Source organism: Rana temporaria, chromosome 7 (genome assembly GCF_905171775.1).
Source record: "Rana temporaria chromosome 7, aRanTem1.1, whole genome shotgun sequence".
Lineage (NCBI taxonomy): Eukaryota > Metazoa > Chordata > Amphibia > Anura > Ranidae > Rana > Rana temporaria.
Genome location: NC_053495.1, coordinates 7,877,670 through 8,447,168, shown reverse-complemented (window position 1 = coordinate 8,447,168; position 569,499 = coordinate 7,877,670). Strand labels below are relative to the sequence as shown.

At 47.5% G+C, this 569,499-nt stretch overlaps 5 protein-coding genes and 1 non-coding gene across 17 annotated transcripts; all 6 read left to right on the top strand.

The window, feature by feature from the left end:
• Nucleotides 1–9,596: 9,596 nt before the first annotated feature.
• On the top strand, nucleotides 9,597–76,679 carry SH3BP1 (SH3 domain binding protein 1). The gene is made up of 19 exons (XM_040358834.1): nucleotides 9,597–9,729; nucleotides 21,541–21,780; nucleotides 28,279–28,321; nucleotides 29,823–29,927; nucleotides 30,023–30,099; nucleotides 43,142–43,253; nucleotides 48,199–48,275; nucleotides 49,644–49,767; nucleotides 53,421–53,489; nucleotides 56,927–57,017; nucleotides 57,408–57,541; nucleotides 59,469–59,580; nucleotides 59,698–59,779; nucleotides 59,863–59,943; nucleotides 62,677–62,790; nucleotides 64,811–64,908; nucleotides 67,044–67,188; nucleotides 70,111–70,232; nucleotides 76,124–76,679. The coding sequence occupies exons 2-19, from the start codon at nucleotides 21,719–21,721 to the stop codon at nucleotides 76,393–76,395; spliced, it is 1,920 nt and encodes a 639-aa protein (XP_040214768.1). The 5' UTR covers nucleotides 9,597–9,729; nucleotides 21,541–21,718; the 3' UTR covers nucleotides 76,396–76,679.
• Nucleotides 76,680–88,016: 11,337 nt separating this feature from the next.
• LOC120945009 (galectin-1-like) lies at nucleotides 88,017–96,739 on the top strand. The gene is made up of 4 exons (XM_040358833.1): nucleotides 88,017–88,123; nucleotides 92,606–92,685; nucleotides 94,039–94,210; nucleotides 96,151–96,739. The coding sequence occupies exons 1-4, from the start codon at nucleotides 88,112–88,114 to the stop codon at nucleotides 96,292–96,294; spliced, it is 408 nt and encodes a 135-aa protein (XP_040214767.1). The 5' UTR covers nucleotides 88,017–88,111; the 3' UTR covers nucleotides 96,295–96,739.
• A 6,685-nt stretch (nucleotides 96,740–103,424) lies between these two features.
• IARS1 (isoleucyl-tRNA synthetase 1) lies at nucleotides 103,425–168,134 on the top strand. Its single transcript, XM_040358832.1, has 34 exons — nucleotides 103,425–103,522; nucleotides 105,254–105,377; nucleotides 108,482–108,638; nucleotides 110,959–111,078; nucleotides 111,163–111,245; nucleotides 114,335–114,452; nucleotides 114,538–114,685; nucleotides 114,776–114,863; nucleotides 117,720–117,780; nucleotides 119,881–119,976; nucleotides 123,220–123,342; nucleotides 126,070–126,161; nucleotides 126,246–126,344; nucleotides 133,151–133,277; nucleotides 136,318–136,391; nucleotides 136,796–136,990; nucleotides 137,081–137,167; nucleotides 137,483–137,566; nucleotides 141,001–141,145; nucleotides 143,591–143,711; nucleotides 143,790–143,881; nucleotides 143,961–144,038; nucleotides 144,479–144,600; nucleotides 145,821–145,923; nucleotides 146,002–146,085; nucleotides 148,221–148,395; nucleotides 148,503–148,615; nucleotides 149,591–149,686; nucleotides 151,720–151,896; nucleotides 154,105–154,216; nucleotides 157,549–157,674; nucleotides 157,768–157,905; nucleotides 157,998–158,129; nucleotides 167,832–168,134. The coding sequence occupies exons 2-34, from the start codon at nucleotides 105,262–105,264 to the stop codon at nucleotides 167,912–167,914; spliced, it is 3,765 nt and encodes a 1,254-aa protein (XP_040214766.1). The 5' UTR covers nucleotides 103,425–103,522; nucleotides 105,254–105,261; the 3' UTR covers nucleotides 167,915–168,134.
• On the top strand, nucleotides 108,240–108,372 carry LOC120946451. The gene has a single exon (XR_005750772.1). It is a non-coding gene; the product is annotated as a small nucleolar RNA SNORA84 (small nucleolar RNA).
• A 97,948-nt stretch (nucleotides 168,135–266,082) lies between the features above and the next one.
• Nucleotides 266,083–492,744, top strand: ATP2B2 (ATPase plasma membrane Ca2+ transporting 2). Of its 11 annotated transcripts, none has more exons than XR_005750531.1 (26): nucleotides 266,083–266,282; nucleotides 311,684–311,844; nucleotides 366,029–366,486; nucleotides 399,883–400,080; nucleotides 415,207–415,464; nucleotides 415,572–415,697; nucleotides 418,620–418,745; nucleotides 419,021–419,053; nucleotides 425,198–425,296; nucleotides 426,947–426,988; nucleotides 429,390–429,554; nucleotides 432,658–432,872; nucleotides 432,963–433,205; nucleotides 440,074–440,315; nucleotides 441,851–442,085; nucleotides 445,000–445,179; nucleotides 445,267–445,354; nucleotides 447,561–447,667; nucleotides 450,029–450,220; nucleotides 451,183–451,396; nucleotides 452,413–452,624; nucleotides 456,376–456,483; nucleotides 457,777–457,959; nucleotides 464,088–464,259; nucleotides 473,745–473,802; nucleotides 487,776–487,861. XR_005750531.1 is itself a non-coding variant. In XM_040358825.1 (26 exons), the coding sequence occupies exons 3-25, from the start codon at nucleotides 366,288–366,290 to the stop codon at nucleotides 473,750–473,752; spliced, it is 3,645 nt and encodes a 1,214-aa protein (XP_040214759.1). In that variant the 5' UTR covers nucleotides 266,083–266,282; nucleotides 311,684–311,844; nucleotides 366,029–366,287; the 3' UTR covers nucleotides 473,753–473,799; nucleotides 487,776–492,744. The 11 variants fall into 11 exon arrangements, 9 of the variants coding, with proteins under 9 accessions (XP_040214759.1, XP_040214758.1, XP_040214765.1 ...); XM_040358825.1 differs by having other exon boundaries at nucleotides 473,745–473,799; nucleotides 487,776–492,744; XM_040358824.1 differs by lacking the exon at nucleotides 473,745–473,802 and having other exon boundaries at nucleotides 487,776–487,896.
• A 9,508-nt stretch (nucleotides 492,745–502,252) lies between these two features.
• On the top strand, nucleotides 502,253–567,664 carry FANCD2 (FA complementation group D2). 2 transcript variants are annotated; one of them, XM_040358819.1, is made up of 44 exons: nucleotides 502,253–502,357; nucleotides 504,213–504,294; nucleotides 506,442–506,576; nucleotides 508,256–508,323; nucleotides 510,154–510,257; nucleotides 516,686–516,752; nucleotides 516,833–516,885; nucleotides 516,973–517,051; nucleotides 519,177–519,301; nucleotides 519,622–519,709; nucleotides 519,785–519,889; nucleotides 522,197–522,294; nucleotides 523,278–523,386; nucleotides 524,327–524,362; nucleotides 524,454–524,597; nucleotides 527,038–527,172; nucleotides 530,464–530,595; nucleotides 531,044–531,145; nucleotides 533,183–533,295; nucleotides 535,028–535,091; nucleotides 535,172–535,291; nucleotides 536,377–536,450; nucleotides 538,807–538,941; nucleotides 539,039–539,139; nucleotides 541,255–541,370; nucleotides 542,868–542,976; nucleotides 543,623–543,724; nucleotides 545,131–545,231; nucleotides 548,943–549,083; nucleotides 551,743–551,856; nucleotides 553,756–553,884; nucleotides 555,512–555,630; nucleotides 555,757–555,873; nucleotides 557,063–557,190; nucleotides 557,284–557,383; nucleotides 560,408–560,527; nucleotides 562,132–562,225; nucleotides 562,310–562,381; nucleotides 563,963–564,001; nucleotides 564,087–564,161; nucleotides 565,103–565,177; nucleotides 565,307–565,453; nucleotides 565,539–565,631; nucleotides 567,108–567,664. In XM_040358819.1, exons 2-44 carry the CDS (start codon nucleotides 504,225–504,227, stop codon nucleotides 567,171–567,173), a joined length of 4,314 nt encoding a protein of 1,437 aa, XP_040214753.1. In that variant the 5' UTR covers nucleotides 502,253–502,357; nucleotides 504,213–504,224; the 3' UTR covers nucleotides 567,174–567,664. The 2 variants fall into 2 exon arrangements, with proteins under 2 accessions (XP_040214753.1, XP_040214755.1); XM_040358821.1 differs by lacking the exon at nucleotides 502,253–502,357 and adding an exon at nucleotides 502,388–502,467.
• The last annotated feature ends 1,835 nt before the right edge of the window (nucleotides 567,665–569,499 follow it).

Here is a 569,499-nt window from a genome sequence, read left to right as displayed (position 1 = left end):
TATAAGTGGAGTTGTCCTTTATATTCGGTTCCTGTTTGATATTTCATGTCGGGTCCAACTGCTCTAGCATCCTGTATGCGCCGCTCACCACTTCCTGATGTGCTGGGCCTGCATTTCACTACACGCTGCTGCTATACGCAGACCACATCCCCTTTTGTAATGAGTCACAAGCTGGCTACAGTGAAACTGCTCCCAGTGCTGGGGGTGGGGAGGGGGGGTCCTCTCCATCCTTCTAATGTCAGCTGTCCTACAGGTATGGTGTGCCTCAGGCCTCTCCAGTAATGTCTATGGTCCTGGAGATATAATGTGTCTGAGGCCTCTCCACCTTTATAATGTCTATGTCATAGAGGTATAATGTGACTCGGGCCTATCCAGTAATGTCTATGGTCCTGGAGGTATAATGTGCCTCAGGCCTATCCAGTAATGTCTATGGTCCTGGAGGTATAATGTGACTCAGGCCTATCCAGTAATGTCTATGGTCCTGGAGGTATAATGTGACTCGGGCCTATCCAGTAATGTCTATGGTCCTGGAGGTATAATGTGACTCGGGCCTATCCAGTAATGTCTATGGTCCTGGAGGTATAATGTGTCTCGGGTCTATCCACCTTTTGTAATGTCTATGGTCATGGAGGTTGAATGTGTCTTGGGCCCATCTACCCTTGTAATATATATGGTCCCTGGAGGTTTAATGTGACTCGGGTCTTCCACCCTTGTAATATCTATGGTCCTGGAGGTATAATGTGTCTCGGGCCTCTCTACCCTTGTAATATCTATGGTCCTGGAGGTATAATGTGTCTCGGGTCTATCCACCTTTTGTAATGTCTATGGTCATGGAGGTTGAATGTGTCTTGGGCCCATCTACCCTTGTAATATATATGGTCCCTGGAGGTTTAATGTGACTCGGGTCTTCCACCCTTGTAATATCTATGGTCCTGGAGGTATAATGTGTCTCGGGCCTCTCTACCCTTGTAATATCTATGGTCCTGGAGGTATAATGTGTCTCGGGTCTATCCACCTTTTGTAATGTCTATGGTCATGGAGGTTGAATGTGTCTTGGGCCCATCTACCCTTGTAATATATATGGTCCCTGGAGGTTTAATGTGACTCGGGTCTTCCACCCTTGTAATATCTATGGTCCTGGAGGTATAATGTGTCTCGGGCCTCTCTACCCTTGTAATATCTATGGTCCTGGAGGTATAATGTGTCTCGGGTCTATCCACCTTTTGTAATGTCTATGGTCATGGAGGTTGAATATGTCTTGGGCCCATCTACCCTTGTAATATATATGGTCCCTGGAGGTTTAATGTGACTCGGGTCTATCCACCCTTGTAATATCTATGGTCATGGAGGTATATAATGTCTCAGGCCTATCCACCCTTTTAATGTCTATGGTCATGGAGGTTTAAAGGGCCTCAGGCTTATCCACCCTTGTTAACCTCTATGGTTTATGGGGTATAATGTGTCTCAGGCCTCTCCGCCTTTATAACGTTATTTTGTTTCCAATGTTTTTATTAAATTTCCAAGTAGAAATACAATAATAGGACAGGTATAGTCTGTCCAAGCAGTATAATTCAAGTTACAGGTACGAGTCAATGAGAATACAACAGTATAACCAGCGCATGAGAGTTACCCAAATTTTTATACCACAAAACTGTCAACGGATATATAGGAAAAAAAAATAAATAATAAAAAAAAAATGGGGGGATTAACCAGAACTACTACCGGGCCTCCCGGCGGGGAGCCCAACTGATCTCAAAGACCCGTTACTCAGTAAAACAAGAGTCTCTCCGCCTTTATAATGTTTATGGTCATGGAGGTTTAATGTGCCTCTGGCCCATCCACCCTTCTAATGTCATTGGTCCTAGAGGTATGTTGTATATCATGCCTCCCCACCCTTCTCATGTCAGCTGTCCTTGGAGGTATCATATGCTTCAGGCTTCTCTACCCTTCTAATGTCATCTGTCCTGGAGGTACATTGTGTCTCGGGCCTCTCCACCCTAAGCTCAGGCTTAGAGAAGGGTGCTAGTCCTGGTTCACTGCTATGAGTACTGACTAGGAAGGGAGGCTGTGCTGGTTCTAGATTTCAGTGTGTGTGTGTGTGTGTGTGTGTGTGTAAGTATGAATATCTCTTAAGCAGCACATGGATGCAAGCCCACTCATGATGGAACGTGGCAACCTCAGCCTTGGCTCCAGACAGACCATGCCCCCCAATGGGGTTTTTACACCAGGGGCGGAGCGAAATGTGTTAGAGGCGTGGCCTGGCTGGAGCCCAGGCTATGGTTGCCACTTTCCATCACAAGTGGGCTTGCTTCCATGTGTGATATTCATACTTCCACACGCCAAGAGTCCTGGAGGTATATTGCATCTCGGCCTCTCCACCCTTCTAATGTCAGCTGTCCTGGAGGTATAGGGCCAGATTCACAAAAGAGATACGACGGTGTATCTCAGATACACCATCGTATCTCGGATTTTTTCTAGTCCTATCTATGCACCTGATTCATAGAATCAGATACGCATAGATAGGGCTGAGATCCGACAGTGTCACACTGTGTTACACTGTCGGATCTTTTTTTGGATTTAAAAATGGCGCCGCTGATTTACACTGAATAATATGTAAATCAGCGAGATACGCGAAATTCACGACCGTACGCGGACCCGACGCGGTGTTCTTACGTCGTTTCCGTAGCGCGGTACCCGTCGTATACTTACCCATGCTAAAAGCAGGGGTAAGTATTGTTAAGTATGGCCGTCGTTCCCGCGTCGATTTTGAAATTCCCTACGTCGTTTGCGTACGCCGATTCACGAACACGCGCGTCGCAAGTCCCGCTCACGTCGCAACCACTGACGTCCTATTGACGTCAGTGGGAGCAATGCACGCCGGGAAATTCCCCGGACGACGCATGCGTATTTAAATCGCCGCGGGAGCGCGCCTGATTTAAATATGACACTCCCCTAGCCGCGGAATTTGAATTCCGCTGGGGGAGTTAGGATCCGCCGTCGCAAGTTTGGAGGTAAGTGTTTTGTGAATTTGACACTTTCCTCACAAACTTGCGAGGGCGGATCTTAATTCACATAGGTTAAACGGATCTAAAGATCCGCTAACCTTTGTGAATCTGGCCCATAATGTGCTTCAGGCCTCTCCACCCTTGTGATGTCAATGGTCCTGGAGGTCTATTATATCTCAGGCCTATCTACCATTCTAATGTTTGCTGTCCTGGAAGTATAATGTACCTCAGGCCTCTCCACCCTTCTAACGTCCTCTGGCCTCTCCACCCTTCTAACGTCCTCTGGCCTCTCCACCCTTCTCACGTCCTCTGGCCTCTCCACCCTTCTCACGTCCTCTGGCCTCTCCACCCTTCTCACGTCCTCTGGCCTCTCCACCCTTCTCACGTCCTCTGGCCTCTCCACCCTTCTCACGTCCTCTGGCCTCTCCACCCTTCTCACGTCCTCTGGCCTCTCCACCCTTCTCACGTCCTCTGGCCTCTCCACCCTTCTCACGTCCTCTGGCCTCTCCACCCTTCTCACGTCCTCTGGCCTCTCCACCCTTCTCACGTCCTCTGGCCTCTCCACCCTTCTCACGTCCTCTGGCCTCTCCACCCTTCTCACGTCCTCTGGCCTCTCCACCCTTCTAACGTCCTCTGGCCTCTCCACCCTTCTAACGTCCTCTGGCCTCTCCACCCTTCTAACGTCCTCTGGCCTCTCCACCCTTCTAACGTCCTCTGGCCTCTCCACCCTTCTAACGTCCTCTTGCCTCTCCACCCTTCTAACGTCCTCTTGCCTCTCCACCCTTCTTACGTCCTCTTGCCTCTCCACCCTTCTTACGTCCTCTGGCCTCTCCACCCTTCTTACGTCCTCTGGCCTCTCCACCCTTCTTACGTCCTCTTGCCTCTCCACCCTTCTAACGTCCTCTTGCCTCTCCACCCTTCTAACGTCCTCTTGCCTCTCCACCCTTCTAACGTCCTCTTGCCTCTCCACCCTTCTAACGTCCTCTTGCCTCTCCACCCTTCTAACGTCCTCTGGCCTCTCCACCCTTCTAACGTCCTCTGGCCTCTCCACCCTTCTAACGTCCTCTGGCCTCTCCACCCTTCTAACGTCCTCTGGCCTCTCCACCCTTCTAACGTCTGCCGCCATGGAGGTAAAGTTGCATCAGTTTTGTATGCTTCAAGCCTTTCCCTTTTGTCATCTGTCCTGCAGGTAACCTAAACCTCTCGGGCCTCTCCATCTCCAATGTTCGTCTGTCCTGCAGGTGTTATGAGCCTCTCGGGCCTCTCCACTCTTCTAATGTCAGCCACAATGGAGGTTTAGTTACATAGTCAGTTTTGTGTGTCTCAGGCCTCTCTTCTTTTGTCATCTGTCCTGTATTATGTTCCTCAGGGGTCCCTGTTCTTCTAATGTCAGTTGCCCTGGAGGTAATATGAGCCTCTCAGGCCTTGCCACTCTTCTAATGTCAGTTGCCCTGGAGGTCTCATGCCTCCCTATCTTCTATTGTTGTCTGTCCTGCAGGTATAATGCGCCTCAGGCCTTCCAGTGTCCTGCAGGTATAATATGCCTCGCCGCTCTTCTAATGTCAGTTGCTCTGGGGCAGGGGGTCTCAAACTGGTGGCCCTCGAGCTGTTGCGAAACTACAAGTCCCATGAGGCATTGCAAGGCTGACAGTTACAAGCATGACGGGACTTGTAGTTTCGCAACACCTGAAGGGCCACCAGTTTGAGATCCATGCTCTGGGGTGTACATTGTGCCTCAGGCCTCTCTCATGTCCTCCTGTCCTGCAGATATAATGTATTGCTATAGCTGGAGTCGGGAATTATTGGAACCCGTGAAGAGGAAGCTGTGTTGAGCTCTCACTTCTCCTCCTCTACATGAGACTCTGTCTAGAAAGAAGGAAGTGTCCATGCTTCTGCTAAACCCTCAAGCTGAATGTTGTGATCTGTCATCAGTCCTCTTCTTTTACAAAACCCACTATTGGGTCACGTTGGAAATCTCGCACTCTCCTCCTTGCGGGTAATGCCGGGTCGGTCAGCTGGTTGCACTCGCAGCAGTGATTTCCAGCCGGTTGTCACATCCCGGACTTGCCGCCAGGTCTCTGCCGCATTTCTTTTTATTCTCCTTCAGGTCTCTTCCTGATCAGCTGCGTCTGAAAGGCGTTTTTCCCCGCGTTGAATGCACGCTCGCGCTTTCTCAGAAATAACATTTTCGGGGTGTGAACGGTGAAGGGGAACGGCACACTGAACTGTGTAATTTAAGATGAAAAAAAATAAATAAAAGCTTTATTTCAAAAGTCCTGAAAGTGGTGGTGATGATTTGGTGAGGGGTTAGTGATCGAAAGTCCTTTTTAGGCATGTGGCACCTCATCCCAGGTAGGTTAAGTAGAGGGTTTGGGGAGGATGGAGGATTATTGCGGTGCCAATTATAAAAACCAGACGTATTGTTATATCAAAAATGGAAAATATTTTATTCAATTCATACAAAGATTAAAATCAGCTTAACAACATTCAATGGTGGGAGCTATATGTAGAGACAATTTTTCTTGAACAAGTCTACCCTACTAGTTTCGCCCTTAGGCTTCCTCAGGGGTTTTAGGACTTGATCGTCTCAAAGAAAGGCTCTAGAATGAAACGGAACAGTTTTAACAATTCATCAAATAAACAGGTTTATAATTAACAATCAACATTAGATAATAACGAGTTTGGCTGGGATAAGTGGTCGGGCATCAGGAACCATGGTCCCAAAAAGGGACGCCAAAACATGACCCAAAATCCCCCCACCAACCCAACCCTGAGGGGCCACCTCACTAGGCTGAATGCAGTAATTTGGGTAGGTGTCTTCTACCCCTGTGGATGTCTGTATCCCCCCCCCCCCCTTCTCTCTTTAGGGTGGTCCAGTATTTAGGTTGGTGGGGGGATTTTGGGTCATGTTTTGGCGTCCCTTTTTGGGACCATGGTTCCTGATGCCCCGACCACTTATCCCAGCCAAACTCGTTATTATCTAATGTTGATTGTTAACAATTCATCAAATAAACAGATTTATAATTAAAACTGTTCTGTTTCATTCTAGAGCCTTTCTTTGAGACGATCAAGTCCTAAAACCCCTGAGGAAGCCTAAGGGCGAAACTAGTAGGGTAGACTTGTTCAAGAAAAATTGTCTCTGCATATAGCTCCCACCATTGAATGTTTTTAAGCTGATTTTAATCTTTGTATGAATTGAATAAAATATTTTCTATTTTTGATATAACAATACGTCTGGTTTTTATAATTGGCACCGCAATAATCCTCCCCAAACCTGGTGGTGATGATGTTTCTGCTTTTGTGCTCAGCAGTGAATGTCACAAAGGAGGCGCATGACTGTCTCAGACTCATTGGTACTCAGGATGAAGCACTAAAACCTCTTCAGAGTTGTGGTTCTGCTGCATTGTGAAAGCGGAACTTAAAGTGGGTGCAAACTCTTCCATATATACCTATTGAAGTGACTGGCCTCAGGTGATGCATAGAGATTAAATAAATCCCACTGTGCAAGTTGTACCTGTTCATCTGCAGCCCCCTCTCCTATACAGCCTTCTATAACGCACAGGTCAAAGGCTTTTCCTCAGCTCTAGAAGGCAGGGATCTGATGTCACACACTGTTACAGCAGGGAGCTGAGTGTACATTGAGACCTGAGTGGAGGAAATGGACAATACCCCCCTCTATACAATCTCATAGGGAAACATTTGCTGTCAACATGGGCGTCCGCTCCATAGGGCAAGGGAGGGCGCTTGCCCCCCCCCCCCTAGAAATCAGTGCCATGATCCTCGGTGAGAAAAACAGCGGGCAGGAAGCAAGGCAGCGACACAGCAAATCCAATTAGAGCCGCTCTCTCTCTCTCTTCTAGCTCCAGCTGACAGGGGGGGGGTGCTCCATTTTTTATGATATTGTTATTCAAAGTTGCTAGTTGCATCAGGTTTCTCAAACCTTTGCATGCCTGCGCTTTATGTGATAATGACTAAGCCCCTCCCCTTTGTGACAGTGTCAAAAAGGGACCGAGCATGGATGACCTTAAAATGATGCCCCCCCCTGAAAAAAGTTCAGCGGACGCCCATGGCTGTCAATCTGTGTGTTGGAGGGGGCGGGCCATCTTCTGAGATTCTATGGCGTCTGCTTAATGTGTAAGAAGTAGAGTTGTCCCGATACTAGTATCGGGACCGATACCAAGCATTTGCCCGAGTACTTGTACTCGGGCAAATGCTCCCGATGCTTCACCCGATACTTGTACTGTCGGCGGTGATCAGTGCGTGGGGAAGTTACAAGCACCGATCACCGCTGTATAGATTTAAAATTCATTTCTCCGCTTCTCTCTACACCCCTCCCTCCGCGCGGCTTTCAGCTGCTTTAAAATCAGCGGTGATCGGTGCTTGTAACCCTCCCCACGCACGATCACCGCTGACTGTCCCGTGTCCTCCTCCAGCCCCCCTCCGTTTTGCTGCAGTCTGTCTCCCTCCCTCCATGTATTCCGCCGTGTATCCTGCCGTGTTTCTCTCCCCTTCCGTGCTCCTCCTCCACCCCCTGGAAATGTCAGGATGGAGAGCGGAGGTAGGAGCCGGTAAATCCGGCTCCTTACTGCTCCGAATGGACAGAGTCAGTGATCACGGACATTCACATAACTGAAACATTGTAACCTGTGTTTACAAATGTTTCAGTTTATGAATGAAGAGAAGCGGCTGTCTTCTCTCCTTTTCATTTTCAGCGCAGCTGATGCTGCTGAGAAAGGGACAGGGGAACATGTGTCCCTAGTCCATTTCTCTGTCTCAGAGGGGAGATGTCAGAGGTCTGTTAAGACCCCTGATATCTCACCAAAGCCCCCCCAACAGGGCTGAAAAAATAAAGAATAATAAAAATTATTGTAGAAAATAAAGAAAAAACACACTTACAGCCCCCTTAAAAAAAAAAAGAAAGCATTATAAATAAAAAAAATGTAAAAAAAAAGGTAAATTAAAAACATTGTTAAAGATAAAAACAAAAAAAAAAATACTGACACATGTGCCACTGTCACATGAGATAAAAAAAAAAAAAATATCGGTATTTGGTATCGGCGAGTACTTGGAAAAAAAGTATCGGTACTTGTACTCGGTCTTAAAAAAGTGGTATCGGGACAACCCTAGTAAGAAGTGATTCGGGCAGATACCAAAAGAAATCAGGAAATGCACAAGGGCAGTAAACTTTAAAATGTGGCATTGGACACTCTGAATGCCAATCAAAGCACCTGTCCCCAAATAAAGATACCCCATGTCACGTTCTTGGTGCTTCAAAGCATCTCAAAAAGCCTCCATAGAAGTCTGGCAACACTCTCTTGCAGCACCGGAAGCTTTTGTTGGGGCTTTTATTCATTTTTAGCTTCACTTTGTTTTGGAGGTATGAGATATCCCAGGATGCACTGGGAAACCAACAAGCACACTCAAGATGTCATCAGCAGTCACTTCCAGCTCATGTGTCTATATTTTGGGAGTGTCTGATGCAAACATCACATCTGGTGTGCAGAGTGGAGCTGAGCAGCTAGCAGAGACGGCACATGTGGTGTGCAACATGGGAACGCTATAGCGGAAGGTAAATGAGACTGTAGAGAGAGGACTGAGCAGCAAAGGAGATTCTGGGAGGACCCCAGCAGGAGAAACTAGCAGATGTCACGCAGCATGGGAGCAATACAGTGGGAGGTGGGTACTGGAGAGAGTCGGCTCAGTAGAGCAGGGGGATCAGCAGAGCTGGGGGGGTTACTACTGAGCAGGGGGATCAGCAGTGCTGGGGATTACTCATGAGCAGGGGATCAGCAGAGCTGGGGGCTACTACTGGGCAGGGGAATCAGCAGAGCTGGGGGCTACTACTGGGCAGGGGAATCGGCAGAGCTGGGGGCTACTATTGGGCAGGGGATCAGCAGAGCTGTTGGGTTAATACTACTACTTGCGGCAGGCGTGCGCTGCCGAGCCATTCTGCTGCCATATATTGTCATTAGGTGGTTAAAGTTTCGCCTCTAAAAAAAATAAAAAAATTATATATATATATATAAAATATAGGGTTCTAAAGTTTGTCCCCATTTAACGGGTGCAGGCAAATTTAAGGTTTGACATGTTGGGTATCTATTTACTCGGTGTAACCTTGTGTGTTTTTTTTTATTTTATTATTATATAATATATATAGATATATATATATATATATATATATATATATATATATATATATATATATATATATATATATAATTTGACCAAAAACAAAAAATCGGGGAAATACATTAATACCTTCCCATCCAGCGGTGGTTTAGTAATCCTGACTGGGCTTCATATGACATCCTGTCAGGTTGTCGCCGATCGCAGGGCAGCAATCTGTTACAATGATCGATCCGAGTGCTGGCACCATGTGACTGCTGTGACCAATCACAGCAGATCACATGACTGTTGCAAACAACAGATGATTTCCTTTAGGCTGTGTTCACACAGATAGTAGATGATAGATGTAATCTTCAGGCCTAAAATAGTTTTTTTTTTTTTGTTTGTTTTATTCCATGTGTGTAAAACCAGCTCTGGCAGCAAAATCGTTAATAAAATTCCTTCTCTGCCTTCAACTTCTCCAAACGTCAGGCATGTTCCACCGTCAGGAAACTCGCTGTGAGACGAGACGCGCTGCCGTCACCGCACTTCATATATGGACAGGAAGTGGCTTCTTCAGGTTATCGGCACTCTGATGAAACAAACAATGCAACAAAAGGTAAAAATAAATCTATAAAAAAAACAAAAAAAAAACACGTCTGTCATTTACTGCTTTTCTATTGCTTCAGCACATTACACGTCATTAAGTTCTGGTTTTATATCCACCTTCTGGGGAGATCGATTTCCCGCTGGAGAAAGATTGATATATACTGGACAATATATCTAGATCTGCCTTTCCCAGCCACGGTTCCTCCAGGGATCTCTGCCTCTCAGATAAGTTCCTACTGACACCAATGTAAGGGACATTCTTCCCACTGATCACCAATGTAAGGGACATTCTTCCCACTGATCACCAATGTAAGGGACATTCTTCCCACTGATCACCAATGTAAGGGACATTCTTCTCACTGATCACCAATGTAAGGAACATTCTTCTCACTGATCACCAATGTAAGGGACATTCTTCCCACTGATCACCAATGTAAGGAACATTCTTCCCACTGATCACCAATGTAAGGAACATTCTTCCCACTGATCACCAATGTAAGGGACATTCTTCTCACTGATCACCAATGTAAGGAACATTCTTCTCACTGATCACCAATGTAAGGAACATTCTTCTCACTGATCACCAATGTAAGGAACATTCTTCCCACTGATCACCAATGTAAGGGACATTCTTCTCACTGATCACCAATGTAAGGGACATTCTTCTCACTGATCACCAATGTAAGGAACATTCTTCTCACTGATCACCAATGTAAGGGACATTCTTCTCACTGATCACCAATGTAAGGATCATTCTTCTCACTGATCACCAATGTAAGGAACATTCTTCTCACTGATCACCAATGTAAGGAGCATTCTTCCCACTGATCACCAATGTAAGGAACATTCTTCCCACTGATCACCAATGTAAGGGACATTCTTCCCACTGATCACCAATGTAAGGGACATTCTTCCCACTGATCACCAATGTAAGGAGCATTCTTCCCACTGCTCACCAATGTAAGAGACATTCTTCCCACTGATCACCAATGTAAGGGACATTCTTCCCACTGATCACCAATGTAAGGGACATTCTTCTCACTGATCACCAATGTAAGGGACATTCTTCCCACTGATCACCAATGTAAGGGACATTCTTCCCACTGATCACCAATGTAAGGAACATTCTTCTCACTGATCACCAATGTAAGGGACATTCTTCCCACTGATCACCAATGTAAGGGACATTCTTCTCACTGATCACCAATGTAAGGGACATTCTTCTCACTGATCACCAATGTAAGGGACATTCTTCTCACTGATCACCAATGTAAGGGACATTCTTCCCACTGATCACCAATGTAAGGGACATTCTTCTCACTGATCACCAATGTAAGGGACATTCTTCCCACTGATCACCAATGTAAGGAACATTCTTCCCACTGATCACCAATGTAAGGAACATTCTTCTCACTGATCACCAATGTAAGGGACATTCTTCTCACTGATCACCAATGTAAGGAACATTCTTCCCACTGATCACCAATGTAAGGAACATTCTTCCCACTGATCACCAATGTAAGGAACATTCTTCTCACTGATCACCAATGTAAGGGACATTCTTCCCACTGATCACCAATGTAAGGAACATTCTTCCCACTGATCACCAATGTAAGGAACATTCTTCTCACTGATCACCAATGTAAGGGACATTCTTCCCACTGATCACCAATGTAAGGGACATTCTTCCCACTGATCACCAATGTAAAGAACATTCTTCCCACTGATCACCAATGTAAGGGACATTCTTCTCACTGATCACCAATGTAAGGAACATTCTTCCCACTGATCACCAATGTAAGGGACATTCTTCTCACTGATCACCAATGTAAGGGACATTCTTCTCACTGATCACCAATGTAAGGGACATTCTTCTCACTGATCACCAATGTAAGGAACATTCTTCTCACTGATCACCAATGTAAGGAGCATTCTTCTCACTGATCACCAATGTAAGGAACATTCTTCTCACTGATCACCAATGTAAGGAACATTCTACTCACTGATCACCAATGTAAGGAACATTCTTCTCACTGATCACCAATGTAAGGAACATTCTTCTCACTCACTGAATATGTCCTACTCGCAGGTGGCAATTGGTTCCACTAGATTTTAGTTGGGGGTTTCAGAGTAAAGGGGGCTGAATACAAATGTACCCCCCACACTTTACACATATTTATTTGTAAAAAACATTAAAAAACTATTTATCGTTTTCCTTCCACTTCACAATTATGTGCCACTTTGTGTTGGTCTATCACATAAAATCCCAATGAAATATATATATTTTTTGGTTGTAACATGACAAAATGTGGAAAATTTCAAGGGGTATGAATACTTTTTCAAGGCGCTGTATTTAGTATGGTACTGGGTCCAGGGGGCGGAGCAGGAAGGTACACACTGGAGTTCCATTACACCTGTCTTACATACAGCAGTGTGGTTCAGATAGTACAGGACAGAGTCCTCTATGACTCGTTGTGTCCTGTACTGGTGTATATAGATCTGTATTTCCAATAAGCCCCGATCCCGCTCTGATTAGGTTTTCCTCCTCACCACTTCCTTGTTTTGTTTTTTTGTTCTGTAACTTTCCTTCCTCTTTTCTTGCTTTAGATTCCTATTTGCACATTTCCACCTTCTTACCATTGGTTACTCTTTACTGACTTACCACAAAGTGTTTCGCCTATCTTCCCGGAGGTCATATCTCGGCTTTCTTCCCCCCTGAGATGTCCACCTTCACAAACGTTCTGCAGTCCATCAGAGACACGTCCTGTACGGCTCCGCAGGCTGCTCAGTTCATTTATTTACATTTCTTTATATACATCCTTTTCAATGACTCTTCAAGTTTTCCTTTTACTCTTGACGAGTTATTCTCCAGATAAAATAAAGTGTCACTAAAGCCAAGCAGGTGGGTCCCTGAAGTATTTCTCTCTTTTTCGGAGCAGCACCTAAGCCGAAGGCCTTAGAGTTAGGGTTACGAGTGGCTGCCTAGATTTTCTGCCGGTGCCAGCCTTTAATATCGACTATCTCTCTCCAGCGTCAGACATCTACCACCAATATCGGCCATCGCCTTCCAGCGTTGGCCATCTTCCAACAATACCAGACATCCCCCTCCAGCGTTGGCCATCTTCCACCAATATCAGCCATCCCCTTCCAGCGTTGGCCATCTTCCAACAATACCAGACATCCCCCTCCAGTGTCGGACATCTTCCACCAATATCAGCCATTCCCATCCAGCGTCGGACTTCTCCCACCAATATCGGCCATTCCCTTACCAGTGTCGGTCATCTCCCTTCAATATCAGCCATCCCCTCCCAGCTTCGGACATCTCCCACCGATATTGTCCATCCCCTTCCAGAGCCATTCAACTACCACCAATATCGGCTATCCCCATCCAGCGTTGGCCATCTTCCACCAATATCGGCTATCCCCATCCAGCGTTGGCCATCTTCCACCAATATCAGACATCCCCCTCCAGCGTCGGACTTCTCCCACCAATATCGGCCATTCCCTTCCAGTGTCGGACGTCTCCCACCAATATCAGCCATCCCCTCTAGCATCGGACATCTCCCACCAATATCGGCCATCCCCATCCATCCAGTGTCGGTCATCTCCCATCAATATCGGCCATCCCCATCCAGCATTGGCCATCTTCCACCAATATCAGCCATCCCCCTTCAGCGTTGGACATCTCCCATCAATATCAGCCATCCCCATCGAGTGTCGGTCATCTCCCATCAACATCGGCCATCTCCCTCCAGTTCCGGTCATCTCCCATCAATATCAGCCCTCCCCCTCCAGCGTCGGACATCTCCCACCAATATCGGCCTTCCTTGCCAGCGTTGGTCATCTCCCATCAATATCGGCCCTACCCCTCCAGCGTCAGATATCTCCCATCAATATCGGCCCTACCCCTCCAGCATCGGATATCTCCAACCAATATCGGCCTTCCTTGACAGCGTCGGTCATCTCCCATCAATATCAGCCCTCCCCCTCCAGCGTCGGAAATCTCCCACCAATATCGGCCTTCCTTGACAGCGTCGGTCATCTCCCATCAATATCAGCCCTCCCCCTCCAGCGTCGGAAATCTCCCACCAATATCGGCCTTCCTTGCCAGCGTTGGACATCTCCCATCAATATCGGCCTTCCTTGCCAGCGTCGGTCATCTCCCATCAATATCAGCCCTCCCCCCTCCAGCGTTGGGTATCTCCCACCAATATTGGCCATCGCCTTCCTGCATCAGCATTGCTCATCTCCCACCAATATCAGCTATCCCCCCCCTCCAGTTTTTCTTTGGCCCATTTTCTGTTAGTCTCTTTAGTCTCAATTCTGTATTTTATTGTTTCTTTTCTCCTCTGCACAATCAGCACTGCTGATCTTTGCACAGTAAATGAAATCTGATGTCATGTATATAGAGAGCTTTCGCTGCCTCTTGCTAGGGTGTGACCTTATCATTCTGCAGCCTATTTGGACATGCCTAGGCGAGAGCGAAACACGAAGACACAGCACAATGCAGAACGAGTCTGACGATCCGCCCAGATGTTTCGTCCTTGTTTATCATTCAGAACATCGTAATCCTCGTTCGCAGCTTCCACATTTATCTGAAGGGCCTGAAAAGTCTCATTTATATTAACAGAGTAACAAGCCACCGACTGTGCATGGTGTGCCGATCAGTCAGGCAGTACAGACAATCCCAAGTATATGCCAAATACATCCGTGTACCTTCTTTGTGCACTCATGACTTAGAGCGGTGATCTCCAAACTGCGCTCCACGGGCCAAATACAGCCTAGTCTTTACACCGTACACTAGTCCTCTCACCGATACCAACAATGGGGCACTGTTTCTCCCAGCTACTGATGCCATTGATGAGACACTATTCCTCCTTCTGACCCCAATGATGGGGCATTATTCCTCCCGCTGATATCAACAATGGGGAACTATTCCCACTGACACCAATGATGGGGAACTGTAACTCCCACTGATATCAACAATGGGGAACTATTCCCACTGGCACCACTGATACGGCACGATTCCTCCCACTGATGCCAACAATGGGTCATTATTCCTCCCACTGACACCAACGATGGTTCATTATTCCTCCCACTGACACCAACGATGGGTCATTTTTTCTCCCACTGACACACGATTGGTCATTATTCCTCCCACTGATGCCAATGATGGGGCACAATTCCTTCCACTGATACCAATGATGGGGCACAATTCCCTCCCACCTGCCTTAACAGAGGAGCATAATCCTCCTACTGATGCTAGTGTTGGGGCGCCTCTATACCCCTCACTGACACCAATTATGGGGCACTATTCCTCCCACTGATATGGCACTATTTCTCCCACTGATGCCAACAATTGGTCATTATTCCTCCCACTGATGCCAATGATGGGGCACTGTTCCTCCTACTGATGCCAACGATGGGGAACAATTCCTCCCACTGACACCAATGATGGGGCACCATTCCCTCCCACATGCCTTAACAGAGGAGCATAATCCTCCTACTGATGCTAGTGTTGGGGCGCCTCTATACCCCTCACTGACACCAATTATGGGGCACTATTCCTCCCACTGATACGGCACTATTTCTACCACTGATGCCAACAATAGGTCATTATACCTCTCACTGACACCAATGATTGGCCATTATTCCTCCCACTGATGCCAATGATGGGGCACTGTTCCTCCCACTGATGCCAACGATGGTGCACAATTCCTCCCACTGACGCCAATGATGGGGCACCATTCCCTCCCACCTTCCCTAACAGAGGAGCATAATCCTCCTACTGATGCTAGTTATGGGGGCTCTATTCCCCTCATTGACACCAATGATGGGGCACTATTCCTCTCGCTGATACCAATGATGGGCCACTATTCCTCCCACTGATACCAACGATGGGGCACAATTGCTCCCACTGACATCGAAGATGGGGCACTATTCCTCCCACTGACACCAATGATGGACCACTATTGCTTCCACTGATACCAATGATAGGGCACTATTCCTTCTGCTGACACCAATGATGGGACACTATTCCTTCTGCTGACACCAATGATGGGGCACTATTCCTCCCACCGATGCCAATGATGGGGCATAATTCCTCCCACTGACACCAATAAACGGGCACTATTCCTCCCACTGACGCTAACAATAGGGTACTATTCCTCCCACTGAGACCAACAATGGGGCACTATTGCTCCTCTAATCAATCATAGGAGTTATGTTTTTTTTTTTTTTTTACTCCCACTAACTACTAAACCTGAGAACATTTTCTACTCTCACTGACCACAGTCTGGTCCCCAGTGCCGACCCTGACCCTCCCTGGGGCCCTAAAAAATGACATGTCACATAAATTTGAGAAGGGGGGGGGGGGGGGCGCTGCCGACAGTGACATGTCATATTAAAGTTGGGAAATGACATCTTACGTTAAAGCGAGAAGCGGGGGTTGCCGACTTCTTACCTCTTCTCCCATGCAGCCAGCGAGGTTGAGAAGCGGGGTTAGGGGCCCGAAAATGACTTCTCACCAGGCGAGGCCTCTAGTAATTTGGGGGGCCCTCCGCAGCTTTGCGGGGCCCTAAGCGGCTTACATAGTGAGCCTATAGGGCGGATCGACCCTGCTGGTCCCTCTAAAGTCTGAAGGACAGTGCGTTGGCCCTTTTGTTTTAGAAAGTTTTGAGACCCCCTGACCCAGGAAGTGGCTCCTGCTTTCCAAAAACAAGTCGGGTTTCATTCCTCGCAATGTTTTTGTCGCTGAAGTTCGCAGGAATGAAGAGGCTCGGAGGAAGGTGGCCCCTCGTCTCGAGGGCGTGTGTCCCCTTAGACCGCGATGAGGCCAATGATTGTTTTCTACGAAGTGATTAGATCTTCTATCTCAGATAATATAAAGCCGTTGTTTGTCCACTTCTCTGTTTTTTCACCTTATTTCCTCATTTGTGAAACTAGGAATTAAAAATGTACAATAAAGCGGATGTTCCGCCGGAAAAAAAAAAAAAAATCATTAAAAGTCAGCAGCTTCAAATACGGCAGCTGCTGACTTTTAATATAAGGACACTTACCTGTCCAGGGCGCCCGCTGTGTCGGCAGCCGAAGCCGATCCCTCCCTCGTCTCTCGGGTGCCGCCGCCATCTTCGGTAAGGGAATCAGGAAGTGAAGCCTTTCATTTAATGCATTTTAATGCACAAAAAAGCACAATGTATAACCCAATTTTTTTGTAAAATCTAAAAGATGGCATTACGCCGAGTAACTAGATAACTAACATGCCACGCCTTAAAATTGCACATTCTTGTGGAATGGCGCCAAACTGTCCATGCCTCACTGTGCCCATGCCTCGATGTGCCCATGCCTCACTGTGCCCATGCCTCGATGTGCCCATGCCTCGATGTGCCCATGCCTCACTGTGTCTATGCCTCACTGTGCCCATGCCTCACTGTGCCCATGCCTCACTGTGCCCATGCCTCACTGTGTTCATGCCTCACTGTGCCCATGCCTCACTGTGTCCATGCCTAGACTGACGTTTAACATGGGAGTCTATGGAAGGGGTACCCGGCTTTGAAAAATCGGTGCTCCCCAGCCGTAGGTCCCCCAGACAACAAACTTCGCACACTTGTAGAGGAGAAATGGGGCTACATGTGTGTCGAGGTTCTGGTCCAGGAGACCTACGACCGGTTCCCCAAAGTCACCGGAGAAATTACCGTTTAACATAGGAGTCTATGGAAGGGGTGCCCGGCTTTGAAAAATCGGTGCTCCCCGGCCGTAGGTCCCCCAGACAACAAACTTCGCACACGTGTAGAGGAGAAATGGAGCTTAATGTGTGCCAAGTTCCTGGTCCAGGGGACCTATGACCGGCCGGTACCGGGTCCCCAAAGTCACCGGAGAAATGACCGTTTAACATGGGAGTCTATGGAAGGGATGCCCGGCTTTGAAAAATCGGTGCTCCCCAGCCGTAGGTCCCCCGGACAACAAACTTTGCACACTTGTAGAGGAAGAGTCGGGTCCAGGAGACCTACGGCCGGCCGGTACCGGGTCCCCAAAGTCCGGGAGATCGGGCACAAAAAGGTGACTCGAGTATAAGCCGAGGGGGGCATTTTCAGCACAAAAAAGATGTGCTGAGAAACTCGGCTTATACTCGAGGATATACGGTAAGTAAGGTACGGCGGTGAATTGGGCTAAAAAATAAATCATGTGAGATAGTTGACGTCGCCAGTACCCAGTACCGGGTCTGCCTTCCCTATTCCACGAATTTCAAGTTATTTTTGCAGTTTCCATTGCATGACGTTCGTGTCGTGTTGCGGAGATTTCACTTCAGTTCCTTCCCCCCCACCCATGGCAATTTGTATCCACAAAACAAAGATACGACTGAATGTGGGCTCGATCCGACTGACATACGTCTTAGTACACTGTCGGATCTTAGGTGCATATTTACGCTGGCCGCTAGGTGGCGCTTCCATTGATTTCCGCGTAGAATATGCAAATTAGCTGGATACGCCGATTCTCAAACCTACGTCCGCCCGGCGCATTTTTTTACGTCGTTTACCTAAGGCTTTTTTTGGCGTAACGTTACCCCTGCCTCTATGAGGCGTAGCCAACGTTAAGTATGGACGTCGGGACAGCGTCAAATTTTCCGTCGTTTGCGTAAATCGTTCGCGAATAGGGCTTTGCGTAAGTTACGTTCACGTCGAAAGCATTGACTATTTGCGACGTGATTTCGCGCATTGCGCACTGGGATACGTCCAAAAAGCGTCAATTACGTGGGGTCATACCAGATTGCCAACGCGCCCACTCCAAGCCTGCTTTGAATTACGCGGGCTTACGCCGGCAGATTTAGCAATTTGGTACAATTGCTAGGATAGCCCTGACTACACAGATGAGCTCCGTTTCTGTATTATGTAACTTTGGAAAGTATTGGGTGTCAGTGATGATGAATGTCTGTCCTATGAGGGTGTGTCCTATTAATGAGGGTGTGTCCTATTAATGAGGGTGTGTCCCGACACACGCGGTTATTTTCTGTACGTTTATTGTAATCAGTTTAAATCAATTTGCAGCCACTGTGCCATCAATTGTCACCACTGTGCCATGCCATCAAATGCAGTCACTATTCCATCAATTCGCACCACTGTGCCATGCCATCAAACGCAGCCACTGTGCCATCAATTGTCACCACTGTGCCATGCCATCAAATGCAGTCACTGTGCCATCAATTGTCACCACTGTGCCATGCCATCAAACGCAGTCACTGTGCCATCAAACGCAGTCACTGTGCCAATTGTCACCACTGTGCCCTTTAATTGTCGCCACTGTGCCCTTTAATTGATGCCACTGTGCCCTTTGTCACCACTGTACCCATTGATGCCCTGCCACTGTGCTCTTTGTCGCCTCTGTGCCCTGTAAAATGCACTTGCCTTTCTGCTTCCACTTCCCTCAATGTCTTCTCCCGCCCTCAATGACGCTTCAGCCAATCAGGTTACCGATAACCAGAATCGGTGAACCTGATTGGCTGAGACGGCCGTCAGTCTTATCCAAGGAACGCACCCCCCGTACGTCCTGAGGATAAGACATCTGGGAGACGAGGGCTGTACTCGGAAAGCCTATCAGAGCTTATTGATACGCCGCGTAATTTCAAAGTTCCCGCGTCGTGTCTTTGTTTTGTATCTACAAAACAAGATACGACGGAATGAGGGATCCATCCGACAGGCGTACGTCTTAGTACGCCGTTGGATCTTAGGTGCATTTTTCCGCCGGCCGCTAGGTGGCGCTTCTGTCGAATTCCGCGTCGAGTATGCAAATTAGCTTGATACGGCGATCCACAAACATACGTCCGGCTGGCGCATTTTTTTCTCCGATTCAATCGGTTTGATTAAATTATACATCGATCACATGTATTTTATCCCATGGACATGATATATTGATCCTCGGACTGTATGGACTCGGGACATAGAAAACCGAAGCTCAGTCTCTCCAATCGGCTTCTGTCTTTCAGTTCTGCCTACAGAGCTTAGAAAATGAGAAATGAAAGCTGATTGGCTGCACTGCGGTTGGATCAAAGTTTGTCTGAGACACTTTTTATTGTCCCCTCCCCCCCCCTTCATGTTTAGATCTCTCACCCTGATAACCATTTTCTTATGCTTCATTATATTATATGTTATAACTTTTTCCTGGGGCAGTTTATATGATTCTGGGGACTGTATATAATGTTGTAGGACATAATATAATAATCCGGGGACATTATATATTAATTCAGGGACTGTAAATATTGATTTGGGGGACATTATATATTGCAGTAGGACATAATATAATAATGCCGGACATTATATATTGATTCGGGGACTGTATATAATGCTGTAGGACACAATATAATAATCCAGGGACTGTATATATTGATTTAGGGACTGTATATAATGCTGCAGGACATAATATAATAATGCAGGGACATTATATATTGATTTGGGGACTGTGTATAATGTTATAGGACATAATATAATAATCCGGGGACTGTATATATTGATTCAGGGACTGTATATATTGTTGTAGGACATAATATAATAATTCTGGGACATTATATATTGATTCAGGGACTGTATATAATGCTGTAGGACATAATATAATAATCCAGGGACATAATATATTGATTTGGGGACTGTATATAATGTTGTAGGACATAATATAATAATCTGGGGACTGTATATAATGTTGTAGGACATAATATAATAATTCGGGGACTGTATATATTGATTCGGGGACTGTATATAATGCTGTAGGACATAATATAATAATGTGGGGACTGTATATAATGTTGTAGGACATAATAATCCGGGGACTGTATATAATGCTGTAGGACATCATATAATAATCCAGGGACTGTATATAATGTTGTAGGACATAATATAATAACCCGGGGACTGTATATAATGTTGTAGGACATAATATAATAATGCGGGGACTGTAAATATTGATTTGGGGACTGTATATAATGCTGTAGGACATGATATAATAACCCGGGGACTGTATATATTGATCCAGGGACATTATATAATGCTGTTGGACATAATATAATAACCCGGGGACGTGATATATGGAATCAGGGACTGTATATAATGCTGTAGGACATAATATAATAATCCGGGGACTGTATATATTGATCTAGGGACTGTATATAATGCTGTAGGACATGATATAATAATCCGGGGACTGTATATAATGATTCAGGGACTGTATATAATGTTATAGGACATAATATAATAATGCGGGACATTATATATTGATTTAGGGACTGTATATAATGTTATAGGACATAATATAATAATGCGGGGACATTATATATTGATCCAGGGACTGTATATAATGCTGTAGGACATGATATAATAACCCGGGGACTGTATATATTGATCTAGGGACTGTATATAATGCTGTAGGACATGATATAATAACCCGGGGACTGTATATATTGTTCCAGGGACTGTATATAATGCTGTAGGACATAATATAATAATCCGGGGACTGTATATATGGAATCAGGGACTGTATATAATGCTGTAGGACATGATATAATAACCCGGGACGTGATATAATGCTGTAGGACATGATATAATAATTCAGGGACTGTATATAATGCTGTAGGACATGATATAATAACCCGGGGACTGTATATATTGATCCAGGGACATTATATAATGCTGTAGGACATAATATAATAATCCGGGGACTGTATATATTGATCTAGGGACTGTATATAATGCTGTAGGACATGATATAATCACCCGGGGACTGTATATAATGCTGTAGGACATGATATAATAACCCGGGACGTGATATAACGTTGCAGGTCCCGTATAAGGACTGGGAAGGTATGAAGCTCGGCGTTGGTGTCGGAGGAGGAAGAAGAGCCTGATATATACTGTATATAATAGAAGGAGGAGGAGGAGGGGACGGCCTCACCCAGAAGCACACAGAGAGAGAGAGCGCAGAGGAAATCAGACGGCAAGGTCAGAGACACCTGCACCATGTTACAGAGACAGATCAACAGAATGAGACAGCTGGCCAATCACGGGCCTGGCCCTGGCAGGTGGGTACCGGAGCCGTTCCGCACAGAACTTTTCTCTGTGTTTGCCAAGTGCTGCACAATGGCAGTTATCAGGACTGTTCTGTCCCCGGGACGCCCCTGTGACTGTCCTGTGTATAGGATATTCTGGTCACTCTGTGTGGGGGGAGGGGCACCCAATCTCTCCGTATAACTGTCACTTCTCTGTATACAGTGACCCCATTACAGGGCGCCCCCCCCCCCCTCTCACCCGTCTGATCAGAACTACGCGGGGCAAAGTACAAACTTCTACTTCCTTCTCTGTCCACATCTGCAAACCCTGAGATGTGTGTCTGTGATATGTGTATACTGTGCTGGGTATGATGTGTGCTGTGTACACTGTGCTGGGTATGGTATGTGCTGTGTACACTGTGCTGGGTATGGTATGTGCTGTACACTGTGCTGGGTATGGTATGTGCTGTACACTGTGCTGGGTATGGTATGTGCTGTACACTGTGCTGGGTATGGTATGTGCTGTACACTGTGCTGGGTATGGTATGTGCTGTACACTGTGCTGGGTATGATATGTGTTGTGTACACTGTGCTGGGTATGGTTTATTCTGTGTACACTGTGCTGGGTATGGTATGTGCTGTGTACACTGTGCCGGGTATGGTATGTGTTGTGTACACTGTGCTGGGTATGGTGTATACACTGTGCTGGGTGTGATATGTGGTGTGTACACTGTGCTGGGTATAGTATGTGCTGTGTACACTGTGCTGGGTAATATATGTGCTGTGTACACTGTGCTGGGTATGGTATGTGCTGTGTACACTGTGCTGGGTATGGTATGTGCTGTGTACACTGTGCTGGGTATGGTATGTGCTGTGTACACTGTGCTGGGTATGGTATGTGCTGTACACTGTGCTGGGTATGATATGTGCTGTACACTGTGCTGGGTATGATATGTGTTGTGTACACTGTGCTGGGTATGGTATGTGCTGTACACTGTGCTGGGTATGGTATGTGCTGTGTACACTGTGCTGGGTATGATATGTGCTGTACACTGTGCTGGGTATGGTATGTGCTGTGTACACTGTGCTGGGTATGATGTGTGCTGTGTACACTGTGCTGGGTATGGTATGTGCTGTGTACACTGTGCTGGGTATGGTATGTGCTGTGTACACTGTGCTGGGTATGGTATGTGCTGTACACTGTGCTGGGTATGATATGTGCTGTACACTGTGCTGGGTATGATATGTGTTGTGTACAGTGTGCTGGGTATGGTATGTGCTGTACACTGTGCTGGGTATGATATGTGCTGTACACTGTGCTGGATATGGTATGTGCTGTGTACACTGTGCTGGGTATGGTATGTGCTGTACACTGTGCTGGGTATAGTATGTGCTGTGTACACTGTGCTGGGTATGATATGTGCTGTACACTGTGCTGGGTATGGTATGTGCTGTGTACACTGTGCTGGGTATGATGTGTGCTGTGTACACTGTGCTGGGTATGGTATGTGCTGTACACTGTGCTGGGTATGGTATGTGCTGTACACTGTGCTGGGTATGGTATGTGCTGTAAACTGTGCTGGGGGTTATGTGCTGTGTACACTGTGCTGGGTATGGTATGTGCTGTACACTGTGCTGGGTATGATATGTGCTGTACACTGTGCTGGGTATGGTATGTGCTGTACACTGTGCTGGGTATAGTATGTGCTGTACACTGTGCTGTGTATGGTATGTGCTGTGTACACTGTGCTGTGTATGGTATGTGCTGTACACTGTGCTGGGTATGGTATGTGCTGTACACTGTGCTGGGTATAGTATGTGCTGTACACTGTGCTGTGTATGGTATGTGCTGTGTACACTGTGCTGGGTATGGTATGTGCTGTACACTGTGCTGGGGGTTATGTGCTGTACACTGTGCTGGGTATAGTATGTGCTGTACACTGTGCTGTGTATGGTATGTGCTGTACACTGTGCTGTGTATGGTATGTGCTGTACACTGTGCTGGGTGTTATGTGCTGTACACTGTTCTGGGTATAGTGTGTGCTGTACACTGTGCTGGGTATGGTATGTGCTGTACACTGTGCTGGGTATGATATGTTCTGTGTACACTGTGCTGGGTGTTATGTGCTGTACACTGTGCTGAGTATGGTATGTGCTGTACACTGTGCTGGGGGTTATGTGCTGTGTACACTGTGCTGGGTATAGTGTGTGCTGTACACTGTGCTGGGTATAGTATGTGCTGTACACTGTGCTGGGTATGGTATGTGTGCTGTACACTGTGCTGGGTATGGTATGTGCTGTACACTGTGCTGGGTATGGTATGTGCTGTACACTGTGCTGGGTATGATATGTGCTGTACACTGTGCTGGGTATGGTATGTGCTGTACACTGTACTGGGTATGGTATGTGCTGTACACTGTGCTGGGTATAGTATGTGCTGTACACTGTGCTGGGTATGGTATGTGCTGTACACTGTGCTGGGTATGGTATGTGCTGTACACTGTGCTGGGTATGGTATGTGCTGTACACTGTGCTGGGTATGATATGTGCTGTACACTGTGCTGGGTATAGTATGTGCTGTACACTGTGCTGGGTATGGTATGTGCTGTACACTGTGCTGGGTATGGTATGTGCTGTGTACACTGTGCTGGGTGTGGTATGTGCTGTACACTGTGCTGGGTATGATATGTGCTGTACACTGTGCTGGGTATAGTATGTGCTGTACACTGTGCTGGGTGTTATGTGCTGTACACTGTGCTGGGTATGGTATGTGTTGTGTACACTGTGCTGGGTATGGTATGTGCTGTACACTGTGCTGGGTATGGTATGTGTTGTGTACACTGTGCTGGGTATGGTATGTGCTGTACACTGTGCTGGGTGTTATGTGCTGTACACTGTGCTGAGTATGGTATGTGCTGTACACTGTGCTGGGTACGGTATGTACTCTCCCTCACTCTATCACACGTGTACCTTGACCAGCCGGCTTCCTTCCTTTCTGACGTCGGCGGCAGAAATCGGATCCACACCCCGAGGAACTTTTATTGCGCTTCTGTATCCCATTAATGTGTAATGAGCGAGGGGGGCGGAGCCTGATCCCGGGAACACGCCCTTCTCTCCCTCTTATCTGATACAATTTATCAGTAACTTGTCACTTCCAGAGACATTATATCAGTATTAGGAAAAGTGGGGGTGATTAGGGTGTGGGGTTGGCCCCCTAGTTCCTGGGAAGGGAACTCTTATATTGGTAGAACATCCTGTATAACAATGTTGTGTAGTGAGTGTACAGCTTGTAAATCTGCCGTCCCCTCAAAACAACTCAACACACAGCCATTGATGTCTGAACCGCTGCCAACAAAAGTGAGGACACCCCTAAGGGAAAATGTCCAACTTGGGCCCAAAGTGTCAATATTTTGTGTGGCCGCCATTATTTTCTTGCACTGCCTTCACCCTCCTGGGCATGGAGGTCACCAGAGCTTCACAGGTAACCACTGGAGTCCTCTTCCCCTCCCCCATGATGACATCACGGATCTGGTGGATGTTAGAGACCTTGCGCTCCTCCACCTTCCGTTTGAGCAAGCTGCCCATTCCATACACACTAATGCCCCCCCCCTCTCCATAGCATCAGAGATGGAGGCTTTTGAACTGAGTGCTGATAATATACCGGCCCCTCTCCTCTTTAGTCTGGCGACAGAACAGTTTTCCACTTTGCAACAGACCATTTTAAGTGAGCTTTTGCCCAGGGAACAGTGTTCCACTTTGCAACAGACCATTTTAAGTGAGCTTTTTGCCCAGGGAACAGTTTTCCACTTTGCAACAGATCATTTTAAAGCGGGAGTTCACCCAATTCGTTTTTTTTTCTATTTTCCCCCTAGCTTCCTGCTCGTTGTGTCTAGGGGAATCGGCTATTTGTTTTAAAATATGATCCGTACTTACCCGTTTTCGAGAGCGATCTTCTCCGTCGCTTCCGGGTATGGGTCTTCGGGAGCGGGCGTTCCTTATTGATTGACAGTCTTCCGAGAGGCTTCCGACGGTCGCATCCATCGCGTCACTCGTAGCCGAAAGAAGCCGAACGTCGGTGCGGCTCTATACTGCGCCTGCGCACCGACGTTCGGCTTCTTTCGGAAAATCGTGACGCGATGGATGCAACCGTCGGAAGTCTGTCGGAAGACTGTCAATCAAGAAGGAACGCCCATTCCCGCAGCCCATACCCGGAAGCGACGGAGAGGATGCATCTCGTAAACGGGTAAGTACTGCACATATTTTAAAATAAATAGCCGATTCCCCTAGAGAAAACGAGCAGGAATCTAAGGGGAAAAAGTGTTCGCTATGGGTGAACCCCCGCTTTAAGTGAGCTTTTGCTCAGGGAACAGTTTTCCACTTTGCAACAGACTATTTTAAGTGAGCTTTTGCCCAGGGAACAGTTTTCCACTTTGCAACAGATAATTTTAATTGAGCTTTTGCCCAGGGAACAGTTTTCAACTTTGCAACAGACCATTTTAAGTGAGCTTTTTCCCAGGGAACAGTTTTCCACTTTGCAACAGATCATTTTAAGGGCTCTTTCACACTAGCGGACCGTTCGTCCGCTCATTACAAGTCCGTTAACGGACTTGTAATGAATCCCTATGGGATTGCATCCGTTAGCGGATGGAGCATCCGCTAGCGTCCGCCGGGATCCGCTTTTCCGAACGGAAGAAACCCTATTTTTCTTCCGTTCGGCGGAACGGATCGGATGCAGACGGACAGACGGTCCGTCTGCACCCGATCCCCCATAGGGGAGAGCGGAGCAGAGACAGGGCGGTCCCTGCACTGTGTGCGGGGATCACCCTATCCGCCGACAGCTCAGCGGGGATGCCCGCTGAGCTTCGGCGGACACACGGAGCGGACCCAGAAACGGTCCGCTCCGTGTGAAAGAGCCCTAAGTGAGATTTTGCCCTGGGAACAGTTTTCCACTTTGCAACAGACCATTTTAAGTGAGCTTTTTGTCCAGGGAACAGTTTTCCACTTTGCAACAGACCATTTTAAGTGAGCTTTTTGCCCAGGGAACAGTGTTCCACTTTTCAACAGACCGTTTTAAGTGAGCTTTTTGCCCAGGGAACAGTGTTCCACTTTTCAACAGACCATTTTAAGTGAGCTTTTTGCCCAGGGAACAGTTTTCAACTTTGCAACACACCATTTTAAGTGAGCTTTTTCCCAGGGAACAGTTTTCCACTTTGCAACAGATCATTTTAAGTGAGATTTTGCCCTGGGAACAGTTTTCCACTTTGCAACAGACCATTTTAAGTGAGCTTTTTGCCCAGGGAACAGTTTTCCACTTTGCAACAGACCATTTTAATTGAGCTTTTTGTCCAGGGAACAGTTTTCCACTTTGCAACAGACCATTTTAAGTGAGCTTTTTGCCCAGGGAACAGTGTTCCACTTTTCAACAGACCATTTTAAGTGAGCTTTTTGCCCAGGGAACAGTTTTCCACTTTGCAACAGACCATTTTAATTGAGCTTTTGCCCAGGGAACAGTTTCCACTTTGCAACAGACCATTTTAAGTGAGTTTTTTTGCCCAGGGAACAGTTTTCCACTTTGCAACAGATCATTTTAAATGAGCATTGGCCCAGAGAAGGCGGTGGCGTTTCTGGATCATGTTCAGATATGGCTTCTTCTTTCCATGATGGGGCTTTATCTTGTATTGTTGGATGGCGCAGCTAGCTGTGTTCACAGGCAGGGGTTTTGGAAGTATTCCTGAGCCCATGCGGTGATGCCCATCCGACAATCATGCCTGGTTATAATGCAGAGCCGTTTGAGGACCCCGAAGATCATCGCCATCCAATATCGGGTTTTGGCCTTGCCCCCCTCACACTCAAATTTCTCCAGATTCTCTGAATCTTTTGAATCATATTATGTACTGTAGATAGATGATGATGCATTCAAAGTCTTTTTAATTTTTTCGTTGAGGAACATTCCTGTGGAGCCTCGGATTACGGGAATAATCCGTTCCAGGAGAACGCTCGTAATCCAAAGCACTCGCATATCAAAGCGAGTTTCCCCATAGGAGTCAATGGAAACCAAAATTATTTGCTCTGCATTGGCTTCTATGGTATGCAATACCGCATGTGGCCAGAGGTGGGGGGGGGGCACCAGAGAGCCTTTGGAAATGCTCTGGACAGCTCGGCTGAACTCAGAAACCCTCATTAAGGCTCGGGAACGGAGTATTTTCATTTTTTTTATTATCTCCGAACAGCTCGGCTCGGCTACGGCGCCCCCGCACTTCTGGCCAAATGCGGTACTGCACACCGCTGTGGCTTGAATCTTGCTGCTGTTGCGAGACAAACACTCGCAAACTCAGTCGACCATTAACCGCGTTGCTCTTCGTTCTGCTATCTGTAGATTGTCTCATATATCTGTAGATTGTCTCATATATCTGTAGATTGTCTCCACTCCTAGCCATTAGGAGACGTTGTGTCGGCTCATCGGTTTATTACAGATAAAGAAGTGCGTGGCCAGTGAGTGCCGCACCCTGATAATTGTCCTTCTCCTTCCAGGTCCAATGACGTCACCGACCTTCTCCCCGAAGAGCTACTTCTGGTAAGAGATCATTGGACATGTAAATGATGATTGTCTTATAATTAACCTGGAGCTGAGGGTGGGAGCTCCTCCTGCTGTACCTGCCCATCTCTGAGCACCACAATAGGGGGGTAATATGGCAGGAAGGCCGTGTTCCAGGGGCGTTGCCAGGTGGCAAAAAGACCAGGGGCTTCAGACCGAAGTCCAAGGCTGGCGGGGGGGAGGGGGTGGCTTACCAGTGCCCATCAATGCTGACCAGTAAACTTACCTGCCTGACACACTGACCATTACACTGACCTACCTGACCTACATACACTGACCTACCTACCTGACCCTACCTGACATACATACACTGACCTACCTACCTGACCCTACCAGATATACATACACTGACCTACCTACCTGACATACATACACTGACCTACCTACCTGACATACATACACTGACCTACCTACCTGATGTACATACACTGACCTACCTACCTGACATACATACACTAACCTACCTACCTGACCCTACCTGACATACATACACTGACCTACCTACCTGATGTACATACAGTGACCTACCTACCTGATGTACATACACTGACCTACCTACCTGACCCTACCTGACATACATACAGTAACCTACCTACCTGACCCTACCTGACATACATACACTGACCTACCTACCTGACATACATACACTGACCTACCTACCTGACATACATACACTGACCTACCTACCTGATGTACATACACTGACCTACCTACCTGACCCTACCTGACATACATACACTGACCTACCTACCTGACATACACACACTGACCTACCTACCTGACATACATACACTAACTTACCTACCTGACATACATACACTGAACTACCTACCTGACATACATACACTGACCTACCTACCTGACCCTACCTGACATACATATACTGAACTACCTACCTGACATACATACACTGACCTACCTGACATACATGCACTAACCTACCTACCTGACATACATACACTGACCTACCTGACATACATGCACTAACCTACCTGACATACATATACTGAACTATCTACCTGACATACATACACTGACCTACCTACCTGACATACATACACTGACCTACCTGACATACATACATACATACCTGAACTACCTACCTGACCCTACCTAATATACACACACTGAACTACCTACCTGACATACATACACTGACCTACCTGACATACATACACTGACCTACCTACCTGACCCTACCTGCAAGCGCCACCTAGCGGCCAGCGTAAATATGCAGCCTAAGATACGACGGCGTAAAACACTTACGCCGGTCGTATCTTGGGGATATCTATGCGTAACTGATTCTATGAATCAGGCGCAATGACACGACCGGCCGGACTCAGAGATACGACGGCGTATCTCCTCTCTTAATCTAGCCCATGGTCAGTACAGCTATTTGAGCATAGCGGCGGGATTTGCGCTGGACTGAATGCCGGTTTCGGGTGAAGTTGATCCTTTGTATTTCTCTTCTTCCTCTCAGGCAGACCAGCAGGTGGAGGTGGTGAAGAGAGCGGCTCATCTTGTAGGGAAGCGACTGGCGAGCTGCATGCAGGGTCCACTCAGCTCCGACATGGAGAAGAGACTGGTGAGTTTTGGTGACAACGTCGTTCTTTTTTGAACAGATGAAGGGAACACAAGGATGATGATGATGATGATGATGATGATGATTTATCTTTACAGAGGAAACTTGCCTTGATGTCGCTCTCTATGGCCATGGCAGATTGTTTGAAGGATATGGAGAGCGAGTCCAGTCTCCGGTGAGTTGGGTCAGGGTTGGGTGATTGTAATGACTATCTATATGCCATAGGGTTCTTTAAAGTGAAACTTTAATGTGGTTAGACTCATCGATTGGTGCCGTCATGCAGACATTAAGCTTTCGCCCCAACGAGAACAGGGCCAAAGCTCGGTACCACTACGCAGAGTGCCGTGGTGTTACGGCGACTTGCCCCCTTCTCTCAAAATGCACCCTTTAATGCTCCTCACTCTTAGCGACAACCACATTATTTGCCACTGCTTCTCCGCTTTCACCCGTTTTGGGCAACCCAGGTTTTTTCCCAGGTCTTCGGGATGGGGCGTTTCGCACTCTATGTCAACGCTGGACGTTATCAGGCCTCTTATTCTTGGGTGGTTGGCTCCTGGCCTACTCTGCAGGACCTGACAAACTCTGAAGGTCTTTTCCATTTGGACTTTTGGAGGGCCTTGCTCTTCCTCACAACCACATTATTTGCCACTGCTTCTCCGTTTTTACCCACTTGGGCAATCCAAGTTTTTCCCCAGGTCTTCGGGATCGGGCGTTTTGCACTCTAGTCAACTCTGGATGTTATCAGGCCTCTTATTTTCTGGCGGCGGGCTCCTGTCCTACTCTGTGGGACCCGACAAACTCTGAAGGCCCTTTCCATTTGGACTTTTGGAGGGCCTTGCTCTTAGTAACAACCACATTATCAACAAATGCTTCTCTGCTTTTACCCATTTTGAGCAACCCAGGTTTTTCCCCCCAGGTCTTCGGGATGGGGCGTTTCGCACTCTAATCAACTCTGGACGTTATCAGGCCTCTTACTTTCTGGTGGCGGGCTCCTGGCCTACTTTGCGGGACCTGACAAACTCTGAAGGCCTTTTCCATTTGGACTTTTGGAGGGCCTTGCTCTTCATTACAACCTCTCCCACTGCTTCCCCGCTTTTAGGCATTTTCAGCAACCCAAGTTTTTCCCCAGGTCTTCGGGATGGGGCGTTTGGCACTCTAATCAACTCTGGACGTTATCAGGCCTCTTACTTTCTGGTGGCGGGCTCCTGGCCTACTTTGCGGGACCCGACAAACTCTAAAGGCCTTTTCCATTTGGACTTTTCAAGGGCCTTGCTCTTCATCACAACCTCTCCCACTGCTTCCCCGCTTTTAGGCATTTTCAGCAATCCACGTTTTTCCCCAGGTCTTCGGGATGGGGCGTTTTGCACTCTAGTCAACTCTGGACGTTATCAGGCCTCTTATTCTTGGGTGGTTGGCTCCTAGCCTACTCTGCAGGACCTGACAAACTCTGAAGGCCTTTTCCATTTGGACTTTTGGAGGGCCTTGCTCTTCGTCACAGCCTCATAATCTCCCACTGCTTCTCTGCTTTTACCCGTTTTTGGGCAATCCACCTTTTCCCCAGGTCTTCGGGATGGGGCGTTTCGCACTCTGATCAACTCCAGAGGTTATCAGGTCTCTTATTTTATGGCGGTGGGCTACTGGCCTACTCTGCAGGACCTGACAAACTCTGAAGGCCTTTTCCATTTGGACTTTTGGAGGGCCTTGCTCTTCTACACAACCACATTATCTCCCACTGCTTCTCCGCTTTCATCCGTTTTGGGCAACCTACGTTTTACCCCAGGTCTTCGGGATGGGGCGTTTCGCACTCTAGTCAACTCTGGACGTTATCAGGCCTCTTATTCTTGGGTGGTTGGCTCCTAGCCTACTCTGCAGGACCTGACAAACTCTGAAGGCCTTTTCCATTTGGACTTTTGGAGGGCCTTGCTCTTCATCACAACCACATTATTTGCCACTGCCTCTCCGCTTTTACCCATTTGGGCAACCTACGTTTTTCCCCAGGTCTTCGGGATGGGGCATTTTGCACTCTAGTCAACTCTGGATGTTTTTAGGCCTCTTATTTTCTGGCGGCTGGCTCCTGGCCTACTCTGCAGGACCTGACAAACTCTGAAGGTCTTTTCCAATTGTACTTTTGGAGGGCCTTGCTCTTCATCACAACCACATTATCTCCAACTGCTTCTCTGCTTTTACCCAATTTGAGCTACCCAGGTTTTTCCCCCCAGGTCTTCGGGATGGGGCGTTTCGCACTCTAATCAACTCTGGACGTTATCAGGCCTCTTACTTTCTGGATGCGGGCTCCTGGCCTACTTTGCGGGACCCGACAAACTCTGATGACTTTTCCATTTGGACTTTTGGAGGGCCTTGCTCTTCATCACAACCTCTCCCACTGCTTCCCCGCTTTTAGGCATTTTGAGCAACCCACGTTTTTCCCCAGGTCTTCGGGATGGGGCGTTTCGCACTCTAATCAACTCTGGATGTTATCAGGCCTCTTATTTTCTGGCGGCTGGCTCCTGGCCTACTCTGCGGGACCTGACAAACTCTAAAGGCCTTTTCCATTTGGACTTTTGGAGGGCCTTGCTCTTCCTCACAACCACATTATTTGCCACTGCTTCTCCGCTTTTACCCATTTGGGCAATCCACGTTTTTCCCCAGGTCTTCGGGATGGGGCGTTTGGCACTCTAATCAACTCTGGATGTTATCAGGCCTCTTATTTTCTGGTGGTGGGCTCCTGGCCTACTCTGTGGGACCTGACAAACTCTGAAGGTCTTTTCCATTTGTACTTTTGGAGGGCCTTGCTCTTAGTAACAACCACATTATCTCCCACTGCTTCTCTGCTTTTCCCCATTTTGGGCAACCTACGTTTTTCCCCAGGTCTTCGGGATGGGGCGTTTCGTACTCGTAATCAACTCTGGACGTTATCAGGCCTCTTATTTTCTGGCGGTTGGCTCCTGGCCTACTCTGCAGGACCTGAAAAAATCTGAAAAGGCCCTTTCCATTGGACTTTTAGAGGGCCTTACAGTTACATCATTTTTTGGACTCTCTCCCACCTTTACATGACTTTCGCCGCTGACTATATTGCACTGATGCAGGAGTGTTACCTCATGCACTCTCGACAATGTATTCCCTGTTGGTAACATCCACGACAACTATCAATTGACCTTCCTCGAAAAATGGGAACTAGACATTGAGAGGACACTTACAGCGGACCAACGGAGTAACATCATTGGGTTTGCTTTGAAGTCCTCGATCTGTACGAGAGTCCAGGAAACGACAGTCATTTCAGAATTTTGACTCTGAGGTATCATACCTCCTTCTCGCCTTCATAAATTTTTCCTGAATGTTACGGATTGCTGCTAGAGGTGCCGAGGACGCTGCTACAGATCTTTTGGTCCTGCCTCAAGCTTGGCCATTGCTGGAAAGGTCTGGAGGATTTCCCAAAAATTTACTGACTACATTATACTGGATGCAGGGCCGCCATCAGGGGGGTACAGGCAGTACACCTGTAAGGGGCCCGGATGGCAACTCCCCTTTTTTTTTTTTTTTTTTTTATTAAAAAAAAAAATATATATTTTCTTTAATATATTTTATTTTTATTATTTATTAAAGGGACATTTTTTTTTTTTTAGAGGTCCGGAGGTCCCCAGGGCCACGATGGAAACCCCCCCTTTTTTTTATTTATTTTTTATTAAAAAAAATATATTTTTTCTAATATATTTTTATTTTATTTTTTATTAAAGGGCCAGTTTTTCTTTTTAGGGGTACGGGGCCCCGGAGATCCCCAGGACCCCAGATGACAACCCCCCTTTTTTTTTATAAAAAAATATATTTTTTTATATATTTTTTTATTTATTTTTTATATATATATATATATATATATATATATATATATATATATATATATATATATATATATATATATATACATATATATGTATATATATTTATTATTATTATTATTATTATTAAAGGGCTCAGAGGTCCCCAGGGCCCCATGTGGCAAACCCCCTTTTTTTTATTTGTTATAAATGTTTGTTTTTTTTTGTTTATATATATATATATATATATATATATTTTTTATGTTTTTATTAAAGGGCCCAGAGGTCCCCAGGGCCCTGGGTGGCAACCCCCATCTTTTTTTAATTTTTTATAAATGTTTATTTTTTTTATATATATATATATTTTTTATTAAAGGGCCCAGAGGTTTCTTTTTTTATTATTATTATTATTAAAGGGCCCAGAGGTCCCTGGTGGAAACCCCCCTTTTTTGTAATTTTTTTTTAATTATGTTAATAATTAGTGTATACATATATATATACCCCCCCCCCCCCCGGTTCTCTGCTCCAGGGGGCCCATGCCTGAAGCTGTGTAAGGGGCACCATAATTACTGATGGCTGCCCTGACTGGATGATCCGGCATTGTTTTCTCCTTCACGTTTCCGCTATACCAGTCAAAGCACACAAAAATTTGATATTGTACGATCTGAACCCTGTCCAATCATACTTGGAGAAAACTTGGAAAAAAACTCTCAGGCCTCGTACACACGACAGAGTTTCTCGGGAGAATTCGGCGAGAAACTCGGTCAGAGCCGGATTCTGCCGAGAAACTCTGTCGTCTGTACACTTTCGGCCCGATGGAGCCGCCGAGGAACTCGTCGAGAAAATAGAGAACATGTTCTCTATTTTCTCGTTGTTCTATGGGAGCTCTCGGCCCGCCGAGCTCCTCGGCGGCTTCAGGGCTGAACTCGTCGAGTTCCTCGGCCGTGTGTACGAGGCCTCAGCCACTGTCCATTGGGCTCTGGCTTAATAAAATTGAAGAGCTGAATCAGATGGAAGATCTGGTGCTTCCTGCACAACATTGAACAGAAGCATACTCTAAAATATGGACTTTGTGGAACATGTTTGTCTACTCGTGTCAGCGAGGTAAAGCCCTCTTTGACATGAGTTCCGCAGGCAGATAGGCGCGGCCGGTCCCTCCCCCTCCTGTCAGGTCAACTTTCTCCCCCCACCAATTTTTTTTTCTTCTTCTTCCCTTTTTTTTGTACACACTATGGCCCGGATTCACAGAGAGCGGGCGCACATTACGCCGCCGTAGCGCAAATAAAATACGCTATGCCGACGCAGCGCAGAGAGGCAAGCATGGAATTCACAAAGCCACTGCTCCCAAAACTGCGCTGGGTTTCGAAGGCGTAAGTCGGCGTAGGTGGAAGTGGGCGTGAGCCATGCAAATGAGGCGTGACCCCATGCAAATGATGGTCCGAGCCCCAGACAGATACGCATCACGAATTGCGCATGCGCCGGGACGTGGGCACATCCCTCTGCGCATGCTCAAAACCACGTCGGAACAACTGCCTAAGATACGCCAGATCACTGCGTAAGACATGAACGTAACCTACGCCCAGCCAGACACACGTCCAACGTAAACAATGTAAAATACGCCGGCTTGAGTTCCCTGGTGCAGACCTTTGCATGTCTGCTGCTGAGTTACACCTGCTTTTTGGGGCATAACTTTATGCCGGACGTACAACTTACGCGCACATCGCGTTGCCTGCGTCGGGCGCACTTAGGCTTGTGAATCGCCTAATTTCCCTCATTTGCATATTTGAATGGCTAAACAATGGGAGCGTCCAGCCTAAATGTACGCCTACGCTACGCCGGCAAGTTACGTCGGCGGGTTAAAGCCTGTTTTTAGGCGTATCTTAGTTTGTGGGTCCGGCGCACAGATACGACGGCGCATATTTGCACTTACGCGGCGTATCTGGAGATACGTCGGCGCAAGTGCTTTGTGAATCCGGGCCTATATTGCCAAAAGTATTGGGACGGCTACCTTTACACACACACAAGGGGCCATATTCTGAGAGAAGTTACGATGGAGTATCTCAGGATACTCCATCGTATCTCTCTTTTTTGGCCCGCGTATCTATGCGACTGAGGCCTTGTACACACGGCCGAGGAACTCGACGTGCCAAACACGTCGAGTTCCTCGGCGAGTTCAGCCCTGAAGCCGCCGAGGAGCTTGGCGGGCCGAGTTCTCCCATAGAACAACGAGAAAATAGAGAACATGTTCTCTATTTTCTCGACGAGTTCCTCGGCGGCTCCATCGGGCCGAAAGTGTACACACGACAGAGTTTCTCGGCAGAATCCGGCTCTGACCGAGTTTCTCGCTGAATTCTGCCGAGAAACTCTGTCGTGTGTACGAGGCCTGATTCTTAGAATCATTTTCGCATAGATACACTTAAGATCCGCCATGTGTAAGTCGCTAGATGGCATTTACGTGAAGGTCTCATTTGTTTATGCAAATGAGCCTGCTACGCCGATTCCCGAACGATTTCGCGTCGCGTACCCGTCGCTAACGTCGTTTGCGTAAGCGGAAACTTACTCCTGCTATATGAGGAGTAAGTTTCCGCATGTCCCACGTATGCCATGTTTTTCCGTCGGCTACGTAGTTTCCCTAAGTCGTTCTTGAATACGACTTTACGTCAATGACGCACACGTCTGCGTCATTGACGTTTTCCGGCGAGAACTGGAGCATGCGCACTGGGCATTTTTAAGCCCGGCGCATGCGCAGTTAGAATCGGGGGCGCGCTTAATTTGAATACAAGCCGCCCCCTTGAAGATACGCGTGGCTATGCCGGGCCATTTACACTCCGCCGCCCCAAACTACGGAGCAAGTGTTTGGGGAATACAGCACTTGCTCCTGTAGTTTGGGAGTAGTTTTGCTGTTAGAGCAAAAAAAACACCCCGTTGCATTGAAATCTATGTTTCGGCGCCACTGATTTGTAGATCAGTGAGACGGACGCATGGATAGGGGAGGTGGCGCCCGTGTGCCCTCTATGGACGGGCCTTCACTGCCCCATAGCATCCTTGATGAAGCTTTTAAACATACATAAAGCAACATAAGAGTAGGTTCGCATCTATGCGGGGAGTGTGCCTGCATTGCAGGTACAGCACCCTATTCATTGGAATGGGCTGCTGTACCTGCAAGGAATGCAAGGAAAGAAGTATCTGAACCCGGAAGAAGCATCTGAACCTGGAAGAAGTATCTGAACCCGGAAGAAGTATCTGAACCCGGAAGAAGTATCTGAACCCGGAAGAAGTATCTGAACCCGGAAATAGTATCTGAACCCGGAAGAAGTATCTGAACCCGGAAATAGTATCTGAACCCGGAAGAAGTATCTGAACCCGGAAGAAGTATCTGAACCCGGAAGAAGTATCTGAACCCGGAAGAAGTATCTGAACCCGGAAGAAGTATCTGAACCCGGAAATAGTATCTGAACCCGGAAGAAATATCTGAACCCGGAAATTCATGCAGTAGTACTGCGGCACCATGCAGTTTTGTGCAAGAAAAAACAATGCATGGGGGCGCCGCTAAGAATTAATGGCACCTCTGCATGCGCATCTGCAAAAGAGCAGCGTGTTTTGCTGGTGGGTCGGGAACACACGTGATTATGCGCACGTTTCTGGCTTGAACAGATGTGAACAAGGGTGGAGCTGCTGTACAGTGACCTGTGATCCCGTCTAGTGCCTTGCAATAAAATGCGGTATGTCTGCATTTTATTGCAGATCACTGCTGTGTAGCTCCGGGCTGTGCTTCAATGTACGTAGAACAATGTAGCGAATAATAAAACATTGCGAATTGTAGAGATGTGCAAGATGGAAAATTTGTTTCGTTTTGGATTTATTCATTAACCACTTCAATACCGGGCACTTCCACCCCCTTCCTGCCCAGGCCAATTTTCAGCTTTCAGCGCTGTGAATGACAATTGCGCGGTCATGCAACACTGTACCCAAACAATTTTTTTTTTTTTTATCAATTTGTTCCCACAAATGTAGCTTTCTTTTGGGGGTATTTGATCACTGTTGGGTTCTTTGGGCCAGATTCAGGTACAAATACGTTACGCTGCGGCAGCGTAACGTATCCCATTTACGTTACACCGCCGCAGGTTTACAGCGTAAGTGCCTGATTCACAAAGCTCTTACCTGTAAACTTGCGGCGGTGTAACGTAAATCCGCTCGGCGCAAGCGCGCCTAATTCAAATGGGGCGGGCACCTTTTAAATTAGGAGCGTTCCCGCGCCGAACGTACTGCGCATGCTCCGTCCGTCAAATTACCCGACGTGCATTGCGCTAAATGACGTCGCAAGGACGTCATTGGTTTCGACGTTAACGTAAATGACGTCCAGCGCCATTCACGGACGACTTACGCAAACGACGTGAATTTTAAAATTTCGACGCGGGAACGACGGCCATACTTAACATTGGCTAGGCCACCTAGAGGGCAGCCTTAGTTTTACGCGGCGTATCTCAACAGAAAATACGTAAATTTAGAGCGACGGGTAACGCGGACGTTCGTGAATCGCTGTAACTAGTCATTTGCATATTCTACACCAACCGCAATGGAATCGCCACCTAGCGGCCGGCCTAGAATTGCATCCTAAGATCTGACGGTGTAAGTCAATTACACCTGTCGGATCTTAGGGCTATCTCTGCGTAACTTATTCTATGAATCAGCCGCATTGTTACGACGGGCGGATCACAGAGATACGACGGCGTATCAGGAGATACGCCGTCGTATCTCTTTTGTGAATCTAGGCCTTTGTTTCTGTTATAAAGTTTTGAAAATAAGTACGTTTTCTCCTTCACTGATGGGCACTGATAAGGCGGGAAAAACATGAGGTGGCACTGATGATGGGCACGGATAGGCGGCACTGATAGGTCGCACTGGTATGCAGTATTGATAGGCGGCACTGATGGATGGCACTGATAGGTGGCATGGATGGGCACTGATGGGCATCACTGATAGGGTGACATCTGAAAGTCATTGGTAATGGGCACTGATTGGCAAATTTTGGGCACTGGACTGTCATCCCTGGTGGCCATGGGCAGCACAGTGGTGTAGTGAGTAGCACTCTTGCCTAGCAGTAAAAAGGGTTGCTGGTTCGAATCCTGACCACGACACCTGCCTGGAGTTTGCATGTTCTCCCTGTGCCCCTGCGTGGGTTTTCTCCGGGTACTCCGGTTTCCTCCCACACTCCAAAGACATGCTAGTAGGTTAATTGGCTTCTGTCTAAAATTGGCCCTAGTATATGAATGTGAGACAGGGACCTTAGATTGTAAGCTCCTTGAGGGTAGGGACTGATGTGAATGTACATTGTATATGTAAAGCTCTGCGTAAATTGACGGCGCTATATAAGTACCTAAATAATAATAATAATAATCCATCCGTTGTGTGCCATCCCTGGTGGTCCATTGTGGGCATCCGTGGGGGGGCTGCGCTGATAATCAATCAGCGCAGTCCCCCCCCGTCATGAGAGCCGCTGATGGGCTCTCCCCTACTTGCGTCTGTGAGTGAGGAAAAGCCGATACACTGCTTTTCCTGTTTACACTGTGATCAGCCGTGATTGAACACGGCTGATCACGTGGTAAAGAGCCTCCGTCAAAGGCTCTTTGCCAAGATCGGTGTAGCGGTGTGTCAGACGAACACACTGCTCCACCGATCGCCACGCTGCGCGCTCCCACGGGCGCGCGCCGACAGTTATCCTGAAAGACGTCATATGACGCCCAGTCAGGATAACTGAACCACCGCCCGGCTGGCCGGCATTCTGCTATAGGCCGAGTGGGAAGTGGTTAAGTAAATCGTTTTGTTTTATCATATTTGTTATGTTCGAGGGATTTGTGTTCAGAATTCGTGATTCGTTGTCCTGAATCAATTTTGTATTTTCGGACGTTAATTTCGGAAGATTAGCTACATTCATTTTAACGCGTTAATTTGTGATTTCGCTATGATTAGCTATGTGGTCTGAGTCACCCCTGCTAGTCCAACCCACAAAGAGAAATGGAATGATCTGATTGGACGACATTGACTGGAACAGATGCCTGTCCTGTCATTGCTGTGTGGCCGGCAAGTGTCACTGTACCACGTGCGTCAGTATGAGGCCGGGGGTGGGGAGGGGCGGCGCTGTAAGGGCAGGTTAAAGGAAGAGAGGGGCAGGTTAGGGGAAATGGGGGGGCGGTAGAGAAGTAGGAGGGGCAGGGCAGGGGAGGAGCAGAGCTGACAGGGGAGGAGCGGAGCTGCTGGGAGGAAGTGTCCTCTGTGTGGGTTTCAGTGACAACATGGCGGTGTAGACTCGAGGCGGAGCTCCTCCTGCAGCAGGGCTCGACAAATCCCAGGCGCCAGGTCGCCATGGCGACTAGAAATAGGGTCCTGGCGACTTGGCTTGGAAGGGGGGCAAAAAAAAAAAGCTGGTGCCATCTGGTGGTGAGCCGTTGGTATTACAAGTTATTACCACCAGATGTGTAAGCTGGTTGCCATCTGGTGGTGGCCGTTGGTATTACAAGTTAAGCATTACAAGTTAAACAGCAATTCTAATGTAATTTTTCACTATTTTTCACTGCCATCTTCTTCCCTCTAATTAGAACCCCCAAACATTATATATATTTTTTATCCTAACACCCTAGAGAATAAAATGGCGATCGTTGCAATACTTTCTGTCATGCCGTATTTGCGCAGCGGTCTTACAAGCGCACTTTTTTGGGGAAAAAATTACACTTTTTTTAAATTAAAAAATAAGACAACAGTAAAGTTATCCCCATTTTTTTTTATATTATGAAAGCTAATGTTACGCCGAGTAAATTGATACCCAACATGTCACGCTTCAAAATTGCGTCCGCTCGTGGAATGGCGACAAACTTTTACCCTTTAAAATCTTCATAGGCGACGTTTAAAAAAATCTACAGGTTGCATGTTTTGAGTTACAGAGGAGGTCTAGGGCTAGAATTATTGCTCTCGCTCTACCAATCGCGGCGATACCTCACATGTGTGGTTTGAACACCGTTTACATATGCGCCGGGCACTGCTCACGTATGTGTTCGCTTCTGCGCGCAAGCTCGTCGGGACGGGGCGCGTTTTCTGGCTCCTAACTTTTTTAGCTGGCTCCTAGATTCCAAGCAAATTTGTCAAACCCTGTCCTACAGGATCACTGGGTGTAGGTCCAGCCCAAGCTGTCCGGGGAGACTCTCAGCCTCACCTCGGAGCAGGAATCGGCGGCGCTGAAGGAGCCCCGACACCCCCTCATGGGGGAGCCCCCAGGCTCTCTGGTCACAGGGAGCAGTTGATCACTGTCCTGTCACAAGGCAGAACAGGGAAATGGCTTGCATCTCCCTGTTCTGCCTCTCCGTGACATGATCGCGGGACACCGGCGGACATTTGAGTCCATGGGTCCCCCTTGCACGGCGGCAAATTCAAAGCAACGTACAGGTACGTTGCTTTGCGCAGCCATGCCATTCTGCTGTCGTATATCGGGGTTAGCCGGTCGGCAAGTGGTTAATGAGACATCAGGAATCTTTTCAACCCCTGATGCCTCACCTGCCCTCCATTAAAGGTAATGCATAGGTGATATAAGGAAGCTGTTGGGACGAAGAAACAAAGTTTGGGTTAGAAGACTCGGCTCAGATGGGAGGATTTCCAGCAGAGGCCTCTCCTCCTGCCTTCCCAATCCTCTCTGAACACAAGAATGGTGGATCCATCACCCAATCCATCAGACAAATCATCAACGTATTCCTGTCAGCCATTCAGTTCCTGGACTCGGATACCTTCTGCCAATCCTGACTCTAAATTTGGGTTGCTGCCACCATCCTTGTCTTCTGTGTACCATTCTGGGAATAGTGCCAGTATCGGGGAGTTGGCAGAGGAACCCAACCTCATAAACACTAATAATAAGAGAGATGCCCGAAATATTTTCAGTGGAATCTCCCTTCACAAAACATCCGAGGCGGAATCCGGAGGACATTTCATATTGTGACCCCATAATGGTGACCCTTCCAAACTCTTCTCTTGTGGTTCCCAAGATCCAAACCAGCAGAACATCTAAAGAATCCCAGCACTGTGACACCTCCACCTTCTCTTCACTCAACTGGATGGAGGACTCTGCTCCTTCCTCCAGAACTCTCCTCTCCTGATATACTCTGCACTGCTGGAGGACTCTGCTCCTTCCTCTATAACTCTCCTCTCCTGAAATACTCTGCTGGAGGACTCTGCTCCTTCCTCTATAACTCTCCTCTCCTGATATACTCTGCACTGCTGGAGGACTCTGCTCCTTCCTCTATAACTCTCCTCTCCTGAAATACTCTGCTGGAGGACTCCGCTCCTCCCTCTATAACTCTCCTCTGCTGAAATACTCTGCTGGAGGACTCCGCTCCTTCCTCTATAACTCTCCTCTGCTGAAATACTCTGCTGGAGGACTCTGCTCCTTCCTCCAGAACTCTCCTCTCCTGAAATACTCTGCTGGAGGACTCTGCTCCTTCCTCTATAACTCTCCTCTCCTGATATACTCTGCTCTGCTGGAGGACTCCGCTCCTTCCTCTATAACTCTCCTCTCCTGAAATACTCTGCTCTGCTGGAGGACTCTGCTCCTTCCTCTATAACTCTCCTCTCCTGAAATACTCTGCACTGCTGGAGGACTCCGCTCCTTCCTCTATAACTCTCCTCTCCTGAAATACTCTGCTCTGCTGGAGGACTCTGCTCCTTCCTCTATAACTCTCCTCTCCTGAAATACTCTGCACTGATGGAGGTCTCTGCTCCTTCCTCTATAACTCTCCTCTCCTGATATACTCTGCACTGCTGGAGGACTCTGCTCCTTCCTCTATAACTCTCCTCTGCTGAAATACTCTGCTGGAGGACTCTGCTCCTTCCTCTATAACTCTCCTCTCCTGAAATACTCTCCTCTGCTGAAATACTCTGCTGGAGGACTCCGCTCCTTCCTCTATAACTCTCCTCTCCTGAAATACTCTGCTCTGCTGGAGGACTCTGCTCCTTCCTCTATAACTCTCCTCTCCTGAAATACTCTGCACTGATGGAGGTCTCTGCTCCTTCCTCTATAACTCTCCTCTCCTGATATACTCTGCACTGCTGGAGGACTCTGCTCCTTCCTCTATAACTCTCCTCTGCTGAAATACTCTGCTGGAGGACTCTGCTCCTTCCTCTATAACTCTCCTCTCCTGAAATACTCTCCTCTGCTGAAATACTCTGCTGGAGGACTCTGCTCCTTCCTCCAGAACTCTCCTCTCGTGAAATACTCTGCTCTGCTGGAGGACTCTGCTCCTTCCTCGATATAACCTTCAGAGCATACCAGAGAGGATCCTTAGATGCACAGGAGTATATAAAGGGGGGGTTTCTTATACCATTTCTTATTGCCATCATGCTCACAGTGTTGTCTGTCCCTGTTAGGAGGACCCTGGAGATGGGGTGTTGTGCGGAAGGATCGCTGGCTCAGTCTCTGGCAGAATTCGAAATAAACATGGAAAGAGACGTCCTACTGCCTCTGAACAAGCTAAGTGAGGTAATCTGACTGTCCTTGTGTCTATGTCCAGCTTTTCATCATGTCATATGACTGTTCTGAATCCCCGTCACCAATCACAGTCCTATACCCCCGTCACCAATCACAGTCCTATACCCTCCTCACCAATCACAGTCCAATACCCCGTCACCAATCACAGTCCTATACCCCTCTCACCAACCACAGTCCTATACCCCCCTCACCAATCACAGTCCTATACCCCGTCACCAATCACAGTCCTATACCCCGTCACCAATCACAGTCCTATACCCCGTCACCAATCACAGTCCTAAACTACCATCACCAATCACAGCCCTATACCCCCTCACCAACCACAGTCCTATACCCCCCTCACCAACCACAGCCCTTTACCCCCCTCACCAACCACAGCCCTTTACCCCCCTCACCAACCACAGTCCTATACCCCCCTCACCAATCACAGTCCTATACCCCGTCACCAATCACAGCCCTATACCCCCCTCACCAATCACAGTCCTATACCCCCCGTCACCAATCACAGTCCTATACCCCCATCACCAATCACAGTCCTAAACTACCATCACCAATCACAGCCCTATACCCCCCTCACCAACCACAGTCCTATACCCCCCTCACCAACCACAGTCCTATACCCCCCTCACCAATCACAGTCCTATACCCCCGTCACCAATCACAGTCCTATACCCCCGTCACCAATCACAGTCCTATACCCCCGTCACCAATCACAGTCCTAAACCCCCGTCACCAATCACAGTCCTATTCCCCCGTCACCAATCACAGTCCTATACCCCGTCACCAATCACAGTCCTATACCCCCGTCACCAATCACAGTCCTATACCCCGTCACCAATCACAGTCCTATACCCCCGTTACCAATCACAGTCCTATACCCACATCACCAACCACAGTCCTATACCCCCTCACCAACCACAGTCCTATACCCCCATCACCAATCACAGTCCTATACCCCCATCACCAATCACAGTCCTAAACTACCATCACCAATCACAGCCCTATACCCACCTCACCAACCACAGTCCTATACCCCCCTCACCAACCACAGTCCTATACCCCCCTCACCAACCACAGTCCTATACCCCCGTCACCAATCACAGTCCTATACCCCCCTCACCTACCACAGTTCTATACCCCCGTCACCAATCACAGTCCTATACCCCCGTCACCAATCACAGTCCTATACCCCCGTCACCAATCACAGCCCTATACCCCCCTCACCAACCACAGTCCTATACCCCCCTCACCAACCACAGTCCTATACCCCCGTCACCAATCACAGTCCACTTTTTTCCCCTCGAAATTCCAGCTCCCCAATGTACCAATATAGCTGTAATATACTTATTTTTCAAAAATAAAACAGCTTTCCATTCATTCTACCCAGGCTTACCTCACTCTCTTCATGGATATTTAAAAACCCTGCTCCATTACTTCTGCCTTACTTCCTGAACAGACTTTAGGTCATGACCCAGGAAGGAGTTGACCAGCTGATCTCATTAGCTTGACCTGTCTTAAAGTATGTTCAGGAAGTAAGGCAGAAGTAATGGAACAGGGTTTTTAAACATCCATGAATGGAATATAATATATCTCTTCATGTTCTCTCCATGTACTTGGTTCTTCATGTTCTCTCCATGTACTGGGCCCTTCGTGTTCTCTCCATGTACTTGGCTCTTCATGTTCTCTTCATGTACTTGGCTCTTCATGTTCTCTCCATGTACTGGGCTCTTCATGTTCTCTCAATGTACTGGGTTCTTCATATTCTCTCCATGTTCTGGGCTCTTCATGTTCTCTCTGTGTACTGGGCTCTTCATGTTCTCTCCATGTAATGGGCTCTTCATGTTCTCTCCATGTAATGGGCTCTTCATGTTCTCTTCATGTACTGGGCTCTTCATGTTCTCTTCATGTACTGGGCTCTTCATGTTCTCTCCATGTACTGGGCTCTTCATGTTCTCTCCATGTACTGGGCTCTTCATGTTCTCTCCATGTACTGGGCTCTTCGTGTTCTCTCCATGTACTGGGCTCTTCATGTTCTCTCCATGTACTGGGCTCTTCATGTTCTTTCCATGTACTAGGCTCTTCTTGTCCTCTCTATGTACTGGGCTCTTCATGTTCTCTCCATGTACTGGGCTCTTCATGTTCTCTCCATGTACTGGGCTCTTCATGTTCTCTCCATGTACTGGGCTCTTCATGTTCTCTTCATGTACTTTAGACTTCATGTTCTCTTCATGTACCGGGCTCTTCATGTTCTCTCCATGTACTTGGCTCTTCATGTTCTCTCCGTGTACTGGGCTCTTCATGTTCTCTCCATGTACTTTGCTCTTCATGTTCTCTCCATGTACTTGGCTCTTCATGTTCTCTCCGTGTACTGGGTTCTTCATGTTCTCTCCATTGTACTGGGCTCTTCATGTTCTCTCCATGTAATGGGCTCTTCATGTTCTCTTCATGTACTGGGCTCTTCATGTTCTCTTCATGTACTTGGCTCTTCATGTTCTCTTCATGTACTGGGCTCTTCATGTTCTCTCCATGTACTGGGCTCTTCATGTTCTCTCCATGTACTGGGCTCTTCATGTTCTCTCCATGTACTGGGCTCTTCATGTTCTCTTCATGTACTTGGCACTTCATGTTCTCTTCATGTATCGGGCTCTTCACGTTCTCTCCATGTACTTGGCTCTTCATGTTCTCTCCATGTACTTGGCTCTTCATGTTCTCTCCATGTACTTGGTTCTTCATGTTCTCTCCATTGTACTGGGCTCTTCATGTTCTCTCCATGTAATGGGCTCTTCGTGTTCTCTTCATGTACTGGGCTCTTCCTGTTCTCTCCATGTACTGGGCTCTTCATGTTCTCTCCATGTACTGGGCTCTTCATGTTCTCTCCATGTACTGGGCTCTTCCCGTTCTCTCCATGTACTGGGCTCTTCCTGTTCTCTCCATGTACTGGGCTCTTCCTGTTCTCTCCATGTACTGGGCTCTTCGTGTTCTCTCCATGTACTGGGCTCTTCCTGTTCTCTCCATGTACTGGGCTCTTCATGTTCTCTCCATGTACTGGGCTCTTCGTGTTCTCTCCATGTACTGGGCTCTTCATGTCCTCTCCATGTACTGGGCTCTTCATGTTCTCTCCATGTACTCGGCTCTTCGTGTTCTCTCCATGTACTGGGCTCTTCATGTCCTCTCCATGTACTGGGCTCTTCATGTTCTCTCCATGTACTGGGCTCTTCATGTCCTCTCCATGTACTGGGCTCTTCGTGTCCTCTCCATGTACTGGGCTCTTCGTGTTCTCTCCATGTACTGGGCTCTTCATGTTCTCTCCATGTACTGGGCTCTTCATGTTCTCTCCATGTACTGGGCTCTTCATGTTCTCTCCATGTACTGGGCTCTTCCTGTTCTCTCCATGTACTGGGCTCTTCCTGTTCTCTCCATGTACTGGGCTCTTCGTGTTCTCTCCATGTACTGGGCTCTTCCTGTTCTCTCCATGTACTGGGCTCTTCATGTTCTCTCCATGTACTGGGCTCTTCATGTTCTCTCCATGTACTGGGCTCTTTATGTTCTCTCCATGTACTGGGTTCTTCATGTTCTCTTCATGTACTGGGCTCTTCCTGTTCTCTCCATGTACTGGGCTCTTCATGTTCTCTCCATGTACTGGGCTCTTCATGTTCTCTCCATGTACTGGGCTCTTCCCGTTCTCTCCATGTACTGGGCTCTTCCTGTTCTCTCCATGTACTGGGCTCTTCCTGTTCTCTCCATGTACTGGGCTCTTCGTGTTCTCTCCATGTACTGGGCTCTTCCTGTTCTCTCCATGTACTGGGCTCTTCGTGTTCTCTCCATGTACTGGGCTCTTCATGTCCTCTCCATGTACTGGGCTCTTCCTGTTCTCTCCATGTACTGGGCTCTTCCTGTTTTCTCCATGTACTGGGCTCTTCCTGTTCTCTCCATGTAATGGGCTCTTCATGTTCTCTTCATGTACTGGGCTCTTCATGTTCTCTCCATGTACTGGGCTCTTCATGTTCTCTTCATGTACTGGGCTCTTCCTGTTCTCTCCATGTACTGGGCTCTTCATGTTCTCTTCATGTACTGGGCTCTTCCTGTTCTCTCCATGTACTGGGCTCTTCGTGTTCTCTCCATGTACTGGGCTCTTCATGTTCTCTCTATGTACTGGGCTCTTCATGTTCTCTCCATGTACTGGGTTCTTCGTGTTCTCTCCATGTAATGGGCTCTTCATGTTCTCTTCATGTACTGGGCTCTTCATGTTCTCTCCATGTACTGGGTTCTTCGTGTTCTCTCCATGTAATGGGCTCTTCATGTTCTCTTCATGTACTGGGCTCTTCATGTTCTCTCCATGTAATGGGCTCTTCGTGTTCTCTCCATGTTCTGGGCTCTTCATGTTCTCTCCATGTACTGGGCTCTTCGTGTTCTCTCCATGTACTGGGCTCTTCATGTTCTCTCCATGTACTGGGCTCTTCATGTTCTCTCCATGTACTGGGCTCTTCATGTTCTCTCTATGTACTGGGCTCTTCCCGTTCTCTCCATGTACTGGGCTCTTCATGTCCTCTCCATGTTCTGGGCTCTTCATGTTCTCTCCATGTACTGGGCTCTTCGTGTTCTCTCCATGTACTGGGCTCTTCATGTTCTCTCCATGTACTGGGCTCTTCATGTTCTCTCCATGTACTGGGCTTTTCATATTCTCTTTATGTACTGGGCTCTTCATGTTCTCTCTATGTACTGGGCTCTTCATGTTCTCTCCATGTACAGGGCTCTTCATGTTCTCTCCATGTACTGGGTTCTTCATGTCCTGCCCCAGGCACTTGTCTTCTGTAATTGACCTATGACCTTTTTATCACTGACTTCCTTATATACACCTACATTTCTATGCTAAGCTTCTTTAATCCTTCTTTGTCCTCCATTACTGCCACCTACAGCTGCATCTCTCCCTCCTCAGGAAGAACTACCTGCAATTCTAAAGCACCGGAAACAGCTACAGAAACTGCTGACGGACCTGAACAATGTAAAGACTCGGTGAGTATAGACAACCCATGTGTGTACACAGGAGGGACTGCTGCCCTACCTTCCAACTGTCCCTCAATTGGAACCAAATCCCTCTTTCCCTCTTCCCTCCTCAGTTGTCCCTCTTTTTGGTCTGCTATCCAAATATCTATAAAAATGTCCCATTTAACTACCAGAAGAGTTATTCTTCACGGAAACCTTCATCGACGCTTAATGATCTAGTTTGCTATTTAAGAAGGTGGTCAATCTTTGGAATTCTTATTGGTTAGCCACCCTGCCAGTGGCGGTGTGTCCACAGTGGGCGCAGGAGCGCCGCCCCTTCTCTCCTGCACCCGTCAATCAACAATAGATAAATTCATGTATTGCATGAATCTATCTATTGTGGCCACTGCCGCCCCCTATTCCGGTGTCTGGCCCCTTATCGGGCGCCGGGCATCTGAATTACAGCAGCGGGGGTGTTTTTAGAAGTGCCTGATTAGAGCCGGGCGCAATGCTGTGTGTTTGCTGTTTACACAGTGCTGTGTTAGGGAATCTAATAAATCGTTTCCCTAACACTGACCCGCCTCTCAGCCAATCAGGAGCACCGGGTCTGGTTACCTGTCACCTGATTGGCTGAAGCGACAGGCGCTGTGATTGGATGCTTATCAGGCGTCCAATCATAGCAGAAGAGGATGGGAGAAGACATCGAGGACTCGGAGGGAGCATGGAGGTCCCAAAACAGGTAAGTGCCGGACAGGGGGGGCACCACTGGCAGCATTTGGGGGCACACTGGTGGCAATTGATGGGGAAAACTGGTGGCAATGGATGGGGCAAACTGGTGGCAATTGATGGGACAAACTGGCAGCAATTGATGGGTACAGTGGCTGAGTTTGGCAAAGTGGCAGCAATTTATGGGTACAGTGGCAGCGTTTGATGGCACAGTGGCTGCATTTAATGGGCACAGTGGTGGCAATCGATGGCCACAGTGGCTGCTTTTGATGGGCACAGTGGCTGCATTTGATGGGCACAGTGGCTGCTTTTGTTGGGCACAATGGCTGCTTTTGATGGGCACAGTGGCTGCATTTGATGGGCACAGTGGCTGCGTTTGATGGGCACAGTGGCTGCGTTTGATGGGCACAGTGGCTACAATTGATGGGCACAGTGGCTGCGTTTGATGGGAACAGTGGCTACAATTGATGGGCACAGTGGCTGCGTTTGATGGGAACAGTGGCTACAATTGATGGGCACAGTGGCTACAATTGATGGGCACAGTGGCTGTGTTTGATGGGCACAGTGGCTGCAATTGAAAATTGAAAAAAAAAGAGTACCAGCCAACACTGCACCCTGCAAACTGAATGTTAAAATGTTACAAACACTTTGTCCTTCCATTCTGCCTGGCAGGTTATCTCAGGCCCAGAAGAACACGTCAGGGGCCCCAGGGGGAGGCATTATCGGAGCCCCGGCTAAACTGGAGAGCCTGAAGGAGGAAGAAGAGGAGCTGCGCAGAAGGGTGGAGCAGAGCAAGGTGCGCTATTATGAAAGAATCTGGAAAATAGTTTGGATCAGGCTAACAAGGAATCCTCTCAGAATCCGGGATCAGGCGACCTCCAGATTGCGCCCCGGTCCACTTTTTGCTGTTCAGTGGATTTGGTGTAGATCAGTGGTCTCCGAAGTGCGGCCCGGGGGCCAGACGCGGCCCTTTGCTTGCCTATATCTAGCCCTTGGGGCTTTAATCCCAGTGACATCAAGAAGGGGAGGAACAATTCCCTCCCACTGACACCAATGATGGGAAAGATAAATTAAACATTTAAAACTTTTCAAAGCAATCTGACAACATTGTTTGATTGATGTAGTTTATCTTTTGATACTTTTTTGATACTTTTTATATTTCTTTGCATCGGAAGTGTTTGGTAAACCTTTTGTTTATATTTTATTATAATAATGAAGATGATTATTATTATTAATAATAATAATAATATTTTTAATAGATTTATTATCATTATCATCCACTTCCGGACCGCCCAGTGTATATATACATCGGCACTTTGAAGATGGATATCTCTGTTATAGTAGCAGCTGCTGCCATATTTCCGGTATCCATCTCTTCAGTGGGCGGTGCGGTTTACGATAATGGTGGTCTCTGCAGCGGATTCGCCACAAGATCATCGGCTGCGGGAGAGGGCCCCCCTCCCGCCGCTTACTGGAGCCGTTTGGAAGTGGCGGAGGCGATGGGGTCTTTGCTGTGGCTGGGTATAGAGACGAGGGGAAGATGGCCCCCACCCGTCTCCATACCATAGCAGGGCGGAAGCAACGTCAAAACGTCCCTTCCGCCCATAACTCTTAGAGCCCTTTCACACTGGTGTGTTTTTGCAGCGTTTTTGCCGCGTTTTTGCGGTAAAAAAAAGCGCTATTAAAACGCTCATAAAACGCTCCAAAACCCCCCCTCCATTGAAATGAATTGAAAATGCTGTAAAAACGCGGTAACATCGCGGTAAAATCGTGGTAAAATAGCGATGTTTTACCACTATTTTAACGCTCCGCGATAGGCGTTTTCAGTGAGAAAGGGCTCTTAAAGGGAATTTTTTTTTTTTTTTTTTTCAAATGACAATTTTTTTTTTTTGCATTCTAGTCTAAATATAAGATGTGAAGTCTTTTTGACTCCCAGATCTCATATTTAAGAGGACCTGTCATGTTTTTTTCTATTACAAGGGATGTTTACATTCCTTGTAATAGGAATAAAAGTGACCCAAATAAAATAAAAAAACAGTGTCAAAATAAATAAAATAATGTAAAAAAATAATATATTTTTTTTAAAGCATCCCATCCCGATGAGCTCACGCACAGAAGCGAACGCATAAGTGAGTAGCGCCCGCATATGAAAATGGTGTTCAAACCACATGTGTGAGGTATCGCTGCGATCGTTAGAGCGAGAGCAATAATTCTAGCCCTAGACCTCCTCTGTTACACAAAACCTGCAACCTGTAGAATTTTTTAAACGTCGCCTATGGAGATTTTTAAGGGTAAAAGTTTGTCGCCATTCCACGAGCGGACGCAATTTTGAAGCGTGACATGTTGGTTCAGCGTAACATTTATCTTTCAAAATATAAAAAAAAAAATTGGGCTAACTTTACTGTTGTCTTGTTTTTTTAATTCAAAAAGGTGTATTTTTTCCCCAAAAAGTGCGCTTGTAAGACCGCTGCGCAAATACGGTGTCACAAAAAGTATTGCAATGACCGCCATTTTATTCTCTAGGGTGTTAGAAAAAAAATGTATAATGTTTGGGAGTTCTAAGTGGTTTTCTAGCAAAAAAAATTTGTTTTTAATTTGTAAACAACATACCTGAAAAGAGGCTCGGTCCTTAAAGCGGGGGTTCCAACACAATTAGCATTTTTTTAAATGTATGTCCTTTCATCCTGCGTTTTTATCATATAAATCCGGTCACTTACTATTTTACAATCCGCCGCCGCTCCGTATAGATATTCAAAAAAGATAGTTTATAAAACTATGTCCACACTGTTGTCATTTTGCTTGTGGGCATTGTGAAGCCCACAAGCACTTAGGGGGTTATCCACAAAAGGGATACGCCGTCGTATCCCTGGTCCTAACTATGGAACTGATCCACAGAATCAGTTTACCATAGATAGGCAGAAGATCCGACATGTGTAATTGAATTACACTGTCGGATCTTAAGGATGCAATTCTAGGCCGGCCGCTAGGTGGCGAGGCCATTGCGGCCGGCCTAGAATATGCAAATGAACACTTACGGCGATCCACGAACGTTCCGACGGGCCCGTCGCGCTAAATCTACGTAGTTTACGTCGAGTTACGCCGTGTAAAAATAGGGCTAAGTCCTATTTGACTAAGCCATATTAAGTATGGCCGTCGTTCCCGCGTCGAAATTTTAAACTCTACATCGTTTGCGTAAGATGTCCGTGAATGGCGCTGGACGCCATTTACGTTAACGTCTAAGCAAATGACGTTGGATCGACGTCTGTTAGCGCAATGCACGTCGGGTAAGTTACCCGACGGAGCATGCGCAGTACGTCCGGCGCGGGAGTGCGCCTAATTTAAATGGGACTCACCCCATTAGATTCGGCACGCCTTGCGCCGGACACATTTAAGTTACACCGCCGCAAATTTCAAGGTAAGTGCTTTGTGGATCGGGCACTTAGGTAGAAATTTTGCGGCGGTGTAACTTAAATCGGAAGATTTAAGTTACGCAGGATATTTGTGGATCTGGCCCTAATGCCGCGTACACACCATCACTTTATGTGATGAAAAAAAATGACGTTTTTAAAAACGTCACTTTAATTGACTGTGTGTGGGGGAAAACGTCGTTTTATGTCTTGTAAAAAACGACCAAAAAAAATTTAAGCATGCTTCAATTTTATGTGTCGTTTTTCAAAAGTGCACTTTTTACTTCACAGAAATTGACCGTGTGTAGCAAAAAACGTTGTTTTCTAAGACGTTTTTTCATCCACGCATGCCCAGAAGCTACTTATGAAGCAAGCTTCAATGGTAAAACGTGGTGGAACGTAACCTCACTTTGCAAGATCATTGTGAAAAAACGATGGTGTGTAGGCAACTTCGTCTTTGAAAATTGAAGTTTCAAAAACGTCATTTTTTACTTCACAGAAAGTGTCGTTTTTTTTCATCACATAAATTGATGGTGTGTACGCGGCATTACTTCCTGGAAGTCTTGGGTGGGGAGTGATAATTGGACAGCGCACTGCATCCTTGGAAATGATGACACACATTTCCCAGGAGCATTAGGGGGAGATGTCGGGATCCTAGGTGATTCCAAAGGCAGATTTCGTGGGACTGCATAGCAACAGGCATTTCCAGATGAGTAAAACATTTTTTATTTTTTTTTTATCTAATGAGCACAATAATGAAGAAAACATTTTGGGATGGAAACTCCACTTTTAGTGGTCATTTTGATGATTGTTATATTTGTATCTTTATTATTATTATCTGTATATGTATCATTATTATAATTATTATCATCATCGTGACCATTATTTTATTTTACTATATTTAATTATATTGATTATTTTTATGATGATGATGATGATAATTATGATGATGATTATTATTATATTTATCATCATCATTAGGTTGCCATTTATGAGCGGTTTGCTCTCACATTAAAAATAACAAGTTCCGTTTCTTATGCAGGATGACTATTTATGTGACCTGTATCACTTTGGGACAAAAGAAAATGAATACAAGAACTATTTCATACGGGTGAGTAGTAAAATATATTATGACTATTGCTGTAATGTAGGTGACTAGATGGGTCCATCCATCCATGTTTCCATGCTTTATTTTGTTGAGAAATCACTTTGAAAAACGCCCCCCCCCCCCCTAGTATTTCTAGCTGCTGTCATCTTGAGTAAGGACCAGGGCCTTGAAGGAAAAGCAAAATGGGGGCCCCCAAGCACCCCCCCCGCATGCAAAACCTACGTTAGCGCTACACTAAAAAAAAAATCCATTCTTACCTCCCCTTCTTCCCTGAAGGCTGCCGCTGTAGCGTGACCAAGCTCCTCTTCCCCCTGCCTCTTCTCCAGTCCCCTATCAAGTGCACTTCCCGTCAGTCCGGCCAGGAACAGGAAACTGAATCTCCTGTACCACAAGCGGTACCCCGCCGGACTGACAGGACTCCAGGTGGAATGAAGAGGAGCTTGGCTACATCCTGGGAAGGGGAAGGTGGGGGCCCCAGGCCAGCTAGGGGCCCCAAGCAATTGTTTGTTTTGCCTGTCCTGTAGCGACGGGCCTGGTAAGGACATATGATTTATGTAGCATTTACTTCCTGAAATCCTTCTGCCCTTAGCTCAGGCATGCAGGCAGGAGGGTGTGCCTAGTGGAGAAAGCCCCTCCACCCTTCCTCCAGATCAGGGGTCTCGAAACATTCTAAACAAAGGGCCGGTTTATTGTCCCTCAGACACTTGGAGGGCCGGACTTTCGCCAGCGGGAGTGGAAGTTTTCTTGGCAACGGTGGGAGTAAACATTTGGTATTAGGGGAGGAATAGTGCCCCATTGCTAGTATCATAGGGAGGAATAGTGCCCCATTGCTAGTATCATAGGGAGGAATAGTGCCCCATTAGTGGTGTCAGTGGTGTCCAAGGACCACGGCTCTGGAATGCTCTACCCACGACTATCCGCTTGTAAGAAAACCATCGGGTTTTTAGGAAAAAACTGAAGACCCACCTCTTCTGAAAGACCTGTACAACTCTGGAAGCCAGCGCCTTGAGGCGATTAAGTTCGCATTTGTTTGCGCTATATAAGTTTCTCACTCACTCACTCACTCAGTGGGAGAAATGGTGCTCTATTGTCGGTATAGGGTACTTGGGTCTAAGGTCCCCGAATCAAAGAGCCAAGAAGGGGAAAAGGGCCAGTTAGGACTATTGCGGTACCGATACAGAGTTACAAAATAGGATGAGAATATAAAAAATGTATACATTTTTATTCAAAGCACAAACAAGACAGTTACAGAATTAAAATTGTGACAACCATCCAACGGCACCAAAACAGAGGTCCCCAAAAGGGGAAGACATTGCGATGAGTTGAGGGTTGTAACAGTATCTCGACTAGTTTCGCAGGTTATACCGCTTCATCAGGAGAAGATCTAAAAAGGTCCGCCAAAGGGGTACAGCGGGCGGGACCAGACAAGGAACCCCCGCGGTGGCCAAAAGGGACACATGGGTGGAGGGTCCTGCTTGTCTTGGTGACAAGGGAGATAACAGTGAATAGGGGGGTCCCGGGAGCAGGAACCCAGTAGTGGCACATATTGGGGTACAACTGTGCCAAATTGGTGGGTGCGAATGTTGTTAAGAGGGACCAAACCTGGTCCCGGCGAAGCATCAGGATAGTAATGCCAACCTGCAGTGCACTGGGCTGGGTAGAGCCACAGCAGTCCCGGGGTCCGGCGATCGCTCTATTGTCGGTGTCAGATGGCAGAATAGTGTGTTGTATCAGTGGGAGGGATAGTGCCCCAATGGCCAGATAAAGGCAAGCAAAGGGCCGCATCCGGCCCTCGGGCCACAGTTTGGAGACCACTGCTCCAGATGATAGAAAAACAATTCCCATGAAGACTCCTGGCATGCACTGTATGACATCATTTTGTCCTAGGCCAGAGACCAGAAAGTAACTGAAGAAATGTAAAAAAGTTTAAAACAAGTAAATATACAGTGGAACCTCAGTTTACGAGTAACACGGTTAACAAGCATTTTGAAAAACAAGCAACTTTTTTGGTTTGCGAGCAGAACTCAAGCCAATGGGGCCTGCAGTACCCCATTTGCCCTGAGGTGGGGGGGGGGCGCAGAGCCGAGTGGAGCCGTTCGGAAATACTGCCTTTCCGAGGGTTTCCTAGCTGTCCTCGGGCCATTACCGACCATTTCCGAGGCTCTCCGGTGCCCCCCCCCCCCACCTCTGGCCACATGCAGTATTGCACGCTATTGAAGTCAATGCGGAACAAATTATTTTCGTTTCCATTGACTTCTATGGGGAAACTCGCTTTGATATGAGAGTGCTTTGGATTATTAGAATTCTCCTGGAACGGATTATGCTCGTAATCCGAGGTTCCACTGTAATATACTTTCCTATCTATTTACTAATGCTAGCAGCATAAGGATTACAAATAGTCCATGTTGAGAGAGCGAAGTTCCACTTTAACTGCTCCCCCCTCACATTGAGGGCTCGGAATGTCGAGAAGGAAAATTCCAAAACTTTCTTTAAATAAACCGATATAAAAATAACGTTCTGCAGACGCGGGAACGCTCGCGGCCTGGGAGCTCTGTTATTTAAAATTTATAATTTTAGAGACTTCTGAAAGGATAACTTCACTTTCAGGCTCAGTTCACATCGCAAATTACATCAGTTTTTGAGTGCGATTGAGGGTACGAATTTACAGTGCGACTTATGTGCGTCAAGTGCGATTCTAATGCAAATTTGATGCAAATTTATGAGGGAGGTTGGCAGGGCCGCCATCAGGGCGGTACAGGCATTACACCTGTAAGGGGCCCGATGGCCCCCCTCCAGTTTTTTTTATTTTTTATTTAAATAATAAAAAAAAAAATTTGCATTACACCTGTAAGGGGCCCAATGGTCCACATAACACCTTGCCGGCCTGGCTGGCCCCCCTCCCGTTTTGAATTAAAAAAAAAAAAAAATTTGCATTACACCTGTAAGGGGCCCGATGGTCCCCCAAACCCCTTACAGGCCCGGCTGGACCCCCTCCTGTTAAATAAATAAAAACATTTATTTTATTTTTTTTAAACGGGAGGGGGCCATTTTTTTTGCATTACACCTGTAAGGGGCCCAATGGTCCCCAGGGCCCCTTATAAGCCCGGCTGCCCCCCCTCCTGTTTTTTATTTTATTACTACAGGCCCGGCCAGCCCCCCTCCCATGTTTTTTTTGCCCCAGGGCCCCTTACAGGCCCGGCCGGCCCCCCCTGTTTTTTTTCGTCAGCAAATCCCCCCCCTCTGCTCCATGGGGGCCCTGCCTAAAGCTGTGTAAGGGACCCCAAAATTTGTGATGCCTGCCCAATCTATGGAGCTGAATTCGCACCGCACCGGATCAAACTCGCATATGACCCTTTTATTTTAGCCGCATCAGAATCGCACCACATTGAGGTGAATTTAAATCCTTTATTAAACCCATATAACTTAATGTTTCCTCACAGCTTCTGGAGCTTCAGGCAGAGTATCATCGGAAATCATTGGCGCAGTTGACAGATGCGTTGGGGGAGCTGAGAGACACCATGAAGGAGAGCGGTCAGTATTCATCTCCCATCCTGTCTGTATTTTGGTAAACCATCATGGGAGAGCGTCCACCAATAGAGTCAACCACACAGGTCCCTCACCCCTTACATATATCAGACTCGCTACTAGTTGATGTCTATGATGTAGAATGGACTGGAAATTGTTAAAGATCTAAAAACTGTTTCTAGTTATTATGCAGAAGTCCTGAGCCACACCGGATTTTTCACTCCATCACTCATCACCCCCCCCCCCCCATCAGAGGGTCCCGTGTAAAGTTTTTCTATTGGGCCATTGTACCACTGAACCTTCTGGGAACCTACTCAGAATTCCTCACCAGTTTAACTACTTGGCCTTCTTGGTACATCTCCACATCATTGCTCTCTTTCTTGTTTTCTTCACCAGCTCCAGTATATCAGTCTCCTGCCGAGGTATACGGAGTACCGCTGGCGACACACCTAGACAGATTTGGTTGTGAGATTGCTGCGCCCATATCGGCCTGTGTGCGAATGCTGCTGATCCACGGGATGCAAGAAGAGGTAGGTGCCATGGTCTCTGATGGCCACCTCTGATTATACTTTGCTGGATGAGACAATTATATATTTCATCTTTCCGGTAGAAATACGATAAATCCCAGAATTTCAATTTATAAGAAATGTTTTCAGGTTTTTTTTCGTGTCTATTTTTTCAATATTCGCATTTGTGATCATTCCCCCTCCTGTAAACCGCCATTAGTGGACCTGGTCAAAACATGCCCTGAGTCTGGTTTACACCTTGGAAAGAGGACATCACTGAGGATCCCTGGTGGTAATAATAAGGTCTAATGTTTGCACCTGGAACCATAACTACCCCGGACTTCACTATGAGAGGCCTCTGGACCTAGTGCTAGATTGCAATCATGGTCCCAACCACGTCTCTGCTACCTATCCTGCTACCGTCAGAATACATTGAATAGCACCGCCGGCTATAGCCAGCAGCGCTGATCATGCAGAAATTCTCCAAAAGGCTGGTTGTACAGAAGCTGATCGGTAGATCAGATCGTGAACAAAGCGAGGTCCATAAAGACAGAACACCTTTAGGATGAATTCGAGCGGAGACTGCAAGCCAGGCCCTCTTGTCCAACATCAGTGCCTGACCTCACAAATGCGCTTCTGGAAGAATGGTGAAACATTCCCATAGACACACTCCTAAACCTTGTGGACGACCTTCCCAGAAGAGTTGAAGCTGTTATAGCTGTAAAGGGCGGGGCCAACTCAATATTGAACCCTACGGACTAAGACTGGGATGCCGTTAAAGTTAGATTCACGTAGCTCAGCGTATTGTTCTGCCGGCGTAGCGCATCTCATATGCGCTACGGCGACGTAAAATAAGGCGCCCAGACCTTTATTCACAAAGATCTGGCGCTGTACGTTGCGCCGGCGTAGTGTAACTAGGCAGGCGTAAGCCCGCCTAATTCAAATGTGGAAGGTAGTGGGCGTGTTTTATTCAAAGTAGCCGTGACCCCATGTAAATTTTTTCACTAACGATCGGCGCATGCTCAGAGTCAAGTCGCATATACTCCCTAAGATACGTCGGCTCAATGCTTTCGACGTGAACGTAACCTACGCATAGCCCCATTCACGTACCACTTACGTAAACGACGTAAAATTCGACGGCTGTTCCGACGTCCATACTTTAACATTGGCTGCGCCTCATATAGCACGTAAGCCTTACGTAAACGGCGTAGTGGGCGCAAGTACGTTTGTGAATCGGCGTATCTAGGTCATTAACATATTCTACGAGTAAATCTACGGAAGCACCCCTAGCAGCCAGCGTAAATATGCACCCAAGACACGACGGCGTACTAACACTTACGTCGGTCGGAGGAAGCTGAAATTCAGGCGTATCTAGCTCCGTGAATAGCACGCATAGATACGACGGTGCATCTACTGACTTACGCGGCATATCAATAGATACGCCGACGTAAGAGCTACCTGAATCTAGCTCCATGTGCGTGTAATGGCAGGCGTCCCAATACTTATGACAATATAGTGTATATTGCACCATCACATCAGTCCCTGCCCTCAAAGAGCTTATAATCTAAGGTTTTACTGAGAGTTTAGAAAATAACATCATCTGCAGATTGAAATGGAAAGGTTGATTGCATATTGGATTGTATAGCAGTTATTTATGCTATATAATTTTTAGTGAAAGTGTATCTTTTTCATTCATGTAAGGCATAACTGGAAGGGTATCCAATACCTGAAAGTCAGCCGCCTTACGCTGGGGCCTATGTAGCCTTTCAAGAAATCCAGAAATAATTGTTCAAACTGAAAGACATATCCTTATGTTACTTACTAGGTGTAAACAAGCCCCACCCACCTCCCGCCCCACATATTTTCTGGTACAGAAATCAATGCTAGTGATTGGTATTGGCGATGTAGTATTTTTTTGTGGTCAGGTCGGTAATTGGTAATTCTATTTCAGGGTCTGTTCCGGTTGGCTGCCGGTGCATCAATTCTGAAAAAGCTGAAGGCCAGTCTGGGTGCCGGTGCCAGGGACCTGGCGGAGTTTATTAACGAGCCGCATGCTGTGGCCGGTACGTGACTTTTTCTGCTCCCCCACCTCTATCTTGATATTCTTCATATATGGGACCTTAGCTTATTACTGCCCCCTCCATACTCCATGCAGGATTACCATATTAAGTATCTTCTAGGTGCCCTCAAGTCCTATCTCCGGGAACTTCCGGAACCGCTCATGACCTCTGAACTCTTTGATGACTGGATGAGAGCTGCCAGGTAAAAGTCACCGCAGTGCTTGGTTGGGACACGTTTCTGCCAAGTTCACCGTGTCATGCCATTTCTGTTTTTTTATTTTTCAGCATTAAAGAGCCAGAAAAACGGCAGGAGAGTTTTAGAGAGGTGTGTGCCAGGCTGCCACCTGAGAACTACAACAACCTCAGGTATACATTGCCCACCATGACCAAATCTGTTCAACATTGAGATGAGGTTTGCAGAGGGGATTATGGGAAACAAATGGACATTTCTTTGTCATATAACTCCAGAATTGCATACAAAGCTGAGTTTTGCCACCAATGGGCCGGATTCAAGAAGCAAATTGCGCCTGTGTAACCATAGTTACACAGCGCAATTGCTTACTTGCCCCGGCGTAACAAATGCTCCTGATTCAGGAACCTCGTTACGCCGACTGCAGCCTAAGATATGCGCGGCATAAGGCTCTTATGCCCGCATATCTTAGGCTGCATTCTTGCGATGGCCGCTAGGTGGCGTTCCCGTTGTGCTCAGCGTATAGTATGCAAATTGCATACTAACGCCGATTCACAACGTTACGCGAGCCCTGCGTACGCAGTTTACGTCGTTTCCGTACGGCGGTTTTCGCGTAAGGCTGCCCCTGCTAAAGCAGGGGCAGCCAATGTTACGTATACCCGTCATTCCCGCGTCGCGAAATTTCAAATTTACGTAGTTTGCGTAAGGGATTCGTGAATGGCGCTGGACGCCATTCACGTTCACTTTGAAGCAAATGACGTCCTTGCGACGTCATTTGCCGCAATGCACGTCGGGAACGTTTCCCGACGGAGCATGCGCTCTACGATCGGCGCGGGAACCCGCCTAATTTAAATGATTCCCGCCCCCTACGGGATCATTTAAATTGCGCGCGCTTACGCCGGGCATTTTGCCGGCGCGCCCACGCAATTTACGGAGCTACTGCTCCGTGAATCAAGGGCAGCGCAGTAAATTTGCGGGGGCGCAGGGCAAAAACGTTGCCCTGCGCCTCCGTAAAAAAAGCGCAAATCTAGCTGAATCCGGGCCAATGTAAGGAAACGTCCCACACTCCGCTTGAGTGCTTTCGTCATATACCACTTCCTCCCAGTCTGAATATAGATATCAGACATTCCAACCGCTGACAAGCACAAAACAAGACGATACTCGTTTGATTGCTGCACATGGACTGTTTATTAGAACCAAAATACAAGTCTTATATACAATAGAAGAGGAGGTTCCCCCCTCCTGCTCATATTAATGTTACCTGTATGTGTTACATACACCTGTCCACTGTACTTATTTTTGCTTGCCGTCTAAGTTACTCTATTTGCCACACACCAATCTATGTTATCTGTATGTGTTGTAGACCTTTCTATGTTACTCCTTGTGTCTCACACCTTTCCACATTGCCAATATCTGTCGCACACACCTGTCCACATGACCTGTATGTGTACCACACCTGTTTACCTTACCCATATGTGTCACACGCCTGTCTGTTACTTCATGGGTCACACCACCTGTCCACGTTTACCAATATGTGCCACACACCTGTTCACATTACCCGTATATGTCACACACCTGTCTGTTACCCATATGTGTCAAAAACCCATCTGTGTTACCCATATGTGTCACAAACCTATCTGTGTTACCCATATGTGTCACACATCTGTCTGTGTTTTGTGTGTCACACACCTGTCCACATTACCTGGATGTGTCACACACCTGTCTATGTTACCCATATGTTTTACAAACCTGTCTATCTTACCCATATGTTTTACAAACCTGTCTGTGTTACCCATATGTGTCACACATCTGTCCACATTACCTGGATGCGTCACACACCTGTCTACCCATATGTTTTACAAACCTGTCTATCTTACCTATATGTGTCACACACCTGTCTTATGTTTCACGTGTCACACACCTGTTTTATGTTTTGTGTGTCACACACCTGTCTATGTTTTGTGTGTCACACACCTGTCTATGTTTTGTGTGTCACACACCTGTCTATGTTTTGTGTGTCACACACCTGTCTACATTACCTGGATGTGTCACACACCTGTCTATGTTACCCATATGTGTCACACACCTGTCCACATTACCTAGATGTGTCACACACATGTCTATTTTTCCCTATATTTGTCACACACCTCTTATGTTTTGTGTGTCACACACCTGTCGTATGTTTTGTGTGTCACACACCTGTCTATGTTTTGTGTGTCACACACCTGTCTATGTTTTGTGTGTCACACACCTGTTTTATGTTTTGTGTGTCACACATCTGTCTACATTACCTGGATGTGTCACACACCTGTCTATATTACACATATGTGTCACACATCTGTCTATGTTTTGTGTGTCACACACCTGTCTATGTTTTGTGTGTCACACACCTGTCTATGTTGTGTGTGTCACACACCTGTCTATGTTTTGTGTGTCACACATCTGTCTATGTTTTGTGTGTCATACACCTGTCTATGTTTTGTGTGTCACACACCTGTCTATGTTTTGTGTGTCACACACCTGTCTATGTTGTGTGTGTCACACACCTGTCTATGTTACCCATATGTGCCACACACCTGTCTATGTTTTGTGTGTCACACACCTGTCTATGTTACACATATGTGTTGCCCACCTGTCTGTTACCAATATGTGTTTCTCACCCGTATACTTTACCCCTTTGTGTTTTACACCAGTATGCATTATGACATCATCTGTCCAGATTACATATGGATGTCACAGATCTATCTTCTGCTACCTTTGCATGTCACACATCTGATGGTCACACCTGTATAGGTTACATGGCTGTGACTATCCCTGATTGGACATTATTGGTGTTTTCCAGAGGAGAACGCTGAGTTCAGTTCCAGCAATAAATCACAGTTGTGCTCACAATTCTGTCTCCATTGCAGATTCCTAATCAAGTTTTTGGCAAAGTTAGGAGAACACCAAGAAGTAAACAAAATGACACCCAGCAATATCGCGATCGTCCTCGGTCCCAACCTCCTGTGGGCCAAATCTGACGGGTGAGTAGAGTCATCATCCATTATTTCACATATATGAAGTCAGCAGATTGTGAATGTCCATCTTCTGGCGTCCTATTCAGCGCAGTCCGGTGGCCGGTCAGGATGGTTTGGTTGGCATTGTATAAAGAAGTCCAAAAATATAAAGAATATGAGATTACTGAGCTTGCCTACGTTGTGGATAAAGGAGACAATGTAGCATCAAAAAGGAATACTAGAATAGCTGAGCTGCACACTAACTATGCTCTTTCAAAACAGGCTGTAACACTTACAGCGTGCTGAAAAACGATCCACAGTGAATCACTTTTCAGAGGGCAGTATAGCATGCAGCTGGCAGGCATTCAGGAGACGCTACTGCCACCTCCTAACAAAAAGGGCAGGAATGAGACCTCATGTTGATTGTTTTGATCAAACAAAAAAAGAATCTAAGGAAGGGGTGCACGGCTTTGAAAAATCGCTGCTCCCCGACCGTAGGTTCCCCGGCCCAAAAACTTTGCACACTTGCAGAGGAAGAGTGGTGCTACATGTGTGCCAAGTTTGGGGTCCAGAGAACCTGCAGCCGGCCGGTACCGGGTCCCCAAATTCCAGGAGATCAGGCTTAAAAAGGTGACTCAAGTATAAGCCAAAAAATGCGGCTTATACTCGAGTATATACGGTATATCTTTCAAAGATATATTATGTGTTATATAAGTGATAATTCCGCATCAAATTGTATTGGAAATTACTCAGGCCAGGCATACCATGCCCATATAAATATAGCCTAGAGAATGTACATCTTTTTATATTGCATGAGTGACCTTAACCACTTCCCGACCGCCGCATGTAGATATACGTCGGCAGAATGGCACGTACAGGCACATGGGCGTACCTGTACGTCCCTGCCTAGACGCGGGTGGGGGGTCCGATCGGGATACCCCCCCCCCCCCCGCTACATGCGGCGGTCGGATTCCCGCAGGGAGCGATCCAGGACGACGGCGCGGCTATTCGTTTCTAGCCGCTCCTCTTGCGATCGCTCCCCGGAGCTGAAGAACGGGGAGAGCCGTATGTAAACACGGCTTCCCCGTGCTTCACTGTGGCGGCTGCATCGATCGAGTGATCCCTTTTATAGGGAGACTCGATCGATGACGTCAGTCCTACAGCCACACCCCCCTACAGTTGTAAACACACACTAGGTGAACCCTAACTCCTACAGCGCCCCCTGTGGTTAACTCCCAAACTGCAACTGTCATTTTCACAATAAACAATGCAATGTAAATGCATTTTTTGCTGTGAAAATGACAATGGTGCCAAAAATGTGTCAAAATTGTCCGAAGTGTCCGCCATAATGTCGCAGTCACGAAAAAAAAACGCTGATCGCCGCCATTAGTAGTAAAAAAAAAAAAAATAATAAAACTATCCCCTATTTTGTAAACGCTATAAATTTTGCGCAAACCAATCGATAAACGCTTATTGCAATTTTTTTTACCAAAAATAGGTAGAAGAATACGTATCGGCCTAAACTGAGGACATTTTTTTTTTTATATATATGTTTTTGGGGGATATTTATTATAGCAAAAAGTAAAAAATATTGCATTTTTTTTCAAAATTGTCGCTCTATTTTTGTTTATAGCGCAAAAAATAAAAACCACAGAGGTGATCAAATACCACCAAAAGAAAGCTCTATTTATGGGGAAAAAAGGACGCCAATTTTGTTTGGGAGCCACGTCGCACGACCGCGCAATTGTCTGTTAAAGCGACGCAGTGCCGAACTGTAAAAACCCCTTGGGTCATTTAGCAGCATATTGGTCCGGTCCTTAAGTGGTTAAAATGATGCCCCCCCCCGAAAAAAGTTCTGCGGACGCCCATGTACCCGTCGGCTGCCTGAGGTCGATGGGTAAATCACGATCGACAGTTTGCCAACCCTGCCTGGTCTAAAGAATGAAGTGGGTGTCAGGGATGTGAAGTCATTTTGTGGGGGACGTAGTTGACATTCTGACTCTTTAACACAATAACACGGTCCTTCTCCATCCTTGCCTTTTTCTAGAGACCCGTCTATGCTGGACATGGCTTCCGCCTCTCCCATCTTGGTGGTGTCAGTAGTTGAAGGTTTGATAAGCTGCTCTGCAGAAGTCTTCCCAGGAGGTAATGTGGACGGGTTCCTTCCTTGTCTTGTGTCATTATGGTGCCATTTCAGTTGACAAACCGACTTGGCTTGTGATAGAACGGGTCAAGCAGGCCACACGTCTAGGCAGGCCACACGTCTAGGCCACACGTCTAGGCCACACGTCTAGTCAGGACACACGTCTAGGCAGGCCACACGTCTAGGCCACACGTCTAGGCAGGCCACACGTCTAGGCAGGCCACACGTCTAGGCAGGACACACGTCTAGGCAGGACACACGTCTAGGCAGGCCACACGTCTAGGCAGGCCACACGTCTAGGCAGGCCACACGTCTAGGCAGGCCACACGTCTAGGGAGGCCACACGTCTAGGGAGGCCACACGTCTAGGCAGGCCACACGTCTAGGCAAGCCACACGTCTAGGCAAGCCACACGTCTAGGCAGGCCCCACGTCTAGCTCTGGTATCTCTTCTACTCGGGGAGGTTCCTTCTAAACATCTGCAAGCACATTGGGCCAGATTCACAGTGGAGATACAACTGCGTTTCTCCTGATACGCCGTCGTATCTCTGTTTCTATCTATGCGATTGATTCATAGAATCAGTTACGCATAGATATCCATAAGATCCGACAGGTGTAATTGTTTTACACTGTCGGATCTTAGGATGCAGTACCGCGGCCGCCGCTGGGGGGAGTTTGCGTCGTAAACCAGCGTCGGGTATGCAAATTGGGAGTTACGGCGATTCCCGAAGGTTTTTCGCGTTCGCTACGTCGCAGCTAGTCTAGTTTCCCGTCGCAAAGTTAGTCGTTTTTTTTGGTGCCCTAACTTTAGTCAGCAAGCGTATTGCTGTCTAAAGTATGGCCGTCGTTCCCGCGTCTAAAGTATGGCCGTCGTAAGCCGTCCGGGAATACGGAAGTACGCTACGCGCGTCGCCGTTCAAAAAAATGACGTCACGGCACGCAAAGCACGGCGGGAGTTAAGAAACGGAGCATGCGCAGTAGGTCCGGCGCGGAAGCGCGCCTAATTTAAATGGCACACACCCATTTGAATTGGCCCGCCTTCCGCCGGAGGCCGCCGGCGTAGTTTTCATCGCAAGTGCTTGGTGAATCAGGCACTTGCGATGAAAAATTGCGGCGGTGTAACGTATCTAGGATACGTTACGCCGCTGGAAAATGTCCTGGCTTTAGTGGGAGGAATAGTGCCCCATCATTGGTGTCATTGGGAGGAATAGTGCCTCATTGTTGGTTTCAGTGGGAGGAATAGTACCCCATGATTGGTGTTGGTGAGAGAAATAGTGCCCCATTGTTGGTGTCAGTGAAGGGGATTATTTCCCCATCATTGGTGTCAGTGGGGAGAATATTTCCCCATCGTTGGTGTCAGTGGGGAGAATATTTCCCCATCATTGGTGTCAGTGGGAGGAATAGTATCTCATATCATTAGAAGGAAGAGTGACCCAAGGGCTGGATAAAGGCACACAAGGGGCCGCATCTGCCCCCCCCCTCGGTAACAGTTTGAAGACCACTGTGTTAGAGGGTGCAGGATCAGATAGTGCCAGTAGGAGGAATAGTGCCCCATCATTGGGGTCAGTGGAAGAAATAGTACCCCATGGTTGGTATCAGTGGAAGGAATAGTGCCCCTATAATGGTGTTGGTGGGAGAAATAGTGCCACATCATTGGTGTCAATGGGAGGGATAGTGCCCCATCATTGGTGTCAATGGGAGGGATGGTGCCCCATCATTGGTGTCATTGGAAGAAATAGTGCCCCATGGTTGGTGTCAGTGGAGGAATTATTTGCCCGATGTTGGTGTCAGTGTGAGGAATAGTATCTCATATCTGTAGAAGGAATAGAGACCCAAGACCTGGATAAAGGCACACAAAGGGCCCCCCGGGTAACAGTTTGAAAACCACTGATTTAGAGGGTGCAGGATCAGATCTTCCAATGTATATGGCCAATTTTTGTGCTCGAATTGGTTGCATTTCCATCACATTTTGGCCAGACAATGCCCACACTGCCTGCCTCCCTAATGCCCTTCACTGATTGGAAGGTAGATGGGATATAGAAAAGAATTGCTCTGCTGCCCAAACTGTGTGATGCGTCTATTTCTGCAGTGCATTGTGCGCACAATAATGATTGACTCTTCTCTCTCTCTCTATCGAAGATGTCGATTTTGGGGTTACAGAAGAAAGTCCCGCCTCCCCACCAGAAGCATCCACACCACAAATCTCAAGTACTCTACCGAAAATGGACAGCGCTAATCTCCCCACTTCTCCAACATCGCTGTCATCGCCCATCAATACAGAAATGTGAGTGATAGAACACTACGAGACTCCTCCCACCAACCTCCAAATCATGCGCATGTGTATTTCTCTGGCTTCACCTTCCTATACCCCAAATCCTATGTATTACTCTCCTTTTCCATCCCTTATATCACTCTTCCCCTACCTCTCCCCCTGTATTTTAGCCTTAAAACTCCCATCTTCTTTCTATAAGCCCCGGGACTTTTAAGGTGTTCAAAAAATTAAGGTGAAACAACACAATTAGGAAAAATATGCAACGTTTAATAATTCAATACAGGATTAAAAACCATGAGAAAATATATATGTTATATGTTCCATTAGAGGGCATATGTAACGATACCACCGCTCAACGTGTTTCGCTCTTTTGAGCTTCTTCAGGAGAATCTGATCACACGTATACTATGCTAAAGGTAATAAAAGGGGCAGGAATGAGACCTCATGTTGATTGTTTTGATCAAACAAAAAAACAAACAAGCAAATCAATGCTATAGTATTGGCATAAAGCAGGCATGCAAATAGTTAATAAATACAGAGATGATCAAATGAACAAATATCAAAAATATATAGTTGTGTATCATCTTACCCAGGCTGCTTGAAACCTATATAAAAAAAACTTGATCTAGGATGAAGAATTTATGCGTCCCATGCATATTCACAGCGCCCCATCTAATGCCGCATACACACGGCTCCATCGGACATTTGCTGTCGGAAATTTCCAACAACAAATGTTTGAGAGCTGGTTCTCAATTTTTCCGACAACAAAAGTTCTTGTCGGAAATTCCCATCGTCTGTAGCCAATTCCGAAGCAACAGAAATCCTATGCATGCTCGGAATCATTGAACTTCATTTTTCTTGTCTCGTGTTGTACGTCACCGCGTTCTTGATGTTCAGAATTTCCGACAACATTTTTGTGACCGCGTGTACGCAAGACAAGTTTGAGCCAACAATCCGTTGAAAAAAAATCCACGGTTTTGTTGTCGGAATGTGTGATCGTCTGTACGCGGCATTAGGGTTCACAATACAAAGGTGATGCCTGGTTGGAGGGAAGCAAGTTCAATGCACAAGGAAAGGTTCCATACCTTTTACGTTTACAGTCCATTTTCAACTTCCTGTCTGATATTCATGGTTAGCAGTGTTCATAGACTGAGGAATTGGGTAGACATGAATTGGAGGAATGTATACCACCGTTTTGGAAACTCCATCATGTAGCTGCTGTATATTGTGAGTCTGGGCAGCGTATACGTTTTCCTAAAAGTGTTGACCACACGCTGGTACCCAACACCAACAAGTTTTGAGGATAAATTCGGATACACTTGAGGCCAATGGGTATAAAGACGAAGTGCAGCACTTAAGCTGGCTCTCTCTCGAAGAAGAAGTAAAGTGTCTTGTAGCTCAAAAATTTGACAGTAAAGGTTCTAAGAAGTTCTTGGATAGAGAAGAGCAAGTTTAAAGTATCGAGAAAAGTTCCACCACTTTGAGTTCGCTTAAAAATACAGTCCGTATTCCACAACTTTTGAATATCCACAGCTAGCAGAGTTTAGATTGTGGAATCGGGGGACGTGAATCTGAGAAATGTATACCTCAGTTTTCAACTTTGCAGCTTCTAAATGTTGTTCTATATCAGTGAAATGTCGATTTGGACCTCTTCAACAAGGGTGATTAATATGGATTGGCTATAGTATCTAAAACCTTAGGGGTTTGCGGCAATGCACCAAATGCCCAGGGTCGGGACAAGGGCGGGGCAGGAGAGACAGCTGCCCTGGATGCGGACAAGCAAGGGGACAAAGAACAGACATGGGTTGTGTAACGGTCACCACCATTTACGATATTCCATTCCATCGCCCCACGACAGCTTATCCAACACTCCAACCATGCAACAGACACGATCCATTCCCCCAGAATTAAGACGAGAAACAAGCTCTGTTGTTTCTGGTTTCAAACGAATGAACAAATGCTTTAATGGTTAGCTCTCTTATATACAGTACAGACATGTTACAGTTAATCACAGGAACAAAGAAACTCTCCACCCACACATCACACAATGGGGCTTTAATAAACCTTCTTTTAGATAATGACATTCAGTTGAGTTAATTATTAGTCATCCCCCAGACGTCCCGTCTCCGCAATTAGAGGGGTTAATTACTACAGCTTGACAAGTCACATTCCACATCTTAACATTGTCATTAGCAAACACAATGAACAGGTCTTAGGAGCAGACCTAATTAACACAATGGACACAAAACAGTATTAGCATCACACAATGGAATGTCTTTCAGGAGCCAGCCTCAATCAACACCTCAAAGCTAGACAATGGACAATGGAATATCTTAGGAGTCTATTGACCTGGTGTGGGTCAGCATGAAATCACCTGTAATATGTCCAGATCTCCTGCAATACATGAATTATCATTTCTCAGCCATCCTATGCCCAAAAGGGGCATAGGATGACCCTAGACCCAAGATCCATTAGTGACGCTGGCACGGGATTACCCCACATCCTTCAAAGGTCTCTGGGTGTCACGGGCCATTCCGTTACAGGTTGTTGCGCCCATTTTATGGCATGTATTAACAGTGAAGGAGGGGGGTGCAATTCTGGATGCTTGCCCTGGGCGTGGGATAACCCTGTCCCAGTACTGCTTACACTACACCCCATATATTACCCCTTATACTGTCCTCCTTTATCATCCTCCTATACCCCACCTACGCTCTATTCCATCACCTTTGTACCTTATATTGAACTCCTACACTGCACTTCTATGACTCTAAACCCCATATTCGTGCCTCTATTTCATTTCTACCTATCATCCTACTATTAACCCCCCCACCACCACCACACAGAATGTTTTTTATTTGGAGCAACAGACAGCATCAGTGTGCCCTGTTAATCACTGTATAGATATAACTACATTCTCCTTGGTTTTCTCTGTAGAGATGATGAAGCCACCAATGATACCCAAGAACCACTTGCCAGCAAGGCAGCTCCTGTGAAGATGCTGCCACCCAGTGATGAGAGCACACAGGGGGAGGCCAGCCCCAGTATGGCCAGGAAAGGTGAGAAGATGATTGGCTGGAATTTTTCATTGCTTCCTAGAGATTGGCCCATTGATCCATAGAAAAGTCTGAAAACCACAAAACCTGAAGCACCGCCACCCTAGCAATTAATCCAAAACAAGGGATGACTTCAATATGACTTCAATGTGACAATTATACTCTCAGCTCCCACAACGTACAATTTCTAGTAAAACGCTTTGGGCCAGATTCTCAGAAACTTACGTCGGCGTATCAGTAGATACGCCGTCGTAAGTCCGAATCTGCGCCGTCGTAAATTTAAGCGTATTCTGGAAACCAGATACGCTTAAATTAGGCTAAGATATGAGCGGCGTAAGTCTCCTACGCCGTCGTATCTTAGGGTGCATATTTACGCTGGCCACTAGGTGGCGCTTCCGTTGAGTTTGGCGTAGAATATGCAAATGACTAGATATGCCGATTCACGAACGTACGTGCGCCCGTCGCAATTAGTTACGCCGTTTACATTAGAGATACGCTGGCGTAAAGATAAAGCTGGTCTCTAGGTGGCGCATCCCAGGCAAAGTATGGACGTCGGAACAAGCGTATCTTTTTACGTTGTTTGCGTAAGTCGTACGCGAATAGGTCTGTGCGTAAATTACGTTCACGTCACAGGCATTGAGCCGACGTATGTTTGGGCGTAAATACGACGTGATACTGAGCATGCGCGCACATGCGCCGTTCGTTCGACCATGCATCTACATGGGGTCAAGCCTCATTTAAATACAACACGCCCCCTACAGCCTACTTTGAATTACGCGCGCTTACGCCGGCCCATTTACGCTACGCCGACGTAACTTAGGAGGCAAGTGCTTTGTTTACCAAAAGTATTGGGACACCTGCCTTTACACGCACATGGGGCCAGATTCTCAAAGAGATACGACGGTGTATCTCCTGATATGCCGTCGCATCTCTGAGTTAGGCCGGTCGTATCTATGCGCCTGATTCATAGAATCAGTTACGCATATAGATATGCCTAAGATCCGACAGGTGTAACTTGCAGAATATGTAAATCAGCGAGATACGCCAATTCACGAAACGTACGCGGGCCGACGCAGTGTTTTTACGATGTTTACGTAAGGGTTTTCCCGGCGCATAGTTACCCCTGCTTCTATGAGGCGCAGCCAATGTTAAGTATGGCCGTCGTTCCCGCGTCAAATTTTTTATTTTTTTTACGTCGTTTGCTTACGTCGATTCTCCAAAGCGCTGGACGCAAGTTACGCTCACGCCGAAACCAATGACGTCCTAGCGACGTCATTGGGAGCAATGCACGCCGGTAAAATTCGCGGACAGCCCATGAACTTTAACAGCATTTCAGTCTTTGTCGGTAGGGTTCAATATTGAGTTGGCCCCGCCCTTTGCAGTTATAACAGCTTCACCTCTTCTGGGAAGGCCGTCCACAAGGTTTAGGAGGGTGTCTATGGGAATGTTTGACCGTTCTTCCAGAAGAGCATTTGTGAGGTCAGGCACTGATGTTGGACGGGAAGACCTGGCTTGCAGTCTCCGCTCGAATTCATCCCAAAGGTGTTCTTTCAGAATGAGATCAGGTCAGTCAAGTTCCTCCACCCCAAACTCACTCATTCACGTATTTATGGAGCTTGCTTTGAGCACTGGTCCAAATCATTAGGTGGAGGGGGGATTATGGTGTGTGGGGTTGTTTTTTTCAGGGGTTGGACTTGGCCCCTTAGTTCCAGTGAAGGGAACTCTTAAGGCGTCGGCATACCAAGACATTTTGGACAATTTCATGCTCCCAACTTTGTGGGAACAGTTTGGGGACGGCCCCTTCCTGTCCCAACATGACTGCGCACCAGTGCACAAAGCAAGGTCCATAAAGACATGGACATGGGCGTCCGCTGAAATTTTTTCAGGGAGGGGCGCTTCGGCAGCAGCGATACACAGTCGCATTTAACCCTTTCTTCAAACGCTAGCGGGGGTTAAAAGCGCCCCGCTAGCGACCAAATTGCGCATCTAAAACGATGGTAAAACGCTGCTTTTTAGCACCGCTTTACCGATAATACAGCCAGCTGGCAGTGTGAAATAGCTCTTGAGATAATTCAGCTTCACTCAATGCCCATATTAATATAGCCTAGAGAATGTACAGACCCCCCTACAGCATAGATGTACCCCCCTTCAGCACAGACCCCTCCATTCAGCACAGATGGACCCCCATTCTACACAAACCCCTCCATTCAGCACAGATGGATCCCCTTCAGCACAGACCCCCCATTCTGCACAAACCCCTCCATTCAGCACAGATGGACCCCCCCTTCAGCACAGATCCCCCCATTCCGCACAGACCCCCCTTCAGCACAGATGGACCCCCCCCTTCAGCACAGACCCCCCCATTCCGCACAGACCCCCCTTCAGCACAGATGGACCCCCCCTTCAGCACAGACCCCCCTTTAGCACAGATGGACCCCCCATTCAGCACAAACCCCTCCTTAAGCACAGACGACCCCCATCCCATTCAGTACCTCAGATCAGCCATCAACGCTGCACAGGCACAGCAGGTTCCCTCCCCCTGTGTACACATAAACACTGGCGGGGAGGCGGCTTCACTCTGCTCGCTGTGCCTGTGTGACATCCGGCCCGGGACAGCTCAGACAGCCCGCTGCCGCAAAACTCTTCAACACCTTCTCCATTTTCCAGGGGGGGTCAATTGCCCCCCCTTGCCCTATGGAGCGGATGCCCATGGACATGGATAAGCGAGTTTGGGGTGGAGGAACCTGACTGGCCTGCACACAGTCCTGACCTCAACCTGATAGAACACATTTGAGATAAATTAGAGCGGAGACTGCGAGCCAGGCCTTCCCGTCCAACATCAGTGCCTGACTTTACAAATGCGCTTCTGGATGAATGATCAAACATTCCCATAGACAGGGAGGCGACTTGCATACCTCTATAAATCAGACATTTAGATAATTATCTTTTATTAAAGTTTGGCTAGCCTAAGACGTTATGCATGTATTTCCAGTACACCTAATGCACCTTGTCCTTGTCATGGAAAAGATTCATTGCTTTGCTTTACCACAGAATTTGTAAGAGCGAACAGTAACGACTGGATGAACTCTTTTTTTACGCAGGTTTCAACCTGCGGGTTTATTATAGTGTTTTTCTTCTTTTTGATTGTTTTGTGCTAATTGAGCTGGGGAATGCCCAAAGGCTCTGTATTGTACAAGTTTTTCAGAAATAGTGACGTCACTAGGGTTGGTGTCACCTGGTGCGGAAAAAAAAAATGGTGTCACCCCCCCCCCCCTCCACCAACTGTAGCCTCCCCCTCAGTACAGACCCCCTCCCGCAGTACAGACCCCCTCCCACCAAGTACAGCCCCCCTCCCTCAGTACAGACCCCCCCCCCTCAGTACAGACCCCTCTCACCAAGTACAGACCTCCCCCTCAGTACAGACCCCCTCCCTCAGTACAGACCCCCTCCATCAATATAGACCCCCTTCCTCAGTATAGACCTCCCCCCTCAGTATAGACCCCTCCATCAGTGCAGACCCCCCATCAATACAGACACCCCCACCCAAGTGCAGACCCCCCCCTCAGTACAGACCCCCTCCCGCAGTACAGACCCCCCCTCCACTAACTACAGACCTCCCTCCCGCAGTACAGACCCCCTCCCACCAAGTACAGCCCCCCTCCCTCAGTACAGACCCCCCCCTCAGTACAGACCCCTCTCACCAAGTACAGACCTCCCCCTCAGTACAGACCCCCCCACCAAGTACAGACCCCCTCCCTCAGTACAGACCCCCTCCATCAATATAGACCCCCTTCCTTAGTATAGACCTCCCCCCTCAGTATAGACCCCTTCATCAGTGCAGACCCCCCATCACTACAGACACCCCCACCCAAGTGCAGACCTCCTCACCAGTACAGACACCCCCACCCAAGTGCAGACACCCTCACCCAAGTGCAGACCCCCCTATCAGTACAGACTCCACCTCAGTGCAGACCCCCCAGCAGTACAGACACCCCCCTCAGTACAGACAGACACCCCCCTAGTGCAGACCCCCCTCAGCACAGACCCCCCTCAGTACAGACACCCCCCTGGTGCAGACCCCCCAGCAATACAGACCCCCCCTCAGTACCGACACCCCCCTAGTGCAGACCCCTCAGCATTACAGACCCCCCTCAGTACAGACGCCCCCTCTTACATACCTCAGAACAGCGCTGACAGATACACACACTGGGCCAGATTCAGAAAGAGATACGACGGCCAATGACGTCCTTGCGACGTCATTTAGAGCAATGCACACTGGGATATTTTACTGACGGCGCATGCGCCGTTCAATAAAAACGTAAAAAACGCGGGGTCAAGAAAAATTTAAATACTACACGCCCCCAACATCCCCATTTGAATTACGCGGCCTTACGCCGCAACACATACGTTACGCCGCCGTAAATCTGGATGCAAGTTCTTTCTGAATACAGAACTAAGCGCCCAAAGTTACAGCGGTGTAACGTATCTCCGATACGTTACGCCGGCCAGACAGATACACTCAGGTATCTGAATCCGGCCCAGTGTGTCCCTCAAGCGCAGGCTCCTCCTCCTCTGTGGATGTAAACAGAGAGGAGGAGGCGGCTTCGGTCCACAAAGCTGGGGTACAACTAATCAGGGCAGCGGGCAGGGTTAGAGGTGCTGCTACCCACGGGTGTCACTCCTCTGACAGGTGTCACCCGGGTGCGGCCCGCACCCCCCGCACCCGCCTAGCAACGCCTTTGTTCAAAAAACCAATAAAGTATTACAAAAAAAAAACATTTCCATAGACACACTTCTAAACCTTGTGGACGGCCTTCCCAGAAGAGTTGAAGCTGTTATAGCTGTAAAGGGCGGGGCCAACTCAATATTGAACCCTCCGGACTCAGACTGGGATGTCATTAAAGTTCATTTGTAGTCAAAGTCTTCACTTGAAAATGCGATATCCTAACCTTCTTATGTGTGTGTAAAGCCAGGCGTCCCAATACTTTTGATAATCTTGGCACAGATTCTCAAAGGGCTTACGACGGCGTAACGCCATGTACGCCGTCGTAAGTCCTAATCTGGGCCGTCGTATCTATGTGACTGATTCTTAGAATCAGTTACGCATAGATATCCATTAGATCAGACAGGCGTAAGGCTCTTACGCCGTCGGATCTTAACTGCAATTTTTTTTTTGGCCGCTAGGTGTCGCCTCCGTCGTTTTCCCCGTCGAGTATGCAAGTTAGCTAGATACGGGAATTCCCGAGCGGCCGACGCAGTAAAGTTACGACGTTTACGTTAGGCTTGTCCCGGCGTAAAGTTGCCCCTGCTATATGAGGCGCAATCAATGTTAAGTATGGCCGTCGTTCCCGCGTCGAAATTTAAAAATGTATGTCGTTTGCGTAAGTTGTCCGTGAATGGGGCTGACCGCCATTTACGTTCACGTCGAAACCAATGACGTCCATGCGACGTCATTTGGAGCAATGCACCCTGGGATATTTTACGGACGGCGCATTCGCAGTACGTTCGACGCGGGAACGCGCTTAATTTAAATGCTACACGCCCCCTACCCGCCTAATTTGAATTAGGTGGGCTTGCGCCGGGTGATTTACGCTACGCCGCCGCAACTATACAGGCAAGTTCTTTGTGAATAAAGCACTTGCCTGAAAAACTTGCGGCGGCGTAACGTAAATGAGATACGTTACGCCCGCCCTAAGTTACGCCATTCTACGAGAATCTGGCCCATAGTGTATATTCCAGAGGTATGTTTCTCCTAGGAGGTCCAATGTGTCCCATCAGCCTTCTGGACCTGGTAATGAGGGCATGTTTGGTGTCTAACTGATTGCCATCGTCTTATACATTCATGTGACCCAAATAGTGTAACCCACTCCAACATATTTTTATTTTTCTTGTAGTGAAGAGACCGGCTCCTCTGCGGCCCAGCATGCCTCCGCCTATACATCCTCGTGGGGCCATGACCGGCGAGCCACCCGATGAACTCCAGAACCCCCGTCCCGTCCCGAGGAGGAATATCGGTGGAAGCTTGAGAGTGCCCAACCAGCCTCCTCCTCACCCGCCTGCACCCAAAGTCGCCAATGTAAAGCCTGAGGCCGGGGATGGCGACCCGTCCAGAAAAACACCCCCCAGGCCACTGCCAAGAAATCGCATCCAATCTACAGACAACTAACCAGGAAAAGATTGTGCCATCTGCTGGCTGAGGAGCTGAACTAAGCAAATCACGTTATTTGAGAAGATAGGAAGTGCCCTGCCTGAGGGCATACTAGGGGGCACTCCCTCCATGAATACATACGGTATAGGAATATTACAGACAAGGGACACAATAATACGGTGAATATTCAATCAGAACTCATGCACTGACATTCCATTCCTTTTACGCGAAGAATTTATAACGTTGTTCTTTGTATAACGTGGGACTGGCGCCCATGTATTAAACACTTTATTCTTTCTAAACCCTTCAGTGTCTGTTGTCTTCTTCTCAGCTACGGCCATCCAGAAACATGGAAGAAAAAAAAAAGCAGAGCTCAAAGTAGGAAGGAATAGGAACAGTGGCCCGGATTCAGCTAGATTTGCGCATTTATTACGGAGGCGCAGGGCAACGATTTTGCCCTGCGCCCCCGCAATTTTCTTGCGCTGCCCTCGATTCACGGAGCGGAAGCTCCGTAAATTGCGCGGACGCGCCGGCAAAATGCCCGGCGCAAGCTCGCGCAATTTAAATGATCCCGTAGGGGGCGGGAATCATTTAAATTAGGCGCGTTCCCGCGCCGATCGTAGAGCGCATGCTCCGTCGGGAAACTTTCCCGACGTGCATTGCGGCAAATGACGTCGCAAGGACGTCATTTGCTTCAAAGTGAACGTGAATGGCGTCCAGCGCCATTCACGAATCACTTACGCAAAGTACGTAAAAACCGCCGTACGGAAACGACGTAAACTGCGTACGCAGGGCTCGCGCAACGTTGTGAATCGGTGTTAGTATGCAATTTGCATACTATACGCTGAGCACAACGGGAACGGCACCTAGCGGCCATCGCAAGAATGCAGTCTAAAATATGCGGGCATAAGAGCCTTATGCCGCGCAGATCTTAGGCTGCAGTCGGCGTAACGAGGTTCCTGAATCAGGAGCACTCGTTACGCCGGGGCAAGTAAGCAATTGCGCTGTGTAACCTATGGTTACACAGGCGCAATTGCTTCTTGAATCCACCCCAGACAAAGTAACATTGGCCCGGATTCAGCTACATTTGCGCATTTATTACGGAGGCGCAGGGCAACGATTTTGCCCTGCGCCCCCGCAATTTTTTTGTGCTGCCCGCGATTCACGAAGCATAAGCTCCGTAAATTGCGCGGGCGCGCCGGCAAAAATGCCCGGCGCAAGCTTGCGCAATTTAAATTGTTCCCGCGCCGATTGTAGAGCGCATGCTCCGTCGGGAAACTTTCCCGACGTGCATTGCCGCAAATGACGTCGCAAGGACGTCATTTGCTTCAAAGTGAACGTGAATGGCGTCCAGCGCCATTCACGAATCACTTACGTAAAGTATGTAAAATTCTAATTTCGCGACGCGGAAACGACGGGTATACGTAACATTGGCTGCCCCTGCTAATAGCAGGGGCAGCCTTACGCAAAAACCGCCGTACGGAAACGACGTAAACTGCGTACGCAGGGCTCGCGCAACATTGTAAATCAGTGTTAGTATGCAATTTGCATACTATACGCTGAGCACAATGGGAGCGCCCCCTAGCGGCCATCGCAAGAATGCAGCCTAAGATATGCGGGCATAAGAGCCTTATGCCGCGCAGATTTTAGGCTGCAGCCGGTGTTACGATGTTCCTGAATCAGGAGCACTCGTTACCCCGGGGCAAGTAAGCAATTGCGCTGTGTAACCTATGGTTACACAGGCGCAATTGCTTCTTGAATCCAGCCCAGTAACAGCAACAACTAGGCAAACTAGGCAGCCGCCTAGGGTGCACTGCTGCCTAGGGTGAAGGCATGGCCAGCTGTTGCTGGGTCCAAACTCCCCCCCAGAGCGTCCTGCCCAATTACACAGTCGGGTTATCTGTTGCCACAGCCGCACTGCTCAGCAACAGCGCAGGCTGTGCAGCAATCAGAGCTGTTCCTGAATATACGGCAGCTGACTTAGTGCTAGGGTTTGGTTGCTAAGACCGCCCCATTTCCTAGCAACCAATCGTGATTGCCCCTATCCCATGCCCCAGCATTCTGAGGAGGAGGAAGTTCCTCCGCCAAACCAATCCGATCCCAGTGCTTAACCTTCCAGCTTCCACCTGTCCTGTAGCCAGGGCCGCTGATAGGGTGGGACAACCAGCCCTCCTGTAGGGGGCCCGGACAGCAGAGGGAATCATTGTGGTCGAATGGAGGCGCAATTACAGAATTTAAAACTATGTAGGGAGGTGACTTAGGGGTTCCTAATAAAAGGGGGACTCTGATGTAAGGGGAAATATGGGGTCCCTGATTTGAGGGGGGACTCTGGGGACCCTGATTTAAAAAGGGGGGCTCTGGGTGACCCTGATGTAAGGTTGCTTTAGGGACCCTCGTGTAATGGGGGGCTCTGGGGACCCTAATGTAGGGAGGTGACTTTGGGGTTCCTAATGAAAGGGGGACTCTGATGTAAGGAGGAAATATGGGGTCCCTGATTTAAGGAGGGGGGACCCTGATTTAAGAAGGGGGGCACTGGGTGACCCTGATGTAAGGTCACTTTAGGGACCCTCATGTAAGGGGGACTCATGGGGAGCCTAATGTAGGGAGGTGACTTTGGGGTTTCTAATGAAAGGGGGTCTCTGATGTAAGGGGGAAATATGGGGTCCCTGATTTAAGGAGGGGGGACTCTGGGGACCCTGATTTAAGAAGGGGGGCTCTGGGTGACCCTGATTTAAGAAGGGGGGACTCTGATATGGGGTCCCTGATTTAAGGAGGGGGACCCTGATTTAAGAATGGGGGGCTCTGGGTGACCCTGATGTAAGGTCGCTTTAGGGACCCTCATGTAAGGGGAATTAATGGTGACTTTGGGGTTTCTAATGAAAGGGGGTCTCTGATGTAAGGGGGAAATATGGGGTCCCTGATTTAAGGAGGGGGGACTCTGGGGACCCTGATTTAAGAAGGGGGGCTCTGGGTGACCCTGATTTAAGAAGGGGGGACTCTGATATGGGGTCCCTGATTTAAGGAGGGGGACCCTGATTTAAGAATGGGGGGCTCTGGGTGACCCTGATGTAAGGTCGCTTTAGGGACCCTCATGTAAGGGGAATTAATGGTGACTTTGGGGTTTCTAATGAAAGGGGGACTATGATGTAAGGAGGAAATATAGGGTCCCTGATTTAAAGAGGGGGGACTCTGGAGACCCTGATGTATTGTGTAAGGGGGGCTCTGGGGACCCTAATGTAGGGGGGTGACTTTGGGGTTCCTAATGAAAGTGGGACTCTGATGTAAGAAGGATATTTGGTGTCCCTGATTTAAGGAGGGGGACCCTGATTTAAGAAGGGGGGCTCTGGGTGACCCTGATGTAAGGGGGGGCTGCTGTAAGGGGGGGCTATGTGGACCCTGATGTAAGGGGGGTTTGAGATCCTAAAGTAAGGGGAGACTTTGGGCAGCCTAATGAAAGTGGGATCTCTGATGTAAGGGTGAATTCTGGGGACCTTGATGTAAGGGGGGGGGGGGGGGGACTCAGGGGATCCTGATTTAAGGAGAGGGGACTCTTGTGACCTTGATGTAAGAGGGGGATGACTCTGGGGGTCCTGATGTAAGGAAGGGGGACTTTCTGGACCCTAATAAAAGTAAACTCTGATGTAAGGGGGTCAGACCTGAGGGGCCCCGGCCTAAAGCTGTATAAGGGGCCCCAAAATTTCTGATGGCTGCCCTGTTCACACACTCGCGCCAATGTTGGACATACTGTACCGCTGCAGCATTGGATGATATTGGCTGGAGATGAAGCCTTCTCTTACAAATGTCAGCCAATAAGTGAAAAAGAGGTATTCAGCCAATGAGGTGCTGCACAAGCCATGCTGCGCGCAACATCACTTGCACATATATTTTCATAGGTAGATTCACAGAAAGTTACGCCGGCGTATCAGTAGATACGCCGTCGTAACTCTGAATCTACGCCGTCGCAAATGAAAGCGTATTCTGGAAACCAGATACGCTTAAATTAGGCTAAGATACGAGCGGCGTAAGTCTCCTACGCCGTCGTATCTTAGGGTGCAATATTTACGCTGGCTGCTAGGTGGCGCTTCCGTTGAGTTCGGCGTAGAATATGCAAATGACTAGATACGCCGATTCAGAAACGTACGTGCCCGGCGCATTTTTTTTTACGTCTTTGACGTATGGCTTTTTCCGGTGTAAAGTTAGAAGTTAGTCGAACAAATAGCTGGCCTAGTCAATGTTAAGTATGGCCGTCGTTCCCGCGTCAAAATTTGAAAATTTTACGTCGTTTGCGTAAGTCGTCCGTGAATGGGGCTGGATGTAATTTACGTTCACGTCGAAACCAATACGTCCTTGCGGCGTACTTTGGAGCAATGCACACTGGGATATGTCCACGGACGGCGCATGCGCCGTTCGTAAAAAACGTCAATCACGTCAGGTCACCTCCCTTTTACATAAAACACGCCCCCCTCATCCTCATTTGAATTAGGCGCGCTTACGCCGGCCCCATTTACGCTACGCCGCCGTAACTTAGGAGGCAAGTGCTTTGTGAATACAGCACTTGCCTCTCTGACTTACGGCGGCGTAGCGTAAATACGCTACGCTACGCCGCCGTAAAAATGCACACATCTACCTGAATCCAGCTATCAGCTTCTACAAGGCAGTAGCCCACAGTGCCGTCTTCTATTGGGCGGAAAGACCTGTGGTGGTCATGTGATCCTTGGGAATGCTCGGGGCCACATGTAGTGCCATGGCATGGTTCTGCTCCGGGATTCGTGGAGGAGGCTGAAGCCAATTAGAGGAAGAAGTTTGTTAACAAGTGAGGAATGTTCAGATCTACAAAATGTCACAAATTCCCCCCGATCGAAACGGAGAGTTGGGGGATCGGACGTCGGGAATAGGTGATGGGGAGAATGTGAGCCAAAGGAGGGGATGAAGTAATAATGATACGAAGGGGGCAAGGGGAGGGCTGGCAACCTTAGGCCTGGGGGGCAGGTTCAGTCAATTGGCCTATTGAATGCCGAATCAGCTCACAATCCATGGCCCATCTGGTTTTTCAATGCTGCCTTACCAGTGCAGTCAACTCCAGTGCCCATCAATGCAGCCTGATAACTGGGGCAGGTTACATGGGGTGTATGGGGGGGTCAGCTATGGTGTCAGGGTCTCTCACCACAGTGATCTCAGCAGGTCCTTGCCAACTTCCTAGACCAGAAAAAAAAAGAAAATGGTAGTGGACAGCGGCTGCTGGGCGTAAGTCAGGGCGGCCTGGGAGGCAATTGCCACTCTTCCCCCCGGCCCAGCCCTCCCCTGAAGGGGGCTGTGATATGGGGCACTGGGGGATAATAAACAACAGCTTGAGAAACAAATACATGATAAAAGTAAACAAATAAAAAATTAACAAATAATAAAAAAATCTAAAAATGAAAAAACAATAAAAAACTGAGAATAAATAAATAAAAATAATAAATAAAAATAAATAAATGTCCACAACTGCTGACAACAGTTGAACCATTTCTATATTAAAGAGGAGAAAACGGGATTCTCCAAGACCCTGCGGGTCGTCCCAACCGTTCTAAGGATTAATGATAGGTGAGATCCCCTCCCCCTTCTCAGGAAACATCTGCCCACCTATTGTCAGACTTTATTTCCTCTCACCCATTATTCACCCCGAGATCTACCAGCCACCCATAGTCAGGTGCCCAGCCGTCACACATTGACCATAGCCAGGTGCCCAGCCGTCACACACTGACCATAGCCAGGTGCCCAGCCGTCACACACTGACCATAGCCAGGTGCCCAGCCGTCATACACTGACCATAGCCAGGTGCCCAGCCGTCACACACTGATCATAGCCGGGTGCCCAGCCGTCACACACTGATCATAGCCGGGTGCCCAGCCGTCACACACTGATCATAGCCGGGTGCCCAGCCGTCATACACTGACCATAGCCAGGTGCCCAGCCGTCACACACTGACCATAGCCGGGTGCCCAGCCGTCACACACTGACCATAGCCAGGTGCCCAGCCATCATACACTGATCATAGCCAGGTGCCCAGCCGTCACACACTGATCATAGCCGGGTGCCCAGCCGTCACACACTGACCATAGCCGGGTGCCCAGCCGTCACACACTGACCATAGCCGGGTGCCCAGCCGTCACACACTGACCATAGCCAGGTGCCCAGCCGTCATACACTGACCATAGCCAGGTGCCCAGCCGTCACACACTGACCATAGCCAGGTGCACAGCCGTCACACACTGACCATAGTCAGGTGCCCAGCCGTCATACACTGACCATAGCCAGGTGCCCAGCCGTCATACACTGACCATAGCCAGGTGCCCAGCCGTCATACACTGACCATAGCCAGGTGCCCAGCCGTCACACACTGACCATAGTCAGGTGCCCAGCCGTCATACACTGACCATAGCCAGGTGCCCAGCTGTCACACACTGACCATAGTCAGGTGCCCAGCCGTCATACACTGACCATAGCCAGGTGCCCAGCCGTCATACACTGACCATAGCCAGGTGCCCAGCCGTCATACACTGACCATAGCCGGGTGCACAGCTGTCACACACTGACCATAGCCAGGTGCCCAGCCGTCACACACTGACCATAGCCAGGTGCCCAGCCGTCACACACTGACCATAGCCGGGTGCACAGCTGTCACACACTGACCATAGCCAGGTGCCCAGCCGTCACACACTGACCATAGCCAGGTGCCCAGCCGTCATACACTGACCATAGCCGGGTGCACAGCTGTCACACACTGACCATAGCCAGGTGCCCAGCCGTCATACACTGACCATAGCCGGGTGCACAGCTGTCACACACTGACCATAGCCAGGTGCCCAGCCGTCACACACTGACCATAGCCAGGTGCATTGATGTTCCATGCTCCCATAGCCAGGTGCACAGACATTTCATGCCACCCATAGCCTGTTACACAGAAGTTACACACTACTCATAGCCAGGTGCACAGGTGTTACATGGCACCCATTATAGCCAGATGCACATACATTCCATGCCACCCATTGCCAGGAGCACAGACTTTCCATGTCACCCATAGACAGAAGTATAGATGTCCCACGACCACCCCAGGTACACTGTCATTCCATCTAGCCCATAGCCAGGTGCACAGATGTCCCACGCGCCCATTGCCAGGTGCGCAGACATTTCATGGCGCCCATAGCCAGGTGCACAGAAGTCACACATCACTCAAAGCTATGTGTACAGAAATTTCATGCCACCCATGCCCAGGTACACACACATCACACTCTACCTATACCCAGATACACATACATCACACTCTACCTATACCCAGATACACACACACATCACACTCTACCCATACCCATATACACACACATCACACTCTACCCATACCCATATACACACACATCACACTCTACCTATACCCAGATACACACACACATCACACTCTACCCATACCCATATACACACACATCACACTCTACCCATACCCATATACACACACATCACACTCTACCCATACCCAGATACACACACATCACACTCTACCCATACCCATATACACACACATCACACTCTACCCATACCCATATACACACACATCACACTCTACCCATACCCATATACACACACATCACACTCTACCCATACCCATATACACACACATCACACTCTACCCATACCCAGATACACACACATCACACTCTACCCATGCCCAGGTACACACACATCACACTCTACCCATACCCAGATACACAGATATCCCATGCCGCTCACAGCCATGTGCACAAATTTCATGTCACCCACAGCCAGGTGCACAAACATCATTCAACATCCACAGCCATGTGCAAAGATGTCCCAAGCCACCCAGGTGCACAGTAAGTACAGTGTGCATATAACACACACAGCACAGATCACTCCTCATGTACAGGGAGATCCACCATCTACTATGAGCCTTATGTACAGGAAAACCTGCTCTATAATGTGATCCTCCTCCCGCGGTGTCACCTCTCTGTGTCCCCATGACTGTCACATTTCAGTGAATGTCCCGGATTTGTGCCCCCTGGATATCTCCACATGACACACAGAGAGAGCCGCCAAACCACAAAAACTGTTCACTTCCGCCAACTCATATCAGCGGAGTCTGCAACGTGAAATCCTTCTGTACACCCTTTACTGTCCCCAACACAGTCACACACTATTATACATGTACATACCTCTGACATATACCGCAGCGCTGTACAGAGAGCACTGAGACAGTCACATCAGTCTCTGTACCAGAGGAGCTTACACTCTAATGTCCCCCCAGTCACACACTAGTATACATTTATATAGCTCTGACATATACCGCAGTGCTGTACAGAGAACACTGACCACATAACATCAGTCTCTGCAGCAGAGGAGCTTACACTCTAATGCATGGGTGCCCAATCTTTCGAGGAGCGAGGGCCACTTTAGCGACTTGGTAACTGGTCGCGGGCCACAATGATGGGGCGGGCAGATGACAGGTCTGTGTCCACTCTGCATATGCAAAGCAGACATGGACACAGCCCGTTCTACCATCCGATAGATATCCTATCTAGAAGGGGATAGAGATCCTTCTGTTTCTCTAAGCAGATCGGATTGGACATAGACGGGTGTAAACCGACACAAGTCCGTTTACATCTGCCGCTCTATAGAGGTGAATGGAGGGTCCGACTGGGTCCGTATGAAAAACAGACAGGCGGATCCGATCGGACCGATCATATGAAAGGGGCCTAAGGCTGCTTTCATGCTGATGCACTGCGGTACCTGCACCTCAACTATCCTCAATCTTCACTTTAGCAGCTGGCTGCTGCTGTCCCCTCGGTGGGTATGGCTGGCAGCTGCTGCTGTCCCCCAGGTGGGAATGGCTGGCGGCTGCTGCTGTCCCCCAGGTGGGTATGGCTGGCGGCTGCTGCTGTCCCCCAGGTGGGTATGGCTGGCGGCTGCTGCTGTCCCCCAGGTGGGAATGGCTGGCGGCTGCTGCTGTCCCCCAGGTGGGTATGGCTGGCGGCTGCTGCTGTCCCCCAGGTGGGTATGGCTGGCGGCTGCTGCTGGCTGCCCTCCAGGACAGGTACTGCTGGTGGGTACTGCTGGCTGGTACTGCCAGTGGGCACTGCTGACTGGTACTGGCAGAGGGGACTGCTGGTGGGTACTGCCAGTGGGTACCGCAGGTGGGTACTGCTGGCTGGTACTACCCCCCCCCCCCCTCACAGCATAATAAACAGACAGTAATGACAAGTCTCATGTGTTATGAACCTCATTTGATGTCATGTGCCCCACGTGATGCCATGCGTCTCATGTGATGCCATGTGTCTCACTTGATGCCTCAAGTCTGATTTGATGTCATGTCTCTCATTTGATGCCATGCGTCTCATGTGATGCCATGCCGATCCTAGGCAGGGTGCACGGGGTGCTCCGCACCCAGGCGCCACAGAGGTGGGGGCGCCGATGCTCCAAAGTGCTCCCCTCCCTCCTCCTTGTCTGTGTCCAGAGGCAGAGCGCATGTAGCGGGTTCTGCGGTTCCCCATGCCGCTTGCTCTGTCCGCTGGCAACTGACAAGTGCGCATACCTCCCGCTGTCCCCGGAATCCAGGCTGGGTACCACAGCGGAGCCTATTACCGAAACACGTTCCGGCACTAGGCTCCACTAATGTGCATGGATCAGTCTCCTGTCTGCCCCACCCCCTCTGCATGTGTCGGCTCTTCTCCTATAGGCGGTGTGATGAGAGGCTTCTGGGTTGGCCGGAGCTGCTGCCAATCATCTCGTTCACTCCCAGAAATGCTCTCCGAGTGTCACCCTCCTAGTAACCAAAGATGCCACGTATGCCCCGCCCCCCTGTAATGTGCTTCTGCTCCCAGCGCGCCCGAGCTACAGGGATCTATTGGACAAGTACTGATCTATAGGGACACCTGATGTGGGAGGCTCTGATGGGGACACCTGCTGTGGGGGGGGGCTCTGATGGGGACACCTGCTGTGGGGGGGCTCTGATGGAGGGCAACTGCTGTAGGGGGGCTCTAAAGGGGGGCAACTGCTGGGGGCTCTGATGGGGGACACCTGCTGTGGGGGGCTCTGATCGGGGACACCTGCTGTGGGGGGCTCTGATGGGGGACACCTGCTGGGGGGGACTCTGATGGGGGACACTAATGAAGAATTCTTAGGAGAGCATCTCTGTGTTTGAGTCGTAGCCATAGAAACATGTGTAAAGGGGAGAAGTTAGTAAGATGACCATGCCCATGTGGGGGCGCCAGAAATATTTCTGCACCCAGGCGTCTGTGACCCTAGGATCGGCCCTGATTTCAATGCATCTCATGTGATGCAGTGTGTTTCACCTGATGCCATGCGTCTCATGTGATGCCATGTGTCTCACGTGATGCCAATGCGTCTCACTTGATGCCATGTGTCTCACGTGATGCCATGCATCTCATGTGATGCAGTGTGTTTCACCTGATGCCATGCGTCTCATGTGATGCCATGTGTCTCACGTGATGCTGTGTGTTTCACCTGATGCCATGCGTCTCATGTGATGCCATGTGTCTCACGTGATGCCATGCGTCTCACTTGATGCCATGTGTCTCATGTGATGCCATGCGTCTCATGTGATGCTGTGTGTTTCACCTGATGCCATGCGTCTCATGTGATGCCGTGTGTTTCACTTGATGCCATGCGTCTCATGTGATGCCATGTGTCTCACGTGATGCCATGCGCCTCACTTGATGCCATGTGTCTCACGTGATGCCATGCATCTCATGTGATGCCATGTGTCTCATGTGATGCCATGAGTCTCATGTGATGCCATGTGTTTCACTTGATGCCATGCGTCTCATTTGATGCCATACGTCTCATGTTATGCCATGCGACTCACTTGATGTTATGTGTCTCTTTTATGCCATGCATCTCATGTGATGCCATGCAACTCACTTGATGTCATGTGTCTCACGTGATGCCATGCGTCTCATGTGATGCCATGAGTCTCATGTGATGTCATGTGTTTCACTTGATGCCATACGTCTCATTTGATGCCATACGTCTCATGTTATGCCATGCGACTCACTTGATGTTATGTGTCTCTTTTATGCCATGCATCTCATGTGATGCCATGCGACTCACTTGATGTCATGCGTCTCATGTAATGCCATGCATCTCATGTGATGTCATGTGTCTCACTTGATGCCATGCGTCTCATTTGATGCCATACGTCTCATGTGATGCCATGCGACTCACTTGATGTCATGTGTCTCATGTAATGCCATGCATCTCATGTGATGTCATGCATCTCATTTGATGTCATGTGTCTCGTGATGCCATGCATCTCATTTGATGCCATGGGTCTCATTTGATGTCACATCTCATTTGATGCCATGCGTCTCATTTGATGCCATGCGTCTTACTTGATGCCATGTTTCTCAGTTGATGTCATGTGTATCGTGTGATGTCACGCATCTCATTTTATATCATGTGTCTCATTTGATGCCACGCGTTGTCCCCTTTGTCCCCTTGCTGTGTGTGGTCAGTGATGACCTCATAGAGGAATGACGATGGACCGCCCGTGCTCAGTCACACTGTATTCTCATTTCCATTCATTCTCTGTAATGAAGGGTTCTGGAACAATTCTCAGTCCAGGGAGCGTTGGGAGGGGTGATCCCTCCTCCTGGCTGAGCAGACGTCCTATATATGAAGAAGTAGAAGTGCAGCTGTTCACAAGTTTCTCTGCTAGAAGAACACGATGGCAGCTGACGTGAGTATGAGCACCAGCGGAAGCTGCAAAAGCTGGGTGAATGGAGATTGTGGGTTTTAGGCAGCGGTGGGTAGGGCATTGATTTTTATAATGCAGGTAGGTGTGGGCAGTGGTGGGCAGAGGGTTACTGGGTGTGTACAGTGGTAGGTATAGTGTTGCTGGGTGTGGGCAGTGGTGGGTGTAGGGTTGATGGGTGTGGGCAGTGGTAGGTATAGGGTTGCTGGGTGTGGGGAGTGGTGAGTAGAGGGTTAATGGGTGTGGGCAGTGGTGGATGTTAGGTTGTTGGGTGTGGAAAGTGGTGGGTAAAGGGTTGCTCGGTGTGGGCACTGGTGGATGTAGGGTTGCTGGGTGTGGGCAGGGTGGGTATAGGGTTGCTGGGTGTGGGCATTGTTTTTTTAATGCAGGTGGGTGTAGGCATTGGTGGGTGTAGAATGTCTGGGTGTGGGCAGTGGTGGGTGTAGGGTTGCTGGATGTGTACAGTGGTAGGTAGAGGTATGCTGAGTGTGGACAGTGGTAGGTATAGGGTGGCTGGGTGTGGGCAGTGGTGGGTAAAGGGTTGATGGGTGTTGGCAGTGGAGGATGAAGGATTTCTGGGTTTGGGCAGTGGTGGGTGTGGGCAGTGGTGAGTGTGGGCAATGGTGGGTATAGAGTTGCTGTATGTGGGCAACCATGGGTGTAGAGTTCCTGGGTGTGAGCAGTGGTGGGTGTTGGTCTGCTGGGTGTGGGCAGTGGTTGTTATAGGGTTGCTGGGTGTAGGGTTGCTCAGTGTGGGCAGCGGTGGGTGTGGCGGGTGTAGGGTTGCTGTTGGGTGTGGGCAGTGGTGGGTGTAGGGTTGCTGGGTGTGGATAGTGGTGGGTGTAGGGTTGCTGTTGGGTGTGGACAGTGGTGGGTGTAGGGTTGCTGTTGGGTGTGGGCAGTGGTGGGTGTAGGGTTGCTGGGTGTGGACAGTGGTGGGTGTAGGGTTGCTGTTGGGTGTTGGCAGTGATGGGTGTAGGGTTGCTGGGTGTGGACAGTGGTGGGTGTAGGGTTGCTGTTGGGTGTGGACATTGGTGGGTGTAGGGTTGCTGGGTGTGGACAGTGGTGGCTGTAGGGTTGCTGTTGGGTGTGGTCAGTGGTGGGTGTAGGATTGCTGTTGGGTGTGGACAGTGGTGGGTGTAGGGTTGCTGGGTGTGGGCAGTGGTGGGTGAAGGGTTGCTGTTGGGTGTGGACAGTGGTGGGTGAAGGATTGCTGTTGGGTGTGGGCAGTGGTGGGTGTAGGGTTGCTGTTGGGTGTGGACAGTGGTGGGTGTAGGGTTGCTGTTGGGTGTGGGCAGTGGTGGGTGTAGGGTTGCTGTTGGGTGTGGGCAGTGGTGGGTGAAGGGTTGCTGTTGGGTGTGGACAGTGGTGGGTGCAGGGTTGCTGTTTGGTGTGGACAGTGGAGGGTGGAGGGTTGCTGTTGGGTGTGGACAGTGGAGGGTGAAGGGTTGCTGTTGGGTGTGGACAGTGGTGGGTGAAGGATTGCTGTTGGGTGTGGACAGTGGTGGGTGTAGGGTTGCTGTTGGGTGTGGGCAGTGGTGGGTGTAGGGTTGCTGTTGGGTGTGGGCAGTGGTGGGTGAAGGGTTGCTGTTGGGTGTGGACAGTGGTGGGTGCAGGGTTGCTGTTTGGTGTGGACAGTGGAGGGTGTAGGGTTGCTGTTGGGTGTGGACAGTGGTGGGTGAAGGGTTGCTGTTGGGTGTGGACAGTGGTGAGTGAAGGGTTGCTGGGTGTGGGCAGTGGTGGGTGTAGGGTTGCTGTTTGGTGTGGACAGTGGAGGGTGTAGGGTTGCTGTTGGGTGTGGGCAGTGGTGGGTGTAGGGTTGCTGTTGGGTGTGGGCAGTGGTGGGTGAAGGGTTGCTGTTGGGTGTGGGCAGTGGTGGGTGAAGGGTTGCTGTTGGGTGTGGATAGTGGTGGGTGAAGGATGTGGACAGTGGTGGGTGTAGGGTTGCTGTTTGGTGTGGACAGTGGAGGGTGTAGGGTTGCTGTTGGGTGTGGACAGTGGTGGGTGAAGGGTTGCTGTTGGGTGTGGACAGTGGTGGGTGAAGGGTTGCTGTTGGGTGTGGGCAGTGGTGGGTGTAGGGTTGCTGTTGGGTGTGGGCAGTGGTGGGTGTAGGGTTGCTAGGTGTGGGCATAGATTGGTGTAAGGTTGCTGGGTGTAGGTAATTATTTTAGTTCTTGACCTTCCAGTTATTCAGGTTATTTTGGGTATGATGTATGAATTGTGATGTCCTGGCACAGAGCGGGCACATCGTGCGGCAGTATTTGGTATATAGATGTATATATACGGGTATGGCGCAGACCCTCCTCTTCTCTGCACTTGGCCTCAGTCTCAGTGACTCATTATTTCCATGCCTCCCCCTCCCCCTCTGTGATTATATTAACCATGTGTTGCTCAGTCGGTACGGTTTTATAAATATAACGGTTCTATTCTGAGACGTGGCGCGTCCAGCCCCTCCGGGGTAATCCATTGTGCCGCATCAATAACTCTTTCCCCGCTGGATGGAAGCCAGGGGGGGAAGGGGGTGGGGGGGAGATATTCCAGACGGTTCACTTTAATAGATTTCTGATGTACTCGTGACCACAAACTAACATCATGACTAGAATTACATTCGTACTGTACAAAGCGATCGTTTCTAATCGCACACGCGGTGCGGGTTGTGCCGCCCAGGAATTGGCCCCGTCTGGCCGTCTGGTATGGATGGGACTATAAACTTATATAAAGGTTCTGGGCATACATGCCATGAACATCATAGGAGAGAGGATTCCTATATTGTCCAGTCATTGATCGGTCATTGATCGGTCATTGGAGGTGATGGAGATATCTGATCTCCTCCGCTCTCCACACAAAGGACCCAACCATGCCAAAATGTGATGTCATCACCGCCGCCGCCGCCAAGATTCCCAAATATAGCCGAAGTGCCGAGACTGCAACCGAGAGACGGCTCTTCTGTGTCTATATAATGTGTGATATTCACCCCCCCCCCATTATATAATGTGTGATATTCACCCCCCCCCCCATTATATAATGTGTGATATTCACCCCCCCCATTATATAATGTGTGATATTCACCCCCCTATTATATAATGTGTGATATTCACCCCCCCCATTATATAATGTGTGATATTCACCCCCCCCTCCATTATATAATGTGTGATATTCACCCCCCCCATTATATAATGTGTGATATTCACCCCCCCCATTATATAATGTGTGATATTCACCCCCCCTCCATTATATAATGTGTGATATTCACCCCCCCCCATTATATAATGTGTGATATTCACCCCCCCCCCCCTCCATTATATAATGTGTGATATTCACCCCCCCCCCATTATATAATGTGTGATATTCACCCCCCCCCAATTATATAATGTGTGATATTCACCCCCCCTATTATATAATGTGTGATATTCCCCCCCCCCCATTATATAATGTGTAATATTCACCCCCCCCATTATATAATGTGTAATATTCACCCCCCCCCCCCCATTATAGAATGTGTGATAATAACCCTCCTCATTATATACAATGGCCCAGATTTAGGTAGCCTTGCGCTTTTTTTACGTAGGCGCAGGGCACCGTTTTTGCCCTGCGCCCCCGCAAATTTTCTGCGCTACCCGCAATTCACGGAGCAGTAGCTCCGTAAATTGCGTGGGCGCTCCGGCAAAATGCCCGGCGTAAGCGCGCAATTAAAATGATCCCGTAGGGGGCGGGAATCATTTAAATTAGGCGCGTTCCCGCGCCGAGCGTAGGGCGCATTCTCCATCGGGAAACTTTCCCGACGTGCATTGTGGTAAATGACGTCGCAAGGAACGACGGGTATACTTTAGCATTGGCTGCCCCTGCTATTAGAAGGGGCAGCCTTACGATAAACACGCCGTACGCAAACGGCGTAAACTGCGTATGCAGGGCGCGCGTACCGTAGTGAATCGGCGTTAGTATGCAATTTGCATACTATACGCTGAGCACAACGGGAACGCCACCTAGCGGCCATCGCAAGAATGCAGCCTAAGATATGCGGGCATAAGAGCCTTATGCCACGCATATCTTAGGCTGCAGTCGGCGTCACGAGGTTCCTGAATCAGGAGAAGTCGTTACACGGGCGCAAGTAAGCAATTGCGCTGCGTAACTATGGTTACGCAGGCGCAATTGCTTCTTGAATCTGGGCCAATGTGTAATAATAACCCCCACACACTCTATTATAAAGAGTGTAATAATAACCCCCCTCTATTATACAATGTGTGATATCCACCCCCCCCTCAATTATAAAATGTGTAATAATAACCCCCCTCAATTATAAAATGTGTAATAATAACCCCCATTATACAGTGTTTAATAATACCCCCCCCCCTCTATTATACAATGTGTAATAATAACCCCCCCCCCTTAATTAATAAAAATGTGTAATAATAACCCCCCCCCCTCTATTATACAGGGTGTAATAATCCTCTCCTTTCTCCTATACAGGGCGTTGTCTTAAATCACCTCAACCTCCAGAGTGGTCACTGTGTGGAGGTGAAGGCCGTCATTCCGGAGGGCTGTAAGGGGTAGGTACTTATTATACAATATACGCCTTCTCTCTGTATAGTACAATAACTTGCCAAAAGTATAACTGACAACAGTAGAGAGGTGTGCTCTGTGTACAGTATAGTCCAGCCTACTGATCCCCCTGACGAATGACACCTGACGAATGACACCTGACGAAGAACACCTGACGAAGAACACCTGACGAATGACACCTGACGAATGACACCTGACGAAGAACACCTGACGAAGAACACCTGACGAAGAACACCTGAAAAATGACACCTGACGAATGACACCTGACAAATGGCACCTGACGAAGAACACCTGACGAAGAACACCTGACGAAGAACACCTGACGAAGAACACCTGACGAAGAACACCTGACAATCCTGTGATTCTGATCTACACTCTCCCTCTACCCGTCCTACATCCCTCCATCAGTCTGATCGGCAGAGACCTCCGGGAATTTCCTCCCTGACATGGTGCCTACCATAGGTGTGCGCAGATGTGCCTCTAGAAGACTCGGAAATACTCCATTCCTGAGCCTTTCCAAGGTTTTCTGAGGTCAGCTGAGCTGTCCTCGGGCCTTTCCGTGTGTTGCAGAGGCTCTCTGGCACCCCCCCCCAACCTCTGGCCGCATGCGGTATTGCATGCCATTGAAGTCAATGCGGAACAAATTATTTTCGTTTCCATTGACTTCTATGGGGGAACTCGCTTTGATATGCGAGTGCTTTGGATTACGAGCATTCTCCTGGAACGGATTATTCTCGTAATCCGAGGTTCCACTGTAGTGTAAATGTTTTTCAAGCAAACCCTTATCGTTTTAAATCTTTAAAAATATAGGGCCAGATTCAGGTAGACTTACGGCGGGCGTATCAGTAGATACGCCGTCGTAAGTCCGAATCCGCGCCGTTGCAACTTTAAGCGTATTCTCAAACTGAGATACGCTTAAATGTTGCTAAGATACAGTCTCCTACGCCGTCGTATCTTAACTGCATATTTACGCTGGCCGCTAGGGGCGTGTACGCTGATTTACGCCTAGAATAAATAAATCAGCTAGATACGCCTATTCACGAACGTACGCCCCGGCCGTCGCAGTAAAGATACGCCGTTTACGTAAGGGGTTTTCAGGCGTAAAGATATCTTTGAGAATACCATACTCGCCTCTCAAAGTTACGGCGGCGTAGCGTATAGGAGATACGCTACGCCCGCCTAAAGGTATGTGAATCTAGCCCATAATTGATATATAATGATCTATCATTAAATGCAGCAGACGTCCACCTGAAACCAAACGGGAGTCCCGCCGGTGAACGACTCGCGTACGAGAACGATATCTCAGCTGAGCAGAATAATTACCGTTTCTTTCTTTCTAGATTTGCCGTAAACTTGGGAAAGGATCATAAGAATTATCTTCTACACTTCAACGCTCGATTTGACCTTCATGGAGACACCAACAAGATAGTCTGCAACTCGAAGGAGGACAACGCCTGGGGAGAGGAGCAGAGGGAGAGCTTCTTCCCCTTCCAGGCGGGGTCAGAAACCTCGGTACGTCTACCCTGGGGGGGGGGGGGGCAGGATAAATGTTGTATGGGCCAGAGTGGTCAGGGGAGGGACCAATGTGTATCCTGGGGGAGGATACAGGGGAGCGACCAATGTGTGTCCTGGGGGTGGGATAAAGGGGAGGTACCAAAGTGTGTGCTGGGGAGGATACCGGGGAGGGACCAATGTGTGTGCTGGGGAAGGATACAGGGGAGTGACCAATGTGTGTCCTGGGGGAGGGACAAAAAAGGGGAGGTACCAAAGTGTGAGCTGGGGAGGATACAGGGGAGGGACCAATGTGTGTGCTGGGGGAGGATACAGGGAGGGACCAATATGTGTGCTGGGGGAGGATACAGGGGAGGGACCAATGTGTGTCCTGGGGGAGGATACAGGGGAGGGACCAACGTGTGTGCTGGGGGAGGATACAGGGGAGGGACCAATCTGTGTGCTGGGAGAGGATACAGGGGAGTGACCAATCTGTGTGCTGACGGCAGAATTCATGAGAGGGACCAATGGGTGAGCTGGGTGAGTTTCAGGGGAGGGACCAATGTGTGTTATGTTGGGAGGAATACAGAGGAGATACCAATGTGTGTGCTGGAGGGAATACAGTGGAAGGATTTCAGTGCTGGTGAGTGCTCTGTGCTCAGTGGGTGGCCACATTGGTGGCCAGTGTTAAGAATGCCCCACTTACAGTGGTGGTCCAAATGCCACCCATACAGACAGTGAAAAACACCATTGGTGTCAGGAAGCTGGCTTTGCCAAGTGACGTTGGACCCAAAAACAGGCAGGCATCATCAAATGGGAGGTCAATCAGCCAAAGCTCAAGGAACCCCCTAGCAAACTCTGAAGGAACTCTTGGTTCCATGGAACCTTGGGTCAGATTGGCTGGCATAGTTTGGGGCATTACATTGGTGGCCAGTGTTAAGAATGCCCCACTTACAGTGGTGGTCCAAATGCCACCCATACAGACAGTGAAAAACACCATTGGTGTCAGGAAGCTCGCTTTGTCAAGGGGCGTTGGACCCAAAAACAGGCAGGCATCATCAAATGGGAGGTCAATCGGGCCAAAGCTCAAGGAACCCCCCTAGAAACCTCCGAAGGAACTTTTGGTTCCATGGAACCCTGGGTCAGATTGGCTGGCATACAGGGACCCCAAACTGGCCAACTCCAATTGATCTCCTTAGGGCTCCAGTTATGGTTCTAGGTGACAGATACACTGTCCTCAAAGAGACCCTGTCACTAAAACATTGCAGCACAGAACCACATCCTTCCAGTGAGGTGAGGGCTGGCAGCCTTAGGCCTGGGGGGCAAGTCCAGTCAAGTGGCCCATTGAACCGCCGAATCAGCTCACCATCCATGGCCCACCTGGTTTTTCAATGCAGCCTTACCAGTGCCCATTAATGCAGCCTGATCACTGGGGAAGGTTACATGGGGTGTATGAAGATGGAGGGTCAGCTAGGGGTGTAAGGGTCTCTCACCTCAGTGATCTCAGCTCAACAGGTCCTTGCACGCCATGTCCCGACGCTCTGTTTTCCACCCACTTGGAGCTTGAGCGCGGACTACAACTCCCGGAATGCAACAGCTAGTGGTCGGTCGCCGTGGCCGTGCCCCCGGCCCAACTTCCTAGACCAGAAAAAAAAGAAAATGGTAGTGGGCAGCGGCTGCCGGCCATTTTGAACATAATTTGGGGTGGCCTGGGAGGAAATTGCCACCCTGCCCCCTGGCCCAGCCCTCCCCTGCTTCCAGTTTTTTTTTTCCATTGACAATTTCTGGTAACATATAAATAAAGAACACATAAAATACGTTACAAGCGCATATCACCCCATGGAAAGACTTTTGTTGAAATGATTGGTTTGGCGGCAGAGTCTCTTTGTCTCTACGGCCAACGCTCGTTGACGTCACGCCAAAGCCAAGCTGACACCGTGCCTCCTCTTTTTTTCTTCCAGATTTGCTTCAAGTACGACCAAGACAAGATCAACGTACAATTATCTTCCGGGGAGAATTTCTCGTTTCCAGCCCGCTTTCCCACAGATGGGATCTCATTCTTGTCCTTGGAAGGCATCCAGCTCAAGTGCCTCACACTAGAATGAGGAATTCCGCAGTAGAGGAGCCGCCTGGCCCACGTGTCCATATTCAGGATCTGTGAAATATGGCCATAGTGAATGAAGGAAAAAATAAATAGTTGTATCCTGTTTTGTAACCCCCTCCCCCCAATCTGTATCCTTGCTGACTTATAGCCCTGTGTTGTGCTTTGCTCAGTTCATGTATTAGAAAAGAATTTCATCCACAATTCATATAATATCTAAAGAACTCGTGCCTGATCCAACCGATCATTTTATCATTCAGCACTGAAACTTTGGATTCATCTTCGTAGTCGATATCTCTACCTGCTCCATAGCGCCGCCCTGCTGGAGGACTATGGCATTACTTTTAAAAAGGGCCACGGTAACCAACAGAGGGCGCTAATTTTACATTTTCTGCCTGCATAGTCTGATTTCTTGGATTTTCAATAAAACAATAAAAATCTTTCTGATCTTTTTATATTTTTAAAACTTTTCTGGCTCCAGACAGGAATATGTATACAGATAGTTATTCCATCCTTTAGCCACAAACTTCCAACAACAATAATTACATAAATACAACAAACAAAAGTCACTGCCCCTACCTTGCTGATTGGTCGGTAAGTTTGAGCCTGGATACAAGCACCCTGAATCCACCACCATAAAGAATGTGCGCTTACCGGCTAAAAATGTCTGTGGCTAACACCCAGCTGGGGCCTTTTCCTCACTGATGTTCCGACACCAATCTGGTCACTCCATCAACGGGGGTGGGGGGGGGGGGGCGTCTGATTAGGGACACAGCTGGATGAATCCTCCACTCTCAGCCCATACACGACTCGGTAAGGGCTCAGAAAGAAATACAAAAAGTGGCCATAGGTAAAACCTGCTGGGTTTTTTATTTAACCACTTGCCTACTGGGCACCTACACCCCCTTCCTGCCCAGACAACATTTTTGCTTCCGGCACTGCGTCGCTTTAACTGATGATTGCGCGGTCGTGCGACGTGGCCCCCAAACAAAATTGGCGTCCTTTTTTTCCCCACAAATAGAGCTTTCTTTTGGTGGTATTTGATCGCCTGTGCGGTTTTTATTTTTTGGGCTAAAAAAAAAAATAGCATCAATTTTGAAAAAAAAAACACAATTTTTTACTTTTTGCTATAATAAATATCCCATTTAAAAAAAAAAAAAATGTTCTCAGTTTAGGCCGATACGTATTATTCTACATATTTTTGGTAAAAAAAAAAAAAAAAAAATCGCAATAACCTGGTTTGCGCAAAAGTTATATTGCCTACAAAATAGGGGACATAATGAGGTTTTTTTTATTATTTTTTTACTAGGAATGGCGGCGATCTGCGTTTTTTTTCAGGATTGCGACACTATAGGGGACACATCGGACACTTTTGACACATTTTTGGGACCATTCACATTTATACAGTGAACAGTGCTATAAATATGCATTGATTAGATTACTGTATAAATGTGACTGGCAGGGAAGGGGTTAACCACTAGGGGGCGGGGAAGGGGTTAAATGTGTAGCCTTGGAGTGTTCTAACTGTAGGGGGAGGGGGGTGACTGGGGGAGGTGACCGATCTGTGTCCCTATGTACAAGGGACACAGCATCGGTTTCCTCTCCCTGACAGGACGTGGAGCTCTGTGTTTACACACACAGAGCTCCACGTCCCCGCTCAGTTACTGGGCAATCGCGGGTCTGATGGCCGCCGGGCACGCGCATTGTTTTCCCAGTGACGCGACGCACCCGTCATATGACGTCCTGTCAGAACAATAGGGTATTCCGCCCGCCGTCATTTGACGGCGTGCGGTACCGTAGTGGTTAAGTACCTGCTGGCCAATCACAGCACAGAGGTTTGTTTACGAAAACACAGAGCCCTGTACACAAAACACAAACATCTGGCTGTTTCTTCTCCCTGAAATCAATTCTGAGTTCAGGGAGAAAATGCAGCCAGATCTGTAAGTAAAAGCGACACACATCACACTTCTTAAGCACACAATTAACCCCTTGATTGCCCCTCCCAGCCAGCGTCATTAGCCACTCGCCTAATGGGGGGATTTCATGCCCTTTCTGCGCAGGCCAATTTTCAGCTTTCAGCGCTGTCGCACTTTGAATGAAAATTGCGCGGTCATGCTACACTGTAACCATGTGAATTTTTTTGTTAATAATTTTCTTCACACAAATAGAGCTTTCTTTTGGTGGAAATTTAATCACTGCTGTTTTTTTTATTTTCTAGTAAAGAAAAAAAGTTTCTGTCAGTAAATTTTGTAAATAAGTAATTTTTCTCCTTTACTGATGAGCGGCACTGATGAGCAGCAATGATGGGCATTGGTAGGCAGAACTAATAGATCGTAGTTCTGATAGTCAGCACTGACTGGCATCACTAATAGGCACTGATTGGTGGCACTTGTGGGCACTAATTGCTGGCCGTCGACCCAGAACGAGAGCTGCACCGTCCCCTCCGTCATTTGACCGTGCACAATTGTCAGTTAAAGTAACGCAGTGCCGTATAGCAAAAAATGGCCTGGTCAGGAAGGGGGTAAAACCAGTCTCTGTGCCGATCAAACGCAGCCACTGTGCCATCAAGCGCAGCCACTGTACCCATCAATTGCCACTACTGTGCCCATCAATTTCTGCCAGTGTGCCCATCAATTGCCACTACTGTGCCCATCAATTGCTGCCAGTGTGCCCATCAATTGCTGCTACTGTGCCCATCAATTGCTGCCAGTGTGCCCATCAATTGCTGCCAGTGTGCCCATCATTTGCTGCTACTGTGCCCATCAATTGCTGCCAGTGTGCATCGCCTGGCACTTACCTGTCTCGCATCGGGTCACGATGGTGCCCTCCACGCTCCTCGATGTCTTCTCCCGTCCTCTCTATCAGGTGTCCAATAACATCACCTGTCGTTTCAGCCAATCAGGTGAAGGGTGACAGACCCGAGCACCTGATTGGCTGAGAGGCGGTTCAGTGTTAGCAAAGCGAATTCCTTCGCTTTCCTAATACAACGCTGAGTAAACAGTGAGCACACAGCATGGCGCCCACTGTTCCCTTTTTGGATACCTATTAGAGCCTACGGCTCTAATCAGGTGCTTAAAAAACAAAACCCTGCCACTGTAATTCAGGTGCCCGGCGCTGGAAAGGGGCCGGACACTTGAATAGGGGGTGTCAGTGGCGACCATAGATAGATTCATGCAATGCATAAATCTAATCTATCTATGGTGATAGAGCAGTGCCAGGAGAGAGGGGGCGGCACCCCTTATGGACGCATCGCCACTGATATATCCCCTATTTTGTAGACGCTATAACTTTTGCGCAAACCAATCAATTTACACTTAGTGTGATTTTTTTAATACAAAAATATGTAGCAGAATACATATTGGCCTAAACTGATGAATTAATTTGCTTTTTTCATTTTTTTTATTGGATATGTTTTATAGCGGAAAGTAAAAAATATTGTTTTGTTTTTTTTCAAAATTGTCGGGTCTTTTTTTGTTTATAGCACATTAAATAAAAACCGCAGAGGTGATCAAATGCAACCAAAAGAAAGCTCCATTTGTGTGAAAAAACACACATACATTTTATTCAGGTTCAGAGTCGCATGACCGCGCAATTGTCAGTTAAAGTAACGCAGTGCCGTATCGTAAACAATGGCCTGGTCAGGAAGAGGGGTGAAACCTTCCGGGGCTGAAGTGGTTAAAGTAGAGCAGCCGCTGAATAGCAAAAAATGCCGTAGTCATGAAGGGGGTAAAACCTTCCAGAGGTCAAGAGGTTAAAAAGTATTTTTTAGCATGCAAACACAACATTCTCGAAAGTCAATTCAGGGGCACAGGAGTCTTGGACAGCTGAATTATACTGCCACCTACAGGAGGATTAGATAATAGTAAACAAAAAATAAAAAAATGAAGCAGGCCCCTATAGGGTATAACTCTTAATTGTTCTCCTGAGTTGTCACCAGGTCACCTGCACCTCCTAATTGAAACTATAAGTGGTCTTGCCAGCACACATTGCATAGAAAACCGGTTTAGAGGGATGATGTGCAGCCAATGCTGGAGAGGATGCATGTAGACAGGTAGGCCCGGATTCACAGAGCACTTGCGCCGACGTAACTCAAGATACGCCATCGTAAGTACAAATGTGCGCCGTCTTATCTATGCGCCGACCCACAAACTAAGATACGCCTAAAAATAGGCTTCATCTGACCGACATAACTTGCCTACGCCGGCAGAGAGTGGGCGCATATTTACGCTGGACGTATTTGGCGCTCCCATTCATTTTCTATTCACATATGCAAATGAGGGAGATACAGCGATTCACGAACGTACTTGTGCCCGGGACATAATATACGCAGTTTGCGTAAGTCGTACGTCCGGCGTAAAGTTATTCCCCATCTATGAGGCGCAACTCATGCAGAGGTATGGACCAGGGAACACAAGCCGTCGTATTTTACGTAGTTTACGTGGGACGTGAATATGGCTGGGCGTAGGATACGTTCACACCGTAGGCAGTGATCCGGCCAGGGGCGGACTGACAACTCATGGGGCCCCCGGGCAATAGAAGATTATGGGGCCCCTCTGGCTTACAGATGGCCACCACGCCAGGAGGTAGTGCAGAGGCGGGCAGCTAAAATCTCGGGATATTCACATTAAAAGCATGTCGGTTTCAGACATATCAGGGGCAGATCTAAAAAAAACACAGATTTTTACATACTGTCCCTGGTTTTACTGAGCCTGGCAACCCGGATGGGGCCCCCTAGTGGCATGGGGCCCTCGGGCAGTGCCCGAGTGACTCAATGGTCAGTCCGCCCCTGGATCCGGCGTATTTTAGGCAGTTGTTCCGACGTGATTGTGAGCATGCGCACTGGGATGCGTCCACGGGACGGCGCATGCGCCGTTCATTATATGTATCTTATATATATATATTCGCCAGCACACCAGGAATCATAACGTCCAAAGATTTAATGCATATCTATTATGTCAAAAAGAGCAACGTTTCGAGGCCACGCAGGACCTCTTCGTCAGGCTTCGTCGTCTTTTTGCCTGACGAAGAGGTCCTGCGTGGCCTCGAAACGTTGCTCTTTTTGACATAATAGATATGCATTAAATCTTTGGACGTTATGATTCCTGGTGTGCTGGCGAATATATATATATATATGATTTGCTTTCCGGTTCCCAGCCGGTGATCGTTTCAGCACCCTTTTACTACTTGGCCATTTTGCCGGAAGGTGTGCAATCGGAATATTTTTGACATTATATGTATCTGTCTGGCACTCGACCCATCATTTGCATGGGGTCATGCCTCATTTTCATGTCTCACTTAGAAACCCAGCGCAGATTTGAGAGCAAGTGCTTTGTGAATTCGGTGCTCGCCTCTCTGCGCTGCGTCAGTGTAGCGTAAAAAAGATACGCTACGGCGGCATAAATATGTGCCGATGTCTGTGAATCCGGGCCGAAGTGTCTGAAAATAGGTGATAATGGATTTTATTTACTACCTGGTGCTTTCTTGCACCCATGGAGCCTCACGTGCCATGTACAGCTGCCAATACAAGTGAATGGCTGTAAGTGGCCATGCTCAGCCCAGCCAAAGGTGGCAAAAGGTGGCCAATGGCTTCTGCATGGGTATTTACACATGTATGCATGTACGGCGCTACTCCCCAAATACAAAAGGGGCATAATCAGGGAGAAGCGCTGCACGCACATGGATGGGCACATGCCCCATGCAGAAACCATCAGATCTACCTAAACATGGCCGCTTACAGCCAGTCACTTGTGCAGCACCCTCTAGTTAGGTAGGTGCTAGAGTGAGGATTTTCTAGCAGAGTAGGACAATTTAGGCAGGCCTAGCTGGTGGCTAGGCCTGTTGGTTTTTCTTCTGGGCTGGGAGTGGCTCAGGGTAGCAGCTGGTGACTGACAGACAGCATCACTGAGACCTCTTCTTTCTAGAGCTTGTGAGAAAGATCTGGAAAGAGAGGAGGATTGGAGAGGTGGAGCTGCCTGGTGTGTTTTGGGGAGCCCTGACCAATCCCCAAGCTGGATTGGCAGGGGGAAGGCCTCCTTAAAGACCTCCCAGCTGGGAAGGGATTGTCGGGTGGAAGAGCTGGAGTGAGAGAGTGTGGAGGCTGTCGGGGGCCCAAGGGGAGCTCCCCAGTCTGGGGGGTGACCCTAGGCTGGGGCTTGGGTGCATCCAAGAGTGAAGAGATGAAGAGATCCTGGAAGGAGAGGCACATAAGAGAGAAAGGAGAATACAGCAGGAGAGAATAATTGTATGAAAGAGTCTCCAGGGAGGACAACTAGTCACAGCCAGGAGGGCTGGTAAGTGAGGACAGTCGGGAGGGCTGGGGGGGGGGGGCATGCCTGAGAGAACTGGAAGATTACAGTTTGAGATGGGTGCAGAACCAGAAGAGAGGGCAGTAGGAAGAAGTGTGCATGAGGCGTTTAAAGGCTTCACCTTTTTTCCCCCCTAAATTCTTGCCCCCCTCCTATGCACCAATATAGCATTACTGTACTTATTTTGCAAAAATAAAACACTTCTCCATTACTTCTGCCTTACTTCCTGGGCAGACTTTAGGTCATGACACAGGAAGGAGTTGACTAGCTGAGGTTAGATGATGCCGTTGTTTCGTCAGATTAGGCGACCCGTCAGAATGTGTAACAGAAGTGATGTTTTGTCACCGTCATCTTGCTACACCCCGCACTCCTTCATAGTAAGGATACACTGAGAAGAGGGAAAGCAGACATCTTGTTACACCCACCAGAGTTTTGCATTTCACACTTATTTTTAGCAGTAAAGTGACTTTATATAGTGAAATACAGGATTTAGAACTCTGTGTGACTGGTTAAATGTCCTGTATTTAACTATATAAAGTTACTTTACAGTTAAAAAGAAGTGTAAAATGAAAAACTCCAGTGGGTGTAACAAGATGTCCGCTCCCACCTTCTCAGTGTATCATTACTATGGACGAGTGCTGGGTGTAGCAAGATGGCGGCGACGGAACGTTACTTCCGTTACCTATTCTGACGGGTCGCCATATCTGATGAAACACGAAGATCGCTGAACGAGACCCGCTCCGATGTACACCCGCCGCCATCTTCCTACACCCAACCTGGCACACAGAGCCCCGCCCATCGCCTTCTAGGGGTCGGAGGAGGCGGGACATCCCGGGAGGTGTGAGTAGCGGGGCGGGGTTTTGCTCTCAGCTATTTCCTCTTCCGCTCACGCTTTCTTGTCATTGCATCAGAGAGCCGGGTGTACGGGTGAGAGCTGAGCCCGGAGAGGGTGACATGGGGGGGTAGGGGCGGGGCTTCACCTCCGGGACACACCCCGAGTGTCAGGCAATCCCATGCACCCCAATGTGATCCCCATACACCCCAATATGTCCCCTGTACACCCCACAGACCCCAATATGTCCCCTGTACACCCCCCAATATGTCCCCTGTACACCCCCAATGTGTCCCCCATACACCCCACAGACCCCCCAATATGTCCCCTGTATGCCCCATAGTCCCCCCCCCCCCAATATGTCCCCTGTACACCCCACAGACCCCCCAATATGTCCCCTGTACACCCCACAGACCCCCCAACATGTCCCCTGTACACCCCACAGACCCCCCAATATGTCCCCTGTACACCCCACAGACCCCCCAACATGTCCCCTGTACACCCCACAGACCCCCCAATATGTCCCCTGTATGCCCCACAGACCCTCCAATGTGTCCCCTGTACACCCCACAGACCCCAACGTGTTCCCTGTACACCCCACAGACCCCAACGTGTTCCCTGTACACCCCACAGACCCCTAACGTGTCCCCCATACTCCCCCAATGGGTCCCCCGTACACCCCACAGACCCCCAATGTGTCCCCCGTACACCCCACAAACCCCCAATGTGTCCCCCATACACCTCACAGACCCCAATGTCTCCCCCGTATACCCCACAGACCCCCAATATGTCCCCTGTACACTCCACAGACCCCCAATATGTCCCCTGTACACCCCACATACCCCCAATGTGTCCCCCATACACCCCACATACCCCCAATGTGTCCCCCGTACACCTCACAGACCCCAATGTCTCCCCTGTACACCCCACTGACCCCCAATATGTCCCCTGTACACCCCACAGACCCCCAATATGTCCACCGTACACCCCAATGAGCCCCCCGTACACCCCATAGACCCCCAATGTGTCCCCCATACACCCCACAGGCCCCAATGTGTCCCCCATACACCTCACAGACCCCAATGTCTCCCCCGTACACCCCACATACCCCCAATATGTCCCCCGTACACCCCACATACCCCAATGTGTCCCGCGTACACCCCACAGACCCCCAATGTGTCCCCCGTACACCTCACAGACCCCAATGTGTCCCCCGTACACCTCACAGACCCCAATGTGTCGCTTGTACACCCCACAGACCCCCAATGTGTCCACCGTACACCCCAATGAGATATTATATACTGTGTAAAATAATAATTGTGGGAGGGGTATCTCTAGTGGTGGCAATACCCTATATACATCCATTTAAACAAAACACGGCAAAAAGGATACTGCACCTCTGGGGGGGGGGCTACCAAAATAAATGTATTAAATTGGACTGAAAATTACAATAATACAGTGCATGTCCGATAGACCCCCCCCACTGGGCGGCCCTAGTGTCTTCCCCCTCCCCCTGAATGCTTCACTCCTCCCACTATCCCTAAAACCCCCTAAGATGTAATATAGGGGGCCCGATCCGCTCGCCTCCCCTCCCCCCATGGTATGAGAAGGACATCCACTCACTGTATTATCATTTTCAGTCCAGTTTTATTTTGGTCGCTCACATTTGAGAAATCATCTCAGGATTGTATTAACCAACGTTTTGGAGTAGCGGAGGGCTGGGGGCAGAAAAGTAGCGTAGTAATCGGTGGTCAGCGATTGGTGGCCTTGCTGTACCACAGGGAAGGTGATCCTTCTCAGGTGTGACTCCTGTGTTCCTCATGCAGGCTCCACAATGGATCAACTTCCAGAGACAATCAATTTCCCGGCTGAGGAGGAGAAGATCCTGGAACTGTGGAAATCTCTGGACTGTTTCCAGGAGTGTCTAAAACAATCCAAGAATAAACCCAGGTGAGACCATGGCTGCTCCGCCCACATAACAAACCCAGGTGAGACCATGGCTGCTCCGCCCACAAAATAAACCCAGGTGAGACCATGGCTGCTCCGCCCACATAATAATAAACCCAGGTGAGACCATGGCTGCTCCGCCCACATAATAATAAACCCAGGTGAGACCATGGCTGCTCCGCCCACATAATAATAAACCCAGGTGAGACCATGGCTGCTCCGCCCACATAATAAACCCAGGTGAGACCATGGCTGCTCCGCCCACATAATAATACACCCAGGTGAGACCATGGCTGCTCCGCCCACATAACAAACCCAGGTGAGACCATGGCTGCTCCGCCCACATAATAAACCCAGGTGAGACCATGGCTGCTCCGCCCACATAATAATACACCCAGGTGAGACCATGGCTGCTCCGCCCACATAATAATACACCCAGGTGAGACCATGGCTGCTCCGCCCACATAACAAACCCAGGTGAGACCATGGCTGCTCCGCCCACATAACAAACCCAGGTGACACCATGGCTGCTCTGCCCACATAACAAACCCAGGTGAGACCATGGCTGCTTCGCCCACATAATAATACACCCAGGTGAGACCATGGCTGCTCTGCCCACATAATAATAAACCCAGGTGAGACCATGGCTGCTCCGCCCACACAATAATAAACCCAGGTGGGACCATGGCTGCTCCGCCCACATAATAATAAACCCAGGTGAGACCATGGCTGCTCCACCCACATAATAAACCCAGGTGGGACCATGGCTGCTCTGCCCACATAATAATAAACGCAGGTGAGACCATGGCTGCTCCGCCCACTCAATAATAAACCCAGGTGAGACCATGGCTGCTCTGCCCACACAATAATACACCCAGGTGAGACCATGGCTGCTCCGCCCACATAATAAACCCAGGTGGGACCATGGCTGCTCCGCCCACATAATAATAAACCCAGGTGGGACCATGGCTACTCCGTCCACTCAATAATAAACCCAGGTGAGACCATGGCTGCTCCACCCACATAACAATAAACGCAGGTGAGACCATGGCTGCTTCGCCCACACAATAATAAACCCAGGTGAGACCATGGCTGCTCCGCCCACACAATAATACACCCAGGTGAGACCATGGCTGCTCCGCCCACACAATAATAAACCCAGGTGAGACCATGGCTGCTCCGCCCACACAATAATAAACCCAGGCGGGACTATGGCTGCTCCGCCCTCACAATAATAAACCCAGGTGAGACCATGGCTGCTCCGCCCACACAATAATACACCCAGGTGAGATCATGGCTGCTCCACCCACACAATAATAAACCCAGGTGAGACTATGGTTGCTCCGCCCACACAATAATAAACCCAGTAGAGACCATGGTTGCTCCGCCCACACAATAATGAACCCAGGTGAGACCATGGCTGCTCCGCCCACACAATAATAAACCCAGGTGAGACCATGGCTGCTCCGCCCACACAATTATAAACCCAGGTGAGACCATGGCTGCTCCTCCCACACAATAATAAACCTAGGTGAGACCATGGCTGCTCCACCCACACAACAATAAATGCAGGTAAGACCATGGCTGCTCCGCCCACATAATAAACCCAGGTGAGACCATGGCTGCTCCGCCCACATAATAAACCCAGGTGAGACCATGGCTGCTCCGCCCACATAATAAACCCAGGTGAGACCATGGCTGCTCCGCCCACACAATAATGAACCCAGGTGAGACCATGGCTGCTCCGCCCACACAATAATAAACCCAGGTGAGACCATAGCTGCTCCGCCCACACAGTAATAAACCCAGGTGGGACCATGGCTGCTCCGCCCACACAATAATACACCCAGGTGAGACCATGGCTGCTCCGCCCACATAATAAACCCAGGTGAGACCATTACTGCTCCGCCCACATAATAATAAACCCAGGTGAGACCATGGCTGCTCCGCCCACACAATAATACACCCAGGTGAGACCATGGCTGTTCCGCCCACACAATAATAAACCCAGGTGAGACCATGGCTGCTCCGCCCACACAATAATACACCCAGGTGAGACCATGGCTGCTCCGCCTACTCAATAATAAACCCAGGTGAGACCATGGTTGCTCCGCCCACACAATAATACACCCAGGTGGGACCATGGCTACTCCGCCCACTCAATAATAAACCCAGGTGAGACCATGGCTGCTCCGCCCACATAATAAACCCAGGTGAGACCATGGCTGCTCCGCCCTCACAATAATAAACCCAGGTGGGACCATGGCTGCTCCACCCACACAATAATAAACCCAGGTGAGACCATGGCTGCTCCGCCTACTCAATAATAAACCCAGGTGAGACCGAGGCTGCTCCACCCACACAATAATAAACCCAGTAGAGACCATGGTTGCTCCGCCCACACAATAATGAACCCAGGTGAGACCATGGCTGCTCCGCCCACACAATAATAAACCCAGGTGGGACCATGGCTGCTCCGCCCACATAATAATACACCCAGGTGGGACCATGGCTACTCCGCCCACTCAATAATAAACCCAGGTGAGACCGAGGCTGCTCCACCCACACAATAATAAACCCAGTAGAGACCATGGTTGCTCCGCCCACACAATAATGAACCCAGGTGAGACCATGGCTGCTCCGCCCACACAATAATAAACCCAGGTGAGACCATGGCTGCTCCGCCTACTCAATAATAAACCCAAGTGAGACCGAGGCTGCTCCACCCACACAATAATAAACCCAGGTGGGACCATGGCTGCTCCGCCCTCACAATAATAACCCAGGTGAGACCATGTTGTGATGGGCCTATGGGGTTTCCCATGTGATTTCTGGGTTCCCTGGCACTTGGCCGCCATGTATAATGCCCTGTGGTTGCTGGATCTGTATGATGTTACTGCACGCCAGCGTATGGTGAAGGGCGCACATTAATACTGTGATATTAGCATGGGGTGTGACGTTGCTGTGCTGTCCCCATAGCCCGGTCACAGTGACATGTACCCGGACAGGAGGGCATGTGGTGGTCCCTTATTGGCTAAGACCTTGTCTATGGATCTGTAGTACAGAGTTATGTGGGAAGATCTAAATCTTCATTCTCTCGCCCGCAGATACACCTTCTACGATGGCCCGCCGTTTGCCACCGGACTTCCACACTACGGCCATATTCTGGCCGGCACTATAAAGGACATTGTCACAAGGTTTGCTCACCAGAGTGGATTCTATGTGGAGAGACGCTTCGGCTGGGACTGTCACGGCCTGCCAGTGGTAAGTTGTCCTCCTAGAATCAACCTTCTACTTATGACTGAGGAGTCTGGGAGGGAACAATGGAGGCGAGGTGGGAGCCACAATGTACGGCTCGGATCAATGAAGCATCATTAACATTGTAGTGTCAGTCTCTACCAACTCCTCCTCATGTAACATTGTAGTGCCAGTCTCTACCACCTCCTCCTCGTGTAACATTGTAGTGCCAGTCTCTACCACCTCCTCCTCGTGTAACGTAGTGCCAGTCTCTACCAACTCCTCCTCGTGTAACATTGTAGTGCCAGTCTCTACCACCTCCTTCTCGTGTAACATTGTAGCACCAGCCTCTACCAACTCCTCCTCGTGTAACATTGTAGTGCCAGTCTCTACCACCTCCTCCTCGTGTAACATTGTAGTGCCAGTCTCTACCACCTCCTCCTTGTGTAACATTGTAGTGCCAGCCCCTACCACCTCCTTGTGTAACATTGTAGTGCCAGCCCCTACCACCTCCTTGTGTAACATTGTAGTGCCAGCCCCTACCACCTCCTCCTCGTGTAACATTGTAGCGCCAGTCTCTACCAACTCCTCCTCGTGTAACATTGTAGTGCCAGCCTCTGCCACCGCCTCCTCGTGTAACATTGTAGTGCCAGCCTCTACCACCTCCTCCTCGTGTAACATTGTAGTGCCAGTCTCTACCACCTCCTCCTCGTGTAATATTGTAGTGCCAGTCTCTACCAACTCCTCCTCGTGTAACATTGTAGTGCCAGCCTCTGCCACCGCCTCCTCGTGTAACATTGTAGTGCCAGCCTCTACCACCTCCTCCTCGTGTAACATTGTAGTGCCAGTCTCTACCACCTCCTCCTCGTGTAATATTGTAGTGCCAGTCTCTACCAACTCCTCCTCGTGTAACATTGTAGTGCCAGCCTCTGCCACCGCCTCCTCGTGTAACATTGTAGTGCCAGTCTCTATCACCTCCTCCTCGTGTAATATTGTAGTGCCAGTCTCTACCACCTCCTCCTCGTGTAACATTGTAGCTCCATCTTCTGCTGCTCCCTCCTCGTGTAACACTGTAGCTCCAGTTTCATCCTCCTCCTCCTTGTGTAACATTGTACCTCCAGCCTCTACCAACTCCTCCTTGTGTAACATTGTAGCTCCAGCCTCTACCAACTCCTCCTTGTGTAACATTGTAGCTCCAGCCTCTGCCGCCGCCTCCTCCTCTTTCTTGTGTAACATTGTAGCTCCAGTCTCTGCTGCCTCCACCTCCTCGTGTTACATTGTAGCTCATTTCCTCTGCCATCTCCTCCATTGTGTCTTCAGTTTCTTCCTCCCCCTCCTCGGGTAACATTGTAGCTCCAGCCTCTGCCGCCGCCTCCTCCTTATGTAACATTGTAGCTCCACTCTCTGCCGATTCCTCCTCCTCGTGTAACATTGTAGCTCCAGTTTCCTCCTCCTCCGTGTGTAACATTGTAGCTCCAGTTTCCTGCTCCTCCTCCTCGTGTAGCTCCAGTTTCCTCCTCCTCCGTGTGTAACATTGTAGCTCCAGTTTCCTGCTCCTCCTCCTCGTGTAGCTCCAGTTTCCTCCTCCTCCGTGTGTAACGTTGTAGCTCCAGTTTCCTCCTCATCCGTGTGTAACGTTGTAGCCCCAGTTTCCTCCTCCTCCGTGTGTAACGTTGTAGCTCCAGTTTCCTCCTCCTCCTCCTTGTGTAACATTGTAGCTCCAGCCTCTGCCGCCGCCTTCTCCTTGTGTAACATTGTAGCTCCAGTTTCCTCCTCCTCCTCCTCGTGTAGCTCCAGTTTCCTCCTCCTCCTCCTTGTGTAACATTGTAGCTCCAGTTTCCTCCTCCTCCTCGTGTAGCTCCAGTTTCCTCCTCCTCCTCCTTGTGTAACATTGTAGCTCCAGTTTCCTCCTCCTCCTCGTGTAACATTGTAGCTCCAGCCTCTGTTTCCTCCTCCTCCTCGTGTAACTTAATAGAACAAGCCTCCAGTATGCTTTCCATTTGATTTCCCTCATTATCATAATAGTTGTAGAAGGGGAAGGCTAGAACTTTATTTATTTTTACAACATGGACTTTATTGGGGTCTACACAACAATCCGGTCCAATCCCCTTTTCCCCGCCCTCTTAAAATTAAATTATTACCCAATTGCCCCTATAATTGCTATCTTGCCTCGCTTGGTCCGTATTTCCAGTATGTCCTGGATAGAAGAGATGAGGAGTGGATCTTGTTGGATGTTCTCTGCGCTCTCATGTCTCTGGAGGAAGTCACTATAGAAAAACCTCTAAAGTTTCTTTACCAGTCCCGATCCATTTCTGATTTGTAGCTGTGACTTCATCTCCTCCATCAGGAATATGAGATAGACAAGACCCTGGGCATCAAAGGGCCCGAAGATGTTGCTAAGATGGGGATCGCCGAGTACAACAAGCAGTGCCGGGGGATTGTGATGAGATACTCTCAGGACTGGGAGGTAAAGTGGAGGGTCACTGGGGGATACTAAGAAGTCAGAATGTTCTTTATTTATTGACCTCTTCCCCTCCCCCCCTTCACACAGATCAGCGTCACCCGGCTGGGCCGATGGATCGACTTTAGGAACGACTACAAGACCTTGTACCCCTGGTTCATGGAGACCGTATGGTAATGTCTGGGCTGACCCTCCTTTCTGTAACCTCTAGTGAACATCGATAGGCCTGTTTAGCAAGGCAGTGCTAAGTGACTGTCCAATCAGAAACCAGATTATAATTTTGTAATTGTTGTTGCTTCGGTGAGCTGGCATGTAGATTGTTATAGTTTATGGCGCATCAATGTCTAGGTGTGGTGCTGCTTCCATGATGGAGGACACAGTGACCCAGGAGTGTCATTGAGGACTGGAACCCGGACCGGCATTTACACCAAACCTGCGCTGTCTCCCGGCACAGAACCGTCCTCATCTCCTCAATTATTATTGTTTTGTCGTGGATAGGATAGGAGGCCATCACTGGTTTCTTTATACATCAGCAGTTAGTGAGGAAGGACCTGTGCTAATGACTGCTAATACAGGGGTCTCTTCTAATCTCTTCATCCTCATCAACACAAACAAAGAGTGACTCTCACCACTTAGTATGAGTGTCTCCAATACTTTCCCTCTCTTGCTCTCTTTACCTCTCTCACTCTCTTAACCTCTCTCGCTCGCGCTCTCTTCTCAGCTCTCGCTCGCGCTCTCTTCTCAGCTCTCGCTCGCGCTCTCTTCTCAGCTCTCGCTCGCGCTCTCTTCTCAGCTCTCGCTCGCGCTCTCTTCTCAGCTCTCGCTCGCGCTCTCTTCTCAGCTCTCGCTCGCGCTCTCTTCTCAGCTCTCGCTCGCGCTCTCTTCTCAGCTCTCGCTCGCGCTCTCTTCTCAGCTCTCGCTCGCGCTCTCTTCTCAGCTCTCGCTCGCGCTCTCTTTTCCTCTCGCTCTCTTTTCCTCTCGTTCTTCTTCTCTTCTCGCTCAGGCTTGCTCTTCTTCTCTTCTCGCTCAGGCTTGCTCTTCTTCTCTTCTCGCTCAGGCTTGCTCTTCTTCTCTTCTCGCTCAGGCTTGCTCTTCTTCTCGCTCAGGCTTGCTCTTCTTCTCTTCTCGCTCAGGCTTGCTCTTCTTCTTCTCCTCTCGCTCAGGCTCGCTCTTCTTCCCCTCTCGCTTTTCTCCTCCTTTCGCTCAGGCTCACTCTTCTCCTCTCGCTCTTCTCCTTCTCTCGCTCAGGCTCGCTCTTCTCCTTCTCTCGCTCAGGCTCGCTCTTCTTCTCCTCTCGCTCGCTCTTCTTCTCCTCTCGCTCAGGCTCGCTCTTCTTTTCCTCTCGCTCAGGCTCGCTCTTCTTCTCCTCTCGCTCAGGCTCGCTCTTCTTCTCCTCTCGCTCAGGCTCGCTCTTCTTCTCCTCTCGCTCAGGCTCGCTCTTCTTCTCCTCTCGCTCAGGCTCGCTCTTCTTCTCCTCTCGCTCAGGCTCGCTCTTCTTCTCCTCTCGCTCAGGCTCGCTCTTCTTGTCCTCTCGCTCAGGCTCACTCTTCTTCTTCTCCTCTCGCTCAGGCTCACTCTTCTTCTTCTCCTCTCGCTCAGGCTCACTCTTCTTCTTCTCCTCTCGCTCAGGCTCGCTCTTCTTCTCCTCTCGCTCAGGCTCGCTCTTCTTCTCCTCTCGCTCAGGCTCGCTCTTCTTCTCTTGCTCAGGCTCACTCTTCTTGTCCTCTCGCTCAGGCTCGCTCTTCTTGTCCTCTCGCTCAGGCTCGCTCTTCTTCTTCTCCTCTCGCTCAGGCTTGCTCTTCTTCTCCTCTCGCTCAGGCTCGCTCTTCTTCTCCTCTCGTTCTTCTTCTCTTCTCGCTCAGGCTTGCTCTTCTTCTCTTCTTGCTCAGGCTTGCTCTTCTTCTCTTCTCGCTCAGGCTTGCTCTTCTTCTCCTCTCGCTCAGGCTTGCTCTTCTCCTCTTGCTCAGGCTCACTCTTTTTCTCCCCGCACTCAGGCTCGCACTTTTTCTCCTCTCTCTCAGGCTCGCTCCTCTTCTCCTCTCGCTCTTCTTCTCCTCTTGCTCAGGCTCGCTCTTTTTCTCCTCTTGCTCAGGCTCGCTCTTTTTCTCTCCGCACTCAGGCGCGCTCTTTTTCTCCTCTCGCTCAGGCTCGCTCTTCTCCTCTCACTCAGGCTTGCTCTTCTTCTGCTCTTGCTCAGGCTCGCTCTTCTTCTCCTCTCGCTCCAGCTCGCTCAGGCTCGCTCTTCTTCTCTCACTCAGGCTCGCTCGCGCTAGCTCTCTTCTCCTCGCGCTAGCTCTCTTCTCCTCTCTCTAGCTCTCTTCTTCTCCTCTCTCTCTTGCACTTTCTCTCTTTTTTACCGGGGGAGAAAGGGTGAGAGAGAGAGTGTGCCTCTCTCTCTCCCTCCCCCCTGTCTGGGTGGGATTTACTATCAGGAGCAGGCAACTTGGAAATTGGTCCCAATTCCTGAAAATTGAGAAATTTGGGGAAATTGTGAAACAAGTTGGGCGGTTTGGATAATCTACACATCAGACATAATGATAGGGCTAGACAGTACTTGGCTGATGCCTAAGAGACCTTTGCTCTGTGGGTGTGGGGTGGAAATGAAAGGGATGCATGGGTTTTATTGTTTTTTTTTTTTTTATGAGAACTGTGTTTAAAGCGGATGTGCCACGGGAACAAAATATTAAAAGCCAGCAGCTACAAATACTGCAGCTGCTGACTTTTAATATTAGGACACTTACCTGTCCTGGAGTCCAGCGCCGATCGCAGCAGAGCACGAGCGATCGCTCGTCACTCTGCTGCTCCCCCCGCCATCCACGCTGAGGGAACCAGGAAGTGAAGCGCTGCGGCTTCACTGCCCGGTTCCCTACGGCGAGTCGCGCTGCGCCCGCCGATTGGCTCACACGCTGTGTGCTGGGAGCCGAGTGTTCCCAGCACACAACGGGCGAAAGACGGGATGTGACGGAATGCCCGTCTTTTGCCCGTAGTGTGTGGCCGGAAGTGGGTGCAAATACCTGTCTTTAGACAGGTATCTGCACCCCCCTCCCCCCTGAAAGGTGTCAAATGTGACACCGGAGGGGGGGAGGGTTCCGATCAGCGAGACTCCACTTTAGGGTGGAGAACCGCTTTTAAACTCTTTATAAAAAAAAAATTGTAATCAAATTTTTTTAATTTTGCACCAACTGCCCGGACCTCCTGTCATTTTGTGTAAGCCTTTGGTGTATTCCTCTGCTGAGCTCCACTATTCTCCTCTTCTTATCAGGTGGGTCTTCAAGCAGCTGTATGAAAAGGGATTTGTGTACCGCGGGGTTAAAGTAATGCCGTTCTCCACCGCCTGTAACACGCCACTATCTAACTTCGAATCGCACCAGAACTACAAGGTACGTCTCCTGATGATGGCGCTCTGTGCAAATGGGCTGCACATGTTCAGATAACTGAAGGGTCCTCTTTGTGTTTATATCTCAGGATGTCCAGGATCCCTCTGTCATTGTCACCTTCCCCTTACTGGATGAGCCCAAGGTGTCACTGGTAGCTTGGACAACCACGCCGTGGACTCTGCCCAGCAACTTGGCACTGTGCGTCAATCCAGAACTCATCTACATAAAGCTGAGAGGTGAGTGGGGTTCCGAAAAATTTCTGTCTGGGTTCTTGGAGGCCTCCTTCACCCCGGAGAAGAGATGAACTCTTCTATTACTGTTTGCAGATAAATCCAATGGAAATGTCTATATACTGATGGAAGCCAGAGTGTCTGCGCTGTACAAGGCTGAAGAGGAGTATGAAGTCCTGGAAAGGTATGGAAAATCCCACCAGTCCGCTCAATGTGAGCTTCAAAATTCATGTAGAAAAAATATGGAGCCAGGGACCAGGATTTACCTTTTACACTGCTATACAAGGCGGAGTCAGGGACTAGGCTTTACCTTTACACTGCTATACAAGGCGGAGTCAGGGACTAGGCTTTACCTTTACACTGCTATACAAGGCGGAGTCAGGGACTAGGCTTTACCTTTACACTGCTATAGAAGGCAGAGTCGGGGACTAGGATTTACCTTTACACTGCTATACAAGGCGGAGTCGGGGACTAGGATTTACCTTTACACTGCTATACAAGGCGGAGTCGGGGACTAGGATTTACCTTTACACTGCTATACAAGGCGGAGTCGGGGACTAGGATTTACCTTTACACTGCTATACAAGGCGGAGTCGGGGACTAGGATTTACCTTTACACTGCGATACAAGGCGGAGTCGGGGACTAGGCTTTACCTTTACACTGCTATACAAGGCGGAGTCACGGACTAGGCTTTACCTTTACACTGCTATACAAGGCGGAGTCGGGGGACTAGGATTTACCTTTACAATGCTATGCAAGGTGGAGTTGGGGGACTAGGATTTACCTTTACACTGCTATACAAGGCGGAGTCAGGGACCAGGATTTACCTTTACACTGCTATACAAGGCGGAGTCGGGGACCAGGATTTACCTTTACACTGCTATACAAGGCGGAGTCGGGGACCAGGATTTACCTTTACACTGCTATACAAGGCGGAGTCGGGGACCAGGATTTACCTTTACACTGCTATAATAGGTGGAGTCTGGGCCAGGATTTACCTTTACACTGCTATACAAGGTGGAGTCGGGGATTAGGATTTATCTGCACACTGCTATGCAAGGCGGAGTCAGGGACTAGGATTTACCTTTACACCACTATACCAGGTTTAGCAACAGACTAGTAGCTACCTGTACAAAACTGTACTAGACTGGGCATGGGACTAGGGTCTACCTGTACACTGCTACACATTGCTGTTCAAGGGACTAGGATTTAACTGTACACCACTACACATTGTTGCGTAAGGGACTAGTAGTTGCCTGTACATAAATATAAAATAAATAAAAAAAAACACCCTATTAAACAAAATAATATAAAATTATTCGAGCAGCAACTCTTCTGTGAGATATAATCACAGTCCCAAGAATTTAAAATGCTAGAGTTGCGCTAATTGTGATCAGATAAAAATCCACACATGATGAGATAATATATATTCCTGGTCAATATCACCGTCATCCACCACCTTGAAATGTACGATTTTTTACAGCACTGCCACCACCAAAGGCAAAAAAGGCTCGCTTTACCAGCTAACATGGGCCTCTTACTACGGGAGGTCAATGGCGCTTATGTCTCTATACCCAGCCAGGGCCTTTAATGTCATCTGAGGATCTTCCTGCGACTAATGTACTGATCATCCTGACAGAGTTGTCCTAGTAGCTCCTCAAAACAAAAAGGCTCCACGTAGTGTAAAATTGTAAAATCGTTACAACTTTATTCCACAACCTTTTTAAATTGCACTTACATCTTTCCCTGTTAAAAAAATAAAATTGCACTTACATCAAAGATGTGTTAAAAAAAAAAAAAAAAAAGCCTTCAAATCATAGAATAGTCGAAGGGTTGATAGAATAGTGCTAGGTTGAGCAAGGAACTAAGATCTACCTGTACACCGTTTTACTAGGTTGGGCACAGGTCTAGGACTTACCTGTACGCCACTATATACAAGGTTGAGCAAGGGACTAGGCTTTACCTGTACACCACTATACAAGGTTACGCACAGGACTAGGATCTACCTGTACACCTCTATACAAGGTTGAGCAAGGGACTGGGATTTACCAGTTCATCGCTATACAAGGTTGAGCAAGGGACTGGGATTTACCAGTTCATCGCTATACAAGGTTGAGCAAGGGACTGGGATTTACCAGTACATCGCTATACAAGGTTGAGCAAGGGACTAGAATATACCTGTACCCCGCTATACAAGGTTACGCACAGGACTAGGATCTACCTGTACACCACTAAACAAGGTTGAGCAAGGGACTAGAATATACCTGTACCCCGCTATACAAGGTTACGCACAGGACTAGGATCTACCTGTACACCACTAAACAAGGTTGAGCAAGGGACTAGAATATACCTGTACCCCGCTATACAAGGTTACGCACAGGACTAGGATCTACCTGTACACCACTAAACAAGGTTGAGCAAGGGACTAGAATATACCTGTACCCCGCTATACAAGGTTACGCACAGGACTAGGATCTACCTGTACACCACTATACAAGGTTGAGCAAGGGACTGGGATTTACCAGTACATCGCTATACAAGGTTGAGCAAGGGACTAGGCTTTACCAGTACATCGCTATACAAGGTTGAGCAAGGGACTAGGATGTACCAGTACATCGCTATACAAGGTTGAGCAAGGGACTAGGCTTTACCAGTACATCGCTATACAAGGTTGAGCAAGGGACTAGGATGTACCAGTACATCGCTATACAAGGTTAGGCAAGGGGCTATGATCTACCTGTACACCACTATACAAGGTTGAGCAAGGGACTAGAATATACCTGTACCCTTCTATACAAGGTTACACACAGGACTAGGATCTACCTGTACACCACTATATACAAGGTTGAGCAAGGGACTAGGATGTACCAGTACATTGCTATACAAGGTTAGGCAAGGGGCTGTTATCTACCTGTACATCGCTATACAAGGTTGAGCAAGGGACTAGGCTTTACCTGCAAGCCAAATATACACGATGTAGTCATGGACCAGGATTTATCTATAATGGGTATTGTGTGATAATGAATCTCTTCCTTTTAGGTTTCCCGGGAACAAGCTGAAAGGAAAGAAATATAAACCCCTGTTTGACTATTTCTCCAAGGTATGAATAGTTATTGGAAGAGAATGATTGGTGGGATGGTACTGACTGCATAGCCAGATCCTGCTGTATGTGAGAATATACTGTACATGTGTGACTGTAACGTGTGTGTGTGTGATATATATATATGTGTGTGTATAGATGGCTATAGATATGGATTAATGCTGGGACATGTGAGGTGTACAGTGCCTTGAAAAAGTATTCATACCCCTTGAAATTTTCTCACGTTACAACCAAAAACGTAAATGTATTTTATTGGGATTTTATGTGATAGACCAACACAAAGTGTCACATCATTGTGAAGTGAAATGAAAAAGATAAATGTTTTTTGATTTTTTTTTTTACAAATATGTGAAAAGTGTGGGGGGCATTGTATGGCGCCCCCCGGAGTCAATACTTTGTAGAACCTCCTTACTCTGCAATTACAGCTGCAAGTCTTTTTGGAGGTGTCTCTACCAGCTTTGCACATCTAGAGAGGGACATTTCTGCCCATTCTTCTTCTTTGTAAAATATCTCAAGTTCTGTCAGATTGGATGGAGAGCATCTGTGATCAGCAATTTTCAAGTCTTGCCACAGATTCTCAATGGGATTTAGGTCTGGACTGTGACTGGGCCATTCTAACACATGAATATGCTTTGATCTAAACCATTCCATTGTAGCTCTGGCTGTATGTTTAGGGTTGTTGTTTTGCTGGAAGGTGAACCTCCCCCCGGTCTCAAGTCTTTTGAAGACTCTTAACAGGTTTTCTTCTAAGATTGTCCTGTATTTGTCTCCATTCATCTTCCCATCAACTCTGACCAGCTTCCCTGTCCCTGGTGAAGAAAAGCATCCACACCACATGATGCTGCCACCACCATGTTTCACGGTGGGGATGGTGTGTTCAGGGTGATGTGCAGTGTTTTCCCCCCACACATAGCGTTTGGCTTTTATGCCAAAAAAGTTGAATTTTGGTGTCATGTGACCAGAGCACCTTCTTCCACATGTTTGCTGTGTCCCCTCCCCCACATGGCTTCTCACAAACTGCAAACAGGACTTCTTATGTCTTTCTTTCCCCAATGTCTTTCTTCTTGTCACTCTTCCATAAAGGGCAGATTTGTGGAGAGACCACTAATAGTTGTCCTGTGGACAGATTCTCCCCCCTGAGCTGTGGATCTCTGCAGCTCCTCCAGAGTTACCATGGGCCCCTTGGCTGCTTCTCTGATGAATGCTCTCCTTGCCTGGCCTGGTCAGTTTAGGTGGACGGTCATGTCTTGGTCGGTTAGCAGTTGTGCCATACTCTTTCCATTTTCAGATGATGGATTGAACAGAAGCTCCATGAGATCTTCAAAGCTTGGGATATTATTTTATAACCTAACCCTGCTTTATACTTCTCCACAACTTTATCCCTGACCTGTCTGGTGCGTTCCTTGGCCTTCATGATGCTGTTTGTTCACTAAGGCTCTCTAACAAACCTCTGTGTAGCTATGATTAAGCATTGACACTCAATGCGAAACGCGTCAGCTGTTTATCCCACTGTGTGCTGATACCTGTAGTGCATTTTTTCCTGTACCCAATAAAGGGCACGTCTTTTTCAAGTTACTGGAGTGCGGCTGTCCATATCCTTATTGTTTTTGCACATCCTGTGCATTGCCAGCACCCATCTGCTTCTGAGTGGACATCAATTACCCTAGTGAGCTCACCTGGAGCGGCAGCTCTCTTACCAACAAACCTCTGAGGGCTTCACATAGCAGCTGTATTTATACTGAGATTAAATTACACACAGGTGGACTCTTATTTACGAAATAGGTGACTTCTGAAGTTCAATTATGGGTATCAGAGTAAAGGGGGCTGAGTACAAATGTACCCCACACACTTTTCACTTATTTATTTGTAAAACATTTTGAAAACCATTTATAATTTTCCTTCCACTTTTACAATTATGTGACACTCTGTGTTGGTCTATCACATAAAATCCCAATAAAATACATTTATGTTTTTGGTGGTAACATGACAAAATGTGGAAAATTTCAAGGGGTATGAATACTTTTTCAAGGCACTGTATTCCTTTTTATATGCTATGCGATCTCTTGTAATGAATCTGATGATGTGATTTGGTGTTTTCAGGCCGCGGACAGTGGGGCATTCATTATTGTCTTTGACAATTATGTCAAATCAGAAGAAGGCACCGGAGTGGTTCATCAAGCTCCATACTTTGGCGCAGTGAGTAAGATCTGAAATGTCTTCCTTGTGTTACAAGAATTTAAATATTCAGCCTTCGAGTATTGGAACTGTATGTGGGCATACATATCTTATTTTTGTCCCCTATATGTTGTGACATTTTACTTTGCCTGAATGTCAGACCTGAGATATTTTGAAGCCCGACAGTCGCTGGCTGACTTCACGCTGCATGCTCTCTTCTGGCTCCTGAGTGTGCATTACAGTGAAAAAAAAAATCTATATGGTTCTTTGCATTTCATTTAGTGGGCTTGATTATTTGATACTGTTGTAAAGAAAGCATGGCTGCCTTTTTTAAATCTTTAGGTTCAGACAAAGTAAAACAATGCTAAATTAAAGGGTAAATAAAACCTTTTGTAAGTTAGGCTGCACAACAATTATTGGACTGGATATAAAGACTCTTGCATAAGCTCCATCATTACTGGCTGTTTAGAGCTTATGGCCTTCCGCCATGCATTAACATGGAAGTAATACTTGTAATAGGAAGTTTTAGTGTTGGGCCTGGTTGAGCAGTAAGAAGAGAAAGAAGGGGTCTGCAGAGAGCAGGCGGAAGGTGCTGGGGTCTGCAGAGAGCAGGCGGAAGGTGCTGGGGTCTGCAGAGAGCAGCGAAAGGTTCTAGGGTCTGCAGAGAGCAGGCGGAAGGTTCTAAGGTCTGCAGAGAGCAGGCGGAATGTGGTGAGGTCTGCGGATAGCAGGCAGAAGGTGTCAGGGGCGAGCAGGCGGATGTCACTGAAGGCTACAGAGAGCAGGCGGAAGGTTCTGGGGTCTGCAGAGAGCAGGCGGAAGGTTCTGGGGTCTGCAGAGAGCAGGCGGAAGGTTCTGGGGTCTGCAGAGAGCAGGCGGAAGGTTCTGGGGTCTGCAGAGAGCAGGCGGAAGGTTCTGGGGTCTGCAGAGAGCAGGCGGAAGGTTCTAGGGTCTGCAGAGAGCAGGCAGAAGGTGTCAGGGACGAAAAGGCGGATGTCACTGCAGACGGAATGTTCTGGGGTGTGCAGAGAGCAGGCGGGAGGTTCTGGGGTGTGCAGAGAGCAGGCGGAAGGTTCTGGGGTCTGCAGAGAGCAGGCGGAAGGTTCTGGGGTCTGCAGAGAGCAGGCGGAAGGTTCTGGGGTCTGCAGAGAGCAGGGGGATGGTACTGAAGGCTACAGAGAGCAGGATGAAGGTGCTAGGGTCTGCAGAGAGCAGGCAGACGGTTCTAGGGTCTGCGGCGAGCAGGGGGAGCCGCTGGGGTCTGCAGAGAGCAGGCAGATTGTACTGAAGGCCACAGAGAGCAGACGGAAGATTCTAGGGTCTGCAGAGAGCAGGCGGATAGAACTGAAGGCTTCAAAGAGCAGACGGAAGGTTCTCGGGTCTGCAGAGAGCAGACGGAAGGTGCTGGGGTCTACAGAGAGCAAGCGGAAGGTGCGGGGGTCTGCAGAGAGCAGACGGAAGGTTCCCGGATCTGCAGAGAGCATGCAGAAGGTTCTTGGGTCTGCAGAGAGCAGGTGGAAGGTTCTGGGGTCTGCAGAGAGCAGGCGGAAGGTGCGGGGGTCTGCAGAGAGCAGGCGGAAGGTTCTGGGGTCTGCAGAGAGCAGGCGGAAGGTTTTAGGGTCTGCAGAGAGCAGGCGGGAGGTTCTAGGGTCTGCAGAGAGCAGGCGGAAGGTTCTAGGTTCTACAGAAAGCAGGCGGAAGGTTTTAGGGTCTGCAGAGAGCAGGTGGAAGGTTCTAGGGTCTGCAGAGAGCAGGCGGAAGGTTCTAGGTTCTACAGAGAGCAGGCGGAAGGTTTTAGGGTCTGCAGAGAGCAGGTGGAAGGTTTGAGGGTCTGCAGAGAGCAGGCGGAAGATTCTAGGGTCTGCAGAGAGCAGGCGGAAGATTCTAGGGTCTGCAGAGAGCAGGCGGAAGATTCTAGGGTCTGCAGAGAGCAGGCGGAAGGTTCTAGGGTCTGCAGAGAGCAGGCGGAAGATTCTAGGGTCTGCAGAGAGCAGGCGGAAGATTCTAGGGTCTGCAGAGAGCAGGCGGAAGGTTTTGGGGTCTGCAGAGAGCAGGCGGAAGGTGCTAGGTTCTACAGAGAGCAGGCGGAAGGTTTTAGGGTCTGCAGAGAGCAGGCGGAAGGTTCTAGGGTCTGCAGAGAGCAGGCGGAAGGTTCTAGGGTCTGCAGAGAGCAGGCGGAAGGTTCTAGGGTCTGCAGAGAGCAGGCGGAAGGTTCTAGGGTCTGCAGAGAGCAGGCGGGAGGTTCTAGGGTCTGCAGAGAGCAGGCGGAAGATTCTAGGGTCTGCAGAGAGCAGGCGGAAGATTCTAGGGTCTGCAGAGAGCAGGCGGAAGGTTCTAGGGTCTGCAGAGAGCAGGCGGAAGATTCTAGGGTCTGCAGAGAGCAGGCGGAAGATTCTAGGGTCTGCAGAGAGCAGGCGGAAGGTTTTGGGGTCTGCAGAGAGCAGGCGGAAGGTGCTAGGTTCTACAGAGAGCAGGCGGAAGGTTTTAGGGTCTGCAGAGAGCAGGCGGAAGGTTCTAGGGTCTGCAGAGAGCAGGCGGAAGGTTCTAGGGTCTGCAGAGAGCAGGCGGAAGGTTCTAGGGTCTGCAGAGAGCAGGCGGAAGGTTCTAGGGTCTGCAGAGAGCAGGCGGAAGGTTCTAGGGTCTGCAGAGAGCAGGCGGAAGGTTCTAGGGTCTGCAGAGAGCAGGCGGGAGGTTCTAGGGTCTGCAGAGAGCAGGCGGAAGGTTCTAGGGTCTGCAGAGAGCATGCAGAGGTTGATAGGCCCCCACAGAAAACGGATAAGGGAGTCTTTCTCAAGAGCTGTTTTGGTGTAGTTCTGCTCTTGATCCTCTAGGTGGCATACATGAGCTGTGTGAAGTAAAATATCCGCACTGCTGCCAATACAAGGCTTTTCATAAACCTTGTTTAGCATTTTGCAGAATCATATTGATTATGAAAAAGGGGGGGGGGGGTGTATGTGATACAGACTTGAGGGGTGTGCACACTGTAGTATTGAGAGGGGAGTATATGATCTATAATGGGGGGGGGGGGGGGGAATGCTCCCATACTGGAGGGGTATCTACACTGTAGGGATAGCATAGGAAGGGGTAGATGACCCATACTGGTGGGGGGGCATTTCTCATTTCATGTTTTATATTTTATAGCAGATATTTTTCTGCAGCCCATAGCTGGCCATTTATGTGTAGAAAGGGTTCGCAGTGAGATGTTTGGATGTTTTTGTTGTGTGCCTTTCCCTACTAATATGTTTTATTGTGATCTCCCCGCAGGATGATTATCGGGTCTGCATGGACTTCAACATTATCCAGAAGGACTCGGTGCCGGTGTGTCCTGTTAATGCTTCTGGCTGCTTCACTCCGGAGGTCACTGACTTTGCTGGGCAATATGTCAAGGTTGTATCTCTTATTATTATTATTATTATTATTATTATTATTATTATTATTATTATTATTATGCTGGATTCAGAAGCCATGGGGTATTGGGGTGAGTAGAACAGAAGCAGGTGCCAACTTATATCTCCAAACCTTTACGGTTTAGGCCCCTTTCACATGTGCGGACCGTATTAGGTAGATTCAGGTACGGGCGTGCTAATTTTGCGGCGGCGTAGCCTAGCGTGTTTACACTACGCCGCCTTAAGTAAGAGAGGCAAGTACATGATTCTCAAAGCACTTGCCTCCTTACTTAGGGCGGCGTAGTGTAATCGCGGCGGGCGTAAGGGCGCCTAATTCAAATGGGTTGGGGGGGGGGGGCGTGTTTAATGGTAATGAGGCTTGACCTCACGTTTTTGACGTTTTTTTTGTCACTGCGCATGCGCCGGGCGACTACATTTCCCAGTGTGCATTGCGGTTACGTACGCCGCACGGGCCTATTGATTTAGATTTGGACGTAAACAACGTAAATCCCGATTCGCGGACGACTTACGCAAACGACGTTAAAATTTCGAATCTCGCGGCGGGAACGGCGGCCATACTTTAACATTGTTATTCCACCTAATAGGTGGAATAACTTTAGGCCTCCTAAGGCCTTACGGAAACGGCGTAAATCGACTGCGGCGGCCGTGCGTACGATTTGTGAATCGGCGTATCAACTCATTTACATAATCTACGCCGACCGCCATGGAAGCGCCGCCTAGCGGCCATCCGAAAAATTGCAATCTAAGATAGGACGGCGCAAGCCGTGGTATCTTAGATATGTTTAAGCGTATCTCTGTTTGAGCATACGCTTAAACATACGTCGGCGTAGATTCTGAGTTAGGCCGGCTTATCTACTGATAAGTCGGCCTAACTCTACCTGAATCTACCTATTAGTCCGCATTTTCATCCATCCGTTTGCAGATGAAAACAGGACATACATGGGTCCCTATGTGATTGCGGGTGTCAGCGGATAAAAATCCGCTGACACCCGTAATCACCCGCCTCCGCAAAGATCCGATTTTGCAGATGGAAGAATGTCCTATTTTTTTCTTCTGTCTGCGGATCGGATGAACACGGACACACGGTCCGTGTTCATCCGATCCTCCCATAGGGGAGAGCGGAGAAAAGACAGGGCGGTCCCTGCACAGTGTGCGAAGACCGCCCTGTCATGCCGACGGCTCGGCGGGGATATACAGAGCGATCCCCGCTGAGCTTACGGACACGCGGAGGCGGATCATTACTGATCCGCCCAGTGTGAAAGGGCCCTAAGGAGATATTCCCCATCGCAATGCGCTGCTGACTGCAGCGGCGCATGCGGTGCATACTAGCTCATTATGGCTTTTGCCTTTTCAGGTATGTAACAAAAAAAAAAAACAGCAGCGTGTTTACCATGGGCCAGATTCACAAAGAGATATAGGATTCATATATGAGTTACGACAGCGTATCTCCGGATACGCCGTCGTAACTCTTGAGTGCGCGGGGTCGTATCTATGCGCCTGATTCATAGAATCAGTTACGCATAGATTTCCCTAAGATCCGACCGGCGTAAGTCTCTTACACCGTCGTATCTTAGGCTGCATATTTACGCTGGCCACTAGGTGGCGCTTCCGTAGATTTACGCGAGGAATATGCAAATTAGGTAGATACGCCGATTCAGAAACTTACGTCCGCCCGGCACATTTTTTTTTACGTCGTTTGCGTAAGGCTTTTTCCGGCGTAAAGTTACCCCTCATAAAGCAGGGGTAAGTCATGTTAGGTATGGACGTCGGAAACGCACGAACAGCAACGTATTTTACGTCGTTTACGTAAGTCGTTCGCAAATAGGGCTGTACGTAAGTTACGTTCACGTTCGAAAGCATTGACAGTTTGCGGCGTAATTTGGAGCATGCGCACTTGGAAACGTTCACGGACGGCGCATGCGCCGTTCGTAAAAAAACGTCAAATACGTGGGGTCACAAGAAATTTAAATAAAACACGCCTACATCATCCACATTTGAATTAGGGGGGCTTACGCCGACACATTTACACTACGCCGCCGTAACTTAGGGCGCAAGTTATTTCTGAATACGGAACTTGCGCCCTAAGTTACGGCGGCGTAATGTATATCAGATACGTTACGCCCGCCGATAGATACGCAATTGTATCTGAATCCGGGCCATGATATATTGGGGGGGGGTGGAGGACAGGAACCCATGATCCTACATGCTGGGATTCAATGCTCTAAGGCTGCATTCACATCTTTGCGTAGGCGTTTTTCGACGTATTTGCGGCGACAAAAAATAGGCGTTTTGTCCCGCGATTTGCGGCAACAAAACGCGTCGTATTTAACCATGTTTTTTTTCACAGTCATTGACAGCTATGCCAAACGCTGAAGCCGCCCGATACGCGCGTCGAAAAAGGGTCCGGGACTTGTTCGAAAGTCGTCGTTCGGCGTTCTATCGACGTACGGCGTTCTGCGTTAGGAGATGTGAACAGTCTCCATAGAGAACAGTGCAATTTCGACCCTCCGGCGTATTGTAGCGTCGCGCTTCAGGCGTACAAACGCCTAGGTGTGAATGGAGCCTAATAGAAATACCTGAGACCAGCCCCCACACAGCTCACATTGTAGGCCCTGTGCTGCGATTAGCATTGCACGAGCAGAAGAACGATGGAAGGTGAGACCTGTACGGCTGTTTTGGTGACCGGCGATTTTTGTGTAAATTCCAGGACGCCGATAAGAACATTATTAAGCTTCTGAAGGAGCGCGGACGTTTGGTGCATAGCAGCACATACAAACACAACTACCCGTTCTGCTGGAGGTGAGGACCCCGTGTGTGTGTGTATCCAGCTCTCCCCAGTTGTGTCTGGTGACCCGTTATCTTAATCCTCCGTTCTCTCCCCAGGTCAGACACACCCCTCATCTATAAAGCCGTTCCTAGTTGGTTTGTACGAGTGGAGCACATGGTGGACAAACTCCTGCAAAATAACAGCCAATGTTACTGGTAAGAGTATCCAGTTTGCTTGTGATGTGTAAATGGGTAATGTCCCCTATTCTGGGGTGTGCAGATGGTATGGGGTTTATTTGTCTTCCAGTCGACCTCATTAATTGTGCTCTACATGTTACGTCCCCTGTGTATCCTCCCTCTTTCCCCCATTACTGCATTGGAGGCACTGTCCGACACAATTAGGCAATCCAGGATAGGCACTTGTTGCATGGATACAGTCAGAAGCAACCATACAAAAAAGCGCTATTTAGGCCAAGTCTTGTGCGGACAAAATGAACAGGCATAAATCAATAAGCAGAAATATTTATCGATTTAGGGCTAGATTCAGATACAGTTACGCCGGCGTATCAGTAGATACGCCGTCTTAACTCTGAATATACGCCGTCGTAAATTTAAGCGTATTCTAGAAACCAGATACGCTTAAATTAGGCTAAGATACGAGCGGCGTAAGTCTCCTACGCCGTCGTACCTTAGGGTGCAATATTTACGCTGGCCGCTAGGTGGCGCTTCCGTTGAGTTCGGCGTAGAATATGCAAATGACTAGATACGCCGTTTCAGAAACGTACGTGCGCCCGGCGCATTTTTTTACGTTGTTTACGTAAGGCTTTTTCCGGCGTAAAGTTAGTCCAACAAATAGCTGGCCTAGCCAATGTTAAGTATTGCCGTCGTTATTTTCAAAATTTTACGTCGTTTGCGTAAGTCGTTCGTGAATGGGGCTGGACGTAATTTACGTTCACGTCGAAACCAATACGTCCTTGCGGCGTACTTTTGAGCAATGCACACTGGTAAAAAACGTCAATCAGTATCGGTATCACCCAAACTGTAGGGGTGGCGTGGCTGGACATGTGACGTCACTGATCGTCGTTCCCTATGACAGGGAACAGACGATCAGTGATAAGCCACAGAGAAGAACGGGGAAGGTTTGTTTACACACACCTCTCCCCATTCTTCACGGAGCTCAGGCACTCGCGACCCTCGGCTGGGCTCTTAAAGGCGATGTGCCTGTGCCCTTCATACCCATGGGCGCACTGCCTGAGGGCCCCATGCCACTAGAGGGCCCCATCAGGGTTGCCAGGCTCAGTAAAACCAGGGACAGTATGTAAAAATCTGTGTTTTTTTTTTACACATCTGTCCATGATATGTTCAAAACCGACATGCTTTTGATGTGAAAATCCAGAGATTTTAGCTGCCCCACCTCTGTACTGCTACCTGGCGTGGTGGCCATCTGTAAGCCCGGGGGCCCCATAATCTTCTATTGCCCGGGGGCCCTATGAGTTGTCAGTCCGCCCCTGTACTTACCTCCACTGTGCAGTTCGTTTTGCACAGAGTGGCCCCGATCCTGCTGTTCTGGGGTCACAATGCGGCTCTCGCGGCTCCTCCCCGCATTAGATAACCCCCATCTGGGAAGCTCTCTCCCGAGGGGGTTACCTTGCAGGCACGCTCCCGTGTCATACACTCGGTGTCCATAGACACAACTAGTGTATGACTCGGGCCTCAGGTAAGTAAAATGGGGGGGCTGGGGGGGTCGGACACTGCAAGGTGTTTTTTCACCTTAATGCATAGGGTGCATTAAGGTGAAAAAACACAAGGGTTTACAACCCCTTTTAGTTGGCGTCTCTTCCCGTATCACTTGTCATGTCTTAAGGGAATTGTCCTTGTTGCTCATGACAACCAGCCTCTTTCTTTGAAATTTCAAGCCTGCATGAAAATAACGTTGCTTGTAGGCGGGTGGGATGAGTTGGGGGCCTCCATAAGAATGAATGACAGCGTGTTGCCCCGGGCCACCCCAGCAGTAAGTTTTTCGAAGCCTCTCATGCTCTGTTCTAGATTTCCTCCATCTATTTATAAGTCTCCTAATTCTCCAGATCTCAGGTTTTTTTTCTTTTTTTTAATCAGCATTATGACTTTGTTGGAAGTTGTCAGTTTCCCGTCTCATGTGTCTCCTGCATTGGGCACACTGTCCCGGAGCAAGTTTAGGGAATTGAATTAATGAATCTCATTAGCGCTGTGCGTCGGGCCTCCCCGGGGGTCGTTTTCTTCCGGCACCCAGAAAAGAGGCCAAAGCTTTTCATCTCCGCTTACCTGGAGGGAATGGGAAAGCATTGTATTAATAGAGGTGGAGGAGCCTCTGGCTGTACTAATAACCCACTTTTCTCTCTTTGTACACCCCCTGCACCCCCCCCGTCCCTCACTGCAGTCCTTTCCTAATTAATCCTGGAACTAGTTCAGCCGTGAATTTAGGAGGTAACTTATGAATCTGCTGATGTTGCTGACCTCTTTGTACTGCAGCAGCTCCGACGGCGGTGTGTGTGTGTGTCAGAGAAGGTCACATTGCGAGTCTGTAAAACAGCGGGTGACGTGGTGTATAGGTCACAGAAGGTTACACCTGTGTGATATGGTGTTGCGTGGTCTACTGTCCGTTTACGGGTGACTTGGTCACACGTCTTTTTAATCTTCGTTTTGATTGGCCCAGCTTCAGAGCCATAGGTTTCCTTCAAGGGTTTTTGCCCAATTCGCTGGTTTGATTTGTAGTAGGGAGTAACCAAAGTACCCCCCCCCCCCCCCCCCCCCCCCAGCGCTGCATTATATCCCTCGCCAACAACATATAGACATTTTGTCCCGGAATCAGAAAGGACTTGCGCCGACGTATCTTCTGTCCACGGATGCGCCGTCGTATCTATGCGCCGGATTCAGCAAACAAGATACGCCTGAATTTTGGCTTGATCCGACCGACGTAAGTCTCCTACGCCGTCGTATCGTGGGCGCATATTTACGCTGGCCGCAAGGGGCGCTTCCATTGATTTACGTGTCGAATATGTAAATGACCGAGATACGCCGATTCACGAACGTACTTGCACCCGTCGCTGTAATCTACGCTGTTTACGTAAGGCGTACGTCCAGCGTAAAGTTAAGCCTCATAAAGCAGGGGTAAGTCATGTTAGGGTATGGACGTCGGAACAGCCGTCGTCGTTTACGCAAGTCGTACGTGAATGGGGCTGGGCGTAGGTTACGTTCACATCGTAGGCGTCGAGCCGTCGTATCTTAGGGAGTATATGCAACGTGATTCTGAGCATGCGCCGTTCGTTTGGCCATTCATTTACATGGGGTCACGCTTCATTATAATAGATCACGTCCACTACCTTCCTACTTTGAATTAGGCGGGCTTACGCTGGCCAATTTATGTTACGCCGGCACAAGTTTGGGAGCGAGTGCTATGTGAATACTGCTCTTGCCTCTCAGAGTTACGTCGGCGTAGCGCATATGAGATGCGCTACGCCGGCACAAAGATGCGCCGCTGTGAATCCGGGCCTTTACGTGAATCCGGGCCTTTATTTCCTCCTAAAGACCATCAATGAACGTTTTCCGCCAAGCTAGACGCCAAAGATTTCCATTAAGGGTCCAAATCACAGCTTTTGTTCTGTGGTAGTTAGTGACGTAAATACCTCCCAGCATTGCAATATATCTCTAACCAACAACATATAGACATTTTATTTCCCCTAAAGACCATTAATGACCATTTTTTACCAAGGTAGAAATGAAAGATTTAGGCCCGGATTCACAGACAGGCGCACATTTATGCCGCCGTAGCGTATCTCCTGTACGCTACACTGACGCAGTGCAGAGAGGCAAGCACTGAATTTACAAAGCCAGTGCTCCCAAAACTGCGCTGGGTTTTCTAGCGTAAGCCGGCGTAGGTGGAAGTGGGCGTGAGCCATGCAAATGAGGCGTGATCCCATGCAAATGATGGGCTGAGCGCCAGACAGATACGTATAACGAACGGCGTGGGCGCATCCCAGTGCGCATGCTCAGAATCACGTCGGAACTACTCCCTAAGATACGTCGGATCACTGCCTACGGCGTGAACGTAACCTGCGTAAACTACGTAAAATACGCCGGCTTGTATTCCCAGGTGCAGACCTTTGCATGGATGCTGCTGTGTTACACCTCCTTTATGGGGCATAACTTTCCGACGTACGTATAACTTACGCGCACTTGCGTCGGGCGCACGTACGTTCGTGAATTGCCGTATCTCCCTCATTTGCATATTTGAATGGAAAATCAATGGGAGCGCCAAATGCGTCCAGCGTAAATATGCGCCCACTCTACGCCGGCGTAGGCAAGTTACGTCGGTGGGATGAAGCCTGTTTTTAGGCGTATCTTAGTATGTGGGTCCGGTGCACAGATACGACGGCGTATCTAGAGATATGTCGGCGCAAGTGCTTTGTGAATCCGGGCCTTACTTTAAGGGTCCAAATCACAGCTTTGTTGTGTGGTAGTTAATGACGTAAATACCTCCCAGCACTGCATTATATCTCACCAACATCATAGGGGCAGTTTTTTTCCCACCAATGATAGTTTTTTGCCAAGCTTAATTTTGATCGGTCCGACTTCAGAGCCAGAGGTTTCCTTCAAGGGTTCTTGTCCAGTCTGCTGCTTTGATCTTTGGTGGGGCATGACCTAAATACCCCCCAACACTGCATCCTACGTCTTGCCAACGTCATAGGGACATTTTTTCTTTTCCTCTAGAGATCATAAGTGACAGTTTTTCGCCAAGCTAGCAGACTCGCTTCATTTAGATTGGCCCAACTTCATAGCCATAGATTTCCTTCAATGGTTCTTGTCCAGTCTTCTGCTTTGATCTGTGGTAGGGAGTGACCTAAATATCCCCCAGCACTGCATTTTTATCCTACACCAACAACATGCGGACAGTTTATCTCCCTACAGGCCATCGGTGACCGTTTTCTGCCAAGCTAGTAGATTTGCTTCATTTTGATTGGCCCAACTTCAGAACCATAGATTTCCTTCAAAGGGTTCTTGTCCAATCCGCTGCTTTGATCTGTGGTAGGGTATGGCCTAAATACCCCCCAGCACCGCATCCTATGTCTTCCTAACATCATAGTAGACTTGCTCCATTTTGATTGGCCCAACTTGGGAGCCATAGATTTCCTTCAATGGTTCTTGTCCAATCCGCTGATTTGATCTGTGGTAGGGTATGGCCTAAATACCCCCCAGCACTGCATCCTATTAGCTGGATTCAGGTAGGCGGGCGCAACCTTGCTTACACTACGCCGCCATAAGTTAGCAAGGCAAGTACTGTATTCACAAAGTACTTGCCTGCTAAGTTATGGCGGTGTAGCGTAAATGCGGCGGGCGTAAGCGCGTGTAATTCAAATTAGGCTGAGGGGGCGTGTTTTATGTCAATATGGGTTGACCTGACGTGATTGACGTTTTTTAGGAACGGCGCATGCGCCGTCCGTGTACATATCCCAGTGTGCATTGCGGCAAAGTACGCCGCAAGGACCTATTGGTTTCAACGTGGACGTAAATTACATCCAGCCCTATTCACGGACGACTTACGCAAACAACGTAAAATTTTCAAATTCCGACGCGGGAACGACAGCCATACTTAACATTACTAGTCCAGCTATTTGATGGAATAACTATACGCCTGAAAATGCCTTACGAAAACGGCGTATCTGTACAGCGTCGGCCGGGCGTACGTTCGTGAATCGGCGTATCTAGTGATTTACATATTCTCCGCCGACCGCAATGGAAGCGCCACCTAGCGGCCAGCCTAAAAAATACACTTTAAGATACGACGGTGTAAGACACTTACGCCACTCGTATCTTAGCCTAATTTAAGCATATCTGGTTACCAGAATACGCTTAAATTTGCGTCGGCGCAGATTCTGACTTAGGCCGGCGTATCTACTGATACGCCGGCCTAAATCTTTCTGAATCTGCCTATATGTCTTCCTAACATCATAGTAGACTTGCTCCATTTTGATTGGCACAACTTCAGAGCCATAGATTTCCTTCAAGGGTTCTTGTCCAATCCGCTGCTTTGATCTGTGGTAGGGTATGGCCTAAATACCCCCCAGCACCGCATCCTATGTCTTCCTTGCATCATTAGAGCCTTTTTTGTCTTTCCTCTACAGACCACGAGTGACAGTTTTTTTTTCACCAAGCTAGTATATTCTCTTCCTCCCAGCCGATTTTCTGAGGCTCTTATTTTACAAATTATCCATGTAGAATTTTCCCAGTCAGGAGGGACCTTGCTCAGATTCGTGTGGAAGATCTGAAGGAGGCTTTACAATCAGATTGCACTGTTTGTTTCCAGCTTTACCATAAACCACAAGGATTTGGAGCCGTATTCCGGGAAGGAACTCCATAGCAATATATTGTTTATCCTTACGGGACTTTTGAACTAAAAATTCTCCATCTTTCCCTCAGGACTGCTTTTCCATGAGAGCTCCTGAGATTGTGTTGGGTAATTGTTGTCATTGGAGATTAGAAGGTTGTCGGTGATCCTCCTAGGTCAGCACTATCTCCCTTCCTTCCTTGGCTCGGTTCACACTTGTGCGATGCGGGAACCCTGGAAATCCACTGCGGGTTCCCACATCGCACCCAACTCGCACGGCAGTTCACACTGCCGTATGCAAACTGCTGGGAATGTCAATACAATGTCGCATATCGCACTGTGAACTGACCGTTCGGACTTGAATTGGTTTGCATGGGTGTCCACACCTATGCGATCCGATTCTGGCGCGGACCAAAAAAAGGGTCCTGTGCGAGTTTGGTCTGAATGCGATAACAACCATACCTGAAATCGCATTGCATGGACATCACATGTGGTGTGCGGTGCAAATCGCATGCGATCTCGCACCACGCACAAATGTGAACCCGGGACTTAATGTTTCTTCATTCCTGGAATTCTGGAGCACAGACGCCACATGAACACAGCAGAAAACTCACAACAGACGGTTGTAAATGTGAATGTCTATGTTGTTTTTGTCTGGCAGGGTCCCAGAGTTTGTACGGGAGAAGCGTTTTGGGAATTGGCTGAAGGATGCCCGGGACTGGGCCATATCCAGAAACCGCTACTGGGGTACCCCCCTACCATTGTGGGTCAGCGAGGACTTTGAAGAGGTGTGTATTGGTGCAGACCCTTGTATGTTGCCTCTCAAGGAAGTGAACCTGTGCTCTCACGCTGCTAAAACCAATATAACTGCACAGAGAAAAACGAACATTACTGTTAAATCCTTATAGTTATTATAACCCCCTGCCCCATATCTCTGTCTCTTTTTTCCTTTAAAGTCTTCCTCTATAACTAACGAAACGTCCCACACTTCGCTTGAGTGCTTTCGTCATATACCGCTTCCTCCCAGTCTGAATATAGATATCAGACATTCCAACCGCTGACATGCACAAAACAAGACGATACTCGTTTGATTGCTGAACATGGACTCTTTATTAGAACAAGAATACATGTCTTATATACAGTTAAAGAGGAGTTCCCCCCCCCCTGCTCATTACTCTAACAATACACCTGTAACCAGAAACATAACTTAACATGAGCTAATTAACTAATCCCTTAAAGCAGCCGATGTGACTCCCTAACTACAATACACATTATACATATCAACACAGAACTCCTTCATACAATTGCAGGGTCAATTAGCACAAACAGCAATGAGTGAAAGACTCTTAGATGCCATACTAGACTTATTTACATTATAGCAGATAACAGACAGACAGGTGGCTGGGGTTGACATCACCATCTTCTAACAGTATGTGTCCCAACATTATGAATCAGTCACTATTTCTAATATGGCATATACAGGGTCCCCAGAGTGTGTGTGTCTTGGGGGGACATGGACCTGAATCCAAAGTGACACCACCTCAAGGGTCCCCAGGCATACAGCGCACAAAGAGCGCTGTTCCCCCAAATGCCAGGGCCCATAATCGCAAGGCAAGAGGCTAGCATTCAGTCCTATCCAAAAGCCTCTATCCCAGGTGAGTTTGTGACAATAACCCTCCCCACCCGTCACCTCCTTTCTCCTTTGTTCTTAATAGTCTTCCTTCATAAAACCTCCTCACCTTATCTCTCCTTCCTCTCATAGTCTTCATCTATAATCCCCTCTGTCATCTTCTCTCATCTGCCTCTCATAGTCTTCCCTCTCTAACCCCTCTGTCATCTCTCGTCTTCCTATCATAGTCTTCTATAACCCCTCTTTCTTCTTCTCTCTTCTTCCTTTATAACCCTCTCTGTCACCTTCTCGTTTTCCTCTCAAACAAAGTCTTTTATAACCCTTCTTTTATCTTCTCTCTCTCTCTCCTTCCTCTTATAGTCTTCCTCTATAACCCCTCTGTCATCTTCTCTCTTCTTCTCAGTCTTCCTCTATAACCCCTCTGTCATCTTCTCTCTTCTTCTCAGTCTTCCTCTATAACCCCTCTGTCATCTTCTCTCTTCCTCCTCTACAACCCCTCTGTCATCTTCTCTCTTCCTCCTCTACAACCCCTCTGTCATCTTCTCTCTTCCTCCTCTACAACCCCTCTGTCATCTTCTCTCTTCCTCCTCTACAACCCCTCTGTCATCTTCTCTCTTCCTCCTCTACAACCCCTCTTTCATCTTCTCTCTTCCTCCTCTACAACCCCTCTGTCATCTTCTCTCTTCTCAGTCTTCCTCTATAACCCCTCTATCATCTTCTCTCATCTGCCTCTCATAGTCTTCCCTCTCTAACCCCTCTGTCATCTCTCGTCTCCCTCTCATAGACTTCTATAACCCCCCTTTCTTCTCTCTTCTTCCTTTATAACCCTCTCTGTCACCTTCTCTCGTCTTCCTCTCAAACAAAGTCTTCTATAACCCTTTTATCTTCTCTCTCCTTCCGCTTATAGTCTTCCTCTATAACCCCTCTGTCATCTTCTCTCTTCTTCTCAGTCTTCCTCTATAACCCCTCTGTCATCTTCTCTCTTCTTCTCAGTCTTCCTCTACAACCCCTCTGTCATCTTCTCTCTTCTCAGTCTTCCTCTATAAAACCCCTCTGTCATCTTCTCTCTTCTCAGTCTTCCTCTATAAAACCCCTCTGTCATCTTCTCTCTTCCTCCTCTATAACCCCTCTGTCATCTTCTCTCTTCCTCCTCTACAACCCCTATGTCATCTTCTCTCTTCTTCTCAGTCTTCCTCTATAAAACCCCTCTGTCATCATCTCTCTTCTTCTAAGTCTTCCTCTATAACCCCTCTGTCATCTTCTCTCTTCCTCCTCTACAACCCCTCTGTCATCTTCTCTCTTCCTCCTCTACAACCCCTATGTCATCTTCTCTCTTCCTCCTCTACAACCCCTATGTCATCTTCTCTCTTCCTCCTCTACAACCCCTCTGTCATCTTCTCTCTTCCTCCTCTACAACCCCTCTTTCATCTTCTCTCTTCTTCTCAGTCTTCCTCTACAACCCCTCTGTCATCTTCTCTCTTCTTCTCAGTCTTCCTCTACAACCCCTCTGTCATCTTCTCTCTTCCTCCTCTACAACCCCTATGTCATCTTCTCTCTTCCTCCTCTACAACCCCTCTGTCATCTTCTCTCTTCCTCCTCTACAACCCCTATGTCATCTTCTCTCTTCCTCCTCTACAACCCCTATGTCATCTTCTCTCTTCCTCCTCTACAACCCCTCTGTCATCTTCTCTCTTCTTCTCAGTCTTCCTCTACAACCCCTCTGTCATCTTCTCTCTTCTTCTCAGTCTTCCTCTACAACCCCTCTGTCATCTTCTCTCTTCTGCTCAGTCTTCCTCTGTAACCCCTCTGTCATCTTCTCTCTTCCTCCTCTATGACCCCTATGTCATCTTCTCTCTTCCTCCTCTACAACCCCTATGTCATCTTCTTTCTTCCTCCTCTACAACCCCTATGTCATCTTCTCTCTTCCTCCTCTATGACCCCTATGTCATCTTCTTTCTTCCTCCTCTACAACGCCTCTGTCATCTTCTCTCTTCTTCTCAGTCTTCCTCTATAACCCCTCTGTCATTGTCACTTTTCTACTTCTCCTATCCCCCCCTTATGTACTTATACATGACTGAATGTAAACAAGGATGTCTTGTTGCTGGGTTTTGGGATCTGCTATTCAGTGAATGCTCAGGAGATGGATGACGTCATATTTGTTGGAATCCTTTTCTTTATCATTGCCCTGTGTCTTGTAGGTTGTATGTGTGGGCTCAGTGGCAGAGCTGGAAGAGCTGACTGGTGTGAAAGTGACAGACTTACATCGGGAAAGGTGAGTTCTGTAAACTGCTGATGTCTGCATACTGTCTAAATTAAAAAGGAGAAACTGCCTTAGCAGCCATTAACGGGCACTTCAGCTCAGGGAGCCCCTTCCTGGGTGTGGGCGCTGTAGCTGAGGGAGCCCCTTCCCAGGTGAGTGAGTGAAAAACTTATATAGCGCTGCACATGCGAACTGAATCGCCTCTGGGCGCTTGTTTGACCTCTTCTCCTTTGAGCTCAAAAGAGATGGGTTTTGATCTTTCTCCTAAAGGTGTGGGTGCTGTAGCTAAGAGAGACGTTTTCCCAGGTGTGGGCGCTGTAGCTGAGAGAGCCCCTGTAGTATGATGTGAACGAGGCCTTAAACGATGCCCCTTAATATTTCTAGACTTTTGTATATGTTGTTTTTTTTTTTTTTAGTGTGGACCAGCTGACCATTCCGTCTCGTTGTGGGAAAGGCGTCCTGCGACGGGTGACTGAGGTGTTTGATTGCTGGTTTGAGAGCGGCAGTATGCCCTACGCTCAGGTGCATTACCCGTTTGAGAACAGAAGAGAGTTTGAAGATTCTTTCCCGGCTGACTTCATAGCAGAGGGCATTGACCAGACACGTGGGTGGTAAGTGTCCGGCCTTTGTATTCAACTTTTACTGAGGCTGGCTGCTATAGAACCAAGTCTTACTCATTGTCTCTCTTTCTCAATCCTCAGGTTCTACACACTTCTTGTACTCTCTACTGCACTGTTTGGTCAGCCACCATTCAAGAATGTAATAGTAAACGGCCTAGTTTTGGCCAGGTAGGTGCTCTGTGTGTGTCATGGGAAACTGTCTAGTCCTGGCCAGGTAGGTGTTCTGTGTGTTTCATAGTAAACTGCCTAGTCCTGGCCAGGTAGGTGTTCTGTGTGTGTCATAGTAAACTGTCTAGTCCTGGCCAGGTAGGTGTTCTGTGTGTGTCGTAGTAAATTGCCTAGTCCTGGCCAGGTAGGTGCTCTGTGTGTCATAGTATATGGCATAGCACTGGTCAGGTAGGTACTATGCTAGCATTGTCTTGTATTCTTCTCCTGGCAGAGCAGTAACCTATTCACATTCTCTTCTGTTTCTTCCTATGACAGCGATGGTCAGAAAATGAGCAAAAGAAAGAAGAATTACCCCGACCCCATGGATGTCATCAACCGCTACGGAGCGGACGCGCTTAGGTGAGTATAGCGCATCTTTTGTGACTCTCTAAAATGTGTGCAGTTCTTGTTCGTGTTAGGGTGTGAGATATAAAAAGAAGGATCAGCATGATCAGAGGGTACAGGGCATGTTCTGAGCTGTGCGGGATCAGCGAGTACGGTGTATATTCTGTACGGGATCAGAGAGTACTGTGTATATTCTGTACGGGATCGGAGAGTACGGTGTATATTCTGTACGGGATCAGGGAGTACGGTGTATATTCTGTACGGGATCAGGGAGTACGGTGTATATTCTGTGCGGGATCGGGGAGTACGGTGTATATTCTGTGCGGGATCGGGGAGTACGGTGTATATTCTGTGCGGGATCGGGGAGTACGGTGTATATTCTGTATGGGATCGGGGAGTACGGTGTATATTCTGTACGGGATCAGGGAGTACGGTGTATATTCTGTATGGGATCGGGGAGTACAGTGTATATTCTGTACGGGATCGGGGAGTACGGTGTATATTCTGTACGGGATCGGGGAGTACGGTGTATATTTTGAGCTGTACGGGATCGAAGTGTGCAGTGTGTATATTAAACTCCTTTGGTCTCTCGGCAGCCTCCTGTGTATTGCTGTTTGCAGTCTCACCCCTCTCGCCCTCTATGTTTGTCCTCTGTGGTTGGTGGATTGGGGGGGGGGGGGGGGAGGTGTTCTGTCTCAGCATTTCTTCTCTTCTCTGATTCTGCCAGATTTGTTTCCCGTCTCCTTGTAGACTCAGAATGTGTTTATACAGCAGTGTAAACTGTCAATGCTGCAGCCGGGTTTTCCTCTCCATTAAAGGTCACTCTGTATTTCTGTCTGGCTTGGTGCCTGGGGACAACCTGGGACACCATGATGTCATTACTAGGGGGTTACTCCGCCTGGCAGGACAGGAGGAAGACGCATTCCCAGAAGGATAACCAAGGCTGGGGGCTCCTAATAGATGCTATAGGGATGAATGGGGGAGGGGACATGAGTTGGTTGACATGAGATGAAATTAAAATTGCTATAGAAGCAATATGTTATGCTAATCCTCAGGCTTCGGTACATTGAGTCACACATCCAGAGAAGCAGATGACATGGGACCCAACGTCCGGGGGGGGGTTTCCTGGGGGAATTCCAGTACACAGAGTTGAGCACTATAACAGGGTAGTGCAGTCAGGAACACGGGATGTAGCAAGGATGAGCGAGTCCAGCGGTTATAATCCAGGAATGTCCCACAGGCCAAGGATAAGTCACAAGGGGAACCATTGAGGCACAACAAAGGATCACGGGCAGCAATATGACGCAGCAACACAAGGATTCAAAGACTTGCACGGTAGGCATTCTACCTTCCCAGGTAGCTGGTGAGAGTGGCTTGGCAGAGGTGGGTCCAGGTTGGATGATCAACAGAGCAGGGGGCATGCAGCGTTCTGGAGGGACAATGCAGGGTGTGATAGGACCCCCCCTGTCCAGCACCCAGCTTGGGTGCTTCCATCAAGAGATGGCTTCCTCCAGTCTGGACCCAAGAACTGGGTCTTATAGCTCAGCACCCAGGACTAGGCGACGCTAGCTTAGATGCAAACCGGACCTCAAACTATTTTTATTGAAATTTCACACAGAATATATAGCACACAATTTCCGGGAAAGGCCTGATCACATTACCCTAACAATACAAACTGTAAACAGGAATATAATTAACATAGCTAAAGAACAGCCAACATACACATAATGCTAATCCACATCTAGCAACTAATAGCTTGGCAGTGATATAATTAACTTGAACTAATTGATTACTGGATACCCAGACAGTCTGGCGCCTACAACTCTGAATACAAAGTATTACTAAATCCTAAGTATAAACGCATAAAATCCCACAATAGTTCGGTTACCAGGTAAAGTGGTCACAATATTAAAGGGGTTGTAAACCCTTGCCGTTTTTCACCTTAATGCATTCTATAAAAAAAAGATCCTGTGCTGCAGCAGCCCCCCGAGCCCCCGTTATACTTACCTGAGCCTCGTAATTCCCACAACGGGAACGAGCCCACCAGCTCTGGCCGGTATCTCATGTCCTGATTGGATAGATTGATAGCAGGGCAGCCATTAGCTCCCGCTGCTGTCAATCAAATTCAATAATGCAGGCGCCGGGGGGGGGGGGGGGGGCTTAGCAGAGTCCTGCTGTCTATGTCTACGAACGCATCAGCAGGACACAGGAGCACGCCTGCATGGGTGTCCACGAAGGAGATCGCCTCTCCGACTGGGCATTCGAGAAGAGGAGGAGCCAGGAGGGACCCCAGAAGAGGAGGATCAGGACCACTCCAACTGTACAGTGGAGGTAAGTATGACATGTTTTTTTTTTAAAAACCAAACCTTTACATCTACTTTAATCACCTCTTCAAGAGGTGATCAGACAGATAGGAACAATAGGTGACTCAGTTAACAATGGGAATGCACACCTAGGAGGCCTACAATGAGAGAGACATAATAAACACATAACAGCTTAATAAACAGACCACAGTAAAAGACCCCAGTATCAGTTTTCTTTGTCATATTAACATCTGCTCTGAGTCTCACAGTCTAAAGTAGTCATTGCTGGTTTGGTTATAGATGGCCCAAATATGTATCCCGGACCTAGATTCCCAGAATCTGTGTTTCGGGGGAGGCAACCCTGAACCTGAAGCAAGACCACTCCAAGGGTCCCCCAGGCACACATCCCCCAAGTAGCAGTGTTCCTTTTAAAAGCCAGGCCCATAGTCAGTAGGCAAAAGGCCACCCTACAAACCCCTCCAAAAGCCCATGTCCTGGTTGGGTCTGTCACTCAGGGTCCTCAGGGAAAGTGGAAATCTGGGGCCGCAGTGTTGAGTACTCTTGGCAACAGGCAAAGAGGACTGAGGTGAGCAGAGGGGGCACAATGAGGAGGCTGCAAGACCCTTTAGTCCTCGGGTCCCCAAAGCAAGTAACAAGCAGTTATCAGGTGTCTCACTGTCCCCCCTGCTTGGGTACATAGCCTGAGATTGACCCAAGACACTTGATGCTTGGCGTTGGATTGACCTGGCCATATGCTTAGCCCCATCCAACTTAGGCTCAGCCACAGTCCTGTAATGAGTATGTGCTGTGCCTGCCGGAGCTCAAGGAAGTTTACAGCCGGCGTGTGGTGAATCCACATACTGGTGGCTACGTGGGTTTGGACAGTCCATCACCTTACATACAGGTGGCAAGGCGTTGTTGGGAGCTACATGCAAGTCGCTTGGGGAAGGAATTGTTTTCTGGCACATGTGTGGTGTGGGGGGATAGGAAACTTGTGGAAAGCAGAGCAGGGCAGGGTGCCCATGACCATTCCAGGCCAAGATTTTTTACTTTTTGCATATTTTGTTCTTGGTCAAAAAGAGGTGAATGTTGGGGTTGGGGATGTTTTTGTGATCTATAATCTTGTCCTCTTTGTGACTTCTCCAGGTTATATCTGATAAATTCTCCCGTAGTCCGAGCAGAGAACCTGCGCTTCAAGGAGGAAGGCGTCCGTGATGTGTTGAAGGATGTCTTCTTGCCTTGGTATAACGCTTTCCGCTTCCTAAAGCAGAATATTTACCGCCTACAAAAGGTACCCAGGAACCCATAACCGTGAAACATCTGATGACTCTGCCGATGTTGGTTATAAATTGTGGTGATGTGTGCTGTGAATGGTGTATTTGTTGGAATGCTGGGTGATGTGATGGCTGTAGTTGGATTACCCGCGGCTCTCATGGCTGCAGTTGTCGAATTGCCGGCTGCTGTGATGGTCGTAGTTTTTGGATTTTCGGCTGCTGTGATGGTTGTAGTTTTTGGATTTTCGGCTGCTGTGATGGTTGTAGTTTTTGGATTTTCGGTTTCTGTGATGGTTGTAGTTTTTGGATTTTCGGCTGCTGTGATGGTTGTAGTTTTTGGATTTTCGGCTGCTGTGATGGTTGTAGTTTTTGGATTTTCGGCTGCTGTGATGGTTGTAGTTTTTGGATTTTCGGCTGCTGTGATGGTTGTAGTTTTTGGATTTTCGGCTGCTGTGATGGTTGTAGTTTTTGGATTTTTGGCTGCGATGATGGTTGTAGTTTTTGGATTTTCGGCTGCTCTGATGGTTGTAGTTTTTGGATTTTCGGCTGCTGTGATGGTTGTAGTTTTTGGATTTTCGGCTGCTGTGATGGTTGTAGTTTTTGGATTTTCGGCTGCTGTGATGGTTGTAGTTTTTGGATTTTCGGCTGCTGTGATGGTTGTAGTTTTTGGATTTTCGGCTGCTGTGATGGTTGTAGTTTTTGGATTTTCGGCTGCTGTGATGGTTGTAGTTTTTGGATTTTCGGTTTCTGTGATGGTTGTAGTTTTTGGCTTGCCGGCTCCTGCTGTGATGGTAGTACAGTGGAACCTCGGATTGCAAGTAACACGGTTAACAAGCATTTCGCAATACAAGCATTGTATTTTGAAAAATCCTAACTCGATTTGCGAGTGTTGTCTCGCAAAACTAGCAGGATTCAAACCAAAGCAGTGTGTAGTACCGCGTTTGGTCGGGGGGGGGGGGGGGGGGGCGCCGTTCAGAAAGACTTGGAGATACTACGTTCCGGAGCCTTTCCGAGGTAAGCCGAGCTGTCCTCGGGTCTTTCCGGATGTTTCTGGGGCTCTCCGGTGCCCCCCCACCTCTGGCCGCATGCGGTATTGCATGCCATTGAAGTCAACGCGGAACAACTTATTTTCGTTTCCATTGACTTCTATGGGGAAACTCGCTTTGATATGCGAGTGCTTTGGATTACGAACATTCTCCTGGAACAGATTATGCTCGTAATCCGAGGTTCCACTGTAGTTTTTGGATTTCCGGCTGCTGTAATGGCGGCTGTTGTCGGATTTCCGGTCGCTGTGATTTTTTGTAGTTTTCGGATTGCCGGTTGCTGTGATAGTTGTAGTTGTAGGATTTCCCCGGGTTCTGCTGATCATGATGGTTGTTGAATTTACGGCTGCTGTGATGGTTGTAGTTGTCGTATTGAGTGATGTGATGGTTGCAGATGTTGGTTACCGGATGCTGCCATGGCCGTGTGAAGTGATGGTTGTAGTCATTGGATTGCTGGGTGTGTGATTGTTGTGGTTGTCGGATTGCCGGGTGCTGTTATGGCCATAGCTGTTGGATTGCAGTGTGACGTGGATGGTTGTAGATGTTGATTACCGGGTGGTGCCATAGCTGTTGTTTTTGGATTGCTGGATGATGTATTGATTGTACTTGATGGATTTCAGGCTGATGTGATCGTTGTAGTTGCGGAATTGATGCGTTTTGGCATGGTCATAGTTGTTGGATTTACGGCTGCTCTCGTGTCCATAGCTGTGGGATTGCTGGCTGCTGTCATGGCCGTAGTTATCGGATTTCTAGCAGCTATCATGGTCAGATTGGTTTTTGGATTTCCGGCTGCTGTCATGGTCAGATTCTGAACTGCCAGTTGCGGTCATGGCCATAGTAGTTGGATTACCGGCTGCTGTCATGGCCATTGCGGCCTGGTGTTTGCCTGCTGGCTGCTGTTATGACTATACTTGTATTACCGGCTGGCCGTCATTGCCATAGTTGTATTACCGGCTGGCCGTCTTGCCATAGTTGTATTTCCAGCTGGCCGTCTTGTCCATAGTTGTTGTATTTCCAGCTGGCCATCTTGGCCATAGTTGTATTGCCGGCTGGCCAACTTGGCCATAGTTGTTAGTTTGCCGGATGGCCATAGTTGTTGGATTGCCGGCTGGCCGTCTTGGCCATAGTTGTATTGCCGGCTGGCCGTCATGGCCATAGTGCTATTGCCGGCTGGACGTCATGGCCATAGTTGTATTTCCGGCTGGCCGTCATGGCCATAGTTGTTGGCTTGCCGACTGGCCGTCATGACCATAGTTGTTGGATTCCTGGCTGACCGGCATGGCCACAGTTGTTGGATTTCCGGGTAATAGTCATGGCCATAGTTGTCGGATTTGCTGTTGCTGTCTGGTGTTTGCCTGTCTGGTGCTGTGATGGTCGTAGCATTCTGCTCACAGTGGTTTCCCCCTTTTTTATTCCCAGGAGGAGGGTGTCCACTTCTTATACAATGTGAACTCGGCCAGGACAAATACGAACATCATGGATAAATGGATTGTGTCGTTCACTCAGTCTCTTGTGCAGTTCTTTAAGACAGAGATGTCAGGTAGACAATCATTATGACAGATTAACATTCCCTATCCTGTGCTTTCCATTCTCTAAGTCTTCCAAATTTTTTCCACAGCCTATCGGCTCTACACTGTGGTGCCCCGACTGGTGAAGTTTGTTGACATGTTGACAAACTGGTATGTTCGCATGAACCGCAGACGCTTGAAGGTAAGCCCCATTGTAAGTAGCATAATTGGGATCAGTCTGTGATTTTTCTTTCCTTCTGACCTGTGTCTCTGGTCCCCAGGGTGAAAGCGGCACGGATGACTGTCTCATGGCCTTGGAGACTCTGTTCAGTGTTCTTCTATCCATGTGTAGACTGATGGTAAGTGTCAGGACCCGGATCTGAACCCAGAACCTCTGTTGACCCCGCCAGTGGCTCTTCTTACTCTGCCACCAGAGATGTTGGACAGCTCCCTGCCTGATCCCTCATTTTCTAAGTTGTTTCTGGTGAACCTTGCTCCTCCCATTTGAGCCATGTCTCTGCACTTCCTGTTTACCAGATTATTGTGCTCTTCTCCAGCCCATATTTTGCTCCTGCTGCCGTCCTTGCCTTCACCACCACTTGTTAATGACCTTTGGCTTGTTCTTTGACTACACTTCCGCTTGATCCCAACCTGAAATCAATTATCAACCTTTGGCTTGTTTTCAGAGCTTCTCCCTTCCCTCCTGCCCTATATGCTGCACTCCCTGCACTCTTCCAGGATAGATTTGCTTGTTACTGTCTTGCATGCTAAACATGGCTTCCTCTCTTCATCTTCCCAGGCCCCATTCACTCCATTCATCACTGAGCTGATATATCAGAAGCTGCGACTGCTTATTGATCCGACATCTGTCCAGGAGAAGGACACCCAGAGCATTCACTACCTCATGCTGCCACCTGTCAGGTAACTACATAGAGGGGAGGTGTTGGTGCTCCCATCCTCCAGGCTCTCTGACTTTCTCCTCTCATTGGCATCCTGTCTTGTTTTTTCCTTTTTTTGTATCCGGTACTTTGTCTTGTGCTTCCATCTTTTTGTATCCAGTACCTCCTGTCTTCTGTTTCCCCCTTTTTGTATCCAGTACTTCCTGTCTTGTGTTTCCCCCTTTTTGTATCCAGTACCTCCTGTCTTGTGTTGCCCCCTTATTGTACACAGTACTTCCTGTCTTGTGTTTCCCCCTTTTTGTATCCAGTACTTCCTGTCTTGTGTTTCCCCCTTTTTGTATCCAGTACTTCCTGTCTTTTGTTTCCCCTTTTTGTATCCAGTACTTCCTGTCTTGTGTTTCCCCCTTTTTGTATTCAGTACCTCCTGCCTTGTGCTTCCATCTATTTGTATCTAGTACTTCCTGTCTTGTGCTTCCCCCTTATTGTACCCAGTACTTCCTGTCTTGTGCTTCCCCCTTATTGTATCCAGTACTTCCTGTCTTGTGTTTCCCCCTTTTTGTATCCAGTACTTCCTGTCTTGTGTTTCCCCCTTTTTGTATCCAGTACTTCCTGTCTTCTGTTTCCCCCTTTTTGTATCCAGTACTTCCTGTCTTGTGTTTCCCCTTTTTGTATCCAGTACTTCCTGTCTTGTGTTTTCCCCTTTTTGTACCCAGTACCTACTGTCTTGTGCTTCCATCTTTTTGAATCCAGTACTTCCTGTATTGTGTTTCCCCCTTTTTGTATCCAGTACTTCCTGTCTTGTGCTTGTATCCAGTACTTCCTGTCTTGTGTTTCCCCCTTTTTGTATCCAGTACTTCCTGTCTTGTGCTTCCCCCTTTTTGTATCCAGTACTTCCTATCTTGTGCTTCCCCCTTTTTGTATCCAGTACTTCCTGTCTTGTGCCTCTCTCTTTTTTTACATCCAGTACTTCCTGTCTTGTTTTTCCCCCTTTTTGTATCCAGTACTTCCTGTCTTGTGCTTGTATCCAGTACTTCCTGTCTTGTGCCTCTCTCTTTTTTTACATCCAGTATTTCCTGTCTTGTGCTTCCCTCTTTTTTACATCCAGTACTTCCTGTCTTGTGCCTCCTCCTTTTCGTATCCAGTACTTCCTGCATATAAAGTTATATGGTATAATATGAACCCAGGCTGAACTTCCTCCCCCCTGTCCTCCAGTCATCATTTCCATTCTTGTATTTTATCCAGAGAGAATTTAATTGACAAGAGGATTGAGGCCGCTGTATCCCGGATGCAGTCCGTCATCGAGCTGGGTCGGGTCATACGGGACAGGAAGACGCTGCCTGTGAAGGTTGGTTTCCAACCAGGAGTGGCCATGTTTCCATTTTATTTTTTTTATGGCTGAATCTGCCATTTTTGTCTCCCGCAGTATCCGCTGAAGGAAGTGATTGTCATCCACCAGGACCAGGAGGCCCTCTCTGATATCCAATCCCTGGAGAAGTATATTGTGGAGGTGCGAACAGTGATACTGGCCTTTACATGGTTGTAAAAAATAAAAGAACCCCAAAAAACCCTGTGCATAGTGTATGTAAATAAGTGACTGCAGCACAAAACAATCTGAATACAAGATGTGCTTGAATATATAATATAAGCAAGGGGGTAGATTCAGGAAAGAATTACGCCGGCGTATCCATAGATACGCCGCGTAATTCCAAAGCTGCGCCGGCGTGTCTACTTTCTGTATTCAGAAAGCTAGATACGCCGACATTAGCCTAAGATACGACTGGCATAAGTCTCTTACGCCGTCGTATCTTAGGGTGCATTCTCACGCTGGCCGCTAGGTGGCGCTTCCGTAGTTGTCAGCGTAGAGTATGCAAATGACATACTTGCGCCGATTCACAAACGTACGCGCGCCCGGCGTTCGTTTTTTACGCCGTTTGCGTTAAGGCTTTTTCGGCGTAAGGCTGCTCCTGCTATTAGGAGGCGCAACCAATGTTAAGTATGGACGTCGTTCCCGCGTCGCAATTTGAAAATGTTTGCGTAAGTCGTCCGTGAATGGCGCTGGACGCCATTTACATTCACGTCGAAACCAATGACGTCCTTGCGACGTCATTTACCGCAATGCACGTCAGGAAATTTTAGGGACAGCGCATGCGCAGTACGTTCGGCGTGGGAACGTGCCTAATTTAAATGATCCACGCCCCCTACCGGATCATTTGAATTACGCGCGCTTACGCCGGCCCCTTTTACGCTACGCCGCCTCAACTTACGGAGCAAGTGCTTCGTGAATACAGCACTTTCTCCTGTATGTTACGGCGGCGTAGCGTAAATACGATACGCTGCGCCGCCGTTTAAATTGCGCGCCCCTACCTGAATCCACCCCGCCGCCCCTTTAACAATCAACAAATCATTTCATATTTTTAATTATATTAAAAGTGCATAATCTATATGGAATATCTAATGCACATAAATCATACAATGTTCACAAATAGGCCTCTTTCTCCTGACGATGCCTGTTTAGGAGAAACTTGTTGGGCAGGGCTGGATATGTGACGTCATCACGCACACCAATGTTACATGAGGCTGTGCATATATATATATATATATATATATATATATATATATATATATATATATACACTGACTTGTCTTTGTCAGCTAAAGGACCTGGCCAGTTTTTGCGATTCGGCACTGCGTCGCTTTAACTGACAATTGCGCGGTCGTGCGACGTGGCTCCCAAACAAAATTGGCGTCCTTTTTTTCCCACAAATAGAGCTTTCTTTTGGTGGTATTTGATCACCTCTGCGGTTTTTATTTTTTGCACTATAAACAAAAATAGAGCGAGAATTTTGAAAAAAATTCAATATTTTTTACTTTTTGCTATAATAAATATCCCCCAAAAATATATATATAAAAAAAATAAAAAATTCCCTCAGTTTAGGCCGATACGTATTCTTCTACCTATCTTTGGTAAAAAAAATCGCAATAAGCGTTTATCGATTGGTTTGCGCAAAATTTATAGCGGTTACAAAATAGGGGATAGTTTTATTGCATTTTTTTTTTTTTTAATACTAATGGCAGCGATCAGCGATTTTTTTTCGTGATTGCGACATTATGGCGGACACTTCGGACAATTTTGACACATTTTTGGGACCATTGTCATTAAAAATGCACTGATTACTGTGAAAATGACAATTGCAGTTTGGGAGTTAACCACAAGGGGGCGCTGAAGGGGTTAAGTGTGACCTCATTTGTGTTTCTGTAGGGGGGTGTGGCTGTAGGTGTGACGTCATTGATTGTGTTTCCCTATATCAGGGAACACACGATCGATGACGGCGCCACAGTGAAGAACGGGGAAGGTGTGTTTACATGCGGCTCTCCCCGTTCTTCAGCTCCGAGGACCGATCGCGGGACTCCAGCGGCGATTGGGTCCGCGGTCACGGAGCTTCGGACCGGGGCGCGCGCCCGCGACCCACGGCTGGGCACTTAAAGAGGACGTGCCTGTACGTGCTTGTGCCCAGCCGTGCCATTCTGCCGACGTATATGGGCAGGAGGCGGTCCTTAATCGGTTAACAAATAAAACAAAAATGTAAGTTTTAATGATGTGAGTTTAATGACACTTTAATATTTATTGTTTGTGTGGCACAGGAACTGAATGTCAGGAAAGTCACCATATCTACCGACAAGACCAAGTATGGAATTCGCCTCAGAGCGGAACCGGACCACATGGTACTTGGAAAACGACTAAAAGGAGCATTTAAGACGGTTATGGCGGCAATTAAAGAGTTGAAGAACGACCAGCTGGAACAGTTCCAGAAAACAGGTTGGTGAACGATCATTACTGCATGAAAAGCTCTCCTGATCCAGAGATCTGATCTGCAGATTACGGAGTATTGTCCACTCACTGTTCTTCTTCTTCTAATCCGCCAGGCTCTATAGTGGTGGAGGGCACCGAGTTACATGAAGAAGATGTGCGCCTTCTCTATACCTTCGATCAAAGTGCTGGTGGCGACGCTCAGTTTGAGGCTCATTCGGACGCTCAGGTAACGAGAGCTGCTTGGTACTCAACGTATATGCTGCCGCTCTAGGTGGGTCTGCTAAGCCATCCCCTCCACCTTGTTATCGTTCTATCGTAGAACAGCCACAATCCGGTTGGTTGTAGCTAGGGTTGTACCGATACTAGTATCGGGACCGATACTGAGCATTTGTGCGAGTACTTGTACTCGCGCAAATGCTCCCGATGCCTGACCCGATACTTTATTTATTTTTTCCGAGAGCTGGTGGAGAGGGAGCGGAGCAGAGCAGTCCTCGTATGGAGGAGAGGAGAGCTGCTGCCGCCTAGTCCCCTAAGACAAAGCCAAGTCCCCCCCCTCCCCGCCGCTGCCGAAATCTAGTTAATTTGCGCTTGGGGAACACAACAGCTTTCATTTGAATAGCTGTGTGTTCCCCACCGCGCCTTAATGTATAGACACTCCCCCTTGCCCAGAAACTTTGATAGACAGATCACCCGTCCCAGGATTGGACGGGTGATCTGCCTATCAAAGTGCCCGGGCATGGGGGAGTGTCTATACATGACGAGGCGCGGCGGGGAACACACAGCTATTCAAATGCTGATCAACTAGATGTCGGTGGCGGGGGGGACGGGGACTTGGCTTTCTCTTAGGGGACACAAGGCTGCATTAGGGACATGGCTGCATCAGGGACATGGCTGCATCTAGGGACATGGCTGCATTAGGGACATGGCTGCATCTAGGGACATGGCTGCATTTGGGGAGACAAGGCTGCATTTGGGGACACATGGCTGCATTTAAAAAAAAGTATCGGTAATCGATATCGGCGAGTACATGAAAAAAAGTATCGGTACTTGTACTCGGTCCTAAAAAAGTGGTATCGGGACAACCCTAGTTGTAGCACATAGCTCCTCCTCTTCTTCAGTCTCCTGCAATCTATGAGATGATTCCTATTGTTCCAGCGGCACATACTATAGAGCTCCTTCTCATTCTGTTTGATCTCCACAGGTCCTGGTTCTGTTAGACGTTACTCCCGACCAGTCGATGGTGGATGAAGGTGTGGCACGTGAAGTCATCAACCGCATCCAGAAGTTGCGGAAGAAGGTTGGTGACATTTCCCCGTTGCTGGTTTATCCCATTAAAATGAGAACTTTAAAATACAAACTTGGAACGAGTCCTTTGTAGCCGTTGAACCTTGCTCCATTCTCCGATAAAGGTCTTCTATTTATATCGCACATGTCCCATGTGGAGACGGTTTCCATCTCTAGACACAGATTCTGTATAACAAATGTAATTTCTGCTCTGGATAATTGCATCTATTGTAGTTGTACTATCAGATAATTACTGAAACAACTTCAGCACATGTTATAAAATAGAAGATGATCGGGGTCACTTGGAACAGTTGGAGATGCTCTGCGGGCTCTCGGCATCCTCATTCAGCCTCTCTTCACTCCAATAAATGACCATCCTAAACTTCCTGCTGTACATCTCCTCCCTGTTAATAGAGATTACAGGTAGTGTTTAATATCCTCCTCATCGGCTCTTACCGGCTCATCTGTGTGACGTTCTCATATGAGTTTAGCCATGGGGTCATCAACAGTAAGGTTTTTTCTATGGGTTTTGCCACAGGGACCCCACCAGCAGTGAGGTTCTTCCATGAGTTCTGCCCACACGGTCAACAAGTAGATTAGTTCTTCAAGGAGTTCTGCCTCAAGGTCACCAGCAGAGAGGTTATCCCTTGAGTTCTGCCACATAGTTCACTATCTATGAGGTTCTCCCACAAGTTCTGCCACAGGGTCTAACAGCAGAGAAATTCTCCCATGGTTTGTGTGCTTCAAAGGTCAACTAACAGTTGGGTTCCCCCATGTGTTTTACCACAAGGTCACCAGCATTGAGGTTATCTTTTGAGTTCTGCCACATGGTTACCAGCTGTGAGGTTCTCCCATGGATTCTGCCACAGGGTCCACCAGCAGTAAGGTTCTTCCCACAAGGTCACAAGCAGTGAGGTTCTCGTATGAGTTCTGCCCCAAGGTCAGCAGAATTGAAGTTCTCATGAGTTGTCCCCCAAGGGTCAACAAGCAGTTGGGTTCTACCACGTGTTCTGCCACAAGGTCACCAGTAATGAGGTTCTGTCATGGGGGCACCCACAGTGCAGTTCTGCGCAGGGTCACCAGCAGTGAGGTTCTCCCACAAGTTCTGCCACAAGTCACAAAGTATGGTTCTCAAATTGGTTCTGCAACAGGGTTCACCAGCCATGAGCAGGGCTGGACTGGGACAGAAATTTGGCCCTGGACTTCATCCAGACTGGCCCACTTTGACAGGTCTCTCCCATGGTGGTCGGACAACTCCCGCACGCCCCCTCCCCCCTGGCCACCCAAGCCCCCTCTCCCCCTTCACTAGCCGTTCTACTTTATTAGAGTAGAACGGCAGTACCAGTGGGGTAGCTAGAAATTATTTCACCCGGGGCAAAGAATCAGTTCGGTGCCCCCCTTATGGGACAAGATTAGGCAGAAGTCAGAAACTCCCAGGCCATAGCTGTTGAGTCAGCTGTCTGTCCCCTCCCCCGTGCTCTTCTGTCGCTCCTCTGGTCCTCCCCCTGCTTCTTTGTTCCCCCCCCCCCCCAGGTGAGCGCTGCGGGGAGGGAGAGACAGAGGAGCGGAGGGGGGTGGCAGTCCGCTGTCACTAAAGCCGGCCCACTGAGCCACCGGCCCACCGTAGTCCCAATGGCCAGTCCATCCCTGGCCATGAGGTTCTACTACAATTTCTGCCACAGAGTCCACCAGGTATGCCACAGGGCCCCCAACAATGAGGTTCTATCATGAGTTATGCCACGGGGTCACCGGCAGCAAGATTCTCCCACAAGTTCTGGTACCCCAGCAGTGAGGTTCCACCAAGAGTTCTGCCAGGGGGCCCATCAGCCAGTTTAACTGGACAAGGAGAGCAATTTTCACTTCTGCCTCTGGATATTCATAGATTAGTAAGCCTGGCAGAGAAAGTGGTTTTAGAGCTTAGGGATCCATTGACTTAATCTGTATCTTTTGGATGAAATTTGGTCTTGGTAATCGTACACAGCGCTTGTTTTCTGCTGCGATTCATAAAGAAAGCTGACTGTTATTAACGACTCTTGTATCTGTCAGGGAAACTTGGTTCCTACTGATGAGATCACCATCTACTACCAAGCCAGTCCACAAGGCCAGTATCTCCAGTCTGTCATCGAGCAACACACAGACTTCATCTTGGCCACTGTCAAGTCCGCGCTGTTACCGTACCCTGTACCACCTTCATCTAATGTTATTATAAAGGAGAAGACGCAGGTGAGTGTCGCCTTATTGATCTTCCTGGTCTGATGCCATTGGTTGCTCTAATTTCACATAGCGGCTCACCAGCGCACATCTGTTTTCTACCTGCGGAACCAACCCATGTGCTACCTTGGGGGGCATACATTTTGGGCTAGATTCAGGTATCTGCGCCTGATCTTACGGCGGCGCAGCGTATCGTATTTATGCTACGCCGCCGCAACTTACAGGAGCAAGTGCAGTATTCACAAAGCACTTGCTCCGTAAGTTGCGGCGGCGTAGCGTAAATGGGGCCGGCGTAAGCGCGCGAAATTCAAATGTGTAAGGGTGGGGCGTGTTTTATGTTAATGTGTGTTGACCTGACGTGATTGACGTTTTGTACGAACGGCGAATGCGCCGTCCGTGTCCATATCCCAGTGTGCATTGCTCCAAATGACGTCGCAAGGACGTCATTGGTTTCGACTTGAACGTAAATTACGTCCAGCCCTATTCGCGAACGACTTACGCAAACAACGTAAAAAAATCGAAGCAGGAACTACGTCCATACTTAACATTGAGTGCGCCTCATAGAAGCAGGCACAATGTTACGCTGAAAAAGCCTTACGCAAACGACGTAAAAAACGAACGTCGGGCGCACGTACGTTTGTGAATCGACGTAACTAGGTAATTTGCATATTCTACGCCGAAAACTTCGGAAGCGCCACCTAGCGGCCAGCGTGAGAATGCACCCTAAGATACGACGGCGTAATAGAATTACGCCAGTCGGATCTTAGGCTAATGTTGGCGTATCTTGCTTTCTAAATACAGAAAGTAGATACGCCGGCGCAGCTTTGAATTTACGCGGCGTATCTATGGATACACCGGCATAATTCTTTGCTGAATCTAGCCCTTTGTGTTTTGTCCACTTTAAAACAAAAACCTTGTTGCATCAATTTGTCTAAAAATGTTTTTGTGAAAGAATTGGAAAAAAAAAAGTATAGATTGTACTGTAATTGCACATCACAGGACACAGGGTTTCTTCATAATCATAACTGTTGGGTTATGCTGCCACCTTCTGGTGATACTGGCCAAAAAAATGCAGGCTTCCCGGCCCAGGCATAACCCCTCCCAGCACAGTACAGCCCCAGTTTTGTTCTAGCGTCCTTAGGGGGCAAAAAGGGCCGCCATCAGGAATTCTGGGGCCCCTTACACAGCTTTAGGCATGGGCCCCCTCAAATTGAGAAGCTGCCGCCTCAAATTGAGAAGCGGGGGGCTGCCGCGAATTAAGAAGCGGGGCAGGGGTGCTGCCGCCGCTAATTGAGAAGTGGGGGGGGGGCGATGAATTGAGAAGCAGGGGGGTGCCACGAATTGGGGCCCCTTAAAGAAATAAATATATATATTATAAAAAAAAGGGAGGAGGGGGTAGACCTCTGGGGACCTCTAGGCCCTTTAATAATAATAAAAAAAAGGGGGGGGGGGGTTGCCATCCGGGGCCCTGGGGACCACTGGGTCCTTTAATAAAAATATAAAAAAAAACTGTAAAAAAAATGTTTATTTTTTTTATTAAAAAAAGGGGGGGGGGGGGGGGTTTGCCATCCGGGGCCCTGGGGACATCTGGGCCCTTTAATAAAATAAAAAAATAACAAAAAATATATATAAAAAATATAATCGAAAAAAAAAAGGGGGTTGCCATCCGGGCCACTGGGGACCTCCGGGCCCCTTACAGGTGTACTGCCTGTACCCCCCTGATGGTGGCCCTGGGGGCAAATAATGACTGCAGAGTCTCTCTTTCTATCTATGGACTTCAACCTATTTATTTTCTTTATCGTACATCACGGGACACAGAGCAGCCATAGTAATTACTATGTGGGTTATAGGCCACCTTCAGGTGATGGACACTGGTGCAATCAAAGACAGGAAGTCCCCTCCCCTGTATATATAACCCCTCCCACCCATGGAGTACCTCAGTTTTGTTCTAGTGTCCTTAGGGGCAAATAATGCCCGCAGAGTCTCTCTGAAGATTTCTTTCTATAGACTTCAACCTATTATTTTTTTTCGTTTCTTTTTTGCTGTCTGTTCCATACGCCCTGGTGTGGAAGGGAGCGACTTTATCCACATCGGTTGACTGCAGCCCTGGGGCTCAGAGGGACACTACCCAGCAAGGGTGGGCATTAGGGGAGGCTGCCCTGGGCACTGTGGTCAACAAAGGTGAACCAAGAGACTAACCAGATTTATTCCCCTCCGCAGCTGAAAGGCTCAGATCTGGAGATAACGTTGGTCAGAGGATCGGCACAAGCTGCTGACGGCCCTTCCTGCGCTTATGTCAACCTCCACATAACCGTTAATGGTACAGAGCAAAGTAAGTCCAGACTTTATTACCTCTGCTTATCCCAGCATGCCTTGTCACTGAGCAGGCGCAGGTGGTGCTGGAAGGTCACAGTGACAATGCTATGACCTCAGATTTGTCTTGGAGTCTGCCGAACCTTTAGACTTTCCAGTCTCTATATTAAGCCATACAGTCTCTATATTAAACCGTACAGCCCCGGCAGGTGCTGCCTTGAACACTGGCTCTGCTCTTGGCTCAGCTCACATAACACAGGCTTGGCCACTAGGCTATAGAATACCAACATTTGATCTGAGATGACTACTGAAGGTAGCACTATGAGAAACGAAGGCCTACATTTGGACATGGATAGACCATGGAAGGGTTTGAATCCTCCCTTTGGTAGAATTTTTATCGTTGTCTGCAATCTCTTTGTTAACTACTTAAGCCCCGGACCAATATGCTGCTAAATGCCCAAAGGCGTTTTTAAAATTCAGCACTGCGTCGCTTTAACAGACAATTGCGCGGTCGTGCGACGTGGCTCCCAAACAAAATTGACGTCCTTTTTTTTCCCCACAAATAGAGCTTTCTTTTGGTGGTATTTGATCACCTCTGCGGTTTTTATTTTTTGCGCTATAAACAAAAATAGAGCGACAATTTTGGAAAAAATTCAATATTTTTTACTTTTTGTTATAATAAATATCCCCCAAAAACATATATAAAATTTTTTTTTCCTCAGTTTAGGCCGATACGTATTCTTCTACCTATTTTTGGTAAAAAAAAATCGCAATAAGCGTTTATCAATTGGTTTGCGCAAAATTTATAGTGTTTACAAAATAGGGGATAGTTTTATTTATTTTTTTTACTACTAATGGCGGCGATTAGAGATTTTTTTTCGTGACTGCGACATTATGGCGGACACTTCAGACAATTTTGACACATTTTTGGGACCAGTGTCATTTTCACAGCAAAAAATGCATTTAAATTGCATTGTTTATTGTGAAAATGACAGTTGCAGTTTGGGAGTTAACCACAGGGGGCGCTGTAGGAGTTAGGGTTCACCTAGTGTGTGTTTACAACTGTAGGGGGGTGTGGCTGTAGGTCTGACGTCATCGATCGAGTCTCCCTATAAAAGGGATCACTCGATCGATGCAGCCGCCACAGTGAAGCATGGGGCCCCATACTTCAGCTCCAGGGAGCGATCGCGACGGGGCGGCTATTAACGTATAGCCGTGCCGTCGTCCTGGATCGCTCCCCGCAGGAATCCGACCGCCGCATGTAGGGGGGGGGGGTCCCGATCGGATTCACGACCCGCGGAAAGGCGGGGACGTACCTGTACGCCCATATGCCTGTACGTGCCATTCTGTGGACGTACATATACATGCGGCGGTCGGCAAGTGGTTAAACTATCCCCTTGCTTTCTGTCTCGGTGGCCACGCCAGTAGTAAGAAGTTTCCAGAATCGGGACACCAATTAGCAGTCAGGGCAAAGTTTACCAGTAGATTATACTAAGTTATGTGTGCTTTGTGTTTTGAAGCTGAATTCCAGAACTTGGCCTCTTTGTAAAAAAAATAAAGGCACACTATGAGTTAAATCCAAGGAGCTGCATGACATGTCCTGTGCTTATCTCTATTATTTATATCTGACATTGCTCTGCCGAGAATTATACTTGAGAGACTCTGGGCTGTGAGAGAGGAGGAAGGAACACATTCATAAAATACAAAGGCTTCTGTGAATGGGCAGCAGAGGGGAGGGGTGGGCATAGGAGAAAGGCACACAGAGCAGATTTGCCCACCCCTCCCCTCTGCTGTCCATTCAAAGAAGCCTTTGTATTAGGTGAACACATTCACAAAATACAAAGGCTTCTCCTAATGGACAGCAGAGGGGAGGGGTGGGCATACCTGCTCTGTGTGCCTTTCTCTTCTCTCACAGCCCTGAGACTCTTGAGTGTTTTTCTCAGCAGAACAATGTCAGATATATATAATGGAGATAAGCCCAGGAGATGTCATGCAGCTCCTTGGATTTAACTCAGTGTGCCTTAATTTTTTTTTTTTTACAAAGGAGAAAGGAACACAAGGGTGGGCATAGGAGAAAGGAACACATTCACAAAATACAAAGGCTTCTCTGAATGGACAGCAGAGAGGAGGGGTGGGCATACCTGCTCTGTGTGCCTTTCTCCTCTCTCACAGCCCCGAGTCTCTCGAATGTATATCTTGGCAGAGCAATGTCAGATATATATAATAGAGCTAAGCCCAGGAGATGTCACGCAGCTCATTGGATTTAACTCCGTGTGCCTTCATTTTTTTTTTACAAAGGAGAAAGGAACACAAGGGTGGGCATAGGAGAAAGGAACACATTTACAAAACACAAAGGCTTCTCTGAATGGACAGCAGAGGGGAGGGGTGGGCATACCTGCTCTGTGTGCCTTTCTCCTATGCCCACCCCTCCCCTGCCCATTCAGAGAAGCCTTTGTATTTTGTGAATGTGTTCACCTAATACAAAGGCTTCTCTGAATGGACAGCAGAGGGGAGGGGTGGGCATACCTGCTCTGTGTGCCTTTCTCCTCTCTCACAGCCCTGAGTCTCTCGAATGTATATCTTGGCAGAGCAATGTCAGATATATATAATAGAGCTAAGCCCAGGAGATGTCACGCAGCTCATTGGATTTAACTCCGTGTGCCTTCATTTTTTTTTTACAAAGGAGAAAGGAACACAAGGGTGGGCATAGGAGAAAGGAACACATTTACAAAACACAAAGGCTTCTCTGAATGGACAGCAGAGGGGAGGGGTGGGCATACCTGCTCTGTGTGCCTTTCTCCTATGCCCACCCCTCCCCTGCCCATTCAGAGAAGCCTTTGTATTTTGTGAATGTGTTCACCTAATACAAAGGCTTCTCTGAATGGACAGCAGAGGGGAGGGGTGGGCATACCTGCTCTGTGTGCCTTTCTCCTCTCTCACAGCCCTGAGTCTCTCGAATGTATATCTTGGCAGAGCAATGTCAGATATATATAATAGAGCTAAGCCCAGGAGATGTCATGCAGCTCATTGGATTTAACTCTGTGTGCCTTTAGCTCTGTGTGCCTTTCTCCTATCCCCACCCCTCCCCTCTGCTGCCCATTCAGAGAAGCCTTTGTATTTTGTGAATGTGTTCACCTAATACAAAGGCTTCTGTGAATGGGCAGGATGAAAAGCAATGCATGCTGACGGGGAATTTAGAATAAGGGAGAAAGGCCCATTGTACAGTCTTGTAAAGCTCCACCTTGAAGCCTACTTACCTGTTGTAGCAGTGAACTGCAGATGGGCTGGATTCTCGTTCCTCATTTTGGAGGTCATGTGACTTGTTATCATGGGCTGTTGATATTTTTTCAGGTGGATTTCTACTACTAGAGAACCCCAAGGGGGAGGCCATCAGCAGCCTGTCGGAATTGAAGAGCGCGGTGTGCGGAATATTCCAGCTGAAGAGCGCCCGGCTCTCTGTATACAGCGGGGGCGCAGGTAACGTAACATGTGCTTGAAATGCTGTGAGCTGCACTGTGCAGCCTTTTATCGCCGTCGTCGCAGGTAATCCTAACAACTTCTTCTCTGTAGAACTTCAGAGCGGCTGTAATCTCCTCGGCCTGAGCGGGAAGACCCTCCATGTTACTTCAGGGGCCCCTCCAGCTGGCAATGGGAATCCCCATCAGTGTCGCTATGTCAATCTGCGGCTGCTGAGCGGCGATGCACAAGGTGAGTGACGGCAGTGAGGGGGTTGGGCATGGAAGAGCCGGATGGTGACGAGTGTGACACGCTTTTTTTTTTTTTTTCCTCCTTCCCTCCAGGCGCGCTGCTGCTGGAAAATCCGCTCGGTCAGAATGATTTGAAATATCAGAGCCTGTACCACGAGGTGGCCAAGGTGTTTGGGCTGAGGAGCCGACGCTTCCGGCTATTTCTTAATGCCGCCATGACTGAAGGTGAGAAAATATAAGATTTCTACGGTTGCTGCACTCAAAGCTGATATATATTTTTTTCTCTGGGGACTGGAGACTCCGGGACATCTGTGCACGGGGGGGGGGGGGGCTTGGTGTTCAGCTGCCTCCCAAAAATTCTAGACACCTTGGCCCGGATTCAGAAAGGAGTTACGTTGGCGTATCTCCAGATACGCCGTCGTAACTCTGAATGCGGGCCGTCGCGTCTCGGCGCCTGCTTCATAGAATCAGATACGCCTCAATGTTGCCTAGATACGAGCGGCGTAAGTCTCCTACGCCGTCGTATCTTAGGGTGCAATATTTACGCTGACCGCTAGGTGGCGCTTCCGTTGATTTCCGCGTAGAATATGCAAATGAGGTAGATACGCCGATTCAGAAACGTACGTCCGCCCGGCGTATCAAGATACGTCGTTTACGTAAGGCGTCGGACCGGCGTAAAGTTACCCCTCATAAAGCAGGGGTAAGTCATGTTAGGTATGGACGTCGGAAACGTACGAACAGCGTCGCATTTTACGTCGTTTGCCTAAGTCGTCCGTGAATGGGGCTGGGCGTAGGTTACGTTTCACGTCGTCTAAGTATTGAGCGGGCGTAATTTACTTTGAAAATTTCGACGTGATACTGAGCATGCGCCGTTCGAAAAGAGCGTCACGAAACATTTACATACAACACGCCCTTTACCAGCCTAGTTTGAATTAGGCGGGCTTACGCCGTGTCAGATACACTACACCGCCGTAATTTAGGGCCAGATTCACAAAAGAGATACTCCGTCGTATCTCTGTTTCTATCTATGCGGCTGATTCATAGAACCAGTTACGCATAGATAGGCAGAAGATCCGACAGGTGTAATTGTTTTACACTGTCGGATCTTCAGATGCAATACCGCAGCCACCGCTGGGGGGAGTTTGCATCGTAAACCAGCGTCGGGTATGCAAATTAGGAGTTACGGCGATACCCGACAGTTTTTCGTGTTTGCTACGTCGCCGCTAGTCTAGTTTCCCGTCGCAAAGTTAGTTTTTTTTTTTTGGTGCCCTAACTTTAGTCAGCAAGCGTATTGCTGTCTAAAGTATGGCCGTCGTTCCCGCGTCGAAATTAAAAAAATAACGTTGTTTGCGTAAGCCGTCCGGGAATACGGAATTGTGCTACGCGCGTCGCCGTTCGAAAAAATGACGTCACGACGCGCAAAGCATGGTGGGAGTTCGAAAACGGAGCATGCGCGGTAGGTCCGGCGCGGGAGCGCGCCTAATTTAAATGGCACACGCCCATTTAAATTGGCCCGCCTTACGCCGGCGTACTTTTCATCGCAAGTGCTTGGTGAATCAGGCACTTGCGATGAAAACTTGCGGCGGTGTAACGTATCTACGATACACTACGCCGCCGTAACTTAGAGCGGCAGGTCCCGTATTCAGAAACAACTTGCGCTCTAAGGGCCAGATTCACGAATAATTGCGGCGGCGTAACGTATCTACGATACGTTACGCCGCCGCAATTATTCGTGAATCTGGCCCTTAGAGCGCAAGTTGTTTCTGAATACGGGACCTGCCGCTCTAAGTTACGGCGGCGTAGTGTATATGAGATGCGCTACGCCCGCCTTAAGATAGGCAGATCTTTCTGAATCCGGGGCCCTTGTGTGATGCCGGAGCTATAACAAGGGACAAGTCACCCAGATGTCATTTTGATTCTATGCTAGAAATCCCAGTTTTCTCAGTTTTCCTCAGTTTAGGCCGATACGTATTCTTCTACCTATTTTTGGTAAAAAAAATCGCAATAGGCGTTTATCGATTGGTTTGCGCAAAATTTATAGCGTTTACAAAATAGGGGATAGTTTTATTGCATTTTTATTATTTTTTATTTTTTTTACTACTAATGGCGGCGATCAGCGATTTTTTTCGTGATTGCGACATTATGGCGGACTCTTCGGACAATTTTGACACATTTTTGGGACCATTGTCATTTTCACAGCAAAAAATGCATTTAAATTGCATTGTTTATTGTGGAAATGACAGTTGCAGTTTGGGAGTTAACCACAGGGGGCGCTGTAGGAGTTAGGGTTCACCTAGTGTGTGTTTACAACTGTAGGGGGGTGTGGCTGTAGGACTGACGTCATCGATCGAGTCTCCCCTATAAAAGAGATCACTCGATCGATGCAGCCGCCACAGTGAAGCACGGGGAAGCCGTGTTTACATACGGCTCTCCCCGTTCTTCGGCTCCGGGGAGCGATCGCGACGGAGCGGCTATAAACGAATAGCCGCGCCCTCGTCCCGGATCGCTCCCCGCGGGAATCCGACCGCCGCATGTAGCGGGGGGGGTCCCGATCTGACCCCCCACCCGCTAGAAGGCAAGGACGTACATGTACGCCCATTTGCCTGTACGTGCCATTCTGTGGACGTACATATACATGGTCGGGAAGTGGTTAAAAAAAAAAAAAATGTAAGCTTTAGTATCCCTTTAATTAAATATTCTTACTATAGCGGGTCTTTGCTAAGATTTAAAGAGAAAGTGAAGCACTTTTCCCGCGGAGAGGCTTTCTTGCTTACTTTTGTCGATCTATTTCTGGAGACGGAATTGAGACATTCTCCGGATGTCTGGCTGGCGCATGGCGAACTCCTGCGTTTTGTATGTAGGACAAGTCCCACCGGTGTGTGTGCGCGCACGCTCTGCGGGAGGAGCCCCCTGCACCTCTTCCCGTTTTCCCCTCTTACATATCCTGCTGCATCCTGGTACGCCAAAATCGGGGCCGATGCAGTTTAAAGTGGAACTCCAACGTTTGTAGATAAGAGAACGCGTTTAGAAAATTCCTCGTGCTGTCGGCTCTGTAGTCCGTTTCCCCTCCTGTGTTTTCCAGCCTCTCTCCACAATTGTCAAGTACAGTTGTGCTCATAAGTTTACATACCCTGGCAGAATTTTAAGATTTCTTGACCACTTGCCTACTGGGCACATACACCCCCTTCCTGCCCAGACGAGATTTTAGCTTCCGGCACTGCGTCGCTTTAACTGACAATTGCGCGGACGTGCGACGTGGCTCCCAAACAAAATTGACGTCCTTTTTTCCCCCACAAATAGAGCTTTCTTTTGGTGGTATTTGATCGCCTGTGCGGTTTTTATTTTTTGGGCTATAAACAAAAATAGAGCGACAATTTTTTAAAAAAAACACTATTTTTTACTTTTTGCTATAATAAATATCCAATTTTTTTAAAAAAATATATTTTTTTTTCTCAGTTTAGGCCGATACGTATTCTTCTACATATTTTTGGTAAAAAAAATAAAAAAATCGCAATAACCTGGTTTGCGCAAAAGTTATATTTCCTACAAAATAGGGGACATAATGATTATTTTTTTAGATTTTTTTTTTTACTAGGAATGGAGGCGATCTGCGTTTTTTTTCGGGACTGCGACATTATAGCGGAAACATCGGACACTTTTGACACATTTTTGGGACCATTCACATTTATACAGTGAACAGTGCTATAAATATGCATTGATTACTGTATAAATGTGACTGGCAGGGAAGGGGTTAACCACTAGGGGGTGAGGAAGGGGTTAAATGTGTACCCTATATAGTGTTCTAACTGTGGGGGGAAGGGGGTGACTGGGGGAGGTGACCGATCTGTGTCCCTATGTACAAGAGACACAGATCGGTCTCCTCTCTCCCTGACAGGAAGTGGAGCTCTGTGTTTACACACACAGAGCTCCACGTCCCTGCTCAGTTACTGGGCAATCGCGGGTGCCCAGCGGCCGTGTTCCCAGTGACACGACGGGTGTGCGCGCCCTAGAGGCTTTAAATGACGACGTCATATGACGTCCTGTCGGAACAATAGAGCATTCCGCCCGCCGTCATTTGACGGCGGGCGGATGTTAAGTGGTTAATGATAACACAAAAAACAAAACCGCTCTGAAATCGACACTTGCCCCTAAGCATCATGGGACATAAAGCTTGGGGAAACCACGTGGGCAGCAAACAGGAATTCCATCCTAGGCGCCCCGGATTTGCAGACAGCGCTGTAGAGAAGCTGTGACATCACAGGTAATGTAAAGGACTGCATACAGCGCTAAAAGCCTAATGGAGACGATGAAGAGTGCTGGCGGTTCTGAGATACAACATAAAGTGCGGAAGGGTGAAGATCCTGGCGCTGAGTTTAATAAGAAATATGTACATTTATTTGCCGCTGACGCTTTGCTCGATTTACTGGGATTAGGCCGATTTATTCTCTGTAGAAATTCACAAAGGGACCATTTTATTAGGTACACTGTTCTACGATTGGGTAGAGCCCTCCCTCTATCATCTCACATGGAATGGGTGGTGCCGGAGTTCTGTCAAATTCAAACGAATTGGTGGAAGGACAAAACACCAACAACCGAATAGACTCCGGTACAGGATATTCTTACTCCGCTCTGATACTAGCCAACAAAATGGCCGCCTCTGAGGCAGCAACAGCTTTGACCTCGTCGGCTGCTGTGCTGTCAAAACAGCTCAATTTTCCTGTACCGGACTCTGTTCGGTTGTCGGTGTTCATCAAAATCTCCAATTACTAAGGTTTTAAATAAACCAGAAGTGACGTGGTTGGAGTTTCTGATGGGTTGGTGAAATTGATAGAATACCGGCATTATTAAATGGCGGACCATGGTCCAGATCTGGACCGAGTTACTGTCCTATCTGGACCGCCGCTGTCCCGCCATTTAGGAGCCAGCTCTTCCCCCCCACCCCCTCCCAAGCCTTTGCTGCTGTTATTGTAGGCAGAGCAAGGAGCAGGTGGCTGTTCAGTTCTGGGGGTGCAGTGGATGTGGGGCAGAGGACACCCTGGGGGTGACATGAAGGGAGGCTGAGGACACCGCTGTGAGGAAAGAGGAGGGGTGACATGAAGGGGGGCTGAGGACACCGCTGTGGGGAAAGAGGAGGGGGTGACATGAAGGGAAGGGGGGCTGAGGACACCACTGTGGGGAAAGAGGGGGAGTGACATGAAGGGGGGCTGAGAACACTACTGTGGGGAAAGAGGAGGGGGTGACATGAAGGGGGGCTGAGGACACCGCTGTGGTGAAAGAGGAGGGGGTGACATGAAGGGGGGACTGAGGACACCGCTGTGGTGAAATAGGAGGGGTGACATGAAGGGGGGCTGAGGACAGTACTGTAGGGGAAGTGACATGAAGGGGGGCTGAAGACACCGCTGTGGGGAAAGAGGAGGTGTGACATGAAGGGGGGCTGAGAACACTACTGTGGGGAAAGAGGAGGGGGTGACATGAAGGGGGGCTGAGGACACCGCTGTGGGGAAATAGGGGTGACATGAAGGGGGGCTGAGGACACCGCTGTGGGGAAAGAGGAGGGAGTGACATGAAGGGGGGCTGAGGACACCGCTGTGGGGAAAGAGGAGGGGTGACATGAAGGGGGGCTGATGACAGTACTGTGGGGAAAGAGGAGGGGGTGACATGAAGGGGGGCTGAGGACACCGCTGTGGGGAAATAGGAGGGGTGACATGAAGGGGGGCTGAGGACAGTACTGTGGGGAAAGAGGAGGGGGTGACATGAAGGGGGGCTGAGGACACCGCTGTGGTGAAATAGGAGGGGTGACATGAAGGGGGGCTGAGGACAGTACTGTAGGGGAAGTGACATGAAGGGGGGCTGAAGACACCGCTGTGGGGAAATAGGGGTGACATGAAGGGGGGCTGAGGACACCGCTGTGGGGAAATAGGGGTGACATGAAGGGGGGCTGAGGACACCGCTGTGGGGAAATAGGAGGGGTGACATGAAGGGGGGCTGAGGACACCGCTGTGGGGAAATAGGGGTGACATGAAGGGGGGCTGAGGACACCGCTGTGGGGAAATAGGAGGGGTGACATGAAGGGGGGCTGAGGACAGTACTGTGGGGAAAGAGGAGGGGGTGACATGAAGGGGGGCTGAGGACACCGCTGTGGGGAAAGAGGAGGGGTGACATGAAGGGGGGCTGAGGACACCGCTGTGGTGAAAAAGGAGGTGTGACATGAAGGGGGGCTGAGAACATTACTGTGGGAAAAGAGAAGGGGGTGACATGAAGGGGGGCTGAGGACACTACTGTGGGGAAAGAGGAGGGGTGACATGAAGGGGGGCTGAGGACACCGCTGTGGTGAAATAGGAGGGGTGACATGAAGGGGGGCTGAGGACAGTACTGTAGGGGAAGTGACATGAAGGGGGGCTGAAGACACCGCTGTGGGGAAAGAGGGGAAGTGACATGAAGGGGGGCTGAGGACACCGCTGTGGGGAAAGAGGAGGAGGTGACATGAAGGGGGCTGAGAACATTACTGTGGGGAAAGAGGAGGGGGTGACATAAAGGGTGGCTGAGGACACTACTGTGGAGAAAGAGGGGAAGTGACATGAAGGGGGGGCTGAAGACAGTACTGTGAAAGGGGAAACTGTGATAATTAGGGGGACAGAGAATCTGATGTAAGAATGGGACTGTGATTTAAGAAGAGGGGACTGTGAAGTGAAGGATCGGAGTCCTCACACAAAAGTGATTCAGATCTTGGTTGGAAGAAAATTTTACTGATTGGACCTCCATGAATTGTAGTTCCTTACCCCTGGGGTAGTGGATTTGTACATATTCAGGTTAAGGTCACAAATAAAGAATGTTTGTTTTCTTGTTTTACTCGGGTAAATGTAGAATAATAATAAATATATTATGCAGTTTGCGCTTCCACCAGCCGATGGCGCTGAGCTCTGTCCACACGTGAATCATGGTATCACTCTCCACCCAGATATGTACAGAACTAGATGATTGATCACAGCAGTGACTTTACCCTTATCGGACTGCTCAGTAGGATGTTTGTTGGGCAGCCTGCTTTGCTTTGTTTAGATAACCCAACATGCTCTGGGAACCCTTTATCGTTTACTAAATGTTTGGGATAAAACAAAGCTCGCTGGGACTAAGTAATGGGTCTGCCATGTCTGTGCCCCACCCTGAAGCCTCAAGACATGAAAGATTCTATTGGGGGGGGGGGCTTAGGCCTGTGCACCTCATAAACAGGGAAGCTCAGATTTTAGGTCTTCCAGCCAGTCATGTGAAGGGGAACATCTTGTTTCATACTAGATATAAGCAGTGCACATTTCAGTAAACCAGGCGCTGCATATTCTTAACAGAAAGGGTTGTGGTTTTTCAGAAATTATACTGGCAGGGGCAGATAATTCTATAGGTTGTACACATACCCCTTATTCATAATTAATATTGTATTTATTAGGGGGGAGCCGGCAGGGGTGGGCCATTCTATAGGCCAGTGATGGCGAACCTTGGCACCCCAGATGTAGGATGTGCACAGACCCCTCAATCATAGTTAATATTGTATTTTTATTAGGGGGAGCCAGCAGGGGTGGGCCATTTTATAGGCTGTACACATCATCCCACACCCTTAGTGATTAGTGTAAGGGGAAATCAGCAGGGGCAGGCCAGGAATTTAGCAGGGGTGGGCCTTTTCAAAGGATATACACACTGCTCACCCATGGAGTGATTTATATATTTACAGTGGAAAGTCAGCAGGGGTGGGATGTTCCATAGGCTGTACACAGACCACTGAAAAACCCCTCCCTTGTACAGCCATTCACTGGGAAGACCAGTTTGCTGCTGTTTTCTCCTCCCTGAGCTCCTTGATGCAGCTGAGAACAGAGTTGATGTGTTTGGGCCATTTCATAGGCTTTACACAGACTGCTAACCCATGAAGTAATTAGTGTATTCATAAGGGCACCTCAGCAGGGGCGGGTCATTCTATAGGATGTGCACAGACCCCTCAATCATAGTTAATATTGTGTTTATAAGGGCGCAGCCAGCAGGGGTGGGCCACTCTATAGGCTGTACACATGACCCCACACCCATAGTGATTAGTGTATTTATAAGGGGAAGTCAGCAGGGGTGGTATGTTCCATAGACTGTACACGGACCACTGACACACCCCTCCCTGTACAGCCAATCACTGGGAGGACCAGTTTGCTGCGGTTTTCTCCTCCCTGAGCTCCTTAATGCAGCCAAGAAAAGAGTTGATGTGTTTGGGGCCATTTGAAAGGCTTTACAAAGACTGATAACCCATAAAGTAATTAGTGTATTCATAAGGGGACATCAGCAGGGGCAGGTCATTCTATAGGATGTGCACAGACCCCTCACCCATAGTTAATAGTGTAAGTTATGCAGGGGTGGGTCATTCTTGAAGTGATAAGCGTATTAATAAGGGGACATCAGCAGGGGAGGGTCATTCTATAGGATGTGCACAGACCCCTCACCCATAGTTAATAGTCTAAGTTATGCAGGGGCGGGTCATTCTATAGGATGTGCACTGACCACTCATCCATAGGTTAATAGTGTAAGTTAGCAGGGGTGGGTCATTCTATAGGATGTGCACAGACCACTCACCCATAGGTTAATAGTGTAAGTTATGCAGGGGTGGGACATTCTTGAAGTGATTAGCGTATTCATAAGGGGACATCAGCAGGGGTGGGTCATTCTATAGGATGTGCACAGACTACTCGCCCATAGGTTATTAGTTTAAGTTAGCAGGGGCGGGTCATTCTATAGGATGTGCACTGACCACTCATCCATAGGTTAATAGTGTAAGTTAGCAGGGGTGGGTCATTCTATAGGATGTGCACAGACCACTCACCCATAGGTTAATAGTGTAAGTTATGCAGGGGTGGGACATTCTTGAAGTGATTAGCATATTCATAAGGGGACATCAGCAGGGGAGGGTCATTCTATAGGATGTGCACAGACCCCTCACCCATAGTTAATAGTCTAAGTTATGCAGGGGCGGGTCATTCTATAGGATGTGCACTGACCACTCATCCATAGGTTAATAGTGTAAGTTAGCAGGGGTGGGTCATTCTATAGGATGTGCACAGACCACTCACCCATAGGTTAATAGTGTAAGTTATGCAGGGGTGGGACATTCTTGAAGTGATTAGCGTATTCATAAGGGGACATCAGCAGGGGCGGGTCATTCTATAGGATGTGAACAGACCACTCACCCATGGGTTAATAGTGTAAGTTATGCAGGGGTGGGTCATTCTTGAAGTGATTAGCGTATTCATAAGGGGACATCAGCAGGGGTGGGTCATTCTATAGGATGTGCACAGACCACTCACCCATAGGTTAATAGTGTAAGTTATGCAGGGGCGGGTCATTCTATAGGATGTGCACAGACCACTCACCCATTGGTTAATAGTGTAAGTTAGCAGGGGTGGGTCATTCTATAGGATGTGCACAGACCACTCACCCATAGGTTAGTGTAAGTTAGCAGGGGCGGGTCATTCTATATGATGTGCACAGACCACTCACCCATAGGTTAATAGTGTAAGTTATGCAGGGGTGGGACATTCTTGAAGTGATTAGCGTATTCATAAGGGGACATCAGCAGGGGCGGGTCATTCTATAGGATGTGCACAAACCACTCACCCATAGGTTAATAGTGTAAGCAAGCAGGAGCAGGTCATTCTATAGGATGTGCACTGACCCCTCACCCATAGTTAATAGTGTAAGTTATGCAGGGGTGGGACATTCTTGAAGTTATTAGCGTATTCATAAGGGGACATCAGCAGGGGCGGGTCATTCTATAGGATGTGCACTGACCCCTCACCCATAGTTAATAGTGTAAGTCAGCAGGGGTGGGTCGTTGCATAGGGGCTGTACACAGACCGCTCACCCATAGAGTAAAGTCACTAACCCCGTACTGTGTTCTCCATGCAGAGGTGGTCCCAGGCACAGCGATAGAAAACCTGAATATGAAGACTCTCTACGTCCATGTCCTTCCAACAACGGCTGAATGTTAGCGGATATCCTTGCCTGATGCAGAATCTGACCTGACCGGGACCAGTATGGGTAGAACTGGACCTCAAACATCGGACACCCACCGCACGTCCTTCGTGTCCCGCCATCCATCTGTGACCACTCTGTTTTCCAGTAGTCATATTTATTTACCAAAGTGGCTGCCAAAGTATTTTGGGTTGTATTTTGGTTGCTTATATTAAAGGGATTAATTTTGGAATTAAACATGTGTCCGACTTTTTTTTTTTCCATTTTTCTCCTACGCCCTACTGTCATTGGGTAGAGCCAGTCTATGTGTTCTGTATGTTGTCACACGGCTGTGCAGACCGCAGACTGACCTGGAAACAAAAGCCGAATTATCTGCAGTGACACAGTGGAGGGACTGGAATGTGCGTTGGTCACATGATGACCACCGAGCGATAAACTTCCCTGAAATCTTCTGGGTTCCGTAATGCGGAGAGCGGTGTCGTGTGGAGGCCTCCCGTGTATCCTTTCCCCTTCATCTGCATTTACAGAGACTCCCATTAGTCTTTTTTATTTATTTTTTTTCCTTGTGATTGTTACAAGAGGAAATTCATTATTGCATCGCTGCGGAAAGGCCTCCTGATGAATTCTTATTGATCAGGCTCCGGCTCTGCACTCTGCATGGAATTAGTTAAAAGCCATATTTCATTAGCAGAGTGGAACATAGACAGAGGGCAGAACGCTGCGCGCAAATCTAATAGACTTTTCATCATTCACGCTGACAACACCGTTCTGGCCATTTTTATTAGAAAGTGCTCTAATATTTCATCCATCAGCAGTCAAGATCCAGAGGAGCCCCCTCCACCCAGGGCCTCAGGAGCTATATACTGACAGTGGATCTGATGAGCGTTGTCCAGCAGTTGTTTATAGATCCCTCTATGGAAATGAGAGGTGCCATGACTACGCTTTCCTTTCTCTGGAGGCTTCCTAGAGATGCCTCTGCCCCCCCCCCCCCCCACCGGCGGTGCATGGTGGCGGGGAACCCAGTTCATAGACCCGTCTATAGTTTTATGGCATTTTTATAATTATTATTTGTTTTACTAGTAATGGTGGCGATGAGCGTTTTTTATTTTTTTTTATCGTGACTGCGACTTTATGGCGGACACATCGGACACTTTCGACACATTTTCGGGACCATTGTCATTTTTACAGCTATCAGTGCTATAAATATGCAATTACTGTAAAAATTACACTGGAAGTGAAGGGGTTAACCACTAGGTGGCGCTGAAGGCGTTTAAGTGTGTCCTAGGGAGTGATTCTAACGGTTAGGGGGCGTGGCTACGAGTGACACGTCACTGATCGCTGCTCCTGAATTACAGGGAGCAGACGATCAGTAACAGTGTCACTAGGCAAAACAGGGAGATGGTTGTTTACACTGGCCTCTCCCCGTTCTGCAGCTCTGTGACCCGATCGCGGGACACCGGTGGACATCGAGTCCACGGGCACGGTCACGGAGCTCGCAGCATGCCAACGTATATGTACAGGAGCCAGTCGAGAACCGGTTAAAAACCTTTTATTTACTCCTCCCTTAACTCAAGCGGAACTCCAACCTCTTTATCTTATGTCCACAACTGGGAGCGAGACTTATCACACATCGATCCGGCGCACTGGAGCAAAGCCTCGTCTATTACGAAATGCTCCCTTAACACGGCTACCCTAGAGGCAGCCTATAAGGTACTCCTCCGTTGGTACTGGGTTCCATCCCGTATTGCCAAATCGAATCCATCTTGCAGCGATGGATGCTTCAGGGGCTGTGGTCAGCGTAGAAGACGAACTTCATATCTGGTGGTCCTGCCCCCGCCTAGTGGGATTCTAGTTGAGGATATTCAGTCTTATGACCACTCTCTTCTATACACCCCACCGCAAGAATGCCAAATTGGCCTTACTCCACTGCGCGATCCCGGGCCTCTCTTCTTATCAGCAAAAGTTGGCAACCTACTTGTTTATCGCTGCAAAGCGTACAATAGCAAGGGCCTGGAAGAAAACGGCTGTCTCGTTTGCGGAGGTGAAGAGCACCCTAACGACTCTCATCATTAATGAGAAGATGTCTAGTATTCTCCATGATTCCAACGCCAAATTCCTTAAGGTGTGGGGCCCGTGGTGGTCCTACACACTTCCCACTTTGCACCAAACCAGCCTAGGCCTCGCTATCTGACCTCCTCTACCCTCCCAACCTGGGGGAACCTTGAACCTTTTTCCTACCCAACCTTCCTGCTCTGTACCTCATTTTCCTTCTCCGTCTCTCCTCATTTCTTGTGCCCCTCTTCACTAAATATTCTCTCTCTCTTTCTTATCTCTCTCTCTAGCCCCCCCCCCTCTCTCCCCCTCCCTCTCTATCTCCTTTTTTTGGTGTTTTTTCTAGCCTTGTTTTCCAGACTTTTTCCTGGACTACCCCACGCCTTAACCCCTGAGCAGCTAAGCTCACCTACCCTATGTTGACCCCCAGCCTTGGCCGGAGGGATGTTGATGTTTGATCATTTCTACAATCAAATATGCTTTTAATGTGTATAAGTAAGCTCTGCCATGATATATTTTATGTTTATATCCCCTGCGTGGGATCATTACTGTTGTTCTTGCCTCTCAAATATCTCAATAAAAAAGATTGTAAAGAAAGAAAACTTTTGTTCTTTGTAATGCACAATTGACTACATTACCCTCCTATAAAAGGATGGGGAAGACATATGGATGAACACTGTATATAAACAGATTATTGAGCTGCCACCAATCTTCCAACACGTTTCAACTGTTAAACAATCTTCTTCAGGGGATATTTGGTGAGAGTGCATAGATGTACCACCACATGAAACACAATAGTGCTACAGTCCGTCCCAGAAGAGGCCCATGGTGGTCCAACCCACAAGAGGTTGGAATGGATGGTCAAGAAAGGGACCAAGGTCACCCAAGCCCCCAAACAGATCAATGGCATTTTTGAAGAGGTATGTGGAAAGGCAGAGGCTGCCAAAATTTACCAATTGTCAGGCCTGCAGTTGAAACATATCCATCGTAGGTGCCTAACCAGGAAGGCTGGGGGGGGTCCTGGTTATGCGCCTATGATGGATACGTTTCAACCGCAGGCCTGACATTTGGCATATTTTTGCTCCTCTGCCTTTCCACACACCTCTCCAAAAATGGCTATTTATTGGGTGACTTTGGCCCCTTTCTTAACCATCCATTTCAACCCCTTGTAGAGGAAGGTGAGGGGTGATTGTAGAACACAGTTTATTGACCAGTCTATGAGAATAAGAGGTGCCATGAATACACTTTTCTTTCTCTGGAGGCTCCCTAGAGACCCCTCTATCCCCCTTAGCAGTGCATGGTTTATAGACTTGTCTATGGAAATGAGAGGTGCCATGACTACACTTTCCTTTCTCTGGAGGCTTCCTAAAGACTTCTCCATCCACCTTGGCATCGCATTGTGGGGGGAACCTGGTTTATAGACCCGTCTAGGGGAATGAGAGGTGCCATGACTACACTTTCCTTTCTCTGGAGGCTTCCTAGAGAAATCTCTGTTCCCCCTTAGCAGTGCATGGTTTGTGGGGAACCTGGTTTGGAGACCCATCTATGAAAATGAGAGGTGCCATGACTACACTTTCATTCCTTTGGAGGCTTCCTACAGATGCTGTACCTCCATCCCCCTTGGCAATGCACAGTGGGAATCCAGTTTTTAGATTTGTCTATGGGAATGAGAGGTGATATGACTACACTTTCTTTTCTCTGGAGGCTTCCTAGAGACACCTACATCCCCCTTGGCAGTGCATGGTTTATAATCTCGTCTATGGTAATGAGAGGTGCCATGACTACACTTTCCTTTCTCTGGAGACTTCCTAGAGAAGTTTCTGTTCCCCTTAGCAGTGCATGGTGGGGGGAACCCAGTTTATAGATCTATGGGAATGAGAGGTGCATGCTTTCCTAGCGAGTAGGTCATCCATTCAGATCCTCTATAGTCTGTCTAGACAGGCAGACGCATCGCTGAACCAAAAGAGATGTACGGAAAAAATGTGTAAATCACAAAAAATAATCCTTTGGCCGGTATAACTGTAATCCTATATAGATTTCAGCTGTGTATTTAACTTATCAAAGTTGAACTTCAGGAATTCGATAAACTCTACCCTCTCTCTACCCTTGTAGTGACTACTCTTCCTCCCCCCCTCTCCAAATTTTCACTGCAAGGGTTAAATGCTCCTTTAGACTACACGTTTCAAATCTCGAAGCCTCCTTTTGAACCGGTCAAGATTTGAACCATGTATGACCTGCTTTAGAGAGGTGGCAGTATGGACCAGCTGCACAGCTGGATGGACCTGGTTGGAGACAGGAATAAGGGAACACCTAGACTAAATGAGCATTTAACCCTTTGAGGGGGGGGGAGGTCGCACTGCAAGGTACATTTTGCCTAATTCCTGGAGTTCAGCTTTAATAATGCAAGGAACAGGGCAGCCATCAGAAATGTTGGGGCCCTTCACACAGCTTTAAGCCTGCCCCCCGGACTGACCACCAACATGGCCGTTACACCAAATCTGCCCACTGGCCATCCCACTGAGTCCTTAGGTGCACCCACTTTTATTTTAACAATCTTACAGCTTGATATATGAAAATTAACCCAATCCATCAACGAGATGGCCCCATATATTTAGCAAAGAGAGAGCCCAATCCAGCAAAGAGACATCCCCAGATATTCAGCAAAGAGACATCTCAATCCAGCAAACAGACATCCCAATTCAGCAAAGAGAGAGCCCCATATATTCAGCAGAGAGACATTCCTTTGAGTGCATCGTTCACTCAACAACTCAGGCCCGGATTCACGTAGAAGCGCGCATCTTTGTGCAGGCGTAACGTATCCTATTTACGTTACGCCTCCGCAACTTTGACAGGCTAGTGCCGTATTCTCAAACCAAAGTTGCAGCGGCGTAGCGTAAATAGGCTGGCGTAAGCCCGCCTAATTCAAATGTGGAAGATGTGGGCGTGTGTTATGTAAATTTAATGTGACCCCACGTAAATGACGCTTTTTACGAACGGCGCATGCGCCGTCCGTGAAAGTATCCCAGTGCGCATGCTCCAAATTAACCCGCTAGAAGCCAATTCTTTCTAACGTGAATGACGCCCAGCCCTATTCGCGAACGACTTACGCAAACGATGTAAAACGTGAAAAATTTGACGCTGTTCTGACGTCCATACCTAACATTGGTACGCCTCATCTACGCCTCATATAGCAGGGGTAACTTTACGCCGGGAAAAGCCTAACGTAAACGGCGTATCTGTAATGCGATGGCCGGGCGTACATTCGTGAATTGGCGTATCTAGCTGATTTACATATTTCTAGGCGTAAATCAGCGTACATGCCCCTAGCGGCCAGCGTAAAAATGCAGTTAAGATACGACGGCGTAGGAGACTTACGCTGGTCGTATCTTATCCAAATTCTGGCGTATCTGATTCTTTGAATCAGGCGCCAAGATACAACGGCTCAGACTCAGAGATACGACGGCGTATCTGGAGATACGCAGTCGTATCTCCTACGAGAATCTGGGCCTCAGTCTTTTTGATTGGGGCCTGGGTATCTGGGGCCCCTCAGGACACCAGGGCCCCCTACATGTGTATGGGCTGTACCCCCCTGATGGCGGCCCTGGCTGGGAATCACTGGGTGCTAGGTCTTGTCTCACCAAGCTCTATTCCCACCCACGGAGGGCCTCCTCCCAGCTGTAATTATCTCTATCCTCGGTGTGGGTATAACCGTGCGTTTCACCTTCATGGCGCTGCGCTATTACCCAGCACATTGTGCAGCTAAACACGTCTCATTTATGGAAGTGGCTCCTCACTCAGCTGGATCATCAGCCTGAATTCAGTCCCCCCCCCCCCCCTCCTCCTTAGTCCTGGCGGAATGCCAGTGGATTGCCAGATTAATTTCACCAAGAAATCAATCGGCTTTCCATCCTTCTCGCTGCAGCCAGCCAAGGTCACAGCGGAGGCCGGTGCTGCCGTGTCAGAAGCAACAAGGTCACAGAATGGGTAGAGAGGAGCTGCTCCTGACTGCTCACATTCCTGCAATGCTCTCTCATGTGATGAGAGAAAACTGCAGATTCCATAAACCTCCAGCACAATTGTGACGTTTATCGAGCTGCCGAGCCTCGGGATGATGAAGCTGTATTGGATTGTGTGTGTGATGTGTATGGGATATATAGAAGTTGATATCATGCAGGCTGTGGGTTGGATAAAAGGGCCCCGGCGTTTCCCGTGCCGGCTAACATTACGTCCCATCCACTAATGAAATTCTGCTATGTATGATTCTCTCCAGTACCCACCACTATCAATACTCCTCCTTGGGCCTAGCTGGATAATTCTCTAATTGTAAAGCCGTGCTTCAACCCGGATCTCTGATCTCAGCCTCACCCGTAGACAATCCAGACTGCAGAGAGATCCTTCATTGTCATTGGTGCCGCACAAAGCCATCTGCAGACATTTTTCATTGGATAAAACATCTAATTTCTTGTAGCACCCTCTACCATAGGTAGGTGCTAGTGTAGGATTTTTGTGAGGTAAGCTGCCAGCTCAGGTGAATTTAGGCAGGCCTATGCTTCAGGCTAGGCCTTCTTGTTTTGATCTGGGGGGCAGGGAGCGGTTAGTGTAGCAGTGGGTGTGACCACCTGTGCTTTAGTTCTGGGGCACCTCCCCTGCTTCCAGGGAGAATGTTCTGGATGAGGGACAGGGCACAGGACTGGAGTGACAGGGAGCTCATGTGAGGAGCCCTGACCAATCCCCAACTGGAATTGGCAGGGGGGAGGCCTCCCATATAAGCTCAGGTCCAGCCCACTGCAGTTGGAGTTGTCTGCTGGGAGATGTGGAGAATGGAGTGCTAGATAGCAGCAGGGGCCCCATCCCTATCTGGGGGGGGGGGGTATGCGGCCCAGTGGAGGAGCCCGGGAGAGCTGGGAGGGAGCCTTATCCTTACACGGTCAAGGAGGAGGTGTCCTAGAACAGAGGACCTGGAGAAGCTATTGGAACGCATGTCCAGTTAAAGTTCTCCATCATGGACTCTGGGCAAGAGAAGGTCGGTGAGCGTGACACAGTGGATTTCTGTAAGAGGCATGCCAGGGGAGCTGGGTGCGAGGCCAGAGGAGAGACTCTTGGATTCGTGTCAAATCGATGCGGTCTGCGGGCACAGGATTTGCAGGTCGGGCTAGCTGGGATCAGTAGTCCACCACCTAACGCAAGCTGCTAAATTACTAGGCCACCGGGGAGAGGTGCTGCAGACCTCTGGCCTAGTAACAACACAGCCAATTACAGCCAGCATCTGGGGTTATTCAGAGTGATCTCTTTTGTCAAGTGAAGATGATGGGACAGAAAGACTAATAGTTTACAGAGGAAGTTTTGTGCAGGAGGAGAGAAGTCCTGGGAGCAACAGTCTACAGGAGTTAAGCAGAGGAGGAGCAAGTAGTCTGCATGGGTTATGCAGGGGAAGTGACTGTAAATGTTAGAGTGCATCAATGTTCTTCAAGGCTCAACCTATTTTACCAAGTTCTTTAAATATGATGGCAAAGCAACATGTTCTTTGGGCATCCCATATTCCCTTCCCCCAACCAAGTTATATCCCCCAATCAACAAAATCAAAACAACGCAAATGACTGTTCGTTGTCTCTGAGGTGATAGATGGAGGTCTGGCAGCAGGGTGATATGGTGGATGTTAGTAACTAGTAGCAACCATCCGCTACATTCTCAATATCCATCGTCAAGATTGAATATGGAGAGACGGTTATGGAATCGTCAATGCAATATGATCTGTCACGGCTACGGGTACAATTTTGCCTGCAAAGAAAATGGAGGACAACCTCTCCTACAGAAGCTCCTTCAGATCATTTGCATGTCCGCCTGCGGGCTTGGGAAAGCTTGTATCCGCTTGGCCTGGGCGGCGAATGCGCAGTTCCGTAATGGCGCCACCCGGCGCCATTTTTGAATAGCTGATCGAGTCAGGAGGACTCAGGAGGGACACTGGGACACTTTGGCAGTGACGCTCGTGCAGTGCACTCGGACGGAGCCGTGACAGCCCAGCGGCCATCTTTTTTACGGGCAATTTTTTAAGCATGTTTCGGCATGTCGTCCAAACAGCTGTCTTCGGCCAATATGTATCGGCACCGATATATCGGAGCATCCCTAGTTTATACACCATGACCTACCTGAGTATTGACACCTATTGGCAAAAGCATGCAGGCAGAGGACACACCCCTTGCCACGCCCCCCTTAAAAGAGAAATGTACAAAAAAACAAGATTGGTTAAACCCACAAGTTTTTTTACTGCTACTATTCCTTTATATTGGCTTTTGGAATTTACAAATGCAGCAATTTAGAAATCAGATGAAAGGTTTAGCGTTGGGAAACATTTTTTGATAGAAAAAAAGTGCATTTTATATACATCTATAGAGATCAGACCAACATGAGGGACAAATGAGGAGGAATGAGGGACAGAGGGACAATGCTTCCAAATCAGGGACAGTCCCTTGAAATCAGGGACAGTTGGGAGCTATGTCATAAAGGGTGCAGGGGCGCCGCCCCCCATTCATGTGTCCGGCCCTCTAAACTACAGTGCAGGGGTTCCCGGACGCATTGGATTCCAATGTTTTTTTTTTTTTACACACACAGCTCCCGGTCCCCGCTCTGTAACGAGCGATCGCGTGTGTCCGGCGGCGATCGCGCCCGCCGGGCATGCGCACGGGAGTCGGGGCCTGCGCGAGAGCCGACATTATATTACGTGCTCTCGCGCAGGGGAGCCGACCTGCGGCGGCTGGTCGGAAAGAGGTTAAATACTCTGACAACAACTTCCTGTTCCTGTGTGGCCGGGAGGAGAATGTCCTTCTGTGTGCTCACTGAAGCGGCACCGACTCTTCCTTCCCCCTGTTAGCCAAATTAGGCTGTACGCAGAGCACACAGTCAAATCTTGTGTCTCTAATAAGCACACATTTCATCTAGTGATATAATGCATATTACCAATCATTCGATTTCCCATTTATCCAAGTAAAAAGACATCACCATCCTACGTTCTCAGCTCCGCCAGCATGACTGACTCACTCTAGCCAGCCTGGCCTTTTATTATCACAAAAGCTTTCCCAAACAGGAAGTGATGGCTCCAGCAGCCAATCGCCTCCTCCATGGGAAGTGAGGTCACAGGATGTGACCTCCACACAGGAAATGACCATACAAGGATATCCTTCTAACAGGATGTGTTAAATACAGCTAATACAATACAAATGCAATACATGAACAATACAACAAAAGAAGGTGGTGTCTTCACAGACAGCCAATCAGACATTTGTATTGTTTCAAAAGAACCAATCACAGACATGTATACATTCAAATAGACTAGCAGTGATGTGTGCAAACCAACTAACTGCTTCCAATGACGCGAACCATACTCAATTATGGCTCAGTGGGCCGTAATTGTCGTATGGTTGTGCTTTAGTTCCCATTAACGCAGATCATTAATGCAGTCGACAAGAAGTGAGGCATAAATGAACATCCCTAAAAAGAGCCAGCAAATCTGCTGTGTCCACTGGAAGGTTTTCGCGCCACCGGTCTTCCACCAACGTCTGTAAGTGTGAATATTCTCACATGAGCGCATTACAGCAAAACAGACACTGGGGGACATCTGACAGCATACATTTATAAAAATGTCTACAACACCCCTTCCTCCATAAGGTAAGGGAGCATTGTCATGGCACTTCCCCTCCTCGGAGGACCAATGGCCGATGGGGTGGCGGGTTACCACCGCCGTTTGTCTCCCACGGGGGGGTGGCGGGTTATTCCCACCATTTGTCTCTCCCAGAGAGGGTGATAGCCGCCGTCCGTCTCCCGCACTTGCGCGGGGGGTGATGTTAGTTTGCGTCGCCCCCCCTCCCTCCAAAATTTTGAACACCAGCCGCCACTGAGTGTCCCCATCTTCTGATGGCTTCTTCCAGCAGGATAATGCACCATGTCACAAAGCTCCAATCATCTCACCACTGGACAATGTACTCCAATGGCCTCCACACTCACCAGATCTCATGGATGTGCAGCCGGCAAATCTGCAGCAACTGCGTGACGCTATCATGTCATTATGGACCAAAATCTCTGAGGAACGTTTCCAACACCTTGTTGTATCTCTGCCACCAAGAATGAAGGCAAAAGGGGGTCCAACCCGGGACTAGCTAGGTGTACCTAATAAAGTGTCTGGTGAGTGTGTGGTTTTTTTTATACAACTTATTTCGTTTAATCAATTCTGCATTGATTGAGAAACGAACAGAATCTGCTCACTAGAAAATGTTGCTGTTGCATTAGCAGACACAATTGCATGGAATACACTACTATAGAGACTTTGGTCCAAATTTATGGCCATGACTTGCGGCGACCAATCAGAAACCTTCACTCACTGATCTTAGTGCTCTGGCTGATGAAAGGTAAAAATGTTGTGGTTGTTTTAGCGATTGCACTCGTTGGGTCTCTGCGGAGGCCGCTATGTGTGCACCGGAGCGTTTGGGAATCCATTACTGTAATGAACAAGCTCACACTCCACGACGTTGAAAAATTCATTACTTGAAGAGTAAATAATAAATGAAAGGACCAAACAACAAAGTAACACATAAAGCTATTACATTTATTGTTTTCACACTTACACTGTTATATGGTTGAGATAATTAAGCATTGCTTAACATTCACCAAGATAACCAATTTCTGTGTTAAAGCCAACCCTTGTTCCCAATGGCCAAGGCAATGTACTAATGGCTATGGAGAATGGCTGGTGGTGGTGAAAGCTTTGGCGACACGTACCTAGATAAAGCCTGCAACTGGATGCAGGGCCTGTGCAAGACACAAGTTCCAGATCTGAGAGGTATGTGGCCATGCCACGTAATATCTACCCATCCTCAATCTGCATCTGCCCCCCCCCCCATTTTAATTCCTGTGACCCCTATGCCCTTCCTTTACCTCCATTCCAAGGAGCAGGTTTTCCCCCCTGGTATCTCCAAGGGCTTCCACCTTGATCGGACCGGACACTTTGTCTGCAGTCTTGGCTGCCATACCATGTCATAGCTACCCATCCTCAATCTATTTCTGCCCCCCCCCCCAATATAATTCATGTGTCCCCTCTGCCCTTCCTTTACCTCCATTCCAATAAGCAGGTTTGCCCCCCTGGTATCTCCAAGGGCTTTCACCTTGATCGGACCAGACACTTTGTCTGCAGTCTTGGCTGCCATACCATGTCATAGCTACCCATCCTCAATCTATTTCTGCCCCCCCCCCCAATATAATTCCTGTGTCCCCTCTGCCCTTCCTTTACCTCCATTCCAAGAAGCAGGTTTGCCCCCTTGGTATCTCCAAGGGCTTCCACCTTGCTCTGATCAGGCACTTTGTCTGCAGTCCTGGCTGCCATGCCATGTCATATCTACCCATGCTCAATCTATATCTGCCCCCCGTCAATATAATTCTCGTGTCCCCTCGTATCTCCAAGGGCTTCCACCTTGATCTGACCAGACACTTTGCCTGCAGCCCCCCTGCCATGCCATGTCATATCTACCCATCCTCAATCTATATCTGCCCCCCCCATATGTCCCCTCTGTCCATCCTTTACCTCCATTCCAAGGAGCAGGTTTGCCCCCCTGGTATCTCAAGGGCTTCTGCCTTGCTCTGACGGGACACTTTGCCTGCAGCCCTCCTGCCATGCCATGTCATATCTACCCATCCTCAATCTGTATCTGCCCCCCAATATAATTCCTGTGTCCCCTCTGCCCTTCCTTTACCTCCATTCCAAGGAGCAGGTTTTCCCCCCTGGTATCTCAAGGGCTTCTGCCTTGCTCTGACGAGACACTTTGTCTGCAGTCCTAGCTGCCATGTCATATCTACCCATCCTCAATCTGTATCAACCCCCCCCCCCCAATATAATTCCTGTGTCCCCTCTGCCCTTCCTTTACCTCCATTCCAAGGAGTAGGTTTGCCCCCCCCCCCCCCTGGTATCTCCAAGGGCTTGCTCTGATGGAACACTTTGTCTGCAGTCCTAGCTGTCATGCCATGTCATATCTACCCATTTTCAATCTATATCTACCCCCCCCCCCAATATAATTCCTGTGTCCCCTCTGCCCTTCCTTTACCTCCATTCCAAGGAGTAGGTTTGCCCCCCCCCCCCTGGTATCTCAAGGGCTTGCTCTGATGGAACACTTTGTCTGCAGTCCTAGCTGTCATGCCATGTCATATCTACCCATTTTCAATCTATATCTACCCTCCCCCCCAATATAATTCCTGTGACCCCTCTGCCCTTCCTTTACCTCCATTCCAAGGAGCAGGTTTGCCCCCCTGGTATCTCCAAGGGCTTCCACCTTGCTCTGACCGGACACTTTGCAGTCCTGGCTGCCTTGCTAAGGTCATTAGATGGAGACAAATGTGTTTCCTTCCCCCCCGAACAACGAGTTCCGATGTTTAGAAAAGTTGATGAAGTTCTACCATGTAACTTTAACGCGCGGTCACCTGAGACAGTGCCGGTGACGGGGGATTGATTGTCAGGATAGACTTTGAGGCTCATTTCCATTATTGTAGAATAATTAAAAATTCAAAGGGTTAAAAGATAGCTTTTAAATATTTTAGTGTTGTCTGCCCCTGTCAACTTATTCTTTCTTTCCAAGAACGGCAAAGCTGCAAACTCTACGGCGAAGCTATATCCGTCCCCGACAAAATAATAATTACGGCGGCGGAGACTTTGCCCACCCCTCTACCCGGGGAAGCTTCCATCCAGCCACGTTCTACATAAAGCGTTTATTCCCAGTAAATCGGCCTTCCTCTTCTACACATTAATAAAGATCACAAACAGTTTAGCTGCTGATTATCAGCTTCCGTGGAAAGAAATAACTGGAGATTTGCAGTTCTTCTCTGCGTATCATCAACGTAACCTGTGCTAATCTCCAGGGCAGAAGCATCTGCTGCTATTGCTTAGTCCTATGCAGCCAAAACTCCGGCTGTAAGTGGATTCAAACATGCTTGGGATAAACAGCGATCTTTACTCGAGAAAGAAATATATATATATATACACACACACACTATAATACCAAAAGTATTGGGACGCCTTTACACGTACATGAACTTTAATGGCATCCCAGTCTTATAGCTAGATTCAGAAAGTCTTAGGCTGGCGTATCAGTAGATACGCCAGCCTAAGTCTGAATCTGCGCCGACGCAAATTTAAGTGTATTCTGGTAACCAGATACGCTTAAATTAGGCTCAGATACGAGCGGCGTAAGTGTCTTACACCGTCGTATCCTAAAGTGTAATTTTTAGGCTGACCGCTAGGTGGCGCTTCAATTGCGGTCGGCCTAGAATATGTAAATGAGTAGATACATCGATTCACTAACGTACGCTTGCCCGACGCAGTAAAGATACGCCGTTTACGTAACGCACTTTCAGGCCTAAAGTTATTCCATCAAATAGCTGGAATAGTAAAGTTAAGTATGGCCGTCGTTCCCGCGTCGAAATTTGAAAAATTTACGTCGTTTGCGTAAGTCGTCCGTGAATAGAGATTTACGTCATTTACGTCCATGTCGAAACCAATAGGACCGTGCGGCGTACTTTGCCGCAATGCACACTGGGATATGTACACGGACGGCGCATGCGCCATTCGTAAAATACGTCAATCACGTCAGGTCATCCCCCATTAACATAAAACACGCCCCCTCAGCCGAATTTGAATTAGGCGCCCTTACGCCCGCCCAAATTTAGGCTACGCCGCCGTAACTTAGGAGGCAAGTGATTTGTGAATACAGCACTTGCCTCTCTGACTTAAGGCGGCGTAGCGTAAATACGATACGCTACGCCGCCTGAAAGATGCGCCCATCTACCTGAATCCAACTATTGGTCCGTAGGGTTCAATATTGAGTTGGCCCCGCCCTTTTGCAGATATAACAGCTTCAACTCTTCTGGGAAGGCCGTCCACAAGGTTTAGGAGGGTGTCTACGGGAATGTTGGACCATTCTTCCTGAAGTTAGAGGTGTGTTTGATGACACAGTGGCAGCATTTGATTGCACAGTGGCTGCATTTGATGGGCACAGTGGCTGCGTATGATGGGCACAGTGGCTGCGTATGATGGGCACAGTGGCTGCGTATGATGGGCACAGTGGCAGCGTTTGATGGGCACAGTGGCCGCATTTGATGGGCACAGTGGCAGCATTTGTTGGGCACAGTGGCAGAATTTGATGGGGATACTGGCAGCATTTGATGGCACAGTGGCAGCATTTGATGGGCACAGTGGCAGAATTTGATGGGGATACTGGCAGCATTTGATGGCACAGTGGCAGCATTTAATCATTCATCCCTTTAAAACAGAACACATATGAATTACACAGGTTCTGAGGCTAATTTAATTTAGATAAGGCTCCACTTGAGTTCAATTACCACCTTAATCAGCCACAGAACCTGTGTAATTCATATGTGTCTTTTAAAGGGATGAGGTGGCAACACTAACACTGATGGGTACTCCCGGGTGTAAGGGGGGACACTGATGGGTACTCTTGGGTGTAAGGGGGACACTGATGGGTAATCCTGGGTGTTTCTCAGTGATCACATGACCTCATCACACTGCCCGATCTCCTTACATTGGCTCTTAGTGATCACATGACCTCATCACACTGCCCGATCTCCTTACATAGGCTCTTAGTGATCACATGACCTCATCACACTGCCCGATTTCCTTACATTGGCTCTTAGTGATCACATGACCAGGGTTTCCCTACATTGGCTTTTAGTGATCACATGATCAGGGGGGGACACTGAAAGGCACACCTGGGTGTAAGGGGGGACACCAATGGACACACCTAGGTGTAAGGGGGACACCGATGGGCACACCTAGGTGTAAGGGGGGACACCGATGGGTACTCCTGGGTGTAAGGAGGGACACTGATGGGCACATCTGGATGTAAGAAGGAACTCTTTATAAAACATATTTTTTTCCGGCCAGTAATATGTAAATGATATGATGTGGCCCTCATACTGCAAAGTTTGGAGACCCCTACTCTAAAGAGATGGAAGAAGTGATAATCAGGACAAGTTGTTGCCTGACTCTAATTGCCACCGATGATTTAATCTGCGCGGTGCGGCGTGTCAGGGCTGAAGCCTGCCGCAGCACAATAACGGGAAGGGATTAAATCCACTAACATGATTAAAGATGAGGAAGAAGCATTTAATGAGGTAAATGTTAATAGACGGCCGTCCTACAGCCAGCTGCTGATTATTCTGACAAGCTCCGACATCGCCGTCCCGCACCACCGATTCGTCTCTCTATCACGTTAACACGCCGCTAATCAGAGCTGCTAATCCCGATCGGCTTGATGGGCTTTTATAATAGAAGTGATATTATTTCTGTGGATAATTCAGTGTTTATCTGTTGCAGAAACTCCCGGAGATTTGACACATTCAGGGCCGGGAACGTCAGCAACCTGCAATGTCAAATCACAATGGAGCCTCTGCGTCTTTCACTACCAAACACTGAAGGAGAGGGATGGGGGTGGGGAGGGAGGGGGTTATCTCTCATTTTATGATATGGGGCTGAACCAAACCACCGATTGGAAATGTCGGTGTGCCCCAGGTACCCCTGCCCCATGGGAGGGGGGTGAACAGGACTTCCCATTCCAATGGCCCCAGATCATTGACGCTCCATAGCATAGAGCCAGGGCAGCCATCAGGAATTATGGGGCCCCTTACACAGCTTCAGAGCTTCAGGCATGGGCCCCCTGGAGCAGAGAACCGGGGGGGGGGGGGGGAATAAAGAAAAAAATATATAAAAAAGGGGGGTAGCCATCCGGGGCCCTGGGGACCTCTGGGTCCTTTAATAAAAAATAAATATATATATATATATACAATTTTTTTTTTTTTTTTATAAAAAGAAGTTACAAAAAAGGGGGGTTGCCATCTGGGACCTCTGGGCCCTTTAATAAAAAAAAAAAAAAAAGAAACCTCTGGGCCCTTTCAAAAAATAAAAAATAAAATAAACATTTATAAAAAAAAAAAGGGGGGGGGGGGGGTTGCCATCCAGGGCCCTGGGGACCTCTGGGCCCTTTAATAAAAAAATAAAAAATAAATATATATAAACAAAAATAAAAATATAAACATTTATAACAAATAAAAAAGGGGGTTTGCCACATGGGGCCCTGGGGACCTCTGAGCCCTTTAATAAAAAAAAAAAAAAAAAAATATATATATATATATATATATATATATATATATATATATATATATATAAGGAAAAAAAAAGAAATAAAATATATATAAAAAAATGTTTTAATAAAAAAAGGGGGGTTGCCATCCGGGGCCCTGGGGACCTCTGGGCCCTTTAATAATAATAATAATAATAATAATAAAAAATATATATACATATATGTGTATATATATATATATATATATATATATATATATATATATATATATATATAAATACAAAAATATATATTTTTTTATAAAAAAAGGGGGGTTGTCATCCGGGGCCCTGGGATCTCCGGGCCCCCTGTACCCCTAAAAAAAAAATTGGCCCTTTAATAAAAATTAAAATAAAAATATATAAAAAAAAAGGGGAGTTGCCATATGGGGCCCTGTGGGCCTCCGGGCCCCTTACAGGTGTACTGCCTGTACCCCCCTGATGGCGGCGCTGCATAGAGCAGAAATCTGACTTATATAACATATGAGCGGATTATTCGACTGCCACACCGAGGGAAACCTGCGAGGTCCATGTGGGTCACCCTTCGGCCGTGTATGGTTTGTGTAATCGGTCACCGCTCTCACACATTCACCCCCTCCCCCCTCTTCCCCATACTCCGTAGACCTTGTGTGACCAGACAAACCCCATTCAAAGCCTCATTTTATGGAAGCCAAGTCTCCGGACACAATGGCGGGTCTCCGCTCATTGTTTGTAAAGAGGTTTTCAGACAATCAAAGGCTTTTTTGGCTATAGGCTGTTCCGTCTCCAGCAGAATTCTGGAGAGTTGGGGGCCAGTTCCTTGTCAACCTGGATCAGAATCATCTCTTTGTTGTACCAGGCAAACAGCCATGGGCAGCAATTACTCTGTACGGGAAGAGGCTGGAGGAGCCGAGATGTCCTCTCTCTCTCCACAGACAGATAATTCTGAGAAACGTATGTTCTATCTACGCAGATCTGACCCAACACAATACATTCCTTCACACAGAAGAATCTGCCGGGGTCATCGGCCCCCAGCCGCAGGCACCTCCACCTCCTTCCAATCACTCCATTATTTTTACTTCTTCATGTATAAGAGCCCAGCCCCTGATCTGCTATCGCGGCCTGCAAGTTTCCTGATTAGGCCACAATCCATAAGTAAAATTACATAGTGAGTGCCCAAGACACGGCCCAAAAAGGTCATCTGTATAATTGGCCTACATCCACATCTGATCACATTACACACTGCATTACTATTACCTAATAACACACATAGCATGTAATCACTGAGAGCCAATGTAGAAATACCCTGGTCACGTGATCACTGAGAGCCAATGTAGAAATACCCTGGTCATGTGATCACTGAGAGACAATGTAGGGAAACCCTGGTCATGTGATCACTGAGAGCCAATGTAGGGAAACCCTGGTCATGTGATCACTGAGAGCCAATGTAGAAATACCCTGGTCATGTGATCACTGAGAGCCAATGCAGGAAACCCCTGGTCATGTGATCACTGAGAGCCAATGTAGGGAAACCCTGGTCATGTGATCACTGAGAGCCAATGTAGAAATACCCTGGTCATGTGATCACTGAGAGCCAATGCAGGAAAACCCTGGTCATGTGATCACTGAGAGCCAATGTAGGGAAACCCCGACATGCGTGATCACTGAGAGCCAATGTAGGGAAACCCCGACATGCGTGATCACTGAGAGCCAATGTAGAAATACCCTGGTCATGTGATCACTGAGAGCCAATGTAGGGAAACCCCGACATGCGTGATCACTGAGAGCCAATGTAGAAATACCCTGGTCCCGTTAATAACAAGAGAGGTAGAATAGGAAATGAAAAGGTGCTAAGATATAATATAAGCCCCATTATAGATCTAGGATTATAAGGATGGATCTAGCCTTGTACCCACACAAATATTTTTTTTTTTTTTTTTGTATGTATTATGTTGTATGTATATGTTAAAGTATATGTTTTTATGTATGAAGAATCTATGAACTATATATATGAGATGTTGATTTAAAAAAAAAAAAGTTTGTAAAGATTTTTTCTATGAGAAAAGAATAAAAACAATTTAAACATAGAAATACCCTGGTCATGTGATCACTGAGAGCCAATGCAGGAAAACCCTGGTCATGTGATCACTGAGAGCCAATGTAGGGAAACCCCGATATGTTTGATGACTGAGAGCCAATGTAGGGAAACCCTGGTCATGTGATCACTGAGAGCCAATGTAGAAATACCCTGGTCATGTGATCACTGAGAGCCAATGTAGAAATACCCTGGTCATGTGATCACTGAGAGCCAATGCAGGAAAACCCTGGTCATGTGACAACTGAGAGCCAATGTAGGGAAACCCCGACATGCGTGATCACTAAGAGCCAATGTAGGAAAACCCTGGTCATGTGATCACTGAGAGCCAATGTAGGGAAACCCTGGTCATGTGATCACTGAGAGCCAATGTAGAAATACCCTGGTCATGTGATCACTGAGAGCCTGGTCATGTGAGCACTGAGAGCCAATGTAGGCAAACCCTGGTCATGTGATCACTGAGAGCACATGTAGAAATACCCTGGTCATGTGATCACTGAGAGCCAATGTAGGGAAACCCTGGTCAAGTGATCACTGAGAGCCAATGTAGGGAAACCCTGGTCATGTGATCACTGAGAGCCAATGCAGGGAAATCCTGGTCATGTGAGCACTGAGAGCCAATGTAGGGAACCCTGGCAGTGTGATGAAGTCATGTGATCACTGAGATCCAATGTAAGGAAACCCTGCCAGTGTGATGAGGTCATGTGATCACTGAGAGCCAATGTAAGAAAACCAGGCAGTGTGATGAGGTCACGTGATCACTGAGAGACAATGCAGGGAAACCCCGGCAATGTGATGAGGTCACGTGATCACTGAAAGCCAATAAAGGAAAACCAGGCAGTGTGACAAAGTCATGTGATCACAGTGATCGCATACACACCATCACGTTTTTAAAAAAAGTCACTTTAAATGACCGTGTGTGGGGGAAAACGTAGTTTTATGTCTTCTGAAAAACGACAAAAAAAAATTGAAGCATGCTTCAATTTTATGTGTCGTTTTTCAAAACGTTGTTTTTTACTTCACAGAAATTGACCGTGTGTAGCAAAAAACTTTGTTTAAAACGCGCATGCTCAGAAGCTAGTTATGAAGCGAGCTTCAATGGAAAAACGTGGTGAACGTAACCTCGCTTTGCTAGAACATTGTGAGAAAAACGATGGTGTGTAGGCAACTTCGTCTTTGAAAATTGAAGTTTCAAAAACGTTGTTTTTTACTTCACAGAAAATGTCGTTTTTTTTTCATCACATAAAGTGATGGTGTGTATGCGGCATAAGGGCCCATATAGGGAAACCTGTGTGATGAAGTCATGTGATCACTAAGGGCCCATATAGGGAAACCTGTGTGATGAAGTCATGTGATCACTAAGGGCCCATATAGGGAAACCTGTGTGATGAAGTCATGTGATCACTAAGGGCCCATATAGGGAAACCTGTGTGATGAAGTCATGTGATCACTAAGGGCCCATATAGGGAAACCTGTGTGATGAAGTCATGTGATCACTAAGGGCCCATATAAGGAAACCTAGCAGTGTGATGAAGTCATGGGATCACTCAGAGCCAATGTAGCGAAGGCTGTCAGTGAGATGATGTCACGTGATCATGCTGAGCCAACATAAGGAAAGCTGGCAGTTGAATGATGCCATGTGATCTCTTTGTGCCAATGAGATCAAGTCTGGCAGTGTGATGAATTTGTGATTACTGTGAGCCGACATAGTGAAGCTAGCATGTCACATGATCAGGCAGGGCCAATATCCAGAAAGCTGGCAGCGTCAAGATGTCATGTGATCAGTCATAGCCAATGCAAAGAAACTGGCAGTGTGATGATGTCATACATTGGCTCTGAGCGATCACATGACCTCACCACACTGCCAGCCTGCCCTATTGGCTTTGGGGAGAGGACCTTTACAGCAAAGCCGGATTTCCAGTCTTCAAAGTATCAGCCGTTACAATGAGGTCACATGGTAAAACAATGACATCACGGAACACATTCTGTTATAACTGTAATGAATACATTTCTCTGACTCTGACCCCGGTGCTGCCAGGACCCCGGTGCTGCAAGAGACGCATCGGATTCCGCATTCCATTAGGAAACATTTTGGCCCTTTTCCTTTTTATTCCATACAGAAATCCGCGTCCAGAGCGACGAAGGACATCCGAGGGTTAAAGACAAACAAACGTCTTCTATATATAAAGCCGGAGCCTGGGAGGGTCAGGAGACGGACGGGCGTGGGAAGTTTATAGAGTTAGCGCTCTGCTATAATTCCTTCATGGACCAAATTACTGCCCCAAGAACATCCGCCATTAAAGGGTTAAAAGTACCTTTTCTGCATCCAGTGATTGGCCGGGTTCCAATCCAAATCCAAGGCTGACTGTGTATCCGAGGCTTCAGTGCAGGCGCCTTTCTTAATGCCCCAGAAGGGTAACATAGTGGGCAAATGTTTGGCCAATCCTGTGGCAGAATATTATTTGGCCCATGGGATGAAGTCATTGATGTGTCTCTACATCTCCCGATCACAGGAGGTTCTGCTGATCGGCAACCAGTGGCTACCAACACATAGGAGTGTATTTATAATGCACTTGCAGAGCTTTTTCGTCCTGCGCTTGTACATTCATTCATGTTACTTTGCTAATATTCTTTCCAGGTCAAATGTTATTCATTCATACGGAATAGATTGAATTAGGAAAATCCTGCATTATGGCCACTAGATGGAGCTGATGACCATGCATTGGAAATACATTCTTATTCTTTTTCAGCTCCATCTAATGACCGTAATGCAGTATTTTCCTGATCCACTGTATGAAGAATAACATTTGACCTGGAAAGTATATGGTCTAATAACATTTGGCTTTTTTTTTGTCAGCATTTGCACAGAGTGAATGCAAATAGCAGATTCACAGGAAGAATAGCTCTGAAAATGTTTAATATATACACCCCATAACGTTCTGACAGCAATGCAGCCTGTGGTTATGTCTCAGCACATTTTGTGTATGTACAGAATCTCACAAAAGTAAGTACACCCCTCACATTTCTGTAAACCTTTTCTTCTATATTTTCATGTGACAACACTGAAGAAATGACACTTTTAGGTAGATTCAGAAAGAGTTAGGCCGGCTTATCAGTAGATAAGCTGACCTAACTCAGAATCTACGCCGGCTTATGCGCCGTCCTATCTTAGGTTGCAATTTTTTGGATGGCCGCTAGGTGGCGCTTCCATTGCGGTCGGCGTAGAATATGTAAATGAGTTGATACGCCGATTCACGAACGTACGCCCGGCCACGGCAGTCGATTTACGCCGTTTCCGTAAGGCATTATCAGGCCTAAAGTTATTCCATCTATTAGGTGGAATAACAATGTTAAAGTATGGCCGCCGTTCCCGCCGCGAGATTCAAATTTTTTATGTCGTTTGCGTAAGTCGTCCGCGAATCGGGATTTACGTCGTTTACGTCCACGTCGAAATCAATAGGCCCGTGCGGCGTACTTAGCCGCAATGCACACTGGGAAATGTAGGCGCCCGGCGCATGCGCAGTAGGAAAAAACGTCAAAAAACGTGAGGTCAAGCCTCATTGCCATTAAACACGCCCCCCTCCAACACATTTGAATTAGGCGCCCTTACGCCCGCCGCATTTACGCTACGCCGCCCTAAGTAAGGAGGCAAGTACTTTGAGAATACAGTACTTGCCTCTCTTACTTAAGGCGGCGTAGTGTAAACACGCTAGGCTACGCTGCCTTAGATTTGCGCGCCCGTACCTGAATCTACCTATTTGTATCTACAATGTTGTGTAGTGAGTGTACAGCTTGTATAACGGTGTAAATTTGCCGTCCCCTCAAAATAACTCAACACACAGCCATTAGGCTCTATGGGCCAGATTCACAGCGGAGATACGCCGTCGTATCTCTCAGAGTATTTATGCGACTGATTCATAGAATCAGTTACGCATAGATAGCCAGAAGATCCGACAGGTGTAATTGTTTTACACTGTCGGATCTTAGGATGCAATACCGCGGCCGCCGCTGGGGGGAGTTTGCGTCGTAAACCAGCGTCGGGTATGCAAATTAGGACTTAGGGCGATCCACAAAGATTTTTCCCGTCGTTACGTCGTCGCAAGTGTTAGATTTCCGTCGCAAAGATAGGGCACCTTTAATATGGTGGAAAAGTACTCCACCATGTTAAAGTATGCCCGTCTTTCCCGCGTCGCTTTTGAATTATTTTTAAAAATTTTATTTTTCCCGGCGTAAGTCATTTGATCACGTCGCGATTCACAGAACGTCGGTCGCGTCGTAATTTCGCGCAAAGCACGTCGGGAAATTTGCGACGGGAGCATGCGCAGTACGTCCGGCGCGGGAGCTCGCCTAATTTAAATGGTACCCGCCCCATTTGAATTGGGCCGCCTTGCGCGGGACGTGTTTACGATACACCGCTGCAAATTTCCAGGTAAGTGCTTTGTGGATCGGGCACTAAATCGGAAAACTTGCGGCGGTGTAACGTAAACGGGTTACGTTACGCTGCGCCCAAGCTACGTGAATCTGCCCCTATAACTTTTGCGCAAACCAATCAATATACGCTTATTGCCATTTTTTTTTAACAAAAATATGTAGAAGAATACGTATCGGCCTAAACCGAGGGGAAAAAAAAAATTGGGATATTAATATAATAAAAAGTAAAAAATATTGTGTTTTTTTTCCCTAATTTTCTGTCATTTTTTATTTATAGCGCAAAAAATAAAGATCGCAGAGATGATCAAATACCACCAAAAGAAAGCTCTATTTGTGGGAAAAAAATGATAAAAAACATAATTTGGGTACAGCATTGTTTGACCGCGCAATTGTCATTCAAAATGCGTCAGCGCTGAAAGCTGAAAATTGGTCTGGGCACGAAGGGGGTTTAAGTGCCCAGTAATGAAGTGGTTAAAGACGGCCCTGTCCATCCCTACTTTCTAAACGTTTCAAGTGAGGCAATACCCAGGGCCGGCCCTATGATGGGACCGGGTGGTACCATGGGTACCAGGCAGCACTTATAGGGGGGCAGCATACTGATGCCCACCAGCCCGTTCCGCCACCCAAATAAAATTGATGTCCTTTTTTTCCCCACAAATAGAGCTTTCTTTTGGTGATATTTGATCACCTCTGCTGTTTTTATTTTTTGTGCTATAAATATATATATTTTTTAACTTTTTGCTATAATAAATATCCCCAAAATTTAGAATAAACTATTTTCTTCAGTTTAGGCCAATATGTATTCTTCTACATATTTTTAGTACCAAAAAAAAAAAAAACACAATTAGCGTACATTGATTAGTTTGCGCAAAAGACATTGTGGCCGCCGGCAATTCACAGATCCCTTTATACTCCTGGATACATGTATAGAGCCATGACAGGCCCTCTTTATACATCTATAGAGCCATGACAGGTCCTCTTTATACTCCTATATACATTTATAGAGCCATGGCAGGTCCTCTTTATATTGCTTTACATGTAAAGAGTCTCGACAGGTCCTTTATATATATGTATAGAGCCATGACAGGTCCTCTTTATACTTCTTTATACATGTATAGAGCCATGACAGGTCCTCTTTATACTCTTTTATACATGGATAGAGTCATGTCAAGTACTCTTCATAGTCCTATATACATTTATAGAGCCATGACAGGTCCTCTTGATATTCCTTTACATGTAAAGAGTAATGACAGGTCCTTTTTATTCATGTATAGAGCCATGATGGGTCCCCTTTAGTTATCATGATATAAAATAATGAATGTGGGGGCCTTTTGGTTGGCGTGATATTTTTTCTGGGGGGGGGCAGCATTTAATTCTTGGTCCCAGGCAGCACAATGTCTTGGGCCGGCACTGGCAATACCCTACAATCTGGATGAAAGCAATCACATGAAAATAAGATATAAAGGAACGCCAGGGTTTCAGCACCTGCGCGGCCTCCATGGACATCTGCTCATAAGACTGATGACTAGTCCAGTTCTTCATATCGTCATGAAGGGATGTAAGACACTCACAAGCCCAAACCATGTGCAGAAATATCCGAGGGACTTCCTGTAAAACACATTCACAATGCTGGCTATTTTTTTTCATCTCTGTGAAAGGCCAAATACATTTTTAATAGCAGTTTATGTAAAATTTAAAAGCATATTGAAACATTTATAAATGTCTATTTTTATGCTGCTTTATGGTCACCCCTTCGGTTGCTGAGAGCTGAGATTATGCTGCCCGTGGTGGTGCCTGCTGTTATGATTCCTACAATAACCAACCACAATGTAACGGAAGCTGAGGACGGGCAAGATGACCTCTATCACTGGTTGCTGTCTATCTGGTTGTAGTGCACCCTCACGGTCCTTGTAACTATTTAGGGACTCAAAAGCGACAGTCTTGGTTCTCCCCACCCAGAAAGCCTTGTCTTTTATCCAACAAAGTGAACCCACCCTTACCACCCAGACAGTCATGTCCCTTCCCACCCGGAAAGCCTTGTCTCCTGCCCAACAAGGAGAACCTGCCCTTGCCACTGAGCTTGTCATGTTCCTTCCTACCCGAGAGCCTTGTCTCTTACAAAACAAGGAGAACCTGCCCTTACCACTGAGATAGCCATGTCCCTTCCCACCCAGAAAGACTTGTCTTTCATCCAATAAGTAGAACCCACCCTTACCACCCAGATAGCCATGCCCATTCCCACCTAGAAAGCCTTGTCTCATACTCAACAAGGAGATCCTGCCCTTACCACTGAGATAGCCATGTCCCTTCCCACCCAGAAAGCCTTGTCTTTTATCCAACAAAGTGAACCCACCCTTACCACTCAGACAGTCGTGTCCCTTCCCACCCAGAAAGCCTTGTCTCCTGCCCAACAAGGAGAACCTGCCCTTGCCACTGAGCTTGTCATGCTCCTTCCTCCCCCGAGAGCCTTGTCTCATACTCAACAAGGAGACCTGCCCTTACCACTGAGCTAGCCATGTCCCTTCCCACCCAGAAAGCCTTATCTCTCACACAGCTAAGAAAAATGTCCCTTACCCCGGAGATGGCCTTGTTTCTTCCCACCCATAAAGCCTTGTCTTTCATCCAACAAGTAGAACCCACCCTTACCACCTAGATAGCCACGTCCCTTCTCACCCAGAAAGCCTTGTCTCTTACACAGCTAAGAAAAATGGCCCTTACCCCGAAGATGGCCATGTCCCTTCCCACCCAGAAAGCCTTGTCACTTACTCAATAAGGAGAAACTACCCTTACCACTGATCTATCCATTTCCCTTCCCACCCTGAAAGCCTTGTCTCTTATACAACAAGGAGAACCTTCCCTTTCCACTCAGAAAGCCTTGTCTCTTACACAACAAGGAAAGCACGCCCTTACCACTGAGCTTGTCATGTCCCTTCCTCCCCCGAGAGCCTTGTCTCATACTCAACAAGGAGAAGCTGCCCTTTCCACTGAGCTAGCCATGTCCCTTCCCACCCAGAAAGCCTTATCTCTTACACAGCTAAGAAAAATGGCCCTTACCCTGGAGATGGCCTTGTTTCTTCCCACCCAGAAAGCCTTATCTCTTACACAGCTAAAAATGGCCCTTACCCCGGAGATGGCCATGTTTTTTTTCCACCCAGAAAGCCTTGTCTTTCATCAAACAAGTAGAACCCACCCTTCCCACCCAGAAAGCCTTGTCTTCTGCCCAACCAGGAGAACCTGCCCTTGCCACTGAGCTTGCCATGTTCCTTCATACCACGAGAGCCTTGTCTCTAACAAAACAAGGAGAACCTACCATTACAGCTGAGCTGGCCATGTCCCTTCCCACCCAGAAAGCCTTGTCTCTTACTCACCAAGAAGAACCTGCCCTTTCCACTGAGCTAGCCATGTCCTTTCCCACCCAGAAAGCCTTGCCACTTACTCAATATGGAGAGCTTGCCCTTACCACTGAGCTATCCACGTCCCTTCCCACCCTGAAAACCTTGTCTCTTACACAGCAAGGAAAAATGGCCCTTACCCCGGATATGGCCATGTCCCTTCCCACCCAGAAAGCCTCGTCTTTCATCCAACAAGTAGAACCCACCCTTACCACCCAGACAGTCATGTCCCTTCCCACCCAGAAAGCCTTGTCTCCTGCCCAACAAGGAGAACCTGCCCTTACCACTGAGCTAGCCATGTCCCTTCCCACCCAGAAAGACTTGTCTTTCATCCAACAAGTAGAACCCACCCTTACCACCCAGATAGCCACGTCCCTTCTCACCCAGAAAGCCTTGTCTCTTACACAGCAAGGAAAAATGGCCCTTACCCCTGGAGATGGTCATGTCCCTTCCCACCCAGAAAGCCTTGTCACTTACTCAATAAGGAGAAACTACCCTTACCACTGATCTATCCATATCCCTTCCTACCCTGAAAGCCTTGTCTCTTATACAACAAGAAGAACCTTCCCTTCCCACCCAGAAAGCCTTGTCTCTTACACAGCAAGGAAAAATGGCCCTTACCCCTGGAGATGGCCATGTCCCTTCCCGTATATTCAATCTCAGCAATATCCAATTAACCCAAGACGAGCTACACATTTTAGATTTAGGCCTTAAATATGCCCCAGAAAAAACTCTAGATCAATTCGAGGTCTTCATCGACCTCCAGAAATTCCTTAGAAAACTTAACCTACAAAAATTCTTTCTGAATAACACAGAGGAGAGTGCTATGGAAGTTTCAGAGTATATTCAAACTAGCTTGAAGAATAACTCCACATTTAATCCCAACACACCGGGCAACCAGTGTATAGGAGCGTTTAAAAAGATGGTGGAGGGGGATTTAAGGAAACTACAGAAAACATTTAAAAATAAAAATAAAAATGTGTGGAAAACTATTAAGGAGATTGGCAACAAAAATGAGGTTATTATCAGACCAGCTGACAAGGGGGGTGGATTGGTAATCCTAAATAAAGCAGAGTATGAGGAAGAAATGGAGAACCTATTGAGGGTTGAAAACACCTATAAAAAACTCAAAGGCAACCCGAAAGCGAGATACATCAAAAAATTGACTAAATATGTCAAAAAGGGTGCCACCATGGGGATACTCAATAAGAAGGAGGCAGAGTATTTGGTGTCTAACTCCACTAAAACTCCAGTGATCTACTACACTCCGAAGATCCATAAGAGACTGCTTAAACCCCCAGGTCGCCCCATTATAAGCGGGATAAACTCCATCTTTTCCCGTCTGGGGGAATATCTGGACACTTACCTACAACCGATTGTCAAAGAGGGGAGATCACATCTTCGGGACAGCCTGCAACTTATTAACGAATTGCAACATATTGACGAAGTACAAGATCTATTACTAGCTACTATAGATGTCAACTCACTGTACACCAGTATATCACAGAAAGATGGCATTATGGGGGTGGAAAAAGCACTACATCAAAGCACAGGGCCAAAGCAACAACAGATTAATTTCATTGTAGAAGGACTTGAAATGGCCATGAAATGTAATTATTTCTGGTACAACAGAACTTACTACGTTCAAACCAGAGGCGTGGCGATGGGGGCACGTTATGCCCCCAGTGTTGCAAATTTATTAATGGACTGTTGGGAAGAGGAATACGTTTACAATAGAAATATTCCCCATATCAAACTATACCGTCGGTATATCGATGATGTCATCATCTTGTGGGATGGGACGATCGACAGCTTCCAGGAATTCCTAGAGGAGCTGAACTCCAACAGATATGGCCTCACCTTCACGGGAAAATGCGATAGAGAATGCATAGATTTCCTTGATCTTCAGATTTTCAAAGACGGCTCAACATTACAGACCAGAACACATTTCAAATCAACGGACCGCAATGGATACATTCCATCAGCCAGCTGCCACCACCCTAGGTGGAAGTCAAACATACCTAAAGGACAAATGATGCGGCTCCGGAGAAATTGTAGTTCGATTGCAGATTCCAAAATACAAGCCGACATAATCGTAGATAGATTCAAGGAAAAGGGGTACAAGGAGCAAAACCTGTTAAAATTGAAAGAAGAAGTTCTTAACATGGATAGGAACAACATGCTGGCACCTAAAATAAAGAACAAGCAGAATAAGCGAAATGTAGCATTCATCACAGGTTTTAACTCTCAATATAAGGATTTTGAGCACATAATCAAAAAATACTGGCCGATCCTACAAGAAGACCTTGCTCTTAATAAAATACTGGGGAAAAAACCCAATTTTATTTACAGGCGTGCCCCTTCTCTTCGTCATCTCCTTGTGCATAACGTCATAGACCCACCAAAATCAGTCAATATATGCCCTGAACTTAAAGGTTTTTATAAATGCCAGAAATGCCTGCCTTGCAGAGTGAGCAAAAACCAACCGAGACGAAAAATGAGTTTCAAATCAAGAACTGACTTTAAAGAATACAAGATCAAAGAACTCATCACCTGCAGCACTACCCATGTGACGTATATCATCGAATGTCCCTGCCACCTACAATATGTGGGAAGAACCACCAGACCTCTTAAAGTGAGAATTCGTGAACATATAAATAGGATCAAAACAGGATATGACAAACATTACCTCTCACGCCACTTTAAAGAGGTCCACCACAAAGACCCTAGTGGCTTGATTTTTTACGGTATAGACCTTGTAAAAGACAACTGGAGAGGTGGCAATAAAACCACCGCCATCTCCCAGAACGAAACCAGTTGGATCTACCGTCTGGGAACCTTGGCGCCTTATGGGTTAAATAAGGACATAGATTTAAACTGTTTCTTGGCAAACCCCTGAATTTGACCATTTAAAACGAGACATATGTACCATCTTTTACCAATCTGACCAACTCTGAGCACTATTCGTTGACTAGGCGAGATCTCCACCTCCAAATTAGCTCGTCGCCCCCCATTCTTTGACATACCGTATGGGATTTCACCAATTCTGCACACCCCCACCTTCTTTGGGGTGATACAGAATTTTATGGTTAGCTGGGTTATGTATTATACCACCCGCTGATATATATTTTTGTCCCTCTTATTTCAAACTCTATCTGACTGATGACCATTTAGCGGATATGGGGAGATTCACATTCATCTATGTGCACTTCTACTATAAATGTTGTCAATAGGTCATTTAGACCGTGTATTATAACTACACTTCTGCCCATCACCTAGAAGGTCTCTACTTCAATAAGAGAATAGTCCTCAATAAGATAATCTCTAGATATTTACCCTTTCGAGGTAATTACTATTATCTATATTACCTAGTAAGGATCACCATTAAGATCACTTTGGGAGCCTCTTCATATATTACTAGCTAACATTCTCCTTTGTTTGCTAACTAATTATCAATTATTATTCATCATTTACCTACCATTGGATTGCCATGAGATTATGGTGGCTTTAATATACATTTTTCATATACACCTTTCATCTTTAAATGTAGCCACCTAAGACCGAGGGGATATTTCGTTCTCCAACTACTAGCCTATGATAGTTGGGCCCTGGTTCATATATTTGACCTTATCCCCCTAGAACTATACACCTACTTGTACCTTATACTTTATATTTCCCTCATTCAACCTTTATACACAATTTCCTTTTATCCAGTCTGTATATCTATACTTGCCCATGATTGTCCATTTAGGGCTCACTACAGCAGAGCAGGTTGCTTATTGTTATACTGTGATATTAGTAGTGTTTATAGATCTGCGCTTATATTGCTGACGTTTCATTTATATTATTGGCCTCATTTGGGACGCCGAGGCATAAATATGCAAATAGAACGATCCAAGGGCTCACCCCCTTTATATATGATTCGATGGGAAACCAATGCAAATAAACACGATTGGCTACCGCCGCTGGTGGGAGGTGTTTTGCATAATGAAGTCGGCTATATGGGCAACCCTCTGCTGTATGCGTGCACCCGCTTCTGAAGACGTATCCGAACGAAACGTACGTAAAGCGGATACACGCATACACGCACGCACTTCCGGTTTCCAGCTGGTCGTTGGTGGAACGCACGCCGTTTCCAGGCTATTGCCGACACTTCCTGGTACACGCAGTGCGGCGCTAGGAGTTATGCTAGCTTTTGTTAGCCACTCCACCTGCTACTTCGGTTTTTAGTTTTTATCCTACATAGAGTATATTCCTTGCTCTATTGTTTTTTATTACCCAGTATTTTTATTTATTATTATTTTTACATTTTATACACTGCGCATGTCATTGCTAGTGTTAATAAATCAGCGTTTGATCAAACATACTACGCTATGCTAGTTCATTTGCTTTGTTGGAGGATTGCTGACCAATAAACGGTACCCCCATTCCTGAACCCGGAATTCCACCAATAAGGAGGAAAGGAAACACCAAGGACATCAGAGGAACCGTGGGAGATCCTAGAATCGTTGGAGGCATACTTCTTGCACTGTACCCCTGCAGGGGTTAGTGCCTCTGGTGAGTGGGGACCCAAAGGGGGAGCACCGTGATCACTGCGTGGAATTGTCACCAATGTTCAATTGAGCACCCACCTTTTTAGGTGCACCTTTACAAGCACGGATCCCTTCAATTCTTGGATGGACTTTATCCCTTGTTAATTCATTTAATTGGCACTTTGTATGAAGACTGTCCTTTATATTGCTTCACAGCTTTGGACTATTTTTATTTTCCATTTTTCATTTTTTCATTTTTTATCTTCTATACACTTAATACCTATGATGATTGATTGTCTCACTGTATTTTACTAATTGAGTTACCGTCTGCATTTATTATTATATTTCACTTCCCATATATTTATGGGTCTTATGAGTATATTGCACCCACTTAGTGGAAACACACACACAGGCTAGCGCATAGCCTAGTAGTGATAGCACAGCTTGGGTTACTCGTATAGTGTACCACCTTTGGTTGAGTTCAGTCTTTACATGCTAGCTTCTGGTCACTGATATTACACTTACTACTCAGCATTTGTTGGTTTCCACGGTTTACTAACATTTACGTATTCACTTATTCACGCACCTCTTAGGGTCACTGTCTACTATATTTTAATATTTACACAGTTTATAAGTAGGCAGCGCCACCACCCCATTCCATTTTCCATGTCCCTTCCCACCCAGAAAGCCTTGTCACTTACTTAATCTATCTATGTTCGCAGCTGACACCCCCATTCAGGTGTCAGGCCCCTTTTCGAGCGCCAGAGGCCTGAATTACAGTGGGGTGGTATTTGGAAGCACCTGATTAGAGGAATAGGCTCTAATAGGCGTCCAAAAATGTGAATAGCGGGTGCAACGCTGTGCGTTCGCTATTCAGTCAGCTGTGTGTTAGCAAAGGGAAGGAATTCTGCTTTGCTAACACTGACCTTCCTCTCAGCCAATCAGGTGCACCGGGTCTCTGTTACCTGTCACCTGATTGGCTGAAAGGACAGGCGCTGTGATTGGACGCCTAGGTGTCCAATCACAGGAGAGGACGAGCGGGCGGGAAGAGAAGAAGGAATGGAGAACACTCGCCGCCTGCTGCCGACCGCCGTCACCCACTGCCCACCCGAGACAAGGTAAGGGCCGGGCAGACGGCAGTCGGGGGGCACAGTGGCAGCACTCGTGGCACAGTGGCAACACTCGGGGCACAGTGGCAGCACTCGGGGGAAAATATCAGCGTTTGTCGGGCAAAGTGGCAACATTAAATGGGCGCAGTGGCTGCGTTTGGCACAGTGGCTGCGTTTGATGGGCACAGTGGCTGCATTCAATGGCACAGTGGCTGTGTTTGATGGCACAGTGGCAGCGTTTGATGGCAAAGTGGCTGCGTTTGAGGGCACAGTGGCAGCGTTTGATGGCAAAGTGGCTGCATTTGAGGGCACAGTGGCCGCGTTTGGCATAGTGGCTGCATTTGATGGGCACAGTGGCAGCATTTGGGGCACAGTGGCTGTGTTTGGTACAGTGGCTGCGTTTGATGGGCACAGTGGCTGCGTTTCGTACAGTGGCTGCGCTTGATGGGCACAGTGGCAGCGTTTGATGGCAAAGTGGCTGCGTTTGAGGGCACAGTGGCCGTGTTTGGCATAGTGGCTGCATTTGATGGGCACAGTGGCAGCAATTGGGGCACAGTGGCTGCGTTTGGTACAGTGGCTGCGTTTGACGGGCACAGTGGTTGCGTTTGGTACAGTGGCTGCGTTTGATGGGCACAGTGGCTGCGTTTGATGGGCACAGTGGCAGCGTTTGTTACAGTGACTGCGTTTGATGGGCACAGTGGCAGCGTTTGTTACAGTGACTGCGTTTGATGGGCACAGTGGCTGCGTTTGGTACAGGGGCTGCGTTTGATGGGCACAGTGAGGCTGCAATTGATGTTTTTTTTCTGAATTTTTCAGTTTGCGCCCCCCCAAAAAAATTGAGCACCAGCCGCCACTGCCTGTTATAGTGTAATATACAATTTATTACATCCGACCAGACTGCACACATGAGAAGGGAGTATGCATACCATGGTCTGTAGGTGTATATGGAGAATACCTCATCATTTCTCCTCTTGCAGAACACAGCAATGTAAGTGATAATTATTTTCTGTTTACTCATCCTCATAAATAAAATATAAATAAGTTCTGAGCAGCCAGCCAATTAAAATACATTTTCTGTCACCGTGCAGGAAAAGCGCGTCGGTTTGTCTTCGGCGAGAGTGACGTTGTCGAAATTTTGACCTGAGTGATGTGACTGGACAGGTTCCAGAACTGCAGGCGGATTCCCTGTGAAATAAATGTGATTTCTGTTATAATAAGGTGTCAGGATCGGCTGGCCCCCGATCCACCGCGCTAAACACGACTGCGCTGCCAAGGCTCCCTCGCTCTTTAAATGAGCAAAATAATTTGTTCTATTTTTACTTCTCCAGGGTTTTTGCTTGTCGAAAACGGCAAGAAGTCCCGTAATGACTTTACGTAATAGCGCCATGCGGAGCGGGCGCAACGTTTTACACGTGTCTAGCGAAATCGGGTTTTGTCTGTCGTCACAATTTACACCGGTCGGTGTAGAGCCATACCGATACCTCAGGTGCAGAGCAATACCGATAGCGCAGGTGCAGAGCCATACTGATACCTCAGGTGCAGAGCAATACCGATACCTCAGGTGAAGAGCCATACCGATACCTCAGGTGCAGAGCCATACCGATACCTCAGGTGCAGAGCCATACCGATACCTCAGGTGCAGAGCCATACCGATACCTCAGGTGCAGAGCCATACCGATAGCGCAGGTGCAGAGCCATACCAATACCTCAGGTGCAGAGCCATACCGATACCTCAGGTGCAGAGCCATACCGATACCTCAGGTGCAGAGCAATACCGATAGCGCAGGTGCAGAGCCATACTGATACCTCAGGTGCAGAGCAATACCGATAGCGCAGGTGCAGAGCCATACTGATACCTCAGGTGCAGAGCCATACCGATACCTCAGGTGCAGAGCCATACCGATACCTCAGGTGCAGAGCCATACCGATACCTCAAGTGCAGAGCCATACCGATACCTCAGGTGCCGAGCCATACCGATACCTCAGGTGCAGAGCCATACCGATACCTCAGGTGCAGAGCCATACCGATACCTCAGGTGCAGAGCCATACCGATAGCGCAGGTGCAGAGCCATACCGATAGCGCAGGTGCAGAGCCATACCGATAGCGCAGGGGCAGAGCCATACCAATACCGCAGGTGCAGAGCCATACCGAAACCTCAGGTGCAGAGCCATACCGATACCTCAGGTGCAGAGCCATACCGATACCTCAGGTGCAGAGCCATACCGATACCTCAGGTGTAGAGCCATACCGATACCTCAGGTGAAGAGCCATACCGATACCTCAGGTGCAGAGCCATACCGATACCTCAGGTGCAGAGCCATACCGATACCTCAGGTGCAGAGCCATACTGATACCTCAGGTGCAGAGCCATACCGATACCTCAGGTGCAGAGCCATACTGATAGCGCAGGTGCAGAGCCATACCGATAGCGCAGGTGCAGAGCCATACCGATAGCGCAGGGGCAGAGCCATACCAATACCGCAGGTGCAGAGCCATACCGAAACCTCAGGTGCAGAGCCATACCGATACCTCAGGTGCAGAGCCATACCGATACCTCAGGTGCAGAGCCATACCGATACCTCAGGTGTAGAGCCATACCGATACCTCAGGTGAAGAGCCATACCGATACCTCAGGTGCAGAGCCATACCGATACCTCAGGTGCAGAGCCATACCGATACCTCAGGTGCAGAGCCATACTGATACCTCAGGTGCAGAGCCATACCGATACCTCAGGTGCAGAGCCATACTGATAGCGCAGGTGCAGAGCTATATCTATACCGCAGGTGCAGAGCAATACCGATACCGTAGGTTCACAGCCTTACCATAACTGCAGGTGAGAGCCGTACCATTACTGCAGGTGCACAGCTGTGTGGTTATTGCAGATGCACAGACGTACCTTTACTGCAGGTGCAGAGCCATTCTTTTACATTGCTTCCAGTTGTATATGATACTATAAACAGTAACATGCTTAAACAGTATTGAATATCCATTGGCCTTGCACAGTCTCTTGATGTAACCCTTGTACGGTACAAACCCTGTGAGAAACAACATTTTGCTTGACATGGAGATCTGTCCATTCTATGGAATGTTTGTATAGACACATATGTCTGTAGTTCCTCATGACATGGGCACACCTGGCACACCCTGTGCGCACACCTATGGTATAGACACATGTGTCTGTAGTTCCTCATGACATGGGCACACCTGGCACACCCTGTGCACACACCTATGGTATAGACACAAGTGTCTGTAGTTCCTCATGACATGGGCATGGGTGCTTCCAGCATGCAGGCCGCCATCACTGCAGAGTGCCCCTTCCATCCGTCGGGATCTTCAGATTTATTTATTTTTTTACATATTTTAGGTTTTTAGAAAACAACACATAAGATGTCTTTGGTGAAGTGTGACTGAGCAGCTGTGGAGCTCTGATATTCGGGTCACATCAATGCTCCGCATACAGATGTAATGAAAACACAGAAATGTTCTCCTGCCGCATGGTATCTCTGGGGAATGGAAGTCGCGGCTGATGAAAGGGGCCCTGAAACACTGAACATTGCCTCTACTGGTGACAACCAATCAGATGAATGACCATTTGGGTGTGCTGAGAACCTGGCAGCACTTACCACAAACACAGATAACTTTGATCTGCCAGTGGGTGGGTGCAGCGTGGTGCGGCAGCAATAACACACACTTAGGTGGATTCAGAGAGAGTTAGGCCGGCGTATCAGTAGATACGCCGACGTAACTCGGAATCTGCACCGTCCAATGTTTAAGTGTATTCTCAAACAGAGATACACTTAAACCTATCTAAGATACGACGGATTGCACCCGTCGTATCTTAGGGTGCAATATTTAGGCTGGCCGCTAGGTGGCGCTTCCATTGAGTTCGGCGTAGAATATGTAAATCACTAGATACGCCTATTCACGAACGTACGTGCGCCCGTCGCAGTAAAGATACGTCGTTTCCGTAAGAGATACGCCGCCTAAAGATAAAGATGCCCCCTAGGTGGCGTAGCCAATGTTAAGTATGGCCGTCGTTCCCGCGTCGAAATTTCTAAATTTTACGTCATTTGCGCAAGTCGTCCGTGAATAGGGCTGGACGTAATTTACGTCCACGTCGAAACCAATGCGTCCTTGCGGCATACTTTGCCGCAATGCACACTGGGATATGTACACGGACGGCGCATGCGCCGTTCGTAAAAAACGTCAATCACGTCGGGTCACAGTTAATATGCATAAAACACGCCCCCCACATCCTCATTTGAATTAGGCGAGCTTATGCCGGCCTATTCACGCTACGCCGCCGTAACTTAGAAGGCAAGTACTTTGTGAATACAGTACTTGCCTCTCTGACTTACGGCGGCGTAGTGTAAATACGCTACGCCGCCACAAAGATGCGCGCCCCTACCTGAATCCAGCTAACTCAGTCCAGGTGTGAATAATGGAATTTGAAGTCAATGAAAGACAGTTTACAACAAGCCCAGCGGACGGAAGCCCAACCAAGAACAGTCATGGGGGACAGCAACGTGTAGCAGAGCATTCCTCCGAACTGGTAGCATCCCTCTGGAGGGGCAGAATGTGGCCTGGCCAGTCCGAGCCTAACTGGGAACCTCGTCTGGAAGCTTTCCCTACCGCTACTACTGTACTACCTCCATGCTGAATGTGTGCCAACCAAGAATCCAGGGTTTTAAATAGACTCTGCCTGACCCAAGATGGCTGTAAACATCCAACTGGATTGCTGCCCCAGTGACCTAGGAAACCATAAAGCAGGCATGTCCAAAGTCCAGCTCGCGGGCCAATCGGACATGTATATCTTTTGTGGGCCCCAACGAATCCCCAAGTGCCACAAAAGATATACATGCTGGAGGGCACAGGGAGGAGGCGGGACGAGTGGTGTACATACAAGTGAATTTCCTGTTTGCATGGCGGCCTCGGCAATAGAAAGTCCCGTCTCCTCCTCTGCCATTGGATGATTGTTCTGTCCATCATAGGACTCACTATTTAGTGAAACAAGGACAAGGGTGAAAGCTCTGGAGTCGGCACCTGCAAGAACTTAGCAGGTGGAAAAGCAGAGACATAGTCAAAATCCAGGCCGGGGGTCAAACACAGGAAGGCAGTCTGGAGCAGAGGCAGGAGGTGTGGTTGTGATCAAGCTGGGGTCAAACACAGGAAGTCAATCTGGAACAGGCAAGGAGCAGGTCCGTGAAACCAGCCGGATTTAGAGCCAGGAGAGAAACCAGAGCAGGTTAGGGTTAGCCGGGGCGGTAACAGGTGATCAAACAGGAGCAAGGAACACAGGATACAGAGTTGACGATAATCCAGTTGGAGTCCTTATATAGGCCAGCAAAACACTGGTAATTAGCATGTTTGCATACGAATGTTAGCCGTTGCTAACGTGCATTCGCCGTTACGCGCCGATTGCTAATGCGCATGCGCGGATTAGCGCGCCCATAATGGGTATTGGCATATCTGACAGTTCTTCTCCGGTTTCTTCCCTGACGCTTCCAATCTCAGTAAACTCCATGGGCTGGATTCAAGAAGCAATTGCGCCTGTGTAACCATAGTTACACAGGCGCAATTGCTTACTTGCCCCGGCGTAACGAGTGCTCCTGATTCAGGAACCTCGTTACGCCGACTGCAGCCTAAGATATGCGCGGCATAAGGCTCTTATGCCCGCATATCTTAGGCTGCATTCTTGCGATGGCCGCTAGGTGGCGTTCCCGTTGTGCTCAGCGTATAGTATGCAAATTGCATACTAACGCCGATTCACAACGTTACGCGAGCCCTGCGTACGCAGTTTACGTCGTTTCCGTACGGCGGTTTTCGCGTAAGGCTGCCCCTGCTATTAGCAGGGGCAGCCAATGTTACGTATACCCGTCGTTCCCGCGTCGCGAAATTTGAATTTTACGTACTTTGCGTAAGTGATTGGTGAATGGCGCTGGACGCCATTCACGTTCACTTTGAAGAAAATTACGTCCTTGCGACGTCATTTGCCGCAATGCACGTCGGGAAAGTTTCCCGACGGCGCATGCGCTCTACGATCGGCGCGGGAATGCGCCTAATTTAAATGATTCCCGCCCCCTACGGGATCATTTAAATTGCGCGCGCTTACGCCGGGCATTTTGCCGGCGCGCCCATGCAATTTACGGAGCTACTGCTCCGTGAATCAAGGGCAGCGCAGTAAATTTGCGGGGGCGCAGGGCAAAAACGTTGCCCTGCGCCTCTGCAAAAAAAAACGCAAATGTACCTGAATCCAGCCCCATGTGGTTAATCTCTTGAGATGCATCTCCTAACCTAACCCCCCCAACAATTTCACAGAAGAACCATTTCATCCCCAGGAGATTTTTTTTTTAAGTCTCTGAAATAAAAAAAATGGCACTTTTGGTAGGCATTCACGCATTGAAAAACGATCAATTTATTTTTCTGATTAATCTCTCTGGATAAAATGAATCTATCCATAGTTGACAACCCATCCAATCAATATATCACACAAGGAAAGGTGGATTTCGATTGATAGTTGAAAGATTTGATCGCAAGTTATCGATTGCATCTCTGTTGTCACCTTGCAATCTCATCACCTGATTCATCGAAATCAATCACATTCATAAACAAAGCATCTCAGTGCTACACAGTTGATAATTTTCCACCCTGGTTGATGAACTCAGTTTGATTGAATCCAGTCTAAATCCAGTCGGAATCAATCAGAAGGGAAGGTTTCCTAATCTTGCCAATTTGATCATTTTGAGACGCGCATCAATCGGATAATAAAACTGAAGTGTACTGTAAATGGTGAGCATTAGTCTCAGCTAATCACTGTTGTATGGTTCAGATTTTCGGCTCGTCTGCTTTTCTTAGGCTGCCATGTATAAATCACGGGCCTACAATTGTGCACAGGCTGGCCTGGGAGCAGCAGAGCGCCAATAACAGTAAACACAAATGCTTTCAGATTCCCAGAGGACAGACTGAAGAGTAAGTAAGTTACCGCCACATTACGGGTCTGACGGCTGAAGAAAAGAAACCTTCTCAGAGCTCCGACTCCACAACCAACCACGAGCTTCCTTAAAGTGCTGTAGGTCCGGGTGAAGCACAATACCACCATACCTTCCTCAGTCTTCTCTCTGAAATGTTAAGTCACCATAAGCATAAGAGAACCTATTCTACTTAGTGGAGGAGGCAGTGCAGTCTACAGACAACACTCTTTTGTACAACATACATCCCCCAACAACCAACATGCCCTCCTCAGTCTTCTGTCCGAACAGTTAAGTCACCAAAAGCAGAGGAGAACCTATTCTACTAAGTGGAGGATACAGTTTGTTCCACGGATAACACTCCTCCTTTGTACAACAACCAGACCCTCAAAAATCCCGTGACCAAGTCCTGTCGTGACGAAACGTAGGGAGGCGGCGTTCTGACGTCACCGCGCATTTTCTCTACCCGGATACGGGCTGTGTGTTCCTAAGCTGGCCGGCTTTTATATGCTCTGTATACTTGAACGAATTGTAAGTGCAATTTCACTTATTTATATCAAATAAATTAAGGTTTTACACTATGTGAGCCCCTTTTATTCTTACATACCCTCGGATGGCACATCAGGAGTCTCTTTATCCATATCAAGGATACAGGTTACCAGGTTTCCAGCATCTGGGTTTCATATTGGACACCATCGATCCATATCTCTTACCAGGCTGTTTTTGATCTCTTATAATTTTGAGATCATCTCCATTCGGTAAGAGGCTTTATTTGACTGTGGTGGAGGTTCTTTCCTTTCAAGTACTTTCTCGTGTGGATTTGCTGTATACACTTGGGAGACTGTTTACACAGAATTTGCCTTTTTTTAGCGGACTTATCAATTTAAGATTTTTATTATTCTGAACATTCATGTGTTTTTTTCACTGAATATTTTTACACTTTAGCGCAATCTTTTCTCTTTTTTTTCCTCAAAAACCACCATCAGTCCGAAAGTCAAATCACCAAAAGTAGAAGAGAACCCGTTTTACTAAGAGGAGGAGGCAGTGCAGTCCATAGACACAACCCCTTTGTACAACATACACCCACAAAAAAACAACACATTTTCAGTCTCCTGTCTAAAGAGTCACATCACCAAATTCAGAAGACAACCTTCTCCCCCTCAGGCTTTTGCCCAAAATGGCAAATCACCAAAGCAGAAGAGAAACTACTCTACGGAGTGGAGGTGGTAGTGCAGGCAACAGATAACACTCCATTGTACGATATACCCACGAGTCTTCTGTCCGAAGAGTCAACTCACCAAAAGCAGAAGAGGACCCATTCTACTAAGTTGAAGAGGCATTGCAGTCTACAGACAACACTCCTTTGTACAACATACACACCCCCCAAAAAAAACACCATCTCCCCTTGAGTCTTTTGCCCAAAATGGCAAGTCACCAAAAGCACAAAATAACCTATTTTACTAAGTGGAGAAGGCAATGAAGGCGACAGACAACACTCCATTGTACGACATACAGTACACCCCCCCCCCCCCCCAGCAATTACCATTTCCACAAGTCTTCTGTCCGAAGAGTTGAGTCCCCAAAAGCAGAAAAGGACCCATTCTACTAAGTGGAAGAGGCAGTGTAGTCGACAGACAACACTCCTTTGTAAAACCATACACCCCCCACAACAACCACCATACCCGCCTCAGTCTTCTGTCCGGACAGTCAAATCACCAAAAGCAGAAGAGAACCTATTCTAATAAGTGGAGGAGGCAGTTTGGTCAACAGATAAAACACTCCTTTGTACAACAACCAGCCCTTCAACAACCAGTATTCTGTCCATAGAGTGAAGTCATCAAAAGTAGAAGAGAACTCATTCTATTCAGCGGAGGATGTAATGCGGTCAATGAACAACACTCTTTTTTGCAACATACACCCACCAACAACCACCATCCCCCCTCAGTCTTCTGTCCAAAGACACCAAATAAAGGAAGGGTATCTGTGACCGACCTAGCCGGGACAGAGGCTTTTGGAGGGGACTGAATGCTAGCCTCTTGCATACCGATTATGGGCTCTGGCATTTGGGGGAACGGTGCTCTTTGTGAGCTGTATGCCTGGGGTCCCTTGAGGTGGTGTTACTTGGATTCAGGCCCATGTCCCCCCAAGACACACAGACTCTGGGAACCCTGTATATGCCATATTAGAAATAGTGACTGATTCATAATGTTGGGACACATATTGTTAGAAGATGCTGATGTCAACTCCAGCCACCTGTCTGTCTGTTGTCTGCTTTAATGTAAATGAGTCTAGTATGGCTTCTAAGAGTCTTCCACCCATTGTTGGTTGTGCTAATTAACCCTGCAATTATATGAAGGAGTTCTGTGTTGATATGTATGATAATGTGTATTGTAGTTAGGGAGTCACATCGGCTGCTTTAAAAGATTAGTTAATTAGCTCATGTTAATTTATGTTTCTGGTTACAGGTGTATTGTTAGAGTAATATGAGCAGGAGGGGGGAACCTATTCTTTAACTGTATATTTTTTTTTCTCCACTTCAGACTCAACCAAAAAAAGGACAACGAGACTTGCTCACGGTTCATTTGCCCATAACGTCTCTTCTATGGTTTCGCATCATAAGTGGTTTATCCTTTTTTTTTTTTTTTTCTTTTTTCCCTTTTTTTTCTTTTTCCCTTTCCTTATTATTTATTATTTCTTTTATTTTTATTTCTTCCTCATTTTTTTACTTCAAAACAGGGGTTATTAATACATCTGTGTCTCCATGGAGATTGATTCCTTTCCCCCATCCCCTCCTCCCCATCCCTTCCCCTCCCTCCCCTTCCGACCTCTCTCACTTGGCTCTTCCCCACTAACACCTGCTTTCCTGCTTCTCTATCCGCCACAATGTTACCTCATACCATTAAATTGTATTTCTTTAGGCTTTAGGCGCCCATCACTTCTGCGTATCCCATTGTGTGCTTAAACCCTTTCCAGTTCTCCCACTACTCTTTGAACTCTTTAACTGTATATACGACTTGTATTCTTGTTCTAATAAAGTGTCCATGTTCAGCAATCAAACGAGTATCGTCTTGTTTTGTGCTTGTTAGCGGTTGGAATATCTGATATATATATTCAGACTGGGAAGTGGTATATGACGAAAGCACGCAGAGTTTGGGACGTTTCGTTACATTTGGTGGCAAGCAGTGGGATGCTTCCTGCAGTCTGGGACATCCAAACCTGACCTAGGTCTGTCACAGTACCCATTCTACTAAGTGAAGGATGCAGTACGATCCATGGACAGTACTCCTACAATATACACACCCCCAACAGTCATCACCCCCCCCCCCCAGTCTTCTGTCCAAAGACACCAAATACAGGAGGGGTGCCCATTCTACTAAGTGAAGGATGCAGTACGATCCATGGACAGTACTCCTACAATATACACACCCCCAACAGCCATCACCCCCCCCCTCAGTCTTCTGTCCAAAGACACCAAATACAGGAAGGGTACCTATTCTACTAAGTGAAGGATCCCTTAACGCTCACAAGCCGCATACAAATACCTTACGTGGGGTCACAATAAATTTACATAACACACGCCCACATCTTCCACATTTGAATTAAGCGGGCTTACGCCGGCCTATTTACGCTACGCCTCCGCAACTTTGCTTTGTGAATACTGTACTTGCCTGTCAAAGTTGCGGAGGCGTAACGTAAATAGGATACGTTACGCCCGCACAAAGATGCGCTCTCCTATGTGACTCCGGGCCTTAGGGTCAATAAATGATCGGGATAGCCTGGGCTCAGAGGAAGTGGGTTAAATGATGCTGATGCTCAGGCTGAGGATATCTAGTAGCAGAAAAGAAGTTCTGCAGGGGAGAGCTCTTGACTAAAGATGGAAAAATGCAATTAAAGATACTTTTTAATTGTATATCCTAATGGGCTATTTATTCCTATCTTGCTGGCTGTAGTTCTAATTTAGGTAGTTTAGCAAAAGACAATGGGCAGAGCTGACACCACTCCTTCCACAGAAATGCTGCGTGTTGTCAGCCCACGCCAGGTAATAATGAGCTTGCTGGATTCTTGGCAGATCAGGTATATTTCTGTAAACTGCAGGGTCACTAATTAGCCTGGGCTCAGAGGAAGTGGGTTTATTGATACTGACACTCAGGCGGAGGACAGCTAGTGGTAGAAAATCCGTTCTGCAGAGGCGAGCTCTGGACCGAAGGTGAAAAATATGCTCTTAAAGAAGAATTTTTAATTGTACAGTATGTTCGAATGGGCGATTTATGTATTATCTTGCTACTTCTGGCTGTAGTTCTACTTTAGGTAGTTTAGCAAAATACAATGGGCAGGGCTGACACCACTCCTTCCAAAGAAATTCTGTGTGTTGTCAGCTTACAACAGGCGGAAGATCAGGTATATTTCAGTACTTTCAAGGTCATTAAATGGTCGGGATAGCCTGGGCTCAGAGGAAGTGGGTTAAATGATCCTGATGCTCAGGCTGAGGACATCTAGTGGCAGAAAAGAGGTTCTGCAGGGGACAGCTCTGGACTTGCTGGGTCATTAAATAGAAAAAAAAAATGGGGAAATACTGTATGAATGTATTGCAGAGATGTACTGTAGAGATTTTTTTGACATAGACTTTTATTCTCAGCCTTGATTGGATAATAATAAATGCCGCAACCGCCGTATTACTATTCCCGCATTGGTAGCGAGGTGTGTGTGGCCTGCGGGCTGAACCCCGTAATGGATCCTTATTTCTCCATAAAAGATGAATGGGGAATGACGGATAGACAGGCTCCTGAAAACAGGAGATGGAATCCGGCTCACTGGAAAACACGGCTCATCACTCCGCCAGCCTCAGTCCGGCCGCTAACGGGTTAAATCCGCAGTCAGGGAAATCTGTGAATATTTATATATGTGGAGCTGTCAGAGAGATCCCAGCTCTGAGATCTCACCGTTCCCCCGCCATTCATCTCAGCAGCAAGTCACGACAAAGACAAATGTGATTCAAATCATTGCGGATTTGTACTTTCCGACTACCCGCCAAATCCTGGAAATATCCTTCATATATCCATCTCTTCCATAGATATCTATCCCTTATACATCCATCTCTTCCATAGATATCCCTCATACATCCATCTCTTCCATAGATATCTATCCCTCATATATCCATCTCTTCCATAGATATACATCCCTTATATATCCATCTCTTCCATAGATATCTATCCCTTATATATCCATCTCTTCCATAGATATCTATCCCTCATATATCCATCTCTTCCATAGATATACATCCCTTATATATCCATCTCTTCCATAGATATCTATCCCTTATATATCCATCTCTTCCATAGATATCTATCCCTCATATATCCATCTCTTCCATAGATATACATCCCTTATATATCCATCTCTTCCATAGATATTCATCCCTTATATATTAATCTCTTCCATAGATATCCCTCATATATCCATCTCTTCCATAGATATCCCTCATATATCCATCTCTTCCATAGATATCCCTCATATATCCATCTCTTCCATAGATATCTATCCCTCATATATCCATCTATTCCATAGATATCCCTCATATATCCATCTCTTCCATAGATATACATCCCTCATATATCTATCTCTTCCATAGATATACATCCCTTATATATCCATGTGATGGAACCGCTTGGTTCTTCCCGTCGGCCAACCAGCGCCTCCTGCCCTCCAAACCCTTCTAAACAGAGAGCCAATACCAACCTTTTTTATCCCAAACATCAGGAGGTCATCTCCTAAGGAACGTCTCTTTCTTGAACAGAAATACAAGCTTTTTATACACTTGAAGAAAAGGTCAGTCACCACCAATAACCCCAAATATTTACCCAAAACATCACACATTGGTTTCGATAAGGAGGTAGAGCGGACTCATGGCTGATCCCATCATAGAGGATCCTCCAAGAGTTTATCTAAATATCCAACATATACCAGAAACATTAACAAAGAGCCACCTGGACACTCAGAGGTCTCATTCCAGGTCAGACTGCTCGGCCCCTACAATACTCAATACAAAGTACTGTACAGTACTCATCAATACAAGTAGAAACACATCTCACAATAGTTTTCTAGCAGACAATAGGTGAGTGAATTAGCAGCACAATTAATAATTGGTCAACAATCAAGTTCCTCCACCCCAAACTCACTTCAACTCTTCTATAGATACACCTCCCACACATATTCATATTTTCTATAGATACATCTTCCACACGTATCCAACTCTTCTATAGATACACCTCCCACACGTATCCAACTCTTCTATAAATACATCTCCCACACGTATCCAACTCTTCTATAGATACACCTCCCACACGTATCCAACTCTTCCATAGATACACCTCCCACACATATCCAACTCTTCTATAGATACACCTCCCACACGTATCCAACTCTTCTATAGATACACCTCCCACACGTATCCAACTCTTCCATAGATACACCTCCCACACATATCCAACTCTTCTATAGATACACCTTCCACACGTATCCAACTCTTCTATAGATACACCTCCCACACATATCCAACTCTTCCATAGATACACCTCCCACACATATCCAACTCTTCCATAGATACACCTCCCACACATATCCAACTCTTCTATAGATACATCTCCCACACAAATCAAACTCTTCCATAGATACACCTTCCACACATATCCAACTCTTCTATAGATACATCTTCCACACGTATCCAACTCTTCTATAGATACATCTTCCACACGTATCCAACTCTTCTATAGATACATCTCCCACACATATTCAACTCTTCCATAGATACAACTCCCACACATATCCAACTCTTCTATAGATACACCTCCCACACGTATCCAACTCTTCCATAGATACACCTCCCACACATATCCAACTCTTCTATAGATAAACCTTCCACACGTATCCAACTCTTCTATAGATACACCTCCCACACATATCCAACTCTTCCATAGATACACCTCCCACACATATCCAACTCTTCCATAGATACACCTCCCACACATATCCAACTCTTCTATAGATACATCTCCCACACAAATCAAACTCTTCCATAGATACACCTTCCACACATATCCAACTCTTCTATAGATACATCTTCCACACGTATCCAACTCTTCTATAGATACATCTTCCACACGTATCCAACTCTTCTATAGATACATCTCCCACACATATTCAACTCTTCCATAGATACAACTCCCACACATATCCAACTCTTCTATAGATACACCTCCCACACGTATCCAACTCTTCCATAGATACACCTCCCACACATATCCAACTCTTCTATAGATAAACCTTCCACACGTATCCAACTCTTCTATAGATACACCTCCCACACATATCCAACTCTTCCATAGATACACCTCCCACACATATCCAACTCTTCTATAGATACATCTCCCACACAAATCAAACTCTTCCATAGATACACCTCCCACACGTATCCAACTCTTCTATAGATACACCTCCCACACATATCCAACTCTTCTATAGATACACCTTCCACACGTATCCAACTCTTCTACAGATACACCTTCCACCCGTATCCAACTCTTCTATAGATACCTCTCCCACACGTATCCAACTCTTCTATAGATACACCTCCCACACGTATCCAACTCTTCCATAGATACATCTCCCACACGTATCCAACTCTTCTATGGATACACCTCCCACACGTATCCAACTCTTCCATAGATACATCTCCCACACTTATCCAACTCTTCTATGGATACATCTCCCACACGTATCCAACTCTTCTATAGATATATCTCCCACACGTATCCAACTCTTCCATAAATACACCTCCTACACGTATCCAACTCTTCTATAGATACATCTCCCAAACGTATCCAACTCTTCTATGGATACACCTCCCACACGTATCCAACTCTTCCATAGATACATCTCCCACACTTATCCAACTCTTCTATGGATACATCTCCCACACGTATCCAACTCTTCTATAGATACACCACCCACACATATCCAACCCTTCTATAGATACACCTCCCACACGTATCCAACTATTTTATAGATACACCTCCCACACATATCCAACTCTTCCATAGATACACCTCCTACACGTATCCAACACTTCCATAGATACATCTCCCACACGTATCCAACTCTTCTATAGATACACCTCCCACACATATCCAACTCTTCTATAGATACACCTCCTACACGTATCCAACTCTTCTATAGATACACCTCCCACACATATCAAACTCTTCCATAGATACACCTCCCACACGTATCCAACTCTTCCATAGATACACCTCCCACACGTATCCAACACTTCCATAGATACATCTTCCACACATATCCAACTCTTCTATGGATACACCTCCCACACGTATCCAACTCTTCCATAAATACACCTCCTACACGTATCCAACACTTCCATAGATACATCTTCCACACATATCCAACTCTTCTATGGATACACCTCCCACACGTATCCAACTCTTCTATGGATACACCTGCCACACATATCCAACTCTTCCATAGATACATCTCACACACATATCCAACTCTTCCATAGATATATCTCCCGCACATATCCAACTCTTCCATAGATATATCTCCCGCACATATCCAACACTTCTACAGATACACCTCCTACACGTATCCAACTCTTCTATAGAAACACCTCCCACACATTCCCAAATTATCTATAGATACATCTCCCACTGATATCCAACTCTTCATCAGACCAGGCAAAGTTTTTCCAATCTTCTATTGTCCAATTTTGGTCATCCTGTGTGAATTGTAGCCTCAGTTTCCTTTTCTTAGCTAACAGGAGTGGCACCCGGTGTGGTCTTCTGCTTCTGTAGCCCATCTGCATCAAGGTTAGATGTGTTGTGCATTCAGAGATGGTATTCGGCATACCTTGGATGTAACGAGTGGCTATTTGAGTTACTGTTGTCTTTCTATCATCCGGAACCAGTGTGTCCTCTGACCTCAACATTTTCCTTCACACAACTGCCGCTCACTGGATATTTTCTCTTTCCCCCAACATTCTCTGTAAAAACCCAAGAGATGGTTGAGTGTGAAAATTTCAGATATACTCAGACCAGCCGTCTGCCACCAACAACCATGCCACATTCAAAGTCACCTAAATCCCCTTTCTTCCCCCATTCTGATGTTCGGTTTGAAATTCAGCAAGTCATCTTCACCACGTCTAGATGCCTAAGTGCATTGAGTTGCTGCCGTGTGATTGGCTGATTAGCAATTTATGTTACTAAGTAATTGACCTAAGAAAGTTGCCAATTATTGTATATCTATCTTTTCTACAGGCGCCCCTCCCCCTATTACCCACCGTGGCCCTTTCCCAAACACTTCCCATAGACAATGCGATAGACGCAGCACACCTCCCCTATATGCGGCTCGTTATGTGAGGCCGCAGCCAGCGGAGAATGTTTTATTTATTAGAAACAAGCGCATTGAGCCGTAACTGGGATAGAAAAGCACTCAATACTACATTTCTGACACACATTAAATCTTATTATCTGCAGATTATAGAGAGAGAAGAACACAAACGCTGTCACCGAAGAAACGCATGAATTCTAAACGCATCTATACTACCTCTCAGCAAGATGGTCCCAAACAGCACAATGGCACATCCCGCATTCCAAGATCCCATGGATAGCTTTCGAGAAATCCTCAATATCCCCTTTCACCATCTCAGGGATTCTCTGGGGAAATAAAATCTCAATTCCATCCCTAAATTCCCTTAACCAAATTGTAGCACATTCTTATCACTTATGGAAGCTCCATAATGGAAAATATAACCTCGTTTCTAAATCCCCACCGTTTGCTACATTCATAGGAGACCCAAAATTCATACAAAACTCCCCAATAGACCTTTCATGGTGGAAGACTAAAAACCTCACTACACTTAACAAATTTATTATAGGTACAAACTTCATCCCCTTCTCCACCCTGAAAGCTAAATATCAGATTCCGGATTCGGAATTCGATAATTTCATCCTTATCAAACAATTTTTCGAAACTCACTTCAAAACCACAAACACCCAATCCCCCTCTCATTTTGAAAAACTCTGTCGCGATTCCCCCAGGATGAAAGGTTTCATCTCAGAACTTTATTTCATCATGTCTAACAACACAGAGCCCAATAAATTATCATATATGCTAAAATGGGAACAAGACCTTAACTTTACGTACTCCCCAGTAAACTGGGACAACTGTATAACCAATCTACACAAATGCACCAGATCTATTGCAATCAAGGAAACAGCCCTAAAAGTGTTTATCAGATGGTATTATACCCCGACAAAACTCCACGCCATTTTTCCCTCAATCCCCTCCTCATGCTTTAGAGGCTGCGATGTTTCGGGTTCTTTCCCCCACATTTTTTGGTCTTGCGATAAGGTCAAGAATGTTTGGTCACAGCTTGAAAGTTTTGCCTCTAAAATTTCAGACAAACCAATCACCCTCACAATACATAACTGTTTACTTTTCTCCCCCATCACGGACCTTTCCACATGCCATATGAGACTCATCCATACACTATGTGTAGCCATACACTGGCTGATTGCATCTCAATGGAAATCCCCAATAATACTCCTAAATCCACTCAAACACAGGATTAACGAGATAAATTTGATGGAAAAAATCTCCCATACGCTACAAAACACCATGCACATTTTCAACAATAAATGGTCCCCCTGGTCTGAATATTCACCTCTCTTTTTTAATACAAACTAATTTCTTTATTATACCACATTCCCTTTAACATGGCTTCCCTCAATATTCTTTCAAGATCCTCCATGGTTCTTTCCCATCTCTAAGTAAAGCCTGTTAACCCCAATTGCTTTGCTGTGTCATATTATATTTCTGTTTCTGATATGAACTTACCACATCATTTATAATTATGCTGTATCTTTATATTTTTCCAACTATGTACCGCTCTCTATCTTTTGCAATAAAAGTTTGTAAACAAAAAAAGAAAAAAAAAAAAAAAAAAAAAAAAAAAAAGAATTCTAAACGCATCGCCTAATGATTGCCGGTAACGACGATCACAAGTGTTCATTGTTACATTCATCTCAGATCTACCTGCACTATATATATATATATACAGTGGGGAATCGAAAGTTTGGGCACCCCAGGTAAAAATTTGTATTATTGTGCATAACGAAGCCAAGGAAAGATGGAAAAATCTCCAAAAGGCATCAAATTACAGATTAGACATTCTTATAATATGACAAAAAAAGTTAGATTTTGGGCCAGATTCACAAAGAGATACGACGGTGTATTATCTACAGATACACCATCGTATCTCTGACGTAAACTGGTCCTATCTATGCGCCTGATTCATAGAATCAGTTACGCATAGATAGGGCTAAGATCCAACAGTGTTACAATGTGTTGCACTGTCGGATCTTTTTTTCAATTTAAAAATGGCGCCGGGGGCGTTCCCGCTGATTTACGATAACTAATATGTAAATCAGCGAGATACGCAAATTCACGAACGTACGCGGACCCGTCGCAGTGTTCTTACGTCGTTTCCGTAGCGGTTTTCCGTCGTATACTTACCCCTTCTTTTATCAGGCGCAGCCAATGTTAAGTATAGCCGACGTTCCCGCGTCGAATTTAAATTTTTTAACGACGTTTGCGTAAGTCGTTCTCGAATACGGACGGACGTCGTTTACGTAAGCGTCGCAACCACTGACGTCCTAGCGACGTCAGTGGGAGCAATGCACGCCGGGAAATTTTGCGGACGGCGCCTGCGCATTTAAATCGGCGCGGGAACGCGCCTGATTTAAATAGTACACTCCCCTAGCCGCGGAATTTGAATTCCGCCGGGGGATTTAGGATCCGCCGTCGCAAGTTTGGAGGTAAGTTGTTTGTGAATTAGCCACTTGCCTCCTAAACTTGCGGGAGCGGATCTTAATTCACGTAGAACGAGCGGATCTATAGATCCGCTGCGCTACGTGAATCTGGCCCTTTATTTCCATCATTTACACTTTCAAAATGACAGAAAACAAAAAAATGGTGTCTGCAAAAGTTTGGGCACCCTGCAGAATTTCTAGCATGCACTGCCCCCTTTGCAAAGCTGAGAGCTGCCAGTGTCATGGATTGCTCTCAATCATCGTCTGGGAAGACCCGGTGATGTCAATCTCAAAGGTTTTAAATGCCCAGACTCATCTGACCCTCCCCCAACAATCAGCACCATGGGTTCTTCTAAGCAGTTGTCTAGAAAACTGAAAGTGAAAATAGTTGTCGCTCACAAAGCTGGAGAAGCTATAAGAAGATAGCAAAGCGTTTTCAGATGTCAATATCCTCTGTTCGGAATGTAATTAAGAAATGGCAGTCATCAGGAACAGTGGAAGTTAAAGCAAGATCTGGAAGACCAAGAAAAATATCAGACAGAACGGCTCGCAGGATTGTGAGAAAAGCAATTCAAAACCCATGTTTGACTGCACGATCCCTCCAGAAAGATCTGGCAGACACTGGAGTTGTGGTACACTATTCCACTATAAAGAGATACTTGTACAAATATGGTCTTCATGGAAGAGTCACCAGAAGAAAACCTCTTCTACGTCCTCACCACAAAAATCAGCGTCTGAACTTTGCAAATGAACATATAGACAAGCCTGATGCATTTTGGAAACAAGTTCTGTGGAGCGATGAGGTTAAAATATAAATTTTTGGCCGGAATGAGCAAAGGTACGTTTGGAGAAGAAAGGGCAAAGAATTTAATGAAAAGAACCTCTGTCCAACTGTGAAGCATGGGGGTGGATCAATCATGCTTTGGTGTTGTATTGCAGCCAGTGGCACAGGGAACACTTCACGAGTAGACGGAAAAATGGATTCAATAAAATTTCAGCAAATTTTGGATGGTAACTTGATGCCATCTGTGAAAAAGCTGAAGTTAAAGAGAGGATGGCTTCTACAAATGGATAATGATCCTAAACAAGCACACTTTTTTGGGGGAAAAAATCCACTTTTTTAAATTAAAAAAATAAGACAACAAGTAAAGCTAGCCCATTTTTTTTTTTTTTTTGTGAAAGATGATGTTACGCCGAGTAAATTGATACCCAACATGTCACGCTTCAAAGTTGCGCCCGCTCGTGGAATGGCGTCAAACTTTTATCCTTAAAAATCTCCATAGGCGACATTTTAAAAATTCTACAGGTTGCAGAGTTACAGAGGAAGGTCTAGAGCTAGAATTATTGCTCTCGCTCTACCGATCGTGGCGATACCTCACATGTGTGGTTTGAAGACCGTTTTCATATGCGGGCGCTACTCACGTATACGTTCGCTTCTGTGTGCGAGCTCGGCGGGACGGGACGCTTTTATACATTTTTTTTTCTTTACATTTATTTTACTTTATTTTATGGATTTTAAAACTGTTTATCTAAAAAAATTAAAATAAATGTATCACTTTTATTCCTATTACAAGGAATGTAAACATCCCTTGTAATAGAAAAAAGCATGACAGGTCCTCTTAAATATGAGATCTGGGGGTCAAAAAGACCTCACATCTCATATTTGGACTTAAATGCAATAAAAAAATAAAAATAAATTTGAAAAAATGGGAAAAAAAAATGTCCCTTTAAGAGCGATGGGCGAAAGTGACGTTTCGACGTCGCTTCCGCCCTGCTATGGTACTGAGACGGGTGGGGGCCGTCTTCCCCCTCACTCGTATCCATACCAAGCCACCAGAAGGACCCGATCGCCTCCGCTGCTACCAACGGCTCTGGTAAGCGGCGGAGGGTGCAGGAGAGTGGCAGTAGGGAGGGGGCCTCTCCCACCGCAGATAACGGTGATCTTGCGGAGAATCCGCCGCAGAGACCACCATTATCGTAAACCGCACCACCCGCTGAAAAGATGGATACCTTGGTTATGGCAGCGGATGCCGATGTATATATACAGTGGGCGGTCCGGTTAATGTGTTGCGTCAAAATTTTATAAAATGCACAATGCATATTTATTTGGGAGCTGGGCAATGAGAGGTCATTGGGGTGGGGTAACCACATCCCTATTGGAATTTTTTTTTTTTTTTAAAGAGACGATGGGACTTTAAAGGCAGCAAAATAATATTTGAACAATTATTAAAAAGTATAAATTTTATTAGTAGATATCGTTTCCTGCAACACTGTCAAAATCTCCTGAGGAAGCTCTCTGAGCGAAACATGTAGAGTAAGACGTGTCATATAGACAATGGCCCAGATTCAGGTACCACTTGCGCATTATTTGCGGAGGCACAGGGCAACGATTTTGCCCTACGCCCCCCGCAAATAATTTGCGCTGCCCTCGATTCACGGAGCAGTAGCTCCGTAAATTGCGAGGGCGCGCCGGCAAAATTGCCCAGCGTAAGCGTGCGCCATGTAAATGATCCCGCCGGGGGCGGGAATCATTTAAATTTGGCGCGCTCCGGCGCCGAGCGTACAGCGCATGCTCCGTCGGGAAACTTTCCCGACGTGCATTGCGGCAAATGACGTCGCAAGGACGTCATTTGCTTCAAAGTGAACGTGAATGGCGTCCAGCGCCATTTTACGATTCACTTACGCAAACGACGTAAAATTCGAACGTCGCGACGTGGGAACGCCGGGTATCCTTTAGCATTGGCTGCCCCTGCTTTTAGCATGGGCAGCCTTACGCTAAAGATGCCGTACGCAACCGACGTAACTTGCGTATGCAGGGGGCGCGCAACATTGTGAATCGGCGTAAGTATGCAATTTGCATACTATACGCTGACCACAATGGGAGCGCCCCCTAGCGGTCAACGCAAGAATGCAGCCTAAAATCTGCGTGGCATAAGAGCCTTATGCCACGCAGATTTTAGGCTGCAGTCGGCGTAACGAGTTCTCTGAATCAGGAGAACTCGTTACGCCGTCGCAAGTCAGCAATTGCGCTGCGTAACTATGGTTACGCAGGCGCAATTGCTACCTGAATCTGGGCCAATATGCTTTTTGTAAAACCTGTATTGTTGTTTTGGCCAAGTGCCATGTGATTGGCTGATAAGCAATTTGTGTTACTAAGTAATTGAACAGGTGTACCTAATAAAGTGGCGGGTGAGTGTTCCTCACACATGGCACACTCCACATACTATGAAATATTGGGGATGATTTACTAAAACTGGAGAGTGCAAAGTCTGGCGTTTGGTAACCAATCAGCTTGCTCAATGAAGCTTTGACAATAAAACCTGGAAGCTGATTGGCTACCATGCACAGCTGCACCAGATTTTGCTCTCTCTCCAGTCTTAGTAAATCTCCTTCACTGTCTTCTGTTCTAATAAGTAGAGAACAGTGTAAGGCCCCGTACACACGACAGAGGAACTCGACGTGCTTGGCACGTCGAGTTCCTCGTCTCGTTTTGGGATGAAGCCGCCGAGGAGCTCGGCGGGCCGCCTTCTCCTATTGAACAACGCGGCCAACGAGAAAATAGAGAACATGTTCTCTATTTTCTCGTCGAGCTCCTCGGCGGCTCCATCGAGCCAAAACTGTACAGACGACAGAGATTCTCGGCAGAATCCGGGTTTTGACCGAGTTTCTCGGCGAATTCTGCCGAGAATCTCTGTCGTGTGTACGAGGCCTGAGAGTTTCCAGGGACAATGACAAGGAATGTTCCATAGACTCCTCCCCTTCTCTCTCTCTTATATACACACATATTGTATCCAATGTTCTCTTATCTCTCTTATATCTGGGGGTCCTCGCTGGTATTCTGCAGATGTAGATCTATAGATCTGTGTGTGGGTGACGGCGGCCATTGTCAGCAATGTGTGTGTCGGTACAGAGTTCCGGCTAATCTATGGGGGGAATCCAATACAATTAATCACATCCAGACACTCAAGCAAAATAGGTCAGAAGAGGAGCCGGTGACACAGCTGTGCGCCATGTATTATTCAGAGGGCACCGAAATGTGTATGGGGGGGGGGGCACGTTACCAACCAAAAATTAAATAACGTGCCTCACCAACCCTGTCCCTGAAATACTTACCCCCCTGTGCCTCATACCTCCTCCCACCCTGCCCCTCATACCCCCACTTACCCTGCCCCATGTGCCTCATACCCCCTCTTACCCTGCCCCCTGTGCCTCATACCCTCTCACCCTGGCCCATGTGCCTCATACCCCTTCTTACCCTGCCCCCTGTTCCTCATACCCCCTCCCACCCTGCCCCTGTGCCTCATACCCCCTCCAACCCTGCCCCCTGTGCCTCATACAACCCCCAACCCTGCCCCCTGTGCCTAATAGCCCCTCCCACCCTGCCCCCTGTTCCTCATACCCCCTCCCACCCTGCCCCTGTGCCTAATACCCCCTCCAACCCTGCCACCTGTGCCTCATACAACCCCCAACCCTGCCCCCTGTGCCTCATATCACCTCCAACCCGGCCCCCTGTGCTTAATAGCCCCTCCCACCCTGCCCCCTGTGCCTCATACCCCCTCCCACCCTGTTTCTCATACCCCCTCTCACCCTGCCCCCTGTGCCTCATACCCCCTCTCACCCTGCCCCCTGTGCCTCATACCTCCTCTCACTCTGTCCCCTGTGCCTCATACACCCTCTCACCCTGCCCCCTGTGCCTCATACCTCCTCCCACCATTCCCCCTGTGTCTCATACCCCCTCTCACCCTGCCCCCTGTGCCTCATACCTCCTCCCACCCTGCTCCCTGTGCCTCATACCCTCTCACCCTGCCCCCTGTGCCTCATACCTCCTCCCACCCTGCCCCCTGTGCCACATACCTACTTCCACCCAGCCCCCTGTGCCTCATACCTCCTCCAACCCTACCCCCTGTGCCTCATACCCCCTCCAACTCTGCCCCCTGTGCCTCATACCCCCTCTCACCCTGCCCCCTGTGCCTCATACCCCCTCTCACCCTGCCTCCTGTGCCTCATACCTCCTCTCACCCTGCCCCCTGTGGCTTATAGCCCCTCTTTCCCTGCGTCCTGTGCCTCATACCCCCTCCAACCCTGTTCCCTGTTCCTCATACCTCCTCCCACCCTGCCCCCTGTGCCTCATACCCCCTCCAACCCTGCCCCCTGTGCCTCATACCTCTTCCCACTACGCCCCCTGTGCCTCATACCCCCTCCAACCCTGCCCCCTGTTCCTCATACCTCCTCCCACCATGCCCCCTGTGCCTCATACCCCCTCCAACCCTGTTCCCTGTTCCTCATACCTCCTCCCACCCTGCCCCCTGTGCCTCATACCCCCTCCAACCCTGCCCCCTGTGCCTCATACCTCTTCCCACTACGCCCCCTGTGCCTCATACCCCCTCCAACCCTGCCCCCTGTTCCTCATACCTCCTCCCACCATGCCCCCTGTGCCTCATACCCCCTCCAACCCTGCCCCCTGTGCCTCATACCTCCTCCCACTACGCCCCCTGTGCCTCATATCTCCTCCCACCCTGCCCCATGTGCCTCATACCACTTCCAAACCCTACTCCCACTGGCCACAGTCTGGCCCACCTAAAGTCTGAAGGACAGTAAACTTGCCCTGTGTTTAGAAAGTTTGGAGACCCCTGCCCTACAAGTATGCTGGCCAGAAGAACGGCCACAGGGGGTCTGATCAACACCGGCCACACCCATTCAGAATTATAGCCCCACCCCTCTGCTGCCTGCATATGAGCATTCAATAAGCACAATTGGCTTTTATATGTATAGTGTTTGGGAAAGGCCAACCCTGAACTTGTTAGATATATTGCAAAAACGACTACTAGTAGTGCTTTTCACCAACTAGTAGTGCTTTTCTATCACCAACATTGCCCATTACATATTTTTACGGACAGTTCGTAAAAACAGGCGCTTTTTCCCCCCGTTGGTAAATGTCCGTGGTTGCGGGAATGTGCCAGTAAAAATAGCCGAGATCGGTTCAGCTTGGAACTGCGCATGGAGATTGGAGGCAGGGGGCGATTGGAGGCAGGGGGTGATGGTGACTGCGGTGGCACCGCAGAGGGGGATGGAGGCAGGGGGAGATTGGAGGCAGGGGGTGTTGGTGGCACCGCAGAGGGAGATGGTGGCACCGCAGAGGGCGAGGGATGGAGACAGGGGTTGTTGGTGGCACCATAGAGGGGGATGGAGGCAGGGGGAGATTGGAGGCAGGGGAGATTGGAGGCAGGGGGAGATTGGAGGCAGGGGGTGATGATGGCTGCGGTGGCACCACAGAGGGGGGTGGAGGCAGGGGGAGATTGGAGGCAGGGGATTATTGGAGGCAGGGGGTGATGGTGGCACCACAGAGGGGGATGGTGGCATCGCAGAGGGCGAGGGATGGAGACAGGGGTTGTTGGTGGCACCGCAGAGGGGTATGGAAGCAGGGGATGATGGAGGCAGGGGGTCTGGTGGAGATTGGAGGCAGGGGAGATTGGAGGCAGGGGGAGATTGGAGGCAGGGGGAGATTGGAGGCAGGGGGTGATGATGGCTGCAGTGGCACCACAAAGGGAGGTGGAGGCAGGGGGAGATTGGAGGCAGGGGGAGATTGTGACACCACAGAGGGGGGTGAAGGCAGGGGGTGTTGATGGCAGAGGGGGGTGGAGGCAGGGGGAGATTGGAGGCAGGGGGTGTTGGTGGCACCGCAGAGGGAGATGGTGGCACCGCAGAGGGCGAGGGATGGAGACAGGGGTTGTTGGTGGCACCATAGAGGGGGATGGAGGCAGGGGGAGATTGGAGGCAGGGGAGATTGGAGGCAGGGGGAGATTGGAGGCAGGGGGTGATGATGGCTGCGGTGGCACCACAGAGGGGGGTGGAGGCAGGGGGAGATTGGAGGCAGGGGATTATTGGAGGCAGGGGGTGATGGTGGCACCACAGAGGGGGATGGTGGCATCGCAGAGGGCGAGGGATGGAGACAGGGGTTGTTGGTGGCACCGCAGAGGGGTATGGAAGCAGGGGATGATGGAGGCAGGGGGTCTGGTGGAGATTGGAGGCAGGGGAGATTGGAGGCAGGGGGAGATTGGAGGCAGGGGGAGATTGGAGGCAGGGGGTGATGATGGCTGCAGTGGCACCACAAAGGGAGGTGGAGGCAGGGGGAGATTGGAGGCAGGGGGTGATGGTGGCACCACAGAGGGGGATGGTGGCATTGCAGAGGGCGAGGGATGGAGACAGGGGTTGTTGGTGGCATCGCAGAGGGGGATGGAGGCAGGGGGAGATTGGAGGCAGGTGGAGATTGGAGGCAGGGGGAGATTGGAGGCAGGGGGTGACGGTGGCTGCCGTGGCACCACAGAGGGGGGTGGAGGCAGGGGGAGATTGGAGGCAGGGGGTTATTGGAGGCAGGGGGTGATGGTGGCACCACAGAGGGGGATGGTGGCATCACAGAGGGCGAGGGATGGAGACAGGGGTTGTTGGTAGCACCGCAGAGGGGGATGGAGGCAGGGGATGATCGAGGCAGGGGGTCTGGTGGAGATTGGAGGCAGGGGAGATTGGAGGCAGGGGAGATTGGAGGCAGGGGGAGATTGTGACACCACAGAGGGGGGTGAAGGCAGGGGGTGTTGATGGCAGAGGGGGGTGGAGGCAGGGGGAAATGTGACTAAATAATTTGCCCTTAGTATATTGAAAATAACAAAAATATGTTTTTTTTACCTTAATATCTACCTTAAATCACATTGCTATTTGCCTAGCGTACTTGTTTGTAGCCTAAATATTGAAATTTGCACCTAAAAATGTAATTTAGTAACTTTTGTGAAATGCCAGGAAAAACGTGGCTGTGCCAGTACATTTTGGGTGTCGTGCCAGTAAATTTCAATGTGGTAGGTTGGCAACACTGAACCTAAGGGAGGATGAGGGGGTGACTATGTAATGAGAAAACCCATAGCAACACAGGTTAGCTTGGCCTATGTTGGGTGGTGCGCTTTGTTAAATAAAGGTTGCTTCGGTTCCTACGCAATCGAAAATAACCGAGCAAACATCATTGTTTTAAGTCTCGTTGAATTAACGCAACCAGTTTAAGCCTAATCAGGCATTGCAGAGAAAGAGAGGATGGCTGGTGACCCAGATTCACACAATTGTGTATTTGTAAAGAAATCTTTCCACAAATATGCCTATTGCTCGGAGGCTTCAATGTACCTGACCAGTGTAGGTCCAGCATGATGCCTTTTCACGTTTAATAGCAGAAAAACCTCACAGGGACCACATAGAGAATAGATACATTACTGCAGCCCAGGGATTGGCTCCGTTTATGTTTATGAAGTTTTTTTAAATCAGTTAATTATATGTCATTGTTTCTATTTTTTATAGACTTGGATTGGTGCAAAAAACAGGGGGGCTTTGGCTTTACCTCTTCTGCGATACTAAGAAGGAGACTAAGGCAGGGTGACCAGACATCCCTGGTTTCCCTGGGATTGAGGACACTGTCCCCGGACCAAATCTGTCCCCGGTTTTGTCCCCGGATTGGATTCGAACAGGGGCTCGGTGTAACGGAACGGCCCGTGACACCCAGAGACTTTTGAAGGATGGGGGGTACTCCTGTGCCAGCTGCACAAATTACTCTTGGGTCTAGGGTCATCCTATGTCCCTTTTGGGCATAGGATGACTGAGAACTGATATCTCGGATTACATGAGATGGGACAATAATGATAATTCATGTATTGCAGGATCTTGGAATATTACAAGTTGTTTATTCTGACCCCCAACGGGTCAATAAGAATGTCTCATTCAATGTGTAACATAGACTGTTGAGATGCTAATTAAGTCTGCTACTGTGGTGATGTGAATTGGAGCTTGGTAGCCAGTCTGGCTGCCTATTGTGGGATGTTTAAGTGTCCTGCTGTGATTACTGTCTGTTGTCCATTGTGTTAATTAGGTCTGCTCCTAAGATATTTCATTGTGTATGCTAATGTAAATGGAGCCTCAGAGACATCTTCAAAGGTATCTTCAGAGTTATCGTCAGGGCCGCCATCAGGGGGGTGCAGGCAGTACACCTGTAAGGGGCCCCGTGGTCCCCGGATGGCATCCCCCTTTTTTAAATGTTTTTATTTTTCTTTAGCCCCCTAAGCCCCCCCCCACCTCTAAGGGGCCCATTGGTCCCCAGGGCCCCGGATGGCATTCCCCTTTTTTTCCGTCAGCACCCAAAGCCCCAGGGCCCTGGATGGCATCTCCCCTTTTTTTTATTTATTTTTTTGTTCGTCAGCACCCAAAGCCCCCCCAACCTCTAAGGGGACCGGTGGTCCCCAGGGCCCTGGATGGCATTCCCCCTTTTTTTTCTTTTTTCTTAATCTTTTTTTTTTCATCAGCACCCTAAGCCCCCTCCCCCACCTCTAAGGGGCCCAGTGTTCATCATCACCCAAAGCCCCCCCAACCTCTAAGGGGACCAGATGGCATCCCCCTTTTTTTGGCAGCACCAAAAGCCCCCCGACCTCTAAGGGACCTGGTGGTCCCCAGGGCCCCCGGGTGGCATCCCCCTTTATTTATCCCCCCCCCCGACCTTAGTTTGCAGCAGCAGCCCCCCAGCTTCTCCATTCTCCAGGGGGCCCATGCCTGAAGCTGTGTAGTAAGGGGCCCCAAAATCCCTGATGGCGGCCCTGGGTATCGTCAAAGGGATCTTCAGATAATCAAAGGGATCTTCAAAGGGATCTTCAAAGGGGCCTTCAGAGGGATCTTTAGAGGGATCTTCAGAAGGCCCAGGGCCCCCGGATGGCACCCCCACTTTTTTTTTTGTTCGTCAGCACCCAAAGCCCCCCCCCGACCTCTATGGGGCCCCGGATGGCATGCCCTTTATTTTAAATTTGTATTTTATTTTTTTCGTCCTCACCCAAAGCCCCCCTGACATTAATTTGCGGCGTCACCCCCCCAGCTTCTCAACTTACGTTACCCCCCCCCCCCCCGCTTCTCATTTTGCGGCGGCAGCACTCCCCCCTGATTCTCTGCTCCAGGGGGCCCATGCCTGAAGCTGTGTAGTAAGGGGTCCCAAAATTCCTGATGGCGGCCCTGGGTATCGTCAAAGGGATCTTCAAAGGGGCCTTCAGAGGGATCTTTAGATAATCAAAGGGATCTTCAAAGGGGCCTTCAGAGGGGCCTTCAGAGGGATCTTCAGATAATCAAAGGGATCTTCAACGGGGCCTTCAGAGGGATCTTTAGAGGGATCCTTAGAGACAGGGCCGATCCTAGGGTCACATGCTCCTGGGTGCAGAAATATTTCTGGCGCCCCCACATGGGCGTCATCATTTTACTAACTCCTCCCCTTTACAAATGTTTCTATGGCAATGACCACAGAGATGCTCCCCCACAAAGTCTTCGTTACCCTGGGATCCTTACATGATCTCTTAACAATAAACAAAATACAGGAAGAGAAGCAGAGTACTTTATTGGGACCTGGAGGGGGGGGGCTCTCTGATGGCCACAGAGAGGGCTTCTGTAAGAGAGTCTGTTAGATGTTCAGCGCCCCCACCTCTGCAGGCGCCTGGGTGCAATGCACCCTGCCTAGGATCGGCCCTGCTTAGAGAGATCTTCAGTGGGTCACTGACTATTGGGAGTGAGGGAAAGAGCCGAGCTTTCTGGAAGACAGAATTATGTCTTGATTATGATTATTGATTATGAGCATTAAAGGAATGACCACAAAACATCAAACATTTGGTGAATACGTACCGGTTCTTAATCTAACATTATTTTTCCTGATATCAGAAGTAATAAGAGGAACAATAATAACAGAGAAGAGCTTCCTCCTCACAATCATGAGACGGGATCTAAATATATCTCTATTACGCAGAGGGAATCTCCTCTTGGAATAACCAATAACAGATAATCAGATTACGTCTCCATTATGCTTTTATCTTGCTGTGTCAGTACCCTGTCCTGTACTCTTCATTATGTACACACTTACAGGAAGAACACTCAGGAGCATATTTATAAAAATAGAAAATGGCAGCAAAGGCACAATCGTTCCCTACTGTGATCAATAAAGTGTCATCTTTCATGTTCATATGGGTGTTGGATGGACAATTTCCAAGTACGCCATTGTGAAAACTCTCACTGGATGAGGCATGCCAGGAAAAAAAAAAAACTCCGTAGACATTGGGGTTTATTTACTAAAGCTGGTAGCCACTAGCCAATCAGCTTCTAACTTCAGCTTGTTCAATTAACCGGTTAAGCCACGGACCATTATGCAGGTAAATGACCTGGCCCCTTTCTGCGATTCGGCACTGCGTCGCTTTAACTGACGATTGCGCGGTCGTGCGACGTGGCTCCCAAACAAAATTGGCGTCCTTTTTCCCCCCAACAAATAGAGCTTTCTTTTGGTGGCATTTGATCACCTCTGCGGTTTTTATTTTTTTGCGCTATAAACAAAAATAGAGCGACAATTTTGAAAAAATACAATGGGCCAGATTCACAGTCAGCGGCGTAAATGTAGGCGGGCGTAGCGTATCGTAGTTACGCTACGCCGCCGCAACTTAGAGAGGCAAGTGCTGTATTCACAAAGCACTTGCGTCTAAAGTTACGGCGGCGTAGCGTAAATGTGCCGGCGTAAGCGCGCCTAAATCAAATGAGGAACAGGGGGGCGTGTTTTATGTAAACTAATCATGACCCCACGTAAATGACACTTTTTTCGAACGGCGCATGCTCAGTATCACGTAGAATTTTCAAATAAAATTACGCCCGATCAATGCCTAGTCGACGTGAACGTAACTTACGTCCAGCCCCATTCACGGACGACTTACGCAAACGACGTAAAACACGGCGCTGTTCCGACGTTTCCGACGTCCATACCTAACATGACTTACCCCTGCTTTATGAGGGGTAACTTTACGCCGGCGTATGTCTTACGTAAATGACGTATCTTGCTACGCCGGGCGCACGTACGTTCATGAATCGGCGTATCTAGCTCATTAGCCTATTCAACGCGGAAATCTACAGAAGCGCCACCTAGCTGCCAGCGTAAATATGCACCCCAAGATACGATGGTGTAAGAGACTTACGCCGCTCGTATCTTAGCCAAATTTATGCGTAACTGATTCTAAGAATCAGCCGCATAGATAGGACGGCTCTCATTCGGACTTACGACGGCGTACATGGCGCTACGCCGTCGTAAGTCCTTTGAGAATCTGGGCCAATATTTTTTACTTTTTGCTATAATAAATATCCCAATTTAAAAAATAAATAAATAAATTTTCCTCAGTTTAGGCCGATACGTATTCTTCTACATATTTTTGGTAAAAAAATAAATAAATCGCAATAAGCGTATAGTGATTGGTTTGCGCAAAAGTTATAGCGTCTACAAAATAGGGCATAGTTTTATGGCATTTTTATTATAAATTATTTTTTTTACTTGTAATGGCGGCGATCTGCGATTTTTATCGTGACTGTGACTTTATGGCGGACACATGGGGCAATTTTGACACATTTTTGGAACCATTGTCATTTTTACAGCGATCAGTGCTATAAAAATGCACTGATTAATGTGAAAATGACACTGGCAGTGAAGGGGTTAACCACTTGGTGGCGCTGAAGGTGTTAAGGGAGTGATTCTAACTGTTAGGGGGAGGAGCTACCAGTGACACATCACTGATTGCTGTTCCTGGTCATGGGGACAGTAGATCAGTGACATGTCACTAGACAGAACAGGCGAATGCCTTGTTTACAAAGGCATCCCCCTGTTCTGCCTTTGCCGACTGCATTTGCGGGCCGCCCGAGAACATCGAGTTCCCAGGACCCGCGAGCGCACTCACGAGGCACGCGGCGTGCGCGCTCGGCGGCCAATTTAAAGGGACGTACAGGCACTCACCATTGCCAGGAATGCACCCACCATTGCCAGGAATGCACCCGCCATTGACAGGAATGCACTCGGCATTGCCAGGAATGCACCCACCATTGCCAGGAATGCACCTACCATTGCCAGGAATGCACTCACCATTGCCAGGAATGCACTCACCATTGCTAGGAATGCACTCACCATTGCCAGGAATGCACCCACCATTGCCAGGAATGCAGCACCCACCATTACCAGGAATGCACCCACCATTGCCAGGAATGCACCCGCCATTGACAGGAATGCACCCACCATTGCTAGGAATGCACCCGCCATTGACAGGAATGCACCCGCCGTTGCCAGGAACGCACCCACCATTGCCAGGAATGCACCCGCCATTGACAGGAATGCACTCACCATTGCCAGGAATGCACTAACGAGCTCCAAAAGATTACCTTCAGGAGAATCTCCTATTTAGACGGCGGCCTCTTTAATAGAAAGTCCCGCCTCTTTTGATGGACAGAACAGCCGTCCAATGGCATCTCAGAGGCCGCCCGTAAACAGGAAATTCTCCTGTGTGTGTAAGGCACTCCTCCCGCCTCCTCCTTTTCCCCTCCAAGGCAGCCAGCATATACATCTTTTGTGGCCCCGGCGCTGGGAGATCGTCAGGGGCCACAAAAGATATATATGTCTAAATAACCAGGCGGGCCGTTCAAAACCAGAACACGAGACAGACTTTGGACATGCCTGGTCTGGACATGCCTGATCATTCCCGCATGTGCAGTTAGTGCCCGGCCGTGAAGCCAAAAGCTGTCACGGCCGGGTGCCCACAGTGTGAATGGAGGCGCCGGCAGAGAGGGGGGCAGACCGCTGGACCGTGGAGCAGGCAAGTGTCTGTTTATTAAAACTCAGCAGCTACACTTTTTGTAAAAAGGCTGGAACTCCCCTTTAAATAGGAAGTTCATGGGAGGAGCAAAGAGTTCAAGAGAAACAAGACACAAGGCAAGGTTGTCTAAGGAATCAGGAATGGAGCTGTCCAGCATTTCAGGTGGCTCAGCAAGAAGGTATAATGAAATAGATTTGGAGTTAGGCCCCGTACACACGACCGAGTTTCTCGGCAGAATTCAGCCAGAAACTCGATCGGAGCCGTATTCTGCCGAGAAACCCGGTCGTGTGTACACTTTTGGCCGAGGAAACCGACGAGGATCTCGTCGGGCCAAATAGAGAACATGTTCTCTATTTCCTCGTTAGTCAATGAGGAAACTTGGCTCGCCGAGATCCTCGGCGGCTTCACAAGGAACCCGACGAGCAAAACGATGTGTTTTGCTCGTCGAGTTTCTCAGACGTGTGTACACGGGGCCTTAGATTTGGTGATGTAACAACCGTGGTGCTCACTGTTATCCTTGCTGGAGGCTCTAACATGAGGAAGCAAAGCCCTGCCTCTACCAAACATGGTTTCCTCCACACCAAGTAGAAATGAGCTTACCTTTATGATTACAGAACATGAAAGCATGTGCTCTGGCTGGTTGCATCACAATCCAATTTTTATGGACTTGAAGTCCAGAAGGTAGATAAGTCAATACACTGGAAGGTATAATAGAGGATTTATGGCTGTGAATCTTCCTGTATCTCCCTGGAAGGGCGACGTGGAGCTGAGGTTGGCTGAAGGCTCCTCTGTATAGGTCTGGCTCCTGTTTGATCCTAACATGAAGGTTTTACTCCACATCTGAAGCTCCATCTTGTCGTCTGGTGATTGATGTACCGCAGAGAGCTTAGCTCTGCTTACACTTTCACAGTGTGGATGTAATGTATGTTTAATGTCCATTACAGAGCTGCCGCCGCTAAGATCCTTCTTGTTAAGCTGGTAAAGGTTATTAAAGTCAAAGAAAAACACAGCTCTGCCACATCTATATTGCAGGGACTTCCTTTTACAACTATTTCCAAATTTATCATGGAATATTATTCATTTTGCTAAACGTAAAACCAAATTTGGGGATCCTGGCAGGAAGAACAAGGCCACCAGTCTTGCAGAACCACGTGTCCCAGGGTCCTTTGGTGCTCTGATGTTACATCTTTATTTTAGGAGCACATTTATAAAGAATTTGTGTGTGGCGCTACCTCCATAGGAGCCTCTGTAACTTAAGTGGACCTATGCCAGAGTTAATTCTGGGGCAGCTGGCTGGAATGATTGGTCCAGGGATTATTCTTGTGAGATTCATTGCTGCATAAACTTAGATGGGGTGCAGGCAGTGCTGTAGGATACTCCAGCCACATTGTCCAATAATGAGGAAACTCCTTACTTCATCAGAGCTTTTAAAGCGGAGTTCCACCCAAAAATGGTTGGGTACCAGAGCCTTTAGAAACCGTTTAATTGCTCCCCCTCCTAAGGTGATTCTCTCTGTATTTTTCCTGGTGACCATTCTTCCCAGAACAGGAGGTAGGGGGATGCCTGGAATTGTACTAGTAGTGGGACTCCAAATGATAGGTGTCCCTATAACGGGAATTGGTGGGACGACTCGCATGGCACAGGTGTCCCTGTAACGTGGTGGGACGACTCGCATGGCACAGGAGTCCCCGTAATGTGGTGGGACGACTCGCATGGCACAGGTGTCCCTGTAACGTGGTGGGAGGACTCGCATGGCACAGGAGTCCCCGTAATGTGGTGGGACGACTCGCATGGCACAGGTGTCCCCGTAACGTGGTGGGACGACTCGTATTGCACAGGTGTCCCCGTAATGTAGTGGGATGACTCGCATGGCACAGGTGTCCCTGTAACGTGGTGGGACGACTCGCATGGCACAGGAGTCCCCGTAATGTGGTGGGACGACTCGCATGGCACAGGTGTCCCCGTAACGTGGTGGGACGACTCGTATTGCACAGGTGTCCCCGTAATGTAGTGGGATGACTCGCATGGCACAGGTGTCCCTGTAACGTGGTGGGACGACTCGCATGGCACAGGAGTCCCCGTAATGTGGTGGGACGACTCGCATGGCACAGGTGTCCCCGTAACGTGGTGGGACGACTCGTATTGCACAGGTGTCCCCGTAATGTAGTGGGATGACTCGCATGGCACAGGTGTCCCTGTAACGTGGTGGGACGACTCGCATGGCACAGGAGTCCCCGTAATGTGGTGGGACGACTCGCATGGCACAGGTGTCCCCGTAACGTGGTGGGACGACTCGTATTGCACAGGTGTCCCCGTAATGTAGTGGGATGACTCGCATGGCACAGGAGTCCCCGTAATGTGGTGGGATGACTCGCATGGCACAGGTGTCCCTGTAACGTGGTGGGGCGACTCGCATTGCACAGGTGTCCCCGTAATGTAGTGGGATGACTCGCATGGCACAGGTGTCCCTGTAACGTGGTGGGACGACTCGCATGGCACAGGAGTCCCCGTAATGTGGTGGGACGACTCGCATGGCACAGGTGTCCCCGTAACGTGGTGGGACGACTCGTATTGCACAGGTGTCCCCGTAATGTAGTGGGATGACTCGCATGGCACAGGTGTCCCTGTAACGTGGTGGGACGACTCGCATGGCACAGGTGTCCCTGTAACGTGGTGGGACGACTGGCATGGCACAGGTGTCCCCGTAATGTGGTGGGACGACTCGCATGGCACAGGTGTCCCCGTAATGTGGTGGGACGACTCGCATGGCACAGGTGTCCCCGTAATGTGGTGGGACGACTCGCATGGCACAGGAGTCCCCGTAACGTGGTGGGACGACTCGCATGGCACAGGTGTCCCCATAACGTGGTGGGACGACTCGCATGGCACAGGTGTCCCCATAACGTGGTGGGACGACTCGCATGGCACAGGAGTCCCCGTAACGTGGTGGGACGACTCGCATTGCACAGGAGTCCCCGTAATGTGGTGGGACGACTCGCATGGCACAGGTGTCCCCGTAATGTGGTGGGACGACTCGCATGGCACAGGTGTCCCCGTAATGTGGTGGGACGACTCGCATGGCACAGGAGTCCCCGTAATGTGGTGGGACGACTCGCATGGCACAGGTGTCCCCATAACGTGGTGGGACGACTCGCATGGCACAGGAGTCCCCGTAACGTGGTGGGACGACTGGCATGGCACAGGTGTCCCCATAACGTGGTGGGACGACTCGCATGGCACAGGAGTCCCCGTAACGTGGTGGGACGACTGGCATGGCACAGGTGTCCCCATAACGTGGTGGGACGACTCGCATGGCACAGGTGTCCCCATAACGTGGTGGGACGACTCGCATGGCACAGGTGTCCCCGTAATGTGGTGGGACGACTCGCATGGCACAGGTGTCCCCATAACGTGGTGGGACGACTCGCATGGCACAGGAGTCCCCGTAACGTGGTGGGACGACTGGCATGGCACAGGTGTCCCCATAACGTGGTGGGACGACTCGCATGGCACAGGAGTCCCCGTAATGTGGTGGGACGACTCGCATGGCACAGGAGTCCCCATAACGTGGTGGGACGACTGGCATGGCACAGGTGTCCCCATAACGTGGTGGGACGACTCGCATGGCACAGGAGTCCCCGTAATGTGGTGGGACGACTCGCATGGCACAGGAGTCCCCGTAATGTGGTGGGACGACTCGCATGGCATTGTGTCCTGAGCTGGTCTGATAGGGGGGGGGGGGGCATAGTGGTGGCATTTGGTGGGCACAGAGACTGCATTTCAGGGGCACAGTGATGGCATTTGACGGGCACAGTGGCAAAAAAAAAATCCGGAAAGGGGGGCTTTCCTTTAACTAAAGGGAAAACATTTCACACAAAATATCTTAGAATGAATGAAGCTCCAAGTGCTGAAACTAAAAACAACTTTCAGCACCACAGACAGCTCTCCGTCAGCCGCTCTCCTGTACTAACATTCACTCCACATTCACTACCTGTACGCTGATTGTGTGCACATTCACTGCAATATGAACACAGCAAACGTTCTGCTGAAAATTCATAGATATGACCACAGTAATATCTCTTATCACTGTCCTTTGTAAGCCCCGCTGCTCTTTGCTGCTCCCTTGACCTTTGGCATGTTCCTTGACTATCCTTCTGCTTGATCCCAACCTGCAACCACTTGTTACTGACCTTTGGCTGGTTCCTTCACTATCATTCTGTTTGATCCCAACCATTGGCATGCTCCTTGATTACACTTATGCTTGATCCCAATTCCTAACCTGCAACCACTTGTTACTGACCTCTGGCTGGTTCCTTGACTATCCTTCTACTTGATCCCAACCTGCAACCACTTGTTACTGACCATTGGCTTGCTACTCAATTACACTTATGCTCAATCCCAATTCCCAACCTGCAACCACTTGTTACTGACCTTTGGCTGGTTCCTTCACTATCCTTCTGCTTGATCCCAACCTGCAACCACTTGTTACTGACCATTGGCTTGCTCCTTGATTACACTTATGCTTGATCCCAATTCCTAACCTGCAACCACTTGTTACTGACCTGACCTTTGGCTGGTTCCTTGACTATGCTTCTGCTTGATCCCAATATTCAACTACTTGTTTCTGACCTTTGGCTTGTTCCTCGACTACGCTTTGGCTTGATCCCAACCTGCAACCACTTGTTACTGACCTTTGGCTTACTCCTGGCTACGCTTCTTCTTGATCTCAACCTGCAACCACTTGTTACTGACCTTTGGCTGGTTCCTCGATTATGCTTCTGTTTGATCCCAACCTGCTATATCTGCTAGTGAACCCAGGCTTGCTCACCTCCTGGTGGGGTGATCCTGAGGATCACGACCTGGTACTAACACGCAACAAAACCTATCTTCACCATCATAACCTCTAGTGAATACTGGTTAGTACTTAGGCCCCACACCTCGGTTGAGCCCACGTCATCCACCAGGGGGAACTGCTTGTATACTTATCCTGCTGGTCATTGGAAGCCTCTCTACTGTAGCTACTGGCCTCCGAGCCTGACCCCCTGACTGTTGCAGTGGGCTTTCCAGTAAAGAAACACTCAGGGTGGGTGTCATCAGTGTGGTGATAGTCATGAGCTGTTTAATAGGCTGGTAGTGAAGGATTGTCATGCTCTTTATACAATGGACCCAGGGCCGTTTGAAGGAATTTGGGGGCCCCAAGCAAAATGGACATGGAGGCCCCCCAATCCCCCCCCCCCCGCACATATGCATGCAAAGCCCCCACCCCATGTTCTTTTTTCTCCCACGGGCCCCCCTCCCTATGTTTTTTTTTACAACCGCCCCGGGCCCCCCCTCCATACCGGGTCTGTACTGCACGGCAGGAGATTCAGTTTCCTGTTCCCGGCCGGACTGACAGGAAGTAAGGACTGGACTGACAGGAGGAAGAAAGAGGAGCTTGGCCACACTACAGAGAAGGGGAAGTGACGACTCGAGGCAGCAGTGCTGCAGGCTCTCTATAGAGCGCTCAGGCGGCTGCAGCATATAGAAAGCGCGGCAAAGGGACCTGCTTGGGGCCCCAGGCTAGCTTGGGGCCCCAAGCAATTGCTTGGTTTGCCTGCCTTGTAGCGACGGGCCTGAATGGACCCATATAATAGAGCTGGTTGGGGGTATCCCAAGAGATGCATTACAGGTAGACGCATTCCTGCCTATGTGTCACATGTGTACTGCGCTATTCAGAAGGCTCGCAGAAATAGATGCGTCATGTGACATGTGAAGCAGCTAATCAGGCTTGAATACGGCTAAGTCTGGAGAATAGCGGATAATTGCAGAAAAAGGCGCAGGTCTCCATCCCACTTCCACTTCTTTCACTCGCAGAAATGAGTTTGTCTATTTTTCCACCTTCTTCATTCATCAAACAGAGGAGAAGGGAAGCAGAGGCAATAACAGGAACAAATTCAGATTTTGGATGATGAATGGGGGAACAAGGCCGGTGACAGCTGTGTATGATGCAGCGCTGATAACATTAGAATACCTTCATCGGAGGAGCCAATTCCAGAGCAGAACGCCAACACAACATCATCATCCTGCATTACTTACTTATCTTTATTGATATGCTACCAAATGTAGAATATGGGCAATGTGGTCACATTATTGCCTATGTATTATTATCACTATTACTATTAACCACTTACCCCCCGGACCATATTGCTGCCCAAAGACCAGAGTACTTTTTGCGATTCGGGACTGCGTCGCTTTAACAGACAACTGCGCGGTCGTGCGACGTGGCTCCCAAACAAAATTGGCGTCCTTTTTTTCCCACAAATAGAGCTTTCTTTTGGTGGTATTTGATCACCTCTGCGTTTTTTATTTTTTGCGCTATAAACAAAAATAGAACAACAATTTTGAAAAAAAATAATATTTTTTACTTTTTGCTGTAATAAATATCCCCCAAAAATATATAAAAAAACATTTTTTTTCCTCAGTTTAGGCCGATACGTATTCTTCTACTTATTTTTAGTAAAAAAAAATCGCAATAAGGCCGGGTACACACGGACAAACATGTATGGTGAAAGCGGTCCGTCGGACCGTTTTCACCATACATGTCTGCCAGAGGGCTTCTGTACGATGGTTGTACACACCATCGTACAGAAGTCCGCGCGTAAACAATACGCGGGGCGTGTCCGCGGTGTCGCCGCGTCGATGACGCGGTGTCGCCGCGACAATGACGCGGCGACGTGGGCGGCCCGCCTTTAAAATGCTTCCACGCATGCGTCGAAGTCATTCGACGCATGCGAGGGACGGCGGGCGCCTGGACATGTACGGTAGGTCTGTACTGACGACCGTACATGTCCGAGCGGGCTGAATTCCAGCGGGCTGTTTTAAAACAAGTCCAGGAATATTTGTCCGCTGGGAAAAGGCCCGGCGGGCAAATGTTTGCTGGAATTCGGCCCGCTCGCGCCCACACACGACCAAACATGTCTGCTGAAACTGGCCTGCGGGCCAGTTTCAGCAGACATGTTTGGTCGTGAGTATGGGGCCTTAGCGTTTATTGATTGGTTTGCGCAAAAGTTATAGCGTTTACAAAATAGGGGGTATTTTTATGGCATTTTTATTAATATTTTTTTTACTAGTAATGGCGGCGATCAGCGATTTTTTTTCGGTATTGCGACATTATGGCGGACACTTCGGACATTTTTGACACATTTTTGGGACCATTGGCATTTTTATAGCGATCAGTGCTATAAAAATGCATTAGATTACTATAAAAATGCCACTGGCAGTGAAGGGGTTAACACTAGGGGGCGGGGAAGGGGTTAAGTATGCCTGGGTGTGTTCTTACTGTGGGGGGGGGGGATGGCCTCACTAGGGGAAACACTGATCTTCAGTTCATACATTGTATGAACAGAAAATCAGCATTTCCCCTGCTGACAGGAACGAGAGCTGTGTGTTTACACACACAGCTCCTGTTCCCCGCTCTGTACCGAGCGATCGCGTGTGCCCGGCGGCGATCGCGCCCGCCGGGCACACGCACGGGAGTCGGGGGCGAGCGGGGGGCGCGCGCGTGCGCCCCTAGTGGCGGCTAATAGGCAGGACGTCATATTACGTGCTCTCGCCTAGGAAAGCCACCTTGTGGACATATTTCGACGGTGCGGCGACGGCAAGTGGTTAAGGGAGAAAAGAATACCGTGCTTACGAATGCAGGTTGTTGGTAGGTGATCAGGGGGAATGTGCAAGCTCACATAGTGTGTGTGGGGGGGGGGGGGGGGGGGTGACTGAGGAGTGAGAAGGGGTTTGCTGAATGGGGGGTGAGGAGGTAGAGGTTGGCTGTAAGTGTCTGTGGGGGAACGTACGCCCGGCCGCCGCAGTCGATTTACGCCGTTTCCGTAAGGCCTTAGTAGGCCTAAAGTTATTCCACCTATTAGGTGGAATAACAATGTTAAAGTATGGCTGCCATTCCCGCCGCGAGATTCAAATTTTTTACGTCGTTTGCGTAAGTCGTCCGCGAATCGGGATTTACGTCGTTTACGTCCACGTCGAAATCAATAGGCCCGTACGGCGTACTTAGCCGCAATGCACACTGGGAAATGTGGGCGCCCGGCGCCTGCGCAGTAACCAAGAAACTTCAAAAACGTAAGGTCAAGCCTTATTAGCATTAAACACGCCCCCCTTTTACACATTTAAATCCGCCGGCCTTACGCCCACCCGCTTTAGGCTACGCCGCCGTATATTAGCAGGCAAGTATATTGAGAATCATTACTAGCCTAGCTAATTTACGGCGGCGTAGCCTAAACAGGCTAAGCTACGCCGCCGTAACTTTAATCCATTGTACCTGAATCTACCTATAAGATAACAACATGTACCTTCCATTGTTGGAAGAGACCCAACACCCGTGCACTATCACCCCTCGAGGGCTCAGATACATTCTGAATGTAACCAGTTCACAATTTTTAATCCTTCGGAATGGAATGTCTCTTAGGGCATATTGTTTATTTGCAATATTTGTTTGCATTGTAATAGGCTCAGTGTACTTTAAACAAAGAATTAATAAAAGCTGGACCTGAACTCAAGATGTGAATGTTTGTCATGTTATTGGGGAAGGGTTCCTAGATTTTCAAAATTAAATATGGGGATCTCCTACTGATCACACTCCCATTTATAGCCACACCGACAAAATGATGCCCCTATTTTTATTAGGAGATAGGGTCATCCTTCCCCTACAGATGGAGCTGAGTGCGGGGAGGGCGTGCTCCACCATATACATAGGAGAATATGTTACCACTTATATCTGGGGTCTTCCTGCCTCTACAGAGGGAGCTAAATGGGGGAGAAGGGTGGTCTACCAAATATATAGGAGGATATGTTACCACTTATATCGGGGGTCTTCCTGCCTCTACAAAGGGAGCTAAATGGGGGAAAAGGGTGGTCTACCATATACATAGGAGGATATGGTACCACTTATATCTGGGGTCTTCCTGCCTCTACAGAGGGAGCTAAATGTGGGAGAAGGGTGGTCTACCATATACATAGGAGGACACGTTACCACTTATATCTGGGGTCTTCCTGCCTCTACAGAGGGAGCTAAATGGGGGAGAAGGGTGGTCTACCATATACATAGGAGGACATAATACTACCTCTATCTGGGGTCTTCCTTCTCTTACAAAGCAAGATGAGTGGGGAAGGGGGGTGCTCCACCATATACATAGGAGGACATGTTTCTACCTATATCTGGGGTCTTCTATTTTCAGGAGATAGGGTCATCCTTCCCCTACAGAGGGAGCTGAGTGGGGGGAGGGTGTGCTCCACCATATACATAGGAGAATATGTTACCACTTATATCTGGGGTCTTCCTGCCTCTACAGAGGGAGCTAAATGGGGGAGAAGGGTGGTCTACCATATCCATAGGAGGACATAATACTACCTCTATCTGGGGTCTTCCTTCTCTTACAAAGCAAGATGAGTGGGGAAGGGGGGTGCTCCGCCATATACATAGGAGGACCTGTTTCTACCTATATCTGGGGTCTTCTATTTTCAGGAGATAGGGTCATCTTTCCCCTACAGAGGGAGCTGAGTGGTGGGAGGGCGTGCTCCACCATATACCACTTATATCTGGGGTCTTCCTGCCTCTAAAGAGGGAGCTAAATGGGGGAGAAGGGTGGTCTACCATATACATAGGAGGATATGTCCCCACCTATATCTGGGGTCTTCCTTCCACTACAGAGGGAGCTAAGTGGGAGGGAGAGGGGTGCTTCGCCATATACAGTACATAGGAGGATATGTTACTACCTATATCTGGGGTCTTCCTTCCTCTACAAAGCGAGTTTAGTGGAAGAGCGGTGCTCCACCATATACATGGGACATGTTCCTACTTATATCTACAGACGGAGCTGAGTAGGGAATGGTTGTGCTCCACCATGTCACATAGGAGGATAAACAACGGCTTATAGAAAGTACAGGCCGGCTACTCAACAGCTTCGCCATAGAAAATATTTATTGAAGCATTACATCAGTAACATCATCCAAAAATTCTAACGTTTCGTCCCATATCTGGTGTCTTCCTTCCCCTTCAGGAAGAAATAAGTGGGGGAAGGGTGTCACATAGGAAAACATAATCCTATCTACTGTATATCTGGGGCCTACAAGAGGAAGTCGAGTGGGGGAGGGATGTGCTCCCCCATATGGCATGGGAGGACGTGCTTCCATCTATAGCAGGAGTATTCCCGAATGGGGACATATTTCTATCTATCTGGGATCCTTCTTCTCATGCTGAGGGAGGGAGGGAGGGGGCAGGGCCGTCTTAATGAGTGGGCACACCTGGGCACTGCTCAGGGGCCCCAGTTGCATGGAGGGCCCCTGCACGGGGGTGATGATCTGCCATCGTGTTTCTATCTATATCTGGGGTCTTCCTTTCCCTACAAGGGAATCCAGTTGGAGGAGAGGTGTACTCCACCATATCACATAGGAGAACACGTTCCTACCTAAAAACAATGTTCCTTTCCTGACAAAGCTTCTGCAGGTATGCCTATGCCATGGTGTGATGGAGTTATTTTCAGCTTCACCATACAAAGCACAGTTTGAAAATTGCAGATTGTTGAAACTCCCACCTTCATGAGTCATCTGAGCTAGAACACAATCAGGTAAATTATTCCCTTCTCTGCATGAAGATAGAGAGACGTAAGTAAGAATGCTGACTAAGGGCACAGCCGAGTACCAATCCACATTTTACCACTTCAGGTTTCTTCCATCCTCAGGAGGGAGCTGCAAGTGGTGGGAGAGGACGGGGGGTGTGTTCCACCATATTACATAGGAGGGCATGCTCTTACCTGTATCTGGGGGTCTTTGTTTCACCTACAGAGGGAGGTGTGCTCTGCAATGTCACATAGGAAGTTATGTACCTACCTCTATATGGGGTCTTCCATCCCCCTCAAAGGGAGCTGAGTGGTGGAGAGGGGTGTTCCCGCCATATCACATAGGAGGACATGTTTCCACCTGTATTTGGCTGGGAGAGCTGTGCGGGCTCCAGGAACAGCCCAACTGGGCGGCCACAGGCTCCAGGGACAGCCCTGCTGGGTGGCCACAAGCTCCAGGGACAGCCCTGCCGGGCGGCCGCAAGAAGGCTGGGAGAGCTGTGCGGACTCCAGGAACAGCCAAACTGGGCGGCCACAGGCTCCAGGGACAGCCCTGCTGGGCGGCTGCAAAAAGGCTGGGATAGCACTGCCCAACTGCGTGGCCACAGGCTCCAGGAACAGCCCTGCTGGGCGGCTGCAAAAAGGCTGGGAGAGCTGTGCGGGCTCCAGGAACAGCCAAACTGGGCGGCCACAGGCTCCAGGGACAGCCCTGCTGGGCGGCTGCAAAAAGGCTGGGAGAGCACTCCCCAACTGGGCGGCCACAGGCTCCAGGGACAGCCCTGCTGGGCGGCCGCAAAAAGTCTGGGAGAGCTGTGCGGGCTCCAGGAACAGCCCAACTGGGCAGCCACAGGCTCCAGGGACAGCCCTGCTGGGCGGCCGCAAAAAGGCTGGGAGAGCTGTGCGGGCTTCGGGAACTGCCCAACTGGGTTGCATCAGGCTCCAGTGACAGCCCTGCTGGGAGGCTGCAAAACGTCTGGGAGAGTGGTGCAGGTTTTCAAGAACAGCCCAGGACTCGGTGACCCCTGGCAAATCGTCATTTGACCCCCGAGGGGGTCCCGACCCCAGGTTGAGCACCACTGCCGTAGAGCTTTCTGATCTCTTTGTCTTCGGTTTCACTTTCTTTGAAGACACAAAAACTTTACCTGCTATGAACCACACAAAAAATCACCATTTGTGAACAAGATTTCAGGGACAGACCCCACCACCTCCACCCCTTCCACCACCTCCACCACCTCCACCCCTTCCACCACCTCCACCACCTCTTTCCTCCACCCCCTCCACCACCTCTTTCCTCCACCCCCTCCACCACCTCTTTCCACCACCTCCACCCCTTCCACCACCACCACCTCCACCACCTCTTTCCTCCACCCCCTCCACCACCTCCACCACCTCTTTCCTCCACCCCTCCACCACCTCCACCACCTCTTTCCTCCACCCCCTCCACCACCTCTTTCCACCACCTCCACCCCTTCCACCACCACCACCTCCACCACCTCTTTCCTCCACCACCTCCACCACCTCTTTCCTCCACCACCTCCACCACCTCCACCCCTTCCACCACCACCACCTCCACCACCTCTTTCCTCCACCCCCTCCACCACCTCCACCACCTCTTTCCTCCACCCCCTCCACCACCTCTTTCCTCCACCCCCTCCACCACCTCCACCACCACCTCTTTCCTCCACCACCTCCACCCCTTCCACCACCACCACCACCTCTTTCCTCCACCACCTCCACCTCTTCCACCACCTCCACCACCTCTTTCCTCCACCCCCTCCACCACCTCTTTCCTCCACCACCTCTTTCCTCCACCACCTCCACCACCTCCACCCCTTCCACCACCTCCACCACCTCCACCCCTTCCACCACCACCACCACCTCTTTCCTCCACCCCCTCCACCACCTCTTTCCTCCACCACCTCCACCCCTTCCACCACCACCACCTCCACCACCTCTTTCCTCCACCCCCTCCACCCCCTCCACCACCTCCACCACCTCTTTCCTCCACCACCTCCACCACCTCCACCCCCTCCACCACCTCTGTCCTCCACCACCTCCACCCCCTCCTTCCGCCCAAGTCTTGCCCCTTTCATTTCACATATGTGGAGGCTGATTAACGGATTAGACTCGTCAGCCAAACATATATTGCGGCCTTATTTCTCCAGTGCCGTGTCACCCTGTGCCTCGTTCTCCAGTCACTAACGAAATCCCTCCAATCCCTGGAACAAGTCTTTCTATTCATTAGCAGAAAAGCACAGGGGTAACGTGACTAGACTCATTCCCAAGGTCAAAAGTTTGGAAATACCCAGTGAGAGAGTCGCTGACTCCAGCAGGAGAAGTGCGCTTCGGTATTTTTAGTCTGTTGGGAAAATGTAGTTTAGGCCATGAGATTCCCGAGCCTTTTAGAAGATGTAAAAATAACTCCTTCTTGCCATCTCTCCTGGCACACAGGAGACCTCACTGATTATTCCAGGACAGAGGAGCGGATTTTATGCCACTTCTGCCAGTGGTTTAACATCCGACATACAGTGGGGTTCAGATGGGCAGCTGGTGCGCAAAATTTTTTGGGGGGACACAAACAAACTGAAAAAACAAAAAACATAAATTGCCGCCACTGTGCCATCAAACGCAGCGACTGTACCCATCAATTGCTGACACTGTGCCCATCAATTGCCGCCAGTGTACCCCATTAAATGCTGCCATTGTGCCCATCAATTGCCACTACTCTGCCCCATCAAATGCCGCTAGTGTGTCCCATCAGATGCTGCCAGTGTGCCCATCAACTCTTGCTACTGTGCCCCATCAGATGCTGCCAGTGTGCCAATCAACTGTTGCTACTGTGCCCCATCAGATGCTGCCAGTGTGCCCATCAATTGCCGCTACTGTGCCCCATCAGATGCTGCCAGTGTGCCATTCAACTGCCGCTACTGTGCCCCATCAGATGCTGCCAGTGTGCCGAGCAGTTGCCGCTACTGTGCCCCATCAGATGCTGCCAGTGTGCCCATCAATTGCGGCTACTGTGCCCCATCAGATGCTTCCAGTGTGCCGAGCAGTTGCCGCTACTGTGCCCCATCAGATGCTGCCAGTGTGCCCATCAACTGCCGTTACTATGCCCCATCAGATGCTGCCAGTGTGCCCATCAACTGCCGCTACTGTGCCCCATCAGATGCTGCCAGTGTGCCGAGCAGTTTCCGCTACTGTGCCCCATCAGATGCTGCCAGTGTGCCCATCAACTGCCGCTACTGTGCCCCATCAGATGCTGCCAGTGTGCCCATCAACTGCCGCTACTGTGCCCCATCAGATGCTGCCAGTGTGCCGAGCAGTTGCCGTTACTGTGCCCCATCAGATGCTTCCAGTGTACCCATCAATTGCCGCTACTGTGCCCCATCAGATGCTGCCAGTGTGCCCATCAACTGCCGCTACTGTGCCCCATCAGATGCTGCCAGTGTGCCGAGCAGTTGCCGCTACTGTGCCCCATCAGATGCTGCCAGTGTGCCCATCAACTGCTGCTACTGTGCCCCATCAGATGCTGCCAGTGTGCCCATCAACTGCCGCTACTGTGCCCCATCAGATGCTGCCAGTGTGCCCATCAATTGCCGCTACTGTGCCCCATCAGATGCTGCCAGTGTGCCCATCACCTGTCTCGGAGCGTGTCAGCGGCGGTCTCCTGCACATCCTCCATGTCTTCTTCCGTCCTCTCTCAAGCGTCCAATCACAGCGCCTGATGTTTCAAACAATCAGGTCACCAAGAACAGACCCGGGAACCTGATTGGCTGAGAGACGGATTCAGGTGCTTCCAAAACCCCCCCCCCCCCTTTCTGTAATTCAGGTGTCTGGTGCCCGAAAAGGGGCCGGACACCTGAATAGGGGGTGTCAGCAGCAACCATAGATAGATTCATGCAATGCATGGGGATCTAGCCCAAATCCCCTACAAATCCTAAAACTACCCCTCGTAGTACACATTCCCCCCTCCCCCCCCCAAAAAACACCCTTCCTAACACAAATCCTCTACAAATCCTAAAATTACCCCTCCTAGTACACATTCCCCCCTCCCCCCCCAAAAAACACCCTTCTAGCCCAAATCCTCTACAAATCCTAAAACTACCCCTCGTAGTACACACTCCCCCCCCCCCCCCCCCACCAAGAAAACACCCTTCTAGCACAAATCCTCTACACATCCTAAAATTTCCCCTCCTAGTACACATCTTACCCAGTGTCATCTTAAGAGCATTATAGGCCCCCGGGCAATACAGTGCACTGGGGCCCTGTCTACACAATCACGCACGAGAATTTACTGACAAAAATCATAAAATTTACTGGCAGAACCACATTTTTTACTGCCACTGCAAAAAAAGTACCTAAAATTACAGTTTTCAGTGCCGAACAATGCAAATGTCAGTATTTAAACTATAAACATATAGCTAGTGCTATTAGAAATGTGTTTAAGTTAAACAAAATTAAAACAAAAAAGATGTCTTCATTGACATGAAGGTCAGGTTACTATAACCCAGCCAGCACAGAGTTTCCTCTTACATCAGAGTCTGCAGGATTCCCCCTTACAGTGAAAGGGAACTCTTATGTAAAGGGGAACGCTGCAGATCATGATCTAAGGGGGGCTCTGGTGACCAGAGACCACCTTATATCAGAGTCCACTGCTTTCTCTTTCCCACTTACATCAGGGTCCGCAGACTGAGTTCCCCCTTGCATTGTACGGGTGAATCTTGCAGACTCTGATGTAAAGGGGAACTCTGATGTGGGGGGCACTCTAGTGACCAGAGACCACCTTCTGTTGAGTAAATACACTAAGCTAAGGGGGGTCACTAATATAGGAGGGGGAACCTTTATATCAGTGCCCCCTTACATTTTTGCATTCACTCCCCCCTTACATCAGCAACCCCCCGCACTCATGGAGGACCGTATCTTCTCTGTGATTTCCGCAAACTGGGCATGGGCAGTTCTAACCCGTCACTCTCCACAATTTTTTACTGGGGTTGCTGGGCAGCCGGTGGGGCCCCCCAGGCAAGCGGGGCCCCCGGGCAACTGCCCAGCGTGCCCAATGGAAAAGATGGCCCTGATCTTACCCCCCCACCAAGAAAACACCCTTCCTAACACAAATCCTCTACAAATCCTAAAATTACCCCTCCTAGTACACACTCCCCCCCCCCAAAAAAAACACTCCTCCTAGAACAAAACCTCTACAAATCCTAAAGTTACCCCTCCTAGTACACATCTTACCCCCCCCCCCCAAAAAAAACACCCTTCCTAAAACAAATCCTCTACAAATCCTAAAATTACCCTTCCTAGTACACATTCCCCCCCCTTAAAAAACACCCTTCCTAGAACAAATTCTCTACAAATCCTAAAATTACCCCTCCTAGTACACATCTCCCCCCACCCCCCCCCCCCAAAAAAAACACCCTTCTAGCACAAATCCTCTACAAATCCTAAAATTACCCCTCCTAGTACACATTCCCCCCCCCTTAAAAAACACCCTTCCTAGCACAAATCCTCTACACATCCTAAAATTACCCCTCCTAGTACACATCTCCCCCCCCCCCTAAAAAAAACACTCTTCCTAACCCAAACCCTTTACAAATCCTAAAATTACCCCTCCTCGTACACAACTTACCCCCCCCCCAAAAAAAAACACCCTTCCTAGCACAAATCCTCTACAAATCCTAAAGTTACCCCTCCCAGTATACCCCCCCCCAACCAAGAAAACACCCTTCCTAGCACAAATCCTCTACAAATCCTAAAATGACCCCTTGTGGTACACATCTCCCCCCCCCCCCAAAAAAAACACACCCTTCCTAGCACAAATTCTCTACAAATCCTAAATGTTTTCCTCCTTGTACACATCTTCCCCCGCCCCCCCCCCCCAAAAAAAAACACCCTTCCTAGCACAAATTCTCTACAAATCCTAAAATGACCCCTCCTGGTACACATCCCCCTCCCAAAAAAACACCCCTTCCTAGCACAAATCCTAAAATTACCCCTCCTGGTACATATCCCTCCCCCCCAAAAAAACACCCTTCCTAGCACAAATCCTCTAGAAATTCTAAAACTACCCCTCCTGGTACACCCCCCCCCCAAAAAAAAACACCCCTTTCTAGCACAAATCCTAAAACTTCCCCTCCTAGTACACATCCCCCCCCCTCTAAAAAAAAACCCTTCCTAGCACAAATTCTCTACGAATCCTAAAATTTCCCCTCCGAGTACACATCTTACCCCCCCACCAAGAAAACACCCTTCCTAACACAAATCCTCTACAAATCCTAAAATTACCCCTCCTAGTACACACTCCCCCCCCCCCCCCAAAAAAAAACACTCCTCCTAGAACAAAACCTCTACAAATCCTAAAGTTACCCCTCCTAGTACACATCTTACCCCCCCCCCCAAAAAAAACACCCTTCCTAACACAAATCCTCTACAAATCCTAAAATGACCCCTCCTGGTACACATCCCCCTCCCAAAAAAACACCCCTTCCTAGCACAAATCCTAAAATTACCCCTCCTGGTACATATCCCTCCCCCCCCAAAAAAACACCCTTCCTAGCACAAATCCTCTAGAAATTCTAAAACTACCCCTCCTGGTACACCCCCCCCCCAAAAAAAAACACCCCTTTCTAGCACAAATCCTAAAACTTCCCCTCCTAGTACACATCCCCCCCCTCTAAAAAAAAACCCTTCCTAGCACAAATTCTCTACGAATCCTAAAATTTCCCCTCCGAGTACACATCTTACCCCCCCACCAAGAAAACACCCTTCCTAACACAAATCCTCTACAAATCCTAAAATTACCCCTCCTAGTACACACTCCCCCCCCCCCAAAAAAAACACTCCTCCTAGAACAAAACCTCTACAAATCCTAAAGTTACCCCTCCTAGTACACATCTTACCCCCCCCCCCCAAAAAAACACCCTTCCTAACACAAATCCTCTACAAATCCTAAAATTACCCCTCCTAGTACACATTCCCCCCCCTTAAAAAACACCCTTCCTAGCACAAATCCTCTACACATCCTAAAATTACCCCTCCTAGTACACATCTCCCCCCCCCCCTAAAAAAAACACCCTTCCTAACCCAAACCCTTTACAAATCCTAAAATTACCCCTCCTCGTACACAACTTACCCCCCCCCCAAAAAAAAACACCCTTCCTAGCACAAATCCTCTACAAATCCTAAAGTTACCCCTCCCAGTATACCCCCCCCCAACCAAGAAAACACCCTTCCTAGCACAAATCCTCTACAAATCCTAAAATGACCCCTTGTGGTACACATCCCCCCCCCCCCAAAAAAAACACCCTTCCTAGCACAAATCCTCTAGAAATCCTAAAATTACCCCTCCTGGTACACATCCCCCTCCCAAAAAAACACCCCTTCCTAGCACAAATCCTAAAATTACCCCTCCTGGTACACACCCCCCCCCCCCCAAAAAAAACACCCTTCCTAGCACAAATCCTCTAGAAATCCTAAAATTACCCCTCCTGATACACCCCCCCCCCAAAAAAACACACCCTTCCTAGCACAAATCCTCCAGAAATCCTAAAATTACCCCTCCTGGTACACACCCCCCCCCTTCAAAAAAAAACACCCCTTCCTAGCACAAATCCTAAAATTACCCCTCCTGGTACACATCCCCCCCCCAAAAAAAACACCCTTCCTAGCACAAATCCTCTACAAATCCTAAAATTACCCCTCTTGATACACCCCCCCAAAAAAAAACACCCCTTCCTAGCACAAATCCAAAAATTACCCCTCCTAGTACACCCCCCCCCCCCAAAAAAAACACCCTTCCTAGCACAAATCCTCCAGAAATCCTAAAATTACCCCTCCTGGTACACATCCCCTCCCAAAAAAACACCCCTTCCTAGCACAAATCCTAAAATTACCCCTCCTGGTACACCCCCCCCCCAAAAAAAACACCCCTTCCTAGCACAAATCCTAAAATTACCCCTCCTGGTACACATCCCCCCTCCCAAAAAAACACCCCTTCCTAGCACAAATCCTAAAATTACCCCTCCTGGTACACACCCCCCCCCAAAAAAAAACACCCTTCCTAGCACAAATCCTCTAGAAATCCTAAAATTACCCCTCCTGATACACCCCCCCCCCCCAAAAAAAAACACCCCTTCCTAGCACAAATCCTAAAATTACCCCTCCTGGTACACACCCCCCCCCAAAAAAACACACCCTTCCTAGCACAAATCCTCCAGAAATCCTAAAATTACCCCTCCTGGTACACACCCCCCCCCCTTCAAAAAAAACACCCCTTCCTAGCACAAATCCTAAAATTACCCCTCCTGGTACACATCCCCCCCCCCAAAAAAAACACCCTTCCTAGCACAAATCCTCTACAAATCCTAAAATTACCCCTCTTGATACACCCCCCCAAAAAAAACACCCCTTCCTAGCACAAATCCAAAAATTACCCCTCCTAGTACACCCCCCCCCCCAAAAAAAACACCCTTCCTAGCACAAATCCTCCAGAAATCCTAAAATTACCCCTCCTGGTACACATCCCCCTCCCAAAAAAACACCCCTTCCTAGCACAAATCCTAAAATTACCCCTCCTGGTACACCCCCCCCCCAAAAAAAACACCCCTTCCTAGCACAAATCCTAAAATTACCCCTCCTGGTACACATCCCCCTCCCAAAAAAACACCCTTCCTAGCACAAATCCTAAAATGACCCCTTCTGGTACACATCCCCCCCCCCAAAAAAACACCCCTTCCTAGCACAAATTCTAAAATTACCCCTCCTGGTACACACCCCCCCCCAAAAAAAACACCCTTCCTAGCACAAATCCTCTAGAAATCCTAAAATTACCCCTCCTGATACACCCCCCCCCCCCAAAAAAAAAACACCCCTTCCTAGCACAAATCCTAAAATTCCCCCTCCTGGTACACATCTCCCCCCGTCAAATCTCCATCTTCCAGCACAAATCCCCCCACCTCACTACACAAATCCCCCCAAATCACCACTCTTAGCACCCCCCTCCCCTCCTATAACAATACTTACCCCCAAATCCCTCCCCCCCCCAGTCTCCTTGTGGCACCCCCTACACCCTCACATGATACCACCGTGCCCAGGGCAGCTTCCCCCTCCTGCCCACCCCTTGTCTCGGCCCTGCCTGCTGCTGGGGGGGGGGGAGGGGGGGATGTAGCGCTACACAGGGATTCCCCCAAATTTGGATTTCTGCGGGAAACTTTTTCTTTTCAATCCTGAGATGGGGCGTCTCTAGCAATTTCAGCTTTAACTTGAGTATTTTTTATGTTTTTCTCTGCTCAGACCTATAAAAATAAAAAAAAGTATCCTGGAACGTGACTTAATATAAATGCCCGCCCGTCCCCCGAAGTATTCCGAGGATTTATTCCCATCCCCGTCCCTTTTTTCCCTGGGTAGAAAGTTATTGGAGGCTGCAGAACATCAGAGCGGCTGGTGGCTCCATTCTGGTGCAGTGCAGGCGTATCTGCAAACGGTCGGATTAATATTCTGAGCAGCAAGCGAGGCCTGCATGGCAGAGTGCTGTGTCCTGACGAGAGGCGGACGGGGTGCGTCTGCTGCTCGCAGCTTTGTCTGCATTGGTATTCCTCATGGTGGGGGGGGGAGTTGTACTGGAGTCGTAGGACAGAACACATCTCTCCGAGCAGTGTCCACCTTCCCTCGGGCGTGATTGGCAGGGAACGGCCAAAAAACATCTTCCCTTCCCTGCCAAGAGATTGTCTTCTAAAAGGAAGGAAGCTTAGAAAAGATTTATAGATTGTATCGGCCCGCTCTACAAGATGCATTAAATGTTGGCCCGCAGAAGAAAACAGGGGGGTGGGGTGGGGAGCGGCTTAATCTAGGTGATTTATTCGCTCGACGTGACGATACGGTCAATAAGAGTCAATATTGATACAAATAACTTTTTCCGATGGAGCGAGACGCAGTGCCGGTATAGACTGCTGTTTGTTTGGTGAGTCACCGTTCTTCGTCCTACCCCATGGAAAAAAAGGAAAATTCCCTTGCTGTAGGCAGAAGCTGCGCTATAGAGAGGCCTTGGAGTCGAGGCAAAGACTAGACGGAGGGCCAACGTGACTGGGTCCGAAGGGGTTTGAGACGAGGTGGAGGAATTAGTAGGTGGGGCACGTAAGTGTGGGCACTTACCCGATTGGTGTAAGAGGGGAGCAGGAGTGGCTTCAAGAGTTGGTATGTGGTAAGGGTCTAGGAGGGGCTCAGTCGGGAAGAGAGATCAGACGGGACATCTTAGCACCCTCCCTCCCTAAGGGTTACTGGGTTACTGTACTTGTTTTGGTTTTGGAGCTAAGGCAACCTTGTCACAGCGGCTGGTGGATCAAGAAGTACTTGGATGGTTATAATTAGGGGCAAAAGGTACATTTGTAGGGACCCCTCTCAGGTACGGCTCCCATTATTCTGGCTGGTGGTACCTGCAATGTTGGGTTTGTCTCCGAGCCGGTGCTTTCTGAGGATGGAGGCCTAAAAACTGTGGTTTCGCAGGTACTTGAAGTCTATGCCAACAAGGACCTTGAGGGCCTTTGGAATACTGTCTGGCTTTGTCCTGCCAGAGAGGCGCAGACACAACTACCCCATGAAAAAGGATAATTCCCTTGCTGTAGGCAGAGGCTGCGCTATAGAGAGGCCTTGGAGTCGAGGCAAAGACTAGACGGAGGGCCAACGTGACTGGGTCCGAAGGGGTTTGAGACGAGGTGGAGGAATTAGTAGGTGGGGCACGTAAGTGTGGGCACTTACCCGATTGGTGTAAGAGGGGAGCAGGAGTGGCTTCAAGAGTTGGTATGTGGTAAGGGTCTAGGAGGGGCTCAGTCGGGAAGAGAGATCAGATGGGACCAGTGCCGGCCCAAGACATTGTGCTGCCTGGGACCAAGAATGAAATGCTGCCCCCCCCCAAAAAAAATCGCGTCATGGCTCTATACATGTATAAAGAGGACCTGTCATGGCTCTATCCATGTGATAAAGACAAAATTGCTTAAGGAAAGCAACCAATGGTCGGACTTTATAGGAAACACAGACAGGAATAGTAAAAAATATATAATTTTATTACAAAGTAGTTACATAAAACAACATTAAAAGGAAAAACCATACAAGATGTCAGGTATGTATGTTGCCTATAAATGTCCCCGGTGCATCTACGCGTTTCACCATGAGGCTTCTTCAGGACAGACAAGAGAGGAAAATAGTCAAAGTCATCCAAACCACATAGGCATAGATATATCCTGTACACAGGCTGTCTCTCGGGGGCAAACGCTGCTATCCAATCTGCCATAATGAGTAATAACATTGTACCGGGGACACGCACGGGGACGGGGCGGTATTAGGCTCATGAGAATTTGTGGGTAGAGTAGGAGGGAGCGGCAATGCAGAGGGCTGGAGAGGCGGAGTTCCGATCGGAGCCGAGAGCTAGGGGGAACAGATTCCAACGGGCAACCATTCTCGGCACAACAGGTTCCTCAGAGGGAGCGGCGCCTGCCTTTCTCACTCACAGACTGCTCCCCTCCGGCTGTGAGTGTCCTCACAGGCAGCGGAGTGGGCTGTCTTTCGGGCGGCAGAATGCTGCCCCCTAAAAGTGCTGCCTGGTACCCATGGTACCACCCGGTCCCATCATAGGGCCGTCCCTGGACGGGACATCTTCCCACCCTCCCTCCCTAAAGGTTACTGGGTTATTGTACTTGTTTTGGGTTTGGAGCTGAGGCAACCTTGTCACAGCGGCTGGTGGATCAAGAAGTACTTGGATGGTTATAACTAGGGGCAAAAGGTACATTTGTAGGGACCCGTCTCAGGTACGGCTCCCATTATTCTGGCTGGTGGTACCTGCAATGTTGGGTTTGTTTCCGAGCCGGTGCTTTCTACGGATGGAGGCCTAAAAACTGTGGTTTCGCAGGTACTTGAAGTCTATGCCCACAAGGACCTCGGGGGGCCTTTGGAATACTGTCTGGCTTTGTCCTGCCAGAGAGACGCAGACACAACTACCCCATGAAAAAGGAAAATCCCCTTGCTGTAGGCAGAAGTTGCGCTATAGAGAGGCCTTGGAGTCGAGGCAAAGACTAGACGGAGGGCCAACGTGACTGGGTCCGAAGGGGTTTGAGACGAGGTGGAGGAATTAATAGGTGGGGCACGTAAGTGTGGGCACTTACCCGATTGGTGTAAGAGGGGAGCAGGAGTGGCTTCAAGAGTTGGTATGTGGTAAGGGTCTAGGAGGGGCTCAGTCGGGAAGAGAGATCAGACGGGACATCTTCCCACCCTCCCTCCCTAAGGGTTACTGGGTTATTGTACTTGTTTTGGTTTTGGAGCTGAGGCAACCTTGTCATAGCAGCTGGCGGGGCAAGAAGTCCTTGGATGGTGATAATTAGGGGCAAAAGGTACATTTGTAGGGTCCCCTCTCAGGTACGGCTCCCATTATTCTTGCTGGTGGTACCTGCAATGTTGGGTTTGTCTCCGAGCCGGTGCTTTCTGAGGATGGAGGCCTAAAAACTGTGGTTTCGCAGGTACTTGAAGTCTATGCCAACAAGGACCTCGGGGGGCCTTTGGAATACTGTCTGGCTTCACCTTGTCAAAGAGGCGCAGACACAACTACCCCATGAAAAAGGAAAATTCCCTTGCTGTAGGCAGAAGCTGCACTATAGAGAGGCCTTGGAGTCGAGGCAAAGACTAGACGGAGGGCCAACATGACTGGGTCCGAAGGGGTTTGAGACGAGGTGGAGGAATTAATAGGTGGGGCACGTAAGTATGGGCACTTACCCGATTGGTGTTAAAGGGAAGCAGGAGTGGCTTAAAGAGTTGGTATGTGGTTAGGGTCTAGGAGGGGCTCAGTCGGGAAGAGAGATCAGACGGGACATCTTCCCACCCTCCCTCCCTAAGGGTTACTGGGTTATTGTACTTGTTTTGGTTTTGGAGCTGAGGCAACCTTGTCACAGCGGCTGGTGGATCAAGAAGTACTTGGATGGTTATAATTAGGGGCAAAGGGTACATTTGTAGGGACCCCTCTCAGGTACGGCTCCCATTATTCTGGCTGGTGGTACCTGCAATGTTGGGTTTGTCTCCGAGCCGGTGCTTTCTGAGGATGGAGGCCTAAAAACTGTGGTTTCGCAGGTACTTGAAGTCTATGCCAACAAGGACCTCGGGGGGCCTTTGGAATACTGTCTGGCTTTGTCCTGCCAGAGAGACGCAGACACAACTACCCCATGAAAAAAGGAAAATTCCCTTGCTGTAGGCAGAAGCTGCGCTATAGAGAGGCCTTGGAGTCGAGGCAAAGACTAGACGGAGGGCCAACATGACTGGGTCAGAAGGGGTTTGAGACGAGGTGGAGGAATTAATAGGTGGGGCACGTAAGTGGTGGCACTTACCCGATTGGTGTAAGAGGGGAGCAGGAGTGGCTTCAAGAGTTGGTATGCGGTAAGGGTCTAGGAGGGGCTCAGTCGGGAAGAGAGATCAAACGGGACATCTTCCCACCCTCCCTCCCTCCCTCCCTAAGGGTTACTGGGTTATTGTACTTGTTTTGGTTTTGGAGCTGAGGCAACCTTGTCACAGCGGCTGGTGGATCAAGAAATCCTTGGATGGTTATAATTAGGGGCAAAAGGTACATTTCTAGTGACCCCTCTCAGGTACGGCTCCCATTATTCTGGCTGGTGGTACCTGCAATGTTGGGTTTGTCTCCGAGCCGGTGCTTTCTGAGGATGGAGGCCTAAAAACTGTGGTTTCGCAGGTACTAGTCTATGCCAACAAGGACCTCGGGGGGCCTCTGGAATACTGTATGGCTTTGTCCTGCCAGAGAGGCGCAGACACAACTACCCCATGAAAAAGGAAAATTCCCTTGCTGTAGGCAGAAGCTGCACTATAGAGAGGCCTTGGAGTCGAGGCAAAGACTAGACGGAGGGCCAACGTGACTGGGTCCGAAGGGGTTTGAGACGAGGTGGAGGAATTAATAGGTGGGGCACGTAAGTGTGGGCACTTACCTGATTGGTGTAAGAGGGGAGCAGGAGTGGCTTCAAGAGTTGGTATGTGGTAAGGGTCTAGGAGGGGCTCAGTCGGAAGAGAGATCAGACGGGACATCTTCCCACCCTCCCTCCCTTATTGGGTTACTTGGTTATTGTATTTGTTTTGGTTTTCTGGCAGGCCTTGGAGTTGAGGCAACCTTGTCATAGCGGCTAGCGGGGCACAAGGTCCTTGGATGGAGATAATTAGGGGCAAACGGTACATTTGTAGGGACCCGTCTCAGGTACGGCCCCCATTATTCTGACTGGTGGTACCTGCAATGTTGGGTTTGTCTCCGAGCCGGTGCTTTCTGTGGCTGGAGGCCTAAAAATTGTGGTTTTGGAGGTACTTGAAGTGTATGCCCACAAGGACCTCGGGGGGGGGGGGGCTCTGGAATACTGTCTGATGTTTTATGTATTAATGTGTTAATATGTGAATATGTTATATTTGGTTAATAAAAACAAGTTTTAGTATTTTTACAGGGAAAAAACATGGGGAAATGGGCATTTGTGTTGCAGAGATGTATTACAGTGCCTTGAAAAAGTATTCACACCCCTTGAAAATTTTCCACATTTTGTCATGTTACAACCAAAAGTGTAAATGTATTTTTTGGGGGGATTTTATGTGATAGTCCAACACAAAGTGTCACATAATTGTGAAGTGGAAGAAAATTGATAAATGGTTTTCAATTTTTTTTAAACATAGATATCTAAAAAAATGTGGCGTGTATTTGTATTCAGCCCCCTTTACTAAAATCTAGAGTAACCAAATGCCTTCAGAAGTCACCTAATTAGTAAATAGAGTCCACCTGTGTGTAATTTATTCTCAGTATAAATACAGCTGTTCTATGAAGCCCTCAGAGGTGTGTTAGAGAACCTCAGTGAAGAAACAGCATCATGAAGGCCAAGGAACACACCAGACAGGTCAGGGATAACGTTGTGGAGAAGTATAAAGCAGGGTTAGGTTATGAAAAAATCTCCCAAGCTTTGAAGATCTCACGGAGCTTCTGTTCAATCCATCATCCGAAAATGGAAAGAGTATGGCACAACTGCAAACCTACCAAGACATGGCCGTCCACCTAAACTGACCGGGCCGGGCAAGGAGAGCGTTCATCAGAGAAGCAGCCAAGAGGTCCATGGTAACTCTGGAGGAGCTGCACAGGAGCTGCACAGCTCAGGGGGGAGAATCTGTCCACAGGACAACTATTAGTGGTCTCTCCACAAATCTGCCCTTTATGGAAGAGTGACAAGAAGAAAGACATTGGTGAAAGAAAGACATAAGAAGTCCTGTTTGCAGTTTGTGAGAAGCCATGTGGGGGAGGGGACACAGCAAACATGTGGAAGAAGGTGCTCTGGTCACATGACACCAACATTTTACCTTTTGGCCTAAAAGAAAAATGCTATGTGTGGGGGAAAACAAACACTGCACATCACCCTGAACACACCATCCCCACCGTGAAACATGGTGGTGGCAGCATCATGTGGTGGGGATGCTTTTCTTCAGCAGGGACAGGAAAGCTGGTCAGAGTTAATGGGAAGATGGATGGAGACAAATACAGGACAATCTTAGAAGAAAACCTATTAGTCTGCAAAAGACTTAATACTGGGGGGAGGTTCACCTTCCAGCAGGACAACGACCCTAAACATTCAGCCAGAGCTACAATGGAATGGTTTAGAATTGTAAATGAATCTAGGATGGCTTCTTAGGATCTTTCATTGTGTTGTGCTAATTGACCCTGTATTGTGTGAAGGTCTATTGATGATAAATGTGTATTGTGAGTTAGCAGACTGCCTAAAGGTCAGACGTCTGAATTATCAGCTGTAGCTAATTAGCTCATGTAAATGATGTCAGAGACGGAGTCACGATGTCTACCAAAAAGATGTGTATTGGGGCTCATTGTATGATGTTGTGGGTGGAGTTGGGTCATTGTTTATTTTGGTTACTGCAGGATCCTAACTGTATATAAGAGCCTGATTTTCTCAATAAAGGGTCTATTCGTGTGGAACCTCAAACAGAGCTGTGTGTCTCGTTATTGGGGTTCGTTTGCCTGACTGTGGAGTGTGGATAGCTGCCTTGTGTGCGGGAATGGAATATCTTAAACGTCTTTAACCCCTCTCCCATTTGGGGTCCCGTTACAGGATGATTGGGATGTATTTGTGCTAGGAGGGGAAACTTAGGAGGGGGAGTGGTTTGTGCTAGGAGGGTGGAGAATTTGTGCTGGGAGGGGTGATTTGCAGTGGGGGGGGGAGGATGGGTGGGGATTTGAGGGGTAGAGCATTTGTGCTAGGAGAAGTGATTTTTTTGAGGGGTCGATTTGTGCCGGGGGTGATTTGCGGAGAGAGAGGATTTGAGCTGAGAGGGGGGATGGGGGGGGTGTCAAAGATAAAGATTTGTGCTGGGACAGGGGAATTTTGCAGGGGGGTTTGTCCTGAGAGGAGGGGGGATGTATGCTTAGGGGTAAACATGCAGATTAGTCCCCACATTTTCTGGGTGGGGGCTGACATATAATGCTCATATATCTCGGGGGGGGGGGGGTCGCAGCTTGGCATGTTCGCCCTGGGCTCTAGATGTCCTCGTCCCGGCACTGGTTCAAACCCCGATCATTTCCCAATCACGAAAAAGAAAGTTGTAGGAAATCTCGCCAACGAGGGGGACGTCCTCTCTTAGACAGGTGTCACAGAAACATGATGTGTCTCCCATCAGAAGATTTCAAATGAAATATGTTGGATTTGCCATCACATCCTATCCAAGTGACACCAGAGCAAGGGGTGTGGGTCTTGTTTTTTCTAACACATGCGGTGTAATTAGCAGGCGGCTGGAGGGGGGAGAAGCTGCGGGGCTGCAGGGCACAACAATGGTGTCACCATGCTGGCTTTGGAATGTAGCAGGAATGTGAAAATTCATCAGCCTGGCAAAACAGAATGGCAAGTCAAACAGTTCCCGTGTATGTATTTCAGCTCTGCAGGTGTCTAGAATTGTGTGAGTTTTATTACTCCAACCTGAACACAGAGGGTATAGAGATGAGAGCCTGGACACTGATCAGAGGGGGGCACAGAGGGTATGGAGATGAGAGCCCGGACACTGATCAGAGGGGGGCACAGAGGGTATGGAGATGAGAGCCGGACACTGATCAGAGGGGGGCACAGAGGGTATGGAGATGAGAGCCCGGACACTGATCAGAGGGGGGCACAGAGGGTATGGGGATGGGAGAACGGACACTGATCAGAGGGGGGCACAGAGGGTATGGAGATGAGAGCCGGACACTGATCAGAGGGGGGCACAGAGGGTATGGAGATGAGAGCCCGGACACTGATCAGAGGGGGGCACAGAGGGTATGGAGATGAGAGCCCGGACACTGATCAGAGGGGGGCACAGGGGGTATGGAGATGAGAGCCCGGACACTGATCAGAGTGGGGCACAGAGGGTATGGGGATGGAAGCCCGGACACTGATCAGAGGGGGGCACAGAGGGTATGGAGATGAGAGCCCGGACACTGATCCGAGGGGGGCACAGAGGGTATGGAGATGAGAGCCCGGACACTGATCAGAGGGGGGCACAGAGGGTATGGAGATGAGAGCCCGGACACTGATCAGAGGGGGCACAGAGGGTATGGAGATGAGAGCCCGGACATTGATCAGAGGGGGCACAGAGGGTATGGAGATGAGAGCCCGGACACTGATCAGAGGGGGCACAGAGGGTATGGAGATGAGAGCCCGGACACTGATCAGAGGGGGCAGAGAAGGTATAGGTATGAGAGCCCGGACACTGATCAGAGGGGGGCACAGAGGGTATGGAGATGAGAGCCCAGACACTGATCAGAGGGGGCACAGAGGGTATGGAGATGAGAGCCCAGACACTGATCAGAGGGGGGCACAGAGGGTATGGAGATGAGAGCCCAGATACTGATCAGAGGGGGCAGAGAGGGTATGGGGATGAGAGCCCAAACACTTATCAGAGGGGGGCACAGAGGGTATGGAGATGAGAGCCCGGACACTGATCAGAGGGGGCACAGAGGGTATGGAGATGAGAGCTCGGACACTGATCAGAGGGGGACACAGAGGGTATGGAGATGAGAGCCCGGACACTGATCAGAGGGGGGCACAGAGGGTATGGGGATGAGAGCCCGGACACTGATCAGAGGGGGGCACAGAGGGTATGGAGATGAGAGCCCGGACACTGATCAGAGCGGGGCACAGAGGGTATGGAGATGAGAGCCTGGACACTGATCAGAGGGGGGCACAGAGGGTATGGAGATGAGAGCCCTGACACTGATCAGAGGGGGCACAGAGGGTATGGAGATGAGAGCCCGGACACTGATCAGAGGGGGGCACAGATGGTATGGAGATGAGAGCCCAGACACTGATCAGAGGGGGCACAGAGGGTATGGAGATGATGAGAGCCCAGACACTGATCAGAGGGGGGCACAGAGGGTATGGAGATGAGAGCCCGGACACTGATCAGAGGGGGGCACAGAGGGTATGGAGATGAGAGCCCGGACACTGATCAGAGGGGGGCACAGAGGGTATGGACATGGGAGTCTGGACACTGATCAGAGGGGGGCACAGAGGATATGGGTATGAGGGCCTGAACAATGGTCACAAGGGGGCACAGAGGGGGCACAGAGGGTATGGAGATGAGAGAGCCCAGACACTGATCAGAGGGGGCACATAGGGTATGGAGATGAGAGCCCGGACACTGATCAGAGGGGGCACAGAGGGTATGGAGATGAGAGCCCGGACATTGATCAGTGGGGGGCACAGAGGGTATGGAGATGAGAGCCCGGACACTGATCAGAGGGGGCACAGAGGGTATGGAGATGGGAGCCCGGACACTGATCAGTGGGGGGCACAGAGGGTATGGAGATGAGAGCCTGGACACTGATCAGAGGGGGGCACAGAGGATATGGGTATGAGGGCCTGAACAATGGTCACAGGGGGGCATAAAGGTAATGGGATGAGAGCCTGGCCATTGATCAGAGGGGGGCACAGAGGGTATAGAGATGAGAGCCCGGACACTAATCAGAGGGGGCACAGAGGGTATGGAGATGGGAGCCCGGATACTGAACAGAGGGGGGTGGTACAGACAGGGGAGGGCTGGCAGCCTTAGGCCTGGGGGGCAAGTCCAGTCAAGTGGCCCATAGAGCGTGGAAAAGTGATGGATCGAGGAAAACAGTCTAAGATTTTTCATGATCACAAGATCACATCAGAGTCCACACAGAGGCCCCCCCTTACATCAGAGTCCGCACAGAGACCCCCCCTTACATTAGAGTCTGCACAGAGACCCCCCTTACATCAGAGTCTGCACAGAGGCCCCCCTTACATCAGAGTCCGCACAGAGGCCCCCCCTTACATCAGAGTCTGCACAGACCCCATATACATCAGAGTCCGCTTAGACCCCTTATACATTATATCTCATGTAATGGGTGTTCTGGGAAACTTAATTTAAGGGTGCATGCTGTGGACTATTGTGTAAATAGTCACTGGTGTGCACTGAGGCTGAGCTATGTGTGAGACGACACATAGCTCAGCAGCCATCTTCCTCGGAGCTGACACAGCTGTGTTAACAGAGCTCCAGCAGGCATATTCCTGCTCTGCAAAAACAGCATTTGGTAGTGGCGGCCAGGGGCTGTGCATAGTGTCACCAGCCCGGGAGGAGATTTCCACCCTGCCCCCCCTGCCAGCCCTCCCCTGGGTATGGGAGCCCGGACACTGATCAGAGGGGGACACAGAGGGTATGGAGATGAGAGCCTGGACACTGATCAGAGGGGGGCACAGAGGGTATGGGTATGGGAGCCCAGACACTGATCAGAGGGGGACACAGAGGGTATGGAGATGAGAGCCCAGACACTGATCAGAGGGGGGCACAGAGGGTATGGAGATGAGAGCCCGGACACTGATCAGAGGGGGACACAGAGGGTATGGAGATGAGAGCCTGGACACTGATCAGAGGGGGGCACAGAGGGTATGGAGATGAGAGCCTGGACACTGATCAGAGGGGGGCACAGAGGGTATGGGGATGAGAGCCCGGACACTGATCAGAGGGGGGCACAGAGGGTATGGTGATGAGAGCCGGGACACTGATCAGAGGGGGGCACAGAGGGTATGGAGATGAGAGCCCGGACACTGATCAGAGGGGGGCACAGAGGGTATGGGGATGGGAGCCCGGACACTGATCAGAGGTGGCACAGAGGGTATGGAGATGAGAGCCCGGACACTGATCAGGGGGGCACAGAGGGTATGGAGATGAGAGCCCAGACACTGATCAGAGGGGGGTACAGAGGGTATGAGAGCCCGGACACTGATCAGAGGGGGGCACAGAGGGTATGGGGATTAGAGCCTGGACACTGATCAGAGGGGGCACAGAGGGTATGGAGATGAGAGCCTGGACACTGATCAGAGGAGGGCACAGAGGGTATGGAGATGAGAGCCCGGACACTGATCAGAGGGGGGCACAGAGGGTATGGAGATGAGAGCCCGGACACTGATCAGAGGGGGGCACAGAGGATATGGGTATGGGAGTCTGGACACTGATCAGAGGGGGGCACAGAGGGTATAGGAGCCCGGACACTGATCAGAGGGGGGCACAGAGGGTATGGGAGCCTGTCTGCAACATCATTTGTATACTCAGCTGAGTCACTGCTGAGTTATCACAGGAGACCAATCACAGGAATGCCAACTAAATGGGCAGCAGATCATTCATTGTATAGGGATGACGTTCGCTATATTGTGTCTGTATGGACCTGTTCAGATCTGTGCATGTAATGATTGGCACACCTCTCTCCTAAAACTGTCCTCCTCCTGTCCCCTAGGTCCAATGTATGTGCATTGCCTGCTGCCAGTCCTGATAGTGTGTACCTTACATGCTGCCAGTCCTGATAGTGTGTGCCTTACATGCCTCCAGTCCTGATAGTGTGTGCCTTACATGCTGCCAGTCCTGATAGTGTGTACCTTACATGCTGCCAGTCCTGATAGTGTGTGCCTTACATGCTGCCAGTCCTGATAGTGTGTGCCTTACATGCCTCCAGTCCTGATAGTGTGTGCCTTACATGCTGCCAGTCCTGATAGTGTGTGCCTTACATGCTGCCAGTCCTGATAGTGTGTGCCTTACATGCTGCCAGTCCTGATAGTGTGTGCCTTACATGCTGCCAGTCCTGATAGTGTGTGCCTTACATGCTGCCTTACATGCTGCCAGTCCTGTTAGTGTGTGCTTTACATGCTGCCAGTCCTGTTAGTGTGTGCTTTACATGCTGCCAGTCCTGATAGTGTGTGCCTTACATGCTGCCAGTCCTGTTAGTGTGTGCTTTACATGCTGCCAGTCCTGATAGTGTGTGTCTTACATGCCCCCAGTCCTGATAGTGTGTGCTTTACATGCTGCCAGTCCTCACATTGCATGCTGCCAGTCCTGGTTGTTGGTGCTTTGCATGCTGCCAGTCCTGGTTGTGTGTGCTTTGCATGCTGCCAGTCCTCACATTGCATGCTGCCAGTCCTGATTGTGTGTGCTTTGCATGCTGCCAGTCCTGGTTGTGTGTGCTTTGCATGCTGCCAGTCCTCACATTGCATGCTGCCAGTCCTGGTTGTGTGTGCTTTGCATGCTGCCAGTCCTGGTTGTGTGTGCTTTGCATGCTGCCAGTCCTGATTGTGTGTGCTTTGCATGCAGCCAGTCCTGGTTGTGTGTGCTTTGCATGCAGCCAGTCCTGGTTGTGTGTGCTTTGCATGCTACCAGTCCTGGTTGTGTGTGTGCTTTGCATGCTGCCAGTCCTGGTTGTGTGTGGGCTTTGCATGCTGCCAGTCCTGATTGTGTGTGCTTTGCATGCTGCCAGTCCTCACATTGCATGCTGCCAGTCCTCACATTGCATGCTGCCAGTCCTGGTTGTGTGTGCTTTGTATGCTGCCAGTCCTGACTGTGTGTGCTTTGCATGCTGCCAGTCCTGGTTGTGTGTGCTTTGCATGCTGCCAGTCCTCACATTGCATGCTGCCAGTCCTGATTGTGTGTGCTTTGCATGCTGCCAGTCCTGGTTGTGTGTGCTTTGCATGCTGCCAGTCCTGGTTGTGTGTGTGCTTTGCATGCTGCCAGTCCTGGTTGTGTGTGTGCTTTGCATGCTGCCAGTCCTCACATTGCATGCTGCCAGTCCTGATTGTGTGTGCTTTGCATGCTGCCAGTCCTGGCTGTGTGTGCTTTGCATGCTGCCAGTCCTGGTTGTGTGTGTGCTTTGCATGCTGCCAGTCCTGGTTGTGTGTGCTTTGCATGCTGCCAGTCCTGATTGTGTGTGCTTTGCATGCTACCAGTCCTGGTTGTGTGTGTGCTTTGCATGCTGCCAGTCCTGGTTGTGTGTGTGCTTTGCATGCTGCCAGTCCTGATTGTGTGTGCTTTGCATGCTGCCAGTCCTCACATTGCATGCTGCCAGTCCTCACATTGCATGCTGCCAGTCCTGGTTGTGTGTGCTTTGTATGCTGCCAGTCCTGACTGTGTGTGCTTTGCATGCTGCCAGTCCTGGTTGTGTGTGCTTTGTATGCTGCCAGTCCTGATGGTGTGTGCTTTGCATGCTGCCAGTCCTGGTTGTGTGTGCTTTGCATGCTGCCAGTCCTCACATTGCATGCTGCCAGTCCTGATGGTGTGAGCTTTGCATGCTGCCAGTCCTGGTTGTGTGTGCTTTGCATGCTGCCAGTCCTCACATTGCATGCTGCCAGTCCTGATTGTGTGTGCTTTGCATGCTGCCAGTCCTGATTGTGTGTGCTTTGCATGCTGCCAGTCCTGGTTGTGTGTGCTTTGTATGCTGCCAGTCCTGACTGTGTGTGCTTTGCATGCTGCCAGTCCTGGTTGTGTGTGCTTTGTATGCTGCCAGTCCTGATGGTGTGTGCTTTGCATGCTGCCAGTCCTGGTTGTGTGTGCTTTGCATGCTGCCAGTCCTCACATTGCATGCTGCCAGTCCTGATGGTGTGAGCTTTGCATGCTGCCAGTCCTGGTTGTGTGTGCTTTGCATGCTGCCAGTCCTCACATTGCATGCTGCCAGTCCTGATTGTGTGTGCTTTGCATGCTGCCAGTCCTGATTGTGTGTGCTTTGCATGCTGCCAGTCCTGGTTGTGTGTGCTTTGTATGCTGCCAGTCCTGATTGTGTGTGCTTTGCATGCTGCCAGTCCTCACATTGCATGCTGCCAGTCCTCACATTGCATGCTGCCAGTCCTGGTTGTGTGTACATTGCATGCTGCCAGTCCTGGTTGTGCCCCCAGGGCAGTGTTTTAGGCACCAATGACAGAACAATGCTTCTTCATTCCTTGCCAGAGTTGCCATCCTGCTCCCTCCTCTCTGTGCAGCCAGTAAACATCCTCCTGTGCATCCCCTGTGATCACTGCACCAGTGGGATGCTGTGCCTCTCCCCCCCCTACCTGCTTGGTGAGATGGTACAGTCTGCAGAGAGGCTCCTGTAATGTATCCAGCCTGATCAATGTGCTCCAGATGCTGGAGAGGGATGCCTCTGCTCCTGTGAAGAAGTCATTCTGTGGATTTGTGATGAGATCTGAGTAAGTATCTCCATTTGTAGCACAGAGGAGAGCACACCTCCCTTCTCCTTCTTCTTCTTCCCTTCTCTCTCCTTCTTCCATCCTCCCATCAGCCTATTGCACTGAGCTTGCTGTAGGTGACTCTCCCCCCCTATAGGCAGTCATAGGGCCCTGGGCCCCTCCAGGTGCCCCCCCCTCCCCCCTCTCACCTTGGATTGGATGCTGTATTGATGGAAAGGATGGAGTCAGTGAGTCCAGCTGGAGGACCTTTTGGCTGATGATGAGGACTGAAGGCTGTGATTGATGGTCAGCCTGCATTGTGCCGCATTCAGGACAGATCCCATGTAAGTCACACTGGATCCAGGAGAAGGTGAGCCTGGAATCTTCCTTCGTATCCAGGGAAGGTCATTAGCAGGACTTCCCATCCATGATTCCCGGCTAATCCCAGGATTATTACAATGTCAGGAGATAGGGGTGCCAGGGGGGGAGGGGGGGGGGGGGTCATTTGTAAATTGGGGCTCAGATGTGACATTGTATCATCATCAGAGAGCCGACATCTTCCCATCCTACAGGTCTTACAGGCCACTTCCAATAGGACATATATGATGGATACATTGTAGCTGGGCTGTATAGATGTATACATTGTATCTGGGCTGTATAGATATATACATTGTATCTGTCCTGTATACATTATATCTGGGCTGTATACATTATATCTGGGCTGTATACATTGTATCTGGGCTGTGTAGATGAATACATTGTATCTGGGCTGTATACATTATATCTGGGCTGTATACATTGTATCTGTCCTGTATACATTTTATCTGGGCTGTATAGATGAATACATTGTATCTGGGCTGTATACATTGTATCTGTCCTGTATATATTGTATCTGGGCTGTATAGATGTATACATTGTATCTGGGCTGTATACATTGTATCTGTCCTGTATATATTGTATCTGGGCTGTATACATTGTATTTGGGCTGTATAGATGGATACATTATATCTGTCCTGTATACATTGTATCTGTCCTGTATATATTGTATCTGGGCTGTATACATTGTATCTGTCCTGTATAGATGGATACATTATATCTGGGCTGTATACATTGTATTTGTCCTGTATAGATGTATACATTGCATCCATGTTCAGTACATTGTTGCCTAGTTCTAAAGATGTATAGGCTGTATTTGTGATATATAGATGTATACATTGTATTTGTGTTCTATAAGAATTTATATTGTATTTGTGTTGTATAGATACATACACCCTATCTATGATATATACAATCTGTTCTGTATAGATGTATACAATGTATCTATGATGTATACAATGTATCTGTTCTGTATAGATGTATACAATGTATCTATGATATATACATTGTATCTGTTCTGTATAGGTGTATACAATGTATCTATGATATATACATTGTATCTGTTCTGTATAGGTGTATACAATGTATCTATGATGTATACAATGTATCTGTTGTGTATAGATGTATACACCCTACCTATGATGCAATCACTGTCTCTATATATATATAGAATATAATGATATTTTCAGGCTCAGACAAGCAGGTGACACACAATGTCAGATTTCAGGGCTTTTCCTGCAGTGCTTCTCTGCGGCAAATTGCCATTTCCATAGTCGGGATTGGGAGCTGCAGCCCAAGGTGACATTGTGCAGAAATGGGGCATCGCCGATCCACATCGCGTGGGACTTGGTGGGAAGATTGTTTGTCCTGTATATAGCGCAGATTGACGCCTTTCTAGTTCTATTAGGGATTCAGTTCACAGCTGGAAAGTCTGATTCCAGCTGCTGCAACCTCGGACTTGTGTGTGTAGGTAGGTCCTCCTGCAGGGTGGTGCATGATATATGTTGTAGGTAGGTCCTCCTGCAGAGTTTTTTTATGTGGGTCCCATTGCAGAGCATTGCACCATATGTGTAGTGTAGTGTAGTGTGTGTAGACAGGTCCTCTTGCCTGGGATTGTACACTAGATTTTGTATGTAGGTCCCCTTGCAGAGGATTGCACCATATGTGTAGTGTAGACAGGTCCTCTTGCAAGGGGTTGTACGGTATATGTTGTAGGTAGGTCCTCCTGCAGGGTATTGTATATATGTTGTAGGTAGGTCCTCCTGTAGAGGATGGTACAATATATTTTGTAGGTAGGTCCTTCTGCAGGAGATTGTACAATATATGTTGTAGGTAGGTCCTCCTGTAGGGGATTGTATATATGTTGTAGGTAGGTCCTCCTGCAGGGGATTGTATATATGTTGTAGGTAGGTCCCCCTGCAGGGTGTTGTACAGTATATGTTGTAGGTAGGTCCCCCTGCAGGGTGTTGTACAGTATATGTTGTAGGTAGGTCCTCCTGCAGGGGATTGTATATATGTTGTAGGTAGGTCCTCCTGCAGGGGATTGTATATATGTTGTAGGTAGGTCCTCCTGCAGGGGATTGTATATATGTTATAGGTAGGTCCTCCTGCAGGATGTTGTATGATATATGTTCCAGGTAGGTCCTCCTGCAGGGGATTGTACAATATATGTTGTAGGTAGGTCCACCTGCAGAGGTTTGTATGTGGGTCCCCTTGCAGAGCATTGCACCATATGTGTAGTGTAGTGTGTGAAGACAGGTCCTCCTGCCAGGGATTGTATGTGGATCCCCTTGCAGAGGATTGCACCATAAGTGTTGTGTAGACAGGTCCTCTTGCAAGGGGTTGTACAATATATGTGGTAGGTAGGTCCTCTTGCAGAGGTTTGCATGATACATGTTGTAGGTAGATCCCCTTGCAGAGCATTGCACCAAATGTGTTGTTTAGTGTGTATAGACAGGTCCTCTTGCGAGGGATTGTATGATATATAATGTATGTAGGTCCCCCTACAGGGTATTATGCCATGGATATTGTATGTAGGACCTGTGGGGGATTGTGTGATATATGTTGTAGGTAGGTCTTCCTGCAGAGTATCCCACAATCTGTGTTGTGTGGTGTGTGTAGACAGGTCCTCCTGCAGAGTATCGCACAGTCGGTGTTGTGTGGTGTGTGTAGACAGGTCCTCCTGCAGAGTATCGCACAGTCGGTGTTGTGTGGTGTATGTAGACAGGTCCTCCTGCAGAGTATCGCACAGTCGGTGTTGTGTGGTGTGTGTGTAGACAGGTCCTCCTGCAGAGTATCGCACAGCCGGTGTTGTGTGGTGTGTGTAGACAGGTCCTCCTGCAGAGTATCGCACAATCTGCGTTGTGTAGTGTGTGTAGACAGGTCCTCCTGCAGAGTATCACACAGTCGGTGTTGTGTGGTGTATGTAGACAGGTCCTCCTGCAGAGTATCGCACAGTCGGTGTTGTGTGGTGTGTGTAGACAGGTCCTCCTGCAGAGTATCGCACAGTCAGTGTTGTGTGGTGTGTGTAGACAGGTCCTCCTGCAGAGTATTGCACAATCTGTGTTGTGTGGTGTGTGTAGACAGGTCCTCCTGCAGAGTATCGCACAGTCGGTGTTGTGTGGTGTGTGTGTAGACAGGTCCTCCTGCAGAGTATCGCACAGCCGGTGTTGTGTGGTGTGTGTAGACAGGTCCTCCTGCAGAGTATCGCACAATCTGTGTTGTGTGGTGTGTGTAGACAGGTCCTCCTGCAGAGTATCGCACAGTCGGTGTTGTGTGGTGTGTGTAGACAGGTCCTCCTGCAGAGTATCGCACAATCTGTGTTGTGTGGTGTGTGTAGACAGGTCCTCCTGCAGAGTATCGCACAGTCGGTGTTGTGTGGTGTGTGTAGACAGGTCCTCCTGCAGAGTATCGCACAATCTGTGTTGTGTGGTGTGTGTAGACAGGTCCTCCTGCAGAGTATCGCACAATCGGTGTTGTGTGGTGTGTGTAGACAGGTCCTCCTGCAGAGTATCGCACAGTCGGTGTTGTGTGGTGTGTGTAGACAGGTCCTCCTGCAGAGTATCGCACAATCTGTGTTGTGTAGTGTGTGTGTAGACAGGTCCTCCTGCAGAGTATCGCACAGTCGGCGTTGTGTGGTGTGTGTAGACAGGTCCTCCTGCAGAGTATCGCACAGTCGGCGTTGTGTGGTGTGTGTAGACAGGTCCTCCTGCAGAGTATCGCACAGTCGGTGTTGTGTGGTGTGTGTAGACAGGTCCTCCTGCAGAGGGTTGTATGATTTGTCCCACATTAGTAGAGAAGGTCGTTCTTATTGTAGGAAGCACAAGGTCAGCGCAGTCGGCTTCTCCTGAGATCAGCTCAGCTCTGCTTTATAGAAAATTATTATTATTATTATTCTCAGTACGGCTGGTATGGGGGGGACGGGGGGACAGGGGGGCGGTGAGACAGGGGGACGGCAAATTTTTCTTCATTTTTTTAGTAATTATGATAGATGAACACTTCCGCCATCCTTTCATTTACCATCTAATACCCATCTGCCCCATAATTCAGGGGACCCCCCCCCCCCCATCTGTCCCATAATTCAGGGGACCCCCCCCATCTGCCCCATAATTCAGGGGACCTCCTCCCATCTGCCCCATTATTCAGGGGACCCCCCCATCTGCCCCATAATTCAGGGGACCCCCCCATCTGCCCCATAATTCAGGGGACCCCCCCATATCTGCCCCATAATTCAGGGGACCCCCCCCCACCTGCCCCATAATTCAGGGGACCCCCCATATCTGCCCCATAATTCAGGGAACCCCCCCATCTGCCCCATAATTCAGGGGACCCCCCATCTGCCCCATAATTCAGGGGACCTCCTCCCATCTGCCCCATTATTCAGGGGACCCCCCCATCTGCCCCATAATTCAGGGGACCCCCCCATCTGCCCCATAATTCAGGGGACCCCCCCATATCTGCCCCATAATTCAGGGGACCCCCCCCCCACCTGCCCCATAATTCAGGGGACCCCCCATATCTGCCCCATAATTCAGGGAACCCCCCCATCTGCCCCATAATTCAGGGGACCCCCCATCTGCCCCATAATTCAGGGGACCTCCTCCCATCTGCCCCATAATTCAGGGGACCCCCCCATCTGCCACATAATTCAGGGGACCCCCCATCTGCCCCATAATTCAGGGGACCCCCCCATCTGCCCCATAATTCAGGGGACCCCCCATCTGCCCCATAATTCAGGGGACCCCCCATATCTGCCCCATAATTCAGGGGACCCCCCATCTGCCCCATAATTCAGGGGACCCCCCCATCTGCCCCATAATCCAGGGGACCCCCCCATCTGCCCCATAATTCAGGGGACCCCCCCCCACCATCTGCCCCATAATTTTAGGGGACCCCCCCATCTGCCCCATAATTCAGGGGACCCCCCCCGGTACCCCTTCTTCTTCGGTTGCTTCTCAGTACACTTATGTTGCATCACTTGTTTGCTGATGGATTGCAAGCTCCTGTGATCACTCTGGATGTCATAATGTACATTGCCATGGAGAGTCCTTGTGTAATATGTCGCGGAGTCTTATGGTATTCCCAGGCAGTTGGCAAATAACCCAGCAATGCCCCCTCCCCCCCCATGGGTTAAAAGGGCGTCCGCTGCTGGACATTCCCAGTATGGGGACCGCCGACCCCCCCCCCCCCTGTACCGGGGACCGCCAACCCCCCCCTCCTCTTCCAGAGTCTCTGCGGCAAAGTGGAGTGAGTAGTGATCTCAGCGTGATGTATGACACAGGTGACCCCGCCGCACACATCTGTAGGGTGACACGTCTGACGCCCGTATCCCATCGCCAAAGAAATGGGCGGCTGTGCCAATCCCTTCCCCAAAAAAAATAAATGGAAGGAGAGCGATGTCCATCCCGGCCCCCTTACATTATTGATCGCTGCGGAGTGAGCCGTGCCGCTTATCGGTGACATCTGCCTGAATTTCACACTTCAAGGCCATTCACTTCCTTCTTTTTATACACAAACATGAATATTTCACCATGTGACCGCATTAAAAATTCAACATATGTGCAACACAAAACCAAGCGAGCCCCCCCATTCTAGAAACTTCCCATCGCTGCTGTCAGATGCATAAAAATAATCAATTGCAATCTAGAAAATGATTTTCTGTACCAACTGTGCAAAAATAAGATACATTATATCTATGGGGATTTCTTTTGCATCTGCAAAAATAAGATACATTATATCTTTTTTTTTTGTAAGTGCAAAAATAAGATACATTATAGCTAAGTTTTTCCATGCGCAAAAATAAAATACAGTATATCTGTTTTTTTTGCATGTGCAAAAATAAGATATATTTTATTTATTTTTTCCATGTGCAAAAATAAGATACAGTCTATGTTTTTTTTTTCATGCCAAAAAATAAGATACATTATATATTTTTTTCCATGTACAAAGAAAAGATACAATTTTATCAATTTTTTTTTTATATTTTAATTTTTTTTTTTGCACGTAAAAAAGTAGGATACATTATTTATGTTTTTTTCATGTGCAAAAATAAGATACAGTATTTCTACATTTTTTTTTTATTTATTGCATGTGCAAAAATAAGATACATTTTTGTTTTCATGTGCAAAAATAAGATACATTTTATTTATTTTTTCCATGTGCAAAAATAAGATACAGTCTGTGTTTTTTTTTTTTTTTTGCATGTGCAAAAATAAGATACATTATATATTTTTTTTCCATGTACAAAGAAAAGATACAATTTTATCAATTTTTTTTTCTATTTTTTTTTTGTTGCACGTGCAAAAGTAGGATACATTATCTATGTTTTTTATGTGCAAAAATAAGATACAATCTATGGTTTTTTTTTTGCATGTGCAAAAATAAGATACATTATATATATTTTTTCCATGTTCAAAGAAAAGATACAATTTTATCAATTTTTTTTTTTATATATTTTTTTTTTTTTGCACGTGCAAAAGTAGGATACATTATCTATGTTTTTTTATGTGCAAAAATAAGATACAGTATTTATTTTTTTGCATGTGCAAAATTAAGATATATTATAGCTATGTTTTATTGGATGTGCAAAAATAAGATACAGTCTATGTTTTTTTTTTTGCATGTGCAAAAATAAGATACATTATATATATTTTTCCATGTACAAAGAAAAGATACAATTTTATAAAAAAGACAATTTTTATATATATATATATATATATATATATATATATATATATATATATATATATATTTTTGCACGTGCAAATGTAGGATACATTATCTATGTTTTTTTATGTGCAAAAAAAATATACATTATATCTATGTTTTTTTTTTTGCATGTGCAAAAGTAGGATACATTATCAATGTTTTTTTTATGTGCAAAAATAAGATACAGTATTTCTATGTTTTTTTTTGCATGTGCAAAAATAAGATACAGTATTTCTTTTTTTGCATGTGCAAAATTAAGATATATTATAGCTATGTTTTTTCCATGTGCAAAAATAAGATACAGTCTATGTATGTTTTTTTTTTGCATGTTCAAAAATATTATACGTTATATATTTTTTTTTTATGTGCAAAGAAAATATACATTATATCTATGTTTTTTTTTTTCCATGTGCAAAAATAAGATTTCTATGTGGGTTTTTTTTATATCTATGTTATTTCACATGTGCAAAAATAAGATACATTATATATTTTTTCCTCACGTGAAAAGAAAAGATACATTATATCTATGTTTTATTTTTTATTTTTATGTTTTTTGCACTTGCAAAAGTAGGATACGTTACCTATGTGTTTTTCCATGTGCAATAATAAGATACATTATATATATATTTTTCCCTATGTGCAAAAAAAAGATACATTATATCTATTTTTTTTTTTTCATGTGCAAAATTAAGATATCCTATGTTTTCCTTCCTCTGGATCAGCTGAGCATGTAGGGTTCTGTATATGGAGGTTTTCTATTTCTTATAGTCTTTTTTAAGCCTAACGATGAATTGTTCTACTAGTTGCGTAGATCAGGGAAGGAACGGAACGGTTTCATTAGTAAATGTTTGATAAGACGTGAAAGACTGGTGTCAGGGAAGATGGTATACGATGCCGGAACCATTATCTGGAAATGATCCTAATTGATTGCGAGCTCCCGCGCGTCGATGGCTGGACTCTCAGAGGCCTGATCTTGGGCCTCGGAAATTCCCAATATTCCTAAATATTCAGAGTGAGATGATTTGTCGTATCTGCACAGTTGTAAAGATAACAGTTGCAGCGTTTTAGGTCAGCTGGGAGGGGGGGGGGGGGTGAATTGGGTTAATGAGAAGAAAGTGGAATTTACGGGAGACCTGCCTCCTTCTTCTATTTATTTTCCTTCTTTCCTGTTTATTTTGTGATAGAAGATATTTATTATTAGAATAGTGATAATGTTTTTGTTGTTATGTTCTATTTGTTATTTGTATTTCCTTCTCTGTTACTAAGGATATTCCATGAAAAGTGAAGGGAGTGTTTCTCGTCTCAGGAGGGTTTGCGTCTCCATCACGTGTGTTGGGGGAGCGTATAGCGTGCGGTCTAGCGGGTGCCGTGCATAATTCTATTCCATATAGAATCTGGGACATATTGATGTATTTTTTATTTGTTGATTATTTATATTATTTTTCCTCAGTTTATTGCTGTATGATGTAAAGAGGAGGCCTTGTGACTTTTCCTAGTTGGCCTGGGCTGAGTGCAAGCTCTGTGGGCTTACAGGGCCTTCTCCTGGGGGGCTCCTGCAGCTGGATTCTCAGGGCCTCCAACCATTATTATGATTTCTTGTAGTCAGGGGTAGTAGGTGGTCTGCGATTTGTAGCTTTCCTGCTCTAAAGAAGAAATGATCATCCAGGGTGGTTAGAGATCACATGTGGGAAAGACTCCCCCAGGGACACGGGCAGCTTGTGGCAGCAGCCTCGCCCTGAGTACGGGTCACAGTGTCCTAATGGGAGGTCATTGCGATGTTCCTACTACTACTTTTCCTGACATTCCATACACTTGGTTCTATTCCGTATGTTCCATACACAAGGCCCCTTTTCCGTATGTTCCATACACATGGCCCCTTTTCCGTATGTTCCATACACATGGCCCCTTTTCCGTATGTTCCATACACAAGGCCCCTTCTCCATATGTTCCATACACAAGGCCCCTTTTCTGAATGTTCCATACACAAGGCCCCTTTTCCGTACGTTCCATACACAAGGCCCCTTTTCCGTATGTTCCATACACATGGCCCCTTTTCAGTATGTTCCATACTCATGGCCCTTTTTCTTTATGTTCCATATACATGGCCCCTTTTCCGTATGTTCCATACACAAGGCTCCTTTACTGATGTTCCATACACAAGGCCCCTTTTTACTGATGTTCCATTCACAAGGTCCCTTTTACTGATGTTCCATTCACAAGGCCCCTTTTTACTGATGTTCCATACACAAGGCCCCTTTTTACTGATATTCCATTCACAAGGCCCCCTTTCCTTATGTTCCATGCACAAGGCCCCTTTTTACTGATGTTCCATACACAAAGTCCCTTTTACTGATGTTCCATTCACAAGGTCCCTTTTCCTTATGTTCCATACACAAGGCCCCTTTGCTGTATGTTCCATTCACATGTCCCCTTGTCCTTATGTTCCATACACAAGGCCCCTTGTTCTTATGTTCCATACACATGGCCCCTTTTCTGTATGTTCCATACACATGGCCCCGTTTCCTTATGTTCCATGCCTAAGCCTTTTTTTCCTTATGTTCCATGCATGAGGCCCCTTTTCTAAAGTTTCATGCACATGGCCCTTTTTCCTGGTGTCCTTTGGTCAAGGTCCCTTTTTCTGATGTTCCAAGCGTATGTCACTTTACCTGACATTCCTCCCACATGACTCCTTCCCCGAGGTTCTATGCACACAGCCCTTTTCCTGTTGTCCCATGAACAAGGTCCCTTTTTACTGATTTTCCATACACAAGGTCCCTTTTCCTTATGTTCCATACACAAGGCCCCTTTGCTGTATGTTCCATGCACATGGCCCCTTTTCCTTATATTCCATACATATCGCCCCTTTGCTGTATGTTCCATACACATGGCCCCTTTTCCTTATGTTCCATACACAAGGCCCCTTTGCTGTATGTTCCATGCACATGTCCCCTTGTCCTTATGTTCCATACATATCGCCCCTTTGCTGTATGTTCCATACACAAGGCCCCTTTTCCGTATGTTCCATACACATGGACCCTTTTCCTTATGTTCCGTGCACAAGGCGTTTTTTCCTTATGTTCCATGCATGAGGCCCCTTTTCTAAAGTTTCATGCACATGGCCCTTTTTCCTGGTGTCCTTTGGTCAAGGTCCCTTTTTTTGATGTTCCATGCGTATGTCACTTTACCTGACATTCCTCCCACATGACTCCTTCCCAGAGGTTCTATGCACACAGCCCTTTTCCTGTTGTCCCATGAACAAGGTCCCTTTTTACTGATGTTCCATACACAAGGTCCCTTTTACTGATGTTCCATACGCAAGGTCCCTTTTACTGATGTTCCATACGCAAGGTCCCTTTTACTGATGTTCCATTAACAAGGTCCCTTTTACTGATGTTCCATACACAAGGCCCCTTTTACTGATGTTCCATACACAAGGTCCCTTTTACTGATGTTCCATACACAAGGTCCTTTTTACTGAAATTCTATACACAAGGTCCCTTTACTGATGTTCCATGCACAAAACCCCTTTCCCTGACATTCCATGTATAAGGCATTTTTTCTTGATGTTCCATGAGCAAGGCCCTTTTCTCGGTGTTCCATGCACATGGCCTCTTTTCCTGATGTCCGGTGCACATGACCCCTTTTTCTTATGATCCATGCAAAGGGTCTGATTACTTTATAGGGGGGTCCAATTCCTGGATGGGAGGGTCTGATTCCTGCATAGGAGGGTCCAATTCCTGGAAGGGAAGGGTTCGATTCCTGGATAGGAGGGTCCAATTCCTGGATGGGAGGGTCTGATTCCTGCATAGGAGGGTCCAATTCCTGGATGGGAGGGTCTGATTCCTGGATAGGAGGGTCCAATTCCTGGATGGGAGGGTCTGATTCCTGGATAGGAGGGTCTAATTACCGATTAGGATGGTCTGATTATTCGAGAAAAGGGTCCAATTCCTGGATGGAAGGGTCTGATTCCTGGATGAGAGGGTCCAATTCCTGAATAGGATGGTCCAATTTCTGAATAGGATGGTTGGATTCCTGATTGGGAGGGTCTGATTCCAGAATAGGAGGGTATGATTTGCAAAAAGGAGAGTCTGATTATTGGATAAAAGAGTCCAAATCTTGGATAGTAGGGGTTCAGTTCTTGGATGGGAGGGTCGGATTCTTGGATGAAAGGGTCGGATTCCTGCATAAAAGGGTCCGGATCCTGGATAAGAGGGTATGATTCCTGAATGAAAGTGATGGATTCCTGAATGGGAGGGTTGTATTCCTTAATAGAATGGTCAGATTCTTGAATTGGAGGGTTGGATTCCTGGATTGAAGGGCCTGATTCCTGGATTGGAGGGTCTGATTCCTGGATTGGAGGGTCTGATTCCTAAATGGGAGGGTCGGATTCCTGAGTGGGAGGGTCATATTCCTGAATAGAATAGTCAGTTTCCTGAATAAAAGGATCTGATTCCTAAATTTGAGGGCCTGATTCCAGAATAGGAGGGTTGGATTCCTGGAGAAGAGGGTCAAATTCAAGAATAGGAGGGTCTGATTCCTGGATGGGAGGGTCCTATTCCTGTATGGGAGGGTCCTATTCCTGTATGGGAGGGTCCTATTCCTGTATGGGAGGGTTCAGATTCCTGGATAGGAGGGTCTGAATCCTGGATGGAAGGGTCTGATTCCTGGATGAGAGGGTCAGATTCCTGGATGGGAGGGTCCTATTCATAATTTTGAATGTCTGTTTTCTGAATGGGAGGGTCTGATTCCTGCATGGGAGGGTCTGATTCCTGCATGGGAGGGTCTGATTCCTGCATGTGAGGTTCTGATTCCAGAATAGGAAGGTCAGTCTTCAGACTCTGATGCAGAAAGTTGCAGTGTCAGCATTGCTTAAAGCAGAACTAAAGGGAACTAGACTTACCTTTTCTTTAAGATGGGCACAGTGGCTGCATTTGATGGGCACAGTGGCTGCATTTAATGGGCACAGTGGCTGCGTTTAATAAATAAAGTGGCGGCAATTGATGGCACAGTGGTTGCGTTTGATGGCACAGTGGCTGCCTTTAATGGGCATAGTGGCTGCGTTTAATGGGCATGGTGACTGCGTTTGATAAACACAGTGGTGGCAATTGATGGCACAGTAGTTGTGTTTGATGGGCACAGTGGCTGCGTTTAATGGGCACAGTGGCTGCGTTTGATAAACACAGTGGCGGCAATTGATGGCACAGTGGTTGCGTTTGATGGCACAGTGGCTGCCTTTAATGGGCACAGTGGCTGCGTTTAATGGGCATGGTGACTGCGTTTGATAAACACAGTGGTGGCAATTGATGGCACAGTGGTTGCGTTTGATGGCACAGTGGCTGCGTTTGATGGGCACGGTAGCTGCGTTTGAGAAACACAGTGGTGGCAATTGATGGCACAGTGGTTGCGTTTGATGGCACAGTGGCTGCGTTTGATGGGCACGGTAGCTGCGTTTGATAAACAGTGGCGGCAATTGATGTTTTTTTTTTTAGTTAGTTTGCCCCCCCAAAAATTTTGAACACCAGCCCCCCACTGACTATTGTGAATGGTGAGGAATCCAAGAGATTGGAATTGGCCAGTTCTAGGTGGATGTGCCCTTAAAGGGGCACCATGGCTCAAGTCCAGCGTGGGGCTGCTGTTGTGCCTGTTGCTGGGATTTTACTCCAGCAATAATTCACGATCCCCGGGTCTTACGGAAAGGGGGATGATGGGGAGCGATTGGCACACAACTGTTGACACTTCTCTCCATGGTGCCCGCTCTCCTGAATGTGGAATGGTGTGATTGACAAGATGGAAGTCCCCAGCCTCTGCTCATTCCCTGAGCATCACGGCTGCTATTTATAGAATGCAGGAAGAATAATTCCTGTTCCAATCTCAGCCTCCGAGCCGCAGTTACCAGGCTGAGCAGGAAGATCTGCAGTACAGAGACCACGCTACTGCCTGTGTGACGTCTCGCCACCATCATCGATTCCCCTTACAACCTACCATACCCTCCCATCGTATACAATGTACTGTGTGTTCTACCCAATAGGAAAACCAAGGAGCAGCACAAGAGGATGCATGGATGGAATTTAAAGATAAACACAATCCCAAGAAACAAGCGACAGGCCTATAAAACAAAATGACGTGAAAAGTGAAGCAGAATTGTACAAAAGATCCACCAAGTGCTATGCCCAGAAAAAGGGAGGGAAATATCTCAATATATTCTATTCGTGAAAGTAATATATACACCTAAATCACAAGGGGGGGGGGGGGGGGGGACTCCACTGTGAAAGTAATATATACACCTAAATCACAAGGGGGGGGGGGGGGACTCCACTGTGAAAGTAATATATACACCTAAATCACAACAAAAAAAGGGGGGGTACTGCACTTTGAAAGTAATATATACACCTGAATAACAAAAAAAGGGGGGGTACTCCACAGTTAAAGTAATATATACACCTGAATAACAAAAAAAAGGGGGGGGCTCCACTGTAAAAGTAATATATACACCTAAATCACAACAAAAAAAGGGGGGGTACTGCACTTTGAAAGTAATATATACACCTGAATAACAAAAAAAAGGGGGTACTCCACAGTGAAAGTAATATATACACCTAAATCACAACAGAAAAAAGGGGGGTACTACATTGTGAAAGTAATATATACACAGAAATCACAACAAAAAAAGGGGGGGGGTACTCCACAGTTAAAGTAATATACTGTATACACCTGAATAACAAAAAAAAGGGGGGGCTCCACTGTAAAAGTAATATATACACCTAAATCACAACAAAAAAAGGGGGGGGTACTCCACTGTAAAAGTAATATATACACCTGAATAACAAAAAAAAGGGGGGGACTCCACTGTGAAAGTAATATATACACCTAAATCACAACAAAAAAAGGGGGGACTCCACTGTAAAAGTAATATATACACCTAAATAACAAAAAAAGGGGAGGGACTCCACTGTAAAAGTAATATATACACCTAAATCCCCCCCAAAAAAGGGGGGGGGGACTCCACTGTAAAGGTAATATATACACCTAAATCACAACATAAAAAGGGGGGGGTACTCCACTCTAAAAGTAATATATACACCTGAATAACAAAAAAAAGGGGGGTCTCCACTGTAAAAGTAATATATACACCTTAATCACAACCAAAAAAAGGGGGGTACTCCTCTGTGAAAGTAATATATATACCTTAATCACAACCAAAAAAAGGGGGGTACTCCTCTGTGAAAGTAATATATACACCTGAATAACAAAAAAAGTGGGGGGGGGGGGACTCCACTGTGAAAGCAATATATACACCTGAATAACAAAAAAAGTGGGGGGGGGGGGGACTCCACTGTGAAAGCAATATATACACCTGAATAACAAAAAAAAGGGGGGGGCTCCACTGTGAAAGTTATATATACACCCGAATAACAAAAAAAAGGGGGGGGGGACTCCACTGTAAAAGTAATATATACACCTAAATCCCCCCAAAAAGGGGGGGGGGACTCCACTGTGAAAGTAATATATACACCTAAATCACAACAAAAAAAGGGGGGGGTACTCCACTGTAAAAGTAATATATACACCTGAATAACAAAAAAAAGGGGGGACTCCACTGTGAAAGTAATATATACACCTAAATCACAACATAAAAAGGGGGGGGTACTCCACTCTAAAAGTAATATATACACCTGAATAACAAAAAAAAGGGGGGTCTCCACTGTAAAAGTAATATATACACCTTAATCACAACCAAAAAAAGGGGGGTACTCCTCTGTGAAAGTAATATATATACCTTAATCACAACCAAAAAAAGGGGGGTACTCCTCTGTGAAAGTAATATATACACCTGAATAACAAAAAAAGTGGGGGGGGGGGACTCCACTGTGAAAGCAATATATACACCTGAATAACAAAAAAAGTGGGGGGGGGGGGACTCCACTGTGAAAGCAATATATACACCTGAATAACAAAAAAAAGGGGGGGGCTCCACTGTGAAAGTTATATATACACCCGAATAACAAAAAAAAGGGGGGGGGGACTCCACTGTAAAAGTAATATATACACCTAAATCCCCCCAAAAAGGGGGGGGGGACTCCACTGTGAAAGTAATATATACACCTAAATCACAACAAAAAAGGGAGGTACTCCATTGTGAAAGTAATATATACACCTAAATCACAAAGAAAAGGGGGGGGGGGGGGACTCCACTGTAAAAGTGTTGCACCTACGAAAAAGGAAAAAAGAAGAAAGGAACGAGGAAATGAAAGGGCAAAGGAAATCCAACCTTGGTGGACCATAGATGAGAACTGTGTGCAGTGTCAAGCCTCGTACACACGATCGGATTATCCGACAAGATTTGTGTGATGACAGGCTGTTGTCGGAAAATCCGACCGTTTGTACGACAATTGTTGTCGAATTTTCTGCCAACAAATGTGGGATAGCATGCTTTAAAAATTGTCTGCCAACAATTGTGTGTTGTCGGATTATCCATCGGACAAAACTCCAAAGTACAAACACGCATGCTCAGAAACAATGCTCACCATAACACAACATTAGCAGAAGGTGCCCAAAGGGTGGCGCTAAAGAGCTGGAAAACCACAGAGTTTTTTGTTTGTTGGCCGACAATTGTGTGCCGTTTGTATGCAAGACAAGTTCCTGGTCAGCGCCCTTCGGACAAAAGTCCTACTCTTTGTCCGCGGAGAATCCGATCGTATGTACCAGGCTTAACGGTGACAGTGACAACACCTTTTCCAGATTGCTTCATAGCAGATATACTGCTACAGGGTGGCCCTCCTGTGCAGGTCCATGTACTGTATACACTATATTGCCAAAAGTATTGGGACGCCTGCCTTTACACACACATGAACTTTACTGGCATCCCAGTCTTATAGCTGGATTCAGGTAGGCGGGCGCATAGTTGCGGCGACATTGCGTATGGCATTTACACTACGCCGCCGTAAGTTTGCAAGGCAAGTACTGTATTCACAAAGTAGTTGCCTGCTAAGTTACGGCGGCGTAGCATAAATGCGGCGGGCGTAAGCGCGCCTAATTCAAAATAGCCTGAGGGGGCCTGTTTTATGTCAATATGGGTTGACCTGACGTGATTGACGTTTTTTAGGAACGGCGCATGCGCCGTCCGTGTACATATCCCAGTGTGCATTGCGGCAAAGTACGCCGCAAGGACGTATTGGTTTTAACGTGGACGTAAATTACGTCCAGCCCCTTTTCACGGACGACTTACGCAAACGACGTAAAATTTTCAAATTTCGACGCGGGAACGACGGCCATACTTAACATTACTAGTCCAGCTATTTCATGGAATAACTATACTATACTCCTGAAAATGCCTTACGTAAACGGCGTATCTGTACTGCGTCGGCCGGGCGTACGTTCGTGAACAGGCGTATCTAGTGATTTACATATTCTACGCCGAACTCAATGGAAGCGCCACCCAGCGGCCAGCCTAAATATTGCGCCCTAAGATACGTATCTTAGATAGGTTTAAGTGTATCTCTGTTTGAGAATACACCTAAACTTAGGACGGCGCAGTATAAGTGATATGTATGGGATGAAGCTGATGCTCTATAAGTGATATGTATGGGATGAAGCTGATGCTCTATAAGTGATATGTATGGGATGAAGCTGATGTTGTATAAGTGATATGTATGGGATGAAGCTGACGCTGTATAAGTGATATGTATGGGATGAAGCTGACGTTGTATAAGTGATATGTATGGGATGAAGCTGACGCTGTATAAGTGATATGTATGGGATGAAGCTGACGCTGTATAAGTGATATGTATGGGATGAAGCTGGCGCTGTATAAGTGATATGTATGGGATGAAGCTGACGCTGTATAAGTGATATGTATGGGATGAAGCTGAAGCTGTATAAGTGATATGTATGGGATGAAGCTGACGTTGTATAAGTGATATGTATGGGATGAAGCTGACGCTGTATAAGTGATATGTATGGGATGAAGCTGACGCTGTATAAGTGATATGTATGGGATGAAGCTGATGCTCTATAAGTGATATGTATGGGATGAAGCTGATGCTCTATAAGTGATATGTATGGGATGAAGCTGGCGTTGTATAAGTGATATGTATGGGATGAAGCTGACTTGGTATAAGTGATATGTATGGGATGAAGCTGACTTGGTATAAGTGATATGTATGGGATGAAGCTGGCGTTGTATAAGTGATATGTATGGGATGAAGCTGACGCTGTATAAGTGATATGTATGGGATGAAGCTGACGTTGTATAAGTGATATGTATGGGATGAAGCTGACGCTGTATAAGTGATATGTATGGGATGAAGCTGACGTTGTATAAGTGATATGTATGGGATGAAGCTGACGTTGTATAAGTGATATGTATGGGATGAAGCTGACTTGGTATAAGTGATATGTATGGGATGAAGCTGACGTTGTATAAGTGATATGTATGGGATGAAGCTGACGCTGTATAAGTGATATGTATGGGATGAAGCTGATGCTGTATAAGTGATATGTATGGGATGAAGCTGACGCTGTATAAGTGATATGTATGGGATGAAGCTGACGTTGTATAAGTGATATGTATGGGATGAAGCTGACGCTGTATAAGTGATATGTATGGGATGAAGCTGATGCTGTATAAGTGATATGTATGGGATGAAGCTGACGCTGTATAAGTGATATGTATGGGATGAAGCTGATGCTGTATAAGTGATATGTATGGGATGAAGCTGACGTTGTATAAGTGATATGATGGGATGAAGCTGACGCTGTATAAGTGATATGTATGGGATGAAGCTGACGCTGTATAAGTGATATGTATGGGATGAAGCTGGCGTTGTATAAGTGATATGATGGGATGAAGCTGACGTTGTATAAGTGATATGTATGGGATGAAGCTGACGCTGTATAAGTGATATGTATGGGATGAAGCTGGCGTTGTATAAGTGATATGATGGGATGAAGCTGACGTTGTATAAGTGATATGTATGGGACGAAGCTGACGTTGTATAAGTGATATGTATGGGATGAAGCTGGCGTTGTATAAGTGATATGTATGGGATGAAGCTGACGTTGTATAAGTGATATGTATGGGATGAAGCTGGCGTTGTATAAGTGATATGTATGGGATGAAGCTGACGTTGTATAAGTGATATGTATGGGATGAAGCTGACGTTGTATAAGTGATATGTATGGGATGAAGCTGACGCTGTATAAGTGATATGTATGGGATGAAGCTGGCGTTGTATAAGTGATATGATGGGATGAAGCTGACGCTGTATAAGTGATATGTATGGGATGAAGCTGACGCTGTATAAGTGATATGTATGGGATGAAGCTGACGCTGTATAAGTGATGGATGAAGCTGACGTTGCGCTGTATGAGGTTTAGTAACCCGTTGTGCTGTATTAGTAACCACAGACCGTATGATACGATTGGAGGAGCCTGACCACCATTTCCCCAGCTGAAATCCCTGAAACAAACATGTCAGGCATTCCCTGGCTGGGGCCTTCTCGTGACGCCGCCACCGCCCACTCGCTTTATTTCATTAAAACTATAATCGTTTCAAGTAATGAGATTTTTTTTTCTTTTTTTTTTATCTTTCTGTTCCCTCCAGCTTCAGTAAACCTGTGGTTCAGCTGTAAATCTTTCTTAATGAGTTTGGCGACTTAATTTTCAGCCGGACATGAGCAGCAGTAATGTGTTCAGCAAAACGCTGATTTAACCCCTATTGGTAGTCATCATGTTTGTGCCGCCATTTAGCTGCTGTGCGCTTAGTCCGCGTCCGTCTCAGTTCTCATCAAAACAGAACATACACTGGAAATGTACTCTATAAAAAAATTGTGGGCAGCCATGGTGATTTCCCGTCTCCCCCTCCTAACGACTTTCATCGGCCCTCTCTGTCTCCTCTCCGGCCCTCTCTTCTTCTCTCTGTTTCCCCTCCGGCCCTCTCTTCTTCTCTCTGTTTCCCCTCCGGCCCTCTTTTCTTCTCTCTGTTTCCCCTCCGGCCCTCTCTTCTTCTCTCTGTCTCCTCTCCGGCCCTCTCTTCTTCTCTCTGTTTCCTCTCTGGCCCTCTCTTCTTCTCTCTGTCTCCACTCCGGCCCTCTCTTCTTCTCTCTGTCTCCTCTCCAGCCCTCTCTTCTTCTCTCTGTTTCCCCTCCGGCCCTCTCTTCTTCTCTCTGTTTCCCCTCCGGCCCTCTCTTCTTCTCTCTGTTTCCCCTCCGGCCCTCTCTTCTTCTCTCTGTCTCCTCTCCGGCCCTCTCTTCTTCTCTCTGTTTCCCCTCCGGCCCTCTCTTCTTCTCTCTGTTTCCCCTCCGGCCCTCTTTTCTTCTCTCTGTTTCCCCTCCGGCCCTCTCTTCTTCTCTCTGTCTCCTCTCCGGCCCTCTCTTCTTCTCTCTGTTTCCTCTCTGGCCCTCTCTTCTTCTCTCTGTCTCCACTCCGGCCCTCTCTTCTTCTCTCTGTCTCCTCTCCGGCCCTCTCTTCTTCGCTCTGTCTCCTCTCCGGCCCTCTCTTCTTCTCTCTGTCTCCTCTCCGGCCCTCTCTTCTTCTCTCTGTCTCCACTCCGGCCCTCTCTTCTTCTCTCTGTCTCCTCTCCAGCCCTCTCTTCTTCTCTCTGTCTCCTCTCCGGCCCTCTCTTCTTCTCTCTGTCTCCTCTCCGGCCCTCTCTTCTTCTCTCTGTCTCCTCACCGGCCCTCTCTTCTTCTCTCTGTCTCCTCTCCGGCCCTCTCGTCTTCTCTCTGTCTCCTCTTCGGCCCTCTCTTCTTCTCTCTGTCTCCTCTCCGGTCCTCTCTTCTTCTCTCTGTTTCCTCTCCGGCCCTCTCTTCTTCTCTCTGTCTCCTCTCTGACCCTCTCTTCTTCTCTCTGTTTCCCCTCCGGCCCTCTTTTCTTCTCTCTGTTTCCCCTCCGGCCCTCTCTTCTTCTCTCTGTCTCCTCTCCGGCCCTCTCTTCTTCTCTCTGTTTCCTCTCTGGCCCTCTCTTCTTCTCTCTGTCTCCACTCCGGCCCTCTCTTCTTCTCTCTGTCTCCTCTCCGGCCCTCTCTTCTTCGCTCTGTCTCCTCTCCGGCCCTCTCTTCTTCTCTCTGTCTCCTCTCCGGCCCTCTCTTCTTCTCTCTGTCTCCACTCCGGCCCTCTCTTCTTCTCTCTGTCTCCTCTCCAGCCCTCTCTTCTTCTCTCTGTCTCCTCTCCGGCCCTCTCTTCTTCTCTCTGTCTCCTCTCCGGCCCTCTCTTCTTCTCTCTGTCTCCTCACCGGCCCTCTCTTCTTCTCTCTGTCTCCTCTCCGGCCCTCTCGTCTTCTCTCTGTCTCCTCTTCGGCCCTCTCTTCTTCTCTCTGTCTCCTCTCCGGTCCTCTCTTCTTCTCTCTGTTTCCTCTCCGGCCCTCTCTTCTTCTCTCTGTCTCCTCTCTGACCCTCTCTTCTTCTCTCTGTTTCCTCTCCGGCCCTCTCTTCTTCTCTCTGTTTCCTCTCCGGCCCTCTCTTCTTCTCTCTGTCTCCTCTCCGGCCCTCTCTTCTTCTCTCTGTCTCCTCTCCGACCCTCTCTTCTTCTCTCTGTCTCCTCTCCGGCCCTCTCTTCTTCTCTCTGTCTCCTCTCCGGCCCTCTCTTCTTCTCTCTGTCTCCTCTCCGGCCCTCTCTTCTTCTCTCTGTCTCCTCTCCGGCCCTCTCTTCTTCTCTCTGTCTCCTCTCCGACCCTCTCTTCTTCTCTCTGTCTCCTCTCCGGCCCTCTCTTCTTCTCTCTGTTTCCTCTCCGGCCCTCTCTTCTTCTCTCTGTCTCCTCTCCGGCCCTCTCTTCTTCGCTCTGTCTCCTCTCCGGCCCTCTCTTCTTCTCTCTGTCTCCTCTCCGGCCCTCTCTTCTTCTCTCTGTCTCCTCTCCGGCCCTCTCTTCTTCTCTCTGTCTCCACTCCGGCCCTCTCTTCTTCTCTCTGTCTCCTCTCCGGCCCTCTCTTCTTCTCTCTGTCTCCTCTCCGGCCCTCTCTTCTTCTCTCTGTCTCCTCTCCGGCCCTCTCTTCTTCTCTCTGTCTCCTCACCGGCCCTCTCTTCTTCTCTCTGTCTCCTCTCCGGCCCTCTCGTCTTCTCTCTGTCTCCTCTTCGGCCCTCTCTTCTTCTCTCTGTCTCCACTCCGGCCCTCTCTTCTTCTCTCTGTCTCCTCTCCGGTCCTCTCTTCTTCTCTCTGTTTCCTCTCCGGCCCTCTCTTCTTCTCTCTGTCTCCTCTCCGGTCCTCTCTTCTTCTCTCTGTCTCCTCTCCGGCCCTCTCTTCTTCTCTCTGTCTCCACTCCGGCCCTCTTTTCTTCTCTCTGTCTCCTCTCCAGCCTTCTCTTCTTCTCTCTGTCTCCTCTCCGGCCCTCTCTTCTTCTCTCTGTCTCCTCTCCGGTCCTCTCTTCTTCTCTCTGTTTCCTCTCCGGCCCTCTCTTCTTCTCTCTGTCTCCTCTCCGGTCCTCTCTCCTTCTCTCTGTCTCCTCTCCGGCCCTCTCTTCTTCTCTCTGTCTCCACTCCGGCCCTCTCTTCTTCTCTCTGTCTCCTCTCCGGCCCTCTCTTCTTCGCTCTGTCTCCTCTCCGGCCCTCTCGTCTTCTCTCTGTCTCCTCTTCGGCCCTCTCTTCTTCTCTCTGTCTCCACTCCGGCCCTCTCTTCTTCTCTCTGTCTCCTCTCCGGCCCTCTCTTCTTCGCTCTGTCTCCTCTCCGGCCCTCTCGTCTTCTCTCTGTCTCCTCTTCGGCCCTCTCTTCTTCTCTCTGTCTCCTCTCCGGCCCTCTCTTCTTCTCTCTGTCTCCACTCCGGCCCTCTTTTCTTCTCTCTGTCTCCTCTCCAGCCCTCTCTTCTTCTCTCTGTCTCCTCTCCGGCCCTCTCTTCTTCTCTCTGTCTCCTCTCCGGCCCTCTCTTCTTCTCTCTGTCTCCGGCCCTCTCTTCTTCTCTCTGTCTCCTCTCCGGCCCTCTCTTCTTCTCTCTGTCTCCTCTCCGGCCCTCTCTTCTCTATCATACAGGTACCCGGGAAGGGGGCACAATGGTGACCCCCTGTCAGCCTTACATCCAAAGCTGAGTTGAACGGGGATCCTAGAATATAATTTTACAATGCTGGTTCCTCCCTCCTCTGCAGGTTCAGGTCCACGCTGTGTAAATCTGCGTACTTCTGGTCCACGCTGTGTAAATCTGCGTACTTCTGGTCCACGCTGTGTAAAGCTGCGTACTTCTGGTCCACGCTGTGTAGGGCTCTTCTCTTCGATTTTCTGTGTATTTTGGAGGTAATGCTCACTGATACCCTCTCTACGCTGTATTGATTTTATGACGGACTGGCAGTGGGGTGTCGTTGGTGGTAGACGTCTTCCTGGCTGAGTATTCATTTGATTGCAGATTAATTTTACACCCCGGTGTGCCAGACTAATGTAAGAAGTATGTAGCTGGCTCCATGTATATGCCATCTTGGATTAGTTCCAGGCTCCTACTCTACAGAGAGGTGAATTGGCAGCATGCTAATCAGACCGCTGGCTGGATAAAACCGTTTTCATGTTTGTAGACATAAAGCCAACGAGATTCTGTAATTCCGAAAAATGGATTACGTAATCTGAGAATTCACATTTTATGTGCGCTTCACTGAAAACATTCTACATGTAAGGTCCGGGACGTTGTGGGACCTCTCTGAATGCTGCATTCCATCTTCATACCTGAGCTCCCCTCTACAAAGTACTAACAGTCCATGCTGACCCCTCTACAAAGTACTAACATTCCATGCTGACCCCTCTACAAAGTACTAACAGTCCATGCTGACCCCTCTACAAAGTACTAACAGTCCATGCTGACCCCTCTACAAAGTACTAACAGTCCATGCTGACCCCTCTACAAAGTACTAACAGTCCATGCTGACCCCTCTACAAAGTAGTACTAACAGTCCATGCTGACCCCTCTACAAAGTACTAACAGTCCATGCTGACCCCTCTACAAAGTACTAACAGTCCATGCTGACCCCTCTACAAAGTACTAACAGTCCATGCTGACCCCTCTACAAAGTACTAACAGTCCATGCTGACCCCTCTACAAAGTACTAACATTCCATGCTGACCCCTCTACAAAGTACTAAAAGTCCATGCTGACCCCTCTACAAAGTACTAACAGTCCATGCTGACCCCTCTACAAAGTACTAACAGTCCATGCTGACCCCTCTACAAAGTACTAACAGTCCATGCTGACCCCTCTACAAGGTACTAACAGTCCATGCTGACCCTCTACAAAGTACTAACAGTCCATGCTGACCCCTCTACAAAGTACTAACAGTCCATGCTGACCCCTCTACAAAGTACTAACATTCCATGCTGACCCCTCTACAAAGTACTAACAGTCCATGCTGACCCCTCTACAAAGTACTAACAGTCCATGCTGACCCCTCTACAAAGTAGTATTAACAGTCCATGCTGACCCCTCTACAAAGTACTAACAGTCCATTCCATGCTGACCCCTCTACAGAGTACTAAGGGCAGTGGTGGCTGGTGCTCAAAATTTTTTGGGGCGTAAACAAACTGAAAAAAAAAAAAAAAAACATCAATTACAGCCACTGTGCCCATCAAACGCCGCCACTGTGCCCATCAAACGCAGTCACAGTGCCGATCAAATGCAGCCACTGTGCCCATTGAACGCAGCCACTGTGCCATCAAACGCAGCTACTGTTTCCACATCAAACTCCGCCACTGTGCCATCAAATGCTGCCACTGTGCCCATCAAACACAGCCACTGTGCCCATCGAATGCAGCCACTGTGCCCATCAGTCATCACTGATGCCTCTGCAATGTGTAAACAGTCCCCAGTCCTCACTGACCCCTCTACAATGTGTAAACAGTCCCCAGTCCTTACTGACCCCTCTACAATGTGTAAACAGTCCCCAGTCCTCACTGACCCCTCTACAATGTGTAAACAGTCCCCAGTCCTCACTGACCCCTCTACAATGTGTAAACAGTCCCCAGTCCTCAGTGACCCCTCTACAATGTGTAAACAGTCCCCAGTCCTCACTGACCCCTCTACAATGTGTAAACAGTCCCCAGTCCTTACTGACCCCTCTACAATGTGTAAACAGTCCCCAGTCCTCACTGACCCCTCTACAATGTGTAAACAGTCCCCAGTCCTCACTGACCCCTCTACAATGTGTAAACAGTCCCCAGTCCTTAGTGACCCCTCTACAATGTGTAAACAGTCCCCGGTCCCCACTGACCCCTCTACAACGTGTAAACAGTGCCCAGTCCTCACTGACCCCTCTACAATGTGTAAACAGTCCCCAGTCCTCACTGACCCCTCTACAACGTGTAAACAGTCCCCAGTCCTTACTGACCCCTCTACAACGTGTAAACAGTGCCCAGTCCTCACTGACCCCTCTACAATGTGTAAACAGTCCCCGGTCCTCACTGACCCCTCTACAATGTGTAAACAGTCCCCAGTCCTTAGTGACCCCTCTACAATGTGTAAACAGTCCCCAGTCCTTACTGACCCCTCTACAATGTGTAAACAGTCCCCAGTCCTCACTGACCCCTCTACAACGTGTAAACAGTCCCCAGTCCTCAGTGACCCCTCTACAAGGTGTAAACAGTCCCCAGTCCTCACTGACCCCTCTACAATATGTAAACAGTCCCCAGTCCTTACTGACCCCTCTACAATGTGTAAACAGTCCCCAGTCCTTACTGACCCCTCTACAATGTGTAAACAGTCCCCGGTCCTCACTGACCCCTCTACAATGTGTAAACAGTCCCCAGTCCTCAGTGACTCGTCTAAAGGTGTAGACAGTCCTCACCGATCCCTCTACAAGGTATACACAGTCCACTGTCCTTACTGACCCATACCTCCCAACTTTTCAAAATGGGAATGAGGGACACCTACTAGCAAAAGTATGTAGGCATAGGACCCGCCCCCTGTAAAGGAGAAATAACCAAAAATAAAAGATTTGTTAAACCCACGAGGGCTTTTTTTTTACCTCTATTATTCCTTTTTCTGGCTTTTGAAATTTACAAATGCAGAAATTTAGAAACTGGATGAAAGGTTTAGCACTGGGAAACTTTTTATATAAAATTATATAGATCAGACCAAAATTAGGGACAAATAAGAAGGAAAAGACTGGCGGAGGGACATTGCTTCAAATCAGGGACAGTCCCTCGAAATCAGGGACAGTCGGGAGCTATGGTGACCCCCCTATAATGTGTAAACAGTCCCCTGTCCTCACTGACCCCTATAAAAGGTGTGCACAGTCCCCAGTGAGCTCAACATGAAGTATATACAGGATAGTCTGCTAATCGTCATCAGCTGGTATTGCTTTAGTCATTGTACTGGATATTCTCCAGTGTGTACACGTGGTGAAATATCTGTGGTTGTGTGAAGGCCATGGACGCCTGTGATACTTCTTCACCGTTGTCTACCTTCAGAGATGAGAAAACAGCTTTGTTTCCATTGTAAACATAGTGACATCACTTTTTTATCCTTACTACTGTATATCATTTATAAACAGCCAGAGATGGAGGCTGATTGTCATGTCTAAAAATGGAGTTGGTGCCATCACAATACACTCAGCACTGTCAGGATTTTTATGATATTTTCCTTCCCGAAGGCAAGAGAAAAGAGGGCAAGAGAAGAGCAGGCAAAAGAAGTAAGGAAAAGACGAGAGAGGGCAAAAGAATGGAAGGCAAGAGAAGAGAGGGCAAGAGAAAAGATGGCAAGAGAAGAGCGGGCAAAAGAAGTAAGGGAAAGATCAGAGTGGGCAAGAGATAAGAGGGCAAAAGAAGAGAAGGCAAGAGAAGAGAGGGCAAGAGAAAAGAGGGCAAAAGAAGAGAAGGCAAGAGAAAAGAGGGCAAGAGAAGAGCAGGCAAAAGAAGTAAGTAAAAGACCAGAGAGGGCAAGAGATAAGAGGGCAAAAGAAGAGAAGGCAAGAGAAGAGAAGGCAATAGAAGCGAAGGGAGGTCAAGAGAAAAGATGGAAAGAGAAGACGAGGAGAAGAGAAGAGAGGGCAAGAGAAATGAGGACAAGAAAAGAGAGGTGAAGAGAAGAGACGGCAAGAGAAGAGAAGAGAGGGCAAGCGAAGAGAGGTCAAGAGAAAAGATGGAAAGAGAAGACAAGAGGAGAAGAGAAGAGATGGCAAGAGAAATGAGGACAAGAGAAGAGAGGTCAAGAGAAGAGAGGGCAAGTGAAGAGAGGTCAAGAGAAAAGAGAACAAGAGAAGACAAGAGGTGAAGAGAAGAGACGGCAAGAGAAATGAGGACAAGAGAAGAGAGGTCAAGAGAAAAGAGGGCAAGAGAAGAGAAAAGAAGTGAAGAGAAGAGCGGGCAAAAGAAGTAAGGGAAAGATCAGAGTGGGCAAGAGATAAGAGGGCAAAAGAAGAGAAGGCAAAAGAAGAGAGGGCAAGAAAAAAAGAGGGCAAAAGAAGAGAAGGCAAGAGAAGAGAAGGCAAGTGAAGAGAAGAGAGGTCAAGAGAAAGGAGAAACAGAGAACACAAGAGGAGAACAAAAGAGGAGAGAAGACATGGCAAGAGAAATGAGGACAAGAGAAGAGGGGTCAAGAGAAAAGAGGGCAAGAGAAGAGAGGGCAAGCGAAGAGAAGACAAGTGGTGAAGAGAAGAGAGGGCAAGAGAAACGAGGACAAGAGAAGAGAGGTCAAGAGAAAAGAGGGCAAGAGAAGAGAAAAGAGGCGAAGAGAAGAGAAGAGAAGGCAAGAGAAAAGAGAGCAAGAGAAGAGCAGGCAAAGGAAGTAAGGGAAAGAGCAGAGAGGGCAAGAGATAAGAGGGCAAAAGAAGAGAAGGCAAGAGAAGAGAGGGCACGAGAATAGAAGGCAAGAGAAGAGAGGGCACGAGAATATAAGGCAAGAGAAGAGAGGGCACGAGAATATAAGGCAAGAGAAGAGAGGGCACGAGAATAGAAGGCAAGAGAAGAGAGGGCACGAGAATAGAAGGCAAGAGAAGAGAGGGCACGAGAATAGAATGCAAGAGAAGAGAGGGCACGAGAATAGAAGGCAAGAGAAGAGAGGGCACGAGAATAGAAGGCAAGAGAAGAGAGGGAACGAGAATAGAAGGCAAGACAAGAGAGGGCACGAGAAGAGAATGCAGGAGAAGAGAAGCACACTATCCGCCATGTTCTGGTGGTCATGTTGTGTGGAGTTTCTGTTGATTCTGCAAGACATTTAAACAATCCACATTTCTTTTCTTGTGACTCACACTATGATCTGCTTAGTTCTTTTTAAAAGGATTACACGGAGGGAGATTAAGTCCCAGTACTTAGTGGACTAAGAGGTTTGTTAGCGTAACCACGTATTAAAATTAGGGACAGAAGTCTTAAAGGAAAACTCTGGGATCATAATTGTGGTAGGGGAGACCTGAATCTGTATAATTAGGTGTGCTTCGATCCTCCCCAGCTAATTCCAGCTCTCCTTAGTGGTCAATTAACGTATGGACGTCAGAACGTTCATTAAAAGTAAAAAAACCTATATATACACCAATCCCTGGACAAAGAACCGGTGCAATCACATGACCAGGAATATAGAAGATAAGGAACTCCTGATGGGAGCGTTTCTGTTCTGTACGCACCCTGCAGGTCACAGAGTCATGGCGAGGGTAGATAGGACTGAAGGCAGGTGCAGTCTGCTGTCTCCAATGCAGGTGGTGCTCAACAGCAGCGGCAATGCAGAGGGAGAAAGTCATGAGAGACATGGTTACTCTATGGTTTCCTGAGGCAGTGAGGCAGTGATCCAATGGATACTGGCTGCCCGTGTGACTCTGCTGGCCATCTCAGGTGTGGAAGATTCTCTTTAAGACCCTGGCCCCTGGGTTTGGCACAGATTTGCGTGTGGGTGGTGTAGGGACAGGTCACCCGTCTGTCAGGGACAGTATTAGCGGCAGGGAAATGTTCCAGGCAGGAAAGGAAAGCTTAAAGCTCGCCAACCTCTTTGGACATCTTCCCGTTTGGGCGGGAGACGACCAGGCCGCCCCTCAAGACAGATTCTGTCAGTTTAGCTGATGCCTGCTCCGCTATATTCTGTTGGCATCCGTGATTGTTCCCGGTTGGGCCTTCTCCCAACGGGTTTGTTGTGGGCTGTTTTGCCTTTACTACAATACAAGTTCTACTAATAACATCTGGAATGTGTGTGTAATTGCCGCCACACCATACTGCACCTGCAGGCCTGTGTGTTGAGATCAATGGACACCCACATCCAAGAATAACTTTACGCCGGACGTACAACTTACGCGCATCTCGCGTAGCAATGCGCCGGGCACACGCACGTTCGTGAATCGGCGTATTTCCCTCATTTGCATGTTTGAATGGCTAATCAATGGGAGCAGCACCATGCGCCCACCCTACGCCGGAGTGTGCAAGCTACGTCGGCGGGGTGTAGCCTGTTTTTAGGTGCACATTGGCACTTACGTTGGCGTAACGTGTTATACGTCGGCGTAAGTGCTTTGTGAATCTGGGCCATCATGTCTTGTGTAATAAATCATGGCTTATTTGGTAGAGGTGGGGTAGCTGGTTGCCACCATACACATGTAGACATGTTACCCGTGTCTGAGTTTCCATTAATAAGTCTGTACATCAGCAGGTTGCAGGTTGATCGTCTCCTGCTGAAAATGTGCCGCCTCTCGTTACCATGTTTCGCATTCCATAAACGGCCACGTATAGAAGAGCTGACACCTTCCCATGCCCAGGCACACAATAGAGGCCTCTCTTCATAAAGGATTCTGCATTTTCTACATACCTCTGATATTACTTCAGGGAGAGCCTGTGTGTGACCTATATTACCATTGTTGAAGGAAGTGAGAGCCGCTGAATGATTGTAGGAGGAACAAGAGATGTATTACATAATACACAGCCAGATTCTATACTGTATATGAATAACAACCTCCATAAAGATATAGATTTCCCCCAGATGAATGTATTTCCTCGTAGTTGGTTCTTGATTTTGTCCCTGTTCTAGAAGTGAACAGAAATTGGATTTTTGGTCCCCAAACCAAAAGATAAGAGAGAGGGGTACAGGGCAGTTGGACTATTGCGGTTACGGGTAGAATCAAATATATAAATGCATGTATAGGAGAAATATACATTTTATTAATAATACAAAATCAATAAAACACAAACAAATATATACAATTTTAAAAACATAGGGCCAGATTCACGTAGCCCGGGCGCAACTTAACTTTTCAGATTTAAGTAACACCACCGCAATTTTTCCAAGTCGGTGCCCGATCCACAAAGCACTTACCTGGAAATTTGCGGCGGTGTATCCTAAATCTGTCCGGCGCAAGGCGGGCCCAATCGAATGGGGCGAGTCCCATTTAAATTAGGCGCGCTCCCGCGCCGGACGTACCGCGCATGCTCCGTCGGGTAAATTACCCGACGTGCATTGCGCTAACTGACGTCGCACCGACGTCATTTGCTTAGACGTTAACGTAAATGGCGTCCAGCGCCATTCACAGACGTCTTACGCAAACGACGTTGCTTTTTAAATTTCGACGCGGGAACGACGGCCATACTTAACATGGCTTAAGACAACTAGGGCTCAGCCCTAGTTTTACGCGGCGTAACTTGACGGAAACGACGTAGAGTTAGATCGACGGGCCGTTGGGGACGTTCGGGGATCGCCGTAAGTATTCATTTGCATATTCTACGCCGGCCGCAATGGCCTCGCCACCTAGCGGCCGGCCTAGAATTGCATCCTTAAGATCCGACAGTGTAATTCAATTACACCTGTCGGATCTTAGGGCTAGCTATGCGTAACTGATTCTATGAATCAGTCGCATAGTTAGAAACAGAGATACGACGGCGTATCAGTAGATACGCCGTCGTATCTCGTTTGTGAATCTGGCCCACAGTGACAGACCATACGTATGACCACAATAATGGTCCCCAGAGGGATAAGATCTCAATGGGGGGTGTCTCAACTAGTTTCGCGGCCAGTTGCTGCTTCGTCAGGAGAAAAATCTGCAATTCATTGACAATCAATCAATAGTTGGTAGAGAAATACAATCAAACCTGGCATAGTAATGGTATAATACAGTATATACAATGGGGGACAAGGGCTGAGCTGCTGACCTAAAACCCCAACAGTCCGCAAGACCAAGGATCACCAATCAAAGTCTCCCACGGCGACCTGTTCTAGAAGTGATTGAATCATAATGATCTAGTCCATGGTTTCTCAACCAGGGTTCTGTGGAACCCTAAGGTACCTCCAAAGGTTGCTAGGGGTTCCTTGAGCAATGGCCACTTTTTTCCTTGCAGACAGATACCCACTGACCCTCAATTATCTTTTTAGCTATCTGTAAGGGGGAAATTCTTTCCAATGACCACAAATGTAAGGAGCTTTCTTCCCACTGACCACCACACCAATGTATCATGAGATATAGGTATAGTAATTTTTAGAAGGGGTTCCCTAAGACCAGAAAGTTATTTCAAGGGTTCCTCTGTGTTGAAAAGGTTAAGAAAGTCTGATTTAATCCTTAAAGGGGTTGTAAAGGTTCATGTTTTTTCACCTTAACGCATCCTATACATTAAGGTGAAAAAACATCTGACGTTTTCCGGCCCCCTCGGTTTACTTACCTGAGCCCTTCGAAAAGTCCTGCATCAAGAACGCGCTTGATCTCGGCCCCTCTTCTCGACTGTTCATTGAATAGATTGATAGCAGTTCAGCCATTGGTTCGCGCTGCTGTCAATCAACTCCAATGACACGAGGGCTGGGGAACAGGGGCGAGTCCTGTAGTTGGCGGCTATGGATGCCGAATACAGGACTCGGGGACGCGCACCCGCAAAGGTAACCCCCTTGGTAGAGCGCTTCCCAAGGGGTTACCAGAAGCGGGGAGGAGCCGAGACAGCCGCAGAACGAACCCAAAAGACGTGGATTAGGGCCACTCTGTGCAAAACGAACTGCACAGTGGAGGTAAGTATGACCTGTTTGTTATTTAAAAAATATTTATTTAAAGCTTTACAACCATTTTAATGTCGGGGCCAGGCATTGAGAGGTCTGCAGAGACTGTCGGAAACCCAGCTCGGCATTAGATAACACAGGGTTTAGGTGACACTGGCCCTTGTAGAGGAGATATGATAAGACACAAGCATGGTTCATCTGGGATTTGGCATTCCTATTAAGAGCTCTGCCTTGTAAAATGTTTTCATTCGCGTTCTTTCTGAGGCTTCATATCTTCTTCTTTGTTGGCCACAGCTTTTAAATTTTTAATATGAGAACAAGTTGCGTTTAGCAGCCAGTGGGTTGTCTAATGGTAGTTCCAGGCACTGGTGTCCATTTGGTGATCCTTGATAAACCACAAAGTACAGGCAGTGCTCAACTGCTCCTCAGAGTCTCGTGTACTAGTAGCAATGAGAACACCATCTACATCTCATAGCGGCTGAGGAACTCTTCCTTCTGTTACTCACTTCTACTCCAGAATGTGTTGGTGGATCTTTTCCATGGATGGAGAAATATGCTTTAGGATATAAACTTGTATTACAAGCAGACTACAGCAAGACAGGCCATTGATAGAGTGCTGCCGCCGGCTGCCAGGCTGCCATGATGTGTTGAAAGATGTGTTAAGGGTTTTTGCCATTTGGAGAAATCCTGCTGTCTGGGTGGAAGACGCCATCTCTGATCTGGTGCCCAAACTATGAGATGCAAACTGTGGCAAGATGAGTGTGAGCTACTATAAAGATACCATGCCAATATACTCTTCTCTACACCCTGACCATATAACCTGAATATACATACCATGGCAAAACACTCTGGGGTAGATTCAAAGAGCAATTGCGCCTGCGTAACCATAGTTACGCAGCGCAATTGCTTACTTGCCCCGGCGTATCGAATGCTCCTGATTCAGGAACCTCGATACGCCGACTGCAGCCTAAGATATGCGCGGCATAAGGCTCTTATGCCCGCATATCTTAGGCTGCATTCTTGCGATGGCCGCTAGGTGGCGTTCCCGTTGTGCTCAGCGTATAGTATGCAAATTGCATACTAACGCCGATTCACAACGTTACACGAGCCCTGCGTACGCAGTTTACGTCGTTTCCGTACGGCGGTTTTCGCGTAAGGCTGCCCCTGCTATTAGCAGGGGCAGCCAATGTTACGTATACCCGTCGTTCCCGCGTCGCAAAATTAAAAATTTACGTAGTTTGCGTAAGTGATTCGTGAATGGCGCTGGACGCCATTCACGTTCACTTTGAAGCAAATGACGTCCTTGCGACGTCATTTGCCGCAATGCACGTCGGGAAAGTTTCCCGACGGAGCATGCGCTCTACGATCGGCGCGGGAACGCGCCTAATTTAAATGATTGCCGCCCCCTATGGGATCATTTAAATTGCGCGCGCTTACGCCGGGCATTTTGCCGGAGCGCCCACGCAATTTACGGAGCTACTGCTCCGTGAATCAAGGGCAACGCAGTAAATTTGCGGGGGCGCAGGGCAAAAACGTTGCCCTGCGCCTCCGTAAAAAAAGCGCAAATCTACCTGAATCCAGCCTTCTGTCTATACACCAAATTTCTCTACACCATATCCATACACAATACATGATGTCAATGCACCCTTTCCAAACACCCTGCCCATCCACAATATTCGATACGCTACGCCGGCAAAACTATGCGCCAAGCTACCTGAATCTAGCTCATTGTGTTTTTCGGGCACAGGAATTAAAGCGGCAGGGTGTTTTTTTCGAAGCACCTGATTAGAGCCATAGGCACACTGGCAGCATCTGATGGGGCACACTGGCGGCAATTGATGGGCACACTGGCAGCCTTTGATGGGCACAGTGTCAGCAATTGATGGGTACAGTGTCAGCAATTGATGGGTACAGTAGCTGCATTTGATGGCACAGTAGCTGCGTTTGGCATAGTAGCTGCGTTTGATGGGCACAGTGGCTGCAATTAATGTTTTTTTTTTCAGTCTGTTTGTGCCCCCCCAAAAGATTTTTGGGGAGAACCAGCCGCCACTGCCCTGAAGAGAATAGAAGTCAGGACAGCAAGTCTCAAACACGGCACAATGAGATGGTAACACTGTAGCTGTAGAAACTGCACCATAAGGTGGCACTTTACCCCTTGCCCCCGTTCGGCTTCTACACATACCACATGCTGTTCCTTCTACAAGAGGAAATATTTTTTACTAGCAGTCTTGGGGAAGTTAGCAGCGTTTCTTCTTTTGGACCTGACGTGAACAGTCTGAATCACTCTTCCCAGCTTGAGTCCACACATGCCTTGGAGTCTTCATTGGTTTCATACAGCAAGGCTCCATCCTCTGCGTTTCCCGGGAAGGAATATTCTGTGACTATGTGGGAATTTGTGCAAAAGATCACTACCATGATTGCTGACTCAGAACACAGGGGCCGCAAGCGTATTTCTTCTCCTCCAGAGTCTCTGTTATGCCCGCAGCTGCTTTTGCACTTACAGCTCAGGATGACAAGTAGTCTAATCTATCCCTTTTAGACGATCTGGTGCCTGAGGAAGAACAGTCTGCTGTCATACCTCCAAGGATTAGGGATACCACCTTGGTCCTTATTGACACAGAGCCTACATGTTTAGAACTCAAGCAGGGTTACCCTTAAAATTCCCCAGCTGGTTTTGTATGGTGACTATTCCCCTCCCGACAAATTATTTTCTCCTCCAACAATTCTCCTCGTCCAACAATACCCTATATATTGAGTAGGTGTTTGGCAAAAAATGGCCCCTCTCTGTAGTGAATCCAGCCATTTCGTACTTTAAAGCGGAGTTCCACCTAAAAATGGAACTTCCGCTTTTTGGAATCCCCCCCAGTGTCACATTTGGCACATTTCAGGGGGGAGGAGGGAGCAGATACCTGTCTAATACAGGTATATGCTCCCACTTCCGGGCATAGATCACCTCAGTGATCGAGGTGACCTATACCAGTAAAGTTCCTCGACTCCGAACCTCGCTCATCCATTTCTTTATGGACCTTGCTTTGTGCACTGACCCAAAAAGACTGAGTGCTGTAATGAAACCAAAAGGTGCTTCAACAGGGTATTAGTGTAAGGGTGTGCACACTTATGCAACCATATTACTTTTTTTATTTTTTACTTCCCCCCACAAAGATTTCAGTTTGTTGTTCAACTGAATTGTACAGTTTAAAGGTCACATTAAAGGTGGAAAAAGTTCTGAAAGTATTTATCTTTTTCTCATTTTTTTTTACATCACAGAAACTTGACATTTTTGCGCTCATTAGAGGATGCCGGCGTTCAGGGAGGGACAGTAGGTTGATAGCCTAGCATTCGGAGGATGAATAAAGATGTATCAGGCTACACACGTCACGTAGACTACGCAACATGCTTAGGATACACTATGGGCATGGTCAGATACTGTCTGTGACAGACTCACCCAGAACAGAGGCTTTTGGAGGGGACTGAATGCTAGTCTCTTGCTGACCGATTGAGGGCCCTGGCATTTTTAGGAACGGTGCACTTTGTGAGCTGTATGCCTGGAGACCCTTGAGGTGGTGTTACTTTGTATTCAGGTCCATGTTCAGCAATCAAACGAGTATTGTCTTGTTTGTTGTTGATCGCGGTTGGAATATCTGATATCTATATTCAGACTTGGAAGGAGCGGTATATGATGAAAGCACTCAAGTGGAGTGTGGGACATCTTGTTACATTGGTGGCAAGCAGTGGGACGCTTGCTGCAGTCTGGGACGTCCAAACTCCCACCTGGATCAAAGGTTCGGATAGCAGGAGAGGTGAGGAAGTCTATTGTTAGGCCCTGTACACACGAGGAGACATGTCCGATGAAAACGGTCCGATGTCCGATGAGACATGTCCGATGAAAACGGACCGTTTTCATCAGACATGTCTCCTGGGAGCTTTTGGTCTGATGTATGTACACACCATCAGACCAAAATCCCAGCGGACAGAGAACGCGGTGACGTAGAAGACACCGACATTCTCAAACACGGAAGTGCAATGCTTCCACGCATGCATCAAATCAATTCGACGCATGCGCGGGATTTCGGGACGCTGGTTACACGTCATAACCAACGGACATGTCCGATTAGGTGTACTAACCATCGGACATGTCCGACGGACATGTTTCCAGCGGACAAGTTTCTTAGCTTGCTAAGAAACTTTTGTCCGCTGGAAACCTGTCCGCTAGGCCAGGAAACCTGTCCGCTCGGCCGTACACACGGTCGGACATGTCCGCGGAAACTGGTCCGCGGACCAGTTTCAGCGGACATTTTTTGACCGTGTGTACGCCGCCTTAGAGTAATATGAGCAGGAGGGAGAACCTCCTCCTCAACTGTATATAAGACTTGTATTTTGGTCCTAATAAACAGTCCATGTTCAGCAATCAAACGAGTATCGTCTTGTTGTGTGCTTGTTAGCGGTTGGAATATCTGATATCTATATTCAGACTCGGTAATCGGTATATGACGAAAGCACTCAAGCGGAGTGTGGGACGTTTTGTTTTGGGACACTGTCCTTCTTCTTCTTCTTCTTCTTCTTCTTCTTCTTCTTCTTCTTCTTCTTCTTCTTATATTATGGTATTAAAAACAAATGGGCTGCTCAGTCAAAAATGCCCGGGCCTATTTCTTGTCCAAGTCAGGACCTGATTTAAACACATGACAATTGCTTATCATGCACAGCGCACAGAGCAAAGTAAATGTCATCTAGTTAGGGTTCACATCTACTTTAAGATAGGGAAGTCTCATCTAGCATTAATAAATCACATTCCAGGCACAGAGAGTAGACAATGGTGCGAGCAATAGTACGACCTAGTGAATTTCTCCCCTCCTCAGACTAGAATGTCTTTGTACAGATGCCATTGTGTTGCCGGTGGTGTGGAAGTGCCGCTGTACAATGGTAGATAAGTGGAAGTTACAAGGAAAATGATACCTCTACAAAAGGCCCATAACAAACACAGAAGGCATTGTCTAGGCTTGTGTATGCTGATTCTGTTAAAAGGCACTAATAGTAGGACTGGCTGGCACAGGGATGGAAAACAACCCATCCTAACCAGAGACAGAATGTTGGAGGCCTGGAAAGATGGCCATGTGGATATGGTCCACTGCATCACTTACCAGATATTGAGAGTATGAAGAATGATGATCATATGGTGATTTCATTCCTTCATGTCCTGCTTAATGTTCTACATTTGTGCTGTTTTTCCAGGATTCTTTGCTGTGCCCTAAGGCGTAATATTATTTTCCAGGCTCCATTGAGTTATGCAGAGTGCTGAGCCAGAAGTATGACTAGGGGTTAATGTTATATACTTAGCAACTGTTGGGGTACTGAGTAGCTATGCCCAGTGATTTTGGGCGGGCAAACAATTATCTGGGACAATCCAGATGGGCTCTTGGCTTGTTGGCCTGTATTGGAAGCCTGGATCCTGTCCTGTGTCTAGGAGACTGAACACTGATGGTTAAAGCGGAGGTCCGCCCAAATGTTTTTTTTTTTAAGTCAGCAGCTACATATACTGCAGCTGCTGAGTGCTGACTTTTAAAATAAGGACACTTACCTGTCCTGGGCGGCCACAATATCCGCACCTAAAGCCGATCTATCACTCAGCTCTCGTGTGCTGCCGCTGCCATCTTCGGTAAGGTAATCAGGAAGTGAAGCCTTGCGGCTTCACTTCCTGGTTCCCTACTGCGCGAGTGCGACTCGTGCTGCGCTCTCCCACTGGTCCCTGATGTCTTCTGGGACCTGTGTGTCTCCCAGAAGACAGCGGGGGGGGGGACGAAGGAAGTGGCGTAGATACCTGCGGGTGGCTCGGATATCTATGCCCGGAAGTGGGAGCAAATACCTGTAACACACAGGTATCTGCTCCCCCCTCCCCCTGAAAGGTGCCAAATGTAACACCGGAGGGGGGGGTTCCGAAAAGCGGAAGTTCCATTTTTGGGTGGAACTGAGCTTTAAAAAATTTGAAACTACTGAGGATTGTGCTGCTGCTGAGGTCAACCCCACGCTATCATTAGGAGATGGGCTGAGGGTTGGAGATGCTGAAGTGACACGAGAACCGCTATTGCTGGGGACAAGGTGTATGATTCTCAACTGGGGGCAAGGTGTATGATTCTCAACTGGGGACAAGGTGTATGATTCTCAACTGGGAACAAGGTGTGTGATTCTCAACTGGGGACAAGGTGTATGATTCTCTACTGAGGACAAGGTGTATGATTCTCAACTGGGAACAAGGTGTATGATTCTAAACCAGGGACAAGGTGTATGATTCTCAACTGGGGACAAGGTGTATGATTCTCAACTGGGAACAAGGTGTGTGATTCTCAACTGGGAACAAGGTGTGTGATTCTCAACTGGGGACAAGGTGTATGATTCTCAACTGGGGACAAGGTGTATGATTCTCAACTGAGGACAAGGTGTATGATTCTCAATTTAGGACAAGGTGTATGATTCTCAACTGAGGACAAGGTGTATGATTCTTAAATGAGGACAAGATGTATGATTCTCGATTGGGGACAAGGTGTGTGATTCTCAACTGGGGACACAATGTATGATTCTTAACTGGGGACAAGGTGTGTGATTCTTAACTGGGGACAAGGTGTGTGATTCTTAACTGGGAACAAGGTGTGTGATTCTTAACTGGGGACAGGGTGTGTGATTCTTAACTGGGGACAAGGTGTATGATTCTCAACTGGGGACAAGGTGTATGATTCTTAAATGAGGACAAGATGTATGATTCTCGATTGGGGACAAGGTGTGTGATTCTCAACTGGGGACACAATGTATGATTCTTAACTGGGGACAAGGTGTGTGATTCTTAACTGGGGACAAGGTGTGTGATTCTTAACTGGGAACAAGGTGTGTGATTCTTAACTGGGGACAGGGTGTGTGATTCTTAACTGGGGACAAGGTGTATGATTCTCAACTGGGGACAAGGTGTATGATTCTCAACTGGGGACAAGGTGTATGATTCTCAACTGAGGACAAGGTGTATGATTCTCAACTGGGGACATGGTGTGTGATTCTTGATTGGGGGCAAGGTGTATGATTCTCAACTGAGGACAAGGTGTATGATTCTCAACTGGGGACAAGGTGTATGATTCTCAATTGGGGACAAGGTGTATGATTCTCAACTGGGGGCAAGGTGTGTGATTCTCAACTGGGGACAAGGTGTATGATTCTCAACTGGGGACAATGTGTGTAATTCTTAACTGGGGGCAAGGTGTATGATTCTCAACTGAGGACAAGGTGTATGATTCTCAACTGGGGGCAAGGTGTGTGATTCTCAACTGGGGGCAAGGTGTGTGATTCTCAACTGAGGACAAGGTGTATGATTCTCAACTGGGGACAAGGTGTATGATTCTCAACTGAGGACAAGATGTGTGATTCTTAACTGGGGACAAGATGTGTGATTATCAACTGGGGACAAGGTGCGTGATTCTTAACTGAGGACAAGGTCTTTGATTCTCAACTGCGGACAAGGTGTGTGATTCTCAACTGAGGACAAGGTGTATGATTCTCAACTGAGGACATGGTGTGTGATTCTTGATTGGGGACAAGGTGTGTGATTCTCAACTGGGGACAAGGTGTATGATTCTAAACTGAGAACAAGATGTGTGATTCTCAACTGGGGACACGATGTATGATTCTTAACTGGGGACAAGGTGTGTGATTCTCAACTGGGGACAAGGTGTATGATTCTCAACTGAGAACAAGGTGTATGATTCTCAACTAGGGACAAGGTGTATGATTCTCAACTGTGAGTCCTACTTATATTCAAAAGCCCTAATTGTATATGGGCATTTCCATAGAATTACAAAGAGATAGTCACTTACTTCCAAATATGTGTAGGCTCGGCATTCAGTTGCCATAGGCGTAATTTATGTTAGTAGCTACTTGAAAGTATTTGACTAAGCTCCAGAGAGAGCTGCAATTATTGTTCCATGTTTTGTCTGTGAATTATCGCTCCCAGGGACCAGAATGCTCCTTCAGGACAGAGTTCTGTGCCAAAAGGCTGCTTGCCCCTTGCTCAGGAGAGGCAGATGGAGATGGGATCCAAACACTGATGTCCCAGGAACTCATTAAAGCCAGATGGAGGTGGAATCCCAGTATCAGTGTCCCAGGAACTCAGGAGAGGCAGATGGATTTGAAATCCAAGGACTAATGTCCTAGGCAGATGGAGGTGGGATGCCAGCACCAATGTCCCAGGACCTCGGGTGAGCAGATGAATATGGGATCTGAGCACTGATATCCTAGGGGCTTAGGAAATTCAGATGGAGATGAGATCCCAGCACAAATGTCCTAGGAGGTCAGGAGAGGCAGATGGAGGTGAGATCCCAGCACAAATGTCCTAGGAGCTCAGGAGAGGCAGATGGAGATGAGATCCCAGCACAAATGTCCTAGGAGCTCAGGAGAGGCAGATGGAGGTGAGATCCCAGCACTAATGTCCTAGGAGCTCAGGAGAGGCAGATGGAGGTGGGATGCCAGCACTAATGTCCTAGGAGCTCAGGAGAGCAGATGGATGTGGGATCTGAGCACTGATATCCTAGGAGCTCAGACAATTCAGATGGAGGTGAGATGCCAGCACCAATGTCATAGGAGGTCCGGAGAGGCAGATGGAGATTAAATCCCAGCACTAATGTCCTAGGAGCTCAGGAGAGCAGATGGATGTAAGATCCGAGCACTGATATCCTAGGGGCTCAGACAATTCAGATGGAGGTGAGATCCCAGCACCGATGTCATAGGAGGTCGGAGAGGCAGATGGAGATTAAATCCCAGCACTAATGTCCTAGGAGCTCAGGAGAGCAGATGGATGTAAGATCCGAGCACTGATATCCTAGGGGCTCAGGAAATTCAGATGGAGGTGGGAGCCCAGCACCAATGTCCTAGCAGCTCAGGAGAGGCAGATGGAGGTGATATCCAAGCACTAATGTCCTAGGAGCTCAGAAAAGGTAGATGGAGGTAGGAGTCCAGCACCAATGCCCTAGAAGATCAGGAGGGGCACATGGAGGTGAGATCCAAGCACTAATGTCCTAGGAGTTTAGGAGAGTAGATGGATGTGGGATCGGAGCACTGATATCCTAGGAGCTCAGAAAATTCAGATGGAGGTGAGATCCCAGCACCAATGTCCTAGGAGCTCAGGAGAGGTAGATGGAGGTGGAATCTAAGCACTAATGTCCTAGGAGCTCAGGAGAGGCAGATGGAGGTGGAATCTAAGCACTAATGTCCTAGGAGCTCAGGAGAGGCAGATGGAGGTGGAATCTAAGCACTGATATCCTAGGAGCTCAGGAGAGGCAGATGGAGGTGGAATCCAAGCACTAATGTCAGTGAAGCTCAGGACAGGCAAATGGAGGTGAGATCCAAGCACTAATGTCCTAGGAGCTCAGGAGAGGCAGATGGAGGTGGAATCCAAGCACTAATGTCCTAGGAGCTCAGAAAATTCAGATGGAGGTGGAATCCAAGCACTAATGTCAGCGAAGCTCAGGACAGGCAAATGGAGGTGGGATCCAAGCACTAATGTCAGCGAAGCTCAGGACAGGCAAATGGAGGTGGGATCCAAGCACTAATGTCCGTCATTCTCAGGAGAGGCAGATGGAGGTGAGATCCCTGCACCATTGTACCTGGAGCATAGGAAAGGCAGATAGAGGTAGGATTGCACACCAATGTCCTAGGAGCTCAGGACAGGCAGATGGATAAGGTATCCTATCCTAGTACTAATGTAATAGAACTACATCATAAGGGGGCCATATTTATATCAGTGCTGGTAATAATGTGCTGGTCACATACTGGTAATAATGTGCTGGTCATATACTGGTAATAATGTGCTGGTCACATACTAGTTATAATGTGCTGGTCACATACTAGTTATAATGTGCTGGTCACATACTGGTTATAATGTGCTGGTCACATACTGGTAATAATGTGCTGGTCACATACTGGTTATAATGTGCTGGTCACATACTGGTAATAATGTGCTGGTCACATACTGGTTATAATGTGCTGGTCACATACTAGTTATAATGTGCTGGTCACATACTGGTAATAATGTGCTGGTCACATACTGGTTATAATGTGCTGGTCACATACTGATTATAATGTGTTGGTCATATACTGGTAATATTGTGCTGGTCATATACTGGTAATATTGTGCTGGTCACATACAGGTTATAATGTGCTGGTCACATACTGGTAATAATTTGCTGGTCATATACTCGTTATAATGTGCTGGTCACATACTAGTTATAATGTGCTGGTCACATACTAGTTATAATGTGCTGGTGACATACTAGTTATAATGTGCTGGTTACATACTGATTATAATGTGCTGGTCACATACTGGTAATAATGTGCTGGTCACATACTAGTTATAATGTGCTGGTTACATACTGGTAATAATGTGCTGGTCATATACTGGTAATAATGTGCTGGTCACATACTGGTTATAATGTGCTGGTCACATACTAGTTATAATGTGCTGGTCACATACTGGTTATAATGTGCTGGTCACATACTAGTTATAATGTGCTGGTCATATACTGGTAATAATGTGCTGGTAATATTGTGCTGGTCACATACTAGTTATAATGTGCTGGTCACATACTAGTTATAATGTGCTGGTCATATACTGGTAATAATGTGCTGGTAATATTGTGCTGGTCACATACTAGTTATAATGTGCTGGTCACATACTAGTTATAATGTGCTGGTCATATACTGGTAATAATGTGCTGGTAATATTGTGCTGGTCACATACTAGTTATAATGTGCTGGTCACATACTAGTTATAATGTGCTGGTCATATACTGGTAATAATGTGCTGGTAATATTGTGCTGGTCACATACTAGTTATAATGTGCTGGTGACATACTAGTTATAATGTGCTGGTCATATACTGGTAATAATGTGCTGGTAATATTGTGCTGGTCACATACTAGTTATAATGTGCTGGTCACATACTGGTAATAATGTGCTGGTCACACACTGGTTTAAATATGTTGGGCAAAATATAATAAATTGGTAATAAGATATACTGTAGGTCATAATGTGTGAGACAACGTTTACCGGTCCCAATGTACTGGATGTAATATGCCAGTCATGATAATCTGGACCTAATAAACCAATAGTAAGATGCGGGATATTATATGTCAGTCATATTGTGCTGGAATATAGTTGACATTGTGCTGGATATAAATTGTGTGCAGGAGACTGGGCACCCTTTATATAGACCAGCACCATGGAGAGCTCCTTGTCAGTTATCTATGAGAGGAACGGCTGTGACGTCCCCCCCAGTGATGTCCCATATTGACATGTATCTAGTTCCTCACCATTTCATGTATAAGGATGTATAGCATGGACATACAAGTAGAATGCCCCCAGTGATGTCCCATATTGGTCTGTCTCAACGATCGTTCCTCGACATGAGGTGCAAAGTAGGAGTAGATCATCTGTCATATGTAGGGTACATGAAGTAGATCATATGTGAGGTGTAGACTATAGGGAGTAGATCATACATGAGATGTAGAATACAAGGAGTAGGTCATACATGAGGTGTACAGTACACTGAGCAGATCATACACAAGGTGTAGGTACAAGAAGTGGATCATACGTGAGGTGTAGAGTAGAAGAAGTAGATCATATGTCATGTGTAGGGTACACAGAGGTCATGCGTGATGTGCAGAATATGGGCAGTAGATCATACATGGGATGTAGGATACAAGGAGTAGATCATACATGAGGTGTAGGGTATATGAATTAAATCATACATGAGGTGTAGGGTACAAGGAGTAGATCATACGTGATATGTAGTGTACAAGGAGTAGATCATATGTGAGATAGGGGTACATAAGTGATGTGTAGGGTACTAGGAGCAGATCATACATGAGGGGTAGGGTACAAGGGGTAGATGATATGTGATATGTAGGGTACAAGGGGCAGAAACTAACGTGATGTGTAGTGTACAAGGAGTAGATCATACATGAGGTGTAGGGTACAAGGAGTCGATGATATGTGAGATTGGGGGGTACAATGAGCAGATCATACATGAGGTGTAGGGTACATGGAGTAGATCATACATGAGGGGTAGGGTACAAGGGGTAGATGATATGTGAGATTGGGGGTACAATTAGCAGATCATACATGAGGTGTAGGGTACATGGAGTAGATCATACGTGACATGTAGGGTACAAGGAGTAGATCATACGTGATATGTAGGGTACAAGGAGTAGATCATACATGAGGTGCAGGGTACGGGGAGTAGATGATATGTGAAATTGGGGGTACAAGGAGCAGATCATACGTGATCTGTAGGATATAAGGAGTAGATCATACGTGACATGTAGGGTACAAGGAGTAGATGATACATAAAGTGTAGTGTACAAGGAGTAGATCATACATGAGGTGTAGGGTAGAGGGAGTAGATCATACGGGATGTGTAGTGTAGAAGAAGTAGATCATACGGGATGTGTACTGTACAAGGAGTAGATCATACACAAGGTGTAGGGTACAAGGAGTAGATCATACACGAGGTGTAGTGTACAAGAAGTAGATCATACAGGATGTGTAGTGTAGAAGGAGTAGATCATACATGAGGTGTAGTGTACAAGGAGTAGATCATATGGGATGTGTAGTGTACAAGGAGTAGATCATATGGGATGTGTAGTGTACAAGGAGTAGATCATACACGATGTGTAGGGTACAAGGAGTAGATCATACACGAGGTGTAGTGTACAAGGAGTAGATCATACACGAGGTGTAGGGTACAAGGAGTAGATCATATGTGAGATGTGTAGTGTACAAGGAGTAGATCATATGTGAGATGTGTAGGGTACAAGGAGTAGATCATATGGGATGTGTAGTGTACAAGAAGTAGATCATACGGGATGTGTAGTGTAGAAGGAGTAGATCATACATGAGGTGTAGGGTACAAGAAGTAGATCATACATGAGGTGTAGTGTACAAGGAGTAGATCATACACGAGGTGTAGGGTACAAGAAGTAGATCATACAAGAGGTGTAGGGTACAAGAAGTAGATCATACACGAGGTGTAGGGTACAAGGAGTAGATCATACACGAGGTGTAGGGTACAAGGAGTAGATCATACATGAGGTGTAGTGTACAAGGAGTAGATCATACACGAGGTGTAGGGTACAAGAAGTAGATCATACAAGAGGTGTAGGGTACAAGAAGTAGATCATATACGAGGTGTAGGGTACAAGAAGTAGATCATACACGAGGTGTAGGGTACAAGGAGTAGATCATACACGAGGTGTAGGGTACAAGAAGTAGATCATACACGAGGTGTAGGGTACAAGGAGTAGATCATACACGAGGTGTAGGGTACAAGAAGTAGATCATACACGAGGTGTAGGGTACAAGGAGTAGATCATACACGAGGTGTAGGGTACAAGGAGTAGATCATACACGAGGTGTAGGGTACAAGGAGTAGATCATATGGGATGTGTAGTGTACAAGAAGTAGATCATACGGGATGTGTAGTGTAGAAGGAGTAGATCATACATGAGGTGTAGGGTACAAGAAGTAGATCATACACGAGGTGTAGGGTACAAGGAGTAGATCATACAAGAGGTGTAGGGTACAAGGAGTAGATCATACAAGAGGTGTAGGGTACAAGGAGTAGATCATACACGAGGTGTAGGGTACAAGGAGTAGATCATACACGAGGGGTAGTGTACAAGGAGTAGATCATACACGAGGTGTAGGGTACAAGGAGTAGATCATACACGAGGTGTAGGGTACAAGGAGTAGATCATACACGAGGTGTAGGGTACAAGGAGTAGATCATACACGAGGTGTAGGGTACAAGGAGTAGATCATACACGAGGTGTAGGGTACAAGGAGTAGATCATACACGAGGTGTAGGGTACAAGGAGTAGATCATACACGAGGTGTAGGGTACAAGGAGTAGATCATACAAGAGGTGTAGGGTACAAGAAGTAGATCATACAAGAGGTGTAGGGTACAAGAAGTAGATCATACACGAGGTGTAGGGTACAAGGAGTAGATCATACACGAGGTGTAGGGTACAAGGAGTAGATCATACACGAGGTGTAGGATACAAGGAGTAGATCATATGTGAGATGGGGGGTACAAGGAGTACTATGTGAGGTTTAGTAGAGAGGTGGGTACCCACCTGACCCCTACTTGTCGTGCCCCCTCTTGCTCATGGTTTGGGTTCCCATTGCCTTTTCATTGTGTAACACAAACCTTTACTACAGGTACGGCTTCTTTATATTGAACCTCTGTGAGTTTACTTTTGATTGTTTGTCAAGCTTCTCAATAAAAAATGATTGGCACGGAACAGTGGTGTCCATTGTGCCCGATACATGTATCTCTTTGTGATTAGTTACAGATTGGCAGGGGCACAGCATGGCATTGTCCGACCGTCTTGTGAAATATCCTCAGCACTCTAGAAATGGCTTTTGTGTAAACATTCAAGACCAACAAACCTACATTTCATTTCTTTCAGTCTGTGCCAAGGTGCCGGGTTTTGGAGCAGGTCCCATGTGCGTTTCCTCACAGACATCATCCCAAGTTAGAAGTAGTCGGTGCCGATCTCCCTGGCAGTCCTGCGCCCGGGTGTCTCCGTGTCTCGTCCGGGTCTGTCCCCGTCCCATCAGGTACAACGAGGTGAGTGTGACACAGAGAGCCCAGGTCCCAGTGCTGGGATCGGAATTGTTTTCTCTAGTTCATTGTGCATCAATTTTAAGGCTGGAGATGACATTTCAGATTATGATTAGGGTTAGGTGCACTTACAGCTGAAATCAGGCTTGCAGTGTGTTGGCTGCTTTGTAAGGTGGGGAAGGTTTGGGGCAGTGTGCAGGCAGGAGATGGGGCAGTGTGCAGGCAGGAGATGAGGCAGTGTGCAGGCAGGAGATGGGGCAGTGTGCAGGCAGGAGATGAGGCAGTGTGCAGGCAGGAGGTGGGGCAGTGTGCAGACAGGAGATGGGGAAGTGTTCAGGCAGGAGGTGAGGCAGTGTGCAGGCAGGAGATGAGGCAGTGTGCAGGCAGGAGATGGGGCAGTGTGCAGGCAGGAGATGGGCAGTGTGCAGGCAGGAGATGAGGCAGTGTGCAGGCAGGAGGTGGGGCAGTGTGCAGACAGGAGATGGGGAAGTGTTCAGGCAGGAGGTGAGGCAGTGTGCAGGCAGGAGGTGGGGCAGTGTGCAGACAGGAGATGGGGCAGTATTCAGGCAGGAGATGGGGCAGTGTGCAGGCAGGAGATGGGGCAGTGTGCAGGCAGGAGATGGGACAGTGTGCAGGCAGGAGATGAGGCAGTGTGCAGGCAGGAGGTGGGGCAGCGTGCAGGCAGGAGATGAGGCAGTTTGCAGGCAGGAGATGGGACAGTGTGCAGGCAGGAGATGAGGCAGTGTTCAGGCAGGAGATGGGGCAGTGTGCAGGCAGGAGATGGGGCAGTGTGCAGGCAGGAGGTGGGGCAGTGTGCAGGCAGGAGGTGGGGCAGTGTGCAGGCAGGAGATGGGGCAGTGTTCAGGCAGGAGGTGAGGCAGTGTGCAGGCAGGAGATGGGGCAGTGTGCAGGCAGGAGGTGGGGCAGTGTGCAGGCAGGAGATGGGGTAGTGTGCAGGCAGGAGATGGGGCAGTGTGCAGGCAGGAGATGGGGCAGTGTGCAGGCAGGAGATGGGGCAGTGTGCAGGCAGGAGGTGGGGCAGTGTTCAGGCAGGAGATGGGGCAGTGTGCAGGCAGGAGATAGGGCAGTGTGCAGGCAGGAGATGGGGCAGTGTGCAGGCAGGAGATGGGCAGTGTGCAGGCAGGAGGTGGGGCAGTGTGCAGGCAGGAGGGGGGCAGTGTGAAGGCAGGAGGGGGGCAGTGTGCAGGCAGGAGATGGGGCAGTGTGCAGGCAGGAGATGGGGCAGTGTTCAGGCAGGAGGTAGGGGAAGTGTGCAGGCAGGAGATGGGCCAGTGTGCAGGCAGGAGGTGGGTCAGTGTGCAGGCAGGAGATGGGGCAGTGTGCAGGCAGGAGATGGGTCAGTGTGCAGGCAGGAGGTGGGGCAGTGTGCAGGCAGGAGATGGGGCAGTGTTCAGGCAGGAGATGGGTCAGTGTGCAGGCAGGAGGTGGGGCAGTGTGCAGGCAGGAGATGGGGCAGTGTGCAGGCAGGAGATGGGGCAGTGTTCTGGCAGGAGGTGGTGCAGTGTGCAGGCAGGAGATGGGGCAGTGTTCAGGCAGGAGGTGGGGCAGTGTGCAGACAGGAGATGGGGAAGTGTTCAGGCAGGAGGTGAGGCAGTGTGCTGGTAGGAGATGAGGCAGTGTGCAGGCAGAAGATGGGTCAGTGTGCAGGCAGGAGATGGGGCAGTGTTCAGGCAGGAGGTGGTGCAGTGTGCAGGCAGGAGATGGGGCAGTGTTCAGGCAGGAGATGGGGCAGTGTGCAGGCAGGAGGTGGGGCAGTGTGCAGGCAGGAGATGGGGCAGTGTGCAGGCAGGAGATGGGGCAGTGTGCAGACAGGAGATGGGGCAGTGTGCAGGCAGGAGGTGGGGCAGTGTGCAGGCAGGAGATGGGGCAGTGTGCAGGCAGGAGGTGGGGCAGTGTGCAGGCAGGAGGTGGTGCAGTGTGCAGGCAGGAGATGGGGCAGTGTGCAGGCAGGAGGGGGGCAGTGTGTAGGCAGGAGGTGGGGCAGTGTGCAGGCAGGAGATGGGGCGGTGTTCAGGCAGGAGATGGGGCAGTGTGCAGGCAGGAGGTGGGGCAGTGTGCAGGCAGGAGATGGGGCAGTGTTCAGGCAGGAGATGGGGCAGTGTGCAGGCAGGAGGTGGGGCAGTGTGCAGGCAGGAGATGGGGCAGTGTGCAGGCAGGAGGTGAGGCAGTGTGCAGGCAGGAGATGGGACAGTGTGCAGGCAGGAGATGGGGCAGTGTGCAGGCAGGAGATGGGGCAGTGTGCAGGCAGGAGATGGGGCAGTGTTCAGGCAGGAGATGGGGCAGTGTTCAGGCAGGAGGTGGGGCAGTGTGCAGGCAGGAGGTGGGGCAGTGTGCAGGCAGGAGATGGGGCAGTGTGCAGGCAGGAGGTGGGCAGTGTGCAGGCAGGAGATGGGGCAGTGTTCAGGCAGGATATGGGGCAGTGTGCAGGCAGAAGATGGGGAAGTGTGCAGGCAGGAGATGGGGCAGTGTGCAGACAGGAGATGGGCAGTGTTCAGGCAGGAGATGGGGCAGTGTGCAGGCAGGAGATGGGGCAGTGTGCAGACAGGAGATGGGCAGTGTTCAGGCAGGAGATGGGGCAGTGTGCAGGCAGGAGATGGGGCAGTGTGCAGACAGGAGATGGGCAGTGTTCAGGCAGGAGATGGGGCAGTGTGCAGGCAGGAGATGGGGCAGTGTTCAGGCAGGAGATGGGGCAGTGTTCAGGCAGGAGATGGGCAGTGTTCAGGCAGGAGATGGGGCAGTGTGCAGGCAGGAGATGGGGCAGTGTGCAGGTAGGAGATGAGGCAGTGTGCAGGTAGGAGATGAGGCAGTGTGCAGGCAGGAGATGGGGCAGTGTTCAGGCAGGAGATGGGGCAGTGTTCAGGCAGGAGATGGGGCAGTGGGCAGACAGGAGATAGGGCGGTGTGCAGACAGGAGATGAGGCAGTGTGCAGGCAGGAGATGGGGCAGTGTGCAGACAGGGGATGGGGCAGTGTGCAGGCAGAAGGTGGGGCAGTGTGCAGGCAGTAGATGGGGCAGTGTGCAGGCAGGGGATGGGGCAGTGTGCAGGCAGGGGATGGGGCAGTGTGCAGACAGGAGATGGGGCAGTGTGCAGGCAGGAGATGGGGCAGTGTGCAGGCAGGAGGGAGGCAGTGTGCAGGCAGGAAGTGGGGCAGTGTGCAGGCAGGAGATGGGGCAGTGTGCAGGCAGGAGATGGGCAGTGTTCAGGCAGGAGATGGGGCAGTGGGCAGACAGGAGATGGGGCAGTGTGCAGGCAGGAGATGGGGCAGTGTGCAGGCAGGAGGTGGGGCAGTGTGTAGTCAGGAGGTGGGGCAGTGTGTTGGCAGGAGGTGGGGCAGTGTGTAGTCAGGAGGTGGGGCAGTGTGTAGTCAGGAGGTGGGGCAGTGTGCAGGCAGGAGATGGGGCAGTGTGCAGACAGGAGATGGGGCAGTGTGCAGGCAGGAGATGGGGCAGTGTGCAGGCAGGAGATGGGGCAGTGGGCAGACAGGAGATGGGGCGGTGTGCAGACAGGAGATGAGGCAGTGTGCAGGCAGGAGATGGGGCAGTGTGCAGACAGGGGATGGGGCAGTGTGCAGGCAGGAGGTGGGGCAGTGTGCAGGCAGTAGATGGGGCAGTGTGCAGGCAGGGGATGGGGCAGTGTGCAGACAGGAGATGGGGCAGTGTGCAGGCAGGAGATGGGGCAGTGTGCAGGCAGGAGGGAGGCAGTGTGCAGGCAGGAAGTGGGGCAGTGTGCAGGCAGGAGATGGGGCAGTGTGCAGGCAGGAGGTGGGGCAGTGTGTAGTCAGGAGGTGGGGCAGTGTGTTGGCAGGAGGTGGGGCAGTGTGTAGTCAGGAGGTGGGGCAGTGTGTAGTCAGGAGGTGGGGCAGTGTGCAGGCAGGGGATGGGGCAGTGTGCAGGCAGGAGGTGGGGCAGTGGGCAGGCAGGAGATGGGGCAGTGTGCAGACAGGAGATGAGGCAGTGTGCAGGCAGGAGATGGGGCAGTGTGCAGACAGGGGATGGGGCAGTGTGCAGGCAGGAGGTGGGGCAGTATGCAGGCAGGAGATGGGGCAGTGTGCAGGCAGGGGATGGGGCAGTGTGCAGGCAGGAGGTGGGGCAGTGAGTAGTCAGGAGATGAGGCAGTGTGCAGGCAGGAGATGGGGCAGTGTGCAGGCAGGAGATGAGGCAGTGTGCAGGCAGGAGATGGGGCAGTGTGCAGGCAGGAGATGGGGCAGTGTGCAGACAGGGGATGGGGCAGTGTGCAGGCAGGAGATGGGGCAGTGTGCAGGCAGGAGATGGGGCAGTGTGCAGGCAGGAGGTGGGGCAGTGTGCAGGCAGGAGGTGGGGCAGTGTGTAGTCAGGAGGGGGGACAGTGTGCAGGCAGGAGGTGGGGCAGTGTGCAGGCAGGAGATGGGGCAGTGTGCAGGCAGGAGATGGGGCAGTGTGTAGTCAGGAGGTGGGGCAGTGTGCAGGCAGGAGATGGGGCAGTGGCAAACAGTCTGTAGCCAGTCCAGCGCACTAGGGATGGCGGATCACAAGACTGTGTGTGTTGGTGTTCTATTCTTCTGGCAGGTAACACAATTCTTGTGTTTCATTTTGGAGATTAGATGTTAGGATACAATTACCGTTTAAACTCCATGACCATCTTGATGACATTGAGAACAGTGCTGTTATTTTTAGGCTTAGAGAACAATTCTCAGATCTAAGGCGGCCCCTTCTCACACCGACCCTACTAACACTGGATATCCCTAAAACCCCTTATACTAACCCAACACATAACCTTAACACCGAATCTCCCTATAACCCTCACAGTAACAATACCGTAACCCTAACACTGACTCTCCCTATAACTGTCACATTGACCCTACACATAACCCTAACACTGACTCTCCCTATAACTGTCACATTGACCCTACACATAACCCTAACACTGACTCTCCCTATAACTGTCACATTGACTCTACACATAACCCTAACACTGACTCTCCCTATAGCTGTCACAGTGACCCTACACATAACCCTAACACTGACTCTCCCTATAACTGTCACATTGACCCTACACATAACCCTAACACTGACTCTCCCTATAACTGTCACATTGACCCTACACATAACCCTAACACTGACTCTCCCTATAACTGTCACATTGACTCTACACATAACCCTAACACTGACTCTCCCTATAGCTGTCACAGTGACCCTACACATAACCCTAACACTGACTCTCCCTATAACTGTCACATTGACCCTACACATAACCCTAACACTGACTCTCCCTATAGCTGTCACAGTGACCCTACACATAACCCTAACACTGACTCTCCCTATAACTGTCACATTGACCCTACACATAACCCTAACACTGACTCTCCCTATAACTGTCACATTGACCCTACACATAACCCTAACACTGACTCTCCCTATAACTGTCACATTGACCCTACACATAACCCTAACACTGACTCTCCCTATAACTGTCACATTGACTCTACACATAACCCTAACACTGACTCTCCCTATAGCTGTCACAGTGACCCTACACATAACCCTAACACTGACTCTCCCTATAACTGTCACATTGACCCTACACATAACCCTAACACTGACTCTCCCTATAGCTGTCACAGTGACCCTACACATAACCCTAACACTGACTCTCCCTATAACTGTCACATTGACCCTACACATAACCCTAACACTGACTCTCCCTATAACTGTCACATTGACCCTACACATAACCCTAACACTGACTCTCCCTATAACTGTCACATTGACCCTACACATAACCCTAACACTGACTCTCCCTATAACTGTCACATTGACTCTACACATAACCCTAACACTGACTCTCCCTATAACTGTCACATTGACCCTACACATAACCCTAACACTGACTCTCCCTATAACTGTCACATTGACTCTACACATAACCCTAACACTGACTCTCCCTATAGCTGTCACAGTGACCCTACACATAACCCTAACACTGACTCTCCCTATAACTGTCACAGTGACCCTACACATAACCCTAACACTGACTCTCCCTATAACTGTCACATTGACTCTACACATAACCCTAACACTGACTCTCCCTATAGCTGTCACAGTGACCCTACACATAACCCTAACACTGACTCTCCCTATAACTGTCACATTGACCCTACACATAACCCTAACACTGTTTCTCCCTATAACTGTCACATTAACCCTACACATAACCCTAACACTGACTCTCCCTATAACTGTCACATTGACCCTACACATAACCCTAACACTGACTCTCCCTATAACTGTCACATTGACCCTACACATAACTCTAACACTGACTCTCCCTATAACTGTCACATTGACCCTACACATAACCCTAACACTGACTCTCCCTATAACTGTCACATTGACCCTACACATAACCCTAACACTGACTCTCCCTATAACTGTCACATTGACCCTACACATAACCCTAACACTGACTCTCCCTATAACTGTCACATTGACCCTACACATAACTCTAACACTGACTCTCCCTATAACTGTCACATTGACCCTACACATAACCCTAACACTGACTCTCCCTATAACTGTCACATTGACCCTACACATAACCCTAACACTGACTCTCCCTATAACTGTCACATTGACCCTACACATAACTCTAACACTGACTCTCCCTATAACTGTCACATTGACTCTACACATAACCCTAACACTGACTCTCCCTATAGCTGTCACAGTGACCCTACACATAACCCTAACACTGACTCTCCCTATAACTGTCACATTGACCCTACACATAACCCTAACACTGTTTCTCCCTATAACTGTCACATTAACCCTACACATAACCCTAACACTGACTCTCCATATAACTGTCACATTGACCCTACACATAACCCTAACACTGACTCTCCCTATAACTGTCACATTGACCCTACACATAACCCTAACACTGACTCTCCCTATAACTGTCACATTGACCCTACACATAACCCTAACACTGACTCTCCCTATAACTGTCACATTGACCCTACACATAACTCTAACACTGACTCTCCCTATAACTGTCACATTGACCCTACACATAACCCTAACACTGACTCTCCCTATAACTGTCACATTGACCCTACACATAACCCTAACACTGACTCTCCCTATAACTGTCACATTGACCCTACACATAACTCTAACACTGACTCTCCCTATAACTGTCACATTAACCCTACACATAACCCTAACACTGACTCTCCCTATAACTGTCACATTAACCCTACACATAACCCTAACACTGACTCTCCCTATAACTGTCACATTGACTCTACACATAACCCTAACACTGACTCTCCCTATAACTGTCACATTAACCCTAACACTGACTCTCCCTATAACTGTCACATTGACTCTACATATAACTGACTCTCCCTATAACTGTCACATAACCCTACACATAACCCTAACACTCACTCTCCCTATAACTGTCACATTGACCCTACACATAACCCTAACACTGACTCTAAGCCCACTACTGGGTCAAAGTATCCCATTATTAGAGGGTCCTGCACTAATCACAGAATGGAAGATCCTGCATCTCAACCATTGGGAGACAAACTCCTATTTATGAGAGAACTATAAGGACTCCTCCTATAACACAGGTGGACACTAATACGAGGTAATGGCGGGGAAGTGGGGGGGGGGGGGGGGGCGATGCTCCAACCCAAGAGATCTGGTCAGGACCCTCACAACATACAAACAGACTTGGGGGGCACATCCTTAAATGCATTTTGTTTCAGTTCATTCACTCTTTTAGTAAATCAGACCCAATTCATGCTAACTCATTGTAAAAGCCTAAAAGAAGGCGGAGCTGTTACTACAACTCCTCCCATTTTTCTTCATTTATCTTGCTGTTTTTATTATGCTGTGTAATTGTTTCATTGATTTTGTCTACTGTGAGGCTCATCTTGTCCGGGTGCGTGGCACATGGTTCACCCCAAGTCTTATTATGATTCAAGGCGGTCTTATGGTGGTGAGGGGGTTTGGGCTGCTTGGTGGACTTTGAAGGACTTGGGGAAGGTGAGGCTCCGTGTAACCCCAACAGGACAACGGCCTTCTCTTCATTGATGGGCAGTGCCCGTCCTGTGCTGCGTTTCTCCGAGACCATCGGGTCATGTTGGGATCTCTCTCTGTCGGTGACTCTAATAGATGATCTGTAGACATCGGGAACGTCACCGAAGGGTCATGTAGAGTCAGTCCTGGTACTGCACCCAGATGTCCCTCAGTTTCAAGGACTGTCCCATTTATGGAACCAAATATCCTCCCTGGTAGTCCCTGCTTTTGGTCTGGAGCGAGGACCTGCTAAAAAATAGATTTTCTCCCGATCACCTTCATAGTGAAAACAGTTTTCCCTCCGGATCTCCTCTAAAAACATCAAAAATAGGCCGGCCCTTTTATTTCCCACCAACCCTCTCCCTCCTTCCTCATTCTCCTTCTCTCTCTCCCCATCCATCTTTTCTTCACTCGCTTTCTCCTCTCCCCCTCTTCTCATTTTCCACAATCTCTTGCCCTTTCTCCCCCTTCTCCCCTCCTTTCCTCACTCCCATTCATTTGCTTCCTGTCCGTCTTTTCCTCGTTCCAAATACCTCGTTTCCTTTCTCCCTTTTCTTCTCCTTCGTCCCACTTTTCTCACCTACGTTCCTTCTCTCCCTTGTCCCTCTTATATCCCTTATTTCTCTTCTCTTCCCATCCTTCTTTTCCCCACTCTTCTCTATCGTTTTCCCTCTCTCCCCATCCCTGTTTTCTCCCATTCTCTTTCTCTCCCTTCTCCCTCTTTTTTTTGCACCTTTTTTCTTCTATCCCCATTCCCCCTTTTCCTCGTTTTTCTCTCTCTTTTCCTAACTCTCTTTCCTTCTGTCCCCATCTTTTATTTTCCCACACTCATTTTCCTTCTCCTCTCCTCTCTCTCATCTCCCCATCCCTTCTTTCTCACTCTCTCCACTTCTCCCCATCCCTCCTCTCCTCTCTCTCATCTCCCCATCCCTTCTTTCTCACTCTCTCCACTTCTCCCCATCCCTCCTCTCCTCTCTTTCTCGTCGCCCTATCCCTCCTCTCTATAGTATCCCCATCTCTCCTTTCCTCACTCTCTATCGTCTCCCCATCCCTCCTGTCCTCTCTCTCATCTCCCCACCCCTCCTCTCCGCTCTCTCTTGTTTCCCCATCCCTCCTCTCACGTCTCCCCATCCCTCCTCTCCTCTCTCATCTCTCTATCCCTCCTCTCCGCTCTCTCTATCGTCTCCCCATCCCTCCTCTCCTCTCTCGTCTCCCCATCCCTCCTCTCCTCTCACGTCTCCCCATCCCTCCTCTCCTCTCACGTCTCCCCATCTCTCCTCTCCTCTCTTGTCTCCCCATCCCTCCTCTCCTCTCTCATCTCTCTATCCCTCCTCTCCGCTCTCTCTATCGTCTCCCCATCCCTCCTCTCCTCTCTCATCTCCCCATCCCTCCTCTCCTCTCACGTCTCCCCATCCCTCCTCTCCTCTCTTGTCTCCCTATCCCTTCTCTCTATCGTCTCCCCATCTCTCCGCTCCTCTCTCGTCTCCCCATCCCTCCTCTCCTCTCTCTCATCTCCCCATCCCTCCTCTCCTCTCTCTCTCTATCGTCTACCCATCCCTCCTTTCCTTTCGCTCTCGTCTCCCCATCCCTCCTCTCCTCTCTCTCGTCTCCCCATCCATCCTGTCCTCTCCTCTCTCTCTCTGTCGTCTCCCCATCCCGCCTCTCTCTCTATCGTCTCCCCATCCCTCCTTTCCTCTCTTCTCTCTCTCGTCTCCCCATCCCTCCTCTACACAGTCTCTCTCTGGTCTCCCCATCCCTCCTCTCCTCTCTCTCGTCTCCCGATCTCTCCTCTCCTCTCTATTGTCACCCCATCCCTCCTCTCCTCTCTCTCTATTGTCACCCCATCCCTCCTCTCCTCTCTCTGTCTCTCATCTCTCCATCGCTCCTCTCCTCTCTCTCTCTTGTCTCCCCATCCCTCCTCTCCTCACTCTCGTCTCCCCATCGCTCCTCTCCTCTCTCTCTCTTGTCTCCCCATCCCTCCTCTCCTCACTCTCTCTTATCTCCCCATCCCTCCTCTCCTCTCTCTCATCTCCCCATCCCTCCTCTCTCCTCTCCCTATCCCTCCTTTCCTTACGCTCTCTCGGCTCCCCATCCCTCCTCTCCTCTTTCTCTTTCGTCTCCCCATCCCTCCCCTCCTCTCTCTCGTCTCCCCATCCCTCCCCTCCTCTCTCTTGTCTCCCTATCCCTCCTCTCCTCTCTCGTCTCCCCATCCCTGCTCTCTCTCTCGTCTCCCCATCCCTCATCTCCCCATCCCTCCTCTCCTCTTTCTCCTCTCTCTTCTCTCTCCATCCCTCCTCTCCTCTCTCCATCCCTCCTCTCTCTCTCGTCTCCCCATCCCTCCTCTCCCCATCCCTCCTCTCCTCTCCCCATCCCTCCTCTCCTCTCTCGTCTCCCCATCCCTCCTCTCCTCTCTCGTCTCCCCATCCCTCCTCTCCTCTCTCGTCTCCCCATCCCTCCTCTCCTCTCTCGTCTCCCCATCCCTCCTCTCCTCTCTCATCTCCCCATCCCTCCTCCCCCCATCCCTCCTCTCCTCTTTCTCCTCTCTCTTCTCTCTCCATCCCTCCTCTCCTCTCTCCATCCCTCCTCTCTCTCTCGTCTCCCCATCCCTCCTCTCCTCTCCCCATCCCTCCTCTCCTCTCTCATCTCCCCATCCCTCCTCTCCTCTCTCGTCTCCCCATCCCTCCTCTCCTCTCTCGTCTCCCCATCCCTCCTCTCCTCTCTCGTCTCCCCATCCCTCCTCTCCTCTCTCATCTCCCCATCCCTCCTCCCCCCATCCCTCCTCTCCTCACTCTCGCTCTCGTCTCCCCATCGCTCCTCTCCTCTCTCTCTCTTGTCTCCCCATCCCTCCTCTCCTCACTCTCTCTTATCTCCCCATCCCTCCTCTCCTCTCTCTCATCTCCCCATCCCTCCTCTCTCCTCTCCCTATCCCTCCTTTCCTTACGCTCTCTCGTCTCCCCATCCCTCCTCTCCTCTTTCTCTTTCGTCTCCCCATCCCTCCCCTCCTCTCTCTCGTCTCCCCATCCCTCCCCTCCTCTCTCTTGTCTCCCTATCCCTCCTCTCCTCTCTCGTCTCCCCATCCCTGCTCTCTCTCTCGTCTCCCCATCCCTCATCTCCCCATCCCTCCTCTCCTCTTTCTCCTCTCTCTTCTCTCTCCATCCCTCCTCTCCTCTCTCCATCCCTCCTCTCTCTCTCGTCTCCCCATCCCTCCTCTCCCCATCCCTCCTCTCCTCTCCCCATCCCTCCTCTCCTCTCTCGTCTCCCCATCCCTCCTCTCCTCTCTCGTCTCCCCATCCCTCCTCTCCTCTCTCGTCTCCCCATCCCTCCTCTCCTCTCTCGTCTCCCCATCCCTCCTCTCCTCTCTCATCTCCCCATCCCTCCTCCCCCCATCCCTCCTCTCCTCTTTCTCCTCTCTCTTCTCTCTCCATCCCTCCTCTCCTCTCTCCATCCCTCCTCTCTCTCTCGTCTCCCCATCCCTCCTCTCCTCTCCCCATCCCTCCTCTCCTCTCTCATCTCCCCATCCCTCCTCTCCTCTCTCGTCTCCCCATCCCTCCTCTCCTCTCTCGTCTCCCCATCCCTCCTCTCCTCTCTCGTCTCCCCATCCCTCCTCTCCTCTCTCATCTCCCCATCCCTCCTCCCCCCATCCCTCCTCTCCTCTTTCTCCTCTCTCTTCTCTCTCCATCCCTCCTCTCCTCTCTCCATCCCTCCTCTCTCTCTCGTCTCCCCATCCCTCCTCTCCCCATCCCTCCTCTCCTCTCTCATCTCCCCATCCCTCCTCCCCCCATCCCTCCTCTCCTCTTTCTCCTCTCTCTTCTCTCTCCATCCCTCCTCTCCTCTCCCCATCCCTCCTCTCCTCTCTCGTCTCCCCATCCCTCCTCTCTCGTCTCCCCATCCCTCCTCTCTCGTCTCCCCATCCCTCCTCTCCTCTCCCCATCCCTCCTCTCCTCTCTCGTCTCCCCATCCCTCCTCTCTCGTCTCCCCATCCCTCCTCTCTCGTCTCCCCATCCCTCCTCTCCTCTCTCTCGTCTCCCCAACCCTCCTCTCCTCTCCCCATCCCTCCTCTCCTCTCCTCTCCCCATCCCTCCTCTCCTCTCCTCTCCCCATCCCTCCTCTCCTCTCTCGTCTCCCCATCCCTCCTCTCCTCTCTCTCGTCTCCCCAACCCTCCTCTTCCCATCCCTCCTCTCCCCATCCCTCCTCTCCCCTCCTCTCCTCTCTCTCGTCTCCCCATCCCTCCTCTCCCCATCCCTCCTCTCCCCTCCTCTCTCTCGTCTCCCCATCCCTCCTCTCCTCTCTCTCCTCTCTGTAGACAGAGGGAAGGATAACGATTGCTCAGTTGGTGTTTATCCCGGGGGTTGTGATAGTTGCACATAAATGAGGGAAAGTGATGGAGTGCTAATAAGAGCGTCAGCGCTGCTGATGTGTGATGTGCCGGTTGTGTGACGCAGGAGGCGGAGTCTCCTCTACAGAGAATAACACGGGAGGCTCCGGGGGAATTGCAGGCAAGGCCTGACTTCTGCTGTCAGTAATGCCGCATTTCCCTTCCTCCTTCTCCTTCTTCCACATTTTCGGGAACACTCCCTGCTTTCCCAATCCCGTCCTTGGAATCGGATTCCTCGCCTGGTCCCTTCTAAGCCCTCGTCCCTTCTTGTACGCCTCGGATTTCTTTTCTGGGGTGTTTTTGGGGGATATTCATTAAAAAATCTGAAGGAAATGAACATTTTACATTCCAGAGAAAGTGATTGCGAAGAGGCGAGAGGCGAGTGAGTTGTCAGGTTGGTCCATGGAAGTGTGACAATAAAACCTGGAAGCTGATTGGTTACCTTCACAGCTGCACCAGATTCCATGTGCTCCCCCCCCCCCCCCCCCCACACTGTTTATTTTACATTGTCCCTTTTCCTTCTGTATGTCAGTGATGGCACTGAAATTATTTTATAAAAAAATAAAATAATCAAATTACCTTTTTCCTAATCGACATACCGTATATACTCGAGTATAAGCCGAGGCACCTAATTTTACCACCAAAAACTGGGGAAACGTATTGACTCGAGTATAAGCCTGGGGTGTCCATCTGCATGCCTCACTGTGTCTCACTTTGCAACACTGTGTCCATGCCTCGCTGTGTCTCACTTTGCAACACTGTGTCCATGCCTCGCTGTGTCCATGCCCCATTGCGCCCTTGCCTCACTTTGCCTCACTGTGTCCATGTGCATGCCTCGCTGTGTCCATGCCCCACTGTGCCCATGCCCCACTGCGCCCTTGCCTCACTGCGCCCTTGCCTCACTGTGTCCATGCCTCACTGTGCCTCACTGTGTCCATGTGCATGCCTCACTGTGTCATGCCTCACTGTGCCTCACTGTGTCCATGTGCATGCCTCGCTGTGTCCATGCCCCACTGCGCCCTTGCCTCACTGTGCCCATGCCACACTGTGTCCATGCCTCACTGTGCCCATGCCTCACTGTGTCCATGCCTCACTGCGCCCATGCCTCACTGTGTCCATGTGCATGCCTCACTGTGTCCATGCCTCACTGTGCCCTTGCCTCACTGTGCCCTTGCCTCACTGTGCCCATGCCTCACTGTGTCCATGTGCATGCCTCACTGTGTCATGCCTCACTGTGCCCATGCCTCACTTTGCCTCACTGTGTCCATGTGCATGCCTCACTGTGTCATGCCTCACTGTGCCCATGCCTCACTTTGCCTCACTGTGTCCATGTGCATGCCTCACTGTGTCATGCCTCACTGTGCCCATGCCTCACTGTGTCATGCCTCACTGTGCCCATGCCTCACTTTGCCTCACTGTGTCCATGTGCATGCCTCACTGTGTCATGCCTCACTGTGCCCATGCCTCACTGTGTCCATGCCTCACTGTGTCCATGCCTCACTGTGCCTCACTGTGTCCATGTGAATGCCTCACTGTGTCATGCCTCACTGTGCCCATGCCTCACTGTGTCCATGATTCACTGTGCCCATGCCTCACTGTGCCCATGCCTCACTGTGCCCACGTCTCACTGTGTCCATCACTAGACTTACGTTTAACATGGGAGTATATAGAAGGGGTGCCCGGGTTTGAAAAATCAGTGCTCCCCGGCCGTAGGTTCCCCAGACAGCAAACTTGTAGAGAAGAACTGGGGCTACATGTGTGCCAAGTTTCAGTTTCAGCTTTGGGTTCTTCACACTGGTATGACAAAGGCTCCAACATCGGGAGCTCATGTCGCATGACGTGTGAAAATCAATGTTTCCCTATGGGACCCGTCTTAACTGGTACGACACAAGTCCATGCCCCACTGCGCCCTTGCCTCACTGTGCCCATGCCTCACTGTGCCCATGCCTCACTGTGCCCATGCCTCACTGTGTCCAAGTTTCAGTTTCAGCTTTGGGTTCTTCACACTGGTATGACAAACGCTCCAACATCGGGAGCTCATGTCGCATGACGTGTGAAAATCAATGTTTCCCTATGGGAATCGTCTTAACTGGTACGACACAAGTCGGTCCGACTTTGAAAATGCTCCCTGCACTACTTTGGTCTGACTTTGATCCAACTTCAGCCCATTGAATATCACTCAAGTTGGACCAAAGTCGGATCGCCGTCTTGCATGATCCGACTTTGGCATGCGACTTGTGCTCTGATGATCGAGGGGGAACTCCACGCCAATTAAAAAAAAAAAAAACGGCATGGGTTTCCCCTCTAAGAGCATACCAGGCCCTTCGGTCTGGTATGGATTTTAAGGGGGAACCCCCTACGCCCCCCCACCCCAAAGCAACCTTGACCCCATGCTGATGAGAACAAGGGCCTCTTCCCGACAACCCTGGCCATTGGTGGTGGAGGGGGGGATTTGTACTTATAGGGATTGGGGGGGGGGGGGGTGATTTGTGCTAGTAGGGATTTGTATTAGGAGAAGAAACTTGAAGGGGGTGGGGGGTATTTGTGCTTGTAGGGTTTTGGAGGGGGGGGGGATTTGTACTAGGAATGGGGACTTGGGGGGAGCAGAGGTTGTATACTCAAAGAGGAAATTTGAGGGGTTTGATGGAGGAATTTCAGCAGAGGAAGCAGATTTGCACTGGGGAGGAGGGGAAATTTATGCTTAGAAGGAAAGCATGCAGATTAGTGCTATTTTTTTTGGGGGGGGGGGGGCGTTTGCTGACACATGATGCTCATACATCTCTTGGGGGGGGGGCAGTTTGGCATGTTCACCCTGGGCTCCAGATGACCTTTTCCTGGTGCTGCCATCATCCAGGGCATCTTTAAGGCAGGACAAAGGGGCCCTGTCATTGTTGTGGGGCCCAAAGCAGCTGCCTCATACTTGCCAACTACCCCAGTTTAAATTCCCTTGTCCCTTGAAGTGTTAGTCCCGTGCTGTGTCCTGATATCTCAGTGCAAAGTGCTGCTACTAATGCTGCCCAGCTCTGCCCTATTGTTGTGTACAGATGACTCACCAGCAGACCCTGTGTTTACATCGTAATAATCGCCATTCATATGTAAATAACGGGAGCATTCATATGTAAATAGCGGCGGACGGCGGCATTGATATGTAAATAAAGGCGGCATTCATATGTATATCACGCCCCTCTGCAGTGAAGAGATGATGTGCTGTAACCTCTAGCAACCGGCGAGCAGTATTACTGGGGTGGATTCAGTAAGCAATTGCGTCTGCGTATCCATAGTTACGCAGCGCAATTGCTTAGTTGCGCCGGCGTAACGACTTTTCTGTATTCAGAAAGCTTGTTACGCCGACTGCAGCCTAAGATATGACTAGCATAAGGCTCTTATGCCGTCGTATGGTAGGCTGCATTCTTACGATGGCCGCTAGGTGGCGTTCCCGTAGTGGTCAGCGTAGAGTATGCAAATTGCATACTCACGCCGATTCACAACCGTACGCGCGCCCTTACGTACGCAGTTTACGCCGTTTACGTTCGTCGGGTTCCGCGTAAGGCTGCTCCTGCTATTAGCAGGGGCAGCCAATGCTAAGTATACCCGTCGTTCCCGCGTCGCGATGTTTGAAAATTACGTCGTTTGCGTAAGTGAATCGTGAATGGCGCTGGACGCCATTTACGTTCACGTTGAAGCAAATGACGTCCTTGCGACGTCATTTGCCGCAATGCACGTCGGGAAAGTTTCCCGACGGAGCATGCGCACTACGTTCGGCGCGGGAACGTGCCTAATTTAAATGATCCACGCCCCCTACGGGATCATTTAAATTACGCGCCCTTACGCCGGGCATTTTTAAGGAGCGCCCCCGCAAATTACGGAGCTACTGCTTTCGTGAATGAAGCGTAGCGCAGGTAATTTACGGAGGCGCAGCGTTAAAACGGTACGCTGCGCCTCCGTAAGAGGGCGCAATTCGTACCTGAATCCACCCCAGTGTTTCTTATTTAGATCCTGATGCAGGGAAAGTATTTTTTAATGACAAGTCGGTTATACCTGTTTTTCTACTTGGCCAAATCCTACAACTCGTCTCCCCACCGCTAGTTATCTATTGTCTCTGGGGGGGGGGGGGGGAGTAGAGAAAGTGACGAGTGCCAACATATACAGGAAGGAGACAATCCTGCAAATACCGGCCTTTTCCAGGACGTACTTACCAGTATGCCAGCAGGAAATGTCTTATATAATAGAGAGAACAAACAGAACTCACCTTACAACCTATAGTAGTAGAATAGCGAAAAAAGTTTAGGAGAAAAAGGGGATTACTCAAAAAAGTAACTAATGGTAGACTTTATAGGCAAGACAAAAATAACTTGCAATATTGGTCATTTAGAGGCAGTGGTCATATACCAAGTGATGTGACAGGCCTCAGGTGATACACAGAGATAAAACAAATCCCCCTTACATAAGTTATACTTGTTTATCTGCTGTCTTCTCTTCTCTACATCCATTCTAAGGGCAGGATTTACACAGGATCTCTCAGCTCTGAAAAGCAGGGGGCAGAGAGCTGAAGTTACGTCAGCTGAGGAGAGCTCTGAGAGCTGATTGGAAGGGAACGGACACCCCCCCCCCCCACTTTATACATCAAGCAGGAACAGAGCTGAGGTTGTCAATCACAGGTTGCGACCTCCCCCTGTCACCAATTTTTCACTTGGTGTCAGGAAATCTCATTCAGAATTGGCTCATACACATAGAGGAGGAACAAGGCAGTGGACAGAAAAGATAGTGCTCTGGAGTGACACAAGCAAGCACTATAGAGCACAGGTGTCAAACACAAGGCCCGCTGGTGAGGCTGCATTTGATGGGTGCTGGTGAGGCTGCATTTGATGGGTGCTGGTGAGGCTGCATTTGATGGGCGCTGGTGGGGCTGCATTTGATGGGTGCTGGTGAGGCTGCATTTGATGGGTGCTGGTGAGGCTGCATTTGATGGGCACTGGTGAGGCTGCATTTGATGGGTGCTGGTGAGGCTGCATTTGATGGGTGCTGGTGAGGCTGCATTTGATGGACGCTGGTGAGGCTGCATTTGATGGGTGCTGGTGAGGCTGCATTTGATGAGCGCTGGTGAGGCTGCATTTGATGGGTGCTGGTGAGGCTGCATTTGATGGGTGCTGGTGAAGCTGCATTTGATGGGCGCTGGTGAGGCTGCATTTGATGGGCGCTGGTGTGGCTGCATTTGATGGGCGCTGGTGAGGCTGCATTTGATGGGTGCTGGTGAGGCTGCATTCATGGGCGCTGGTGTGGCTGCATTTGATGGGTGCTGGTGAGGCTGCATTTGATGGGCGCTGGTGGGGCTGCATTTGATGGGCGCTGGTGGGGCTGCATTTGATGGGCGCAGGTGAGGCTTCATTTGATGGGCGCAGGTGAGGCTTCATTTGATGGGCGCAGGTGGGGCTTCAGTTGATGGGCGCTGGTGGGGCTGCATTTGATGGGCGCTGGTGAGGCTGCATTTGATGGGCGCTGGTGAGGCTGCATTTGATGGGCGCTTCATTAGAAAGTTGGGGTATATATGGGCAGGGCAAAGGGGGTGGAGTCAGGCATTTCCTCACACACTGTTTCTATTGGAGGGAAGGAGAGGCGTTAACTGGCAAGGTTGTCAGGACTTCGTTCACACTGATAATCAGGGCAGCCTATCAGTGCCTCCTTATCAGTGCCCATCAGTGCCACCTATCAGTGCAGTCACATCAGTGCCACCTATCTTGTTGTGAACCGTTGCTATACACCTTCCATATAAGTTTTGTTGCACCTGTCCATTGGTAATATTGGGACAGATCCACGTAGATAGGCGTAAATTGAAATGGGCGTAGCGCACCGTAGTTACGCTACGCCGCCGCAACTTTGAGAGGCAAGTGCTGTATTCACAAAGCACTTGCGTCTAAAGTTACGGCGGCGTAGCGTAAATGTGCCGGCGTAAGCGGGCCTAAATCAAATGAGGAACAGGGGGGCGTGTTTTATGTAAACTAAGCATTAACCACACGTAAATGACGCTTTTTTCGAACGGCGCATGCGTGCGCATGCTCAGTATCACGTCGAATTTTCAAATAAAATTACGCCCGCTCAATGCCTAGACGACGTGAACGTAATTTACGCAAAGCTCTATTCGCGAACGTTTTACGCAAACGACGTAAAAAATTTGACGCTGGCCCGACGTCCATACTTAACATTGCGTACGCCTCATAGAGCAGGGGTAACAATACGCCGGAAAATGCCCTACGCAAACGAAAAAAAGTGCCGGGCGGACGGACGGACGGACGTTTGAGAATCGGCGTATCTAGTTCATTTGCGTACTCTACGCGGAAATCAACGGAAGCGCCACCTAGCGGCCAGCGTAAATATGCACCTAAGATCCGACGGCGTACTAAGACGTACGTCAGTCGGATCTAGCCCACATTCTGGCGTATCTTGTTTTGTGAATACAAAACAAAGATACGCCGGCGCATGGTAGAACTTACGCGGCGTATCAATAGATACGCCGCCGTAAGTTCTTCGTGGATCTGGGCCTTTGTCTCCGCACCACGCTGCACCCCACCCACAAACTGATGGGGCCCGGGCCAGGACGGCTGGCAATGGTGATCGGGTTGGCTTAATATTTCATTCTTTTAATTAATAATGTAATAATAGGAAGGTTCTCTGCGTGTCTGCTGGTTGTGTAGGAGGCGCGTTATGCTGATTTTGCAGTGAAGGGACTCTCTTCATGCTGCAGCATGTTTTGCGGGGACAGGAAGCGCCCCCCCTCCCCCCGGGTCCTCTCTCTTTCTTCTGGTGCAGCTTACACACAGTGGGGTGGATTCAAGAAGCAATTGCGCCTGTGTAACCATAGGTTACACAGCGCAATTGCTTACTTGCCCCGGCGTAACGAGTGCTCCTGATTCAGGAACCTCGTTGCGCCGACTGCAGCCTAAGATATGCGCGGCATAAGGCTCTTATGCCCGCATATCTTAGGCTGCATTCTTGCGGTGGACGCTAGGTGGCGTTCACGTTGTGCTCAGTGGGGTGGATTCAAGAAGCAATTGCGCCTGTGTAACCATAGGTTACAAAGCGCAATTGCTTACTTGCCCCGGCGTAACGAGTGCTCCTGATTCAGGAACCTCGTTACGCCGACTGCAGCCTAAGATCTGCGCGGCATAAGGCTCTTACGCCCGCATATCTTAGGCTGCATTCTTGCGGTGGCCGCTAGGTGGCGTTCACGTTGTGCTCAGTGTATAGTATGCAAATTGCATACTAACACCGATTCACAACGTTGCGCGAGCCCTGCGTACGCAATTTACGTCGTTTACGTACGGCGGTTTCCGCGCAAGGCTGCCCCTGCTATCAGCAGGGGCAGCCCATGTTACGTATACCCGTCGTTCCCGCGTCGCGAAATTCGAATTTTACGTACTTTGCGTAAGTGAATCGTGAATGGCGCTGGACGCCATTCACGTTCACTTTGAAGCAAATGACGTCCTTGCGACGTCATTTGCCGCAAAGCACTTCGGGAAAGTTTCCCGACGGAGCATGCGCTCTACGAGCGGCGCGGGAACGCGCCTAATTTAAATGATTCCCGACCCCTACGGGATCATTTAAATTGCGTGCTCTTGCGCTGGGCATTTTGCCGGCGCGCCCACGCAATTCACGGAGCTTCTGCTCCGTGAATCAAGGGCAGCGGAGCAAATTTGCGTGGGCGCAGGGCAAAAACGTTGCCCTGCGCCTCCGTAAATAATGGGCAATTCTACCTGAATCCGGCCCAGTCCTTACATTGCAACTCTGAGCATGTCAACGGATCGATCGTGGTTAGGCGTTAATTTATGAAACGGGGCAGGTGGGGTTGGTTGGTTGCCGTTTTCGATCTTGTTAAACGAGAGCGCTTAGTGTGTCTTATATTTATGTTTAGCCTTTTAGAGATAAGTATACTTCTTGGGTCGGCGAATCTACTGACAGCCTGACATGAAAGACACGGGCCTGTTCGCCAACACTGCAATATGCCCAAACAAGGACGCTCACCCAGCCGAGTTCTACAGAAGACAGACCTATTATTAATCTCCATTTTGGCAATGATCTCTTCTCGCTGTGTAGTGTTAGCAAAGAGAGCCGTGCAAAGAGAGCCGTACGAAGAGAGCCGTACAAAGAGAGCCGTGCAAAGAGAGCCGTACGAAGAGAGCCGTACAAAGAGAGCCGTGCAAAGAGAGCCGTACGAAGAGAGCCGTACGAAGAGAGCCGTACGAAGAGAGCCGTACAAAGAGAGCCGTACAAAGAGAGCCGTACAAAGAGAGCCGTACAAAGAGAGCCGTACAAAGATGAATGAGAAACCAGAGAATAAGCGCACGCCTATGGGAGCCGCTGCGATCTTCTTCATGATGAAGGTGAGAGCTCGACGTGATGCACACAAGGTGAAGGCCGCGTTTGGTCTTTTCTACCGAATCCGTAATTGGTCACCAAAAGACAAATCTCTCTGTGCCTTGAATGTGCCTGCTACAGACTTTACTTCATTCTGTAGGGGGATTGGTAAGGGGTGATGGAAGAGGACCTGTCTCTTCTCTCTGGAGTATGTGTTTCCCTCTGTCTGACCTTCGGGGAGGACAGTAGAGGATGATGGAAAAGGACCTGTCTTTTCTAGAGCCTGTGTTTTCTTCTATATGACCATAGTTTTGGGAGGCCTGGTAGAGGGCAATGGAAGAGGACCTGTCTCTTCTGGAGTATGTGTTTCCTTCTGTATGACCTTCTGGGAGGACTGGTAGAGGATGATGGAAGAGGACCTGTCTCTTCTGGAGTATGTGTTTCCTTCTGTATGACCTTCTGCAGGACTGGTAGAGGATGATGGAAGAGGACCTGTCTCTTCTGGAGTATGTGTTTCCTTCTCTATGACCTTCTGGGAGGACTGGTAGAGGATGATGGAAGAGGACCTGTCTCTTCTGAAGTATGTGTTCCCTTCTATCTGACCTTCTGAGAGGACTGGTAGAGGATGATCGAAGAGGACCCGTCTCTTCTGGAGTATGTGTTTCCTTCTGTCTGACCTTCTGGGAGGACTTGTAGAGGATGATCGAAGAGGACATGTCTCTTCTGAAGTATGTGTTTCCTTTTGAATGACCTCCTGGGAGGACTGGTAGAGGATGATGAGAGGAGGACCTGTCTCTTCCGGAGTATGTGTTTCCTTCTGTAGGACCTTCTGGGAGGACTGGTAGAGGATGATGGAAGAGGACCTGTCTCTTCTGAAGTATGTGTTTCCTTCTGTAGGACCTCCTGGGAGGACTGGTAGAGGATGATCGAAGAGGACATGTCTCTTCTGGAGTATGTGTTTCCTTCTGTATGACCTTCTGGGAGGACTGGTAGAGGATGATGGAAGAGGACCTGTCTCTTCTAGAGTCAGTATTTCCTTCTGTACAGTCATAATGCTGGGGGAGATTGTTAGGGGACGATGGAAGAGGACCTGTCTCTTCTACAGACAACATTTCCTTCTACAAGACCATCGTACTGGCAATGGGGGGATATGGGTAGACAATGATGAGAAGATGACCTCTTTATTCTAGTCTTTATTTCCTTCTCTATGACCATAGTGTTGGGGGAATTGGTAGAGGATGATGGAAGAGGACCTGTCTCTTCTAGAGCCTGTGTTTTCTTCTGTGTCACCTTAGTGCTGAGAGGATTTGTAAAGAGTAATGGATGAGGACCTGTATCTTCTAGAGACCATATTTCATTCTGCAAGACTGTAGTGCTGGGTGGTATTGGTAAAGAATGACCTGTTTCGTCTAGAGTCTGGACTTCCTTCTCTATGACCATAGTGCTAGGGCAGTGATGGCAAACCTTGGCACACCAGATGTTTTGGAACTACATATCCCATGATACTCATGTACTCCGCAGTGTAGTTGAGCATCATGGAAAATGTAGTTCCAAATATCTGCGGTGCCAAGGTTTGCCATCAATGTGCTAGGGGAATTGGTAGAGGATGATGGAAGAGGACCTGTCTTATCAACAGTCTGTGTTTTCGTCCGTGTCACCTTTCTTTTGGGAGGACTAATAGATGATGATGGACGAGGACCTGTCTTTTCTAGAGTCTGGGTTTTCCTCTGTGTCATCTTAGTTCTGGGACCATGGGTAGAGGATGATGGAAGAGGACCTGTCTCTTCAAGGGTCTGTTTTTTCCTCTGTGTCACTTAAGTGCTGAGAGAATGGGTAGCACATGATGAAAATGGAGCTGTCTCCTCTAGAATCTGCTTTCTTCTTTGTCATCCTAGTTTTGGATTTGTAGAGGATGGTGGAAGGGGACCATCCTAGTTTTGGATTGGTAGAGGATGGTGGAGGGGGACCATCTAGTTTTGGATTGGTAGAGGATGGTGGAGGGGGACCATCCTAGTTTTGGATTGGTAGAGGATGGTGGAGGGGGACCATCTAGTTTTGGATTGGTAGAGGATGGTGGAAGGGGACCATCCTAGTTTTGGATTGGTAGAGGATGGTGGAGGGGACCATCCTAGTTTTGGATTGGTAGAGGATGGTTAAAGGGGAAGTTCCTAGTTTTGGATTGGTAGATGATGGTGGAAGGGGACCATACTAGTTTTCGATTGGTAGAGGATGGTGGAGGGGACCATCCTAGTTTTGGATTGGTAGAGGATGGTGGAAGGGGACATCCTAGTTTTGGATTGGTAGAGGATGGTGGAAGAGGACATCCTAGTTTTGGATTGGTAGAGGATGGTGGAAGAGGACCATCCTAGTTTTGGATTGGTAGAGGATGGTGGAGGGGGACCATCCTAGTTTTGGATTGGTAGAGGATGGTGGAAGGGGACCATCCTAGTTCTGGATTGGTAGAGGATGGTGAAAGGGGACCATCCTAGTTTTGGATTGGTAGAGGATGGTGGAAGAGGACCATCCTAGTTTTGGATTGGTAGAGGATGGTGGAGGGGGACCATCCTAGTTTTGCCTTGGTAGAGGATGGTGGAAGGGGACCATCCTAGTTTTGGATTGGTAGAGGATGGTGAAAGGGGACCATCTCTTCTAGAGTTTGTATTTTCTTCTGTGCCAGCTGAAGGGACGAGGATGTTGGTAAGACGACCTCCCCTCTCCGCTATGTTTTGTGGTCTCTTCTGCTGCATGGCTTTCTGGGAACTCTTTTAAGGTCAGTATCGTGTGTGTTGCAGCCATGGTAACTCTTTGTTTTCACAGCTTCAGTTAGCTGTGAGAATGCTCAGGTTGCAGGCAATGGTAAATATATTCTAGCAAATGTGAAAGAGTAGATCAGTGAGAAGGTCATCACAGCATCATTGTTACGGCCGCCCTCATGTACAATTCAACAGATTTCCATCTCCGGCACATGGAGGAACACTGAACTCCTCCTATCTTTCCTACAAGCTGTTATAGTGAATGTAGTGTAGATGTTATATGCAGTATTTACATATTTTGTTCCAAAAGATTATGTGACGTGTATTGTTATACAGTAAAACCTTGGTTTGAGAGTAACTTGGTTTGAGAGCGTTTTGCAAGACAAGCAAAATGTTTTAATACATTTTGCCTTGATATACAAGCGATGTCTTGATATAAGAGTAGCGTCATGTCACAACGGAGTATAAAAAAGAAGAGAGGAGACTTTAAGTGTAGCAATATGGTTACATTTAAGGTACAACATTTAGCAACCTTTTGCTACACTTAGAGGCGCCTCTCTTCTCTTTTATACCCTGTAAAAAAAATCTTTGATATACAAGTGCTTTGGATTACAAGCATGTTTCTGGAACAAATTATGCTCGCAATCCAAGGTTTTATTGTAGCTGTATATCTGTGATGGTATATATTCACTGACTATAAGTAGCATTGTTTCCTCTTCATTGCATGATCTGTCAGTCATTGTCTCCCAGGCAGAGCCAAGCCATCAAAGTAAGCCAGAGAGTAATATTGGTTGTTCTCATCAGGCCTGCAGCAAAATGTACTGCTTTTGTAATAAGGCAATGGTCTCCAAACTGCAACCTGTGGGCCGAATGTGGCCCCTGTGGCTTACCTTTATCCTAAGTAGGGATGCACCGATATATCGGTGGCCGATACATATCGGCCGAAAACAGCTGTTTTGGGGACATGCCGAAACAGCTTAAAAATTGCCGATAATGACTGCTCGCACGATCACTGCTGACTGTCCCGTGTCCTCCTCCAGCCCCCCTCAGTTTTGCTGCAGTCTCTCTCCCTCCGTGTCCCCCTCGGTTTTTCCTTCTCCTCCGTGTCCCCGCCGTGTTTCTCTCTCCCTCCGTGTATCCCTGCGTGTCCCCCGCCGTGTTTCTCTCTCCCTCCGTGTATCCATCCGTGTATCCCTCCGTGTATCCATCCGTGTATCCCTCCGTGTATCCCGCCGTGTTTCTCTCTCCTTCCGTGCTCCTCCTCCACCCCCTGGAACTGTCAGGATGGAGAGCGGGGTAGGAGCCGGTATATCCGGCTCCTTAGGCCGCGTACACACGGTCAGTCCAAACCGATGAGAATGGTCCGACAGACCGTTTCCATCGGTTCACCGCTGAAGTGGCCTGATGGTCTGATGTGCGTACACACCATCAGTTCAAAAACCGATCGGGTCAGAAGGTGGTGACGTAAAACACACGACGTGCTGAAAAAAACGAAATTCAATGCTTCCAAGCATGCGTCGACTTGATTCTGAGCATGCGCGGGTTTTGAACCGATGCTTTTGTGTACTAACCATCGCTTTGGACCTATCGGGCAGTGGTCCATCGGTTCGATTTTAAAGCAAGTTCTAAAATTTTGGACCGAAGGACAACGGACCGATGGGCCATACACACAGTCGGTTTCAACCGATGAAACTGGACTTCAGACGTCAATCCTTAGACGGATTGCTACTGCACATGCGTGAGCTGCGCTGGTCTTTCTGAATGGTCCCTCAGTCTTCTGGAACCTGTAATGTGATGTGTCCTAGATGGCCGCAGGGGGAAGGCGAAGGGTTGAACTTCTGGACAGATCGCTGCGGCAATCTGACCGAAAGTGGGAGCGGGTACCTCTCAAAACAGGTACCCACTCTCCCCCCCAAAAAGTTCCAAATGTGGCAGTTCTGTTTGTTCTGCAAACAAGCAGAACTACCCCTATTGGGTGAAGTTCCGCTTTAGGTTTTACCAGGTGGACATTTACACCAGGTCCGAGACTCCAACCGCCAGCAACAATAGACCCCCCCCCCTCAACAGTAGATCCCTCCCAGGAACAATTGGCCCTCTAGCAATAAAAGATAGAAAGGGGGGGTCTTATGTTCCTAGTGGGTCAATTGTTGCTGAGGGGGCATCAACAATAGACCTCCCCAGCAAAAATAGATCCCCCGGCAGCTGGCAACATTGGACCCATCAGCACCCCCCACTATCCCCTGCCACTGCATACATTCAGTGCCGGAAATTAGTTTCCCCCACTTTCCTGCTGAAAAAAAAGCCTTGAGTCTTATTCAGATGGAGGGACACACACCGGTGACTGCAGGGTCCAGCCACAGTGCCCACATTTTTCGGCTCCATTTTCTGAAAGCAGCTTGTTTTCTTTGCCATCTACTTGTGGGAATTATTAAGTTCCGCTGGCGTGCTGAAAGTGACAGGTGTGTATGGAAAACTCGGGGCCAGCTTTGTTTTTCCAGTAACACATTGAGTGCGCAGTGTGTGTGTAGGAGTCCCCAGACACCGCCGGGGACCGATAATCACAAGTCTCCTCTTCTAGTAATCATACTTGAAGCAGACACATCTGTGGCCAGCCACCTCCTTCTAGAATCATTCTACAGAACGAGAACCTTAAGGTATCCCATTCTGCACAGATAACGTTCTATGGCACCGCAGATTTGGTGATGTCATTTACATCGAAAGCAGCCGCCTTCATAGTATCACTAATGTGGATTTATGCAATTCCATTGGTATCAACACGGATTTCAGTGTATTGTATTTAGATGATTTATTTGGTATGGGTTAATGACCACTGCATTACCTTAGTGAATAAGGTTCCCTGTGTCTGTGCAGTGATCAGGGGCCTGCGTACCCTCTGAGATGACCCTCTGAGATGTTATAGTATGGAGGTTGCACATCCTCTGAAATGTGGTAGTATGGGGGCTGTACATCCTCTGAGATGTTGTAGCATGGAGGCTACACACCCTCTGAGATGTGGTAGTATGGGGGCTACACACCCTCTGAGATGTTGTAGCATGGAGGCTACACACCCTCTGAGATGTTGTAGCATGGAGGCTACACACCCTATGCGATGTTGTAGTATGGGGGCTACACACCCTCTGAGATGTTGTAGTATGGGGGGCTACACACCCTCTGAAATGTGGTTGTATGGGGGCTACACACCTTCTGAGATGTGGTTGTATGGGGGCTACACACCTTCTGAGATGTGGTAGTATGGGAGCTACTCACCTTCTGAGATGTGGTTGTATGGGGGCTACACGCCTTCTGAGATGTGGTTGTATGGGGGCTACACGCCTTGTGAGATGTGGTTGTATGGGGGCTACACACCTTCTGAGATGTGGTAGTATGGGGGCTGCACACCCTCTGAGATGTAGTATGGGGGCTACACACCCTCTGAGATGTAGTATGGAGACTGCACACCCTCTGAGATGTAGTATGGAGACTGCACACCCTCTGAGATGTAGTATGGGGCTGCACACCAGGGGTCAAGTCCTGGGGAAAAAGGTGTGGGAACTCCCCACCAAGAAAAAAAAAAATATATGCTCATATGCATAATTACTTAACCGCATGTTTTTTGTTTGTTTTTTCGATCCATTGTACCTTAGTGCTTTATGCTACTGGTCGCTTCCTGTATATGGATTCATCAGGTAGTGTGCGGGTATTCCATCACTTCCTTGATGCCGCAATGTCTCCTGGGAGCTTTTGTCATTGTTCCCAGGAGACATTGCGGAGGTCTGCCGCAAGTTATCGCAGGATTTAGAAATAACTTTAAAGCGGGGGTTCACCCTAGAATAAAAAAAAAATTTTTTTTTTTTTATTCTATCATAAAATTCGGCATCGTAGCGCGAGCTACAGTATGCCGGTCTTACATTTTTTATCCCCGTACTCACTGTTTAATCCGACCTAGACGATTCCGTCTGCCCACGGGGAATGGGCGTTCCAATCCAGACGGAAAGTGATTGACGGCCGGCTCTGGCGCGTCACGCTTCTCCGGAAATAGCCGAAATAGGCTTGGCTCTTCACGGCGCCTGCGCATAGCCTGTGCGCAGGCGCCGTGAAGAGCCGAGACCTACTCCGGCTGTCTTCGGGGAGAGTGACGTGCCAGGGCCGGCCGTCAATCATCCTCCCTCTCCATAGGCACGCCCATTCCCCGCGGGAGCCGAATACTTTAATGTACGATTACACAGTGAGTACGGGGGTAAAAAAATCGGGACAGGCATACTGTAGCTCGCGCTACAATGCCTGTCTCGATGGAAAAATGACGTAAGTGAGGGTGAACTACCGCTTTAAGTAAGGTTCGCCTGCCCCTGACAGTGACTCGAGCTGGGCATCGCCGCTTAGTGAAGGATCGGCTCGGGCGGCTCGGCTGCTCTAGTCCTGCAAAGGGAACTGCGTTCCTGCTGTGAAAAAAGTGCAGGGACTCCGAGATGTGGTAGTATGGAGGTTGCACACCCTCTGAGATGTTGTAGCATGGAGGCTACACACCCTCTGAGATGTAGTATGGGGGCTACACACCCTCTGAGATGTTGTAGCATGGAGACTGCACACCCTCTGAGATGTTGTCGTATGGGGGCTACACACCCTCTGAGATGTTGTAGCATGGAGGCTACACACCCTCTGAGACTGAGATGTGGTAGTATGGGGGCTGTACACCCTCTGAGATGTGGAAGTATGGGGGCTGCGCACCTTCTGAGATGTTGTAGTAAGGGAGCTGTACACCCCCTGAGATGTAGTTGCATGGGGGCTGCGCGCCCTCTGAGATGCAGTTGTATGGGGGCTGTACACCCTCTGAGATGTGGTAGTATGGGGGCTACACATCCTCTGAGCATTGGTAGTATGGGGGCTACACACCTTCTGAGATGTTGTAGTAAGGGGGCTGTACACCCCCTGAGATGTAGTTGCATGGGGGCTGCGCGCCCTCTGAGATGTGGTTGTATAGGGGCTGTACACCCCGTGGTTGTATGGGGGGTGTACACCCTCTGAGATACGACAGTACCAGATTGCACACAGTCTGAGAGGTTGTAGTATGGGGGGGGGGGGGGGCTGCACATCTTCTAAGATGTGGCAGGGCTGCCTGTACACCCCCTGAGATGTAGTTGCATGGGGGCTGCACGCCCTCTGAGATGTGGTTGTATGGGGGCTGTACACCCCGTGGTTGTATGGGGGGTGTACACCCTCTGAGATACGACAGTACCAGATTGCACACAGTCTGAGAGGTTGTAGTATGGGGGGGGGGCTGCACATCTTCTAAGATGTGGCAGGGCTGCCTGTACACCCCCTGAGATGTAGTTGCATGGGGGCTGCACGCCCTCTGAGATGTGGTTGTGTGGGGGCTGTACACCCCGTGGTTGTATGGGGGGTGTACACCCTCTGAGATACGACAGTACCAGATTGCACACAGTCTGAGAGGTTGTAGTATGGGGGGGGGGGGGGCTGCACATCTTCTAAGATGTGGCAGGGCTGCATGTACACCCCCTGAGACGCAGTGGTTTACATCTACGGCTGCTGCGTTGGTGATTTCATTTCTTTTTTCTACTGAAAGATTTAACTGCTTGTAATCTGATTTTCCGCACCAGGAAATCAATGTGCATCTATTGTAATGATGGCTAACAAGCAGTTAAACCTGTTAGCAGTAAAGAGAATTTATGGGCCATGTACCCTCAGAATTGTATGTGTCCGGGTGTTGGGGAGTTATTGTAGTGCTGAATCGTTTGGTTCCTCTGAAGGTCATATTCTGCTTTTAATTGACATTTGCTCATCTCCTCAGCTTGGCTGCTTTCTCCCTGTTCCTGCCCTGACCTCGGCCTTTCTCGAAGACTTTCATGTCGGGGTCACCGGTCATATCTGGGTTAACTGACTAGAACATGTAGAGTCATTATATAGAGATATAGAGAGTCCAGTAGTTGAGATGATAATTGGGAACACGTCGCAGAAGACGCCAGTACTTTCACAAGATATTATTAGCGTCATGTATGAGAATCACCCCATACACCCTAACATGAGAGAGACTTCATTCATGTCACATCTTGTGTAGCCCACCCGTGGCCATCGATAATCTATACTCCTGAAAATCCCCACACATGCCTCATTAAATGGAATATACACCAATCAGTCATAACCTTATGACCACCCACCTAATATTGAGTGGGTCCCTCTTATGCCACCAAAACAGCCCTGACCCGTTGCGGCATGGACTCCACTAGACTTTTGAAGGTACGCTACTGCCACCCATGGCTGGTGCTATCACTAGGCAAACTAGGAAGCCGCCTAGGGCGCACTGCTGCCTAGGGGCGCCCGTTTTTTTCCATCACATAAAGTGATGGTGTGTACGCGGCATGAGTCTGGTAAGTTGTGAGGTGAGGCCTGTAAGTTGTGAGGTGAGGCCTGTAAGTTGTGAGGTGAGGCCTGTAAGTTGTGAGGTGAGGCCTGTAAGTTGTGAGGTGAGGTCTGTAAGTTGTGAGGTGAGGTAAGGCCTGTAAGTTGTGAGGGGAGGTCTGTAAGTTGTGAGGTGAGGCCTGTAAGTTGTGAGGTGAGGCCTGTAAGTTGTGAGGTGAGGCCTGTAAGTTGTGAGGTGAGGTCTGTAAGTTGTGAGGTGAGGTGAGGCCTGTAAGTTGTGAGGTGAGGCCTGTAAGTTGTGAGGTGAGGCCTGTAAGTTGTGAAGTGAGGTCTGTAAGTTGTGAGGTGAGGCCTGTAAGTTGTGAGGGGAGGCCTGTAAGTTGTGAGGTGAGGTCTGTAAGTTGTGAGGTGAGGCCTGTAAGTTGTGAGGTGAGGCCTGTAAGTTTTGAGGTGAAACCTGTAAGTTGCCTTCTTCACATACTGCATTTTGGTGTCATCTCTTCCCCAGGTAAGTGACACACACAGACCGGGCCAACCACATAATGTAATAGAAAACGTGATTCAGCAGACCAGGCCACCTTCTTCCATTGCTCTGTGGTCCAGTTCTGAAGCTCACGTGCCCATTGTAGGAGCTTTTGGCGGTGGACACGGGTCAGCATGGACACCCTGACCGGTCTGCAGCTACGCAACCCCCATACACAAAGAACTGGAATGAACGTTTTTTCTGCTTTCAACACATTAAAGCGGATGTGCCACGGGGAAAAAATATTAAAACCCAGCAGCTACAAATACTGCAGCTGCTGACTTTTAATATAAGGACACTTACCTGTCCTGGAGTCCAGCGCTGATCGCAGCAGAGCACGAGCGATCGCTCGTCTCTCTGCTGCTCCCCCCGCCATCCACGCTGAGGGAACCAGGAAGTGAAGCGCTGCGGCTTCACTGCCCGGTTCCCTACGGCGCATGAGCGAGTCGCGCTGCGCCCGCCGATTGGCTCACACGCTGTGTGCTGGGAGCCGAGTGTTCCCAGCACACAACGGGCGACAGACGGGAAGTCAGAAAAACCCGTCTTTTGCCCGTAGCGTGTGGCCGGAAGTGGGTGCAAATACCTGTCTTTAGACAGGTGTCTGCACCCCCCTCCCCCTGAAAGGTGTCAAATGTGACACCGGAGGGGGGGAGGGTTCCGATCAGCGGGACTCCACTTTAGGGTGGAGAACCGCTTTAACTTCAGGGACAACATGTTTTTCGTTGCTGCCTAATATATCCCACCGACTATCAGATGCTATTGTAACAAGACAATCAATGCTATTCGCTTCACCTGTCAGTGGTCATAATGTTATGGCTGATCGGTGTACAGTGTTGTTATGGTGCACAGGAGAGGGAGGACATGCCAGGAGCAGACTGAGAACTCATGGGGCCCCCGGGCAATAGAAGACTATGGGACCCCCTGGGCTTACAGATGGCCACCACGACAGGAGGCAGTGCAGAGGCGGGGCAGCTAAAATCTTGGGATTTTCACATCAAAAGCATGTCGGTTTTGGACATATCAGGGACAGATCTAAAAAAAACACAGATTTTTACATGCTGTCCCTGATTTTACTGAGCCTGGCAACCGTGATGGGGCCCCCTAGTGGCATGGGGCCCTCGGGCAGTGCCGAGTGTCTCAATGGTCAGTCCGCCCCTGGACATGCCATACACAATACCAGCGTAAGGTCAAAGCAGAGGGGAGGCCAGATTCAGTCACTAAAATAGGTAACCAAAGACAACTTGACAATCAACATGTCTAGGCAATAAGCAAGAGAGGGGTGGACGAGGCAGCCATCTAAATCATGGACAGTCCCTCGAAATCAGGGACAGTAACTCGAAATCCGGGACAGTAACTCGAAATCCGGGAAGGTCCCTCGTAATCAGGGATGGTCCCTCAAAATCAGTAGTGCATTTTATATACAACTATATAGATCAGAACAAAATGAGGGACAAATGAGGAGGGACAGAGGGACTTTGTTCCAAATCAGGGCCAGTCCATCGAAATCAGGGTCAGTCGCTCGAAATCCGGGACAATCCATCAAAATCAGGGACAGTTCATCAAAATCAGGGACAGTCCATCAAAATCCGGGGCAGTCCAAAATCAATAGTGCATTTTATATACAACTATATAGATCAGACCAAAATGAGGAGGGACTTTGTTCCAAATCAGGGCCAGTCCATCAAAATCAGGGACAGTCCATCAAAATCAGCGACAGTCCATCGAAATCCGGGGCAGTCCATCGAAATCAGGGACAGTCCATCAAAGTCAGGGAAGTTCATCGAAAAACATGGACAGTCCCTCAAAATCCAGGACAGTCCCTCAAAATTACCTACAGTCCCTCGTAATCAGGGGCAGTCCCTCGTAATCAGGGGCAGTCCCTCGTAATCAGGGGCAGTCCCTCGTAATCAGGGGCAGTCCCTCGTAATCAGGGGCAGGCCCTCAAAATCAGGGACAGTCCATCAAAATCAGGGACAGTCCATCAAAATCCGGGGCAGTCCAAAATCAATAGTGCAAAATCAATAGTGCATTTTATATACAACTATATAGATCAGACCAAAGTGAGGAGTGACTTTGTTCCAAATCAGGGCCAGTCCATCAAAATCAGGGACAGTCCCTCGAAATCCGGGGCAGTCTATCAAAATCCGGGGCAGTCCATCAAAATCAGGGACAGTTCATCAAAATCCGGGGCAGTCTATCAAAATCCGGGGCAGTCCCTCGAAATCAGGGGCAGTTCATCAAAATCAGGGACAGTCCATCGAAATCCGGGGCAGTCCCTCGAAATCAGGGGCAGTCCATCGAAATCAGGGACAGTCCATCAAAGTCAGGGAAGTTCATCGAAAAACAGGGACAGTCCCTCAAAATCCAGGACAGTCCCTCGTAATCAGGGGCAGTCCCTCAAAATCCAGGACAGTCCCTCAAAATCAGGGACAGTTGGGGGCTATGGAGGAGGGGTTTTCTCAGCTAAGCACACTCACTTGCCTACATGCCTAAACTAAGGGCACATCGATTCAAGGAAGCAAATGCTACATGAATCATCTGCCCTTACTCAAGATGGCCGCAGCCAGAAACGCTAGGGGGAGGGGGGGGGGGTTCAAGGTGATTTTTCAGCATAATAAAGCATGGAGACCTGGATAGATGGGTGGGGGGGGGGGGGGAGTTTGCTGTGAATAATAAAAATGAATGACCTATCACGGTGCTCCGATGGCGTGTACTTCCACTTTAAAGACTCGGCGTTGTGCACTATAAATGAAAGTACCGAGGTCGGTTTTATCAGGAATAAAGCGTCGCATCATTCCAGATATCGTTTGATTCATCCTGCTGGAGGTTCGTCCCGAGAATGTCGTCACCAACCCTTCGCCCCCCCCCCCCCCCCCCCGTCATTGTGCTGGTCTCTGTCCGTCTATAAATCTGCCCCCCCCCCCCCTCCCCCCTCCAATGTTGGGTGGGGAGGAATATAAAATGGGGGTTTTCTCTCCTGTATTGGAGTCGCAGTCACCAGCGCCAGCCTTGGGCTCCGGGGGAAATTACAGCCCACATGAGTGCAGAGCAACGCCGATGATAAAAATAGAAAAAGAAAATAATTTCCTGAGAATTACTGATGTGAGAGAATCGGAGGGATGGGGGGGGGGGGGTGTGCTGCGTGAGAGCGGCGCGCACTACTGCGTGCTTCTACCACCGCTGTGTACAGAAAATGTACATCGTATACTACAGAGGAATGTACACCGTATAATGTATACTACAGAGGAATGTACACCGTACAATGTATACTACAGAGGAATGTACACCGTACAATGTATACTACAGGGGAATGTACACCGTACAATGTATACTACAGAGGAATGTACACCGTACAATGTATACTACAGAGGAATGTACACCGTACAATGTATACTACAGAGAATGTACACCGTACAATGTATACTACAGAGAATGTACACCGTACAATGTATACTACAGAGGAATGTACACCGTACAATGTATACTACAGAGGAATGTACACTGTACAATGTATACTACAGAGAATGTACACCGTACAATGTATACTACAGAGGAATGTACAATGTATACTACAGAGAATGTACACCGTACAATGTATACTACAGAGGAATGTACACCGTACAATGTATACTACAGAGAATGTACACCGTACAATGTATACTACAGAGGAATGTACACCGTGCAATGTATACTACAGAGGAATGTACACCGTACAATGTATACTACAGAGAATGTACACCGTACAATGTATACTACAGAGGAATGTACACCGTACAATGTATACTACAGAGGAATGTACACCGTACAATGTATACTACAGAGGAATGTACACCGTACAATGTATACTACAGAGAATGTACACCGTACAATGTATACTACAGAGGAATGTACACCGTACAATGTATACTACAGAGAATGTACACCGTACAATGTATACTACAGAGGGAATGTACACCGTACAATGTATACTACAGAGAATGTACACCGTACAATGTATACTACAGAGGAATGTACACCGTACAATGTATACTACAGAGAATGTACACCGTACAATGTATACTACAGGGGAATGTACACCGTACAATGTATACTACAGAGGAATGTACACCGTATAATGTATACTACAGAGGAATGTACACCGTACAATGTATACTACAGAGGAATGTACACCGTACAATGTATACTACAGAGAATGTACACCGTACAATGTATACTACAGAGAATGTACACCGTACAATGTATACTACAGAGAATGTACACCGTACAATGTATACTACAGAGGAATGTACACCGTACAATGTATACTACAGGGGAATGTACACCGTACAATGTATACTACAGGGGAATGTACACGTACAATGTATACTACAGAGGAATATACACCGTACAATGTATACTACAGAGAATGTACACCGTACAATGTATACTACAGAGAATGTACACCGTACAATGTATACTACAGGGGAATGTACACCGTACACTGTATACTACAGAGGAATGTACACCGTACAATGTATACTACAGAGGATGTACACCGTACAATGTATACAACAGAGAATGTACACCGTACAATGTATACTACAGGGGAATGTACACCGTACACTGTATACTACAGAGGAATGTACACCGTACAATGTATACTACAGAGAATGTACACCGTACAATGTATACTACAAAGGAATGTACACTGTACAATGTATACTACAGAGGAATGTACACCGTACAATGTATACTACAGAGGAATGTACACCGTACAATGTATATTACAGGGGAATGTACACCGTACAATGTATACTACAGGGAATGTACACTGTACAATGTATACTACAGAGGAATGTACACCGTACAATGTATACTACAGAGGAATGTACACCGTACAATGTATACTACAGAGAATGTACACCGTACAATGTATACTACAGAGGAATGTACACCGTACAATGTATACTACAGAGGAATGTACACCGTACAATGTATACTACAGAGGAATGTACACCGTACAATGTATACTACAGAGAATGTACACCGTACAATGTATACTACAGAGGAATGTACACCGTACAATGTATACTACAGAGAATGTACACCGTACAATGTATACTACAGAGGAATGTACACCGTACAATGTATACTACAGAGGAATGTACACCGTACAATGTATACTACAGAGAATGTACACCGTACAATGTATACTACAGAGAATGTACACCGTACAATGTATACTACAGAGGAATGTACACCGTACAATGTATACTACAGAGGAATGTACACCGTACAATGTATACTACAGAGAATGTACACCGTACAATGTATACTACAGGGGAATGTACACCGTACAATGTATACTACAGGAGAATGTACACCGTACAATGTATACTACAGAGGAATGTACACCGTACAATGTATACTACAGAGGAATATACACCGTACAATGTATACTACAGAGGAATATACACCGTACAATGTATACTACAGAGGAATGTACACCGTACAATGTATACTACAGAGAATGTACACCGTACAATGTATACTACAGAGGAATGTACACCGTACAATGTATACTACAGAGGAATGTACACCGTACAATGTATACTACAGAGAATGTACACCGTACAATGTATACTACAGAGGAATGTACACCGTACAATGTATACTACAGAGGAATGTACACCGTACAATGTATACTACAGAGAATGTACACCGTACAATGTATACTACAGAGGAATGTACACCGTACAATGTATACTACAGAGGAATGTACACCGTACAATGTATACTACAGAGGAATATACACCGTACAATGTATACTACAGAGGAATGTACACCGTACAATGTATACTACAGAGGAATGTACACCGTACAATGTATACTACAGAGGAATGTACACCGTACAATGTATACTACAGAGGAATGTACACCGTACAATGTATACTACAGAGGAATGTACACCGTACAATGTATACTACAGAGGAATGTACACCGTACAATGTATACTACAGAGGAATGTACACCATACAATGTATACTACAGAGAATGTACACCGTACAATGTATACTACAGAGGAATGTACACCATACAATGTATACTACAGAGGAATGTACACTGTACAATGTATACTACAGAGGAATGTACACCGTACAATGTATACTACAGAGGAATGTACACCGTACAATGTATACTACAGAGAATGTACACCGTACAATGTATACTACAGAGGAATGTACACCGTACAATGTATACTACAGAGGAATGTACACCGTACAATGTATACTACAGAGGAATGTACACCGTACAATGTATACTACAGAGGAATGTACACCGTACAATGTATACTACAGAGAATGTACACCGTACAATGTATACTACAGAGAATGTACACCGTACAATGTATACTACAGAGGAATGTACACCGTACAATGTATACTACAGAGGAATGTACACCGTACAATGTATACTACAGAGGAATGTACACCATACAATGTATACTACAGAGAAATGTACACCGTACAATGTATACTACAGAGGAATGTACACCGTACAATGTATACTACAGAGGAATGTACACCGTACAATGTATACTACAGAGGAATGTACACTGTACAATGTATACTACAGAGAATGTACACCGTACAATGTATACTACAGAGGAATGTACACCGTACAATGTATACTACAGAGGAATGTACACCGTACAATGTATACTACAGAGAATGTACACCGTACAATGTATACTACAGAGGAATGTACACCGTACAATGTATACTACAGAGAATGTACACCGTACAATGTATACTACAGAGGAATGTACACCGTACAATGTATACTACAGAGGAATGTACACCGTACAATGTATACTACAGAGGAATGTACACCGTACAATGTATACTACAGAGGAATGTACACCGTACAATGTATACTACAGAGGAATGTACACCGTACAATGTATACTACAGAGGAATGTACACCGTACAATGTATACTACAGAGAATGTACACCGTACAATGTATACTACAGAGGAATGTACACCGTACAATGTATACTACAGAGAATGTACACCGTACAATGTATACTACAGAGAATGTACACCGTACAATGTATACTACAGAGAATGTACACCGTACAATGTATACTACAGAGGAATGTACACCGTACAATGTATACTACAGAGGAATGTACACCGTACAATGTATACTACAGAGAAATGTACACCGTACAATGTATACTACAGAGAATGTACACCGTACAATGTATACTACAGAGGAATGTACACCGTACAATGTATACTACAGAGGAATGTACACTGTACAATGTATACTACAGAGGAATGTACACCGTACAATGTATACTACAGAGGAATGTACACCGTACAATGTATACTACAGAGAATGTACACCGTACAATGTATACTACAGAGGAATGTACACCGTACAATGTATACTACAGAGGAATGTACACCGTACAATGTATACTACAGAGGAATGTACACCGTACAATGTATACTACAGAGGAATGTACACCGTACAATGTATACTACAGAGGAATGTACACCGTACAATGTATACTACAGAGGAATGTACACCGTACAATGTATACTACAGAGGAATGTACACCGTACAATGTATACTACAGAGGAATGTACACCGTACAATGTATACTACAGAGGAATGTACACCGTACAATGTATATTACAGGGGAATGTACACCGTACAATGTATACTACAGAGGAATGTACACCGTACAATGTATACTACAGAGAATGTACACCGTACAATGTATACTACAGAGAATGTACACCGTACAATGTATACTACAGAGAATGTACACCGTACAATGTATACTACAGAGGAATGTACACCGTACAATGTATACTACAGGGGAATGTACACCGTACAATGTATACTACAGAGGAATGTACACCGTACAATGTATACTACAGGGGAATGTACACCGTACAATGTATACTACAGAGAATGTACACCGTACAATGTATACTACAGAGAATGTACACCGTACAATGTATACTACAGAGGAATGTACACCGTACAATGTATACTACAGAGGAATGTACACCGTACAATGTATACTACAGAGGAATGTACACCGTACAATGTATACTACAGAGGATGTACACCGTACAATGTATACTACAGAGGATGTACACCGTACAATGTATACTACAGAGGAATGTACACCGTACAATGTATACTACAGAGGAATGTACACCGTACAATGTATACTACAGAGGAATGTACACCGTACAATGTATACTACAGAGGAATGTACACCGTACAATGTATACTACAGAGGAATGTACACCATACAATGTATACTACAGAGAATGTACACCGTACAATGTATACTACAGAGGAATGTACACCGTACAATGTATACTACAGAGAATGTACACCGTACAATGTATACTACAGAGAATGTACACCGTACAATGTATACTACAGAGAATGTACACCGTACAATGTATACTACAGAGGAATGTACACCGTACAATGTATACTACAGAGGAATGTACACCGTACAATGTATACTACAGAGGAATGTACACCGTACAATGTATACTACAGAGGAATGTACACCGTACAATGTATACTACAGAGGAATGTACACCGTGCAATGTATACTACAGAGGAATGTACACCGTGCAATGTATACTACAGAGGAATGTACACCGTACAATGTATACTACAGAGAATGTACACCATACAATGTATACTACAGAGAATGTACACCGTACAATGTATACTACAGAGGAATGTACACCGTACAATGTATACTACAGAGGAATGTACACCGTACAATGTATACTACAGAGGAATGTACACCGTACAATGTATACTACAGAGGAATGTACACCGTACAATGTATACTACAGAGGAATGTACACCATACAATGTATACTACAGAGAATGTACACCGTACAATGTATACTACAGAGGAATGTACACCGTACAATGTATACTACAGAGGAATGTACACCGTACAATGTATACTACAGAGGAATGTACACCATACAATGTATACTACAGAGAAATGTACACCGTACAATGTATACTACAGAGGAATGTACACCGTACAATGTATACTACAGAGGAATGTACACCGTACAATGTATACTACAGAGAATGTACACCGTACAATGTATACTACAGAGGAATGTACACCGTACAATGTATACTACAGAGAATGTACACCGTACAATGTATACTACAGAGGAATGTACACCGTACAATGTATACTACAGAGGAATGTACACCGTACAATGTATACTACAGAGGAATGTACACCGTACAATGTATACTACAGAGGAATGTACACCGTACAATGTATACTACAGAGGAATGTACACCGTACAATGTATACTACAGAGGAATGTACACCGTACAATGTATACTACAGAGGAATGTACACCGTACAATGTATACTACAGAGGAATGTACACCGTACAATGTATACTACAGAGGAATGTACACCGTACAATGTATACTACAGAGGAATGTACACCGTACAATGTATACTACAGAGAATGTACACCGTACAATGTATACTACAGAGGAATGTACACCGTACAATGTATACTACAGGGGAATGTACATCGTACAATGTATACTACAGAGGAATGTACACGTACAATGTATACTACAGGGGAATGTACACCGTACAATGTATACTACAGAGGAATGTACACCGTACAATGTATACTACAGAGGAATGTACACCGTACAATGTATACTACAGAGGAATGTACACCGTACAATGTATACTATAGAGGAATGTACACCGTACAATGTATACTACAGAGGAATGTACACCGTACAATGTATACTACAGAGGAATATACACCGTACAATGTATACTACAGAGGAATGTACACCGTACAATGTATACTATAGAGGAATGTACACCGTACAATGTATACTACAGAGGAATGTACACCGTACAATGTATACTACAGAGGAATGTACACCGTACAATGTATACTACAGAGAATGTACACCGTACAATGTATACTACAGAGAATGTACACCGTACAATGTATACTACAGAGGAATGTACACCGTACAATGTATACTACAGAGGAATGTACACCGTACAATGTATACTACAGAGGAATGTACACCGTACAATGTATACTACAGGGGAATGTACACCGTACAATGTATACTACAGAGGAATGTACACCGTACAATGTATACTACAGAGGAATGTACACCGTACAATGTATACTACAGAGAATGTACACCGTACAATGTATACTACAGAGGAATGTACACCGTACAATGTATACTACAGAGGAATGTACACCGTACAATGTATACTACAGAGGAATGTACACCGTACAATGTATACTATAGAGGAATGTACACCGTACAATGTATACTACAGAGGAATGTACACCGTACAATGTATACTACAGAGGAATGTACACCGTACAATGTATACTACAGAGAATGTACACCGTACAATGTATACTACAGAGAATGTACACCGTACAATGTATACTACAGAGGAATGTACAATGTATACTACAGAGAATGTACACCGTACAATGTATACTACAGAGGAATGTACACCGTACAATGTATACTACAGAGGAATGTACACCGTACAATGTATACTACAGAGGAATGTACACCGTACAATGTATACTACAGAGAATGTACACCGTACAATGTATACTACAGAGAATGTACACCGTACAATGTATACTACAGAGGAATGTACACCGTACAATGTATACTACAGAGGAATGTACACCGTACAATGTATACTACAGAGGAATGTACACCGTACAATGTATACTACAGAGGAATGTACACCGTACAATGTATACTACAGAGGAATGTACACCGTACAATGTATACTACAGAGAATGTACACCGTACAATGTATACTACAGAGGAATGTACACCGTACAATGTATACTACAGAGGAATGTACACCGTACAATGTATACTACAGGGGAATGTACACCGTACAATGTATACTACAGAGGAATGTACACCGTACAATGTATACTACAGAGGAATGTACACCGTACAATGTATACTACAGAGAATGTACACCGTACAATGTATACTACAGAGAATGTACACCGTACAATGTATACTACAGAGGAATGTACACCGTACAATGTATACTACAGAGGAATGTACACCGTACAATGTATACTACAGAGGAATGTACACCGTACAATGTATACTACAGAGGAATGTACACCGTACAATGTATACTATAGAGGAATGTACACCGTACAATGTATACTACAGAGGAATGTACACCGTACAATGTATACTACAGAGGAATGTACACCGTACAATGTATACTACAGAGGAATGTACACCGTACAATGTATACTACAGAGAATGTACACCATACAATGTATACTACAGAGAATGTACACCGTACAATGTATACTACAGAGGAATGTACACCGTACAATGTATACTACAGAGAATGTACACCATACAATGTATACTACAGAGAATGTACACCGTACAATGTATACTACAGAGGAATGTACAATGTATACTACAGAGAATGTACACCGTACAATGTATACTACAGAGGAATGTACACCGTACAATGTATACTACAGAGGAATGTACACCGTACAATGTATACTACAGAGGAATGTACACCGTACAATGTATACTACAGAGAATGTACACCGTACAATGTATACTACAGAGGAATGTACACCGTACAATGTATACTACAGAGGAATGTACACCGTACAATGTATACTACAGAGGAATGTACACCGTACAATGTATACTACAGAGGAATGTACACCGTACAATGTATACTACAGAGAATGTACACCGTACAATGTATACTACAGAGGAATGTACACCGTACAATGTATACTACAGAGAATATACACCGTACAATGTATACTACAGAGGAATGTACACCGTACAATGTATACTACAGAGGAATGTACACCGTACAATGTATACTACAGAGGAATGTACACCGTACAATGTATACTACAGAGAATGTACACCGTACAATGTATACTACAGAGGAATGTACACCGTATAATGTATACTACAGAGGAATGTACACCGTACAATGTATACTACAGAGGAATGTACACCGTACAATGTATACTACAGGGGAATGTACACCGTACAATGTATACTACAGAGAATGTACACCGTACAATGTATACTACAGAGGAATGTACACCGTACAATGTATACTACAGAGAATGTACACCGTATAATGTATACTACAGAGGAATGTACACCGTACAATGTATACTACAGAGGAATGTACACCGTACAATGTATACTACAGAGGAATGTACACCGTACAATGTATACTACAGGGGAATGTACACCGTACAATGTATACTACAGAGGAATGTACACCGTATGTACCGTGTATACTACTAGAGATACTGGGGTAGATTCAGGTAGCTGTGCGCACTGATACGGCGGCGCAGCGTATCGTTTTTACGCTATGCCTCCGTAAATTACTGGAGCTACGCTGCATTCACGAAGCATTTGCTCCGTAATTTGCGGCGGCGTATCGTAAAAGGGGCCCGGCGTAAGCGCGCGTAATTTAAATGATCCCGTAGGGGGCGTGGATCATTTAAATTAGGCGCGTTCCCGCGCCGAACGTACTGCGCATGCTCCGTCGGGAAAATTTCCCGACGTGCATTGCGGTAAATGATGTCGCAAGGACGTCATTTGCTTCGACGTGAACGTAAATGGCGTCCAGCGCCATTCACGATCCACTTACTCAAACGACGTAAATCTCGAAAATCGCGACGCGGGAACGACGTCCATACTTACCATTGGCTGCGCCTCCTAATAGCAGGAGCAGCCTTACGACGAAAGCGACGAACGCAAACGACGTAAAACACGACCGCCGGGCGCGCGTACGTTTGTGAATCGGCGTAAGTATGCAATTTGCATACTCTACGCTGACAACTACGGGAACGCCACCTAGCGGCCAGCGGCAGATTGCACCCTAAGATACGACGGCGTAAGAGACTTATGCCAGTCGTATCTTAGGCTACAGTCGGCGTATCGAGCTTTCTGAATACAGAAAATAGATACGCCGGCGTAGCGTTTGAATTACGCGGCGTATCTATGGATACGCCGGCGTAATTCTTTACTGAATCTACCCCAGTATTTCATCCTGTGTTACGCTGCGCTGCATTTTGTTTTTTCATTACTATTTAAAGCTTCTTCTTCTTCTTCTTCCTCAAGGTTAGAAGCTCTATTTGTACGCTTTTCGGATCTATTTATTGATTAATTGTCAAATGGATTCTGGTCAATAAAGTTTAGTGATTAATGGCGCGTCCTTCAAGGTTGATCGTTTGTGTCCTTTGCATTTTATGTATACAGTAGATATATATATACATAGTAAGGGTGACAGGCTGAACTGTCAGCAGAAAACCACATCGTAGTCAGCTGCTCACTAACAAGGAGCCCCCTAACACAAGGCCCGCGGGCCAAATCCGGCCCTCCAGGCCATTTCATCTGGCCCTCGCACCTCTCCTGCAGCTGCAGGAGAGCTCCAGCCCTCCTCTGGTCCTCCTCCAGACCCTTACTTTCTGCTTTCAAGCAATGCACCCAGCTTCTTCCCAGCAGCAGCATAAGAAAAGGGGGGTGCACTGTGATGTAAGGGAGAGTGGGGGACTCAACTTCTGATGGTGGGGTGGCTCTTGACATCTAATCTAAGGGGAGGGGATGCGCTGGACATCTAATCTTACAGATACAACCGGCCCTTTTGAGGGCCATCATAATGCTGATGCGGCCCGCGATGAAATTGAGTTGGACACCCCTGGCCCTAATGGGTTCCTCAGGGTAGAGAGGCAGCTCTTGTACCTTTTTTAGTGCTCTGTCTGCAGTCAGCCTTTTCACCCAGCAGCACCCACAGCTGAGAGAGAGAGATAATCATCACAAATATCTATTTAAAGTGATACTAAACAGAGAAGTGTTAGTTGCCATAATTCCTTCACATAAATCCACACTGCCAGCAATTGATGGGGCACACTGCCAGCAATTGATGGGGCACACTGGCAGCAATTGATGGGGCACACTGGCAGCAATTGATAAGCACACTGGCAGCAATTGATGAGCACAGTGGCAGCAATTGATGGGCTCAGTGGCAGCAATTGACGGGTACGCTGCCAGCAACTGATGGGTACAGTAGCTGCGTTTTTGATGGCACAGTGGCTGCATTTGATGGCATAGTGGCTGCATTTGATGGCATAGTGGCTGCATTTGATGGCATAGTGGCTGCATTTGATGGCATAGTGGCTGCATTTGATGGCACAGTGGCTGCATTTGATGGTATAGTGGCTGCATTTGATGGCATAGTGGCTGCATTTGATGGCATAGTGGCTGCATTTGATGGCACAGTGGCTGCATTTGATGGCATAGTGGCTGCATTTGATGGCATAGTGGCTGCATTTGATGGCACAGTGGCTGCATTCGATGGTATAGTGGCTGCATTTGATGGCATAGTGGCTGCATTTGATGGTATAGTGGCTGCATTTGATGGCATAGTGGCTGCATTTGATGGCATAGTGGCTGCATTTGATGGCACCGTGGCTGCATTTGATGGCACCGTGGCTGCATTTGATGGCACAGTGGCTGCATTTGATGGCATAGTGGCTGCATTTGATTTTCACAGTAGCGGCAATTGATGGGCACAGTGGCAGCAATTGACGGGTACGCTGCCAGCAACTGATGGGTATAGTAGCTGCGTTTTTGATGGCACAGTGGCTGCATTTGATGGCATAGTGGCTGCATTTGATGGCATAGTGGCTGCATTTGATGGCATAGTGGCTGCATTTGATTTTCACAATTGATGGGCATAGTAGCTGCCCCCAAAATATCCTGTCACAGGGAACGACGATCAGTGACGTCACATGCCAAGCCACACCCCCACACAGTAAGAATCACTCACTAGGGCACACTTAACCCCTACAGCGCCCTCTACAGGTTAACCCCTTCACTGCCTGTGTCATTTATACAGTAATCAGTGCATTTTTATAGCACTGATCGCTGTATAAAGGACAATGGTCCCAAAATGGTGTCAAAAGTGTCCGATGTGTCCCCCATAATGTCGCAGTCACAATAAAATTCGCCAATCGCCGCCATTACTAGTAAAAACAAAAAGTATTAATAAAAATGCCATAAAACTATCCCCTTGTAGATGCTATAACTTTTGCGCAAACCAATCAATAAACGCTTTTTTCAACCCGTTCATTAAAACGGCCTTGCCTACACACGATCGTGAAAAAAAAATTCTCTAGCAAAGCGCGGTGACATACAACACGTACGACGGCACTATAAAGGGGAAGTTCCATGCGGATGGCGCCACCCTCTGGGCTGCTTTTGCTGGTTCCGTGTTAGTAAAAGACGGTTCGCGCTTTTCTGTCTGTTACAGCGTGATGAATGTGCTTACTCCATTACGAGCGCTAGTTTTACCAGAACGAGCGCTCCCGTCTCATAACTTGCTTCTGAGCATGCGTGGGTTTTTCACGTCGTTAAAGCCCACACACGATCATTTTTTACGACGTTAAATACGGTGTGAAAAGTTAGAGCAGGTTCGAAATTTTTAATGGCCATTTTTTAGATCGTGAAAAATGCTCTGGAGCCCAAACACAATCGTTTTAAATGACATAAAAAAAAAAACTTTGGGCCGGATTCAGGTAGAATTGCCCATTATTTACGGAGGCGCAGGGCAACGTTTTTGCCCTGCGCCCCCCGCAAATTTGCTCCGTTGCCCTTGATTCACGGAGCAGAAGCTCCATGAATTGCGCGGGCGCACCGGCAAAATGCCCGGCGCAGGAGCACGCAATTTAAATGATCCCGTAGGGGGCGGGAATCATTTAAATTAGGCGCGTTCGTGCGCCGCTCATAGAGCGCATGCTCCGTCGGGAAACTTTCCCGACGTACATTGCGGCAAATGATGTCGCAAGGACGTCATTTGCTTCAAAGTGAACGTGAATGGCGTCCAGCGCCATTCACGATTCACTTACGCAAAGTACGTAAAATTCGAATTTCGCGACGGAGCCGAAACGCAGAATATCAGATACGAATCCTGAAGCCCCTCGCCACGTGTATGTGAGAAACCGAGGTGACACTTTTACACCGCGCACAATCCTGCCAGTCTGTGCCCCACATAATTCCCCTCCCCCCTCTTCTGTAGATTTGTGTGAAGGAGCACATTTTGCTAACATACAGAGGACACGTGACAGTCCATTAGCAACCCCTTGCTGGGTCCCTGGCAACAGTTTCTCTACATCTCTTTTTAAATTGCTTTTCTGGCAGCTGCAGGTACCCGGTAAGATTTTGAAGCTAAAATTGAGATAAAAAAAAAGAAAAAGAAAAAGCAATTCCCTACAGCTTTAGTGACCTAACTTAAAGCGGAGTTTCGCCAAAAAAATAAATATTTAAAAGTCAGCAGCTACAAATACTGCAGATGTTCACTTTTAAAATACCTGTCCAGGGCGCCCGCGATGTCGGCACCCGAAGCCGATCTATCGCTCGTCTCTCGGGTGCCGCTGCCGCCATCTTCTGTAAGGGAATCGGGAAGTGAAACGGGTTGTAAAGGTACAATTTTTTTCCCCCCTAAAAAGCTTCCTTTACCTTAGTGCAGTCCACCTTCACTTACCTCATATCTGGGTATAGAGAGGGGGCACAGGCTGGTATGGAGAAGGGCACAGGTTGGTATCTGGATGGGTATGGAGAAAGGCACAGACTGGTATATGGCTGATTATGGAGAGAGGCACAGGTTGGTATATATCTGGGTACAGAGAGGGGCACAGGCTGGTATATGGCTGATTATGGAGAGGGGCACAGGTTGGTATATATCTGGGCTCAGAGAGGGGCACAGGCTGGTATATGACTTATTATGGAGAGTAGCACATCCTGGTATATGGCTGGTATGGAGAAGGGCACAGGTTGGTATATATCTGGGTACAGAGAGGGACACAGGTTGGTATATATCTGGGTATAGAGAGAGGTATATGGCTGGTTATGGAGAAAGGCACAGGTTGGTACATATCTGGGTATAGAGAGGGGCACAGGTTGGTATGTATCTGGGTATAGAGAGAGGCACAGGCTGGTATATGGCTGGTTATGGAGAGAGACACAGGCTGGTATATATCGGGGTATAGAAAGGGGCACAGGCAGGTATTTGGATTGTTATGGAGAGAGACACAGGCTGGTATATGGCTGGTATGGAGAAAGGCACAGGTTGGTATATATCTGGGTATAGAGAGGAGCACAGGCTGGTATATGGCTGGTATGGAGAGAGGCACAGGCTGGTATATGGCTGGTATGGAGGATGGCACAGGCTGGTATATATCTGGGTACAGAGAGGGGAACAGGCTGGTATATGGCTGGTTATGGAGAGAGACTCAGGCTGGTATATATCTGGGTATAGAGAGGGGCACAGGCTGGTATATATCTGGGTATAGAAAGGAGCACATGCTGGTATATATCTGGGTATAGAAAGGAGCACAGGCTGGTATATATCTGGGTATAGAAAGGGGCACAGGCTGGTATATATCTGGGTATAGAAAGGGGCACAGGCTGGTATTTGGATGGTTCTAAAGAGGAGTATAGGTTGCTCTATGAATGTTTGTGTTGACTGTCAATCAGTTGGGTTTGGCTCTGATTTATATGACATAAGATTGGATGTGGCTGGGCACACTTATAGATTGAACTCCCCTCGATCGACTCTCCCCGGGTCCTGGATTACATGATCGTTTCCATCTAATAATAAATCGGTATGGTAATAGTTCTGCCTTGTTTCTTTTCTTGTTTCCTTCTCTCCAAATCCCACATGATTCCGGAGGCTATTAATATGTTTCCACATTTAATTATAGAACCTCCAGAGCAAATCACATCACCCAACTGGCAATTTCCCCTCTGATTCCACTTGTGTGAATCTCCATTGGAGAAAACTGCAGGACTGAAAAGTCCTGGATACGTATCAACAAACACAATCTGATGGCGATCGTAACTTAGAGATCCCTCGTCATCAGCCTGCAGTGTGCACATCACCGCGGTCTGAAGGCCCATCGATGGTATTTGGGGCTTACTGTCCTATTGTGGGTCTCCCGTTATTTCCCAATTAGATCTCTTCTTCTACAACAGGTTGGGCAGCTTTCTGCAAATGTATGGACTCTCCATATAGAAATTTTAGGGTGTTCCATTCAGGTGGTGAAAAACAACGATACATTTTTTGGAAAGTGTTGATATCTTCAGCATTGACATCAACCACCAGATTTATCTCCCAGACATTGGATGGAGCTTCCCCCAGACATTGGATGGAGCTTTCCCCAGATTTTGGATGGAGCTTCCCCCAGACATTGGATAGAGCTTCCCCCAGATATTGGATGGAGCTTCCCCCAGACATTGGATGGAGCTTCCCCCAGATATTAGATGGAGCTTCCCCCAGACATTGGATGGAGCTTCCCCCAGATATTGGATGGAGCTTCCCCCAGACATTGGATGGAGCTTTCCCCAGATTTTGGATGGAGCTTCCCCCAGATATTGGATGGAGCTTCCCCCAGACATTGGATGGAGCTTCCCCCAGACATTGGATGGAGCTTCCCCCAGACATTGGATGGAGCTTCCCCCAGATATTGGATGAAGCTTCCCCCAGACATTGGATGAAGCTTCCCCCAGACATTGGATGGAGCTTCCCCCAGATATTAGATGGAGCTTCCCCCAGACATTAGACGGAGCTTCCCCCAGACATTGGATGGAGCTTCCCCCAGACATTGGATGGAGCTTCCCCCAGACATTGGATGGAGCTTCCCCCAGACATTGGATTGAGCTTCCCCCAGACATTGTCTGAAGCTTCCCCCAGACATTGGATGGAGCTTCCCCCAGATATTGGATGGAGCTTCCCCCAGACATTGGATGGAGCTTCCCCCAGATATTAGATGGAGCTTCCCCCAGACATTGGATGGAGCTTCCCCCAGATATTGGATGGAGCTTCCCCCAGACATTGGATGGAGCTTCCTTCCCCCAGACATTGGATGGAGCTTCCCCCAGATATTGGATGGAGCTTCCCCCAGATATTGGATGGAGCTTTCCCCAGATATTGGATGGAGCTTTCCCCAGATATTGGATGGAGCTTCCCCCAGATATTGGATGGAGCTTCCCCCAGATATTGGATGGAGCTTCCCCCAGATATTGGATGGAGCTTCCCCCAGACATTAGATGGAGCTTCCCCCAGACATTGGATGGAGCTTCCCCCAGATATTGGATGGAGCTTCACCCAGACATTGGATGGAGCTTCCCCCAGACATTGGATGGAGCTTCCCCCAGATATTAGATGAAGCTTCCCCCAGACATTGGATAGAGCTTTCTGCAAATGTATGGACTCCCCATATATAAATTTTAGGCTTCTTGGGTGTTCCATTGAGGTGGTGAAAAACGACGATACATTTTTTGGAAAGTGTTGATATCTTTAGCATTGACATCAACCACCAGATTTATCTCCCAGACATTGGATGGAGCTTTCCCCAGATATTGGATGGAGCTTCCCCCAGACATTGGATGGAGCTTTCCCCAGATATTGGATGGAGCTTCCCCCAGATATTGGATGGAGCTTCCCCCAGATATTGGATGGAGCTTCCACCAGATATTGGATGGAGCTTCCCCCAGACATTGGATGGAGCTTCCCCCAGACATTGGATGGAGCTTCCCCCAGACATATATACAGCTGATATATAGCTCATTATGGAGAGTAGCACATCCTGGTATATGGCTGGTATAGAGAAGGGCACAGGCTGGTATATATCTGGGTATAGAGAGGAGCACAGGTTGGTATATGGCTGGTTATGGAGAGAGACACAGGCTGGTATATATCTGGGTATACAAAGGGGCACAGGCTGGTATTTGGATGGTTATGAAAAGGAGTATAGGTTGCTCTATGAATGTTTGTGTTGACTGTCAATCAGTTGGGTTTGAGCACCCCTCTATGTATGTAGAGAGCACCCCTCTATGTATGTAGAGAGCACCTCTCTATGTATGTAGAGAGCACCCCTCTATGTATGTAGAGAGCACCCATCTATGTATATAGAGAGATCCCCTCTATGTATGTATAGAGCACCCCTCTATGTATGTAGAAAGCACCCCTCTATGTATGTATAGAGCTCCCCTCTATGTATGTAGAGAGCACCCCTCTATGTATGTAGAGAGCACCCCTCTGTGTATGTAGAGAGCATCCCTGTATGTATATATAGAGCACCCCTCTATGTATGTAGAGATCACCCCTCTATGTATGTAGAGAGCACCCCTCTATGTATGTATAGAGCACCCCTCTATGTATGTATAGAGCACCCCTCTATGTATGTATAGAGCACCCCTCTATGTATGTAGAGAGCACCCCTCTATGTATGTAGAGATCACCCCTCTATGTATGTAGAGAGCCCCCCTCTATGTATGTAGAGAGCACCCCTCTATGTATGTAGAGATCACCCCTCTATGTATGTAGAGAGCACCCCTCTATGTATGTAGAGAGCACCCCTCTATGTATGTAGAGAGCACCCCTCTATGTATGTATAGAGCACCCCTCTATGTATGTATAGAGCACCCCTCTATGTATGTAGAGAGCACCCCTCTATGTATGTAGAGATCACCCCTCTATGTATGTAGAGAGCACCCCTCTATGTATGTATAGAGCACCCCTCTATGTATGTAGAGAGCACCCCTCTATGTATGTAGAGAGCACCCATCTATGTATATATAGAGCACCCTTCTATGTATGTAGAGAGCACCCCTCTATGTATGTAGAGAGCTCCCCTCTATGTATGTAGAGAGCACCCTTCTATGTATGTAGAGAGCACCCATCTATGTATATATAGAGCACCCATCTATGTATATATAGAGCACCCCTCTATGTATGTAGAGAGCACCCCTCTATGTATATATAGAGCACCCCTCTATGTATGTAGAGAGCACCCCTCTATGTATGTAGAGAGCACCCCTCTATGTATGTATAGAGCACCCATCTATGTATTTATAGAGCACCCCTCTATGTATGTAGAGAGCTCCCCTCTATGTATGTCCTTTGTGTTGGTGAAGGTCGGTGTCCATGTATTCGGTGTAATCCCCCCAGACAGAGGGGTACAGACTCTTCTGATCAGCATGTGAGACGGCATTACTACATGAAAAATGAGTCATATCATATCCCCTCCCCCACTGGGAATAGTGCATGGCTGTATCCTTGCGGAGGTCAGTGACCGTGAACTGAAGGTGACTTGTAGAACCTTTACCCAATCAGGATCTTCTATTGATGCGCAATACATCAGGGTTGGCGGGTCATAAAGCTTAAACCTTCCGAAAATCTCCAATTTATTACATGTCCTTTCCCAGAAAGATTTAATGCACCATAAAAAAAAAAAAAAACATTTAAAGGACTCAATCCATCTGAGAAAGACCTAATTAATGTGAGTCATAAATACCGCGTCCCACCATCTGCTCAGAGAGGAGCGCCAAACGCACGACTACATTCCTCGCTATAAACATGCTCAGTGACACGGCAAACGCTTCGTTTTAGGGGGTTAGGCTTGAAAATTGGGGCGTAATTTCAGTGTAAAGTGCGATGTTTAGGGGTAAATTAGGTGGGGTGATACAGGTGACACGCAACATAATAATTGTGCAGGTGACACGCAGGGCCGCCATCAGGGGGGTACAGGCATTACACCTGTAAGGGGCTCGATGGTCCCCCCCAGGTCCCTTTTTTGCATTACACCTGTAAGGGGCCCAATGGTAGCCGCCCCCCCCCCGTGCTTATTATTATCTCGCGTCGGGATTTTTTCCGTCAGGAAAACCCCCCGGTTCTCTGCTCCAGGGGGGCCCTGCCTAAAGCTGTGTAAGGGGCCCCAAAATTGGCTGCCCTGGTGACACGCTACAAAACACACTGAACAGGTGACATTCAACATATTACAGTGTACAGGTGACACTCTACATGCTAAACTGTACAGGTGACACTCTACATTGTACATATTACATTGCACAGGTGACACGCTACATATTATACTGTACATGTGACACTATATATATATTACACTGTACAGGTGACAATCTACATATAACCATTTACAGGTGACAATCAACAGACGCTCTACATGTTACATTGTACAAATGATATTCTACATATAATACTATACAGGTGACACAAATTACAGTCTACAGGTGACACTCTACACAATAAGATGACACTTTGTATATGACGTTATACAGGTGACAATCTATATATATTGCATTGTACAGGTGACACTCTACATATTACACTGTACAGGTGACACTCTACATATTACATTGTACAGGTGACAATATACACATTGCATTGTACAGGTGACAATATACACATTGCATTGTACAGGTGACACTCTAAATATTACATTGTACAGGTGACGCTCTACATATTACACCGTACAGGTGACACTCTGCATATTACATTGTACAGGTGACACTCTACATATTACACTGTACAGGTGACTCTACATATTACACCGTACAGGTGACACTCTGCATATTACACTGTACAGGTGACGCTCTACATATTACACCATACAGGTGATACTCTACATATTACACCATACAGGTGACACTACATATTACACTGTACAGGTGACACTCTACATATTACATTGTACAGGTGACACTCTACATATTACATTGTACAGGTGACACTCTACATATTACACCGTACAGGTGACACTACATATTAAACCATACATGTGACACTCTACATATTACACCATACAGGTGACACTCTACATATTACACCATACATGTGACACTCTACATATTACACTGTACAGGTGACACTCTACATATTACATTGTACAGGTGACACTCTACATATTACACTGTACAGGTGACACTCTACATATTACACCGTACAGGTGACACTCTACATATTACACTGTACAGGTGACACTCTACATATTACATTGTACAGGTGACACTCTACATATTACACTGTACAGGTGACACTCTACATATTACACTGTACAGGTGACACTCTACATATTACACCGTACAGGTGACACTCTACATATTACACTGCACAGGTGACTTGCTACATTGTATTGATATGGAATTAGGTCAAATTTGTGAATGATTTTTTTTATTTGGCCTGATTTGTGTAGATTGTTGGAACCCTTATTTATAACGCCAGCAAGAAGGTTGCGGTATTTTTTAGGTATATTTTTACATACAAAATATAAAGAAAACGGTGATATAATAATTATTTCAATATCTATATAAATCAAGTTAATGTAGCAAGCTGAGAAACGAATTGTCAATCCTAAAAAAAAAAATGAGCCAATGTTGCCTGATGGTGAAAGTGTTGCCTTGGTGAATTGAGCCTCCACCATCATTGAGGACTGTGTGTGCCGATTGTTTGTCCGGGGCCCCTTCCATCCATTCCCCCTCACCCTCTGTGTTCCCTTATCCAATAAAAGATTGATGGGCAGTGTAAGCTTGCCCACGTAATTCAGGCACATCTAAGCTGTCGGACGGATGTCTACTCATCAATATACATGAAGCATCTCATCTAGCTGAGTCGGATGCTGGGGGCTGCAGGCACTACTGCCTTGTGATAGGGGACAGCAGGACAGGACAATGGGTTTTTGGGGGGGGGGGGGGGGTTCGAGGAGCTAGAATCTGTCTTCTCAATTTTCTTGCCTTTTGTTTTTTTTTTCAGCAGAGAGGTGAAGATGCTTCTGGTAGCGACGGAGTTCAGCCTGATGGGATATACTAAATGGAGAAATTCGGTTTTGCAGCCTTGAAAGCAAACGAGCGCCCAGTGGACTGTTGCCTGGCTGGGGAGCCTGCCGCGCTCTTCCTAGGAAGACATCGAAGGTCGGTGGATAAGAAACACACACACTGGATCTCACCGTTTCATCGGACATTGTGAGCAGCAGCATTTCTGGGGATCCTCGGTGCCTGTGAGAGACGTAGCCATGGGGGACATGAGCAATAGTGATTTCTACTCCAAGAACCAAAGAAATGAGGTCAACCATGCATCCGAATTTGGGTGCACCCTCGATGAACTGCGCTCCCTCATGGAGCTCCGAGGGAGTGAGGCTGTGGTTAAAATTAAGGAATGTTATGGGGACACAGATGGCATGTGCAGGCGGCTAAAAACATCTCCTACTGAAGGTAAGAAATGCCAATGTGTTGGCCTTGTATGTAGACAACATGAAGGCCGCCATCTTTTATCAACACCAAGATGATGACTATGGGCCAGATTCTGAAAGGACTTACGACGGCGCAGCGCCATGTACGCCATCGTAAGTCCTAATCCGACCCGTCGCATCTATGCGCCTGATTCTTAGGCCCCGTACAGACGACCGAACATGTCTGCTGAAACTGGTCCGCGGACCAGTTTCAGCAGACATGTTCGGTCGTCTGTACAGCCGAGCGGACAGGATTCCAGCGTACATTTGCCCGCCGGGCCCGACCTACCGTACATGTCCGAGCGGCCGCCATCCCTCGCATGCGTCGAATGACTTTGACGCATGCGTGGAAGCATTGAACTGCCAGGGCCGCGCACGTCGCCGCGTCATCGTCGCCGCGACGGCGCGGCCTCGTCACCACGTATCGAGTACGCGCAGATTTCTGTATGATGGTGTGTACAGCCATCATACAGAAATCTCCGGGCAGACATGTACGCTGAAAACGGTCCGGCGGACCGTTTTCATCGTACATGTTTGCCCGTCTGTACAAGGCCTTAGAATCAGTTACGCATAGATATCCATTAGATCCGACAGGCGTAAGAGTCTCTTACGCCGTCGGATCGTAACTGCATTTTTCCGCTGACCGCTAGCGGCGTGTAAGCTGATTTACGCGTCGAAATATGTAAATCAGCTAGATACGCGAATTCACGAACGTACGCCCGACCGACGCGGTAAAGTTACGACGTTTACGTAAGGCTCTTCCCGGCGTATAGTTGCCCCTGCTATATGAGGCATAAGTGCCGCGTACCAATGTTAAGTATGGCCGTCGTTCCCGCGTCGAAATTTGAAAAAGTTACGTCGTTTGCGTAAGTCGTCCGTGAATGGGGCTGGACGTCATTTACGTTCACGTCGAAACCAATGACGTCCTCGCGGCGTACTTTGGAGCAATGCACACTGGGAAATTCCACGGACGGCGCATGCGCCGTTCTGGAAAAACGTCAATCACGTCGGGTCACAGTAGATTTACATAAAACACGCCCCCCTGATCCAAATTTTAATTAGGCGGGCTTACGCCGGCCGATTTACGCTACGCCGCCGCAACTTACGGAGCAAGTGCTTTGAGAATACAGCACTTGCCCGTCTAAGTTGCGGAGGCGTAACGTAAATCAGATACGTTACGCCCGCACAAAATTGCGCGGATGTACGAGAATCTGGCCCCATGTCTATGGGAGGGTCAGGGCCGCCTTTAAGGCAGGTCAAAAGGGGAAGCTGCCCTGGGCCCTGTCATTGTTGTGGGGCCCAAAGCAGCTGCCTTATACTTGCCAACATAGGTGTGCATTAGGGTGTGCACCCCAAACCTCCAATGCGTTTGACATATTTACAGGCCTCTTCCCCGCTCTCCATTCTTAAACATTGTGGGGGGGGGGAGCAAGGGAGCACATGGGGGACCACTCACTGCCTGATCTGATATTGTTCTAACTGATATTTATTGTATGTCTCAGAGCAAGTGGAGAGCAAAATTGCATTGGGGGGGGGGGGGCAAGATATTTTTTGACCAGGGTCCAATTAACGTTAAAGACGGCCCTGGGGAGGGTGTTAGGAGTTCTTTACCCTGGAATGTATCAGGGACTGTGTACTGGAATGTAAGAAATGTATCCTGGGATGTCAAGGCTCTATACTGGGGTGTTAAGGACTATGTATTGGAATGTTAGGACTCTAGACTGTGTAAGGGGTTGGCTCGGTAGCGGGGTGTGTGACCCCTTGGATGGGTTCACTACACCCTGGCCCAGATTCAAGAAGCACTTGCGCCCGCGCAACCATAGGTTGCGCGGCGCAAGGGCTTACTTGCTCCGGTGTAACGAGTGCTCCTGATTCAGGAACCTCGTTACACCGACTGCAGCCTAGGATGTGACAGACATAAGCCTCCTTATGCCTTCACATCCCAGGCTGCATTCTTGCGTTGGCCGCTAGGGGGCGCGGCCTTTGTGATCGGCGTATAGTATGCAAATTGCATACTACCACCGATTCACAAAAGTTGCGCGGGCCCCTGCGCACGCAAGGTACGGAGTTTCCGTACGGCGACTTTAGCATAAGGCTGCTCCTGCTAATAGCAGGCGCAACCAATGCTAAAGTATAGCTGCGCTTCCCGCTCGCGACGTTCAAATTTTACGTCGTTTACGTAAGTGAACCGTGAATGGCGCTGGACGCCATTCACGTTCACTTAGAAGCAAATGACGTCCTTGCGACGTCATTTGCCGCAATGCACGTCGGGAAAGTTTCCCGACGGAGCATGCGCTGTTCGCTCGGCGCGGGAGCGCGCCTAATTTAAATGATTCCCGCCCCCGGCGGGATCATTTACATTAGGCAGCCTTACGCCCGGCTGTTTAGCATATCGCCCGCGCAATTTACGGAGCAACTGCTCCGTGAATCGCGGGCAAAACGCAATATTTGCATGGGCGCAGAGAAAAATATTTGCTCTTTGCCCACGCAAATATTGCTCGGATCTACCTGAATCTGGGCCACTGAGTTTATACAGACTGGCAGTCGAAGATTTTGGTTTATTCTTCCATCTTGCTGGAAACAAGTGCAAGCATCCAAACAGCATAAACATCTTTCCTCAGTTTGGGGGGTGCTGCTATGTGGGACAGAATGTCATTCTACTGGTGAGTATTTCTTGACATCTTAAGAAGATTAAAATACGACCTAATTACAGGAAAAACTGATATTGCTGATGACATTTATTCCACTGGAAATCCTTCAGCTCGCCTCCTCCTGCAGCTGCTGAATCAGCAAAGTTTACAATTCAATTAATTAGCGTAAAAAAAGTGAAAGTGACTCATAACTACAGACCAGATATTTCAGGGAAATCCAAATCATGCAATGATGACCTGTTGTCATTTTGCCAGGGATGTAGCAGTGGGGGCCTATTTCTGTTTGTGGCATCTGGTGAGAGTGGCCCGGATTCACATACATCGGCGCATATTTATGCCGCCGTAGCGTATCTTTTTTACGCTACACCTACGCAGCTCAGAAAAGCAAGCACCAAATTCACAAAGCAATTGCTCTCAAATCTGCGCTGGGTTTCTAAGGCGTAAGCATATAACGAACGGCGCATGCGCCATCCCGTGGACCAGGGCTCAAGTCCTGCGGGAACGCGTGGGAACGGAGTTCCTGTACTTTTTTCACAGCAGGAACGCAGTTCCCTTTGCAGGACTTAGAGCAGCCGAGCCGTCCGAGCCAATCCTTCACCAAGCGGCGATGCCCAGCTCGAATCACTGCCAGGGGCAGGCGAACCTTAGTAATCCTTTATGTTACTGGCCGCTTCCTGTATATGGATTCATCGGGTAGTGTGCGGATATTCCGTCACTTCCTCGATGCCGCAATGTCTCCTGGGAGCTTTTGTCATTGTTCCCAGGAGAAATTGCGGAGGTCTGCAGCGAGTTATCGCGGGATTTAGGAAGAACTTGCTTAAAGGAAGGCATCGAGGAAGTGACGGAATACCCGCACACTACCCAATGAATCCATATACAGGAAGCGGCCAGTAACAAAGGATTACTAAGGTACAGTGGATCGGAAAAAAAACAAAAAAACATGCGGTTTAGTAATTATGCATTAGAGCGTTTCATTTTTTTTTGGTGGGGGAGTGGTTCTTGGGTGGGAGTTCCCACACTTTTTCCCCCAGGACTTGACCCCTGCCGTGGACGCATTCCCAGTGCGCATGCTCACAATCACATCGGAGCAACTGCCTAAGGTACGCCGGATCACTGCCTACGGCGTGAACGTAACCTATGCCCAAGCATATTCACGGCCTACGTAAACTACGTAAAATACGATGGCTTGGCCCAGATTCACATACATCGGCGCATATTTATGCCGCCGTAGCGTATCTTTTATACGCTACGCCGACGCAGTGCAGAGAGGCAAGCACCGAATTCACAAAGCACTTGCTCTCAAATCTGCGCTGGGTTTCTAAGGCGTAAGCCGGCGTAGGTGGAAGTGGGCGTGAGACATGCAAATGAGGCGTGACCCCATGCAAATGATGGGCCGAGTGCCAGACAGATACATATATAACGAACGGCGCATGCGCCGTCCCGGGGACGCATTCCCAGTGCGCATGCTCACAATCACATCGGAGCAACTGCCTAAGGTACGCCGGATCACTGCCTACGGCGTGAACGTAACCTACGCCCAGCCATATTCACGTCCAACGTAAGCTACGTAAAATACGACGGCTTGGCCCAGATTCACATACATCGGCGCATATTTATGCCGCCGTAGCGTATCTTTTATACGCTACGCCGACGCAGTGCAGAGAGGCAAGCACCGAATTCACAAAGCACTTGCTCTCAAATCTGCGCTGGGTTTCTAAGGCGTAAGCCGGCGTAGGTAGAAGTGGGCGTGAGACATGCAAATGAGGCGTGACCCCATGCAAATGATGGGCCGAGTGCCAGACAGATACATATATAACGAACGGCGCATGCGCCGTCCCGTGGACGCATTCCCAGTGCGCATGCTCACAATCACGTCGGAGCAACTGCCTAAGATACGCCGGATCACTGCCTACGGCGTGAACGTAACCTACGCCCAGCCATATTCACGTCCAACGTAAACTACGTAAAATACGACGGCTTGGCCCAGATTCACATACATCGGCGCATATTTATGCCGCCGTAGCGTATCTTTTATACGCTACGCCGACGCAGTGCAGAGAGGCAAGCACCGAATTCACAAAGCACTTGCTCTCAAATCTGCGCTGGGTTTCTAAGGCGTAAGCCGGCGTAGGTGGAAGTGGGCGTGTACAAGTACTCGGGCAAATGCTCGGTATTGGACAACCCTAGTTTTGGAGAGAGGAAAGGGGGTGTTGGAGAGAGGAAATGGGGGGGTTGGAGAGAGGAAATGGGGGGGTTGGAGAGAGGAAATGGGGGGGTTGGAGAGAGGAAATGGGGGGGTTGGAGAGAGGAAATGGGGGGGGTTGGAGACGTTGCAAGCAGCGTACAGATGGGAAAAAACAAGGTCATGGGTATGAGGAGTACGTAGGAATGTGTGTCCATTGTGTGAGGTCAAAAGATGAGGTTAGTTTGAGGAGTTGAGAGGTAGCCAGGATGTTAGCTTTGAATGTGAATAAAAAAATAAATAAAAAATACCCCCGCGCTACCTCATTAACTCCTACATCAAAGTAAATAATATAAAATAAATTGAATAAATATTTCTCTAAGGAGCAGCTCAAACATACAAATGAAAATTCTAGGAAGTCAGCTTTAACAAGGATGGTAAATCCAACAAGAATGATAAGGGGGTATTTCAGAGACGAGAAAGTAGGGTAGCCAAGCAGAGAAGCCATCAAGGAAGCCAGGAGGCCGATAAATCAAAGTACTGTATTTATCTTGCTATAATGCGCCTCGGCGTATAGCGCGCACCCCCAACCTAGAAGGAAAATTCCTGGTAAAAAAAAAAATACTTACAGTTTGGATGCCCCTCGTCGGTGTCGTGCCCGCCGTCCATCGCGTCCATCGGCGGTCTTGTCCGGCGTCCTTCTGCGGCCATCGTGGTGTCCTCCCTGCTCGTTCCACACTTCCGGCGCTGTGTTTGAACCACTCCGCCGACATATACCGAGCGCAGTACACTCGGGTATAGTCGGGCAGGCTCGGCTCCTCTCGCGTAAAGGACGTACAGGACGCACAGGACGTGACCGCGAGCGGAGCCGAGCCTGCCCGACTATACCCGAGTGTACTGCGCTCGGTATATGTCGGCGCAGTGGTTCAAACACAGCGCGGGAATTGGGTATCGGCGTGTAACGCGCACCCACGATTTTGCCCTGATTTTCATTTGCCCATTTGCTGCCTCACTGTGCCCATTTGCTGCCTCACTGTGCCCATCTGCATCCTCACTGTGCCCATCTGCAGCCTCACTGTGCCCATCTGCAGCCCCACTGTGCCCACCTGCAGCCTCATGTACCTTGTTGCATGCTCTACTCATGTACCTTGTTGCAGGTGTTCTGTCAAAAGTTCCAACTTCTCCAACCGGGTGTACTGCGCATGCGCGAGCGCATCCTTCCTTTAACTTGCAAAAATCTACCATCACACACCAAGAAAGACGTTCTCGTGGATGTGCTCGCGCATGCGCAGTACACCCTTCAACGTCCGCCGACTACAGTTAACACCACTGGAGACTCGAGTATAAGCCGAGGGGGGGGGCCTTTTCAGCATAAAAAAACGTGCTGAAAAAGCTTATACTCGAGTACCGTATTTATCGGCGTATACCGCGCACTTTTCCCCCCTTAAAATAAGGGAAAAAATCGTGGTGTGCGCGATATACGCCGATACCCGCTTCCCGCGGTCAGTTTGAATGCCTGCATCGACATATACCGAGTGCAGTACACTCGGGTACATTCGGCCAGGCTCGGCTTCGCACATGCTCACGCATAAACGTCACAGAGCGTAAGCACAAGCGAAGCCGAATGTAGCCGTGTGTACTGCACGACGGTATATGTCGGCGCAGGCATTCAAACTGAGCGCGGAAAGCGGCGATTCGACGGGTAACAGCGCAGGAGAACACCACCGAAGCCGCAGACGGCGCCGGACCCGACGAGGAGGACACCACCGAAGCCGCAGACGGACGCCGGACCCGACGAGGCCGCCGATGGACGCCGCGCAAGACACCAAAACTGTAAGTACTAAAATGTTTTTTTTACAGGAATGCGGGTCCACATTAGGGGTGCACGCTATACGCCGGAGTGCGCATAACCCCGATAAATACGGTATATACGGTATGTTAAAAACTGACACACTGGTAAAAAAATTGTCATTGCAAGAGTACCGGGGCCCCCAGGTAAGAGCTCCATTCTCTCAAAGGCTGCTGAAATGAACCATGGGGGTCTAAGGAAAATGGGGTGGGGGTGTATGCCAATATTTTAATTAGGAACTGATAAAGACAGATGGAAGAAAGAGACACGAGACAAGCCAGGCCACATAGATAGCATCGGCTTTCTGATCAAACAGGAAGGTGAGTCTATTACAATAATGACTCAGTGTGCCATTGGCAGAGGAAAGCAAGATGAGCGCAGAGATGTCAGATATGAAAAGACGGCAGTGATGGTTGGCTGGATATCTTTAAAGGAACAGAGAAGAAAAGAGGCGATCAGACACGACATTTCAGATAAAAATTGGTATTGTAGGAGTGCATGCCCATGGTTATGGTAAGACGGATGCAACCTCCACCTTGCCGCTACACCTCCCTTTGCTTGTTGTACCCTATATAGTAAGGCCCAGATTCACAGAGAGCAAGGCGCACATTACGCCGCCGTAGAGCAAACATCGTGCGCCACGCCAACGCAGCGCGGAGAGGCAAGCACTGCATTCAGCAAGCCAGTGCTCCCAACGCTGCGCCAGCGTGGCGTGGGTTTCGAAGGCGCATGCCGGCGTAGGTTGAAGTGGGCGTGAACCCATGCAAATGAGGCGTGACCCCATGCAAATGATGGGCCGAGTGCCAGACAGGTACGTATCACGAACTGCGCATGCGCCGTGACGTGGACGCATGCACAGCACCCCCCTGCGCCTGCCCACAACCACAACTGCCTAAGCTACGCAGGATCACCGCGTACGCCGTGAACATAACGTACGCCCAGCCAGAAACACGTCCAACGCACAATACGCCGGCTTGTGTTCCCTGGTGCAGACCTGTGCCTGTCTGTTGCCGGGTTGCACCTCCTTTATGGGGAATAACTTTACGCCGGACGTACAACTTACGCGCATCTCGCGTAGCATGCGTCGGGCACACGCGCGTTCGTGAATCGCCGTATTTCCCTCATTTGCATGTTTGAATGGCTAATCAATGGGAGCGGCAGCCTAAATGTGCGCCCACCCTACGCCGGCGTGTGCAAGCTACGTCGGCGGGGTGTAGCCTGTTTTTAGGCGCATATTGGTTTGTGGGTCTGGCGCAAACATACGCCGGCGCACATTTGCACTTACGTCGGCGTAACGTGTTATACGTCGGCGTAAGTGCTTTGTGAATCTGGCACAATACCAAACTCTCCACCTTCCAACGCAGATACCCATATGCCCAGTTAAATCTCAGTAAACTGCCATATTACCGAGGACCCTGTACCATAGATGGTTCCCCACTATGCCATATCGGTATTATTTTGAAGGCCTCCAAAGATCCCAACCGGCACACAACTACAACAGTCATTGCAGGACGTCCATTCCAAAGGGCAGGAGGGTGGAAAACTGCTTTCTCGTCCGATGATCTCCGACTGGGCACCGGACTCTTGACCCCTCCCTTCCTAGACCTGTAAACCCCTCCTATACCACCCCCACCTAGATAAGTACATCTCCTGGGTTAACCCTCTGTGATCACTGAATCCACCGGCTACACCCAGAATGTGATCACCATTTTCACCAGCTTCGTCCAGAATGTGATCACTGATTTTATTGGCCACACCCAAAATGTGATCACCGATTTTACTGGCCACCCCCAAAATATGATCACCGATTTCATTGGATACACCCAAAAGGTGATCACCGATTTTATTGGCCACACCCAACATGTGATCACCGATTTCATTGGCTACATCCAAAAATGTGATCACCGATTTTACTGGCCACCCCCAAAATATGATCACCGATTTCATTGGATACACCCAAAAGGTGATCACCGATTTTATTGGCCACACCCAACATGTGATCACCGATTTCATTGGCTACATCCAAAAATGTGATCACCGATTTTACTGGCCACCCCCAAAATGTGATCACCGATTTCATTGGATACACCCAAAATGTGATCACCGATTTTATTGGCCACACCCACAATGTGATTACCGATTTCATAGGCTACACCCAAAATGTGATCAACGATTTCATCAGGTAAACTCAAAATGTAATCACCGATTTTATTGGCCATACCCAAAATGTGATCACCGATTCCATTGGCGACACCCAAAATGTGATCACCGATTTTACTGGCCACACTCAAAATTTCATAGAATACACCCAAAATGTGGTCACTGATTTCATTGGCGCCACCCAAAATGTGATCACCGATTTTACTGGCCACACCCAAAATTTCATAGGCTACACCCAAAATGTGGTCACTGATTTCATTGGCGCCACCCAAAAGGTGATCACAGATTTTACTGGCCACACTCAAAATTTCATAGAATACACTCAAAATGTGGTCACCGATTTCATTGGCGCCACCCAAAGTGTGATCACCGATTTTACTGGCCACACTCAAAATTTCATAGAATACACCCAAAATGTGGTCACTGATTTCATTGGCGCCACCCAAAATGTGATCACCGATTTTACTGGCCACACCCAAAATTTCATAGGCTACACCCAAAATGTGGTCACTGATTTCATTGGCGCCACCCAAAAGGTGATCACAGATTTTACTGGCCACACCCAAAATGTGATCACAGATTTTACTGGCCACACCCAAAATGTGATCACCGATTTGATTGGCTACACCCAGAATGTGATCACCATTTTCACCGGCTTCATCCAGAATGTGATCACTGATGTTACCGGCTACATTCTCTCAATGGCCACAGATAGGAAATCACCGTCAGCTTTTTACTGGAAATTGTTGTCGACACTCTTCGCTGGCCAGTGGCGTGTCCAGTTCTTGTGCCTCTCGGACTGGCTGATGTATATTTAATCTCGGGTACAGTCAGTGCTTCCTGCAGAGCTTACAATCAGTGTGAAAGTATCTGCTGAAAGACATGAAGATTCATTGAGTCTATTGTGGAGTATTCTGCTACACAGATTACTTTCCATGGAACCGGAGCCAGCGACGTGCTACCAATAGAGTGTAGATTGAAGGGGGGAGACAGTCTGCAGCCTCATGTAACGGACATCCGACACTCTTTGTAACACAATTGCAACGTGTATATTTTTTCTGCCTGTGCAATTTTTCCCCTTTGCATGTATATTTCTATACCCCCCTAATGTGTACATCTCCCAGGATATCACCTCCCCCCCCCCCACACACACCCAGGGCCGTGTAAAGGTGGTACCACTGGTCCTCCTGTACAGGACCCAGGCCAGCAGGGGGCCCAGGTAGCAGGGTGAATCGTTTGTGGGCAGGGAGGGTAATCAGCATCATGGGGAGGCAATTACCTCCCTGTATGGATCTTTTTGCAGCAGCTGAAAGCTGGCTTCTTCTCCTCTTCCTCCCGCCAGCTTTCATCTACTGCAGCGAGAAACATACAAGAGATCAGTTCCAGTAATTGCCCCCCAGCCTGCCGCACGATCACCCTCCCTGTGCTCCATACATTTCCCTCGGCAGGCCAGACCCGCCCTACCCCCCCGCAGTGCTTTCGGCTTTACTCCTCTCCTTCCTGCCAGGAAGCTGGAAGCACAATAAGATCCTTCAGGATGGAGAGTAAGGGAAGAGTCTGGTAAACAGAGGCGGCTCTTTATTAGGTCGCCTAAGGCCTCACACTCACATAGGCCTCGTGGCCGCCTAACTTACCCAATGTAGTACCCCAGTTTTGAGGGACAGGGGACCTTAATGCTGCTGTGCTCAGGCAGCGTTAAGAGCTCTGACTCAGGAGCGGGGGCCGCCAGCGTCCCTAACAACCAGTAAATATCAGTGACACCACCCCTTGTGACGTCAATGACCCAGCATGCCCTCAGTCAATGATGTCACAAGGGGGCGGTTTCACCAGGTGACATCACCGGGTGGCCCCCCCGCCCCTTAGTTATTAAAGAGCAGGATCTGAGGTCCGTCATGTTAAAGGGGGCTTCCAGATTCCGATAAGCCCCCCTGCACGCAGACCCTAACAACCACCGGCCAGGGTTGTGGGGAAGAGGCTCTTGTCCTTTAATTATATTTCCCATCATAGGTGTGAGTGGGGCCCCATGTCAAGTTTTGCCTAAGGCCTCACAAAGCCTAGAGCCGCCTCTGCTGGTAAGTGTAATAATTACCAACCCCTTCCTTTCCCGAATGAACACAATGGCCCGGATTCAGATAGAATTGTCTATCTATCTGCGGGCGTAGATACGTTACGCCGCCGCAAATTAAGGCGCAAGTTCCGTATTCAGAAAGGACTTGCGCCCTTAGTTACGGCGGCGTAACGTATGTGTGTCGGCGTAAGCCCGCCTAATTCAAATGTGGATGATGTGGGCGTGTTTTATTTAAATGAATGGTGACCCCGCGTATTTGATGTTTTTTATGAACAGCGCATGCACCGTTCGTGAAAAGAAAAGATGCTCGAAATTACGCCGCAAATCGTCAATGCTTTAGACGTGAACGTAACTTACGTACAGCCCTATTCGCGAACGACCTACGCAAACGACGTAAAATTTTCAAAACTTGACGCGGGAACGACGTCCATACTTAACATAGGATACGCCTCATATAGCAGGGGTAACTTTACGCCGGAAAAAGCCTAACGTAAACGACGTAAAAAAAATGCGCCGGCCGGACGTACGTTTATGAATCGGCGTATCTACCTAATTAGCATATTCCTTGCGTAAATATACGGAAGCGCCACCTAGCGGCCAGCGTAAATATGCAGCCTAAGATACGACGGTGTAAGACACTTACGCCGGTCGGATCTTTGGGAAATCTATGCGGAACTGATTCTCTGAATCAGTTGCATAGTTACGACCAGGCACACTCAGAGATACGACGGCGTATCCGGAGATACGCCGTTGTATCTCCTTTCTGAATCCGGGCCACTGAGTGATTGGTACCGATCACTCACTGTGCTCATTCATAACTGAAGCATAGTAAACTATGTTTTGTTGAGGGGAGGGGCCCTTTCTGGTTGGGGGACCCGTGGTTTCTAACAGCAGCCCAGCCTATGGATATCTTCCAACACTATAGTGGAATCTCCGTCCAGCACGCATCCACGGCTTTTCTTCATAGCGCTGTCCTACTTCAACGCATGCTCTGGAGAGAGTTGGAAAATAACGGACAGGCCAGGCAGACAGGAGCTATTAGTCACAATGTAACATAAATTGTTGTCCTGTAGAACAGACGTGTATCCTGTTGCATATCGCACTGCAGAGTGGTGACGCAGCGGCTTTACCCACATTCATGTGCCGGAGGGATTTGGTTCTCCTCTTGTCTGTGCACTTAGAGCCATGACTGATTAACCTCCAACGAAGAAAATGAAAAGCTCTCTGCCAGCGTTTGTGACCTTCTTCGTGGCGCAGCGCACTTCCCTCTGTTATGGCAGGCAAGGTCTTCAAAGCCAACAGGGCTGCAGGCACAGCTCATCTAATCAGACCCTTGTTGTGGCATTTCTGGTTATTTTGATGTAAAAAAAAAAAAAAAAAAAGATAATGATAAAATAGATGAGAGAAAAATTATTTCTTCTCTTCCAAAAAAGCATAAAAGTAACAGTGGGATCTGGGGAGGAGATGGCACATCACGGATGACTTATCGCCATGTTGGCACCTCTTCTCGAAACAGACCGTCTATATCTATATTATGACTCCTCGGCTGCTCCTTCTCTCTTCCAGGGATTGGCTGGAAAGCTCACCTGTAGAGGGGGGTATTTCCTGGGTTCTGCTGCCCCTCCACCATCCAGGGATTGGGCCTTTCCTGAGTGTTTCTGCTTCTACGCCCTCCAGGGATTGGCTGTAAAACTCACCTGTAGAGGGGTGGAGAAGAATGGAATTTCCCTGCTGCTGCAGCTCTGCCACCCTCCCAAGGATTGACTGGAAAACTCACCTGTACAGTGGGGGGGGGGGGGGCATTTCCTGGGGGCTGCTGTTCCACCACCACCCTACAGGGAATGGCTGGAAAATCCACCTGTAGGAGGGCGACCTTTCCTGGGGGCTGCTGCTCCACCACCACCCTACGGGGAATGGCTGGAAAATCCAACTGTAGGAGGGCGACTTTTCATGGGGACTGCTGCTCCACCACCCTACAGGGAATTGCTGGAAAATCCACCTGTAGGAGGGCGACCTTTCCTGGGGGCTGCTGCTCCACCAACCTACAGGGAATGGCTGGAAAATCCAACTGTAGGAGGGTGACTTTTCCTGGGGGCTGCTGCGCCACCACCCTACAGGGAATGGCTGGAAAATCCACCTGTAGGAGGGCGACCTTTCCTGGGGGCTGCTGCTCCACCACCACAACCCTACAGGGAATGGCTGGAAAATCCACCTGTACAGTGGGGGGGGGGGCATTTCCTGAGGGCTGCTGCTCCACCACCCTACAGGGAATGGCTGGAAAATCCAACTGTAGGAGGAGGACCTTTCCTGGTGGCTCCTGCTCCACCACCACCCTACAGGGAATGGCTGGAAAATCCACTTGTAGGAGGGCGACCTTTCCTGGGGGCTGCTGCTCCACCACCCTACAGGGAATGGCTGGAAAATCCAACTGTAGGAGGAGGACCTTTCCTGGTGGCTCCTGCTCCACCACCACCCTACAGGGAATGGCTGGAAAATCCACCTGTAGGAGGGCGACCTTTCCTGGGGGCTGCTGCTCCACCACCCTACAGGGAATGGCTGGAAAATCCAACTGTAGGAGGAGGACCTTTCCTGGTGGCTCCTGCTCCACCACCACCCTACAGGGAATGGCTGGAAAATCCACTTGTAGGAGGAGGACCTTTCCTGGGGGCTGCTGCTCCACCACCACCCTGCAGGGAATGGTTGGAAAATCCACCTGTAGGAGGAGGACCTTTCCTGGTGGCTCCTGCTCCTTTACCTTTCAAGGATTGGCTGAAAAACTCACCTGTACAGTGGGGGGGGCATTTCCTGGGGGCTGCTGTTCCACCACCACCCTGCAGGGAATGACTGGACAATCCACCTGTAGGAGGGCGACCTTTCCTGGGGGCTGCTGCTCCACCAACCTATAGGGAATGGCTAAAAAATCCACCTGTAGGAGGGCGACCTTTCCTGGGGGCTGCTGCTCCACCACCACCCTCTAGGGAATGGCTGGAAAATCCACTTGTAGGAGGGCGACTTTTTCTGGGGGCTGCTGCTCCACCACCACCCTACAGGGAATGGCTGGAAAATCCACCTGTAGGAGGGCGACCTTTCCTGGAGGCTACTGTTCCACCAACCTACAGGGAATGGCTGGAAAATCCACCTGTAGGAGGAGGACCTTTCCTGGGGACTGCTGCTCCACCACCCTACAGGGAATGGCTGGACAATCCACCTGCAGGAGGAAGGCCTTTATTGGGGAGTGCTGCTCCACCACTTTCAGGGATTGGCTGGAAAACTCACCTGTAGAAGGGCGACTTTTCCCAGGTGCTGCTGCTCTTCCACCTTTTAGGGATTGGCCGAAAAACTCATCTGTAGAGGGGGGGGAATTTCCTGGGGGCTGCTGCCCAACCACCACCTTACAGGGAATGGCTGGAAAATCCACCTGTAGGAGGAGGACCTTTCCAGAGTGCTGCTGCTCCTTCACCTTTCAGGGATTGGCTGGAAAACTCACCTGTAGGAGGGCAACCTTTCCCAGGTGCTGCTGCTCTTCCACCTTTTAGGGATTGGCTGAAAAACTCATCTGTAGAGGGGGGGTATTTACCCTTTAGGCACTGGCTGGAAAATGTACCTCTGGGTTGAGCATTTCCTGCGTGATGCTGTTCCTTCACCCTCCAGAGATTGGCTGGAAAACTCACTTGTCGAGGAGGGCATTTCCCAGGTATTGCTACTCTGCGGCCCACCAAGGATTGTCTGGAAAACTCACCTGTAGAGTGGGGGGCATTTCCAGGGTGCTGCTGATTCTCCATCCTCTAGGGATTGGCTGCAAAACTCAACTGTAGAAGGAGGTATCTACTGCTGCTTCTGCACCCTCCAGGGATTAGTTGGAAAACTCACATTTGGGGGGGGGGGGGGGGTAATGTATTTCCTGAGTGCTGTTACTCTGGGGGGGGGGGGGGTTATATTTTTTTCTGAGTGCTGTTTCTTTATCCCCTAGCTGGTGCTCCTCCCGCCTCCAGGCATTAGATGAAAAACTCACCTATAGAGGGGGCCATTTTTTCCTGGGGGCGGCTGCTCCTCCACCCTACAAGGATTGGCTGGACAATCCACCTGTAGGAGGGGAATCTTATTTGGGTGCTGATGCTCCTCCACCCTTCAGGAAAAGTCTTTAAAACTCACCTGTAGAGGGGGGGGGTATTTCTCTTCCAGGGACTGGCTGGAAAACATACCAGTAGAGTTGGCATAGGGCATTTTCTGGGTGATGCTGCTTCTCCGCCCTACAGAGATTGGCTGGAAAGCTCACCTGGGGGGTATTTCCCGGGTGCTGCTGCTCTTCCACCCTACAGGGATTGGCTGGAAAATCCACCTATTGGGGGGGGCGACACCTTTCCTGGGTGTTACTATTTCTAGAAGGGAAGTTTAAGTAAAAAACTTAAATTTTGGTTGCTCAGCCTTGTCGGGGTCCGTCTGCTGTCTTGCCCGGCGTCCATCGGCGGCCTTGTCCGGCGTCCGTCTGCGGCCTTGCGCGGGGTCCGTCTGCTGTCTTGCCCGGCGTCCGTCTGCGGCCTTGCGCCGGGTCCGTCCAGCCTTGTCGGTGTCCGTCGCGTCCGTCTGCCAGTCCGTCCAGCCTTGTCGGTGTCCGTTGCGTCCGTATGCCAGGGGTTGCAGCGTTGTGTGTTTGAGTTTGGCGCCTCGGTCAAGCTGTGCAGAGCCGGATTTCTGGTGTGTTCGGCTCCTCTCGGCTTCTCTCGGCTCCTCTCGCGTGGCTGCGGGCGGAGCCGAGCGTGGCCAAGCCTAGCCGAGTGCGCAGTACACTCAGCTCGGCTCGGTCTTTGTCGGCGGCGCTCAGAGACAGCGGGGATCGGCGTATAACGCGCACCCCTGATTTTAAGGGGAAAAAAGTGCGCGTTATACGCCGGTATCTATTCACACTGTACACTGCACACCTAGCCGGTGCGATTTTGTGGCGCAACATTGCGCATTTTAGCCATGTTTTTCATGCTGCTGCGTTTCTTTGTGGGGAAGGACTCATTCCCTTAAAGTGGATGTATTCATGAAATCTGAGCTGGGCACACATATATCTGCAGTATTTTGTTATCTCTCTTCAATGAGCCAAGTCCTGTAGCTCTCTCCTGAAACTGTTCCTCAGTTATCAGCCTGATAACTCCTGACAAATTCTCTGACACTTTAGACAAAAGCAACCTGAATCTTCAGTCCGGGGAGGTTGCTAAAATAGATTAGCAGAGAGCAGGTCCTATTACAAAACACATCTGAGAGTCTCTGCCTATGATGAGAAGGGGTGTGTGCCTTTCCTCCAATCAGCAATGTTAGCTATCTTGGCTGTATGCCCAGACATCACACTCTAGCCCTGTACACACGGCCCAGAATCTCGTCAGGAACAAAAACGTTGTTTTTCCTGACGAGATTCTTGGAAAGAATCTCTTGCCGCCCGAGTGTACAGACACTCCTTTCAAAAGAACCGTGGTTCTTTTGAAAGGCAAGAACGCGGTGACATCATTGCATACGACGAGCGCGCGCTCGTCACATTCTATGCCGTTGCGGCTATCTTGCTGCACTCTACATATGCCTAGGAAGCTACCGCGCATGCGTCAAAGTCATTTCGAGCATGCGCGGGTTTCCACGGCGACAGGTAAGTATACACACGCTCGGGTTTCTCGGCAGGAAAACTGCAGAGAATCTCACGACGAGAAAATAGAGAACATGTTCTCTATTTTTCTCGTCTAGATTCTGGGCAGTTTTCTTGTCGAGAAACCTGAAAGCCTCGTACACACGCTCGGTTTACTCGGCAAGAACCAGCAAAAAAACTGCTGGCAGAGCTTTCTTGGCGAGTAAACCGAGCGTGTGTACGAGGCTTTCAGGTTTCTCGACAAGAAAACTGCCCAGAATCTAGATGAGAAAAATAGAAAACATGTTCTCTATTTTCTCGTCGTGAGATTCTCTGCAGTTTTCCTTCCTGTGTTAACCAGGAAGAGAAAATCTCCTAATGCCTCGTACACACGGTCGGACTTTTGACCATGCAAAAGTCCACCGTGAGTCCGTCGGAAGTCCGACGGAAAGATAGAGAACAGGTTCTCTATCTAAGGTCCGTCAGACTTCCGACCAAAAAAGTCAGATGGAGGCTACACACGGCTGGACTTTCCGAGGAAAAAAAGCCAGTCTGACTGAAAGTCCGACGATGTGTACGAGGCATTACAGGATCTCAACTTTCTAAACAGTATATAAATGTGAGGACAGCAGATCTACATGTAAAACCTATGTAGGGAGATTTGGTTTGTCCCTGTGTATCATCTAAGGCTGTTCACTTCACTGGAGATATGGACGGTTTACATCCACTTTAAAGTTGAGGTTCACCCAAAAACTCAATTTTTAACATTAGATTGAGGCTCATTTTGTGAAGGGGAATCGGGTGTTTTTTTTAAATCGAAGCCGTACTTACCATTTTAGAGATAGATCTTCTCCGCCGCTTCCGGGTATGGGCTGCGGGACTGGGCGTTCCTATTTGATTGACAGGCTTCCGACGGCTGGGTTTACACTGCTGCAAATTCTTTTGCGAATTTGAGCTGTTGCGATTTCTCAAATTCGCAAGTCATTAAAATAACATTGTTTTCCATTAGTGCCGTTCACATGTTGGGGGTGTAGTGCTCTATGTATGGAGTGTAAAAGAATTGTATTATGATGGTGTCCAGTGGTGGGCCATGTTGGAGGTGTAGTGTTCTTTGTATAGAGTGTAATAGAATTGTATGATGATCATGTCCAGTGGTGGGTCATGTTGGAGTTAGTGTTCTATGTATAGAATGTAACAAGATACAACAATTTGCTACTAATATAAGAGGATTACAATTCTTTATGGTCTCCATGGAGAAGTAATGAGGTGGTTGTGTTATATATTTGCATTGTCGATATGTATGCTTGAATGTAGCGTGCCACCACCCATAAAGCTTTCTGGTAGACATGAGTTTTCATATCCTCATGTGTTAAGGTGGGAAACAATTACTACTGGTCTTATGCAATAGTTTGAAGATTTACTTTAATATTTTTGTATCTCTTTATTCTTTCATAAGAAAGATTTTTATTTTTTCCATAACTTATAGGAAGTGTTGTTGCACAGCTCTGGAATATTCAAGGCTTTGGATATCTTTTTATATCCTTTTCCAGAGTTTCATTACCTTGTTACGCAGGTCTTTTGACGGTTCTTTTCTGCCTGCTTAGTGCATTCATGTGAGAGCTAACAAACTCATTGACTATTTCTACACAGACACTAATTGCGATTTAAAAAGCCACAAATGTGGGAAATTAACCTTTAAAGATGAAGTAAACCCTCTGCAAAAAAAAAAAAAAAAAAAAAAACACCCTGCAAGACAAAGGCATAATAAGCTAGTATTCATAGCATACTAGGTCATTATGAATTACTTACCTGAGATCGAAGCCCCCGCAGCGGTCCTCGTTCCCTTCCTCCGTCGCCGCCATCTCTTCTGGGTATCGCGGACATACGAAATTTTTGAATATCTGACTATGGCTTGATTGCACCTACCTATGGGGCCTCCTAGCTCTCGCTTTCAGAAGATAGCTCTCATGGTGGGACAGAAAGTGATCCCTGAGGAGTGATGTTACCTACCTATGGGGCCTCCTAGCTCTCGCTTTCAGAAGATAGCGCTCATGGTGGGACAGAAAGTGATCCCTGAGGAGTGCTTTTACCTACCTATGGGGCCTCCTAGCTCTCGCTTTCAGAAGATAGCTCTCATGGTGGGACAGAAAGTGATCCCTGAGGAGTGCTGTTACCTACCTATGGCGCCTCCTAGCTCTCGCTTTCATAAGATAGCTCTCATGGTGGGGCAGAAAGTGATCCCTGAGGATTGATGTTACCTACCTATGGGGCCTCCTAGCTCTCGCTTTCAGAAGATAGCTCTCATGGTGGGACAGAAAGTGATCCCTGAGGAGTGCTGTTACCTACCTATGGGGCCTCCTAGCTCTCGCTTTCAGAAGATAGCTCTCATGGTGGGACAGAAAGTGATCCCTGAGGAGTGCTGTTACCTACCTATGGAGCCTCCTAGCTCTCGCTTTCAGAAGATAGCTCTCATGGTGGGACAGAAAGTGATCCCTGAGGAGTGCTGTTACCTACCTATGGAGCCTCCTAGCTCTCGCTTTCAGAAGATAGCTCTCATGGTGGGACAGAAAGTGATCCCTGAGGCGTCCTGTGCCCATGTAGAGGAAAGAAATCCCCCCCCTATTCCTCATCCCACCCAAGTTCCCCCTCTTGGAACCCACTCCTCTCCCTCTTTCTTCTTCTTTTTCTTCTTCTTTCCCTTCTACCTTTTTCTTTTTTTCCCACCTTCTCATCTGTTCTTTTCCTTGTCACCTATTATCTTTCATTTCCGTGTTTCCTTGTCATTGTTCTGCACATTATTTCCTCCTTATACTAATTGTGTCCTCATGAGAACAATGCAATCCCTTCCCTCTGGCACTGAGCATTATGCAGATCCACAGCGATCGAGGCAAGATCACATGAACATATATTATTCCTGGAATTGTAAAGTCAATACTCCTCTGTTCTTAAACAACACCTTGGCCATCAGCTCATGTACAGGTTGGGTAACCTGGAATTGCAAACAATGCTGAAGATGCAGCGCACCGGCCCCATGAAGCATGTTGGTCCATTTACTACACAAGTTCAAAGCCGTATCCTCATGTAAAAGAGATCCAGCATATGATTCTGCTGACTGGCATCTGATGGGAATAAATTCCACAACACACCTCCAACAACCATGAGTTGGTAAAGATGTAGAGTAATGGCTGACATGTTTCTGGTGTCCCCATCCTCCTTCATCAGAGCTTTGCAAGACCAGAATCCTCTGTGCTTAAAAGACTCTCCACCTCGTGTCTTTTTATGGCTCTTACTAGCCATAGAAATAGACTTTTGCATACTCCCTTGTTGGGTAGGTGTAGGGTGGTGTGGCCAGCATTAAACACTCAAGGTATCAGTTTGCTAAAACGTTGAAAGTCAACAGCACAAACAGGCCCGGCAGGAGGCTCACCTCACCCGTCCAGGGCCACTTACCACCAAGTAGTAAATTGAAAGCAGTCAGGAGACCAAGGGATGCTGACAGCGCTTGTCACAAGGAGTGAAGTATGGCCTGGCCAGTCCAACCCAAGTGTGAAGCTTTCTGAAGAGCTAGACATAGTCCTTGCTCTCTCCCTACTCCACCAGGACCTTTCCCTGTCGCTACCAGTACCCATGTCCCTGTCAGACAGGGGTCCTATCCCTAAACTGCCCACTTGCATAAAGCTCGCCACCAAGCTCAGGGGTCAGAGACTTAAATAGACTCTGCCTCAACTAAGATGACCACCAGGGTCACATGGGGCATGTGCATCCAACCAGATCACTGTCCGAGTGATCAAGGAAACCATAGAGAAACATACCTGCTCTTAACTTCCATTCCCATCTACATTGCCACTGCAGACAAGCGCCACCTGCAGTGGAGAATTTAGATTGCACCTACCTACACACTGATTGTTCCCTGGACCTCAGTTCTAGCCTAACCTTTGTAATACTGTGCTAAAACTTTAATACAACTTGTAAACAGCTAATAATAGTTACCTCTTAATTCAGCTTTACTTATGTGGATAACCTTTCACTATTGGGAGTGTATCTGGTGAGAGGTCACCTGAAGGCACCTGATACCTCCGTGGTGGAGAGCACTAGGCGCGGAGGAGGAGGAAGTTAAATCCTTTTCCTCTTTGAATGCTAGGCAGGGAGTCTAGGGTGACCACATTTCCAAATTACAATTCAGGGACACCTCCCTTCCCAAAAATCAGCTTGTGCTGTAACGAATCACAGCACAGTGATTGGACACAAGAGGCGGGATTTATGATTTCGCCAATCACAAATAGGGGGCAGGGATTGTGCTCCTCCAGGCATTCCCGGGCAGGACAAGTACTGTCAGTGAGTAAAACGTGATAGGGCAGCCTTTTTTGGGGCATCAGATTGGCCCGGGGGGGGGGGGGGGGTGGCTGTGTCAGTTTCATTCCAGGACACTGTATTGTCCTGGAATGAAGGTGCCCGGGACATGTGGTCACCCTAAGGGAGTCACGGCCGTGATGTCACTAGTTGCTAGACGCCAGATGGCTCTAGCAACCAGTGGCCAGTAGAGTCTCAGGTGGAGCGGAGCCAGCAGCTGCCCAGGACCCGGGACAGACCTGCAAAATGCGGGACTGTCCTGAGCAATCCAGGACAAGTGGTCACCCTAAGGACAAGTGGTTAAACCTCCCCAGGTTTGAAGAAAATAGTTTGGAGCACTCACACTACACAAACAGGACAAAGTTGATGATGCTGTTGTGGTTACCGGAAGACTTTTTCGGCATGGGTTCAGGCTTTGACAGGACAGCAAATGGCCCCTCTCAGAACCCAGAGCCATTCCCTAACAAAATTTAATAAAAGGGTATATAAAATCCTTTCCTCGGGAAGCCTGTGAAATTATAAAAAAAATTCAGATCCTTACATAAGCCTAAATGTGACTGTTCCCTTTTAATAGTTCCCACCCTGAACTCTCCATCTCTGGAGAACATTATTGTGAGTTATGGCTCTCCAGCAGCATTTGTGCTCAGCTTTGCGTTCTCCCGTGGGTTGGTAGAGCCACCTGCAGTGTGAATTATGTTATATGATAATACAGTCAGTTCTGAGCTCTCCGATAAACAAGACGTTTTCTATGGCACTCCTACGGAACGCTTTCAGTAGATTGCTCCATGGGGTCTCTGGAACATTTTAGGTAAAGCATATTGCTCTGCCACCACTAAAAATCTTGATATTGTTTCTACCAAAAGAGCCAACCCCCATATTCTGCAGAATGCCATTGTTAAATGGTTTGAAAAGCCTTCTGTGTTTTATTTTTCTAAATTTAGTTTAAAAAAAAAAATGTCTTAGTGGCTCTAAACTGGCCAAAATAGCCATTATTCTATCAAAGTAATTGGAAATATGTATTTATTTTAGAATTCAATGTGTAGCGCACCCCACTTAGGAGCCGCTGGTGAAAAGGGATCCCCCACCCTGCACAGCCAGACACACCAAATTTTCACAGAGTCAGAAAACAGTCCAGTTCTTGTTTTTGTATTTTTCTTGAGCGGATAAAACTTAGATGGGGAGTAGGGGTCTTATGGGATGTCCACTTGACAGAAAACAACTCTTAAGGGACAACTTTTCTATGTACAGTCTATATACACCTTTTGGAAGGCAACATGAGTTATTATAATATTTCTGGAGGTCCTACATATCTGTTTCCTATTCCTGAGATTCTTCAGGCTGATACCTGTAGTTCCATGGTTTTAAAAGGCACAGAGGAATGTGGCCACAAGCAGAATCTGCATTGCAAGAGGGCTTGGCTCCAGCCCACCTGGTGTGATACAATCTTCAAAGAGATTGATGACAAAGACAGCCCAGGGCGCATGGAGATGATATGGGCAATACTGTCCCCAGAGGCCAAGTATGGCAGGACAGTCAGTAATATAATCTATTGAGGAGGATTGTCATGTGAACACTATGATTGGTCCAGAAGCGAAGGGGGTTGGCAATGGGGGGAGTTTGAATGAGTCTGTGACTGAGTTTTGTAATAAGGGCTGTTTCAGAGAGCTCTTTCTCATTCGCTGCGACGGGTGTACGTACGTTCGTGAATCGGCGTATCTTGCTCATTTACATATTCGACACGTAAATCCACGTACACGCCCGTAGCGCCCAGTGTAAATATGCACATAAGATACGACGGCGTAGGAGACTTACGTCGGTCGTATCTTAGCAACAGTGAGGTGAGTGAGTGAGTGAGTGAGTAACTTATATAGCGCAAAAACAAATGCGAACCTAATCGCCTCAAGGCGATGGCATCCAGAGTAGTACAGTTCTTTCAGAAGAGGTGGGTCTTCAGTTTTTTCCTAAAAACCCGATGGTTTTCTTCCAAGCGGATGGTCGTTGGTAGAGCAATCCAGAGCTGTGGTCCTTGGACCGAGAATCTACGTTCTCCCTTAGATTTGTAGCGAGATTTGGGGATTTGGAGAAGGTTTTGGTTGGTTGATCGGAGCACGCGCTTGGTGACGTAGGGTTTTATTTTCTCGCTTAAGTATTGAGGAGCTTTACCCTGTGTACATTTGTGGGTGAGGCAGAGAGTCTTGAATGTCACCCGGTCCTGTACGGGCAGCCAGTGGAGGGACCTCAAGGCCGGGTAGAGGGAATTTGCGTAGTCGAGTCATGAGTTGATGATTGTTCCAACCACTACTGCTGTGTCCTCTTCCGGGATGAAGGGGGTGAGTCTACATAGCGTGCGGAGCAGATGATGAGAACTGCTGACGACTGATCCTATTTGTGCATCCGTCGTCATGTCTCTGTCAAAGATGACTCTGAGACTTTTGACTTATTATTGTTTGGCGCGATGGTTTGTCCGAGGATGGTAGGTGGAGTCCTGGAAATGGACACCACGCCTGGAGGCGTATCTCATTTTAAGAATGTGCGCAAAGATACGACGGCGCTCATTCGGACTTACGACGGCGTATCTACTGATACGCCGTCGTAAGTCTCTCTGAATCCGGCTATGTGTGTCTTTGGGGACATGGACCTGAATCCAAAGTAACACCACCTCAAGGGTCCCCAGGCATACAGCTCACAAAGAGCGCCGTCCTCCCAAATGCCAGGGGCCATAATCGGTAGGCAAGAGGCCAGCATTCAGTCCCCTCCAAAAGCCTCTGTCCCGGCTAGGTCTGTCACAGATACCAACTAGCAGGTGCGCTGATCAAGGAAACCCGTAACAGGCTGGTACCTATGGCTGGTTGCAATAGTTCAACAGTCAATATGGCGCTGCAGCTTTCTATCTGTTCCACTGAGTGGCTGGAAGACATCAGAATAAAACAAAAAGAAAGAGAGAGCGCGCATCCGCCCTGGTGTAACACAATTTATTAAGAATTAGAAACTACAACCGGTGCACTCATATTTTGCAACAGGTGAAGTAGGCACCCTTTTACCTGTTGCCAAATGTGAGTGCACTTGTTAAAGTTTCTAATTCTTGTTCTTAATAAATTGTGTTACACCAGGACGGATGTGCGCTCTCTCTTTCTTTTTGTTTTACTTGGCATAACACAGAAGAACATCGTGCTTTCAGCCTCCTGGCTATAATGGTCTGCGCAGGCTCATAGTCTGTCTTCTGGCGAAGGAGTTGGCCAGCTTGGGCTGTACACACTCTGTGCTTCTCTCAAATTGCCTGTCTGTAGGTCAGAAAGTCTGTCTGTCTCTTTTCACATTAACAAAACACTAGTCTGTCACTAATAAATAAATACAGTGGAACCTTGGATTACGAGCATAATCCGTTCCAGGAGAATGCTCGTGATCCAAAGCACTCGCATATCAAAGCGAGTTTCCCCATAGAAGTCAATGGAAACAATTTTTTTTTGTTCCGCATTGATTTCAATGGCATGCAATACCGCATGCGGCCAGAGGTGGGGGCGCCGGAGAGCCTCGAAAACAGCCGGAAAGGGCAGAGGACACCTCGGCTGACCTTGGCAAACCTCGGAAAGGCTCGGGAACTGAGTATTTACGTGTCTTTTCGAACATTTCCAAACAACGCCGATCGGCTGGGATCGGCGCCGTTCGACTCCAGCGCCCCCCTCCCCACGTCAGGCCAAAATGCGGTACTTCACACCGCTTTGGCCTGAATCCTGCTAGTTTTGCAAGACAACACTCGCAAAGCGAGTTAGGATTTTTAAAAATACAGCGCTCGTATTGCGAAACGCTCGTTAACCACATAACTCGCAATCCGAAGTTCCACTATATATATATATATATATATTATACACATACACACACACACATGGCTGCTGATAGGGGGACCACCAGTCCTTCTATAGGGGGCCCGGGCATACAGGGGGGGCCCCAGACAGCAGAGGGAAAATTGATGTGGTCGGACGGAGAGGCAATTACAGAAGGATGCCCTATACGGCTTGCTGCAGCAGCTGAAAGCCAGTTTCTCTCCCTCCTGCCAGCTTTTAGCTGCTGCAGGGTGAGACACAGACACAGGACATTGTTCCTGTAATTGCTTCCCCTGCATTGATCCCCCTTCCCTGTTCTGTCAGCTTCTGATCCCCCCACTGTGTGCCCCCCCTGTCACTGTGCTGCACGACAACCATCCCCCCCCCCCCCCCCCGTGGCGCTGACAGCTTCCCTGTCCTGTAGAAAAATAACAAATTGTAAAAGAAAAAAAATATATATATATATGTTTTCATAAAATATTTTTAATTCTGTACTGACTGTCTTTGAAATTGCCCCAGGCCCTGTTCAAATCCAATCCGGGGACAAAACTGGGGACAAACTTGGTCCGGGGACAGTGTCCTCGATCTGGGGACTGTCCCCGGAAACCGGGGATGTCTGGTCACCCTACTGTACGGGACCCCGTGATTTCTATCAGCAGCCCTGCACACACACGGTGCATATATACTGGGCTTGGTGCTCTGAGCCCACAGGCTTTAAGGGGGAGGAATCTGTTGTCACCACAACGCTCCTAACAGCTGGGAATCGGATAAAGGTAAAGTGTTCAAGTCAAAGGCGAAGGGTGAATCTTAGATAAATTCCTAAGACCTTTAATCTGTGTTACAAATCCTACTGAATGCTTTATACTACAACATAGTTGGCAGGAAGAAAAGCGGGATTACCATCTATTATCTGACTAGAAAGAGGAGTATGTAGGTCAACTTCTTCCACCAGATAACAGCAGAAAACACGGGATTCTTGATTTCTTCTACCGCCACACCTGGACATCTGACCCTTCTATTCCACACCTGGACATCTGACCCTTCTATTCCACACCTAGACATCTGACCCTTCTAGTCCACACCTGGACATCTAACCCTTCTATTCCACACCTGGACATCTGACCCTTCTATTCCACACCTAGACATCTGACCCTTCTAGTCCACACCTGGACATCTAACCCTTCTATTCCACACCTGGACATCTGACCCTTCTATTCCACACCTAGACATCTGCACCTTCTAGTCCACACCTGGACATCTGACCCTTCTATTCCACACCTAGACATCTGACCCTTCTAGTCCACACCTGGACATCTAACCCTTCTATTCCACACCTGGACATCTGACCCTTCTATTCCACACCTAGACATCTGACCCTTCTATTCCACACCTGGACATCTGACCCTTCTATTCCACACCTAGACACCTGCACCTTCTAGTCCATACCTGGACATCTGCACCTTCTAGTCCACACCTGGACATCTGCACCTTCTAGTCCACACCTGGACATCTGACCCTTCTATTCCACACCTGGACACCTGCACCTTCTAGTCCATACCTGGACATCTGCACCTTCTAGTCCACACCTGGACATCTGCACCTTCTAGTCCACACCTGGACATCTGACCCTTCTATTCCACACCTAGACATCTGACCCTTCTAGTCCACACCTGGACATCTGACCCTTCTATTCCACACCTAGACATCTGACCCTTCTAGTCCACACCTGGACATCTGACCCTTCTATTCCACACCTAGACATCTGACCCTTCTAGTCCACACCTGGACATCTGACCCTTCTATTCCACACCTAGACATTTGCACCTTCTAGTCCACACCTGGACATCTGACCCTTCTATTCCACACCTAGACATCTGACCCTTCTAGTCCACACCTGGACATCTAACCCTTCTATTCCACACCTGGACATCTAACCCTTCTATTCCACACCTGGACATCTGCACCTTCTAGTCCACACCTGGACATTTGCACCTTCTAGTCCACACCTGGACATCTGACCCTTCTATTCCACACCTGGACATCTGACCCTTCTATTCCACACCTGGACATCTGCACCTTCTAGTCCACACCTGGACATCTAACCCTTCTATTCCACACCTGGACATCTGCACCTTCTAGTCCACACCTGGACGTTTGCACCTTCTAGTCCACACCTGGACATCTACACCTTCTATTCCACACCTGGACATCTGACCCTTCTATTCCACACCTGGACATCTGCACCTTCTAGTCCACACCTGGACATCTGCACCTTCTAGTCCACACCTGGACATTTGCACCTTCTAGTCCACACCTGGACATCTGCACCTTCTATTCCACACCTGGACATCTGCACCTTCTAGTCCACACCTGGACATCTGCACCTTCTAGTCCACACCTGGACATCTGCACCTTCTAGTCCACACCTGGACATCTGCACCTTCTAGTCCACACCTCCTATTTCACACCAGGACATCAGATCCTCTTACTACTTCACATCTGGACATCTGCCCTTCTTTCTCCACAGCTGCTCCCCCTACTCCACTACTGCCCCTACTATGCCACACCCGAACATCAGCCCCTCTTACTTCTCTACATCTGGACATCTGCTCCTCCTCCTCCACACTTGTGCTCACTACTCCACACATGCACAGTGACCCCTACTACTTCTCCACATCTGGACATCGACCTCTCCTTCTCCACACCTGCATATCTGTTTCTACTTCTCCACACCTGAATATCAGCCCCTCCTACTTCTCCATATCTGAACATCTGTCCCTCCTACTTTTTCACACCTACACATCTCCTACTACTGCACACCTGCACATCTACTCCTGCTACTGCACACCTGCTCCTAATACTCCACACCTGCACATCTCCTACTACTCTACACCTGCACATCTAATCCTATTTACACATCTGCTCCTCCTCCACACCTTTGCATCTACTCCTACTACTCCAAACCTACAGATCTACTCCTACTACTTCACACCTGCACATCTGACTCTACTACTCCACACCTGCCCATCTACTCCTACTACTCTATACCTGCCTATCTACTCCTACTACTTCACACCTGCACATCTGCCTCTACTACTCCACAGCTGCCCATCTACTCCTACTACTCCACACTTGCCCATCTACTCCTACTACTTCACAGCTGCCCATCTACACCTACTACTCCACACCTGCCCATCTACTCCTACTACTCTATACCTGCCCATCTATTCCTACTACTCCACACCTGCACATCTGTCCCTACTACTCCACACCTGCCCATCTACTCCTACTACTCCATACCTGCACATCTACTCCTACTACTTTACACCTGCCTATCTACTCCTACTTCTCTATACCTGCCTATCTACTCCTACTACTCCACACCTGCACATCTGCTCCTACGATTTCACACCTGCACATCTGTCCCTACTACACCACACCTGCCCATCTACTACTACTACTACTACTCCACAGCTGCCCATTTACTCCTACTACTCCACACCTGCACATCTACTCCTACTACTCCACAGCTGCCCATCTACTCCTACTACTCCACACCTGCCCATCTACTCCTACTTCTCCACACCTGCACATCTACTCCTACTACTCCACACCTGCACATCTGCCCCTACTACTCCACACCTGCACATCTACTCCTACTACTCCACACCTGCACATCTGCCCCTACTACGCCACACCTGCCCATCTATTCCTACTACTCCAATTATGGTGGGTTGTGGAGGGTTTACAACATCCAGTTATTGGATAGAGCGGCACACAGAACAACCATCACTTCTCCAGCTGCTTCTTGGTGTCGTTCTTCACTGTAGTGCTCTTGTCGGAATGTCTTTTCAGGAGATTGCATTGTATGTCTCTTGTATGTCTAGAGTCTAGACGGTGCTACAAGATGATGAATTTTGTGCCACGCCGCGATCTAGTGAATATTGTACTTGGCTCAGTAATCAGGGCTAAGAGCTTATTCAAGGACACAGCAAGGGCGCTGCAATAAGCTGGACGATAAATGAACAGTAGATATTGGAAGCCATTGAGATGAGCTCACAATAGACCTTCCTGCATTGTAACCACTAGAATTATCATTCTCTACGAGGCAAGAAATGTCTGGAGATTTTCCTTTAATATACACACTTCAATCTGCAATTGATATGTGTTATAAACGTGTCATAAGGATGCTTCACACAAATTTTGGAGGAAACAGCTGAATAATATGTGAGGCTTCCACCTGCAAAGTATTTTATTCTCTCGTTTCATATATCTGCACATTTCTGGTATCTAATGCCGCGTACACACGATCGGAAATTTCGACAAGAAAAACGTGGATTTGTTTCCGAGGGAATTTTGGCTCAAACTTGTGTTGCATACACACTAGTGGTGCAACGGATCACTGTTGATCCGTGATCCGAATGGGTCACCCCCTTCGGATCAGCACACTATGTGATCCGCGGATTGCCGCCGCGGCCATAGCATTAGGAAAGGCCGCGGCTTCAGCCTAGCTCCGGAGCCGCGACCATCTTGGTACACCCGGCGGCGGCCCTCCTCTCTGTTTACACCCACAGAGGAGGAGGAGCCAGCACTTGTGGGACACACACACCGCTGTCTGAGGTCTGCAATGAGGGGGGGGGGTGTCTGTACTGAGAGGGGGGTGTCTGTACTGAGGAGGGGGGGTGTCTGTACTGAGAGGGGGGTGTCTTTACTGAGAGGGGGTGTCTGTACTGAGGAGGGGGGTGTCTGTACTGAGGAGGGGGGTGTCTGTACTGAGAGGGGGGTGTCTGTACTGAGAGGGGGGTGTCTGTACTGAAGAGGGGGGGTGTCTGTACTGGGGGGTGTACTGCTGGGGAGGGTCTGCACTGAGGTGGGGGTGTCTGTACCGATGGGGGTGCCGCCAGTGTCCCCCATCATTTGCCGCCAGTTTGCCCCATTAATTGCCGCCATTGTCCACCATCAATTGCCACCGGTTTTCCCCATCATTTGCCGCCATTGTCCACCATCAATTGCTGCCAATGTCCCCAATCAATTGCCGCTAGTTTGCCCCATCAATTGCCGTCAGTTTGCCCCATCAATTGCCGCCAGTTTGCCCCATCAATTGCTGCCAGTGTCCCCCATAAATTGCCGCCAGTTTTCCCCATCAATTGCCACCAATGTCCCCCATCATTTGCCGCCAGTTTGCCCCCATTGTCCACCATCAATTGCCGCCAGTTTTCCCCATCATTTGCCGCCATTGTCCACCATCAATTGCTGCCAATGTCCCCCATCAATTGCCGCCAGTTTGCCCCATCAATTGCCACCAATGTCCCCCATCATTTGCCGCCAGTTTGCCCCATTAATTGCCGCCATTGTCCACCATCAATTGCCGCCAGTTTTCCCCATCATTTGCCGCCATTGTCCACCATCAATTGCTGCCAATGTCCCCCATCAATTGCCGCCAGTTTGCCCCATCAATTGCTGCGGGGTCAGCGCTGTCCTCCACGTTCCCTTCGAGTCCTCAATGTCTTCTCCTGTATTCGGGACCATGGCTCTAATCAGGCACTTCCAAAACACCCCCGCCGCTGTGATTCAGATGCCCGGCGCCCGACAAGGGGCCGGACACCTGAATGGGGGTGGCAGCGGCGACAATAGATAGATTCATGCAATGCACAAATCTATCGGAGAATGATCAAAGGACGTCTCAGGTTCATAAAAGTCCACAAATAGATCGAGAGATAGAGAAAAGGTAGGGCACACGCTTGGCCCTTCAGATCCTGGCAGGGAGATCCGGCACCTGAGACACAGAGAGAACATAGGACACAAACCTTGTGCATAGAAAGTGTATTTTAATAATAAGTATAAAAACGCAGGCAACCTGGGGATTCAGCAACAGCATCAAGCTCAACAGTCCCTGGAGAACATGCTGCATCCTCAGTTCCATAGGTGGCCTCCTGAGAAAAGGGGTAGAGCCCCAAAACGTGTCACCTAACAACATTTCTGTAAGCTCTTCTCTCCCAGAGGACAACCTGGATGCTTTTCATCTTTGAGTGGGTTCCAGGCTTTGGATGTTATTACAGGCTGACACCTCCATCTCCAAGCAACGCCATAGGCTTGCCACTGTTTGGCTTAATGCTGTTGGTACATCCCAAGATTGTCTATGATTAATTTGCTGCAAGTGTTTTTTTTCCAAATTCCCTTTTGCTACAACTGACTGATTACTTTGTTGTAACCACCATACACTACAGTGTGGATCGAAAGTTTGGGCACCCCAGGTAAAAATTGTATTAATGTGCATAACGAAGCCAAGGAAAGATGAAAAAATCTCCGAAAGGCATCAAATTACAGATGAGACATTCTTATAATATGTCAAAAAAAGTTAGGCCCAGATTCTCGTAGATGGGCGTAAAACTGCGGCGGCGTAACGTATGTCATTTACGTTACGCCGCCGCACGTTTTACAGGCAAGTGCTTTATTCACAAAGCACTTGCCTGTAAAGTTGCGGCGGCGTAGCGTAAATCACCCGGCGCAAGCCCGCCTAATTCAAATTAGGCGGGTAGGGGGCGTATAGCATTTAAATTAAGCGCGTTCCCGCGCGGAACGTAATGCGCATGCGCCGTCCCTAAAATTTCCCGACGTGCATTGCGCTAAATGACGTCGCAAGGACGTCATTGGTTTCGACGTGAACGTAAATGGCGTCCAGCCCCATTCACGGACGACTTACGCAAACGGCGTAAATTTTTAAATTTCGACATGGGAACGACGGCCATACTTAACATTGGTTGCCCCTCATATAGCAGGGGCAACTTTACGCGTCGCAAATCTAACGTAAACGTCTTAACTTCACTGCGTCGACCGCGCGTACGTTCGGGAATTCGCGTATTTTGCTAATTTGCATACTCGACGGGGAAAACTACGGAGGCGACACCTAGCGGCAAAAAAAAACATTGCATCTAAGATCCGACAGCGTAAGAGCCTTACGCCTGTCGGATCTAATGGATATCTATGCGTAACTGATTCTAAGAATCAGGCGCATAGATACGACGGCCCAGATTAGGACTTACGACGGCGTACATTGAGTTGCGCCATCGTAAGCCCTTTGAGAATCTGGGCCACAGATTTTATTTTCATCATTTACACTTTCAAAATGACAGAAAACAAAAAAATGGCATCTGCAAAAGTTTGGGCACCCTGCAGAGTTAATATCTTGTACTGCCCCCTTTGGCAAGTATCACAGCTTGTAAACGCTTTTTGTAGCCAGCCAAGAGTCTTTCAATTCTTGTTTGAGGGATCTTTGCCCATTCTTCCTTACAAAAGTCTTCCAGTTCTTTGAGATCTCTGGGCTGTCTGTCACGCACGGCTCTTTTAAGGTCTATCCATAGATTTTCAATTATGTTGAGGTCAGGAGATTGTGAAGGCCATGGCAAAACCTTCAGTTTACGCCTCTTGATGTAATCCCCCGTGGATTTTGAGGCGTGTTTAGGATCATTATCCATTTGTAGAAGCCATCCTCTCTTTAACTTCAGCTTTTTCACAGATGGCATCAAGTTACCATCCAAAATTTGCTGAGATTTTATTGAATCCATTTTTCCTTCTACTCGTGAAATGTTCCCTGTGCCACTGGCTGCAATACAACCCCAAAGCATGATTGATCCACCCCCATGCTTCACAGTTGGACAGAGGTTCTTTTCATTAAATTCTGTGCCCTTTGTTCTCCAAACGTACCTTTGCTCATTCCGGACAAAAAGTTCTATTTTAACCTCATCGGTCCACAGAACTTGTTTCCAAAATGCATCAGGCTTGTCTATATGTTCATTTGCAAAGTTCAAACGCTGATTTTTGTGGTGAGGACGTAGAAGAGGTTTTCTTCTGATGACTCTTCCATGAAGACCATATTTGTACAACTATCTCTTTATAGTGGAATAGTGTACCACAACTCCAGTGTCTGCCAGATCTTTCTGGAGGGATCGGGCAGTCAAACTTGGGTTTTGAATTGCTTTTCTCACAATCCTGCGAGCTGTTCTGTCTGATATTTTTCTTGGTCTTCCAGATCTTGCTTTACCTTCCACTGTTCCTGATGACTGCCATTTCTTAATTACATTCCGAACAGAGGATATTGACATCTGAAAACGCTTTGCTATCTTCTTATAGCTTCTCCAGCTTTGTGAGCGACAACTATTTTCACTTTCAGTTTTCTAGACAACTGCTTAGAAGAACCCATGGTGCTGATTGTTGGGGCAAGGTCAGATGAGTCTGGGCATTTAACACCTTTGAGATTGACATCACCTGATCTTCCCAGACGATGATTGAGAACAATCCATGACACTGGCAGGTCTCAGCTTTGCAAAGGGGGCAGTGCATGCTAGAAATTCTGCAGGGTGCCCAAACTTTTGCAGACGCCATTTTTTTGTTTTCTGTCATTTTGAAAGTGTAAATGATGGAAATAAAATGTAACTTTTTTTGACATATTATAAGAATGTCTAATCTGTAATTTGATGCCTTTTGGAGATTTTTCCATCTTTCCTTGGCTTCGTTATGCACATTAATACACATTTTTACCTGGGGTGCCCAAACTTTCGATCCCCACTGTATACATGGGTACTACCGGTCATATTCTTATGCGCAGGGCTTTTTTTTCAGTGGGAACATGGTGGAACGCTTCCACGTATTCTATTTAAAATGTAAAATTCTGTGTTAAAATGTATTTTTTCTCTCTGCAGGATTGCCGGGGACACAAGTAGATCTGGATAAGAGGCGGCAAGTGTATGGACAAAACTTCATTCCTCCAAAGAAGCCAAAAACTTTCTTACAGCTAGTATGGGAAGCACTACAAGATGTAACTCTGATCATTCTGGAATTAGCAGCCATTATTTCACTTGGTCTGTCCTTCTACCGACCGCCTGGAGGAGAAACCGAAGGTAAGCGCTATGGGTGCCGATAGGTGTAACATGGATCTTTATGAATGATATGCAAAACACATAGCGACCAACCAAAGATCGTATTTCTTGCTAAGCGCCTGCTGGTGTCTGTACTCTGGCAGTCCTAAATTCTAGGGTTCTCCAGAAGAACAGCTGAAATAAAGTTGATAACTTGACTTATATTTAAATAGCACACTTACTGCTATTAAATCGATCGTGAGACAGATTCGTGAATAAAAAAACGTGTGTTTAATGTACACACTTAACATAAGTACAAAAACAGTTTAAATGTATCAAATAGCTTCAAATAAGAGTTCAAAAAATAAGAATTTCAAATGAATCAGATGTGTGTTCCAAGACTTGCTTCCGTATGTTTGCAAAATGAATGTCTGTCAATGTGAGCTTCTTCTTGGTGGCTGAATAGGAGAAAGCTACCAAAGCCCTCAGACCTATCGTTTATATATCAAAGACATTTCTTTGTCTGAATTTCGCGCTCAGACAAATACCCTCCCAAAAGGGTGTGACTTAAAATGAAAACCTGATACAACATCTGTTTTACATCTATCTCAACCTTTACATAGGAAATGTCTCCTGAGAACCTAGTCTAAATATTCTGTAGATCTCAAGAGGAAATGGCTTGTTTAGGTAAGAAAAGGTGAAAGGTCTACACAGCTAAAATCACAGTCTAAACAGAATGTGGCCTAACTAATCAATCACTGAGAAACAGCCATATGAATTACCTCAATAGGAGAACACATTCCAATCAAATACAATTCTTTACTTAAAACATTAAACATTTCAAATGAACATATATATATATTTCATATTCAAACTTATACGTTTTTGGAGTTTCAAATATCGAATCCAGCGAATTTACACAAGAAAATTAATAGCTCAAACAGTCTCACATTCATTCATATTAACAAGAATATATATATTCTTTATAAAATCCTTCCGGAAGGGATTTTAGAATATAACATTCCCCTCTGAAATATGAATAATGACCATATTTCCTAATCATTTATACACCCATTTATGTCACAAACACTCTGACTTTGATCTAATAACTCCAAATGCATTGTCACCTGTCATCGAATTTGCAACTCCAAAACCTAATCTCCTTTTAAGCTTATTTTGCAACATATCGTCACCTTTCTTGATTTCATTTCTGATTTGCTTATACAGTTTTTTCATTCTAAACATTAAAAATAATTGATATATAATGCATAACATAATAATAATAAAAATAATAACTATAGGATGTGATAAAATATTTCCTGCTGCGGAAGTAATTGAAGTTTTTCCCCAAATAGATATACTGTTTTTAAATTGATGCCACCAACTGGAACCAGTTAAAGTGGACCATTGGTGAACTACCTCTTGCAAATTCCCTTGCTCATGTTTAAACGATATCTCTGCATTCCTGAGTTCTTTAGCTAGAGCCATTAATAAACCTTGATCCTTTTGAATTATGTTAACCCATTCTCTCCATGGAAACTCATCTATTTGAGACAAATTATATAGTGTCGGACTAACACTAACATTTCTCAATGATAGATGAGATAAATTAGTTCTTATACCATTTACATTTATGGCCCTTAAATCACCTTCTGCACAATACAATCCCCTTTTTATTTTTTCTGTGTTTGTGCAAGAGGAAAAGAAAGTCTGAACCCTTTCTGTATCTTTCATGATCTGAAAACAAACTTTCCTTTTATCTACAAGAGTAGTTAATTCAGAAGAAGCTTCAAATGTTTCTATTCTTGCAGAACATAATGTATGATTATGATAACAAGAATGAAATATACTTTTATCTTGATTAGGTAAACAAAGAACTTTAGACTGAAATTGTAAACATGATGACAAATCTAATTGTTCTAATTCCAAATTATCCTTGTTAAGCGCAAAATCTGTATACTGCAATTTATAAAATAATAATTGAGTATCACTAATTGGTAATCCCAAAACAGTAATTGGAACCAAAATTTGTTCTCTCCCTGCTATAGGAATCATAGAAGAACTGTAACATACATCCTGACTACATCCTAACCATTTATTTACCCATAAATCAGTATGATTTCTTGCATATGCATATTCTCTGGGTAAATTCTGCAATATACCAAGAGGGGTAACTCCACTCTGAAAAACTTGTGCAATTATTTTAAAATTAGTGGAATATTCTGTTTGAATTTCTAAACATAATCTGGCAATATGTGAATGTTCTTCACTAGTCATTAAATTGAGAGTAATATTCTGAAGATGTAGTATGGATGGACCCATTACATTGGCTGTTTTAATAACCATATCTTCTAATATCTGATTTAAATTTCTTTGGATCTTAAAACCTTTACTTCCCACTAAACCTGCTGACTCAAGATCAGATTTTAACGTGTTAATATCCATACTATTTGCAATGCTGCCAATTATACCTATGCCCCCTAGGGCTCCTTCAACAATACCACGTCTATTTCTGTTATGACTATTGATTCCAAACCATCTTTCAATACCCAATTCCATATTAACCAAATATCTTTGACATTGTGGAAACCTTGTAGAAATTTTCCATTCTGAAATATTAAAATTCCACAATATAATGACGAATGTTCCTTCTCTCAATAGAGCTCTGGATTGTAAATGGTTAATCTGGAAGGGATTAGCAAAAACACTGTTTTTACCAACACATGGAGTTTTCCCTGGGGACATGACAATTATACTTGCATTAGCACATTTCAAGGGATAGCCTTCTATTAATATGCAGCACTCATATATACCAGTATCATTTAAAGATACACCTGATTGATGATAAATAAATTTATCATTGATCCAATTCACATTACCAAAAATTCCTTTGTGAATTATATTAGTTGTACTGTGGAAAAAACTACCCAAAAACTCACCATTCCTTTTCCAAGTTAACAATGAATTTTGAGGTAAATATATCTGAGTACTACACATCAAATTCAATCCATCTTCATCTTCAATGACTTTTAAAGACTGTGGTGACACTTTTATCTCTGGAACAATAATATCTACCACAGTAATGCTAATTTTGACTCGTAACTGAGTAGATTTTCTTATTACTCTAAAATCCCATTTTCTTACAATGTCTCCCTTTTTATCTCCAATTATTTTTAAATGTTTTGGATTTAATATTTGTACAAAACTTTGAAAAAGGTAATAATACTGGTCTACTGGAAAAAATATTTTCCCAGAGCTTACCACATCATTATTGACATCTCCAGACCAAATTGTTGAATCATTACCTTTTACAAATAATGTCCAAAAAGCTCTTTTCAGTATATTACATTCAAAAATCTTGGTTAAATTATTAACCCTATAAAATCCTTGCATTTTAACAAAACTTGTTTTCGACTCTATTTTAACTTCGATTTCCACCTCATTACTATGAATGAAATATAATTCCATACAATGCTCATACCCCTGTCCTACAGCTATATACCCAATCAAATCATCAGCTGTATTGACATTGGTATATCTAAACCTATCCAATTTGTTATCTACATTAATATCATTGTCCACATTTCTTTTGCTTCTTAATACTGTAATGTCTTTGAGAAAATTGTCAATCCTGTTAACCTCTACATGGCTGGAACAGTTTGTGATATATTTTACCACTGATAAAAATGTCAATAGGGAAAAAAAAATGAATCCCTTGACGATGACGATGATGATCAACTTTCTTTCTTTAAGATTTTTCATCTCTTTTGTAGTCATCTTTCCTTCTTTGATCAATTTTTGTAAAAATCATTCCTAGAAAAAAGAAAAGCAGTATCATTTATCTCAAAATATAAATTTTTATCTCATAAACTAACATTATCATCTCATAATATACCATTTTCACTAATCAATGTATATCCATATTTTTGTTGTCTACGTGCATATTCCACTGAATTGAGAGGTCTTTGAACTTACACCATTAATCATCATGTTTTCTCTATTGCCCCTCTGTGCATCGTAGACAAAAAAAATTCATTGAAAAACCAAATGACATTTTCCTTCCTGTCATAAAATTCACAGTGTTTCAGAAGATGCTATACTTCTGACACTACTCAAAAAAAAACAAGATTAAATTACACTGTCTGTTATGTATTCCATTTTGTCCCAATAAAACTTTACTATAAGAAAATCAAACAGTTTTTCTTTTACCAAAGTGACCTAAACTCTCATGAATGAATTTAGTGAATTCCCTAAAGGTGTTGAGGTATAACAAGACACAAAAACCCATTGAAAGTCATGACGCAACATCAACGTTCTCATGAACCATAGAAGATGTCAAATCAACCTGTAGAGGAACAAAAATTCCTTTTCCTGTTCTTCAGCAAATTAGGGTATCTGTGTGTTTGTTTTCCTTGCAACAATTATACCAATTCAGGTTGAATCACCACATCACCATGTAAAACCTACTTCCTTTGCTAAAGTCTCTTAAATAGAAACCTCAAAATACTAATAAAGATAGTATAAATATATATATATATTGTGCGTATGTGTATGTGTTTCAAACTGGATCAACTTCCTTGTGTGTGTGATTTTTCAAAAGTGTGTGTGTGTGATTCCTATCAGGCTGTCAGCACGTCTGCATGTCTCCCTTTGGCCCCCACCTTTTCTTACAAAGGAGAGCTTTGGAAGCAAAACCCCGCGAAATTTAAATCACAAGGATGTATGTCACTTACTCCAAAATTACTAAGGATGGACTGTGAAGAGCTGAGATAGGAATAATATATATTGTACTCAATGTTTGAAACAAATAACACTACATACATACACATATATAAATCCTTACTTATTCATTCGATTTCTTTTATCATTAAAATCAATTCCCTTCATGTCTTAAAAAAACTTCAATATGATCTGTTACATTTACTGCACAATGCACATCCACTACACTATACAAGTAAAGAAACAATAAATTCTGTCTCTTTTCCTAAACCAATTAATATTCCTTAAAATTTCACTTCACTTTTCATGAACTAGACGTTACATATATTCCACTTAAAATCTCTTCTTTCAGAATTGTCTGCAATTCTGCCAGAAAAATAAAATATTCAACTTTCTGATTCCCAACATGAAATCTGTCGAACTTACATCAAAACCTTATTCAATAATCCTTATGCAATACCAAAAATCATAGCCAAAAAGTCATAACCAAAAATCATAAATTCCATGCCGCTCACTAAGGAACATGCCTATTTTTTCCTCCCAGCGTAACATTAGAAGTAACAAATGGCTTATTGTACTTTAAATAATATTGTTCTTCTTGTCTAACTTGAAAATTATACCTCCTATGATTACTCCATCTTACAGAGTAAACTTCATAACGCCTTGGAGAAGTTTTGAAATTATGTGACTTCCTGTCACTCACTGACCAACAATAATTTGCCATATGACCTTTCCTGCGACATAAAGAACATTTGAAAACTTGCTTTCTCTGTGCATATGACGATGGATAAACACATTGCTTCTTAGAATGAACAAACGTAACACATTGCTTGTCACTATTGCCTGAAATGCTTTCAAAAACATTCACTGTGTTTTTAGTAATGTCTGCTGCAATAATATTATCCTGTTTCCCTGCATGTGGTATCTCCTCCATTTTATCTGAGGACTGAGCAAATTCTGTTAATACCATATCTGACTGCGTTCCTATTTCACTCTGCTCAACATAATTACATACAGTTCCACAATTTAAACAACTAGCTGCAGTAGATACATTCTCATGTGTTTGCATATTGCCTGCATTACCCGAAGTGTCCTCTGAATGTATTTCTGTTACCTCAGAAATCATTGAATTAAAATCTGTAACTAGTTTCATTACATTACTTAATTTCCTTTTAATTTTAGCTAACGAGAATCTCTCTGCATCAATAGCCAGATTAGATTCTAAACATTGCAAATATAACGACTTCCATAAAACAGAATAACAAATCTGTTTCGATAAACCTTGACATTCATTTGCTGAACATTTAAAACATTCCATGATTTTACTCACCGAATAAGAAGTCTTCCGTGTTCTACGAATCTTCCAGGTCATTCACGATACATCAATACTTCTAGGCTCTCGTCAAACTCTTTCCGTAGTTTCTCTCAGTACTAACATGTTCCCCCTTTCGATATAAGGGACAGTTGTAAAAAAACTGCGACAAAATGAGCGACTGGCTGATTGTTGACTTCTAGGTTCTCGTCAGACGTTTCAAAAATTACTCAATACTCTACTTCTCTGCCCTTCGATAGCACTTTGAGAAAGTGGTATAATATTTGAAAATCGTCCAAAGCCTGGCTGACTTAGCCAATGAAATAAAGTTGATAACTTGACTTATATTTAAATAGCACACTTACTGCTATTAAATCGATCGTGAGACAGATTCGTGAATAAAAAAACGTGTGTTTAATGTACACACTTAACATAAGTACAAAAACAGTTTAAATGTATCAAATAGCTTCAAATAAGAGTTCAAAAAATAAGAATTTCAAATGAATCAGATGTGTGTTCCAAGACTTGCTTCCGTATGTTTGCAAAATGAATGTCTGTCAATGTGAGCTTCTTCTTGGTGGCTGAATAGGAGAAAGCTACCAAAGCCCTCAGACCTATCGTTTATATATCAAAGACATTTCTTTGTCTGAATTTCGCGCTCAGACAAATACCCTCCCAAAAGGGTGTGACTTAAAATGAAAACCTGATACAACATCTGTTTTACATCTATCTCAACCTTTACATAGGAAATGTCTCCTGAGAACCTAGTCTAAATATTCTGTAGATCTCAAGAGGAAATGGCTTGTTTAGGTAAGAAAAGGTGAAAGGTCTACACAGCTAAAATCACAGTCTAAACAGAATGTGGCCTAACTAATCAATCACTGAGAAACAGCCATATGAATTACCTCAATAGGAGAACACATTCCAATCAAATACAATTCTTTACTTAAAACATTAAACATTTCAAATGAACATATATATATATTTCATATTCAAACTTATACGTTTTTGGAGTTTCAAATATCGAATCCAGCGAATTTACACAAGAAAATTAATAGCTCAAACAGTCTCACATTCATTCATATTAACAAGAATATATATATTCTTTATAAAATCCTTCCGGAAGGGATTTTAGAATATAACAACAGCCTGGTCCTCCAACATTTGCCATATTATTGTCCTATTGCTGTGATGAGTAGAATTAGGCCCAGATTCTGAAAGGACTTACGACGGCGCAGCGCCATGTTGAGAGATTTGAGAGCCCTGGTGTGCAAATTTCACCTAGGTCTCCTGGTGAACAAACTGGCCCAGATTCTGAAAGGACTTACGACGGCGCAGCGCCATGTACGCCGTCGTAAGTCCTAATCCGAGCCGTCGTATCTATGCGCCTGATTCTTAGAATCAGTTACGCATAGATATCCATTCGATCCGACAGGCGTAAGTCTCTTACGCCGTCGGATCTTAAGTGCATTTTTTTTTTGGCCCGCTAGGTGGCGCTTCCGTCGAAATCCGCGTTGAGTATGCAAATTAGCTAGATACGCAAATTCCCGAACGTACGCGCGGCCGACGCAGTAAAGTTACGACGTTTACGTTAGGCTTTTCCCGGCGTAAAGTTGCCCCTGCTATATGAGGCGCAACCAATGTGTATTTGTAGCGCGGCTATACCGTCGTGTTTACCGCCATATTCGGGCGCTAGCGGTGAGGTTTTAACCACGCTTTTATTACCACGCTTTCCTATTGATTTCAATGGGAAGGCGCGGTATAGGAGCGGTGAACACACCGCTCCTATACCGCGGTAAAGATGCGGCTAGCAGGACTTTTGGAGCGTTCCTGCTAGCGCACCGCTTCAGTGTGAAAGCCTTCGGGCTTTCACATTGAAGACTACAGGGCATGATTTTTCATGCGGTATAGCAGCGCTATTTTTAGCGCTGTACCGCATGAAAAACGCCCCAATGTGAAAGGGGCCTAACACATTTAGGGTTAAGGTAAGGATTAAGTGTTCGGTTACAGATTCAGAATACTTTATTAATCCTAAAGGGGGAATTTTTTTTTGGTAGGGGGGAGATTTGTGCTGGGGGAATTTTAGCTGGGAGGGGGGATAAGGGGGCAAAGATTTGTGCTCGGAGGGTAAATTTCAGCTGGGGAGCAAATTTGTCCTGGGGGGGGGGGGTTATGCTTAGGGGGTAAGCATGCAGATTAGTACTCAATACATAATGCTCATACCTTGGAAGGGGGGCGAGCATTGCCCGTCACTCAGAGATGACGCCAGCAGCTAAACTCCATGGACAGTGGTCTGGTCTGGATACCTCATGGTATACAGTATACAGTATAGGAAGATGAAGAGCGGAAAGCTCCCCTGTGCTCTGATTGGGTGAACACTCCCCCATATCCTATCATTAAAATTATTGCTACTGCTGTTATAACGAGCATCTACAGGCAAGTTTTCTGTTTGGGCATTTGCCATCTCTTCTGCAATCTAGTTCTGAATAAAGACTTTAATCTTTGTAATTGCTGCCTCTCCTGCAAATGGGAGCAAGTGCAAATTATTTTCAGTGTTGGCTGTAAAATCCTGTTTGAGTTACTAATTCACAAATTAGGGGTATCCAGCACTGCCGAGCATGAAATCCTCAAAATTGCCTCGTACAGAAGATTTACATTGGAGTATTAGTGAAGGCTGAAGTATGCCGTGTCCACACATGAAGGATCCTTTGATGGCATTTGAGTTTTTACTTCCTTGTCTTCCTTAGAGTACCGTATTTATTGCGGTATAACGCGCTCCCGCGTATACTGCGCAGCCCTAAAGTGGCCCCCAATCCTGTGGAAAAAAATTTTTTTTGTTTTTTTTGTACTTACAGTTTTGGTGTCTTGCGCGGCGTCCATCGGCGGCCTCGTCGGGTCCGGTGTCCTTCTGCGGCTTCGGGTGTCCTCTTCGGCGGGTCCGGGCTCCGTCTTCGGCGGGTCAGGTGTCCTCTTCGACGGGTCGGGTGTCCTCTTCGGCGGGTCGGGTGTCCTCTTCGGCGGGTCCGGCGTCCTTCTGCGGCGTCCTTGCGGCGTCCTCGCGTCCTCCCCGCTCGTTTCCCGCGCCGAGTTTGAATACTGCGCCGACATATACAGAGCGCAGTACACTCGTGTATTGTCGGCAATGCTCGGCTACCCGCGCTGACGTCCTGTACGTCCAGGACGTGAGCGCGGAAGGAGCCGAGACTGCCCGACTATACCCGAGTGTACTGCGCTCGGTATATGTCGGCGCAGTATTCAAAACTCGCACGGGAAAGCGGGTATCGGCGTATACCGCGCACCCACGATTTTGCCCTGATAAGATTTTCAGGTTTACTCATTATATTATTAAAAAGATAATTTGTGGATTAGCCAATAGAGGGAGCTCTGGATTTAATGGAACCCAAGTCTATTCTTCCTAAAAGATAGAAAGGCAAAATACACTTGGTCACTTTATTTGGTACACCTGATCAATTGTTTGGAAATACAAATTGCTAATCAGCCAATCCCATGGCAGCAACTCAATGCATTTAGTCATCTAGGCATGATGAAGGTAAATTGCTGAAGTTCAAACGGAGCATTAGAATGGGAAAGGAAGGAAATGTAAGTGACTTTGAACATGGAATGGTTGTTGGTGGCAGACAGGCTGGTCTGAGTATTTCAAAAACTGCTGATCTACTGGGATTTTCACGCACAACCATCTCTCGGGTTTACAGAGAATGGTGGGGGAAAGAGAAAATATCCAGTGAGCAGCAGTTGTATGGAGGAAAATGCCTTGTTGTTGTCAGAGGTCAGAGGAGAATGGGCAGACTGGATGATAGAAAGGCAACAGTAACTTAAATAACCACTCGTTACATCCAAGGTATGCTGAATACCATCTCTGAATGCACAATACATCGAACCTTGAAGCAAATGGGCTACAGAAGCAGAAGACCACACCGGTTGCCACTCCTGTCAGCTAAGAACAGGAAACTGAGGCTACAATTGGCACAGACTGACCAAAATTGGACAATAGAAGATTGGAAAAACGTTGCCTGGTCTCATGAGTCTCGATTTCAGCTGCGACATTCAGATGGTGGGTCAGAGTTTGGCGTAAACATCATGAAAGAAATGGAGCCCTCCTGCCTTGTATCAATGGTTCAGGCTTGTGGTGGTGGTATAATGGTGTAGGGGATATTTTCTTGCCACACTTTTGGCCCCTTAGTACCAATTGAGCATCGTTTAAATGCCACGGCCTACCTGAGTATTGTTGCTGACCATTTATGACTACAGTGTCCCCATCTTCTGATGGCTCCTTCCAGCAGGATAATGCACCATGTCACCAATCTCCGATCATCTCACCACTGGACAATGAGGTCACTGCACTCCAATGGCCTCCACACTCCCCACATCTCATCCAATAGAGACCCTTTGAGATTTGGTAGAACAGGAGATTCGCATCATGGAAGTGCAGAAGACAAATCGGCAGCAACTGTGTGATGTTATCATGTCACTATGGACCAAAATCTCTGAGGAATGTTTCCAACACCTTGTTGAATCTATGCCATGAAGAATGAAGGCAAAAGGGGGTCCAACCCGGTACTAGCAAGGTGTACCCATTAAAGTGTCTGATAGTTGTATACCCAACAGTCCAAATGGTACCTTTAAGATTGTTTTTAAAAATTTGCCGACAAAAATAAATAAAAAATGTGAGTTTATGTGCAGTCACATGACTGCTAACCCTGTGCTGGTCTTTTGGTAAGCGACAGGCAGAAATTTCTGTGAGAACGAATGGAGTAGGGACAGCGGTTTATATGCAGAGTGAGTATTGTTGGAGCTCAGACACAATTAAATGTGCGATAAGGGGACCGTCCAACCTGAGCAGCGAATATGCATACTAATAAAGAGTTGAAGCTTCTGGGTGACAATGCTTAGAGAATAAGCTATTTCAATTGCATCTGAATAGTGTGGTTGGCCTAGCACCAGAAATCAAGCAATTTTAGAAGAAATGGCAGGATCACAGGGTACTTTCTTTAGCATCGTTACAAAAAGTGGCAACCGCCCCAACCTATAACTAGCCTTTGAAGTAAGGTTCAGGTGGAAGGGCAATGCACATCACAAACAAATGGAAGATTTCCCAGCACACTTACCAGCCAGTCAGCAAAACAACCAAGTTGACTCTTGTGACGGAACGCCTGACACCCAGCTTGGGTTCTTCAGATAAGATACAGCTTCTTCCAGTCTGGAACCAAGAACTAGGTATTATAGTGAGAGCACCCGAGAACTAGACGACACTAGCTTAGGTGCAAACTGGAACTCTCTTTGCCGCTGCTCCTAGTGGCACCTCATTTTGTTTTTGCTGCTGCCTACAGTGACTTTATCACCTTTAGTCATTTGAATTTTTTCTGCCCTTAGACCCTCAAGGTTTTCCTTCTGTATTCGGTATGAAGTTCTCCCTGCCAAGTAGTGCAACATGTCAAACACGTGGGGAGCAATCCCCTGTAACGAGTACCTTCAGCTCACAATCCACTAAAGCCTCGTACACACGATAGGTTAACCAGAGGACCATGGTCTGAAGGACCGTTGTCATAGGTTAACCGATGAAGCTGACTGATGGTCCGTCGCGCCCACACACCATAGGTTAAATAACCGATTGTGTCAGAACGCGGTGACGTAAAACACAACGACGTGCTGAAAAAAACGAAGTTCAATGCTTCCAAGCATGCGTCGACTTGATTCTGAGCATGCGTGGATTTTTAACCGATGGTCGTGCCTACTAACGATCAGTTTTGACCTATCGGTTAGGAATCCATAGGTTAATTTTAAATCAAGTTGTCTTTTTTTTAACCTATGGTTAAATAACCTATGGGGCCCACACACGATCGGTTTTGACCGATGAAAACGGTCCATCAGACCGCTGTCCTCTGGTTAACCTATCGTGTGTACGAGACCTAATAGTTCTGGGGCAACCTGCAGAGCACCCCATCAAGGGCCTGACAATGACAGCCTGGATCATTGTCCCCTGCTGAAGTCCCTACATACACTGGGCCAGATCCTCAGAGCGAGTACGCCGGCGTATCTACTGATACTCCGGCGTACTTTCAAATTACCTGCGTCGTATCTTTAGTTTGAATCCTCAAACCAAGATACGACGGCATCTGGGTTCGATCCGACAGGCGTACGGCTTCGTACGCTTTCGGATCGTAGATGCAATACTTCGGCGTCCGCTGGGTGGAGTTCTCGTCGTTTTCCGCGTTGGATATGCAAATTAGCTATTTCCGTCGATCCACGAACGTACGCGCGGCCGTCGCATTCTCTTACGTCGTCTCTAGTCGGCTTATTCCGGCGTATAGTTGAAGCTGGTATTTTGCGGCGTATAGTTAGATTTGCCATGTTAAGTATGGCCGTCGTTCCCGCGTCGAAATTTGAATTTTTTTTTTTGCGTAAGTCGTCCGTGAATCAGAATGTACGTAAGTCCCGTCTAAGTTTAAAAAAATGACGTCCTTAGCGCAATGCACGGGACGGCTCATGCGCAGTTCATTCGGCGCGGGGACGCGCTTCATTTAAATGAAACACGCCCCCTACCCGCCCAATTTGAAATCCGCCGCCAGAAATACACTACGCCGCCGTAACTTACGTCACGAAATCTTTGAGGATTTGAAAGAACGCCAGGTAAGGTACGGCGGCGTAGCGTATCTCTGATACGCTGCGCCAATCCATTTCTATGTGGATCTGGCCCACTGAGTCTTCATTAGCTCTGTCAGGTGCGACTTTCTCCTTGGCCATTTCCCAGAAGGATTTCACTGTAGTTATGAAGGATTTCATGGGACAAATTGCGACTTTGATTGCTGATTCTAACCGCAAAGGCAGTATACGTACCTCGGTGCCTTCCCCTCTAGGAACATTATCTGATTTGCCTGCAGCTTTAGCAGCTTCTGAGCCTTCTGCTGTGAAGGCTGTATCAGAGAGAGAGTCTGAAGATCCATGCCAGATAATATTTTCCCTGAGGAGTCGCAGGCATCTGCCGTAACTCCCAGGCTTGGAGAGATCATTTTGGCTCCTAATGATGTGGAGCTTGCCACCTTCAAAATAGGAGAACAGCCTGTAGCATCTAGTAGTAGCTGTTACTAGAATGGAATCCCTTAAAGGCTGTAAGACTTCAAAAACTTTTGTGGAGCATACCCTACTTCAAGAATATTCTTTATGTTGACTGATCAATTCCTGATAGGCTATTCCCAACTCCCAAAAATTTTGCAGTCCAATATCTGTTTGGGCCGATCCAACAGTGTTACACTGTAACTTTAATAAAACACAGACGATTGCTGTAGAGCAGGGATCTGCAATAAGCGGACCTCCAGCTGTTGCCAAACTACAAGTCCCATGAGGCATAGCGAGACTGACAGCATCAAGCATGACACCCAGAGGCAGAGGCATGATGGGACTTGTAGTTTGGCAACAGCTGGAGGTCCGCTAATTGCTTATCCCTGCTGTAGAGGACGCGTTGATGTTTAACGATCCCATAGAAAAATGCTTGGAGATTCTTTAGATAACTTTGCTTTATCTGGCAGGCCCAACAATAGGGGAAATTGATTCAATTCATTAAAAGAGATGGAGAGAGATGGAAAGAGATGTTTACATTCCACACTGATCCCTTATTTGTAGAGCACTAATGCTGGATTCTCTCTCTTTAAATGGAAAAGGAGAGGTGTAATAAACAAGACCGTATTTTTTGTAATACAATATGATATCCTTGTGGCTAACAGAAGCCAATGTTCAAAAAAGACTAGAAAAATGTAATATGAATAAATCACAAGGACCAGTTGGCTTACACCTGAGAGTCCTCAAGGAACTTAGCCAAGTTATAGCCAGACTGCTATTCTTTTAGCCAGATTCAGAGAGAGTTACGCCGGCGTATCAGTAGATACGTCGGCGTAACTCTGAATCTGCGCCGTCGTAAATTTAAGTGTATTCTCAAATTGAGATACACTTAAATCTAGCTAAGATACGACCGCGGGCGCCGTCGTATCTTAACTGTCTTTTTAGGCCGGCCACTAGGGGCGTGTACGCTGATTTACGCCTAGAATGCGTAAATCAGCGAGATACGCCTATTCACGAACGTACGCTTGCCCATCGCAGTTAAGATACGCCGTTTACGTAAGGCGTTTTCAGGCCTAAAGTTATTCCACCGAAAAGATGGCGCAGCCAATGTTAAGTATGGACGTCTGACCCGAGTCGAATTTAAAAATTGCTACGTTGTTTGTGTAAGTCGTCCGTGAATGGGGCTGGGCGTAATTTACATTCACGTTGAAACCAATAAGTCTTTGCGGCGTAATTTGGAGCATGCGCACTGGTATATGTCCACGGGTCACGATTCATTAGCATAAAACACGCCCACTTCTTCACAATTTGAATTAGGCGCGCTTAGGCCGGCACATTTACGCTACGCCGCCGTAACTTAGGACGCAAGTGCTTTGTGAATACAGCACTTGCCTCTCTAACTTACGGCACCGTAGTGTATATGCGATACGCTACGCCTGCCTAACGTTAGGCCCATCTATGTGAATCCAGCTAATAATCTTTAAGTATGTCTCTTTCATATACCACCCTCTATGGTTACACCTAATGATCCATCTTTTTGGGTTTCCTCCTGACCTTCCGGCCTTATATATAAATATTTGTATTCTCAATCAATCCATCATTATACAGTAGATAGTGCCTGGCAAAAGTAAACGCCTGATGAAGCTACTAACAGTGGTGAAACATGTTGAGAATTTTGTCATTCTGCCCACTCTGAAACTGTTTTGTATATTTTGATGGATTTTAATTTGTCAATTTTTAACTTTTATAAATAAAATACTTTTTGATATCTGTCTGTGTAATTTGCACCCTTAAAATCCCATTTATCTTATTCTCATATTGCTATCAATCAAGGGGATGTGGTACCAATAACTTTTAGATGATAAGCAATTAAAAAACATTCTTTCAAAAGTTTACAGATATGTTGGTCAAGAAAAATTCACATGCATCTGGGTTTATAAACCGGAGTCGGAGATGTATATTGTGTGACCTGGTTTGTGATTAGAACGTCTATGTGTCATCAAATTGCAGAGGGCAATTGGGTCGAGTGGGCGTTCATTGACAACGTTTTCTGTTTCTTGCAGGTTGTGGTGGAGCGGCGTCTGGGGCTGAAGACGAGGGTGAAGCAGAAGCAGGTTGGATTGAGGGTGCTGCTATCCTCTTATCTGTGGTCTGTGTTGTATTAGTCACTGCCTTCAATGACTGGAGCAAAGAGAAACAATTCCGAGGCCTCCAGAGCCGCATTGAACAGGAACAGAAGTTTACCGTGGTCCGCGGAAGCCAAGTCATTCAGATCCCAGTGGCTGAACTTGTGGTTGGGGACATAGCACAGGTTAAGTATGGTACGTTCTACCACTGAAAATATTGGTATCTTGTAGACACGATACTCTAAGGTTAGCAGAAGCAGTATCTCTCTAAAGACCTTGCTGTCTTCTATTTTCAACCCCAGGCGACCTTCTTCCAGCGGATGGATTGTTCATACAGGGAAATGACCTGAAAATTGATGAAAGTTCCTTAACGGGAGAGTCTGATCAAGTCCGCAAAGCTGTAGATAAAGATCCAATGCTGCTGTCAGGTAAGGGCATGCTTCTTGTCCATAGGCAGAATACGTATACACAGGTCGCCTTTTATATAAAGGCTGTGGAATCGTCTCGTCTTCTGTCTCCGACCAGAAAGAAAATCCCAGCTATGTGTTCTACATACCGTATATGATAGTCTTCAGCCTACAGTAAGGCCCCATTCACACTTGTAAGACTCCAAAGTAGCTTGACGCCATGTTGATACAACTTTGAATGGGTATGACTTGGATGAGACTTTGGCTTTGACCAAAGATAATGAACAACCGTTGCATGTAAAACGTTCAGGTAAAACTTTCATACAACTTTTGAGGGTTAACATTGAAGTCTATGGCCCTAAAGTTGCATTAAAGTCAGACCAAAGTAGTGCATGAACTACTTTGAAGTGGCTGCAACTTTAAGTTGGAAAACATGGAGTACGACATGTCCATGGACAGTTCAATATAGTCTAGTTCTGTTCTAACCTGGAAAAAGGTTTGCTCATTTGGAGATCTGGCCTCACTCAGACTTTTCAATCTGTATAGAGGTCTAAAAGGTTTCCTTTAATAATTACAGATAAAAATAATTGAATGTGTGTGGGGGAAGGTTATATATCAAAGTTGTGCACAGTTGGAGGGTATCAGCCTTGTTTCAAATATATTGGGAACATGTAGGGCAAGTAGGACTTTAACTGCCCCTTCAAAGCACACACAAGTACAAAAGTATATATAAAAATACAAAGGCCCGGATTCACAAAGCACTAATGCAGACGTATCCCAAGATACGCCGACGTAAGTATCTATGCGCCGACCCACATACTAAGATACGCCTAAAAATAGGCTTCCTATGACCGACGTAACTTGCCTACGCCGTCGTATCGTGGGCACATATTTACGCTGGGCGCAATTTGCCGCTCCCATTGATTTTCTATGCACATATATAATATATGCGGTTTGCGTAAGTCGTACGTCCGGAGTAAAGTTATTCCCCATATATGAGGCGCAACTCATGCTAAGGTATGGACCAGGGAACACAGCCGTCGTATTTTACGTCGTTTACGTAGTACGTGAATAGGGCTGGGCGTAGGTTACGTTCACGTCGTAGGCAGTGATCTGTCGTATCTTAGGGAGTAGTTCCGACGTGATTCTGAGCATGCGCACTCGGATACGTCCACGGGACGGCGCATGCACCGTTCGTTTTAAGTACTTGTATGGCACTCGGCCCATCATTTGCATGGGGTCACGCCTCATTAGCATGGCTCACGCCCACTTTCACCTATGACGGCTTACGCCGAGGGAACCCAGCGCAGTTTGGGAGGCAAGTGCTTTGTGAATTCGGTGCTTGCCTCTCTGCGCTACGTTGGCGTAGCGTATATTCGATACGCTACAGCGGCATAAATATGCGCCAATGTATGTGAATCCGGGCCATAATATTTTATTAGTTATTTGACAACAAAAAAGTGTTAAAACATACAACATATGAAAAGTGAGCTTGCATATTGATTCTTACAATTATAGCCACCATGGAGTTGCATGGTATATGGTCGAGATTTAGGATAGAGGTCTACGTGTTTCGCGGGAGTACCGCTTCTTCAGGACCACCTAACTCTTGAGGAACCAGCTCGCAACTGTCCCTGAGTTCAAGGGACTGTCTCTCATTCAGAACAAAGTCCCTCTGTCCTCCTCATTTGTCCTTGATTTGATCTATGTAATTGTATATAAAATGCACGGTTTATCTTAAAAAACTGTTTCCCAGTGCTAAACCTTTCATCCAATTTCTAAATTTCGGCATTTGTAAATTCCAAAAGCCAATATATTAAGTGGGCGTGGCAGGGGATGTGTCCTATGCCTACATACTTTTGTTAATAGGTGTCTCTAATTCCCATCTCAGAAATTCGGGAGGTATGGCGGGGCAGCTAAAATCTAGTCTAGTTCAGCAGCCATCTTGGGTCAGGGCAGTGTCTATTTAAGACACTGGCCCCTGGGTTTGGCATGCATTTTGGTTCCACGTGTGAAAGGGAAAGTGCTCAGAGATAGGGAAATGTTCCTGAGGAGGAGAGACGGTGCTGGGACTACACCTACCTCGTTTCAGGAAGTCTCCCCTTTGGGTGCGGCCAGGCCGAATTCTGCTCCTCGTTGCAGACGCTGTTGGCATCTTCCAAGCGTACAGACCGCTGTGACAGTTCGTAAGTGGCTCTGAAGGGCTGTGCCTACCCGCCGGGCCTAGTTGCACTGAGTTGAATCTTTCTACAATATATTGCTCTTGCCTATTTTGGACTCTGTGCAGGGCTGGACTGGGACAACAATTTGGCCCTGAAATTCATCCAGACTGGCCCACTTTGACAGGTCTCTCCCATGGCGGCCGGACAACTCCCGCACCCCCCCCCCCCCGGCCACCCAAGCCCCCTCTCCCCCTTCACTAGCCACTAGCCGTTCTACTTTATTAGAGTAGAATAGCTGGTATTGGTACTCTTATAGGCAGTACCAGTGGGGAAGCTAGACATTATTTCACCCGGGGCAAAAAATGTTTGGTGCCCCCCCCCCTTATGGGACAAGATTGGGCAGAAGTGAGAAACTCCCAGGCCATAGCTGTTGAGTCAGCTGTCTGTCCCCTCCCACATGCTCCTTTGTCGCTCCTCTGGTCCTCCCCCTGCTTCTTTGTCCCCCCAGGTGAGCGCTGTTGGGAGGGAGAGGAGGTGAGCGCTGCGGGAAGGGAGAGACAGAGGAGCGGAGGGGGGCGGCGGTCCGCTGTCACTGAAGCCGGCCCACTGAGCCATCGGCCCACCGGGAAACTCCCTGTAGTCCCAATGGCCAGTCCATCCCTGACTCTGTGTGCTTTACTGCCCACCACACTAAGCTGCACCTTGCTCACATCCCTACTGTCCTCGCATACAATACTTCTATGCTGTCTTTACATACATACATATCCCATCTTCTGCCTAGGAACTCATGTGATGGAAGGCTCCGGAAGAATGCTTGTAACAGCCGTCGGTGTCAATTCTCAAACTGGAATCATTTTCACCTTGTTGGGGGCAAGTGAAATGGAGGATGAAAAGAAGGACAAGAAAGGTCAGTGGTCCATATACCGAGGTCGGTTTTGGCACTGCCTAGTGCGGCCATGTCTCGCCACGTGTTTGTTGTCCTGTGTAGAACACTCGTCTTCAGTCTGTTGGTAGCAACCTGTAGAAAGCCATGTGGAGGTAGATGAGGAAGGGTCTGCAAGTCATCATAAACTCATTTTATTTTCTTATTGTGCGACCATAATGTCCCCGCTGATTCCCATGAAACATCTCTCTGCATGGTTAACATCTCCCTCTTGTTTTGTTTTCGTCATCATCACACAGGAAAGAAAAATCAGGATGGAGCCAGTCTACCAGGTATATGTACACCGAATTTCCCCCGTTCTGTAGACAAAAAGTCAACGTGTGCAAAGGAGGAAATAGAAAATAGTGTATATAGATATTTCTAAAGATAGAAATACTGAATATAGATAGAAAGTAGTGTATACTGTTTGTGGTGAGGTCCGTCATTGCCCAACAGAAAATAGCGTGCTAATATATATATATATATATATATATATATATATATATATATATATATATATATACTGTATGTGGGGAGGAATTATAAAATAGTGTGTATAGATATATACTGTACGCCATCTGTATATAAACAAGTACTGTATGTGGTGAGGGAGTAGAAAATAAAGTATAAATATACCTATAAAAGAGTCTATATAGATATACACTATATTGTCAAAAGTATTGGGACACCTGCCTTTACACACATATAAACTTTAATGGCTTCCCAGTCTTAGTCCGTGTCTTTTTTTCAACCTCGCCGACAATGTAGCTATATACTTTAATGCCATCCCAGTCTTAGTTCATAGGGTTCAATATTGAGTCCCCCCTTCCTGTGCAGCTATAAAAGCTTCAACTGTTATAGCTGCAAAGGGCGGGGCCAACTCAATATTGAACCCTACGAACTAAGACTGGGATGCCATTAAATTTCATGTGCGTGTAAAGGCAGGTGTCCCAATACTTATGGAAATTTAGGGCCAGATTCACAGTCTAGATACGACGGAGTATCTCAGATGCTCCGTCGTATCTCTCAGAGTATCTATGCGACTGATTCATAGAATCAGTTACGCATAGATATCCATAAGATCCGACAGGTGTGATTGTTTTACACTGTCGGATCTTAGGATGCAATACCGCTGCCGCCGCTGGGGGGAGTTCGCGTCGTAAACCAGCGTCGGGTATGGAAATTAGCAGTTAAGGCGATCCACAACGGTTTTCCGCGTTTGCTACGTCGCCGCTACTCTAGTTTCCCGTCGCAATTTTAGTCGTCGTTTGACCTGCCCTAACTTTACACAGCAATCGTATTGCTGTATAAAGTATGGCCGTCGTTCCCGCGTCGAAATTAAAAAATTAACGTTGTTTGCGTAACACGTCCGGGAATACGGAAGTACGCTACACGCGTCGCCGTTCGAAAAAATGACGTCACTTCGCGCAAAGCACGGCGGGAGTTACGAAACGGAGCATGCGCAGTAGGTCCGGCGCGGGAGCGCGCCTAATTTAAATTGTACCCGCCCATTCGAATTGGAACGCCTTGCGCCGGACGTATTTACGATACACCGCCGCAAGTTTCCAGGTAAGTGCTTTGTGGATCGGGCACTAAAACTGGAAACTTGCGGCGGTGTAACGTAAACGGGTTACGTTACATGGCCGCAAATGTATGTGAATCTGGCCCCAAGTGTATAATGTAAGTGGGATGGTCAGAATAGTCTAGTTTTGCTTTTATTACATTCATGGCTTATCAGAATGGTGGATGTGCAGTGTAGGATTTAGTAATGCGATGCGGAAAAGCACAGGAATCGCTGCATTTACCGTATCGTATCTGCATAGACATAGATGACAACACCCCAAAAGCACGTTGCAGAACGCAATGCATTTGCTTGAATCGGATCGCATTGGGTATAAACACCCATGCGATCCGATTCCAGTACGGCAAGAAAAAAAGGTAAAAGGCAAAAGCCTGCACTTTTTTTGTGCGGATGCGTTGCGATATGAGCCATACAAAATAATGGCCTCAAATCACACCGCACGGAATCGGATTTGATTTGAACAGGAATGCGGTGCGACTCCTGTGCGAATCACATGCTTCTGAAATGTCTTGTGGATTTACCTAACTGCAAAACTGAATATATTTCATAGAACAACCAGCACTAAGCCTCAGTTCAAAAAACTGAAGACAGTGTTAACTTATCCTAACCAGTGAAAACCCACAGGAGGGCGCAAACGCCAAGTGCGTTACCACCACCAGTGTATATTAGGTTCAAAGGCCAAAAACATGACAAGGAACAAGCACATCAAACACAACTCCAGCAGTAGGCAACGTCATCTAACCGTGTATGCCGCTATTGGAAGATTAACGCGTTTTGGGGGACACGCCCCCTTCTTCAGAGCTATACCAACCAGGTACAATTTCACAGAATAAAGAATGCATACAGTGCCTTGAAAAAGTGTTCACACCTCTTGAAATTTTCCACATTTTGTCATGATACGACAAAAACGTAAATACATTTTTCTGGGCATTTTATGTGAAAGACCAACACAAAGTGGCACATAATTGTGAAGTAAAAGGAAAATGATAAATGTTTTTCAATTTTTTTTACAAATAAAAATTGTTTTGTGCATTTGTATGCAGCCCCCTTTACTCTGATACCCCTAACTAAAATCTAGTGGAACCAATTGCCTTCAGAAGTCACCTAATTAGTAAATAGAGTCCACCTGTGTGTAAGTTAATCTCAGTATAAATACAGCTGTTCTGTGAAGCCCTCAGAGGTTTGTTAGAGAACCTTAGTGAACAAACAGCATCATGAAGGCCAAGGAACACACCAGACAGGTCAGGGATAAAGTTGTGGAGAATTATAAAGCAGGGTTAGGTTAGAAAAAAATCTCCCAAGCTTTGAAGATCTCACGGAGCTTCTGTTCAATCCATTATCGGAAAATGGAAAGAGTATGGCACAACTGCAAACCTACCAAGACATGGCCGTCCACCTAAACTGACCGGGCCGGGCAAGGAGAGCATTCATCAGAGAAGCAGCCAAGAGGCCCATGGTAACTCTGGAGGAGCTGCAGAGATCCACAGCTCAGGGGGGAGAATCTGTCCACAGGACAACTATTAGTGGTCTCTCCACAAATCTGCCCTTTATGGAAGAGTGACAAGAAGAAAGACATTGGTGAAAGAAAGACATAAGAAATCCTGTTTGCAGTTTGCGAAAAGCCATGTGGGGGAGGGGACACAGCAAACATGTGGAAGAAGGTGCTCTGGTCAGATGAGACCAAAATTGTACTTTTCGTCCTAAAAGAAAAATGCTATGTGTGGGGAAAACTAACACTGCACATCACCCTGAACACACCATCCCCACCGTGAAACATGGTGGTGGCAGCATCATGTGGTAGGGATGCTTTTCTTCAGCAGGAACAGGGAAGCTGGTCAGAGTTGATGGGAAGATGAATGGAGACAAATACAGGACAATCTTAGAAGAAAACCTATTAGTCTGCAAAAGACTTGAGACTGGGGGGAGGTTCACCTTCCAGCAGAACAACGACCCTAAACATACAGCCAGAGCTACAATGGAATGGTTTACATCAAAGCATATTCATGTGTTAGAATGGCCCAGTCACAGTCCAGACCTAAATCCCATTGAGAATCTGTGGCAAGACTTGAAAATTGCTGTTCACAGACGCTCTCCATCCAATCTGACAGAGCTTGAGATATTTTACAAAGAAGAAGAATGGGCAGAAATGTCCCTCTCTAGATGTGCAAAGCTGGTAGAGACACCCCCAAAAAGAAGGCGGTTCTACAAAGTATTGACTCTGGGGGGCGCCATACAAATGTGCCACTTTGTGTTGGTCTATCACATAAAATCCCAATACAATACATTTATGTTTTTGGTTGTAACATGACAAAATGTGGGAAATTTCAAGGGGTATGAATACTTTTTCTAGGCACTGTAAAAAACCGAAGGACTTCTCCAGAAATTAACTTGGTAATAAGGTAAGGTAGTAATGAAACACCTACCCATAGCCCATGTCCAGTGACTCACCAAAGTCTTCGGTGTGACCCAAGTAACCCAAACAAGGCACTTGTTCCTTCTCATGTTTGTGAATATTTAGAGATTCCCCATCCGAGGAGGGCAGCATCAGACGGAGCATTACGGGTTGAGACACCATCGGATGTACAACTGTTTGAGCCCTGGAGTGTTAGAACTTTTCTTATTCTAACCAGTACCTAGGGCTTGGTTGGGATTCTTAGGCCTCGTACAGACGATTGAACATGTCCGCTGGGAGATTTCGGTCTGATGGCTGTACACACCATCAAACCGAAACCCCTGCGGACAGAGAACGCGGTGACGTAGACGACACCGACATTCTCTATCGCGCGATTTCAATGCTTCCACACATGCGTCGAATCAATTCGACGCATGCGCGGGATTTCGGTCCGCTGGTTAGACGTACTAACCAGCGGACATTTCCAACGGACAGCTTTCAAGCGGACATGTTTCTTAGCATGCTAAGAAACTTTTGTCCGCTGGAAACCAGTCCGCTAGGCCGGAAAATTGTCCGGTCGGCCCTACACACGACCGAACATGTCCACGGAAACTGGTCCGCGGACCAGTTTCAGCGGACATGTTCGGTCGTGTGTACGAGGCCTAAGAGGAATTGGACAAACCTTTAGAAAATTGGCCAAAGGCATTAGGAGAGTGACTAATGAGGAAGGCCATAGATTGTTCCTCCACAGCCAATCAACTTTTCTTAAGATGACGTAAAGAGAACTGGTCTTCGCTTCAAACACCCAATCTTGAGAATTAAGCTGTTTTTGGTTTTATTCTCTTGCCTTTAAATTTGTGGATATAGGTTTTCCTCATCTCACACATTAGTAACTGAGGTCTTCTTTTATCCCTAAGTGAGAATTTCTTCCCTTCCACTGACACTGGCCATTCATGGACCATGTTATGTGAAGGAAAAATAGTGAAAGGAAGGCACTCACATTGCCACATCCATATAATTGAGGAAACAAAAAACGGTGCTCAAAGAGTCACCAATTGGTTGGACTTTAGAGGCATAAAAAAAACAATGTGGAGGTTTAGAAAAAAATATAACAATTTATTTTAAAAAAAGTACATAGTGTGGTCACACAGAATAGTTAAAAATCATATGAAATTATACAATTTGTTACTTGTACAGTGGGCCCTTGCGTATCGACACGTTTCACCGTTAGGGTTCTTTAGGATACGGACAAGGTTCAGAGAGGTAACTGTAACGGCACCACTAATGGGACAGGGAATAAAGCCGTTTAGGATATTCCATTCCCGAACACAAGGCAGCTACCGACACTCCACAATCCGGGGAACACGACCCTTAAGATTTCCCCCATTAACGAGACACACGGCTCTACATGAAGTTCAAGCAGGTTTGACAATCTTTATTGAGAAATACAGCTCTTATATACACAAAAAGAACCAAATGAACAATGACCCAACTCCACCCACAACATCACACAATGGTTCCTAATGAGCCCCCCCCCTCCCAATACACATCATCCTTAATACATCTTTTAGCAGACATCCTGGCTCCGGGACCTGACCTAATTTTCATGAGCTAATTAACTACAGCTGATGACTCAGACGCCTGACCTTTAGGTTGTCTGCTAACTTACAATACACATTATCACAGGACTCCTTCACACAATACAGGATCAATTAGCACAAGCCACAATGAAAGGTCCTCAGAAGCCATCCTAGATTCATTTACATCACAACAGACAGACAGGATGTCTGCTAAAAGATGTATTAAGGATGATGTGTATTGGGGGGGAGGGGGTTCGTTATGAACCATTGTGTGATGTTGTGGGTGGATTTGGGTCATTGTTCTTTTGGTTACTGCAGTATTCTATTTGTGTATATAAGAGCTGTATTTCTCAATAAAGGTTGTCAAACCTGCTTGAACTTCATATAGAGCTGTGTGTCTCGTTAATGGGGGAATTCATAAGGGTCGTGTTCCCCCCGGATTGTTGGGTGTCGGTAGCTGCCTTGTGTTCGGGAATGGAATATCCTAAACGGCTTTATTCCCTGTCCCATTAGGGGTGCCGTTACAGTTACCTCTCTGAACCTTGACCGTATCCTGAAGAAGCCTAACGGTGAAACGTGTCGATACGCAAGGGCTCACTGTGCAAATTGTATAATTTCATATGATTTTTAACTATTCTGTGTGACCATACTATGTACTTTTTTCAATAAATTGTTATATTTTTTCTAAAACTCCACATTGTTTTTTTATGCCTCTAAAGTCCGACCAATTGGTGACTCTTTGAGCACCGTTCCATGTTATGTAAACCTCAGACAGATTCCCTGACCTGATACACAGATATTTCTTTTCCCTCCTTTTGTACTCATGTTTTCATGCTGTGATTTTACTTGCTTTCTTGTCATTATTTTCATTTTCTTATCACAGTCGGTACCACCACCCACCCATCCTCTCATCCTCCTGCAGCTACAGATGGGGCAGCAGGGGCAAACGTCACTGATAATGCAAATGCCAACTTAGTGAATGGTATGTCAACATCTAATTTTCCCACAATCCATTGTTCCATTTGTAACATCCTTACTCTCCTCTCTGTAGACCGAGCATCTTGTTTATTGATAAGGCTTAGGGAAAGTACTCTGTAATTGGTAGTTTCCAAGTCTGTCATGTCCAGGTATGAATAGGAATTAACAACAAAAACCTGGGGAATGCCCAGGGAAAAACCAAGCCTACTTACCGACCAGCTTGAATAGGAATTAATGTAAAGACATTCATGTTTAAACCATATTGGCGTCTTTGCTATTTTTCTCCTTTTGGTTGGAGTCCCTCATTATTAGTCATCTACATGGGCCTCCGCAGATTTTTTTTTTTTCGGGGGGGTGGGGGCATCATTTTAAGGTCGCCCATGCAATATAAAAAGATGTACATTCTCTGACTGTACTGAGTGGGCGGCGCCAGCCAGATCTTCACAACAATCCCTGAAGAGGAGCGGCGGAACGGCCGAGCTGCTGAGCCATCTCAATCCGATGATCGGGCCGGGGGTGAGGGAGGGACATCAGATGTGTCAGGACAGAGAGCAACCGGCTGACTCAGAAAAAAAGTCGCCGATGGGCACTGCAGCTGGCAACTACAACACCTTCTTGACGATTCCAGGGGGGGAAATTGCCCCCCCCTTGCCCCTACCTGCGGACGCCCATGGTCATCTATTTCAGGATCTGTGTCTTGGTAGTCCTCTAAGCAGACCTCAGACTTAGCTTATCTCCACGTTATGTCATATACAAAGGCAGCTGCCATACAGTATACAGGTTCTGATGATTATCGGGTATATCTGAGGTGTGGTAGTAGCTAATTTTGCATGTTAGAAGTTAAAATGCCACATTTCTTAGAACCAGGCAACAATAATCAAGAATGACTGGAGCCTTGTGTGTTGGTAGGGGTGGTCTTTGGTGTCTATTGAAGGGCCTTACACCTACACTCCTTGTTCTCCATCAGTCTTCCTTCTCATCTATTCTAGAAAACACCCTAAGGCTGGGTTCACACTACTACACTACTTTCATCCTACTTTGCTCTGTGTTCAATGTTTCCCTATGAGAGCGTCTTGTAGCGTCCTACACAAGTCGGTCTGACTTTGAAAATGCTCCCTGTACTACTTTTGGTCCTACATTGATCCTACTTCAGGCCCATTGAATATCATTGAAGTCGGACCAAAGTAGTATCCTGTTCATGAAAGTAGGATGGATGTAGGACCAATGTAGGATAAATGTAGGACCAATGTAGCAGAGCAAAGTAGGATGAAAGTAGTGTAGTAGTGTGAACCCAGCCTCAGCCTACATTTCAGAGGAGCACAAGCTGAGCAGTGAAGGTTGGAGACATTGGAAGGAAGATTTATGTAGGACACAGCTGTGTTGCCCTAAAATGAAATCAGACTCCGAGCTGAGAATTGTAACCTTTTGTTGGTTGGACAATGTACATTAATAGATTAATAACGAATATCACCACTGGCGATTAGTAAACCAAACTGGTACTGTAACCTCTAAAAAGTGAGCGAGCAATATATGAGATACCCATGTCTGTTCGTAGTGTGGATTTGGTTGGGATTTGCTTCATCTGTCTTGTTCCTTGTTTGGTCTGATGTTTCATGTTCTGCTCTTTGTTGTCTGTTGAACTTCCACTGTGTAGGCAAAATGCAAGATGGGAATGTGGACACCATCCAGAACAAAGGTAAATTCTGTGCACTGGGGAGGGCTGCATACTGCAAATACAACCAAGCAAACAACATATACAGTCTTTATACGCTCTCTTTTTCTGGATCTCCCTCCTTCCTTCCTTCCTTCGATGCCTTAATTTACTCCCTTCTTCTTCATGGCCTCATTCCTTCCCTACACCCCCTCCCCCCTCCAACTTTACCTCATTCACTCTGTCCCCTACTTTTTTACCTCCCTTCTTCCTTCCATTTCTTTATTGACTGCCATCTTCTTTCCTGCCCCCCCCTTCCTTCCCTGTGTCCTCACTTCCTTATATGTTTCCCTCTCTACCCTTCTTCCCAACCTCTCTCCATCCTTCCTTCCTTTCTTCGTTGTCTCCCTTCATCCCCTCCTTCCTTTTGTCCTCCCTTCCATATATCTTTCCCTCTCTTCCCTCATTCCCTGCCTCTCTCCTTTGTTCCTTCCTTTCTTCATTGTCTCCCTTCGCCCCTTCCTTCCTTCCTTCCCTGTGTCCTCCATTCATTGTATTATCCCTCTTTCTCCTTCTTTCCTCCCTCTCTTCTCCATTCATCCCTTCCTTGTGTCCTCCATTCCTTGTATTATCCCTCTTTCCCCTTCTTTCCTTCCTCTCTTCTCCATTCATCCCTTCCTTGTGTCCTCCATTCCTTGTATTATCCCTCTTTCCCCTTCTTTCCTCCCTCTCTTCCCCTTCATCCCTTCCCTGTATCCTCCCTTCCTTATATTGTCCCCTCTCTTCCTCCCTTTCCTTGTTGCCTCCCTTCTTCCTCCATCCCTTCCTTCCCTGGTCTTTCATTCCTTATATCTTTCCCTTTCTCCCCGTCTTTCCTACCTCTTCCTTTCCACCTTCCTTCATTGCCTCCCTTCATCCCCACCTTTCTTTCTCTTCCTCCCCCCTTCTTTCCTCCCCTAACTCCGTCCATTCCTTCATTGCCTCCCTTTCTACCCTTCATCCTTCCCTTTCTTTCTTGGTCTTCTGCTTCCTTTTCTCCCTGGTTTATAGGATACCTCCTCTACACCTTCTTCTCTTCTTTCCTCCTCCCTTCTCTTCTTCTTTCCCTTCTTCCCTCTTCCTTCCTTACGCTGCTTCCTTTTCTCCCCTCCTTCGTTCTTCTCTTCCCTCTCTTCTTCCCTCTTCCTTCCTCACTATTCTTCCATTCCTCTCATCATCCCTTCTATATCTCTTTCCTCCCTCCTTCCCTCTTCCTTCCTTACTATGTCTCCATTCCTCTCCTCCTTCCTTATTTCTCTTCCCTTTTCCTTTATCACTATGCTTCCTTACCTCTCCTCCTCCCTTCTCTTCTTTTTCCCTCCCTCCTTCCTTATTACACTTCCTTTCTTCTCCTCCTTCCTTTTCTTTATATCCCCTCCCTCCTACCCTCTTCTTTCCTTACTATGCTTCCTTTCTTCTCTTCCTCCCTTCTCCTTCCTTACTATGCTTCCTTTCTTCTCTTCCTCCCTTCTCCTTCCTTACTATGCTTCCTTTCCTCCTCCCTTTTTTGTTCTCTTGCCACCCTTCTTCCCTCTTCATTCCCTACTATGCTTCCTTTCCTCTCCTCCCTTCCCTTCTTTTTCCCCTCCCACCTTCCCTCTTCCTTCTTTATTACACTTCCTTTCCTCTCATCCTTTTCGTTCTCTTCCCTCCCTCCTACCTTCCTTACTGTGCTTCCTTTCTCCTCTTCCTCCCTTCTCTTCCTCTCCCCTCCCTCCTCCTTCCTTACTATGCTTCCTTTTTTCTCTTCCTCCCTTCTCCTTCCTTACTATGCTTCCTTTCCTTTCCTCCTCCCTTTTTTTTCTCTTGCCACCCTCCTTCCCTCTTCATTCCTTACTATGCTTCCTTTCCTCTCCTCCCTTCCCTTCTTTTTCCCCTCCCACCTTCCCTCTTCCTTCCTTATTACACTTCCTTTCCTCTCATCCTTTTCGTTCTCTTCCCTCCCTCCTCCTTCCTTACTATGTTTTCTTTCCTCTCTTCCCTTCTCTTCCTCTTCCCTACCACCTTTCCTCCTCCTTCCTTACTATGCTTCCTTTCCTCTCCGCCTTCCTTCTCTTTCGTTCACTCTTTTCTATCCCATCTCTTTGTCTCCCAATACATCTTTTTGTTCCTAGTTGTAATTGATATCTTCCTGCTCTGAATACATAAACATGCTGCACACACATCATCTGCAGACAATTATATCCCAGTGCCCCTTGGGTACCTACATTTTTTAGTTCACTCTCTTCTGTTTATATGGTATATTGACATTGATGATCCACAGGTGAAGATTGGTAAAATGCAGCAGCATTGTGAAATGCCTGGGCTGCAATGCGGTATGAGGGTCATGAGATCCTACCAAGACTTCTAGAAATATCTGACCCTCCATACACAACATGGCGCCAATCACTTCTTTCTGCTTTTACAGCCAAACAACAAGATGGGGCAGCTGCCATGGAAATGCAGCCCCTGAAAAGTGCTGAGGGGGGCGATGGAGACGAAAAGGACAAGAAGAAAGTAAATCCACACAAGAAGGAAAAGTCAGTCCTACAGGGCAAGCTGACCAAACTGGCAGTGCAGATAGGAAAAGCAGGTAAGTGACTTGTATAGATATATGAAGGTATATGACCATGAGTCCATGACCCTGGCTATTCCAAACTACTGAAAATGACCCCCCTTCCCAAGTCAAATTCCATGCAGAGAACCTCCAGAGAACCCAATATCCGTCCTCTGTGGCCATCCAATTATTGTATGGGACAGTTGGGGGTGGGGCCATGTATAGAACGGTGTAGCGTCCCCTCTTCTTTTACCAACACTCTGTGAAGGTCTGGGAACTAAAGAGACCAGTTGCTGGAGTTTTGGTGAAGGAATGTTGTCCCATTCTTGCCTGACCTAGGATTCTAACTGCTCAACAGTCCTGGGTCTTCTTTGTCGGGTTTTTCTTTTCAAGATGCACCAAATATTTTCAGTTGGTGAAAGGTCTGGATTGCAGGCATGCCAGTTAAGCACCTGGACTCTTCTCCTAAGAATCCATGCTGTTGTCATAGATAAACGTGTGGCTGTCATCAATATCAAAATGACCTTGTTTTTTTCTTTAAAATGTTATATTTTCTCAGTTTAACCCTTTCATGCCTAAGCCTATTTCTGACATAAGGGCCGCGATTCAGATACATTGTCGTATCTTTTTTTTTTTTAAAGTGTATTTTGTGCGTGTACTCGAGAGAGGAGCCGGACTGCAGGAGTTGGGAGTAGGCAGGCCTCCCCCAGAGGCAATCTGCCACCTTTCTCCATGCCCCAGGTGGCAATGGCGGGTGTGTGAGGGGGTCCTCCCACACAGCCCGCCCTACCTGCTCCGCTTTGAAGCCCAACGGGGCAGAGGGACTCCCTATAAGGGAGTGAGAGGATCTAGCCCGCTCAACCAGCCCCGTTAGTCCTTCGCCTCTCTTTTTAGAGACCGCGTGGTCAAAGTGCGTGCATGTTAACCCAATTTCGAGTGAGTGTAAGTGTGGTGGTTTTTGTGGGAGGGGGGTGGGCGTACTAAGCGCAGGCTTACCTCGCATAGCACACCCACCGGGAGCCGGGCTGAGACCACCAAACTCAATTCACATGTAGCTGAGACCGGGATCCGAACCCCTAGCTGCAGAGGTGAATGGCTTGTCAGTGCAGTGCCAATTGCGTTGAGCATCTCCTATGCGCTACGCCGACGTAACATTGAGAGGCATGTACTGTTTCTTTAGAAAGCACTTGCTCCCAAAGTTACGTTGGCGTATCATAAATGGGCCAGCGTAAGCCCGCGTAATTCAAAGTAGCAAGGCAGTGGGCGTGTTGTATTGTAATGAAGCGTGACCCCATGTAAATGCATGGCCGAACGAACGGTGCATGCTCGCGCATGCTCAGAATCACGTCGCAAATACTCCCTAAGATACGTCGGCTCAATGCTTTGTCGAGGTGAACGTAACCTACGCCCAGCCCCATTCACGTACGACTTACGCAAATGACGTAAAATACGACGCTGTTCCGACGTTTCTGACGTCCATACCTTAACATGACTTACCCCTGCTTTATGAGTGGTAAACTTACGCCGGACATACGCCTTACGTAAACGGCGTAGCTAAATCCGACGGGCGCAAGTACGTTTCTGAATCGGCGTATCTAGGTCATTTGCATATTCAACGCATAATTCTACGGAAGCGCCCCTAGCGGCCAGCGTAAATATGCACCCAAGATACGACGGCGTAAGGGACTTACGTCGGTCGTATCTTGGCCAAATTCAGGATACGACGGCGCTCATTTGGACTTACGTATCTGAAGTCCTTTCTGAATCCGGGACTTGGTGTTCACAAGTTAAAATCCGTATTTTTTGCTAGAAAATTACCCCCAAACATTATATATATTTTTTTTAGCAGAGAATCTAGAGAATAAAATGGCGATTGTTGCAATATTTTATGTCGCACGGTATTTGTGCAGCGGTGTTTTAAACACAACTTTTTGGGAAAAAAGACACTTTCATTAATAAAAAAAAAAGAAAAAGTAAAGTTAGCCCAATTTTTTTGTATAATGTGAAAGATGATGTTACGCCGAGTAAATAGATACCAAACATGTCACGCTTTATAATTGCACGCACTCGTAGAATAGCGAAACAAACTACGATACCTAAAAATCTCCATAGGCGACGTTTGATTTTGTTTTTATGGTTACCAGGTTAGAGTTACAGAGGAAGTCTAGTGCTAGAATTATTGCTCTCACTCTGATGATCGCGGCGATACCTCACATGTCTGATTTGCACACCGTTTACATATGCAGGCGCGACTTCCGTATGCGTTTTCTGCTGCGCGAGCTCGCGGGGACAGGGGCGCTTTAAAATGTATTTATTTTTCTTATTTACTTTATTTATTTTTACATTATTAAATTGTGTTTAAAAAAAAAAAAAATGTTATCACTTTTATTGCTGTCACAAAGAATGTAAACATCCCTTGTGACAGTAATAGGTGGTGACAGGTACTCTTTATGGAGGGATCGGGGGACCCCAAATCCCTCCTTTACATTTCAAAGTATTCAGATTGCCGAAAACAGCGATTCTGAATACAGGATATTTTTTTTAAAGGGGGCAGCAGCTGTATGCAGCGGTATGCGGTAGGGAGGGGGGTTAAATAGAAGATGGGGGGAGGCAGTCAGAAGAAGTACTAGCCGACGTTCGGCAGCAGAAGCCCCCCCCCCCCCCCCCGCTTATCTGGTTTATAGCAGAGCAGGGCTTTTTTTCAGGGGGAACTCAGTTCCACCACCTCTGGCTCCTTTGATGCCTGCTCACCACAATCACTTGTAAACACAGAAGTTTGGTTTCTGTGTTTACAAGTGACAGCTCTGCAGTCTGTGTGTAACCCCCCTGAACTCTACACTCTGTATGTAATGCAATCCTGGTATTTAATGCCCCTTTAAGACCCGTCTACTGTTTTTGAAATCTGAACGGGGTCGTGGTTGAGTTCCTGCACCTATTTTCTGAGAAAAAAAGCTCTGTAGCAGAGTAATTTTTTACACTTGTCAACTTACCCCCCCCCCCCCGCTTCTTGCTTGGGGCCCCCAAATTCCTTCAAACGACCCTGACAACTACAATATGGAGTCTGTTTATTTCAGGGAATTGTATGGAACTGACATTTTTCTCTAAGCTGCTCCGGCTAACGGTTGTCCTTGTCCTGCAGGTTTGGTGATGTCGGCCATCACGGTGATCATCCTGGTTCTTTATTTTGCTATTGATAACTTTGTTGTCCAGAAAAGGCAATGGCTTCCTGAGTGCACTCCCATTTACATCCAGTACTTTGTGAAATTCTTCATCATCGGTGTCACTGTGCTGGTTGTAGCCGTCCCGGAGGGCCTCCCCCTGGCTGTAACCATTTCTCTGGCATATTCTGTTAAAGTAAGTCTTTTCACTTTAATGTTCCATGTCCAAAGTCCTGACTGGCCATCCTCTTCACTGACACTTAACACAAATGCTACTTTATTACAGAAAATGATGAAGGACAACAACTTAGTACGACATTTAGATGCCTGTGAGACTATGGGCAACGCCACGGCAATCTGCTCGGATAAAACTGGAACCTTGACAACCAATCGAATGACTGTGGTTCAGGCCTACGTTGGAGATGTCCACTACAAGGAGATCCCAGACCCTGGTGCCCTTTCAGCCAAAACTTTAGATGTTCTAGTGAATGCCATTGGAATCAACAGTGCATACACATCCAAAGTCCTGGTAAAGTCAAGTTATTGTGCTATCTCTTGGACTGAATGTCAGGAGCACTTGTCTTTGGTTCTTCTGAGAAGGTCAAATAATTGTCCTTTGGATAATCCCAGGCTGGGGTCGTGCTTGATGCTTTATCCAGGGCTTCATTCACACTTGTGTGACTTGTTACGCAACCTTGGACATCAACGTCACATTACAGGTCCTTCCCCATGTTTTCCAATGATAACCATTCATATATGTGCGACTTAAAGTTGCAGGAAGTTCAAAGTAGTTCATGCACTACTTTGGTTCGACTTTCATGCAACTTGAGGGCCATAGATTTGAATGTTAACCCTAAAAAGTTGCATGAAAGTCATACCCATAGGTGTGCACAGCCTATTGCATTAGGGTGTGCACCTCAAAGCTCCAACACATTTGCGTGTATGACATATTTTTCTGACCTCTTCCCGGGTATCGATTCTGACAGCAGAAAGAAGATGAACAGGGACAGGAGGGGTGGCGGCTGTGACATATATTGGTACCAATCCCCAATAGTTTGTTCCTGTAGCAGCTGAATGTCAGGGAGAGGGAAAGGAGGAGAAGCCTACTTTCAGCTGCTGCAGAAGGAAAATACAGATCGGTTCCACAAAATTCCACCCCCGCTGCCCCTCCTGTTCAGATTCTGGGGGTCGCGGTTTACCTGTCACTTGCTCACAATCGGCAGGTAGATCACGATTTGGTTGCCAACTTCAGGATTAGGGTGTGCCTAGGCACACTTGGCACACCCCTTTGCACACCTATGGTCATACCTGACTATTATACAATGCAACAGTTGTCCATTACCACTGGTCAAAGCCAAAGTTATATCCAAGTTGCACCCATCCAAAGTTGCGTCAAAGTTGCATCCAAGGTGCATTTTGATGCACCTTGGATGCAACTTTGGATGGGTGCAACTTGGATACAACTTTGGCTTTGACCAGTGGTAATGACCATGGTATGACCATAGTTGCACTCCACAGTCAGAGCAACTTTCGAGTAGTACAAGTGTGAATAAAGCTTAAGTCTCACGAATGACAATATTTGCGTTAGGTTCAAGGGAAACTAAAATGATGTGGGCTAATTTTTAATTTTTTTTAGGTTAGGATGTTTTGTTTTACAGACAAAGAATTTCCAGAGCATGATGGGTTAGCTGAAGAGAGAGCAGAGCAGATCGCTTTGATTGCTGTTTTTCAAGCTCTCTTATAAGAGATCAGTCACTTCTCTGATGGTTTTAAACCTTAGCTTGAGTTACTGAGTTATGTAAACAAGGAACTTTATAGCAATATGAGACCATGAATAATATGGATATGAACTTAAAGCAGAGTTCCACCCAAAAATGGAACTTCCGCTTTTTTGAATCCTCCCCCCCTCCAGTGTCACATTTGGCACCTTTCAGGGGGGAGGGGGGAGCAGATACCTGTCTAATACAGGTATTTTGCTTCTACTTTCGGGCATAGATACCCGAGCCACCCGTGGGTATCTACGCCACTTCCGGAGCCTTTCTCTGTCCCCCCCGCTGTCTTCATGGGAGACACACAGTTCCCAGAAGACCGCAGGGACCAGTGGGATCGTGCAGTGCGAGCCGCACATGCACGGTAGGAACGAGGAAGTAAAGCCGCTAGGCTTCACTTCCTGATTCCCTTACCGAAGATGGCAGCGCCTCCACTCGAGAGCCGAAAGACAGATCGACTTGCCGACATCGCGGTCGCTCTGGACAGTTAAGTGTCCTTATTGATCTTCTCACCTGGCAGAATGGCTGTCCTGTCACATACATGGCAAACAGTTAAATAGGTAAAATTGTACTTTCTTACAAGTTTGGAGTGATAACACAATAGCACTAAAGCCACCAGTGACTCCATTGCAGTGTCCATTTAGGTATGTCAATTTTTACCCCAAATGTATGTGTGGATGGGCATTATCCAAAGGACAAATCTGGCATTAATGATTAGCTATCTGTATTATTAATTTTTTTTATGTATGTATTTATATATATCATGTATATAGACACAGTACTGTGCAAAAGTTTTAGGTAGGTGTGAAGAAATCCCTTAAAAAATGTATGTTATTTGTTTATTTATCTTAAGCCCCGGACCAAAATGCAGCTAAAGGACCAGGCCAGGTTTTGCGATTCGGCACTGCGTCGCTTTAACAGACAATTGCGCGGTCGTGCGACATGGCTCCCAAGCAAAATTGGCGTCCTTTTTTCCCCACAAATAGAGCTTTCTTTTGGTGGTATTTGATCACCTCTGCGGTTTTTATTTTTTGCGCTATAAACAAAAATAGAGCGACAATTTTGAAAAACATGCTATATTTTTTACTTTTTGCTATAATAAATATCCCCCAAAAATATATGAAAAAACTTTTTTTTTCCTCAGTTTAGGCCGATACGTATTCTTCTACCCATTTTTGGTAAAAAAAATCTCAATAAGCGTTTATCGGTTGGTTTACGCAAAATGTATAGCGTTTACAAAATAGGGGATAGTTTTATTGCATTTTTATAAAATTTTTTTTTTAAAATACTAATGGCGGCGATCAGCGATTTTTTTCGTGACTGCGACATTATGGCGGACACTTCGGACAATTTTGACACATTTTTGGGACCATTGTCATTTTCACAGCAAAAAATGGATTTAAAATGCATTGTTTATTGTGAAAATGACAGTTGCAGTTTGGGAGTTAACCACAGGGGGGCACTGAAGGGGTTAAGTGTGACCTCATGTGTGTTTACAACTGTAGGGGGGTGTGGCTGTAGGTGTGACGTCATCGATTGTGGATCCCTATAAAAGAGATCACACGATCGATGACACCGCCACAGTGAAGAACGGGGAAGCTGTGTTTACACACGGCTCTCCCCGTTCTTCAGCTCCGGGGACAGATCGCAAGACTCCAGCGGCGATCGGGTCCGCGGGTCCCGCAGTCCCGGTCACGGAGCTTCGGACCGGGTCGCGACCCACGGCTGGGCTTAAAGATCAACGTACATATACGTTGATGTGCCCAGCCGTGCCATTCTGCCGACGTATATCGGCGTTAGGCGGTCCTTAAGTGGTTAATTTACAAAATGCAAAGTGAGAAAACAGAAGAAGAATTAAAATCAAATCAATATTTGGCATGACCACCCTTTGCTTCAAACCAGCATCAATTCTTACACTTGCACAAAGTCAGGGATTTTGTAAGATTAGAGTCAGGTGTATGAATAATCAGTTATACCAAGCAGGTTCTAATGATCATCAGTTTCATATGTTGAAGCACAGTGATTAACTGTGTAGGCTTAAAACTGGGTGAGGAACAGCTAAACTCTGCTACTAAGGTGAGGTTGTGAAGGACAGTTTCATGGCAAGACTGAGCACAGCAACAAGACATAAAGTAGTTATACTGCATCAGCAAGGTCTCTCCCAGGCAAAGACTGCCAAGCAGACTGGGCTTTCGAGATGTGCTGTTCAAGCTCTTTTGAAGAAGCACAAGGAACGGTCAACATTAAGGACCACTAATGCAGTGGTCGGCCAAGGAAGCTTAATGCAGCAGATGAAAGACACATCGTGCTAACTTCCCTTCCACATCGGAAGATGTCCAGCAGTGCCATCAGCACAGAACTGGAGGAAACCAGTGGAACCCGGGTACATCCATCTTCTGTCTGGAGAAGTCTGGACAAAAGTGGTCTTCATGGAAGAATTGCGGCCAAAAAGCCAAAACCTCTGATTGGGAAACAAGGCTCAGCAACTCAACTATGCAGGAAAACATAGGAACTGGGGTGCAGAAAAATGGCAGCAGGTGCATTGGATTGACGAGTCGAAATTTGAAATATTTGACTGTAGCGGGAGGCAGTTTTCTAATGAAGGTCTGGAGAGCGGTACAATGATGAGTGTCTGCAGCCAACTATGAAGCATGGTGGAGGTTCCTTGCAAGTTTGGGGCTGCATTTCTGCAAAAGGAGTTTTGTCAGGACCATTGGTGTCCTCAATGCTGAGAAATACAGGCAGATACTTATCCATCATGTCATACCAACAGGGAGGTCCAAAATGTATTCTGCAGCAGGATAATACAACCACCCCAAACATACAGCCAATGTCATTAAAAACGACCTAATGGTTTGGCCCCCAAGGAGCCCTGATCTCAATATCATTGAGTCTGTCTGGGATTACATGAAGAGGCAGAAGGATCTGAGGCAGCCGCCATCCACAACCTGTACTTCGTTCTCCAAGATGTTTGGAACAATCTACCTGCCAAGTTCCTTCCAAAAACTGTGTGTAAGTGTACCTAGAAGAATTGATGCTGGTTTGAATGCAAAGGGTGGTCTCACCAAATATTGATTCAAATTTATTTTCTGTTCATTTATTTTTCGTTTTGTTCTTTAACCACTTCCATACCGGGCCTTTTCACCCCCTTCCTGCCCAGGCCAATTTTCAGCTTTCAGCGCTGTCACACATGAATGAGAATTGTGCGGTCGTGCGACGTTGTACCCAAATAAATTTTGATAATTTTTTCCCCCACAAATAGAGCTTTCTTTTGGTGGTATTTGATCACCTCTGCAGTTTTTATTTTTTGCGCTATAAACAAAAAAAGAACGACAATTTTGAAAAAAAATACAGTGGCCCAGATTCAGAGAGCAATTACGTCTGCGTAACCATAGTTACGCAGCGCAATTGCTTACTTGCCCCGGCGTAACGAGTTCTCCTGATTCAGGAACCTTGTTACGCCGACGGCAGCCTAAGATATGCGCGGCATAAGGCTCCTTATGCCGTCATATCTTAGGCTGCATTCTTACGTTGGCCGCTAGGTGGCGTTCCCGTTGTGGTCAGCGTATAGTATGCAAATTGCATACTAACGCCGATTCACAACGTTACGCGAGCCCTGCGTACGCAGTTTACGTCGTTTGCGTACGTCGGGTTTCGCGTAAGGCTGCACATGCTAAAAGCAGGGGCAGCCAATGCTAAGGATACCCGTCGTTCCCGCGTCGCGAGGTTTGAAATTTACGTAGTTTGCGTAAGTGAATCGTGAATGGCGCTGGACGCCATTCACGTTCACTTTGAAGCAAATGACGTCCTTGCGACGTCATTTACCGCAATGCACGTCGGGAAAGTTTCCCGACTGAGCATGCGCCTAATTTAAATGATTCCCGCCCCCTACGGGATCATTTACATTAGGCGCCCTTACGCAGGGCATTTTTGAAGAGCACCCACACAAATTACGTGGCTACTGCTTCATGAATGAAGCGTAGCGCCAAAAATTTGCGTAGGCGCAGGGTAAAAAGGGTACACTGCGCCTCCGTAAAGAGCGCGCAGCTGTACCTGAATCTACCCCAGTATTGTTTACTTTTTGCTATAAGAAATTTTCAAAAACTATTTTTTAACAATTTTTTTCCTCAGTTTAGGCCGATACGTATTCTTCTACATATTTTTGGTAAAAAAAAAAAAAAAAACGCAATAAGCGTATATTGATTGGTTTGTGCAAAATTTATAGCATCTACAAAATAGGGGATAGATTTCTGTCATTTTTTTTTATTTACTACTAATGGCGGCGATCTGCGATTTTTATCGTGACATTGTGGCGGACGCATCGGACACTTTTGACACTATTTTGGAACCATTCACAATTATTACAGCGAACAGTGCTATAAAAATGCATTATTAAATGTGACTGGCAGGGAAGGGGTTAAACACTAGGGGGCGATCAAGGGGTTAATTGTGCGTCCTAGGGAGTAATTCTAACTGTAGGGGGAGGGGACTGATGAGAGGAGGAAACCGATCGTTGTTTCTATATACAAGAACATACGATCAGTTCTCCTCTCCCCTGACAGGACGTGGAGCTGTGTGTGTTTACACACACAGGGCCAGATTCACATAGAACTGCGTTACGCTGCGGCGGCGTAACGTATCCCATTTACGTTACACCGCCGCAAGTTTACAGCGTATGTGCCTGATTCACAAAGCACTTACCTGTAAATGTGCGGCGGCATAGCGTAAATCCGCCCAGCGCAAGCCCGCCTAATTCAAATGGGGCGGGGACCATTAAAATTAGGCGCGTTCCCGCCCCGAACGTACTGCGCATGCTCCGTCCCAAAAATTTCCCGACGTGCATTGCGCTAAATGACGTCGCAAGGACGTCATTGGTTTTGACGTTAACGTAAATGGCGTCTAGCACCATTCACGGATGACTTACGCAAACGACGTGAAATACTTAACATTGGCTAGGCCACCTAGAGGGCACCCTTCGTTTTACGCCGCGTATCTCTACGGAAACGTAAATTTAGAGCGACGGGCAAAGCGGATGTTCGTGAATCGGCGTAACTAGTCATTTGCATATTCTACGCCGACCGCAATGGAATCGCCACCTAGCGGCCGGCCTAGAATTGCAGCCTAAGATCCGACGGTGTAAGTCAATTACACCTGTCGGATCTTAGGGCTATCTATGCGTAACTGATCCTATGAATCAGGCGCATAGATACGACAATCGTATCTCAGAGATACGACGGCGTATCAGGAGATACGCCGTCGTATCTCTTTTGTGAATCTGGCCCACAGCTCCACATCCCTGCTCTGTGATGAGCCATCGTGGCCGCCGGGCACACGCATCGAGTACACAGTGATGCGGCGAGCATGCGCACCTCCGGCGGCGCACGCACGCTCACTAGAACGCTGGGAAAACAAGGACGTCATATGACGTCCACCCCGGAGGGAGGGAGGGTGTCTGCCGCCATCATTTTACTATACGGCGGTAGGCAAGTGGTTAAACTATTAACACTTCTATTTCTGGAAGCATTCTTCATTTACAGCATTTTTTTTTTTACACCTGCCTAGAACTTTTGCACAGTAGTGTATATAGTGAGTTCCTCATCTTATTGAACTTTCAATCTTCTTGCTCAGCCAGCGGAAAAGGAGGGTGGTCTCAAACGGCAAGTCGGCAATAAGACAGAATGCGGTTTGCTAGGATTTCTGTTGGATCTAAAGCAAGATTACCAGGCAGTGCGCGCTAACATCCCCGAGGAGAAACTGTACAAAGTGTACACCTTTAATTCTGCCAGGAAATCCATGAGCACCGTCGTTAAACTGGATGATGGAAATTACCGCATGTACAGTAAAGGAGCCTCAGAGATCATCCTGAAAAAGTAAGCAGATGACTTATCTCATCCCGCTATTACGGTGGTTCTCAACCTGGGGGTCAAATGACAATTTGCTAGGTGTCACTGCTCTCCCAGCCTTATTGTGGCCGCCCAGCTGGGCTGTTCCTGGAGCCCGCGGCCGCCCACTAAGCCTCTTTGCAGTTGCCCACGGTCAGTCACGGCATGGCTGGTGGACAGAGACTAGAGGTCAGCTGACTGGTGAGGAATCTGAAGTGGGAGGGGCTGAAGGAGACCCTATCTCCTGATTTCGGCATAGGTGTCACCGCTGCGAGACACCACAAAGTCAGCGACACAGTGAAGCCGGAGACACAGTGAGTAACATGTGCATTCGTTTTCGTTAGAATGCATTTTCGTCCGAAAATCAGTTTTTTTCGTTATCGTTTTAACAAACGATAACGAAAGTGCAAGAAACGAAAACCGAAAGATCCGACATAAAAAATGCTTTATTTTCGTTTTCGTTGCGGTAAAAATTCGATATAGAGAGATTCGACATTATAGGAAAAAGATTCAACATCATAGAGAAAAGATCCGACATTATAGAGAAAAGATTCGACACTATAGAAATAATAGATTCGACATTACAGAGAATAGATTTCGATTTATGAGAAAATAGATTCGACATTATAGAGAATAGATTTGACATTATTACTAGTCATACAACATTAGAATTCTTGTAGGCAGAATATTCAAACGGAAATGTACGATTCAACGTAAAGATTCAACGTTTCGTTGAATATTCGTTTGAACAATTGATGGAAACTACAAATATTCGACGTTCTGTCGAATATTCTTTTGACCATTCGACAGAAACCAAGTATTATTGGATTTTCGGACGAAAGCTATTCCCCAACAAAAAACTAAAGAGATCAAAATGATTTTCGGGAGTAACTAAATAAATTTATTTTCCAAACAAAAACGAAAAAACGAAACAAAATATTCCAGTCTGCACATGTCTAAGTAACACTACCTATGATTAGAGTTGTCATTAAAAGTTCCTACTACAGTTCTCTGATCAGCAGATGACCTAGATCAAGAGCACCTAAGTTGGCTGATCAGAAACCCCCCACCCCCACACCAAGGAGTAAGAGAAGGAATAAAAATAGAGAATACATGGAAGGGTCGAGGAATAGAGGGGGAGGAACTAAGAAAAAGGGAGAGAAAGAATAAGAGAAAGAACCAAAAAGACGGCGAGAGAGGGATGGGGGCAAAAAAAAAAAAAAAAAGAGAAAGAGATAAAAGAAAAAGAAAGTAGAACAAAAATCCAAAAATGTATCATACGGGGTTTTAATACAGTACAAGTTGAAGGGACTCAGGAAAATATCCGTGGTTTAGAGGCGCCAATTTCTTGTCTTGCTGTGGGTGCCTACAACCCACGCTACGAAAATAATTTTACTGTTAGGGGTCCCCACAACTTGGGAAATTTTATCAAGGGGTCACTGCACTAGAAAGGTTGAGAACCACTGCTCTGTGACCTTATGGGCACCGCGTAACAGGCGACCTCATCATCTTATGTTTTGTAGGTGTGCGCAAATCCAGGGCGGGGACGGAGAGACCAGAATTTTCAGGCCCAGAGACCGAGATGAGATGGTAAAAAAAGTGATAGAACCCATGGCCTGCGATGGGCTCAGGACAATCTGCATTGCATACCGGGATTTTAGCCAGAACCCAGAGCCGGACTGGGAGAACGAGAATGATATATTGGCGGATCTGACATGCATAGCTGTTGTCGGCATTGAAGATCCAGTCAGGCCAGAGGTAAAGTATGTACCTTGTTTGAAGACTGTTTTCTTTCCTTCAATGAAAACACAAAGAAAAATGCAATGTGATCTTTTTGATTTTTCATAATAGTAGTGGGATTTTTTTTTTTACTCACTGTAATCCTGTTCCTGGAGATTATTGAGGGACACAGAAAGTCTTTCCCCTTTGGGTTAAACTGCTGACTACAGGGGGATTAAACATTAGCAAGCAAGGAAAAAGACTGTAAGATAAACCCTCTAACCACCAGAATGACTAACAGAGAGCATAATCGGAAACACACAGGAGTGGAACCTTTTCTCTCAATGGGCTCCAAGCAGGGGTGTACCTACAGGGGTCGCAGTGGTCACCATTGTGACCCGGCCCCATGCTCCAATCCTCCTGTACACCTGGATGTGAGGTGTAGCGGGGGCGGCAGCATGTGTAAGAAGTTGATCCCTCTATGCAGTCAACAAATGCCCACTTCTCCTCCTCTCCCTCCTGCAGACATTTAGCTGAGGCCGCAGGAAGGAAATGGAGGGCATCAGTTGCTCTACATGCCACCCTACTGCCTACCTATCCCTGTCCTGCTGCCCCTGGCCCCTGTGTGCTCCCCCCCCCTCACAGCACTTCTGGGTTTCCAGGTGGTAATCTGTCCAAGGAGTATGGAACGGGCCCACACAATTATAATAACCAAGTTTAAAGGATCAAGAAATCATGCAAGGAATACTAGGAATTCCTCACATATCCAGGTTAGTGCCAGTATTTAGTGTGGGCCCGTTCCATACTCCTTGGACAGAGACCTGAAAACTACCCCGCCTATAATATTTTTAATCCACTCTGGTCATGTACAATATTTCAACTTGAAGATGCCTTCATCCCCCTGAGGAAGATCAGAACACTATACGGTCAAAACGCGTTGAGCTCTTCGCTGAGCAATAGCATTTAATGTTAGGAAATTCTTTTTTGCTATCTAACATTGACATCTCATGTTTGGATACCATGCATACCAGAGCTCGTGTAGTTTTTAATTCATGTGGGGTTTTTTTCATATATTTGTATGCAATAAAGAACTTTTTTTATATATATTCTTTTCAGTCCAACTTTTTCTAGCTGCCGATATGCACTTGGGAGCAATTTTTCTAAGTATTCATATTTTGGGCTAGCAGCACTTTCGCTCCACCCAGGTGCAGGGCACACATGGGCACTGCCCAGGGGCCCCAGATGCATGGGGGGTCCCCTGCACTTTCTCCAAAGCAGCTGGTCCTTGAGCCCACGCTGCCCCGAAACTGGGGGCCCCATGATGGCACTGAGAGTGATAGATACACAGGGGAGGCAGTCTGCCTCTTACCTACTTGATGTCTGTTTACCTTCACTGTCATCATTGTAGGGGCCCCAGAGCATTACTTTGCCCAGGGGCCCATGATGCTATTATAACTGTCCTGCCCAGGTGGGTGGGTTTCACTTGATTTCATCTTATTGATAACCTTATTTGTAGCTGTCATTCTTCAGTGTCCAAAGAGATTAGATGCCTTTTCCTCGGCTGTGACAAACACTAATTTCTTTTTGTTACCATCATTTTTTCTCTTAAATCAAGATATATTGTAATATTTGCAAAAAAATATATCTCCTCTAATTGCCTTCTCAGACTTTGTAGGATATCTTGGAACACAATTTTTCCCCAGAATTCCTGATGTCTATGTTAATCTTTTCTCAGACTAGAGTTTGTCTCATTGAACTATGAGGGTCCTTCTTCTAAGGTTGTGTGCTTCTTAAGGCCCGTACACACGATCCAACTTTATGGCCATAATTGTCTGACAGACATGTTGTGTCGGATAATCCGACCGTGTGTATGCTCCATCAGACAATTATCGGCTGAATTAATGACAACAAAATTTGTCTCTTCATGCTCATCAATTCTTGGGCAATAAATCTGTAACGTCGGTTTATCCGATCGTGTGTACGCAAGTTGGTCCAACTAAAATACGATGTACAAACACGCATGCTCAGAACCAAAGGGTGGCGGTAAAGTTGCCCAAAGGGTGGCGGTAAAGAGCTGAAAAAACACGTGGTTTGGTGAATGTTGGCTGAAAATGTTGTGCCCTGTGTATGCAGAACAAGTTCACGGCCAACGTCCTTCGGACAAAAATCCACAAAAAAGTTGGTTGAAAGTCCGATCGTGTGTACGAGGCTTAACAAGGAAAACATCCTTTACTACATTTTCGGTATTTTCCTGAAGGTGATTCAGTTATATGGTCCTTTCCATTAGTAGGGTGATGTAATCCAACAGCCTTGGTGGCTAGTCATTTGTCACCCCTCGCTCTTGTGTTTCTAGCAGATTCCTAACTCTGGTTTCTCGGTGGTGGGTTCTGCTCACCACATTTAAATTTCTTAATTCTTTGAATTATATATATTTTGTTTCTACTTGATCAGACTGGATTTCCTGTCACATTCTCAACCTAATTAGGGTGTTAAAAGCTTTGATCGTATCAGCAGTCTGTTAATATTTTGTTGACCTTTTGGTTACAATTTCACTTACCGCCAGTGGTGGCTGATGCTCCATTTTTTTTTGGGGGGGGCAAAGAAACTCCCCCGCCATCCCTTGATCGTTAGTCCCGCACTACTTACCCCATCCAAGTCGCGGGTGGCATCCCCCCTGCTTCTGCTTCTCCTCCTCGGTGGCTTGGGCGGCTTCCCCCCCTGCTTCTAGCAAAAACCGAAGCATGCAGATAGAAGGAAGGGTTATCCTTGGTTGGCCTATAGTTTTTGGTTTGCCAGTGTTCCTTCCTCCTATAGGTAGTGTGACAGAAGCTGTTGGAGACTCCAGACTTCACAGGGAAGGTTTGGTTAGGTCAAGGGTCTCCAAACTACCTAAACAAAGGGCCAGTTTATTGTTCTTCAGACTTTAAGGAAATGCTGTTTGGTTCCTCAACAGGTTCCTGATGCAATCAAAATGTGCCAGAGGGCTGGTATTACTGTTCGTATGGTAACAGGAGATAACATTAATACAGCACGTGCCATTGCCATTAAATGTGGCATCATACATCCTGGAGAAGATTTTATCTGCATTGAAGGAAAAGAGTTTAACAGACGGATACGCAATGAAAAGGGAGAGGTACGTCATTCAGAATACATGAGCACATGTGAATATGTTGTGTAGTGAATGTCACCTTATCACGGTGTGCTTGTTGTCTGTGTGTAGATTGAACAAGAGAGGATTGATAAGGTATGGCCAAAGCTGAGGGTTCTGGCTCGATCATCACCTACTGACAAACATACACTGGTGAAAGGTAAGACTGTGCTGTCACTGGACATACTGAGACATGTACAATAGCAGAAGCTGAGGTCATGATCTTACTGACATGTAGAGGGGAAAGTTAAGACTTTGACCTTATTAACCCATACACAGAAGTGAGGTTAGACTGTGACCTCATTGACCCATGCATAGAGGTGAGAGGCAAGACCATGACCTTATTGACCTATGCACAGAGGTGAGGTAAGACCGTGAACTTATTGACCCATACACAGAGGTGAGAGATAAGACCGTGACCGTATTGACCCAAACACAGAGGTGAGGTAAGACCGTGACCTCATTGACCCATGCATAGAGGTGAGAGGCAAGACCATGACCTCATTGACCCATGCATAGAGGTGAGAGGCAAGACCATGACCTTATTGACCTATGCACAGAGGTGAGGTAAGACTGTGACCTTATTGACCCATACACAGAGGTGAGGTTAGACTGTGACCTCATTGACCCATGCACATGACCTTATTGACCCATACACAGAGGTGAGGTTAGACTGTGACCTCATTGACCCATGCACATGACCTTATTGACCCATACACAGAGGTGAGGTTAGACTGTGACCTTATTGACCCATACACAGAGGTGAGGTTAGACTGTGACCTCATTGACCCATGCACATGACCTTATTGACCCATACACAGAGGTGAGGTTAGACTGTGACCTTATTGACCCATACACAGAGGTGAGGTTAGACTGTGACCTCATTGACCAATGCACATGACCTTATTGACCCATACACAGAGGCGAGGTTAGACTGTGACCTCATTGACCCATGCACATGACCCTTTTGACCCATACACAGAGGTGGGGTTAGACTGTGACCTCATTGACCCATGCACATGACCTTATTGACCCATACATAGAGGTGAAATATAAGACTGTGACCTTATTGACCCAGAGGTGAGAGATAAGACCGTGACCGTATTGACCCATACACAGAGGTGAGGTAAGACCGTGAACTTATTGACCCATACACAGAGGTGAGGTTAGACTGTGACCTCATTGACCCATTCACATGACCTTATTGACCCATACACAGAGGTGAGGTTGGACTGTGACCTCATTGAACCATGCACAGAGGTGAGAGGCAAGACCATGACCTTATTGGCCAATACACAGAGGTGAGGTAAGACCATGACCTTATTAACCCATACACAAAGGTAAGATTAGACTGTGACCTCATTGATCCATCCCAGAGACACACTCCTAAACCTTTGCCAGAAGAGTTGAAGCTGTTATAGTTGCATAGGGTGGGCCAACTCAATATTGAACCCTACGGACTAAGACTGGGACACCATTAAATTTCATGTGTGTGCAGGTGTTCCTATATTTTGACAATATAGAGTACATATAGAGGTGTAAGTTAAGGTTGTGACCTTACCGACACATATACAGAAGTGAGAGGTAAAAGTGTGACTTTACTGACACTTACAATACAGTATATAGGGATGAGAGGTAGGACTGTGAGTTTACTGACATATAGATTTGAGAAGTAAGACCGTGACCTTATTGATATATATATACATACATGGCTTTTTTTTTCAGCTGGAACTTGGTGGAACTCAGTTCCACCACCTCTGGCTCAGGCCCTCTGCTCCCTGCCCACCACTGTCACTTGTAAACACAAGTCCGACTCACGATGGCCCAGGGCAACTTCCCCTTTTGCCCTGCCTTAACGATGGCCCTGGATCACCCCTGAACCCTGCTTTTTGTGTGAACCCCTCACACCCCAACACTGCAATCTGTATGTAATGCCCCTTAAGAAATTTGACCACACTATTAACCCACTATGTGGTGAGGTTTCGAGGGTGTGTGTGTGAGGGGGTTTTGGGGGGGGGGGGTGTATAGTGGTCTGAGTTCCTGCACCTATTTTCTGAGAAAAAAAGCCCTGCTTATATAGGAGAAAACCGTGACCATACTGACATATGGAGGTTAGACACTTACTGACACATATACAAAGGGGAGAGGTAAGACTATGACTTTACTGACACATACAGTATTCCAAGGTGGGAGGTAAGACTGTGACCTTACTAACACGTATACAGAAGTAAGTGGTAAAAACATGACCTTATTGATACATGGGCTTACCAATCTTATACCAATATATGTGTACAACAATGAATGTGTATGCTTTATCAATCTTACCCAATATATGTTTCTATAGAAATGATCTCTTCCTGTTGTAGGCATCATAGACAGCACACAAGTGGAGCAGAGGCAAGTAGTTGCAGTAACCGGAGATGGAACAAACGATGGTCCTGCTTTAAAGAAAGCAGATGTTGGTTTCGCAATGGTAAGTACGCTCCTGATTTGTAATATGCTTGAAAAATATTAACATCTCACACCCCTCAAATACCCCCCATTCATCAGACATCTGTAATAAGTATTTGTAAAAAGACAGACCTATTATACTAGCACCTTTTTTTCCCAGAACATTTTTTTCTTCAGTCGAAGACTTTTCTCTACATTGCTGCTAAAGCTTTGTCTTTTCGAATAGCAGCTATATGGCGCGATCAGGGGCGGACTGACCATTGAGTCACTCGGGCACTGCCCGAGGGCCCCATGCTACTAGGGGGCCCCATCAGGGATGCCAGGCTCAGTAAAACCAAGGACAGTATGTCAAAATCTATGTTTTTTTTACATCTGTCCCTAATATGTCCGAAACCGACATGCTTTTGATGTGAAAATCCCGCGATTTCCACTGCCCCACCTCTGCACTGCCTCCTGGCGTGGTGGCCATCTGTAAGCCCAGGGGCCCCATAATCTTCTATTGCCCCATGAGTTGTCAGTCCGCCCCTGGGCGCGATCATCCTTAGCCTGGCTTTTGGATTGCCATGCCCAGACCTTGCTGGCTTGGATGCTTAATGGTTAACATGAAGCTGACCTTTCCGATAATGGGTCCCATGTAGGGTGCTTTACAGACCCTGTTCTGGTAAAAGCTAGCCGGGGAGAGCTTTCGAAGTCCACAGCTGCTGGCATTGCCTCCGTTTGTGAGTAGGCTGGTCGGGGAGCTACTTTAAAAAGCTTTTTTGGCCATTTTTCTCCTGGGGATCACAGGAGAGCACATAGTACTGCACTTCTGTGTCCCAGATTCAGCCGACAGCGGGCTAAAGCCCACTGTTGGCTAGTCCAGGCTCTGCAGGGATCTTGACAGTAATATTAGAATCTGCCCAGATGCCTGACTGGCAGTTGGCTCAGCCTCTCAGCGGGCTGCTGAGAGCCTGAGCCAGCCGCTCCCGCCTCCTGCACAGCCCGGCACTCCAGTGAGTGCTGGAGGGGCACAGCAGAGAACCAGTGACTGATAGTTACCACTCTCTCCTCACTGAAGACCAAGAACTGAATGATCAGTAGACTTTGATTGCTCAGTTCTCAGTGAAGTGCCAGCAGCAGGGGACAGCTGCAGCATCGGATCGATGTTGCAGCCATCAAAGTGAGTATATATGTTTGTGAACCCAAACTTCTCTTTTAATTACATACAGTCAGTAAGTCGCTGTACATCTTAAAATGTCGTGTTTCCTGCTGGTTTCCTCTGCAGAAGGGGTGATTTCTGTGGGACAGAATGCAGATGTCTTCCACCGGGAGTGTCACGTGCCCAGTCATCATTAGGCGTCGAGGAAGCATCTTCCTGCTACTTGCAAAGATCTGTGTAGAACTTTAATCCTTGATCCATTTCTACTGCCTACCTAAAAGTGACTTTGTTGACCTTCGGTTATCCATGGTCAATAGCCTCCTATGTGACAGCGTATTGCTGGTGTCAGATCATCTTTAAGGAGACATCAGGGGTCTATTAGGCATTAACGTTATACACATTGCTCCCAGGTTCATTCACTGCAGGGAAGACTGGTTGGTTTGACTGACTGGTCAATATCCCTTAAAAGAGATTATACCACTGCTGCATTAGATCCCTTGGTTATAGAATTCTTGAACCGGATGGCTGTAGCTTAAAGTTTCAGTTTTAACAGTCTGGTGAACACATCCTGACTTATGCCTCAAATGTCTCCTGTCTGTATACAGGCATAAGTTATTTTGGTTAAAGTGCTGGACTGCAGAACCAGTGCCTAATGCCTAGTACACATGATCGTTTTTCCCGTCTGGAAAACTGCCGTGTTTTCCTTTGGCCCGGAAAACCAGCCGTGTGTATGCTCCTTAGCAGTTTTCCCGACAGGAACATGTTCTCTTTTTTCTCGCCGCGAATTGCAGCGTTTTTTTTTTTCCCGCCGTTTTCCTATGGGAAACACTGCGAGGGAGCATACACACGGCTGGTTTTCCCGACCAAAGTTCTCCTGGCAGTTTTCCTGCCTGGGAAAACCGGCTGTGTGTACAGGGGAAAAGCGACCAAGCCGGTTCTCGGTTTTCCCCTTGGTTTTCCCGGCGGTCTTTTGACCGTCTGTAAATCCGATCGTGTGTACTAGGCATAAGAACTGTTCTTCATGGCCTTCATACTATTATCAAGGGTGCTACTGGTGGCAAAAGCACCCATTGTCTTCAGCAGACGAAGCCTAAGGAGGATCATGCAAAGTCTTCTCCCAATGTATCTGTTAATAAGCTTGTGATATACTGACATCTCTTGCTCCTCAATGGAAAACCATGTGAAATGTTTTATTTCAGCAAAGTTGCTTAATGTATTTTTTTGCCCTTTTTTATGATCTTCCAGGGGATTGCTGGCACAGATGTTGCTAAAGAAGCCTCTGACATCATTCTTACCGACGACAACTTCAGCAGCATAGTAAAGGCTGTAATGTGGGGACGAAACGTGTACGACAGCATCTCCAAATTCCTGCAGTTCCAGCTGACTGTCAACGTGGTGGCTGTGATCGTGGCATTTACCGGGGCCTGCATCACCCAGGTGAGGAGGACAAGATCCTTCTCATCACTTCTTCTAGGAAACGCCAATCTCTCTACCTACTGTCCAAGTGACAATATGTGAGATGCCTGTGTGGCATCAGAGGGTTACAATAAAGGGTTTATGAAAATAACTACATTTAAAGGAGAAACCAAAGCTGGGATATTTTTTAAGATCACAACTGAAAGGGAGTCTGAGAGCAGCGATGACACAACAGGGATTAATATAACATCTATCAGAAACTGCTGAGGACCGCAATACTGCAAGTGACCATCAGCTAACTGGCTATGATCAGATGTCAGCACTGCAGTTTTGTCATAGACTCAGGCCCGGATTCAGAAACAGTTTACGTCGGCGTATCACCAGATACGCCGCCGTAATTTAAAAAAAACTGCGCCGTCGTATCCTTATGCCGATTCTCAAAGGCAGATACACTTTAAAAATAGGCTTCCTCCGCCGACGTAACTAGCATACGCCGGCGTATAATTGAGCGCAATTTTACGCTGGCCGCTAGGGGAGCTTCCGTAGATTTCCTCGTAAAATATGCAAATGACCTAGATACGCCGATTCAGAAACGTACGTGCGCCCGGTGCATTTTTTTAAGGTCGTTTAAGTAAGCCTTTTTTCCGGCGTAAAGTTACCCCTGCTATATGAGGCGTACGCAATGTTAAGTATGAACGTCGGGCCACTCCATTTTTGATCGAATGGAACATAACACATTTTTCGGAAGTTACGAATTTATTCGAAATAACGAATTTCGATCATAACGAATGACCCCGAAAAAAAGCAAAAAACAAATGAAACGGAAACGAACACATTTTTCGGCAGTGCACATGTCTAATTCTCACACCCCATCCAGACCTATTGGCACACAAGGCCACCGCAGGAAAAAAAAATCTGGTTGTGTCACAAGAGATAATGCTGATAGATTGATGACAATTATCGTTTTTTTCCCCTCATTCCAGGACTCTCCACTGAAGGCTGTGCAGATGTTGTGGGTAAACCTAATTATGGACACATTTGCGTCTCTTGCGTTGGCAACCGAACCACCAACAGAGTCACTTTTGCTGCGTAAACCCTATGGAAGGAACAAGCCTCTCATATCACAGACAATGATGAAGAATATTTTGGGGCACGCCGTCTACCAGCTGACTCTGATATTCACGTTACTCTTTGCTGGTAAGATTGCTTCCATAGTAGACGGTAGGGTTGTCCCGATACCACTTTTTTAGGACCGAGTACAAGTACCGATACTTTTTTTTCAAGTACTGTAGTCGCCGATACCGAATACCGATACTTTTTTTTAAATGTGTCCCCAAATGCAGCCATGTCCCCCCACAAATGCAGCCATATCCCCCCCATATGCAGCCATGTCCCCCTCATATGCAGCCATGTCCCCCTCATATGCAGCCATGTCCCCCCCATATGCAGCCATGTCCCCCTCATATGCAGCCATGTCCCCCCCATATGCAGCCATGTCCCCCCCATATGCAGCCATGTCCCCCCATATGCAGCCATGTCCCCCCATATGCAGCCATGTCCCCTCCATATGCAGCCATGTCCCCCCATATGCAGCCATGTCCCCCCCATATGCAGCCATGTCCCCCCCTTATGCAGCCATGTCCCCCCCTTATGCAGCCATGTCCCCACACATATGCAGCCATGTCCCCCCCATATGCAGCCATGTCCCCCCCATATACAGCCATGCCCCCCCATATGCAGCCATGTCCCCACACATATGCAGCCATGTCCCCCATATATGCAGCCATGTCCCCACACATATGCAGCCATGTCCCCACACATATGCAGCCATGTCCCCACACAAATGCAGCCATGTCCCCACACATATGCAGCCATGTCCCCCCATATATGCAGCCATGTCCCCCCCCCATATATGCAGCCATGTCCCCCATATATGCAGCCATATCCCCCATATATGCAGCCATGTCTCCCCCATATATGCAGCCATGTCCCCCATATAAGCAGCCATATCCCCCCCATATAAGCAGCCATGTCCCCCATACCTAGATGAGTATTCGGCCAGGCATCGGGGGCATTTGCGGGAGTACAAGTACTCCCGCAAATACTCGGTATCGGTACCGATACTAGTATCGGTATCGGGACAACCCTAGTAGACGGTCTTATTTTCTTGATGCTCTGACATAATCCCCTAAACACACCTTTGTGTTTTGCAGGAGAAGAAATCTTTAATATCGATAGTGGAAGGAATGCCCCCCTGCACTCTCCTCCATCTGAACATTACACCATCATCTTCAACACATTTGTTATGATGCAACTCTTTAATGAAATCAATGCCCGAAAGATCCACGGAGAGCGCAATGTGTTTGACGGCATATTCCGAAACCCCATTTTCTGCACAATTGTACTCGGCACCTTTGGAATCCAGGTAATACTAATACTGTATACAAATTGGCTGACAAGGCCTTGACAATGCATCTAATGATGATTTAACCACTTGCCAGCAGTACATTTACGGGTACGTCGTGGTGAACTTCCTAGTTTAGAGGCGCAAATGCGTGTGACCCCCGCTGATCTGTGCTGTGGTTGGACACTAATTTGTCAGCAGGTTACAGCCAAATTATTTTGGCTGTATACCTGCTGATCAGTTGTGTCCAATCACCCTATGTGTAAAATGAACACGAGTTTGTCAGCAGGTTACAGACAATTTTTTTGGGCTGTATACCTGCAGATCAGCGGTGGATAATCACCCTATGTGTGATTAGACACTAGTTTGTCAGCAGGTTACAGCCAATTATTTTGGCTGTATACCTGCTAATCAGCTGTGGCCAATCACCCTATGTGTGATTAGACACTAATGTCAGGTCACCTGTGGCCAGGTGACAAGTGCACCCCGTTGGGGTCAGGGATGCACCAGAGGGTAGTGAAACCTATGACCGACTGCTGCGATAAGAGAGCAAGTGTGAACCCAAGATCGCCGGGCCAGGGCGCGGAGTCTAAGACCCAGCTTTGTGTTCACCAGAGCCTCTAGTGGTGAGGATGGCCTTCGCCGCAGCTGGATCCAGGTCGCGACCCCTGGGATCCCCTAGGTCACGCTCCGCAGGGAGAGAGTGGAAGCAGCAAGCAGACAAGCAGTAGTGATGGGTAAGCCGAGGTCAGGGCAACAGGCAGACAGGGGTAACCGAGGGACAGGCAAAAAGTCAAGATCACAGGCAAACAGGAGAAGTCAGGGACGAGTCAAAAACGGTACACAGGAAGACAATAGTAGCACACTGCAGACAGGAACTAAAGAAAACAACACTGTTGAACAGCACTGCAGGCCTGTAGTGCAACAGTTAATATAGACTTCCTGGGATGGCCTGGGTGGGGCCATACAGGAAGGAGAGGACATAAGAAGGTAACCAGAACAGAGTCAGGCCTCTTAATGGACAGATGGAAACAGGTAAGCTGCCAGACTATTGCATATCCATGACAACTAATTTGTCAGCAGGTTACAACCAAATCATTTTGGCTGTATACCTGCTGATCAGATGTGTCCATAACCCTCTGTGTGATTGGACACAAGTTTGTCAGCAGGTTACAGCCAACGGTTTTGGCTGTATACCTGCTGATTAGCTGTGGCCAATGACAGGACAGAGATTCGTGTTTTTGTAAACAGGGCACACAGACTCTGCCTGGATTTCTCCTTGCTTTCAGTTACCATTCAGAACTGAAAGCACGGAGATGTACAAGCAGCAAGCATACACTTGTTAGGCACACATTTAGCCCCCAGTTTCAGTCTGCACAGACTTGTGTACACACGATCGGATAATCCAACATCACACATTTGTTGTCGGAAAATCCGACAACAATTGTCCGATGGAGTGTGTACAAACGGTCTTCCATCGCATCACAAACCCTTCCATCACACAATTCCCTTGACTTCTTGTTAGAGGGTGACTATGTTTGTTCTCCTAACTAACTAGAACTCCAAACGAAGGTTCCCCGCATTACAAGGCGGCAGAAAAACTCAGTGAGAAAAGATTTCATGAAAAATAGATTACAGAGCCATTAAGTAGTGGATGTGTATGGATTCAGTGTGGAGTATAGGGATATTTAGTGTCACTTTAAACAATTGTTAAAATTTTGTGCATTACTGATATTGATTTGCTTTGCTTGATTATAGACCTGATCTTATATTTATGATGCTGGCCTGCCTCACAGTCTGTCCTAATGGGGAAAATGTTCTCCTTCGCAAAGCCATGGGCCTCTTATGAGCCACTAATTGATTTATTGACAAACACTCTTCCGTCCCATCTCAGAATAGGTTTATATCAGATTATGGAAAAGCTACAGACGGGGAAGGGGGGGGGGGGGGGGAGGGCACAGACTGATAGGCCCAGATTCACAGAGAGCAAGGCGCACATTACGCCCCTGTAGAGCACACACCGTACGGCACGCCAACGTAGTGCGGAGAGGCAAGCATTTCATTCAGCAAGCCAGTGCTCCCAACGCTGCGCCAGCGTGGAGTGGGTTTCGAAGGCATAGGTGTAGGTGGAAGTGGGCGTGACCTAATGCAAATAATGGGCCGAGCGCCAGACAGGTACGTATCATGAACTGCGCATGCGCCGTGAAGTGGACGCATGCACAGCACCCCCCTGCGCCTGCTCACAACTGCCTAAGCTACGTCGGATCACTGCGTACGACCTGAACATAACGTACGCCCAGACAGACACACGTCCAACGCACAATACGCCTGCTTGTGTTCCCTGGTGCAGACCTGTGCATGTCTGTTGCCGGGTTTCCCCTCATTTATGGGGAATAACTTTACGCCGGACGTACAACTTGCGTAGCATGCGCCGGGCACACGCACGTTCGTGAATCGGCGTATTTCCATCATTTGCATGTTTGAATGGCTAATCAATGGGAGCAGCACCATGCGCCCAGCCCATATGTGCGCCCACCCTACGCCGGCGTGTGCAAGTTACGTCGGCGGGGTGTAGCCTGTTTTTAGATGCATGTTGGTTCGTGGGTCGGCCGCACACATATCCTGGCGCACATTGGCACTTACTTAGGCGTAACTTGTTATACGTCGGCGTAAGTGCTTTGTGAATCTGGGCCATATTGTCTATCTCCGTCCAGGCACATTTCCTCTTTAAGTACAGGGCACTAAAACACAGCACTTCAATTAAGGCACAACCAATAAATCAAACTAAAAGCAACAGGCGGGCTGCAGGTGAAGTCGGTTTTTTCTTTTCCAGTCTGTTTTCCGACTCCTTCCACCCTGGTCTATGTTAATCCTTTCCTTCTCACAATAGTGTTCTCTCTCCTTAATAGGGATGGGCCTAGGGTTGCCACCTGTCCAGGATTCACCCGGACAGTTCGGGTTTTGAATCATGTGTCCGGGTTTCAGTCCTCCTGAAACCTGGACACAATATTCAGACAGGAATGTGGTTCAGAACAGGCAGTGCCGATCCTGACCTCTCTGGGGCCCTAAGCAAAATGACATGGCACATTAAAAATGAGAAGCGGGTGTTGTGCCCTGTTGCGGCGTATTGTCACAACCGAGGTACTGCCCCTGCGTGGGCAACTGTTCGGCCCCTGCGTGGGCTAGTTTTGTATGTCAATATAAATCTCAATAAAAAAGATTATGCAAAAAAAAAGAGAAGCGGAGGGGCGCTGACGACAGTGACATGTCACATTAAAGAAAGTTGAGAAGCGGGGGGAGGGGTTGTTCTGCTGTCGGAAGCAGCAACCCACTAAGACGCCCCATAATGTTCAGTATTCGGCGATGTTTGAGTTGAACTTACGTTTGCCTCGAACATCGGGCCTATCTAGGGTTGCCACTTTTTAATTACAAACGGGTCCGAATAGGAAAACTTGCGTCTTACGAAATACGAATGGGTCCGAATAGGAAAACTTGAGTCTTACGACATTACGAATCTTTACGAATCTACGGAACGAGACGAAACGGAACAAAAAAATACGAAATTTTTTGTTGTGCACATGTCTACTTACCACTATTGAATCCTCCCGTAGGCAGCAGTATAACCAAATAGTATATGAATTGTTGTGTCCCTCAATGAACTCCAAGAAAAAATATTTTACAGTGAGTGCAAAGACCCTATATATATGTTTCCAAAGGGTTCAGCTTTAAATCTTTTGACTGAAAGGTGATTTTTTTTTTTTTTTAATTGCAGATCGTAATTGTACAGTTCGGTGGGAAGCCATTTAGCTGTGCTCCTCTACAGCTGGACCAGTGGATGTGGTGCATATTTCTTGGCTTTGGAGAACTGGTATGGGGACAGGTAGGTGTCAAATTTACCTAAACACTTTTTTTCATGTTGTGTAATGCCACGTACACACGACCGTTTTTCAACGACGATAAAAATGCCATTTTTTTAATTGGTCATTAAAAACGGTCGTGTGTGGGCTCCTGAGCATTTTTTGCGAAGTGAAAAATGGCCATTAAAAATAAGTAGCTGGTTGTTAAGGAGCGGGCAGCTGCCGCGTCCTTAACAACCATAACTTATCTGGTGTCAGCAAGATTCCCTGATGACAGCAGAATGTAAACATAAGAAGTGTGGGAATTGTTTAATTTTTAAAACAGCATGGGGGTTCCTTCTCCCCAAAACATTCCAGGCCCTTTGGGCCTTTTTTTATATATTTTTTTAAATTACAATTTTATTTTATTCTTTATTGCATTTTAGTCCAAATATGAGATCTGAGGTCTTTTTGACCCCAGATCTCATATTTAAGAGGTCCTGTCATGCTTTTTTCTATTAGGTGAAGGAGCTGAACGGTGCCGATCGTCAACGTTCGGAAATGCACGGAATGGCCCGAGGACAGTTCGGCTGACCTCGAAAAAGGCATCGCGAATGGAGTCTTTCCGAGGTTTGCCGAGGTCAGCCGAACTGTCCTCGGGTCTTTCCGGACGTTTCTGAGGCTCTTCAACCCCCCTGCCTCCGGCCGAATGCGGTATTGCATGCCATTGAAGTCATGGTTTCATTGACTTCAATGGAGAAACTCGCTTTGATATGCGAGTACTTTGGATTACGAGCATTCTCCTGGAATGGATTATGCTCGTAATCCGAGGTTCCACTGTAGCAATAAAAGTGACACAATTAAAAAAAAAACTGTGTAAAAAATAAAAGGTAAAATAAATAAGGAAAAAAAAAAAAAACGAGCGGGCGGGCGCAGTTTTGAAGCGTTAAATGTTGGGTATCGATTTACTCAGCGTAACATTATCTTTCACAATATAAAAAAAAAATGGGCTAACTTTACTGGTGTTTTATTTTTTTATTCAAAAAAGTGTATTTTTTCCCAAAAAAGTACGCTTGTAAGACCTCTGCGCAAATACGGTGTGACATAAAGTATTGCAACGACCGTCATTTTATTCTCTAGAGCGTTAGAAAAAAAAATGTATAATGTTTGGGGGTTCTAAGTAATTTTCTAGAAAAAAAAATTGCTATATATTTTATATGTTCCCAACAAGTCAAATTTAAAGTCCCGTCTCTATTTTTATTTCTTCATCCTTTGGGGTGGTTGAGGACCTTATTATCTGCGGCTAGATCTGCTTCATCAAGTCTTCTGTTCTATAGGTCATCGCTAGCATCCCGACCAAAAGGTTGAAATTCTTGAAGGGGGCTGGCCGACTGAGACAGACTGAGGAAAATCAAGAAGAGGAAATGAATGAGGATAATGAAGAAATAGACCACGCAGAGAGGGAGTTAAGAAGAGGGCAGATCCTCTGGTTCCGGGGACTCAACAGAATACAAACCCAGGTATATGGGTGGCAGCACACTGGTGGGGGAGGGGAAACAGTATTCCAGGTCCTGGTGTGCTCGATGCCCAAGAAAGCCCAGCTTACATTAAACCTGATGTGTCGTCAATGTATCTTATTATGCCATGGTGCCAAAATACGGTCAACGTAGACTGCTAGCAAGGGCAAGAGCTAACCTTTGGAAATTGAGTGGATTCATTGGTTCACTTTACTGAAATACTATATCAGAATTTGTTGCATCGAAGCATATTGGAGAAAAACATACTATTAAACTAAGCACTTAACGTTAGTAAGTAATAAACACTGTAAGTAAATCCCACATGTATAGGCATATAGTACACACACCATGCCATAAAAAATAGCATAAGGAGTATACTTCATATACACTATATGGCCAAAAGTATGTGAACCCCCTCCAAATGATGGAGTTCAGATGTTTCTAGTGAAGGGTCCTCTTAATACTATAACGTACAAAGCCATAGTAGACGATTGTACTCTTCCAACCTTGTGGTTGCAGTTTAGTGAAGACCCTTTTCTGTTCCGGCATGACTGTCTCCTGTGCATAAGGCCAGTTCCATAAAGACATGGTTCGATGAGTTTGATTGTTTGGAAGAACTTGAGTGCCCTGCACAGAACTCCGACCTCAACTTTACTGAACACCTTTGGGGTGAATTGGAATGCCGATTGTGAGTCAGGTCTTCTCATCGAACATCGGTACCCGAGCTAACAAATGGGCACAAATCCCACAGACACCCTCCAAAATCTTGTGGAAAGTCTTCCCAGGAAAGTGGAGGCTGTTATAGTCACAAAGGGGGCAACCCCATACTCATAGATTTGGGAAAGGGTGTCCAACAAGCTTATATAGGTGTGATGGTCAGGTGATCACAAAATTCTGGCCATTTAGTGTATCACACCAGAGGAGACAGTATAGAGCGAGTACTACTTATAGCACACCATACGGCATAGTATAGAGAGCGTACTACATACAGAATACCATATGGCATAGTATTTAATGAGTACTACATATATCACACCATACAGAACAGTATAGAAAACGTACTAGATTTATCACATACAGCATAGTATTTATTACAACCCACAGAAAAAACACAGGAGTATACAGTGAGGAAAATAAGTATTTGAACACCCTGCTATTTTGCAAGTTCTCCCACTTGGAAATCATGGAGGGGTCTGAAATTGTCATCGTAGGTGCATGTCCACTGTGAGAGACATAATCAAAAAAAAAAATTCCAGAAATCACAATTTATGATTTTTTAACTATTTATTTGTATGATACAGCTGCAAATACATATTTGAACACCTGTCTATCAGCTAGAATTCTGACCCTCAAAGACCTGTTAGTCTGCCTTTAAAATGTCCACCTCCACTCCATTTATTATCCTAAATTAGATGCACCTGTTTGAGGTCATTAGCTGCATAAAGACACCTGTCCACCCCATACAATCAGTAAGAATCCAACTACTAACATGGCCAAGACCAAAGAGCTGTCCAAAGACACTAGAGACAAAATTGTACACCTCCACAAGGCTGGAAAGGGCTACGGGGAAATTGCCAAGCAGCTTGGTGAAAAAAGGTCCACTGTTGGAGCAATCATTAGAAAATGGAAGAAGCTAAACATGACTGTCAATCTCCCTCGGACTGGGGCTCCATGCAAAATCTCACCTCGTGGGGTCTCAATGATCCTAAGAAAGGTGAGAAATCAGCCCAGGACTACACGGGAGGAGCTGGTCAATGACCTGAAAAGAGCTGGGACCACCGTTTCCAAGGTTACTGTTGGTAATACACTAAGACGTCATGGTTTGAAATCATGCATGGCACGGAAGGTTCCCCTGCTTAAACCAGCACATGTCAAGGCCCGTCTTAAGTTTGCCAATGACCATTTGGATGATCCAGAGGAGTCATGGGAGAAAGTCATGTGGTCAGATGAGACCAAAATAGAACTTTTTGGTCATAAGTCCACTAACCGTGTTTGGAGGAAGAAGAATGATGAGTACCATCCCAAGAACACCATCCCTACTGTGAAGCATGGGGGTGGTAGCATTGTGCTTTGGGGGTGTTTTTCTGCACATGGGACAGGGCGACTGCACTGTATTAAGGAGAGGATGCCCGGGGGCCATGTATTGCGAGATTTTGGGCAACAACCTCCTTCCCTCAGTTAGAGCTTTGAAGATGGGTCGAGGCTGGGTCTTCCAACATGACAATGACCCGAAGCACACAGCCAGGATAACCAAGGAGTGGCTCTGTAAGAAGCATATCAAGGTTCTGGCGTGGCCTAGCCAGTCTCCAGACCTAAACCCAATAGAGAATCTTTGGAGGGAGCTCAAACTCCGTGTTTCTCAGCGACAGCCCAGAAACCTGACTGATCTAGAGAAGATCTGTGTGGAGGAGTGGGCCAAAATCCCTCCTCCAGTGTGTGCAAACCTGGTGAAAAACTACAAGAAACGTTTGACCTCTGTAATTGCAAACAAAGACTACTGTACCAAATATTAACATTGATTTTCTCAGGTGTTCAAATACTTATTTGCAGCTGTATCATACAAATAAATAGTTAAAAAAATCATACATTGTGATTTCTGGATTTTTTTTTTTGGATTATGTCTCTCACAGTGGACATGCACCTACGATAACAATTTCAGACCCCTCCATGATAGTATGCTACATATCATACCATGTGCAGCACATAAGGGACTACAAAGAGCATCTGCAGCAACCAGTAAGAAAGGGGCTTAGGGCCAGTTCCAATGGGCTTTTGTTTGCTTTAGAACTGTTTCTCTCCCCACACAAGTCTATGGGAATGCAAAAGCAGCTGAAGCAGGTCAAATGCAGGTCTTTATTGCACACTTATATTGTATAACTTGGACCCATGTATGTATGTACAGCATATATCATAAATAAGGGTGTCTGGGGAAGCTAACAATTGCTGTAGTAGTCAGTTCTAATACAGTAATAGCAGCTATCTACCAGATCCTGTGGCACCACCATTCACAGAATACCTTGTATTCTTTCAGGTGTTCTTTGATTTGACAACGTGGAGAGCTAGGGTGATACAGTCACAATCTTTGCCTCATCCAATCAGAGAACACCTTCTATTTACTGAAAATAATACAAGACTTTCTATGAATAGCAGTAGTGCTGGGTGAGCGACCCCCTGCGGTCAGTATGCAGAGGGGAAGGTGTTCAGCAGAAGACCTGTAAGATAGCAACGATCACTGTAGTAGTGCAGACTAACACAGTGATTTCCAGCTTCCCCAGTGATCCACCGGGTATTTAATATGCATACTTTCATGGGTTGAGGTTGGCACAATGTAGTTATGCAATTAGGAATATACCTGGAGTTCAGCTTTAAGCAAGATACCCGAAAATGATTCCTGAACATATGAGTATACTGGATTGCAACCATTCGGAAACGGGGCTCGATTTTCCGCAAGCCCCCCAGAGATCATTCCTAAGCAGATCTACTGGATGAGCCAGATCACCAGAACTTGGAAGCCAATCATAGATGAGGAGACTGGGGCCTGATCTTCAGTAGACCACCCTACTATATCTGAACAGATGACTTTAGTGGATGAGCCAGATTACCAGAACACAGAACACAATAGTAGAGTAGGAGACGGGGTCTAATCTTTAGCAAGCCCCCCAAAAGATCATTCCTGGACAGAGGAGTATACCCGATGAGCTAGATTACCAAAACCTGGAAGCCAAGTGTAGATGGTGAGATGAGGCCTGATCTTCAGCTAAACACCCAAGGACCGATGAGTATACTGAATGACCCAGATTACCAGAACATGGAAGCCAATCGTAAAAGAGGAAACTGGGACTAATTCCTGAATAGATGAGTATACTGGATGAGCTAGATTACCAGAACCTGGAAGCCAAGTGTAGATGGTGAGATGGGGCCTGATCTTCAGCTAGACACCCAGAGACTATTCCTGAACCGATGAGTATACTCAAGGGGCAAGAATACCTCCTAAGTGACCTGCAGCCAATCATAGAGGAGGAGACAGGGCTTGATCTTCAGCAAGCCACCCCAGAGATCATTCCTGGACAGATCTACTGGATGAGCCAGATTACCAGAACTTGGAAGCCAATCATAGATGAGGAGACGGGCCTGATCTTCAGTAGACCACCCAACTATATCTAAACAGATGACTTTAGTGGATGAGCCAGATTACCAGAACACAGAAGCCAATAGTAGAGTAGGAGACAGGGTCTAATCTTTAGCCCCTCAAAAGATCATTCCTGGACAGAGGACTATACCCAGTGAGCTAGATTACCAAAACCTGGAAGCCAAGTGCAGATGGGGAGTTGAGGTCTGATCTTCAGCTAGACACCCAGAGACTATTCCCGAACAGATGAGTATAATGAATGACCCAGATTACCAGAACATGGAAGCCAATCGTAAAGGAAGAAAATGGGACTGATTCCTGGATAGATGAGTATACTGGATGAGCTAGATTACCAGAGCCTGGAAGCCAAGTGTAGATGGTGAGATGGGGCCTGATCTTCAGCTAGACACCCACAGACTATTCCTGAACCGATGAGTATACTCAAGGGGCAAGAATACCTCCTAAGTGACCTGCAGCCAATCATAGAGGAGGAGACAGGGCTTGATCTTCAGCAAGCCACCCCAGAGATCATTCCTGGACAGATCTACTGGATGAGCCAGATTACCAGAACTTGGAAGCCAATCATAGATGAGGAGACGGGCCTGATCTTCAGTAGACCACCCAACTATATCTAAACAGATGACTTTAGTGGATGAGCCAGATTACCAGAACACAGAAGCCAATAGTAGAGTAGGAGACAGGGTTTAATCTTTAGCCCCTCAAAAGATCATTCCTGGACAGAGGACTATACCCGGTGAGCTAGATTACCAAAACCTGGAAGCCAAGTGCAGATAGGGAGTTGAGGTCTGATCTTCAGCTAAACACCCAGAGACTATTGCCGAACAGATGAGTATAATGAATGACCCAGATTACCAGAACATGGAAGCCAATCGTAAAGGAGGAAACTGGGACTGATTCCTGGATAGATGAGTATACTGGATGAGCTAGATTACCAGAGCCTGGAAGCCAAGTGTAGATGGTGAGATGGGGCCTGATCTTCAGCTAGACACCCAGAGACTATTCCTGAACCGATGAGTATACTCAAGGGGCAAGAATACCTCCTAAGTGACCTGCAGCCAATCATAGAGGAGGAGACAGGGCTTGATCTTCAGCAAGCCACCCCAGAGATCATTCCTGGACAGATCTACTGGATGAGCCAGATTACCAGAACTTGGAAGCCAATCATAGATGAGAAGATGGGCCTGATCTTCAGTAGACCACCCAACTATAACTAAACAGATGACTTTAGTGGATGAGCCAGATTACCAGAACACAGAAGCCAATAGTAGAGTAGGAGACAGGGTCTAATCTTTAGCCCCTCAAAAGATCTTTCCTGGACAGAGGACTATACCCGGTGAGCTAGATTACCAAAACCTGGAAGCCAAGTGCAGATAGGGAGTTGAGGTCTGATCTTCAGCTAGACACCCAGAGACTATTCCCGAACAGATGAGTATAATGAATGACCCAGATTACCAGAACATGGAAGCCAATCGTAAAGAAGGAAACTGGGACTGATTCCTGGATAGATGAGTATACTGGGTGAGCTAGATTACCAGAGCCTGGAAGCCAAGTGTAGATGGTGAGATGGGGCCTGATCTTCAGCGAGCCACCCACAGACTATTCCTGAAGCTACAGAACAGCTTTGGGTTAAGCTATGTTAAAGGCAAGATCCACGTTCTGGACTTCCACCAGTGACAGGGACTGTGTGATTTATCTCAGCATTAAGACCAATACGGATTATAACCGAGTAACTGTACCATACGTGTATGTATGCAATGCTAATGTCTACTACAGAGTGTACGTGTGTTTTGCACAGTATTTACTAGGCTGTATGTGTATATTGCAACCCGGCTCAGTAGTCTCTGCATATAACATCCAGGTGTGCTGTCTTTTGTGTTGTGTCTTTGTCCTTGTGTTGTGTCTTTATTGTATTATTTTTGCCATTTTTTTTTTATGTGGGGTGTGTTGAACAAACCTTGTCTCATTCTCTCCTCCGTTACAGATTGAAGTAGTGAATACATTCAAGAGCGGGGCTTCCTTTCAGGGGGCTCTGAGGAGACAATCCTCCACCACCAGCCAGAACCAGGATGTAACAAATGTTTCTAGTCCTAGTCACGTATCGCTAAGCAATGCTCTTTCCTCTCCTACCAGTGCGTCAGCTGCAGCCGCAGGGCGTGAGTGTGTCTTCTTACTGCCTCACATCCACAGAAATGCCAACTCTGGACCCCATTCTGTCTCTGTGAGGAAGCTAGCACAGATAATGGAAACCTATATATGTAATGCAGTGAGAACCAACCAAGGAGCTGTGCAGCCTGCCAGCCTAGATTGTAACGTTCTATTCGTCCTCTGCTGGTGACCTTCCTCCATTTTCTATATCCATGTCATCATTTTATCTTTGCCGTAACATCTAGTTACATAAACCAGATCCATTTTCAGTTGTGTCTCCAGGACGCCTCTTCCTCCATATATCCATTATCTGTGCTGGGTCCTCACTAGAGTCTCCTCAACCTTCTGACTTCTTCCTTACAGGTGACCATTAACTGTGCAATTCAACCCGAGACCGGCAACCACACCAAAAACCATTTCATGTGATCACCATAATATATCCATACCTGTACACTACACACCGACAGGTCACATAGCTATATATCGGCCATGGAATACATGGCACAGTGTAGGTGATCAGACAAAGTGTCAGTCTAGACCTGTAATCAGAAAGATGAAAAAAGGAAGCACTCACATTTAGAGAGGAAACAAAGAAAATGGCACTCGGAGAGTAACCATAGGCCGGACTTTAGAGGCATAGAAAACAATGAGGAAATAGAAAAAAAAATAACAATATTTATTGAAAAAAGTACATAGTATAATCAAAAGTGTTCAACAATTTGATAAAAAATCATGTAAAATTATACAATTTGGTACAGTGAGCCCTTGTGCGTCAACGCGTTTCACCGTCAGGCTTCTTCAGGTTCAAAGAGGTAGCAAAAAGAGAGAGCGAGTCTCACTGTCTTATAGTGGGACTGGATCTCGTTTGCAAATCTGCAATGGCCGGAGAGTTTTCACCAACAATATTCAATATGCGGAATAGTTCCAAAGGACTACAAATAGATGATCAGCGAGCAGCTAATTTCGCACACCGAAATTAGAATGTTGATGAGCAGGGGCATGTGAACGTTTCATATAGATGGCATCAAGCAGATGAGCATATTAGGCGGTCCGGGAAACCAAAGAAGGACTGCACAAGTGGTACTCCCTAAGGCCTCGTATACACACGACCGAACATGTCCGCTGAAACTGGTCCGGCGGACCAGTTTCCGCGGACAGTTCGGTCGCGTGTACAGCTGACCGGACAATTTTCCGGCGGATCGGACAGGTTTCCAGCGGACAAATGTTTCTTAGCATGCTAAGAAACATGTCCGCTGGAAGCCTGTCCGTCGGACATGTTCGGTCGTCTGTACGGCTCACCGGACATGTCCGCTCGGCCGAAAGCCCTCGCATGCGTCGAAGTGATTCGACGAATGCGTGGAAGCATTGACCTTCCAGGGTCGCGCACGTCGCCGGGACGGCGCGGCCACGTCACCGCGTATCCTGTCCTCGCGGATTTCTGAGTACAACCATCAGACAGAAATCTCCGATCGGACATGTCCCCTCGTGTGTACGAGGCCTTATGGGTAGTGTGTGCAGATGGGTTATACAACATCCTATCAGCATTTATGAGTTCCGCTTGTGCAGTCCTTCTTCGGATTCCAGACCGCCTAATATGCTCATCCGCTTGATGCTATCTATATGAGACGTTCATATGCCCCTGCTCAGTAACATTTTAATTTCAGAGCGAAATTAGCTGCTCGCTGATCATCTTTTTGCAGTCCTTTGGAACTATTCCACAAATTGTATATTGTTGGTGAAAACTCTCCGGCCATTGGACATTTGCAAACGAGATCCAGTCCACTATAAGACAGTGAGACTCGCTCTCTCTTTTTTTCTACCTCTTTGAACCTTGATCGTGTCCTGAAGAAGCCTAACGGTGAAACACGTTGACCCACAAAGGTTTACTGTACCAAATTGTATAATTTTACATGATTTTTATCAAATTGTTGAACACTTTTTGATTATACTATGTACTTTTTTCAATAAATATTGTTATATTTTTTCTCTTCCTCATTGTTTTCTATTAGGTAGATTCACACACAATAGCCTAAACTTGCGGCGGCCTAGTTTAGCGTGTTTAGGCTACGCCGCCGTAAGTAAGCTAGGCAAGTACATGATTCTCAATGTATTTGCCTGCTAAGTTACGATGGCGTAGCCTAAATCGGCGGGCGTAAGGGCGCCTAATTCAAATGTGTTGGGGGGGCGTGTTTAATGTTAATGAGGCTTGACCTCGCGTTTTTTACGTTTTTTTATACTGCGCATGCGCCGGGGGCCTACATTTCCCAGTGTGCATTGCGGCTAAGTACGCCGCACGGGCCTATTGATTTCGACGTGGACGTAAACTACGTAAATCCCGATTCGCGGACGACTTACGCAAACGACGTTAACATTTCGAATTTCGCAGCGGGAACGGCGGCCATACTTAACATTACTATTCCATGTAGGGCATAGCTCTAACTTTACGCGGCCTATCTCTTACGCAAACGGCGTAAAAGTACTGCGCCAGCCGGGCGTACGTTCGTGAATCGGCGTATCCCCTCATTTACATATTCTACGCCGACCGCAATGGAAGCACCACCTAGTGGCCATCCAAAATATTGCAATCTAAGATAGGATGGCGCAAGCCGTCGTATCTTAGATATGTTTAAGCGTATCTCTGTTTGAGCATACGCTTAAACATAAGTCAGCGTAGATTCTGAGTTAGGTCGACTTATCTACTGATAAGTCGGCCTAACTCTACCTGAATCTACCTATATGTCTCTAAAGTCCGGCCTATGGTTACTCTCCGAGTGCCCTTTTCTTTGTTTCCTGTAATCAGAAAGGTAGCCAGTGCACTCCTTGTACAGTGGAAATTATAAGGGAGTGTGAATCACTGTGAAATTCATTTTGCCGCCCTTCCAACATGCAATATCAGAATGAACGGTATGACACAGCCCTTTATTGTGGTGACAGAAGCTCAGGGAGAGTCCAAAGCTCATTGTATGTCACCACCAGATTCATCCAGCAATACAATCTATAAATCACCACAGTAACTACACAAAATATAGCATCCGATCATAAATATAGATTGTTAGACGAAACAACTTATCTAAAGTCAAGTTTAAAAACAAATGTATGTGGAACAGCTAAGACTAAGAGAAAACAAAATTCTACTAGAACCCACATGCCCTTCTCCGAACCTAACTCCACTTCATTCCAGTATCAGTTGACTCAACATTCGTCCCTCCTCCACCTCATACCAATAACCTCTCCTCCATACCAACATGCTGCGATTCCCCACCCTCCCTTTTCCTCCATCTCATACTAATATAATGATATAAACAGCCTCCACTCCATACCAACATGATGAGATCCCCATCCTCCCATTCCTCCATCTCATACTAATATAATGATATAAACAGCCTCCACTCCATACCAACATGATGAGATCCCCATCCTCCCATTCCTCCATCTCATACTAATATAATGATATAAACAGCCTCCACTCCATACCAACATGATGAGATCCCTGGCCTTCCCTTCTCCATCTGATACCAATATAATGACATCAACGGCCTCACCTCTATACCAACATGATGAGATCCCCAGCCTCCCACTCCTCCATCTCATACTAATATAATGATATAAACAGCCTCCACTCCATACCAACATGATGAGATCCCTGGCCTCCCATTTCTCTATCTCATACCAATTTAATATTAACAGCCTCTCCTCCATACCAACATTATGAGATCCCCAGCCTCCCATTCCTCCACCTCATATTAGTGTAATGATATAAAGAGCATCCACTCCATACCAACATGATGAGATCCCTGGCCTCCCCTTCTCCATCTGATACCAATATAATGACATCACCGGCCTCACCTCTATACCAACATGATGAGATCCCCAGCCTCCCATTCCTCCATCTCATACTAATATAATGATATAAACAGCCTCCAGTCCATACCAACATGATGAGATCCCCAGCCTCCCATTCCTTCATCTCATACTAATATAATGATATAAACAGCCTCCACTCCATACCAACATGATGAGATCCCTGGCCTTCCCTTCTCCATCTGATACCAATATAATGACATCAACGGCCTCACCTCTATACCAACATGATGAGATCCCCACCCTCCCTTTTCCTCCATCTCATACTAATATAATGATATAAACAGCCTCCACTCCATACCAACATGATGAGATCCCCATCCTCCCATTCCTCCATCTCATACTAATATAATGATATAAACAGCCTCCACTCCATACCAACATGATGAGATCCCCATCCTCCCATTCCTCCATCTCATACTAATATAATGATATAAACAGCCTCCACTCCATACCAACATGATGAGATCCCTGGCCTCCCCTTCTCCATCTGATACCATTACAATGACATCAACGGCCTCTCCTCTATACCAACATGATGAGATCCCTGGCCTCCCATTTCTCTATCTCATACCAATTTAATATTAACAGCCTCTCCTCCATACCAACATTATGAGATCCCCAGCCTCCCATTCCTCCACCTCATATTAGTGTAATGATATAAACAGCCTCCACTCCATACCAACATGATGAGATCCCTGGCCTCCCCTTCTCCATCTGATACCATTACAATGACATCAACGGCCTCTCCTCTATACCAACATGATGAGATTACCAGCCTCTCATTCCTCCATCTTATACAGTGGAACCTCGGTTTATGAGTAACACGGTTAACAAGCATTTTGAAAGACGAGCAACTTTTTTTTTTTAATTCTGACTTAGTTTGCCAGTGTTGTCTCGGAAACTAGCAGAATTTAAGCTAATGGGGCCTGCAGTACCGCGTTAAGTCTGTGGTGGGGGGGTGGGCGCGTCGGAGCCGAGCAGAGCAGATCGGAGCTGTACGGAGCCATTCGGAAATACTTGGAAATACTCTGTTCCCGGGTGTTTCTAAGGGTTTCTGCGGTCAGCCAAGCTGTCCTCTGGCCTTTCCGACCGTTTCCGAGGCTCTCCGTCGCCCCCCACCTCTGGCCGCATGTGGTATTGCATGCCATTGAAGTCAATGCGGAACTAATTATTTTGGTTTACATTGACTTCTATGGGGAAACTCGCTTTGATATGCGAGTGCTTTGGATTACGAGAATTTTCCAGGAACGGATTATGCTCGTTATCCAAGGTTCCACTGTACCAATATAATGACTTCAACAGCCTTCCATCCATACCAACATGATAAGATCCCTGACCTTCCATTTTTCTATCTCATACCAATATAATATCAACAGCCTCCCCTCCATACCAACATTATGAGATCCCCAGCCTCCCATTCCTCCACCTCATACCAATATAATGATATCAATAGCTTCCCTTCCATACCAACGTGATGAGATCTCTGGCCTTCCCTTCACCATCTGATACCAATATAATGACATAAACAGCCTCCTTTGTATACCGATATTACGAGATATCTAGTCTCTACTTCTCCACCAATATGATGAGATCATCATATACTCCTCCACCTTATACCAATATAAAGAGTTTATCGAGAAAAGATAGATAGGGTATAGAGGGGATAGCCTGAGTAGAAGTAGGCCAACAAGAAGATAGTTAGTTACAACAGTCAAGGCGATGTTTGTACAGTAGTGGACGGATTGGAACAGAGATTCGGTGGACACTGAGCGGTTGGTTAGATGAATGTTCAGCAGCAACATTCATGATATATATCATAGATTGAAGAGGGGATAACCCAGGGGTCTCAAACTCAAATTACCTGAGGGCCACAAGACAAGTTTTCATATGCCATGGGGGGCCGCATGCAAACTTTCAAACTTCAAAAACAACAGTACTGGTGTCAGCGAACACATTATTAACCCCCAGCACTGGTGTCAGCGAGCGCATTATTACCACCAGCACTGGTGTAATGCAGGGTTTGACAAATTTGCTTGGAATCTCGGAGCCAGCTAAAAAAGTTAGGAGCCAGAAAACGCACCCTGTCCCGACGAGCTTGCGCGCAGAAGCGAACACATACGTGAGCAGCGCCCGCATATGTAAACGGCGTTCAAACCACACATGTGAGGTATCGCCGCGATTGGTAGAGTGAGAGCAATAATTCTAGCTCCTCTGTAACTTAAAACATGCAACCTGTAGATTTTTTTAAACGTCGCCTATGAAGATTTTAAAGGGTAAAAAAAATTTGTCGGCATTCCACGAGCGGACACAATTTTGAAGCGTGACATGTTGGGTATGAATTTACTCGGCGTAACATTATCTTTCATAATATAAAAAAAAATGGGGATAACTTTACTGTTATCTTATTTTTTTATTAAAAAAAGTGTAATTTTTTCCCAAAAAAGTGCGCTTGTAAGACCGCTGCGCAAATACGGCGAAACAGAAAGTATTGCAACGATCGCTATTTTATTCTCTAGTGTGTTAGGATAAAAAATATATATAATGTTTGGGGGTTCTAATTAGAGGGAAGAAGATGGCAGTGAAAATAGTGTAAAATGACATTAGAATTGCTGTTTAACTTGTAATGCTTAACTTGTAATACCAACGGCCACCACCAGATGGCGCCAGCTCACATCTGGTGGTAATAACTTGTAATACCAACGGCTCACCACCAGATGGGGCCAGCTCAAAAAAAAAAAAAAAAATTTTTTTTTTTTTTTTGCTCCCCTCACTTCCACCCTGCCTGGGGGCCATTTATAACTGGTCCGCGGGCCGCAAATGGCCCGCGGGCCGGTACTTTGAGACCACTGGGATAACCTGAGTAGAAGTAGGCCAACAAGAAGAGGGTTGCAATAGTCAAAGTGATGTATGTAGTGGAGGGATTGGCACAGAGATTCTGTGGACACTGAGCAGTTGATTAGGTGGATGTCCGCCAACAACATTTATTATATGATAGAGTGAAGAGGGGATAGCCTGAGTAGAAGTAGGCCAACAAGAAGAGAGTTACTACAGTCAAGGCGATGTTTGTACAGTAGTGGAGGGATTGGATTTGGTGGACACTGAGCAGTTGGTTAGGTGGATGTCCGACAGCAACATTCATGATATGATAGATTGAAGAGGGGATAGCCTGATGCCTCGTACACACGACCGAGGAACTCGACGGGCGAAACACATCGTTTTCCTCGTCGAGTTCTTGTCGGGCTTGTCGAGGAACTCGACAAGCCAATTTTCTCCATTCCCGTCGAGGAAAAAGAGAACATGCTCTCTTTTTGGCTCGTCGAGTTCCTCGACAGTTTCCTCGCTGAAAAATGTACACACGACCGGTTTCCTCGGCAAGGTGTGAATTTTAGAAATGTTGCAGAGATGAAGGCAGAAAGATTTGGACAGCGATTGGATGTTGGGCCAAAAAGGAGAGGCCTGAGGGGAGTGTTTGATTGCAGTGATGTTGAGGGGAGGGGGCACAGGGAGGAAGATATGAGCTTAGTTTTAGATCACCAGTCTCCTTTCCTCCACCTCATACCAAAATGATGAGATCCCAGGACCAGGGCTGGTACAAGGATTTTTGACACCCTGGGCGAAACCTTATGGGGATTCCACCCCATGACTCCACCCCAATTGCCCTGCCCATGTATACCCCCACCTTTTTAATGAAGCGCCCATCAAATGCAACCTCACCAGCGCCCATCAAATGCAACCTCACCAGTGCCCATTAAATGCAACCTCACCAGCGCCCATCAAATGCAACCTCACCAGCGCCCATCAAATGCAACCTCACCAGTGCCCATCAATGCAGCCTCACCAGCGCCCATCAGTGCAGCCTAACAGGGCCCATCAATGAATGTTTGCTTGCATCCATTCATTCGGGAGTTGGGACATAGACACAGTCCTCCGCTGCGCCTCTATGGCCCCGTACACACGACAGAGGAACTCGACGTGCTTGGCACGTCGAGTTCCTCGTCGAGTTTTGGGATGAAGCCGCCGAGGAGCTCGGCGGGCCGCCTTCTCCCATAGAACAACGAGAAAATAGAGAACATGTTCTCTATTTTCTCGTCGAGTTCCTCGGCGGCTCCATCGAGCCAAAACTGTACAGACGAGATGAGACGAGAGTTTCTCGGCAGAATCCGGGTTTTGACCGAGTTTCTCGGTGAATTCTGCCGAGAAACTCTGTCGTGTGTACGAGGCCTAACACTATGGCTGCCTGCTGATGCTGAGACTTAGACCTTGTACACACGATCGGACAAAACCAATGAAAACAGGGCCCCATCGGTCAGTTGTCCTTCGGTTCAAAAAAAGAGAACTTGCTTTAAAATTGAACCGATGGACGCCTAACCGATAGGTCAAAACCGGTCTTTAGTACGCACAACCATCGGTTCAAAATCCACGCATGCTCAGACTAAATGAGGGGACGGGAGCGCTCGTTCTTGTAAAACTAGCGTTCGTTTTGGAGATAGCACATTCATCACGCTGTAAGGCCCCGTACACACGTCCGAGAAACTCGACGAGCAAAACACATCGTTTTGCTCGTCGAGTTCCTTGTGAAGCCGCCGAGGATCTCGGTCGAGCCAAGTTTCCCCATTGACTAACGAGGAAATAGAGAACATGTTCTCTATTTGGCTCGATGAGTTCCTCGTCAGTTTCCTCGGCCAAAAGTGTACACACGACCGGTTTCCCCGGCAGAATACGGCTCCCATCGAGTTTCTGGCTGAATTCTGCCGAAAAAAAACTCGGTCGTGTGTACGGGGCCTTACAGACAGAAAAGCGCGAATCGTCTTTTACTGACACAAAATCAGCTAAAGCAGCCCCAAGGGTGGCGCCATTGGATTTGAACTTCCCCTTTATAGTGGTTTACGTGTCCGCGTTCTGACACGATCGGTTTTAAAACTGATGGTGTGTAGGCACATCAGACCATCAGTCAGCTTCATCGGTTAACCGATGAAAACGGTCCTTCGGACCGTTTCTCGTCGGATGGACTGATCGTGTGTACACGGCCTTAGAGAGAAGAGAGTAGGAACACTGCGGCCTGCAGAGAGAAGAGAGTAGGAACACCAGCGGCTGGGCACCCCCTAGGCAGCAGTGCGCCCTCGGCGGCTGCCTAGTGGTAGCACCAGCCCTGCACAGGACACCCCTCTTCCACCTCATACCAACATGGTGAGATCACAGTACACACCCCTCCTCCACCTCATACAATATAATGATATCGCAGGACACCCCACCTCCACTTCATGTCAATATGATGAGATCACTGACTTCCCCTCCCCCACCTCATATCAACATGATAAGATCATCAGACATCACTTCTCCGCCTCTTTACCTCCCCACACATATAAATGCACTCCATTATGATTAGAACACCAATTTCTTCAAGACATGGGACAGAGCACACCGAATGAAAGACTTCATGTCCTCAATGAACAGACTATCCCATTCCCAGATCATTGAGCATCCCCTCCATGCAGTTGGCATCTCTTGGGAATGTTTAAACATTTTCAGTATATAAAGAGTAATGGAAATTAGCCAACATACTGCAGTAAAATTATTTTTTTGTTCTACTCTCTGTCTAAACCTTTTCCACTCTGTTTGTCTTTCTCAGAGGGCTAGAAAACACTGGACCAAAGGTTTAGCAAGAGAGAGTGAAATATAAACAGGTTGTGAGTCTTTATCCTTGAGCCTGAATTTACTGTGACTGACTTCCAAAGGTTTCGTCTTGCCGAAGCCAGGGTAAAAAACTTCGAGTATATGCCCAAAAGCAGCCAGCGATGCACCCATATTATGTTTTGGTCTAGGTCACCCGTGGACTGTCATGTCATGTTCTGCACTTTCCCCCTGTTCTACAGACCTAACAGAGGTGATGGGAACTTTATGGCACATAATAGGGAAGGTTAGTGGTACTAGGCATTGTACGTATAGTAAGGTCTCTAGCTATGGCATGTCCTCTGGATGGGATGATATGTAGAAAGTATACTCTGACTTATCTGGATGTTCCAGTGCCGTAGAGTCTCAAAAATAGCACACACCCTACTACCCAACTATCCCATGCAGGACAAAAACTGCCCCGGCCTGCAGCCTGACCTTTGTGTCCTTCTAAACCTATATATAGGGCATTGCTTTCTTCATGCTAATTCACAAAGATGGTGGTACCCAGGGCCCTTTTCCTAAAAAAATAGGTGCAGGAACTCATCTACGACCCCCTAACCACCCCCCTCCCATACACGCACACACCATGCAAACCGCATTAAATAGTGGGTGTGGTCAAATTTTACTAACAGTGAGAGGGTCTTACAGGGGCATTAAATACCAGGAGTGCATTACGTACAGAGTTGGGGTGTTACTTTCACCCCTCTTCAGCTCTGACCTCTGCATGCAACCCCTCCTCCTCTGCCCCATCTTCTCCTCCCCCCTCTCCCTAAAAGCTCCACCATCTTCTACATGCCTTACTTTTGTTATTGTGCTGTAGTAAGCTGAAGCACCCAGCCAGCTCCTGTACCGCCCAACACACTGTAGGTGGCTCCGCCTCTCTCACTTGCATTGAAATCATCTAGTGGGGTTGTCGGCATCCACACGCCACCCTGGGCACCTGCATTTCTCTTGTCCCCAAAATAGTAGCCCAACCGCAGCACACCTCACCTGGCCCGAGTGGTAAGCAAGTAAAATAGCTTGCTATGATCTGGACGAATCGAGCTGAGGCTGCTTTTCAAAATTCTCCCATTCTTTCAAAAACTTTAGGTTTGGGGTTCAGCAAGAACCAGTGGCTGTTGAGCAGCCTCTAGGACTGTAAACTGCCCATTGCGTTATAACGCATCTCCATATGGTTCAGCGCTCCTACATCACAAAAGATTGCAATACATACAAGCCAGGATTATGGGAAAGGCAAATCCATTTAACATTCACTGTACATTGGAGCAGTTCTTTGATGATCCTGGCCCCTGGACACTGGAGTTGGACAACCAGTTTCTAAACATATTAGTTATTTCATAGATTTTGTCCAGCAAACCATCCTCTATCTTCTAGTTGTAGGAATGGTCATGGTGGTCTTCATCTTTTCCTAAAAGAGTATACAGTGGGGAGAACAAGTATTTGATAAATTGCCGATTTTGCAGGTTTTCCTACCTACCAAACATGTAGAGGTCTGTAGTTTTTATCATAGGTACTCTTCAACAAAAATCTAGAAAATCACATTGTATGATTTGTAAGTAATAATTAGCATTTTATTGCATGACATAAGTATTTGATACATCAGAAAAGCAGAACTTAATATTTGGTACAGAAACCTTTGTTTGCAATTACAGATATCATACGTTTCCTGTAGTTCTTGACCAGGTTTGCACACACTGCAGCAGGGATTTTGGCCCACTTCTCCTCCATACAGAACTTCTCCAGATCCTTCAGGTTTCTGGGCTGTCGCTGGGCATTACGGACTTTCAGCTCCCACCAAAGATTTTCTATTGGGTTCAGGTCTGGAGACTGGCTAGGCCACTCCAGGACCTTGAGATGCTTCTTACATAGCCGCTCCTTAGTTGCCCTGGCTGTGTGTTTTGGGTTGTTGTCATGCTGGAAGACCCATCTTCAATGCTCTTACTGAAGGAAGGAGGTTGTTGGCGATACATGGCCCCATCCATCCTCCCCCCAATATGGTGCAGTCGTACTGTCCCCATTGCAGAAAAGCATCCCAAAAGAATGATGTTTCCACCTCCATGCTTCACGGTTGGGATGGTGTTCTTGGGGTTGTACTCATCCTTCTTCTTCCTCCAAACACAGCAAGTGAAGTTTAGACCAAAAAGCTCTATTTTTGTCTCATCAGACCACATGACCTTCTCCCATTTCTCCTCTGGCTCATCCAGATGGTCATTGGCAAACTTCAGACGGGCCTGAACATGCACTGGCTTGAGCAGGGGGACCTTGCATGCACTGAAGGATTTTAATCAATGACGGCGTAGTGTGTTAGTAATGGTTTTCTTTGAGACTGTGGTCCCAGCTCTCTTCAGGTCATTGACCAGGTCCTGCCGTGTAGTTCTGGGCTGATCCCTCACCTTCCTCATGATCATTGATGCCCCATGAGGTGAGATCTTGCATGGAGCCCCAGACCGAGAGAGAGATTAACCGTCATCTTGAACTTCTTCCATTTTCTAATAATTGCGCCAGCAGTTGTTGCCTTCTCACCAAGCTGCTTGCCTATTGTCCTGTAGCCCATCCCAGCCTTGTGCAGGTCTACAATTTTATCCCTGATGTCCTTACACAGCTCTCTGGTCTTGGCCATTTTGGAGGGGGTTAGAGTCTGTTTGAGTGTGTAGACAGGTGTCTTTTATACAGGTAACAAGTTCAAACAGGTGCAGTTATTACAGGTAATGAGTGGAGAACAGGCGGGCTTCTTAACCACTAGGGGTCCGCGCTATAGTCGAATGACGGCTACAGAGCGGACCTGAAAAGCCAAGTGGACGTCAATTGACGTCCGCCCCCTTTGCGCGTTCCCTGCGCACGCTCCAGAGCGCGAAGCGGGGAACTACTGTGCTGGCCGTGTCCCTTGGACACAGCCAATTACAGATCGCCGCGAACGGCCAATCAGAGTGGCCGTTTGCTAGGCGATCTGTGCGGCCAATGAGAGATGATCTCATATGTAAACATATGAGATCATCTCTCATTGCCGTTTTACACAGAGACAGCGGTGCTGTCTCTGGAGAGGAGACCGATCTGTGTCCCTTGTACATAGAGACACAGATCGGTCACCCCCCCCTCCACCTACAGTTAGAACACTATATAGGACACACATTTAACCCCTTCCTCACCCCCTAGTGTTAACCCCTTCAATGCCAGTCACATTTATACTGTAATTAGTGCATATTTATAGCACTGATCGCAGTATAAATGTGAATGGCGCCAAAAATGTGTCAAAAGTGTCCGATGTGTCCGCCATAACATCGCAGTCCCAATAAAAATCGCAGATCACCGCCATTTCTAGTAAAAAAAAAATAATAAAAAATAATAATTCTGTCCCCTATTTTGTAAGCGCTATAACTTTTGCGCAAACCAGTCGCTTATTGCGTTTTTTTTTTTTTTTTTACCAAAAATATGTAGAAGAATACGTATCGGCCTAAACTGAGAAAAAAAATGTGTTTTTTTCTTTTTTAAATTGGGATATTTTTAAATATTGTATTTTTTTCAAAATTGTCGCTCTTTTTTGTTTATAGCGCAAAAAATTAAAACCGCACAGGCGATCAAATACCACCAAAATAAAGCTCTACTTGTGGGGAAAAAAAGGACGTCAATTTTGTTTGAGAGCCACGTCGCACGACCGCGCAATTGTTAGTTAAAGCGACGCAGTGCCGAAAGCTGAAATTTCACCTTGGCAGGAGGGGGGTATATGTGCCCAGTAAGCAAGTGGTTAAAGAAAAACAGGTCTGTGAGAGACGGAATTCTTACTGGTTGGTCTGTGATCAAATACTTATGTTATGCAATAAAATGCAAATAAATTATTTAAAAATCATACAATGTGAAAAAACCTCTACATGCTTTGTAAGTAGGTAAACCTGCAAAATCGGCAGTGTATCAACTACTTGTTCTCCTCACTGTAAATGCAGAACATGTACATAATATGAACACAAACTAGCTTCATATCATATTCTGTAATATGATTTCCACCAGTAAAGTGGGTTCTCCAGTATACTCCCGTGATGGCCACATTGCGATTACATTACCACACCCCGTGTTCTCTGATGCCCCCAGGCAAGTGACTTCTTTCCTTGTTGCGTGTTCCTTTGAAAGAAATCTGGGCTCTTTTGATTGATATGCCCCGCGTCCCTCTACTTTCTATCATCCTTTATGTCCCAACAATGCAGAGATGATACACATCAAATAGACAGGCTGACACTTTATAGCTGTAGGGGTAGCGTTATGAAAAACAGACAACACGATAAGTAAGGAGCCTCTTGCACGAGTCATGGTAGGCAACCACTAACTTGTAGAATCTATGACACAAAGTGAATGTATTTCTTTCTCCAGCACTGTCTGTATTACCAGTCTAACTTACAGGGCTGGCAGCGGGCATTGGACGAAGATCTTATTACGATTATTTGTTCCAGCTGTCGGAGAAGAAGAGAATTGCGCGTAGCGGAATAATTATTATCCATGTCTGTCTTGTAGCCTCCATGTCCCCAGAGGTTTATTTTTGTCTTTTGTGCTGTTGTCTGTGCTCCCGTTAGTACAGGGGCCTGTCTATCCTTGTCTGTCAGTGTCGCTCTTCCTCCCTCACTGTCTGTTTCCTGGCATTTAGCCCCTTCAGGTTTTCCAGTTATAAGATATGATGTGGTCTTCTGCCCACTGGCTTTCATAGCTCTATCCCAGGCTTGGTGACACTAAGTTCCATAAAAAAATAAAAAATATGGGAGCTTTTTATCCTGTCCTGCACGTGAAAACCTCTCCAGTCTTTAAATAAAAATACTACTTAGGTCAATACTATTGATAAAAAAGCTTTCCATGCATGGTGGCTGGTTTGTGATACCGTTTTGGCAGTGACATTCAAGCTTCTGACACCTCAGAATTCAAAGCAACTGATGCAGGCCAGGGCTTCTAAATCTAATCAAACCCCTAAAGCAAGTCCCGGAATAGTAGGACAGCCCAAATATCAGGGTCTTAAGCGACTCTTCTTCTAAGGTTTGAAGTCAGTTTTTGGTTTACGATCTTATTGGGGTCCTCAGTCATTAGATTCCATCCTCTTTAGAGTTCATCACCTTCTGGAAAACACCTTCTATTTGACAACTAGGACTAAGATTGCTGGAGGGAACGTTGGGCCTATACTCAAGTGTTTACCTGTTTTTTTTTTTTGCATGAGAAAATGAAAAAAAATAAAATAAAAATAACAACCCTTTTTACATATGAAACATTTAGTGTTTCACATTATCCAGGCCTCCAATTTGTAGCTGTGCTGTGCCAGTCCTTTGTGTTAGTGGTAACTGTGACCCTTCTGTATGCCGTGGCATGTATTTGTTTCTTGTCTGCTTGTGGCTGCTGTGCTTTTCTGTTTTGCATTTGACTCCATGTATCCTAAGTCTTCCTTACTGCTTTTCTAGGGTGTCACTTCAAAGGCAGAACCAGGTTCCTAAATGTATGAAAGTCTTCACCTCCAAAGCTCTAGAACAGCGGTTCTCAACCTTTCTAGTGCAGTGACCCCTTGATAAAATTTCTCAAGTTGTGGGGACCCCTGACAGTAAAATTTTCGTAGCGTGGGTTGCAGGGGTCAAGTCCTGGGGAAAAAAGTGTGGGAACCCCCACCCAAGATCCACTACCCCACCAAAAAAAAAAATGATACGCTCATATGCATAATTACTAAACCACAACTTTAAGCAAGTTCTTTCTAAATCCCGCGATAACTCGCGGCAGACCTCCGCAATGTCTCCTGGGAACAATGACAAAAGCTCCCAGGAGACGTTGCGGCATCGAGGAAGTGACGGCATACCCGCACACTACCTGATGAATCAATATACAGGAAGCGGGCAGTAACAAAGGATTACTAAGGTTCGCCTGCCCCTGACAGTGACTCGAGCTGGGCATCGCCGCTTAGTGAAGGATTGGCGCGGGTGGCTCGGCTGCTCTAGTCCTGCAAAGGGAACTGCGTTCCTGCTGTGAAAAAAGTGCAGGAACTCCGTTCCCACGCGTTCCCGCAGGACTTGAGCCCTGGTGGGTTGTCAGCACCCAAGGCAAGACAAGTCATTTGCACCTCTAACCCACGGACATTTAGCGCTCCCCAAGTCCTTTCCACTCGTACCGTATTAAAACCTTATATGGTACATTTTAGGCTGTACCACTCTTTATTCTCCTTTCTTTCCCTTTTATCTCTCTCTATCCTAATTTCTTGTTCCCCATCCATCTCTCTAGCCTTCTTTCTTGCTCTCTTATTTGTTCCCTTTTTCTTTGTTCCTCCCCCTCTTTTCCTCTCCCTTCCATGTATTCCCTCTTTTTTCCTTCTCTGATGCCGCGTACACACGATCGGGAATTTCCGACAACAAATGTTCGATGTGAGCTTTTGGTCAGAAATTCCGACCGTGTGTAGGCTCACACGATCGGAATTTGCTGTCGGAATTTCCGACAACAAATGTTTGAGAGCTGGTTCTCAATTTTTTATGATCGTCTGTATGCAATTCCGAAACACAAAAATCCTACGCATGCTCGGAACTTCATTTTTCTTGGCTCGTCGTAGTGTTGTAGGTCACTGCGTTGTTGACGTTCGGAATTTCACACAACATTTGTGTGACTGTGTGTATGCAACACAAGTTTGAGCCAAAATTCCGTCGGAAAAAAAATCCATGGTTTTGTTGTCTGAAATTTCGATCATGTGTACGCGGCATTACTCCTTGGTGAGGGGGAAATGGGATGAGTGGTAGTGCTGGGGGTGGGGGGGGGGGAGAGTTCTGATCAGCCAACTTAGGTGCTCTTGATCAAGGTCATCTGCTGATCTGAGAACTGTAGTGGGGACTTTTAATGGCAACTCTAACCACATGTAGTGTTACTCTCTGTGTCTCCAGGTCTGTGGTGTCTCGTAGCAGTGACACCTATGCCGAAATCTGGAGATAGGGTCTCCTCCAGCCCCTCCCACTTCACATTCCTCACCAGTCAGCTGACCTCTAGTCTCTACCCCCCAGCCATGCCGTGAACTGAATGGGCGGCTGTGAAGAGACCGAGTGGGCAGCTGCGGGCTCCAGGAACAGCCCAGGATTTGGTGACCCCTGGCAAATAGTCATTCGATCCCCAGGTTGAGAACCACTGCTCTAGAATAAGAGTTAATGAGCTTCGTAAAACCCAAGAAAAAAGTTTCAATCTGTTTACCAAATCTTATTTCAAAGTGTAACAACACATGTTAGAACCTCCATTAGATTTGTATTGGTGTGTGGGACCTCATTGGGGGATTTTCCCATCATTTCCTGTCCTAGAGACAAAGATGACCGAACGAGAGGGGAAATCCTTAGAACAAGGACGCAAGCAACAAATAAAAGAAAAAAGCTTTCTAGCCTAAAAGTATTTTCTTTTTGCCGTTGTGTCCTCATTGGGAAGATTTTCTCCTCACGAACAACATAACATTTTTATGCCTGGAGTTCCATTCGAGATACCAGGACACCTAGCACTTTGAAGAATAAAGCATGCTTCTTATTAGTAACTGAGAGAACGTTTTTACAAAGAGCCATTATACATGTATCCATTTATTAAAATGAGCCCCTTGCTTTCCTCAGGACATTGAGAGGAAAACATTTAATGTCCTTGTTTTCTGATTGCAATGAAAGCTGCCCCCCCCCCCCCCCCCGCATTGGACATCTTCTCCATTCTTGGACTCATCAGCCTCGCCAGTGTTGTTCTCTGCTTTTCCTGTCTGCAGTTTTTCTGCTCCATTCTATTGTATTCTTTTGATGGATTTGTAAACGGTTTAACATGGCCAAAGAAAAGAGGCAAACTACCACCCAGTCCACCAAAACCCAGTTGTACCATCTCCAAGAGTATAATGCATGGAAACCTTTTTCAACCAGAATGCCTTCAGGTTCCTTTTAGGCCTCGTACACACGGACGGACTGTCCGATGAAAACGGTCCGCCGGACCTTTTTTATCGGACATGTCCGCTGCCTGATTTTGGTCTGATGGTTGTACACACCATCAAACCAAAATCCCCACGGACAGGATACGCGGTGACGTGCGCGGCCCTGGAAGGTAAATACTTCCACGCATGCGTCAAATCACTTCGACGCCTGCGAGGGATGGCGGTCGATCGGACATGTCCGGTGAGTCTGTACAGACGACCGGACATGTCCGATGGACAGGTTTCCAGCGGACAGGTTTCTTAGCATGCTAAGAAATTTTTGTCCGCTGGAAAACGGTCAGCTGGACAAATGTCCGCCGGAAAACTGTCCGATAGGCCGTACACATGACCGAACTTGTCTGCTGAAACTGGTCCGCGGACAAATATCAACGGACAGATCCGGTCGTGTGTACAGGGCCTAAGGCTGCATTCACATCTAGGCTTACAAAATTGCGCGTTTTGTCCCGTGAATTGCGGCGACAAATTGCGGCGTTTTGTACCGCGATTTGCGGCGACAAAACGCCGCGATTGTGAATGCAGCCTCACCCCCTCTATGGAGATGGTTCACATCTCCTATGCCGAACGCCGCCTGAAAAAAAGGTCCGGGACTTTTTTTCAGGCAGCAGGCGTACGGCGTGGAGATGTGAACCATCTCTATAGAGGTGCATGTTAAATCATCCCTCCAGCGTCTTGGGGCTGCAGCGGCGTCGCACTACAGGCGTATATACGCCTAGGTGTGAACGGGGGCTAAGGGTTCATCAAGGGTTCCTTTAAGGGTTGGCAAAATGGCCTAAAATTTGCCCAAAGATTGTACAGAAGCTGAGGGGTGGATGAAGCCTGCCTTTTAGTTACACAAAGCCACAGGTTTTCATTGTGCACTATTATAACCTTCCAGCTGCCAATATCCTAATAACCAATGACCTCAATGGATGATAAGGAAGATCTTGGGCACATGTACAGCATCCTTGTTTGCTCTTCTCCTGCCCATCTCCGTAAGCACTGGGGTCATATTAGCTAAGAAAGGGAGAAGAGAAACACTGGAATACTAGTCGGTACAAGTGTGCCTCTAATGTTGGGTGGCTCACATGTGTGGATGCTGCTGCGATATGTAAAACTATTTGTTTACCGTATTTTCCGCTCCATAAGACGCACTTAACCATGACACCCGCCTAGGTTTTAGAGGAGGAAAACAAGAAAAAAAATATTCTGAACCAAATGGTGTACTAAAATATTTACCAGTGCCCATGAAATGCAGCCTGCCCAGTGCCCATTAAATTCAGCCTTACCATTGCCAATTAAATTCAGCCTTACCAGTGCCAATTAAATGCAGCCTTACCAGTGCCAATTTACATGCAGCCTTACCAGTGCCAATTACATGGAGCCTTACCAGTGCCAATTACATGCAGCCTTGCCAGTGCCAATTACATGCATCCTTACCAGTGCCAATTACATGCAGCCTTGCCAGTGCCAAACAAATGCAGCCTTACCAGTGTCATGAAATGCAGCCTGACCAGTGCCAATGAAATGCAGCCTTACCACACAGAGCTCTGTCACAGATTCAAATATCCCGGCGCCCACTTTAACAAAGTCCCGCCTCCTATGATACACGTCACACTCATTCAATGTATCATTGGATCAGTGTTCCATCTATCTAGAAGGAAGGACTTTGTTACAATACTCCACCTCGCACAGACTGGCATTCCCTGACAAGGATGTAATCATATCTTCCTGTCACTCAGATAGAAGACAGAGCAGGCAGGGCGGCCACTGCAGCCAAACTCCATTTGGACACTCTGTCTTCTGTCTGTAGCTGAGTGACAGGCCAAGCCGGGGGAGATCGCCCAGCGCTCGCCGGAGACTTGGGATGTCTGTCCTCCTCTCTCCTTCCTCTCTTTTGCCCGCATTGTAACACGGCAGCGGTGACGACCTGGCCAATATTCGCTTTATAATGCTCCATTCACACCTAGGCAGACAAATTCGCGGCGTTTTGTCGCCGCAAATCGCGGTACAAATAGCAGCGTTTTGTACCGCGATTTGCGGTGACAAAACGCCGGTATTGTCCGCCTAGATGTGCCCCAGATTGACCCCCTCTATGGAGATGCTTCCCATCTCCTAGCCGAATGCCAAAAGCCGCCTGAAAAAAAAGGTCCGGGACCTTTTTTCAGGCGGCCGGCGTCCGGCGTGGAGATGTGAACCATCTCCATAGAGGGACATGTGTTTTCATCCCTCTGGCGGCAGCGGCGTAGCACTACAGGTGTAAAAACGCCTAGATGTGAATGGGGGCTAAGACGCACAGACATTTCCCTCAATCTTTTTTTTTGGGGGGGGGTGCGTCTTATGGAGTGAAAAATACGCTAGTTTTTTTACATTTTAGAATGGGGTGCCTCAAGATTGCACATCATTTTAAAGGGTGCCTTGACTGCAAAAAGGTTGAGATACAACGATGTATAGTTTCTTTGATCAACTTACAATGATAATTCCTAAAATAATAACAATTGATGGTCACACTCTGTGTACATGGATTATATCTGTTTTTAATTAAGGTGGAGTTTCCATCCCAACATTTTTTTTTTTTCATTATTGTGCTCATTAGAACTAAAAAGGAAAAAAAAAATGTTTTACTCATCTGGAAATGCCTGTTGCTATGCGGTCCCACGAAATCTGCCTTTGAAAGCACCTAGGATTCTGACATCATCTCCCTCTAATGCTCCTGGGAAATGTGTGTCATCATTTCCCAGGATGCAGTGCGCTGTCCAATTATCACTCCCCACCCAAGACTTCCAGGAAGTAAGGGCCAGATTCACAAAAGAGATACGACGGCGTATCTCCTGATACGCCGTCGTATCTCTGTTTCTATCTATGCGACTGATTCATAGAATCAGTTACGCATAGATATCCCTAAGATCCGACAGGTGTAATTGTTTTACACTGTCGGATCTTAGGATGCAGTACCGCGCCCGCCGCTGGGGGGAGTTTGCGTCGTAAACCAGCGTCGGGTATGCAAATTAGGAGTTACGGCGATCCACAACGGATTTTCGCGTTCGCTGCGTCGCCGCTAGTCTAGTTTCCCGTCGCAAAGTTAGTCGTCGTTTTTGGTGCCCTAACTTTAGTCAGCAAACGTATTGCTGTCTAAAGTATGGCCGTCGTTCCCGCGTCGAAATTTAAAAATGAACGTCGTTTGCGTAAGCCGTCCGGGAATACGGAATTACGCTACGCGCGTCGCCGTTCAAAAAAATTACGTCACTGCGCGCAAAGCATGACGGGAATTGCGAAACGGAGCATGCGCAGTAGGTCCGGCGCGGGCCTTGCGCCGGACGTCTTTACGATACACCGCCGCAAGTTTCCAGGTAAGTGCTTTGTGGATCGGGCACTAAAACTGGAAACTTGCGGCGGTGTATCGTAAACGGGTTACGTTACACCGGCGCTCTTGTACGTGAATCTGGCCCTAAGTAGTTGTGGGCTTCACAATGCCCACAAGCAAAATGACAACGGTGTGGACATAGTTTTATAAACTATCTTTTTTGAATAACTACGCGGAGCGGCGGCAGATTGTAAAATAGTAAGTGACCGGATTTATATTATAAAAACACATGATGAATGGATATACATTAAAAAAAATGCTAATTGTGGTTGGAACCCCGCTTTAATAACCAGCTTTATTTTTTTTTAAATCATGTCTATTGAGTAGAAAAATGCAAACATTTTTTTTTACATTTCCAGTACAAAAAAAAATGAAAGAAACACGCAAATAATAAAAGTGTGTGTAACGAAACGTCCCACACTCTGCTTGAGTGCTTTCGTCATATACCACTTCCTCCCAGTCTGCATATAGATATCAGATATTCCAACCGCTATCAACAACAAACAAGACAATACTTGTTTGTTTGCTGAACATGAACTTTTTATTAGAACCAAAATACAAGTTTTATATACAGTTGAAGAGGAGGTTCCCCCCTCCTGCTCATATTACTCTAACAATACACCTGTAACCAGAAACAGAATTAACATGAGCTAATTAATCCTTAAAGCAGTTGATGTGACTCCGTGCCTTCCTGGGCATTGTTATGATAAGTCAGGATTTCACTACAGGTCAGACTTGTTGTCACTGAGCTTCCCAGAGTAGATTATACATTATCATAAGTATAAACACAGGACACCTTCACACCATAGCAGGAGCTCCAGCAGGAGTCGGCCCGTCTCCTACATTGTACAGAGGCCAATGTGATCGGCTCTCTCAACTAACATGTTGAATTCAGAATCAAACAAACCAAGAATAGTCTTTACATTTATCCTGGGAGATATTGTGGATAAATATGACTGTCCCATTTTAAGTAATCCAAGATATATTTTCTCAGTCACCCTGTGTACAGGGTGACTTAGACATAAGAGGTGCATGGGGAGCTGAAACAATGGTTTCCCAACCTTTCCAATGGATTCTGGGTTCAACTTGCTCTCCCGTCACAGTGAGTAACATATAACTTGCAAAGTAAACCCCTAAACCACCCACCCACCCTACCAATCCACCCCAAGGCCTCCAAACAGTAGAGCCTAAGAACCCACCCTAATTGTTGGCAATATAGTTAATAAAAAAAAAAACGAATGGCTGTGTAAGCTCTCTCATGACTAGTGTTGAGCGGAATACGCCATATTCGATTTTGCGATATATCACGAATATATAGACGAATATTCGTGAAATATTCGCTAAAATCGAATATTCGTGATATTTTATAAAAAAAAAAAAATTGCGAAATTTCGCTAATGCGAAATTTCGCTAATGCGAAATTGAATGCGAAATTTTGACAACTGTGGTAGGAGAACTCTGATTGGCTCTGATGCAAAAGAAGGGCGGAGAAAGTATTCGCGAATATTCGGAAATCAAATATTGGTGATATTTTATCGAAATTTCGCTAATGCGATTGCGAAATTGATTGCGAGATTTTGACAACTCTGATTGGTTCTGATGCAAAAGAAGGGCGGAGAAAGTATTCGCGAATATTCGGAAATCGAATATTCGCGATTGCGAATATTCGGCAACATAAAAGGATCGCCTCAGCTTAGCTACTCGGCACAGGGTCTCTAATCATACCAGCAATGCTTTTAGACGTCGATAGGATGTGATCTGTTTTAAAAATAAATTTGAAAAAATACGAATATTCGGAATAGCAAATTTTGGCCGCGAAATTCGAGTTATTCGCGAATATTCGAATATGCCATATTCGTAACGAATATTCGAAATGCGAATATTTGTGAGCAACACTACTCATGACACTGTATTAGTGCAGTCAAATCAAGACAATACAATAAACATATAATATACACCACTGTTCAAATAAATGATACTCATATGCAATCCTCTTGGCTGAGGTCTGGTCAATTGTTTAGGTAGCACTCAGCATGCCTGCCTATGCTGTCCAAAGACAGAACATCATCTACTATAGAAAATTTTACAACACGTGGTTTATCACTCGTAGAAAATCCCACCCAATAACAAAACAGAGTGACCTCAGTCTACAGCTAATGGTACAACAACGGTAGTGTTTTATCGGGAATGTGTTTTTGTTCTAGAAGGTACAATTAAAGTCCCATCCACTAGTATCCTCCATCCACCTTGGTTTTGGTGGATTGGCTTGGTAGAGTGCCTCTTTTCTTTGCTCAAACCTGGGATGGTACCCATAGAAGAGTTTTTATGATCATCACAAAGCCACCCCTTGGACTTCTATTGTACTGTTTAACATGGCCATGCACCATTAGCACTACTCCCAAGATAAATTGCAGATTCCTCCATTTGGTTTTTATTCGCAAAGAACCCTTATGGTGGCCAATAATCCATGTAGTCTTCGAGACTAACAATATTTTAGACATGTGAAAGCACAACACTGAGCTGCCTTGTCCTCTGATGTTTTGAACTTGTGCTGCTTGTTCTGCCCTTTTCTAATAGCTGCTGTGTGCCACGGGGGCCTCTTATGACTCCTACCTTTCCATTCCTAGTGTAGAAATAATGAGTCTAATCGTCTTTGTGTGTTTCATCCTCTTTTTCTTTTTTTTTTTCTCCCAACTCCCTTCACACAGATCCGCGTCGTGAAGGCATTCCGTAGCTCTCTCTATGAAGGTTTAGAAAAACCGGACTCTCGAACTTCCATTCACAACTTCATGACCCATCCAGAGTTTAAGATAGAAGATTCTCAGCCTCACATCCCTCTTATTGATGACACAGATCTGGAGGAAGATCCTGCCCTGAAACAAAACTCTAGCCAGCCCCCTTCACCGAACAAGAACAACAATGCGGTTGACAGCGGGATAAACCTCACTACAGAGACCAGCAAATCAGCTACCTCTTCCAGCCCGGGGAGCCCCATTCACAGCCTGGAGACGTCCCTTTAGCTGGAGATGGCACCGCTTCCTTAATTTACCAAAAAAAACAAGGAATACTTGTGTCTGGCTCAGTAAGGTGTTTTCACATTTTGGAGGCCCGGCAGAGGAAGCTGCGTGTCCAAGCAGTGCTGGCAGTGAGATTGTGGCGGGTTTTTCATGACGGCCTGATGCTGCTGCCTCCGGAAAAAAAAACAGAAAGACAAACTAGGAAAAAAAAAAAAAAAACAACAAAGACACCCATGTTCCTGCATGAATGTACACTAACAATCCCTCCTTATACTGCTTTGATTTTTTTTTTTTTTTTTTTTACATACACTTCTGGGACTTTCCTTGCACAGGGATGTGAAAGACAAGAAAGAGAAAGAGTTTTTCCCCAGACAACAGTATTTATCTGGTTAATTGACACATGAGCCACAAAACTGCTAACAGGGCAAAGGACCTCGTGCTCAGACCTTTCTAGTCAAATGCTATTTTTTTTGAAGTTGCAAAGCTTCGACTTGCACAGGGGGATTTTACAGCACCCAAAATGACGAAGGAGCATATACAAAACATTTCTGTAGGAGTGGTGCGTGTGTGAGAGTGTGTGTGTGTGCGCGCGCATGTATGTACAGTATATATATATATATATATATACATACTGTATGTATAAATCCCTTCATATGAACCTGAAGGAAAACAAAAGTACATTGGCATATCTTCGCAGCCAGGGGTGGAAAATTACCCCGTCCTTCCATATATTTTCTGTCTCTTTGAAAAAAAAAAAATTGAAATATGTGTATAAACCCTTTATGCATGCATATGAGAAGGGGAAAACAATGTTCCCTTATGAGAAAATATGAGGTTAAAAGATATTTAAAAAAAAAAAAAAGACAAAAAAATAATAATAATATATAATTATAATACTGCAAGCAGGGTGCACGAAAAAGGTTATGTCTATTTCTATATACTGTGTGTAGTGGAGAACATGCACAAGGCATTCCACCCACTGGACCGTTTCCATGTGCAATGCAGCTGGACATTGCTTCATCAGACCAGCCAAGACCCACACCGACATGGCCCATCCGCCATTGGAACTAGGACAAGGAGTAGATGTTATTGTAAAAACATTGATTGTTTTTACCATTATTTTATTTTCCCCCCATTAGGGGTTACAATAGCAATAATTCCCTTTGTGTCTGACCGCCAAGGTTCTTACCTTGATGGGCTGCTACTACAACACGTTAATTATTCGCTTCTGTAAAAGCTACAGCTTGTTTTATTACATTCATTTTCTTTAGGGATCCTAGACAGACACCCTCAGAGAACACAATACTTTGGCAGGTTGCCTTATTTCAGTCTCAACTATTTAATATAGCGGTTTGTGTACCAGGAAGAAGAATGTAAGTTTACAGTCCTATGACGCTATGGAGTAAAAGGTCGGGACAAAAGGAAAGATTAAAGGCGAAGCAATGTGAAATCACAGTAGCATCATTGCATCGTTTGTTGTGGGGACAGTCTCTTTGAATAGTATACCAATTGTACCCCCATAGCTCTTTCCTTCAAATTATGAGAATTGGAAGCCTCCAAAAAGCGAGCCCTTGGCAGCAGAATAGGAAGCCCCCCCCCAAAGAAAGAGCCCTTGGCACTAGTATAGGAAGCCTCCAAAAGGAAGAGCCCTTGGCACTAGTAAAGGAAGCCTCCAAAGGAAGAGCCCTCGGTATTAGAATAAGAAGCCTCCAAAGAGAAAGCCTTTGGTATTAGAAAAAGAAGCCTTCAAAGGAAGAGCCCTTGGCATTAGAATTAGAAGCCTCCAAAGAAAGAGCCCTTGGCAGCAGAATAGGAAGCCTTCAAAAGATAGAGCCCTTGGCGGCAGAATAGGAAGCCCCCAAAGAACGAGCACTTGGCAGCAGATTGGAAGCCTCCAAAGAATGAGCCCTTGGCACTAGAATAGGAAGCTTCCAAAGAATGAGCCCTTGGCAGCATATTGGAAGCCTCCAAAGAATGAGCCCTTGGCAGCGGATTGGAAGCCTCCAAAGAATGAGCCCTTGGCACTAGAAAAGGAAGCTACTAACAAAAAAAAAAACCTTGGCAGCAGAATAGGAAGCCCCCTAACAAAAAGAACCCTTGGCATTAGTATAGAAAGCCTCCAAAGAAAGAGCCCTTGGCAGCAGAATAGTAAGCCCCCCCCAATGAAAGAGCCCTTGGCGGCAGAATAGTAAGCGTCCCAAAGAGCCCTTGGCAGCAGAAAGGAATGCTGGGAGATGTGCGGGATGACATTAGGGGTACATATAGGTCAGTTTATGTGCAATAAACAACTGTTGGAGCACTCGGCCACTGACACGGCATGCCTTAACGCATCATCATTCTGTCCATTTCTGATATAGTTTAACTAAAATGTGTTATACAAGAACGTAAAGATTTCTATTCTGTTACAGTTAGCAGTGTTGAAAATTATGTACGGGTATACTGAAGACAGAAGGAATCGTATATTTTAGGACTATTAGAGAACTCCCATTCCCACTGTGTAGAACATATTTGCTATAACTGATTGCACAGCAGATTGCTGGAAGCCTCTGAGAATGATCAATATGGATTAGTGTGAATATAAAAAAAAAAAAGAGAAAAGCTCAGTTCACATAACAAAAAATCTAGTTTAAAAATACGTCAAAGTTTACAAAAAAAATAAAAAAAATTAGTTTTAATTTAAATAGAGACATATTTTTGTAATAATAATGTGAGAGCTCGAGTTAAAACTTTGGGGTTATTCTATAGAATTAAGAACAAAAGACCAGAAAAATGTATAATAAGCGATTTAATTGTAAGTTTTATTTTTTCACATAGACCTGTAATTAATAATAAATACCATTAAAGTAGAAACTTAAAATACCAAAAAAAAAAAAAGGTTTACAAAAGCAGTAAGAAATTCCATAACTATATTTTGCGCAGGGCATATTTTCATTGTCAACAAAGTTGCCTTTTTTTATGTTTTTTTTTTTATACATGATAAAAATGGCAAAAATGCATTAATTACATTTTCTGCATGATCCACACTGTTTAACAATAAACCAAATCCTTCAAAAGCAATTTATTAGCCCGATTAGGAAAAGCCCCCAACAAGTGATTTAAAGAGTTTGATAAATAGGTCCCCCCCCCCCCCATGCCCAGACAAATAGGTGTCTTTATCTTGTATAGGGTAGCTTTAATTAAACTATTTCGGACTCTGAAGTTGGGTGGATTCACTTCTATTCTCAGTCTATAAATTGATGGTGGCTGTAAAAAGATAATTAGTTAAAATACCAATTGTGTCCCCAAAGTGCTTTCCTCTAAATTAGGAGAATAGGAAGCCTCCAAAGAAAGAGCACTTGGCAGCAGAACAGAAATCCTCTAAAGAAAGAACCATTGGCAGCAGAATAGGAAGCTTCCAAAAAAAAAGGGCCATTGGCAGAATAGGAATCCTCCAAAAAAAATAAAAAATAAACTAATTGGCAGCAGAATAGGAAGCCTCCAAAAAAAGAGCCATTGGCAGCAGAATAGGAAGCCTTCAAAGAAAGGGGCCCAAAGAAAGAGAGCAGAAAGGATTGTTGGGAGATGTGTGGGATGCCCAAATACTCAGAATCCCCAAACAGGTTTCTCACCCCTCCACTGCATCGACAAACAGGTGGATTTATCTTGTATCGGGTAACTTTAAAAAAACATGTTTCGAACTCTAAAGTTGGGTGGCTCTACTTCTATTCTTAGTCCATAACTGATGTTGGTTGTAAAAAAGATGTATGGATAAGATACCAATTGTGCCATCGAAGGTCTTTCCTCCAAATTTTGAGAATAGGAAGACTCCAAAGAAAGAGCCATTGGCAGCAGACTAGGAAGCCTCCGAAAAAAAAAAAACTAATTGGCAGCAGACTAGGAAGCCTCCAAAAAAAGAGCCATTGGCAGCAGAATAGGAAGCTTCCAAAGAAGGAGGCCCAAAGAACGAGAGCAGAAAGGACTGCTGGGAGATGTGTGGGATATCCAAATACTCAGAATCCCCAAACAGGTTTCTCCCCCCTCCACTGCATCGACAAACAGGTGGATTTATCTTGTATCGGGTAACTTTAAAAAAACATGTTTCGAACTCTAAAGTTGGGTGGCTCTACTTCTATTCTTAGTCCATAACTGATGTTGGTTGTAAAAAAGATGTATGGATAAGATACCAATTGTGCCATCGTCGAAGGTCTTTCCTCCAAATTTTGAGAATAGGAAGACTCCAAAGAAAAAGCCATTGGCAGCGGAATAGGAAGCCTCCAAAAAAAAGAGCCATTGGCAGCAGAATATGAAGCCTACAAAGAAATAGTCATTGGCAGCAGAAAGAGCCTCAATGAAAAAAGAGCAGAAAGGGCTGCTGGGAGATGTGTAGAATGCCCAATTACTCAGAATCCCCAAATAGGTTTCTCACCCCTCCACTGCACCGACAAACAGGTGGATTTATCTTGTATCGGGTAACTTTAAAAAAACATGTTTCGAACTCTAAAGTTGGGTGGCTCTACTTCTATTCTTAGTCCATAACTGATGTTGGTTGTAAAAAAGATGTATGGATAAGATACCAATTGTGCCATCGAAGGTCTTTCCTCCAAATTTTGAGAATAGGAAGACTCCAAAGAAAGAGCCATTGGCAGCAGACTAGGAAGCCTCCGAAAAAAAAAAAACTAATTGGCAGCAGACTAGGAAGCCTCCAAAAAAAGAGCCATTGGCAGCAGAATAGGAAGCTTCCAAAGAAGGAGGCCCAAAGAACGAGAGCAGAAAGGACTGCTGGGAGATGTGTGGGATATCCAAATACTCAGAATCCCCAAACAGGTTTCTCACCCCACCACTGCATCGACAAACAGGTGGATTTATCTTGTATCGGGTAACTTTAAAAAAACATGTTTCGAACTCTAAAGTTGGGTGGCTCTACTTCTATTCTTAGTCCATAACTGATGTTGGTTGTAAAAAAGATGTATGGATAAGATACCAATTGTGCCATCGTCGAAGGTCTTTCCTCCAAATTTTGAGAATAGGAAGACTCCAAAGAAAAAGCCATTGGCAGCGGAATAGGAAGCCTCCAAAAAAAAGAGCCATTGGCAGCAGAATATGAAGCCTACAAAGAAATAGTCATTGGCAGCAGAAAGAGCCTCAATGAAAAAAGAGCAGAAAGGGCTGCTGGGAGATGTGTAGAATGCCCAATTACTCAGAATCCCCAAATAGGTTTCTCACCTCTCCACTGCACCAACAAGTAACGTTATTGGACCTGTTTCAGACTCTGAAGTTGGGTGGCTCCACTTCTATTCTTAGTCCACAATTGATGGTGGCTGTTAATAGATGTATAGATAAGATGTAGAAAAACGAAAAAACAATGGCGCGACTATGAATCCGATCAAACTGAATCCAAAGCATGGAAAAAGACGTCAATTTTTATCCAAATATAATTTCGAATTTTTGCAAATTTAATAGGAACCTCTTTAGTAAACCAGTCCATATGGAAGGAAGGTTTAGGAGTGCGGCAGATTGAAGATGTGAGGAGTTTGCGCTGCTAATAATTCTAAAAGTCACCGTGGCCGTTTTACTAAACTCGTGAGGGAACCATAACTCGCAAAACTTTAACCAGCTCTCAAAAGTAAATTAAATTAAGCCCTCAGATGTCCCCTTTTACTAATACGGATGGTCCTTGGTATCGAAGTATCTCAAGGAAGAACTGTTCTTTCTCCCCCAAAGCAAACAGATTCAGATACTCACCCCATTCTACACATTGTGAGGAGGAAACATGAAAGTTGACTTAAAAAACTCTTAAAAATATGGCTACTAATGACTACCCCCTCCAGGCCTGAGGCCCCGTACACACGACCGAGAAACTCGACGGGCAAAACACATAGTTTTTCTCGTCGAGTTTCTCGTTCGGCTGTCAAAAAACTCGTCGAGCCAAATTTCCCTATTGCCCAACGAGGAAATAGAGAACATGCTCTCTTTTTGGCTCGACGAGTTTCCCGACGGGTTTCTCGGCGAAAAGTGTACACACGACCGGTTTTCTCGGCAGAATACGTCTCCCATAGGGTTTCTTGCTGGATTCTGCCGAGAAAACCGGTCGTGTGTACGGGGCCTCAGTGTTTTTTTTTTTGCCAAATGATCCCTCTTCTGAAGTCACGGCTGTAGGTTTCTTTGATGAGGCTCGGGACGGGCAGCAGGATTCAGCTCCTGCCCATTGACATTCCAACATTCGAAAAATGACCAGGGAATGACAGAAACAAGGCAAATACCAAGATAACCACATCAAAGTATTTTGTATTTCTGTTTTTTGTTTTTTAGAATAAAATGATCTGACTTTGATTTTACACATGACGAAAAACCCGACCTGTTGTATCACAACTGCCATTCGAAGCATGTATCTGAGCAATAAGTACGCCTGTCAGTCATCTCTCGGACTGCACAAGCCATGCCCTCGATCTCCAGGCCGTGCCCAATGACTTTAGGACATTTTAGGCAGTTAAGATGTATATAGTGTGACTGCATGCATTGTCTTTTGTAGCAAACACTGATGCTCAAAGGAGCAGCTCAATGCACACAGAGCCTGGTGCCTACGTGATTCCATACAACATGTAGTAGTGTGTAAAAAAAAAAACATTCATGAGCTGCCATTCAGGAATCTTCTTAACAACCAAAAAAAAAAACTAATAAAAAAAAAAAACGCTGAAAGTCCAGAGAAATGAGCCGGGTTTTTTCCGAGGGGACGGCTATTCCTCCCACACAATGATGGCGCGCTGCGTACTTTGTTTGTAGTAAGGAAGATTCATCACTTGCAAAAATCGCTTTCTGTATCTTTGTCTGTCCCCCCTTTCTACGAAATGTTTGCACGCATATTCACATGCCTAAAAGAATAACAGCTCCCTGATGTGAGTGGCGTTCAGGAAATGGAATTAATGTGTATTTTTTTTTTTCAAAAAGCTCGTTATAAACACAAATGTGCTTTCTACATTCTGTAATTAGCAGCATGGGAGATGTGAAAAAAAAATAAAAATAGGCAAAAAATATAAATATATACAAAGATATATAAATATATAAATATATATAAAAAAGAAAAAAACGGTACAGTTGTCCATTCGGTAAACGATTTCCTCTATCTATGCTAAAAAAAGAAAAAAAAAAAAAGACTGCTTTACTGTTTAAGATTTTTTTTTTTTTTTTTTAGCAGTGAGGGAGAAAATCTTTTTTTTTTTTTTTTTTTGGTTCACCCATTTTTACATACTTTTTTTAAATTCTAGATAATACTAATTGTAAATAAAATAAAAAAAGCCGTTATGTCTATTGTTCATTTAATACTATGCAAAAAGGTTATGCTGTATCGCTGTTCCTCCTCCTGCAGTGTGATACTGGAATGTTTGTGGTTTCAAACAAGCAAAATTGAAAAAAACAAAGAAAAAAAAAAAAAAACACAAAAAGAAAAAAAAATTAATAAAATAAAAATAAATACAAAAAAGATTTACCAATGTACATGATTTTATAAAAATGAGGACACAGTGATGCCGAGCTCCTACTCTTGCTGCTCTGATTGTCTTTTTGGATGACTCCGTGGCAGGAGCACAAGTGGAAACATTTAAGCGTTGAAAAAAATAAATAAAAGAAAAAAATAAAATGAAAAAAATAAATAAATTCACAAAGCAGCATGAACCTGGTGGTCCGGAGTCACTATTATTATTATCTGCTTGTATTGTGTCACATCTGACTTGCTTACACCACAGCACGTTCCTACGATATGCAATGAAAATGGAGATGGAGACACATCAACGTTCCTATGGCACTAAAAGAGCAATCGTCGGTTTATCGTCTGTTGGATGTCTATGAGAGGGGGGGGTGCCTGTTGGTAATTTACAGCAGGGGCGGGGAGGACCTGATGGGGGTACACTTTCCTCCGTAACACACTTCTATTTTGGTCGAACTTGCACTTCGGGTTGGTAGAGCCGGGGGGGCTGTGTGACGTCTGAACTGTGATTGGCTGTACTGGGACCAACAGCTTGATAGGGGAGGTGCTGTCTGAACACTACTTTGTAATTTGCTGTATTGAGACCAACAGATTAACCACTTAAAGCGGAGGTTCACCCTAAAAACATGTATATACCATTACATTCAGCATACTTCCGACATGTACAGTATGGGCCAGATTCACAAACAATTACGGCGGCATAACGTATCCCCTTTACGTTACTCCGCCGCAAGTGCTTGATTCACAAAGCACTTGCGTGTAAACTTGCGGCGGCGTAGCGTAAAGCCGTCCGACGCAAGCCCGCCTAATTCAAATGGGGCGTGTACCATTTAAATTAGGCACGTTCCCGCGCCGAACGTTCTGCGCATGCTCCGTTAGGAAATTTCCCGCCGTGCTTTGCGCGAAATTACGGCGCCCCGACGTGTTTTTTGAACAGCGACGTGCGTTACGTCCTTTCGTATTCCCGGACGTCTTACGCAAAAAATAAATTGAAATTCGACGCGGGAACGACGGCCATACTTTAACATGGCTGGTCTAAATCTAAGCCATGAAATATCAGGCTTAAGTTTGCGACGGGAAAAACCGACTAGCGACGACGTAAGAGAATGCGACGGACGCGCGTACCTTCGTGGATCGCCGTAAACAGCTAATTTGCATACCCGATGCGGAAAACGACGCAAACTCCACCCAGCGGTCGCCGAAGTATTGCATCCAAAGATCCGAAGGCGTACGAAGCCGTAAGCCTGTCGGATCTTAGCCAAAAGCCGTCGTATCTTTGTTTGTGAATTACAAATAAAGATACGACGCGGCAAATTTGAAAGTACGCCGGAGTATCAGCAGATACTCTGGCGTACTTTTTCTGTGAATCTGGCCCTATGTTCTTTGTTTTGTTTTTTCGCTGTACATAGCGTATTATTGTTCTTTTCCACCCAGCCTCCGGGTTCTCACTCCCGCGGGAGTAGGCGTTACTATGCAGCGGCGCAATGTCACCTTGGACTTAGCCTAGATGATTGACGTGCTTGATAAAAACTTTCCCCCTGGCGCATAAGGCGCGTCACGAGTTCCAAAAACAGCCGAACTGGGAGTCGGCTCTATACGGCGCCTGCGCAGTCAGCTCTACGCGGCTCCTAGTCTGTGCGCAGGTGCCGTATAGGGCCGACTCCCAGTTTGGCTATTTTCGGAACTTGTGACGCGCCTTATCCGCCCCGGGGGAAAGTTTTTATCAAGCACGTCAATCATCTAGGCTAAGTCCCAGGTGACATTGCGCCGCTGCATAGGAACGCCTACTCCCGTGGGAGCGAGTACACGGAAACGGGGTGGAAAAGAACAATAATACGGTATGTACAGCGGAAAAAAAAAAAAAAAAAAAAAAAAAAAAAAAAAGAACAGCATACTGTACATTTTAGAAGTATGCTGAATGTAATGGTATATACATGTTTTTAGGGTGAACCTCCGCTTTAAGGACCGAACCTCTTTCTGAGATTTGTTCTTTTCAAGTTAAAAACATTTTTTTTTTGCTAGAAAATTATTTAAAACCCCCAAACATTATAAACAAAAAAGATCTAACACCCTAGAGAATAACATGGCGGTCGTTGCAACACTTTTTGTCACACGGTATTTGAGCAGCAGTCTTACAAGCGCACTTTTTTTTGAAAAAAAAAAAAACACTTTTTTTAATTAAACAATAAGACAACAGTAAAGTTAGCCCAATTTTTTTTATATTGTGAAAGATAATGTTACGCCGAGTAAATTGATACCCAACATGTCGCGCTTCAAAATTGCGCCCGCTCGTGGAATGGCGACAAACTTTTACCCTAAGAAATCTCCATAGGCCACGTTTAAAAATATTCTACAGGTTGCATGTTTTGAGTTGCGGAGAAGGTCTAGGGCGAGAATTATTGCTCTCGCTCTACCAATCGCGGCGATCCCTCACGTGTGTGGTTTGAACACCGTATGCGTTCGCTTCTGCACGCGAGCTCGGCGGGACGGGGTGGGTTTAAAAAAAAAAAAAAAAAAAACTTATTGATTTTACCTTTTATTTTAATTTCTTACACTATTCTTTTTTTTTTAAAGTGTCACTTTTATTCCTATTACAAGGAATGTAATAGAAAAGAAGCATGACAGGTCCTCTTAAATATGAGATCTGGGAGTCAAAAATACCTCAGATCTCATATTTAGACTTAAATGCAATAATAATAATAATCAAAAAAAATCCCAATAAGCGTATATTGATTGGTTTGCGCAAAGGTTATAGCGTCTACAAACTGTGGGATATTTGTATTTATTTTTCTTCACTAGTAATGGCGGCAATCAGCGACTTATAGTGGGACTGCAATATTGCGGCGGACATTCAAAGCACCTAAGTGACACTTTTTGGGGACCAGTGACACTAATACAGTGATCAGTGTTAAAAGTATGCACTGTCACTGTACTAATGACACTGGCTGGGAAGGGGTTAACATCAGGGGCGATCAAAGGGTTAAATGTGTTCCTAGCCCGTGTGTTCTCACAGTGTGGGAGGTGCTTTTACTAGGGGAAGGCTTGGATCCTTGTCCCCGCTTTGCAGGAACACAGGATCCATGCCTTTCCCTACTGACAGAACGGCGATCCGCCTTGTTTACATAGGCAGAACACCATTCTGTCTCTCTGCTGGATCATCAGCGGGGGACAACGGATCCAACGTACCCACCACTGGGCTCCCGATGTGTGTGATCACAGTGGGAGAAAGCCGCCGGCAGAGTGCATGCGCCGCCTACCCAGAAGAGCCGGATCACAAATCCATTTTGGAATGAGGCTGTAACATAACAAAAATGTGGAAAAAGTTAAGCGCTGCGAATACTTTCCAGATGCACTGTATACAGTATCTCACAAAAGTAAGTACACCCCTCACATTTTTGTAAATATTTTATTCACTCTTTTCATGTGACAACACTGAAAAAATTCTCAGAAGAGATACGACGGCGAATCTCTGCGTTGCGCGGTCGTATCTATGCGCCTGATTCTTAGGCCCCGTACACACGAGAGGATCGATCCGCTGAAAACGGTCCGCCGTTTAACTGTGTTACACCGTCGGATCGTAACTGCATATTTACGCTGGCCGCTAGGTGGCGCTTCCGTCGAATTCCGCGTCGAGTATGCAAATTAGCTAGATACGCGAATTCCCGAACGTAACCCCGGCCGACGCAGTAAAGTTACGCCGTTTAGGCTTTTCCCGGCGTATAGTTGCCCCTGCTATATGGTGGCATAAGTGCGGCGTAACAATGTTAAGTATGGCCGCCGTTCCCGCGTCGAAATTTGAAAAAGTTACGTTGTTTGCGTAAGTCGTGGGGCTGGACGTCATTTACGTTCACGTCGAAACCAGTGACGTCCTTGCGGCGTACTTTGGAGCAATGCACACTGGGAAATTCCACGGACGGGGCATGCGCCGTTCGGGAAAAACGTCAATCACGTCGGGGTCACAGTAGATTTACATAAAACACGCCCCCCTGATCCAAATTTGAATTAGGCGGGCTTACGCCGGCCGATTTACGCTGCGCCGCCGCAACTTACGGAGCAAGTGCTTTGAGAATACAGCACTAATACTGCCTGTCTAAGTTGCGGCGGCGTAACGTAAATCGGATACGTTACGCCGCCGCAAAGATGCGCCGCTGGACGAGAATCTGGCCCTTTGTATTTACAATGTTGTGTAGTGAGTGTGCAGCTTGTATAACAGTGTAAATTTGCCGTCCCCTCAAAATAACTCAACACCCAGCCATTAATGTCTAAGCCGCTGGCAACAAAAGTGAGGACACCCCCTAAGTAAAAATGTCCAAACTGGGCCCAATTAGCCATTTTCCCTCCCCGGTGTCATGTGACTCGTTAGTGTTACAAGGTCTCAGGTGTGAATGGGGAGCAGGTGTGTTAAATTTGGTGTTATCACTCTCACTCTCTCATACTGGTCACTGGAAGTTCAACATGACACCTCATGGCAAAAAACTCTCTGAGGATCTGAAAAAAAGAATTGTGTCTCTATGGCGGCCACACATAATATTCCCACTTTGGACCAAGGTGATGAGGAGGGAGGGGGCAACCAAGGTGATGAGGGAGGGGGGGGGCAACCAAGGTGATGAGGAGGGGGGGGGGGGGCAACCAAGGTGATGAGGAGGGAGGGGGGGGGCAACCAAGGTGATGAGGAGGGAGGGGGGGGCAACCAAGGTGATGAGGAGGGGGCAACCAAGGTGATGAGGAGGGGGCAACCAAGGTGATGAGGAGGGGGGGGGGCAACCAAGGTGATGAGGAGGGAGGGGGGGACAACCAAGGTGATAAGGAGGGAGGAGGGGGGGGACAACCAAGGTGATAAGGAGGGAGGGGGGGGGACAACCAAGGTGATGAGGAGGGAGGGGGGGGGACAACCAAGGTGATGAAGAGGGAGGGGGGGGACAACCAAGGTGATGAGGAGGGAGGGGGGGACAACCAAGGTGATGAGGAGGGAGGGGGGGGGGGACAACCAAGGTGATGAGGAGGGAGGGGGGGACAACCAAGGTGATGAGGAGGGAGGGGGGGGGGACAACCAAGGTGATGAGGAGGGAGGGGGGGGGGGGACAACCAAGGTGATGAGGAGGGAGGGGGGGACGACAACCAAGGTGATGAGGAGGGAGGGGGGGACAACCAAGGTGATGAGGAGGGAGGGGGGGGAACCAAGGTGATGAGGAGGGAGGGGGGGGGACAACCAAGGTGATGAGGAGGGAGGGGGGGACAACCAAGGTGATGAGGAGGGAGGGGGGGACAACCAAGGTGATGAGGAGGGAGGGGGACAACCAAGGTGATGAGGAGGGAGGGGGGGACAACCAAGGTGATGAGGAGGGAGGGGGGGACAACCAAGGTGATGAGGAGGGAGGGGGGGGGACAACCAAGGTGATGAGGAGGGAGGGGCAACCAAGGTGATGAGGAGGGAGGGGGGGACAACCAAGGTGATGAGGAGGGAGGGGGGGGGACAACCAAGGTGATGAGGAGGGAGGGGGGGGACAACCAAGGTGATGAGGAGGGAGGGGGGGACAACCAAGGTGATGAGGAGGGAGGGGGGGACAACCAAGGTGATGAGGAGGGAGGGGGGGACAACCAAGGTGATGAGGAGGGAGGGGGGGACAACCAAGGTGATGAGGAGGGAGGGGGGGACAACCAAGGTGATGAGGAGGGAGGGGGGGACAACCAAGGTGATGAGGAGGGAGGGGGGGACAACCAAGGTGATGAGGAGGGGGGATAAACCAAGGTGATGAGGAGGGAGGGGGGGACAACCAAGGTGATGAGGAGGGAGGGGGGGACAACCAAGGTGATGAGGAGGGAGGGGGGGACAACCAAGGTGATGAGGAGGGAGGGGGGGACAACCAAGGTGATGAGGAGGGGGGGGGGGACAACCAAGGTGATGAGGAGGGAGGGGGGGACAACCAAGGTGATGAGGAGGGAGGGGGGGACAACCAAGGTGATGAGGAGGGAGGGGGGGGACAACCAAGGTGATGAGGAGGGAGGGGGGGACAACCAAGGTGATGAGGAGGGAGGGGGGGACAACCAAGGTGATGAGGAGGGAGGGGGGGACAACCAAGGTGATGAGGAGGGAGGGGGGGACAACCAAGGTGATGAGGAGGGAGGGGGGGACAACCAAGGTGATGAGGAGGGAGGGGGGGACAACCAAGGTGATGAGGAGGGAGGGGGGGACAACCAAGGTGATGAGGAGGGAGGGGGGGACAACCAAGGTGATGAGGAGGGAGGGGGGGGCAACCAAGGTGATAAGGAAAGGGGGGGTGGAACCAAGGTGATGAAGAGGGGGGGGGGGTCCAAGGTGAAGGGTGTGACTATATGTAGAAATCTATAGACTTGTCTGAGGAGATGGAAGAACCGATAACATCCGGGGATCTCGGCACCGCCAGCACTCCTCTGTCATCGCCTTGCTTCGCATTCACTCTCCTCACACGGACACGCCCCGCTCCTCCCACCATATACATAATAGCGCAAGAGATGCAATTCTTCTCGTCCAACACCGGACCCCCTTGCCAACCCAGCTCCGCCCCTACCGACGGAGCGCCAATAGAGCTCAAGAGACGGAACTGGGCCGTCCCATTGAAGGGTGGAGTCGTAAGCTGAGGTTAAACAGGCGGGCACGCTGTGTGGGCGGAGTCGTAAAACAGTAGAGAGAAGTGTGTGGTGTGGGCGGATCTATCTGCTGGCTGGGCGGAGATTTCTACATTGCGCCGCAGAAGTGACTAGGTCCAGCCCCCTCCTGTCACGAGCCGCGCTGATTGGCTGCACTCAGAACAAGCGGGAAGACACGAAAAGTGAGGTATGCGGGCGCTTCTTCCGGTGTCCTCCACATTGCCTGACCTACCCACTTCCGGTGCCCACCACCAACTCACTCACCCCCTTCCTGTGCCCAACTATTTCTGTCATATTGTATGTCACACATGGGGGTCCAGTCTGTCCTTACCCCCCTATAACCTTCTATTCTTCCCACCCCTCAATACTGATATCTCCACCCCTTTCCAAACCAACCCCCCAGTCCCCCACTGCCACCCTTCATCACCCCTCACCCCCTCCCTCCATCCTCCCTTATTGCCCTTCTCTCCCCCCCCCCCCACCTCTTCCCTTTCCTCCCAACCCCCACCATTCCTTCCTCTAATAGCTTAGCCCCATCCCCCCCATAACCTCCAACTCCCCCCACTACCCCCCCCCACTATACCCACAGACCCCTACTGGTGACACCTTCTTAGATCCCCTTCCCCATCAAATACTTCCATCCCCTCCCGTACCCCCAACGGTCTCCTCTATTTCCTAAAAGGGGGCACAGGACGAGGGGGAGGGGCACAGGACGGGGGTGAGGGGAGGGGCACATTTGATCCAACTACGACCCATCAGATCCAACTAGGGCCCCTTCCCTCACCCCTCTTTTACCCTTGTCCTGTGACCCTTCCCTCACCCTCGTTCTGTGCCCCTCCTCTCACTCTCACCCTGTGCCCCTCCCCTCACCCTGCGTCCCTTCCCTCACCCTCGTTCTGTGCCCCTCCCCTCACCCTGTGCCCCTCCCCTCACCCTGTGCCCCTCCCCTCACCCTCGTTCTGTGCCCCTCCCCTCACCCTGTGTCCCTTCCCTCACCCTGTGCCCCTCCTCTCACCCTGTGCCCCTCCTCTCACCCTGTGCCCCTTCCCTCACCCTGTGTCCCTTCCCTCACCCTCGTTCTATGCCCCTCCTCACCCTGTGCCCCTCCCCTCACCCTGTGTCCCTTCCCTCACCCTCGTTCTGTGTCCCTCCTCTCACTCTCGTCCTGTGCCCCTTCCCTCACCCTTGTCCTGTACCCTCGCCCTACCTTCGAGGGTGAGGGGAGGGGCACAGGACGGGGGTGAGGGAAGGGACACAGGGTGAGGGAGGAGGCATAGGACGGGGGTGAGGGGAGGGGCACATAAGATCCAACTAGGGCCCCTTCCCTCACCCTCGTCCTGTGCTCCTCCCCTCAATCTCGTCTTGTGCCCCCCCCCCCCTCACCCTTGAGGGTGAGAGGAGGGGCACAGGACGAGGGTAAGGGGCACAGGACGAGTGTGAGGGAAGGGGCACAGGACGAGATTGAGGGAAGGGGCCCTAGTTGGATCTTATGGGTCGTAGTTGGATCTTATGTGCCCCTCCCCTCACCCTCGTCCTGTGCCCCTCCCCCCTTGCTGTGCCCCTACCCTCACCCCCTTGCTGTGCCCCTCCCCTCACCCCCGTCCTTTGCCCCTTATCCTGTGCCCCTCCCCTCACCCTCGTCCTGTGCCCCTCACCATTGTCCTGTACCCCTTCCCTCACCATCGTCCTGTGCCCCTTCCCTCACCCTCGTCCTGTGCCCCTCCCCTCACCCTGTACCCCTTCCCTCACCATCGTCCTGTGCCCCTTCCCTCACCATCGTCCTGTGCCCCTCCCCTCACCCTGTACCCCTTCCCTCACCATCGTCCTGTGCCCCTTCCCTCACCCTCGTCCTGTGCCCCTCCCCTCACCCTGTACCCCTTCCCTCACCATCGTCCTGTGCCCCTTCCCTCACCCTCGTCCTGTGCCCCTCCCCTCACCCTGTACCCCTTCCCTCACCCTCATCCTGTACCCCTCACCACATTCCTAGTTTCCTGTATACACTCATAAAGAGACGCAGCCTCATTGGAATTGTTCTGTTTCAGGTACCTCTGGTGATGATGACCTCCAAACGGCGGCCGTCTAAGTCAGGTGACCCAGAAGATTCTGCCGGCGGCTCCTCCTCCAGTAAGTAGTAGATGGTTTGATGGAGGTTTTTACACTCACTTTATGTTGTACAGATTTCAGGCCATGGAAAAAAAATCATAATTCTGTGTGACAGCTGCTATGTGCCCAACATTACAACCTCCACTCCTCAGGTCCCCACAGGCCCCGCACCTTGATTCCCTGTGTCCCCCTGCAACTTATGTTGCTTACGACCTCCACTCCTCAAGTCCCTGCTTTGAGTCCTGCACATGCCCGGGTCCCCAAGTCTCCCTTGGACCTCGGCCCCCCCAAGTCTCTCTTAGACCTCGGCCCCCCCAAGTCTCCCTTGGACCTCGGCCCCACCAAGTCTCCCTTGGACCTCGGCCCCAGCAAGTCTCCCTTGGACCTCGGCCCCAGCAAGTCTCCCTTGGACCTCGGCCCCAGCAAGTCTCCCTTGGACCTCGGCCCCAGCAAGTCTCCCTTGGACCTCGGCCCCAGCAAGTCTCCCTTGGACCTCGGCCCCAGCAAGTCTCCCTTGGACCTCGGCCCCAGCAAGTCTCCCTTGGACCTCGGCCTCACCAAGTCTCCCTTGGACCTCAGCCCCCCCAAGTCTCCCTTGGACCTCGGCCTCACCAAGTCTCCCTTGGACCTCGGCCTCACCAAGTCTCCCTTGGACCTCGGCCTCACCAAGTCTCCCTTGGACCTCGGCCTCACCAAGTCTCCCTTGGACCTCGGCCTCACCAAGTCTCCCTTGGACCTCGGCCTCACCAAGTCTCCCTTGGACCTCGGCCTCACCAAGTCTCCCTTGGACCTCGGCCTCACCAAGTCTCCCTTGGACCTCGGCCTCACCAAGTCTCCCTTGGACCTCGGCCTCACCAAGTCTCCCTTGGACCTCGGCCTCACCAAGTCTCCCTTGGACCTCGGCCTCACCAAGTCTCCCTTGGACCTCGGCCTCACCAAGTCTCCCTTGGACCTCGGCCTCACCAAGTCTCCCTTGGACCTCGGCCTCACCAAGTCTCCCTTGGACCTCGGCCTCACCAAGTCTCCCTTGCACCTCGGCTACCCACGCCTCCCTTGCACCTCGGCTACCCACGCCTCCCTTGCACCTCGGCTACCCACGCCTCCCTTGCACCTCTGCTCCCCAAGTCTCCCTTGCACCTCGGCTCCCCACGCCTCCATTGCACCTCTGCTCCCCAAGTCTCCCTTGCACCTCGGCTCCCCACGCCTCCCTTGCACCTCGGCTCCCCACGCCTCCCTTGCACCTCTGCTCCCCACGCCTCCCTTGCACCTCGGCTCCCCACGCCTCCCTTGCACCTCTGCTCCCCAAGTCTCCCTTGCACCTTCAGCTCCCCACGCCTCCCTTGCACCTCTGCTTCCCACGCCTCCCTTGCACCTCTGCTCCCCACGCCTCCCTTGCACCTCGGCTCCCCACGCCTCCCTTGCACCTCGGCTCCCCACGCCTCCCTTGCACCTCGGCTCCCCACGCCTCCCTTGCACCTCTGCTCCCTAAGCCTCCTTGCACCTTCAGCTCCCCATGCCTTCCTTGCACCTCGGCTCCCCATATAATAAAAACAGACACAACATTTTATAAAATACCCAGTTTTCCTTACTTTCTGTTATGAAACATGTCAAATAAAAATGGCAAGACGGTGAGATCCCCATCAAATAATCCTTTTTTGAAAAGTAGTCATCCCAACAAGAAGATAATAGGAGCGGTGAGCTGAGTGGAAGCGCAATATATTCCCCCGTCCCCAGTGCAGCTATGGTTTTAGCTCCCGGTACATAGAAGAGATGGCCGTGTATCTTACCCGCAGCCATGTTTGAAACTTTGTGCGTGTTAGTGTTGGGAGCTGCCATGTGTCTAGTGCCAGACCTAGGGCAGCTTGCTGTAAAGCCCCGCCCCTTTCATGTAAGCTCCGCCTCTTTACTGCAGCGTACTGTCCTATCTGAGGACAGCGTGGATCAGTGATGGCGAACCTCCGCACCCCACATATTTTGGAACTACATTTCCCATGATGCTCATGCACTCTGCAGTGGAGTTGAGCATCATGGGAAATGTAGTTCCAAAACATCTGGGGTGCCAAGGTTCGCCATGGCTGGCGTAGATCATCAGTTTCATCGTCGTGGCCCAACAAAGTTTTCCCACCTGGCTGCCCTGACAATTAAAAAACTGTTGTTCCATCCTATAGAAATCAAGAAACGCCGGGTGAGCAATAAGAAGACGAAGGAGCAGGATGACGTGGTGGAGAACGACAGCCTGTTTGTACAAGTCCTCAAATCTTCCGGGATGACCCTGAAGTCCGGAGAGCAGCAGAATGAACTCGGTGAGATATAACCGACTTTAATTTTCTTTATGCCATTACTCTTCAGAGTGGGTGTGGCTGAATCACTTGTAGCCAATCAATTAACCAAGCTTAGGGAGGAGGGCGAGGGTTGTAATTTGTCAGTGCAATAAAACCTCAGCCTGGTATCCTAAATTGATCCAGTTTGGGTAAACCTTTTTAATGCTGGAAGGCGGGGCTCTCAGTCTGCCCCTCCCACTTTTATATTTTTATACCTGGAGGACACACTCTAGCTGTGAGAGGAGAGAAGCATACAGAGCAGCTATGACCTCCCTTCCGCTGTACATTCACAGAAGCCTTTGTAATTTGCCAATGAGTTAATATAATACAAAGGCTTCTGTGAACGGGCAGAAGGGGAGGGGTGGGCAATTCCAGCAACTTTGCTCTTGAAGATCACAGTGATCAGCGTGGAAGTTATCTTCCTGGAGCACAATTAACCTGTCAGATATGAATGATAGAGATAAGTTGATGAGGCGGCAGGCACCTCCTTAGACTTAACACATTGTATGCTTGTAGTTTTTACAAAGTAGCCGAAGAATTCAGCTTTAACCGTTTGCCAACTGACTCACGTAGGGAAATGGTGTGAAGCCTTTCCTACTGCGCATGTGCGAGTCACGCTGTGTGGTCGTGTTCGCTGTGCTATGTCGTTCTGAATGGTCCCTGCTGTCTTCTGGGACCGGTGTGTCTCCCAGAAGGCAGCAGGGGGTGAAGGAGGAGGGCCGGACATGGCGTATTTTTCCGCACAGAGTGGAAGTTGGAGCAGATACCTGGATTTTCCAGGTATCCGCTCACCCCCTCCCCCGAAAGGTGCCAAATGTGGCACCAGAGGGGGGGGGGGGGGAGGAATCCGATACGTGGATGTTCCATTTCTGTGTAGAACTCAGCTTTAAGATAAAAAGCCTCACCTGAGGTCTCTCTAGATCCAGCCATGTTGTAGGAATGTCTCGGCTGCCCAGGACTCCCCTCCCCATCGGCTGAGACCGCAGCGTGGCGCCATTGGCTCCCACCACTGTCCATCAAAGTCAGTCAGCTAATGAGAGAAAGGGGGCGGGGCCAGGCCACGTCTTTGTGTCTGAATGGACACATGGAGCTGTGGCTCGGCTCGGGTGCCTCCCATAGCAAGCTTCTTGCTGTGGGGGGCACTCAACAGGAGGGAGGGGCCAGGAACGCCAATGTGGAACCCGAGAAGAAGAGGATCCGGGCTGCTCTGTGCAAATCCACTGCAACAGAGCAGGTAAGTATGACGTAAGTTTTATTTTTTTAAACAACAAACAAGGTTTTATAATCCTTGTAACTATCACTAGAAGAAAGCTCTTTTCTTAAAAAATAATAAAGAAATACATTTGGATACAGTGTTTCATGACCGAGTGATTGTTGGTCACACCACTGAAAATTACCCGGACAGGAAGGGGGTAGGTTCTGAGGGGGGTAAGGAGCCCTTTGTGGTGGTGGATTTTTTTCTGAGGGGGGTAAGGAGCCCTTTGTGGTTGTGGGTTGGCTTTTTTTTTAATGTGACCTTCAAAGAGCCATTTATTTCCTTAAGTCATGTGAATTCTTTTCTCAGCTGTAGCCATGTTGTTGTCATGAACTGGCTGCCCCTCCAACCATATAGATGTATGGGATTACATTTTTATGATTACATTTTTATTGTGTCTTTCCAGCTGTGGATCAGACGGCTTTCCAGAAGGCGTTGCAGCAAGCCTTAAAGAAGCACCCCAGGTCTTCGAATGTGAGTACATGGGGTTCGGATTTACCAGAGAGAAACATTTTACACCAGTTTATATCCTCAAATCCCCTATCAGCATTAACCAGATAAAGATCGTGGGTGTAACTCATGGCTCTATCTTGGGTGCGCCCCGTACCCCCCTGGGCTTCCTTCACCACTGTGCCTGATTAGGGGCCCGTGTTTATGGGCTGTTTTTTTTTTTGTGTCTCCCTATTACAAGTTAATGGGACTGCAGATGGGAGCAGCTTGGGAGGTCAAACCTGTGAATGACTTTGGAACAAACTAATTGCAGATGCAAGCTGTGCTCAGAGTAGGTGCTCAGTGGGTTCAGAGTGCTTGCGTGACAACTGCTCAGTAAATGCTAGGTGGGATCAGAGTCCTGTATGGAAGCAGCTCAGTGGGGTGAGAGACCTGGCATTGAAGTGGCTCAGTAGATGCTCAGTGGGGTCAGTGTACTTGCATAAAAACAGCTTTGTAGATGTTCGGTGGGATCGGAGTCCTGCATGGAAACGGCTCAGTAGGTGTGCAGTTGGGTGAGAGAACTGGCGTGCAAGCAGTTCAGTAGGTGTTCGGTAAGGTCCGTCCAGACATGGAAGCAGCCCAAGAAGGCAATCTGTGAAGTCAGAGTTCTGGCATGGAAAGTGCTCAGTAGGTGCTCAATGGGGTCATGGTCCAGGCATGGGAAGGGCTCAGTGGGGTCATAGTCCAGGTATTGGAGTTGGTTCAGTAGGTGCTCAGTGGGGTCATGGTCCAGGTATGGAAGTGGCTCAGTAGTTGCTCAGTGGGGTCATAGTCCAGGTATGGAAGTGGCTCAGTAGTTGCTCAGTGGGGTCATAGTCCAGGTATGGAAGTGGCTCAGTAGTTGCTCAGTGGGGTCATAGTCCAGGTATGGAAGTGGCTCAGTAGTTGCTCAGTGGGGTCATAGTCCAGGTATGGAAGTGGCTCAGTAGTTGCTCAGTGGGGTCATAGTCCAGGTATGGAAGCGGCTCAGTAGCAGTTCAGTAATGTCCGTCCTGACATGCAAGCAGCTCAGTAGGATCTGGGAGGTCATAGTCCTGGCGTGGAAATGGCTCAGTAGGTGCTCGATAAGGTCATAGTCCAGTTATGGAAGTGGCTCAGTAGGTGCTCAGTGGGGTCATAGCCCAGGCATGGTAATGGCTAAGTAGGTGCTCAGTGGGGGTCATAGTCCAGGCATGGTAGTAGCTCAGTAGGTGCTCGATGGAGTCAGAGTCCTGGCATGGAAGCAGCTCAGTGGGTGTTCAGTAAGGTCAGTCCTGATATGCAAGCAGCTCAGTAGGTAATCTGTGAGGTCATAGTCCAGGCATGGAAGTGGCTAAGTAGATGCTTGATGGGGTCACAGATCAGGCATGTAAGTGGCTCAGTAGGTGATCGGTGGGGGCAGTGGGCGGCCTGGAAGAAGCTGTTATTCTGTATGAAGTGTGGACTTGGCCTCCAAATTCTACGGATCTTTATCCATTTTTGGGATGTGCTGGGAAAAAGCAAGTTCAATTCATGAAGGCCCCACCTTGCAACTTGCAGGATCTGCTACTGAGGGCTTGGTGCCAAATACCACAGCGTACATTCAGAGGTCTTAGTGGAGTCCATGCCTCAATGGGTCAGGGCTTTTTTTTTGTGGCAAAAGGGGGACCTACCCAATATTAGGTGGGTGGTCATGTTATGCTGGGTAGTCATAATGTTAGGACTGATCGGTGTAGAGCCATTCATTGGCCCAGACAGTTTCCAGGCCCAGGCGTGTACAGTATTTGATGCAACATAAAACAATGGGCAGATTGCTCTTCTCTGTCTACAATAATACAATTGATCTCCATGTAGGTGACTGAGGAGTTTATGGCGGGGCTGGAGTCACATATTGAAGATCGGGAGCGTTTTAGGAATTGTCTTCTTCCATGTGGACGATCTAATAAGGAGGAGGAGGGGTGAGATCTCGTATCTGTGTATTGGTTTATTCTCTGTACTTTCCTGTGTGTATGAAGAATGAATCCTCAACTTCAAGGGAAGCCAATCAGCTTCTAACTTCAGTTTGTTCAATTAAGCTTTGAAGCTGGAAGCTGATTGGTTTCTTTGCAGAGCGGCACCAGATTTTGCACCATGCAGTTGTAGCAAATTACCCCCAAAGTGTAATAGTAGAGGAGGGACTAAATACCCTCCCAGCATCAGGTGAAAACCGATTACTAGAAATTGCTGGCTGCTGGGAGGGTATTTAGTCCCTCCTCTACTATTACACTTTGGGGGTTAGTAACTATAACTGCATGGTGCAAAATCTAGTGCCGCTCTGCAAAGAAACCAATCAGCTTCCAGGTTTTATTGTCAACATCGTCCAGCATTAGGTGGAAACTGATTACTAGAACTTGCCACCCAGGGAACCACAGTGCCACCAGCAGGTGACGCAGGTCCTGAGTTGCAGACTGTTCCAGTGCCTTCTTGTGGACCTGTCAGTAGCTGTTGCCCAGCCCTCACTCGGATGCTTGGACATCCCTTCCGTAACTGAATTTCTGTGTCCCTCAATGGAGAAGAGAGAGAATAGGATTTTTGTAAACCGGACCGCCGCCTGAAGAGATGGGATACCTGGGTTCTGGCAGCAACTGCTGTCATAACTGAGATATCCCTCTTCAAAGTGTCGACGTCAGTGGCGGCTGGTGCTCCATTTTTTTGGGGGGGTGCAAACAAAACCCCAGTCAATCCCCCCCCCGTCCGCGCCACTCGCAGACAATGGGACCTGCAGATAGACAGAGAGACAGATATTCCGATAGATAGATAGATAGATAATTAGATGGATAGACAGACAGACAGATAAAGCTATAGATAGAGAGATAGAGCTGTAAATAGATAGAGAGATAGCCAGATAGATAAACAGACAGATAGATAGACAGACAGATAGATATAGATAGATAATTAGATAGAGAGATAGATAGATAATTAGACAGACAGGTAGATATATATATATATATATAGATAATTAGATAGATAATTAGGCAGATAGCTATAGATAGAGAGATAGATAGACAGACAGACAGATAGAGCTATAGATAGAGAGATAGAGCTGTAAATAGATAGATAGATAGATAATTAGATAGATAGATAAACAGACAGATAGATAGATAGACAGACAGATATATATAGATAGATAGATAATTAGATAGAGAGATAGATAGATAATTAGACAGACAGGTAGATATATATAGATAATTAGATAGATAAACAGATAATTAGGCAGATAGATAGATAGATAGAGATATAGATAGATAGATAGATAATTAGACAGACAGGTAGATATAGATAGATAATTAGATAGCTATAGATAGATAGATAGATGGATAGATAGATGGATAATCAGACAGAGGTAGCTAATAGATAGACAGACAGATAAAGCTATAGATAGAGAGATAGAGCTGTAAATAGATAGAGAGATACATAGATAATTAGATAGATAGATAAACAGACAGATAGATAGACAGATAGATAGATATAGATAGATAATTAGATAGATAGATAATTAGACAGACAGGTAGATATATATAGATAATTAGATAGATAAACAGATAATTAGGCAGATAGCTATAGGTAGATAGATAGATAGATAGAGCTATAGATAGATAGATAGATAATTAGACAGACAGGTAGATATAGATAGATAATTAGATAGATAAATAGATAATTAGGCAGATAGCTATAGATGGATAGATAGATGGATAATCAGACAGAGGTAGCTAATAGATAGATAGATAGACAGACAGACAGACAGACAGATAAAGCTATAGATAGAGAGATAGAGCTGTAAATAGATAGATAGATAATTAGATAGATAGATAAACAGACAGATAGATAGACAGACAGATAGATATAGATAGATAATTAGATAGAGAGATAGATAGATAATTAGACAGGTAGATATAGATAGATAATTAGATAGATAAATAGATAATTAGGCAGATAGCGATAGATAGATAGATAGATAGATAGATAGATAGATAGAGCTATAGATAGATAATTAGATAGATAGATAGAGCTATAGATAGATAATTAGATAGATAAATAGATAATTAGGCAGATAGCTATAGATAGATGGATAGATAGATAGATGGATAATTAGACAGAGGTAGCAGATAGATAGATAGATAGAGAGAGAGAGAGATAGATAATTAAACAGATAGATAGATAGATAATTAGACAGAGGTAGCTGATAGATAGATAGGTAGAGAGAGAGAGAGGGGGGGGGGACAGTCAGATAGATTAGAATTAGATAGACAGACAGAGATAAGAGATATGCACAGCTACAGGACGCAGGTACTCTATGGCGCCCTCACACACATACAGGAGATGTGAAGCACGGCACCCTCCCCCCTCCCTCCTGTCCTCTCTCAGTCCGATCACAGTACAGGCTGAGCATACAGCACAAGGTGCTGGACATGATGGGATGGACAGGGACACTGGACAGGACAGACAATGAGACAAATAAAGTATTTTAATAAGTTACTTACCTTAGAGTCCTCCTGGAGCCAAAACCGAAAGTAACACTGCCCTGGGGAAAGCACCGCCCATTTCCTTCTGCAGTGAGGAAGCAGCAGGACCCAATTAGAGAGGAGAGTGGAGACACAGTGGACAGTGATTGGCTCGTGGCGCACAGCACATAGCCACAGAGCTTAAAAAAACCTGCAAATGAAGCGTCTTGCCTGCTGCATTGGCATGACGCTTCAATGATGCTATAGCAGTGAACTGAGTCTGTGACCGGTGCCCACCCTGAACATGCACCGTCTTAAAGGACCTTTTTTTTTTCTTAAAGGGCCGAAAAAAAAAAAAAAATTGTAATTTTTTTTTTTTTTTCTGGCTTTGGGGGGAGGGGGGCGGCGCCCATGCGCCCCCTATGGACGGGCCGCCACTGGTCGACGTATATAGTCGTGTGGCGGTCCGGAGGTGGTTAAGGTGTGTGATCTCTCAGAAAGAACATCTCCATTAATGCATAAATCTATACAATCAAGGGGGTACCTAGACCGCATTTTTATCTTAAAAGTGTTTTTCACACACAATAAAAGAGAAATTACAGAACATCAACCCCATTCATTTCCAATGTGGTGCCAACTAAATGGCTACTCAATATTGATGAATCATCCACGAGCAAGAATCCCCTGAAGAAGCCCATCTGGGCAAAACACGTTGGGGTCTTGCTTGTGGATGATTTACATTGGAAATGTGGGATAGAAACATTATTAGAAATATGTTGGATGGGGTTGATGTTCTGTAATATCTCTTATATTGTGTGTGACGTGCTTTTAAGATACAAATTGAGTCCTTGTACCCCCTTGATTTGATAGATTTATGCATTAATGCAGGGTTGACAAATTTGCTTGGAATCTAGGAGCCAGCTAAAAAAGTTAGGAGCCAGAAAACGCGCCCCGTCCCGACGAGCTTGCGCGCAGAAGCGAACACATACGTGAGTAGCGCCCGCATATGTAAACGGTGTTTAAACCACACATGTGAGGTATCGCCGCGATTGGTAGAGCGAGAGCAATAATTCTAGCCCTAGACCTTCCTCTGTAACTTAAAACATGCAACCTGTAGATTTTTTTAAACGTCGCCTATGAAGATTTTAAAGGGTAAAAGTTTGTCGGCATTCCACGAGCGGATGCAATTTTGAAGCATGACATGTTGGGTATGAATTTACTCGGCGTAACATTAGCTTTCATAATATTAAAAAAAAATGTGGATAACTTTACCGTTGTCTTATTTTTTAATTAAAAAAAGTGTAATTTTTTCCCAAAAAAGTGCGCTTGTAAGACTGCTGCGCAAATACGGCGTGACAGAAAATATTGCAACGATCGCCATTTTATTCTCTAGGGTGTTAGGATAAAAAATATATATAATGTTTGGGGGCTCTAATTCGAGGGAAGAAGATGGTAGTGAAAATAGTGAAAAATTACATTAGAATTGCTGTTTAACTTGTAATGCTTAACTTGTAATACCAACGGCCACCACCAGATGGCGCCAGCTCACAAAAAAGCTGCCCACCTTCCAAGCCAAGTCGCCAGGACACTATTTCTAGTCGCCATGGCGACCGGGATTTGTCGAGCCCTGCATTAATGGAGACTATGGGATAAAGGAGATTGTTCTTTTAAAGTGAATCAATGTTCTTTCCGAGAAACCACCCACCTTTAAAATCTTTCTTTTACAGTTTTGCGGTTCATTCTGCTATTTGAATGGAGAAGGGGTTATACAAGGCCGGCTTACAATTTTCTTTCTTGCCCATGTCTAAGCCTCCTGTAGGCGGCAGTATAACCCAACTCTCTATATTCCTGTGTCCCTCAATGTATTTGAAGTGGAGGTCCGCCAATTTACCCGGACCCGGACCAATATGCAGGTTAAGGACCTTGCCCCTTTTTGCGATTCGGCACTGCGTCGTGTGACGTGGTTCCCAAACAAAATTGGCGTCCTTTTTTTTCCTACAAATAGAACTTTCTTTTGGTGGTATTTGATCACCTCTGCGGTTTTTATTTTTTGCGCTATAAACAAAAATAGAGTGAAAATTTTAAAAAAAAATCAATATTTTTTTACTTTTTGCTATAATAAATATCCCCAAAAAAAGATATAAAAATTTTTTTTTTCCTCAGTTTAGGCCGATACGTATTCTTCTACATATTTTTGGTAAAAAAAATCGCAATAAGCGTTTATCAATTGGTTTGCGCAAAAGTTATAGCGTTTACAAAATATGGGATCGTTTTTTGGGCATTTTTATTAATAATTTTTTTTTTACTACTAATGGCGGCAATTTAGCGATTTTTTTTTTTTTTTTTTTTTTCGTGACATTATGGCGGACACTTTTGACACATTTTTGGGACCATTGTCATTTTCACAGCGAAAAGTGCTATAAAAATGCACTGATTACTGTGAAAATGACACTGGCAGTGAAGGGTTTAACCACTAGAGGGCGCTGTATGGGGTTAAGTGTGACCTCACGTGTGTTTCTAACTGTAGGTGGGCGGGGCTGGACGCGTGAAGTCAGTGATCGTCGTTCCCTATGTCAGGGAACAGACGATCACCGACATTGCCACAGAGAAGAACGGGAAGGTTTGTTTACACACACACCTCTCCCCGTTCTTCAGCTCCTGTGACCCGATCACGGGACATCCGCAGCGATCGTGTCCGCGGTCACGGAGCTTCAGACCCACGGCTGGGCTCTTAAAGAGGACGTATATATACTGTCCCAGATTCAAAGAGCAATTGCGCCTGCGTAACCATAGTTACGCAGCGCAATTGCTTACTTGCCCCGGCGTAACGACTTCTCCTGATTCAGAGAGCTCGTTACGCCGACTGCAGCCTAAGATATGCGTGGCATAAGGCTCTTATGCCCTCATATCTTAGGCTGCATTCTTACGCTGGCCGCTAGGTGGCGTTCCCGTTGTGGTCAGCGTATAGTATGCAAATTGCATACTAACGCCGATTCACAACGTTACGCGAGCCCTGCGTACGCAGTTTACGTCGTTTGCGTACGGCGGTTTTTGCGTAAGGCTGCCCATGCTAAAAACAGGGGCAGCCAATGCTAAAGTATACCCGTCGTTCCCGCGTCGCGAAATTAGAAATGTACGTCGTTTGCGTAAGTGAATCGTGAATGGCGCTGGACGCCATTCACGTTCACTTTGAAGCAAATGACGTCCTTGCGACGTCATTTGCCGCAATGCACGTCGGGAAAGTTTCCCGACGGAGCATGCGCTCTACCCCCGGCGCGGGAACGCGCCTAATTTAAATGATCCACGCCCCCTACGGGATCATTTAAATTACGCGCCCTTACGCCGGGCAATTTTAAAGAGCGCACACGCAATTTACGGAGCTACTGCTCCGTGAATCGCGCGTAGCGTAGAAAATTTACGGAGGCGCAGCGGCAAAACGGTGCGCTGCGCCTCCGTAAAAAAGGGGCAAATGTTACTGAATCTGGGCCACTATGTCCATGTGCCCAGCCGTGCCATTCTGCCGACGTATATGGTCGTGCAGCAGTCCTTAAGTGGTTAAAGTCAGAAGCTACAAATACTGCAACTGCTGTCTTCTGGGACCTGTAGAAGAAGACAGCGGGGGGGGACGGAGAAGGCGTCGGAGGTAGCGTAGATACCCGTGGGTGGCTCCGGTATCTATGCCCGGAAGTGGGAGCAAAACACCTGTATTATACAGGTATCTGCTCCCCCGTCCCCCCTGAAAGGTGCCAAATGTGACACAGGAGGGGGGGGGGGAGGATTCCGAAAAGCGTAAGTTCCATTTTTGGGTGGAACTCCGCTTTCATGTAATATATTTTATGGTGAGTACAAAAATCATATGTCTTGCTCACTCTGCCGTCCTCTTATCACCTCTTTTCTTCTCTCAGTAATCCCGCCTTCAGCTCATTTCATGACAGCCTCATAAAAATCCTCCTGGGGAATGAGACTTTACAGGTATGTCCGTGTTTTATCTCTTCTTTCTGATGTTTTGGTGACATTTTTTGTTATTTTCACAAACCTTCTGTGTGGTTTAGGGGCCTTTGATAAACATGCTGTTTGAGAAGATACCGGAATTCTTGTATGACAGGTACACTTTATTTCTCTTGTATCAGTTTCTATCATATGATAACTGCTTGCTGAGTCCTCTTGTTTCATCCTTTTTGTGTTTTTTCAGTGTTGGCAGTGATGGGATCAGCATTCCTCGTCTAATCATCAATCAGCTGAAATGGCTGGACCTGGTGGTCAGCAGCAAGGTAATGTCTGCGTTCTGCCCGGCTCTATGCCCTGTGGTCAGTTCCTGCACAGGATGCCCATACAGCGGCCATTAATCTGCCCACTGCTGTGTCCTGTCTATCAAATGGCAGGTGGACCTGAGGGGAAATGAATCTCTGTTCCCCATCTGGATTCACCTACTTCATTACAAAATTCCTTGTCTACAGTATGCGCCTGTGGGGTACTTCTCCCGACACGTTGTGGGGATCCCGATGATGTTGAGTTTCTAGTGTCAGAATCACTATTATGATCAGGGCAAAAGGGGCAGCTGCTCCGGGCCCAGTCCTCTGTAATCTCTGCTATATTTATGTAGGATCTCTCTATAATCTCTGCTATCTCTATGTAGGATCTCTCTGCCATCTCTATGTAGAATCTCTCTGTAATCTCTGCCATCTCTATGTAGGATCTCTCTGTAATCTCTGCCATCTCTATGTAGGATCTCTCTGTAATCTCTGCCATCTCTATGTAGGATCTCTCTGTAATCTCTGCTAGCTCTATGTAGGATCTCTCTGCCATCTCTATGTAGAATCTCTCTGTAATCTCTGCCATCTCTATGTAGGATCTCTCTGTAATCTCTGCCATCTCTATGTAGGATCTCTCTGTAATCTCTGCCATCTCTATGTAGGATCTCTCTGTAATCTCTGCTGTTTCTATGTAGAATCTCTCTGTAATCTCTGCCATCTCTATTTAGGATCTCTCTGTAATCTCTGCTGTTTCTATGTAGAATCTCTCTGTAATCTCTGCCATCTCTATGTAGGATCTCTCCTGTCTCTATGTAGGATCTCTCTATAATCTCTGCTATCTCTATGTAGGATCTCTCTGTAATCTCCGCCAACTATATCTAGGGTCTCTCTGTAATCTCTGTTATCTCTATGTAGGATCTCTCTAATCTCTGCCATCTCTATGTAGGATCTCTCTGCTATCTCTGTGTAGGATCTCTCTGTAATCTCTGTTATCTCTATGTAGGATCTCTCTGTAATCTCTGCCATCTCTATGTAGGATCTCTCTGTAATCTCTGCTATCTCTATGTAGGATCTCTCTGTAATCTCTGCCTTCTCTATGTAGGATCTCTGTAATCTCTGCCATCTCTATGTAGGATCTCTCTGTAATCTCTGCCATCTCTATGTAGCATCTCTCTGCCATCTCTATGTAGGATCTCTCTGTAATCTCTGCCATCTCTATGTAGGATCTCTCAGTAATCTCTGCCATCTCTATGTAGGATCTCTGTAATCTCTGCCATCTCTATGTAGGATCTCTCTGTAATCTGCCATCTCTATGTAGGATCTCTCTGTTATCTCTGCCATATCTATGTAGGCTCTCTCAGTAATCTCTGCCGTCTCTATGTAGGATCTCTCTGCTATCTCTATGTAGGATCTCTCTGTAATCTTTTCCATCTCTATGTAGGATCTCTCTGTAATCTCTGCCATCTCTATGTAGGATCTCTCTGTAATCTCTGCCATCTCTATGTAGGGTCTCTCTACCATCTCTATGTAGGATCTCTCTATAATCTCTGCCATCTCTATGTAGGATCTCTGTAATCTCTGCCATCTCTATGTAGGATCTCTGTAATCTCTGCTATCTCTATGTAGGATCTCTGTAATCTCTGCCATCTCTATGTAGGATCTCTCTGTAATCTCTGCCATCTCTATGTAGGATCTCTCTGTAATCTCTGCCATCTCTATGTAGGATCTCTCAGTAATCTCTGCCATCTCTATGTAGGATCTCTGTAATCTCTGCCATCTCTATGTAGGATCTCTCTGCCATCTCTATGTAGGATCTCTCTGTAATCTCTGCCATCTCTATGTAGGATCTCTCAGTAATCTCTGCCATCTCTATGTAGGATCTCTGTAATCTCTGCCATCTCTATGTAGGATCTCTCTGCCATCTCTATGTAGGATCTCTGTAATCTCTGCCATCTCTATGTAGGGTCTCTCTACCATCTCTATGTAGGATCTCTCTATAATCTCTGCCGTCTCTATGTAGGATCTCTCTATAATCTCTGCTGTCTCTATGTAGAATCTCTCTGCTATCTCTATGTAGGATCTCTCTGTAATCTCTGCCATCTCTATGTAGGATCTCTCAGTAATCTCTGCCATCTCTATATAGGATCTCACCTCTAAGATCATGCAGCTGGTTGTGGTATCCCCGGCTGATGTCCAGCAACACATCATCAGCAGTCTTCCGGAAATCCTGGAGGACTCCGAGCACAATGATGTCGCTAAGGAGCTCAGGTGGGTTTGTATAGTCGATACAGATAAATAACAATTCTAATGAGGACCAAATGAGACATGCCCCCCAATTTAGTTGTCAGAATTATCAGCGTGTGAGTGCAGTGCATTTATCAGATGGCATTATCATTGATATGTTGTAGTGGGTACTCACTGTCCCCCCCCCCCCCCCCCCCACATGTGTGCAATGAATGATGCTGATTGGGAGGGGGGTCAGGTGACAGAGCCTTTTCCTGCCATTCTCACAGATGGCTAATAGCGCTTGCTCTGTCCTGTGTAGCCCGTGTATGATGTCTTAGTAATGTGTCAATGTGTTGGTCCAGCTCTCTCCTCCAGCAGAATTCCCAGCTGACTGTCACCATTCTAGATGCCTTCTCCAGCCTAAACCTGAGCACCGAGCTCCTCACAGAGGTACCTTCCTTCCCAATGAAACCTACATTTCTGTCCTCTCATTGGGTGTACAGCACTAATCTTCTACCTCTCCAGGTCCGGACGTGGGTCATGTCTACGCTGTCTGCTGTGGACCTAGAAGTGGTGCCTGTTATAGTGAAGTTCGTCCTTCATACGGTCACCCTGACAGATGCAGTGGAGGTACCATCTTTATATCTATTGGAAGGAATTAGGGTTAATTTATTAAAACTGGAGAGTGCAAAATCTGGTGCAGCTCTACATAGAAACCTGCTTTTTTTTTTTTTAAAGCGTAACTGAACAAGCTGAAGTTAGAAGCTGATTGGCTGCCTCTTTTTTTTCTCTTTCTCGCTCTCTTCTCTTTTTACTCTCTTCTCTTCTTTCTGTCTTTCTTTTTTTTTTCTCTTGCGCTCTTTTTTTTTTCTCTCACTCTCTTTTTTTCTCTCTCTCTCTCGCTCTTTTTTTTTTTTTTTTCTCTCTCTCTCGCTCTTTTATTTTCTCTCGCTCTCTTTTTTTCTCTCTCTCTCGCTCTCTTTTTTCTCTCTCTCTCTCTCTCTCTCTCTCTCTCTCTCTCTCTCTCTCTTTTTTTTTTCTCTCATTCTCTTTTTTTCTCTCTCTCTCTCACTCTTTTTTTTTTTCTCTCTCTCTCTCTCGCTCTTTTTTTTTTTTTTTTTTTTTTTCGCTCTTTTATTTTCTCTCGCTCTCTTTTTTTTTTCTCTCTCTCTCTCTCTCTCTCTCTCTCTTTTTTTTTCTCTTTCTCTCTCTCTCTCTCTCTCTCTCTCTCTCTCTCTTTTTTTTTCCTCTCTCTCTCTCTCTTTTTTTCCCTCTCTCTCGCTCTCTTTTTTTCTCTTTCTCGCTCGCTCTCTTTTTTTCTCTTTCTCGCTTGCTCCCTTTTTTTTTTTTCTTTCTCGCTCTCTCTGTCTTTTTTTATTTTTTTTCTCTTTTCCTGCGCTCTCTCTTTTTTTCTCTTTCAGGCTCTCTCTCTCTTTTTTTCGCGCTCGCTCTCTCTCTCTTTTTCTCTCTTCTCCTTTCCCTCTTTCTCGCCTTCTCTTCTCCTCATATACAATATGTACTGTATATACTAATATACTTGCTACCACATGGAGAAGAGAAACGGAGGCACACAGGGGGAAAATAAAAAGTGCACGCTTCGGTGCCCCAGTGGTAAAACAGACGTAGGACACAGAGTACTAATTCTCCCTGCAGCCAGCAGAGCCTAAATGCTCCTCTTCCATTCAGCACCAGGGAGAGACAACAGCAGCCAGATGGATAGCATTCAGCAGGAACAGCATGGCTGCCGCTGAAGAGTTTGACTCCTTCCCAATGCTATTTTTACCTCTGTACTGAATGTAGGCAAAGTATATAGAGTATATCCCTTCCCAGTACTGTTGTTCCCTCATAACCTTCTTAGTTCATTACCTTACACCACACCATCTCCCACTCTGCCACAGCACTGAATCATTTGCATCAATCTCTGCACCAAAGGAGCTTATAATTTAATACCCCACCACAGTCTCACTCTATAAGGCTGCATTCACACCTAGGCGTAGGCAATAGCGGCGTTTTTTTCCGGCGTTTTGTCACGCATATTCATGCTAATATGCGCGTTTGCATACAGCGTTGTCCGACGTTTTTGTACTTTGACGGTTTTTTTTTAGCCAATAGGAAAAACTATCATCTTTTCATCACTTGTTGCTATGTTAGTAGATTTTTTTAATCTTCTGCATGGGCGACAAGTTCTATTGACGAAACGCCCGTAGCAAACGCCCGTTGTCGCGCAAGTCGCTTGAATCGAGCGTTTCCATTACTTTCTATGGGAAATGGAAACGCTCAAATACGCGCATATCGCGCGATATGCGCGACAAAAAAGGGTCCGGAACTTTTATTGACTACATGCGATGCGCGTCAGGCGCATCAGCGTTCAGATGTGAACCATGCCCATAGCCTTACATGTATTTTGGTCCCTCTGGCGTTTGTGCGCGTCGCGCTACAGGCGACAAAACGCCAAGGTGTGAATGGGCTCTTATTGTTATACATTTACAGTATATACAGGTAGCTCTGACATATTCCATAGTGCAGTACAGAGAACAGCTGAGCCATTCACTTCAGTCTCTGCACCAGGAAATCTTACACTCTAATATCCCCACCACAGTCGCACACTAGTATTTGTGCACATTTATAGCGCTCTGACAAATACTGCATTGAGAATACTGATCCAGTCATGTCTCTGCACCAGAGGAGCTTACACTCTAAAGTTCCTACCACAGTAACACACTTTTCAATGAGTCCTCATGTATACTCTAATATCTCCACCACTATGCGCTCTCTAGTGTGGAGAACAATCTGAGGAGAACATGGAGAACTGGAGCAGATGATGCTTCTGGGGGAATCGGGACAAGAGTTCTGCATTTTATAAAACAGTTTGGCTGATTCATTATTTCTAATATAGAGAGGGAATAATCTGCCTTAATGTTCCCTCTCTTCCTGCAGGTCATTTCTGAGCTCCGCCAGAAATTGGATGTGGAGATGTGTGTTTCCCTTTCACAGCTACCTGCCACTCAGAATAAAATATCAAAGTCTTCAAAGAGGTAAGTACGAGACACGATCCCTGTATACAGAAGTATGTACGAGACACGATCCCTGTATACAGAAGTATGTACGAGACACGATCCCTGTATACAGAAGTATGTACGAGACACATCCCCTGTATACAGAAGTATGTACGAGACACATCCCCTGTATACAGAAGTATGTATGAGACACATCCCCTGTATACAGAAGTATGTATGAGACACATCCCCTGTATACAGAAGTATGTATGAGACACATCTCCTGTATACAGAAGTATGTATGAGACACATCCCCTGTATACAGAAGTATGTATGAGACCCATCCCCTGTATACAGAAGTATGTATGAGACCCATCCCCTGTATACAGAAGTATGTATGAGACACATCCCCTGTATACAGAAGTATGTATGAGACACATCCCCTGTATACAGAAGTATGTATGAGACACATCCCCTGTGTATAGAGGTATGGACAAGACACAATCCCTGTATACAGAGGTAAGTACGAGACACATCCCTGTATACAGAGGTAAGTACGAGACACATCCCTGTATACAGAGGTAAGTACGAGACACATCCCTGTATACAGAGGTAAGTACGAGACACATCCCTGTATACAGAGGTAAGTACGAGACACATCCCCTGTATACAGAGGTATGTACAAGACACGATCTCTGTATATAGAGGTATGTACAAGACACATCCCTGTATATAGAGGTATGTACAAGACACGTCCCTGTATACAGAGGTATGTACAAGACACGATCTCTGTATATAGAGGTATGTACGAGACACATGCCTTGTATACAGAAGTATGTACAAGACACAATCCCTGTATACAGAAGTATGTACAAGACACAATCCCTGTATACAGAGGTATGGACAAGACACATCCCTGTATACAGAGATAAGTACGAGACACGATCCCTGTATACAGAGGTATGTACAAGTCACGATCTCTGTAATGCAGATTTCTTTCTCTCACTTTGTGTCTTCCTCAGTTCCACAAAGGCCCTAGAGAAAGGTGGCCATGACTGTATCACAATCCTTACCGAGGTGATAAAGTCGGCCGTCTGGTTCCAGAAACACGTGTGCGAAGCCTGGATCAAAGTGAGTCCCGGAATTTTTATTTATTTTTTCTCTGTGATCTGGTCATCTGTATTTGTTGTATCTGGATAGCCAAAGTTGCTACATCACATTCTCTGATCACCAGATCACCAGCCTTCCTTACCATCACATTCTCTGCTCACTAGATCACCAGCCTCCCTTACTGTCACATTCTCAGATCACCAGCCTCCTTTACTGTCACATTCTCTGATCACTAGATCACCAGCCTTCCTTACTGTCACATTCTCTGATCACCAGATCGCCAGCCTCCCTTACTGTCACATTCTCTGATCACCAGATCACCAGCCTTCCTTACTGTCACATTCTCTGATCACCAGATCGCCAGCCTCCCTTACTGTCACATTCTCTGATCACCAGATCACCAGCCTTCCTTACTGCCACATTCTCAGATCACCAGCCTTCCTTACCGTCACATTCTCTGATCACCAGATCACCAGCCTCCTTTACTGTCACATTCTCTGATCACAAGATCACCAGCCTCCCTTACTGTCACATTCTCTAAACACAAGATCACCAGCCTTCCTTACTGTTACATTCTCTGATCACCAGATCACCAGCCTCCCTTACTGTCACATTCTCGGCTCACTAGATCACCAGCCTCCCTTACTGCCACATTCTCTGATCACCAGATCACCAGCCTCCCTTACTGTCACATTCTCTAAACACAAGATCACCAGCCTTCCTTACTGTTACATTCTCTGATCACTAGATCACCAGCCTCCCTTACTGCCACATTCTCTGATCACCAGATCACCGGCTTTCCTTACTGTCACATTCTCTGATCACCATTATATTTGTGTATATATACAGAAGAGGAGTGTGGAGGGTATGGCGGAGACAATGCAGCCCTCTGTCATATTTTATATGTTCTGACATGTAGATGCCGTCTAACACTCTGTCATGTTTGCTTGTTGTCTTTCAGGCTATAGAGAGTGTAAATAATGCAGAGGAACACAAGGTAGGTCGGTCTAGTGAATAAACATTATCATTGTAGGAGGAAATGGAAATGTCTTGATGGCTGTATGATCTCTGCCCTGATTTCCCTGCAGGTCACTGACTTTTTAGTTCTCCTCATCCTTTACTCCACCAACCTCAACAGTAAGAAACAGGTGGAGCGCGTGCTACGAAACAAGATCCGCTGTGGTTTCATCACCAGCTCCCTCCTGCACAATACCTTCAGCAGGCACACACCAGTAAGTCTCCCTGTCGTCACTCAAGTACACACCTCTGCGATCAGTCCTGTGCTGGTGAACATTGCTGTGTTTTTGCAGCATCCGAGTGATGCTCCTTTCATGCACCGACATGCAACATCCGAGTGATGCTCCTTTCATGCACCGACATTCAGCATCCGAGTGATGCTCCTTTCATGCACGACATTCAGCATCCGAGTGATGCTCCTTTCATGCACCGACATTCAGCATCCGGGTGATGCTCCTTTCATGCAGCATCCGGGTGATGCTCCTTTCATGCACCGACATGCAGCATCCGAGTGATGCTCCTTTCATGCACCGACATTCAGCATCCGGGTGATGCTCCTTTCATGCAGCATCCGGGTGATGCTCCTTTCATGCACCGACATGCAGCATCCGGGTGACGCTCCTTTCATGCAGCATCCGGGTGATGCTCCTTTCATGCACCGACATGCAGCATCCGGGTGATGCTCCTTTCATGCACCGACATGCAGCATCCGGGTGATGCTCCTTTCATGCACCGACATGCAGCATCCGGGTGATGCTCCTTTCATGCTCCTTTCATGCAGCATCCGGGTGATGCTCCTTTCATGCAGCATCCGGGTGATGCTCCTTTCATGCAGCATCCGGGTGATGCTCCTTTCATGCAGCATCCGGGTGACGCTCCTTTCATGCACCGACATGCAGCATCCGAGTGATGCTCCTTTCATGCACCGAGATGCAGCATCCGAGTGATGCTCCTTTCATGCAGCATCGGGGTAATGCTCCTTTCATGCACCAACATGCAACATCCGGGTGATGCTCCTTTCATGCACCGACATGCAGCATCCGGGTGATGCTCCTTTCATGCACCGACATGCAACATCCAGGTGATGCTCCTTTCATGCACCGACATGCAGCATCCGGGTGATGCTCCTTTCATGCACCGACATGCAGCATCCGGGTGACGCTCCTTTCATGCACCGACATGCAGCATCCGGGTGATGCTCCTTTCATGCACCGACATGCAACATCCGGGTGATGCTCCTTTCATGCACCGACATGCAGCATCCGGGTGATGCTCCTTTCATGCACCGACATGCAGCATCCGGGTGACGCTCCTTTCATGCACCGACATGCAGCATCCGGGTGATGCTCCTTTCATGCACCGACATGCAACATCCGGGTGATGCTCCTTTCATGCACCGACATGCAGCATCCGGGTGACGCTCCTTTCATGCACCGACATGCAGCATCCGGGTGATGCTCCTTTCATGCCCCGACATGCAACCATCCGGGTGATGCTCCTTTCATGCCCCGACATGCAGCATCCGGGTAATGCACTTTTCATGCACCGACATGCAACATCCGGGTGATGCTCCTTTCATGCACCGACATACAGCATCCGGGTGATGCTCCTTTCATGCACCGACATGCAGCATCCGGGTGATGCTCCTTTCATGCACCGACATGCAACATCCGGGTAATGCACTTTTCATGCACCGACATGCAACATCCGGGTGATGCTCCTTTCATGCACCGACATACAGCATCCGGGTGATACTCTTTTCATGCACCGACATGCAGCATCTGGGTGATGCTCCTTTCATGCACCGACATGCAGCATCCGGGTGATGCTCCTTTCATGCACCGACATGTAGCATCCGAGTGATGCTCCTTTCATGCACCGACATGCAGCATCCGGGTGATGCTCCTTTCATGCCCCGACATGCAACATCCGGGTGATGCTCCTTTCATGCCCCGACATGCAGCATCCGGGTGATGCTCCTTTCATGCCCCGACATGCAGCATCCGGGTGATGCTCCTTTCATGCCCCGACATGCAGCATCCGGGTGATGCTCCTTTCATGCCCCGACATGCAGCATCCGGGTGATGCTCCTTTCATGCCCCGACATGCAACATCCGGGTGATGCTCCTTTCATGCCCCGACATGCAACATCCGGGTGATGCTCCTTTCATGCACCGACATGCAGCATCCGGGTGATGCTCCTTTCATGCACCGACATGCAGCATCCGGGTGATGCTCCTTTCATGCACCGACATTTAACATCCTGGTGATGCTGTTCATGCAGTGACCTATAACAATCAGGTGACACTCTTTTTATGCTGTGACATGCAGCATCCAGGTGGTACTTTTTTCTTGCAGTGACATATAGCATGTCAATGACACTCTTTTTATTCAGCAAAACATAGCATCCGGATGCTGTTTTAATGCGGCGACATGCAATACCCGAGTGACACTATTTATGCGGTGGCATGCCAGGACCGGGAGACACTCTTTTCATTTACTGTGCTGCTTGTGTTTTCTCTCTGGAATGGGGTAGTAACAAAATCTGGTGAATAATTAATCAGATTTTGGGGATTTTTCCTGGGGAGTTAAGGATCAGTTTTATACTTGTAGATATATGGTTTCCAGGTGGCTGATGGCTTTGTCTCTTTACAGGTTTTGATGATTTATTTCCCCTCCATATTGTCCTTGGCTCAGACTCTCCTGAGGTCTGCGGAACCGGAAGTCACTTTGTTCAGCAGCCACCTCTACAAGCTGGCCTTCTCTGCATTTGATCGCTACTGCCAGCAGGTAAGTGTGTCTGGAGAGGACCATAAAGGTTATGCAGGGTATATAGGGAGGCCCAGTGTGGATAGTGTAGGTGTATATGTGTGTTTGGAGAGGACCATAAGACCCCTTTTCACACTGAGACGCCTCCCATTCATTTCAGTGGGGTAGATTCAGGTAGCTTTGCGCAGTTTTTACGGAGGCGCAGGGCACCGTTTTTGCCCTGCGCCCCTGCAAATGATCTGCGCTACGCTCGATTCACGGAGCAGTAGCTCCGTAAATTGCGTGGGCGCCCCCCGGCAAAATGCCCGGCGTAAGCGCGCGCAATTTAAATGATCCCGTAGGGGGCAGGAATCATTTAAATTAGGCGCGTTCCCGCGCCGAGCGTAGGGCGCATGCTCCGTCTGGAAACTTTCCCGACATGCATTGCGGCAAATGACGTCGCAAGGACGTCATTTGCTTCAAAGTGAACGTGAATGGCGTCCAGCGCCATTCACGATTCACTTACGCAAACAACGTAAATTTCAAATTTTGCGACGCGGGAACGACGGGTATATGTAGCATTGGCTGCCCCTGCTATTAGCAGGGGCAGCCTTACGCAAAAACCGACGTACGCAAACGACGTAAACTGCGTACGCAGGGCTCGCGTAGGGTTGTGAATCGGCGTTGGTATGCAATTTGCATACTATACGCTGACCACAACGGGAACGCCACCTAGCGGCCTGCGTAAGAATGCAGCCTAAGATATGACGGCATAAGGAGCCTTATGCCAGTCATTTCTTAGGCTGCAGTCGGCGTAACAAGGTTCCTGAATCAGGAGCATTCGTAACGCCGGCGCAGGTAAGCAATTGCGCTGCGTAACTATGGTTACGCAGACGCAATTGCTCTTTGAATCTACCCCACTGTGTCTTTTCACATTGGGGCCCTGCACTTTCGGGGGGCGTTAAAGTCCTGCACGCAGCATCTTTGGGGTGGTTTGGGAGCGCTTGCCAGTTTGCTTGTTAGGATCAGTAGTCAGCGGATCTCACCATCTTCTCCGCCTGCTACGAAGACTCATCCCCTTCATCCCGGAAGAGGACACAGCAGTAGTAATTGGAACAATTATCAACTCTAGGCTCGACTATGCAAACTCCCTCTACCTCGGTCTCCCCAAATACCGGATTTCCAGTCTACAAGTCGTCCAGAACACGGCAGCCAGACTGATAACGGGAAAAAACCCTTGGGAATCAATCACCCTGTCCCTGAGGACCCTTCAATGGCTAGCCGTAAAGGATCGGGTCACATTCAAGGCCCTCTGCCTCACCCACAAATGTACACAAGGAAACGCCCCTCAATATTGATGCGAGAAAATAAAATATCACAACCCCAATTGCGTTCTTCGATCAACCAACCAAAATCTACTTCAAATCCCCAAGTCCCGCTACAATTCAAAAGGAGAACGAAGATTCGCAGTCCAAGGACCCCGGCTGTGGAACGCTCTACCAACTAACATCCGAATGGAAGAAAATCATCGGGCTTTCAGAAAAAAAACTCAAGACCCACCTCTTCTGAAGGATAAGGAAAACAATGGATACCAAGCGCCTTGAGGCGATTCAGTTCGCATTTGTAGCGCTATACAAGGTATTCACTCACTCACTCGCTTGTTGGTTTCCCACTGCATCCTGGGATATCTCATACCTGCAATACCTCCAAAACAAAGCGAAGCTAACGATGAATAAAAGCTCCACAAACGCTGTAGGGAGGCCCAGTGTGGATAGTGTAGGTGTATATTTAACGAGTATTGTCAGTGTTGTCATAGACTTCTATGGAGGCTTTGGAGATGCTTTAAAGCACCAAGTAATGTGGTATCATTTTTGAAGCAAAGCAAATGCAATGTGTGACCGGGACTGTAAGGTAACCATTATATTTAGTGAGAGTCCCTTTGATTGGCATTCAGAGCGCTTTAAAAAAGCGTGTTCAATGGCCCCTACAGACAGGTGGGATGGCAGATCACATTACAATGAAGACAATGTTCTGGGGTGCTTTATATCAGACCTCAAATTTTCCACTCTCCTACTCGCATTTTGCGAGTGGAAAATTAGGTCTGGCGAGGAGCTGGGCTGCCTGGGAGAAGGGGGGTGAACACCGTCGGGGGCTGTTGATCAGGAGCTGTTCTCCCAGCGATCGCCTATGGCAGAGAGCATTGAGGTAGAGGAGGACCGCGGTATCATCGAGTGGTATAGCCCGCTGTAATAGCATTACATTGAACTTTTCTCTGCTCGTTCTCACACACAGCCCTGCCTCCTCCTAACCCTGCGCCTGTATGACAGAACGCATCCCAGCATTGGCCCCCACATTCTGTCTATTCCAGGCGCTGGGTTAGGAGGAGGCGGGGCTGTGTGTGAGAACGAGCAGAGAAAAGTTCAATGTTATGCTATTACAGCGGGCTATACCACTCGATGATACAGCCGTCCTCCTCTACCTCAATGCTCTCTGCCATAGGCGATCGCTGGGAGAACAGCTCCCGATCAACGGCCGCCAGCGGTGCTTGCCCCCCCCCCCCACTCCACATCATGCAATGAAGTGGTGAGGCGCATTTTAATATTTAATGTTGTCAGGTAAAGGGTGGCTAATTACCTGCTCTTCCATTTAAAGGGAAATGTGTAGGTGTTAATTGACAGTGGGTTATACCTCTCGGTGATCCCGTAGCTCTCCTCTTTCTCCTGTCATGATCTGGCCACCAATGGGGGCACAGTGAGGCTGCAATGTGGGGCACGGTGAGGCTGCAATGTGGGGCACGGTGAGGCTGCAATGTGGGGCACGGTGAGGCTGCAATGTGGGGCACGGTGAGGCTGCAATGTGGGGCACGGTGAGGCTGCAATGTGGGGCACGGTGAGGCTGCAATGATGGGCACAGGTGAGCCCATTTTTGTAACTTAATTCTGCATAAAACATTTAAGTGCCATTTCAGGAGATAATTTATGAGGGCGTGATTAGCGGCAGAATTAGGGGGGTGGGGTATGGTAGGGGTTGGGCGGGGAAACTGGTGGCGAGTAACCCTTGAGGCCTGGCTAGTGGCTCAAGACTTGACATTTTGAGCCCTGCTTTATATTATAGACCTATAAGAGGGGGCAGACCACACTGTAATGAGGGCAGTTTTCTGGGGTGCGGTGTATTATATAACATTATAGTCTCAGTACCCTGGTGCAGGAAGTTGAACCGGTTGGTGAAGAAGATGGGAGTTACAGGCAGGCAGTGGGTGATCTGTAGGCTGCATCTCTGTCCCAACTTTATAAGCAACATGGTAAAAATCTGAGTGTGTTTTTTTTTTTTCCAGGAGCTGATTGCGACGTTGGTGACCCATGTGTGCAGCGGGTATTCCGATGAGGTGGACTCCTCGCTGGATATAATAACAGACTTGATCTCCAGTAACTCTACAGCCGTGGCCCTCTACGCCGTGTTCATCAAGGTGGGTGAACGCTGGTGGGGACTGATCTCCGCGAATGGTCAGCTTTACATTTTACTGTTCTGAATTGCTATCATCTATGCTGGAGGAACACAAAGCTTTTTTTTTTTTAATCTGTTTATTGCAGATTTATCATATTAACAAATGAGTATTATAGAATATATTGTTCCTTTCTCTGTGAAATTCCATGACATTATGACCAAAAAGGGAATTGGTTTATAGATTAGATCAGGGGTCTCCAAACTTTCTAAACAAAGAGCCAGTTTACTGGCATGAGGGCGGAGCCAGGAACACCGGCAGGGGACCTGAGAAGAGGAGGATCGGGGCTGCTCTGTGCAAAACGATAACACAGAGCAGGCAAGTATAACATGTTTGTAATTTTTTTATTATTATTATTACGCTTACGCTGTTCTGGAAGCATTTATGAATGTATCAATATATTTTCTTGCAGGGTATATTGGACTACCTGGATAACCTGAATGCCCAACAGATCCGCAAGCTCTTTCAAATCCTTTGCATGCTGGCGTTCATCCATGAAGGTGTTCACATCCAGGTACACACGACCAGATGCTTAAGGCTGGGCTCTTCTGGTGGTCCCCTCTGTACTTCCATGCATGCTAAGCTATTAGTGCCCATGCAGCTAGTGCAGTGCTCCAGGAATTTTGAAATTCATGCTTCTTCTGGGTTGAATCCTAGTGATGCTGTTTGATGGTGCTAACCAATCAGAATTGCACAGAGAAAATGGAGACCGCTGCATGGGTTGCTGACAGCCCAGCATCCACAGAGGTTAGTACAGCCGGGACCGGCAAGGGTAGGGGGGGTGTACATCTAAGGCTCGGCACCAGTGTTCCCGGTGCCTTCTGGGATACATGACGTGCAGCTGATCCGACAACATGGCGTTGCCTGACCTGTGAAGTCGCTGCAGGGACAAGGATCCCAGTGGCTCAACGCTGGACCTGCTGTCTAGGTGAGTATGCTTATTGGGCTGAAGAATGTCGCAGGTAAGCAGCAAACAAAATCGAGGGGCGGCGAAAAGGCTGCAGTTCCTCTTTAATCATCCAAATATCAATATATTTTACTATAAATTATAATAAAAGACCTTATCACAGAGCCAACGGTTTCCAGGGGGCCAGAAACCACCCCCTTCATCAGGGTTTGAAAATCAAACATGTACTGATCTGAATAGTCACTATGATTTTATACAAAATTTTAACTGAACAAGTGCAGAGCAACTGACGGGAGCCGCTCTTCAAGCCTTGGTGAAGGAGGTGGTTGTTAACCCCCGAAACGCGTTGGCTCTGTGAGAAAGTCTTTTTATCCTAAATTATTTTGGCGTGAATTCAGAACTGGACGATTATTTCTCGGTGTGGTGGTTCAAACTCACTGGGGTTGGGTTGATTTACTGAAACTGGAGAGAGCAAGATCTGGTGCAGCTCTCTGTATAGTAGCCAATCGGCTTCTACCTTCCGCTTGTTCAATGAAGCTCTGACAATAAAGATTGGAAGCTGATTGGTTGCTATGCAGAGCTGCACCAGATTTTGCACTCCCCAGTTTTAGTAAAATCAGCCCTACTGAATCCAGTGTATAGCAGGGATAAAACAAGATCCAGCAAGGCCCCTGTGCAAAGCTGCCGGTCATCCCTTTATAATCAAACATAGTGGCCCGGATTCAGAGAAATCTGCCTATCTCTCGGCGGGCGTAACGTATCTCAGATACGTTACGCCGCCGTAAATTAGGGCGCAAGTTCCGTATTCAGAAAGAACTTGCGCCCAACGTTACGGTGGCGTAACGTATGTGGTCCGGCGTAAGCCCGCCTAATTCAAATGTGGATGATGTGGGCGTGTTTTATTTAAATTAATGGTGACCCCGCGTATTTGACGTTTTTTACGAACGCCGCATGCGCCGTTCGTGAAAGAATCCCAGTGCGCATGCTCGAAATTACGCCGCAAATCGTCAATGCTTTAGACGTGAACGTAACTTACGTACAGCCCTATTCGCGAACTACTTACGCAAACAACGTTAAATTTTCAAAATTCGACGCGGGAACGACGTCCATACTTAACATAGGATACCCCTAATAAAGCAGGCCTAACTTTACGCCGGAAAAAGCTGAACGTAAACGACGTAAAAAAAATGCGCCGGGCGGACGTACGTTTCTGAATCGGCGTATCTTCCTAATTTGAATATTTCTCGCGTAAATCTACGGAAGCGCCACCTAGCGGCCAGCGTAAATATGCAGCCTAAGATACGACGGTGTAAGAGAATTACGCCGGTCAGATCTTAGGGAAATCTATGCGTAACTGATTCTATGAATCAGTCGCATAGATACGACCCCGCAACTCGGAGTTATGGCGGCGTATCCGGAGATACGCCGTCGTAACTGCTCTCTGAATCTGGGCCAGAGAGTTTGGTTGTAAAGGGAAGACCGGCAGTGTTGCACAGGGGCCTTGCTTGATCTTGTTTTGCCCGTACTATTTCGTTTTTTTTCTTCCCCTGAGCTAAACCAGTAGAGATAGTTTGGGGTCCTCCTGCCACACACATAGCCAGCCTGAAATATTGTGTCCTTTCATTATTTTTTTTATTTCCCTAGGATGAGATGCACATTGTCATCAGGAAGCAGCTTTCCAGCACAGTGGTGAAGTACAAGCGCATTGGAGTGATTGGGGCAGTGAGGATGCTGGGAAGCATGGCGACCAGTGAAAGGTCAGATTCCACTCTCCTTTTTATTTATTTTTTATTTTTTTATCTTTATTTCGAATTTTATAGTTATCATGCAGCAATAACGCAGTAGATAGCGTAACATGTACATGACATATATGACTAGATACAGTAGAACCATTCTTTTTAACCACTTGACCTGCAGAAGATTTCCCCCCTTCATGCCCAGGCTGTTTTTTGCGATACGGCACTGCGTTACTTTAACCACTTCCCACCCGGCCACTGTATATATACGGCCGGGTGGGTGCTCTCTCCTTTTGTGTGGACGTTCAGGAGCATCCCTTAAAAGGAGGGGGATCGCGCACGCGCATACCTGCGCAGAGGCACGATCCCCATGCGCTCGTGTCACCCGGACAAGGCGCATCTCCGATTGGCCCTCTTGATCACTTGACGGCCGTGTCCAATCGTGTGATGTAAATAGAGAGCTGGTTGCTAAGGCGATCAGCTCTCCTGTTCTCACACAGAAGTTGTCGGAGAGGAGAGCGGATCACTCCAGCCAGCTGGTGATCAGCCCTTTGAGGGCAATCATAATGCTGATGCGGCCCAAAATTAAATTGAGTTTGACACCCCTGCCCTAGGCGGAGGTGCAGAATCACGTGTGTATGTGTGTGTATATATATATGTGTGTGTGTGTGTGTGTGTGTGTGTGTGTGTGTATATATATATATATATATATATATATATATATATATATATATATATATATATGTGTATATATATATATATATATAATGTGATTCTGCACAGAACGACCGCCCTGTAGCAGTAGATCTGCTATAAGGGCTTTCGTTTGTCGCCGGCAATTTCAAAAGGATGAATCTGGAGGACACATGGGCCCGGATTCAGAGAGCAGTTACGATGGCGTATCTCCGGATACGCCGTCGTAACTCTGAGTTGCGGGGTCGTATCTATGCGACTGATTCATAGAATCAGTTATGCATAGATTTCCCTAAGATCCGACCGGCGTAAGTGTCTTACACCGTCGTATCTTAGGCTGCATATTTACGCTGGCCGCTAGGTGGTGCTTCCGTATATTTATGCGAGGCATATGCAAATTGGGTAGATGCGCCGATTCAGAAACGTACGTCTGCCCAGCGCATTTTTTTACGTTGTTTACGTTAGGCTTTTTCCGGCGTAAAGTTACCCCAGCTATATGAGGCGTATCCTATGTTAAGTATGGACGTCGTTCCCACGTGGAATTTTGAAAATTTTACGTTGTTTGTCTAAGCCGTTCACGAATAGGGCTGTATGTAAGTTACGTTCACGTCTAAAGCATTGACGATTTGCGGCGTAATTTTGAGCATGCGCACTGGGATTCTTTCACTACGTTTAAATAAAACACGCCCACATCATCCACATTTGAATTAGGCGGGCTTACGCCGGACCACATACATTACGCAGCCGTAACTTAGGGCGCAAGTTCTTTCTGAATACGGAACTTGCGCCCTAATTTACGGCGATGTAACGTATCTGAGATACGTTACGCCCGCCGAGAGATAGGCAGATCTCTCTGAATCTGGGCCATGGAGTTTTGTCCTCTTAGTCCCTGTGTAGTTATGTATTGCTGTATCTATGAGGGATGCGAATTCTAGGTTCCTATGAGGTGTAAATGTATTAGAATATAAAATGTGAAACTTTTGTAGGTCAGAACACAAATCTTTACCATCTCTAATTATTTCCCATCTCTCCCCATTTTCTATCCCCCTTTTCCCTCCAGGAGAAAGTCAGGAGGTGGCAAATCGGACAACGCGGCAACCCTGAGTCCACATGTCTTCCGGCAGGTCAGTCACTCGGATGATTTCACCCTAAATAAACAATCTCATGTTGCCAGTGTTGTGACTATGATTCTATGTGGGAACAGGTCACCTCTCTCCTGGAATTGGCACGCACCTGCTGTGACCAGTGCCCGGAATCTGCTGCCTTTTACTACGACGAGCTGGCCAATCTGGTGCAAGAGAGGAACCTGCATCCCCAAATAATGGTACGTTCACACGACATTGCGCTATTGTATTCTGACAATGGGGACTCGCCCCTTGTCAGAATACACTGATTCATCCGGATCGTTCTAAAAGCTGGCTTCTGTTGGACAGAGAGGGGTACATATCTACCAAAATTCGGCCAATTCTTGCTGAATCAGCCAAATTTCGATACGTGTATACCCGGCTTCCTAGTAGAGTCTTTGGGGATCCCAGGGCCATTTATTCTGTTTTGGCACTGTCAGGGAATCCTACAGGTAGCAATGTGTGTGTTGCTGCCTTGAGGGGGAGGCATTTAGTTTCTGTTCTCACTTCCGGACATCCCAACGGTCAGAAATTCAAGATCTCCGCTGTGTCCTTCGATTGGGGAAACAAAAAAATTGGATTTTATACTTGTTGTAAAATCCTTTCCTTTGCATACGTTGAAGGACACACCACTCTGGTTATGTCAAGACCATTTGCTGCCTTGTGAATAACTGAGCTGCCTCTAGGTTCTGATCACCAGCAGAAATCGCCCCCAGGCTTTGCTTTCCTTTTTATGCCCAGGATCCTACTCCTGAAGGTGGCAATATAACCCGACGGCCAGAGATTCAAGGTTTATTGGTTTATCTAATTGGCACTCTTTTCATTCTTCACCTTTGAGTACAGTAAAACCTTGGTTTGAGAGTAACTTGGTTTGAGAGCGTTTTGCAAGACGAGCAAAATGTTTTAATACATTTTGCCTTGATATACAAGCGATGTCTTGATATAAGAGTAGCGTCATGTGACAACTGAGTATAAAAAAAGAAGAGAGGAGCCTCTAAGTGTAGCAATATGGTTACATTTAATGAAGGTACAACATTTAGCAACTTATTGCTACACTTAGAGGCGCCTCTCTTCTCTTTTATACTCTGTAAAAAAATGCTTTGATATACAAGTGCTTTGGATTACAAGCATGTTTCTGGAACGAATTATGCTCGCAATCTAAGGTTTTATTGTAAAGGGAAACCCAGGTACATCAACACTACACCACAAACCAAACCCTTTTTGTAGGGAAGGCTAGTTGTTGTTTTTGCAGTAATGTGATGTTTCCTTTGTTTGTCTCCTGCAGGAATATATCAGAAAGACGGTGGTGGATGATTTCCAGGAGGATTATGTAGTAGACCTGGACCAAAAGATAGAAGGGTTTGTAGTGATATGATCCTTCTACCTCCCTCTATTGTCAGTCAAGAGTCCAAGTGGAACTGCTGGAGCGATGTCTGAATTACATTAATCTGTATAATCGTAACATACATTGATACAATAAGTGTAAAATGCCTCTGATGAGAAAAGTTGTGGATCCCACAAACCTGCATTCTGTTCTTCATAAACTTAGTAGTGGTGTGTGTGGAGCCGTTGCCCTGGATTTCTCATTGGACTTAGTAGCAGTTAGTAGGGCCACTGCCTATGATTTCTCCTTGAGCTTAGTAGTGGTGCATAGGGCCACTGCCTTGAATCTCCATGAGTTTATTAGTGGTGGTGCCGCTGCCTCTGCTTTCTCCATAAGCTTAGTAGTTCTGGTGTGTGGGACCGTGACCTCTGATTTCTCCTTGAGCTTAGTTGTGGTGTGTGGGACCGTGACCTCAGATATTTCCTTGAGCTTAGTAGTGGTGTGTGGGGCCGTTGCCTTGGATTTCTCCTTGACCTTAGTTGTGTGTGGGGCTGTTGCCTTGAATTTCTCCTTGAGCTTAGTAGTGGTGTGTGGGGCTTCTGCTTCCGATTTCTCCTTAAGCTTAGTTGTGGTGTGTGTGGGGCCATTGCCTTGGATTTCTCCTTGAGCTTAGTTGTGGTGTGTGGGGCCATTGCCTTGGATTACTCCTTGAGCTTAGTTGTGGTGTGTGGGGCCATTGCCTTGGATTACTCCTTGAGCTTAGTTGTGGTGTGTGGGGCCATTGCCTTGGATTTCTCCTTGAGCTTAGTTGTGGTGTGTGGGGCCATTGCCTTGGATTTCTCCTTGAGCTTAGTTGTGGTGTGTGGGGCCATTGCCTTGGATTACTCCTTGAGCTTAGTTGTGGTGTGTGGGGCCATTGCCTTGGATTTCTCCTTGAGCTTAGTTGTGGTGTGTGGGGCCATTGCCTTGGATTACTCCTTGAGCTTAGTTGTGGTGTGTGGGGCCATTGCCTTGGATTACTCCTTGAGCTTAGTTGTGGTGTGTGGGGCCATTGCCTCGGATTTCTCCTTAAGCTTAGTAGTGGTGTGTGTGGCTTCTGCTTCCGATTTCTCCTTGAGCTTAGTTGTGGTGTGTGTGGGGCCACTGCCTTGGATTTCTCCTTGAGCTTAGTTGTGGTGTGTGGGGCTGCTTCTGATTTCTCCTTGAGCTTAGTTGTGGTGTGTGTGGGGCCACTGCCTTGGATTTCTCCTTGAGCTTAGTTGTGTGTGGAGCCGTTGCCTTGGATTTCTCCTTGAGCTTAGTTGTGGTGTGTGGGGCTGCTGCCTTGGATTTCTCCTTGAGCGTAGTAGTAGCGTGTAGGCCTGCTGCCTTGGATTTCTCCATGAGCTTAGTAGTTGTGTGTGTGGGTCTGTTGCCTCCGATTTCTCCTTGAGCTTAGTGGTGGTGTGTGGGGCCACTGCCTCGGATTTCTCCTTGAGCTTAGTAGTGGTGTGGGGGGCCATTGTCTTGGATCACTCCTTGAGCTTAGTGGTAGTGTGTAGAGCCGATGCCTTGGATTTTTCCTTGAGCTTAGTTGTGGTGTATGGGGAGCTGCTTCTGATTTCTCCATGACCTTAGTAGTGGTGTGTGGGGCCATTGCCTTGGATTTCTCCTTGAGCTTAGTTGTGGTGTGTGGGGACATTGCCGGGGATTTCTCCATGGGCTTAGTAGTGGTGTGTGGTGCTGCTGCCTCAGATTTCTCCATGGACTTAAAGGGGTTGTAAAGGTAGCCCCCGTTTTACTTACCTCACCCCTCGAAAGTCCCGTGCGCTTTCTCGTCATCCTGTTCGGTTCCCAGCCTGGCCGTTGCTTGGCTGGCGCTGCTGTCAATCACAGCGGATGACGTGGCGCGCCGGGGGGGCAGAGCCGAGTGATACAGTCGGCAGCTATGGCCGCCGCTGTATTACGGGAGCGCACTCGCAAAAGCTTTCCACCATGCGAGGGAGCTCGCATGAAGGTGGAAAGCTTTTGCGAGGAGGAGTAGAGACAGCCGCCGAGGGACCCCAGAAGACGTGGATCGGGGCCACTCTGTGCAAAACGACCTGCACAGTGGAGGTAAGTATAACATGTTTGTTATTTTTAAACAAAAAAAATCTTGCCTTTAGTGTTCCTTTAATAGCGGTGTGTGGGGCTGCTTCCTTCTACGTTGGCTTAATAGTAATGTGTGGTGTTACTGCCGCTTCCTTCTCCGTGACCTTATTAATGATATGTGGGGCCGCTGCCTCTGATTTCTCCATGAGCTTAGTAGCTCTGTGTGTATGTGGTTGGGGATGGGGGGGGGAATCATTTCTTGAGTGAGCAATGGATGATGATAGTTTCTGCATACGTGTAACCTTCCCTTCAACTCCTCAGAAGTCCTATGTTCCCTGTGAAAGCCATGTATAACCTGGAGGACGATGAGAGCCAGGGCATAGTTGTGATTAATCTCCTCCCACTTCTGTCACATGACTTCGCCAAAAAAGGTGCCGCACACACCACAGAGGGTCGGTGAGTTCCGGTGTTGGGAGTCTCCTGATAACTTCTATTTTTTTTTTGTAGTAATCTCTGTTCAGTGTGAAAATTCATTGCATGCGTGTCTCCACAGCCTCGTGTCTCCTCTCTGTCTGTCACCATTTTTCCGACTACTGCGGCTCTGCATAGAGGACGAGTTTAAGGGCAACTTGGATGAGATCGATGCTTTGTTAGGTACTTTGTTGTTTTTGTTGTGCTCAATGTGCTGGATTCAGGTACCTTTGCGCTTTTTTTGCGGAGGCGCAGGGCAACGTTTTTGCCCTGCGCCCCCGCAAATTTACTGCTCTACCCGCGATTCACGGAGCAGTAGCTCCGTAAATTGCGTGTGCGCTCTTTAAAATTGCCCGGCGTAAGCGCGCACAATTTAAATGATCCCGTAGGGGGCGGGAATCATTTAAATTAGGCGCGTTCCCGCGGCGATCGTAGAGCGCATGCTCCGTCGGGAAACTTTCCAGACGTGCATTGCGGCAAATGACGTCGCAAGGACGTCATTTGCTTCAAAGTGAATGTGAATGGCGTCCAGCGCCATTCACGAATCACTTACGCAAACTACGTAAAATTCAAATTTCGCGACGCGGGAACGACGGGTATACGTAACATTGGCTGCCCCTGCTAATAGCAGGGTCAGCCTTACGCGAAAGACGCCGTACGGAAACGACATAAACTGCGTACGCAGGGCTCGCGCAACGTTGTGAATCGGCGTTAGTATGCAATTTGCATACTATACGCTGAGCACAGCGGGAACGCCACCTAGCGGCCATCGCAAGAATGCAGCCTAAGATATGCGGGCTGCAGTCGGCGTAACAAGGTTCCTGAATCAGGAGCATTCGTTACGCCTGGGCAAGTAAGCAATTGCGCCTGTGTAACTATGGTTACACAGGCGCAATTGCTTCTTGAATCCAGCCCAGTGTGTATGTGTGTGTGTGTGTGTGTGTCATTCTATGCACAGCGTAAACTTCGTTGTAGGCTGGATGGGGCACATCTGTCATCATTACTGTTTGGAGTGTACGTACCTTAAGACCCCTTTCACATTGGGGCGGTTTTCGGGCGTTTTTTCAGGCGCTTTGGCGTTAAAAAAAGCGCCTGAAAGAAGCCTCATCTGCAATCCCAATGTGAAAGCCCCGAGTGCTTTCAAAGCCCTTTCACACTGCCAGCGCCTGAAAAACGTTGGTAAAGCGCCTCTAAGACCCCTTTCACACTGGGGCGTTTTTCAGGGGCTTTGGCGTTTAAAAAAAGCTCCCTCAATGGGAAGGGGTCTTTGGGAGCAGTGTAAGGCCCCTTCCACACTGTATGTATGTGCGGTGGCGGTATAGTGCCGCTAAAAATAGCGGCAATATACCGTCGGAATTGCAGCGGTATTTGGCCGCTAGCGGTGCGGTATTAACCCCCGCTACCAGGCAGAAAAGGCTTAGTACCAAGGGAGCTGCGGTGGCTCAACGCGATTGGCACTGCGCTGACAAGCCATTCACCTCTGCAGCTAGGGGTTCGGATCCCGGCCTCGGCTACATGTGAATTGAGTTTGGTGGTCTCAGCCCGGCCCCCGGTGGGTGTGCTATGCGAGGTAAGCCTGCGCTTAGTACGCCCACCCCCCTCCCACAAAAACCACCACACTTACACACGCACTCGAAATTGGGTTAACATGCACGCACTTTGACCACGCGGTCTCTAAAAAGAGAGGCGAAGGACTAACGGGGCTGGTTGAGCGGGCTAGATCCTCTCACTCCCTTATAGGGAGTCCCTCTGCCCCGTTGGGCTTCAAAGCGGAGCAGGTAGGGCGGGCTGTGTGGGAGGACCCCCTCACACACCCACCATTGCCACCCGGGGCATGGAGAAAGATGGCAGATTGCCTCTGGGGGAGGCCTGCCTACTCCCAACTCCTGCAGTCCGGCTCCTCTCTCGAGTACACGCACAAAATACACTTAAAAAAAAAAAGGCTTAGTACCGCCGGCAATGCGCCTTTGCAGAGGCGCATTGCCGGCTGTATTAGCGCGGTGTCCCATTGTTTTTAATGGGAAGGAGCGGTATACTCACCGCTCCTCTCACCAAATGCTGCTTGCAGGAGATTTATTTTTTTCTCCCGCCTCAGTTTGAAAGCATTTGGGGTTTTCACATTGGCCTTGCAGATGCAGCTTCTTTCGGGCGCTTTTTTTTTAACGCTAAAGCGCATGAAAAACGCCCCAGTGTGAAAGGGGTCTAAGTATTGCTCTTGTTTATATTTTATACTTTTTACTCACACATTTATACCATCCGGTACACTGGTGTGTAATAACTGGTTGTTTCTCTTTCCAGGGTGCCCCGTGTATCTCACGGATCTTGATGTCATAGACAAGATGAATTCCCTGTCCAGACAAGAGCGAGAATTCCTGTGCTCACTGCTTTTCTTCACCATTAATTGGTTCAGAGAGGTGATTATATGATAAATCTCTCATACTTGTAACACATAATATGTATATACAGTGGATCCTCGGATTACGAGTATAATCCGTTCCAGGAGAACGCTCGTAATCCAAAGCACTCGCGTATCAAAGCGAGTTTCCCCATTGAAGTCAATGAAAACAAAAATAATTTGTTCCGCATTGATTTCTATGACATGCAATACCGCATGTAACCAGAGGTGGGTGGGGGGCGCCGGAGAGCTTCGGAAATACTTGGGGACAGCTCGGCTGAACTTGGAAAGGCTCGGGAGTGTTTCCAAGTATTTCCAAATGGCTCCGGCGCCCCCCGTCCCTCTGGCCAAATGCGGTACTGAACACCGCTGTGGCTTGAATCCTATGCGTTTCACGAGACAACACTCGCAAACCGAGTCAGGATTAAAAAAATAAAATACTCGTATTGCGAAACGCTTGTTAACCTCTTAAGGACCCCTTAACGCCGATATACGTCGGCAGAGTGGCACGGCTGGGCACATCAACGTACCTGTACGTTGCCCTTTAAGCCCAGCCGTGGGGTCGCCGGCGCGTGCACGCGACCCGCTCCGTGGCCGCGGGACTCGCGGACCGGATCGCCGCTGGAGTCCCGCGAACGGTCCCCGGAGCTGAAGAACGGGGAGAGCTGTATGTAAACACACCTTCAACGTTCTTCACTGTGGCGCCGTCATCGATCGTGTGTTCCCTTATATAGGGAATCACAATTGATGACGTCACACTTACAGCCACACCCCCCTACAGTTAGAAACACAGATGAGGTCATACATAACCCCATCAGCGCCCCCTTGTGGTTAACTCCCAAACTGCATTGTCATTTTCACAGTAAACAATGCATTTTAAATGGATTTTTTGCTGTGAAAATGACAATGGTCCCAAAAATTGTCAGAAGTGTCCGCCATAATGTCACAGTCACGAAAAAAATCGCTGATCGCCGCCATTAGTAGTAAAAAAAAAAAAAAAATTATAAAAATGCAATAAAACTATCCCCTATTTTGTAAACGCTATCAATTTTGTGCAAACCAATCGATAAACGCTTATTGCGATTTTTTTTTACCAAAAATAGGTAGAAGAATACGTATCGGCCTAAACTGAGGAAACATTTTTTTTTTATATATTTTTGGGGGATATTTATTATAGCAAAAAGTAAAAAATATTGAATTATTTTCAAAATTGTCGCTCTATTTATGTTTATAGCGCAAAAAACAAAAACCGCAGAGGTGATCAAATACCACCAAAAGAAATCTCTATTTGTGTGAAAAAAAGGACTCCAATTTTGTTTGGGAGCCACGTCGCACGACCGCGCAATTGTCAGTTAAAGCGACGCAGTGCCGAATCGCAAAAAACGGTCGGGTCCTTTAGCTGCCTAAAGGTCCGGGTCTTAAGTGGTTAACGGCGTTACTCGCAATCTGAGGTTTCACTGTAGATATATTTTTTTCTTGCTGTACTAGGTGTGACACTGATCTGTTCTCCTTTTAGGTTATCAATGCTTTCTGTATGCAAGCAAATGCTGATATGAAGGGGAAAGTGTTAACACGGCTACAGAACATCACGTGGCTGCAGTCTTTGCTGGAGAAGTGCCTCGCAGGTAACATCGGTCTCTTCCTGATCATTTTGTCACCTATAGGGGACACATTGGCTACACACTGTAAGGCTGCATTCACACCATGGCGTACAAAATCGCGGCGTTTTATCCCACGAATTGCGGCGACAAATTGCGGCGTTTTGTACCGCGATTTGCGGCGACAAAACGCCGCGATTGTGAATGCAGCTGTACCCCCTCTATGGAGATGGTTCACATCTCCTATGCCGAAAGCCGCCTGAAAAAAAGGTCCGGGACTTGTTTTCAGGCGGCAGGCGTACGGCGTTCGGCGTGGAGATGTGAACCATCTCCATAGAGGGCAATGTGAAATCATCCCTCCAGCGTCTCAGGGGCGGCTGCGGCGTCGCACTACAGACGTATATACGCCTAGGTGTGAACAGAGCCTTACAGCTGGAAAGGGGCGAAGCTGGGGTTTGTGTGAGAAGCAGAGGGTGCGATACAGAATGATAGAAAATTACAAGGCATGTAACAGAATAATTCTGGGGGGACACAATAACTTCACGGGAGGGATTCTCCCATCAACACTGACTGTGTTGATGGGGGAGAAATTGAGCGATTTTCTTTCCTGGAAGTCCAGTTTTTGTCTAGATAAATGTCCTACAATTTGCAATAATTTACATTATTCTTCCAGAATCTCCCGGATATATTCCCCCACCTGCAAACTTTGACTGTGAGCAACAAGAAGTCCCATCAAGCACAGTAGCAGCTGCCCCTCCAAAGAAGGCAAAGAAAGGTACTGCTTACAGTGTATATGGTGGGGTAGGTGCTGTCATGTACATGGTGGGTTAGGCCCTGTCATGTACATGGTGGGGTAGGTGCCGTCATGTACATGGTGGGGTAGGTGCTGTCATGTACATGGTGGGGTAGGTGCTGTCATGTACATGGTGGGGTAGGTGCTGTCATGTACATGGTGGGGTAAGTGCCGTCATGTACATGGTGGGGTAAGTGCCGTCATGTACATGGTGGGGTAGGTGCTGTCATGTACATGGTGGGGTAGGTGCTGTCATGTACATGGTGGGGTAGGTGCTGTCATGTACATGGTGGGGTAGGTGCTGTCATGTACTGTACATGGTGGGGTAGGTGCTGTCATGTACATGGTGGGTTAGGTGCTGTCATGTACATGGTGGGGTAGGTGCCGTCATGTACATGGTGGGGTAGGTGCTGTCATGTACATGGTGGGGTAGGTGCTGTCATGTACATGGTGGGGTAGGTGCTGTCATGTACATGGTGGGGTAAGTGCCGTCATGTACATGGTGGGGTAGGTGCCGTCATGTACATGGTGGGGTAGGTGCTGTCATGTACATGGTGGGGTAGGTGCTGTCATGTACTGTACATGGTGGGGTAGGTGCTGTCATGTACTGTACATGGTGGGGTAGGTGCTGTCATGTACTGTACATGGTGGGGTAGGTGCTGTCATGTACATGGTGGGGTAGGTGCCGTCATGTACATGGTGGGGTTACGCGAGATGCGCGTAAGTTGTACGTCCGGCGTAAAGTTATTCCCCCATAAAGGAGGTGCAACCCAGCAACAGACATGCTCAGGTCTGCAACAGGGAACACAAGCCGGCGTATTGTGCGTTGGACGTGTGGGCTGGGCGTACGTTATGTTCACGGCGTATGCAGTGATCCGGCGTAGCTTAGGCAGCTTACCCGATCCGATCTGCATGGACGGATGGGGACATGGCCCCCATACGTCTGTTTTTAGCGGATCAGATCGGGTCGGATGTCAGCGGACATGTCGGCGTTTTAGCGTTAAAAACATCGCTCTTAAAACGCTCTCCATGCATCTCAATGGACCCTTTCACACGGAGTCCTGCAAGCAGCATCTTTGGAGCAGCTTTTGGGCGCTGAAAAAAACGCTCCAAAAACGCCCCTCTCCATTGAAATTAATTGAAAGCGCTGTAAAAAAACGCCTTACCCTTTCACACTGAGGCACTGCAAAAATGCCCTAAAACGTTAGGGTCTTAGCGGTGCTTTACCAGCACATTGGGATTAAAGATGAGGCTTCGCTCGAATAAAGATGTAATAACGCTCGAAAAACGCTTGAATAACGCTCGAAAAACGCCCCAGTGTGAAAGGGGCCTAAAGGTTTGTTTTTTTTCTTCAGTGAACCGTTCCCCTTCTGTTTTGTATCCTATAGGTAAAAAGCGCAAAAAGACCGATACAAAGAACTCCTCTGAAGAAGGTTCCCAGATAGAAGAACAGCCGGACACAGAGACGGAGAAGACCCAGCTAGACAAGGTGGAAATCCAAACTTCGCACAATCATCTTCATCATCTTCTTCTTCTTCCTTTTAGGTTTACCACTTTCCAGTCACAGCTTCAGGGCTTCTCTCATGCAAACTCCTTCCCACTTGTTGTCAGGGGTTCACCATACCTCGGGTCTTTAAAACAAACTCCAGCAGACATGAAAGAACTCCGATTGAAGAGAGGCACCAGTGAGTTGTGAAGCTCATGTGCTAACAAGGAACATGCTGCTAGAGAGCAGAGTGTCAGATCAGCTTGTAGGCAGGTGCAGTCTAATTTCTCCACTGCAGGTGGCGCTCATCCGCAGCGGCAATGTAGGTGGAAGAGGAGGTCGAGCGGAACCTAGTTCCTCCATGGTTTCCTGGGTTTGTATGCTGGCTCCCCATGTGACTTTGGTGGCCAACTTGGCTCAGGCAGAGTCTATTTAAGTCTCTGGAGCCCTGGTTTTAGCTAGCATTTCTTGTGTGGCTAGAGTGTGGACAGGTCACCCGTCCGTCAGGGACAGTGCTTAGTCTCAGGGAGAGGACCCAGACGAGTAGGGAAAGTGCATGGACACTCCATCCTACCTGGAAGCATCCCCACTTGAGTACAGACCAGCCAGGCCACATTCCGCCCCTCGAGACAGACGCTGTCGGCACACCTGAGACCTTCTGCTACTACTCATCGCTGGTACATACTGTGAGTGCTCCCGGTTGGGTTGCCTTCCCACCAGGCTTGTTGTGTATTGCCAAGCTTCAGTTTCAATACACTTCTGTTTCCGAGACCCAGAGCAGGGCCGTCTTTACCGCAGGGCAAATGGGGCAGGGGCCCTGTCACTGTTGGGGGCCCAAAGCAAACCCCTTTGAAAAAAAAAAAATTTTTTTTTTTTTTTTTTTTTTTTTTTTTTTTAGGGGTCCGGAGGCCCCTAGGGCCCCAGATGGCAACCCCCCTTTTTTTTATTTATTTTTAAATTTAAAAAAATATTTTTTTTTTATTTTTTTTTAAATAAATTTTTTTTTTTTTTTTTAATATATTTTTATTAAAGGGCCAATTTTTTTTTTAGAGGTTTGGGGGTCCCCAGGGGCCCGTAGTTCCCCAGGGCCCCGGATGACAACCCCCCTTTTGTTTATAAAAAATATTTTTTTATATATTTCTTTTATATATATATATATATATATATATATATATATATATATATAATATATATATATAATATAATATAATATAAATGTTATTATTATTATTATTATTAAAGGACCCAGAGGTCCCCAGGGCCCTGGATGGCAACCCCCCCCCTTTTTTTTTTTTTTATAAATGTTTCTTTTTTTATATATTTATTTTTTATTAAAGGGCCCAGAGGTCCCGGATGGCAACCCCCTTTTTAAAATATATTTTTTATATATATTTTTTATTTCTTTTTTTTATTTTTATTAAAGGGCCCAGGGCCCCAGATGGCTACACCCCTTTTTTTATATATATTTTTCTTTATTTCTTTCTTTATTTCTTTTTTTATAAAGGGCCCCCGCTTCTAAATTCGCGGCAGCCCCCCCCTGCTTCTCAATTTCAAGTGGCAGCACCCCCCATCCCGGTTCTCTGCTCCAGGGGGCCCATGCCTGAAGCTGTGTAAGTGGCCCTATAATTCCTGATGGCGGCCCTGCCGCCCGTTAAGGGTGCATTCACACCACGATTTTATCATCCTACTTGTTCTCACGATTCTTAGGTTTGAAATCGTACAAATCTGTATGGCAAAACGTATCCATTCACTTCCATTCATTAATGTAGGTCCCCAAGTGAATCCGATTTGATCCGCATCAGATTTGATACGATTTAAAATCGTATTAAAATCGTGTCTGATTTGTTTTATATTGTGGTCAATCTAAATCGTAATAAATCGGATGACTGTGCGTTTTTATCCGATAAATCGTACCCGATTTTTTATTACGCATGCGCACTAGACACTGGAACGAGCTAGAAACTTCAAGAATCTTCTTTTTCCCAGAAAGCACTTCTCTACATAATACTTTATGGCCATTGCCAGACATTATTTAAAATCAGGATCCGATTTTTTAGTGAAAATCGGATGGAAAATTTAGCTGTGCGATTTATGAATCCGATTTAAAAAATACATTTTGACATACGATTACATACGATTTTGTCATATACGATTCCATTCGATTTAACGGTCCGATTATCGGATGTAAAAATCGTGATGTGAACCTAGCCTTAGCCCCTGTGCTGCCCACAAATCAGGCTGAAAATCATCAGCGGCACGCAGCCAGTGACAGTACTGCTTCCCTTCCCAGTGTTTTAAAATGTACAGCACCCCTGGCTTCCCTTTAGACGTGCACTTCTCCATTCCTGCCACTGGGTGCTGCTTGTATATAAAAGTGAATTAGAATGTGATTTTATAACATCCCCAGTTTGCTCTTCCCGAGGCTGACTTCTTCATGTCCTGCTCCTCAAGGTATGTCACTGTTTGCTAATCTGTATTGTAAATAGAAGTTTTCTGTAGAGTGTGCCCAAAGTCTTTATAATATTTGATGATTCACTGCAGGTCTGGTCAGTGTTTTAAAAAGTTCCTCTATTTTACACATGGCATGGCATGGGGTCACAGCACCGTCTGTCCATTCTGCTTTAGCACCATGGGACCCCATGCCATGTGCAAAATAGAGGAACTCTTTAAATCACAGACCAGACCTGCAGTCCAGGCTGAGTAAAGCCTCAGAGCACATGGCATTACTGTCTGTATTTAACTGCTTGATGGGCTTATTTTGGGCCTGGCTGGTTCACATGTATGTGTTTTGGCGGCCCACATTTGCGCAGGCACAGCAGCCCATTCATTTGAATTTGCCGCCATGCCTGTGTTTCCTGCAAAGAAAAGCGCATGCCTCATGTAATAGGCTGCGCACACGGCACGCCTATGCCCATCAAGCACTGAAATACAGCACTGTCTGTCCATTCTGCTGTCTGCTGTGACTTATCTGCAGTTCCCGCACTGTCAAACTTGCTGCATTTTTAGACGTTTAGGTCACGCTTTTAAAAACACAGTGCGTTTGTGTGTGCAAGAACTGCAGGTAAGTAGCATGGTGCAAAAGCAGAATGGATTTCAAGGCAACTGTATTTTTAAAATGCTGAATGCACCTTTTTTCTGCAGGAAATAAAGGCATGGCAGCCCATTCAAATCAATGGGCTGCTGTACCTGCACAAATGAGGACCGCCAAAACATACATGTGAACCAGCCAGGCCCAAAAAAAGCTGGAGGGGGGCCCAAAAAAATGTTTGCCCAGGGCCCAAACCATATTAAAGACGGCCCTGACCCAGAGTCTGAGTGTTTTCTGCCGCCACACCACGCTGCACCTACCCCACACGCTCACCAATCTGATGCTTCTCTTTTCACTGTCCACTCACATTCAGAGGGAGAGACAAGACCTGTAAGGCCTTATTCACACGGGTTTCACCTTGCAGAAGATCAGTTTGTACAATGAGCTTTTACAAAGTATTTGCAGAACTTTCAGTAAGCTTTGTTGAAGCTCTTTCCATTCCGCTCGAGTTTGGAAATGTTAAACTCAGACCGTAATGTGAGTGTTGACTGTCCCATATATTTGTATGTTGTAGCTTTATTTGTATATACTTGTGTATGTCCTGACTCTGTGTAATTCTGCCGAAAATGTATGTTAATGAGGCATTAATCAGCGACGGCTGATAATAAATGTGTGTTTTCTACCAGGAGCCTGAAGAGATTGGTAAATCTTCCGTCAACCTGAGCAGCTTCCGTCCGTTCTTCCGGGAGCTGGATCTTGAGGTCTTCACGGTTCTCCATAGCGGCTTGCTCACCCGATCTCTCCTAGACTCCGAAATGTGCACAAAGGTAACGAGACAACGCTGCTGAGCGATATAGGATAAAATTACAGGTTCACTTAATGCAGTGGTCTCAAAGTACCGGCCCGCGGGCCATTTGCGGCCCGCGGACCAGTTATAAATGGCCCCCAGGCAGGGTGGAAGTGAGGGGAGCAAAAAAAAAAAAAATTTTTTTTTTTTATTTTTTTTTTTTTGAGCTGGCCCCACCTGGTGGTGAGTCGTTGGTATTAAAAGTTATTACCACCAGATGTGAGCTGGCGCCATCTGGTGGTGGCCGTTGGTATTACAAGTTAAGCATTACAAGTTAAACAGCAATTCTAATGTCATTTTACACTATTTTCACTGCCATCTTCTTCCCTCTAATTAGAACCCCCAAACATTATATATATTTTTTATCCTAACACCCTAGAGAATAAAATAGCGATCGTTGCAATACTTTCTGTTTCGCCGTATTTGCGCAGCGGTCTTACAAGCGCACTTTTTTGGGAAAAAATTACACTTTTTTTAATTAAAAAATAAGACAACAGTAAAGTTATCCCCATTTTTTTTAATATTATGAAAGATAATGTTACGCCGAGTAAATTCATACCCAACATGTCACGCTTCAAAATTGTGTCCGCTTGTGGAATGCCGACAAACTTTTTTTACCCTTTAAAATCTTCATAGGCGACGTTTAAAAAAATCTACAGGTTGCATGTTTTAAGTTACAGAGGAGCTAGAATTATTGCTCTCACTCTACCAATCGCGGCGATACCTCACATGTGTGGTTTGAACACCGTTTACATATGCGGGCGCTGCTCACGTATGTGTTCGCTTCTGCGCGCAAGCTCGTCGGGACGGGGTGCGTTTCCTGGCTCCTAACTTTTTTAGCTGGCTCTGAGATTCCAAGCAAATTTGTCAAACCCTGACTTACACCAGTGCTGGTGGTAATAATGCGCTCGCTGACACCAGTGCTGGGGGTTAATAATGCGCTCGCTGACACCAGTGCTGGTGGTAATAATGCGCTCGCTGACACCAGTGCTGGTGGTAATAATGCGCTCGCTGACACCAGTGCTGGTGGTAATAATGCGCTCGCTGACACCAGTGCTGGTGGTAATAATGCGCTCGCTGACACCAGTGCTGGGGGTTAATAATGTGTTCGCTGACACCAGTACTGTTGTTTTTGAAGTTTGAAAGTTTGCATGCGGCCCCTCATGGCATATGAAAACTTGTCTTGTGGCCCTCAGGTAATTTGAGTTTGAGACCCCTGACTTAATGTTATCCTAAAGGTTTCTCGTTTTTTTTTTTTTTTTTTTAATTAACAAACATGTCATACTTACCTCCACTGTGCAGTTCGTTTTGCACAGAGTGGCCCCGATCCTCCTGTTCTGGAGTCCCACGACGGCTTTTGTGGCTTCTCCCCACATTAGATAACCCCCTCTGGGAAGCTCTCTCCCAAGGGGGTTACCTTGGGGGGGGGGCGCTCCTGAGTCCATAGACGCCAATGGTTGCGCTGCTATCAATCTATCCAATCAAAGCCGGGACTCCATGGAGAGAAGGACGTGCCCACAGGTAAGTAAAACGGGGGGCTGGAGGGCCAGACACTGCAAGGTGTTTTTTCACCTTACTGCATAGGATGCAACAAGTATCGGAGCATTTGCACGAGTACAGATACTCTGGTATCGGTACTGCTTGGTATTGGCACCGATATTATAGTATCAGTACAACCATAGTACGAAGGTGGGGGTGGTAGGATCAGGGCTTGGTACAAAGGTGAGGGTGGTAGGCTCAGTACGAAGGTGGTGGTGGTAGGATCAGGGCTTGGTACGAAGGTGAGGGTGGTAGGCTCAGTACGGAGGTGGTGGTGGTAGGATCAGGGCTTGGTACAAAGGTGAGGGTGGTAGGCTCAGTACGAAGGTGGTGGTGGTAGGATCAGGGCTTGGTACGAAGGTGAGGGTGGTAGGCTCAGTACGGAGGTGGTGGTGGTAGGATCAGGGCTTGGTACAAAGGTGAGGGTGGTAGGCTCAGTACGGAGGTGGTGGTGGTAGGATCAGGGCTTGGTACAAAGGTGAGGATGGTAGGCTCAGTATGAAGGTGGGGGTGGTAGGATCAGATCTTGGTACAAAGGTGAGGGTGGTAGGCTCAGTACGAAGGTGGGGGTGGTAGGATCAGGGCTTGGTACAAAGGTGAGGGTCGTAGGGTCAGTACGAAGGTGGGGGTGGTAGGATCAGGGCTTGGTACAAAGGTGAGGGTGGTAGGCTCAGTACGAAGGTGACAGTTTAAGCATCAGGGCTCATTAGGAAGGTGAGGATGGAGGGACCAGGGCTCAGTAAAAGGGTGAGGGTGGTAGGACAAGGACCTAATAAGAAGGGCAACTTTACTACAAACACACTTTCATTTCTTACATTTCTGTTGTGTTTGATACTTAAAAATTTACTTCCTGTTTCTAGATGGGGGGGAAACGTTGGCACTTTGGCGCATTCTTCTGTGCCTGAATAGTTCCTGAGGTCTGTCATTGTATGGACATGGCACACATTTTGCTTCTTAAATACTGATGTCTGTGTGTCCCTTAACGTTTACCCATAAACACAGAGGAAACTTTCACTGGTGGATCTGTAAGGGTCGGTATGAGTGATGTGGTGCATTGTGTGGGTGGTTCATGTTCATCACTATGAAATGTTTACTGACAGGCGACCGAGGTGGTGCAGCTGGGACCAGCCGAGCTAGTATTCCTTCTGGAGGACCTTTCCCGCAAAATGGAACATGTCCTCATGGCTGCAAAGAGATCATTCCTGATGATGAAGGTATGGAGCCTAAATAATAAAACATTCGTCCACAGGATGGGGAGGTGTGTAAACCATACACAGTAGATTTGCTTAATGGAAAGCAATAGTTGCATTGTGTTTAGAGGGCTCTCCAGGGTCTTGTGTGCCCTCACCATGTTCCTGAACAACCAGCAGATCTTTATCTTTATCACAAGCAACCCGTGACACTGTTTGGTTCTTGAATTCATGGGTTTCATCATGAGGAATGGTTGCTCCGCCCAACAGATGGCAGTGTACATTGTACATGTAACAGATGTGCCCGAAGAGTTCCAGAAAAAGGAAATTTTTAAAGCCACCAATTATGGCCCAGATTCACAGAGAGCAAGGCGCACATTACGCCGTCGTAGAGCAAACACTGTACGCTACGCCAACGCAGCGCAGAGAGGCAAGCATTGCATTCAGCAAGCCAGTGCTCCCACCGCTGTGTCAGCGTGGCGTGGGTTTCGAAGGCGCACGACGGCGTAGGTTGAAGTGGGCGTGACCCCATGCAAATGATGGGCCGAGCGCCAGACAGGTACGTATCACGAACTGCGCATGCGCCGTGACGTGGACGCACCCCCATGCGCCTGCTCACAACCACGACGGCACAACTGCCTAAGCTACGCCGGATCACTGCGTACGCCGTGAACATAACGTACGCCCAGCCAGACACACGTCCAATGCACGATACGCCGGCTTGTGTTCCCTGGTGCAGACCTGTGCATGTCTGTTGCCGGATTGCACCTCATTTATGGGGAATAACTTTACGCCGGACGTACAACTTACGCGCATCTCGCATAGCATGCGCCGGGCACACGCACGTTCGTGAATCGCGGTATTTCCCTCATTTGCATGTTTGAATGGCTAATCAATGGGAGCAGCACCATGCGCCCAGCCTAAATGTGCGCCCACCCTACGCCGGCGTGTGCAAGCTACGTCGGCGGGGTGTAGCCTGTTTTTAGGCGCATATTGGTTTGTAGGTCTGGCGCATACATACGCCGGCGCACATTTGCCTTTACAAACGGCATAACGTGTTATACGTTGGCGTAAGTGCTTTGTAAATCTGGGCCTATATGTTTTACTAAAAAGGGTTGTTTAACCACTTCCCACCCGCTGCCGTCCTATGACGTCATTGACTTCGAGCGGGGATATCTGAATGATGGGTGCAGCTACAGGCATCATTCAGATATCATTCTTTTTCAGCCGGCGATTCCCTACACCATAAGAATGATCATAGCGGCGGTTGAACTTGATTGTTCTAACGGGAGGCGAGAATGGACGTCCTCCTCCCGCTGCTTCTACCGACTCACCGCTGCGATCGGTGAGTCAGAGAACGGATCCGCCGCCCCCTGTCCCCGTGTGCTCGCACTCAGAAGCGAAGGCATATGTAGGTCCCGCCCACTTATGAAAACGATGTTCAAGCCACACATGTGTGGTGTCGCTGCGAACGTAAGAGCGAGAGCAATAATTCTAGCCCTAGACCTCCTATGTAACTCAAAACAGTAAAAAAAATTAAAATGTCGCCTATGGGGATTTTTAAGTTCCGAAGTTTGGCGCCATTCCACGAGCATGTGCAGTTTTGAAGCGTGACATGTTGGGTATCTATTTACTCGGCGTAACTTCATCTTTCACTATATTAAAAAAACACAAAAAGCGTTTGAAAAATTGCTGCAGATACCATGCGAGATAAAAAAAAATTGCAACAACCGCCATTGTATTTTCCAGGGTCTTTGCTAAAAAAACATATATAATGTTTGGGGGTTCTATGTAATTTTCTAGCAGAATTGGCCTGGGTGGCAAGTGGTTAACTGACATTACTTTAGGATTTATGTTAATTGGCCAGTATGAATGTAGGTGACACTGAGCAGAGTTCTTCTTTCAAGTCTCTTGTCTGCCCAGGTGAAGGGATCCAAGAACTCAGAGTTTTCCCATCTGAAGCAGAAGACACCACAGGAAGTGGTAAAATTTGTGGTGCAGCTGCTGAACCCTCTGTGCAACCACATGGAGAACACCCACAACTATTTCCAGGTAAGCAGACGCAGCTCATTACCTAATATGTGACACGTGCTGGTACTGAGTACCCATAGTACCCTGTATTGTTCTGTTTAGTACACAATAGGAACAGGATGCCAGGAGCAGCAACTCAGATCTGATTAGCATACAATGGGAGAAGCATGTCAGTACTGTTTTGGTGCTCCCAAGGCAGATGACACAGGCTAATCCAAGGCACAGGGTGATATCTGGTCTTCCTCAGAGCTCCTGAAGTTGGAGATGGGCCAGAGACCCAAGTAGTCCTGGTTTGCTTTGCTGCAAATGTCAGAGAAGAGTATTCAGATCCGGGCAGAGGTCTTATCGGGCTGAAGAGTAGTCAGGTCCAGACAGAGGTCTTAGCATGCAGAAGAGTAGTCAGGTCCAGACAGAGGTCTTAGCATGCAGAAGAGTAGTCAGGTCCAGGCAGGGTTCTTGTCAGACAGAAGAGTAGTCGGGTCCAGGCAGAGGTCTTGGCAGGCAGAAGAGTAGTCAGGTCCATGCAGAAGTCTTGGCAGGCAGAAGAGTAGTCAGGTCCATGCAGAAGTCTTGGCAGGCCGAAGAGTAGTCAGGTCCATGCAGAAGTCTTGGCAGGCCGAAGAGTAGTCAGGTCCATGCAGAAGTCTTGGCAGGCAGAAGAGTAGTCAGGTCCATGCAGAAGTCTTGGCAGGCCGAAGAGTAGTCAGGTCCATGCAGAAGTCTTGGCAGGCAGAAGAGTAGTCAGGTCCATGCAGAAGTCTTGGCAGGTCCTGGTAGAGGTCTTGGCAGGCAGAAGAGTAGTCAGGTCCAGACAGAGGTCTTAGCATGCAGAAGAGTAGTCGGGTCCAGGCAGGGTTCTTGTCAGACAAAAGAGTAGTCGGGTCCAGGCAGAGGTCTTGGCAGGCAGAAGAGTAGTCAGGTCCAGACAGAGGTCTTAGCATGCAGAAGAGTAGTCGGGTCCAGGCAGGGTTCTTGTCAGACAAAAGAGTAGTCGGGTCCAGGCAGAGGTCTTGGCAGGCAGAAGAGTAGTCAGGTCCAGGCAGAGGTCTTGGCAGGCAGAAGAGTAGTCAGGTCCAGGCAGAGGTCTTGGCAGGCAGCAGAAGAGAAGTCAGGTCCAGGCAGAGGTCTTGGCAGGCAGCAGAAGAGTAGTCAGGTCCAGGCAGAGGTCTTTGCAGGCAGAAAAATATTCAGGGTCATACAGGGTCAGCAATGGTTAAGCAGCTTAAGGCCGGGTTCACACCTGTGCGAATTGGTTGCGGCTTAAAACGCATCCAATTCGCATAACATAAAATACATTGATTTCAATGAGGTTGGTTCATACATGTGCGATGCATTCGCACTGCGCATTGCCGAAAAAACGTGTGCCTTTTCTAGGCATTGCGGTGCGGCTCAGGTGCGAATTCAGGCCCATTATCTTCTATGGGCACGCAGCTGATTCGCAGATGTGTTAATTTCTCTTCAGGATTTCTCTCATTCACCTCAATACACTCAGTGCCCAGTGTACTAAATAGTGACCTGATTACTATACAATGGGAGCAGCATGCTGGTCCTGAGCGCCCTGATTACTCTGTATTGATCTGATTGGACTGTTGCCAGTGTTGGGTATATTGTGTGCTGAGCTCAGTGTCTTCCTTCTTTTCAAACTCAGACTCTGCTGACAGAGAAGAATGGCGTAGTGGATGCCCTGGGGATAGACCTTAAAGAACATACCTACATGTCCTCCTGCTACCAGCTGCTGCTTCAGGTGTTCCACACCCTATTTTCCTGGTTTGTCATCTCTCCACTATACATATCACATATATATATATATCACATTGGTCACTGAGCCGGGGGCCTGTGTGTATCTAAGGCTGCACATGTGGCCAGGTAATGCAGTGACTTTGTTTTATTCAGGTCTGGATTCTCTCAGCTTGAGAACCGCCCTTTGCTGAAGACAGCGCTGGGTATCCTGGTGGGAAGGCTGAAGGAGACGGACGCGGACGCAGATCTGACGATAGAAGAGCTGGTCAGGTAAGAAGATCCTAACACACTGCGGGAGATTTACTAAAACTGGAGAGTGAAAAATCTGGTGCAGCTCTGCATAGAAACCGATCAGCTTCCGGGATTTATTGTCAAAGCTTAACCCCTTGCCGACCGCTGCACGCCGATATACGTCGGCACAATTGCAGCGGTGAGCAAATGGACGTACCTGTACATCCCCTTTAGGAAGCTGTGCGCCCGCTGCGCTCTCCGTGACCATGCCCGCCGCGCTCTCCGTGACCATGCCCGCCGCGCTCTCCGTGACCGTGCCCGCCGCGCTCTCCGTGACCGTGCCCGCCGCGCTCTCCGTGACCGTGCCTGCCGCGCTCTCCGTGACCATGCCCGCCGCGCTGTCCGTGACCGTGCCAGCCGCGCTCTCCGTGACCGCCGCTCTCTCCGTGCCCGCCGCACACTTTGTGACCGTGCTCTCTGTGACCGTGCCCGCCGCGCTCTCTGTGACCGTGCCCGCCGCGCTCTCTGTGCCCGCCGCGCTCTCTGTGACCGTGCCCGCCGCGCTCTCTGTGACCGTGCCCGCCGCGCTCTCTGTGACCGTGCCCGCCGCGCTCTCTGTGACCGTGCCCGCCGCGCTCTCTGTGACCGTGCCCGCCGCGCTCTCTGTGACCGTGCCCGCCGCGCTCTCTGTGACCGTGCCCGCCGCGCTCTCTGTGACCGTGCCCGCCGCGCTCTCTGTGACCGTGCCCGCCGCACTCTCTGTGACCGTGCCCGCCGCACTCTCTGTGACCGTGCCCGCCGCACTCTCCGTGACCGTGCCCGCAGCACTCTCCGTGACCGTGCCCGCAGCACTCTTCGTGACCGTGCTCTCTGTGACCGTGCCCGCCGCACTCTCCGTGACCGTTCCCGCCTCGCTCTCCGTGACCGTGCCCGCCGCGCTTTCATGCGCTCTCCGTGACCGTGACCGCCGCGCTCTCTGTGACCGTGCCCGCCGCACTCTCCGACGCAGTACCGAATCGCAAAAAGTGCTCTGGTCACAGGAGGGGGGTAAATTCTTCCAGGGCTGAAGCAGCTAATTGAACAAGCTGAAGGTAGAAGCCGATTGGCTCCCATGCGCAGCTGCACCAGATTTTGCACTCTCCATTTTTAGTAAATAATCCCCACTGTGGTGACGGACAGATCTGTGGCTTCCCAGGATTTATTGCTCTTCTCCACCTTTCACTCCCAGCCACAGCTTCGGCTACCTGCAGAACCTTTGCAGCAGTGTCCCGAGCATGCGCTGCGCGCTGTGTCTTACACAGCTGCTGATCAGCCTGGCAGAGAAGACTGACGCCCTTCCGTATCACGGCAAGATAGGTACAATGGCCGCATCCTGACGTCTCTGCTATATACTGCCTGGTCTGCTAAACGTGCGTGTAACCTTGTGAGATCTCTTTTTTGCTGAAACAGCCTCCATCGTGAAACGTTTCCTGTGCCAGTCCTGGGTACAGCCCAATGGCGAGCGTGAGAAGGGAATACGATTTCACGAGAACCTGCAGAGCCTACTGTGGTGAGTTAATTGGGTTGTAAAGCTTCGTGTTTTTTCACCTTAATGCATTGCGGTAAAGAAAAAAAACACCTTGCACTCTCCGGACACCCCGAGCCCCCGTTCTACTTACCTGACCCCCGAAATTTCTGTGGGCACGATCCCGCGTCGTTCTCTCCATAGCTGATCGGCTCCTCATTGGATAGATTGACAGCAGCGCAGCCATTGGCTCCCGCTGCTGTCAATCAAATCCAGCGAAGCAGGGGGCGGGGTCGAGTCATATCCCTTGGCCGCTATGCACCCCGAGTGTATAACACGGGAGCACGGTCGCAAGGTAACCCCCTCGGGAGAGAGCTTCTCAGAGGGGGGGTTAGCTCTTGCAGGGAGGAGCCGCAAAAGCCGCCGTGGGACTCCAGAAGAGGACGTTCGGGGGCCACTCTGTGCAAAACGAACTGCACAGTGGAGGTAAGTATGATATGTTTGTTTTAAAAAAAAAAGCACCTGAAAAATGCCCAGTGTGAAATGGGTCTTACAACCTTGGCACTGCAGCTGTTCTTGAACTACAAGTCCCAGGAAGCACTGTAAGACCCCTTTCACACGGCAGTTTTCAGGCATTTTAGCGCTAGACATAGCACCTGTAATGCACCTGAAAACTGTCACACGAATGTGAAAGCCCGAGTGCTTTCACACTGGGGCGGGGCACTTGCGGGACGTTAGAAAAAGTCCTACAAGCAGCGTCTTTGAGGTGGTTTGAAAGCGCTGTATATAGTGGCCCCAAACGCCTGCCCATTGAAATGAACTGCGCTTCTGAAGCACCTGAAAATCTCTTTGGAAGCACCTCAACACGGGCGGTTTCGGCAGCTAGGGGGGGGTAAAAGGGACCCCGCTAGTGCCTGAAAAACGCCGCTTAACCACTTAAGGACCGCCTCCTGCAGATATACGTTGGCAGAATGGCAAGGCTGGGCACAAGCACGTACCTGTATGTCCTCTTTAAGTGCCCAGCCGTGGGTCGCGGGCGTGCGACCTGGTCCGAAGCTCCGTGACTGCGTCCGCGGGACCCGATCGCCGTTGGAGTCCCGCGATCGGTCCCCGGAGCTGAAGAACGGGGAGAGGTGTGTGTAAACACAGCTTCCCCGTTCTTCACTGTGGCGCCGTCATCTATCGTGTGTTCCCTGATATAGGGAACCATGATTAATGACGTCACACGTCCAGCCCCACCCCCCTACAGTTAGAAACACAGATGTCACACTTAACCCCTTCAGCGCCCCCTAGTGGTTAACTCCCAAACTGCAACTGTCATTTTCACAGTAAACAATGCATTTTTAATGCATTTTTTGCTGTGAAAATGACAATGGTCCCAAAAATGTGTCAAAATTGTCCGAAGTGTCCGCCATAATGTCACAGCCACGAAAAAAATCGCTGATCGCCGCCATTAGTAGTAAAAAAAAAAAAATTAATAAAAATGCAATAAAACTATCCCCTATTTTGTAAATGCTATACATTTTGCGCAAACCAATCGATAAACGCTTTTCGCATTTTTTTTTTTTTACCAAAAATAGGTAGAAGAATACATGTTTGGGAGCCACGTCGCAAGACTGCGCAATTGTCAGTTAAAGCGACGCAGTGCCGAATCGCAAAAACTGGCCGGGTCCTTTACCCGCCTAAAAGTCCGGGTCTTACGTGGTTAAACATCGATAACGTGACGCTAAAAACAAGCAACGCTTTAGCACAAACGCATTGCCGGCCTCAGTGTGAAAGGGGTCTAAAAATCTGAAAGCCACAGGCATAACCCTCAAGGGCAGAGGCATGATGGGATTGGTAGTTTTGCCATAGCTGGAATGCCAAGGTTGCCTACCCCTGAGTTACAGCAACAGGTTTTTCTTTTTCTTTTTCTTTTGGGATAAAGGTGCTTACGCCAGAGGTCTGCTGTGTCCCCCCAATAGATTAATTTAAGGAATAATTTTACTAGGGTTGTCCCGATACCGATACTAGTATTGGTATCGGTACTCGCACAATTTCTTCCGATGCCTGACCCAATACTTGGTCAGCGGGCGGAGGTTTTGAGCAGAGAGGGCAGGCAGAGTTTGCGAGCAGAGAGGGCGGATGTATTTCTGCTCTCCCCCTCCGCGCGCCGCGTCCCCCTCCGTGTGTGTCCCCTTCCGTGATGCTGCACTCCCCCCGAGTGATACTGCTGTCCGCGCTCAGTGTCCCCCTCCTTGATCCTGCTGTCCTCATCCATGCTCTGTGTCCCGATGCCTGTGTCCTCCATGCTCTGTGTCCCGATGCCTGTGTCCTCCATGCTCTGTGTCCCGATGCCTGTGTCCTCCATGCTCTGTGTCCCGATGCCTGTGTCCTCCATGCTGTGTCCCCTTCCGTGATGCTGCTCTCCCCCCGAGTGATGCTGCTGTCGGCGCTCTGCGTCCCCCTCCATGCTGCGTGTCCCCCCTCCTGCTGCTGTCCCCTTCTGCGCTCTGTTTCCCCTCCATGTCCTCCTCCACTCTCTCTGTCCTCGTCAGGATGGAGAGCGGAGGTAGGAGCCACTAAATCTGGCTCCTACCTGTTCTGAATGAACAGAATCAGTGATCACTCATTCACATAACTGAAACATCGTAACCTGTGATTGCGATGCTTCCGTTTATGAATGGAGAGGAGCCTCAGTCTCCTGTCCATTCATTTTAGCTGAGGCTGCAGAGAAAGGGGCTGGGGAATCTGTGTCCTTAGTCCCTTTTTCTGTCTCAAAGGTGAAATATAAAATAAATGAATTGTAAAAAATAATAAAAATAAAAAACACACTGACACATCCACTCCCCCCCCCCTAAAAAAAAAGAAGAAAGCATCGTAAAAACATAACAAAAAATTGTAAAAAAAAAAAAAAAAATACTGACATATGTGCCACTGTCACATGACATTAAAAAAAAAGTATCGGTACTTGTACTCGGTCTTAAAAAAAGTGGTATCGGGACAACACTAAATTTTACAATGAGTACAAAAAAAAAAAAAAAACACTTTCATGGTCCTTAACAGTGACTGATCTGTCCTATCTTCCAGGAAATACCTTCAGTACACAGATGTCCTCAAAGCCGTGGAAGACATCTGCAGTGTGGGTGTGTCTGAGTTGACGAACGCCACAAAAGATGGACATTCATCCACCTATCCAACTCTGAACAGGTGACGTATCGTGAGCTGACCGCTCACGCTCTTGTGCCCTGGTCACATTGTTATTTATTTCATATATATATATACAGTGGAAACTTGGGGGTAGATTCACGTAGAATGGCGCAACTTTGTGCGGGCGTAACGTATCCTATTTACGTTACGCCTCCGCAACTTTTACAGGCAAGTGCCGTATTCTCAAAAAAAAAAGTTGCGGCGGCGTAGCGTAAATAGGCCGGCGTAAGCCCCGCCTAATTCAAATTGTGAAGAGGTGGGCGCGTGTTATGTAAATCAGGCTTGACCCGACGTGATTGATGTTTTTCCCGAACGGCGCATACGCCTGTCCGTGGAATTTCCCAGTGTGCATTGCTCCAAAGTACGCCGCAAGGACGTCATTGGTTTCGACGTGAACGTAAATGACGTCCAGCCCCATTCACGGACGACTTACGCACACGACGTAGCTTTTTCAAATTTCGACGCGGGAACGGCGGCCATACTTAACATTGGTACGCCGCACTTACGCCACCATATAGCAGGGGTAACTATACGCCGGGAAAAGCCTAACGTAAACGGCGTAACTGTACTGCGTCGGCCGAGCGTACGTTCGTGAATTTGCGTATATCTAGCGGATTTACATATTTCGGCGCGTAAATCAGCGTACACGCCCCTAGCGGCCACCGTAAATATGCAGTTACGATCCGACGGCGTAAGAGACTTACAAAACATCTACATAGGTGTCCCGGTCTGGCGATGATGGCAAATCAGGGCCACTGGAGATGCTCACAGTGTGGTCTAATGGTCCATATTGGAATGTTCTGGTCACATGACACAGTGTGGTCTAATGGTCCATATTGGAATGTTCTGGTCCCAGGACACAGTGTGGTCCAAAGGTGGTCTAATGGTCCATATTGGAATGTTCTGGTCACATGACACAGTGTGGTCCAATGGTGGTCTAATGGTCCATATTGGAATGTTCTGGTCACATGACACAGTGTGGTCCAATGGTGGTCTAATGGTCCATATTGGAATGTTCTGGGTCCCAGGACACAGTGTGGTCTAATGGTCCATATTGGAATGTTCTGGGTCCCAGGACACAGTGTGGTCTAATGGTCCATATTGGAATGTTCTGGTCCCAGGACACCGTGTGGTCTAATGGTCCATATTGGAATGTTCTGGTCCCAGGACACAGTGTGGTCTAATGGTCCATATTGGAATGTTCTGGGTCCCAGGACACAGTGTGGTCTAATGGTCCATATTGGAATGTTCTGGGTCCCAGGACACAGTGTGGTCTAATGGTCCATATTGGAATGTTCTGGTCCCAGGACACAGTGTGGTCTAATGGTCCATATTGGAATGTTCTGGTCCCAGGACACAGTGTGGTCTAATGGTCCATATTGGAATGTTCTGGTCCCAGGACACAGTGTGGTCTAATGGTCCATATTGGACTGTTCTGGTCCCAGGACACGGTGTGGTCTGGCAGCTCTCGTGATGTTCTGATTACCTGAGAAGAAAGGAATGCTGATTGGTCTTGTTGGTGTCACCTTAGAGTGATGGTGTCACGTGACGTCATACAGTTCCTGTGCTCACCCCACTCCTCTTGTCCATGTCTCCTCTTGCAGACAGACCTTTGGGGTGTATTTCCGAGTCTTGATGGACAAGCTGGAGAAGTATGTGAGGAATATTCCAGCGGGGAAGAAGTCGGACAGCCTGGAGGTGTGTATCTCTCTGCTTTGTGTACAGATCTTGTGCTTCCATTTCTCATCCCATCACTGAGGTGGGGTGTCCTCTTTCTTCCAGGTTCAGGCTGAACGTCTTCTACAGTGGAGCCTAGCAGTCCGCAATTTCCACATCCTGGTCAACCTGATTAAGGTCAGTGACACTTACTGTGCATTTCGCACACGGATGAGGACCGGGAGGGGTTACACGTACCATGCATGCAACACACAGACCAGACTCGGGGGTTACATGTACAATACATGCAACACACAGACCAGACTCGGGGGTTACATGTACAATACATGCAACACACAGACCAGACTCGGGGGTTACATGTACAATACATGCAACACAGAGACCAGGCCCAGGGGCTCCATGTACAATACATGCAACACACAGACCAGACTCGGGGGTTACATGTACAATACATGCAACACACAGACCAGACTCGGGGGTTACATGTACAATGCATGCAACACACAGACCAGACTCGGGGGTTACATGTACAATACATGCAACACACAGACCAGACCCAGGGGGTTACATGTACAATGCATGCAACACACAGACCCAGCCCAGGGGTTACATGTAAAATACATGCAACACACAGACCAGACTCGGGAGTTACATGTACAATGCATGCAACACACAGACCCAGCCCAGGGGTTACATGTAAAATACATGCAACACACAGACCAGACTCGGGAGTTACATGTACAATACATGCAACACACAGACCAGGCCCAGGGGGTTAGATGTACAATACATGCAACACACAGACCAGACTCGGGGGGTTACATGTACAATGCATGCAACACACAGACCAGACTCGGGGGTTACATGTACAATACATGCAACACACAGACCAGACTCGGGGGTTACATGTACAATACATGCAACACAGAGACCAGACTCAGGGGCTCCATGTACAATACATGCAACACAGAGACCAGGCCCAGGGGTTACATGTACAATGCATGCAACACAGAGACCAGGCCCAGGGGTTACATGTACAATGCATGCAACACAGAGACCAGGCCCAGGGGTTACATGTACAATACATGCAACACACAGACCAGACTCGGGGGTTACATGTACAATACATGCAACACACAGACCAGACTCGGGGGTTACATGTACATTACATGCAACACACAGACCAGGCCCAGGGGTTACATGTACAATACATGCAACACACAGACCAGGCCCCGGGGCTCCATGTACGATACATGCAACACACAGACCAGACTCGGGGGTTACATGTACAATACATGCAACACACAGACCAGACTCGGGGGTTACATGTACAATACATGCAACACACAGACCAGACTCGGGGGTTACATGTACAATACATGCAACACACAGACCAGACTCGGGGGTTACATGTACAATACATGCAACACACAGAGCAGACTCGGGGGTTACATGTACAATACATGCAACACACAGACCAGGCCCAGGGGTTTCATGTACAATACATGCAACACACAGACCAGACTCGGGTGTTATAAGAACAGTGTATGTCACATAGAGGGGCCTTGGACATTATGTTTATGTGACACAGAGACCAGGCCTGCATGTTTCATGTATGGTGTATGTCACATGGAGACAAGGGAGAGGGTCACATATATGCTGTGTGTAACATTGTACAGCCATGTGTCCCCACCAATCGTCTGTATGTCCTTGTGTCTCTACCACTCATGCATCTCCTGTCACTATTGTCTTTTCTAGATATTTGACACCAGGCCAATGTTAAGCATTTGTCTAAAGGTAAGGGAATCGCTCGTCTCTTCTTCTTCCTTGTGTACCAATAAATGTGATGTGACAGCCTTCTTCACCTCTGTTTTGTCTGCAGTATGGCCGCCTCTTTTTGGAGACGTTCCTTAAAGTGGGTATGCCTCTCCTGGACTGCAGCTTCAAGAAGCAGAAGGTAAGAAGGATGACAGCAAACCGTCCTCCGACATTGTTAGAAAATACCCATAATCCATCAGTGTGCTTCCACCATTCCCATACCTCATCAAACATCCATCTGTGGGCTCCCTCCTTGCTCAGGTCTGACCCATAATCCATCTGTATGCTCCCTCCTTTCTCAGGTCTCACCCATAACCCATCTGTGTGCTCCCTCCTTTCTCAGGTCTCACCCATAACCCATCTGTGTGCTCCCTCCTTTCTCAGGTCTCACCCATAATCCATCTGTGAAGATAAGCAGAGGCACCGAATTTTACCACAAAAAAAATGGGAAAACGTATTGACTTGAGTATAAGCCTAGGGTGGGAAATGTAGCAGCTACTGGTAAACAATGCCAATCTGCAGCCTCTCTGTGCCCATCTGCAGCCTCTCTGTGCCCATCTGCAGCCTCTCTGTGCCCATCTGCAGCCTCTCTGTGCCCATCTGCAGCCTCACTGTGCCCATTTGCAGCCTCACCTTGTTTACGGTCTCCCGCTGTGTCATGCAACTGTTTGGCGGATATCCACTGTAACTAAGCCCCGCCTCCTCCTCGTCCATGATAGACGGAACACTGATTTCATTTTCCAGCATTGTATCAGTGTTCCGTCTATCACGGTCGAGGAGGAGGTGGGGCTTTGTTACCGTGGACGGCCGCCGAACAGTTGCATGACACAGCGGGAGACCGTAAACAAGGTGAGACTGCAGATGGGCACAGTGAGGCTGCAGATGGGCACAGGGAGGCTGCAGATGGGCACAGAGAGGCTGAAAATGGCGGCTTATACTCAAGTATATACAGTACTTTTCTTCATCCATTGAGGGACACAGGAATTGTATTGGGCTTTACTGCTGCCTATAGGTGGTTGGGACACTCGCAAACAGATTTTTTTTTAAGCCACCCCAGTATTTTATTCTTGTATTTTGCAGGACGATGTGCAAAACCTGCTGAAAATCTTGCAGCTGTGTACCCGACAGCTTCACCACATGTGCGGTCACTCTAAGGTACCGGTTCTGTCTCTTCTTCCCTTCTGTGTCATTCTTCCGGGTACAGCTCTGTACCATCAGGTACCTGGCACTGGCCGAGTCCTCCATGGTCTGCTGTCTTAGCCAGACTTTATCTCTCCTCCTCAGATCCACCAGGATGCCGGGCTCACCACACACGTCCCTCTCTTAAAGAAGACCCTGGAAATGTTTGTATACAGAGTGAAGGCCATGCTGACGCTGAACAATTGTCAAGAGGCCTTCTGGCTGGGGAACCTGAAGAACAGAGACCTCCAGGTGAGAGCTGGGAGATACTGCAATCGGCACCGGCCACCCTTCGCTTATCTGCTATTCACTACCCATGGGGCTTCTCTGTATTTAGGGTGAAGAGATCTTATCACAAGCTGCACAGGAAAGCGAAACGGAGGAGGAGCAAGAATCGCAGCTTCCTGAAGAGGAACAGGAGGTTCAAGAGGTACAGGAAGTTCCTGTAAATAGGGAAGCGGAGGTTTGAAGACTTTGGAGGGGATGTACTAAAACTGGAGGGTGCAAAATCTGGTGCAGCTCTAAATGGAAACCAATCAGCTTCCAGGTTTTATTGTCAAAGCTTCATTGAACAAGCTGAAGTAAGAAGCTGATTGGCTACCATGCAAAACTGCACCAGATTCTGAGTGCTCCAGTTTTAGTAAATTTCCCTCTTTGTGTTTGTCTGTTATGAGGGAAGGGGTTCTACAGACTCCATGCTTATTAGGAGGGAGGGGGTCTGCCGACTCCCATACTTTTTTAGGAAGGAGGAGGTCTGCAGACTCCATGCTTTTTAGGAAGGAGGGGGTCTACAGACTCCATGTTTTTTAGGAAGGAGGGGGTCTGCAGACTCCATGCTTGTTAGGAAGGAGGGGGTCTGCAGATTTCATGCTTGTTAGAGGGAAGGTGGTCGGTGGGGTTTATCTGCAGATTCATGCTTGTTAGGGGGTTTTGCAGGCTCCATGCTTGGGAATGAGGGGGTCCACAGACTCCATGCTTGTTAGGAAGGAGGGGGTCCACAGACTCCATGCTTGTTAGGAAGGAGGGGGTCCACAGACTCCATGCTTGTTAGGAAGGAGGGGGTCCACAGACTCCATGCTTGTTAGGAAGGAGGGGGTCTACAGACTCCACGCTTGTTAGGAGGAAGGGGGTCTGCAGACTCCCATACTTTTTAGGAAGGAGGCCGTCTGCAGAGTCCATGCTTGTTAGGAGGGAGGAGGTCTGCAGACTCCATGCTTTTTAGGAAGGAGGGGGTCTGCAGACTCCATGCTTGTTAGGAAGGAGGCCGTCTGCAGAGTCCATGCTTGTTAGGAGGGAGGAGGTCTGCAGACTCCATGCTTTTTAGGAAGGAGGGGGTCTGCAGACTCCATGCTTGTTAGGAGGAGGGGGTCTGCAGACTCCATGCTTGTTAGGAAGGAGGGCGTCTGCAGACTCCATGCGTGTTAGGAAGGAGGGGGTCTACAGACTCCATGCTTGTTGTGGGGATTTGCGAACTCCATGCTTGTTTGGGAGGGTGGGGAACTCTGCAGACTCCATACTTATTAGAGGGAAGGGGGGAAAGCTGTGTGTATGAAGCACTATAGTGAAAGGGTATAGAGAAGTTGTGTTCATAAAGTGTCACAGCAGAGGCGTAAACAAAAGCAGTGTGTATGATACATCATAGGTGGAGGAATACGGGTCGGTGTCTTGTATGTAGGACCCCAGGAGAGGAGTGTGTAGAATCGGTGTGTATGAATGTCATAGTGGAAGAGTATTAGGATGTGTCCTGTAAGAATCCTTATATAAAATATCATGTAAACAATAGCTGACTGTCAGACAGGGGTTGAAAATTTACACTTTCTTATATTTCCCCTGATGAGTTTGGGGTTATTGGGGACTGTAGTAAGACCTTCCTGGGAACAACTACTGATTGTGTCTTTGTCTGCAGGAGGAGGAGGAGGAGAGCAAGGAGGAGGAAGAGGAGGAGGAGGAGGAAGAGGAAGAGTCAGACTAATGGTCGTCTTTACCATTCTAGTTGATCTATTTTTGTCTACACCACAGACAGGAATTGTCTCATCTGCGGAGAAGAGAAATAATGAGGATATTTCCAGAGCATCTAATGGACTGCATGTGGTCACCGCAGGGCCAGCGGCCAATCAGAGAACAATTGCTGGCACTTTAAAGCATTGGCAATGAAGGCTTCGGGTATGGGAGGTGGAGAACCGGCTGCACTTTCCTCCCAGCAGCCAATCAGTGCCCACCTTTCATGTGATAATCTGCCTTGGCAAGAGGAAACGGAGAAGCTGATTGGTTGCTGGGATAGAAATATGGTAAAACGTGTCCACCTTATGATGTGAAAGCCACACAGTTCTGTTCTCTAAGGGGGATTCCCCCTGTTTTTGTGTCTGTCACACATTGCCGTCACTATACATGTATGTGTCACGTGTCCTTTATGTGTATTAAAATGAGCTTGAGGACAATAAAGTTATTGATCTGTGAATTTAACTGTAGTCCTTAATTATCAGCAGGCCTGAAAGAAGAAACGGTCTTCAGAAACCAGTCGGCTCGCGGCTGTCATTTGTTTGTCACATGGTCTCATGGCAGCAGATCATGCGTTGCACATACACCGCTCTGTTGAACACGTTTATTATAGCAATCTATCAGGAAAGATGAAATGAACATTCATCAGTTATATTCTGGAAGATTCGTCATTCCTGCCAGGGTTACTCTGCATGTTGTAGAGCAGGGATCTCAAAGTACCGGCCCGCGGGCCATTTGCGGACCGGTTCTAAATGGCCCGCAGGCAGGGCAGGGGGTGCCGCGGGGGGTCAGTGGGAAGAATGCTCCTTACATTGGTGATCAGTGGGAAGAATGTTCCTTACATTGGTGATCAGTGAGAAGAATGTCCCTTACATTGGTGATCAGTGAGAAGAATGTTCCTTACATTGGTGATCAGTGAGAAGAATGTCCCTTACATTGGTGATCAGTGGGAAGAATGTCCCTTACATTGGTGATCAGTGAGAAGAATGTCCCTTACATTGGTGATCAGTGAGAAAAATGTTCCTTACATTGGTGATCAGTGGGAAGAATGTCCCTTACATTGGTGATCAGTGAGAAGAATGTTCCTTACATTGGTGATCAGTGGGAAGAATGTTCCTTACATTGGTGATCAGTGGGAAGAATGTTCCTTACATTGGTGATCAGTGGGAAGAATGTCCCTTACATTGGTGATCAGTGGGAAGAATGTCCCTTACATTGGTGATCAGTGAGAAGAATGTCCCTTACATTGGTGATCAGTGAGAAGAATGTCCCTTACATTGGTGATCAGTGGGAAGAATGCTCCTTACATTGGTGATCAGTGGGAAGAATGCTCCTTACATTGGTGATCAGTGAGAAGAATGTCCCTTACATTGGTGATCAGTGGGAAGAATGTCCCTTACATTGGTGATCAGTGGGAAGAATGTTCCTTACATTGGTGATCAGTGGGAAGAATGTCCCTTACATTGGTGATCAATGGGAAGAATGCTCCTTACATTGGTGATCAGTGGGAAGAATGCCCCTTACATTGGTGGTCAGTGAGAAGAATGTTCCTTACATTGGTGATCAGTGAGAAGAATGTCCCTTACATTGGTGATCAGTGAGAAGAATGTTCCTTACATTGGTGATCAGTGAGAAGAATGTCCCTTACATTGGTGATCAGTGGGAAGAATGTCCCTTACATTGGTGATCAGTGAGAAGAATGTTCCTTACATTGGTGATCAGTGAGAAGAATGTCCCTTACATTGGTGGTCAGTGGGAAGAATGTTCCTTACATTGGTGATCAGTGAGAAGAATGACCCTTACATTGGTGATCAGTGAGAAGAATGTTCCTTACATTGGTGATCAGTGGGAAGAATGTCCCTTACATTGGTGATCAGTGAGAAGAATGTTCCTTACATTGGTGATCAGTGAGAAGAATGCCCCTTACATTGGTGGTCAGTGGGAAGAATGTCCCTTACATTGGTGATCAGTGAGAAGAATGACCCTTACATTGGTGATCAGTGAGAAGAATGTTCCTTACATTGGTGATCAGTGGGAAGAATGACCCTTACATTGGTGATCAGTGAGAAGAATGTTCCTTACATTGGTGATGAGTGAGAAGAATGTCCCTTACATTGGTGATCAGTGAGAAGAATGTCCCTTACATTGGTGATCAGTGGGAAGAATGTTCCTTACATTGGTGATCAGTGGGAAGAATGTCCCTTACACTGGTGATCAGTGAGAAGAATGTTCCTTACATTGGTGATCAGTGAGAAGAATGTCCCTTACATTGGTGGTCAGTGGGAAGAATGTCCCTTACA

Bases quoted from the DNA above. Each gene is read 5' to 3' on its own strand.
- IARS1 (XM_040358832.1), top strand. From the start codon at position 105,262: ATGGATCAACTTCCAGAGACAATCAATTTCCCGGCTGAGGAGGAGAAG. The intron at 126,162-126,245 runs GTGAGGACCCCG...TTCTCTCCCCAG, and splicing joins AACTACCCGTTCTGCTGGAG to GTCAGACACACCCCTCATCT. The intron at 146,086-148,220 runs GTGCGAACAGTG...TGTGTGGCACAG, and splicing joins TGGAGAAGTATATTGTGGAG to GAACTGAATGTCAGGAAAGT.
- FANCD2 (XM_040358819.1), top strand. From the start codon at position 504,225: ATGATGACCTCCAAACGGCGGCCGTCTAAGTCAGGTGACCCAGAAGAT. The intron at 536,451-538,806 runs GTTTGTAGTGAT...TCAACTCCTCAG, and splicing joins CTGGACCAAAAGATAGAAGG to AAGTCCTATGTTCCCTGTGA. The intron at 539,140-541,254 runs GTACTTTGTTGT...TTCTCTTTCCAG, and splicing joins TGAGATCGATGCTTTGTTAG to GGTGCCCCGTGTATCTCACG.
- SH3BP1 (XM_040358834.1), top strand. From the start codon at position 21,719: ATGTTACAGAGACAGATCAACAGAATGAGACAGCTGGCCAATCACGGG. The intron at 30,100-43,141 runs GTGAGTTGGGTC...TGTCCCTGTTAG, and splicing joins GAGAGCGAGTCCAGTCTCCG to GAGGACCCTGGAGATGGGGT. The intron at 59,780-59,862 runs GTAAAAGTCACC...TTTATTTTTCAG, and splicing joins GACTGGATGAGAGCTGCCAG to CATTAAAGAGCCAGAAAAAC.
- LOC120945009 (XM_040358833.1), top strand. The intron at 92,686-94,038 runs GTAGGTACTTAT...CTTTCTTTCTAG, and splicing joins ATTCCGGAGGGCTGTAAGGG to ATTTGCCGTAAACTTGGGAA. The intron at 94,211-96,150 runs GTACGTCTACCC...TTTTTCTTCCAG, and splicing joins AGGCGGGGTCAGAAACCTCG to ATTTGCTTCAAGTACGACCA.
- ATP2B2 (XM_040358831.1), top strand. From the start codon at position 366,288: ATGGGGGACATGAGCAATAGTGATTTCTACTCCAAGAACCAAAGAAAT. The intron at 429,555-432,657 runs GTAAGTGACTTG...CTTGTCCTGCAG, and splicing joins AGTGCAGATAGGAAAAGCAG to GTTTGGTGATGTCGGCCATC. The intron at 433,206-440,073 runs GTAAAGTCAAGT...CTTCTTGCTCAG, and splicing joins CATACACATCCAAAGTCCTG to CCAGCGGAAAAGGAGGGTGG.